Here is a 576,716-nt window from a genome sequence, read left to right as displayed (position 1 = left end):
CCTCACAAATGCGCTTCTGGAAGAATGGTCAAAGATTCCCATAGACACACTCCTAAACTTTGTGGACAGCCTTCTCAGAAGAGTTGAAGCTGTTATAGCTGCAAAGGGTGTGCCATCTCAATATTGAACCCTACGGATTAAAACTGGGATGCCATTAAAATTAATGTAAAGGCAGGTGTCCCAATACTTTTGGTAATATAGTTATGTACATAAAAAGCAAATATGTCTACACCCTTATAAAAATGAATACATATGAGGATGTAAGCATACATGCCTGCACCCTTATTGCCCGGAGTGTAGTCCTATGTTTTCCATCACAGAACAGCCAGTCACTGGTTACTTATTACTGTTCTCATTCTCTCTATACTGTAGAAATTGCAGTGTGAAAAACTCAGAGAAGGATAGCAGTTTCTGAAATGCCATGACCACCACGTCAGGCACCAAAATTTTTTTTTGGTCAGAGTGACTTAGATCACACATCTTCCCAAATAAAACTTAAGGAAGGGATCACCGACTTGCAGGTTGCACGTGTCAATTTTAACTTGAGCTGTTGAGGTCTGTAAACAATGGGCTGTTTAAAACAGAGGGGTTACCAAGGTGTCTGAAAACCTGTAAAAGGGGCTAAAAACGACTCCCGCTAGCACAAAAAGAGCCAACAACATATTTATGTGCAAATTTTCATATTTAAAATGGACCTGGCTGAGTCAATGTCAGGCCTACACATCAGTGCTAGCTGGTCCTGGAGAGGGAGATCTGTAGAAGCAAGTAAAGTGCTGGAGAGTGAGATCAACAATTGTGCTGGAGCTGGAAGATCCCATATACCTTTTTCTGCAATGAACTGGGCATCTCATGAATATCCCATGCCTATCCAAGTTAAATCCCCTCAATAAAAATACCAAAAAAATGTTAAAGGACTGTTTTTCTGCCTGGGGGTTGAACGAGAACTGTGTACCTGGCTAGGCAGGATAACGGACGAACCACTACACTTAGCAGCTCCTACGGGGGTACCACTACAGATACTTTGCAGTCTTTAACACTAGCCAACAAGCTCACAATGATGTATGTCGGCACAATGGCACGGCTGGGCAAATGGGCGTACAGGCACGTCCCCTTTAAATTGCGGCATTGTGTGCGCGTACTCCGTGACCCTGACCATGGGTCCCGCGGACTCGATGTCCGCCGGGGGCTCGTGATCGTGTCACGGAGCGGAAGAACGGGGAGATGTCTTCGTAAACAAGGCATTTCCCCATTCTGCCTAGTGACATGACAGAGATCTTTCTGTTCCCTGTGATCGGGAGCAGTGATCGCTGTCATGTCAGTGGTAGCCCATCTCCCCTGACAGTTAGAATCACTCCCTAGGACACACTTAATCCCTTGATCGCCCCCTAGTGTTTAACCCCTTCCCTGCCAGTGTCATTTACACAGGAATCAGTGCATTTTTATAGCACTGATCGCTGTATAAATGACAATGGTCCCAAAATGGTGTCAAAAGTGTCCGATGTGTCCGCCATAATGTCGCAGTCATAAAAATCGCAGATCGCCGCCATTACTAATAAAAAAATATATTAATAAAAATACCATAAATCTATCCCCTATTTTGTAGACGGTATAACTTTTGCGCAAACCAATCAATATGCACTTATTGCAATTTTTTTTTAACCAAAATTTGTAGAAGAATACGTATCGGCCTAAACTGAGAAAGAAATTTGGTGATCAAATCCCACCAAAATAAATCTCTATTTGTGGGGGAAAAAAAGAACATTGATTTTGTTTGGGTGCAACGTCGCATTTTCAGTTAAAGCAACGCAGTGCCGAATCGCAAAAAGTGGGAAGTGGGTAAAGTGGTTGTAAACCTCAGACATGAAAAATGAACAAAGCATATCCCTCTATATCAGTGATCCTCAACCAGGGTTCCGTGGAACTCTAGGGTTCCTCCAAAGGTTGCTAAGTTTTCCTTCTGCATTGGGCAATTTTTGCCTCTTAGATAAGTTCCCATACACAACATTGATCTTTTTAGCTATCTGTAAGGAGGTAATTCTTCCCAATGACCACAAGTGTAAGGACCATTCTTCCCACTGACCATCACACTAATGTATCATGAGTTGTAGATTTCAAATTTTTAGCAGGGGTTCCCCGAGACCAGAGAACTATTTCAAGGGTTCCTCCATGTTGAAAAGGTTGAGAAAGGCTGCTCTATAGTGTGCACTGTCTTAATTAAGAGCACTGTAATTTCTGTCTGCTGCCTTGTTCCTCCGCTATCAGCATGAATCACTTCTGACAAGATTTCCTGACACCAAGAAAAAAATGGTGACAGGGGAGGGAGCTCCAGCTGATTGACAGGCCTCAGCTGTGTTCCTTTGTGCTGTGTGAAGGGGGGTGTGTCTCTTCCCTCCAATCAGCTCTCAGAGCTCTCCTCACTGAGCTCTGCAGAGTGTAACTTCTGCTCTCCACCCCCTCTTTCTGACTGCTTTAAAAATTCTAGATTTGAATGGATGCAGAGAAGACTGCAGATAAACAGGTACAATTTATGTAGGAGGATTTGTTTCATCTCTGTGTATCACCTGAGGATAGTCCCTTCACTGGGTATATGGAAGCGTTGACAACCACTCTAAAGGGACGGAAGGAAATATGTACACAATCACTACACATTTCCCATTTCTCCCGGGACAAGTCAATGGTAATGCAAAAAGTAGCTTGAAGCAGTTTAGAAGCAGGTCATTCAAAGCTTTGAATGATCTCAGAAACTTTTCAAACAGTATCTAAACCCAAGAACAAAAATGTAATACTGTACATTGCAGCTTACCAGCCCTTAGATGTGGTGACTGCATTATTTTTATTTTTTGGCTTTTTTTACATTTTATTTTTACCTTGTGATCTGGCCGTGAGCTCACATCCTGTTAGGGTCGCTAGGGAGATTAGTCCTCCCTATTTGTCCTGGTGACCATTAATACTGAACTTCCAGATTTTGAGTGGTCACCAGAACAATAATAGAGGGGAAATCTTCCAATGGGGACACTAGTTCTGGTGACTCTGGTAATTTTCCACACTTTGGAGGATTTTGCCCTCCTTTCCTGTTGTGGCTATGGGGCAGGAAGTGAAGAAAATCTTCCCAACGGGACACAGATAAAAAGAAAGCAAAAGAATTGAAAAAGTTATAACCCTCCATTAATGTATTCAAAATGAAAAGTTATGCTATCAGTTCTACCTAAAGTGAAGATAGATTAGCGCTTCTGACAACATTTTTATTACTGTCTGTGCTTTCCTTTCCCATTGATGCCCACTAGGGATGGGCCGAATACCCTGCGGTTCGATTTGCATCCAGAACATGCGAACGGACCGAAAGTTTCCTTGATACCACGAATCCGAGGGTTCTTTCGCAGGCTTTGCAGGATCAGGGAGGCCATGCAGCGTAAGTTTGCTGAGGCATTCGGTCCTCAGTCCTTTGGCTCACTAAGGACGACCTGATCCGCAGCCAGCTCCTACCTGCCACCTACAAATCCATGGGTTTCTGGGGACTGGAAACGATCCCTTGAAGACTGCTGCTGATGCTGAGTGCTAGGCTCCACCTCGACGCTGAAACATTCCTCCTCCTCCTCCTTCTCCTCTTCCTGTGAGATTGGCAGGCCCGCAGAGATACTGTCTAGATAAAGGGGGCCTTGAGTGGTAAGGAAGTCCTCATCTTCCTCCCTCTGTTCTTCCTCAAGTAACCTGTCCATTATTCCATGCAGCGTGTGCTCCAACAGGTAGACAAGAGGGACAGTATCACTGATGCATGCACTGTCACTGCTCACCATCCTCGTGGCCTCCTCAAATGGTGACAGGACAGTGCATACATCTTTGATCATGAGCCACTGGCATGGTGAAAAAAAGCCAAGCTCCCCTAACCCTGTCCTGGTGCCATACTCGCACAGGTAGTCATTTATGACCCTCTGCTGCATGTGTAGCCGCTGCAGCATTGCCAACGTTGAGTTCCACCTGGTGGGCATGTCACAGATGAGGCGGTTCTTGGGCAGGTTGCATTCCTTTTGGAGGTCAGCCAGCCAAGCACTGCCATTATATGACTGGCAAAAATGACCACAGACTTAACTGGCCTGCCTCAGGAGATCCTGTAAGTCCGGGTACCTGCACAAGAACTGCTGCACCACCAAATTAAGGACATGAGCCAAACAGGGAACATGGGTGAAGTGTCCCTGTCGGAGGGCAGAGAGGAAGTTGGTGCCATTGTTGCAAACCACCATTCCTGGCTGAATCTGGCGTGGTGTCAACCACCTCTGAGCCTGCCCCTGCAGAGCTGCCAGAATCTCTGCCCCAGTGTTCCTCCTGTCCCCTAAGCAGACCAACTCAAGCACTGCATGGCATATTTTCGCCTGAGTGCTTGCATAGTCCCTAGAACGCCTACGGAGCACCGCTGTTTCCGAGGGCAAATCTGCAGAGGAAGAGGCCATAGACAAATAATAGGAGGGGTGGAGGAGAGAGGTGTGTCAGAATCACCACTACCAGCATTTTGGAGGCGTGGTGGTGGAACAAGCTCCAACAATACTGCACCCTGTCCTGCATCCTTCCCAGCTGCCAGCAGGGTTACCCAGTGTGCTATGAAAGAAAGGTAACGTCCCTGTCCATGTCTGCTGGACCATGAGTCAGCGATAATAAGCACCTTACCGCTGACCGCCTTGTCCAATGAGGCCAAGACATTGCCTTCCACATGTCGGTAAAGAGCCGGAATGGCCTTCCAAGAAAAAAGTTGGTGTTTGGGAACCTGCCACTGAGGTACCGCACATTCCACAAATTCTTGAAAGGAGCTGAAAAGGCAGCAGTTGGAATGCTAGCAATTTAGCCAAACTAGCATTCAGCCGCTGAGCATGTGTTTGGCTGGGACCGAATTTCTTTCGTCGGTTTAGCAACTGGGGTAGGGAAATTTGCTTGCTACAATCGAATGTTGGTGTACCGCTAGCAGATTGCCTGGAAGTGCTTGGGACACCTAATTCTACACCTTTATTCCTCCCAGTGCAGGTCTCTGAGAGGACTGAAGTTATAGTGGGGTTGGAGATCCCAGCTGATGAGGAGCAAGGAGAGGTCCGCCTTGTTCTTTGGTGTGGGTCTTTTAAGTACTGTTGCCAACGGACTGCATGGGAGCTCGACATATGTCTAGTCAAGCATGTGGTGCCCAAGCGGCTGCTGTTTTGGCCATGTTTGATACGCTTCAGACATATGTTGCAAACACCAATGGTTCGATCTGCTGCACACGCCTCAAAAAAAGGCCCACACCAAGGAACTTTTGAAAAAACGTGCAGAGTCAGCAGCGCCCTGCACATGCAGAGCTCTGCGGTTTGATGCAGTCGGATGCCTGCCCTTAAGCTGGCCCCTGGAAGGCATCCTGCCTCGTTGGAGATGTGCCTCCTTCTCCTCCTCCTCTCTTCTATCTGGCACCCACGTCAGTGACCTCATCATCCCCTCCCTCCTCGCCACTGGAGCAAACCTGGCAGTATGCTGCAGTTGGGGGAACATGACTGCCAGTTTCTTGTCCTTCTTGGGCACCCCCTCTCTCTGGGCTGACGTTACTGCCTTCATCCTCAACCTGGGTACCATCATCAGAGCCTGCATCCTCCTGCAGTACCCTAAATTGTGGTCGAACAGTTCGGGGGACTCCTCAGGGCATAATGGTGGGGCTAGGGAAGGAGTGACTGATGACATTGAGCCAATGAAAGAGGCGGCTGCATTGGCAGACAAAGTACCCTAAGCCTGGGTGACAGAGGATGAGGACGGCTTGGTCATCCACTCTCAGAAATTTGAAATGGGAAGAGGGAGATATCACCGCTCCAGGAAAACAAAACGATAGTAACCCTTTCTCTTGGTTCAGAAGCCGTAGGTGCTGGCAATTGCTAATAGCAATAAACAGGAACTGATTCTGGAGAGCCGCCCTCTTGAAAAATTGCCTTCTTTTATTAAGGATAATTCACATCAAATCAAAAATGAAATCACAGCAGACAAAAAAGCTTAGCACTAGCAGCTCTACCAACTCTACCAACTCTTCTGCATGTTGTGGCTCAACGCAGCCAGCTGCCGAAAAAAGGACAATTGCGCCCCACGGCCATGTGCTGAGGATGCACCATGTCCATGACCATCACTGTTGGCTGTAGACACAGAGCCTGCTTGCCCTCTTTTATTGGCGTGTGAGCGTGTGCCTCTCCTTGGTGGCCTCACGTTCGAGTCCCATAGACTTTAATGGTGTTCGAATATTCGCAAAAACTTTCAGTCCATTCGCATGTTCTGGATGTATTGTAGAGTACTGCAGAGTATTGGCAGAGTACTGCAATTTCTCCCTCTCTCCCCTCACACTGTACAGATCGGTACAGAGAGGGGAGGGAGGAAACGGCATCATGACATGACGCGGGTTTGTTTACAAGTGATCGCTCCGTCATTTGACGCCCCATGGACGCCCTCCCAGAATAAGCCAACCGCACTGTAGCCGTCTTTGAATACCCTTTAAACGGATGTTTAAATCCTCAGAAACATAGTTTATTTTAGAAATCTATAGCTCATTCATTAAAAAGTGACATAAAAAAAGAGTCACAAGGGGTTCATTTAAAAATCAGCAGTATGCCCTTTCCATGGCCATACTTATGCATAGTAGAATAGCACCCAGTTATTGGTGTCCCATCATTGGTGTCAGTGGTGGGAATAGTGCCCCACTGTTAGTGTCAGTGGCAGGAATTTTGCCCCATTGTTAATGTCAGTGGGGGAAGTAGTGCCCAAGTGCTTTTTGAGCACAGCAGTGTGGTTTTAAAGGAGAAATATAGCCAAAACTTGTTTGGCTGTACTCCTCCTGTGGATCACATTCGTTCTGCACCCCTGTGACTTGTTTTCAGCAGGCTGAAGCCCGCTGTCAGCTGATGTCACAGAGCTGATCCAGGCTCCGGAAAGATCGTCTGAGAGCCTGAGTCGGCGGCTCCCACCCCCTCCACGGCCCAGCACTCCAGTCAGCGGTAGAGTGGTGGTGGGGGGGGGGGGCGTTGTTCAGAGCAGAAAGCGGTGACTGCCTTAGCTGAGGGAGCTCTGAGAACCGAGCGATCAGCAGTGTCTGATCACTCAGTTCTCAGTCTTATAGCCGACGGAAGACAGATGCAACATTGGACTGATGCTGCATCCACCTAGGTAAGTGTGAATCTGAAAAAAAAAACATACTTCTCTTTTAACCTCCCTGGCGGTACGATTATTTCGTATTTTAGGTGCTAAAAGCGGTACCATTATTTTGCATGAAAATTTGGCGTTTTATATTGTAGTCCTGCAATTCTTAGGAATAACTCTCTTAAATCTGTTCAAACCAGAGTCTAGCAGACATCCCGGGTATGATAAAGTTTGAAAAATTAAATCATAAATTATAATATAATAAATAATTATAAATAATTGTACCAAATAATAATATAACAATAATAAAAATTATTCAATAATGTAATCAAATCAAAAACACTGAAATTTGCTCAGTTGCAGAATTGTCACTGTCATTACTTTTCAGTATTTGATGACGGATCTCCCCACAAATCGCTATCGCTCAATTCTGCGAGTGATTCTAATTTATTATCGCTGTTTTCTAGCTGGTCTAAAATCATTTTTGATGTACAGTGACAGTTTTGGTTGCTATGGGCAATCTCCAGTTTCCAGGCATAAAGAACAGTTTTTATTATATAAAACTGCATGCAGGGCACTGGGCAGACCACTAGGGACAACGGGGATGTGAAATATTTACATACAGCAATGTAATCTGTAAGATTACATTATACTGTATGTTTACTGTTTGTTTCACTTTTTGAATTTGGCGCCGATCTCCGTGCCCGTGCGTCGCAACGCTCGCAGGGCACGGAGATCGGCGATGTGATGCATCGAGCGAGACACGGCTCGCTCGTACAGCGGGGAGACAACGCTGGATCCGAGGGAGAAGGTGAGTAATCCTCCTCCTGGATCCAGCGATGCAGTCCCGAGTCTGACTCGGGGATACCGCTCTTGGTATAAAAAATCCACCCCGAGTCAGACTCGGGAATACCGTCAGGGGGGTTAATAGTGGGGACCTATGAAAATTAAGGATATATCAGGGGAGCCAAATCATATACCTGTCAAAGTCATGCCGCCAGTCCTTCTCCAAGTTCAGAGGTCTCTCTGTAAACCATTGGGGGAGCCATGTAAGCCATCAAGCAAAGCAAAACTCTGTAAGCCATTGGGGGAGATTCACTGAAACGGGTGCATGCAGAATCTGGTGCAGCTGTGCATGGTACTCAATCAGCTTCTAGATTTTTTTGTCAAAGCCTAATGCCTCGTACACACGATGAGATTATCAGAGGAATGACAGTCCATTTTTTGTTGCATGCTAAGCTCTGTATCGAAAATAAAGATGTTACTAAAGTTACTAAAATTCTCATACCACAGAATAAAAATTCAGAAGTGATCAAATGAAAATCGTACGATCTGGTATTGTACGAGAAAAATGTTGCTTGTCCTATCAGATACTATTGGATGAACTCTCGAAAGCTGTGCACTAATCATCAGATTATTGTAAGATCAATTCGAAAGTGGTATTTTTCATCCGATTTTCTCTATCATGTGTACAGGCCTTAAGGGTCCTTTCACACAAGCGTTCCGAAGAAAAATAGGGCTTTGATCCCTTCCAAAAAAATGGATGTTGTTGTAAACGGATTGGATGCGGATGTAAACGGATGTAAATAGATGATCATCCGTTTACATTTGTTTTTCCATAGAGAAGCATTGATATCCATTTTTCAATGGATGGATGAAAAATGGACAAACGGAGAAGCTGATTGGTTAGTGTTACTATGCACAGCTGCACCAGATTCTGTGTGCACCACTTTTAGTAAATTCCCCCAGTGTACGCTCCACATCGCAACCTGCATTTTATGAATGGGGAGTAAAGTGCAAGTCATAGTATGGAGATCACCTATCCATCAGAATGCATGTGCCTCCACTGTGGGGACACTTATAAGTTAGTGTTAGGCCGCGTACACACGGGCGGACTGTCTGCCCAACTTAGTCCGCCGAAACACATTTCAGCGGACAGTCCGCTCATGTGTGGGCTTCAGCTGACTTTTTCAGCGGACTAAGTCTTTCGGAATGTTGGAAAGACTGTCCGTCGGACTCGCATTTCAGCGGACAGTCCGCCCGTGTGTATGCCAGTCCGCCCTACTTTTGAAATGAGCGGACTTTTCCCACCCGGAGAAAAGTCCGCTCATTTCGAGCGGGTATCCAGGTAGGCGGGGCCCGCGACGGAGACGTCGCTGGCCCCACCGCCTTGTATGGACTTAAAGGGGAACCCCAACGGCGAAAAAAATCTGCGTGGGGGTTCCCCCCCAAGTCCACAACAGACCCTTGTCCGAGCACGCTACCCGGCCGGCCAGGAAAGGGGGGCGAGCGAGCGCCCCCCTCCTGAGCCGTACCAGGCCGCGTGCCCTCAACATGGGGGGTGCCTTGGGGAAGGGGGGGCCGCGCGGCCCCCCCCACACCAAAGCACCTTGTCCCCATGTTGATGAGGACAAGGGCCTCTTCCCGACAACCCTGGCCGTTGGTTGTCGGGGTCTGCGGGCGGGGGGCTTATCGGAATCCGGGAGCCCCCTTTAATAAGGGGGCCCCCGGATACCGGCCCCCCACCCTATGTGAATGAGTATGGGGTACAATGTACCCCTACCCATTCACCTGTAAAATAAAAGTACCAAAAAAAACACAACACACGAGATAAAATATTTTATTGCACAGCTCCGGGGGTCTTCCGTCTTCGGGGGTCTTCTCGCCGGACTCCTCGGCTATCTTCTTGTAGCTCTTTTGCTAGCGGAGGAGTCCGGCTTTCTTCCCCGCCGCCGGCCTCTTCTCCCGACTTCGGGGGTCTTGTCCCCCTCTTCGGTTCTTCTGCCGGGCCACCGCGCCTTCTTATAGCTCTTTTACAGGCGGTGGCCCGGTCTTCTGTTGCCGCCGCCGCCGCCTTCCGTTCTTCTTCTTCTTCTTCTTCTTCTCCAGGAGATGTTGCCTCGACGGAAGGCGACGGCGGCGACAGAAGACCGGGCCACCGCCTGTAAAAGAGCTATAAGAAGGCGCGGTGGCCCGGCAGAAGAACCGAAGAGGGGGACAAGACCCCCGAAGTTGGGAGAAGAGGCCGGCGGCGCGGAAGAAATCCGGACTCCTCCGCTAGCAAAAGAGCTACAAGAAGATAGCGGAGGAGTCCGGCGAGAAGACCCCCAAAGACGGAAGACCCCCGGAGCTGTGCAATAAAATATTTTAACCCTGTGTTGTGTTTTTTTTGTACTTTTTTTCACAGGTAAATGGGTAGGGGTACATTGTACCCCATACTCATTCACATAGGGTGGGGGGCCGGTATCCGGGGGCTCCCTTATTAAAGGGGGCTCCCGGATTCCGATAAGCCCCCCGCCCGCAGACCCCGACAACCAACGGCCAGGGTTGTCGGGAAGAGGCCCTTGTCCTCATCAACATGGGGACAAGGTGCTTTGGGGTGGGGGGGCCACGCGGCCCCCCTTCCCCAAGGCACCCCTATGTTGAGGGCACGCGGCCTGGTACGGCTCAGGAGGGGGGGCGCTCACTCGCCCCCCTTTCCTGGCCGGCCGGGTAGTGTGCTCGGACAAGGGTCTGTTGTGGACTTGGGGGGACCCCCACGCCGATTTTTTTCGGCGTTGGGTTCCCCTTTAAGTCCATTTCAGGCGGCGGGGTCAGCGACGTCTGCTTCGCGGGCCCCGCCTACCTGGAGACGCGTTCGAAATTAGCAGACTTTCCTCCGCGTGTCTGGGCGAGTCCGTTCATTTCAAAAGTAGGGCGGATTGTATGGCGGACTTAGTCCGCTGTATTAGTCCGCTCAAAAAGTGCCGTGTGTGGGCAAGTCCGTTCATTCAAAAGTTGAACGGACTGTCTGTCGGATTGTCTGACGAACTTAGTTGGGCAGACAATCCGCCCGTGTGTATGCGGCCTTAGGTACCACAGATACCAGGGTGCATGAACGAGGCTCTGTGCCTTACGCATGCATTTGCAAATGTGTGCAGACTAAACCCCTGCTTTTAACGCATACTGTTAGACAGGTTATTTGGTTGTCTGCGTGCTGATGGTTAAAGGGGTTGTAAAGCTTTGTTTTTTATTTTCTAAATAGGTTCCTTTAAGCTAGTGCATTGTTGCTTCACTTACCTTTTCCTTCAATTTCCCTTCTAAATGTTTTTTTTCTTTGTCTGAATTTCTCACTTCCTGTTTCTCCTCAGTAAACTTCACACCATCATCTGAGTGGTGTTTAGTCAGCCAGAACAGCTTACTGAACAGCTTACTGAGGAGGAACAGGAAGTGAGAAATTCTGACAAAGGAAACAAAGAAAAAAAACATGTAGAAGGGAAATTGAAGGAAAAATGTAAGTGAACCAACAATGCACTAGCTTAAAGGAACCTAGTTAGAAAATAAAAAACGAACCTTTACAACCCCTTTAAGCTTGGTTTTTCCCTTGGATTTATCCTTGGCCTTGTTTATACATGGTATGGAGGAACCTTGCAGAGTAAAATTTCGACAGGCTTTTGTTCATTTGAGAATTGCTTATCTCTCATACAAGTCTGTAGGAATGCAAAAGCAACTGAGGCTGGTCAAATGCAGGTCAACTGCATCTGCAATGAATTCTGAACAATCTCAGAAGCATCTACTCTGCATTTTCTAACTGAAACCTGTTAATACGGGTCCTAAGGGGCTTGCAGCTCAACTAATCCCAACAATTTAACGGTTCCAAGGCATGCCCTGAATGATAACTGTCACATTTGCTTTTTTCCTCAACTGAACTGTCAAGCCATCAAATGGCCGGTGTCATAACTGATCACATGTGCAGCACCATAGCAACTGCTAATCAAACAAAAGCGAACATGGCAGCTTCCTTGCTTTAAAGTTTAGGTGGGTTTAGTTCCACTTTAAATTAAAAGTGTTCTAACAAGTAACTTTTTGTTGCCCGTGGCAACTATTTAGAATCATTGCTTCATTTTCTAACCACAAACTCAAGCAATTATGTTTGGAAGCTTAACCACTTGAGCCCCGAAAGGATTTATCTCCTTCCTGACCAGGAAGTTTTTGCGATTCGGCACTGCGTTGCTTTAACTGACAATTGCGCGTTCATGTGATGTGGCTGCCAAACAAAATTTACACCCTTTTTTCCCCACAAATAGAGCTTTCTTTTGGTGGTATTTGATCACCTCTGTGGTTTTTATTTTTTGCGCTATAAAGACAAACACATTATATTTAATAATATAATAACATAATATTTGAAAAACACATTATTTTTTATATTTTGCTATAATAAATAACCCCAAAAATATATTTAAAAAAAAAACATTTTTTACTCAGTTTAAGCCGATACGTATTCTTCTACATATTTTTGTTAAAAAAAATCACAATAAGCGTTTATTGATTGGTTTGTGCAAAAGTTATAGCGTCTACAAAATAAGGGATAGTTTTATGGCATTTTTACAAGGCAATAGTGCTGTCTAGAATTGTCGAATGGGTGGGCGAGACAGGAAATGAGAAAAGGTGGATACCCCTAGAATACACATATAGTAAGGCACATTTAGATAAAATAGTATGGAACCCTCCAAAATTTAGGGTTTTGGATGCGAACACAAATGAGCTGACACGAATAGCACTTAAAATTTGGGATGGGGTTTATAAAAAATTTAATGGGCACTTTAATTCACTGTTTATAGCACTGAAGGAAAATTAGTTTTTTCCCTGGGGAAAAAGGAAATAGGAGGTAATTGGATAAAAAAAGAAAAAATACAAATAAAAGATATTATGAAAGAAGGGAAACTCATAACACTTAGGGAATTAGCACATAAGGGCCTAATGGTAATGTGCGAATGGCGGTATCTCCAGCTGGCCCATTTTATTGGAAGCTTACCTCAACCAATAAGATCTGGAGAGGAGCTGACCATGTTGGAGCGACTCTGTACAACAGACAACTCTAAAGGAATCGTATCCAGGATGTATGGACTGTTGATGTCGGTGGGAGAGCTGGAGACCCCGCCATATATCAAAAAGTGGGAAAAGGAATTAGGAACACAGAGGGATAAAGACACAATAAGCAAAATATTAAGATTAACACATTGTTCGGCAATAGACAGTAAAACAGCCGAAATGAACTATAAGTGCCTAACTAGATGGTACAACACGCCGGATAAGACTGCAAAATACCAACAGGGAAGATCGGCAGAATGTTGGAGGGGCTGTAAAACCACAGGAACAATGGCACATCTATGGTGGGGATGCCCAAAAATTAAAATCTATTGGGGAAAGATCTTGCAAAAGATAAGAGAAATAACTAAAATAAGCGTGAAGGCGGATCCTTGGATTGTACTTTTCCATGGAACAAAGAGTAACGAAAAAACAATGTCAAGAAACTATCATCCCACACCTCCTTAACGCAGCGAAGAAATTGATTCCTAAAAAGTGGCAGGAGGTGGAAAGTCCAACGATGTGGGAGTGGGTAGATGCAGTTGAAGAGGTATATAAGATGGAAAAGTTGAGTAGTGGAGAAGATAATAAAAGAGAAGCAGTAATAAAAAAATGGAAATGTTGGAAAAATTTTAAGAAGGATTGGAGTTATGCAGAATATTTAAGACCATAATAGACCAATATGGGAGGAGGATAAGAGGAGACGGGAAAAACGCTGACATTTAGCTTGGGAAAGGAGGGGGGGGATGAGTAATGGGAATGGGAATAATAAAGATGTGTATGATGAATAAAAGATATGAATTTTATAAGGGAAAAATATTTAATTTAATTGTTATTGATATTGATACTTTCTGATATATAATGAGATGCTACAATGATGTGAAGACGAAAGGAGACAGTGATGAACGGAAAGTTGATTTATGTCCCTCTAGAGAATTCGCTGACGTGGCAAAAAAAAAAAAAGTAGAGCTTTCTTTTGGTGGTATTTGATCACCTCTGTGGTTTTTATTTTTTGCGCTATAAAGACAATTTTGAAAAACACATTATTTTTTATATTTTGCTATAATAAATAACCCCAAAATATATATAAAAAAATTTTTTTCCTCAGTTTAAGCCGATACGTATTCTTCTACATATTTTTGTTAAAACAAATCACAATAAGCGTTTATTGATTGGTTTGTGCAAAAGTTATAGCGTCTACAAAATAAGGGATAGTTTTATGGCATTTTTATGAATATTTTATTTTTACTAGTAATGACGGCGATCAGCGATTTTTATTGTGACTGCAACATTAATGCGGACACATCAGACAATTTTGACACATTTTTGGGATCATTGGCATTAATACAGCGATCAAGGCTATAAAATTGCATTGATTAATGTAAAAATGTCACTGGCAGTGAAGGGGCTAACCACTAGGGGGCGGGGGAGGGATAAGTGTGTCCTGGGGAGTGTTTCTAACTGTCTGGGGGATGGACTAGCAGTGACATGACAATGATCGCTGTTCCAGATGACAGGGAGCAGACGATCAGTGTCCTGTCACTAGGCAGAACGGGGAGATGCTGTTTACATCGGCATCTCCCCGTTCTTCAGCTCCGTGACACAATCTTGTGTATCCCAGCGGCGATTGAGTCCGCGGGTCCTGCAGGCACGATCACGGAACTCTCGGCAGAAGCGCGCAGGGTGGGAGTTTTAAACTAACGTATGAGTACGTTACTTTGCCCAGCCGTGCCGTTTTGCCGACGTATATTTGCTGACAGCGGTCGGCATGTGGTTAAAGGCGTTGTAAAGGTTTTTTTTTTTTTTTTAAATAACAAACATGTCATACTTACCTCCACTGTGCAGCTCGTTTTGCATTTTGTGAGGACTTTCAAAGGGCTCAAGTAAGTAAACCGGGGGGCTGGGGAGCAATTGCGTGGTCATACAACATGCACCCAAACTAAATTTTTATCATTTTCTTCCCACAAATAGAGCTTTCCTTTGGTGGTATTTGATCACCACTGGGGTTTTTATTTTTTGCTAAACAAACTTTTTTTTCAGTTTCTGTTATAAAATTTAGTTTTCTCCTTCACTGATGGATACTGATGAGGTGGAACTGATGGGCACTGATAGATGGCACTGGATAGGCAGCACTGATGAGGAGCTACTGACAGGCCTTACTGATTGGCATCTGAAGGGCAATGACAGGCATTACTGATGGGGCACTGATTGGCACATTTATGGGCACTGATTGGCACTGTTATGGACACTGATTGGCACTTTGGGCTCTGACAGGCGTCATATGACGCCCAGTCAGGATAACTAAACCATAATGGTGCCCATGGGCCACAACTTAGGGCAGCAGAGTTGGAGAGAGCATTAACAAGCCTCAACATTTACAAAGTCTCATGATATTACCCTCTTCTAACAACCTTTGGATATGTGTGGCTGAATTTAACAAGAAAATTGTAGGGCCGTCATTCTGCTACAGGCCGGGCGGGAAGTGGTTAAAGAAAACTAATGCTAGGATATGTGTTGAAGAAATCAACTGTCTGTGTTATATGCAGAGCTAGTTTTCTACTGTACAGACCACTAAACAAGATAAAGGAGAGGAGGTGTCTTGTTTCTTAATACATAGAGAACTTTCGGACCCCTCTCTAGATCCCCCTTGGCCCTACAATTTTCTTTTTAAAATTCAGCCACACATATTCAAAGGTTGTTAGAAGAGGGTAATATCATGAGAATTTATAAATGTTGAGGCTTGGTAATGCTCTCTCCAACTCTGCTGCCCTAGGTTGTGGCCCATGGGCACCATTATGGGAAATACAGCTCTGCATAACCCTCAAAACACTGCAACTAAAACTAGCCTGTTTCTTTGGAGCAATGTGATACTTGCCTCTGATAGAAATAATCAGTCAAAGAATCCGGCATTGGTAAGATTTGGTTTGACAATGGACAGCATAGTGGAGTCATTTACAAAAACAACTCGCAGTGACCAAAATGACAGACTTAAACATAGAACACAGGGGTGTAACTATAGGGGGTGCAGCAGTCGTGACCGCAACTGGGCCCTGTGCTGCAGGGGGCCCATGCAGCCCCCTCTACATATGTCCAGCAGCAGCATAGGCAGCTAGGGGTACCAGTGCACCATGCACACGGGTGGCTGGAGGTGGAGGGTGACTAGCAGAGCTCCATGCTCGACTATCGCACTGGCTGCTCTTTAGTTGTGCATTCCCCGCATGACCTGTGTCATTGGCTGGCTCCTCAGAGTACCCCTCTCCTGCTCCATGCATTGTCGCTCAGTCCGATGTCTGTTCTCCCCAGCCAGAGTCCTGCCCCCCCCCCCCGAGTCCGGCCCACACTGCACTGCATACTTCTCCCAGGTAAACAAACTTTAAGCACACAGATGCAGTGCTTGTCTGCCAGCCCCCCTCCTCCCCATCATACACAGATGACGAAAGGTCTTTCTGGGAGATATGCTGATCACCCGTCCAGCACACTGGATGGAGCCCAGGCCAACATGGATGAGTGCGCAGCCTGCAGCTTGGTCATGGTGAGTGAGAGGACCCCATCCCCCACACACCATTACTTACCCCCTCCATCTCCCCCTGGGGACAGGGGCCCCTTCTCACGTGGGGACAGGGACCCCTTCTCACCTGGGGGCAGTAACTTCATCTGCCCTGGAGAAAAGAACCTCATCTCTTCTGGGGACGGGGACCCCATCCTGCCTAGGGACAGTCCCCCAATGGGGCACCTAAAAATGAAAAACTAAGAATAAATAAAAACTACTGATGCCAGTGGTGGAACTACAGGGTTCACAAAGGTCATACCTGTGACCACGCCCTTGAGTTCCACCGCCGGACTCGGAGGGTAGGGCCCTGGCTGGGGTTCAGGGGGCCCTTTATGGTTTCTTGCATCGGGGCCCTGAAGGTTCTAGTTACGCCACTGATAGAACATAGAAGAGTGACAACAGAAAAAAGACCAAGTTGTCCATCGAGTCTGCTCCATACATTTTTTTACTTGTTTGTCAGAGTATAGATTTACTACGTTTGTCCCAAGCATGTTTGAATCCACCTGCAGCAATCACAGATTGGGGTACAGGGCTGCTGTGATTGGCCTAATCACAGTGATCCCAATGTAAACACAGGTTGTCGGCTGCAGCCTGTCAAGTCTCCCTAGACATGTGCACATTGAAATATTTTGTTTCAGAATTTTGTTTTAGTCCGAAAAATAAATTTATTTAGTTACTCTAGAAATTCCTTTTTACTTATTTCGTTTCATTAAAAAATGCATTCGTCCGAAAATCCAAAATAATTAAGGTCGAATCTGTCATTGAAGGCTTATGGTGTCTATCGAATGTTCTAAGAAGATTTGACGGAGCAGCTAAACTGTACGACGCCGCAATCGTACATTTCCGGTCAAATGTTACGCCTACAAGCTATAGTAGCTAACATGCGTATTTCACGTCTCTTTATTAAAACCTTTGCAACCGCTTTACTACCTCAGTGCCACGTCCTCACCCTGTACAGTTTGAGAGCCATGAGGAGTATGAAGTATAGTCCATTGTTGACTCCTGTAGGTTCTGTGGGCGCATACAGTACCTGGTGCATTGGAAGGGGTACGGTCCAGAGGAACGCTTTGGGTCTCATCCTCAGACGTACATGCCCGTCCCCCTCCATGATTTCCATAGATGTTTTCCCCTCAAGCCTGGTGGTCCTCAAAGGGGGAGGGGTTGTTGAGGAGGGGGTACTGTCAGGGCTGGGCTCAGCCCTTCCTTCTGAGAGGTTGACGCTCACCTGTCGGCTAATTGCCAGCTCCTATCTCTCCACAGTTACTCAGCTGTTGATGATATCCTGCTCGTCAGTCCTGCCTACTTAAGTCGTCCAGCCCAAAGGATCTCTGCCTACACCTTGGTCAACATCGCAGAGCTGCTCCTACGTTCCTGTTTAAAGACTTGCTTTGCTACATCCCTTCTGGCTCCAGATCCTGCTTGCTGTTTTACTACGCTCATCTCTGGCTCCCTGACGTTTGGCTTGTCTGACAATCCGTTCCGTTATACTATATCTCCCGTATATACCAAGATATAGAGGTGTGATGTGTGTACTCTCTGTATATGTTATATATCCACTGTGATATATCTCTCTATATACTTTATCCCCATATGTACCCAGATATAGTGGTGTGACGTGTTCTCTCTGTATATACTATATATCCACTGCCCTATATATCTCTGTTTCTATATTCACCGTATATACCCAGATATAGAGGTGTGTATGGGTGTAATATTCCTGATGGCGGGGTTATGGGTGTAATATTCCTTATGGTGGGGGGGGTATGGGTGTAATATTCCTGCTGGGGGGGAGTATGGGTGTAAGGGAGTATGGGTGTAAGGGAGTATGGGTTCCTGTTGTACAATGGACACGGTGAGGCTCTGTTCACACCTAGGTGTTCCGGATTCCCGAATCGCTGCAAAACACGGCACCACTCTAGATCCCTTTACTTTCAATATCACCCCAATCAAGGCATGTTTTTGCTACGATTGTCACCTGACAAATTGCAAGACTGCTTTTGGGAAACAGGATTTTTTGTGGCATGATTTGTCAGGTGATAATATTGTTCCGTGATTGGGGTGCCATTGAAAGTAACAGGATCACAAACATGTCATGTGTTTTGCGGCAATTTGGGAATTGCATTGAAATTCCACCCACGATCCGTAACGCCTAGGTGTGATCGCAGCCTAAGCATCTTCTATCTGTTGCTAGGTTCACCTTCTATGGATTCTGGGGGTACATTTTCTTCCTCAAACATTCCACATATTCGCTTCATTCTTTATTCCACTGCTATTATATACTCCGCATTGACCTGTAACACCCTTTGTGACACGGCTTGCCTTCGACCTTGCTTCCTGATCTCCTAGTCTGACCCTTGGCCTGTTCCTGGACTCCGCTTCTGCTTCCTGATCTCCCGGCTTGACCTTTGGCTTGCATCTGAACCCTGCCTGTGTCTGACCTTGTCTCACCCCAGAGTATTCTTTGGACTGATTTATCCGTGCATGACTTTTGGCCTGGCTCCTGGTTTCCCTGTTCATCTGAACACAGCAAGTTCAGCTCCGCTGCTTCATCCACCCTGCAGCAGCTGAGCTCATCTAACTACAAGCAAGCACCCGGCCACCCGTGCTTCTTCGGGCACCACTCTTCCTGTTCCCAACTTCAGGAGCGTGCTGCACCTAGCCGCAAGGGGAGCCCTCTTAGCATCTCGATCTCCATACACGTTCCTGACACCCTCATAGCCGGTCCAACACACGCCTCAAAAATATACCAGCCTTCAACCACCCCTCATAGCTGGTCCAACACACGCCTCAAAAACATACCGGCCTCCAACCTCCCATTATAGCCAGTCCAACACACGCCTCAAAAACATACCAGCCTCCAACCTCCCCTCATAGCCGGTCCAACACATGCCTCAAAAACATACCGGCCTCCAACCTCCCCTCATAGCTGGTCCAACACACGCCTCAAAAACATACCGGCCTCCAACCTCCCCTTATATCCAGTCCAACACACGCCTTAAAAAAACATAGCAGCCTCCAACCTCCCCTCATTGGCGGTCCAGCAATTTTCAGCTTTCAGCGCTGATGCACTTTGAATGACTAATGTTCGGTCATACAACATTGTACCCAAATTACATTTTTAGCATTTTTTTCCCACAAATAGAGCTTTCTTTTGGTGGTATTTGATCACCTCTGCGGTTTTTATTTTTTGTTTAAAAAATCTAAAAAGATTGCATTTTTGAAAAAAAAATTTTTTATATGTAAGTGTTCTTGCATAGCAAGACCACTTACTGTTATCTCACATATATATTATTATTATTATAGACAAATTTACCACCCTAACTCCTCCCACAGCTTTTACACTACATAGACAGTAATATACCGAAACGTGTGGATTGTTCCCGATTGGTGGTGCTATTACTTTGTGAAACGTTTCGCTGAATGGTTCACGAAATATCATAATTTTTGTGGCAAAATTGGTCCCATAGGAATGAATGGTGAAATGTTCAAAACTAGAGTGGGAGGTGACAAAAGCTGACAACCCCATGATCAGCCAAAACATTATGACACCACATGATCAGCCAAAGCATTATGACCAGCCAAAACAGTATGTCCACATGATCAGCCAAATCATTTATGACCACCCCATTATCAGCCAAAACATTATGACCACCCCATGAAAAAAAATAATAATAATAAAAAAAATTTAGAAAAATTTTTTTTTTTTTTAAAAGTTGAAAATTTAAAAAAAAAAAAAAATTATTCTTTGAAAACCAAAAAATTGAGAAAAAAAAATAATGAAAAAAATAAAGAATTTTTTGAAAAGAAAAATTTTTTTTTTAAAAAAATGTAAAAAAAAAAATTGAAAAAAAAAAAAATCATTTTTTAAAAAAAAAATTTGAAAAAAAATTAAATTTTTTTTTAAAAAATTTGAAAACAAAAAAAATCATTTTTTTAAATAATTTTTGGAAAAAAAATTTAAATTAAAAAAAACAACAACTTTTTTTCAGACATTAACATCCATCTTAACCACTTGCTGACTGTGCCATACCTGAAAGATGGCTACAGCGTGGTCGTGCTCTCCTGGGTGGACATCCATGGAGCACGCTCCCGCAAACATCCGTGACTGCCGGGTCCGGCAGACCCGGCGCATCACGGATCGCGATAAACAGCCGCTGATCGCGGCCATTTAGCACGTGATCGCTCTGTCAAATGACAGAGTGATCACATGTAAACAAACCGGCGTCACATCATGACCCCGGTTCCTCCCTCCCCTCTCTGTACCAATTGGTACAGTGAGAGGGAAGAGGCGGAGATATGGCAACAGCGCTATTGGGCTGAATGTGTAGTGCCCACAGCGCTGCTCTGTGCCAATACTCTCCCCATACTGTGCAATACTCTGCAACACTGTGCCAATACTCTGCCAATACTCGCCAATAAATTTTAACAGAAACAAATAATTTTTATTTATTTTTTACCAAATTTTCAGTCTCTTTTGATTTATAGTGCAAAAAATAAAAAAACCCAGCGGTGATTAAATACCACCAAAAGAAAGCTCTATTTGTGTGAAAAAAGGACAAAAATTTCATATAGGTACAGTGTTGCATGACTGAGTAATTGTCATTCAAAGTGTGAGAGCACCGAAAGCTGAAGATTGGTCTGGTTAGGAAGGGGGTTTAAGTGCCCAGTAGTCAAGTGGTTAAAGCAAACTGAAAAATAAAATAGAGGTTAAAGATTCTGATTTCAGCAGAGAGGTTAAAAATGTTGACCTGCTCCTCTTATGCCCCGTACACACGAGAGGAATTAAGTCTGACAGACCTCCAAAGGAGTTCCGCCGGAGTTCCGCTGGAGTTCCGACGGAGTTCTGGCGGACTTTTCGACCGAACGGACTTGACCACACACCATCACACCAAACTCCGACGGAGTCGAACGTGATGACGTACGACTGGATTCGACGTAGGAAGTTCATAGACAGTAGCCAATAGCTGCCCTAGCGTCGGTTTTAGTCCGTCGGAGTAGCACACACACGAGCGGATTTTTCAAAGGGGACCGGGTCCGGCGGAGTTCCGTCGGGAAAATTTAAAGCATGCTTCATTTCTAAAGTCCGTCAGACTTTAGCTTCGCTAAAGTCCGTTGCAGCCCACACACGATCGGATAGTCCGCCGGAGTTTGGATGTCGAAAAGTCCGCTCGTGTGTACGGGGCATTAGGCTTTCTGCCTATGTTCCCGCACTATGGCCATAACTGCCGCTATTCTATCCTTTATCTTAGCAATGTGTTTGATTACACTTTTGTGAGTTGTGGTCTCTTGCTCCTATGTCTTCTGAACTATATCCAGGAGCCCCTAGGGACATCTAAATACAAACTTCCATAAGCATGTAGAGAACTCTGGCACTTCCCTGCCTAAGAACATTAAGTATGGTAACTGGCAGGCCCAATATCCAAAACAGTGGATACACAGTATTACCTGTGTATCCTATCCCAGGTGAGTAAAACGGGGGGCTGGGGGTCCGGGCAGTGCAAGAAGTTTTTTCGCCTTAATGCATTGGATGCATTAAGGTGAAAAAAACAACCTCTTTAAACCCACAAGTGCTTTTTTTTTTTACCACTACTATTTCTTTTTTACTGTTTTAATTTACCAAAGCAGCAATTTAGAAATTGGATGAAAGATTTAGCACTGGGAAGTACTTTTTGAAAAATAAAAAGTACATTTTATATACAAAAGAAGGACAGTCCCTTGAAAGAGACCATTGGGAGCGATGCTGAATGGCATCAGTAACAAGAGAGCAAGCTCATTACTACTACAGTGATTGTCGCCTTCCAGATGGATAGGTCTTATATGAAATAAGCATACTTACATTATTCCAACCTAAACCAATGTAACTATGAAATAAAAATTATACCTAGACTTCAGATTTAATTATCAACTTTAATTACATACATTCATTGGAATTCCACCCATTGATACCAAGGATTCGGCACTATTCCTCCCACTGGCACCATAATGGATCACTATTCCTCCTACTGACACCAACGACAAAGCATATTTTTCTCCCACTGACACCAATGATGGGGCAGTGGGCACTATTCCTCCCATTGACCTCAACGATGGGGCACTGTGAGTTCCACTGACATCAACAATGTGGCATTATTCCTCCCACTGACACCAATGATGTGGCACTATTCCATTATTATTATTATTATTATTATTATTATTATTATTCATGATTTATATAGCACCAACAGTTTACGCAGCGCTTTACAAAGTATAGGGGGGTCAACACAATTATAGTACAATACAAAAGGTACAGGAGGGCCCTGCTCGTAGAGATTACATTCTAAATGGAGGGGGTGGTGGTACAAAAGGTAATAGCTGCAGAGATTGTTACCAACATTGTGGCACTAGTCTTCCCACTGGCACCATGATGAGGCACTATTTCTCCCACTGACACCATGATGGGGCAATATTCTTCCCACTGACACCATGATGGGGCAATATTCCTCCCACTGACACCATGATGGGGCACTATTCCTCCCACTGATACCAATAATGGGGCACTATTGCCCCCCCGACACCAAAGATAAGGCACTATTCCTTCCACTGACACCAACAATGGAGCACAATTTTCGTACTGACACCAATGATGGGACACTATGCCTTCCACTGACATCGACAATGGGGTATTATCCCTCCCAGGGATGAGGCACCATTTCTTCAACCAACTCCAATGATGGGGCACTCTTCTTCCTTCTCCTACTGACCACAGGCTCTATGTAATTTTTTTTGCCCCCACTGACCACTAAGCCTGGAGGCACTGGTTACTCCCACTGATACCGGGACATTTTCTGCTCCCACTGGCCATGTCCTAAAGTCTGAAGGACAGTTGTTTTTGAGATTCCTGTTATAAAACACTAAGCTAACCATCCATAATGAAGCCTCATAGTTTTGCACCTATATCTAGAGGCACTTTGCTGAGAACACTGGGGTAGGTATACTAAAACTGGAGCACTCGGAATCTGGTGTAGTTGTGCATAGTAGCCAGTCAGCATCTAACTTCAGCTTGTCCAATTAAGCTTTGAAAATAAAACCTAGAAGCTGATTGGTTACTAGGCAGAGTTGCGCATGTTGTAAATACATTGCATTGTGAGATGTTGGGAGTGCATGCCGATGTTAAAGCAGTTCTCCACCCTGAAGTGGAAGTTCCGCTCATCTGATCCCTCCCCCCCTCCGGTGCCACAATCGCCACCTTTCAGTGGGGAGGGGGGTGCAGTTACCTGGATAATCCAGGTATCTGCACCCACTTCCAGGACAAGACCCCCGCAGACCGCCGCAGATGCCCCCCCCATCCCCGTTATGTTCTGGGAAACACACAGTTCCCAGGACACAGCGGGGACCAGCAGGGACCAGCAGAGACGCGCAGCGTGACTTGCACATGCGCAGTAGGGAACCGGGCAGTGAAGCCGCAACGCTTCACTTCCCGATTCCCTGACAGAGGATGGCGGCGGGGGCAGCAGAGAGACGAGCGATCGCTTGTCATCTGCCGCCGACATTGCTGGACCCTGGGACAGGTAAGTGTGAATTTATTAAACTGTTACCTGTTTCAAATATTGCAGCTGCTGGCTTTTAATATTTTTTTTAAAGGTGCAGAACCGCTTTAAACCAAGTAAAAGAGCTTACAGGTTGTGTGGTCTTCCACCCTTTATATATCTCTGCATCTTATTCTTTCCATAGAAGGATCAGCAATTAAAGTGTTTGTGAACCCCCAAAGAAATAAAAAATGCAGATTCCGGTTTCCCTAACGCAGATTACATAGCACAGCACTTGTGCTATGTAATCTGCCCCCCTCTAAACTGTAAAAAACAAAACAAAAATAAATACAGAACCTGTCGCTTCCTGTATGCCCGCTCTAAATAGACCACGATAACCAGGGCTGCTCCACTCTGATCACCGTGGTCAAAGTGCCTTCCTCCACGATAGGCTGCCCTGCTCTCTGCTCTTCTCTCTCCCCTTCTTCCTGCCTGTCACCCCCCCTCTGTGTCTGTCTCCAGCAGCCCCCCGCCCTTCCCCACCACGCACCGCTAGTATACCGGTAAAGTAGGGTTGTCCCAATACCGAGCATTTGCGCGAGTACTTGTACTCGCACAAATGCTCCCAATGCCAGATCCGATACCTGGGAGAGATAAATAAAGTGACACGGCACAACAGGAAGTCAGCGAGCAAAGCAACAGAAGTGACACTCAGTGTCGACGTTGGCGGTTGGACATCCCAACGCCCATCTTGGTACACCATGCACTCGGCTGCAGTAAGCCAGCAGTACACATCTTGCTACACCCAGCCCATATAGTTCGGACTGGGTGTAACAAGATGGCGCTGCTGCTTTTATGCGGCCGAATGCAAGAAGTAGCAAGATGGGCCGTCGCAGGCAGCCTTCCCTCATGACATTTCAGTGCCTGCCCATCAGTGCCCATAAATGCCACCTATCAGTGCCCAATGCCCATAAGTGCCATCTATCAGTGCCAGTGACACCTATTAATGCCATCTATCAGTGCCAGCCATCTATCAGTACCAGCCACCTGTCAGTGCCAACCATCAGTTCCATCTGTCCCTGAGGAGATAGGTTGTGTCTTTGTTTACATTTCCATTTTAAATATTCCAGCCCTGATCATTTCAAATTGCTACCAAATGTTATTGACATACCATTTAAGGCAGGGGTCTCAAACTGGTGGCCCTCCAGCTGTTGTGAAACTACAAGTCCCATGAGGCATTGCAAGGCTGACAGTTACAAGCATGACTCCCACAGGCAGAGGCATGATGGGACTTGTAGTTTTGCAACAGCTGGAGGGCCACCAGTTTGAGACCCCTGATTTAAGGGATCACCCCACTAAGGCACCGTCCCTATGTGAAAAAGATGTAGGCCCACTTACGGGAGACCAATGGGAGGAAGCCCTGCAATCAATCACCACATGCTCTCTTAATGTAGACCAAAAAGTTTCCCAATTATACATAGCGCTCTGGGTGCATTACACCCCATTCAGAGTACACAAGATGGGTAGGAGGCCAGACTCCCTGTGTGACAGGTGTAGGCAACACCAGTGAGATCTAATTCACCTGCTATGGAGATGCCCAAAGCTCCACCAGTATTGGAAGGCGGTGCTTGGAACGCTTAACCAAGGGTTCCAGACAACCTTCCCCTTGGACCCAACTCACTGTATCTTAGGAATTCTGGAGGATGTTATCCTGGAGGAAGTGGTGAGAATAGCATTCTCTAGAGCATTGTTCCAAGCCCGTAAACTCCTCCTGATGGGATGGAAATCGACCTTACCGCCCACAGACGCCTCATGGATAACACATATGGGGAACACCTTGATCATGAAAAGATATAGTTTCCAACCCAGGGGAAGCCCAGGTAGATTCGAAAGAATATGGGAGCCTTGGCTAGACACCACTGGACTAAGCCCCAGGGAACTGGTGATGTCTAGAATTTTTTGAAAGGCCCTGCGGGAGGAGCCCAATAAGTTTGAAGTGCAGTTAAAACATATGAATATATGTACCTCATCATATGGTGGACCTGAAGGTCGTGAAGACAGGAGAAATGTAAAGAGCGTTAAGATGAGTACGAAATGTAAATGTAACCTTATGCTACTGCATTGCTTGTACATTGGAAATTGTCTAGACTTGTTCAATAAACACCTTTTTGATAAAAAAAAAAATATATATATGTAGGAAGGCCAGTATGGTGGCCTGAATTTATGGGAGGAGCCCGGGGGGTATTTAACCAGCCCGCTCGCCTGTGGTCTCTGTCGGTTTCCGGTGCGCGGCACGACGTCACTAGGGTGACTCTTCAAAACTCGTTAGCGTCCGTGAGTTACCGCTTCGTAGTTATTCGAGGTCCTCGTTCCCGTTCGCAATTCACGTACTAACGCGTCGATTCGGCTGTCGCAGGTAGAGTTTTTTAGTTGACTTGTCATTTCATACATTACAAATGTCTCGTCACTAAACCTCGATATCAAACTTACGAGTTATTCGTAAAAACCCTACACACAGCCGCGACGTCTGTCTACTACTCATAACGTTATCATACTAAACATTTCGTTCGTGTTTGTGTACCTCACACCGACGCAAAGACACAGCTTCGTTTAGGCGTGTCTCACTGTTTTTGCTCCACAGACTAATCGATGTTTCTCGTGGATTTGATGGACACCGGCCAGTACCATGCCAAGGCCGAACCATGTCAACCATTTCAAACCATTTCAGATCATTACAAATCATTTCACTCTCACCTACCGCGCTCCGATTCGAATCCAGTCGCATCCACAATGCACCGATTCGTCCCGGTGTGCCCCAGTTGCTTTGCGGCCTCATTTCAGTACATGCTCCAGAGTCCCATTTGTCGAGTCACCGACTCATGCCTCTGTCATGGTAAATCATTTCACTGTCACGTATCACGTTCCGATACGAATCCAGTCGCATCTACCATGCACCAATTCGTCCCGGCGTGCCCCAGGTATTTTTCGGCCTCATTTCAGTACATGCTCCAGAGTCCCGTTCGTTGTCAGTCGCAGGTTGCAGCGCACCGATTCGTGCCTCTGTCATGGGAAATCATTTCACTGTCACGAATCATGTTCCGATACGAATCCAGTCGCACCGACTCATGCCTCTGTCATGGTAAATCATTTCACTGTCACGTATCACGTTCCGATACGAATCCAGTCGCATCTACGATGCACCAATTCGTCCCGGCGTGCCCCAGGTATTTTTCGGCCTCATTTCAGTACATGCTCCAGAGTCCCGTTCCTTGTCAGTCGCAATCGCGGCACGACCGATTCGGGCCTCTGTCATGGCAAACTTTTGTCACTCATTTCACTGTCATTTACCGCGCTCCGATTCGAATCTAGTCGCATCCGTGATGCACCGATTAGTTTCGATGTGCCCCAGTTGGTTACGGCCTCATTTCAGTACATGCTCCAGAGTCCCGTCCGTTGTCAGTCGCAATCGCAGCACCAGCGATTCGGGTCTCTGTCATGGCAAACTTTTGTCACTCATTTCACTGTCACTTACCGCGCTCCGATTCGAATCTAGTCGCATCTGCGATGGACCGATTCGTTTCGATGTGCCCCAGTTGGTTACGGCCTCATTTCAGTACATGCTCCAGAGTCAGGATTCATTATCAGTTGCAGGTTTCGGTTCTCTGATTCATGACTCTGTCATGGGAAATCATTTTCACTGTCACGTATCACGCTCCGATACGAATCCAGTCACGGCGCGCCCCAGGTATTTCAGCCACGTTTCAGTACATGCTTCAGAGCATGCACGATTAACGGATAGTCGCAACAGCGGCATGATCGATTCGTGCGACACGACCGGCTTATGCCTCTGTCATAACAGGTTTTTTCATTAAATTGACCGTCATATACCGTGCCCCGATTCGAATCGGTCGCATTTGACATGCACCGATTCGTTCCGGCGTGCTCCAGTTGTTTTAATTCGTACGACCGATTCATATCGGATTCATTCCATACACATCCAAGAAACAACTTCTTGCAAATCGCTGCTAGCACGCACCTAAGCATACACTCCCTGCAATCATTGCAAACACATCCCCAGGCACAGACTTCTGGCAATCGTTGCAAGCACGCATTCAAGCATGGACGTCTTGCAGTCGTTACAAATACGCATTCAAGCGTAGACTCCTTGCAACAGTTGCAAGCATGCATTAAAGCATGGACGCCTTGCAGTCGTTGCGAGTACGCATACAAGCGTAGACTTCTTGCAATCATTGCAAACACGCATCCAAGCGTAGACTTCTTGCAATCGTTGCAAGCACGCATCCAAGCGTAGACTTCTTGCAAATCGTTGCAAGCACACATTTGAGCATAGACTTCTTGCAATCGTTGCAAGCACGCAGTCAAGCATGGATGTCTTGCAGTCGGTGCAAGTACGCATACAAGCGTAGACTTCTTGCAATCGTTGCAAACACGCATCCAAGCATAGACTTCTTGCAATTGTTGCGAACACGCATCCAAGCGTAGACTTCTTGCAGTCATTGCAAGCACGCATCCAAGCGTAGACTTCTTGCAAGCATTGCAAGCACGCATCCAAACATAGACTTCTTGCAATCGTTGCAAGCACGCATTCAAGCATGGACGTCTTGCAGTCGTTGCAAGTACGCATATAAGCATAGACTTCTTGCAATCGTTGCAAACACGCATCCAAGCGTAGACTTCTTGCAGTCATTGCAAGCACGCATCCAAGCGTAGACTTCTTGCAATCGTTGCAAGCACGCATCCAAACATAGACTTCTCGCAATCGTTGCAAGCACACATTCAGGCATAGACCTCTTGCAGTCATTGCAAGCACGCATTCGAGCATAAGACCTCTTGCAATCATTGCAAGCAGATGTCCAGGCACAAGCTTATTGCAATCATTGCTAGCAGGCAGTTCTGGCTGGCTCAATAGATTGCTTTAGGAAAAGCCTGGATACTTTCCTAAATGTACATTATATAACAGGGTACTTATATTTATAGGTAAAGTTGATCCAGGGAAAATCCGATTGCCTCTCGGGGGATCAGGAAGGAATTTTTTCCCCTGCTGTAGCAAATTGGGCTATGCTCTGCTGGGGTTTTTTGCCTTCCTCTGGATCAGCTGTGGGTGTAGAATTGGGTGTGTCGGGTTGTGCGATATTTTATTTGTTTGATTGGTGGTTAGGACTGGATGGACTTCTGTCTTTTCCGACCTGGCTACCCATGTATCCTACCATAACTCCTTGCAATCGTTGCAGGCACGAATCCTGGCATAACTCCTTGCAATCGTTGCAGGCACGCATCCTGGCATAACTTCTTGCGATCGTTGCAGGCACGCATCCTAGCACAACATTTTTCAATCATGGCAAGCACGCATCCTGATGTAACTCCTTGCAATCGTTGCAGGCACGCATCCTAGCATAACATCTTGCGATCATTGCAAGCACGCATTTTGGCATAACATCTTGCAATCGTTGCAAGCACGCATCCAAACACACGTTCAAGCACAACTCCTGCAGTCTTTGCAAAGCACATGCGGTAACACGAATTTCTCAGAGTCACCACGAACACATCTCCAGTGACAAACTCCCGTGCAATTGTCGCAAGCACACGTTCAAACACAACTTTTGCAATCATGCCAAGGCTCGCGACTTAGCATAACCTCTTGCAATCATTCTTGTGCTTGCACATTCTCAGTGGCACAAACTGGCTACACGTCGTTTTCAGCAGCACTTAATTGGCCACTTGTCCCCTGTGGCTTTTCTTACAAGCCACTCACCGTTTCCTATCTGTCTGTCTCTCCCCTAGGACAGTGGAGTTCAACTTCTGTCCGGCACCAGGATCGCGTTGACACACGCAACTGGCTTCTTCCTGTAACACGCTCAGGCTATTCCTAGCCAGCGTTCAGCATTTCTTATCCTTACAGGGCCCGGAGAGCCATCTGTCTTTACGGCCCATACAGTAAGATCCCCACTACGAGGCATCCAGAGGCATCAGCCCATAGCCAACGGCAAACGCTCGCCCATCACAACTGCCATCTTTAGGGACACATAAAATCCTCGCACATTCCCCAGTCTAGTCATCCAAGCGGCCATCTACCTGGCCCTTTATGGTTCGCACGGCCTAGCCAATTTATCGTTAGTAGCACTGGCAGCCAGGTTCGACACAGACACCACCTGACGAATGATCAAATCTGCAATACGGGCCATTCCCCAGGGTCAATCTTTATGTCATGCCTCCTGGTCTTCCGCTCACGGACGCAGGACCCCTCTCAGATCCTTGGTTTAGATACCGTGGCATTAGCAGACCTATCAATGTCGGAAGGTTCCTTTCTGCATGGATTGGTATAGCGATCTTTATGCCATCTACGATGCCCCTGTCACCCCTGGTAGTGACAGATGCCGCAGCCTCCACAGGCTTCGCTGCAATTTTTGGCCACCACTGGCTTACAGGACCATGGCATCAGGGATACTCCTAAACCCCGGGTTTACCTGGATTTCCTCCCTCTTCAAGCTATACCCGGTTATGACAGCCTCTCGATTCTGGGGTCAGGTCAGGACAGGACAGGTCGTGGCTTTCACCACCGACAACTGGGCCGAGGTTCATCTTGTTGATAAAGCCAGGTCTGGATCGCTCTCGGTTGTGTCCTTCCTGCGCAGACTGCTGCAGTTATCTTGGCCGCACCAGTTTAATGTCCATTGTATGTTCATTCCAGGCCTTCAGCAATCCCGCAGGCCAAGTTCTGCATAGTCGTCACTTGGCTCGCTACCAACGCCATTTCATCCTCCACCTTGCAGTGTCTAAAAACCCAGCAATCTGGCTCCAGGATAGACGTCCATTTCTATAGAACAAGCAGTGCTTGGTGTCGAGTAACCATACTCGACTAACTACTGTCACTCCTACCGGAACGCGTAATCTATAGTCCCCTATTGCCTTTTCGTGCTAACACTTGTGTACCTGCCAGTTTCCCAAACACATGGGGTTCTTCTACGCAGCCTACATCTCGACCCCGGTCCATACCGTGGTCACTCTTTAGTATTTGAGCAACCTTGGCAGCATGTAGGCATGGGTCCCAAGTCACGTCATTGAGAGACTAAGCAGTTGGAACCCTGCCTACCTTCGCCGTTACATCCCCAATCCTCGGGTGGAAATGGCACAAGCGTTCACCAAACTTGCTCAACTAATTAAGCTAAAACTAATAAAACTACACCCCTACCTGAATGTTTTTGCCCCCTTATTTTGGTATACCGACCATCAGACCAGGGCACACTTCAGGTCCATTTCATGTTGTTAATCTTATGGTAAGTCTATTTGTTCATATCCGTATCGGCCATAGGGCTTCGACCATAAGTAGGAAGGCCAGTATGGTGGCCTGAATTTATGGGAGGAGCCCGGGGGGTATTTAACCAGCCCGCTCGCCTGTGGTCTCTGTCGGTTTCCGGTGCGCGGCACCCACCCTCCCATCCCCTTTTCAGGGCATTTCTCAAATTCATTTCTCTCCACAAAATATTAATTTCTAATCTAGGGTATGCCCCCTTATTTTGGTATACCGACCATCAGACCAGGGCACACTTCAGGTCCATTTCATGTTGTTAATCTTATGGTAAGTCTATTTGTTCATATCCGTATCGGCCATAGGGCTTCGACCATAAATATATATATATATTCCAGCCCTGGATGGACAATGATTTGGGCGGCACAGTGGTGTAGTGGGTAGCACTCTCACCTAGCAGTAAGAAGGGTCGCTGGTTTGAATCCCAACCATGAAACTACCTGCCTGGAGTTTGCATGTTCTCGCTGTGCCTGTGTGGGTTTCCTCTGGATACTCCAGTTTCCTCCCACACTCCAAAGACATGCATGTAGGTTAATTGGCTTCTGTCCAAAATTGGCCCTAGTATATGAATGGGGACCTTGGATTGTGGGCTCCTTGAGGGTAGGGACTGATGTGAGTGTGCAATGTACAGGGATAGGGACAATTGTAGACACTCACTCAGGTTGGACTGGTGTCTTTATTCAACCTTACTAACTATGTAACTATATGATTTCTCATTCCCAAACAATGGTACCGATGTCACCTTGCAGCTATCAGCAGATACCAAGTTCCTGAGATAAGATTTTTATTGCCCTTTATAAGGCAAGATGCCAGCCTTGTCCTGATAAAGATATCATATTGGGGTGATGATCTGTAGCTGTAGGGTTAACCACTTCAGGTGTCACACCTGTACACCACATATTGATGAGAACATTTTTAGATATCTGCCACGGGCCTATTTATTTGGCAATAACCTTATCGTTACTTAACCACTTCAGCTCCAGGAGACCCCCCTTCATGACCAGGCCATTTTTTGTAATTCAGTACTGCGCTACTTTAACCGGTAATTGCGCGATCGTGACACGCTGTACCCAAACAAACATTATGTCCTTTTTTCCCACACTTTTACTGGTATTTGATCATTTCTGCGCTTTTTATTTTTTGCGATATAAACAACAATTTTGAAAAAGGATTTTTTTCCCCCTGCTGTAGCAAATGGGATCATGCTTTGAGATCCCATGAGGGATAGCAGGACTCTGACAGCCAGAAGCATGACACCCAGAGGCTTGATGGGACTTGTAGTTTTGCAACAGCTGGAGGTCCGCTAATTGCATATCCCTGTTGTACATGGACATACTTTTCAGTAATCCAGCATTTCTGTATTAAAAATACTTTATATTCAAATTATCTGAGATTCTGAATCTTGGGTCTTCATTAGCTGTAAGCCATAAGCATCAAAACTAAAAGAAAGAAATGCTTGAAATATATCACTCTGTGTCTAACGCATCTATATAAAATATATGAGGTTAACTTTTTTTAACCACTTAACAACCGCCCTATAGCCGAATGACGGCTACAGGGCGGTTGTTTAACTCTGTTTAACTCTGGGAGGCCGTCATATGACGTCCTCCCAGAATTCCGCTCTCGCGCGCCCCCTGGGGTGTGCACTCGAGAGCATCCGTGACCGCCGGGTCCTGTGGCCGTTTACCACGTGATCGCTCCGTCAAATGACGGAGTGATCACTTGTAAACAAACCGGCATCATAACTTGTTGCAGGGAGGTTCCTCCCTCCCCCTCTCTGTACCGATCAGTACAGCGGAGGGGGAAGAGATCGGTGTCAGCAGTGCTGTGGGCTGCATCTGCAGTGCCCACATCGCTGCTCACCGAAAATTAACCCCATCATACCCTGCCATTACTCTGCAATACTCTGCTGCAATACTCTGCAATACTCTGCTGCAATACTCTGCAATACTCTGCTGCAATACTCTGCAATACTTTGCTGCGATACTCTGCTGCAATACTCTGCAATACTCTGCTGCAATACTCTGCAATACCCTGCAGCAACACTCTGCAATACCCTGCAACAACACTCTGCAATACCCTGCAACAACACTCTGCAATACCCTGCAACACCCACCAATACCCTGCAACACTCTGCAATGCTCTGCAACACCCTGCAACACTCTGCAATGCTCTGCAACACCCGCCAATACCCTGCAACACTCTGCAACACCCGCCAAAACCCTGCAACACCCTGCAATACCCTGCAACACCCTGCAATACCCTGCAACACCCTGCAACACTGCAATACCCTGCAACACTCTGCAATGCTCTGCAACACCCGCAAATACCCTGCAACACTCTGCAATACCCTGCAACACTCTGCAATGCTCTGCAATACCCGCCAATACCCTGCAACACTCTGCAATGCTCTGCAACACCCGCCAATACCCTGCAACACTCTGCAATGCTCTGCAACTCCCGCCAATACCCTGCAATGCTCTGCAACGCAATACTCTGCAACGCCATACTTTGAGATATCCAGTCATACTCTGAGATACCCAGCCATACTCTGAGATACCCAGTCATACTCGGAGATACCCAGTCATACTCGGAGATACCCAGCCATAGTCGGTGATACCCTGCAATACCCAGCCATAGACATCCCCCCACCGCCCTCCGGTGCTTCTACCGACTTGCCAATACGATCAAAGCCAGAATCTTTTTTTTTTTTTTTTTTTCAGGCTTCCCAGCTTAGAGGTGAGATGCGGGGGTCTTATTGACCCCATATCTCACTGTAAAGAGGACCTGTCATGCCATATTCCTATTACAAGGGATGTTTACATTCCTTGTAATAGGAATAAAAGTGATCAAAAAATGTATTTTTGGGGAAAAAAATGTCAAACTAAAATAAATAAAGTAAAATGAACAATAACATTTATTTTTTTTAAAGCGCCCCTGTCCCCATGTGCTCGCATGCAGAAGCGAACGCATACGTAAGTCCCGCCCACATATGAAAACGGTGTTCAAACCACACATGTGAGGTATCGCTGCGAACGTTAGAGCGAGAGCAATAATTCTAGCCCTAGACCTCCTCTGTAACTCAAAACATATAACCAGTAAAAAAAATTTAAATCATCGCCTATGGGGATTTTTAAGTAGCGACGTTTGGCGCCATTCCACGAGCATGTGCAATTTTGAAGAGTGACATGTTAGGTATCTATTTACTCAGCGTAACTTCATCTTTCACATTATGCAAAAATTGGGCTAACTTTACTGTGTTTTTTTTTTTTTTTTTTAAGCACAAAACTGTTTTTTTTAAAACAAAAGCATTCGAAAAATTGCTGCGCAAATACCGTGCGAGATAAAAAGTTGCAATGACCACCATTGTATTCTCCAGGGTGTTTGCTAAAAAAACATATATAATGTTTTGGGATTCTATGTAATTTTCTGGCAAATAAATGATGATTTTTACATGTAGGAGAGAAATGTCAGAATTCTCCTGGGTGCTCCAGAACGCCTGATGGTGCTCCCTGCATGTTGGGCCTCTGTATGTGGCCACACTGTGTAAAAGTCTCACACATGTGGTATCGCCGTACTCGGGAGTAATAGCAGAATGTGTTTTGGGGTGTCATTTGTGGTATGCATATGCTGTGTGTGAGAAATAAACTGATAATATGACAATTTTGTGAAAAAAAAAAAAAGTAAAAAAATCTTGATTTTGCAAAGAATTGTGGGAAAAAATGACAACTTAAAAAAACTCATCATGCCTCTTACTAAATACCTTGGAATGTCTTCTTTCCAAAAAGGGGTCATTTGGGGGGTATTTGTACTTTTCTGGCATGTTAGGGTCTCAAGAATTCAAATAGGCTGTCAGTCCTTCAGGTGTGATCAATTTTCAGATATTGGCACCATAGCTTGTGGACTCTATAACTTTCACAAAGACCAAATAATATCCACCAATTTGTACTTATTTTTACCAAAGATATGCAGTAGTATAAATTTTGGCCAAAATTTATGAAGAATAAATTACTAATCTGCTAAATTTTAGAACAGAAACAAAGAAAAATTCATTTTTTTACAGAATTTTCTGTATTTTTTCTTTTATAGCACAAAAAATAAAAAACCCAGCGGTGATTAAATACCACCAAAAGAAAGCTCTATTTGTGTGAAAAAAAGGACAAAAATTTCATATAGGTCCAGTGTTGCATGACTGAGTAATTGTCATTCAAAATGTGAGAGCACCGAAAGCTGAAAATTGGTCTGGTTATTAAGGGTGTTTAAGTGCCCAGTGGTTAAGTGGTTAATTGAATTACTGAAATAAATAAACTTTTTGATGATATTCTAATTTTATGAGATGCACCTGTACTGTATATATAGTTTTGGACAAAGTACAGAATGCCCCTTCCTAAAGAGGTTGTAAACCTTTGTGTTTTTTCACCTTAATGCATCCTATGGTGAAAAAACAGTGACGGGCTCCCCAGCCCCCCCCCCCCCCCCCGTTTTACTTACCTGAGCCCTGGAACTTGACCCAGCAGGGAGATGCTGTCTCTCTGCCTGGGGTTCTTGGCTCTTGATTGGATAGATTGATAGCAGCACAGCCATTGGCTCCCGCTGCTGTCAATCAAATCCAATGATGCAGGTGCCAGGGGGCGGGGAAGATTCTTACATTCATGGCTATGGATGCCGAATGCTGGATTCGAAAGCATGCCCGCATGGTAACCCCCTCAGGGAAGCGCTTCTCCTGGGGGGCTATCTGATGTGGGAGGAGCCGCCGGGGGACCCCAGAAGAGGAAGTTTGGGGCCACTCTGTGCAAAAACGAGCTGCACAGTGGAAGTAAGTATGATATGTTTTATATGTTGTTTTAAAAAAATAAAAAAACTGACCCTTACAATCACTTTAAAGCCGGAGCATAATCTGAAAGTGTATCGGATTATGCTCCAGCCTGAAGAAGGGCATTCTGTACTTTGCCTCAAACTGTTGCTATGTAATTAGGAACATAACATGTAATCTTTGTAATTTTTGGACTTTCAATACATTTTAAGTGCAGCAATCCCTGTTTGGAATTTATATATATATATATATATATATATATATATATATATGGAGACATAGCTGGTCCTCCAGAACACATCACATTTTACTATTCGGTGACCTCTGGACATGGGAGAGTCGCCTGGTACTTGTGTTAATCATTGACATCCCAACTCAGTAAACAAAGCCATCTAATGAGTTTCCTGGGGAAGAACAATTATCTTATTGGTTTACTGCCTACAAGAGTGCAGATGACACCGTGTCACAATACAGGTGATGTCTCCCTATACTACATATAGGTTGTCATCAGTGTGAATAGGTGGGCTGAGGATGGACTAAAATAGACTTTACTGTAGCTTCTTATCTGGCCTTGTTCTGAAGAAATCGATGCAACCCAAACATAATTTTCCTCAAACTAATTGGGAGGATCTCCATTCATTATACGTGCTTGAAAAGTCTCCATATTGTAAATAAAAAATTAGCCATTGAGTATCTCACCAAAAATAAAACTCCTATTGCAATGAATGCCTGTCTTTCTAATTCAAGTTCTGTGAAAATATTTTGGAAAAATGCAGAAAGGAAGATTTCTAGAGAAATTCTGTCCTGCATATAATGCACTTGGGTTGCTATATTGTAAAGAAAAGGCACCATTTAGTTATATAAAACCTTCGAAAAACAGCGCTGGTCTAAACAAAGTGCTAGACAAATATATATGAAAAAATCAAGTGTAAATAAAACAAAAACTTGATATTAGTGTTAATACTGACAGTAGTAAGTTCTTGCTGCAACCCAATTCGAGACACACACAATATACAACAATCAAAAAATATAGCTGCGCTAAAACTTATAAAACAAAATTATAAAGTCACATAATTTTTCTAATTTACAAAAAATCCCAAAAACATGCAAAAATAGTGCCAAAGTAATGATTTCCAGGCATATAAGCAGTCCAAAGAAAAGGAAAGATGGATAGGATGCTGAATCTTAGTCCATTTTCGGTGACTCTCAAAAACCACCCTTTACACATGTAGCAGGTGCACCCAGAGTAGAAAGAGATTATCCACCACTAAATTAGAGGAGGCTTACCAGCTGTCAAGATCTCTTTTTAAGGAGATCATACGGGCTTGTAAAATGTTACGTTCCTGGTCCCCACACTGGGCTCTGTTGGTAACACCAATCTATCTGCTCCCTCTTTATGGTATATCTCGTTCCACCACATTCATTTAGTACGGCAAAGAGAGAAGAAAAAAAGCTCCCATAGCATAATTCCGTAAAGATTTATTAAAATATAAAAAGTAAAGTAACAACTCACGAATTCCCAGCAGAGTGTAAGCGTATAGCGTATAAAAAACGAGCCGGCCGGCTCTCTCTTGTTTGCACTGCCCGCCCTTCCGGATTAACGTGGAAATGCGGTGATGTCAGCACGCCGCTAACCCTACGTCGTTTCGTCAAAAGTGACTTCTTCCTGGGGTACGAGCGGCATGCTGACCCACCGCCATAAGTACTCACTGGTGATTGTAACCGCCCATTTCCGAGCTCCTGGTCACAGTTCCCAATTCGCCATCTTAGAATAGGGCAATCTGCCCATACTAGATCATCACCTGTTCCAAAGGGAAAAGGAACCCTTTGTTTCCCAAACAAAAATAGCAAGTTTACACCTACATAGGAACAATATACCTAAGGAACCAATTTGTTTGTTTAATTCATCAACAGAGGTGTCTGTATCCGAATGCGCAAATTCCCTATGCGCAAGTTATTTAACAATCACATACTTCCTAACTAAATAAGGGGTATGTATTAAGACCAGTAATTAAATTGTTACACCAGTCCATACAACCAATAAAATGGATAAAAATCCACAACCTATATTAAAAAACGTTCCTCATCTTGGGGTATAATCAAAAACATACCACTATCGGGAACTTATTAAAAAATGAATGAACAAAAATAAAGATGAATTCTTGTCTTAAACTGTATATTCAATGGATATATTTATAACCATATATATAATAAATAAAAGGAGTCAGAACACCCCCCCCCCCCCCAATTGCCACTATCACAATTACCAAAAAAAAATAGGGCTTTTCTTTACTTCATATAAACAAAGTATATTATTACATCCAATACGGATGTTGGTATTACTTAACCCCATCCTAGAGGGAGGAATAGTATTTATATGTTTAACCACTACTCCCCCTAAGTGAATAAACCCAGGGATGTCCAGACCCGTCTCAGATGTCATGCCGAGGTCCCTCCGATGGGTCTAACCACACCCCGGGGTCAGTACCCTATATCCCAAGGGACGTGCATATTTAAATTATAGTCAATGCACTGATTTCGAAATCAGTGCATTGACTATAATTTAAATATGCACGTCCCTTGGGATATAGGGTACTGACCCCGGGGTGTGGTTAGACCCATCGGAGGGACCTCGGCATGACATCTGAGACGGGTCTGGACATCCCTGGGTTTATTCACTTAGGGGGAGTAGTGGTTAAACATATAAATACTATTCCTCCCTCTAGGATGGGGTTAAGTAATACCAACATCCGTATGGATGTAATAATATACTTTGTTTATATGAAGTAAAGAAAAGCCCTATTTTTTTTTGGTAATTGTGATAGTGGCAATTGGGGGGGGGGGGGGGGGGTGTTCTGACTCCTTTTATTTATTATATATATGGTTATAAATATATCCATTGAATATACAGTTTAAGACAAGAATTCATCTTTATTTTTGTTCATTCATTTTTTAATAAGTTCCCGATAGTGGTATGTTTTTGATTATACCCCAAGATGAGGAACGTTTTTTAATATAGGTTGTGGATTTTTATCCATTTTATTGGTTGTATGGACTGGTGTAACAATTTAATTACTGGTCTTAATACATACCCCTTATTTAGTTAGGAAGTATGTGATTGTTAAATAACTTGCGCATAGGGAATTTGCGCTTTCGGATACAGACACCTCTGTTGATGAATTAAACAAACAAATTGGTTCCTTAGGTATATTGTTCCTATGTAGGTGTAAACTTGCTATTTTTGTTTGGGAAACAAAGGGTTCCTTTTCCCTTTGGAACAGGTGATGATCTAGTATGGGCAGATTGCCCTATTCTAAGATGGCGAATTGGGAACTGTGACCAGGAGCTCGGAAATGGGCGGTTACAATCACCAGTGAGTACTTATAGCGGTGGGTCAGCATGCCGCTCGTACCCCAGGAAGAAGTCACTTTTGACGAAACGACGTAGGGTTAGCGGCGTGCTGACGTCACCGCATTTCCACGTTAATCCGGAAGGGCGGGCAGTGCAAACAAGAGAGAGCCGGCCGGCTCGTTTTTTATACGCTATACGCTTACACTCTGCTGGGAATTCGTGAGTTGTTACTTTACTTTTTATATTTTAATAAATCTTTACGGAATTATGCTATGGGAGCTTTTTTTCTTCTCTCTTTGCCGTACTAAATGAATGTGGTGGAACGAGATATACCATAAAGAGGGAGCAGATAGATTGGTGTTACCAACAGAGCCCAGTGTGGGGACCAGGAACGTAACATTTTACAAGCCCGTATGATCTCCTTAAAAAGAGATCTTGACAGCTGGTAAGCCTCCTCTAATTTAGTGGTGGATAATCTCTTTCTACTCTGGGTGCACCTGCTACATGTGTAAAGGGTGGTTTTTGAGAGTCACCGAAAATGGACTAAGATTCAGCATCCTATCCATCTTTCCTTTTCTTTGGACTGCTTATATGCCTGGAAATCATTACTTTGGCACTATTTTTGCATGTTTTTGGGATTTTTTGTAAATTAGAAAAATTATGTCACTTTATAATTTTGTTTTATAAGTTTTAGCGCAGCTATATTTTTTGACCATTTAATTATATTTGTCAGTTTAGGGAAGTCATAGCAACCACAAACTGACACAAAATTATATAATTTTTCTCCATAAATAATCCATATACCGTATATACTCGAGTATAAGCCGAGATTTTCAGCCTCTTTTTTGAGGCTGAAAGTGCCCCCCTCGGCTTATACTCGAGTCATCGCTGTCTGCCCGCTCGATCAGCGTGTCGAGCAGACAGACAGCGGCCATTCTATAATTCAAAAGCCGCGCCTCCGGCTCCGCCTTCGCCTGTGATAGGCGGAACACTGAATTTCCCAGCAGCCTGTGTTCCGCCTATCACGGACATCGTATCATCCTCGTACTACGGACGAGGATGATACGATGTCCGTGATAGGCGGAACACAGGCTGCTGGGAAATTCAGTGTTCCGCCTATCACAGGCGAAGGCGGAGGCGCGGCTTTTGAATTTTACAATGGCCGCCGAGGCGCCGACGAAGAGGGCACGGGACGGAGGCAAGGCAAGGCACGGCACGGGACGGGACGGGACGGAGGCAAGGCAAGGCACGACACGGGACGGAGGCAAGGCACGGCACGGGACGGAGGCAAGGAGGCAAGGCACGGGACGGAGGCTCGGGACAAAGGCTCGGGACACAGGTAGGCTGGACACACACACACACACACACACACACACACACACACGGATGGATGGAGACACACACACACACAGGGATGGATGGATACACACACACACAGGGATGGATGGATGGATGGAGACACACACACACAGGGATGGATGGATGGAGACACACACACACAGGGATGGATGGATGGATGGATGGATGGAGACACACACACACAGGGGTGGATGGATGGATGGACACACACACACACAGGGATGGATGGACGGACACACAGGGATGGACGGACACACAGGGATGGACGGACACACAGGGATGGACGGACACACACACAGGGATGGACAGGCATGTCTCACCCTCGGCTTATACACGAGTCAATAAGTTTGCCAGTTTTTTTGGGGGTAAATTGGGGGCCTCGGCTTATATTCGGGTCGGCCTATACTCGAGTATATACGGTACATCAACTACTTATTGGCCCTGTCATCTGTTTTTCAGGAAATTAGTCCTTCCTGCTGTGTTTCTTAATAGGTACTTTTTAAGGTAAGAATATATATACGTGAACAAACATAGATAAATTATCTATTGAGAACTTTCCAGGTCGAAGATAGCTGACATCCTTCTGTATGTGGTGGGTTGTGAGGCATAGTGGGTGCAAGGTGGGCAAAGTTATTGTGCGCCAGACACTTCTTGGATGTAGAAGAGATTTTCTCTTCACAGTCCTTTTTGTATTTTTGGGGGAAAGAAGGTAAGGGCCAGGACACCATTAAGTAGTTGTAGATTCAATTTGCAGACTCCGAGACTTTAATAGGAGGACAGCCGTGCAGGTAAAGGCCCCAGCAAGGCACCGCATCTGCACATGCAGGAATGCTGTCTCCTATGGCAACAGTCTTTAACAGTTCCTAACTCAAACGTAACCGTTGCTTCAGCTTCACTACAACTGCCTCTTGTTGTTATTCAACCTTGAGCTCCCGGACTCTCACTAGATCCCCTGAATCACTGACTCTGAATCCCTTGAGCTCCTCCAATCTTTGCGGTGGTATCTCCCTAAAGCTTCACCCACGCTTCCTTGCTGGGTCCCTAGCTTGGCATTCCAGATACTTCTCAAGCTTCACCCTGACTGACCTGCTTGGTCCTTGGCTTGACTCACAAGGCTGCTCTGCAAGCATCACCTCCACTGGTTGGGTCCCTGACTTGATCACTGCCTAAAGATTCCGGATGCATGCTCTCTTCCCTCTGGACAGGCCCTCACACAGGCTGGCAGCCAGATGCCCCCAGGATAGGCCCAGGGCCGGTGCTACCACTAGGCAAACTAGGCAGCCGCCTAGGGCGCAGTGCTGCCTAGGGGTGCCCGACCGTTGGTTTCCCTCCGAATCTGCATGCTCTGCTGGCTGCAGCATGTAACTAACTCAGTCTCAGGCAGCTGCTCCGTCAGATAGGTAGTGTGATTAGAGGTGCAGCGCAGCCCTGGAGCCAGCGCTAGAGGAAACAGAGCCAAGGCTTCCCGTATAGCGACGCCTTCTGTCACATGGGCAGGGCAAGGGGGTGGAGTCAAGGGTGGAGCCAATGGGGGCGGCAAAATGAGGTTTCTCCTGGGGTGACAAAAATCCTTGCACCAGCCCTGGATAGGCCCAATCTCCGGCCTAGCTGCCCAGGGCACATGACACACATCCACCCAGACAGCCGTCCAGATGGCACCAGAATATATAGGCTCTTCAAGCAGTCCAAGGCATTCAAGAAAACCCCTGCCCATTGGCTGAGATACCCCATATACCCATAACCTGACCTTGGCTTGGCCTTCATATATCTAATACCACCAATGCCGCGTACACACGTAGCAGACTATCCGGTGGACGTAGTCTGGCGGTCTTTCCGCCGGACTGTCCGCCGTTTCTGAATGAACTACTTGCCCACACACGGAACTTTTTCAGTGGACTAATGCGGCGTACTAAGTCCGCCAGACTATCTACCGTACTTTTGATATGAACGGACTCGCCCACACACACGGAGGAAAGTCCGCTCATTTTGAGCGTGTCTCCGGGTAGCAGGGCCAGCGAAGGAGGCGTCGCTGGCCCCGTCACCTGCTATGGACTTAAAGGGGAACCCCTACGCCGAAAAATCGGCATGGGGGTCCCCCCTAGGTCCATATAAGACCCTTATCCGAGCACGCTACCCGGCCGGCCAGGAAAGGGGGTGGGGACGAGCCAGCGCCCCCCTCCTGAGCTGTGCCAGGCTGCGTGCCCTCAACATGGGGGGTGCCTTGGGGAAGGGGGGGCCGCGCGGCCCCCCCACCCCTAAGCACCTTGTCCCCATGTTGCTGAGGACAAGGGCCCCTTCCCGACAACCCTGGCCGTTGGTTGTCGGGGTCTGCGGGTGGGGGGCTTATCGGAATCCGGGAGCCCCCTTTAATAAGGGGGCCCCCGGATCCCGGCCCCCCACCCTATGTGAATGAGTATGGGGTACAATGTACCTCTACCCATTCACCTGTAAAAAAATAAAGTTAAAAAAAACACAACACACAAGGGTTAAAATAGTTTATTGCACAGCTCCTCCGCTATCTTCTGCTAGCTCTTTTACTAGCGGAGGAGCCCGGCTTTCTTCTTCGCCGCCGCCGCCCTCTTCTTCTGACTTCGGGGGTCTTGTCCCCCTCTTCGGGGGTCTTGTCCCCCTCTTCGGTTCTTCTTGCCGGGCCACCGCGCCTTCTTCTAGCTCTTTTACAAGCAGTGGCCCGGTCTTCTGTCGCCGCTGTCTTCTGGCCTTCTGTTCTTCTTTTCTGTTCTTCTCTTCTGGAGATGTTGCCTCGTCGCTGTCTCCGCTCACAATGACAGGGACGCAGCGTGCAGCGACTTATATAGGGACATCACCGGATGATGTCCCCGCCCATTTTGATGTCACAGTCCCAGCATCCTCTGGGACTGTGACATCATAATGGGCGGGGACATCATCTCCTTTCAAAAGTACGGCGGACTAGCACACACCGTAGTGTCCGTCGAAATGCGAGTCCGGCGGACAGATTGGAGTGCAAAAATACTTTCTTAGTATTTTTTGGGTAAAAAAAAGTCCGCCGGAGCCTACACACGGGCGGATTGTCCAGCGGACTTGAGTTTGCTGGACTTTTCCACCGGATTGTTTGATCGTGTATACAAGGCACAAGTGGTATTAGGTATGAAAATCTGTATAGCTGTTTGCTATGACTGCTGTGTAGGACTGAAGGCTGCAGAAGGCATTAAAAAAGGATGAGAACGCCAATTGTCAGCTTGCTAAAGTGCTGTTTGTAAATTGAAACTAACTTTATCTATTTTAACTAAGCTTATGTGGGTAGGCAAATAACAGTGATAAAAATTGTTTAGTTGGCTAAGGACCAGGAAATCTGCATTTAAAACCAACTGATTATTGACTGAGCCTAAATCGGTTAGTATAACCTGGTCCTGGATTGGATTGTCTATGTGGTAAACGGCCACAATATGTATTGCAGAACTAGTGACTGTTTAAATGAAATCATTAATTGGAACAACATGTTTTTTAGGAATAGTGATGGACGAACTTCCGACGGGACGTTTCGCGAAAGCGAAATGCGAACGGACCCAAACGTTCGCGAAACCGAACGTTCGCCGCGGGCCCCATTGACTTCAATGGGAGGCGAACTTTGCAAACCTTCATGTCGAATTTGCGGCCACGTGGTAATTATTAGGGGGTAAAACGTAGTCCCACCATCTGGACAATGACATAATACATGTATGAGGTGAATTTGGGATCGATAACTACAAGCATTTTTATTTTATTTGGGAAATTGTTCTAACAATTCAGGACTATGGAGCTAATGAAGGCAATGGAGGAGAGGGAAGGTCAGGGACCAGGGTAGGCAAAGAAGAGGGTGCAGGAGATGATCACCAGCAGCGTGACATACCGGAATGACACATGCACCGTGATAGAGGCATCTGACAGCAGCACCGTAATACAGAGCACTGACAGCAGCACCGTGACATACAGCGCTGACAGCAGCACCGTGACATACAGCGCTGACAGCAGCACCGTGACATACAGCGCTGACAGCAGCACCGTGACATACAGCGCTGACAGCAGCACCGTGACATACAGCGCTGACAGCAGCACCGTGACATACAGCGCTGACAGCAGCACCGTGACATACAGCGCTGACAGCAGCACCGTGACATACAGCGCTGACAGCAGCACCGTGACATACAGCGCTGACAGCAGCACCGTGACATACAGCGCTGACAGCAGCACCGTGACATACAGCACTGACAGCAGCACCGTAAGCAGCCCCAGGAGGAAGTCAGCACAGCACAGGGATGGTGTGATCCCCTCATAATAAGAACCCCCAGGAGGAAGTCAGCACAGCACAGGGATAGTGTGATCCCTTCATAATAAGAACCCCCAGGAGGAAGTCAGCACAGCACAGGGATATCATAAGCAGCCCCAGTAGAAATATGACACCGCTCAACCTCTTCAAAGAGGAGGGTAGGGGCATATAGTACGGTGTGCTTTTTTGGGTCAAGGAAGTGAGCCAAATGAATTAAGAAGGTCTGTGTGCTTGATTAAAAAAATAGTTTATAGACATATACATGGTCTACTGGTCACATGTGTTGAATTCCTCCGAGATCCATGCCTCATTCATTTTTAGAAATGTGAGGTAGTTAACACTGTGGTGAGCTAGGCGAGTACGCTTATCGGTCACAATCCCCCCTGCTGCGCTGAACGTCCTTTCGGACAGGACACTGGATGAGGGGCAAGCCAACAGTTCGATTGCAAATTGGGCAAGCTCTGGCCAGAGGTCAAGCCTGCCCACCCAGTAGTCTAGGGGTTCATCACTCCTCAGAGCGTCCACATCGGCCGTTAACCCAATGTAGTCGGACACCTGACGGTCTAGGCGTTCCCTGATGCTGGATCCGGATGACACCTGTCGATGGGTCGGCTGAAAGAATGACCTCATATCCGAAGTCACCAACACATCTTCAAACCGGCCTCTTCTTGCAGGCGCTGTTGGATTGGTACCCGCAAATCCTTCTCTGGGAGTGGGAATTGCTCCTCTGCCAGCGCACGCAAAAGCAGAATGCAGCATTTCTCGAAGCAAGGCCTGGAAGTGCTGCATTCTGACAGCCCTCTGCGACGGCGGTAACATTTCCGCCATTTTGTGTTTGTACCGGGGGTCTAAGTACGTTGCCACCCAGTACTGGTCCTTGACCCTCATGCTTTTTATACGGGGGTCCCTATTAAAACACTGGAGCATGAAGGCCCCCATTTGCACTAAAGTGGAAGCGGTGTGGTGGCCTGGCTCCTGCTCATCATCCAGGATAATGTCGTCCTCTTCATTCTCCTCTCCCCATCCTCGCACAACAGGGATCCCAGAAAGGTTTAAAGCATGCTCTTCTTGCTCCTGCTCATCCGCCCCGGCACCATCCTCCTCTGACTCCTCATCAGACTCCTGTTGTTGACTTGTCTCAGATAGAGTAGCCCCCCCTGGGAATTCATCCAGCATTGCGACTTCCTCATCTTCCCGCTCCTGCTCCTCCACAGCCTGATCAATGACACGACGCAATGCACGCTCCAGAAAGAAGGCATAAGGTACCATGTCACTGATGGCGCCATGGCTGCGACTGACCAGTTTGGTGATCTCCTCAAATGGCCGCAGAAGTCTGCATGTGTCGCGCATGAGCAGCCACTGGCGCGGTGAAAAAAAACCCAGCTCCCCAGAACCGTTTCTTTCGCAGAGTTCATACAGGTAGACGTTAACTGCACGTTTCTGCTGGAGCAGCCTATCAAGCATATAGAAGGTTGAGTTCCATCGCGTCGGGCAATCGCAAATAAGACGTCTGACCGGCAGATGGTGTCGCCGCTGAATGTCAGCAAGGCGAGCCATGGCCGTGTAAGATCTTCTGAAATGGGCCGAGATTTTCCTTGCCTGCCGCAAGATGTCCTGGACCCCAGGGTATTTGACAAGGAATCGCTGCACGACCAAGTTTAAGACGTGTGCCATGCACGGCACGTGCGTGATTTTGCCCTGTTTCAATGCGCTAAGCAGATTGGCACCGTTGTCACACACCACTTTACCAACTGTCAAATTGAGCGGTGTTAGCCACTCATCTGCCTGTGAACGCAAAGCTGAAAGGAGTGCCGGGCCAGTGTGGCTCTTTGCTTCCAGGCACAACAGACGCAGCACGGCATGGCAACGTCTCACCTGGCATGTGGAATAGGTTCTGGGGAGCTTGGGCGGTGCAGTGGAAGAGACGCTAGCAGCGGAAAAGGAGGAGGCAGCTGAGGAGGAGAGGGAGGAGGATGGAGTAGGAGGAGGAGAAGAAGAGTCAGGCCTGCATGCAATCCGTGGCGGTAAAACCAAATCTACACGGGTGCCACGGGTTACATGCTTGACGGCCGTCAGAAGGTTCACCCAGTGGGCAGTAAAACTGATATACCTTCCCTGCCCGTGTTTGCTAGACCACGTGTCTGTGGTCAGATGTATCTTGGCACCGACACTGTGTGCCAGAGATACATTCACTTGCCGCTGAACATGGCCATATAGCTCTGGGATGCCCTTCTCTGAGAAATACTTCCTTCCTGGGACCTTCCATTGTGGTGTTCCAATGGCCACAAATTTGCGAAAGGCCTCCGAGTCCACCAGTTTATATGGCAGTAGTTGGCGGGCTATGAGTTCTGACAAGCCAGCCGCCAACCGTTGGGCAAGAGGGTTATCCGGCATCATCATTTTTTTACGCTCAAACATTAGGCCCACGGAAGCCTGCCTTTTTGCAGAAAAATGTGAGCTTGGCGTGATGGAAGGTGGAGTGGAGGACAATTGTGAGGAGAGAGGAGAAGGAGAAGTAGAAGACGAGGCTGGACGGTGAGAGCCTGCAGTGTGGCTTTGTGTGTTCCGTTGCTCCCACTGGGCTCGGTGATGGCTGCTCATGTGCCTTCTTAAGGCGGTCGTCCCTAGGTGAGTATTGGGCTTACCGCGACTAACGCGTTGACTGCAAAGATTGCAGATGGCAACGCTATTGTCAGCAGCGGACACGTTAAAAAAAGCCCACACTGCGGAGCCATGTGCCGGTGTCCTGGGAGCGCCAGATGTGACCGTACATGGTCGATGACTCGCTCCTGATACATTTGCAGTCTGCTTTGTCCCTGCTGTGCAATGTAAGTCATTGCTGCTTCTCCTCCCTATCTGCTGGTCCATATCTCCCTCTGAACTCCCCTCCTCTTCCTCTCTTGTGGGCACCCACGTGACATCACTAGACACGTCATCATCAACGTCACCTTCCCCACCGCTATAAGTAGAGATCTCGGAGTAGGCAGCAACACCGGGGACCAACCTCCTCCTTGGGCTGATCTGGGTACTGGCGTCAGACTGCTGAGTAGCGCTTGTTGCTACCTCCTCTTCCTGATCCAATACCAAGAGTGGCTGCGCATCAGAAATGTCCTCTTGATATGGATCGGAAAATAATTCCAGTGACTCAAGCGGAAGGTATGTGGTGGTGGTGGTGGTGGTCGTGTTGTTGGTGGTAGTGTCTTTGGGGGTGCACATAGCAGAGAGTGAAGAAGAGGGTGCAGATCGAGAGGATGAGGAGGGTGCAGAAGAGTAAGGCTGAGCGAGCCACTCAACCAAGTCTGGTGCATCCTTTAAAGTAATTGAACGCACCTTCTGCAACTTCCCACTTTGGCTCAAGCCTGTTGCTCCTGCCCTACCCCTACCACCCCTGCGGAAGGGCCTGCCTCTTCCTCTGCCTGTCATTTTTTAAATGACCCTGTGACAAAACTCTTAGTCCCTATACCGCTGAAGGACTGCTGCAGTATAGGTGAGCGGTCAGCAGTGGTGCACGTCAACCCTATCTATTGTGGACCTATAGCGGTCCTTACAGAACAGCAGACTGTACCGCACTCAAGCCTATGTACCGTAGCACCCTATACCAAGTTACCAGTCCTTATAAGAACTTTTGTGGACCAAGCAGGTTGTGTATTAGTGTTTAGCAGACTGTACGTCAGTCCCTATACCGCTGAAGGACTGCTGCAGTATAGGGCAGCGGTCAGCAGTGGTGCACGTCAACCCTATCTATTGTGGACCGATAGCGGTCCTTACAGAACAGCAGACTGTACCGCACTCAAGCCTATGTACCGTAGCACCCTATACCAAGTTACCAGTCCTTATAAGAACTTTTGTGGACCAAGCAGGTTGTGTATTAGTGTTTAGCAGACTGTACGTCAGTCCCTATACCGCTGAAGGACTGCTGCAGTATAGGGCAGCGGTCAGCAGTGGTGCACGTCAACCCTATCTATTGTGGACCGATAGCGGTCCTTACAGAACAGCAGACTGTACCGCACTCAAGCCTATGTACCGTAGCACCCTATACCAAGTTACCAGTCCTTATAAGAACTTTTGTGGACCAAGCAGGTTGTGTATTAGTGTTTAGCAGACTGTACGTCAGTCCCTATACCGCTGAAGGACTGCTGCAGTATAGGGCAGCGGTCAGCAGTGGTGCACGTCAACCCTATCTATTGTGGACCGATAGCGGTCCTTACAGAACAGCAGACTGTACCGCACTCAAGCCTATGTACCGTAGCACCCTATACCAAGTTACCAGTCCTTATAAGAACTTTTGTGGAACAAGCAGGTTGTGTGTTAGTGATTAGCAGACTGTACGTCAGTCCCTATACCGCTGAAGGACTGCTGCAGTATAGGTGAGCGGTCAGCAGTGGTGCACGTCAACCCTATCTATTGTGGACCTATAGCGGTCCTTACAGAACAGCAGACTGTACCGCACTCAAGCCTATGTACCGTAGCACCCTATACCAAGTTACCAGTCCTTATAAGAACTTTTGTGGACCAAGCAGGTTGTGTATTAGTGTTTAGCAGACTGTACGTCAGTCCCTATACCGCTGAAGGACTGCTGCAGTATAGGGCAGCGGTCAGCAGTGGTGCACGTCAACCCTATCTATTGTGGACCGATAGCGGTCCTTACAGAACAGCAGACTGTACCGCACTCAAGCCTATGTACCGTAGCACCCTATACCAAGTTACCAGTCCTTATAAGAACTTTTGTGGACCAAGCAGGTTGTGTATTAGTGTTTAGCAGACTGTACGTCAGTCCCTATACCGCTGAAGGACTGCTGCAGTATAGGGCAGCGGTCAGCAGTGGTGCACGTCAACCCTATCTATTGTGGACCGATAGCGGTCCTTACAGAACAGCAGACTGTACCGCACTCAAGCCTATGTACCGTAGCACCCTATACCAAGTTACCAGTCCTTATAAGAACTTTTGTGGAACAAGCAGGTTGTGTGTTAGTGATTAGCAGACTGTACGTCAGTCCCTATACCGCTGAAGGACTGCTGCAGTATAGGTGAGCGGTCAGCAGTGGTGCACGTCAACCCTATCTATTGTGGACCGATAGCGGTCCTTACAGAACAGCAGACTGTACCGCACTCAAGCCTATGTACCGTAGCACCCTATACCAAGTTACCAGTCCTTATAAGAACTTTTGTGGACCAAGCAGGTTGTGTATTAGTGTTTAGCAGACTGTACGTCAGTCCCTATACCGCTGAAGGACTGCTGCAGTATAGGGCAGCGGTCAGCAGTGGTGCACGTCAACCCTATCTATTGTGGACCGATAGCGGTCCTTACAGAACAGCAGACTGTACCGCACTCAAGCCTATGTACCGTAGCACCCTATACCAAGTTACCAGTCCTTATAAGAACTTTTGTGGAACAAGCAGGTTGTGTGTTAGTGATTAGCAGACTGTACGTCAGTCCCTATACCGCTGAAGGACTGCTGCAGTATAGGTGAGCGGTCAGCAGTGGTGCACGTCAACCCTATCTATTGTGGACCTATAGCGGTCCTTACAGAACAGCAGACTGTACCGCACTCAAGCCTATGTACCGTAGCACCCTATACCAAGTTACCAGTCCTTATAAGAACTTTTGTGGACCAAGCAGGTTGTGTATTAGTGTTTAGCAGACTGTACGTCAGTCCCTATACCGCTGAAGGACTGCTGCAGTATAGGGCAGCGGTCAGCAGTGGTGCACGTCAACCCTATCTATTGTGGACCGATAGCGGTCCTTACAGAACAGCAGACTGTACCGCACTCAAGCCTATGTACCGTAGCACCCTATACCAAGTTACCAGTCCTTATAAGAACTTTTGTGGAACAAGCAGGTTGTGTGTTAGTGATTAGCAGACTGTACGTCAGTCCCTATACCGCTGAAGGACTGCTGCAGTATAGGGCAGCGGTCAGCAGTGGTGCACGTCAACCCTATCTATTGTGGACCGATAGCGGTCCTTACAGAACAGCAGACTGTACCGCACTCAAGCCTATGTACCGTAGCACCCTATACCAAGTTACCAGTCCTTATAAGAACTTTTGTGGAACAAGTGAGTTGTGAATGTTTAGCAGACTGCAGCAGAAGGGCAGCAGTCAAGTATAATATCCTTTCTATATTTGGAAGAAAGAATATTATACATGTACAAGCCTATTACTGTACCACTGATACCAGTCCTGAAAAGAACCTTTGTGGAACTAATAATAACAGCAAGTCTTTAAAATTACCCTCACTGCCTGACAACACTGCTTCCTTCCTGTCCCTATACAAATTGGCAAAAAAAGAGAACGATTAGTGGTTACTGGAACAGCTCTTTTGTGGACCTTGATAGTAACAGCTAATGATGATGATGATGATGATGATGATGAAAGACTAATCTGGCTGTCCCTGTAGCATACACCGTCCTTTCCCTTTCTCTAAACTAACAAAAGACACTCAGGCTGCTGCAAGAATCAGCAGCACAGCAAACCTATCAACACCTAACACCTATACCAGTCCTGAAAATAACTTTTGTGTACCAAATAGCTAGTGGTTTATCTCTCCCTACTCCACACAGGAACCTGTCCCTATCGTAACAGAAGAAAGAATGTAAAATGGCCACCGGATCGGGTGTATTTATAGGTTAGGGGGAATGTCCAAGTGTCCATGTGCTGTCATGTCTCAATTGGCTGTCCTGTATCACATGATAAACGTGTCACCAAAGGTTAAAGTTCTTGTATACATTAAACACGTAAGTCCGCCGCGGCGAACGACGGAAAAAGGCGTTCGAACGTGCGGACCGCGAATGTCGGAAATTCGCCGCGAAACGACCGCCGGGCGAAACGTTCGTCCATCACTATTTAGGAAGGATAGAGGGTTGTGGTTACATAGTTACATAGCAGGTGAACTTGGAAAAAGACTCAAGTCCATCAAGCCCAACCTATGTGTGTGATTATATGTCAGTATTACATTGTATATCCCTGTATATTGCGGTCGTTCAGGTGCTTATCTAATAGTTTATATATATATTATAATAGTTTGAAACTATCAATGCTCCCCACTGAGACCACCACCTGTGGAAGGGAATTCCACATCTTTGCCGCTCTTACAGTAAAGAGCCCTCTACGTATTTTAAAGTTAACCCTCCTTTCTTCTAATTTTAATAAGTAGCCACGAGTCTTGTTAAACTCCCTTTCATGGAAACGTTTTATCCCTATTGTGGGGTCACGATTACGTTATTTATAAATTGAAATCATATCCTCTCTCAAGCGTCTCTTCTCCAGAGAGAATAAGTTCAGTGCTCGCAACCTTTCCTCACAACTAATACTCTCCAGACCCTTTATTAGCTTTGTAGCCCTTCTTTGTACTCGCTCCATTTCCAGTACATCCTTCCTGAGGACTGTTGCCCAGAACTGGACAGCATATTCCAGGTGCGGCCAGACCAGAGTCTTGTAGAGCGGGAGAATTATCATTTTATCTCTGGAGTTGATCCCCTTTTTAATGCCAATATTCTGTTTGTTAGCAGCAGCTTGGTATTGCATGCCATTGCTGAGCCTATCATCTACTATGACCCCCAGGTCCTTTTCCATTCTAGGTTCTCCCCCCACTATATAGATTGCATTCATATTTTTGCCACCCAAATGCATTATTTTAAAATTTTCTACATTGAACCTCATTTGCCATGTAGTTGTCCATCCCATTAATTTGTTCAGATCTTTTTGCAAGGTTTCCACATCCTGCGGAGAAGTTATTGCCCTGTTTAGCTTAATATCGTCTGCAAATACAGAGATTGAACTGTTTACCCCATCCTCCAGGTCGTTTATCAACAAATTAAATAGGACTGGTCCCAACACAGAACCCTGGGGGACCCCACTACCCACCCCTGACCATTCCGAGTACTCCACATTTATCACCACCCTCTGAACTCACCCTTGTAGCCAGTTTTCAATCCATGTACTTACCCTATGGTCCATGCCAACGAATCTTGTTTTGTACAGTAAACGTTTATGGGGAACTGTGGGAAATGCTTTTCCAAAATCCAGATGCACCACGTCTACAGACCTTCCTTTATCTAGAGGGCAGCTCACCTCCTCATAGAAGGTTAATAGATTGGTTTGGCAAGAATGATTCTTCATGAATCCATGCTGATTACTGCGTTGCTTATGGTACTTTTTTATGTGTTATTTTTTGGATTAGTTCCTGCGACACTTAGGGGATATGAAGCTAAACTGCTATATAGTGGAAAGGAGTTATTGGACATTAGATTACAGTAGAATGCATTAGCTAGGAATGTACCCCTGGAGGGTTATGATATCCAAAGAATCTAGTCCAATACTTTGGGATACCTTCAATTAGCACATTTGTTTAACCACTTCCTGGCCGGCCTATAGCGGAATGACGGCCGGGCGGTGGTTCAGTTACCCTGACAGGGCATCATATGAAGTCCTGCAGGATAACAGCCGTCGCTCGCCCATGGGGGCACACATCGCGGCGATCGGTGGTGCGGTGTGGCTCTTTACCACGTGATCAGCCGTGTCCAATCACGGCTGATCACGATGTAAACAGGAAGAGCCGTTGATTGGCTTTTCCTCACTCGCGTCTGACAGACGCGAGTAGAGGAGAGCCGATCGGCGACTCTCCTGATGGGAGGGTCTGTGCTGATTGTTTATCAGTGCAGCCCCCCCTCGGATCCTGCCCAGGACCACCATCATGCTGCCCAGGACCACCAGGATGGTCATTCACACTTGACCACCAGGTATGCCCCCCCTAGACCACCAGGGAAATGCCAATCAGTGCCAAGGCAGTTGCCAATCAATGCCCAGGCAGCTGCCAATCAGTGCCCACTCACAATGCCTACCACTGCCACCAGGGATGCCTATCAGTGCCCCATATCAGTGCCTATCAGTGCCATGTATCAATGCCCATCAGTGCCCAGCAGTGCTGCCTATTAGTGCCCAGCAGTGCCGCCTATCATTGCCACCCATAAGTACCCATCTTTGCAGCCTTTCAGTGTCCAGTGTCGCCTATCAGTGCCCATCAGTGCCCACCAGTGCCACCCATGAGTGCCCATCAGTGCCGCCTATCAATACCCATCAGTGCTGCATATCAGTGCCACCCATCAGTGCCGCCTACCAGTGCCCATCAGTGCCGCATATCAGTGCCCATCTTCGGTGCCTGTCAGTGCCCGCTCATTGGTGCCACCTCATCGGTGACGCCTTATCAGTGCCCATCAGTGAAGGAGAAAACTTACTTATTTACAACATTTTATAACAAAAACAAAAGCAAAACTTATTTTTTTCAAAAAGTATTTTTTTTATTTGTTTAGCAAAAAATAAAAACCGCAAAGGTGATCAAATACCACCAAAAGAAAGCTCTATTTGTGGGACCAAAATGATAAAAATTCTGTTTGGGTACAGTGCAGCATGACTTTGCACTTGTCATTTAAACAGCGCCAGCGCAGAAAGCTGAAAATTGGCTTGGGCAGGAAGGTGTATAAGTGCCTGGTATTGAAGTGGTTAAAGGCGTAGGAGACTGAAGGAGAGAAAGCAGAAGCGAGGCGTGCTGACAAGGTCAAGAAAGCAGGACCACAGACCCCTTGTCGAGAAAGCAGGCCCACAGTACTTTTATATATACTTGGGGGAAAAAAAAGAATACAATATGTATTTTTTTATTATTATTATTATTTTTTTTTTTCAAGTACTGTATATATTCTTTACTCAAAAATTATCTATTGCCCTCAATCTCCTCTAAATATATGAATAGAAACCCTTGCCAATGCAATTATATGAGATTTCTGAGATCTCCTTCTGAAAATGCGTATGCCAAAAAATAGCATGTGTAAATAAAAAAAATGTAAGTGCCCATTCACAATGATAAAAAAAACTGGAAGCAAACACAAAGAAAAATACAAAAATATATAAAAAATATAATAATATTAAAATAAACAAATTAGCCTAAATACTCCCACAATAAAACCACCTCTAAAAAAAAGAATAATAAAAAAAAAAAAAAGATTTTTTTTTAAAGCAGCTCAATAAACCAAACTGAGAGTTTTTGCTTCAGTAACATTTTGCCAGTTGCAAATTTGGAGCATGACACCAAACTCTTTTACTCTCACCCTTCCAAATATACCATTGCCTTTCACACTCTCAGCCACAAATCATTGTGTTTTTTTTTTTTTTTCTGATAAATATGTTGGATAAAGGGTTATTAGGGCCTTTTAAGGCTTGTATTGCTTGTTTATTGGCATTTTTTTTATGTCACTTACAAGAGTTACTGTATTTTACACTGGCGTGAATAGTTTCAGATAGAACAGGGCATGTACTTTGCTGCCTTCTACTGGTGAAGAAAGGGTGGTGCATTCATACAGTTTCTGTGGTTCTAATGAATAGCTTTTATGTACAGTACAGGTTACCTGATATGAGCAGAGCTAACTCATAATTCCACCACCAAAACAAGTTGTACTATATCGCAGTGTCTTGATTAATCAGTTCTCTATTGGGGAAATTTTTGAATTTTTCCCACACGTTTTTAAAATCTAAATTTTTTGCTAGAAATTAAACCTCGCAAAAACTAGATCGCTGCCAAAGCTGTTTTTTTTTTGCGTTTTTTGCACATGTTTAAAAAGTAATTTTAGGCCTAAAGATTATACAAAACCCACAAATATGATATATTTCCTGAAAGCAGACACCATAGAGAATAAAATAGTGGTAATTCCAATTTTTTATGTTACACGATATTACCGCAAAGGTCTAGGTCCCTATACAGGTATCAGTTAAGGCTTACAGAGGAGGTCTATCCAGAGCGTCTCACGTTGGAGTATGAGTTTATCCCAATTCCCTCCTCTGGGGTTCATTGGGATCACCTCAAGAACAAAAAAAGGTACCATTTCAGGGTGATATTTGTGGTATAAACCTATGTGTCTAGTAATGGGTGTAATGATTTTACCTTCATTTGAGTAATAAGTATGATCACTGATTCTCTGTCTGAGTTCACATTTAGTCTTGCCGATGTAGAATACACCACCTTGGCAATACATAATGTATATAACTCTTCTTGTGCAGCAGTCTGCAAAAGTTCTAGATCTGTGCCATTGGCTATTTGGTAATCTGATAGCCTGGCCTTCCTTAATCCAGGGACAGCGTGGACAACTACCACAATGGTATGTTTCCCGTGGTGAAGAGTTGTTATCTTTATGCGGCACGTAATGACTAGAGGCAAGGCTTTTTTTCAGCTGGAACTTGGTGGAACTTAGTTCCACCACCTCTGGCTCAGGCCCTTTCCTCCCTGCTCACCAGTATCACTTGTAAATACAGAAATCTGGCTTCTGTGTTCACAAGTGACAGCTTGTCTCCCAATGGCTACCACAGATCTGATCTCCTGAGTGGCCCCCACAGAATGCAGGATGGGGTCAAGGGAAATTCAGGTGCCCGGGGTGCAGTGCAGATGCCGACACCCTCACTGAATGATCTATCCTGCAAGTGAGAGAGGTAGAGCCAACTACAGTGTGTGGGGAGGTACTAAAGCCAACTGGGTTCTTCAGTTTAATACAGAAACAAAAGTAAGACCTGGAAGATGGTGGAGCTTTTAGGGAGGTGGGGAGAAGATGGGGGGCAGAGAAGTGGGGGTATTGCATGCAGAGGTCAGAGCTGAAAAGAAGTGAAAGTTAGGTGTGGATGAGGGATGCAGAGGTAAGCAACAGGGCAAGAAGACTAAACTCTGGACTCTGTATGCAGCACGCCCCCAAACACTGCATTCTGTTTGTAATGCACTCCTTTAAGACCCTCCCACTGTTAGCGACATTTGACCACACCCACCGGTTTGGAGAGTGTGTGTGTTTGGGGGGTCTTTTGAGGGGGCCATGTTAGAGTTCCTGTATCTATTTCCTGAGAAAAAAACCCTGACCAGAGGTAAGTTGTTCTCTTAATGTGGTAGTTTGTCTAAAAATCATTTCTGGGGTAGATCTTACATACTTAGAAATGGTATAGTCCTAAGTGAGGAAGTGCCAGTTTTTTGTGATCGTTTAGGTGGAATGTTGTACAGTAAGGACCCTCTTGTTTTCATCCAGGCCCTATTATAGGAATGTCTCAAAAGTGTGCGAGAGTAGCCTCATGCTAGTAACCTCTCACGCAACAGGTCTGCCTGTCTTTTCAAATCTAAGTCAGAGGAACTTCAGGCATATGGGATACTCTGAATCAGTGAGCTCGGGTGCGAGCTATTGGGATGGAGTAAAGTATTGCAGGCAGTGGTCTTGTGGTAGAGGTCAGATTGTATATAGCCTTCTGGGTCAATGGAGATGTTGAGATCAAGAAAGGATATTTGTGACTCACTCACTTTATAGGTGAATTTAAAGTTGTAACAATTGGAATTCAGTTGGTCCATAAACCTATGTAGGTCCCTTTCTGTGCCGGTCCAGATGATCAAAAGGTCATCAATGTACCTGAACCAGCATAGGCTACAGGGGAGCCAGGGCACATATATATCACTGGAGAAAAGCTCTCTCTCCCATCCCCCTAAATAAAGATTGGCATAAGATGGAGTGCAACTTCTGCCAATGGCTACTCCTTGTACCTGCAAAAAGAATTGGTCCATGAATATATTTTTTTGTCAAAATGAAAGTAAGTAGATCTAAAACAAAACAGTTTAGTGGCCAAGAATGTCTATCCTGCTCCATGAGGAAGGACTCCATTCGGACCCCCTACTCGTGGGAGATACTCAAATACAAAGATTCAATATCAGTAGGGCACCCGGAGGGACATGTGTACCCTCCACATGTCTAATTAGATCAGGTGTATCCTTAATAAAAGACTAGTAAAGTGTGGAAGAAGACATACGTCCACATATCTACTTGCACATTCAGATGGAGATCCAATACCGGAGATAATAGGTCTACCCATGGGACATGCTCGATTTTTGTGGACCTTAGGTAATGTATAAAATGTGGGGGTCCGCGGTGGATATGGATTGACCAAGTATTCCAAAGTATCTTTGTCAACCGCCCCTTTCGTTTCGGCCTGAGTACAGAGGTCTCGGAATTCATTCTCAAATAGTGAGACCATTAGAGGAAGAAACAGTGGAGAAAGATGGCCATTGAGAATTATACCCAAATGTCTAGATGTTCCTTCAGAAGTCCATTAGGGACCTCAAGACTGCTCTGTGGCCACCTTTCTCCACTGTTTATTCCTGTAATCTTCCTGATGAACAACAACTTGCATTGCAACAACTCAGAACACAAACACAAATGGTCAATAAACCATCAGACAAAGGTGGTGATGTCCCACTTACAATACCAAAGTATGTGTTATGATATATTAGACAACACGGAGTGGTATTGCCCTATTGATCTACAAACGGTCTCACTATTTGAAAATGAATTCCCGCAAGGTGGCACTCCGGGTCTCCATCATATTTTTTCCAACCCCGAGGTCAGAGCATCTCACAGCTGCGGGCAATGGCTTCAACCCCCGGGAATGCTGTTCACTGGTGGAAATAATACACATATGGACAAAAATGAAGCCCAGGCTCCCCTGGATATGTACCTTTTTTTTATTCCCTATAGACCCCCTTTTGGTAGTTTTCCCTCCTAACCCCTCTCATTCAAGAAGCAAGCATCCATCGATTTACTATACATCCACAGGTGATCCCCCAATATTGCACTATGTACCACCCCACACTTACCTTTTAAGTTCTCCCTACACACTAGATAAACCCCTTCCCCATAATCTCATTTCATGAAAGTGATATTCTGGAATGTTAAAGGTCTGCACTCCCCCCAAAAACGCATGGCAATCCTTTGCCACCTAAAACATCTAAAAGCTGACATTACGATACTACAGGAGACACACCTTACCACAGCAGATTTCTCTCGTATGAGCAAGCTCTTGGTGGGGACAGTTACTTGCGTCCCCAGCTGTCAAAGGGAAAGCAGGAGTCCTTCTCCTCATCGATAAGCAAATCCTCTGTGAGGTAATCTCCTTACAAACAGACAAAGAGGGTCGAACCCTCCTAGCTAAACCTAAAACTTATACACAGGAATGGGTAATATCTAGTGTATACACCCCCAATGCTCCCTCCAAAATCTTCTTCCGGGGCCTTACATACCTCCTTGACCCTTATATACATCTCCCCCTTCTAGTAGCTGGAGACTTTAACCAAACTCTAAACCCCTCTGAAGATAAAAAAAACCCTCGCCCCCCAGGGCTGACTTCCCCCAACTCTCTACTCACTCTTCACAACTTATGGAGACTGAACCACCCAGACGGAAGAGAATTCACCCTTTTCTCCTACCCACACAACACTCTGTCCAGAATTGACTACACCTTTGCCAATGTCACACTTCTAGATTATGCTACAAACCCCCAAATACATGAAATAGCTATCTCTGACCATGCCCCAATATCGGTAGAGCTGGCAGGCTTTACCGTCCAGAACTCGGCCAAGATCTGGTGCTTTCCCCCATATCTAGCTCACGATCAGACCATCCAAGAGATTATCAGAGAAACATGGACTGAATACATGTCCACCAATTCCAAACACAATGTCAATCCCAATCTACTTTGGGAAGCATGGAAGGCCGTGCTTCGAGGCAAAATGATTTCCTATTTCCTATTCCTCTGCCCACAGAAAAAGGGTCACTCAGGAATACACTGAATGCTAGTGTATGCAAGTAATGCTTTACGCATAGCCCAAGCCTTACTAGCCCAACAAAACTCCCCCAAAAAATAGGGAGACTTGGTGAGTCTCCAAGAGCCGGTTTAACATGTGGGCGGAGACACAGGAAAGATTGCACCAATCTATCCAACACCTGCATTACAACAAATACTACAACAAGGCAGGCAAATTACTTGCATGACTGTGCAAAGGCCCACAAACTCTCACCCACAAAACTACTGCCTTGACCCCATTGACGAATCCGTAGCACGGGACTTTCTAGAGCAGATCTCTCTCCCCACTATAGATGAAACGCACCTTGCCCACCTTAACACCCATATCTCAGAAGAAGAAATCCCTTCAGTGATCAAAACCTTATCAACTGGTAAAGCCCCAGGTCGTGATGGGTATACATCTGAATTCTACAAACTCTCATCAGACACTATTTCACCTACCCTAGCATTAGTTTTCCAAAACAAAACATACTCAACGGGGCCCCTTATATCCCTACAGGCTTTTAAGCCCACGTCAAACTGCTATCCAAAAATGATAAGGACCCCACAGCTCCAGGGTCATATCGCCCAATCTCCCTACTAAACCTGGACACAAAAATACTTTCCAAAATAATGGCAAATAGACTGTCCTCGATTATGCCCATGCTCCTTAACCCCTCACAAGTCAGTTTCACCCAAGGGCGCTCCCTACCGACATAATCACCCTTGAGGCTGAAAAAGCTTTTGACAATGTCAGCTTTCAGTGGCTGAAAATGGTTCTCTCAAAATTGGGATTCGCAGACCCCTTCCTTCACCTTATCACCCCCAATCTACTCAGCCCCCTCAACTAATGTTATTGCAGCAGGCCTTATCTCCAACAACATCCAACTCCACAAAGGAACGCGTCACCTTTGCTTTTTAACCTCGCACTCAAACCTCTCTCCCGCCACCTACTATAAAATTCAAAATTGCACGAGGTTAAGATAGGCTCCCAAGAACTCCATAACCGCCCTTTTTGTGGACAACATACTGATTTTACAACAAACCCACAGGAGGACACACATCCAAGAAGTTTTCACACATTTTAGAGCATGCTCTGGACTTGGAATGAATTACTCCAAAAGTGAAATTTTACCCCTATTCCAGGTCCAGGGCCCCCTGGGCAACAAACTCTATTTTCTCAGTAGCCAAAAACCACATCACCTACCTGGAAATCAAAATTGACAAGGTGCCTTCCTCCCTATATCATCTTAAATACTCCCCTATCCTAACTAAAATCATAGCCCAACTGGCAAATTTATCCAGCCTACCACTCTCGCCATTTAGACGTTGCCACCTATTTAAAGTTCTTTACCCCCTACAGATCATTCATTACCTCCTACAGACCACTGAAACACATAGACATCCAAAAATTTCAAAAAGCTATAAGTACATTTATTTTGCAAGTCCACAGACCCCAGATCTCCTTTCAAAAACTCTACCTCCCAAAACACGAAGGAGGTGTCAACATGCCAAACATACACCTTTACAACTTGTTTTGCCTCTTTAGAGCAGGTTTAGATTGGATAACACATTAATTCAGGTATTCTAACTACAAATTGCAAACTCAAATGGTATACCCGACTGTCTGCCTTGCTGCACTGTGGGATCAGATCTCCCCCACCATCGCTAAAACACAATCTCTTGATAAAGGACATAGCCTGGAGAGAACTCAGAAAAAAGTTGGTCTCCCCTCAAGTCTCCCTACATCTTCCCATCCTTAGGCACCCCTTGTTCCCACAGGTGCAGCAATACGCAGCTTATACATGACTTCGCAGGGCTTATCAAAATTTTCTCAACTCTTTCACGTCGCCACGGGCAGACCCCTCTCTTTCCCCCAGATAGCCCAAAAGTATGATTACCCCTTCATCACCTCCTATACACCCAACAGGCAATTTGTTTTGTCTGTAAAACATGCCCAACCAGAGAACTGAGATTCAAGAACTCTCTCATAGACTCTCTCGTCGACCTCCAATGCCATAAAATCTCCAACCTGTATGAACCACTGAACTCCCTATTTGCAAAATCCCTACAATATACCTCAACAACATCGTGGAACAAGGACCTACAATCTTCGGAAGCACTTACCATATTATCAATGGCTACAACACCACCTGTGCATTCATAATGAATGAATTCTGGAGCGAACAGCAATACAAGAGAATACACCGGGCATATATACCCCGTTTAAAGCAAACGCAATCTCCAGACCGGCAACACTGCCCCCTGTGCAACGAATACAGACCTTCTCTACTACACATAATTTGGTCACGTTCCACAATCTCACGGTTCTGGGTTTAAGTAGAATCTTTTGCCGCCACAGTCACTGGAACCCTACCTTGCAAGGACATACAGTATCTCACAAAAGTGAGTACACCTCTCAAATTTTTGTAAATATTTTATTCTTTTTATCTTGAAATGAAATTTTTTTATCTTTTCATGTGACAACACTGAAGAAATGACACTCTGCTACAATGTAAAGTAGTGAGCGTACAGCTTATATAACAGTGTCTCAGGAGCCAGCAAAGTCACCGCTGTCCCCTGCAGTCCAGAGCATCCATCTTCTCGGTGGGTCTCGCTGCACCAGCAGCGCCATGCGCCGTAGACAGTGGTGCCTGTGTTTTGGCAAATATCTCCTAAACCGTGTAGGTTTAGGAGATATTTCTTGGACCTACAGGTAAGCCTTAATCTAGGCTTACCTGTAGGTCAAAGTGGATTGTAAGGGTTTACAACCACTTTAATGTCTAAATTGCTGGCAACAAAAGTGAGTACACCCCTAAGTGAAAATGTCCAAATTGGGCCAAATTTGCCATTTTCCCTCCCCGATGTCATGTGACTCGTTAGTGTTACAAGGTCTCAGGTGTGAATGGGGAGCAGGTGTGTTAAATTTAGTGTTATTGCTCTCTCTCTCTCTCTCATACTGGTCACTGGAAGTTTAACATGGCACCTCACGGCAAAGAGCTCTCTTAGGATCTGAAAAAAAGAATTGTTGCTCTACATAAAGATGGCCTAGGCCAGTGATGGCGAACCTTGGCACCCCAGATGTTTTGGAACTACATTTCCCATGATGCTCATCTACACTGCAGAGTGCATAAGCATTGTGGGAAATGTAGTTCCAAAACATCTGGGGTGCCAAGGTTCGCCACCACTGGCCTAGGCTATAAGAAGAGTGCCAAGACCCTGAGCTGCAGCACTGTGGCCAAGACCATACAGCAGTTTAACAGGACAAAGAAGTTGAGTGCACGTGCTCAGCGCCATATCCAGGCGATACCTTTATTTTGGTCCGCACCAGAATTGGATCACATGAGTGTTCGTGGGTTTGCATGTCCGAACTGACAGTTTGCACTGCAACATGCAAACCAATTTGGGATGTCATTAACTTTGTATTGACACCCACAGCGATTCACATATGACAGAGAGACCTGCCTGCGAGTTGGGTGCAATTCGGGAACCCAGTGCTGGATTTCTCACCAGTGTGAACCAAGCCTACAAGCACTTTAATTGAACCCGTATAAGAGAACTGTAGTTATCATGGCTAAAGGAAAACAAAAACAACAAAACACACTGGTAGGAAGCATGTCCACTGGTCCCAAGGTTTTGCAAGGTGCAGACATTAAAGCGGAGGTCTGCCCCCCCATTAAATAATTAAAAGTCAGCAGCTACAAATACTGCAGCTGCTGACTTTTATTATATAGACACTTAAAGAGGAAGTAAACCCTGATGGGTTTACTTCCTCTTTCATTCCCTACAAAGGTAAAGCATAATGGACTACTATGCATCGCATAGTAGTCCATTATGTGTCACTTACCTGACACAGGAGCCAGCGATCTCACCGTTGTCCCCTATAGTCCGGCGCATCCATCTTCTCGGTGGGTCTCGCTGCTCCGCCGCTGTTATTCGGCGAAGCCACGATGACGTCACTCCCGCGCATGCGCACGGGAGCCGCCACGCGCGGCATATTCCCCGTTGACGGTGCCATGCTCAGTGCGCCTGCGTGCCGCACATGCGCCGTAGACAGCGGTGCCTGTCTTTCAGCAAATATCTCCTAAACCGTGTAGGTTTAGGAGATAATTCTTGGACCTACAGGTAAGCCTTAATCTAGGCTTACCTGTAGGTCAAAGTGTGTTGTAAGGGTTTACAACCACTTTAACTGTCCAGGGAGCCTGCAATGTCGGCACCGGAGCCGATCAAAGACAGGTCCCCATTCCCTCTCCCCCTCAAAGGTGGCAGATGTAGCACCGGAGGGGGGGAGGAAATGAATAAGCGGAAGTTCCACTTTTGGGTTGAACGCCCCTTTAAAGGGGAGCTCCAGGCTCTCCCCAAAAAAATTTAAAGTCAGAAGCTACAAATACTGTAGTTGCTGACTTTTATATAAAGACAATTATCTGTCCAAACATCCAGAGCTGTCCTCACTTGAGCCGATTCTTCAATCCCAGCCTCTTCTATATAAATCCACCAGAGCAATCTGGTAGATTGATATAAAAGAGGCTGGCATTTTAGTTAAACAATAAGAAAAAGCAGAGCTGCAGAGTACTCATCTGCACCCGAAAGTGAAGCCGCACCCCCTTTCTGCAGTGGCACCACCCTCAATATATATATGAGACAACAAAAAGTGAAGGGAAAGAACAACAAAACAAAAAAAAAAGTAAAATGATAATGAAGTTATAACAAAACTGGAGAAAAAGGGAAAGTAAAAAAACAGAGAAGTATGTGCATACTAAAGTTGTAACAAAAGGATTGTGAAGTGATGAAAAAAGCAGGGGGAAAAAAAGAAGAAGAGAAAAGTGTATAAATAGTACAGGTGTAATGATTGGATAATTTAGATCATTGAATTAGTACCTTGCTCAGTTCAATGATGATTAGGGATGAGCCAAACACCCCCCCCCCCCCCCCCCCCCCCCCGTTCGGTTCGCACCAGAACATGCCAACATGCAAAAAATTTGTTTGAACACGCGAACACCGTTAAAGTCTATGGGACACGAACATGAATAATCAAAAGTGCTAATTTTAAAGACCTATATGCATGGTATTGTCATATAAAGTGTTTGGTGACCTGGGTCCTGCCCCGGGGGACATGTATCAATGCAAAAAAAAGTTTTAAAAGCAGTCTTTTCGGGAGCAGTGATTTTGATAATGCTTAAAGTGAAACAATGAAATTGTAATATTCCTTTAAATTTTGTACCTGGGGGGTGTCTATAGTATGCCTGTAAAGTGGCACATGTTTCCCGTGTTTAGAACAGTCTGACAGCAAAATGGGATTTCTAAAGGAAAAAAAGTAATTTAAAACTACTCGCGGCTACAATGAGTTGTCAGTCTGCAATACACATAAAAGTTCATTGATAAAAACGGCATGGGGATTTCCCCACAGTGGAACCCCCGAACCAAAATGTAAAAAAAAATGCGTGGGGGTCCCCCTAAATTCCATACCAGGCCCTTCGGGTCTGGTATGGATATTAAGGGGAACCCCGTGCCAATTTTTTTTTTTAAATGGCGTGGGGGTCCCCCTCAAAATCCACACCAGACCCTTCAGGTCTGGTATGGATTTTAAGGGGAACCCTGCACCAAAATTGAAAAAAAATTGGCATGGGCCCCCCCCCCCCCCACAAAAATCCATATCAGACCCTTATCTGAGCACACAACCTGGCAGTCCACGGGAAAAGAGGGAGGGGTGAGAGAGCGCCCCCCCCCCTACCAGGCCAGATGCCTTCAACATTGGGAGGGTGCTTTGATGTAGCCCCTCAAAGCACCTTGTACACATGTTGATGGGGAGAAGGGCCTCATCCCCACAACCCTTGACCAGTGGTTGTGGGGGTCTGCGGCTTATCAGAATCTGGAAGCCCCCTTTAACAAGGGGACCCCCAGATCCCGGCCCCCCCTGTGTGAATTGGTAATGGGGTACAAATGTACCCCTACCATTTCACAAAAAAAGTGACAAAAAGGTTAAAAAAGACAAGACACGGTTTTTGACAAGTCCTTTATTAAATTCTTCTTCTTTCATCTTCTTTCTTCTGGTCTTATTTCCGTGTTCTTCTTGTTTCTCCAAGTTCTTCTTCTCCATCTTCTTCTCCATCTTCTTCTTCATCTTCTTCTTCATCTTCTTCTTCCTCCGCTCTTCTCGCCCCGCATCTTGCTCTGGCTTCTTCTCTGCGCTGTCTGCACGATCCGCCTCTGTGGGAGTCTTCAGCCATGTGATGCTTTGATTCTTCTGACACTTCTTAAATAACGGAGGGTGGGGCATAGTCCTCTGAAAAGACGGGGAAAGCCATAGGGAAGTCTCCGTGTGTCAGAGGAGGGCGGGGTCACCCGTTTACGTAAAGATGAAAGAAGAAGAATTTAATCAAGGAAAAAACCGCCTCAAAAACTCTCTTGTCTTTTTTAACCTTTTTGTCACTTTTTTTGTGAAATGGTGGGGTACATTTGTACCCTCTTACCAATTCACAAAGCGGGGGCCTGGATCTGGGGGTCCCTTTGTTAAAGGGGGCTTCCAGATTCCGATAAGCCCCCCGCCCACAGACCCCCACAACCACTGTGCAAGGGTTGTGGGGATGAAGCCCTTTTCCACATCAATATGGGGACAAGGTGCTTTGAGAGGCTCCCTCAAAGCACCCTCCCAATGTTGAGGGCATGTGGCCTGGTATGGTTCAGGAGGGGGCGGGCGCTCTCTCATCCCCCCTCTTTTCCTGCAGACTGCCAGGTTGCGTGCTCGGATAAGGGTCTGGTATTGATTTTTGGGGGGACCCACACCATTTTTAAAAAAAAATTGGTGTGGGGTTCCCCTTAAAATCCATGCCAGACCCTTCAGGTCTGGTATGGATTTTGAGGGGGGCCCCCATGCCATTTTTTTTAAATTTTGGCGTGAGGTTCCCCTTAATATCCATACCAGACCTGAAGGGCCTGGTATGGAATTTAGGGGGACCCCCACACATTTCTAGTTTATTATAGTTTTGGTTCGGGGTTCCCCTGTGGAGAAATCCCCATGCTGTTTTTATCAATGAACTTTTATGTGTATTGTGGACCGACAATTCATTTTAAATGACTTTTTTTCCTTTAGAAATATCATTTTGCTGTCAGACTGTTCTAAACACGGGAAACATGCGCCCCTTTACAGGTATACTATAGACACCCCCCCCCCCCGTACGAAATTTAAAGAAATATTATACTTTCATTGTTTCACTTTAAGCATTATTAAAATCAATGCTCACTGCATTAATACATGTCCCCTGGGGCAGGACCCAGGTCCCCAAACACTTTTTATGACAATACCATGCATATAAGCCTTTAAAATTATCACTTTTGATTTCTCCCATAGACTTTTAAAGGGTGTTCCGTGGCTTTCGAATTTGCCGCGAACACCCAAAATTGTTTTCTGTTCGGCAAACTGGCGAACAGCCAATGTTCGAGTCGATCATGACTTTGACTCGAACATAAAGCTCATCCCTGATGATGATGTAAGCATCACTAAAATGGCTGTATTGTCAAAAGACTGTCATGTAGAAAGTAGGTAGCCCAAATGCCTGATAATAAAAATCGCTGGTCAGGATGTCAGATTTAGGCATAACCTAGCGAAACATGGCAATAGGCCAACAAGAATAAATGGATAAATATTACTTACTCCTGTGGGGGAAAATGGAGACGTCTGACCGTCCAGGGAGGAATGTGGAGTGATCATCTCAAGATCAGCCCACCTCCACAAGTAAAGTATCCACAAATAAAGTATCCCTAATTGGATGTGTTCATGGAAAACACGCCACAGGAAGGGAGGTGGGGGCAGCCATAGAGGTATGCCTTGTGTGGCTCCCTCCGCGTTCCACAAGGTTAAAATCCCTGACCGCTGTCCGGGGGTGATCGGGAACGCTGCTGGCAAAGGGATTGTTCGCATCAGCAGCCGAAGCGGCCACCTAGTGAAACAGAGTGGGAGTGCAGATGTTGCTGCTCCCCCCTTGCCAGGAAGATGCACAAAAGAGGAACGCCACCTACCAAAAGGGACTGAACAAAAAATATTACAGGAATCTGAAAGACAAATATGGGGATAATATTATGACGATAGATGATGTGAAAATTGGCACTGCACATACAGTCAAGCATGCAATAAATCAATATCACGTGTGGCAAAAACAATATAATGAACACAAATATGTATATAGTTCTATAGATAGATTATCAATTGTAACATTGTAAAACACCATGTATTTCAAATAAATCACAGAGATTGTGCACCAGTTGTCCAATATTATCATTAGTAATGTATAATTTCACTGTCCACCAAATAGGTGGTGACCGTTTGTAAAATACAATACGATAATTTAAATGAGTTTTTCCAGAGGAAAAACCTCCTAGAAAGGGGTCGCAAGAGTCCAAATGGGTTAATTTCTTTCCTATCAAGAATATCGCTCAATTTATGAACCAAGAAGGTAGTTTGGGTTTCAATTTGATCCCCCGTTCAAAGTCTATTGCATATCCTAGCATAAGATTCGCCCATTCTTCACCCTGAAATTTGCTCATTTTAACACAATATCATATATTATATACACAAATATATGAGGTAGGTAAAGATGCTAAATCCAGTTCCTCTTTCTTTATTGCAGATGAAGGCAAAATTTACTGCAGACACAGCTTACACGGCAGTCCTGCCACAGTGAGCAAGATTAAAAAGGGACGCTCATGTGCAGACTCCAGAAGAGTGTTGACCAAGTTCAGACTCCAGAAGAGTGTATCGCCCATGTTCAGATTCCAGCAGAGTGTGTTGCCCACATTCAGACTTCAGAAGAGTGTGTTGCCCACATTCAGACTCCAGAAGAGTGGGTCGCCCACATTCAGACTCCAGAAGAGTGTGACGCCCACATTCAGACTCCAGAAGAGTTTGTCGCCCACATTCAGATTCCAGAAGAGTGGGTCGCACATTCAGACTCCAGAATAGTGTGTCTCCCACATTCAGACTCCAGAAGAGTGTGTCTCCCACTATATTGTATCCTAAAAAAGGAAAAAAGGGGAGCAGGGGATTTTTATACGGTACAATTTATAGAGAAACAGAGATTTCTTTTAAAAGAATTCATAACTTTTTTATTTAGAAATGTATTAAAAATATGTTTTGTAAAGACAATAACAGCAAATACACTCATTGTACAGAAAATGCATAGCTATAGAGTATAGGGGATCCTGAAAGTGTTAGTTGCTGAGACTGATCGTACTTCCTCCCGACATGTTTCGCATTTGTGCTTCTTCAGGGGAGTATGCAACTAACAATAACATAAAGAAAAAGTTTAAGAGTACAGAATGTACATATGTGCCGTACAGTTAAATGCATATATAATACAGGACATTTTTAATATAAAAAAATAGTCTCAATGTGCTTAGTCCAAGGAGGTGCAATGCTTACCCAGGTGTGTAAATTCCAAGCATCGCAACACACAAGCCAATAGATAGTGGAATAGATGGCAAAAATTGTGGGACAGGATCAAATGGTAAAAACACCCTAGCCCAATGCAGGGCATAGATGGAGGTAAGCAAGCGCTACAAAGATCAAAAACAAAAATTTAGAAATGAATACTAAGTTTGCAAATTTTATACAGATATTGAGAAGTGTTACATTGTAACAGAAGAAGTAAGCGATATAATTCCCTCAGTTATATGAGGGGGTTGGGGCTGAAGAAAAAAGCCTCCACATTAAGACAAAAAATACTGATTATTTAAGGAATAAAACAATTAATTATAATTATAATTAGAATTAAGCCTGATTAATGTATAAGTTGTAAGTAGTAACTGTTTGGAATATGTAACTAGTACGCTGTAAAAGAAAATAAAATTGTTTTTACCTGCAGTAATGGTAAGAGATGAGAGGATTAGTTCCATGTAATGATATTGATGCAATACAAATGCAACAGATCACAATGAACAAATCAATCGACTCATTACAGTGTTTTTTGTAAGCTACAGAGTGCAGCGCTATGCTGCCACTCTAAGCTTGCTGAACCTACAAGCAAATAAGAGGAAGGATAAATAAGTATGTATAGATAAGAAAAGGTGTTACAGCAGTATAAGGTTAAAATGAGGAAGTATATTTACCAAAACAAGAAGATTCAGCGTAGCGGCAATGTCTGTGTTGAACCTGCAGTGCTAGTGAAATGACAGCGCTGCTTTTTAAATCCCCCATCCATCGAGCCGGCGTCTGACGTCACCGGCTCGATGCGGACAGCCATAGGGGGAGACAATGAGCATGTGCAAAGCCCGTCGAATCGACGTTTAAACTACCATCCCCATAATGCCTCAGTGCTAACACGAGGTCCGTTTAGATGGATACTGATGGAAATGGGGCTGCGCTGGCTCTCCGCCCTAAACAGGGGCGGGAAGAAAAAAGCTTTCACAGAGGCAGATAGAGCGGCGATTATCATGGCTTCTAACCCAAAGGGGATTACATGCCCATGTCCACCCCGAATCGGGAGCCACTTGGGGGAATGACCCAGCGGCGCCCTTGGGTGTCCATATGCCTTTACATACTTGGTGCCAAGGGGGAAGAAAACAAAGGATCCAGTCCCATACCACAGAATAATAAGGCTTAGGAATGCGGTGCGAGGAAGAAGGGAAAAAGCCAAGCTCCTCAATGTGGATGGGACTCATAGAGAGCAACAGAGATCCCTGAATGCGCAAACCATGATACCCATCTTGGGCCAAGCAAAATGAGACAACAAAAAACATTATAGTACATGTGAAGCAATAATAAATAGAATTAACATTGTTGTTATACAAAAATATTTTGGATATAACATAGACATGACAATAAAGAAAATAAAAAAGAATAATAGAACATAACGAATTTGGAAGAGCACGTGGATACAGTCATGTATCTTTGAAAAAGTCATATAATAGAGTAAAAAATAAAGATAGGACTTCCCTTCTCTTCTCCAATAACCAAAAAAATTTGGATAATAAAGTACGCATTATTACAAAATACTCTAACCAACATCATTCTTTTCGTGCCATAATTCAAAAGTTTTGGCCGCTCCTAAAAGCTGACCCTATTGTCAACCAGTATATAAATGATGTACCATCAATCACTTATATGAGACCTCAATCACTTAAGGACAGTTTAGTCAGAAGCCACTTTCAGGACTCTTCAGGGGAAATTAAACCTAAACAACCAGGTACTTATTCATGCGGGCAATGTGACATGTGTCCCTATATATACAATTCTCGAAAGATCAGACTACCAAATGGCAGTTTGTTTGTTCCAAAATTCCACGTCACATGTTCCACTCCAGGCGTTGTATACTTAGCCCAATGCCGCTGTGGAGGATTTTACGTTGGTAAAACCAAAAGACTATTCTCTATTCGTATAAAAGACCACATCAAACCTATTCTCAATAAAAAAATAATCACAGCCATAAGCAGGCATATTGGCATTCATCACGCATTCGACCCTAATTGGATCCGATTTACAGCCCTGGCCCACATACCTCTAAACTCACGAGGTGGCTCAGTGGACAAGCTTCTCTTACAAACTGAAGCCAAGTGGATCTTTACCCTAAAAGCTACAAAATATCCTGGGTTTAATGAAAATATAAGCTATAGATCTTTTTTATAGCTAACTTTTGTTTGTCTTTTTTATGGACCCTCCCGCCTCAGCTGTGAGCCTCCGTGGAGCCTGGTTTCAAGAGAGAGAAGTGATATCTTTCCCCTTTTTTGTTTATCCTTCCCCTTCCCCTTCCCTTTCCTTCCCCTTTTTCACCCCGTTCCAAATTCGTTATGTTCTATTATTCTTTTTTATTTTCTTTATTGTCATGTCTATGTTATATCCAAAATATTTTTGTATAACAACAATGTTAATTCTATTTATTATTGCTTCACATGTACTATAATGTTTTTTGTTGTCTCATTTTGCTTGGCCCAAGATGGGTATCATGGTTTGCGCATTCAGGGATCTCTGTTGCTCTCTATGAGTCCCATCCACATTGAGGAGCTTGGCTTTTTCCCTTCTTCCTCGCACCGCATTCCTAAGCCTTATTATTCTGTGGTATGGGACTGGATCCTTTGTTTTCTTCCCCCCTGGCACCAAGTATGTAAAGGCATATGGACACCCAAGGGCGCCGCTGGGTCATTCCCCCAAGTGGCTCCCGATTCGGGGTGGACATGGGCATGTAATCCCCTTTGGGTTAGAAGCCATGATAATCGCCGCTCTATCTGCCTCTGTGAAAGCTTTTTTCTTCCCGCCCCTGTTTAGGGCGGAGAGCCAGCGCAGCCCCATTTCCATCAGTATCCATCTAAACGGACCTCGTGTTAGCACTGAGGCATTATGGGGATGGTAGTTTAAACGTCGATTCGACGGGCTTTGCACATGCTCATTGTCTCCCCCTATGGCTGTCCGCATCGAGCCGGTGACGTCAGACGCCGGCTCGATGGATGGGGGATTTAAAAAGCAGCGCTGTCATTTCACTAGCACTGCAGGTTCAACACAGACATTGCCGCTACGCTGAATCTTCTTGTTTTGATAAATATACTTCCTCATTTTAACCTTATACTGCTGTAACACCTTTTCTTATCTATACATACTTATTTATCCTTCCTCTTATTTGCTTGTAGGTTCAGCAAGCTTAGAGTGGCAGCATAGCGCTGCACTCTGTAGCTTACAAAAAACACTGTAATGAGTCGATTGATTTGTTCATTGTGATCTGTTGCATTTGTATTGCATCAATATCATTACATGGAACTAATCCTCTCATCTCTTACCATTACTGCAGGTAAAAACAATTTTATTTTCTTTTACAGCGTACTAGTTACATATTCCAAACAGTTACTACTTACAACTTATACATTAATCAGGCTTAATTCTAATTATAATTATAATTAATTGTTTTATTCCTTAAATAATCAGTATTTTTTGTCTTAATGTGGAGGCTTTTTTCTTCAGCCCCAACCCCCTCATATAACTGAGGGAATTATATCGCTTACTTCTTCTGTTACAATGTAACACTTCTCAATATCTGTATAAAATTTGCAAACTTAGTATTCATTTCTAAATTTTTGTTTTTGATCTTTGTAGCGCTTGCTTACCTCCATCTATGCCCTGCATTGGGCTAGGGTGTTTTTACCATTTGATCCTGTCCCACAATTTTTGCCATCTATTCCACTATCTATTGGCTTGTGTGTTGCGATGCTTGGAATTTACACACCTGGGTAAGCATTGCACCTCCTTGGACTAAGCACATTGAGACTATTTTTTTATATTAAAAATGTCCTGTATTATATATGCATTTAACTGTACGGCACATATGTACATTCTGTACTCTTAAACTTTTTCTTTATGTTATTGTTAGTTGCATACTCCCCTGAAGAAGCACAAATGCGAAACATGTCGGGAGGAAGTACGATCAGTCTCAGCAACTAACACTTTCAGGATCCCCTATACTCTATAGCTATGCATTTTCTGTACAATGAGTGTATTTGCTGTTATTGTCTTTACAAAACATATTTTTAATACATTTCTAAATAAAAAAGTTATGAATTCTTTTAAAAGAAATCTCTGTTTCTCTATAAATTGTACCGTATAAAAATCCCCTGCTCCCCTTTTTTCCTTTTTTAGGATACAATATTTGCAGAATCATTAGGGGATGAGGTACCTATAATAGTAATGTGTTTCTGGGATAGTGTGGACCAACTTATTTCCAGTGTGTCTCCCACATTCAGACTCCAGAAGAGCATGTCACCCATATTCAGGCTCCAGAAGAATGGGCCATTCAGGCTCCAGCAGAGTGGGCCATTCAGGCTCCAAAAGAGTGTGCCATTCAGGCTCCAGAAGAGTGTAACACTCAGGCTCCTGAAGGGTGGGCCATTCAGGCACCAGAAGAGTGGGATGTTTAGGATCTAGAAGGGTGGGCTGTTCTGGCTCCAGCAGGGTGGCCCAGAAGAGTGTGACACTCACGTTCAGGCTCCAGAAGAGTATGATGCTCAAGTTCAGGCTCCAGAAGAGTGTGACGCTCACGTTCTGGCTCCAGAAGAGCGTGACGCTCACAATTAGGCTCCAGAAGAGTGTAACACTCACGTTCAGACTCCAGACAAGTGTAACACTCACGTTCAGACTCCAGAAGAGTTTGATGCTCACGTTCAGATGCCAGAAGAGTTGACGCTCATGTTGAGACTCCAGCAGAGTTTGACGATTACGTTGAGACTCGAGTAGAGTGTGATGCACACACTGGGACTGTAACAGACATTGAGACTCCACCAAAGTGCCAGGGGAACCATGGGAACATCTCCTCCGGCAAAGATGGGGCAAGGTTACAAGAAAGGATAAGCAGATACTGGTGGTAGGGGATTCAATTTTTAGAGGGACAGAAAGGGCAATCTGTCACAAAGACCCTGAACTCCGAACAGTATTTTGTTTACCAGGCACTCAGGTTCGGGACACATAGCGATTGGATGGACACATTGTTGCATGGGGCTGGGGAGGACCCAGCTGTCTTGGTTCATATTGGTACTCATGACAAAGTTAGAGGAAGATGGAGCATCCTACAAAATGATTTCAGGGGCTATATTGAAGTAAAGGACCTCCAAAGCAGTATTTTCAGAAATACTGCCTGTACCTAAAGCCACATCAGGAAGGCAGCAGGAGCTTAGGGAGCTTAACAAGTGGCTGAGGAACTGGTGCAGAGAAGAGTAGTTTGGCTTCATGGAGAACTAGGCTGACTTTGCAGTTAGTTACCACCGACTCTATAGTAGGGATGGACTGCACTTAAATGGAAGGGGTGCAGCTTTTTTTGGGAGTCAAGATGGCCAACAAGTTGGAAGAAATTTTAAATAATTATTTAATTTTAAATGAGTCTGCTACAGCAGTAACGCAACAGGGATTGTGTCACTGCTCACCATCCTTGTGGCCCCCTCAAATGGCGACAATACAGTGCATGCATCCTTAATGATCAGCCATTGGCGTAGGGAAAAAAGCCAAGGTGGCCTGAGCCTGTCGTCATGCCGTACTGGCACAGGTATTTGTTGATGGCTCTCCCAAAGCATTCCCAAAGTTGGGTTCCACCTGGTGGACATGTCAAAAATCAGGCAGTTTACGGGCAGGTGGAATTCCTGCTGAATTTCAGCCAACTGAGGACTGGCTTTGTATGACCGCCTGAAATGGCTACAGACTCTTTTGGTCTGCTTTAGTACATCTTGCAACCCTTGGTACTTCCTTAGGAAACACTGCACGACCAAATTGAGGACATGTGCCAGGCATGGACAGGAGGTTTAAGCCATTATCGCACACCATCATTCCTGGCTCCAGCTGGCATGGTGTGAACCACCTCTGGGCCTGTCCCTTTAGAGCTGCAAGAATCTCCGCTCTGCTGCCACTGCTTGGCACCTTTTAGCCTGACTCTGGGAATAGCCCTTTGAACGCTTGGGGGGTACCTGATGTTCATAGGACAATTCTGCAGAGGAGAACATGGAGGTCGCAGAGGAGGAGGGGTAGAGCTCACAGGTCTGGCATCATCACCACCAGCTGTATGGAGACGTAGGGGCACAACAAGCTGCAGCACCGAGCCCTGTCCTGCATCCTTTTGAGTTGTAAGCAGCGTTACCCAGTGTGCTGTGAATGAAATATATCATCCCTGCCCATGCTTGCTGGACTACGTGTCAGCAGTAAGGTGGATTTTATGACTGACTGCCTTGCCCAACGATGCAAGAACATTCCGTTCCATGTGATGGTAGAGGGATGAAACTGCCTTACATGAAAAGTAGTAGTGACTGGGAACCTGCTATTGTGGTACAGCACATTGTGCGAATTCACGGAAGGCAGACAGAAGTTGGAGAGTCAACAGCTTTGACAAACTTGCATTCAGACGCTGGGCATGTAGGTGGCAGGGACTGTATTTTTTTTCCACTCCAGCAGATGGGGCAGAGAAATTTGCCAGCTACAGTCTACAGATGGTAGTGTGCTGCTGCCAAATGTGCTGCTAAGACCTGAGACACCCTGTGCTATACCATCATGCTTGTCAGTGGAGGCTGCTGAGAGGTAATGACTCGGCATCCCGGGGCAGACTGACGTGGGTAAGGAGGAGGAGGAGGGACAGATTTGTGCCCCTTTTGTGTGGCTTTTAGGTTGCCAACAAGCTTAGTGGTTGGATGTTAAATGCGTTTGATGTGCCTGAGACACAGTTTGCAGATAGCAACAGTGTGAACTGCTACAAAGGCCCAGACAGCTGAGCTTTAGAGAGTGGGCGGAAGATAACAGCTGCAGAATGTGATGGAATACAGTGGCTGCTCTCTACTCTTTCTTAATTTTGGCCTCCTTGGGGTTGTGCCGCCTCACCTTCAGTTTCCTCCTCTGCTCTATCTGCCACCCAAGTCGCATTAGTGACCTCATCATCATCATATCCATCTCCTCCATCTTCATCATTACCACTGGTGACAACTTGGCAATACGCTGCAGCTTCGGGAACATGAATGCCAATTTATCCGTCAGTGTTCCTCCCTCTCTCTAAGCTCATGTTCCTGTCATCCTCAACCTCAGGACCAACATCTGAATCCAGTAATGGCTGTGCATCATCAAGGCGCAAGTGGCAGACTCCTCAATGTCTGATGTTGGGGCTATGGCAGGAATAGATGTGGACAAGGAGGCAGGTTTATCCACTCTGACAACTGCAGGGGACGGCACACTTGTCTCTGCTTGCGTGACAGAGGATGAGGATTAGTAAGCTAGTCCACAACCTCCTCTGCATGCTGTGGCTGGATAGCACAGGCAAACTCACTAAACAAAAGAAACAATGCCTTGCCTGAGGACCGATCACCACATCCACCTTTGTCTGTGGACACATTTGTTGATGGCCTCCTTAATGTGCCAAGGGAACGTCTGCCTCTCCTTGTCCTCCCAGACATTATTGGGAGGGGGTGGTGCTTATAAGCAAATGTAAAGAAGAAGTTGAAATCTGTACGTAGATGCCCATTAATCAATGTAAAGAGGGGTTTGGTGCACTTTAATTTGAGTATTCACACTACACAGACACACTCCTCGGATACAATATAATATACTGCAATATAATGCCCCAAACCTTCCGTGACGCACAGAACTATATAGCGTTAAACTGTCAGTAATGCACACAAAACGATATGGCGTTAAACTGGCAGTAACACACAGGACTATTTGGCATTAAACTGGCAGTAACGCACTTAAAACTATATAGTGTTAAACTGGCAGTAGCGCACACAAAAGTAAATGGCGTTAAACTGGCAGTAACACACAAAACTATATGGCGTTAAACTGGCAGTAACGCACATAAAACGATATGGCATTAAACTGGCAGTTACGCACACAGAAGTAAATGGTGTTAAATTGGCAGTAAGGCACACAGAACTATATGGTGTTAAACTGGCAGTAACACACACAAAACGATATGGCGTTAAACTGGCAGTAACGCTCACAGAAGTAAATGGTGTTAAACTGGTAGTAACGCGATCAAATAGACGGTGTTCAATTGTCACTACACTGAGGCTATCTGAACTCTCTCTACTCTAGCTTTACAATAATGTAAAGATTACTGACACGGTCTCACTATACTACACTGAAACTATATGAGCTGTCCCTACTCTACCTGAACACTTTGCAAAGCTGAATGATGGTCCTCCTCACTACACTCACACTATCCCTAGACTGACACTAAACTAATATTCTACACTGACAATTGAAGCAAAATAGCACTGTATAGCACACTAACTAACTAATAGCACTGAACAGAGCCCTCTTCTATCTCTCTCCACTCCAAAATCACACAAAATCATGCCAAAATCCCACAATGGCTGCCATTGAAAGAATACTTTTATACTGTGGGTACTGATTGGCGATTTGGGTGGGCACTGACTAGCAGCTGATGGGCACTGATTGGCATTGTGGTAGGCACTGATCTGATACTGGCTGCGCTGATAATCAATGTGCTGATTATCAGTGCACATCCCCCCCTCTGACAGGAGTGCCGCTGATTGGCTCTCCCTGTCAGCGCGAACCGGCACTTCCTGGTTCACACTGTGATTGGTCATAGCTGATCATGTGGTAAAGAGCCTTCGTCAGAGGCTCTTTACCACGGTCGGAGATACGTTGTGTCAGAGTGACACACCACACTACTGATCGCCGTGCTGCGCATCCCCGTGGGTGCGCGATCGTGGCTTATCCTGCTGGACATCATATGACGCCCAGTCAGGATAACTGAACAACTTCCCGGATGTCATTATGCTATAGGCCAGGCGAAAAGTGGTTAAAGTATATTTTTCCCCAAAAATTGCATTTGAAAAATGGCTGCACAAATACCACGTGATATAAAAAATTACAATTGTCATTTTATTCTCTAGTGTCTCTGCTAAAAAAAACAATATAATGTTTGGGGGTTCTAAGTAATTTTTTCCTAGCAAATAATACAGATTTTTACTTGTAAACAAAATGTGCCAGAAAAAGCCTGGTCCTTAAAGAAGAGGTCCACAAAAATTTTAATTCAGCAGTTACAAATACTGCAGCTGATGACTTTTAATATTAGGGCACTTTCCTGTCTAGCAGGGGCGTAGATAAGGGGGAGTCAGGGTGTTCAAACCCCCCCCCCCGGCCAAAATTAAATGTATGATGTTCCTGTTCTGCAGCTGCACATGGCACCAGCGACAGGCAGCACTGCAGTCAGTGCCACACAGAGGGAGTTATTTACTAAAGAAAAATCCACTTTGCACTGCAAGTGCACTTGAAAGTAAAGTGGCTGTAGATCCAAAATAAAAAAAACAGCATTTTATCTTGCACATAATTGGATGATAAAATCAGCAGAGCTTCCACTCATTTCAGATCTACCCCTTAGATTTAGAGCGACTGCACTTCCAAGTGCACTTTCAGTGCAAAGTGGATTTACCTTTTGTAAATAACCCCCAGAGTGTAATAATGCAGCTGCAGTGTAATAGATCATTAGGCATATCCGCACGCATGTTGTGGTACATCCATACCTCACAACTTTTTGAGAGGGGAATGAGGGACACCTATCAGCAAAAGTATGCAGGCATAGGACACACCCCTTGGCATGCCCCCTTAAAGGAGAATTGCACAAAAAAACAAGATTGGTTAAACCCACAATTGCTTTTTGTACCACTACTTTTCCTTTATATTGCCATTTCGAATTTGCAAATGCAGCAATTTAGAAATCAGAGATTTAGTGCTGGAAAACACCTTTTGATAGATATATAGATCAGACTAAAATGAGGGACATTGTTCCAAATCAGGGACAGTCCCTCGAAATCAGGGACAGTTGGGAGCTATGGGTACACCACCAGGCCGGTCTATCGGGCTTGGGCTGACAGATCTATCACCAGGCAGCACAGTGGGAGCTGGCGGTGCCTGTAGTCCTGCCCACTGCATACCCTGTATTGCCGTTGGCTTGCAGTGTCACTCCCACCTTGGGCTAGTGTGGCAACTGACAAAGTTAGTGATTGAAGCTGGCTGGGCTAAATTTTGCATTGCTTGTGTTACTGACAGTTGACTGAGGCTAAGTTGTTCCCTTTTTTTTATCTCACCGGCTTACTGATTCAGCACTTGGCACCACAACATGTCTGCCAATGCCAGAGCCAGGCTGGCCTTTCTGCTGCCCTCAGTGGCATTCCTTGGCCCTGTTTTACCCCTGGTTCATACATATGTGGTACAGGAAATGCTGTACTCCCTGTGTGTTTCCGCACTGCATTGCAATCACACTGTGTTTTTGATCTGCTGCAGATGACAATTCAAAGTTAACAACTCCTCAAAAGAAGGTCACAAACGCAGTGTTTGTCTGACCCAGATCGCATGGTTGGTTTTCAAAAAAGGTGCCTGCACTTCTTTGGTGTGCGATTCAACCCATTCTTTCACTACTTATCCTCTCTTCACTTCATTTAAGTCATTCTCAATGTTATTTTTCACTTGCTTGCACACTATTGCGCATGTGCGCAATTTCCCATTCTTCTTTGGCTTGTGATTTTCACTTGTGGTCTTATTCACTCCAGTTTTACGCACTTCACCTTTTTGTTATGACAAGCTCATATTATACCTATTTTTATTTTTACCTTTTGCCCAGATTCGGATCGTCACACTTAGTAGCTCCCCCGAGTTGCCGCGGGGGACAAATTTTTAGGTGAGAGCGGTCTACGCTTGATGTCCGCTGAAGCAGGGTTAAGCAGCCTTGCTCTCTCCCCATTTTTACTTTTAAAGATCTTTTAAAATATGATGCTGGATGTTAACTTTTTATGTTCCTATGTGCCGATCATTACTTTACCTTCTTGATTTTATCACAGATAACCTCCTGATGAAGAGGCTTATGTCTGCGAAACTAGTCGAGGAACACTATATCTGTGATCAACTGCTTCATTGTGAACACCTACTGGTGACATATTGTGTATAGCTATGATGTTTTATCTGTAAACGATTAATTGTTTATTGGCATCAATAAAATCCTTTGTAATTTTTATATATTAATTTGTTATATTATTTTTATTGTGCCGCTATAGTCCAACTGCCCCCCTTTTTCATGGTAGCCTGGTTGGGGATCAGGCTCCCAATTTCCATACCATTCAAAATGGGTTCAAATCACACCACACACAGTTGCATGTGAATTGCACAGGAATGCGGTGCCGTTCCAATGCGATTTACGTGCAAACTATAGTGTGAAACCAGGCTTACTGTGTTGATTTCAGTGCAATCAAGTCCCATTTATTTTGAATGGGCTCAAATCGCACCAAAGTCATGCATGCACCAATTTTGGAACCGCACTGCAACCGGTTCACATGGTCATTTTGTGAATGTAATCTGGTGCAGGCAAACACGCTGTTTTGCAACCGTAGCTTGGGGTGTCGTTAACAACTTGGGGTGGTTTACATTCACTTTTTGCTACAGGTAAGCCTATAATAAGGCTTACCTGTAGCTACCCCGGATATCTCTTCTAAACCTGCACAGTTTAGGAGATATTCACTGTATCAGCATGTGCTGACATCATTGGCACATGCGCACTGAAGAAATAACACATCCGTGCCATTGCTTCAGCTAATGTGCCGTTACCGGCAGCTCCCATGCGCATGCGCGGGAGTGACGTCATTGCGGCCAATCACAGCACCGGAGCCCGCAATACCCGGAAGTAACTATGGGAACGATGTCGCCAGCCAAAGCGGTGTACGAGTACCGCTGCGGGGGCTTTGATCTGAGGTAAGTAATTCATAATGAGGTAGTATGCTATGCATACTTATATTTATTTATTTATTTATTTTTATTCTGTGATTAATGAAAATTAAGCACATGTGAACACAGTGAGTGTGCTGCCTTCCACAAGATGGTGCCCTTTGTACTTGCCCAGTAAGATTGGCTATTACAGTGCCCCATCCTGTGGAAGGCAGTGCATTCCCCCCTTTTTTTAATCTGTAAAAGTTTAAAAACTCAGTGAGTGCTCTGTCTGACACAACATGGTGCACTTTGAACCATTATAGCCAACCTTACTGAACCTTACTGAGGAGGCGCAAAGGGCACCATCTCCTTGTAGTTGGCAGCACACTCACTTTGCACCTATTCAGTTTGGACACTAAGACTGGACAATAGCCAACCTTACTGGGCAGCCTTCATAAAAACTTGAAGAAGGAAAAAACGGAAATCAGGTTCGATTTTCTAAAGGACCTGATCAAAAAGAATTAAGGATGTGATTGCTTACTAGGGGCAACACATATTGGTTTTCCTTTCTCCAGTCTCTAAAATGTTGGCACAATTTATTTTTATTTATACTACGGCAACATGGCTCGGCTGCGCGAATCGCCGTCATGGTACGTCGGTACCATAGACGGCCACTAGGGGGCCCCCTGCTCGCCCACGGAGCCGATGTGAGTGCTCGGCGGTCGCGATCACTGCCGGGCTCCCGCGATCGCTCAGGGGAAAATTAGAAACCGGGATCTGTAAACACACAGTTTCCGGTTCTCTGAGGGGAGAACAGACAGATCGCCTGTTCATACAGAGTATGAGCAGACAATCTGTCATCTCCCCTGCACAGTCCCCTCCCCCCTTCAGTTAGAACACGTACTAGGACACACTTAACCCCTTCTCTGCCCCCTAGTGGTTAACCCCTTCACTGCCAGTGACATTTTCACAGTAATCAATGCAATTTTAAAGCATTGATTACTTGATTCAATGATTCAATGCATTAAAGCATTGAAAAAAAAATGTGTCAAAATTGTCCGACGTGTCCGCCATAATGTCGCAGTCCCGATAAAAATCGCAGATCGCTGCCATTACTAGTAAAAAAAAATAATAATAATAAAAAAGCCATAAAACAATCCCCTATTTTGTAGACGCTATAACTTTTTGCGCAAACCAATCAATATATGCTTATAGCAATTTTTTTTACCAAAAATATGTAGAAGAATACGTATTGGCCTAAACTGATGTAAAAAAAAAAAAATTATAGATTTTTTGGGGATATTTATTATAGCAAAAAGTAAAAACTATTGTGTTTATTTCAAAATTGTCGCTATTTTTTTGTTTATAGTGCAAAAATTAAAAACAGCAGAGGCGATCAAATACTACCAAAAGAAAGCTCTATTTGTGGGAAAAAAAGGATGTCAATTTTGTTTGGGTGCAATGTCGTACGACCGCACAATTGTCAGTTTAAAGTGACGCAGTGCCAAATCAAAAAAAGTGCTCTGGTCAGGAAGGGGGTAAAATCTTCCGAGGGCTGAAGTGGTTAAAAAGACTTTTACTTAGTACCTGCTGCTGAACCCCCCTCCCCCCCAGAACAAAAAAAATTATCTATGAATCTGCTGTCTAGGAAGCCCGCGATGGTCTTCTGCTAGGCTATCGGGGGAGCAGCCGCCGCTGCCGCCATTCCTGTTTTTTATGGATCTGAATGTAATATGTTTACTTGATTTTACACAGCTATGTGCACAGATCCCTAGAACATTATATACCTTGAGGCTGTGTGCATGAGGCCTAAGACGCATTATAGTATTACATACATAGGCTGGCATATTGACTTATTTAGGCTGATGTTACTGTCCATTGAGTGCAGCCAGGCATCTTGTACTGAGTGACAAATATCTGATTATCAGCAGCCTTGTCTCTTTATGCCACCTACACACGGTCAGACTTTCCGGCAAAAAAGGTCAGATGGAATCATTTCATCGGATATTCCGATCGTGTGTATGCCTCATTGGACTTTTTTTCACGAAAATTCTGACGGACCTAGAAATAGAACATGTTTTAAAGATTTCCGACGGAACCAATTCCTATCGGGAAAAACGTTTGTGTGTATGCTGTTCAGACAGACCAAAAACGACGCATGCTCTAAAGCAAGTACGAGACGGCAGCTATTGGCTATTGAACTTCCTTTTTCTAGTCCCTTCATACGTGCTGTACGTCACCGCGTTCTTGACGATTGGACTTTGGTGTGATCGTGTGTACGCAAGACAGTTTCAACCGAACTCCGACGGTTCCGACGGGAAAACCGGTCGTGTGTACACGGCATTAGATTTCTCCTCTAGATTAAATTATGGGATGCTAAAAAAAAGCCCTCCGATCGCCTGGTTTCTGCTGCTGGAAAAGGTTTGCTCTGACGCACGCTGAAAGAAACCTTTTTTTTTTTTAAACAGAATATAAATGTGTAAACACTGCAGAGAGGCAATAACAGCCCTAATATCTGGCCTTGGTGCTGTCTGGTATTCAAATGACATCTGCTGAAATAAATAGACTCATGCATAATGGATGGTAGAGTTTATTTTGGTCGTGTTTCAGGTTTGATTCATAGATGCTAATGCAAATTAGGTCTGTTTAAAGAAGTTATGAGTAAATAAGGCTTGAATTAAATAGAGAATCACTTTTTGCTACATTATACTGATATGTGTCCAAGAAGTCAATTTAAAGCAGTAGTAAACAGCTGTTTCATTTTTGTTTTTTAAATCCTGCAAGGTAAAGGCATAATGTGCTAGTATGCATCGCATACTAGCACATTATGTGAAACTTACCTTAGATATACCTGAACTTATCCAGCAATGCGTGGTCACTGCTGAAGGCGCTTCTATCTTCATCTAGTCTTCCTTCTGGGTTCGAAGACTCCCGCTGTGTAAGCGGCTGGAGCCACGGTGACATCACTCCTGCGCATGAGTGCCCGAGCAGCCGTTTTATAGTACGGTATGCCGTTCCTTCAGAGCGCATTCACTGGTGACGTCACCGGCTACATCAAAAGTAAACATCTCCTAAACTGTGCATGTTTAGAAGATATTAACTGTACCTATAGGTAAGTCTTATTATAGGCTTACCTATAGGTAAAAGTCATGCATGGGAGTTTACTCCCACTTTAAGTTGATCATACACCAATACAGGCATACTGCACTTTTAAGTACACAGTGGGACCAGAGCATGTATGTAAAACAAAAATGTAATTAAAGCGGAACTCCACCCTAAAGTGGAACTTCCACTCATCGGATCCCCCTCCGGTGCCACAATTGCCACCTTTCAGGGCATAGATAGCCGCAGAATCTGCGGGTAGAGATGGAAGAACTTCCGACGGGGTGTTTCGCGAATGCGGCCGGAAGTTTGTGAACCGCAAAGTTCGCAGCGGGCTCCATTGACTTCAATGGCAGGCGAACTTTGAAAACCTACAGGTCATATTTCCAGCCACAAAATAATTACTAGCTGTGCACACATAGTCCCACCACATGGCCAATGACATAACACATGTTTGAGGTGAATCTGGGATCAACAAGTACAAGCATTCTTTTTTTATATGTGAAATTTTGACAATTCAGGACTCAGGAGCGCATGAAGGCAATGGAGAAGAAGAAAGGTCAGGGTAGGCTATGAAGAGGGTGCAGAAGATGATCACCAGCACCGTGATATAGAACACTGACACCAGCACAGTGATATAGAGAACTGACACCAGCACTGTGATATAGAACACTGACACCAGCACAGTGATATAGAGCACTGACACCAGCACTGTGATATAGAACACTGACACCAGCACCGTGATAGAGTGCACTGACACCAGCACCGTGATATAGAGCACTGACACCAGCACTGTGATAGAGTGCACTGACACCAGCACCGTGATATAGAGCACTGACACCAGCACTGTGATATAGAACACTGACTCCAGCACCGTGATATAGAGCACTGACACCAGCACCGAGATTGAGTGCACTGACATCAGCACCGTGATATAGAGCACTGACACCAGCACAGTGATATAGAGCACTGACAGCAGAACCGTGATATAGAGCACTGACACCAGCACTGTGATATAGAACACTGACACCAGCACTGTGATATAGAACACTGACACCAGCACCGTGATATAGAGTACTGACACCAGCACCGTGATAGAGTGCACTGACACCAGCACCGTGATATAGAGCACTGACACCAGCACTGTGATATAGAACACTGACACCAGCACAGTGATATAGTGCACTGACATCAGCACCGTGATATAGTGCACTGACACCAGCCCCATGATAGAGTGCACTGACACCAGCACCGTGATAGAGTGCACTGACACCAGCACCGTGATAGAGTGCACTGACACCAGCACCGTAATATAGAGCACTGACACCAGCACGGTGATATAGAGCACTGACACCAGCACAGTGATATAGAGCACTGACACCAGCACTGTGACATAGAACACTGACACAGCACTGTGATAGAGTGCACTGACACCAGCACCGTGATATAGAGCACTGACACCAGCACTGTGATATAGAACACTGACACCAGCACCGTGATATAGAGCACTGACACCAGCACCGTGATAGAGTGCACTGACATCAGCACCGTTATATAGAGCACTGACACCAGCACCGTGATAGAGTGCACTGACATCAGCACCGTGATATAGAGCACTGACACCAGCACAGTGATATAGAGCATTGACACCAGCACAGTGATATAGAGCACTGACAGCAGCACCGTGATATAGAGCACTGACACCAGCACTGTGATATAGAACACTGACAGCAGCACCGTGATAGAGTGCACTGACACCAGCACCGTGATAGAGTGCAATGACACCAGCACCGTGATATAGAGCACTGACACCAGCACTGTGATATAGAGCACTGACACCAGCACAGTGATATAGAGCACTGACACCAGCACTGTGATATAGAACACTGACAGCAGCACTGATACCAGCAACTCGCTGCTGGGCACCAAAAATTTTACACCGCTCAACCTCTTCAAACAGGGGAGTACGGGCATATATAGTACGGTGTGCTTTTTTTGTACAAGGAAGTGAGCCAAATCTAGAAAAAAGGTCTGTGTGCTCGATTAAATAAATTGTTTATAGACATATACATGGTCTACTGGTCACATGTGTTGAATTCCTCCAAGATCCATGCCTCATTCATTTTTATAAATGTGAGGTAGTCAACACTGTCGTGAGCTAGGTGAGTGCGCTTATCGGCCACGGCCCCCCCCCCTGCTGTGCTGAACGTCCTTTCGGACAGGACACTGGAGGAGGGGCAAGCCAACAGTTCCATTGCAAATTGGGCAAGCTCTGGCCAGAGGTCAAGCCTGCCCACCAAGTAGTCCAGGGGTTCATCACTCCTCAGAGCGTCCACATCGGCCGTTAACCCGATGTAGTCGGACACCTATCGGTCTAGGCTTTCCCTGATGCTGGATCCGGATGTCACCTGTCGATGGGTCGGCTGAAAGAATGACCTCATATCAGAAGTCACCAACACATCTTCAAACCGCGCTCTTCTCGCAGGCGCTGTTGGATTGGTACCCGCAACTCTTTCTCTGGGAGTGGGAATTGCTCCTCTGCCAACAAAATCAGAATGCAGCATTTCTTGAAGCAAGGCCTGGAAGTGCTCCATTCTGACAGCCCACTGTGAGGTTGGTAACATTTCCGCCATTTTGTGTTTGTACCGGGGGTCTAAGTACGTTGCCACCCAGTACTGGTCCTTGACCCTTTTGCTTTTTATACGGGGGTCCCTGTTAAAACACTGGAGCATGAAGGCCCCCATTTGCACTAAACTGGAAGTGGTGTGGTGGCCTGGCTCCTGCTCATCATCCAGGATAATGTCGTCTTCCTCGTTCTCCTTTCCCCATCCACGCACAACAACAGGGATCCCAGAAAGGCTTAAAGCATGCTCTTCTTGCTCCTCCTCATCCGCCCCAGCACCATCCTCCGATGACTCCTCTTCCGACTCCTGTTGTTGACTTGTCTCAGATAGAGTAGGCCCCCCTGGGAATTCATCCAGCATTGCAACTTCCTCATCTTCCCGCTCCTGCTCCTCCACGGCTTGATCAATGACACAACGCAATGCACGCTCCATAAAGAAGGCATAAGGTACCATGTCACTGATGGCGCCATGGCTGCGACTGACCAGTTTGGTGATCTCATCAAATGGCCGCAGAAGTCTGCATGCATCGCGCATGAGCAGCCACTGGCACAGTGAAAAAAAACCCAGCTCCCCAGAACCTGTTCTGCCGCAGAGTTCATACAGGTAGACGTTAACTGCACGTTTCTGCCGGAGCAGCCTAACAAGAATATAGAAGGTTGAGTTCCATCGCGTCGGGCAATCGCAAACAAGACGTCTGACCGGCAGATTGTGTCGCCGCTGAATGTCAGCAAGGCGAGCCATGGCCGTGTAAGATCTTCTGAAATGGGCCGAGATTTTCCTTGCCTGCCGCAAGATGTCCTGGACCCCAGGGTATTTGAAAACGAATCGCTGCACGACCAAGTTTAAAGCGTGTGCCATGCATGCCATGAGCGTAATTTTGCCCTGTTTCAATATGCTAAGAAGATTGGCACCGTTGTCACACAACACTTTACCAACTGTCAAATTGAGCGGTGTTAGCCACTGATCTGCCTGTGAACGCAAAGCTGAAAGGAGTGCCGGGCCAGTGTGGCTCTTGGCTTCCAGGCACAATAGACGCAGCACGGCATGACAACGTCTCACCTGGCATGTCGAATAGGTTCTGGGGAGCTTGGGCGGAGCAGCAGAAGAGACGCTAGCAGTTGAAAAGGAGGAGTCAGCCGAGGAGGAGAGGGAGGAGGATGGAGTAGGAGGAGGAGGAGAAGAAGAGCCAGGCCTGCATGCAATCCGTGGTGGTAAAACAAAATCTACACGGGTGTCACGGGTTACATGCTTGACAGCCGTCAGAAGGTTCACCAAGTGGGCAGTAAAAGTGATATACCTTCCCTGCCCATGTTTGCTAGACCATGTGTCTGTGGTCAGATGTATCTTGGCACCGACACTGTGTGCCAGAGATACATTCACTTGCCGCTGAATATGGCCATATAGCTCTGGGATGCCTTTCTGTGAGAAATACTTCCTTCCTGGGACCTTCCATTGTGGTGTTCCAATGGCCACAAATTTTCAAAAGGCCTCCGAGTCCACCAGTTTATATGGCAGTAGTTGACGCGCTATCAGTTCTGACAACCGTTGGGCAGGAGGGTTATCTGGCGTCATCATTTTTTTACGCTCGAAGATTTGGCCCACGGAAGCCTGCCTTTTTCCAGAAAAACGTGAGGACGGCATGATGGAAGGTGGAGTGGAGGACAATTGTGAGGAGAGAGGAGAAGGAGAAGTAGAAGACGGGGCTGGACGGTGAGAGCCTGGAGTGTGGCTTTGTGTGTTCCGTTGCTCCCACTGGGCTCGATGATGGCAGCTCATGTGCCTTCTTAAGGCGGTCGTCCCTAGGTGAGTGTTGGGCTTACCGCGAGTTATGCATTGACTGCAAAGATTGCAGGTGGCAACACTATTGTCATTAGCGGACACGTTAAAAAAAGCCCACACTGCGGAGCCATGTGCCAGCGTCCTAGGAGCGCCAGATGTGACCGTACATGGTTGATGCCTCACTCCTGATACATTCGCATTCTGCTTTGTCCCTCCTGTGCAATGTCAATGTAAGTTCTTCCTGCTTCTCCTCCCTATCTGCTGGTCCATATCTCCCTCTGAACTCCCCTCCTCTTTTTCTCTTGTGTGCACCCACGTGGCATCACTAGACACGTCATCATCGACGTCACCTTCCCCACTGCTATAATTAGAGATCTCGGAGTAGGCAGCAACAGTGGGGACTGGGGACCAACTGCCTCCTTGGGCTGATCTGGGTACTGTCGTCAGACTGCTGAGTGGCGGTTGTTGCTACCTCCTCTTCATCGGAAAATAATTCCTGTGACTCAAGCGGAAGGTATATGGTGGTGGTGGTGTTGGTGGTAGTGTCTTTGGGGGTGCACATAGCAGAGACTGAAGAAGAGGGTGCAGATCGAGAGGATGAGGAGGGTGCAGAAGAGTAAGGCTGAGTGAGCCACTCAACCAAGTCTGGTGCGTCCTTTGATGTAATCGCATGCACCTTCTGCAATTTGCCACTTTGGCTCAAGTCTGTTGCTCCTGCCCTACCCCTACCACCCCTGCGGAAGGGCCTGCCTCTTCCTCTGCCTGTCATTTTTTAAATGACCCTGTGACAAAAGTCTCTAGAGAAGTGCAGTATGTATGTGGAAGAAGGTATATAACACCCCACTTCAATATGTTGTTTTGGGGGCCACTGGTCTATCACACCAGTTATAATACTTTTTTTTGGATTGCGTTTGTCACTCTTTGTAGTATCGCTGCAGAAACGCTCAGCAGTCACAATGCTACACAGTGGAAACGCACTATACTATGCTTTCCATATGTACAAGTATTTTATACGTGTATTACACACCTATATACTGCACACCAAATAGTACACCTATACCAGTCCTTACAAGGACATTTGTGAACCGAGTAGCTAGTGATGTGCAGACTGTACCTCAGTCCCTACACTGATAAAGGACTGCTGCAGAATAGTGAAGCAGTAGTGCACCAGCACCCTATATATTGTACAGCTATACCAGTCCTTACAAGGACCTTTGTGAACCGAGTAGCTAGTGATGTGCAGACTGTACCTCAGTCCCTACACTGATAAAGGACTGCTGCAGAATAGGGCAGCAGTCAAGTATAATATTCTTTCTATATTTGGAAGAAAGTATATTATACGTGTACAACCCTATATACTGTACTACACCTATACCATACCACAGCTAGTGATTAAACTGACTGTCCCTGCTGCACTGACAAAAGACAGGCTGCTCCAATCACAAGCACGGCAGTGCACTGAACCCTATATACTGTACACCAATACCAGTCCTTAAAAGGACCTTTGTGGACCTAATAGTAACAGCTAGTGATTAAACTGACTGTCCTGCTGCACACAGCGTCCTGTCCCTCTCTGCACTGACAAAAGACAGGCTGCTGCAACAATCACTTGCACAGCAGTGCACTCAACCCTATATCCTGTACTACACCTATACCATACCAGTCCTTAAAACGACTTTTGTGGACCTAATAGCTACCGATTTGTCTCACTGCAGTCTCTCCCTGCTCCACACAGCAACCTCTCCCTATAATGACACAAGAAAGAATGTAAAATGGCCGCCAGATCAGGTCTATTTATAAGTTAGGGGGAATGTCCAATTGTCCATGTGCTGAAATGTCTCCATTGGCTGTCCTGTACCCCATGATGGATGTGTCATCATGGGTCAAAGTTATTTCACACTGTAAACACATAAGTCCAGCAATAGTCCGCTGAACGGGTGAATCGCGAACACGCAAAATTTACCGCGAACCAACCGCCGGGCGAACAATTCGGCCATCCCTATCTGCGGGTATTTACGCCACTTTCTGTCATCCCCCCGCTGTCTGCTAGGAAACACATGGATCCCAGAGACAGCAGGGACCATCTGTATTGCGCAGCGTGACTTGTGCATGCGCAGTTGGCGAACCGGGAAGTGAAGCCGCAAGGTTTCGTTTCCTGATTCCCATACCGAAGACGGTGGCGGCAGCACCCGAGAGCCGATCGACAGATCGGCTTCGGGTGCCGACATCGCAGGCGCGCTGGACAGGTAAGTGCCCATATTTTAAAAGTCAGCAGCTGCAGTATTTGTAGCTGCTGACTTAAAAAAAAAAGTGGAGCAATACCTTTTTTCCCTTCTCAATGCATTTACAGGCATAACTGATTACCTAGGCAAGCTGGCCGACCCCAAAATCAGATAAACTGGGAGCAATGCCATGTCAAGCTGACAAATATTTCCAATAGACGCTAGTGTTAAAAACCGGGAGCAGTGCCATGTCAAACTGACCAAGATTTTCCATAGACGCTAATGTTTCCATACTCGCGAGTGTACGTAAAGTGAGTGTATGTAAAGCGGGGTATGTCTGTAGGAGGTTTGTTTTCCGAAAAACAGTTCAATTTTCTTATGGTTAGTCAGGTCAAATTGACGCCTATTTTTCAACAGTAGCGATGAGCAAATTCATTACCGTTGTTTACTGCGGCCCAGGCTCCCCAGAGGAATAGGAGAGCCGAGGAACCACCACGGGTGCCAGTGAAGAGGGGGTTTTCAACACCTTTGGAGCCCTGTAAAAGTGATTGGAGCCATCCAGATAACCTTTAACCTGGCAATGGTGGCTGCATTCCTGGCAATGGTGGCTGCATTGCTGGCAATGGTGGCAGCATTCCCGGCAATGGTGGCAGCATTCCTGGCAATGGTGGGTGAAATTCCTGGCAATGGTGGGTAAAAATACCTGGCAATGGTGGCTGCATTCCTGGCAATGGTGGCTGCATTCCTGGCAGTGGTGGCAGCATTCCCGGCAATGGTGAGTGCATTCCTGGCAATGGTGGCTGCATTCCCAGCAATGGTGAGTGAATTCCTGGCAATGGCGGGTGAATCCCTGGCAATGGTGGCTGCATTCCCGGCAATGGTGGCTGCATTCCCGGCAATGGTGGCTGCATTCCCGGCAATGGTGAGTGAATTTCCTGGCAATGGTGAGTGAATTCCCTGGCAATGGTGAGTGAATTCCCTGGCAATGGTGGTTGCATTCCCGGCAATGGTGGTTGCATTCCCGGCAATGGTGGCTGCATTCCCGGCAATGGTGGCAGCATTCCCGGCAATGGTGAGTGAATTTCCTGGCAATGGTGAGTGAATTCCCTGGCAATGGTGGGTGAATTCCCTGGCAATGGTGGGTGCATCCCTGGCAATGGAGGGCGCTGCATTCCTAGCAATGGTGAGTGAATTCCTAGCAATGGTGGCTGCATTCCTGGCAATGGTGGGTGAAATTCCTGGCAATGGTGGGTGAAATTCCTGGCAATGGTGGCTGCATTCCTGTCAATGGTGGCTGCATTCCTGGCAATGGTGGCTGCATTCCCGGCAATGGTGGCAGCATTCCCGGCAATGGTGGCAGCATTCCCGGCAATGGTGAGTGAATTCCTGGCATTGGCGGGTGAATCCCTGGCAATGGTGGGTGCATTCCTGGCAATGGTGGGTGAAATTCCTGGCAATGGTGGGTGAAATTCCTGGCAATGGTGGCTGCATTCCCGGCAATGGTGAGTGAATCCCTGGTAATGGTGGCTGCATTCCCGGCAATGGTGAGTGAATTCCCGGCAATGGTGGGTGAATTCCCTGGCAATGGTGGGTGAATTCCCTGGCAATGGTGGGTGAATTCCCTGGCAATGGTGGGTGCATCCCTGGCAATGGTGGGCGCTGCATTCCTAGCAATGGTGAGCGCTGCATTCCTAGCAATTGTGGGTCTGCAGATAGACACTGACCCTTGTTTTGCTTCACAGTTCTTTATTTAAAATTTTAAGTTTTTTTTCCTGAAGCTTCCCTCTTAAAGTGAAGGTGCGTGTTATACGTCAATAAATATGGTGTATCCAAATAATACACTTGAGTTCATCTATTCACCACACACAGCCACAAAGGCAAGAGAATTCTTGTTGGGCCGTGTATTAGTGCTCGGATGGACACGCTTAGACCGAATTTTAATGGTTCAAAGAATGTCAGGCAAAATGGTCGGCCCTCGCGCATGTTCAGTTCATCAAATCTGGCCCTCTTTGAAAAAAGTTTGGACATCCCTGCTTTACATTAACCACTTAAAGAGGAAGCAAACCCTGATGAGTTTACTTCCTCTTTCATTCCCTGCAAAGGTAAAGCATAATGGACTACTATGCATCGCATAGTAGTTCATTATGTGTCACTTACCTGACACAGGAGCCAGCGAAGTCACCGCTGTCCCCTGTAGTCTGGCGCATCCATCTTCTCGGTGGGTCTCACTGCTCCGCCGCTGTCATTCGGCGAAGCCACGATGACGTCACTCCCGCGCATGCTCACGGGAGCCACCACTGACGGCATATCGCCGTTGACCGTGGCGCGCTCAGTGCGCCTGCGTGATGCTGTCTACAGCGCATGCGCCGTAGACAGCGGTGCCTGTCTTTCGGCAAATATCTCCTAAACCGTGTAGGTTTAGGAGATATTTATTGGACTGACAGGTAAGCCTTAATCTAGGCTTACCTGTAGGTCAAAGTTGGTTGTAAGGGTTTAAAAAACAAAAAATAAAAATAAATAACAAACATGTTATACTTCCCCCCTCTGTGCAGTTGGTTTTGCACAGAGCAGCCCGGATCCTCCTTTTATCGGGTCCCTCTTCGCTGCTCCTGGCCTCTCCCTCCTGACCCCATAGACCAGCAGCTTGGTATAGGGGCACCTGAGCTGAGTCATATCTCCGCGTATCCATTCAGACGCGGAGCCCTGAGATGGCCCGCCCCCTCTCTCCCCTGATTGGCTAACTGACTTTGATTGACAGCCGTATAGAGAAGGGGCTCAGGGTAAGTATTAGGGGTTACGCTCGGGCTTGTTACACCCAAAAGGTTTTATTTTGCCTTTACAACTCCATTAAGCGCAAAATCACGTACCTGTACATGATTCCTGTTGTCGGCTCTGGTGGGGGGCACACGCATGCCACCAGAGCCATGCTCCAACTGTGATTGGATACAGCACAAGCCAGTCAGCGTGTCCGACGGTCGTTCGTAGGAGAGGCAGAACAGCAGTCTGCCTATGTAAATGGGGCTCTGTCAGACAGGAAGAGAGAGATTGTGTGTTCCTGCTAATCAGGAACCCAGATGTCTCTCTTCCTCCTGACAGTCCATCCCCCACACAGTAAGGCCCCTTTTACATGGGGTTTCCAATCGGGTCTGCCTGACAGTTTTTCACTCGGACCTGATCGGATGCTCCATTCGCCTCTAAGTAGCGGCAAATGTCAGCAGTGACGTGTCTGCTGACACCCGCTTCTATCCGATCCTGACTGTGAGATCCTATTTGAGACCCTATTTTCCATCTGTCTGGAGGATCGGATGAAAATGGACAGGCGGTCCCTGCACAGTGAGCGGATACGGACCTGTCATCTGCCTGCTTAGGGGGATCAGCGAATCGATACCCCGATGAGCAAAGGTCCAGCGTTGACTTGGTTGAAGCAAAGCTTCTCCCTCTGTCCCCCCTTCTCCAACGCCACCATCTTTACTAGACATCTGGTGCATGCGCAGATACACTGTGAGTCTGTGCTAGGTCAATGGGATCTAGAAGAGATCCTAGAGCTTGTCTGCACAGGCACCAGATCCCCACACATGCTCAGACATGCTGTAGGATCTCTGTCAGTACTTTGTTAGACTCCGTAGAATGTTTGCACATGTGAGACATCTTGCAAATGGCTACATGGATGCTATGTCACACATCCCAGGAGCCAGTTTGCAAGATTTCACGCACGCACAGACATGCTAAGGGGTGTCTTAGCATGCAGCAGGCTGTGCCAGAATTTAGGAATTAAAAATATAAATTTTTTTAAAATAAATGTAAGAGGGAGGGGAGAGTAAATGACAAAAATTTGTAAAATTCTACTTCAGAAATGGTCACATTTATATCTTCTAGTGTGGCTCTGCTTGGTGGCTACAGGATCAGTGTATGTGATGATAGACCAGCAATAGTCCATACCTTGGTGGACTTGCAGTTGCAGAATGAGACCCACGTGCCATGTCCAAAGTTGGCTGGAAAAGATTTACAACTAGATTTTACTAGTATTAAATGTAACCTTTAAAATGCATGCAGCAAGCCAGAGCTAGAACCTTCAGGGCCCCAGTGCAAGAAACTATGAAGGCCCTTTCCCTTCGAGCCCGGTGGTGGAACGTCAGGGCCCAGTCAAAAGTGCGACCTTGGCAACCCTGGTAGTTCCGCCATTGGTGTCAGTAGTTTTTTACATTTTGCTATTTTATTTATTTTTTACAATTTTATTTTTTATTATTTTAAAAAATTTTTTTTAGAAGCCCCATTGGAGGGCTTTGGTGGAATGTCAGGTATCTGACGTTTTACATTTTGAGACAGAGAAAGGAGATTGAGGACACAGTCCCTCAATCTCCATTTCTGCAGCTTCAGCAGCACAGAATGAATGGACAGGAATAGCTCTGTACAGAGCTTCCCTTTCATTCACAAACTGAATGGACACTGGACATGTGCAGAAGAGAAAAAAAATTTTTTCGGATAGATTCGTTATGTTACTAATTTTGTTATGGAATTCGTTTAAGTTTAGTTTCGGAATTCATTTCGTTTCATTAAAATTTGTTTCATTTTTTAATTTTTGAATGCATTCCAACTTTTTCGAATGATTAGAATTCAGGTCGGTCAAATAAACAATCGACTGATCTGAATTCTGTGTGGAGAAATAGCTGGTTGTTAAGCAGCGGTTTGGGAACCAGCCGCCTGTATCTCTAACAACCATGAGTCAGACTCACCCATCTTACAAACTGCACAGTGCCTGCTACCCCTCTCTGCCAATCCCTCCATTGGCTGCCACTCGCCCAACAAATTAAATTCAAAATACTAACAATAAGTTACGAAGCCATCCACAACTTTACCCCCAGCTACATCACTAGCCTAGTCTCAAAATACCAACCTAATCGCTTTCTTTGTTCCACCCAAGACCTCCTGCTCTCTAGCTCCCTCATCACCTCCTCCCATATCCGCCTCCAAGACTTCTCCCGAGCCTCACCCATCCTCTGGAATACGTTACCCCAATCTGTCAGACTGCCTCCAAATTTATCCACTTTTAGGCGATCCCTGAAAGCTTTCTTCTTCAGAGAAGCCTATCCTGCCTCTATCTAACAACTGCACTATTTTCTCCATTAGCCCCCCCCCCACACCTATTACCCTTTTGTATAACCTGACCCTCCCTCCTAGACTGTAAGCTCTAATGAGCAGGGCTCTCTGATTCCCCCCTGTATTGAATTGTATTGTAATTGTACTGTCTGCCATAACGTTGTAAAGGGCTGTGTTACCTGTCGGTGCTATATAAATCCTGTATAATAATAATGAGTCACTATCTGTCAGCTGGCTTCCCCACTGACAGATGAATGTAAAGAAAAGAATGTCGCATTGCCCGGCAATATAAAAATATTGAAAGAAATGGCGTAGAGTCCCCCTCAGTCCATACCAGGCCCTTTGGGCCCACCCCAAAGCACCTTGTCCCCATGTTGATGGGGACAAGGGCCTCTTCCCAACAACCCTGGGCTGTGGTTGTCGGGGTCTGCGCATGGGGAGGCTTTTATCGGAATCTGGAAGCCCCCTTTAACATCGTACCCCTACCTCTTCACCAAAAAAGTGTCAAAAAGTAATAACCACAAGAAACTTGACAAATCCTTTATTTAAAAAAATAAATATTGTCAATCACAACGCCCGCTGCACCCAAAAAATAGAAAAAAATATAAAGGCTCTTCCACCAACTGCACGCTCTGCGCTTTGACAGTTCTTATATAGGCAAAGGGCAGGGCCACCTGGCTATGTTACCAGATGGCACCGTCCCCTTCTGACATTACGTGTTGTCAGAAGGGGCAGTGCCACCAGGTGAAGTAAGCAGGTGGCCCTGCCTGTTCTCTATAAACAACTGTCAAACGGAGGAGCTTGCAGTAGGCATAGCGCCTCCATGTTGGCTAAAGCAATTTTTTTTCTTTATGTTGGTTGGTGGGCGGCGTGATTGATGAGATACAAATTGGGGGACACTGGTTTTTATTTTTTACTAAAGGATTCATCAAAAATTGTCTCTGTGTTTTTATTATTTTTGACACTTTTTTGGTAAATGGGCAGAGGGTACCATGTACCCCCTACCCATTCACATGGGGGGGGCAGGTTCTTGCTAAAGGGGGCATCTAGATTCCATTAAGCTCCCCGTCTGTAGACCCTGGCAACCACAGCCCAGGGTTATTGGGAAGAAACCCCTGTCCCCATCAACATGGGGACACGGTGCTTTGGGGTGGGGGGTGCAGAATCCACCCCCCCCATGTTGAGGGCATGTGGCCTGGTATGGTTCAGGAGGGGGGGGGCTCTGTTTTTTTAAACTTTTTTCTATTGCCATTCTTTTCTTTCCATGGGGAAGCCCGCTGACAGATGATGTGTCATAGTTGTTAAGGACGCGGGCGGACAGATTTTGAGCTCGCTGCTTAAAAACTAGCTATTTCTTCACACAGAATTTGGATTGGTCGATTGTTTTTTGACCGATCTGAATTCTAATTGTCCTGAAAAGTTGGAATTCGATAGAAAATGAATAAACAAAACTAATTGTAACGGCTTTCAATGAAATTCGTTACTATTTCATTCAGAGATTCGGATACATTTGAATCTCAGAATAACCAAAAATGTGTCTGGACCAAAACGAATTGCACATGTCTAATGGACATGTAGTGCCAACTCCTAAAGAGCTTGCGCTATATGTTTTGAAAGTTAATGTTAAACCTGAACTGCAGTTTGGTTTGGGTACAATTGTTCTAAATTTGGACCTCAGCATCAGTCTGACTGAACTATAGGATATTCAGCCTGGCCATAGGGGGCACTGTCTCTTCTGGCAGGCATGGAACCAGAAGTTGGGTGCTTTAAGGTTACCTTCTCTTGGGGCCCGCCCAGTGGGAGTGTCACTCTTGCTGTGCTTTTTGGGAGAGGGTACTTAAGATGCGAATGTCACGTGGTTCGGGGGGGTTCCGCTCCAGAAGTATGTTCTGACTCCATGATCCTGGTCCTCCTGACCAGTCCCCAGGAAGGCTATGGCCTGGAGTGCAGATCCACCCGACTTATTGTCTCGGAGCTGGCTAGCCCGAGGCAAGGAAATTAAAGAAGGATTCCGAGGTGGTCCGGTGCCACCTGGAGAGGCCCAGTAACTTCGTAGCTATCCAGGGGAGGACTCTTCAGAAGAAGGCCACGTACGGGTTAGCTGCTTAGCAAGAGCCTGGTGGGCCTAAAGTACCTAAGTGAATCCAGTCTCATGGGTATTGCCAAACCGGCTGAAAGATCCAGGTATCACATGAGTGTTCCACAAGTTTCGTTTCCTGCATGTTCTACAACAACGTCTGTGGCAGAGACTTGTTCCTGAGTTAAGCACCTTGTTGGCTGCAAGGCCTTGTGAGAGAAGGACTATCCAACTTGAGCGAACATCCAGTTGTGAATGGCTATTCTCTGGATTCAGTCAAAGTAAGCAAGTCCTTCATTATTGACTTTGACATTAAGAGTACCTGAACTTTCCACCTAACACTCTGATCCTATTTTTAGAGACTGTTTGTTGACTACGTTTTTTTGCAAATAAAAATCCCTTTAAGCGGATCTTTCGTCAGTCTCTAAAGTTACTGGGCCATCTACCATGGGAAACCCCTAGACGTAAATCGAGGACAAGAAGGTAACGGTAAGCCCAATCAAACCAGCAGCTCCTTCGAGGGTTAGTGCTACAGACACAGTCAGTGAATCTACCGTGATAATACCGATCACTGACTCTGTCCATTTAAAAAAGGAAATGGGCCAGTAAATTACATATTTACCGGACCCTTTCCCGCTCTCTATTCTGACACATCCTCTGCAGCAGCTGAGAGAAAGAGGGGGGGGGGGGGGCTCAGGAGAGCACACAGGAACCTGGGAACAGCAGGACCTGGACAGGAGGGGCAGCAGATAGAGGAACCGATCCCCTATAGTTTACTCCTGCAGCCTCTGAATACTTGCAGGAGGGAGAGAAGGAGAAGGGGGTTGCAGGAGGAAAATGGAGAGGATTGTTTCCACTATATGCCGCCCCTCCTATCCATGTGTACAGGGGGGCATCATGAGCCCCCTGGAACATGGGGCCAGGTTGCAATTGCGACCCCTGTTGTGAACATAACCTACCTGTTGATTATTCCAGCCCTTTATGGCTGTGCTGCACCCCACTCACTTCTGTCGGTAATCTGCTTATTCTGGAACATAATTGCTGGTGATGATAGAACATCATTCTTGCTGCCTCTCACATCTGATGTTTAAAAAAAAAATGTAAATTTGCCTAAAAAGATTGAATATGATTGGTGATGCAAAACCCTGGGCCAATCACCAAGCACCAGTGCTGACGTGATGGGGAGAGGTGTGATTCACATGCCCTACCTACCCCAAAGTACCAGGTATTTCTCAGTGTTTTGGAACAGAAGTGGTGCAGGGGAATGTGTTTTCTTTTTTTTTTGCCCTGCATGGATTTTCTGATTTCTGTGCTTACTGAACACTTTCAACATTTTGTCTAGAGTTGCATTTTAGCTGCTATAGTTCCTTGAAGAACGGTGGACGTATAAGAAGTAAAAATGTTCACTAAATCAGCTAATGATGACAACAACACCATGGGGGTTATTTATGAAAGGTAAATCCATTTTGCACTGAAAGTGCACCTGGAAGAGCAGTCGCTCTAAATCTAAGGGGTAGATCTGAAATGAGTGGAAGCTCCGCTGATTTTATCATCCAATCATGTTCAAGCTAAAATTCTGTTTTTTTATTTTCCTTGCATGTCCCCCTCGGATCTACAGTGACTTTACTTCCAAGCATTGGCGTAACTCGAACCTTCAGGGCCCCGATGCAACGAACCATGAAGGGCCCCCATGAACCCCAGCCAGGGCCCTTCCCTCCGAGTCCGGCGGTGGAACTCCAGTGCGTGGTCACAGGTATGACCTTTGTGAGCCCTGTAGTTCCACCACTGGCATCAGTAGTTTTTTTTAATTAATTTATTTTTTTATTTTTAGGTGCCCCATTGGGGGACTGTCCCTAGGCAGGATGGGGTCCCCGTCCCCAGAACAGATGAGGTCCTTTTCTCTAGGGAAGATGAAGTTACTGCCCCCAGGTGAGAAGGGGTCCCTGTCCCCAGGGGAGATGGGAGTCCCTGTCCCCACGTGAGAAGGGGCCCCTGTCCCCAGGGGGAGATGGAGGGGGTATGTAATGGTGTGTGGGGGATGGGGTCCTCTCACTCATCATGACCAAGCTGCAGGCCGCGCACTCATCCATGTTGGCCTGGGCTCCATCCAGTGTGCTGGACGGGCGATCAGCATATCTCCCAGAAATACCTTTCATCATCTGTGTATGACGGGGAGGAGGGGGCCTGGCAGACAAGCCTGCAGTGTCCTCCGGGGAGCCGGCTCTCATAGGGCTGCACTGCATCTGTGTGCTTAAAGTTTGTTTACCCGGGAGAAGTATGCAGTGCAGTGTGGGCCGGACTCGGGGGGGGTGGGAGGGCGGAACTCTGGCTGGGGAGAACAGACATCGGACTGAGCGGCAATGCATGGAGCAGGAGAGGGGTACTCTGAGGAGCCGGCTGAGGACGCAGGTCATGCGGGGAATGCACAACTAAAGAGCAGCCAGTGCGATAGCCGAGCATGGAGCTCTGCTAGTCACCCTCCACCTCCAGCCACCCGTGTGCATGGTGCACTGGTACCCCTAGCTGCCTATGCTGCTGCCGGCCATATGTAGAGGGGGCTGCATGGGCCCAGTTGCGGTCGCGACTGCTGCACCACCTATAGGTACGCCCCTGCTTCCAAGTGCACTTTCAGTATAAAGTGGATTTGCCTTTAGTAAATAAACCCCCATGTCTTTTTTTTTTGTTTGTTTTTAGTGTGCTTTAGAAACCCCGGTGCAAAGTGTCAAGTGAAATCCAAGATTCTTTGATTGCTTTTATTTTGATCCATGTAAAGTCAGTCAACCTTGGTTGGGATCCTCATGATGTCACAGGCCAAATATGGTCGCATTCATATTTGGTCAATCACATAACCCATTAGAAATCATCCCTTTGTTTATCTTTACTGGTGGGGCCTCAAAGATGACATTCAGTACCAGTAAGCCGTTATCACATTCACAACCCACTCCCCTGCCAATTCCTTTCCTGTCCAGCCAGGCTGCATGCTTAGAGCAGCATCTGGTGTGGATTTTACCTGTAGTGTTCCCTCCTAAAAAGCCATTTTTTTCGTTCATCAGTGTAGTGCACCCCCTAAGGAGCCGCAAATATACCTGGGATCCCCCATTCTGCACAGCCAGGCACACCAAATCTTCACAGGCACACTTGCATCAGAGATCTGCCCGTGACTTTGTTTTTTTGTTTAATTGAGGGTAATAACTTGGATAGGGATGGGAGGTTATGGGATGCCCAATTGACTTTAAAAATAACTTCAGGGACAACTTTTGCTATATACAGCTCCTCATCTTCCTCCAGTACTCACTTGCTTACAGAACCCAGCTGGACCACAGTGAATTATCCAACAGTCACTCAGTCAGATGAAGCAATAGCCCTTTACAGGCAGAAATCTGAGGCACCTTGGTTGTGTAGCTTACATTCCTCCTGTGGCTACTGATTCCATCAACTCTTCAGGCACTGCCAACCCGCCTGGCTGCACCTGCTCCTTTCACAACCCCTCAGGCTAACTTCTCCCCACAGTCCTCCAGACTGACACTCACCAGCCCACTCACCCAGCTGACTCTCAGGAGATCTCCCGGACTGATGTCCTCTCTCCTGGCTCCTGTGCCTCCAGGAAGGGTTTCCTCCATGTATTTTGGTAGGAATCTTCCAGCACTCGAGCCTGCCCCCTGCCAGCCCTTTACTGGAGATTGGCTGGGGCCCTCATAAATATACCAAGCAACTCTTCCTAACCTCCATCCACTATGCCTGGAATATTCTCCAATGCCCCAGAGAACAGAGGGAGATACCAGAGAAGCTGCTAGGATGAGTCACCTGGCCCTTAGCCAGATTCATAGCCCAGGCTCAGCCCTGAGCTAAAACATATTTTTACCAATACCAACAAAAAACCCTATCTACATTCTACCACACTAAAGGGTGCCAAACTAGTATTTATCATTAAAAAATAGTTCATAATGGTATCACATTGGATAAGGTAGTCCGATGCATAGAAGTGACCCTAGAAATAATCAATACAAAAATGATTACAAAGAGCTAATGAATCTGTGATGCAATAATAAAGATAGCCTGTATATCGTAACATATAATAATGAGTAACATAGTCACATAGTTTCATAGTAGGTGAGGTCGAAAAAAGACACAAGTCCAACCAATGTGTGTGATTATATGTCAGTATTACATCGTATATCCCTATATGTTGCAGTCATTCAGGTGCTTATCTAATAGTTTCTTGAAACTATCGAAGCCCCCCGCTGAGTGGCCATGTGCTTGTTAAACTCCCTTCCGCAAAAAATGTTTTATCCCTATTGTGGGGTCACCAGTACGGTATTTGTACATTGAAATCATATCCCCTGTCAAGCGTCTCTTCTCCAGAGAGAATAAGTTCAGTGCTCGCAACCTTTCCTCATAACTAATATCCTCCAGACCCTTTATTAGCTTTGTTGCCCTTCTTTGTACTCGCTCCCTTTCCAGTACATCCTTCCTGAGGACTGGTGCCCAGAACTGGCCGGACCAGAGTCTTGTAGAGCGGGAGAATTATCGTTTTATCTCTGGAATTAATCTCCTTTATTATGCATGCCAATATTCTTATTGCTTTATTAGCAGAAGCTTGGCATTGCATGCCATTGCTGAGCCTATCATCTACTAGGATCCCCAGGCCTTTTTCCATCCTAGATTCCCCCAGAGGTTCTCCTCCCAGTGTATAGATTGTATTCATATTTTTGCCACCCAAATGCATTATTTTACATTTTTCTACATTGAACCTCATTTGCCATGTAGTTGTCCACCCCATTAATTTGTTCAGATCTCTTTGCAAGGTTTCCACATCCTGCGTAGAAGTTATTGCGCTGCTTAGCTTAGTATTGTCTGCAAATATATAGAGGAAGAGTAGAAGGGAGAGAAGAAGGGAAAAGGAGGGAGGGTGGGTTTGAGTGCCTTCGAACCTGAGCTAAATTAATCATGCTCGTGAACTTCGCAGATCCTTCAGACACTGATCAAAGTCAGGTGGAAAAGTGTGAACCCCATGGACACCACATCTAATGGAATTTCAGTAGGTTTCTCACAAGAGAAGGTCTATTGTGAATTATTTTTCACTGCCATTAGCAAACGAGAGTCTGGCAGCCAAGCTTTTGCTATTGTATATTTAGTTGCCATGAGGGCATGCATCATTAATTTGAAATGGTATTCCGAAAGGCCATGCACCTTAAGATTTAGCATTGCTTTCCCAGGTGTCGTGAGGGTAACAGTACCAAACAAATTAGTCAACATATCATAGACCTGAAAATACATAGATGGATGACCGCACTCCAATAAAAACACTGCATAGCAGAAGAGATGAGACTGCCCAGTGTTTTACACTGCAGACCACTTAATCATAGAATACTATGATTACCTCTCTTCCCTAGGGTTCTCGGTTCTTGATTGGATAGATTGATAGCAGCACAGCCATTGGCTCCCGCTGCTGTCAATCAAATCCAATGACGCAGGCATCGGGCCGAGTCCTACATTCTATGGACACAAATGCTGGACTCGGGAGCGCGCCCGCAAGGTAACACCCCCAAGAGAGCGCTTATACGATGTGGGGAGAAGCTGATAGCGCTGCTGGGGGACCCCAGAAGAGGAGATTTGGGGCCACACTGTTCAAAACGAACTGCCCAGTGGAGGCAAGTATGAAATGTTTGTTATTTAACCACTTGCTGACCAGCCGACCGTCATTATACTGCGGCAGGTCGGCATGTTCCCGCGAGCCATCGTAGCTGTACATCGGCTCCTTTAAGTGGGATAGCAGGCATGTGCATGCTGCACTTGGGGGTGCCGATGCTCCTGGCTGACCGCTGGCCACGATTGGCAGAACAGGGACGTGTGTGTGTAAACACACAAATCCCTGTTCTGTGAGGAGATGCAGCTCGTGAGTTCCTAATAGCTGCGAACCACAATATGTAATTTCCTATAGTCAGTCTCCTCCCCCTACAGTTAGAACACACAGTCAGGGAACACAGTTAAACCCTTGATCGTCCCCTAGTGTTAACCCCTTCCTTGCCAGTGACATTTATACAGTAATCAGTGCATTTTTATAGCACTGATCGCTGTATAATTGTCAGTCGTCCCAAAAATGTGTCAAAAGTGTCCGAAGTGTGTCTGCCATAATGTCGCAGTCACGATAAAAATCGCAGATCACCACCATTACCAGTTTAAAAAAAAAAAATTATGAAAATGCCATAAATCTATCCCCTATTTTGTAAACGCTATAACTTTTGTGCAAACTAATCAATATATGCTTATTGCAATTTTTGTTACCAAAAAAATGTAGAAGAATACATATCAGCCTAAACTGAAAAAAAAATTGGGGATATTTATTATAGGAAAAAAAGGACGTCAATTTTGTTTGGGTACAGCATCGCAAGACCACGCAATTGTTAGTTAAAGCAACACAGTGCCGAATTGCAAAACATGCTCTGGTCATTGAGCAACCAATTCTTCTGGGGCTGAAGTAGTTAAAAAAAAAAAAGAATTTTTAAAATCACTTTAATAGAGGAGTTTAGCAATTGGCCTTCCATAGGAGGGGAACTCAAATGTCCACTGCAGGGAGTTCCATCCCCTATATCAGTGGTTCTCAACCGGGGTTCCGCGAGAGGTCCCCAGGGGTTCAACAGCGATCTGACTGTCAGTTGCAGGCAGCTGACAGTAGGATTGCACAGACACAGGCAGAGATAGGCATGGAAGTGGCTGGCATTCTGTAGGCTGTAGCACGCTGTTCACCGCCGGCCCATCCTCCCGTCCTGTCCTTCCCGAGTGGTTGTATGTGACATCCTCTGGGGTGGATGGGATAGGAGGGGCCGGGGGGGGGGGGGGGGAGACAGCACGCCACTGGAGGAGATATGAGATGAGTTCTGAAGCCAGAAGAGGAAAGCCGGTACTGAGTTGTGTGCCCAGCTGTGTCCCCCCACAAGGTGCCCAACCATGTAATGTCCCCTACCCCATGTAATGTGGCCTGCCACATGTAATGTCTCCTGTCATGTGCCCTGTCCCATGTAATGTGCCCTGTCATGTCCCCTATCCCATGTAATGTCCCCTGTCCCATGTAATGTCCCCTGTCATGTGCCTTAGACAAACAAGATATTTGGGGAGCACACCCTAAAAAAATGCATAAAGATGGTGCTGCCATAAGACCATACAACAGAACAAAAATATTACAGCCCACTCATGCAAAACTAACATTTGTAGCAACTTTGTCGCAGTAAGTGAACTTAAGCATCATATAGCAATATGGTGTGACCAAATCCCCATATTTTTTGATAATTTTTTTTTCAATGTTTAGGTGTTTTTAAAAAGCCTTTCTGGAGTTAAATGTTAGTTTTGCATGTGTGCGCTGTAATATTTTTGTTCTATCATTTGCCTTGTCCCATGTAATGTCCCCTGCCATATGTAATGTGGTCTGTCCCATGTAATGTCCTCTGTCATATGCCCTGTCCCATGTAATGTCCCCTGTCATATGCCCTGTCCCATGTAATGTCCCCTATCATGTGCCCTGTCCCATGTAATGTCCCCTATCATGTGCCCTGTCCCATGTAATGTCCCCTATCATGTGCCCTGTCCCATGTAATTTCCCCTGTCATATACCCTGTTCCATGTAATGTGCTCTGCCCCATGTAATGTCCCCTGTCTTGTCTCATGTAATGTCCCGTTATATGTAATGTGCTCTGTTTCATGTAATGTGCCCTGTCATGTACCCTGTTCCCTGTAATGTGCTCTGCCCAATGTAATGTCCCCTGTCCCATGTAATTTCCCCTGTCATGTGCCCTGTTCCATGTAATGTGCTCTTCCCCATGTAATGTCCCGTCTTGTCCAAAGTAATTTGCCCTGTCATGTACCTTGTTCCCTGTAATGTGCTCTGCCCCATGTATTTTCCCTGTCATGTGCCCTGTTCCATGTAATGTGCTCTTCCCCATGTAATGTCCCCTGTCTTGTCCAAAGTAATTTGCCCTGTCATGTACCCTGTAATGTGCTCTGCCCCATGTAATGCCCCCTGTCATGTGCACTGTCCCATGTAATTTCCCCTGTCATGTGCCCTGTTCCATGTAATGTGCTCTGCCCCGTGTAATGTCCCATGTAATGTGCCCTGTCATGTACCCTGTTCCATGTAATGTGCTCTGCCCCATGTAATGTGCCCTGTCATGTACCCTGTTCCCTGTAATGTGCTCTGCCCCATGTAATTTCCCCTGCCATATATAATTTCCCCTGTCATGTGCCCTGTCCCATGTAATTTCCCCTGTCATATGTAATTTCCCGTCATGTGCCCTGTTCCATGTAATGGGCTCTGCCCCATGTAATATGCCCTGTCATGTACGCTGTTCCATGTAATGTGCCCTGTTCCCTGTAATGTGCTCTGCCCCATTTAATTTCCCCAGTCATGTGCCTGTCACATGTAATTTCCCCTGTCATGTGCCCTGTTCTAGGTAATGTGCTCTGCCCCATGTAATGTCCCCTGTCTTGTCCCATGTAATGTGCCCTGTCCCATGTAATGTCTCCTGTCATGTGCCCTGTTCCTTGTAATGTCCCCTGTAATACCCTCTGTCATGTACCGTTCCGTGTAATGTGCTCTGCCCCATGTACTGTCCCCTGTCATGTGCTCTGCCCTGTATAATGTCTACTTAAAGCGGGAGTCCACTGTGTTTTTGTTTTTTTTTAAAGCCAGCAGCTACAAATACTGCAGCTGCTGACTTTTAAAATAGTGACACTTACCCGCCCAGTGCGCCCGCGATGTCGGCACCCGAAGCCGATCTCTCGATCGTCTCTCGGGTGCTGCCGCCGCCATCTTGGGTATGGGAATCAGGAAGTGGAGCCTTTCGGCTTCATTCGCCGGTTCCCTACTGCGCATGCGCGAGTCGCACTGCGCAATAAGGATGGTCCCCGCTGTCTCTGGGATCTGTGTTTCCCAGCGGGACTTTCGGAAAGGTGCGTGGATTCTGCGGAAAGGGGCGTACCTTCTGCAGAATCTACGCCGGAAGTGGGTGCAGATACCTGTACTGTACAGGTATCTGCACCCCCCTCCCCCCTGAAAGGTGCCAATTGTGGCGCCGGAGGGGGGGAGGATTCCAATGAGCGGAAGCTCCACTTTAGGGTGGACCTCCGCTTTAATAGGATCAGCTCTGCAGGAAAAGAAAGCTCAAGTTTCACACATTAAATAGGTACATTTTAATATTTATTCTTTATTTAATGCAATTTCTACAAATAATGTTTAGCAACAGCTCTCTGACCACACCAATGTTCCGTGAGCTGGCGATGTGAATATTATTTCAGGGGATTTCCTGCAGATCTCAAACTTTTTGCCAGGGGGCTCCAGGACGGTAAAAAGTTTGAGACCCCCTGCCCTATAAGCTCACAGCACTACATGACTGTTGCCATGGCAACTAAAGGACAACAACGCGGGGACACGCCTCCAGCTCTGACGAAGGAGGAGGCGTGCGCAGGCACGTCGGTCACTTCCGGTGGACTCGCTTCCTGTTTCCGGTTCAGACGCCATCAAGACGTTGGCGCGGTTGACTGTCGCTCTGTTTGCCGATCGCTATGAGGCGCCCACTGAGAGAACGTGCCCAGCCAACAAGCGGCACGACCCGTAAGCGGAAACTCCGGAGCGTGGAGGCCGAGGAGGAGAGCCTCGTCACCGACCTGGGCGAGCTGCTGTGCGCTGACGGGGAGGCCGCGGCCTGGTGGGCGGAAGACGTCGAGCGGCCCGCCGACAGCTCCCTAGCCGACCTCCTGCAGCAGCTGGTCGCCTGCGAGGAGGCGCCCGAAGCCGAACTGTGCCGCCACGAAGCCGCCGCCGCCGCCTCCTCCGCCCCTCAGGACACGGCGGGCGCCTTAGACCGCAGGGGGGCGCCGCGGGGCGACAACAGGAACGCGCTGGCCGCGCGCCTCAACCGCCTGCGCAAGAAGGAGTACGTGAGCGGCCTGGAGGGAAAGGTGGCGCGCCTGTCCGAGGACAACCAGCGGCTGGAGCGGGAGAAGCGGGGCCTGGAGGAGAGGGTGCGCCACCTGGAGGACGAGGCCCGCTACCTCAGGGCCGTGCTGGCCAATGACAGCGCGCTGGCGCAGCTGCTGGGCCGCCTGACCGGGCTGGGCGGGGTCACGCTTTCCACGTCACTCTTCGGCCAGAAGAAGAAGAGGAGGAAGGAGGAGGCGGAGCACGACTACGCGCTGCCCGCCGAGGAGAGGGAGACCCCTGGCGGCGGAGGAGTGTGCCTGCACGTGGACAATGAGAAGGTGTCGGTGGAGTTCTGTCCTGCGTGTTCCCGGAGTGCGGCTGACAATGTAGGGTCAAGTATCTGATCTTGTGGGTGCTGGACACCGGAAGAGACACTCCCCACCCCCACCAGTGCATGCTGTGGGTGTAGGCAGCCATCTCCAGAAAGAGATATGAGTGTAGGCTGTGGAGGGGAAGGGGAATGCATTGACACCTTTGTTTATTTCCCGCAGTCTGCACATCCCTCTGTCAGTGTATACTAAGTGCTGTCTGCAGCATTCCTAACATTTTCTGAAGGATTGCAACCTTAGGCCGCTACAGCCAGCGACTCTTTGCAGTGTAGGTGATTTGCATCAAGAATCCTAATACGCCCCCCCCCCCATCAGTATAGGTCACTGGAGAGCCTGAGCCCCGATCAATGGCAGCACTTCAAGCAAAGATGGAAGGTCAGAGACGCCTTCCTGGTTTTCATTGCACCTAGGCAATCCGTGGCTCTTCATGTAACTTGGGACGCTGGGAGTCCGGCGTGTGTTGTACCTACAGCTATAGACCTGTTGTGTGATGGTCTGACTTGCGTGTCAGTTGCAGCAATGCGTCCTTGTGTATTTTTTTTTTTTTTTTAAAGCAGTTTTATGTTGGGTTTTGGGGAGGAATGTTTTTAAAGGGCAGCCACCCCTTTAGAGCCCAGTGGAACTTTCAGTTTAACTAAATTCCAGGTGCAGGTGAGAACAAGGTGTGCATAGTTTAAAGCCCCATACACGATCAGATTTTCTGCTGTTTTGTCTTCAGATTTACCAAAACCATATATGAGGTCAAACCTTAGGAGTTTCAGTTTGTATGCAATCAGGCAGGCCCTTGCACTACATGGTTTTGGTAAATCTGAAGACTAAAATCAGCAGAAAATCTGATAGTGTGTATGAGGCTTTTAGCCTGGTACACCCTATTGGTAAAAAAAAAAAACTGACCGCTCTGGGCAGAGCTGCTGTACTAACAATATGACGTTAGTACAGTGACATCCCCCCTACTGAGCTGTTGTTTTTTTTTTTTTTTTTTTTTTTTTTTTTTTTTTTTAGACGAGGCCACGGCTTCCGGCCTCTTGGACTAGGCTGACTATGCCGAAGCCTTGCCTAAAAACTCCTGTCTGCAGCTCCTCGGGACCGGTGTCCATCAAAAATAAATTAAAATCGTGACTCGATGTGTTTTTTTATTTTTTATTGCCCAGATAGATTTTATATATATCTTTTAATTCTAAAGCAGCCATGGCCTGAGTAGAAATGGCAGTACCCTGCCAGCATGCTATAGAGAAGGCTCCTTTGCTCTGTGTGAAAACTGCAATCTCTGCGGAGGCCCTGCTGAGTCGGACCTATAGATCTGTCAGCAGCTCTCGCTTTGGTTTGGCAGGGGGCGTGTTGGACCTCTGCACTAAGACCACTGTTTTCCCACAGGGAGCAATAGTCTTATGCAGCTGCTGGCAGGGGATGGGCATTTCTACTCTGGCTGTGGCTACTTTAGAAGAACAAAATGAACTGTAAAACTTTATACACATTTTTTGTTTTGATGCACCTGGAATGTGGATTTAAGCTGAAGGTTATTTTTGGGCTTTAGTAGGTAGGTTCCCCTAGCCTCGTAATATTGTATGGAAGGCCCTTACAGCTGAAATTTACAGCCTTCTGTCTGAGCTGTAATGCGCCATAGACCCAAATGGGGCTGTGCTATTACAGTAGAGAAGCTAGGCTTACAGCCCTATATAAGTCTATGGGGAAGTACTGTGCAGACAGAATAAGAGAAGCTTTAGACACCTGAGGCTGCTGCTGCCATTGGGGGAAGGGAATATCTGGGTCAGTGGTTGAAGTATAAGGGTATATTTTTTTTTAAAGCTAAGATGTGGTTGCCCTTTAAAAGATGTAAATTGTTCTGCTTAAGGTTCTGGAAAGCTTCTTTTCCTGCTGATCCAATAAGGCAGTACAGAGCGCTATGACCTAACTGAGCTGATTATATCATGGTACGCTAATCTCAGACGCTGTTTTGTCCTGAACCTCACACAGTCGCTGATCTTTGTACGGCCTTATTGAACAAGCTACTTTTGTCGTATTAGATTGCAAATGCTGACTGTATCTGCATCTGTTATACAAATACTAGTAAACCTCTCTTGACAGTTTCTCTTTTAGGTGACTTGATGGCTTGCTCCGTTGTAGGAGTTAAAGAGCAGTTCCTTATCGCCTTGCAACCTGGTAAGGATCTCAGTGCTTACCTAATGCAGACCTAGCCTTAGGAGGGGTGGGCAGACAGGGAAAAAGTTGGTGGTTTTGATATTTTAATCAATAAGTAACATTACTTGAGTACTCTGACTCCTAAAGCAGAAGTACTCCATATATATATATATTATCTTGTTTTCAATGTTCCTCTTACATTTTGTATTGAACCATATGACATGGGCCACTGTCCCTTAAGTGGGCTACTTTGTAGGTTGGAAACTGTATCTTGCCTGTTGATCAGAATACTTTATTGGAATATCCATCTTTAGTAACCACTTAAACTTTCATAATACATAAATTAATTATATGCATAATATAACATAAATTCTGGAGGGGTGTTTTTTTTTTTTTTAATTAATTTTTTTAATTTGTCAACCTTCTGGTTTCATAGCCAGTTCACGTTTGACATCCTCCCCTCCCCTTAAAAAAAAGTCATATTACTAAAGGATGTTTGGGGTTTTTAAATATACATTTTATGTTTTGGATAAAGTGGAGAGGGATTAGAATCCTTGCCAGGTTTTATTGTTGTCCGTGCCCCCTTTAGAGATTCTCTCTATTTGTCCAGTTTACATTTATCATCCCACATTTTGGCTTGTCCCCCGAAAAAGTAATAAAGGGGACGCTAGTTCTGGTGACCAAGGAATGCCTTTTAATTTGCAGGGATTTCCTCTCCCTTCCTGTTTGGCTATGGGACAGGAAGTGAAGGGAAATCTCCGCAGTGGGACACACATGGCAAAAATAAACCTTACAGGGGTTATAACCCTCCCTTGCTCTATCCAAAAGGGGGGGGAGGGGAAGTTTTGTCTATAGTTCTATTTTAAAGGAAGATTCATGTACACCATTGGCTACTGTGACGTTTTACATGGCCATAGTGGTTTATAAAAGAATTTGATTTTTATTAGAGAGGCAAATGAAGAGTAGACTGTATATAAAAAAAATAATCTGTAAAGTGAGATTTTACAAGGGATTACATATGATTTGTTGCTACTCCCTCTTGCCTGAGCCTGCTGTAATATCTGTTTTTTTATCTTGAATTTTCCAATGAAATTTTTTTTTTTTTTACATATTATACCAAATTGCTCATGTAAATTCACATGTTATGATTGGATCATTTCCGTGCAATCAAATGGCTCTGAACACTCGCTGTGTACACATACAGCCTGATCCTTTTTGAAATCTCACTTCCTCCAATGAATATGTATATTTAGCATCCTTGTTTTTTTTTATGCTAAAGTGGATTCAGCTGTATGGGACAGAAGACTCGGATTCTGCCACTGACCACATGCCCTGCTGTGTAATAAAAGGTAGTATGGTACCGGAGGTAACAGGAGGGCTTTTCGGTTTTACTTGTTTGTGTTGTGTGAAGTGTGGGAGGTTGGAAGGTAACTTGAAATGCTGGGCCATTGCTGCAGGGCTTGGGTTTAAAAGCATGTCTGCAGTCTGGTTGTGAAACGCTTTCATAAAATGTTTAGTATTGTTAAGCCTACAACTTAGCAGGTTATGTCAGTTTCCTTGACACGCACAGAAAACCCATAGAAGTAGATTTATTTGTGTGTAGGCGGATAGCCATTTTATTACTGTCCTGCCTCCACACAACTTTCATTATCTGTTAATTTATAACAATGAACTATTTTCATCCCATGGCAAAAAATACTCATTGAAAAGGGGGGTTGGGGGGGGGGGTGTTATCACTCTCTAGTGTGCCCAAGAAGTCTAAAGGATTTAGGCTTCCATTTAAATGATACAAGCACTGACTGTTGTACTCTTAACTTACAGTGTAAATGTATCGGTATTTCTGCTTGTGGTCTTTATAATTCATGACTTGCTGGATTGCTATAGAATATAAACTTCAAATGCAACTTTCATAGACTTACATGACAATGCTTTAGAGGGAAATTCTGATGCACTCCCACCTTCTCAAGTTGTAGGTGTTTGTATAGCGCAGCGGCTTTTTTTTTTCTTTTTTTGTGGGAGGGATAGGAACCTCTGACTAGTTTTGATTGCAGTCTGTATCCTGTCAAATGACCGTTACTACAGATAGGAGATCCAAAATGGTTGCCCAAACAAGAGGTGGGGAGATCTTTGGAATGTTCTGGTGACAACTAAGAGGGTGGATTCATCAGTATGAAATGGTCAAAAAGAGCTTGGCAACTTGGAAGGCTAAAATCCTATCTTTTTTTTCTTTTTTGTAAGCAAGGTAGGGGTAACAAAAATAGAACAGGAAGAAAATGTTGAATTTATTTATTTTTTATATTTTATTTGTCATACCCTGACTAAGACCCGCATTGGCTTGTCTGCAGTAAGTATTGCAGCTCATTCAATTCATATTGGTGCCCCGCTCATTTGAGCGGGGCACCAATAAGGGATTAAACCTTCTTTTAAAAAGGGGGTACAGAGTGGTAGCGCAGTCAATTTTTGTGTTATTGCAAAGAGGGGGGGATCCCCTCTTTGAAAATATTTCTTCTTGCTTCCTGTTGTCTTGGGGGGAGGAAGTGAAGAGAATTCTCAACGAGATGCAGATGTAAAAATAGAACTTGATGAGGACTTAAAATCTGTCAGGTCTTGCCCATTATCCAGCAGGGCTGACAATGCTTTGTTGGCAGGTGCTTTTCTTTTCTTATAGAAGATGAATGTACTTAATTCTTGAGTGTCCCCAGGTGTACCTGGGAAGACTGTGGGCAAGCTGCAGCAATAAAATGCCTGATTAGTTTTGCCTGTAATTTTATTAACAACTTGGCAAAACAATGGTAGAATTTTAGAGCAGTGGTTCTCATCTCCTGTGCTCGGGTCCCACTAACAGGCCAGGTTTTCAAGATAAGTGAAATGCATGGCAGGTGATAGAATTTGCTGCTCAGTGACTGCAGTATTCTAGTCTGCATCTCCCCAAGGTAATATTTAAAATCTGGCCTGCTAGTGGGCCCTGAGGACAGAACCTGAGAACCACTTATTTAGAGCCTTCTAGAGAAACCCTCAGCATCAAAAAGACTGTCTGCTTTAGGATTGAAATCCCCAGGAGAATTAGAGGGTTGAGATATTGGGTTTTATCATTAAACTGTTTAAGATATTCCTGCTATGTTCTAGAACAGTGGTTTCCAAGCTGTGTCCCAGGGGCTGGATGTGGCCCTTTGCCTGCATTTATCTGGCCCTAGGGGCACTATTCTTCCCACTGATGACACTACTCTGCCATCTGACAATGGGGCATAATTTCTCCTGACACCAATAATGCGTCCCTATGCCTCTCTGTGATAACCACGATGGGGCACTATTCCTCCTAATACCAAATGTGATATTTACACCAGTCAGGAAAATTTGCGATCCCACTGGTCAGTCTGGCCCTCCAAGACTCTGAAGGACAATAAACCAGCCCTTTGTTTACAGAGTTTGGAGACCCCTGTTCCAGAAGACTGCATTCATATATGCCTTTCCTAAGAGAGGCAATTTAGAAATCTTGATAATTTTAGGATTACAATTATTTTCGGAGCTTAGAGATTGCAGTCAGATTTATCAGATGTGTGGGTTCATACAGCTATCTACAGCAGATTGGCGATGGGTACACTAATGGCAATCTAGGGGGCTGTACCACCCAGCGACATAAGCAATGGGGTCAGGTGTAAGTCACACAATGGTACAGCTCCCAGGATTGCTTATTCTCCCTTCTGCAGACAGCAGCATAAACCCACATGTCTAATAAATCTGGCTGTGCCTCTCAACAAGCAATGGAGGAAATTTTATAACGGTTCTAGACAGCACATTATTCCACCTGATACTGGGCTAAATGGGAAATCTTCTATAATTTTCCTTTTTTGGTAGGCTCTTCACGGTTTTATATTGACAATTATGTTTAAATTTGAAATCAAGGATTTGCCTGGGCACTTATGTTGATGCATAAGCTGCACGACTTTTAAAACCCCACAATAAGCCCCACTGTTAAAGCCCAGTATAAAAAATAACCCCCCCGCAAGGGCTTAAAGCTAAAGTATAGAGGCGAGAGTGAGCTGTAATACTGGCCTTATGCCTTTACTCTGACACTCTGGCAGGTGATTTTTCTCTGACATCAATTACAAGGCAGGACCACAGTTCTGTATTTTATGTAGGCTAGGATGATGAGGCCTGGCCCACAAGCCAGAGTGTCAGAGAGGAATATAGGAATAGGGCAAGTATCAAACCTCATTCCTTTTACCCCTAGACTTGATCCCACTGTTTGATATATTGAGGTCTATAGCTTTCAATCTATATCTCCCAGCTTTAGCCCATGTTCACATCGGGCTGTTTTGACATGCCAAATCACAGCCTATTAATGGCACTGTTCAAATCGGTGAGAAGCAGACTTTTCTGGCCCCGTGCTGATTCCCAAAAGTAGTTTCTGCACTTTTGGTGACTTTGGGGCTGATTTTGGAAAGACATCTGTGCATGAACCTGCAGATGTCTCGCATCGCCTCCGAAGTTGGACTAAAATGCCAGTTTGAAATAATCAAAGTTCAGCTGAAATAATACGGTTTCTAACCAGTCCTCGGTGTGAAAGTGGGAATATAATGTTAAAACTTGCTTGCATCCAGACTTAAAGCAGTATTAAATGTAGTAGCAAACCTTTATTATATTGCAGCTTATCAATTCTTGGATGTAATGGCTGCATTACTTTTTTTTTTCTTAGGCTGGCTTTCGCCTATTTTAGCTGAACACAAACAGTTTTGCTTATGGGCATCCACAAATGTGCATACGTTTTATGTAGTCAAAGAAAAAAAAGCTACCCTATGATGGTTAGGTATTGGTTATCTTGGCCAACAAGCAATTTGACAGTTTTTATCACTTTTGCTTAGTCCTTCCCCTGGGCACAACAGACTGATTCTGTTGCTGTCAAGGAAATTAAATGCATGACCTTTTGTGTCTGACTAGATGTAGATCTTTTGAGTCTTCTTGGCCAGCAACTGCTTCTAAACTCACGCCCTGCACTGCAAGATCATTTATTGTAGTAAATGGAGGGGTCAAATCTAAGGGCTTGAAAGATGTCTATGTACTCATAGCATCCAGAAAGGTGAATTGGACTGGTTGCTGTGACCATAAACTTTATTCGGGCACATTGTAATGGGGCACCACATGTTTGTATCTCGTGGGGGTTTTTTTTCCAATGGGGAATTTGTATTGCTAAGAGCACTACTGAATGTATAGAATGAGGAAAATTACTTAAGGCTTGATGTTTTTGTTATTTAAAAATACTAGAATCTTGTAAAGCTTCTTTGGGAAAACAAAGCAGCATTGGAAGACATCCAACTACACAGCTCCAGCATGGCAAATGATCTTAATTCCATTGTGTTCACTTTGAAATGTTATAATGTCCTCTATGGCTGTTAATATAAGTGGCTGCTGTAATAAAAAAAAAATCTGGTGCTGCAAACGGTGTCCTATAGTTTTTTGTTAAGCTGAAAGTTAAATGTATCTCTAGATACTTGGGATTGGGGGAAAAAAGTTGGTAAAACCAATAATGAACTGTTTCCTCTTTTCTTCAAACAGCTCCACCCTTGTCATCCTTGAATTGTACATGGAGGAAGTAGTAGGTAGCCCGGAATGTCAAAGTACACCATTCACTAAAATATAAGATGCTTTGTTTAAAAGTGATTTAAAAACTGGGTGCTGAACAAAGTGTCAGCCACCTCAATCTAGAACTGGCCTTGGCAGTAAGGTGCACATGGAACGGTGACATGCATCAAAGATTTCCCAGCACACTTGCCAGTCTGCAAAAAAGACAAACTGATCCGATTTAACAATTCACGTTAAAAACAGAGGGTTTTCTTTGCACACATTTGCATAAGCCCCAGTGCCTATGTCAAGACTGTGTCCTGCCATCCTAACTATAATTTTTAATGTCTCCCAAGCTGGAGCACCTAAAGCAGTCAATAGATTAAAGCGGGAGTAAACCCGCAGACTACTTTTTTATTTTATTTTTTTCAGACCTGCAAGGCAAAAGGCATAAATGATCTAGTATGCACCGCATACTAGCTCATTATGAAATACCTTAGAACGAGGCCCCAACATCTTGCCCGATCCACGCCGAGGAAACTGACATGTTCCCTCGGCGTGTCTTCCCGGTACCGTGGCTCCGTCGCTGTGAGTGGCCAGAGCCGTGACATTGTCACTTGTGGGAGATTTCTTTCCGGCAGGGTCCGGCATCTGCTGGGCTTTCAGCTGAGAAACCCCTGTGTGCATGCGCCGCTGCAGTCAGCGGCTCATTGCGAGGGGAATATCTCCTAAACCATATAGGTTTAGGAGATTTTTATTTTTTCTACAGGTAAGTCTTATTATAGGCTTACCTGTAGGTAAAAGTAAAAAAAGACTATACAACCGCTTTTAAGGACAAGTTTGTCTGCAGGGAGTCCATCCCTCAAAGGCAGCTGAAGGCATCTAGCGTGTCCCTGCATCAAATTCAATACAGTTGGTTAAGTTTTAAAACTGGGATGCAACAGATGCTTTCAGCTGCCAATGTGCTCTTGCTGGTTGTCCCGTGCATCCCCGTGTCTTTAAAAGGATAGGTCAAATTTACAAAGAAAACTGCCTATGCAGATGAGGAGCATCTGTAGCTAAAAACCAACTGTGCAGCTCTGACTAAAGTTGAATACCCTTGCTACAGGTGTAGGCCATTTAAATACCTTATGACGCTTGACTGGAATACTTCCAGGACGTTGCTAATTGAGGCCTAGTTGTCAGTGCTAATCTCCACCATCACAGGAGAGAGTTCTTTCTGATTCAAGCCCCCTCGCATGCTTTCTCCCCTGATGCAGTAGATCTGAGCTCAGCGTTTTGAGAGTTCACTGCTATGATGATGCAGTAATCACCAGGTCTCACTTAGCACTATCCTGCGGGTATTCCAGTCAGGCTTCATAAGGTATGTAAATGGCCTACACCTATAGCAAGGGCTTTAGTCAGAGCTGCACAGTTTGTTTTTATCTACAGATGCCCTTTATCTACATAGGCAGTTTTGTGGTAAAGGGAACTATCCCTTGAGCCTGGGTTCACACATGTACATTGTTGTGCAGATCACGTGTGATGTCTGTGCAATGCAAGTTCAGCCATACAGTTTGTATGGCGGAACTCGTATTCGAGTTGCACAAAAAAAAGGTGCAGGGGACTTTTTTTTTTTTTTTTTTTTTTTTCTTCCCCCCCCCCCCCCTACACTGGAATCTGCTTGCATGGGTGTGAACACCCATGCGATCTGAATCCACAGTTCACACTGCGATCTGTGAACCGATCTGGGGGAATCATTAACTTTGCGAAACCGCTGTGGGTGTCAATGCAGAGGGCAGTGTGAACTACCTTCGAGGATATGCAATGTGGGAATTGGCCCTGGACTCATGCTGGTTCCTGCATTGCAAGAGTGTGAACCCAGGCTTAAAGTGTAAGTAAACCCTCCTATAATTTTCAGCCAAGTAAACTGCCATCTTGGCCTCTGTTTTGATCCTCAAATGATGTGATGCTGCACATGTGATCAGTTATGACACCAAACATTGGATGGTTTGACTGTTTAGCTGTCCTCAACCAACGTGACCGTTGCACTCCCATCATGTTCTGGCAATATGTTTTTTTGAAATGGTTGAATCGATGGTTTACTTCTGCTTTGCTTGGAAAGAGCCCACTCCTTAAAGCGGGAGTCTGCCGGGACTCTGCTTTTTTTTTTTTTTTTTTTTTTTTTTAAAGCCAGCAGCTACAAATACTGCAGCTGCTGACTTTTAAAACAGTGACACTTACCTGTCCAGAGCGCCCGCGATGTCGGCACCCGAAGCCGATCTCTAGATCGTCTCTCGGGTGCTGCCGCCGCCATCTTGGGTATGGGAATCAGGAAGTGGAGCCTTGCGGCTTCATTTCCCGGTTCCCTACTGCGCATGCGCGAGTCGCGCTGCGCAATAAGGATGGTCCCCGCTGCCTCTGGGATCTGTGTGTTTCCCAGCAGGCAGCGGGGCACTTGCGGAAAGGGGCGGGCACTTGCGGAAAGGGGCGTAATCTACACCCCTTTCCGCAGAGGGCTATCCCGGAAGTGGGTGCAGATACCTGTACTGTACAGGTATCTGCACCCCCCTCCCCCCTGAAAGGTGCCAATTGTGGCGCCGGAGGGGGGGAGGGTTCCGATGAGCGGAAGGTCCACTTTAGGGTGGACCTCCGCTTTAACTCTGCCCTTCATCTATTCACTGTTTTATGTGCTGCAACTTGAGAGACTGACAATTAGAGTAAGCATGGCAGGACACAGGAACCTTGATGTAGTCACTGTGGCCTCTGCATATATAATGTGTGCGCAAAGAAAACCCTCTGTTTTTAAAATGAATTATTAGACAGGGCCAATTTAGTTTTCTTGTAGGCTAGCTGGTATTCTGGGAAATTGTTTGAATAGTGAAAATGCCCCTGTGAAGACCATCCTGGCCATGGTATAGCAATTGGTAGTGACGGTTCTGCACTTGTGTGGAAAACTTTTTTTATTTTTATTTTTTTATTATTATTGTAGCTTCTCTAAGCCGCTTCAGTTCTGGTGAGTGACAGGTGGTACCCCTAGCTTTTATTTCCACAAAACTGAGACCCATTCACAATGGAATGTGTAGATGTTGATTGGTTGAATAGGAGGTGTAACAAAGGAGGGAAATGGTACAAACTGGGTAATCTAGTACATCTTGTATGTAGCTGGAGTATTAAGCTGAATATACTCTATACCATTTTTTTATTTTTTCCTTTTTAGATTCACCAAAACCATAATATGAGGTCAAATCTAAACACTTTCAATGTGTATGCAATTAGTCAGGCCCTTCCACTACACAGTTCAAGGTAAAGCCAAAGGAAATCTAACAACAAAAGTTGTATAGTGTGTATTCAGCTCTAGGGAGAAACATGCATTCCTGTGCTTTTCAATTCCAGCTGCACTGATGCAGCTTGTACATATTTACACCCAAACCCAGCTTTGTATATCCAGTGCTGTGAAGTATAGAAGGCTCTGGCTTTCCTTGTTCCATTTGAGAACCATGAGATGTGCAGTTGGGACAGCAAGGACAACGGATTGCGAGGAGCTATGAAAGGCCTTCTGTGTGTAAACTGAAAAAGGGATTGGGGAGACTTACTAAAACTGGTACACAAGGAATCTGGTGAAGCTGTGCATGGTAACCAAATCGGCTTAAGTTTTGACAATAAAACCTGGAAGCTGGTTACTCTGCACAGCTTCACCAGATTGTGTGCACTAGCTTTAGTAAGACCCCCATACACACTATTGGATTTTCTGCAGATTGTTGTCTTTAGATTTACCAAAACCATATAATATGAGGTCAAACCTTAAGAGTTTTCAATGTGTATGCAATCAGGCAGACCCTTGCACTACATGGGGTTTTGGTAAATCTAAAGACAAAAATCGGCAGAAAATCTAATAGTGTGTATGGAGTCTTTATCTCAACCCATCTGCCTTCTGCATAAATGGCATTTTAAAGCTGATCTTCTGTTTTATCTACTTGCCCACTGCGCCCCATTTTCTGCCTAGGCCACTTTTCAGCAATGTCACATTTTGAATGACTATTGCATGGTCATGCTACACTACCCATATATTTTTATTTTGTATGTAATCGGCACTGGTGTTTGTTTTTTTTTTTTTTTTTTTTTTTTAAGGTCTGTTTATTTTTACACATAAGTAATTCAGTGATTGCACTTATGGGGCTGCACTAGAAATCAGTGCCCTGATTGTCAGTGTAGATGTCCCCTGTGAAAATTGCCAGTCCTTGCTCTCCTCCTCACACTGTCAGTGTGAAAGAAGACTGCCGATAACTGACAAGTCTGTTTAAACTACACTATGATCAGCTGTGATTGGACACAGCAGAACATATGGTAATGGGCTGCTGTGATTAACCCTTTACCTAGATCTGTGTTCGAAGGAGTGTGGGCGGGGTTCTGGGAGGACATTAATAAATGCCCTCCCAGAACCAGCCACCCGTGCTGTAGCTGTCCGGTCGGTTAACTACCAAGCTGGTCCATATGAATGATTATCTTACAAATGCAGCTGCTGGGAGTACTGTATAAACTAGCTTCAGCTATGGATGATGTCAAACTCCAGCCAATCGAAGGAAGCTTTGTATTTGTTCAAAGAATACAAGGCTCCCTGCGAATGGCTGCAGTGCTCAGTCTGAGTCAATTTTGTTTTCTTTTATATTCACCGACGACACAGCTCCTCTGTAACTAAATGGGTTGTATAGCCTGCCACTAGGAGAAACTAGGCAAAATTGTTACACAATACACAGAACTTTAATCCCGCCCCAGGGGGGCGGGCCCCGTGCTATCAACCCTTCCCACTGCTCCTAGCAGCTTCAGTTTTTATTTTGCCTAGCAAGGAGAATGACCTAGGAAACACTGCAGGCCTCTCGGTCCATATTTTTGCTGCTTTTTGCGCAAGATGGAAGATCTCAGGATCTTTCATCAACTGCCAGCTGGGTGACAGGCTGGTTAATGATATCCTTGTAGTCTCCCAGTCCGGCCATCGAGCGTGAGCAGGCTCGGCAGGCCACGACATTCCTCAGCTCCAGAGGTGGTCGGTGAGCTTCAATGCTCCGGGGTATACATATGACCAGGCTACCGATGTCTGGATCACAGTATACCGAGTCCAGCAGCCACCCTGTAACTGCTCAGGACTGGGTCTGTGATGGAATGTCTCCCAGCTCTTCAGGACTGGTAAGTACGGCTCTCCCTGCTTCGGTGGGGTGAGCAGCTGGGCATTCCCTGGGGGGTCGATTCGGGGGCCACCTCCCTATCTTCTCTCTCAAGTCCCTATCACCCCTCCTTCCACCCTCTGAGGGGGGTGGCTGCAGGCTCTGTGTGTGTCTTGCTGTTTCTCACCTGTGCGGCTGGCGTTAGACCAGGTCTGGGGGTCCCAAAACATGTTTATGGAGATTGTGCTGACTGGTTAGCAGGCAGCACGTTTTTATTTGTTGCTCTGTAACCGCATGGCACTGTTCCGGTGGCCATCTTGGATTTGGGAAAGCTATAAATTCCCCTGGTGAGCTTCAGCGGCCATTTTCTTTAGGATTCCTATTACGTTGGTGGCCATTTTCTGAAAGCCTGATCGCTTTTTTCACCGCTGGCCTCTTGTGACAGCCTTACATGTGCTTTCTCTTGCTGCTTCCTGTATCCACTGTGTGTGTGATGCTGGATGGCTTTGCTGAAGCTGCTCTGCAGATCGTTGCACCGCTGGTGGGAGCTGCTGCTCACAGTTTCCTCCTCTCTGCAACTGGGAACCTCCTAGGGACTACAGGCACTGCTGTGGCTATCACAGAATGCCCCAGGGTGGTAAGTCTAGCGCTAAGTAACCCCTCCACCTCCCCCCCACGCGGCAGCAGCAGGAGGGTGGGACCTTCACTGTCCTAAGTCCTCTTGCAGGTGGCAGACAGGCTAGGGTCAGCATGGCTTCAGAAGCTGGTGTTTCTTCCCCTGAAATCCAGGCTATAGCAACCGGGTCATCTGCAGGTAGCGCGGTGCGCATGGATACCCTGGCGGTGGTCCTTGACTCCTATGTTGCTAAGATGGAGGCGGCACGTGGCAGGAAAGGTGCACATAAGAGGCCCCTGCCCCCCCAACCTCTGGGGAGAGCTGTGATGCAGACTCGGGCCCTGCTGCGGCTGGAGACCCCTGCTCTGACCTATCGGACGTGGCTGACCAGAACCGCTCGGACAGTGAGGATGATTCCCCGTCCAGGGTTCGGGCGCGACAAGGCGCTTGTTGGAGCACTTATCACAGCTGTGCGTGATACCCTGAAGACTCAGGGGCCAGTGGATTCCTGCTGATGTACCGGTCCCTTTTGGGTCCCGCAAGCCAGCACGTTCACCTAAGGTGATCCATATTTGACTTATTTTGACAAATTCATCTACAGGGAATAGGGTCGCCTGCAACGGACCTTTTCGGTCCCCAAAAATTTGGCGGTGCGTTACCCCTTTTGAGGAAAGCCTTCTCAAAGTGGTCGGCTCCTCCAGTCGTGGACCCCCCAGTATCTAGGTTAAATAAAGTAACCACGATCCCGGTTGAGGAGACTCCTGCATTCAAGGATCCCACGGACAAAAGCCGAAGCAGTGGCTCATTCCTTGTTTACGCTTGTGGGGTCAGCCGTGTGACCTGTACTGGCATCCGCACTGGTGTCGCAGACACTGACTTGAGTGGGCAAAACTTTTGCACCGCGAATTGGGAGAACAGAATGCCTGTCTGCGTGAAACTAGCAGACCAACTAGTGCAAGGTCTTAAGTACGTTTGACGTGGCCCTGGATACACTCCCTCTGCTATCCAGGGCCTCAGTGTCAGCCGTGGTGCTGAGGCGCCTCATTTGGCTGAAAGGCTGGTCTGCTGACCAGGCATCCAAGAAAGCCCTGACGGATCTTCCCTTCCTTGGCGAACTGCTCTTTGGAGCCTTGTTGGATGACATTATTAAAAATGCCATGGGTGGTAAGAGTACACTACTCCCACAGGCCAGGAAGGCTAGGGAGCCACGCCACAGGCAAGGGCCCTCCTTTTCCACTCACAATCGGCTTTTACGTCCGCCTGGTGCTTCGGCAAAACAATCCCAGCCTGACAGGACGCCCATGGATGGTCAGAAGCGTCCCTGGAACCGCAAGCCTGCAAACAAAAGTGCTACCGCATGAAGGTTTGCCCCCACCCATGTCTCGGGTGGAGGGTCGTCTTCGGGAGTTTGCAGCCAGTTTGGTCTCATAACCAGGAGGTCCAATGGGTCTGCGATCTGATTTCCACAGGTTACAAGAAAGTTTCTCTCTTGGCCGCCAAACAGATTCTTTCCCTCCAGCATACCCGCGTCCCCAGTTCGCCGGGAGGCCCTGTTGGGGGCGGTGAGGGACTTGCTGAGTCATGGGGTGATTGTACCGGTTCTGGAATCGGAACGCTTCCAGGGGTTCTACTCAAATCTGTTTGTGGTTCCCAAGGAGGAAGGGATATGTCCAATATTGGACCTAAAAGCACTAAATCACTTTGTAAAAGTGCAGAGGTTCGGAATGGAATCGGTTCGCTTAGTCGCTGCACTCCATCAAGGGGACTTCCTGGCATCCTTGGACATTCAGAATGCATACCTGCACATAAACTTTTGATGCCGAAGGCATATGGTTCTGCGTTTTGGCAGTCGGAAGTCCACTACCAGTTTGTGGCTCTTCCTTTTGGCCTGGCATCAGCCCCCGAGTCTTTACCAAAGTACTGGCTCCAGTATTGGCGTTGTTGAGACAACGTGGGATCGTGATCATGGGTTACCTAGACGATCTCCTCCTGAGAGCTTCTTTCGCCTCAGAATTGGAGGAGGATGTGGCGATCACCTTGCAGTCCCTGCAAGCATTGGGGTGGCTGTTGAGCCTAAAGAAGTCGGTGGTTGTACCGACTCAGCGTCTGGAGTACCTGGGGTTGCTATTGGACTCCAGGGAAGTGAGGGTTTTTCTCCCCTCAGACAAATTGCTGACTCTCAGATCTTCGGTCAAACTACTGATGAACCGCAAGTGGTCATCACTCTGCTTTTGCATGTGGGTGCTGGGGCTCATGGTAGCCTCCGTTTTTGAGGCAGTACCTTATGCCCAGTTCCACACCAGAGTCCTACAGAATGAGATCTTAACAAAATGGGACAAATCTCCGTTGTCCCTGGATCAGCAGATCCAGGTGAGCGAGCAAGTCAGGGACTCCCTGATCTGGTGGTTGAGGTCCCCGGTGATTCAGGCCGGAAAATCGTTCTTTCCTCTGAAATGGACGGTGGTCACTATGGACGCCAGTCTGTCCGGCTGGTGTGGAGTGATTGGGATTCAGTTGGCTCAGGGCCTCTGGTTGACGGAAGAATCCAAGTTGCCGATCAATCTGCTCGAATTGAGAGCGATCAGGCTGTGCCTCCACGTGGTTGACGTGTCTTCAAGGGCGTCCGACCAGGATACAGTCACAACACCATGGCTGTGGTGTACATAAATCACCAAGGGGGAACAAGAAGCTCAGCCGCTGCTCGGGAGGTCGCTCACATACTTCGGTGGGCAGAGCGACACGTTCCGGCCTTGTCGGCCATTTACATCCCGGGGGTGGAAAATTGGCAGGCGGACTGAGTCGACAGATGCTGGACCCAGGAGAATGGGCATTGCATTCGGAAGTATTCGGGCTGCTGTGCCTGAAGTGGGGCACACCAGATGTGGATCTATTTGCCTCCCGGCTCAATCGGAAGGTGCTGAGATTCGTGTCCAGGATGAGATCCTTGGGCAGGCGCGTTAGACGCGCTGGTGGCTCCGTGGCATCAGTACCAGCTGACCTACGCCTTTCCTCCACTGAAACTGTTGCCACGTCTGCTTTGCAGAGTGGAACCCGAGGGGATTCCAGTAATCCTGATTGCCCCAGATTGGCCTCAGCGGGCCTGCTATGCAGACCTGGTGTGCCTGGTGGCAGACGCTCCCTGGCAACTGCCGTTGAGAGGACCTCCTATCTCAAGGTCCAATCCTTCACCCTGCTTTACCATTGCTGGCTTTAACGGCCTGGCTATTGAAAGCCAGGTATTGAGGAACCGGAGGGCTGTCGGACTCGGTGATTCCAACTATGCTGAGGGTGCGGAAATCTTCCAGCAAGATATACCATCGTACTTGGAAGGCCTACATCTCGATGTGTGAGGAGAAAGGGTGGCCTCCGTGCTCCTTCTCTATATCCAGGATCCTGCTGTTTCTTCTGCAAGGTGTAGACCAGAGGTTGGCAAGAGGCAGATTTCAGCTCTGGCTGTTTTTTTTTATTTTTTTTTTTCCCCAAAGACCCCTGGCGTCTCACTCATTAGTGAGTACCTTTTGTGCGACATGTAGTCCCTCCGGTGCGTCCTCCGTTAGCTCCTTGGGATTTGAACCTGGTGTTGTCGGCGCTTCAGAAGCTGCCGTTTGAGAATATCAGGGAGATTCCTCTGCTGACCCTTTCACGGAAGGTGGTCTTTCTAGTGGCCATCACATCGGCCAGGAGGATTTCGGAACTAGCGGCCTTGTCCTGCAAGTTACCTTATCTGGTCATCCACAGGGATAAGGTGGTGTTGTGTCCACAACCTTCCTTTCTACCGAAGATGGTTTCGGCCTTTCATTTCAATGAGGACATTGTATTACCATCATTGTGTCCTAAGCTGAAGTGGCCCTTCACGCTCTAGATGTGGTTAGGGCTCTGAAGGTGTACTTGTCTGCCACAGCTTCCTTTCGGAAGTCAGACTCACTGTTCGGTGGCTGCTCCTAAGAAGGGTATGGCGGTCTCGTTGGCCACCATTTCCAGGTGGATCAGACAGATTGTAGTCCAAGCCTACACCTTGAAGGGGCAGATGCTTCCCTTTCCAGTCACAGCCCACTCTACAAGAGAAATCGGAACGTCTTGGGCCTTCCGACACCAAGCGTCTGTCGCTCAGGTGTGTAAGGCGGCGACCTGGTCGTCTGTCCACACGTTTACCAAGTTCTACAAGGTAGACGTCAGTGCATCAGCTGATGCCTGTTTTGGCCGAAAAGTTTTGCAGGCGGCCGTGTAGTTGCAATTAAATTTTTTCCTGGTTTTTCGATTAAAAACGCAGTACTGGTTTGGTTAATGCACTGTTGCATTACTTCTGCAATGTTGCGGTCTTGGGGATCACTCCTGTTGAGGATACCCTGTTATATAGTGGTGTTTTTCCACACACTGCTTTTTTTTTTTTTTGTGGGTTTAGTTTCATTAGTTCCACTTGCCATTTTGGATGAAGTTTTTATGCTGTTTTTCCCACCCCTTGTTTGGCACTGCTTGGGGGCGTCCCATTTAGTTAGAGAGGAGCTGCGTCGGTCGGTGAATGTAAGAGAAAATAGGATTTTTTGTACTCACCGTAAAATCCTTTTCTCTAATTCACCGACCGACACAGCACCCACCCCTCCTGTTTTCTACGTTGTACTGCTTGTTGACATACTGAAGCTGCTAGGAGCAGTGGGAAGGGTTGATAGCACGGGGCCTGATTAAAGTTCTGTGTATTATGTAATAATTTTGCCTAGTTTCTCCTAATGACAGGCTATACAACCCATTTAGTTAGAGAGGAGCTGTGTCGGTCGGTGAATTGCAGAGAAGGATTTTCCGGTGAGTACAAAAAAAATCCTATTTTTTGTTCTGGAAGTTCCCATCCTCTTGCAGAAACAAAGCACTGTATACAGCAGAGGCTACATACAGTGCCTACAGGGGCCACATCTAGCAGGGAAGGTAAGTTTGCTTGGATCAAACACTATTTAAAGTATAATTAAAGGCAACTTTTTTTTTTTCATTTTAGGTAGATTAAAGAGGGTTATAACTAGTGATGCACTGACATTTTGGCCTCCGAAACATATCGTTTGAAAATGGCCTTTTTGGGCAATTTTCCTAAAGAAAAAAACAGCCGAAAAGGGGGTGGGGCAGAGCACTGCCCGTGTCACCCATTGTGTGTGTGGCGCAGGAGAGCAGCCTCTGCCATCTGGTTGATTAGAGCTCCGGGAACATCACAGCTTTAACTTCAATAGCTGTGTGTTCCCTGCTGCGCACCGTCACATACAGCTTTCCCCTTGTGCAGGGAACTTTGATAAACAGATCACCCGTTCGATCCTAGGACAGGTGATCTATCAAGGTGCCCGGACGAGGGGGTGGGGCTGTATGTGACGGCGTGTGGCGGGGAACACACAGCTATTGAAATTAGAGCGTCGGGAACATCACAGCTTTAATCAACCAGGTGGAGGCAGCTCTCGCCTACTGGCGCCACACTGGCTGCATCTGATGGGCACTGGGAAGGCTGCATTATCTCTTGTACCATGTCTGCAGTCTTTTACCCTCTCTTGTACAAAGATATATAATTTATTTTTTAAATAAGTTTCGGTTTTCAGCCTAGTGTATTTTTCATTTTCGGTATCGGTTTTGGCACAAAAACCCCATTGGGTGCACCCCTAGTTATAACCCCTGTTGTGTTTTTTTTTTTTTTTCTTTCTCACTACCTGTGTCCCGTTCTGGAGATTTCGCTTCCTGTACCATAGCCAAACAGGGAGAGGAAATCCATGCAAATATTAAGGAAATTCTTTGGGGACCCCCCTGACACCAGAACTAGTGTCCCCTTTGGAAGATTTCCCCTCTATTACTTTTCTGGGGACAACCTAAAATTTAGGATTTTCCTTTTACCTTGAATGATAATGGTAAATGGGACAAATAGAGAGGGTTAATTTTCAGTTAAAGCGACACAGTACCGTATCACAAAAAAATGGCCTGGTCATTGAGCAGCCAAATCTTCTGGGGCTGAAGTGGTTAAGAACAGGACCAGAAGTGTGCAAATTGTAGAATGATCAAGGGGTTAACTGTGTTCCCTGAGTGTGTTCTAACTGTAAGGAGGATGGAACCGAGTAGGGGAGGAGAGAGACTGGGGTTCATACTTGGTATGAACACATGATCTCTCTCCTTTGAGAGAACCGGGAGCTGTGTGTTTACATACACAGATCCTGGTTCTCGCTCTGTCATAAGCAATTGTGGGTGCCTGGCGGTCATTGTGCCCACTGGGCACTCGCATTGGCTCTGGGCGAGTCCTTGCCTCCTACAGCGTCTTAAAGGACCGACCAACAGCTTGCCCAGGGGCATAACTGCAGCAGCTGCTCAGGAATCGGTTAAATCATCGGCATCTGTATATTCCATGGCCCTTTGCTTAAGGGGGGGGGGGGGGGGGGGTTTGTGCTACCTGTGTCGTTATAAAGTCCTGGTTAAGTTCCTTGACTCTCAACACTAAAGACACGGCTTGCACAAGCTACAAAATATCTTCAATGTTACAGAACAAGACCAGTGGAATGGGAAGAACTTCTATTGGCTATGAGTGAACAACTTTAGGCCCTTTCACACTTGTGCGACTTGTCCTGCAAAGTTAAATTCCGAGTCGTACCCCATGATTTCCAATGAATACAATTCATATCTGTGGGACTTCAAAGTAATCCCTGTACTACTTTGATGTGAGTTGAGGTCCATACAACTCAAATTTACACAGGCATTCCCTGAAATCGTGGCTGTAAAAAAAAAAAAAACGCAAAATCACGTGTGAAAGGGGCCTTAATGAGACCAGTATTGCCAAAGTGCAGACACCATTAATGGCAGCATATACAGTTACTGTACAGATCATTGTCTGTTTGTAGACAGACAATAAAAGTTTACAAAGCTGGACCGCTTCATACTTAGTCCACAGGAAGTGAAGGCTACTTATACTAATTAACCTGTGTGTTCCAGTCACGTAATCGCCTGTGTTAATTAGTGGCGGTTGCTGCAGGGGAGAGGGGGAGCTGTGATGTCATTAGTAGGCTCCTGTATCCCAGCTGTTGTCTGCTCCCCCTTCTTCCCTGCAGCAGTTATTGACTCAGGAGCCAACACTGCAGATAACTAGGCCAGACTAAAAAAAAAAAAGCTGATCGCTTTTTACAGGTAGGTCAGGTAGGAGGTGGTAGGTAACTTTGTTAAAAAAAAAAAAAAAAAAAAAGTGTTGGGCTGGACTTCTACTTTTAACTGTACCCTGTCTTAAACATTTTGGCCTAATCACTTAGGTATTTTAAGCTTGGTTTTGGAGCACAATGTGTCAGAGGGAAATGCCTGGTGAGGCATGACCATGACAGGAAACCGTTAGGCCCCTTTCACACTGGGGTGGTGCGGGCGCTGGTGATAAAACAGCGCTATTTTTAGCGGTGGTTATCGGACACTAGTGGGGTGGTTTTACACACCCCCCCCAGCGGCCAAGAAAGGGTTAAAAGCACTACTGCAGCGTGGCACTTTGCCGGCGGTATAGCCGCGCTGCCCCATTCATTTCAATGGGCAGGAATCGGTATACACACCGCTCCAAAGATGCTGCTAGTAGGACTTTTTTTTTTTTACCGTCCTACCAGTGCGCACCGCTCCAGTGTGAAAGCTGCAGCTCTTTCAGGGTGCTTTTGTAGGTGCTATTTTTAGCGCTAAAGCGCCCCAGTGTGAAAGGGGTCTTATTGAGACTGCAGATGAAATGTTCAGCTTCAGTTCTTTGGAGAAATAAAAGTCCCAAGGTAAAAAGTAGCCTATAAATTGCTTTAGCCGATGTTCCAAAAACTTAAGCCCCATACATACTATTAGATTTTCTTCAGATTTACCAAAACCATATAATATGGAGGTATGGACCTTAAGAGTTTAAACTTGTATGCAATCAGGTAGGCCCTTGCACTACAAGATTTTGGTAAATCTGAAGAAAATCTAATGAGTATGGGGGTCTAAAACTTGGCTGAGCTACCCGTTTTCCCCCCATGTTAGCTGGTGGACTAAAATGTCAGATCACTTCCCCAGCTGCATCTGTAAAGTTAAAGCTGAACTCCAGCTTTTCATACACTTTACAAGCCAAGCTGGCCCAAATGAACTATGTCCCTCACTAACGTGAGGCTGCTGGATGTGCAGTATAAACGGTACCGCACAGTGTTCCGGATATGAGCAAAGGCTTTCTGTCTCATACCGCATCACAATAGCGTATCTGATCGGTGCTCAGCCATTCACAGAAAGCAATTTATTCTAGCAATGAGTACAAAGCTTCCTCTGATTGGCTGAGTCAGAGGTTGTGACATCATCAGTCTTAACTCCAGTGAACGCTCCATCCTGCACATCTAACGGCCTCACGTTAGTGAGGGACATCATTTGTGCCAGCTTGGCCCAAACAAACTATGTAAAGTGTAGTAAAAGCTGGAGTTCAGGCAGACACAAACCAATGCAGCTCTGATTTTGTTAATCATTAAATGTATAGAGCTGTATTTGATCTGGTATCAGCCTCTTGCTATCCCCTGTACAGCAGGGCTGGGAAAAAGAAAGCAGGAGCAGCATCTCAGTTGCGATGCAAATAAGGGAAGAGAGCATGACAGAGAAGAACTGTCTGCTGTGTACATTTCAGGACTGGATGAACAAATGCAAGCCCTATGGCAGATAAAACTGCTCCCATGTATTATTTCATCTTTATATTCAGCAGTTTGCTAGGAGTTCATCTTTAATCAACCTGTGCATGTTGGTGGGTACTGCCCAGTGCTGTGTGTTCAGTCCAGCTGTGAAATCCTCTCATCACTGATACAAGTTGTATGGGCTGTCTATTCTTATCTCCAAAATACACACTAGATGACCATGTTTGCCAACTGATTTATTAGCTGCAAAGGCTGCCAGGGCAAGTAACTGCAGTGACGTTGGACAGTGACTTCTTATAATAGTCCCACAGATCAACCTTTTTGGAGCTGCTGCATTGCATAAGGAGATATACAAACTTTGAGAAGGTCATTTATATCACTAAATTAAACTTCTGTCGTTGACAAATGCCTATAAGCTGTTTTATTTCTGTAAGATGGAGTGGTGGTGCTGTTTTTTTCTTTAACGTATATAAACTTAAAGTGGTTGTTAATCCACTATCTCATCTTTATACGATCCCCTCTGTCAGAGAAAAAGCTGCATCCTAGTGCTTGTGCTTTATTTATTAAAAAAAACGTCTACCTGTTTTAACAGTGTCTTTCAGCAATAAGAGGACTCCATGCTGTCTGCTCTCCCTTTCTCAATATTATTTTTGTTCCACTTATTTGTTAAAGTGGTAGGCCAGCTGAAATTGGATTTTCCCTGGATATCAACCTTATCTATAAAATGTTAGTACCCAGTTATATTGTGTGCATTTAGGGAAAAAAAAAAAAAAAAAATCCAGAACCACCTCTGCATGGGGTCTATTCCACATCTCTCACTGTGAAGAAACCTTTCCGTATTTGGAGATGAAAATCTCTTTTCCTCTAGGCCAGTGATAGCGAACCATGGCACCCCAGATGTTTTGGAACTACATTTCCGATGATGCTCATGCACTTTGCAGTGTAGTTGAGCATCATGGGAAATGTAGTTCCAAAATATCTGGGGTGCCAAGGCTCAGCATCACTGCTCTAGACGTAGAGAGTGCCCCCTTGTCCTCTGTGTTGACCGTAAAGTGAACAACTCAACGCCGAGTTCACTATATGGACCCCTTATATCAGGGATATGCAATTAGCGGACCTCCAGTTGTTGCACAACTACAAGTCCCATGAGGCATAGCAAGACTATGACACCCAGAGGCATGATGGGATGTAGTTTTGCAACAGCTGGAGGTCCGCTAATTGCATATCCCTGCCTTATATATTTATACATGTTGATCATATCCCCCTTAATCTCCTCTTCTCATGAGAATAAATTCAGTTCCTCTAATCTTTCCTCATAGCTGAGCTCCTCCATGCATCTTATCAGTTTAGTTCCCCGATATCCTTTTTTGAGAATTGTAACTGTACTGTTTGCCCCAATGTTGTAAAGTGCTGTACAAACTGTTGGCGCTATCTAAACCCTGTATAAAGATAATAATGTCTGTGAATGTCAGTTTTACAATGCCTCATTGGACATGTAGTTCCGCAACAGCTGGAGGGCTGCAGTTTGAAGATTCCCGCTTCCAATAGAATGAACAAACCTGCAGAGTTTTCAATGTTACTTTCTGGAAATGGTGAACTTTGCCTTTAAAGCATATCTCATGCCGCGTACACACGACCGGACTTTGAGGGACTAGGTCCAATGGTCTTTCTGAATGAACGGACTTGGCCACACACAATCACACCAAAGTTCGACGGATTCGAACGTGATGACGTACGACCGGACTAGAATAAGGAAGTTCATAGCAAGTAGCCAATAGCTGCTCTAGCATCTGTTTTTGTCTGTTGAACCAGCATACACACACACACACACACACACACACACGAACGGATTTCTCGGTCCGGCGGAGTTCCGGTGGGAAAATTAGAACATGATCTATTTCTAATTTTTGGCAAGCAAAGGTCTGATGAAGCCCACACACGATCGAATTGTCCGACTGACTCGTTCCATCGGATCTTTAATGTCAAAAAGTCCGGCCGTGTGTACGTGGCATGAGGGCCAGTTCACACTAGATGCAGTTCCGTGCTTTTTTTTTTGCCCTAAAAATGCATGCACAGTGTTTTCCCATGTATTCCAATGGCTCTAGTTCACACCATGCAGTCAGTTTCTGCACCGAAACTGCATGGTGTGAACTAGAGCCGTTGGAATACATGCAAAACACTGTGCATGCATTTTTAGTGCAGAGAAAAAAAAAAAAAGTGCACGAAACTGCATCTGGCGTGAACTGGCCCCGAAGCCTCATGAGGAAAAAAAAAAAAAGTGGCACACAACTGACCCCAATTAAGTGCAGAGGCTGTGGCATCACTGTCATCACTTAGGCTGGTCATACATGGTCAAATTTCGAAAGAATTTTCTTTTGAAAATCAGAACATTTGTGCGTTTTGTTATCTGATGGGCCACCATTGATTTCAAAATTTGACCAACCAAGCCTTCAATTTCACCTCATGTTGCTACAGAAAAGAATTTTCGTGGATGGGAAATCTTTTCTTTCCGGGAATTTTCTTTTCTTGCACATGTGCATTTCTTTTTTGGATTACATTTCTCATTCGATTCTCCCATCATTGATCAGAAAATAGTTTTTCCAAAAATTTCCAACATATTACTCAAATTCCGATGGGCACACGAAAATAGTCTGTTGCTGCAACTCCACTAATGGTGCGAAATACGAATGAAAATTCTTAGGTAAGATTTTCGAAAGAAAATTCTTTTGAAATTCGACCTGTGTATGGCCTGCCTTAGCCCAGCAGGCTCTTTGCAAATACGCACATGATTGCAGTCTGGGGCAGGAGCACACACAGAAGGGTGGCTACACCAGGGCTCTGGTGAGACCCCACAAGGTCACATAGCCACCCCAAGTGTACTGGGCAATACTTTCTAGTAGATCTGCAGCATGGAACGACCTGGGATTAAAGCGACTGCTCATATATGTCTAAGTGAGGCGAACAAAAATAGAAAGAAAGTTTGAAATGTTTAATAAGCTTTCATTCACTTATAAAATTCATGAACGGAACCATTACAATAAGAAAAAAATAAATTTGATGTAGAAGACAGATAAAAAAAAAAAAAAAAAAACATTTATTCTTTCAGCTCTGCCTGTGTCTGAACAACCGGCGACATCTCAAGCAGCTTTTCCAGTGTGGCAAATTGTCTGGTGGTGATGGCGACGCTGGCTATGGCCTCAAACAGCAAGAAATATTTCAGTCTGATGAACGCCGGCTTGGCAAAGGATATCATTTGCTGCACTAGGTTTCCTGGGATTTGAGTCCGCTGATAACTGCCAAACATAATACAAATCATACTCCTTTTAGAATCGATAACTCTACCAAATACATATGCATACAGATTGTAGTTAAAATGGCTGCAAGACAGAAGTTTAGCAGTAGAGGGTAAAGAAGAAAAAAAAAAAAGTGGTGTGTACATATACTAAAACCCCTTTCATACTGCGCCCCCCATAGCGTCGGTAAAAATGGCATTTTTAGACTATAGGGCGTGTTTTTACTGTAAAAACTGCTAAACGCCAAAACACAAAAAAACGTGGTTAAAAGCGTGCTTTTACAGCTGCTTTTTCCTGGCAGCAGCGCTGGCATTTTTTTAAACGTCCTGTGTGCATGAGGCCTAAAGCAGTGACTGCATTCAAAACAACTTTGCTATAGGGCCTTGAAAAAGTATTCACACCCCTTGAAATTTTCCAAATTTTGTCATGCTACAACCAAAAATGTAAATTGATTTTATTGGGATGATAGACCAACACAAAGTGGCACATAACTGAAGTGGAAGGAAAATGATTAATGGTTAAGATTTTTTTTTTTTACAAATAAATATCTGAAAAGTGAGGCGTGCATTGTATTCCGCCCCCTTTTCTGATACCCCTAACTAAAATCTAGTAGAACCAATTGTCTTCAGAAGTCACCCAATTAGTAAATAGAGTTCACCTGTTTGTAATTTAAACTTTGTATAAAATACAGCTGTTCTGTGAAGGCCAAGGAACACAAAAGATAGGTCATGGATAAAGTTGTGAAGTTTAACCACTGGAGCACTGGGCTTCCTAACCAGACAATTTTCAGCTTTTGGTGCTCACACTTTGAATGACAATTACTCATGCAACACTACCCATATGAAATGTTTGTCCTTTTTTTCCACACAGTATTTAATCACCGCTGGTTTTTTTTTTTTTTTTTTTTTTTTTTTTTTTTTTTGCACTATATCAAAAAAGACAGGATTCGGTAAAAAAAAAAAAAATCTTTGTTTCTGTTAAAATTTATTGCAGAGTATTGCATGGTGTTGCAGAGTATCGTCACTGAGCAGTGCTGTGGGCACTACACATCCAGCCCACAGCGCTGCTGCCATCTCTCCCCTCTCACTGTACCGATCGGTACAGAGAGGGGAAGAAGGAACCAGTTTGTTTACAAGTGATCGCTCTGTCATTTGACGGAGTGATCACGTGATAAACGGGCACCACCAGCTGCTGTGATGCACCTAGCCCTCTAGGTCACGGATGTTCCCGGGTGCACGCCGAAGCAAGATTCTGTGAGGACGTCCCACGGATGTCCACCCAGAAAAAGCAGACCGCGCTGTAGCCGTCTTTCGGCTATGGCCCGGTCGGCATGTGGTTAAAGCGGACCTTCAGTCATTTTTTTTCATCTTTCCATCCATTAAATCTTCTGCCCTTTTTTTTTTTTTTAACTTTGGTAACTAAAACTTTTTTTTTTTCTACCAGTAAATACCGTATACAGCCCACTCTGTTTCTTGTCTGGCAAAAAAGCCTAGGCTAATGACATCATGCGCAACTCACTCTCCTGAGAGTTTGCCAGGGAGGGGGGATAAGTCATAAGAGGGCCAATGAGTGCTGCAGAGCTGGAGGTGTGCCTCTGTGTAAATTCAGGAAGTGAACAGGCAGCAGCTTCAGCTGCCTACAGTTAAAAATGGATGCAGCCAGTCTTATTCTGACCATACACTATGAAAAATCGGCCGAAATTCAGTCATTTATACTGTTCGTTCGTTTTTTGGCCAGTTAATGGGCACAAAAATCGATAATTGTTGGGATGTTTTTGAGCTGAAAAAATGAAAGACAAGTTTGGAAATTTTCTGCCAAACAAGATAAATTGAAAGGTTAATGCGTTTCCCCATCCAAATTGTCTGCAATAGGTATATGTTAAAAAAAAAAAAAAAAAAAGCACAAACAAAAAATGCATTCATTTATGTCCACTGAATGATTTATCGGTCACTACAGTTTGCTCTCACGGCCGAATATTCGTTTTTCTAAAATTTTCACACAGTGTATGGCCAGTATTAGTTCTGCTTTCTGCAGCATATTTAGCAAGTACAGAATCACAGTATATATAAAATATGCAAAGTGGTTGGAGGGAAGCTTCAGAATGGCAAAGATGTTTTTACTACAAATTATGTAAGCAGACTGTAGTTCCTCTTTAAAGCGGGGTTAGGTTATAAAAAAAAAAAAAAAAAATATCCCAAGCTTTAAACATCTCTTGGAGCACTGTTCAATCCATCATCCGAAAATGGAAAGAGTATGGCACAACTGCAAACCTACCAAGACATGACCGTCCACCTAAACTGACTGGCCGGGCAAGGAGAGCATTAATCAGAGAAGCAGCCAAGAGGCCCATAGTAACTCTGGAGGAGCTGCAGAGATCCACAGCTCAGGTGGGAGAATCTGTCCACAGGACAACTATTAGTCGTGTTCTCCACAAATCTGGTCTTTATGGAAGAGTGGAAAGAAGAAAGACAAAAGTCCCGTTTGTGAGAAGCCATGTGGGGGTCACAGCAAATGTGAAAGAAGGTGCTCTGGTCAGATGAGACCAAAATGGCACTTTTTGGCCTAAAAGCAAAATGCTATGTGTGGCGGAAAACAAACTGCACATCACCCTGAACACACCATCCCCACCATGAAACATGGTGGCAGCATCATGTTGTGGGGATGCTTTTCTTCAGCAGGGACAGGGAAGCTGGTCAGAGTTGATGGGAAGATGGATGGAGCCAAATACAGGGCAATCTTAGAAGAAAACCTGTTAGAGTCTGCAAAAGACATGAGACTGGGGGGAGGTTCATCTTCCAGCAGAACAACCACCCTAAACATACAGCCAGAGCTACAATGGAATGGTTTAAATCAAAGCATATTCATGTGTTAGAATGGCCCAGTCAATGTCCAGACCTAAATCCAACTGAGAATCTGTGAAAAGACTTGAAAATTGCTGTTCACAGACGCTCTCCATCCAATCTGACAGAGCTTGAGCTATTTTTCAAAGAAGAATGGGTAAAAATGTCACTCTTTAGATGTGCAAAGCTGGTAGAGACATCCCCAAAAAGACTCGCAGCCGTAATCGCAGTGAAAGGAGTTCTACAAAGTATTGACTCAGGGGGGCATCATACAAATGTACCCCACACTTTTCACATATTTATCATTTTCCTTCCACTTCACAATTATGTTCCAGTTTGGGTTGGTCTATCACATAAAATCAATTTACATTTTTGGTTGTAACATGACAAAATGTGGAAAATTTCAAAAAAGTACGAAAACTTATTCAAGGCATTGTATACACGTTTTTTCATTAAAAGTAAAACGAAGCTATTGAAATCTTTTGCTGTCAATGGGACTAATTCATAAAAATCCAGATACAATACATTGGCAAAGTTCACTGCGCCAAAACAGTCCAAAGGATGCTTAGTGCAAACCTTTCATAAAATTAATGCATGTGTTGCCCAAATCCGATAATCTTGTGTGGACGTACACCACTTCACACCCAGGTGCACACCCCACTCACAATCTGCCTATCGACAAGGTGAGACCTCAAAGACAGAGGTCTGGTTGCACTTTGAAAGAAATCCCCACTGGGATGGATGATTGGCTCCAGTGGAGTGTCGATAGGCAGCTTGTGAGTGGGGTGTGAAGTGGTGTACAGTGCCAATCTCAGCCCATCTGTACCATGTGATTAGCTGTGGCCAATCACAATAGTAAACATTGAATGAATAGATTATCTTCTGAAAAAAAAAAAAAATGGTTGCTTATAACAGTTAAAGTCACTGTTATAAGCAATCAATCAGTGTGTAAAAAAAATAATCCTGCTCACCTTAAAGTGGTTGTAAACCCTTACAACACACTTTGACCTACAGGTAAGCCTAGATTAAGGCTTACCTGTAGGTCCAATAAATATCTCCTAAACCTACACGGTTTAGGAGATATTTGCAGAAAGACAGGCACCGATGTCAGCGGCGCGCAGGCACACTAAGCGCGGCACTGTCAACGGCGAATATGCGCGGGAGTGACGTCATCGCGGCTTCGCCGAATGACAGCGGCAGAGCAGCGAGACCCACCGAGAAGATGGATGCGCCGGACTACAGGGGACAGCGGTGACTTTGCTGGCTCCTGTGTCAGGTAAGTGACACATAATGGACTACTATGCGATGCATAGTAGTCCATTATGCTTTACCTTTGCAGGGAATGAAAGAGGAAGTAAACTCACCAGGGTTTACTTCCTCTTTAATAGTACAGTAGCCTGCCTGCCTATGTATTTTTGTATGATGCCTTTAGTTCCACTTTAAGTACTTTTTTTTTTTTTCAGTAGTTTATTTTGTGGTCACATGACAGCAAAGCCATCTGCGTCGCCCCTTTTTCCAGATAGTGGGGGTGGCTTTTCACTTTCCAAATTGATTGGGCACTCTCCCCACTCTGTATGCTGTATTCTGCAACGCTGATGCAGCATTTCAGAAGGAACTTACAGGTGCAGCTGTAATCAAGTAAGCAACACTGGACAGGGGATGTGGACACCATGCGACAATTCTGTACCTGGAAGCAAACTGACCATGCTAGCATAGATCTGGTTCCATGCTTGGGGTGGTCAAAATGACATCTAGAAAAGGACAACTGGCAGGATCAGCAGGTATTTGGGAACAAAAAGTCTGAAATGAACAGGCCCTCTTTTTGTATATAACCACATATACAAACACTCTCCAGCCACTTTATTAGGTACACCTGTTCAATTGCTTGGTAACACAAATTGCTAATCATCCAATCATATGACAGCAACTCAATACATTTAGGCTTCTAGGAGGCGGTGAAGATGACTTGCTGAAGTTCAAACTGGGGAGGAAAAAGGGACATCCTTAGACATCCAGGATGCGTACCTGCACATACCCATATGCCTTCGGTATCTAAAGTTTCTGTGATTTGCAGTCGGGGAAGCCCACTACCAGTTTGTAGCTCTTCCTTTTGGTCTGGCATCAGCCCCCCCAAGTCTTTACCAAAGTACTGGCTCCAGTTTTGGCGTTGCTACGACAACGTGGGATCGCGATCGTGGGATACCTAGACGATCTCCTGAGAGTATCTTCCGCCTCAGAATTAGAGGAGGATGTGGTGATCACCATGCAGACCCTGCAAGAATTTGGGTGGCCGTTGAACCTCAAAAAGTCGGTGATTGTGCCGACCCAGCGTCTGGAGTACCTAGCCTTGCTGTTGGACTCCAGGGTAGCAAGAGTTTTTTCTCCCTTCGGACAAAATGCAGACTCTCAGATCCACGCTCAAACTACTGATGAACTGCAAGTGGTCGTCGCTCTGCTTTTGCATGCAAGTACTGGAACACATGGTAGCCTCCTTCGAGGCAGTACCTTATGCCCAGTTCCACAACAGAGTCCTGCAGAAGGAGATTGATAAAATGGGACAAATCTCAGTTGTCCCTGGATCGACAGATCCAGGTGAGCCAGTCAGAGACTCACTGATCTGGTGGTTGAGGTTCCTCTGAAATGGACAGTGATCACAACGGACGCCAGTCTATCCGGCTGGGGTGGAGTGATGGGGAGGGATTCAGTCGGCTCAGGGCCTCTGGTCAACGGAGGAATCCAAGTTGCCGATCAATCTGCTTGAATTGAGAGTGATCAGGCTGTGCCTCTACACATGGTCGATGAGACTGCAAGGGTGTCCGATCAGGATCCAGTCAGACAATGCCACAGCTGTGGCATACGTCAAATCACCAAGGGGGAACAAGAAGCTCAGCCGCTGCACGGGAGGTTACTCACATACTTCGGTGGGCAGAGCGACACGTACCGGCCCTGCCGGCCATTTACATCCCGGGAGTGGGGAACTGGCAGGCGGACTATCTGAGTCGACAGATGCTGGACCCAGGAGAATGGGCATTGCATCCGGAGACATTCAGGTTGCTGTGCCTGAAGTGGGGCACACCAGATGTGGATCTACTGGCTTCCCGTCTCAATCGGAAGGTGCCAAGATTTGTGTCCAGGACAAGAGATCCGTGGGCCGACGCGTCAGACACGCTGGTGGCTCCGTGCGATCAATACCAGCTGATCTACGCCTTTCCTCCACTGAAACTTGCCACATCTGCTTCGCAGAGTGGAAGCCGAGGGGATTCCAGTAATACTGGTTGCCCCAGATTGACGCTCCCTGGCGACTGCCATTGCGAGAGGACCTCCTGTCTCAAGGTCCAATTCTCCATCCTGCTTTACCATCGCTGGTTTAACGGCATGGCTATTGAGAGCCAGGTGTTGAGGAACCGGGGTCTGTCGGACTCAGTGATTCCAACTATGTTGAGAGCACAGAAATCTTTTCGGAAGATATACCATCGTACCTCGAAAGCCTACATCTCCATGTGTGAGGTGAAAGGATGGCATCCGCGCTCCTTTTCCCATATCCAGGATCCTGCTGTTTCTCCAGCAAGGAGTTGACCAGAGATTGGCATTATGCATCAAAGGGCAAATTTCAGCCTTAGCTGTCCTTTTTCAATGAACCCTGGCATCGCACTCCTTAGTGAGTACATTCGTTCAGGGGGTACGACCTGTAGTCCCTCCGGTGCGTCCACCATTACCCCATGGGATTTGAACCTGGTGTTGTCGACGCTTCAAGAACCGCCCTTTGAAAATATTAGGGAGATTCCCCTGTTGACTCTTTCCCAGAAAGTGGTCTTTCTAGTGGCCATCACATCGGCCAGGAGGGTTTCGGAACTGGCAGCCTTATCCTGCAAGTAGCCCTATCTGGTTATCCACAGGGATAAAGTGGTGTTGCGTCCGCAACCATCCTTTCTACCGAAAGTGGTCTCGGCTTTTCATATCAATGAAGAAATTGTATTACCATCTCTGTGTCCTAAGCCGAAGCACCCTAAGGAGGTGGCCCTTCACGCTCTTGACATGGTTAGGGCTCTGAAGGTGTATTTGTCTGCCACGGCTCCCTTGCGGAAGTCAGACTCACTGTTTTTTTCGGTGGCTGGTCCAAAGAAAGGCATGGCGGTCTCGGCTACCATTTCCAGGTGGATCAGACAGATTGTAGTACAAGCCTACGCCTTGAAGGGGCAGGTGCCCCCCTTTCCGGTCACGGCCCACTCTACAAGGGCAATCGGACCGTCTTGGGCCTTCCGACACCAAGAGTTGGTCTCTTAGGTGTTTAAGGCGGCAACCTGGTCGTCTGTCCACACATTTACCAAGTTCTACAAGGTAGAAGTCAATGCATCGGCTGATGCCTGTTTTGGCCGCAAAGTTTTGCAAGTGGCCGTGTAGTTGCAATTGAACATGCGATATGTTTTCCGATAAAAACGCAGTACTGTTATGTTAATGCACTGTTGCATTATTTCTGCAGTTTGGTGTGGTCTTGGGGATCACTCCTGTTGAGGATACCCTGTTTTTTTGTGGTGGTTTTCCACGCACTGCTGTTTTTTGTGGGTATAGTTTCACTAGTTCCCACCTGCCATGGTGGATGAAGTTTTTATGCTGTTTTTCCCCACCCCTCGTTTGGCACTGCTTGGGGACGTCCCATCTGTTACAGAGAGGAGCTGTGTCGGTCGGTGAATATAAGAGAAAATAGGATTTTTTGTACTCACCGTAAAATCCTTTTCTGTAATTCACCGACCGACACAGCACCCGCCCCTCCTTTTATCTTTACGTTATACTGCTTGTTGACGTACTGAGGCTGCTTTGCAGGGTGAGGGATTGTAGCCTAAGGGACCGCCCCCCTGGGCGGAATTGAGCGTTCTGAATGTTGAATTACAACTATGCCTAGTATTCTCCTAGTGATAAGGCTATACAACCCATCTGTTACAGAGAGGAGCTGTGTCGGTCGGTGAATTACAGAGAAAAGGATTTTACAGAGAGTACAAAAAATCCCATTATTGAACTATTACCCTCTTGGAGACCTTTAAAAGCAAAATACATGATCTCACATGTTTTTCCAAATGTTCAGGGGATTAGTTAGAACTTTTACAAACCCTGTGTTGAAACAAGAGACGGGAGCAATGATAACTCTTGTCACCAAACAAAAAGATGTGTATTTATCACATGGAAATAACCCTTAAAAGCGGGGTTCCACCCTAAAGTGGAACTTCCGCTCATTGGAACCCTCCCCCCCTCTGGTGTCACAGTTGGCACCTTTCAGGGGGGAGGGGGGGTGCAGATACCTGTCTAAGACAGGTATTTGCACCCACTTCCGAGCATAGACTCCCACGGGAGTCTATGCAGTTTCCTGTCCTGGTGCGCTGTCTGCTGGGACACACATGGGTCCCAGAGACAGCGTGGACCATTCCTATTGCGCTGAGCGACCTGCGCATGAGCTATAGGGAACCGGGAAGTGAAGCCGCAACGATTCAATTCCCTCACCTAGAATGGCGGCAGCAGCAGCCGAGAGCCGATCGATCGGCCTCAGCTGCTGACATTGCTGGATCCTGGGACAGGTGAGTGTCCATTTATTAAAAGTCAGCAGCTGCAGTATTTGTAGCTGCTGGCTTTTAATAATTTTTTTTACAGTGAAATCCCTCCAACTAGAAAAAAACCATTGTGCTCTCAAGTAAAGACTGTTTGGACAATATACAACCATGAAGACAAAAGTCAATAGCTGACACCTTGTCCAACAAAACCTATTGTGTGAATTTTTAGGAACTTATGGACACAGCTAAGCTATCTAAACATTTATTGGACTGCTCAAAGTCCATCTCAACACATGTTAGAAAGCTGTGAAGTTTGTGCAAAACTGAAATATTTCAAAGTACCTACGATCTTTTAGAAGTCATTCAAATTATATGTGATATGTGTAGGTCACAAAAAGAGATATTATAAATTTTAGTATCTAACGATCTAAAGAACTTTGTCATAAAGAAATTATATATGAAAGTGTGATTATAAGTAGAAGTGTTTAGAGATAGAGGATAGATATAGAGAAAAATAAAAATCTCTCTCCAATATATATATATATATATATATATATATATATATATATATATATATATATATATATATATATATATATATATATATATATATATTCCTTTCTAAATGAACTAACAATTTAATAGATATACATATACACACACAAATTATACACACACATATATATATATATATATATATATTTTTTAACCATTTTATACAATGGGGATTATTCTAAATCATGTTAAGCGTATTTTCTATTATATCGGTTACTAGCATTTATGAACACTAGAGATATATTCGTTTAGAACATATATAAAAAAAACGAATGCAAAATTATAAAAATAAAAAATATTAACTTAAAGAGATAAACACCAAACACATGTGAGACACCTGGTGGTTGAAGATGCCATTACCTTTATATCATTAGACTTCTGGGAAAGGTTATCATTACATTTTGCCTGCCAATGAGGAGGGAACACATACCTTTTGGGCAGAACTTAGTATAATGTTATGATCTTATTGTTCAAGAGGATATTTAATAAGTAAGAGAGATTACATGGGGGGAGCTCAGGGACACACCCTGAGGGGGGCACTGGGAGACTCCCAGACGAACTGACACTGCATATTTTAACATTCATCAAATTCCTGAACCGCCATCTTAAATCCTGGGAACCAGCAATGCACACTAATAGCCATTTTGGAATGGGTAAATATGCCATGTCGATTATATCTTGTATGTTCTCTTAAATATTGAAGTATTGAATATTCTATTATTGAAAATCGTTCTCCCGAATCAATAACCGCCTTTTAGATTTTTTTTTCCTCTAAATTAAATTTTTCATTATAGATTTCTTTTTGCATAGATGCCACTTTTATTGACAAACGTCTAATTTATTTCACGTTGTTAACCACTTACTTACATGCAGTATAGTAACGGTTGGATGTGTGAAATACAAACGTTCTGTTCAAATGTCAATTATCGAAAGGTTATTGATTCGACTGAGAAGTGATCTTGGTGATATTACGTCCAAGGTACTACGCCCATTTTGAGGGTGTTGCCATTAATTTTCAAGGTGTTCATGTGACGCAATCGATATTTTAATTTCATGTAAATATTTGCTGTTTGTCAACCAATAAATGTAACTATTTTGTATGATCACTTGTCTCCGTGAATAAGTTTCACATGTATGTGTCATATAGATTGATTTTGTATCTTAAAAATACCTTCGTTAAAAATTACTTAATACTGTGCGGGAAAATGTCCTTAAATAGCACAACAAAACTCATTGGACTCACAATGTGGGCAGCTCTCAATAAATCTCTATTATGACTGTAAGGTCTCATGGGGTAGGAGAGATTAGATTGCTTGATCCCCAATTCAAATCAAAGTTGAGATCCAAGTACTGACGACCATAGCTTGGGTTCAGGAACTCTTGGGGCATTTTGTTGTGAAACTTTGCCCAAAACAAATTCGCTTGAAAATGAAAAGTACATACTTACCGAGGTACCAGCATCAAATTGACATAACCAGCCAAAAGAATTGGAGCCACACCACCCATACAAATCCCGATATAGCCGCCTCTCATCACAGCACATGAAGCACAGGTCAAAGAACCTGTAAAGATATATATATATATATATAAAAAGAAAAAAAAAAGAAGGAAGATCAGTACAGCATTACAATAACCAAATAGGAAAAAAAAAACAAAAAAAAAACACAAATGCGTGCGTGAATCTGGAATTGAAGCGCCACAACCATGAAAAATTTTCCAAATCGGTTTATTTCTGCGATCACATGGTAAAGGGCCCGCTGGGAAAGGCCCTTTGCTGATCGAGGTCGAGGTCGAGACAGTGCGAGAACGGGAGAACATACATGGATGCCCCCCCCCCCCCCGACATTTAGCATGGGCACCAAGTGGTTAATAGGACAAACCGTTTACAAAGCCAACTCTCTGCATTGTACCTGGACTTGAATATTAACCACTTGACCTCCGGAAGATTTGCCCTCCCCCCTTCCATAACCAGGACATTTTTTGCTATACGGCACTGCACTACTTTAACTGATAAATGGGCAGTCACGCAGCGCTGTACACAAGAAATTTACGTATTTTTTCCCACAAATAGAGCTTTCTTTTGGTGGTATCTGATCATCACTGCGGTTATTTTTTGCACTATAAACTAAAAATAAAATAAAAAAAATAACTGAAATTTTATTTAAAAAAAACATTTTTTGTAAATATTTTATTCTATCTTTTCATGTGACAACACTGAAGAAATGACACTTTGCTACAATGTAAAGTAGTGAGTGTACAGCTTGTATAAAACAGTGTAAATTTTCTGTCCCCTCAAAATAACTCGACACAGCCATTAATGTCTAAACCGCGGGCAACAAAAATGAGTACACCCCTAAGTGAAAAATGTCCAAATTGGGCCCAGTGTGTCAATATTTTGTGTGGCCACCATTGTTTTCCAGCACTGCCTTAACTCTCTTGGGCATGGAGTTCACCAGAGCTTCACAGGTGGCCACTGGGAGTCCTCTTCCACTCCTTGCTTCAGTATGTCATACTACATGTTGGAATTTATGGTTCCCTCGATGAACTCTAGCTCCCCAGTGCCGGCAGCACTCATGCGGCCCCATGACACTCCCACCACCATGCTTGACTGTAGGCAAGACACACTTGTCTTTGTACTCCTCACCTGGTTGCCGCCACACACGATTGACACCATCTGAACCATATAAGTTTATCTTATAGCAAAAAATAAAATATTGAATTTTTTTTCAAAATGGTCACTCTTGTTTATAGCGCAAAAAATAGGATTTTTGTACTCACCTTAAAATCCTTTTAGCTGGAGTTCACTGACTGACACAGCTCCTTTATTCTTGACCATCGGGTTGTTACGCCACCTTCAGGAGAAGACTAGGCAGAACATGTACAAAAAACAGAACTTTCTAGTTCCACCCAAGGGGCGGTCCCTTCAGTAACAACCCCCCAGCATGCTTCCTGCAGCCTCAGTACGTCAACAAGCTGTATAACGTAATCAATAAGAGGGGAGGGTGCTGTGTCAGTAAGTGAACTCCAGAGAAAAGGATTTTTTATGGTGAGTACAAAAATCCTATTTTCTCTTACGTTAACTGACTGACACCGCTCCTTTATTCTTGACCATCGGGACGTCCACAAGCAGTATCATAACGAGGGGTGGGAAACAGCATAAAAGAACTTCGCCCCCATCAGAAGTGCTCCCTAACAGGGGAGACACCACCTTATCTAACCGCATCAGAACTTGCGGTAACAATGCAACAGTGCATTATACTCAAAGGTAACTGTATTTTCTTTAAAGAGAAAAGGGAGTGCCGAACTGCAGCATTACAGGCCGCCTGCAAAAACTTTGCGGCCAAAGCAGGCAAACTATGCACTTACATTCACTCTGTAGAATTTGGTAAAAAATGTAAACGGACGTTTAAAATCGCCGCCTACACACCAGAGCGACCGACACTCGATGTCGGAAGCCCAAGAGGCCCCAATTGTGCTGGTGGAATGGGCCTTGGCAGGAAGGGGAGCACCTGTCCCTTCAAGGCGTAGGCCTGTACCACATCTGTCTGATCCACCTTAAAACGGTCAACGAGACCGACATACCTCTTTTTCGGACCAGCTACCGAAACGAACAGAGAATCTAACTCCCGAAGGGGAGCCGTGGCAGACAAATATATCTTTATAGAACTGACCACGTCCAGGGAATGAAGGGCCACCTCTTAGGATGTGTCAGTTTAGGACACAGAGATGGTAACACAATATCTTCATTGATGTGGAATGCCGAAACCACCTTCGGCAGAAAGGAAGGTTGTGGATGTACCACCACCTTATCCTCATGGGTAACCATATAGAGTGCAAGACAAGGCCGCCAGTTCCGAAACCCTCCTAGCCGATGTAATGGCCACTAGAAAGACCACTTTCTGGGAAAGAGTCAATGGAATTTCCCTGATGTTCTCAAACAGCGGTTTCTGAAGCGCCGATAATACCAGCTTCAGATCCTACGGGGGTAACAGTGTACACACCGGAGGAACTACAAGTCAGACCCCCTGAACAAAAAAGTGCTCACTAGAGAGTGAGATGCCAGGGGGGGTCGCTGAAAAAAAAAAAAAAAAAAAAAAATAAGACAGCCAAGGCTGATATTGGTCCTTTAATGGTGCTTAAAGCCAACTTCTGGTCTACTCCTCGCTGTGGCAACAGCAGGATCCTGGAAACTGAATAGGTGCACTGATGCCATCCTTTCTCCTCACACAGAGCTGTATGCCTTCCAGGTACTACGGTAACTCTTATTCGAGAAGAAGATTTCTGTGCTCCCAACATAGTTGAGATCACAGAGTCCGATAGGCCTCGGTACCTTAGCATCTGGCTCTCAACATGTTAAAACAAGATGGAGAAATCGGACCTTGACACAGAAGGTCCTCTCGCAACAGCAGTCACCTTTGCAACCAGGCGTACTATATCAGCACGTCAGGGACACCGAGGCATTACTATTACTGGAACCCCCTCGGCCTCCACTCTGTGGAGCAAACGTGGTAGTAGCTTTATTGGATGAAAGTCGTAGATCAGTCGGTACTGATCCCATGGAACCACCAGCGCGATTGACGCATCATGCCCAAGGATCTCTTATCCTGGATATGAATCTTGGCCCCCTCCCGATTGAGACGGGAGGCCAGGAGATCCACGTCTGGTGTGCCCCACCGCGGATACAGTAGCCTGAACATCTCTGGATGCAACGCTCATTCTCCTGGGCCCAGCATCTGGCAAATTAGGTAGTCTGCCTGCCAGTTTCTAACTCCTGGGATGTAAAAAGCCGACATGGCGTGTCGCTCTGTCCACTGAAGGATGTGAGCGACCTCCCGTGCTGCAGCCAAGCTACTTATTCCTCCTTGATGGTAGACATATGCCACCGTCGTGGCGTTGTCTGAACTGATCTGACGCCCTCGTAGTCTCATTGACTATGTGGAGAGGCAAAGCCTGATCGCTTGGAGTTCAAGCACATTGATCGGCAACTTCTGCACCCGACCAGAGACCCTGGGTCGACTGTACTCCCAGTACTCCACCCCAGCCAGTCAAGCTGGCGTCTGTTGTGATCACAATCCAAAACAGAGGTAGGAACGACTTCCCGGATCGAAGTGCCGAGGACCTCAGCCAAAGCAGGGAGTCCCTGACTGACTGGCTCCCCTGAATCTGCCGATCCAGGGATAACGGAGATTTGTCCCATTTTGGCAATATCTCCTTCTGCCAGACTCTGGTGTGAAACTGGGCATACGATACTGCCTCGAGGGAGGCCACCATGAGACCCATAACACGCATGCAGAAACGCAGCGGTTCAGCCATAGTTTTACTGCGGCTCGGAGAGTCTGCCGTTTTGTCTGAAGGGAGAACACTCTCGCTTCCATGGAGTCCAGCGGTAAGCCTAGGTACTCCAAGCGCTGAATCGGTATGAACGACTTTTTTTAGGTTAAACAGCCACCCAAATTCCTGCAGGGTTTGCATGGTGATCGCAACATCCTCCTTTAATTCTGAGGCGGAAGATACTCTCAGAAGGAGATCGTCCAGATAACCTGCGATTCCGCATTGTCTCAACAATGCCAAAATTGGAGTCAATACCGTGGTAAAGACTTGAGGTGCTGAAACCAAGCCAAAAAAGGGGAGCCACAAACTGGTAGTGGGCTTCCCCAACTGCATTTCGCAGAACCCTCTGATGCCTGAGGCATATGGTATGTGCAGGTACGCATCCTGGAGACCAAAGACGCCAGGGTGTCCCCTTGATGGAGTGCAGCGACTACTGAGCGAACAGATTCCATTCTGATCCTCTGTACTTTAACAAAGCAATTGAGGCCATTAGGTCCAAGACTGGACGTACCCCATCCTTTTTGGGGACTATAAACAGATTGGAGTAGAACCCCTGAAACTTTACAACTCCAGAACAGGCACTAGCACCCTGCGGCTTAGCAGGTCCCATACTGCCTCCAATAGGGCCTCCCAGCGAGCCAGGAGTAAGGGTATGCTGGAGGGGGAAGAGTCTGTTTGGTGGCCAAGTGAGGAACTCTATCTTGTAGCAAGAGGAAATCAGTTTGCAGACCCATTGGTCAGATAGCCGAGAGGCCCACCAGGCTGCAAACTCCCGAAGGCGACCCCCCACCTGTATGACGGGCGGGGGCAAACCTTCATGCAGTAGCACTTTTGCTCGCAGGCTTGAGGTGCCAGGGACGCTTTTGTCCCTCAGAAGTTGTCCTGTTGGGCTGGGAGCGTTTAGCCAAAGTCCCGAATGGATGAAAAAAACCTCTTTTGAGCAGAAAATGAGGGCCCTTGCCTGTGGCGAGGCTCCTTAGCCTTCCTGGCCTGTGGGAGCAAGGTACTCTTCCCACCTGTGACATTCTTAATGATGTCATCCAACGAGGCTCCAAAGAGCCGCTCACCGAGGAAGGGTAGATCCATCAAGGCTTTTTTAGATGCCTGGTCCACCAACCAGCATTTCAGCCAAATCAGGCGCCTCAGCACCACTGCTGACACCGAAACCCTAGATAGCAGAGGAAGCTTATACAGAGCCGCATCCCGAGCATACTTAAGACCGTGCACTAACTGGTCTGCTAGTCCCACGCAGATGGGAGTAGCCTGCTGCTTCTCCAATTCGCGGTGCAAAAGCTTGTCCATTCCATAAAGTGTCTGCGACACAAGTGCTGTGGTCAGTACTGGTCGTATTGCTGACCCCCCAACTGTAAATAAGGAACGAGCCACTGCCTCGATTCCGGCCCGTGGGGTCCTTAACCACAGGAGCCCCCTCTACCGAGATCGCGGTTACCTTATCTAACCTGGATACGGCGGGGTCCACGACCGGAGGAGCCGACCCTTATTGCAGAAGGCCCTCCACAAGGGGGCAACGCACCACCATGCTTTTTGGGACCGAAAGGGTCCGTTGCGGTTGCCCCCATTCTTGTATATGAACTTATTGAAATAAGTCAGTTACAGAAACACCTTAGGTGGACAGGCTGGCTTACAGGACCCAAAAAGGGACCACTACTGCAGCAGAAGGACCTGCTGTATCCTGATCTTCAGGGCATCACGCACAGCTGTGATAAGTGCTCCAACTAGTGCTTTTCTTGCGAAGACCCGGACGGGGACTCACCCTCACTGTCCGATCGGTCCTGGTCAACGTCATCTGAAATGACAGAGCAGGGGCCCAAGTCTGCGGCAGAGCTCTCCCTGGAGGAGGGGGGGCAGGGGTCACTTTCTACCCCCCTGCGCCCGCACACCGCCTCCACCCTGGCAACAAATTTTTTCAGGACCGCCGACAAGGCGTCCAAAGGCACTGCACTGTTTTCAGACAAGCCGGTTGCAATTGCAGGGAGTTAGGGGGAAGAAACATCAGTTTCTGAAGCCATGCTGACCCACCCTGTCTGCCACCTGTTGGGGACTTAGGACAGGTGTATAGTCCCACCCTCCTAGCTGCTGCAGGCTGAGGGGCCCCCACCGCAGGACTCACCGCCCTGACTGAGTTCTGGGCCATTCAGCTGAGAAGAAACCGCGCTGTTCTGAGCCTCAGGGACCAGTGCTGGGCAAAAAAACGGAGCTGGGCTACAACAAAATGGCCACCGAGCGTCCATTTTAAAGGACATAATCATAGGGAAAATGGCTGCCGAACTACAGTAAAATGGTTCCTGACCATGCTTCTCCCTGAGTCACACCAAACATGGCTGCTAAACAACTGTACACAGAGAGAGACAGTGAAAAAAAACAGAAAATGGCGGCAGAACAGCGCTATAACGATCAGCATGTGCAGACCTCCAGACACCCAGTGGGGAGACAACAGACACCCAGTGGGGAGACAACAGACACCCAGTGGGGAGACAACAGACACCCAGTGGGGAGACAACAGACACCCAGTGGGGAGACAACAGACACCCAGTGGGGAGACAACAGACACCCAGTGGGGAGACAACAGACACCCAGTGGGGAGACAACAGACACCCAGTGGGGAGACAACAGACACCCAGTGGGGAGACAACAGACACCCAGTGGGGAGACAACAGACACCCAGTGGGGAGACAACAGACACCCAGTGGGGAGACAACAGACACCCAGTGGGGAGACAATAGACACCCAGTGGGGAGACAACAGACACCCAGCACAGCCCCCCACCCAAGACGAGAGCCCTTTTGTGGTTTGATAAACTGTATCATCTTCCGGGAATCGGCTGCGCCATCTTTGGTATTGATTTCTCTGTTGTGGACATAATTTCCGCCCTTTCTCAGTTCCCCTGATGAAAGCTTGTGCATGCTCTATTGCCACAGCTGCAGCTGCTTGCTCGTATGGCATACACTGGTTCACTCCACCTGTGTGACGTCTCACAATCACACGGGAGAACCAGGAAGTTGGAGAAGGGCACACTATCGCGATGCTACTGTGACGTTTACAGGGGAAATAAATGACCCGGCATGCTAAGGATACAGAAATGGGCCATAGCACAGACATAGCGTGCCGTAAAAGAACAGACAGACTGCGCATGTGCCGATCACGTCATAAAAGATTACAGAACAGATTGTGAGAAGATTATACAAGTGAAGTTTTACAGGCAGCAATCAGTAACATTAGCAATGTAGATTGCAACGAGCCAAAGTATAACTAGAGGGTTTACAAACACTTTAAGGGGGCAAATCTTTCTGGTCCTTTAGTGGTTAAGGTTTGAGATGTTGGGCATCTATTTACTCGATTATACCAAAACAACTGGGTAATTTATTACATTTCTGTGCCCTAAAATTAATTTTAGTACATGTCTTACTGAAATGTTGCATTTCCTAGATCTCTGCGGTAATATTGCGTGACATAAAAAAAATTGGAATTACCACTGTTTTATTCTCTAGGGCAGGGATATGCAATTAGTGGACCTCCAGCTGTTGCAGAACTACAAGTCCCATGATAGCAAGACACTCAGTCTTGCAACAGCTGGAGGTCCGCTAATTGCATATCCCTGCTCTATGGTGTCTGCTTTCAGAAAATAATATATAATGTTTTTTTTTTTTGTTTTATCAAATCTTCAGGGCTAAAATGATTTTGTTAAACATGTGCAAACAGAGCTCTAGTAGAGGATGGTGGCTGTGAAGAACCTGCTCACAACCAAAGAGTATGTAAACATGAATTCAGTATATATATATATATATATATATATATATATATATATTTTTTTGCAAGTATGAGGGAGTGCAGGACAAATGTATAATTCAAAGTGCAGCTTTTTTTTAAAGAGGGGGGGGGGGGAGCAGTTTTGTCACCATTCCCCCTTTATTCTGAGTCCACTTCCATGCTCTGCTGATGGAATGATGCCCACAATCAAACAGCTCTTTGCAAGCCCAAGGCATCATGGACACACCCGTTAAGGGTGTGTCATCCAACCAGCCATGGCATCTTTCATATTACTATTCTCACAGATTACCATAAAAAATAAAATAAAAAAAATTACAACAATAAAAGCATAAACCATGTTTAGCGTGTGAACGGTACAAACCTTCTAAGAGGGGTTGGGTTACAAGCAGTTCATGATATAAATTGGTGAACAGAAAGGGTACTGTTGTGACTGGCAAACCAGACAGCAGGTAATATCTCCGGACTTTCAGCGCTCTTCGGAAAAAGTTGTGAGCCATCAGCCCGCACGCGAATGAATTTGCAGCCATGAATGAAGATGCATAATCGAAGAAAAACCTGCAAGGGAATTAGAAATGTTAAAGCAACTCTGTTACCAAAATGAAAAAGGCAAAAAAAAAATAAAAATAAAAAAGGTCCCCCACCCACACAAGAAGGCTGTAAGATACTCAATCAAGTGTGCACCGATCGCTGCAACTGAGAAATGCCCACCGCAGAAGGTATCTGCATGTTCAACCTGGAAATTAGTTTATTGTAAATAACATGATGTGTCATTTGTAACTATATATAGGTACATGTAGGAATCCATTGATTATCCTATATGCAGGTGGGGGGGGGGGGGGGGGGGGGGGGGGTTTGTTTAGCTTTGCCACACAATGCTTGTATCATGCCAATTCTATTTTAATGCAAGTCTTCCATATAAAGTCTGCCTAAAAACTACAATCAATTCACTGATCTCCCCTAGTTACAAAAAACCGGAAGCTGTCAGGCGAAGGTGCCCATGTATAAAAACATCGCTACATATTACATATTTCTACACTCGCCGGGAGAGAGTAATAAATTCTAGAGCCATCATTCACAGTTCACTATAAACTGATGACCTGTATGGACTTCAATCATTTTTTTTTTCCAGCTATTAAATCTTCTGCCCTTCTGGTTTTAACTTTGGATAGTAAAACATTTTTTTTTCTGCCAGTAAATACCTTAAACAGCCCACTTCCTGTTTCTTATCTGGTAAAAAGCCTAGGCCAATGACATCATGCACAGCTCTCTCTCTCTCAGGAAGGGGGGATAAGTCATAAGAGGGCCAATAAGAGCTGCAGAACTGGATGTGGTTTCCTGCGAGTCTGTAAATCCAGGAAGTCAACAGGCTGCAGCTGCATATTTGGCAAGTACAGAGAGTGTGTGTGTGTGTGTGTGTGTGTGTGTGTAAACAGGTTTTATATAGCACCAACAGTTTGCTACAACATGAGGGCAGACATTACAGCTACATTACAATTTGGTACAAGAGGAATCAGAGGGCCCTGCTCGTTAGAGCTTACAATCTAAAAAGGAAGGGTCAATTTGATACAAAAAGGTAATAGCTGTGGGGGGATGAGCTGATGGAAGTAAAACAGTGTTAGACGCAGGATAGGCTTCTTTGAAGAGAGGGGTTTTCGGGGATTGTCTAAAGATGGATAGATTAGGGGACAGTCGGACAGATTGGGATAGGGAGTTCCAAAGGATGGGAGAAGCTCTGGAGAAATCCTGGAGGCGAGCATGGGAGGAGGTGACAAGGGAGCTAGAGAGCAGGATGTCTCGGGATGACCGAAGAGAGCGGCTTGGTTGGTATTTTGGGACTAGGTTAGTGATGTAGCTGGGGGCAGAGTTATGGATGGCTTTATAAATCATTGTTAGTACTTTGAATTTTATTAGTTGGGTGAGTGGAAGCCAGTGGGGGGATTGGCAGAGAGGGGTGGAGGACACTGAGTGGCTGGTAAGGTGGATGAGTCTGGCAGCAGCATTCATTATGGACTGAAGGGGGGATAGTCTATGTAAAGGTAATCCAATGAGGAGGGAGTTGCAGTAGTCGAGGCGAGAGATGACCAGGGAGTGAATCAGAAGCTTGGTGGTGTCAGTTAAAAAGGGGCGTATTCTGGAAATGTTGCGGAGGCTAAGGCGGCATGATTTGGACAGGGCTTGTATGTGGGCCTTAAAGGACAGTTCGGAGTCTAAGTTTACCCCTAGCACCCTGGCATGTGGGAACGGACTGATAGATGTGCCATTGATCTTGACAAAGAAGTCAGGCGAAGGGGCACGTGGGGGAGGAAATATTAAGAGCTCGGTTTTAGATAGATTAAGTTTGAGGAAGTGGTGTGACATCCAGGCTGATACATCTGTTAGTAAATCAGTGATGCGTGAGGAGATTGATGGGGTGAGCTGAGGGGCAGAGAGATAGATTTGGGTGTCATCAGCATATAAATGGTAGTGAAAGCCATGGGAGGCTATCAGCTGACCCAGGGAGGACGTGTAGATCGAGAATAGTAGAGGTCCAAGGACAGAACCTTGGGGGACCCCAATGGAAAGGGGAGTTGGAGAGGAGGAAGTGGAGTTGTAAGTGACACTGAAGGTGCGATGAGATTGGTAAGATTCAAACCAATGGAGAGTGCAGCCATGGAGACCAAGCAAATTGAGTTTTTTCAAAGGCAGCAGAAAGGTCCAAGAGTAAGAGTATGGAATAATGACTGCTGGTTTTGGCCGTTAGTAAGTCGTTAGTGAGTTTTAGGAGGGCAGTTTCTGTGGAGTGCTGTGGGCGAAATACAGACTGAAGAGGATCAAGGTGGTTATTTTCAATGAGGTGGTTGCTCAGTCGGTTGTAGACTAAACGTTCAAGGAGTTTGGAGGCAAAAGGGAGTAAAGAGATGGGTCTTAAGTTGTTAAGATTGGTAGGGTCTGAGGCCTTTTTTGGTATGGGAGTGACTAGTGCATGTTTTAGAGGGTTGGGGAAGATGCCAGTAGAGAGTGAGAGGTATATACAGTGCCTTGCGAAAGTATTCGGCCCCCTTGAACTTTTCAACCTTTTGCCACATTACAGGCTTCAAACATAAAGATATAAAATTTATAAGTGGGACACAATTGTGAAGTGGAACGAAATCTATTGGATTTTTGAAACTTTTTTAACTAATAAAAAAATGAAAAGTGGGGCGTGCAAAATTATTCGGCCCCCTTGCGTTAATACTTTGTAGAGCCACCTTTTGCTGCGATTACAGCTACAAGTCGCTTGGGGTATGTCTCTATCAGTTTTGCACATCGAGAGACTGAAATTCTTGCCCATTCTTCCTTGCAAAACAGCTCGAGCTCAGTGAGGTTGGATGGAGAGCGTTTGTGAACAGCAGTTTTCAGCTCTTTCCACAGATTCTCGATTGGATTCAGGTCTGGACTTTGACTTGGCCATTCTAACACCTGGATACGTTTATTTGTGAACCATTCCTTTGTAGAGTTTGCTGTATGTTTGGGATCATTGTCTTGTTGGAAGATAAATCTCCGTCCCAGTTTCAGGTCTTTTGCAGACTCCAACAGGTTTTCATCCAGAATGGTCCTGTATTTGGCTGCATCCATCTTCCCCTCAATTTTAACCATCTTCCCTGTCCCTGCTGAAGAAAAGCAGGCCCAAACCATGATGCTGCCACCACCATGTTTGACAGTGGGGATGGTGTGTTGAGGGTGATGAGCTGTGTTGCTTTTTTACGCCAAACATATCGTTTTGCATTGTGGGCAAAAAGTTTGATTTTGGTTTCATCTGACCAGAGTACCTTCTTCCACATGTTTGGTGTGTCTCCCAGGTGGCTTGTGGCAAACTTTAGACGAGACTTTTTATGGATATCTTTGAGAAATGGCTTTCTTTTTGCCACTCTTCCATAAAGGCCAGATTTGTGCAGTGTACGACTGATTGTTGTCTTATGGACAGACTCTCCCACCTCAGCTGTAGTTCTCTGCAGTTCATCCAGAGTGATCATGGGCCTCATCTCTGATCAGTCTTCTCCTTGTCTGAGCTGAAAGTTTAGAGGGACGGCCAGGTCTTGGTAGATTTGCAGTGGTCTGATACTCCTTCCATTTCAAAATGATCGCTTGCACAGTGCTCCTTGGGATGTTTAAAGCTTGGGAAATCTTTTTGTATCCAAATCCGGCTTTAAACTTCTCCACAACAGTATTACGGACCTGCCTGGTGTGCTCCTTGGTCTTCATGATGCTCTCTGCGCATTCAACAGAAACCTGAGACTATCACAGAGCAGGTGCATTTATACAGAGACTTGATTACACACAGGTAGGTGGATTCTATTTATCACCATCAGTCATTTAGGACAACATTGGATCACTCAGAGATCCTCGCTGAACTTCTGGAGTGAGTTTGCTGCACTGAAAGTAAAGGGGCCGAATAATTTTGCACACACCACTTTTCAGTTTTTTATTTGCTAAAAAAGTTTAAATTATCCAATAGATTTCGTTCCACTTCACAATTGTGTCCCACTTGTTGGTGATTCTTCACAAAAAATTAACATTTTATATCTTTATGTTTGAAGCCTGAAATGTGGCAAAAGGTTGAAAAGTTCAAGGGGGCCGAATACTTTCGCAAGGCACTGTACATACATACATACATACATACATACATACATACACACACAAAGTGGTTGGAGGGAAGCTTCAGAATGGCAAAGATGTTTTTATTACAAATTATGTAAGCAGACTGCAATTCCTCTTTAACCCCTTGGAGCCAGCCCCTTAGGCCAAATTCACATATGTGCAGCTGCGATTCACAGCATAGGGTCTGGTGCGTCTGTGTACACAGGTTCAGGTGTGATTCTAGTTCGAATTTTTACCTGAATTCACACCCAAAGATGCACAGGACCCTTCTGCAATCTGAACCGCGGCCATCCCAGACCTGTGTGTACCATCTACATTGAGAGCCAGTTTACACTCGCCTTTCATGCGAATCTCCACATCCAATTCACATATATGTGAACCCAGCCTTAAGAGGTTTAGAATGTCACGGGGCTTAAGGTCATATAACTGCCATGATTGGCTGTCATGGCGCTCATGTAATCAGGAAACTCCCGATGGCAAGCAGCGATCAGGAGCTTTCCGTTAGCTGCAGGGCTCGTGCTCTAGGAACAGCTGATGTAAAAATTTTACAGGTCCTTGCTGGGCTCTATGATCTGCCAGTGGAAACGCGTGCTGGTCGATAAGGGCTCCTGGTGGGGACAGGAGATCCCAGTAAAGAAGCAGAAGGCGCTGTCCCCCTGCTTGTAAAAGCAATCCTGCAGCTAATTTGCCACTAGGATTGCTATTTGCTTTTACAAGAGAGCCAACCGCCATTTCTAAAAAAAAAAAAAAAAAAAAATATGGTACCGGGATGATGGCTGCAGGCATCATTCTGGTAGAACTACCTAAAGTCCAGTGACTTGGCAAGTAGTTATTCTGTGCCATTCGGGAACCTAGGACCGCTACAACCTGTTCTGCCAGCTGAGGACTTTTCCTTCCCTTCCCCTGTGACAAATGAAGCTGGAATCAACGAGGATTTAGTTACTTCCAGTTTTATTTACTGGCTGTTACCAGTTTGGCAAGCATCTGATCAGACTGTTCTCAGACGGTCCTTAAGCCCGGCAGAGATCTTCCGCACCTCTGTGCACACATGTGAAACATCATTCTGGCCTAGGTTCCTGCAGCACCAAAAAAATAAGCAACATAGAAACATATAAAAAAAAAATATATCTAAATATCCAGTGGAGGGACGGGACTGGAGTCAGGTACACTCTCATTTTCTTTAGGGGTGAGGGTATGTTGGCATAATAAGAGTAGAGTAGTGGAAACTTACTTTTCAAGCCGAGGGAGATTTTTATGATTCTGATAGAGGAACTGGCTGATGGACATGGCTGGCTCCTTTGCAGAGGTTTGATTGGTATCACCATCACTTTGTTCTTTCATGTTGTCACCCTGAAACCAGCAGACATGCCGATAAAAAAAATAAAAATAAAGATTATGGCTGAGCAATAAATCCTAAAATGACTATCAAAGCCGATATAATAATAATAGGAAATATATTAAATAGCTCCCTACAGTCCTTTTGTAATCAAACCCCTTTAGGACCTCATTAAACCTTTTGCTGCCACCACCGTACATCATACATTGGCAGCAGCGGGGAGTTTTACACACAATCTGACCGCTCGCTGTCAAATGGAAGTGATTGGAAGGCTGTACAGCCACCCGATCGCTTTCACACACCCGAGGAACAACAAAAGTAGCAATATGAAGTAATATCAGCCGCACTCCTCTTAGCTCCTCTTTCTTTATTTTTTTTTTTTATAATCAATGAATGGACGCCATGCACAAATGTCTACCTTGCTGGATGCATTTCACCCCTCCTGGCTTGCTTACAAGGATAGGGGGAAAACGATTTCAAGACTGCACATAATTTTAAGGCTTGACATGTTGGGAATCTATTTACTTGACAGAATACCATCTTTTATATTTTGCTAAAAAATTGGTAAAGGGGCACATGTAAGAAAGGACGGGGACCCCCCCCCCCATTTAGATCAGGGACCCCCTCCCGATCCAAAAAAGGAAGGGGGACCCCCCCGTTTAGATCAGGGACCCCCTCCCAATCCAAAAAAGGAAGGGGAACCCCCCCCCCCCACACCGATCTGAGAAAGGAAGGGGACCCACCCCACGATCTGAGAAAGGACGGGGACACCCCCCTCCACGCAAGAAAGGACGGGCAGGGACACCCCCCTCCACGTAAGAAAGGACGGGCAGGGACACCCCCCTCCACGTAAGAAAGGACGGGCAGGGACACCCCCCTCCACGTAAGAAAGGACGGGCAGGGACACCCCCCTCCACGTAAGAAAGGACGGGCAGGGACACCCCCCTCCACGTAAGAAAGGACGGGCAGGGACACCCCCCTCCACGTAAGAAAGGACGGGCAGGGACACCCCCCTCCACGTAAGAAAGGACGGGCAGGGACACCCCCCTCCACGTAAGAAAGGACGGGCAGGGACACCCCCCTCCACGTAAGAAAGGACGGGCAGGGACACCCCCCTCCACGTAAGAAAGGACGGGCAGGGACACCCCCCTCCACGTAAGAAAGGACGGGCAGGGACACCCCCCTCCACGTAAGAAAGGACGGGCAGGGACACCCCCCACACACGCAAGAAAGGACGGGCAGGGACACCCCCCACACACGCAAGAAAGGACGGGCAGGGACACCCCCCACACACGCAAGAAAGGACGGGCAGGGACACCCCCCACACACGTAAGAAAGGACGGGCAGGGACACCCCCCACACACGTAAGAAAGGACGGGCAGGGACACCCCCCACACACGTAAGAAAGGACGGGCAGGGACACCCCCCCACACACGTAAGAAAGGACGGGCAGGGACACCCCCCCACGTAAGAAAGGACGGGCAGGGACACCCCCCTCCACGTAAGAAAGGACGGGCAGGGACACCCCCCTCCACGTAAGAAAGGACGGGCAGGGACACCCCCCTCCACGTAAGAAAGGACGGGCAGGGACACCCCCCTCCACGTAAGAAAGGACGGGCAGGGACACCCCCCACACACGTAAGAAAGGACGGGCAGGGACACCCCCCACACACGTAAGAAAGGACGGGCAGGGACACCCCCCACACACGTAAGAAAGGACGGGCAGGGACACCCCCCACACACGTAAGAAAGGACGGGCAGGGACACCCCCCACACACGTAAGAAAGGACGGGCAGGGACACCCCCCACACACGTAAGAAAGGACGGGCAGGGACACCCCCCACACACGTAAGAAAGGACGGGCAGGGACACCCCCCACACACGTAAGAAAGGACGGGCAGGGACACCCCCCACACACGTAAGAAAGGACGGGCAGGGACACCCCCCACACACGTAAGAAAGGACGGGCAGGGACACCCCCCACACACGTAAGAAAGGACGGGCAGGGACACCCCCCACACACGTAAGAAAGGACGGGCAGGGACACCCCCCACACACGTAAGAAAGGACGGGCAGGGACACCCCCCACACACGTAAGAAAGGACGGGCAGGGACACCCCCCACACACGTAAGAAAGGACGGGCAGGGACACCCCCCACACACGTAAGAAAGGACGGGCAGGGACACCCCCCACACACGTAAGAAAGGTCGGGCAGGGACACCCCCCACACACGTAAGAAAGGACGGGCAGGGACACCCCCCACACACGTAAGAAAGGACGGGCAGGGACACCCCCCACACACGTAAGAAAGGACGGGCAGGGACACCCCCCACACACGTAAGAAAGGACGGGCAGGGACACCCCCCACACACGTAAGAAAGGACGGGCAGGGACACCCCCCACACACGTAAGAAAGGACGGGCAGGGACACCCCCCACACACGTAAGAAAGGACGGGCAGGGACACCCCCCACACACGTAAGAAAGGACGGGCAGGGACACCCCCCACACACGTAAGAAAGGACGGGCAGGGACACCCCCCACACACGTAAGAAAGGACGGGCAGGGACACCCCCCCACGTAAGAAAGGACGGGCAGGGACACCCCCCCACGTAAGAAAGGACAGGCAGGGACACCCCCCCACGTAAGAAAGGACGGGCAGGGACACCCCCCCACGTAAGAAAGGACGGGCAGGGACACCCCCCCCCACGTAAGAAAGGACGGGCAGGGACACCCCCCCCCACGTAAGAAAGGACGGGCAGGGACACCCCCCCCCACGTAAGAAAGGACGGGCAGGGACACCCCCCCCCACGTAAGAAAGGACGGGCAGGGACACCCCCCCCCCCCACGTAAGAAAGGACGGGCAGGGACACCCCCCCCCCACGTAAGAAAGGACGGGCAGGGACACCCCCCCACGTAAGAAAGGACGGGCAGGGACACCCCCCCCACGTAAGAAAGGACGGGCAGGGACACCCCCCCACGTAAGAAAGGACGGGCAGGGACACCCCCCCACGTAAGAAAGGACGGGCAGGGACACCCCCCCACGTAAGAAAGGACGGGCAGGGACATCCCCCCACGTAAGAAAGGACGGGCAGGGACATCCCCCCACGTAAGAAAGGACGGGCAGGGACATCCCCCCACGTAAGAAAGGACGGGCAGGGACATCCCCCCACGTAAGAAAGGACGGGCAGGGACACCCCCCCCCACGTAAGAAAGGACGGGCAGGGACACCCCCCCCCCACGTAAGAAAGGACGGGCAGGGACACCCCCCCCCACGTAAGAAAGGACGGGCAGGGACACCCCCCCCCCCCACGTAAGAAAGGACGGGCAGGGACACCCCCCCCCCACGTAAGAAAGGACGGGCAGGGACACCCCCCCACGTAAGAAAGGACGGGCAGGGACACCCCCCCCACGTAAGAAAGGACGGGCAGGGACACCCCCCCACGTAAGAAAGGACGGGCAGGGACACCCCCCCACGTAAGAAAGGACGGGCAGGGACACCCCCCCACGTAAGAAAGGACGGGCAGGGACATCCCCCCACGTAAGAAAGGACGGGCAGGGACATCCCCCCACGTAAGAAAGGACGGGCAGGGACATCCCCCCACGTAAGAAAGGACGGGCAGGGACATCCCCCCACGTAAGAAAGGACGGGCAGGGACATCCCCCCACGTAAGAAAGGACGGGCAGAGACATCCCCCCACGTAAGAAAGGACGGGCAGAGACGCCCCCCCCCACATAAGAAAGGACGGGCAGGGACACCCCCCCCACGTAAGAAAGGACGGGCAGGGACACCCCCCCCACGTAAGAAAAGATGGGGAGAGACACCCCCCCACGTAAGAAAAGACGGGGAGAGACACCCCCCACGTAAGAAAAGACGGGGAGAGACACCCCCCACGTAAGAAAAGACGGGGAGAGACACCCCCCACGTAAGAAAAGACGGGGAGAGACACCCCCCACGTAAGAAAAGACGGGGAGAGACACCCCCCACGTAAGAAAAGACGGGGAGAGACACCCCCCACGTAAGAAAAGACGGGGAGAGACACCCCCCACGTAAGAAAAGACGGGGAGAGACACCCCCCACGTAAGAAAAGACGGGGAGAGACACCCCCCACGTAAGAAAAGACGGGGAGAGACACCCCCCCACGTAAGAAAAGACGGGGAGAGACACCCCCCCACGTAAGAAAAGACGGGGAGAGACACCCCCCCACGTAAGAAAAGACGGGGAGAGACACCCCCCACGTAAGAAAAGACGGGGAGAGACACAACCCCCGCCATGTAAGAAAGGATGGTATATACACTATATCTCCTCTAATAGTATATACAGTACATCTCTCCTCTAATAGTATATAAAAGTATATCTCTTCTAATAGAACCGGTATATACAGTATATCTCTTCTGTCTGTTATTCTCAGGAATAGAAAGGACTGGGACACCACCCCATGTAAGAAAGGACTGGGACCCCCCCCCCCCCCCTCATGTAAGAAGGGGACACCTGATGTAAGAGATCTCTTTGATGGGGACACCTGATGTCCCCCATCAGATATATAATGATATCACCTTACATGAGCTCAGAGCCTCCAGCAAAGTCTCCCCATACACCGTTTACAATGCTACTAACGTCATTCTGCATAGTGACGCGGTCTCCTTAACACCCAGCAGCCCTTACCATCACACAGGCCGATCACCTCAGCCTCCTAGGTTCCCGGTAAGTCTGGCCTCCGCCCGTCCGCCGCTCCTTCCTCCAGTTTCACCTTCAGCGTGCCTCTCCACTGGGCGCCGCCATGGTGGCCGGTCAGCTGACCGAGCGCCAGTGGCCACGTGACAGCCCGGACCAGCGGCGCGCACAGGGGGAGAGACAGAGAGAAGCTGCGTGTGCACCTGACATGACCCCGCCCCCTCCCGCCTAGTGTGTGTTACATGACCCCGCCCCTCCAATGTGACACATGACCCCGCCCTCTCCCCCTTCAGTGTGTGTGTGTGTGTGTGTGTGTGTGTGTGTGTGGCATGACCCCGCCCCCTTCCCCTCCAGTGTGTGGCATGACCCCGCCCCCTTCCCCTCTGTGACTGTGTGTGCTGAGCGGAGGGGAGATGATGATCTGCTGCCCCCAGACATGCCTGATCCTTCCCACCGGCCTGCCATGGCTGCCTGGAGCAACGATTGGCTCCCCCACCTCCTAATCCCTTCTCTGCCAGGCTGCATGGCACCCCTGTAACCCCTCCCCCTCCCTGCAGCTGGCACACATTACACACACATAGGATGAGCTGGTGACTGGCACCACTGGCATATCACAGCCAAGCAGTGTCTGTGTGCCCCCCCATCCCCCCCCGTCTCCTCTCCACCCCGAACCCCTCTGCTGCCAGCCCCCCGGGGGGGCAGTGCCTTTGCTTGTCACCCCACCACCATGACTTTATCACAACTTCTGCAGATTTTATTTATTTACTATCCAGATGCCAATATTTTATTTTATATGCAGATTTTTTTTTTTTGATCTGGTAAAATAATTCAATAAATGTGGTGTCAGCCTTCCTCCTGGATCTTTAATCCTCCGGTGACTACACTGCTAAACATTCCTGTCTCTTCCTTTCCCGGGGTCACTCGGCTCCTTCTGCTGGACTTTGACTTACATTGGCATTGACTTTAATACAGACCTGAACTACTCCTGGTTGTACCTACCTCTGTGTCCTCCACAGCAGCCAGTGAGGAGTCCGAGGAGTATTACTAAACATGCCAGTGAGGAAGAAAGGTGGGCTTTTCATTACTTACCCTTTCCCTTCTGCGCTTATCCTGCTTTCTGCAACAAAAAAAAAATGTATTTTATTGTCTGTTACTTTATTTTTTAATTTGTATTTTTATGTTCTTACTGGGATTTTTTTTCTGTTATTTAATACTATTTTATTCATATTTTTTTTCTATATTTTATTACTAATTATTTTAGATTTTTTAATTTGAAAGGTAATTGCTTTTTTTTCTATTTTTTTGTATTATACCTTTTTTTGCAGTTATTTAATATTGTTCACTGTTTTTGGTGTTCTTATTTTGTTTTTATTTTCAGGGGTAATGTTTTATATACTATATAATATACTATACTATACACATACATATTATACACAGTTTTTCCATTTATTTTCATTTATTACAGGTACTTATATAGCACTGTCATATTTTACACAACACTTGTATATTCACATCAGACCCTGCCCACGTATTATACTTTGTTTGCAATTATTTATCGCTATTTTTTGATGTTCTATATTCTAGAATTATTTTTGAAAGGGTAATATACGACTTTTCACAGTTTTTCTATTTTATTGCAGTTATTTATTTCTTACATTTTTTTTTTCATGTTCTATATTCTATATTTAATATACTATTTTTTCACAGTCTTTTTCATTTATTTTAGTTATTTTACACAGCGCTTGTACATTCACATCAGGCCTTGCCCTCGCTTTATACTTTGTTTGCAGTTATTTATTATTTATCACTATTTTTTGATGTTCTACAATTAATTGAATTGTTTTTTTGACAGGGTAATGTGCAATAAACTACTTTTCACAGTTTTTCTATTTTATTAAATTTATTTTTTTGCAGTTATTTATTATTTATTGCTATTTTTTCATGTTCTATATTCTATCATTAAAGAATAACTAAAGGCAAAACTTTTTCTTTAGTTTGGGACGAAATGGAGAGGGATTAGAACTTTATTATTTATTATTTTTATTTATTTTTTATTATTTTTCACATTTATTTTTGTGTTCTTTTTTCTTTTGTTTTTCTCTTTCAATAAGTTTTTTTTTTTAATTGAAATTTTTTGAGGAATACAGTGTGTAACTGTGATCAGATATTGGGATAAAATTGTATCAACAATGATTTGCTAGTTTGGGACAAAATGGAGAGGGATTAGAACCCCTGTCATCAGACCCTGCCCTCATTTTATACTTTGTCTGCGGTTATTTATTATTTATCACTATTTTTTGTTCTACAATTAATTGAATTATTTTTTGACAGCGTAATGTGCAATAAACTACTTTTCACATTTTTTCTATTTTATTTTATTTATTTTTTTTGCAGTTATTTATTGCTATTTTTTCATGTTCTATATTCTATAATTAAGGAATAACTAAAGGCAAAGCTTTTTCTTTAGTTTTGGACAAAATGGAGAGGGATTAGAACTTTATTATTTTTTTATTATTTTTCACATTTATTTTTGTTTTCTACATATATATATATATATATATATATATATATATATATATATATAACATTTTTCTTTCTGTTTTTTGTTTTTCTCTTTCAATAATTTTTTTTTTTTTATTGAAAAGTTTTGAGGAATACAGTGTGTAACTGCGATCAGATATTGGGTTAAAAATGTATCAACAATGACTTGCAAGTCAGTAGCAGTTTATACTGTATGTACATAAAATAGAGAACGTATGGCGAATAACAAAACATTTAGCGTAACGATGAGCGCAATAATCACGCTGTAACAGAAAAACAATATGGATAACAGGAAATGGAATCTGCGCACCTTTTAGGCTCCGTTTCCACTAGCGCGACTTGTCATGCGACTTTGGACACACAAAGTCGCATGACAAGTCACAGCCCATTGATTTCAATGGCTCCCGTTCCAATTTACGAGACTAAGGCCCTGTACACACGGTCAGACATTCCGACGACAAAATCCATCAGAGTTTTTCAGACGGATTTTGGCCCAAACTTGTCTTGCATACACACGGTCGCACAAAGTTGTCGGAATATCCGATCGTTCAGAATGAGGTGACGTAAACCACCTACAACAGGACTATAAAGAGGGCAGTAGCCAATAGTTTTCGTCTCGTAATTTATTCTGAGCATGCGTGGAACTTTGCCCGTCGGAATTATCTACACACGATCGGAATTTAAACGATCGGATTTTGTTGTCGGAAAATTTTAGATCCAGATCTTCAAACTTTGTGTGTCGAAAATCCCGATGGAAAAAGTCAGATGGAGCCCACACACACACACGATCGGAATTTCCGACAACATGATCCGATCGCACATTTTCCGTCAGAAAGTCCGACCGTGTGTACGGGGCATTAAAGTTGCAGTGACTTTGAAAAAGGTTCTAGCACTACGTTGATGCAACTTTGAGCCAGAGACTGTAAAGTTGGATCAAAGCTGTACTCAAAGGCGCACTCTAAATCACGCAACTTTGGGGTCGCAATAGTGGAAACGTAGCCTCAATGTGTGTGTGTTTTTTTTTTTTTTTTTTTTTGTTAATGGTACTGTTTAATGTACTATTTCTTCACCATTTTTCTGTTTTATAACTTGCGCACCTATTATTATTTATTCTTTTTTATTATTTATTTATATAGTAATTGTTATTATAATTCATTATTATTATTTTTTTTTTTTGTGTAATTTGTTATCATTTTCTTTTAGGAAATGTTTAATGTACTTTTCAGATTTTTTTTTACGCTGTTTGGGCATTACACTTTTTTTTTTCTATTAGTGTTAAAGCTAATGCTTAGACCCCTTTCACACTGCGGCATTTTTCAAGCGTTTTATCATTAAAAAAAGCGCCTGTAAAGCGCTTGAAAGAAGCCTCATCTGCAGTCCCAATGTGAAAGCCCAAGTGCTTTAAGAGCCCTTTCACAATGTCAGCGCCCGAAAAACGCTCATAAAGCGCAGCTCAAACTAGCAGCGCTTTACCAGCGTTTTTCGAGTGTTATTGGGGCGCTTTTAACCCCTGCTAGTGGCCAAATAAAGGGTTAAAAGCACCCACAAGACGCTGCTGCCAAAAGCGTTTTTCAGGCGCTTTTCAGGCATTTTACAGGCGCTTCCCATTGATTTCAATGGGAAGGGGCACTTTAGGAGCGTTGTATTCACCGCTCCAAAAGGGCTGCAAAGAAGCTGCTTGCAGGACTTTTTTTGACGCCCTGCCAGCGCAGCGCCTCAGTGTGAAAGCACTCGGGCTTTTACATTGGATTGCAGTTGCGGCTTCTTTCAGGCGTTTTACAGGCTCTTTTTTTAAAGCTAAAGCGCCTGAAAAACGCCCCAGTGTGAAAGGGATTTCAGTGTGAAAGCACTCGGGCTTTTACATTGGGATTGCAGTTGCAGCTTCTTTCAAGCGCTTTACAGGCGCTTTTTTTTAACGCTAAAGCGCATGAAAAATGCCAGAAAAATGCCCCAGTGTGAAAGGGGTCTTAGTTATCCTATTATTATTATTTTTTTTATTTTTTTGCTTTAATTTGTTAAACGCACCTTTTTAGTATTTTACAATTTTTTAAAAGTGCTATTTCTTTTCATTGTTGTTATCGTGAAAGTTTAATAATGAGCATTGCATTTATTTTGACTTAATTTTATTAAGTTTATTTACTTAATTGTAAATGCATTAGTATTTATTTTTACATTGTTCAAATAATTTATTTATTTTTTTGAAAAACAATAGAAGTGGTTACGATTTGTGTTCCCAGTTTCATGTATTGATAATTCTCCCATGTTTGCTGTTTTTGTTTACTATAATTTAAATCTAATATGCAATTTAAACCTTGTTACCATAAGTAAATTCCCATTTTCACTCATGCATAATTCATTGTCATTTTTTTTTTTTTTTTTACCATGCACCAAGGCATCCATAAAAAAAATCTACAGATAAAATTATTTTTTTCAGGTTTTAAAAACAAAAAATCGTAGCAAATCATAGTTGTATTGATTTACACTTGGAGTATTGGGGTTTTTATTGCTCTGCACTTTATAATTACCAGGAATATTTTAAAGCGCTTTACCGCAATAGTATTGATTTACGGCTCAGTCTGCCAGAAAAACCACATCATATATTGCGGGTTTATTTAAATTTTTTATTGTAAAACAAAAGCTGTAGCTGCTGACTTTTAATAAGGACACTTACTTGTCCAGCGAGCCCACGATGTCACCCCCCCCCCCCCCCCAGGCCGATCCGTCCATCGGATTGGCTGTTGGCGCCACAATCTTAACGTATCATGCACGAGTCGTGCGGCGCTTTGTGAATGGCCCCTTTGTTTTCTGGGACACACATATGTCCCAGAAGGCAACAGGGCCGCTTACCGAAGAGGAGGAAGCGCTGCGGAATAGGAAGAGGCAGATTAGAAAGACTGCCTAGCAACAGGAGTTTCTGGTAAGTTAAAAAAAATTAACTTTTTTTTAAAGAATATTAATGCTATTTTTTATTTTAGGGTGGCCCTACACTTTAAACACTAAACCTTTTTCTGACGTTTGTTGGTTTCAAGTTAAAATAGTTTTTTTTTTGCTAGAAAATTACTTAGAACCCCCACACATTATATATATATATTTTTTTTAGTAGAGACCCTAGAGAATAAAATAATGGTTGTTGCAATATTTTATGTCACACTGTATTTGCGCAGCAGTCTTTCAAATGTAATTTTTTTGGTAAAAAATTAATTTAATGAGAATTAAAAGAAAGAAAAAACTAACCAGTAAAGTTAGCCCAATTTTTTTTTTTTGTATAATGTGAAAGATTTTACGTTGCGAGAATCGTGATCTTTTTATTCTAAGAAAAAAAATTGTGGCCAGAATCATGCAGCTCTAGTAATTATATATTATATAATATATATAATATAGATAGATCTATATATATATATATATATATAGAGCGAGAGAGATAATAAATATATATATATATATATATATATATATATATATATATATCCCTATATATATGTAGCGATGACACTTTGGACAAAGTGTCTGTCATGTACAAATTTAGTTTTTGCCTCAGAACAGTAAAGGGGTTCTGAGGGTTAATTGTGTTGGTTTAACTTTGGCATTAGTTTGGCTGGGCTGTGTTAGAGTTCTGCCTGGTCATGTGTACAGGTAGGGGCACATGACAGGCGCAGACCCAGGCCTGGTAGGACGCTTTGGGTATCAGCTTCCCCGGAGCCAATCAGTGGGTGTGCCAGGCCCCGCTGAGGAGTCTGGGGAGGGGTACTTAAGATGTTGAAGTCACGTGTTCCAGGTTCGTTGGTTTGTGAGGCCTTAGCTGCCTGTTCCTGATTCTGGACCGGGGTAGCCCCACGAGGGGTCCCGGTCACGGGAGCATTTGTCGCTCCGCAACATGCTTCGGTTGGCTGACCCCAATAGACCCGCCTGGTCTGGGGTGAGGATCGGTCTATTCCTGAGTCTCGGAACCGGCCGGTCCGAGGCACAGTAACTGAAGGAGGATTCAAGGCGTCCGGGTGTGCTCTTGGCTTGGAGGGGCACCACAGCTCGTGTAAGTGACTGGGGGAGGACTCTTCGGAGGAGGGCCAACAAGCTGGCATCCCGAGAAGTGCCTGATTGCTGGGTTGTGAAGGACATCAGCGAATCCACGTTTTCCAGTACTGCCAAGGAGACAGAGAACGATCCAGGTACTGAGAAAAAGGTTCCCGTTCATTTCTGTTCCAAATTACTCAAGGTCAAAGATTTCACAAGTTCTGGATCAAAGTGCTGACTGCCAAAATCTCTAGAGAGGCTAGAGATCTGTTCAGCTTTGAAGCACCCAGTTGCGAGTGGCTACTCTCTGGGTGGTATTAGAGACTTTCTGATAACTAGCAGTTCAAGGTGCCTGAGTTCCTTCACCCTTGGCCTCTGTTCCCATACGAGATGTGTTTGTTGGATGTTACCCTGCAAATAAAAACCTTTCTAAAGGACTTTTATGGTGTCAACGTCCAAAGTTGTTGGGTACTAACCCTGGGAACCCCTAGACGAACCAGCCAAGCGGAGATAACCGGTAAGCCCAAAAGTTAAGGCCGCCCTGCCAAGGGTTATGGCCGCTACATATATATATATATATATATATACAGTGCCTTGCGAAAGTATTCGGCCCCCTTGAACTTTTCAACCTTTTGCCACATTTCAGGCTTCAAACATAAAGATATAAAATTTTAATTTTTTGTGAAGAATCACCAACAAGTGGGACACAATTGTGAAGTAGAACGAAATCTATTGGATTTTTGAAACTTTTTTAACTAATAAAAAAATGAAAAGTGGGGCGTGCAAAATTATTCGGCCCCCTTGCGTTAATACTTTGTAGAGCCACCTTTTGCTGCGATTACAGCTGCAAGTCGCCTGGGGTATGTCTCTATCAGTTTTGCACATCGAGAGACTGAAATTCTTGCCCATTCTTCCTTGCAAAACAGCTCGAGCTCAGTGAGGTTGGATGGAGAGCGTTTGTGAACAGCAGTTTTCAGCTCTTTCCACAGATTCTCGATTGGATTCAAATCTGGACTTTGACTTGGCCATTCTAACACCTGGATATGTTTATTTGTGAACCATTCCTTTGTAGATTTTGCTGTATGTTTGGGATCATTGTCTTGTTGGAAGATAAATCTCCGTCCCAGTTTCAGGTCTTTTGCAGACTCCAACAGGTTTTCATCCAGAATGGTCATATATTTGGCTGCATCCATCTTCCCCTCAATTTTAACCATCTTCCCTGTCCCTGCTGAAGAAAAGCAGGCCCAAACCATGATGCTGCCACCACCATGTTTGACAGTGGGGATGGTGTGTTGAGGGTGATGAGCTGTGTTGCTTTTACACCAAACATATCGTTTTGCATTGTGGGCAAAAAGTTTGATTTTGGTTTCATCTGACCAGAGCACCTTCTTCCACATGTTTGGTGCGTCTCCCAGGTGGCTTGTGGCAAACTTTAGACGAGACTTTTTATGGATATCTTTGAGAAATGGCTTTCTTCTTGCCACTCTTCCATAAAGGCCAGATTTGTGCAGTGTACGACTGATTGTTGTCCTATGGACAGACTCTCCCACCTCAGCTGTAGTACTCTGCAGTTCATCCAGAGTGATCATGGGCCTCTTGGCTGCATCTCTGATCAGTCTTCTCCTTATCTGAGATTAAAGTTTAAAGGGACGGCCAGGTCTTGGTAGATTTGCAGTGGTCTGATACTCCTTCCATTTCAAAATGATCGCTTGCACAGTGCTCCTTGGTATGTTTAAAGCTTGGGAAATCTTTTTGTATCCAAATCCGGCTTTAAACTTCTCCACAACAGTATTACGGACCTGCCTGGTGTGTTCCTTGGTCTTCATGATGCTCTCTGCGCTTTCAACAGAACCCTGAGACTATCACAGAGCAGGTGCATTTATACAGAGATTCGATTACACACAGGTGGATTCTATCTATCACCATCAGTCATTTAGGACAACATTGGATCATTCAGAGATCCTCGCTGAACTTCTGGAGTGAGTTTGCTGCACTGAAAGTAAAGGGGTCGAATAATTTTGCACGCACCACTTTTCAGTTTTTTATTTGCTAAAAAAGTTTAAAATATCCAATAGATTTCGTTCCACTTCACAATTGTGTCCCACTTGTTGGTGATTCTTCACCAAAAATTTAAATTTTATATCTTTATGTTTGAAGCCTGAAATGTGGTAAAAGGTTGAAAAGTTCAAGGGGGCCGAATACTTTCGCAAGGCACTGTGTGTGTATATATATATTATACGATTTTGGATTCTGCACGATTCTGGCCAAAATGAGAAGCACAATTATTTTTCTTAGAATAAAAGGATCACGATTCTTGCAACGTAAAATCTTTCGCCCGGCGGTAGTTTCGTGGCGAATTTCGGCTGTTCGCGGTCCGCCCGTTCGGCGGACTATTGGCGCCGTTCGCCCGGCGGACTTCCGTGTTTACTGTGTAAAAGAACTTTGACCTATGATGACACATCCATCATGGGGTACAGGACAGCCAATTGAGACATTACAGCACATGGACACTTGGACAGTCCACCTAACTTATAAATACACCTGATCCGGCGCCCATTTTACATTCTTTCTTCTGTCACTATAGGGAGAGGTTGCTGTGTGGAGCAGGGAGAGATTACAGTGACCCAAATCGCTAGCTATTTGGTACACAAAAGTTCTTTTCAGGACTGGTATAGGTGTTAGGTGTAGTTCAGGATAGGCAGTGCTGTGCTAGTGATTGTTGCAGCAGCCTGAGTGTCTTTTGTCAGTTTAGAGAAAGGAACAGGACGGTGTGTGCTGCAGGGACAGCCAGTTTAGTCATTAGCTGTTACTATTAGGTCCACAAAAGTGCTATTTCAATTATTGTTCCAGTAGCCTCTGTTTTGTCAGTTTATATAGGGACAGGCAGGAAGCAGTGTGTGAGGGTCAGTTTAATCAGTAGCTGTTACTATTAGTTCCACAAAGGTTCTTTTCAGGACTGGTATCAGTGGTATGGTAATAGGCTTGTACGCGTATAATATTCTTTCTTCCAAATATAGAAAGAATATTATACTTGACTGCTGCAGTCTGCTAATCATTCACAACCCGCTTGTTCCACAAAGCTCCTTATAAGGACTGGTAACTTGGTCTGTCTAGGGTGCTACAGTTAGTGTTGGACGAACTTCCGACGGGACGTTTCGTGAACGCGGCCGATAGTTCGCGAACCGGAACGTTCGCTGCGGGCCCCATTGACTTCAATGGGAGGCGAACTTCGCAAACCTACAGGTCAAATTTGCAGCCACAAAATAATTAATAGCTGTGCAAACATAGTCCCACCACATGGCCAATGACATAACACATGTATGAGGTGAATCTGGGATCGACAACTACAAGCATTCTTTTTTTTATATGGGAAATTGTTGTGACAATTCAGGACTGTGGAGCGCATGAAGGCAATGGAGGAGAGGGAAGGTCAGGGACCAGGGTAGGCAAAGAAGAGGGTGCAGGAGATGATCACCAGCAGCATGACATACAGCAATGACACCAGCACCGTGATAGAGTCATCTGACAGCAGCACCGTGATAGAGAGTACTGACATCAGCAGCATGACATAAAGCAATGACACCTGCACCATGATAGAGTGATCTGACAACAGCACCGTGATAGAGAGCACTGACATCAGCAGCGTGACATAAAGCACTCACACCAGCACCTTTATATACAGCACTGACAGCAGCACCGTGACATAAAGCACTCACACCAGCACCGTGATATACAGCACTGACAGCAGCACCGTGATAGAGAGCACTGACATCAGCAGCGTGACATAAAGCACTCACACCAGCACCGTGATATACAGCACTGACAGCAGCACCGTGATACAGAGCACTGACATCAGCAGCGTGACATAAAGCACTCACACCAGCACCGTGATATACAGCACTGACAGCAGCACCGTGATAGAGAGCACTGGCATCAGCAGCGTGACATAAAGCACTCACACCAGCACCGTGATATACAACACTTGAACCGTGACAGAGAGCACTGACATCAGCACCGTGATATACAGCACTGACACCTGCACCGTAAGCAGCCCCAGGAGGAAGTCAGCATAGCACAGGGATGGTGGGAGCCCCTCATAATGAGCATAGCACAGGGATGGTGGGAGCCCCTCATAATAAGCAGCCCCAGGAGGATGTCAGCATAGCACAGGGATGGTGGGAGCCCCTCATAATAAGCAGCCCCAGGAGGATGTCAGCATAGCACAGGGATGTTGGGAGCCCCTCATAATAAGCAGCCCCAGGAGGATGTCAGCATAGCACAGGGATGGTGGGAGCCCCTCATAATAAGCAGCCCCAGGAGGATGTCAGCATAGCACAGGGATGGTGGGAGCCCCTCATAATAAGCAGCCCCAGGAGTAAGTCAGCATAGCACAGGGATGATGGGAGCCCCTCATAATAAGCAGCCCCAGGAGGATGTCAGCATAGCAGAGGGATGGTGGGAGCCCCTCATAATAAGCAGCCCCAGGAGGAAGTCAGCACAGGGATGGTGGGAGCCCCTCATAATGAGCATAGCACAGGGATGGTGGGAGCACCTCAAAATATGCACAGCAGAGGTACAGCCCCAGGAGGAAGTCAGCACAGCACAGGGATGGTGGGAGCCCCTCATAATATGCACAGCAGAGGTACAGCCCCAGGAGGATGTCAGCATAGCACAGGGATGGTGGGAGCCCCTCATAATAAGCAGCCCCAGTAGAAATATGACACCGCTCAACCTCTTCAAAGAGGAGGGTACGGGCATATAGTACGGTGTGCTTTTTTTGGACAAGGAAGTGAGCCAAATGAAGAAAGAAGGTCTCTGTGCTCGATTAAAAAAATTGTTTATAGACATATACATGGTCTACTGGTCACATGTGTTGAATTCCTCCGAGATCCATGCCTCATTCATTTTTAGAAATGTGAGGTAGTTAACACTGTCGTGAGCTAGGCGAGTACGCTTATCGGTCACGATCCCCCCTGCTGCGCTGAACGTCCTTTCGGACAGGACACTGGATGAGGGGCAAGCCATCAGTTCGATTGCAAATTGGGCAAGCTCTGGCCAGAGGTCAAGCCTGCCCACCCAGTAGTCCAGGGGTTCATCACTCCTCAGAGCGTCCACATCAGCCGTTAACCCGATGTAGTCGGACACCTGACGGTCTAGGCGTTCCCTGATGCTGGATCCGGATGACACCTGTCGATGGGTTGGCTGAAAGAATGACCTCATATCCAAAGTCACCAACACATCTTCAAACCGGCCTCTTCTTGCAGGCGCTGTTGGATTGGTACCCGCAACTCCTTCTCTGGGAGTGGGAATTGCTCCTCTGCCAGCGCACGCAAAAGCAGAATGCAGCATTTCTCGAAGCAAGGCCTGGAAGTGCTGCATTCTGACAGCCCTCTGTGATGGCGGTAACATTTCCGCCATTTTGTGTTTGTACCGGGGGTCTAAGTACGTTGCCACCCAGTACTGGTCCTTGACCCTTATGCTTTTTATAAGGGGGTCCCTATTAAAACACTGGAGCATGAAGGCCCCCATTTGCACTAAAGTGGAAGCGGTGTGGTGGCCTGGCTCCTGCTCATTATCCAGGATAATGTCGTCCTCTTCATTCTCCTCTCCCCATCCACGCACAACAGGGATCCCAGAAAGGTTTAAAGCATGCTCTTCTTGCTCCTCCTCATCCGCCCCGGCACCATCCTCCTCTGACTCCTCTTCAGACTCCTGTTGTACACTTGTCTCAGATAGAGTAGCCCCCCCTGGGAATTCATCCAGCATTGCGACTTCCTCATCTTCCCGCTCCTGCTCCTCCACAGCTTGATCAATGACACGACGCAATGCACGCTCCATAAAGAAGGCATAAGGTACCATGTCACTGATGGCGCCATGGCTGCGACTGACCAGTTTGGTGATCTCCTCAAATGGGCACAGAAGTCTGCATGCGTCGCGCATGAGCAGCCACTGGCGCGGTGAAAAAAACCCCAGCTCCCCAGAACCGGTTCTGCCGCAGAGTTCATACAGGTAGACGTTAACTGCACGTTTCTGCTGGAGCAGCCTATCAAGCATATAGAAGGTTGAGTTCCATCGCGTCGGGCAATCGCAAATAAGACGTCTGCCCGGCAGATTGTGTCGCCGCTGAATGTCAGCAAGGCGAGCCATGGCCGTGTAAGATCTTCTGAAATGGGCCGAGATTTTCCTTGCCTGCCGCAAGATGTCCTGGACCACAGGGTATTTGACAAGGAATCGCTGCACGACCAAGTTTAAGACGTGTGCCATGCATGGCACGTGCGTGATTTTGCCCTGTTTCAATGCGCTAAGCAGATTGGCACCGTTGTCACACACCACTTTACCAACTGTCAAATTGAGCGGTGTTAGCCACTGATCTGCCTGTGAACGCAAAGCTGAAAGGAGTGCCGGGCCAGTGTGGCTCTTGGCTTCCAGGCACAACAGACGCAGCACGGCATGGCAACGTCTCACCTGGCATGTCGAATAGGTTCTGGGGAGCTTGGACGGCGCAGCAGAAGAGACGCTAGCAGCGGAAAAAGAGGAGTCAGCCGAGGAGGAGAGGGAGGAGGAGGAGAAGAAGAGTCAGGCCTGCATGCATTCCGTGGCGGTAAAACCAAATCTACACGGGTTACATGCTTGACGGCCGTCAGAAGGTTCACCCAGTGGGCAGTAAAAGTTATATACCTTCCCTGCCCGTGTTTGCTAGACCACATGTCTGTGGTCAGATGTATCTTGGCACTGACACTGTGTGCCAGAGATACATTCACTTGCCGCTGAACATGGCCATATAGCTCTGGGATGCCCTTCTCTGAGAAATACTTCCTTCCTGGGACCTTCCATTGTGGTGTTCCAATGGCCACAAATTTGCGAAAGGCCTCCGAGTCCACCAGTTTATATGGCAGTAGTTGGCGGGCTATCAGTTCTGACAAGCCAGCCGTCAACCGTTGGGCAAGAGGGTTATCTGGCGTCATCATTTTTTTACGCTCGAACATTAGGCCCACGGAAGCCTGCCTTTTTGCAGAAAAACGTGAGCTTGGCGTGATGGAAGGTGGAGTGGAGGACAATTGTGAGGAGAAGGAGAAGTAGAAGACGAGGCTGGACGGGGAGAGCCTGCAGTGTGGCTTTGTGTGTTCCGTTGCTCCCACTTGGCTCGGTGATGGCTGCGGTCGTCCCTAGGTGAGTGTTGGGCTTACCGCGACTAATGCGTTGACTGCAAAGATTGCAGATGGCAACGCTATTGTCAGCAGCGGACACGTTAAAAAAAGCCCACACTGCAGAGCCATGTGCCGGTGTCCTGGGAGCGCCAGATGTGACCGTACATGGTCGATGACTCGCTCCTGATACATTTGCAGTCTGCTTTGTCCCTTCTGTGCAATGTAAGTTATTCCTGCTTCTCCTCCCTATCTGCTGGTCCATATCTCCCTCTGAACTCCCCTCCTCTTCCTCTCTTGTGGGCACCCACGTGACATCACTAGACACGTCATCATCAACGTCACCTTTCCCACCACTATAAGTAGAGATCTCGGAGTAGGCAGCAACACCGGGGACCAACCTCCTCCTTGGGCTGATCTGGGTACTGTCGTCAGACTGCTGAGTAGCGGTTGTTGCTACCTCCTCTTCCTGATCCAATACCAAGAGTGGCTGCGCATCAGAAATGTCTTGATATGGATCGGAAAATAATTCCTGTGACTCAAGCGGAAGGTATGTGGTGGTGGTGGTGGTGGTGTTGGTGGTAGTGTCTTTGGGGGTGCACATAGCAGAGAGTGAAGAAGAGGGTGCAGATCGAGAGGATGAGGAGGGTGCAGAAGAGTAAGGCTGAGCGAGCCACTCAACCAAGTCTGGTGCATCCTTTAAAGTAATTGAACGCACCTTCTGCAACTTCCCACTTTGGCTCAAGCCTGTTGCTCCTGCCCTACCCCTACCACCCCTGCGGAAGGGCCTGCCTCTTCCTCTGCCTGTCATTTTTTAAATGACCCTGTGACAAAACTCTCAGTCCCTATATCGATGAAGGACTGCTGCAGTATAGTGCAGCGGTCAGCAGTAGTGCACCTCAACCCTATGTATTGTGGACCGATACCAGTCCTTATAGAATGGCAGACTGTACCTCACTCAACCCTATGTATTGTAGTACCCTATACCTTACCAGTCCTTATAAGGACTTTTGTGGACCAAGTAGGTTGTGTGTGAGCGATTAGCAGACTGTACGTCAGTCCCTATACCGATGAAGGACTGCTGCAGTATAGGGCAGCGGTCAGCAGTAGTGCACCTCAACCCTATGTATTGTGGACCTATACCAGTCCTTATAGAGTAGCAGACTGTACCTCACTCAACCCTATGTACTGTAGTACCCTATACCTTACCAGTCCTTATAAGGACTTTTGTGGACCAAGTAGGTTGTGTGTGAGTAATTAGCAGACTGTACGTCAGTCCCTATACCGATGAAGGACTGCTGCAGTATAGGGCAGCGGTCAGCAGTAGTGCACCTCAACCCTATGTATTGTGGACCTATACCAGTCCTTATAGAGTAGCAGACTGTACCTCACTCAACCCTATGTACTGTAGTACCCTATACCTTACCAGTCCTTATAAGGACTTTTGTGGACCAAGTAGGTTGTGTGTGAGTGATTAGCAGACTGTACGTCAGTCCCTATATCGATGAAGGACTGCTGCAGTATAGGGCAGCGGTCAGCAGTAGTGCACCTCAACCCTATGTATTGTGGACCTATACCAGTCCTTATAGAGTAGCAGACTGTACCTCACTCAACCCTATGTACTGTAGTACCCTATACCTTACCAGTCCTTATAAGGACTTTTGTGGACCAAGTAGGTTGTGTGTGAGTGATTAGCAGACTGTACGTCAGTCCCTATATCGATGAAGGACTGCTGCAGTATAGGGCAGCGGTCAGCAGTAGTGCACCTCAACCCTATGTATTGTGGACCTATACCAGTCCTTATAGAGTAGCAGACTGTACCTCACTCAACCCTATGTACTGTAGTACCCTATACCTTACCAGTCCTTATAAGGACCTTTGTGGACCAAATCGCTAGCTATTTGGTACACAAAAGTTCTTTTCAGGACTGGTATAGGTGTTAGGTGTATATAGGTTTGCTGTGCTAGTGATTGTTGCAGCAGCCTGAGTGTCTTTTTCAGTTTAGAGAAAGGGACAGGACGGTTGGTGCTGCAGGGACAGCCAGTTTAGTCATTAGCTGTTACTATCAGGTCCACAAAAGTGCTATTTCAATTATTGTTCCAGTAGCCTCTGTTTTGTCAGTTTATATAGGGACAGGCAGGAAGCAGTGTGTGAGGCAGTGAATCAGTGGTATGGTAATAGGCTTGTACACGTATAATATTCTTTCTTCCAAATATAGAAAGAATATTATACTTGACTGCTGCCCTTCTGCTGCAGTCTGCTAATCATTCACAACCCACTTGTTCCACAAAGCTCCTTATAAGGACTGGTAACTTGGTCTGTCTAGGGTGCTACACTACATAGGGTTGAGTGAGGTACAGTCTGCTACTCTATAAGGACTGGTATAGGTCCACAATACATAGGGTTGAGGTGCATTACTGCTGACCGCTGCCCTATACTGCAGCAGTCCTTCATCGGTATAGGGACTGACGTACAGTCTGCTAATCACTCACACACAACCTACTTGGTCCACAAAAGTCCTTATAAGGACTGGTAAGGTATAGAGTGCTACAGTACATAGGGTTGAGTGAGGTACAGTCTGCTACTCTATAAGGACTGGTATAGGTCCACAATACATAGGGTTGAGGTGCACTACTGCTGACCGCTGCCCTATACTGCAGCAGTCCTTCATCGGTATAGGGACTGACGTACAATCTGCTAATCACTCACACACAACCTACTTGGTCCACAAAAGTCCTTATAAGGACTGGTAAGGTATAGGGTGTGTGGTAGTACGGAATCTCCAATCCTGGGACTGGGTTTTGGGACCAGCCAGCAGTTTGGCTGGATGATTGCACAGGTGGGTCTTGGGCTTAAAACAAAGCCAACACCATGGTTCTGGGCTCCACCCTCCCGAGGAGTCCAGGCGAGTAAGGGAGAAGAAGTGTGCATGTCTGCACAGGTCGGTCTGTCAGAGCAGACAGAGGGTCCAAGCTTGTGGGCTGAAAAAAAAGAAACTCGTAAAGAGTGCTGAGGTACTGGGTGTACAGGAACCCTGTTACAGAGCCGAGAGGGCTGCAGCATTAGTCTGAGTAGCAGTGCTGCTAAAGAGAGCCAGGTGGCTTGGTATTTTTTGGTTCTACGTACATTATTGCTGTGGAAAGCTGAAACCCCTGTGTGGGCAACTATTTTGTTATCGGACTTTTCTTTCTTTAATAAAAGTGGGCCTACAAGCCCTTAGAACGGCATATCTGGCGTGGACTCAGCTCACTGGTAAGCTCTACCTTTAAGCTAAAATAACCCCCAAATATTACAGGTGCTACAGTACATAGGGTTGAGTGAGGTACAGTCTGCTACTCTATAAGGACTGGTATAGGTCCACAATACATAGGGTTGAGGTGCACTACTGCTGACCGCTGCCCTATACTGCAGCAGTCCTTTATCGGTATAGGGACTGACGTACAGTCTGCTAATCACTCACACACAACCTACTTGGTCCACAAAAGTCCTTATAAGGACTGGTAAGGTATAGGGTGCTACAGTACATAGGGTTGAGTGAGGTACAGTCTGCTACTCTATAAGGACTGGTATAGGTCCACAATACATAGGGTTGAGGTGCACTACTGCTGACCGCTGCCCTATACTGCAGCAGTCCTTCATCGGTATAGGGACTGACGTACAGTCTGCTAATCACTCACACACAACCTACTTGGTCCACAAAAGTCCTTATAAGGACTGGTAAGGTTTAGGGTGCTACAGTACATAGGGTTGAGTGAGGTACAGTCTGCTACTCTATAAGGACTGGTATAGGTCCACAATACATAGGGTTGAGGTGCACTACTGCTGACCGCTGCCCTATACTGCAGCAGTCCTTCATCGGTATAGGGACTGAGAGTTTTGTCACAGGGTCATTTAAAAAATGACAGGCAGAGGAAGAGGCAGGCCCTTCTGCAGGGGTGGTAGGGGTAGGGCAGGAGCAACAGGCTTGAGCCAAAGTGGGAAGTTGCAGAAGGTGCGTTCAATTACTTTAAAGGACGCACCAGACTTGGTTGAGTGGCTCGCTCAGCCTTACTCTTCTGCACCCTCCTCATCCTCTCGATCTGCACCCTCTTCTTCACTCTCTGCTATGTGCACCCCCAAAGACACTACCACCAACAACACCACCACCACCACCACATACCTTCCGCTTCAGTCACAGGAATTATTTTCCGATCCATATCAAGACATTTCTGATGCGCAGCCACTCTTGGTATTGGATCAGGAAGAGGAGGCAGCAACAACCGCTACTCAGCAGTCTGACGACAGTACCCAGATCAGCCCAAGGAGGAGGTTGGTCCCCGGTGTTGCTGCCTACTCTGAGATCTCTACTTATAGCGGTGGGGAAGGTGACGTTGATGATGACGTGTCTAGTGATGTCACGTGGGTGCCCACAAGAGAGGAAGAGGAGGGGAGTTCAGAGGTAGATATGGACCAGCAGATAGGGAGGAGAAGCAGGAATAACTTACATTGCACAGGAGGGACAAAGCAGACTGCAAATGTATCAGGAGCGAGTCATCGACCATGTACGGTCACATCTGGCGCTCCCAGGACACCGGCACATGGCTCCGCAGTGTGGGCTTTTTTTAACGTGTCCGCTGCTGACAATAGCGTTGCCATCTGCAATCTTTGCAGTCAACACATTAGTCGCAGTAAGCCCAACACTCACCTAGGGACGACCGCCTTAAGAAGGCACAGGAGCAGCCATCACCGAGCCCAGTGGGAGCAACGGAACAAACAAAGCCACACTGCAGGCTCTCACCGTCCAGCCTCGTCTTCTACTTCTCCTTCTCCTCTCTCCTCACAATTGTCCTCCACTCCACCTTCCATCACGCCAAGCTCACGTTTTTCTGCAAAAAGGCAGGCTTCCGTGGGCCTAATGTTCGAGCGTAAAAAAATGATGACGCCAGATAACCCTCTTGCCCAACGGTTGACGGCTGGCTTGTCAGAACTGATAGCCCGCCAACTACTGCCATATATACTGGTGGACTCGGAGGCCTTTCGCAAATTTGTGGCCATTGGAACACCACAATGGAAGGTCCCAGGAAGGAAGTATTTCTCAGAGAAGGGCATCCCAGAGCTATATGGCCATGTTCAGCAGCAAGTGAATGTATCTCTGGCACACAGTGTCGGTGCCGAGATACATCTGACCACAGACACGTGGTCTAGCAAACACGGGCAGGGAAGGTATATCACTTTTACTGCCCACTGGGTGAACCTTCTGACGGCCGTCAAGCATGTAACCCGTGGCACCCGTGTAGATTTGGTTTTACCGCCACGGATTGCATGCAGGCCTGACTCTTCTTCTCCTCCTCCTCCTACTCCATCCTCCTCCCTCTCCTCCTCGGCTGACTCCTCCTTTTCTGCTGCTAGCGTCTCTTCTGCTGCGCCGCCCATGCTCCCCAGAACCTATTCGACATGCCAGGTGAGACGTTGCCATGCCGTGCTGCGTCTGTTGTGCCTGGAAGCCAAGAGCCACACTGGCTCGACACTCCTTTCAGCTTTGCGTTCACAGGCAGATCAGTGGCTAACACCGCTCAATTTGACAGTTGGTAAAGTGGTGTGTGACAACGGTGCCAATCTGCTTAGCGCATTGAAACGGCAAAATCACGCACGTGCCATGCATGGCACACGTCTTAAACTTGGTCGTGCAGCGATTCCTTGTCAAATACCCTGGGGTGCAGGACATCTTGTGGCAGGCAAGGAAAATCTCGGCCCATTTCAGAAGATCTTACACGGCCATGGCTCGCCTTGCTGACATTCAGCGGCGACACAATCTGCAGGTCAGACGTCTTATTTGCGATTGCCCAACGCGATGGAACTCAACCTTCTATATGCTTGATAGGCTGCTCCAGCAGAAACGTGCAGTTAACGTCTACCTGTATGAACTCTGCGGCAGAACCAGTTCTGGGGAGCTGGGTTTTTTTTCACCACACCAGTGGCTGCTCATGCGCGACGCATGCAGACTTCTGCGCCCATTTGAGGAGATCACCAAACTGGTCAGTCGCAGCCATGGCGCCATCAGTGACATGGTACCTTATGCCTTCTTTATGGAGCGTGCATTGCGTCGTGTCATTGATCAAGCTGTGGAGGAGCGGGAAGATGAGGAAGTCGCAATGCTGGATGAATTCCCAGGGGGGGGCTACTCTATCTGAGACAAGTGAACAACAGGAGTCTCCCGGTACAAACACAAAATGGCGGAAATGTTACCGCCGTCACAGAGGGCTGTCAGAATGCAGCACTTCCAGGCCTTGCTTCGAGAAATGCTGCATTCTGCTTTTGCGTGCGCTGGCAGAGGAGCAATTCCCACTCCCAGAGAAGGAGTTGCGGGTACCAATCCAACAGCGCCTGCAAGAAGAGGCCGGTTTGAAGATGTGTTGGTGACTTTGGATATGAGGTCATTCTTTCAGCCGACCCATCGACAGGTGTCATCCGTATCCAGCTGTCCGACTACATCGGGTTAACGGCCGATGTGGATGCTCTAAGGAGTGATGAACCCCTGGACTACTGGGTGGGCAGGCTTGACCTCTGGCCAGAGCTTGCCCAATTTACAATCGAAGTGTTGGCTTGCCCCTCATCCAGTGTCCTGTCCGAAAGGACGTTCAGCGCAGCAGGGGGGATCGTGACCGATAAGCGTACTCGTCTAGCTCACGACAGTGTTAACTACCTCACATTTCTAAAAATGAATGAGGCATGGATCTCGGAGGAATTCAACACATGTGACCAGTAGACCATGTATATGTCTATAAACAATTTTTTTAATCGAGCACAGAGACCTTCTTTCTTCATTTGGCTCACTTCCTTGTCCAAAAAAAGCACACCGTACTATATGGCCGTACCCTCCTCTTTGAAGAGGTTGAGCGGTGTCATATTTCTACTGGGGCTGCTTATTATGAGGGGCTCCCACCATCCCTGTGCTGTGCTGACATCCTCCTGGGACTGTACCTCTGCTGTGCATATTATGAGGGGCTCCCACCATCCCTGTGCTGTGCTGACTTCCTCCTGGGGCTGTACCTCTGCTGTGCATATTATGAGGGGCTCCCACCATCCCTGTGCTGTGCTGACATCCTCCTGGGGCTGTACCTCTGCTGTGCATATTATGAGGGGCTCCCACCATCCCTGTGCTGTGATGACTTCCTCCTGGGGCTGTACCTCTGCTGTGCATATTTTGAGGTGCTCCCACCATCCCTGTGCTATGCTCATTATGAGGGGCTCCCACCATCCCTGTGCTGTGCTGACTTACTCCTGGGGCTGCTTATTATGAGGGGCTCCCACCATCCCTGTGCTATGCTGACATCCTCCTGGGGCTGCTTATTATGAGGGGCTCCCACCATCTCTGTGCTATGCTGACATCCTCCTGGGGCTGCTTATTATGAGGGGCTCCCACCATCCCTGTGCTATGCTCATTATGAGGGGCTCCCACCATCCCTTTGCTATGCTGACTTCCTCCTGGGGCTGCTTACGGTGCAGGTGTCAGTGCTGTATATCACGTTGCTGATGTCAGTGCTCTCTGTCACGGTACTGCTGTCAGTGCTGTATATCACGGTGCTGATGTCAGTGCTCTCTGTCACGGTGCTGTTGTCAGTGCTGTATATCACGGTGCTGGTGTGAGTGCTCTCTATCACAGTGCTGCTGTCAGATCACTCTATCACGGTGCAGGTGTCATTGCTGTATGTCACGCTGCTGATGTCAGTGCTCTCTATCACGGTGCTGCTGTCAGTGCTGTATATCACGGTGCTGGTGTTAGTGCTTTATGTCACGCTGCTGATGTCAGTGCTCTCTATCACGGTGCTGCTGTCAGTGCTGTATATCACGGTGCTGGTGTGAGTGCTTTATGTCAAGCTGCTGATGTCAGTGCTCTCTATCTGGGTGCAGGTGTCATTGCTGTATGTCACGCTGCTGATGTCAGTGCTCTCTATCACGGTGCTGGTGTCAGATGACTCTATCACGGTGCAGGTGTCATTGCTGTATGTCACGCTGCTGGTGATCATCTCCTGCACCCTCTTCTTTGCCTACCCTGGTCCCTGACCTTCCCTCTCCTCCATTGCCTTCATGCACTCCACAGTCCTGAATTGTCACAACAATTTCTCATATAAAAAAAGAATGCTTGTAGTTGTCGATCCCAGATTCACCTCATACATGTGTTATGTCATTGGCCATGTGGTGGGACTATGTTTGCACAGCTATTAATTATTTTGTGGCTGCAAATTTGACCTGTAGGTTTGCGAAGTTCGCCTCCCATTGAAGTCAATGGGGCCCGCCGCGAACGTTATGGTTCGCGAACTATCGGCCGTGTTCGCGGTCCGCGTTCGCAAAACGTCCCGTTGGAAGTTCGTCCATCACTAATAATGATCACCAGGACAAACAGGGGACTGAGCAGCAGAGGATCAGCCAGAGCAGGAGAAATTAGCAGATGTCACATGTGGTGAGCAGCATGGGAGCAATATAACAGGAGGTGAGCAGGGACTGGAGGATCAGCAAACTAGAGGATCAGCAGAGCTGGGGGTTACTACTGAGCAGGAAAGCAGCAGAACTGGGGGTTACTACCCAGCAGCCGATTAGCAGAGCTTTGGGTTACTACTGAGCGAGGGATCAGCAGAAATGGGGGCTATTATTTAATGAGAGATCAGCAGAGCTGGGGGATACTACTGAGCAGGGGATCAGCAGAGCTGAGGGTTCTACTGAATGGGGCATCAACAGAGCTGAGAGTACAACTGAGTAAGGCCGCGTACACACGCGCGGACTGTTCGCCCAACTTTGTCCGTCCAACAGTTTCGGCAAACAGTCCGCTCAAACTTAGCATGGACGGACATGGCCACACACGACGGACGAACAGTTTGCTGAAACCGTGCGCGATGACGTGAACGGCACGTACGACGGGACGAAAAATACGACGTCCTATACACTGCATTATAGCTTTCGGCGTGAAAATCCTTTCTGAGCATGCGCGCAACTTTGTTTGACGAACAAGCCTACACACGAGCGGACTGTTCGCTGAAACAAGGTTTCAGCGGACAGTTTTACGGAATTTCCGAAAAACCTTGTCCGTCAAACTGTCCGCTGAAACTGTCCGCTGAAAGCCCACACATGAGCGGACTGTCCGCCCAAACACTGTTCAGCGGACAAAGTTGGGTGAACAGTCCGCCCGTGTGTACGCGGCCTAAGGCATCTGCTGAATGGGGGATACTAATAAGCTGGGGATCTGCTGAACAAGGGTACTAATAAGCTGCGGATGTGCTAAACAGAGGTACCAATGAGCTGGAGATCTGCTGAGTGTCGGGTACTACCGGGCTAGGGTTCTACTGGGCCCTTGCCAAGCTTCCTTAAAGCTTCAAAAACGTATCATGGAAGCATCAAAAACATGTAAAAACAGCATGTTGAAACAGTAGGCTTAATGTATATTAAAGTTGAAGCAAATATAAATGATCCCTAATTGTAATTAAATACCATAAAAAGAAAGCTCTATTTGTGTTAAAAAAAATGGTAAAAATGTCATATGGGTACAGTGCTGCATAACCGCGCAATTGCCATTCAAAGTATGAGAGCGTTGAAAGCTGAAATTTGGCCTGGGCAGGAAGGGGGTGAAAGTGCCCTGAAAGTTGGAGTTGAGTCAGACCCAGTGGCGGCCAGTGGTAATTTTTTTTGGGGGGGTTGCAAACAGGCCTGACCGACCTGACTCGGTCAGTCAGGTCTGGAGCACTTACCCCATCTCTGGCGGATAGCACTTCTCCCGGGCTTCACCATTTGCTTCCCCTGCTTGGTGGCGGCTTCCCCTTCCCCTCCTCTCTACAGGCATCGCGGCGGTGGCGGCGGCGGCGGCAGTGGCTTCCGTTTCCTCCCTCCTCCTCGGCGGTCAATCAGAGCTCTTCTCTTTTTGGCCAATTGGAAAACAGGTCTCAGACTGATCCTTAATCTGATTGGCCGGATTAAGGATCAGTGTTTCAGTAGCGAATATTCATTCGCTGTTGTAACACCTTGGTGGGCTAGTAGTGCAATGGTCTGCGACCCAAGTCCACCCTATTTTGAAGCCTATTAGAGCCTCTGCCTCTAATTAGGTGCTTAAAAAAAAAACCCTGCTGCTGTAATTCATGCGGCTGGCATCCTGAAAGGGGCCGGACGCATGAATATGATGGAATACTTGGAATATGTATGTGGAAAAGGAGGACCGACCAGTGGCGGCCTGTCCATTAGGGGCGCCCAGGTGAGCCGCAGCGCCCAGGCGCCCCTAATGGACAGGCCGCCACTGGTCAGTCCTCCTTTTCCGCATACATATTCCAAGTCAGTGATTTAAAGCAGTGGTTGTCAACCTCAGTCCTCCAACAGGCCATGTTTTGAGAACTACCCATAGATAAAATAGCTCTTATCAATACCATGTCATTGATATTGATTTAAAGCAGCTGTGCAAAGTAAAGGAAAAAACTGAAAACATGGCCCATGGTGGATACTTGAGGACCGAGGTTGAGAATCACTGATTTATAGAACTGACGAATGGCAGTCAGCATGACAGCCAGGCAACTAGCATTTTCATATTGAAAAGTCAGCAGTAACAGCCTACCTGCTTTAAATCTATCTTCCCCTTAGCCTAAATCTCCCTACAAATGGACCTTATCCAAAACTGTCCTGGGCCGAATCCTTGTAGTCACTTCACTGAGATCTGCTGACACTGTCCACTGAAACAAAATGATTGCTAACAATAAATTTCTCCTAACAATCTAGTTTAAAATTCTGAAACTTTGCTCCAGATCCTTCAGACATGCTCTACCAACACTCATTTACAGAAGGCTTCTGTTCAAATGTTTACAAGAGACCTGATAACAGACTTGTTGGGATAGATGAATAAAGTTTTGGAATATCTGATATATTTACCTTCCCTGGAGAAAATGCTGATCAAGGCTCATTCAGTGCTGAGCTTATATTGGAAGGGCTAATGAAAGATCAGGTCAAACTAAACTTAGATCCTCACCATAATCAGGGATCACATGAAGGAACCTCAAGAGGCATTTTCGCCAGGAACAGTCAATATGTTATCCCTTCTGTTCTATCTGTATTTATTTTCCTAGCAGACCACATGTACTTGAGTGCACATCCACTTTAATGAAGTCCGGTATTGATACAGCGAGACCTGGATGATCCTCAAGAAAGACTCATCTACCCTCAGCACATGGCTTTGCTCATCTTCTTGACTTCATCAACTGGCTCCCTTACTCTTTCTTCACCACCTGGAATATGTCTTTTACCTTCACCACCTGGCTATGCCCATCTTACTTTCACCACCTTGGTCCCTTCCTCGTTATTCACCACCTGAATATCTCTTCTACCTTCACCACCTGTCCACCATTCTCTACCTTCACCACCTGTCCACCATCCTCTACCTTCACCACCTGTCCACCATCCTCTACCTTCACCACTTGCCCATCGTCCTCTACCTTCACCACCTGGCTACCCTCCTCTACCTCCACCACCTGGCTACACTCTTCTACCTTTAGCACTCGGCTACCATCACTATCTGGCACCCCTTCTCTACCTTCATCAACTGGCCACTCTCCACTACTCCCACTTCCTGGCCACCCCCCTCTACTCTCCTCCGTCCTTACCACTTGGCTACTCTCTTCTCCCCTCACTATCTGACACCCTTTCTATAAACTCTTCACCTGGCCACCCCCTCTGCCCGTACCACCTAGCCACTCTCATCTACTTTAACCATCTGGCTACCCTCCTCTACCATTACCACAGGGCTACCCTCCTCAGCCCTCACATCCTGGCCACCCTCCTCTATCCTTACCACCTGGCTATCCCTTTCTACCATTACTGCTTGTGACTCCTTCTCTACCCTCATCACTTAGCCACCCTCCTCTACCCTTAACACCTGGCCACCCTCCTCCACCTGGCTATCCTCCTTTTGACATTTTGTTGTTGTAGGCCCATTTCAAGAGCTAAGGCCAATGAACTATATTCTACACCCACCTGTCACTGCATTACTATAGTGTGTTGTAATAATGCAGAGGCCAGCAGATGGTACCACAACGTGCAACAGAGAGCCAGCCATCCAACACAGCTGGACATCAAATGAAGAAGATACTTTGGTGGCCTTAGCTCTTGAAGGCAGAAAAGATCTGAGGTACCACATGCTGGAGAGGTAAGTATCATACAACTTCTTTTAGGCTGGGTTCACACTGCTGCGGCTAGGAGAACCGAATGTGATTCGCACCGCACTGCAGTGCAAATCACATCCGATCTCTGTGCGATGTGAGTTCAGCCATACAGATAGCATGGCTGAATTCGCATCGCACCCGCCACAAACTCGCACAGGACCCTTTTTTTGGTCCGCAGCAGAATCGAATCGCATGGGTGTTCACACCATGCGATCCGATTCCTGTCCGAGTTTGCAGATCGCACTGCGATATGTGAACTGATCTGGGGGTGTCATTAACATTTCACTGACACTCCCAGCAGTTCGCATAGGGCAGTGTGAACTGCCGCCGGGAGGCATACGATGCGGGAACCCACCGCGGATTCGCGGCATTCCCGCATCGCTGTAGTGTGAACCCAGCCTTACAGGCAATATTTTAAGAATTCTTTTGGATTGACAGTGTTCCTTTAAGTGCTATCTGTCACTGTAAGCAAACGATTAGCTATTTCTATCGCTATTCCATTTAACACCTGTGCATAGATACTGCACACTTTAGCTTCTTTTATTCCTTCTTTCCCCATTGTCCGGAATGTTTTTTTCAATTGGCTAACCGCAGCCAAGGGGAAAAAAATTATCAATTCAACCATTCGGTAAAAGAAGCAATCATGTGATTACATTTAGAAAGACCGTGTAAAATCTAACTTTAAAAACAGTTTAAAAAGGGTCAGCACTCCTATTAAAGTTGAACTTCAGGCAAAATTTACTAAAATAAAGACTATGCTTTCATTATACCATGTTTGCCCGAAAATAAGACCTGCCCCAAAAATAAGACCTAGCGTTATTTTCCAGGAGGGCTGCAATATAAGCACTACCCTGAAAATAAGCCCTAGTTTAAAATGCTTTTAAAATCCTATAACCCACTCTATTACAGTTGTACATAATGTAAAATGTGTGTGTTTCTGTAATATAAATGCGGGGAAGAGAGCCCCGGCGTGTCACAGAAGCACAGAGCGGCGCTATAACCAAGGTATTTGGCACAATTATATTACAGAAACACACACATTGTACATTATATACTAATGTAATGCATTTTAACTCAGTTCTCATTGGTGACTGTCAGGCAGGGAGAGAGAGGGGGAGAGAAGACAGCACATTACATGGTAAGACCTACCCCGAAAATAAGCCCTACTGTGTATTTTGTTGCCAAAATTAATATAAGACCCAGGCTTATTTTCAGGGAGACACGGCAGGATACATGCACTATAATACCAAAAGTATTGGGATGCCTGCCTGTCAGATATTATTATTAGTACCATCTTTCATTCCATAATACACAAGTATTAACCTGTTGATCCTACCAGTTCTGCTGTTATCTCCTTATTTCCTATTGGGGGCCAACAACGCTATGCTACCACTGCAGGATTTGAAGCGTCTTTAGCCCCCTGATCTGTGTCTCCCCATTCATCTGTTCAGTGGCATCATTCTGCCACTGCATCCTGGCGTTGTTGCCCAAAGATGGTGAGTAGGCAGAAGCCCAAGTGAGGTATTGGCGGTCATGTGACCACGTTAATAAGTTATATGGAAACAACATTTATAGAAAAAAAACGGTTGTTAACCACTTGCTTACTGGGCACTTAAACCCCCCTCAGTCCCAGACCAATTTTCAGCTTTCAGCGCTGATGCACTTTGAATGACAATTGCGCGGTCATACAACACTGTACCCAAATGAAATTTTTATCATTTTTTCCCCACAAATAGAGCTTTCTTTTGGTGGTATTTAGTTACAGCTCGGAGTTTTATTTTTTGCTAAACAAACAAAAAAAGATGCAAAAAAAAAAAAAAAAATCATGTTTTAATAGTTTGTTATAAAATTTTGCAAACGGGTCATTTTTCTCCTTCATTGAAGTGCGCTGATTAGGCGGCACTGATAGGCTGCATTGGTGGGCACTGATGGGCTGCATTGGTGGGCACTGATGGGCTGCATTGGTGGACACTGATAGGCTGCACTGGTGGGCACTGATAGGCATAGTTAAGGCGGCACTAATAGGCACAGATAAGGCGGCACCGATGGGCACAGATAAGGCGGCACTGATGGGCAAAGATGGGCACAGATAAGATGGCACGGATGGGTGGCACGGATAAGTGGCACGGATGGGTGGCACGGATGGGCACTGATAGGTACCACAGATAGATGGGACTGATGGGCACTGATAGGTGGCACTGATAGGTGGCTCTGATAGGTGGCACTGCTGGGCACTGATGGGCGGCACTGCTGGGCACTGATGGGCGGCACTGCTGGGCACTGATGGGCGGCACTGGGGTGCAGCACCTTTGAGGCAGATTTTGGGTGGCACTGTGGGTGGCACTGCTGGGTGGCACTGTGGGTGGCACTGTGGGCACTGCTGGGTGGCACTGTGGGCACTGCTGGGTGGCACTGTGGGCACTATGGGCACTGCTGGGTGGCACTGACAGGGGGGCACTTACTTTATTTCAGGATGGCACTGCGGGTGGCAGGTGGGCACTGGCAGGGGGCAGGTGTCCGCTTAAATTGCTGGCCGTGATCGGGACTGATGTCCCGAACACAGCCGCCGGCGATCGGCTTTTTTTTTTTCTCCTCGCGCTGTCAGCGCGAGGAGGAATACTAGCCGATTACCGGCTCCGTTTTATCACATGATCAGCTGTCATTGGCTGACAGCTGATCACGTGATCAGGGGTCGGGATCGACCCCTTACACGGATCGGTGATCAGGCGAGTCTCACGGACTCGCCGATCACAGAGCGCGCCGCGCGCGCCCCTCAGGGGGCGCGCAGGCCGCTCGTATCCGGGACGACGTCAATAGACGTAGTCCCGGAAATGTGGGTCCGCGCTGTTGCCGTCATTTTGCAATAGCGCGGATCCCAAGTGGTTAAATAGGGTTAATTATACAGGACTATATGTGTTTTGCTGGTGTTACGCTTATAACAAATGCTTTATAAATACCTGCTGTACATACTGCTCTTTAGATGACTAGCCTTTATTATCTGACACCTGTATGAAAAAAAACCTTACTGGAGTTAATATAATTGCATGGCCAAAGCACTGGTTCATTATTAAGCCCAGTTCCATGTTTTCTAAAGGCCATGTCCCACTGGTGTCACCAGAATTGACCAGTGTCACCAATGACTGACAGGCGTTCTAATCCCTCTCCACTCTATCCAACATTAAAAACTATTCCTGGCACATAACACATTGGGGCACAATTTTATTAGCCTTTTTGGAGATCTTGAAGTACATGAACGCTGACTATACACTATATTGTCAAAGGTATTGGGACACCTGCCTTTACATGCACATGAACTTTAATGACATCCTAGTCTTAGTCCGTAGGGTTCAATATTGAGTTGGCCCACCCTTTGCAGCTATAACAGCTTCAACTCTTCTGGAAAGGCCGTCCACAAGGTTTAGGAGTGTGTCTGTTTGACGATTCTTCCAGAAGTGCATTTGTCAGGTCAGGCACTGATGTTGGACGAGGAGGCCTGGCTCGTAGTCTCCACTCTTTTTTTTTTTTTTTTTATATTAATCTTTATTAAATTTTCACAATATACAGACCGCATTTTAAAGTAACGTTGCCAAAATTTCAATACATATTCCCTCCATTCAGGAGTCTGAGTTTTAAAATTCTAGAAAGGGAAGGGGGACATGAAAATACATCCATACATCACATATAATTAACAAAATAAAAACAATATCTGGACAATACCATAACCCCCATTATCCTTCCTCAACTATTTTTGCAATTCCTACATTTTTCCTATTGATATAACCCCCCCCCCCTCCCTGCCACCCTTTCTATCGACACCACCCCCCCCCCCCCCTCCCCTCCCCGCCAATATATATATTTGTGCTTTTATCCTACAATGTGTCATAAATGTGTTATAATGCTTCCCATACCTTTAATGTACTCTACCCTGCTCCTTCCCAATACCCATCCCCCCTCCCCCTCCCCTCTTCCTTTTCCTATCATGGTTTAAACTGGGGTATGCATCTCTTCTATCCACTCTCGCCAATTTCTATTAAACTCTTTTAAGTTATTTCGTTTTGCATATACTGCTCTCTCCTTACATAGGTATTCATTTACAGCACTTATCCAATCCTCTACTGTGGGGGCTAGATTTGATTGCCATCTCCTAGCTATCATCCTTCTGGCTTGGAATAGGCATCTTAAAATTACCGTTGTTACTCCCTTTCTCTCTACTTCCTCATTTCTATATCCTAAGATACACACTATGGGATTTAATTCTATCGCCGTCCCAAAGGCCCTACTTATTGTCTCTACCACTCCTTCCCAGTATCTAAATAATTTGGGACATTTCCAGAGCATATGCATTAAATTCCCTGACCCCCCACACCTGGGGCAACGGTCATCTGTTCTTTTACCAAATCTAAATAATTTCTGGGGAGTATAGTATGCTCTATTAATTACCATCAAGTGGGAAATCCTATGGGGAGGAGAGACCGAGACCTTTGGGCATGCCGCTAGGATATTTTTCCACTGTGCTCGTGTTATATTACCTAAGTCTTGCTCCCATTTCTCCTTCTCGACCCTCCCTTTCCTCTCGCAATTAATCTGTTCACCCAACTGGGCATAGAATTTAGATATTAATCCTTTAGTGGGTCCTACTTGTGCTAATGGGTATAGCAAGGGCAGTTCTTCCCATGTTAGAGATAAGTTTCCAAACTGGGTCTTTAAAGCGTGCCTCACTTGTATATAAGCATAGAATGAGTTTTGTGATATCTTAAATTCTTTTTGCAGTTGATCGAAAGATTAAATACCCCTGCCGCCATATAAATGGCTAAGCCTTACAATACCACATTTTTCCCATTCTACAATTTTTCCAATCCGCCATATTTCCTGTAGCTTCTTATTGTTCCAGAGAGGTGTATACTTTGTTATTTCACTATATCCCATTTTTTTTTTAACTATATCCCATAGCTTTAACATCATTTTTACTGTAGGGCATCTACACTGGAATGAGTCCGCTTCCAAGGTCTCAATCAGCGTGCTATGTGGGGAGCCTGTTAATACTAATCTCCCATTTGGGGTTCCTCCGTTCATTTCATCAATCCCCCCTAGCTGTTGTAATTGGGACGCCCAAAAATAGCACTCCGGATAAGGGACTGCGAATCCTCCTTCCTCTCCCGGTAGCTGGAGCATCCGCAATCTCAATCTGGCCTGTCCTCCCTTCCATATTAACTCCCTGAACAACATCTCGATTTTATTAAACCAACTTCTATTAATCCATATTGGGGCGTTATGCAATATGTATAAAAGTTGGGGCATCCATATCATTTTTATCAAATTACATCTGCCAGCCACCGAGAGAGGCATTCGCTTCCATATAGCAATTTTTTGTTTAAACTTAACCAATAATGGGACTAAGTTATAACTTATATATTGCTTAGGATCCCTTGACAAGGTTACTCCCAGATATTTCAACTTATCCACTGTTGGCATTTGGGGGGTTCCCAGGGCCGTTTGCTGACCAATTGGGTCCAGAGGAAGACATTCCGATTTTTCCCAATTTATCTCCAGCCCTGTGAAGCCTCCAAACCCTTGCACCAATCCCATTGCCCTTGGTAGTGAGTACCTCATATCCCCCAAAAACAATAGGATATCGTCTGCATAGAGTGAGATTTTTTCCTCTCCAGTTTTTCTTACAAAACCAACTATCTCCCGGTTTGCTCTAATTGCACATGCCAAGGGCTCTATAGCCAATGCAAAGAGCAGGGGTGATAGTGGGCACCCCTGCCTCGTCCCTCTCCCCAGCTCTATTTTCCCGGATAACTCGTTATTAATTTTTAGTCTCGCACTAGGTTTGTCGTACAACATCCTAATCCATCCTATGAAGGAAGGACCCAGGCCAAATTTCTCCAAGACTTTCCATATATATCCCCATTCTACGCTATCAAATGCTTTCCTTACATCCAATGCCACTACTGCACCCGGAGTATCGTTATCCATTGGGATCTGCAAATTCAAAAAGGCTCTTCTAATATTTATACTAGTTGACCTGTTGGCTATAAACCCTGTTTGGTCCATATGGACCAATCTTGCTATAACTCGATTAAGCCTAATCGCTAATACCTTGGCCAATATCTTTGTATCGGTACACAGGAGAGAAATTGGTCTATACGCTGCAACATCTAGGGCGTCCTTCCCTTCTTTGTACAACAGGATTATAACCGCCTCCATCATTGATGGAGGCAATTTACCCTCCCCATATGCTCCTCTTAACATCTCCAGGAGCTCAGGAAGCAGTATCTCGCCAAAATTTTTATAGACTTCAATCGGTAGTCCATCCGGCCCAGGCGATTTCTGATTTGGCATACTCGCAACTGCTTCCTGAAGTTCTTTCAAGGTTATTGGGGCTTCCAGTTCCTCTCTTTCTTCTTGTTTCAAACATGGTACCTCTAGTTGACCTAAAAATGTTTCCATTTGCTCATCCGTCCCCACTTTCTGTGCAGTATATAATTTTTTATAATATCCTTCAAATGCTTGGCATATACTCCCAGTTTCCGTTGTAACCTCTTCCTCAGGTATCCTAATCGCCGAAATTGAGGAGGGACCCGTGTTATTCTTCACCAGTTGTGCCAACATTTTTCCCACGCTTTCCCCTTCAGCAAAGGAGGCTTGCCGTTGGAACATATGTTGTATCTCTGCTTTTTTCAGGGTTAATAGCCTAAGTTCTTCTTGTTTATCTAACCAGATTTTTTCTTTGCCCTGAGTGGGGTCACTAATAAAATCTCTTTCAGCCTCTAACACTTCTCTCCCTATTTGTACCTCCTGTTCCCTAGACTTTCTGTTTATTTTTGCTATTGATTGGATCATAAGGCCCCTCACAAAAGCTTTCAGAGTATCCCACAGGATCCCTGATGTTAGGCCGCGTACACACGGGCGGACTGTTCGCCCAACCTTGTCCGCTGAACAGTGTTTGGGCGGACAGTCCGCTCGTGTGTGGGCTTTCAGCGGACAGTTTCAGCGGACAGTTGGACGGACAAAGTCTTTCGGAAATTCCGAAAAACTGTCCGCTGAAACTGTGTTTGAGCGAACAGTCCGCCCGTGTGTGGGCTTGTCCGCTGTACTTTCGAAATGAGCGGACTGTTCCCGCTCGGAAAGTCCGCCCATTTCGAGCGCGTGTACAGGTAGGCGGGGCCCGCGAAGGAGACATCGCGGGCTCCGCCGCCTGGAATGGGCTTAAAGGGGAACCCCAACGCCGAAAAAAATCGGCGTGGGGGTTCCCCCCAAGTCCACACCAGACCCTTGTCCGAGCACGCTACCCGGCCGGCCAGGAAAGGGGGGCGAGCGAGCGCGCCCCCCCTCCTGAGCCGTACCAGGCCGCGTGCCCTCAACATGGGGGGTGCCTTGGGGAAGGGGGGGCCGCGCGGCCCCCCCACCCCAAAGCACCTTGTCCCCATGTTGATGAGGACAAGGGCCTCTTCCCGACAACCCTGGCCGTTGGTTGTCGGGGTCTGCGGGCGGGGGGCTTATCGGAATCCGGGAGCCCCCTTTAAGAAGGGGGCCCCCGGATACCGGCCCCCCACCCTATGTGAATGAGTATGGGGTACAATGTACCCCTACCCATTCACCTGTGAACTAAAGTACAATAAAAAACACAACACAGAAAAAATATTTTATTGCACAGCTCCGGGGGTCTTCTCGCCGGACTCCTCCGCTATGTGTGTGTAGCTCTTTTGCTAGCGGAGGAGTCCGGCTTTCTTCCTCCCCGCCGCCGGCCTCTTCTCCCGACTTCGGGGGTCTTGTCCCCCTCTTCGGTTCTTCTGCCGGGCCACCGCGCCTGGTCCGGTGGCCCGGTCTTCTGTCGCCGTCTTCCGTTCTTCTGTCGCCGCCTTCGGTTCTTCTGCCGGGCCACCGCGCCTTCTTGTAGCTCTTTTACAGGCGGTGGCCCGGTCTTCTGTCGCCGCTGTCGTCGCCGCCGCCGCCGCCTTCCGTTCTTGTTCTTCTTCTTGTTCTTCTTCTTCTTCTCCTGGAGATGTTGACTCGACGATCTCTCCGGCCGGAATGCCAGGGACACGCTCCGCTGCCACTTATATAGTGACAATGGGGCGGTGTCACATGGTATATGTCACATGGGTTGGTCACATGGGTTGATGTCACATGGGGACTATGACATCGTAAGGGGGCGGGGTCACCATGTGACCAACCCATGTGACATATACCATGTGACACCGCCCCATTGTCACTATATAAGTGACCGCACAGCGCGGCTCTGGCATTCCGGCCGGAGAGCTCGTCGAGTCAACATCTCCAGGAGAAGAAGAAGAAGAACAAGAAGAAGAACAAGAACGGAAGGCGGCGGCGGCGGCGACGGCGACGACAGCGGCGACAGAAGACCGGGCCACCGCCTGTAAAAGAGCTACAAGAAGGCGCGGTGGCCTGGCAGAAGAACGGAAGGCGGCGACAGAAGAACGGAAGACGGCGACAGAAGACCGGGCCACCGGACCAGGCGCGGTGGCCCGGCAGAAGAACCGAAGAGGGGGACAAGACCCCCGAAGTCGGGAGAAGAGGCCGGCGGCGGGGAGGAAGAAAGCCGGACTCCTCCGCTAGCAAAAGAGCTACACACACATAGCGGAGGAGTCCGGCGAGAAGACCCCCGAAGACCCCCCGGAGCTGTGCAATAAAATATTTTTTCTCTGTGTTGTGTTTTTTATTGTACTTTAGTTCACAGGTGAATGGGTAGGGGTACATTGTACCCCATACTCATTCACATAGGGTGGGGGGCCGGTATCCGGGGGCCCCCTTCTTAAAGGGGGCTCCCGGATTCCGATAAGCCCCCCGCCCGCAGACCCCGACAACCAACGGCCAGGGTTGTCGGGAAGAGGCCCTTGTCCTCATCAACATGGGGACAAGGTGCTTTGGGGTGGGGGGGCCGCGCGGCCCCCCCTTCCCCAAGGCACCCCCCATGTTGAGGGCACGCGGCCTGGTACGGCTCAGGAGGGGGGGCGCGCTCGCTCGCCCCCCTTTCCTGGCCGGCCGGGTAGCGTGCTCGGACAAGGGTCTGGTGTGGACTTGGGGGAACCCCCACGCCGATTTTTTTCGGCGTTGGGGTTCCCCTTTAAGCCCATTCCAGGCGGCGGAGCCCGCGACGTCTCCTTCGCGGGCCCCGCCTACCTGTACACGCGCTCGAAATGGGCGGATTTGCCTCCGCCTTACGTGGGCGAGTCCGTTCATTTCAAAAGTTGAGCGAACTGTTTGCCCAACCTTGTTCGTCAAACAGTCCGCTCGTGTGTGGGCAAGTCCGCTCATGCAAATTTTGAGCGGACTGTTTGATGAAACTGTTTGCCGAACAAGGTTGGGCGAACAGTCCGCCCGTGTGTACGCGGCCTAACTGTACCCCGGTTATTTTTTAGAAATTCTTTTAATTCCCACTGAATTCTCTCAGGGCGTTCTTCTGTCTCTTTTTTTATCAGTTCCAACCAGAGCGGGTTCGCTTTCCACAACCTCTGTACCTTTCGTTCTCTCATTTTTAAAACTGCTGTCACTGGGGAATGATCTGAAATCCCCCTGGGCTGATATTCAATCTTTTCCACCATTTGTAAGGCCAGGTCATTCCCCAGTATCATATCAATCCTGGATAACGTAGCATGCGTGGCCGAATGACAACTATACTGCCGGGCTCCCGGGTTCCCAGTTCTCCATAAGTCCAGTAGTCCTACTTCTTCCAGGTACTGTCCCAACCTCCCCTGCCAAGCTGGTTCCGCCAGTATTTTTTCTGGGAATCTATCAATTTTAATATCCAAGACCGTGTTGAAATCCCCTACTGTTATTATAGGAACACCATCTATCCCCACTAAAAATTCCTGTAATTTAAAAAGCACTTCCATTTTAAATGGTGGAGGGATGTAGATATTTGCCAACATACATTCTCTATTTTCAATTAAGCAATGTAAGAAAATGTATCTGCCCTTTTCATCCAGGCTGACCCGTTTACATACAAAATTCACCCCCGTTTTTACCAAGACACTCACCCCTCTACTATATGTCGAATAAACAGAGTGGTATTGAAATTGATATTTTCTACTCTGCAACCGGTATATTGTGTCTCTATTTAAATGGGTCTCCTGCAGGCAGAACAGCTCTACTCCATATCCCTCCAACAAGGATAGCACAGCTTTTTGTTTCACCTGCGTCCCCAGGCCCCTCACATTCCAGGAGCCTATCTTAATTTTTCCATCCTGCATAAACATAAACAAATAAAGAAGAAAAAAAAAATTGGAGCAGGGAAGAGAGAGAGCAAAATAACCAATCTACTGAGGACACTATTGAGATCCATTTGTCTCCCAGTACCCACCAACTCCCCCCTACCTTCTTTTATTAACTTATACCGCACTCCCCAAATATTACTCCCTAGTGTAATAACAAATTTATTAGTCATCACCATTATCTCATATATTATGTGTCTTTTGATATGAATTATACTATATAATTGTTTATTACCATTTTCCCCCTTGTGACCAGTAGATTTTCCTTGTTTTTTTACCACCCCCAGTTTTACCACCCCATATTTTGTGTCCTTTCTTGATTTGAGTTATTTCCTGTACCCCATTTAATAGTGCATACATATTTTTTTCCCCCTTCAACCTCCCCCATATTTCCCCCCCCCCTTCTACCTCCCTCCCACCCCTCCCCCACCTTCCTAGGTGTTACCCTAGGGGCTCCCCATACTCTTCCCTCCCCTCCCATTCTAACTCCCTCCCTCTCTCCCCTCCCCCACCTTCCCAGGTGTTACCCTAGGGGCTATTAGTGACCTTATACCACTCTCTTCACAACCTATTCACCAACCACACCTGCTACACTCGCCGTGTGTCACCTCCCTCCCGCCCCCCCTTTCACCCAAAAAAAAAAAAAAACACCATACATACTTCACCCCCCCCAGCTCTTCCTATCTTCCCAACACACTCCTGTCCAGAATCCCCAAGGGCTAAAATTTTTCTTTATTTTCTTCTATCCATTTTTCCACATCCATTGGGGAGCAAAAAACCTGGGTATACCCTAGAGCATTAATCCGTAACTTTGCAGGATAAAGAAGAGCATACGACACCCTAAGCTTCTGTAACCTACGTTTCACCTGAAAAAACTCTGCCCTTTTCCTCTGGAGTTCTGGGGAAAAGTCAGAGTATAATAAGATTCTAACACCCCTATACAATACATTCCCCATTTCCCTTGCTTTCCGTAACAATACCACTTTATCTTTATAATTGAGTAGTTTCATCAGTAGTGGCCTGGGGCGCCCCCCCTCAGGTGGGGCTCTAAAGGGTACCCTATGTGCCCTCTCTATAGAGAATGTTGTTGAAAAAGCCTCCCTCCCAAACAAATCAACCAAAAGATGCTCCATAAATTCAGCAGGGTTTACACCCTCGCTTCTTTCAGGAAGTCCCACTATTCGCACATTGTCCCTCCGGAGCCTATTTTCCATTTCATCCATTCTTGTTCTGTAACTACTGAACTGTTCCTTCAAGCTTTCTACTTCTTTAATTAGGGAGGTTGTATCGTCTTCTAGTCTACTAGTCCTTGTCTCAAGTTCTGTCGTCCTTTCCACCACTTTCTGTAGGTCTTGCCTTACCACCAGTAGATCCTCCTTCACTCCCTTCATTTGGTTACAAAGTTCTTTCAATGAGATATTACATGCGTTTACGGCCAATAGCACATCCTTTATAGTTGGCTCTTTTTCTAACGAGGGGGAATCGCCTGTTGTAGTTTCTGTATACTGTTCCCCTGCATCCGCATTTTTATTTACTGAGGGTTTTGCCCCTGCCCCTGCTCCAGCCTGTTTGATGTTTGACTGTCCCATGCTTTTCCTTTCGGTCATTGCACCTTGCTGTCCCTTTGACTGTCCTTTTTTTGGGGGAGTCTGTGAAGACTGTACCGGGTTATGAGCATACTGTTCTAACTTGGCTGCTGTGGCGGACTGTTGCAAGCTTTTTTCCCCCCTTTCTTTTGCGGAACGCAGGTGTTGCATCTTACCTACTTTTTCTTTCTCGCCCCTTACTTCAAAACAGTCCAGAATATAGCGTGATTTAAGATTTAGGAGGATTTTAACCCTACCGCCAACCACACAATAATCACTAACTGCAGTGATAGCCGTGACCCAATGTTCATTTCAGATATCGCAAACACTTCTTGTTTCTTGGTTTTTCTTGTCTTCATAACACCACAAACATTTATTTTGCTCACATTGGCTCATATACCGTTTAGCCTATTAAGATTTGGCACAAACACCGTCCCTCAGTTGATAAATTAGCGCAATACTGAGCTAGACTTATAGTCTTCCAGAGGCCACAGACTCTCAGAATCAGATTTCCTGAACACTGCTTACAGAATGTTTGGGTTTTTTTTTTTTTTCACACCGGAAGTATTCCTTTGCATGTATTTGCATGTATTGCCCAGGCTAATAGTTTAATTTAACAGTCTCACACATCAGGCAATAGAGTCCGGGCACCAGGCATCCAGAGAGAGAGAAAAAAAACTGACAGGGAAATACCAATCTTTCATACCCCCTCCGGTGCCTGATTGAGTGTTACCAGCCCACAGGCATCACTGTGTCCCAGCTTTCTTCACCAGACCTCTGCCACTATGCCCCTCAGGCTGCCGGCTTCTTCCTCCCTGTGCTCCCTCCGCTTACCTCCTTCTTCCTGTCGCGAGTTACCGGGGAGCGGGAGAACCTTCGGTGGTTACTGTAGGCGGCGTCTCTCAGTAGGAGGGATTCGGCGTTGATCGGCGTTGCTCGGAAGTATCTCGTACCTCTCTTCGGCCGTCAGGATACGGAACCCGGAAGTCAACGGGGGTCAGCAGGGATCTCCGAGAGCTCCGAGGGCTCCGAGAGCTCAGCACGCTAGGGTGATATAGCGCCGTTCCGTCCAGCGTCTGCTATGTTTGCGCAGCTCCAGCCCTCCTCACCCTGCCCCCGGCCATATTATTAAGCACTCCACGCTTTCGCCATGGGGGCCAGGGAGGGAGACACACACAGCGTCTTCCACACACTCACTTACTCCACTCCACACATCCGGCCACGCCCCCCGTAGTCTCCACTCTAATTCACGACAAAGGTGTTCTATCAGGTTGAGGTCAGGACTCTGTGCAGCCCAGTCAAGTTCTTCCACCCTAAACTCGCTCACCCATGTCTTTATGGACCTTGCTTTGTGCACTGGTCCAGATCGTTTGGTGGAGGGGGCTTATGGTGTGGGGTTGTTTGGCAGGGGGTTGGGCTTGGCCCCTTAGTTCCAATGAAGGAAACTCTTAAGGTGTCAGTATACCAAGACATTTTGGACAATTTCGTGCTCCCAACTTTGTGGGAACAGTTTGGGGATGGCCCCTTCCTGTTCCAAAGTGACTCGCACCAGTGCACAAAGCAAGGTCCATAAAGACATTCTAGTTTTCCAGCACTTTTAGTGCTGCGATTCTGCGCTGTCACACACATAAAATGCAGTGGCGTGAACAGTCCCTAACCACAGTGAGGCCATTAGTCATTCTGCGTGACAGCTTGTTTACAGCGTTGAATGTTATCTGTGTTACAATGCAGAACCACAACAAAAGCGCATGAAAACTAGCGCAACGTGTTTTTGAAAATTCCTGCTTGCTGCATCCTTTCTGCATTTTAGTAAGAACGCGTATTACATAATAGCCAGTGATAATTCATGTTTCAAATTTTAAATTTGTGCGTTTTTCAAGTCAATCAACCATATTTCCTATGTGCCTGTCAGAAGAAAATGATAAATCCTAATTTGGTGTGCAGAGCAGAGATAAGCCCAGCAAAGGGGAATGTGTCACCCTGCCAGTTAGGTTGCTAGGACGTAGGCAAATTTTGTTCTTTTTGGCTCCTCTCTAATCAGTGGAGCAGTTGTGGATTGCTTTTGTGTGTTCGGGATTATTTATTACACGTATTTATATCGTGTCGACAATTTACGAGGCTTCTGAAACATGGTGGGATGAGCAAGGCAAATCTCAGCCTGAATATTTTTTTGTGCTCCAGCCAATCCCTGGGGAGGTGGTCCAGAAAGTGGCTGGAGAGTCATATAAATAATCTGATATTTAGAGCAGCAGGGCTCTTTTCCCTGTTGAAGGGAATCCATCAGTCTGGGTGGGGGTGGTGGCTACCCCCCACCTCGTATTCATCAAGCTTGCAGCTGTAGCATAGCTGGGGGCCTGCTCCTGAGGGTCCCTTTTGGAAGCTAGTCAAGGGAACCTTCACCTGCAGATCTGGTCTAGAGAACTCACTGAAGAGTGCCCGGTGGAAATTAGAAAGGGTCTGGCTGACCTGTGGCATTGTGAGCATTAACACTCTCTCTCAACGAAGAGTGTCTGGTGGATACTGGAAGGAGGCATTCAGTGATCCTGTGACATTGTGAGTACTGACCTGAGCTCAGGGTTCTTGCGTTTGTGTGCTGTACCCCTGGAAAGGACGAAAGTAATATTCTTGACTGGGATAGCTCCAGGGCCAGTGCCTGCAGCAGTATTAGGAACATTGGCGCAGTGTATGGGGAACAGAGCAGCCATCAGAAACTTTGGGGCTACTTAAACAGCCTTAAACCTGGGCCCTCCAGGACCTGACCCCTTTTTACCCCTTTCATTAGGGTCCCCATAGTCCCCCCCTTGCCTCAGGGTCCCAAGAGTCCCCTCTCTTTAAATCAGGGTCCTCAGTGTTCACTCTTAAAACAGAGACCCCATTTTCATTAGGATTTCTAAAGTCTTCCCTTACATTAGAATCAAAAAGCCCCCCTTATATCAGGATCCCGAGAGTCCCCCTGCTGTGCCCTAGGTGACATTTGCCTAGTGGTAGCACTAGCCCTTGGATAGCTCTTGCAAAGGTACTCATTTCTACCTTCTGTACTTGTTTTAAATGCTCACTATGTTGTTAGGTTCTAAAATCATGTCAAAAGCTAAACATGCTCTCTTTAGCATCAGGCACCTGATATCTTTAAGGTTCAGTTTAAATTGATGGTCCATGCTCTCACAGATGCAAAGCAGAATATGGTTAAGGTGTAAAGGACTGCTACTCTATCTACAGTATAGCGGGGGCATTCTTTCTTCTGACCACCAATATGAAGGGCAGGGCATTTGCTCCTACATAGAGACTGCTCAGAGAAACTTAGTAAAAGTAAAGTGTCCTTCCTGCAAAGAATTATGGAACCTGGAATATCCCATTTCACCCTACATCTTATTCCAAGTTCTTCAGCTCTACAAATCCTAAAAGGCACCCTAGCCTGATTATTGAGCCAAAATGAATGAAATGTTGCTGTGTGCCTGGATGCCTCTGCACTAGCTTTGGGGAAGAACCGATTAAATTACAGGGTGTCATGGTTATGCAATAGAGTTTGTCTGCTTACCTGTCTCCATGTGTTCATCTCTAGAGACCAGCCGACCTTCACCTGACTGCTTTTGCTTTTGTAATCCATCCTCTGGCATGGCTCCACCCTAGCTCCTATCAGAGAACTCTATATTAACCTGTGCAGTGCAGGCCAACCCTGCTGATCAACCTTCGTGTGTTTGGCTTCCTGTTACCTGCCGTGTGCTCTTCTGTTGTTCTGTTACCGACTTTGGCGTGTCCCTGACTATCCCTGTTTGCCTGTGATCCTGACCTTTTGACGTGTCCCTGACTATCCCTGTCTGCTTGTGGCCCCCGACCTTGGCTTTATCCCTCACTATCCCTATCCTCCTGTTGCCTATTGTGGGTGTGAGCTGGGGGACCCTGGGGGTTGCGACCTGGAGCCAGTTGCAGCCCAGTCCATTCTCACCACTAGAGGCTCTGGTGAACACCTGCTGGCTCTTAGACTCCGCGTCCCAGGGAATCTTACGTTTTAACCCCGGTGGGATCCGTCTTGGTGTTCCGGCAGCTCTGCCTTCCTTATCACCTTGACTCCCATCCGGAGCAGTCAGCCGTAAGGGTCCACAACCTTGCGGTGCACTCCTGATCCCTACGGTGTGCATGTGTCACCTGGCCTCAAGGTGACCTGACACAGGGGCTCCTACTGGGGTGGCACTACAGGAGCACCCAAGCAGTGGGTGGATGATTCATGGGTAAAGTTGAACAATAAAATAAAGATGAGAACAGTAGAATCTATCTCAAAATCACTTGAAATGGCACCAAAAATTAATAGAGACTACAAAAAAGAAAACACCTCAAACTCCTGGACACAAATAGAGGAAGGAAGTGACAAGAATGTGAGTAAGAAACGTATGTTCAGGCCCCTTGACGCAAAACACCTTATGACCTTTCCTCAACACTGGACTTCTCATCTAGGCTCAGATCTCAAGGATGTCAAATGGACTCACATATGGGCCACCACAAGTATCATGCCCAGTCAGTCTTCTGGCAATAGAGACCAATAACAAGGTCCCTATACGCTGGTATATGGTAACCTTCTTCCATATCTGGTGTACTTGTCCTGTGGTGAAGCAGTTCTGCACGGGTGTCTTTCAAATGCCCACTATGTTACTTGGTTCTAGAATCGCGCCGAAAAACATGCTCTCTTTAGCATCAGGCACCTGATATCTTTAAGGTTCAATTTAAATAGATGGTCCATGTTCTCAGAGCTGCGAAGCAGAATATGGGTAAGGTGTGAAGGACTGCTACTCTGTCTATAGAGGAAACTAGATCTAGGAAAAGGAAGGAAACGCATGAATATTTAGCAGTTTGTCTGCTTTAAGCAGTTATTATGATCTTTAGAATTTATTTGGGTAATTAATAACCCCCATCTTGTACATCCCTAGTTTTCTTTGTGGATCAACCATTCCCAACCAGGGCTCCTCCAAAGGTTGCTAGAGGTTCCTTCAGCTATGGCTGATGGACCTCTCATCTGATGGTGCCTACATAGTTCTTGGAGCCAACACCACTTGCCAAAACCAACAGAATGACACCAATGATCTTTATAGTTTTCTGTACGGGGGACCTTCTGACCACCAGTATAAGGGTGGCATTCTTTCTTCTGACCACAAATATGAAGGGCATTTTCCCCATTGATCTCTAATGAATTGGATTTAGTTTAGGTACTCGAAAACTTGAAAAGGCTGAGAAAGACTACATTAGATAGTAAATACATGGATAGGTACAGTTGGTAATCTCCGATATGAATCAGAGCAATCAAAGCATTCAACAACAGCAGTGAAAAGCACAGCAAAGGATTAGAGAAACTCCAAGGTTTATATGGGTTTTATTCCTCGAACAGTCAAGGCTTCTCTTTATAATCAACTGCAGAACAATCCCCTCTATAACTATATTAAACAGCTTCACTAATTTCTGCATTTCCTAGTGATGATGATTTGCAGAAATTTCGTTTTTTTCCTTTGATAATATTGTGGAATATCAACATTTATTCATCTATTTGTTTTACAGGCGCGACAACACAGCATGTTGTATCTGTATTTTATTACAAAGCTTTTGCTTGTATAGCTTAGTGATGGTTTGATGGTTGTGCTTGGGCCAGCTTCTTGCTAGTATTAAAATACAAATAAATACAATCAAAAGGGACTGGGATTACCGATACCTTCCTGTGGCATGCAGCAGCCAGGATTTTTATCACTTTTAGCAACATTCTCTAGTCCTTTTTGTCATTAAATACCATATATATGAACGTAAGTTCCTCCTGGTAATTTCTCCTACATTTATCTTGCCTTATGATTTATCTCTATTCCCCCAACGCAGTGGCTCTGTGCATTTCCGTTTGTGCTTACAATTGCTGTTTTTAATCGTATAATTCATATCCATCCCACATTAAATATCGATATTAAACGGTCCTGAAGAAGCGCAACGACAGCGCAACACGTAGAGCGAATTTTCTCTTTTTTGAACATCTACTTAACGCTTTTCTGTTATTCAACCACACTCCTGGATTCGTACAATTTGGAAAGACCTTGATTAATTTCCTAGTTTCCTTGTAGATACAATATGGTTTTATACAGTAGCGGTATTGTATCAATTATGTACTAATAGATCAATGTGGGTTTTTTAGACATTATGTAATTAACTTTTTGTGTGTTTCTAATAAAAATATATTTTTGTATAATCGTTTGGCTGTGCCTAAAAAGTCCAAGCCCCATTTCTTTCGATATTCCAAAAATCTATAAGACGCGGCACTGGTTAATATTTCTGTATTCACAGGGCCACTCTGTGATATGATACAATTTAGACCCCTTTCACACCAAGGGCGTTTTGCAGGCGCTATAGCGTTAGAAATAGCGCCTGTAATCCGCCCTTAAAATAGCTGCACCATTGTCTGTAGTGTGAAAGCCCGAGGGCTTTCACACTGCAGCGGTGCACTGGAAGGACGCCAGGAAAAGTCCTGCCAGCAGCTTCTTTGGAGCGGTGAAGGAGCGGTGTGTTTACCGCTCCTTCACCGATGCTCCCCATTGAAATCAGTTTGGGGCAGCGCTGTAATACCGCCGGCAAAACGCCGCTATTGCCACGCATGCGCCGTAGACAGCGGTGCCCGTCTTCGGGCAAATATCTCCTAAACCGTATAGGTTTGGGAGATATTTCTTGGACCTACAGGTAAGCCTTAATCTAGGCTTACCTGTAGGTCAAAGTGGTTTGTAAGGGTTTACAACCACTTTAAGGGGATGCCTGAAACCCCTGAAGTGTATCAACAGGATTAGTGTTTTGCCTAAATTGAATTATTAGCCCACTTACCGATTTTACCAACTTATGTGAAATGTGTTTGTTTAACCACTTGCTGACCAGCCGCCAAATTTTACTGAGGCAAAACGGCACGGCTGAGCGAAACAACGTTATGTTACGTTGCTTCACCTTGTGGCCACTAGGGGTGCCCGCTTCTCGCCTCCGGAGCCGATGCGAGTGCCTGGCAGGTGCGATGACCACTGGGCTCCCGCGTTCGCTAGTGACACAGGATCTGTGGGTCTGTGTGTGTAAACACACAGATCCCAGTTCTCTGAGGGCTGAAGAGACTGATCGTGTGTTCATACAAAGTATGAACAGCGATCTGTCATCTCCCCTAGACAGTCCCCTCCCCCCTTCATTTAGAACACAGAGGGGGAACACAGTTAACCCCTTGATCGCCCCCTAGTGTTAATCCCTCCTCTGCCAGTGACATTTATACAGTAACCAGTGCATTTTTATAGCACTGATCGCTGTATAAATGTCACTGGTCCCAAAAATGTGTCAGAAGTGTCCGATGTGTCTGCCATAATGTCGCAGTCTGGATAAAAATCACAGATCGTGGCCATTACTAGTAAAAAAATAAAAAATAATAAAAATGCTATAAATCTATCTCCTATTTTGTAGACGCTATATAACTTTTGCGCAAACCAATCAATATACACTTATTGCGATTTTTATTACCAAAAATATGTAGAAGAATACATATCGGCCTAAACTGAGAAAAAAATTGCATTAAAAAAAAAAATTAGGATATTTATTATAGCAAAAAGTACAAAAAAGTTTTCAAAATTCATTCCACTGACACCAACAACGAGGCACTATTCCTCCCACTGACACCAACAAGGCACTATTCCTCCCACTGACACCAACAAGGCACTATTCCTCCCACTGACACCAACAACAAGGCACTATTCCTTCCACTGACACCAACAATGAGGCACTCTTCCTTCCACTGACACTAACAACGGGGCACTATTCCTCCCACTGACACCAACAATGAGGTACTATTCCTCCCACTGACACCAACAATTGGGCACTATTCCTCCTACTGACACCAACAATGAGGCACTATTCCTCCCACTGACACCAACAGGGAGGCGCTATTCTTCCCACTGACACCAACAATGTGGCACTATTCCTCTCACTGACACCAACAATGGGGCACTATTCCTACCAATGATACCAACAATGGAGATGTATCCCTTCCACTGACACCAATGATGGGACACGTTTCCTTCCACTGATACCAACAGTAGAGATGTATTCCTTCCACTGACACCAATGATGGGACACTTTCCTTCCACTGACATCAAGAATGGGGCTCTTTTCCTCCTACTGATCACAGGAGCTTTGTTACCTTTTAAGGCTGCATTCACACCTGAGCGTAGCGCTTTCAAGCATTTTTTGCGGCGTTTTTTACCGCGATTCACGACGTTTTACCGCGGTTTTTTAGGGGCATTTGCCGCGATTTTGTGCAGGGCAAAAGGTCATCAATGTTAAAAGAAGAAAAACACCCAAATCTGCTCAATTCGAGTGACAAAAAAGGTTCGGAACTTGTTTGAGCTTCAGGCGTTCGGCTTCAGGCGACATGGAGTGGAGATGTGAACCATCTCTATTGAGAATAATAGAATTTTTCCCCTCTAGCGTTTTGTAGCTTCAGGCTTCAAGCTACAAAACGCTCAGGTGTGAATGGGGTCTTACTCTCGCTGACCGCCAAGTCTGAGACATTGTCCACTCCCTCTGAGGCTGGGGCATTTTCTACTCCCCCTGACTACAGTCCGCCGCCCCTAAAGTCTGGAGGACAGTAAACCGGTCCTTTATTTAGAAAACATGGGGATCCTTGGGTTAGATGATACTGGAAGTCCTCCAGCCAGGAAATGAGGTGAGCTCTATATAACTTGCTGCAGCTTCTAATGCACATTGTGAGAAGCACACAGTGTGCAGTGAAATCAGAGTAAGTGATTTCAGTCTAGGAGAGGAGCCAGTACAACTGTGCAAGACTGAAGGGAAGGCTGGGGGGGGGGGGGGGGTCATCTACAATGATTACCGCTAATGAATTGTGTCTCCTGTGCTCCTTTTCCTACAGATACTGAGCGAGCGTTGTCACTACTAGAGGATTACTGCAGCAAGTTACAGGACCCAAGTGAGAGGCAGCTACGCCTGGCCATTGAGAAGGTCATCTCTATGTTCAAAAGTCACTTATTCCAAGCATTGATAGGTAGGTACCTTCTATGCTCCTGTACACTACTGCACAGATATTCCCAACCTTTGTGGAGAAGCCGAGGAAATGTCCAGCTGCTTTGTTCGTTTTGGTTTTCATTTCATTCGTTTGTTTTTTTTTGGGTCATTTGTCATAATCGAAATTCGAAAATCCGAAAATCGAAAATGACAAAATACGAAAGTAAGAACGAAAAGTCGGAAATTTGGACATTTGAAAATTCAAAATGAGAAAATCTGAACGTAAGAACAAAAATTCGGAAATAAGAATGGAAATCCGAAAATTCAAAAGAACGAAAATCCGAAAATATAAAACGAAAATCCGAAAACTGGAAAATCCAAAAATAACTAACTAATAATAACTATTAAATTCTAGGTATTAGAATTTCCTTTCAAATTTGGCTGTTGGTGAACCGAACGTATACATACTTATCTGAAGTTCCAAATTATCTGAAATGTCCCTTTAGTGGGAATAATATGCCGTAATGGGAATATCCCTAGATGGCAATTAATATGCCCTTACTGGGATGATCCCTTTACTGGGATTAATATGCCATTACTGAGAATATTGCTTTACTGGGATTATTGTACTCTTACTGGGAATATTCCTTTACTGGGATCGATCTGCCCTTACTGGGAATATCCCTTTGCTGGGATTGCTATGCCCTTACTGGGAATATCTCTTTACTGGGATTAATACTCCCTTACTGGGAATATCGCTTTACTGGGATTAATATGCTCATACTGGAAATATCACTTTACTGGTATTAATATGCCCATACTGGGAACATACCTTTACTGGAATGAACATGTCCTTACTGGGGTTATCCCTTTACTGGGATTAATATGCCCTTACTGGGAATATCCCTTTACTGGAATTAATATGCCCTTACTGGGAACATCCCTTTACTAAGATTAATATGTCCATACCTGAAATATTCCTTTACTGGGATTAATATGCCCTTACTGGGAACATCCCTTTACTAAGATTAATATGCCCATACTTCAAATATCCCTTTACTGGGATTAATATGCCCTTACTGGGAATATCCCTACACTAGAATTAATATAATTTTACTGGGAATATCCCTTTACTGGGATTAATATGCCTGTACTGGGAATATATTTTTTACTGGTAATAATATGCTTGTACTGGGAATATCCCTTTACTGGAATTAATATGCATTTACTGGTATTAATATGCCCATACTGGGAATATTCCTTTACTGGGATCAAATTCCCCTTACTGGGAATATCCCTCTACTGGGATTAATGTGATTTTACTGGGAATATCCCTTTACTGGGATTAATATGACTTTATTGGGAATATCCCTATACTGGGATTAATATGCTCTTACTGGGAATATCCCTGTACTGGGAATAATATGTTCTTATAGAAATATCCCTTTACGGGATTAATATGACTTTACTATGAATGTCCAGATGTGTCTGCACATTATATGAACAGTCTATTGATTTTATGGATGATGCAGTTAATGAAGAGACATATTGGCCTGCCCCTAGAGGGCATTGGCCTAAGCTTGCAGTGGGAGAGCCTGCTCTGTATGCTGGAGTTGGGGGGGGGGGGGGGGCATTGGTGGGCTTGCATGGGAAAGAGAAATCAGGTTGGAAGTAACCAGTTCTCAGTAGCAGCCCAAACAAACATGGAAGCAAGCAGTAGGCGGGGCAGTGACACAGCAGATCAGCAATCTCTGAAAAGTAAAGCACTGTTCTTATGCTGTGTAGCCAATCACTGTACAAAGGTGTATGTATACTTCGCAATTTTTTTACAAGTATTTTGGAAAGTGTCCTTTATATTTGTTTTAGTTGTATATCAGTTTAATTTTAGTTGTCCTTTAAACTAGCTGTGTATGTAAAAATACAGAAAACAGAACAGGGAGTATTTCTGTTTTATATATATATATATATATATATATATATCTCCATACACCTGCATGTACTGCTTATCTGGACTTTTCTTGCTGCTTTGTGTATTGGGGACAGTCCCTGGATGTTCTATCTTTATAGTGCGCTGGTAGCAAAAGTCAGAGGATGGCACCTGCCAGGGAAACAGATGCACCTCCGAGCCAGCCATGGCATTTACCCGCATTCCAGGGCTGTACTGGGCACGGCAGCAGATGCTTCAAACGGCAGAAGCCTCTCTATTTTATTTTCATTATCGTACTTATTTTACTGCCGGTAGCTGCGAGCCTGTACTGTCAGGCCAAGGTCTACAAAGCATACGGGATGTGGAAAATCCTGCGGTTTTTAAATTCTATAGTTGCCCATCGCAATATATGCATCATAATAAATAATGGATTGGGTGAGCCCATAGGTAATTGGCAGCACCACATCCCCGCATTTATAAACCAAAAAGTATAAGGAATTCCTTTTATAAGGGACTCAACCAGATCGGGGTAAAGGACCAATCAGAGAGGCCCTTTACTGTGTGATCAGCTGTGTTCACGTGTAAACAGACTTGCCGGTTATCGGAAGTCCTTTCCTCACACGCTGTCTCTGCCTGTTAAAAAACAAATTCTATTACAACCAGCAGCCAACTATAGATGGAGTTAAAAATAAATTCGATTTTTTTTGTAACTATAAAGCTATTGTAATATTTGGGGGTTGTTTAGCTCTAGAGCTTACCAGTGAGCTGAGACCCACCAGATATGCTGTTTAAAGGACTTGTTGGCCCACTTTTATTAAACAAAAAGAAAAAGGTCCATCCAGGATTGCCCCCGCGGGGGGGTGGGGTTCAACTTCACAACAATAATGTAATAACAAACGGAAAATACAGAGCCACCTGGCTCTCTGGTTAGCGCTGCTGCTCAGGCTTTGCCCTCGGTCCTCTTGACCCTGTAACAGTGTCCCTGTTTGGTACACACTCTGCACCTCTGCTGACACTCTCTTTTACAGCTTCCTTGCTGTTACAGTCCACAGGTTTGGGCCCTCTGTCTGCTCCTTCAGACTGTCCTGTGCACACCAGGACTCCTCGGGAGCCATGGGCCCAGAACCTTGGTCCTGTCTCTACTTAATGAGGTTGTAAACCTCTGAAAAAAAATTCCAAGAAAAAAAACAACCTGCAAGACAAAGGCATAATGAGCTAGTATGCATCGTACACTAGCTCATTATGAAAAACTTACAGGGCTGGTGCTACCACTAGGCAGCCGCCTAGGGAGCATTGCTGCCTAGGGCGCCTGGCCACTGCTGTTCCTACTTATTTCTCTCTGCAGCAAGCAACTAAGTTTCAAAATCAGCATGCAGCCGCCACTCCATTCGCTCATAGTGTCAGAGGCGCAACGACGGCAGAGGACTGTGTCTGTGTTCCGCCTCCCGAATGGATGAAAGCAAGTAAACATTCATTGATGGGTGCTGGTGAGGCTGCATTTGATGGGCGCTGGTAGGCTGCATTGATGGGCGCTGGTAGGCGGCATTTGATGGGCCATGGTGAGGCTGCATAGATGGGCACTGGTGAGGCTGAATTTTATGGGTGCTGGTGAGGCTGCATTTGATAGGCGCTGGTGAGGCTGAATTTGATGGGTGCTGATGAAGCTGCATTGATGGGCTCTGGTAGGCTGCATTTGATGGGCGCTGGTAGGCTGCATTTGATAGGTGCTGGTAAAGCTGCATTTGATGGGTGCTGGTAAAGCTGCATTTGATGGCCACTTTATTAAAAGGGAGGGATATACATGGGCAGGGCAAAGGGGTTTTTGTCAGGGGTGGAGCCAGGGGGGAGGCAAAATTAGGTTTCGCCTAGGGTGTCAAAAATTCTTGCACCAGCCCTGAATACTTACCTTAGAACAAAGCCCTGCAGTGCGGCCCGCACTCCGCTCCCACAACCGGCATCTTTCCCGGAGTAAATTCTGGGTTCGCAGGCTAGGGCGCTGTGATTGGCCGATGCCAATTGGCACATGCGCACGGGTGCCATCGGCGGGAGCATATTAAGTAAATATCTCCTAAATGGTAAAAAGTTTAAGAGATATTTATAGTACCTACAGGTAAGCCTTACTACACAGCCCATCCCAGATCCGTGTAAAGAGCCAATAAAAAGATGGCTCTTTACCACATGACCAGCTGTGCCCAATCACGATTGGAGCTGAGGCTTGTCACCCTGACACAGCACAACCCTGATCGCGGTAAAGAGCCAATGAAATTGACTCCCCCCTGCCCCAAAGCACCCACCCCCCCATGTTGAGGGCAAGCGGCCTGGTACGGTTCAGGAGGGAGGGGGGGTGCTCGCTCATCCCCACCCCTCTTCCTGACCAGCCGGGCTGCATGCTCGGATAAGGGTCTGGTATGGATTTTGGGGGACCCCGTTTTTTCAGCGTAGGGGGTTCTCCTTAAAATTCATACCAGACCCAAGGGCCTGGTATGCTCTTGGAGGGGGAACCCATGCTGTTTTTTTATTTAAAATTTGGCGTGGAGTTCCCCCTCAAGATCATCAGAGCACAAGTCGCATACAAAAATGTCAGATCATGCAAGACGCGATCCGACTTTGATCCGACTTCAGTGATAGTCAATGAGCTGAAGTAGGATCAAAATTGGACCAAAGTAGTTCAGGGAGCATTTTCAAAGTCGGACCGACTTGTGTTGGACTAGTTAAGACGGCTCCCATAGGGAAACATTGATTTTCACACGTCATGCGACGTGAGCTCCCAATGTAGGAGCGTTTGTTGTACCAGTGTGAACCCAACCTAAATCCTGCTCCCAGGATTGGAGATTTCATCCCACCCAGATCTCTGCAAAATCTCCAGGCTCCAGGTCCCCAAATGGATTTTACCAACCATAGAGGAAGCTGATAAAACAGTTTCACAGAGAGCCAGAACGGGGATCTGTCAATGTAAACAAATAGATCCCCATTCTGCCATGGTAGTACAGAGTGATTGTTCCTAGTGATCAGGAACAGCGATCTCTCTCTACTCCCTGTCAGTTAGAAACACCTCCCAGGGAATACATTTAACAATTTTATTTAAATTTTATATTTATATAGCTTCTAGGCTACTGAAAGGTCAAAGATGCTTTTTAAACTTCATTTATAGTAAAAGATAATAGATTTTTTTTATTTTTAAATGAAGTTAAAAAAAAAAAGAATTTGATCTTTCAGTAGCTAAAAACCTAAATAAATATAAAATTAAACTAAAATGATAGATGTTTGTTAATGTAAATTGTATGAAATTGTAAATATAAAACTATATTTTTATGGCTGACTCCAGGCCTTAAGGCCTGGTTCACACCTATGCATTTTTAGTGCTTTTTTGCATTTTGCAGATTTAGACTACAGTCCATTTAACCACTTAAAGGGATTGTAAAGTCAAATTTTTTATTTTTTTAAAATAACAAACATGTTATACTTACCTCCACTGTGCCACTCATTTTGCACAGAGTGCCCCCGAACCTGCTCTTCTGGGGTCCCTCGGCGGCTGTCTCTGCTTCTTCCCACAGGTGCTTCTCACGTTCATGCGAGCTCCCTCGCATTGGTGAGAAGCACCTGCTGGCGCGCTCCCGTGATACAGCCGGCGGCTATAGCCGCTCGCTGTATCACAAGGCCCCGCCCCCGGCGCGAAGCGTCATTGGATGTGATTGACAGCAGCGCGAGCCAATGGCTGCGCTGCTTTCAATCCATCCACTCCAGCCAATCAGCGGCCAGGCTGAGCGGCAAAGAGGACGGCGGGGGCGAGCGCGGGATTTTCGAGGGGTCAGGAAAGTAAAACGGGGGGACTGGGAGCGCCGACAGTGTCAGATGTTTTTTCACCTTAATGCATAGAATGCATTAAGGTGAAAAAACATTTACCTTTACAACCCCTTTAAGGACCGAGCCTCTTTCTGAGATTTGGTGTTTACAAGTTAAAATTATTTTTTTTTGCTAGAAAATTACTTAAAACCCCAAACATTATATACTTTTTTCTAACACCCTCAGGAATAAAATGGCGGTCATTACAATACTTTCTGTCACACCGTATTTGCGCAGCGGTCTTACAAGCGCACTTTTTTTGGAAAAAATACACTTTTTTGAATTGAAAACTAAGACAACAGTAAATTTAGCCCAGTTTTTTTTATATTGTGAAAGATAATGTTACATCGAATAAATTGATACCCAACATGTCACGCTTCAAAATTGCGCCCGCTCGTGGAATGTGGACTTTTACCCTTAAAAATCTCCATAGGCGATGTTTAAAAAATTCTACAGGTTGCATGTTTTGAGATATAGAGGAGGTCTAGTGCTAGAATTATTGCCCTCCTTTCAACGATCGCGGCAATACCTCACATGTGTGGTTTGAACACCGTTTTTATATGCATGCGCTACTCACATATGCTTTCGCTTATGCACGCGAGCTCGGTGGGACGGGGCACATTAAATTTTTTTTTTATTATTTATTTTACATTTTATTTTTTATTTTTACACTGTTCTTTAAAAAAAAAAAAAAAAAAAGTTGTCACTTTTATTCCTATTACAAGGAATGTAAATATCCATTGAAATAAAAAAAAAAGCATGACAGGACCTCTTAAATATGAGATCTGGGGTCAAAAAAAATAAAAATACAAATTAAATGTCATTTGAATTTATTTTTTTTAAAATGTCCCTTTAAGTCCCTTTAAGGGCCCCTCTCCCGCTGTCGATAAAAGCATTCCCCTAGCGAATGCGCTGCAGAGACCACTTTTATCTGAAAGCGGACTGCCCGCTGAAGAGGAGGATACCGGGGTTATGGCAGCTAGCTGCTGCCATAACAACGATATTCCTCTTCAAAGTAGCGAAGTATAACGACAGCGGGTCGGTCCGTAAATGCTTAACATGGTTTCTTATAGAACACTTTCTGTAGTGCAAATCTGCAAAATGCAAAAAGCACTAAAAATCCTTAGTTGTCAATCAGGCCTAAAAGTCCCGCAGCACCTGCATACCTCCCAACTTTTTGAGATGGGTACGAGGGACACCTATTATCAAAAGTATGTAGGCACAGGACACAACCCCTACCACGCCCACCTTATAGGAGAATTAACACCTTCAGATCCACGCTAAAGCCGAATGACGGCTAAAGCACGACCTACTTTGCCGGGAAGCCGTTAATAGAGGTCCTCCCCTTTGCACACTCCCTGCACACCCCCTGCAGGGCGCCCGCTGTGACCACCGAGTCAATGAGACTCGGGTGATCCCAGATTGGAGTAAGGGTTTGATCCCCACCCCTTACCACGTGATCAGCTGTCAGCCAATGACAGCTGATCATGTGATGTAAAGATCAGTAATCGTTTTTTTTTTCTTCTCACCCTGACAGCGTGAGGTGAAAAAAAAGCCGATCACCAGCTTCTGTTGAAGGGACATCGGTCCCGAAGAGGAAGAGGTGAAGCCACCTCATCTGTGCCTGCCAGTGCCGCCTGCCAGTGCCACAAATCAGTGCCCACAGTGCCACGAATCAGTGCCCACCAGTACATAAAAGTACCAGCAACCAATGCCCATGAGTGCAACCTATCAATGCCCACCAGTGGTGCCAATCAGTGCCTCATCAGTGCCACCTAGCAGTGTTGCCTATCAGTGTCACCTACCAGTGCCAATCAGTACCCATCACTGCCACCCATCAGTGCCACCTATCAGTGTCACCTATTAGTGCCCTTCAGTATGCCCATCAGTTCCACCCATCAATGCCACCCATCAGTGCCACCTCATCAGTACCCACCAGTGCTACAGTACCCACCAGTGCCGCCTATTAGTGTCCATCAGTGCCGCCTCATCAGCGTACATCAATGAAGGAGAAAAATTACCTGTTTGCAAAATGTATTAACAAAATATAAAATTGTTTTGTATTTTTTTTTTTTTTTTATTCGGACTAAAAAATTTTAACAAAAAATTAAAAACCCAGAGGTGATCAAATGCCACCAAAAGAAAACTCTATTTGTGGGGAAAAAAATTATAAAAATGTCCTTTGGGTACAGTGTTGTGTGACCGCGCAATTGTCATTCAAAGAGTGAGAGCGCCAAGACCCCTTTCACACTGGAGGCATTTTTCAGGCGCTACAGCGCTAAAAATAGCGCCTGAAAAAAGCGGCTTCATTCACTCCAGTGTGAAAGCCCGAGGGTACAGTGCACTGGCAGGGCCTCAGAAAAAATCCTGCCAGCAGCTTCTTTGCAGCGATGGATGAGCGGTGAATACACCGCTCCTCCCCATTGAGATCAATGGGGCAGTGCTGCTATACTGCCGTTGCGGCAGCGTTTTGCGGGCGGATTTAACCCCTTTTCGGCTGCTAGCATGGGGGGGGGGGGGTTAAACCTCCCTTGCTAGCAGCACAATAGCGACGCGAAAATGACGGTAAAGCGGCGCTAAAATAGTGTTGCTTTACTGCTGACGCTGGTGGCGGCACAGTGTGAAAGGGGTCTAAAAGCTAAAAATTGGTCTGGGGGCAGGAGGGGGGTTTAAGTGCCCCAGTAAGCAAATGGTTAAAAACCAAAAATTGGTGAAACCCACAAGTGCTTCTTTATTTTATTTTATTTTTATTTTTTTTACCACTACTACTTCTACTGGCTTTTGAAATTTATAAATGCAACAATTTGGAAATCGGATGAAAGGTTTAGCGCTGGAAAACACGTTTTGATAGATTAAAAATTGCATTTTATATACAACTATATAGATCAGAGAAAAATGAGTGACAAATGTGTAAGAATGAGGGACAGAGGGACAAATCAGAGACAGTCCCTCCGAATCAGGGACAGTTGGGAGCTATGGCCACCTGTGACCATGAAAGGGTCCTACAGACTGCAGCGGGGGGTAACTTTGAAGCTCCCGTGCACCCAGATGGAGCGCATAGAACTCGGCACGAGGCATATTTGGTTTGGCGAGGAACGGCTTATTTGATTAGACAAAGTGCTTGCTGTTTTTAACTCGTTAATCAGCTTTAGCGGGTGGGCATAAAGAGGTTTACCATAGCGATGTTTTGTGTTTGAATGGATCTCCATAAAATATTATATGTTTGACTTGGATTTAATGTGCCCCAAATAGCTCTAATCCCCTTACGCAGAATTATGTAAAAAAAAAAAAAAAATTAATCTCCCCCCGGGGGCACACTGGTTTTTGATGTGTAGCGATAATACAAGTTTATGCTGCCTTTTCCCGGGATTATTTTCATTTGATTTTTATTTTTGGAACATCCAGATACTGAAATAGAGCTCAGATGCCCTTGCTGTGTTTTCCCCGTCAATACCACTAAGAATAAGATTTTTCCAGGTTTGCCAAAAATCGCCTTTAATGTCAGAAGCTTTTTATTTTATTTTATTTTTTCCTCTTTCTTTATAAAGAGATCTGTAATTTAGAGCTTGAATCACATGCTAGTTCATTATGTCTCTCAGACTGAAGTACACATACTGCTGTATATACAGTACATGCCGTATATACTACTGTACTTAGAATAATTGTGCCTTTCTGCGAGTTAGTGCGCGTGTATGTTTATGGATTTTTGTGTTTTTTTTGTTTTTTAATCCTAAGGTTCCATGCACACAGGACGTTCTGAAATGTCTTTCTAGATGTTGGTCTGCTGGCAGGAAAACGCTGCTGTGAAAACGCGCGTTTGTCAGCATTTGTCAGCGTTTTTTAACCACTTTCCGACCAGCCGCCGCAGTTGCTGAATGGCACGGCTGGACGAAACAACGCTATGTTACTGTTACATCGCTTTGCCCTGTGGCTACTACGGGCGCTTGCGCGCGCGTGCGCCCGCTGCTCGCCCCCGGAGCCGAAGCGAGTGCCCGGCGGTCACGATCACCGCGATCGCTTCTGGCACACTGAGAACCGGGATCTGTGTGTGTGTAAACCTTTCCCTTTAGAATGTAAGCTCTACGAGCAGGGCCCTCCTGTAACTTTTGTACTGAACTGTACTGTAATTGTGTTGCCCCCCCCCCCCCTATACATTGTAAAGCGCTGCGTAAACTGTTGACGCTATATAAATCGTCTATAATAAAAAATAATAATAAACACGCAGATCCCAGTTCTCTAAGGGGAGAAGAGACTGATCGTGTGTTCATACAAAGTATGAACAGCGATCTGTCATCTCCCCTAGACAGTCCCCTCCCCCCTTCACTTAGAAGACAGAGAGGGAACACGTTAACCCCTTGTTCGCCCCCCCTAGTGTTAACCACTTCCCTGCAAGTGACATTTTTACAGTAATCGGTGCATTTTTATAGCACTGATCGCTGTATAATTGACAATGGTCCCAAAAGTGTGTCAAAATTGTCCGACGTGTCCGCCATAATGTCGCAGTCCCGATAAAAATCGCAGATCGCCGCCATTACTAGTAAAAAAATAATAATAATAAAAATGCCATAAAACTATCCCCTATTATGTAGACGCTATATAACTTTTGCGCAAATCAATCAATATACGCTTATTGCGATTTTTATTACCAAAAATATGTAGAAGAATACATATCTGCCTAAACTGAGAAAAAAATTGCATTAAAAAAAAATTGGGGATATTTATTATAGCAAAAAGTACAAAATATTGTGTTTTTTTCAAAATTCATTCCACTGACACCAACAACGAGGCACTATTCCTCCCACTGACACCAACAATGGGGAGCTATAACTTTTGCGCAAACCAATCAATATACGCTTATTGCGTTTTTTTTTTTTTTTTTTACCAAAAATATGTAGAAGAATACGTATCGGCCTAAAATGAGGAAACAATTTTTTTTTTTAATATATTTTTGGGGGATATTTATTATAGCAAAAAGTTAAAAATATTGCTTTTTTTTCAAAATTGCCACTCTTTTTTTGTTTAAAGCGCAAAAAATAAAAACTGCAGAGGTGATCAAATACCACCAAAAGAAAGCTCTATTTGCGGGGGAAAAAAAAAAGACAACCAAGACAGTCAATTTTGTTTGGGAGCCACATCGCATGACCGCGTAATTGTCAGTTAAAGCGACGCAGTGCCGAATCTCAAAAAGTGCTCTGGTCAGGAAGGGGGTAAAGTCTTCTGGGGCTGAAGCGGTTAATAGCGTTTATGCGCGTTTTTGGGCTTTTTTTTTTTGCATCACTGTTTTTGTTTTTTTTGTCAATTTACACCAAGACTGCAATGTCAAAAACGCTGATAAATGTCAAAAAAACGTCCAACGTGTGCATGGACATATAGGATAGCATAGAGCAGGGACGCCTTTAATATTGACTGGACCCGAGGCAAACATTTTCTTGGGCCCCCTCTTCCATGCAATTTCGCTCTCCGCATGCTTTGAGATATTAATTAAAGTGGTTGTAAACCCTTACAAACCACTTTGACCTACAAGTAAGCCTAGATTAAGGCTTACCTGTAGGTCCAAGCAATATCTCCTAAACCTATATGGTTTAGGAGATATTTGCCCGAAAATGGGCACCGCTGTCTACGGCGCATGCGCCGTAGACAGCGGTGCGCAGGCGCACTGAGCACGGCATTCTCAGCGACGGAGCTGCCGCGCGTGTCGGCTCCCGTGTGCATGCGCAGGAGTGACGTCATCGCGGCTTCGCTGAATGACAGCGGCGGAGCTGCGAGACCCCACCAACAAGATGGATGCGGCGGACTACAGGGGACAGCGGTGACTTCGCTGGCTCCTGTGTCAGGTAAGTGACACATAATGGACTACTATGCAATGCACAGTAGTCCATTATGCTTTGCCTTTGCAGGGAATGAAAGAGGAAGTAAACTAATCAGGGTTTACTTCCTCTTTAAATAGCAGCTAGACTCAAAATCAGTTTATTGAATCAGATCAGACAGCAATTGTGATTGGTTGCCAGAGGTTACAGTGTATCATTACCGCTTACTGACTGGCTGCTAGAGGTTACAGCACACATTATGGGTCACTGTTATTTTCTAGAGGTTACAGCGCATGACTTCTGCTTGTTGCTTGGTTGCTAGAGATTACTGTACATCAATACTGCTCACTAATTGAATGCTAGAGGTTACTGAACATCTATACCACTCACTAATTGGTTGTTAGAGGTTATTGCACATTATTGCTGCTCACTAATTGGCTGCAAGAGGTTGATGCATAGCATTACTGCTCACTGATTGGTTGCTAAAGGTTACAGCACATCATCTCCTCACTGCCTGCCTGTGTATTCACATGCACCAAAATTCAGGGTGCTGTGGCACCATGTTATTTTGAAGAATCTACCTCCAATTTGCTTACTTTTGCAAAACATGATGTTAAGCTTAACCACCTTCAGACCGGACCATTTTGCTGGTAAATGACCAGAGGTCTTTTTACAATTTGACACTGCGCTGCTTTAACTGGTAATTGCGCGGTCATGCAATGTTGTACCCAAACAAAATTTGCGTCCTTTTCTTCCCACAAATAGAGCTTTCTTTTGATGGTATTTGATTGCCTCTGCGATTTTTATTTTTTGCGATATAAACGTAAAAAGACCGCAAATTTTGAAAAAAAATGATATTTTCTACTTTTTGTTATTAGAAAAATCCAATAAACTCAATTTTAGTCATACATTTAGGCCAAAATGTATTCAGCCACATGTCTTTGGTAAAAAAAAAGTCAATAATTGTATATTTATTGGTTTGCGCAAAAGTTGTCACATCTACAAACTAAGGTACGTTTTCTGGAATTTACGCAGCTTTTAGTTTACGACTGCCTATCTCATTTCTTGAGGTGCTAAAATGGCAGGGCAGTACAAAACCCCCCCAAATGACCCCATTTTGGAAAGTAGACACCCCAAGGAAATTGATAAGTGGCATGTTGAGCCCATTGAATATTTTATTTTTTTGCCTCAAGCGATTGAATAATGACAAAAAATTTTTTTTATTTTTTTTTTACACAAAGTTGTCACTAAATGATATATTGCTCACGCATGCCATGGGCATATGTGAAATGACACCCCAAAATAAATTCTGCTGCTTCTCCTGAGTACGGGGATACCACATATGTGGGACTTTTTGGGAGCCTAGCCGCGTACGGGGCCCCGAAAACCAAGCACCGCCTTCAGGCTTTCTAAGGGCGTTACAGTTTTGAAGGCCATAAAATGCCAAGATGGCACAAACCCCCCCCAAATGACCCCATTTTGGAAAGTAGACACCCCTAAATTTAGGGGTACACTAGTGAGACTAGGTAATAAATGGCGGGTGCCCTGAAACTATAAAAAAAATAACTAACCAACCAGCGTCACCTGTAACAGTTATATGGTGATCACTGGTGAAAGGGTTAACTAGGGGGCAATCAGGGGGCTTTATGCGGTAGTATATGGGGGTCCCTGGCGCTATAAAAAGCTGCGGCGAACCTAAATACCTACCTGCCTAACTAGCGTCACCTGTGACACTAATACAGTGATCAGAAAAACGATCGCTTATTAGGCTGGGTTCACACTGGAGCGATGCGGGAACGCCACGAATGCGCGGCGGGTTCCCGCATCACATGCCTCCCGGCGGCAGTTCACACTGCCCTATGCGAACTGCTGGGAGTGTCAGTGAAATGTTAATGACACCCCCAGATCAGTTTGCATATCGCAGTGCGATCTGCAAACTCGGATCGCATGGTGTGAACACCCATGCGATCCGATTCTGCTGCGGACCAAAAAAAGGGTCCCGTGCGAGTTTGCGGCGGGTGCGGCGGGTGCGACACGAATTCAGCCATACTATCTGTATGGCTGAACTCGAATCGCACAGAGATCGGATGTGATTTGCACTGCAGTGCGGTGCGAATCACATCCGTTCTCATAAACCGCTGCAATGTGAACCCAGCCTTAGTGACACTGGCGACGGGGGGTGATCACGGGGTTAAACCTTTATTGGGGGGGTTAGGGGGGTACCTTAGAACTAAAGGGGGCTAACCCTAACTGCCCTAACAGTTATTACAGTCACAAATGACACCCGCCGGGTGATCAGGGGGTTAAACCTTTATTAGGTAATAAATGGCGGGTGCCCTGAAACTATAAAAAAAATAACTAACCAACCAGCGTCACCTGTAACAGTTATATGGTGATCACTGGTGAAAGGGTTAACTAGGGGGCAATCAGGGGGCTTTATGCGGTAGTATATGGGGGTCCCTGGCGCTATAAAAAGCTGCGGCGAACCTAAATACCTACCTGCCTAACAAGCGTCACCTGTGACACTAATACAGCGATCAGAAAAACTATCGCTTATTAGGCTGGGTTCACACTGGAGCGATGCGGGAACGCCATGAATCCGCGGCGGGTTCCCGCATCGCATGCCTCCCGGCGGCAGTTCACACTGCCCTATGCGAACTGCTGGGAGTGTCAGTGAAATGTTAATGACACCCCCAGATCAGTTCGCATATCGCAGTGCGATCTGCAAACTCGGATCGCATGGTGTGAACACCCATGCGATCCGATTCTGCTGCGGGCCAAAAAAAGGGTCCCGTGCGAATTTGCGGCGGGTGCGGCGGGTGCGACACGAATTCAGCCATACTATCTGTATGGCTGAACTCGAATCGCACAGAGATCGGATGTGATTTGCACTGCAGTGCGGTGCGAATCACATTCGTTCTCATAAACCGCTGCAATGTGAACCCAGCCTTAGTGACACTGGCGACGGGGGGTGATCACGGGGTTAAACCTTTATTGGGGGGGTTAGGGGGGCACATTAGAACTAAAGGGGGCTAACCCTAACTGCCCTAACAGTTACTACAGTCACAAATGACACCAATGCAAAAAAAAAAAAAAAAAAAAAAAAAAAAAAAGCAATTGGTGTCACTGTGACTGGGGGGGCAGGGGTAATTGGGGGGTGATCGGGGGTAAAGGGGGGGTGTGAGTGTGCCTGGCATGTTCTACTGTATGTGGGGTGTGTTGGTGCAACTCACCGAACCTCTCTCCTCGGTGCCGTAACGAAAACTACCGACACGGAGGAGAGAATACATCACTTCCTCTCCTGTGTTTACATTACAGGAGAGGAAGTGATGTCACCGGACATTTTCATTCGCCGGGAGCGATCGAGAGGGGGTGGCCATGAATGAATGGCCGTCCCCTCGTCCGGGATCGCTCCCGAACGAATACCGACCGCCGCAGGCACCGGGCGGGGGCCCGATCGGGCCCCCGACCGGCGGGCAGGCAAGGACGTACATGTAAGCCCTTATGCCTGCCCGTGCCATTCTGCCGACGTACATCGGCGTGCGGCGGTCGGCAAGTGGTAAATTACCACAATTGTAGGCAGGACTTTCAAGCACCCTTTACCTCCCCAGTGGGCAGCATTCAGCAGAAGTGATGGTGGATGTGACCTCAGTGGGACATGATATACATATGAATGCCGCCTCTATTTAAATATCAATGCCGTCATCCATGATTATTTACATATTAATGCCGCCACTATTTACATATCATTGCAGGTTATTTACATGTAAACACGGGGTCTGCAGATGAGTCATCTTTACATGGCAATAGGGCAGAGCTGGGCTGCAGCAGAAGTTTACACTGAGGTATCGGGACACAGCACGGGACTAAAACTTCAAGGGATAAGAGAATTTAAACTGGTATAGTTGGCAAGTATTATGCAGCTGCTTTGGGCCCCACTACAATGATGGGGCTCAGGGCAGCTGCCCCTATTGCCCTGCCTTAAAAATGGTCCTAGCATAGAGGGGAGTTTAAGGACTGTTAAAAAAAAATGCCCAAACTCCCAGGAACGTGAGTTTATCAGCTTCAGTGTGCATGAGGCCTAAATTAACCACTTGCTGACCAGCCACGGCCATTATACTGCGGCAGGTTGGCTTGTTCCTGCAAATCGCTGTAGATGTATGTCAGCTCTTCAAACAGTTATAGCAGGCGTGGCGCGCACGCGCGCGCTGCACAGCGGGGGGAGCTGATGCGTGTGGCCATCAGTCGCGATGTTCACCGGCCACCGGTGATCGCTAGACAGAGACGCAGAATGGGGACCTGTCAATGTAAACAGATGGATTCTCATTCTGACAGGGGAGTAGAGTGATCATCTCTTCCTAGTGATTGGGAACAATGATCTCTCTTTACTCCCAGTCAGTCCCCTCCCCCCACAGTTAAAAACACCTACCTGGGGAACTCTTGTGTTAACCCCTTCCCTGCCAGTGTCATTTATAGAGTAATCAGTGCATTTTTATATAGCTGTGTAAATGTCATGTCACTGGTCCCAAAAAAGTGTCAAAAGTGTCCGATCTGTCCGACGCAATGTTGCAGTCCTGGAAAAATCGCACATCACTGCCATTACTTGTAAAAAAAAAAAAAAATATTTAAAAGGCCAAAAATCTATTCCCTATTTTGTAGACGCTATAACTTTTGTGCAAACCAATCAATATACGCTTTGAGATCCCCCTGAGGAAGACCCGCGATTAGACCTGTGTCATCATGCGTAGGGGAGGGGCGAGGATGGTGGAGGAAGCAGTCTCATGCTGGTTTGAGCAAACCACTGAAGCACACAAGATTTGAAGCTACTTGAGAGAGGATTTTGCTACTTAATGCCTTTTGTAGTTTGGTGCGCTGGAAGCGCCAATAAAATGTAAGTACCCTGATGTTCTTTTTCTAAATAAATTTACAAACAAAACGATAATGCACTATCCAGCCTCATTTAACATTGAGGAGATATTCTTTGGATTTTACCATGGCATCCTGCTGAAACTATCTTTACTCAGAGCCCAGGAGTGGTTCAACAGTTTATGTGGACCAAACTTAGTTGTGCGGTCACACTGCTTGGGGTGAGTGCAGCTACACCGGGGGGAGCACATGTGCAAAGTCACCCTCTTATTAACCAGGATTTTTTCATCACAAGAGTCACTCTATGGAACATTATTGCATTTATGCACTTCAATATTTGTAGAGCTGACGTCTTTTGAGGATACGTTTTTTTTGGACACATGCTATTAATGCAAGGATTTTTTTCACTGTGAACTTGCTTGATATAGAAATTTTTTGCTTTATATATTTTTAAATTTTTTATCACATATCACAGATGTTTATTGTATTAGTACGTTTATATCATTAAGGCCGCGTACACACGCGGGGACTGTTCGCCCAACTTTGTCCGCTGAACAGTGTTTCGGCAAACAGTCCGCTCGTGTGTGGGCTTTCAGTGGACAGTTTCAGCGAACAGTCCGCTGAACAAGGTTTTTCGGAAATTCCGAAAAACTGTCCGCTGAAACCTTGTTTCAGCGAACAGTCCCCTCGTGTGTAGGCTTGTTCGTCAAACTAAGTTCCGCGCATGCTCAGAAAGGATTTACACGCCGAAAGTTATAATGCAGTGTATAGGACGTCGTATTTTTCGTCCCGTCGTACGTGCCGTTCACGTCATCGCGCACGGTTTCAGCAAACTGTTCGTCCGTCGTGTGTGGCCATGTCCGTCCATGCTAATTTTGAGCGGACTGTTTGCCGAAACTGTTTGACGGACAAAGTTGGGCGAACAGTCCCCGCGTGTGTACGCGGCCTAAGGCTATTATTGCATAGCGCTGCGTTTTCTTCTTTATTTTCAGTCAATATATGCTTATTGTGATTTTATTTTATTTTTTTTATCAAAAATATGTAGAAGAATACATATTGGTCTAAACTGATTAAGAAATTATTTTTATTTTATTTTTATTTTTTGTATTCACATATCACGGATGTTTATTGTATTAGTACCTTTATATCATTAAAGTGGAAGTAAACCCATCGATTTAAACAGTTTAAAAAAATGGCTAACTGCACATTGGCTGTGCTCTCAACCAAACTGTCAAACCACCCAATGGCTGGTGTCATAACGGATCACATGTGCAGCACCGTGGCAGCTGAAGATTAAACAGAGGCAAAGATTGCAGCTTCCGTGGATGAAAATGATAGGGGAGTTTACTTCGACTTTAAGGCTATTATTGCACAGCGCTGCGTTTTCTTCTTTATTCTCAGTCAATATACACTTATTATGATTTTTTTATTTTTTTTATCAAAAATATGTAGAAGAATACATATTGGCCTAAACTGATTAAGAAATTAGTTTTTTTTTTTACATTTTTTGGGGGGCATTTATTATAGCAAAAAGTAAAAAATCAATATTTTTTTTCAAAATTGTGTCTCTTTTTTTGTTAATAGCGCAAAAAAATGTAAAAAAATAAAAATAAAAAGCGCAGAGGTGATCAAATACCACCAAAAGAAAGCTCTATTTGTGGGGGAAAAAAAGGACATACATTTTGTTTGGGTACAACGTCGCACGCCTGCAATTTTCAGGTAAAGCAACGCAGTGCTAAAAAATGGCCTGGTCATGTCAGTGGTAGCCCACCCCCCCACAGTTAGAATCACTCCCTAGGACACACTGAACCACGATCTGTCATGTCGTCTAGTCAGTCCCCTCCCTCTGCAGTTAGAACACACACACACTAGGGAACACAGTTAACCCCTTAATCGCCCCCTAGTATTTAACCCCTTCCCTGCCAGTGACTTTTACACAGTAATCAGTGCATTTTTATAGCACTGATCGCTGTATAAATGACAATGGTCCCAAAATAGTGTCAAAAGTGTCCGATGTGTCGGCCATAATGTCACGGGCATGATAAAAATCGCAGATCACCGCCATTACTATTAAAAACAAATTAATAGTAAATCTATCCCCTATTTTGTAGACACTATAACGCACAAACCAATCAATATACACTTATTACCATTTTTTTTACCAAAAAATATGTAGAAGAATATATATCGGCCTAAACTGAGAAAGAAAGAATTTTTTTTATATATTTTGGGGGATATTTATTATAGCAAAATGTAAAAAAAAATTGCTTTTTTTCAAAATTGTCGCTCTTTTTTTGTTTATAGCGCAAAAAATTAAAACTGCAGAGGTGATCAAATATCACCAAAAGAAAGCTCTATTTGTGGGAAAAAAAGGATGTCAATTTTGTTTGGGTACAACGTCGTGCAACCGTGCAATTGTCAGCTAAAGCGACGCAGTGCCAAATCGCCAAAAATTCTCTGGTCAGGAAGGGGCTAAAATTTTCCGGGGCTGAAGTAGTTAATATTACAAAAATTAGAAACTCACTCACAAGATGAGTATAGGAGGTGTGATATGAGCTAGGCTCAGATAGGAATCCTGTCAATGGCAGTCCTGAGCATGTAAATCACACACATTCCCGTATCTGCATGCACCCGCAGCTAAAATGTGCTGCTCTTTAGCATGCCTGATGGTGTCATGAATTAATGTCTACCAGACTTTTTCTGGCACTTTACTTGGAGTACATGGATAGTACCCCAACACACTAAAGCTCCTTTCACATGCAGACTGTTGGGCGACAACACCAGGAGGTCCAGGCACATTTTCATCTCACCTCACCTGCCTTTCACAAACCAGGCAGCCCATAGACATTGTCGCAAAAAACAAAAAACAAAGGGCACATCACAGTCAGCAGGGGATTCATCGTCACAGCTGGCAGGCCTCTCATAGACATGCATGGGGCTATGCTGGATCCCTATCCAATGGATGCGGATGCAACACAGCAAAGAGCAAGTTCCGTTTGAAATCCCTCTTCAAACAGGTATGCCGGAGGAGGCCATACCTCCCAACCGTCCCGGATGTCGCGGGAATGTCCCGAGATTTCAAGGCTATCCCGAGGTCCCGCGGATCTGGGCTAGGGTCCCGGAAAACAATTTCAGGCAGCTGGGTCCACTCAGTGGGGGTATTCTTGCTGGATGCTCTCGCTGTGCTCTCCGGCGGAGGCATATCACCTCTTGGATGTCTGCTAACCGCGAGCCATCCACTGCTAACAAACCAAACTACCAGAGATCACAAGGCAGTAGCTAGGCCAATGTAAAACAGACCAAAGACAGTTGCGGTTGCAGTGTGGCATAATGCACAGCAGTGCATTGTAGTGTGCCAGGCCTTTTCTGCAACTTTTTCTTTAAAAGTTTAAATTAATATTTATTTATTTTTTCACTAGAAAATTACTATGAACCCCAAACATTAAATATTGTTATATATTATATATTTTTATTTAGCAGAGACCCTAGAAAATAAAATGGCACCGTAGAATTGTGTTATCTGTTCCATTTTTCTCTCTGCATTTCCCATAAAACCCAATAAAAGAACTATTGAAAATAAAATAAACCCCAATTTTTGAAATATAATGTTACACAGACTAAATATATACCTAACATGTCGTGCTTTAAAATTGCGCACGCTTGTGGAATGGCGACAAATAGGGATGAGCTTGGCCATTCGTCTGTTCAGCAAATTCAGAACTTTGTGGACCGTTCGCACCAAATTCGTGTGGCATGAATGACCCACAATGCACTACGCCATCGCAGTGCATTGCTGGCTCATTATTTGCCAAGCATGCACTGTGACCGCGCATGCTTGGCGAATCACAGGGCCGGCAGCGAGGAGAGCCATAATTGGCCACAGGCAGGATGCCTGTGGCCAACTATAGCTCAGGGGTGTTTAGTACACGCCCCACACTATATAAGGCCGCCAGTGTGGAGGCCTTGTGTAGTGTGTTCCGGTGTGCAGGGAAAGAGCAAGATAGGCAGGGACAGTGTTCTTTTCTCAGGCATCTGCAGGAGTTAAAGTGGGTGTTGTGTGCCTCCAGCACAGTATACACCTGAAGATACCCCTTATTGCTGGTGTTGTCTGTTGCATATCTTGCATATTAGCCTTTAAAATGAGCACTTTTGATTTTGAACGTTCGAGTCCCATAGACTTTAATAGGGTTCTAAAGTTCGTACAAATTTTTGGTCCATTCGAAGGTTCTGGTGCGAACTGAACCGGGGGGTGTTCGGCTCATCCCTAGTGACAAACTACAGTACTTAAAAATCTCCCCAGGTGACATTTTAAACATTTTTACAGATTACACGTTTAGAGTTACAGAGGAGATCTTGCACTAGAATTATTGCTCTCGCTCGAATTTTTACGGTGATACCTCACATGTGTGGTTTGAACACAGTTTACATATGCTTGCGTGACTTATATATCCATGCGAGCATGGATGGGGCATTTTACATTTTTTTTCTCTTATTTATTTTACTGCTTATTTTTTTTTTTTACACTGTCCCTTTGTTTTATTTTTTTTTATAGAAAAATGTTATAATTGTACCGGCACTCAGACCTACCCCTTCTTTCCCTATAGGTGCGCTGCAAACCCAATCTAACTCACCCACCCCGTGAGTTAAAGACTCATATATATACACTACCTCTATTTTTTTTATAACTTTTATTCCTATTACAAGGAATGTAAACATCCCTTGTAATAGAAAACAGGATGGACAAAAAGGTCAAAAAAGACCCCAAATCTCTTATTTACCTTTAAAATCATAAGATCAAATAACACAAAAAACAAATGTTTTTTTGAACTTTTGCTTTAAATTATTTTATTTTTTTAAATGGTTTACTATGGTCTGGCAACGGGAAGTGATGTCAGATGTCGCTCTGGTCCTCCAAGGCCATCTTCGCCTCACTCTTCTCCATACCCAGCTACTGCCAGCTATCGGATTGCTCCTGGGCTTCACCGATCGGTCAGGTGGGCGTGGGAATGACCGGGAAGAGGCAGGGCGCATCACTAGGGAGGGCAGTCCGCTCGCTCCAGGAACTAGTTTGGTTCTCTCACAACCTCACGTGCGTTCCACCGCTCGTCGGACGTGATGTCACTGAGGAACTGGAATCTACGTCAATGCCCTGTGGGGGGGTGAAATGCTCCATGTCGACGTAGATTGCGGTTCCTCACTGACGTCACGTCCAGCGAGCAGTGGAACGCACGTGAGGTTGTGAGAGAACCAAACTAGTTCCTGGAGCGAGTGGACTGCCCTCCTGTTTAGGATGTTTTGATATATAATATATAATTTGCACGTTATTTTAGTACTGTTTGCACTGTGGTTTGTGGTTTAAATATTTTAAGGGTTCGATATTGAGTTGGTCCACTCTTTGCAGATATAACAGCTTCAACTCTTCTGGGAAGACTGTCCACAATGTTTGGGAGTGTGTCTATGGGAATGTTTGACCATTCTTCCAGAAGAGAATTTGTGAGGTCAGGCACTGATGTTGAACAAGAAGGGCTGACTCGCAGTCTCCTCTCTAATTCATCCCAAAGGTGTTCTATCGGGTTGAAGTCAGGACTCTGTGCAGACCAGCCAAGTTCCTCCACCCCAAACTCACTCATCCATGTCTTTATGGACCTTGCTTTGTGCACCGGTGCGCAGTCATGTTGGAACAGGAAGGGGTCATTCCCAATCTGTTCCCACAAAGTTGGGAGCATGAAATTGTTTAAAATGTCCTGGTATGCTGACGCCTTAAGAGTTCCCTTCACTGGAACTAAAGGGCCAAGACCAACCCCTGAAAAACAACCCCACACCATAATCCCCCCTCCACCAAATGATTTGGACCAGTGCACAAAGCAAGGTCCATAAAGACAAGGATGAGCGAGTTTTTGGTGGAGGAACTTGACTGGCCTGCACAGTAGACATGTGCACTGACAAAAAATGTGTTCATTTTCATTTTCGTTTTGTTAGTTTTTTGCTTTTTTTGGTAATTCCGAAATTCAGAAATTTGGATATTCGGAAATACGAAAATGTGGGTTTTTGAATTTCTGAATTTTTGCATTTGGATTTTTTCGGATTTCCAAATTTTCAAGTTTTCGAATTTTCAAATGTCTGAATTTCAAATTTTCGTATTTCCGAATTTGCAAAATTCCAAATTTCTGAATGTTCTAATAAAGAATGCTGCATCTACACAAATGGAATGGAACAAATTAATAATAAATAATAAAAAGGTTTTATTTTTATTATTGTTGTTTATTATTATTATTATTATTAGATCGTTATGTTCCATTCTTTTAGATACGGCATTCGTTATTTCAGATAATTCATAACTTCAAATAAATTTGTACTCGTTATGTTCACTAACAGCCACATTTGAAAGGAAATTCCAATATCTATAATTTAATAGTTATTATTAGTTGGTTATTATTTCAGATTTTTGAATTTTCCAATTTTCATTCTTCTGAATTTTCAGATTTTCATTCTTATTTTTGGATTTTCAAATTTTGAATTTCCAAATTTCCAAAATTTCGAATTTCCAAAATTTTAAATTTTGGGAATTTCAAATTTCCAAAATTTCTAATTTGCAAAATTTCAAATTTTTGAAATTAGCAAAATTTCAAATTTTTGAAATTTGCAAAATTTCAAATTTTTGAAATTTGCAAAATTTCAAATTTTTGAAATTTGCAAAATTTCTAATTTTTGAAATTTGCAAAATTTACAATTTTCCAATTTCCGAAATTTAGAATTTTCCAATTTCCGAAATTTAGAATTTTCCAATTTCCAAAATTTAGAATTTTCCAAATTCTGAAATTTAGAATTTTCCCCTTTTCCGAACATTCGTAAATTTGAAAATTCAAAATGCAGAAATTTGAAATTTCAGAGATTGAAGGAGCGGGAGGGGATTTCCCCCCCTCCTGCCGCCTCCCACCACTCTGAAAGGGCCTCCCGCTCTGTACAGCGGGGGAGCTGATGCGACCGCTCCACAGAAAGGCAGAACGGGGATCTGTCAATGTAAACAAACAGATCCCGCTTTGTCAGGGGAGTAGAGAGTGTTCGTCTGTACCTAGTGATTAGGAACAGCGATCTCTTTCCTCCTCCAGTCACTACCCTCCCCCCACAGTTAGAAACACCTCCCAGGAAACCCCTTGATCGCCCCCTAGTGTTAACCCCTTCCGTGCCAGTGACATTTACATAGTAATCAGTGCATTTTTATAGCACTAATCCGTGTATAAATGTCAATGGTCTCAAAAATTGTCAAAAGTGTCCGATGTGTCCGCCTCAATGTCACAGTCCCGCTAAAAATCACAGATTACCTCCATTACTAGTAAAAAAATAAAAAAATAAAAATAAAAATGCCATAAATCTATTCCCTATTTTGTAGACGCTTTAACTTTTGCGCACACCAATCAATATGCACTTATTGCGATTTTTCTTACCAAAAATATGTAGAAGAATACGTATTAGCCCAAACTGATAAAGAAATACATTTTTAACATTTTTTGGGGGATATTTATTATAGCAAAATTAAAAAATATAGTTTTTTTGTAGGTCTTTGTTTGTTTATAGCGCAAAAAATAAAAAACACAGAGGTGATCAAATATCACCAAAAGAAAGATTTGTGAGAAAAAAAGGATGTCAATTTTGTTTAGGCACAGCGTCCCACAACCGTGCAATTGTCAGTTAAAGCGACACAGTGCCGTATCGCAAAAATGGTCATTAAGGGGGAAAATCTTCCAGTCCTTAAGTGGTTAAAATGCAAATAAATTAATAACTTTTTTCTGGATTTGTTTGTTGTTGTTCTGTCTCCCACTGTTAAAAAAAAAAAAACAAAAAAAAAAAAAACTACCATTAAAATAACAGACTGATCATTTCTTTTCAGTGGGCAAATATAAAAAATCATCAACCTGACAACAAAAAGAACAAAATCATAAATAAATAAAAAATAAAAAAATAGTAATAAAAAATAAATTTTAAACAAAATTTGCTTCTATTTAGCTCATTCTGAACCCTCATTTTACCCTATTCAACCCCCTTATCCTCCTATTATTTTTTTGACAATTTTTTTATTTGTTCCTTTCTTTTTTTCTAGCCATTATCCTTTAAACTTTTTTAAAAATTTTATTTGCTTTATTAATTAATTTAATTTGTAAATAACTTTACAATGCTTTGTATCGGAATCATCATTTTAGTATCAATTTAAATAGGACAGATTATACAATAAAAGTTATAAGTTTTTATCAACAATTTTTTTTAAACTAACATTAATCAAAGAAGGAAAAAAAGTGTGCTTTTTATTTAGTTTTGGTACAATTTTGTCTAGGCATTGCAAATATATATATATATAATTTGTATTTATTTTTTATTTTTTGCAAGACAGTAGTACCAAAAGAAAGCACTGTTGGTCACAATATGTATATTTTACTTTCTTATTTTAAGTAATGAATAAGTTATCGCTGAATTAATAGGCCCATAACGTGATGTGAGCACTGAACTGGGTAATGTAACAATAATTCCTTAATAACATTAAATGACTGCTATTGATTTTTTTGAGCTAGAGTGACTTTTCCATGATATGTTACTAACTAGAAAGCCACTAGGTGGTGCTACATCCCTGTGATTTCACCATGTGTTTCAACAGAAAAATTGAGTGTAGTTCTAGTATCCCCCTAGGCAGGTGTGATGATGCATGCATGTTTTTGCAATCTTTGGTGCGTTGGACTTCCCTACTTGGGACAATTGCACAAAATAGTGCAAACATTTTTTTTTAAATTGCATTGCACAAAAAGGCATGGCAGTGCAGTTTAGCGCAAGTGTGTTGGCTGTGCATTTGGGGTGCTATCACCCAGGAAACTCCGACACACAGTTTTGTATATCTTTCAACACATTTCTGCCGGTTGAAGCAAATATTTAAAGTCACTGAATCACTGTTGGCCCTGCATTATATTTGATGACCTCAGGGACAGGGCTGGACAAAGGAAATTACCACAGACAGAGATAAAGACCCAACAGGGGTTCTAATCTTCCCCCATTCTATCCAATACAAACAAAACATCTTTTTGATTTAAAGTATAACTAAAGGAAAAACTTTTTCAGTTTTGGATAATTTGGTTTAGTTTACCTTTATCACCAAAAGTAAAAGAAAATCCCAAATTTTGGGTGGTTACCAGAACAGTAATAAGGGGAAATCTTCCAATGGGGACACTAATTCCCGTGACCACCAAGGGATTCCTTTAATTTGCAGGGATTTCCTCTTACTCCCTGTTTTGGCTATGGGACAGGAAGTGAAGGGAAATCTCCCCAATGGCCCACAGATGGCATAGATTTGCTGCACTTTACTGATGGAATTCAGGGAATGCCATAACAGTCATATAACATTGACATACAGTACATTATAGAGTTACTTGACACTACATGGTCAATCACACTTATTGGATGGTCTGCAGTAGTTACATGTGAAAGTATCTCCCTCTAACAGTCTCTCCTTCTACCGTGTATCATTGGTACTCACTGGAATGGGATCTCTGCAGTCACGTCCTCCATAGGTACTCCTCTCCTTGGACCCTCTAGGGAAGTGGTCTCCAAACTCTGGCCCGGGGGATGGATGGGGCACTTTGCTTGCCTTTATTTGGCCCTTTGGACACTATTTCTGTCACTCACAACAAAGATGCGTTATTATTCCTCCCACTGACACCAATGATGGGGCACTATTCCTCCTGCTGACACCAAAGATATGTTACTATTCCTCCTACTGACACCAATAATGAGGAACTATTCCTCCCACTGACACCAGTAATGGGGCGCTATTCCTCCCTCTGACAACAATGATGGGGCAATATTCCTCACACTGACACCAAAGATGAGACACTATTCCCCCCACTGACACCAATGATGGGGTACTATTCCTCCCACTGACACCAATGATGGGGTACTATTCCTCCCACTGACACCAAAGATGAGGCACTATTCCCCCCACTGACACCAATGATGGGGCACCATTCCCCCCACTGACACCAATGATGGGGTACTATTCCTCCCACTTTCAATAATAATGAGGAACTATTCCTCCCACTGACACTAATGATGAGGCATTATTCCTCCACTGACACCAAAGATGGGTCTTTATTCTTCTCACTGACACCATTGATGGGGCACTATTCTTTTCACTGATACCATTTCTACTCCCACGGGCCACAGTCCAGCTCCCTTAAGGTCTAAAGAGCAGTAAACTGGCCCTTTGTTTATAAAGTTTGGAGACCCCTGCTCTAGGGGAATAGAACCTCACTCAGGGAACTCTTGGCCTGGCCCTTGAAGGCTTTTTGCAATCTGCCTTAGTCCCCACCTTCATAAGGGTCAGTAAGTCTACAGCCAGCTCCCCTGGATGCAGGTCTACTCTTCTCCAGCTTCCTGCCTTGTAAAGGACCTCCTGTACATCTGTGCTGGTGTGGGGTGCTTGGTTCCTGTACCCCCAGGTGCACTAGGGCTCCTCCCATACTGGCTTATAACTGGGCCCTAACTCACCCATGACCTCACTACAAGGAGTTCTCTAAGCCCTTGTACACACGGTCGGAGATTCCGACGGAATGTGTCCGAACAGACCGTATTGTCGGATAATCCGACTGTGTGTGGTCTACATCAGACTGTTTTCCAACTTGTTGGTAAAATTTTCAGACAAAATGCTCCGATCGGACATACTCCGATCATGTGTAGAGAATTCCGATGGGACAAAGTGCCACGCATGCTCAGATCAAATTCCTACACCAAAGCTATTGGCTACTAGTGTGAACGTAGTCTCTTCGTAATGAAATAATGTAATCACGTCGGATTTTCCAAAAACTTTGTCCGACCGTGTGTATGCAACAGTTTCGGACAAAATCCGTTGGACAAAATCCGACGGATTTGGTTGTCAGAATCTCTGTGTGTACAAGGGCTTACAGAAAGGGGCCTAGCACCTAATAACACTATCTGCTGTAACCAGACACTATTCTCACACTGAGCCACCTAGTGGCAGACTATCTAGCTGTACCTGCCTACACCCTCTTGTAGTTTTCTGCAGGCAGCCTGTAGTGTTAAGTCCCGCCCACAGTGTGCAGACCAGTAATAATGTTATACACAAAGTGGAGTTAAAACCTTTGTGTCTGTAACGGTACCACCGTAGGGGCTGCTGATTAACTCAATATCCCACTGGCTACTCGACTTTTTGGATCCTCTCTTTCGTCTGACAACTCCATATTGTAAAGTGATGGTGTCAATGAGATTCACACAACGAGCTGCTGAATATTTAAGTAAATTTAATGTAATATATGCTGAACTTAACTGAAAATGCAATTCAACATAAACAGCAAATAACAATTGACAACCTGACATACACAATTTATGAGTGTGGATTAAACAGCACTAACCCCCGGAGGAACTGCTGGTTATTTACCGTTACCTTCCGTTCTCCTTGTTGCACGTCTAGGGAATGTCCCATGGTAGATGACCCAGTAACTTGAGACTGACAATAGATCCACTTGAATGGATTTTATTTGCAAAAACTCAAACCATTGAACAGTCTTTCAACTTGGGATCAGAGGGTTGGAAAAGGTAGTTCAGGTACTCTCAATGTCAAAGTCCAAAAACGCTAAAGAACTTGCTCACTTTGACTGCATCCAGAGAATAGCCATTCGCAGCTGGATGAACACTCAGATTGGACAGTCCCTCTCTCACAAGGCCTAGCAGCCAACAAGGTGCTTACTCAGGAACAAAGTCTTGTCACAGATGTTGTTGCAGAACACGTAGGGAAACTAAGCTGTAGAACACTTGTAGGATACCTGGATCTCTCAGCCTGCTTGGCGATATCCACAAGACCGGATTCTTTCGGGTAACTTCAGCCCTTCCAGGCTCTTGTTAAGAAAACCAACCCGTGCGTGGTGTTTTTCTAAAGAGTCTTCCCCTGGAATGCTCGAAGTACACTGGGTCTCTCCCGAACCGGAGACGGCACCCAACCACCTCAGAATTCTCCTTTAGTTTCCTTGCCCTGGGCTAGCTAGCCTAGAGGCATCAAAGTCGGGTGGATCCGCACCCCAGGCCATAGCCTTCCTGGGGGCTGGTCAGGAGGACCAGGACCATGTAATCAGCACATCATACTGGACCGGAACCCCAAACCACGTGACGTCCGCATCTTAAATACCCTCTCCGAAAGAGAGTAACTTAAGCGCCTGACCAGACCATAGTTCCACGCTTGCCATCCGAGCCAGTGCCCCCTGTGGCCAGGCTGAACATCTCACAGTCCAGTCAGACTGATACAGAAGTCAAATTTAGACAAATAATACCCAAACCTAACTGCAGTTTAGGTAGAGTTTAATTTTGAAAAACACATCTCTTCAGGAGCCCACGGCTACATATGTATGCAAACGGGCAAGAAATGGGATAAGCGTCCAATACACCAAGCTCATATATTAAACGCCTTCCCTCCAACCCTAGAGCATACACACCAATTCTGCAAGAGATGCTATGCACATAAAACAGTACAATACACTATATTCTGTACTCAAGGGCTCCCCCTAGGCTGTAATGCAGTTCTCAGGATATGTATAACAAGGTAAGAACGCTTTATAGTGAATAGTAAAGTCTCTTGTCTTCTTCCTCTTCAGCTAGCTTATTAAACTGCAGTATTTGTAATCCAGGAAACAAGTGAATAGCAAATCATAGTGCACTGCGCCCCGAGCCCACCCACTTGTGTGACAATGGCGAATTAATATTCACTGTTGTCTTCCTGATTCTTCTCCCGGGCCAATAGGAAGCAGTTCCTGAGACCCAATTGGCCATGGAGTCTTAGGACTTCCGGGCCAATAGGGTCTCACTCAGGACTCACTTCTTGTTCAGCCAGGAGGAAAAGCAATGGCCCTGGAGCAGGGAGCTGAAGCCGAATCCATGTCTGCTTGATCTGCCTGAACGTAAGGAGGCCCCTGATCGCCGCCACATTCCCGTCACTCGCCCGCGGGGGTGGGCTTATTGCCGCATTCCCATCCATTTCACATGGGGGGGTTTGGCGTTGGTTTGCTGCACCTCCCCCCAAAATATTGAGCACCAGCCGCTACTGAGTCAAACCAGGACTTTTGAGTTTATATAATGAGTTGCTGACCGCCCTAAAACATTTACTGCTTCAGGGTGGCTGCATTGCTCAGGATTACGTATAGATACGTGATCCTGCGCTTCCAGGTATCGGGCGTGAGTGCTCGCTGCCTCACTCCCACTGTTTATCTACATAGCAACATAGCAGGAGCTGATGAATGGGTCCCGCGGACCCGATGTCTGCCAGCACACACTGATCGTTCTGTACACAGGCAAAACGGCGAAGACATGGATCCTGTTTTCCTGTAAAGCAGGGACACTGATCCATGCCTTCCACTAGTAAAAGCACCTCCCCCATTACACTGAAACACTTTGCTATAGCTGGGACTTTGATGAGCATCAGCACTACATATCTTTTGTAAACAATTTAAGAAAGCTTCATTACAATTTTCTTGTAAGATCAATTCAATATTATTTTGATCAATAGCCGCAGGGTGCCTACTCTGCCTATTTAATAATCCAGCACAGATGGTCAGCTTTATTTCTACAAATGAGCAAAATTACATATTAATCTCTTGCTGCCCATATAACGCATATGTGCAGTGGAAAAGAGGGTGAGCTTTAAAGGCCTCACTGAACATAAGTGTCCATGGATGGCAGAGGTGCTAACTGCATGCTACCAGCACAAAGATTGAGCTATCAAAGACAGTTCCTGGCCTCAAGTAATGATCGTGGGGTCGGCTCCTGATCACATACCTCCCAACCTTCCCTGATTCACCGGGACCGTCCCGGAAATTGATCCATGTCTCCATGGTCCCAGCGAATCAGGACTGAGTCCCAGAATGCCCACAGCATGTGCGAGGCGTCTTGGTTCCTGCAGGCCGTGAGCTACACTCTGCATGGTCTTCCCCCAGCAATGCCTGCTCCGCACCAACCTAACCACCACTGCTCCAATTTTCGTGGCCCTGCTCTGCCCCTCCCTGTCGCCAGCAGCTTACCTGCCTGTATTGTCACTGCTCCATTCTCCTCAATGAACAGGGGCTCCGTGGCATCACCAAAAATCAGTGTAGCTGCACCGGGTCTTAGAGGGCATCATGGAGTGCGAGCAGCAGTGCAAGGCAGCCGACCTCTGGGACTATCTGTGTGAGAAAGCCACCATCATGAGCGAGCAGTGCAATGTCCTGCACTGTGATTCCTGCTGTCTCAACTTTCATCCGCCCTGGGAACCACTGGCCAAATACTGCCCGCCCAGGAGACCTGGAGACTGAGCCTGCACTAGACATGTGTGATTCGTTTCGTACGAATCTCAAATTCGTACGAATTTCCCTAAATTCGTACGAATTTCCCTAAATTCGTACGAATTTCCCTAAATTCGTTCGTTCGGGAGGATCCGAAATACGAATTGCCATGCGTCCAAATTTTGTACGAAATACGAACTTTTGTTTACGAATCCCCAGGAAGAAGTCAGCACAGCACAGGGATGGTGGGAGCCCCTCATCTAACGAAAATTCATATTTCGGATAGGAAATTCTTCAAAGGAATTTCGTATTTCGGATAAAAACCAAACTTCCAGCATCGACTGTCATATTGAGGTATATTTTTGCCTTTAAATTCATCGTAACGAACGTTCGTACAAGTTAACGAACCTAACGAAAATTCGTAATTCGTACTAATTGAATTTCGGACACGAAATACGAAGTACGAACTAATTTTAATATGAACTGTAACGGAACAGAACGAAACAAATTTATTGACGGCGCCCATGTCTAGCCTGCACCTGTTCCCTTCTCACCATGCGCTGGAGTTCAGTATAAAGCCTCCATGTGCTGCCAGTGTCTGGAGGAGGGAAGGCTCCACAGCCGCCCACATAGTCAAGTTTTTGGGGGCCATATTGAAACTGCACAAGATGAGCGGGAGATACAAGGGGGGCATGGGTAAGCTCTACAAGGTGAGAGGTGCACAATGTTGGGGGGAAGGGGAAGCGGCACAAGTTTGGGGGAGCAGCTGCACAAGGCGAGGTGGTGCAGGGGGGGGTGGAAAAGCTGCAGAAGGTGGGGGTACACAGGTGGGTTCCCCAAATAGGGGGGAAAGGAAGCTGCACAAGGTAAAGAGGGTGGACAAGGTTGGGGGGGTTGGGTAAAGCTGCACAAGGTGAGGGGAGAAGAGAAGGACAAGGTAAAGGGGGTGTCAGAGGATGCACAAGATGAGAGAGAGGATGTTGCAAAAGGTGAAGGGGAAGATGCACAAGGTAGAGGAAAGAGAGGAGGACAAGGTAGGGAAGCGTGGGGGGGGGGGGGGCACATGGGGAAGCTGCACAAGGTGAAGGAGGGAGGAGGACAAGGTGGGGGTTACAGGGGGGTGCACGGGATCAGGGTAAAGGATGGAGCCGGGATGGGGTCAGGGGATGGATGGAGCCAGAATGGAATCAGGAGGAAGGATGGAGCCGGGATCGGGGGGATGGATAGAGCTGGGATGGGATTAGGGGGATGGATGGAGCTGGGATGGGATCAGGGGGGTGGATGGAGCAGGGATGGGATCAGGGGGATGAATAGATCATGGATGGGATCAGGGAATGGATAGAGCTGGGATAGGATCGGGGGATCTATAGAGTTTGGATGGGATTGGGGGATGGATAGAGTTTTGATGGGATCGGGGGGGGGGGGATAGAGCTGGGATGGGACCGGGGGATGATGGATGGAGCTGTTATGGGATTGGGGGATGGAGCCAGGATAGGATCAGGGAAATGGATAGCGTTAGGATGGGATCAAGGGATGGATGAAGTTGTGATGGAATCGGGGGATGGAAGGAGCTAAGATGGGATCAGGGGAATTAATGGAGCCAGGATGGGATCAGGGGATTGGATGAAGCCAGGATGGGATCAGGGGAAGTTGGAATGGGATCATGGGAATAGGTTTTGTTAACCATATCCCTTAAGCCCCTCCCACTGCTAAACGCTTAGCCACACCCACATTATACAGGTCTTCTGAACTTTAAATATTGGGAGGTATGCAATCATGTGACCAGTGTGAAAGCTAATCACAAAGGTCATGTGATCAGGCAGACCTTCTCGTACTGCGGAGATAATAGCTCAGTTAAAGGAACACTGAGGTTGAGCAGAAAAGATTTGCCCTCCTATAGACGCTAATAGGGTTTGCAAAAGTTAGTGAATTTCCAGCAAGATTTGTGAAATTGTTCATGAACCAAACCCAGAAAGATTCGCTCATCCTTATTGGTCAGCTACATATTTGGAATACCAGAGAGATATACGAGTTGGCAGTGGATTGACCTTCTAACCATTATATTTGAGAATAGAGGAGTTGGCGATATCCTGCACGTCTGAAGCAATTTCAGGAAGAATTTTCCAAGGTCAAAACTCTTATTAGCACAGAATGGAGATGCTCGCTCTTGTCGTGAATGCTGTCAGTCTGACGAAAAATTGCTAGTCTTGTCATTAACGTCTCGCTGATGAGAAACAAAAGCTGGCGAGACAGGTCCTATCCCCTAAAGAACACTGCGTTCCCGAGTCATCGCCAGAATTCTCTATTAAGTCCTCTGTTTTTACATTCTAAGAAGTGACTTCAATGGCGTGTGTTTGTTTTCTTAGAGGACAACTTCGCTCTGAATGGACACTTTGGTGATGGGGCTTACTGGTAAACGGAATCACATGCTGGCTTATGTTCTCTTTTGGGGAGTTATGTTACTTTACCTTCCCACCGGCTCTTGCCATTCCTCTCAGATCTACTGACCTTCAGAAAGTGGAGCATGAATAAATTCCTGGTTTATCACAAAATACAAGAGCAGTGCCATTGGTCAAAAAAAAAGCTTCACCTTTTACCAATAGAAAGCTGTCCCTTAGCTCCAATCCAGCAACTTTGCCTAGGATGAGATGTTGTCATCAGTCTGCTGCAGGTGGTAGGTGGTAGGTCCCATTCACACTTGGCAATTTATAATAGTGTGCACAATCGTCACAATTCTGCCCACAATTCCAAATACAAATTAAAAAATTGTAGAAATGTAACCCTGAGCATTTTTCTGAGATGCAGAATTTTACTTTCCCACAAGATGGCAGTGTCCACTACTTTGCCTAATAGTTCTAACATAACACAAGTGCCCAGAGAAATCTGGGAGATGTAGTCTGGAGGAGGATATTGAACACAGTGAAGTTGGGGTCACAGCTACAAGGCCCATAAGCACCAGAGAGAGGGAGGCCCAATAACCCGGGAACAAGCTTGGCAGTTGGAGAGAGATGCACCACAAGGGAAGGAGTGTTAGCTGTGTTGTGTTGAACCAGTCCAACTGCATCCAACGAAGCCGTACCAGAGCCCTGGAGCCTATTAGGCTGAGCGTGGGCCATAGAAGTAACCAGAGGTGTAGCATCCATCATCAACCTCACTCAGCTTGATCCCCATTGGGGCATCGCTCCTTAACCACTTGCCCATTAGGCACTTTTACCCCCTTCCTGTCCAGCTTCCTGCTTCAGTTTTCAGCGCTGTCACAATTTGAATGACAATTGCGCGGTCATGCAACACTGTACCCATATTACATTTTTATCATTTTTTTCAAACAAACAGAGCTTTCTTTTGGTGGTAATTAATCACCATTGGGTTTTTTTATTTTTTGCTAAACAAAACTCAAAAAGACCGAAAAAGCTTGAAAAACAAACTGTTTATCATAGTTTGTTATAAAATTTTGCAAACAGGTAATTTTTCTCCTTCACTGATGTACGCTGATGAGGCTTCACTGGTGGGCACTAATGAGGCACTGATAGGTGCCACTGATGTGCACTGATAGGTGACACTGATGAGGTGGCACTGATGATCACTAATTGGTAGCACTGATTGGCAGCACTGATAGGCAGCACTGGTGGGCGCTGTACTGACTGGGACTGCACTCATAATCGGGACACTGATAATCAGTGCCCTGATTATCAGTGTAGACGTCCCTTTTGCACAAGCCAGTTATGGGCTCTCCTCTCCTCATGCTGTCAGCATGAGGAAAGGAATGCCGATAACTTGCTTGTGTTTACATTTTGATCAGCTGTCATTGGACACAACTGATCACGTAGTAAAGGGCTGCTGTGATTGGCCCTTTATCCAGATCTGTGATCAACTGTGTCCTAAGGACACAGCGATCACAGAGCATGCGGGCAGCACGATCATGAGAGGACGTCCATGGACATCCTCCCGTCTATGTAAGACTGTGCTGTCTTTGGCTATAGCACAGGCTGGAACTGGTTAAAGGGGAACCCTCAAAGAGCAGACAACTCACTGTTGCACAAGGACTGCCAAAGAGGGATCTGGTGAGAGGGTCCCTGACCCACACAGCAACCATAACCACCGGTAACTTCTATTTTCAACTGAAGTCCAAGGGAAGACTATTATCCTTCATTGACAAGTCTACCATTAGAAACTAAACATGCTTGCTGTCATTTTGATTACTCTTTGTGCACTACTTATTGCTGCATAATACCCTAACGTTAGCGCTTCCCAATCCTCTATCCACATTGCATTCCCCTTTTCTTTGAACATGTTTACTTTCTCCTAACCACCTTAAAGGGGCATACACACTGACTGAGTATAGCTCCTCATTTAACTGTTCTCTACCTTTACGTCCTAGAAACAATGCGCTGATTTTGTGCACCAACTTTTTTTTTTATCCAAAAAAAATGTTTTTATTTTAAATTGAGTACATACAGTCCAAAGATCAACAGTAGGTGCACCAACTTTAAAAGGTCCCCAACAGTGCCAGCAGAAGCTTATAGCAATGAACTGTTCAGATCTTGTTGCATACCTGGGGGCAGAACTGAGTTGCTGGTAGCGTATCAAAGTACCAGGCCTAAGCCTAGCCTTTCTTGTCTGAGAGCCCTCAAGTGAAGTAGCCTGTTGTACCTATTGTTAGCCCTCCACAGTCACTTGGGGCATATTCTCTCAGCCAGAGAGCAATTGTTTATGCTGTTAGTACTGCAGTAGATGCTGAGTCTACCCTTATAAATACCTGGGTAATTGCTTTGTATTAGTATTTTACTGTTTTCTCACGAGTTGGCACTGAAATACTGATCTGCTGTGTAACTCTTTTTTTAGTTTGATCTGCCAATACAATCTTTTTATTCTCTAGTGGTCAGTATACAGTAAAACCTTGGTTTGAGAGTAAATTGGTTCGAGAGCGTTTTGCAAGACAAGCAACATTTTTAAATAAAATTTGCCTTTATATACAAGCAATGTCTTGATATAAGAGTAGTGTCATGTCACAACTGAGTATAAAAGAGAAGAGAGGCGCCTCTAAGTGTAGCAATATGGTTACATTTAATGAAGGTACAACATTTATCAACTCGCATGGTTGATGATTAAAACAGCCACGTCTAAGTATGCAGGCATCCGAGGTAAAGCTGTCCACATAGACTATCCTCCTCACCACCATTAACGTCATCCCTTCCACACTGCACTCCACGAGCGGTTCAAGCCAGGCTTTCAGGTCGGGGTAGTCTTCCTGGTCACGATTTCAGACTGACAACGGTGAGAGCCAGCGGTGCGGGGGATGGTCTACATGGACAGCTTTAATCCGGATGCCTGTGCCATGTGCCTGTTTTAATCATCAACCATGTGAGTTGCTAAATGTTGTACCTTCATTAAATGTAACCATATTGCTACACTTAGAGGCGCCTCTCTTCTCTTTTATACTCTGTAGCTCCTGCTGGATTTTGCTTCTAATCCCCTTGTGGAGGCTGCCATTTGTGGATGGACATTTTAAGGTTACACAACTTATCGCATTGCTATAATCTTTTTATATTGACTATAAATTGAAGGCCTTATGAATAAATGGTTGTGAAACAAATCATCTGAGCTTACATTATTTCTTATGGGGAAATTCGCTTTGATATAAGAGTGCTTTGGATTACAAGCATGTTTCTGTAACGAATTATGCTTGCAATCCAAGGTTTTACTGTATACCGTCTTTGTGTGACTGCTGGGAGTCCTCAGCCAAGGTATTCTGGTAGTGTCAGCAGGAGGGAGGTTCTGCCTACAGCCTGAGAAAGCAGAAGAGCAGAAGATCAAAAATTACCAGCGGCTCCTGCAGGGCTAGCGCTACAGAGATCCAAGCTAAATTTAAAAATACAGAAGGCCTGTGCGGAATTGGGGTGGGGGGGGTGAACAACACGAGAGCCTGTAGGATGCACTGATCGCAGATGCAATTCCCCTGCAGGCTTCATTGAAAAAAATTAATAAATGTGCATTTTTTATTGTATCGTTGTTGATGTATTATTATTATTATTTTTTCTAAAAGATGGATTGCTCCTTTAACCTGCTCTAGAACACGCAAATCTCGGTTTACAAGTGACACAATCCCCTTTCATGGTCGGGGTACACTGTTGTTCCTATTAAACTGATGGTTTACTGCACGCTGAGCTGACTCTTTTGATTGGCAGTGGGAAGCGCGCTCTGTTTGATGCCCCGGCGTACATCTGTGTGTTATTTACTTGCGGTTCACCGACTTGCCTAAGCTTCTTGCAGGAGCTGCAGTGAGAATTATCAAGGGGCCGACTTCTAGCATATGTGCAGACAGCTTAGTAAAAGACGGAAGCCGAGTCTTTTAACATGTTACATGCTTTCGAAAACACGATTTTAATGAGCAGTCACTGAAACTACACGTTCTTCCTAAATGAAGTCGCGTTTCAGGCTAATAAAGTCCACTGCACAACTTGTTTAAGTTAAAGATGAAAAAAAAAAGAAACGAAAAATGACAAAATATTTTCAAGCCATTTAGATGAATTAGAGGACATCAATGGTGTAGAGATATGAATGAAATTGGTGGAAAAATATTAGGGCTGTGGAAATTAAAGCTTAATTTGTCGATTAATCGATTAATTTTTTTGATCGATCAAAATTCTTTTGATCGGTACTCACCTCTCCGCCGGTTACCGGGTCTTCATGGAGTTCCGTCGGAGATCCGGTGAAGTCACGGACATGGACGTCACTGGAATCCTCCCCCTTTCCCCAAGTGCCTCCGTCTGCTAACGAAGGGAAGGGGGGAGGAGTCTGGTGATGTCGAAGTTCTGATTGAACGTAATGCGCACGGGGGAGGAGCTACACATGACGTCACCCGCTGCTCTACGGAACTAACACGATTGTCGGCTTTACATGCTGTGTTTTTATCATCTTTATGTGAGTAGTTTGTGTTTGAACACAAAAATGAAATCTTATACTTAAGCGGTGAGCACTTAGATCTTTTCTTTCTACCCATGACCTGGCGTCCTTGCTGAGATCTAAGGAGACGTGAGAGAAGTTTATGGTCTGTGTTAACCCTTTTGATACCCGCTTGCATGACCACCTGTTGGCACAGGGGTCCATGCCATAAGGTGAGAGTGATTAGTTAGACCGGAGGTGGAGGGATTGTCACGATACTGTGGAAAAAAAAAATCTCTTACATCAGTGCTACAGTTTGAATTTAAAACGTATTTGTGTGAACTGTGAAGTTAAGTCATGGATTGTGGAAATGAACTAGTGTCGGGTGATTGTATGTAGTGTATACCACATTTACCACTGACTAATGCAGAGTTGCATTGCAAGGAGATCAGCTAATAGTAGTTGGATCTGTATGTGCGCTATAATTAATCGAAATTAGTCGATTAATAAATAAATAAAAAAAGGATTAATCGAACACGAAAATTTTAATCAGTCACAGCCCTAAAAAATATTCTTTTACCTAAAGCTGGGGTCTCCAAACCTTCTAAGCAAAGGGCAAATTTAATGTCCTTTAGGCTTTAGGGGGGCAGAGCCAGTGGCAGTAGAAAAGAGCTAGAACCAGTGGCAGTAGAAAAGAGCTAGAACCAGTGGCAGTAGAAAAGAGCTAGAACCAGTGGCAGTAGGAAATTCCCCATTATTGGGGGAATAGTGCCCTATTTTTGATATCATTGAGAAGAATAGTGCTCCATTGCTGGTGTCAGTAGGTTGAATAATGCTCCATCATTGGTGTCAGTTGGTGGAATAGTGCCCCAAGAGCCAGCTAAAGGCAAGCAAAGGGCCACATCCCCCCAAAAAAACAAAAAAACGATGCTCCAGGTGTATAAAGATAAGGCTGATTGGAGTATCTTGAAGAGTGCTAGCTCCGGCCCGCCTCCGTGGGACACTTGGAAAGAAGAAAGAAATGACTGCACATCCAAACTTCTGATTGCCTTTTTTTTTTGTTTCACAAAGATAACAGCAAAGACACCAAACTGTGGTCACGTAGACGCGTTTCACACATACATCTTGTGCTTAATCATTACCATCTTGTGCGTAATGATTAAGCACAAGATGTATGCGTGAAACTCATCTACGTGACCACAGTTTGGTGTCTTTGGTGTTATCTTTGTGAAACAAAATAAAAGGCAATCGGAAGTTCTGGATGTGCAGCCATTTCTTCTTTCCAAAGGGCCACATCCCGTCCCCCGAGCCGCAGTTTGGAGACCACTGACTTGAAGTATACCGAGGATGGCTTTTGAAAGCTACATGAATCTCTTGCCAGTTGCCTAATGCATATATGTATTGTTAAAAAGGGTGGGCCTAAACATTCTTTTAGTTAGAAGTTGTCTGTTGCATACCATAAATACAGTATATACAATATATGTATATATTTATTTATACTATATATACACTATATTATCAAAAGTATTGGGACACCTGCCCTTACACGCACATGAACTTTAATGGCATCCCAGTCTCCGTCTGTAGTGTTCAATATTGAGTTGGCCCACTCTTTGCAACTATAACAGCTACAACTCTTCTGGGAAGGCTGTCTACAAGGTTTAGGAGTGTGTCTATGGGAATGTTTGATCATTCTTCCAGAAGCGCATTTGTGAGGTTAGGCACTGATGTCGGACGAGAAGGCCTGGCTCGCAGTGTCTGCTCCAATTCATCCCAAAGGAGTTCTGTCGGGTTGAGGCCAGTCAAGTTCCTCCACCCCTAACTCGCTCATCCATGTCTTTATGAGCTTCCCCACCTCTTAAAAGGACCAGAAAGCCCTGGTGCTAAGAGGTTAAACGCAGAACCCCCCCCACCAAAGCTGTGTTCAGGAGAGAGCATGAAAAAAAGCGCAGAAGGGCATAAATGCACATAATCGGGTGTTAACGCTAGGTGCATTTATGCACATTTGTGCGTTAACACATTCTAATGGCCAGAATAAATGAACATTCTGACCGATAATATGCATTAACTGCAGATGCGTGAACATGTGTTAATATGCATAAACGAGGGTGAACGGTGCGTGCAAAAACGCTGCTTTTTACCACGTTTTTCTGCCGCTACACTCCTGTGAGAGAAAAAGCGTCATGGTGAATATAGTGTGAATAGGGCCTAAAGAAGACTATAACCAGGTAGATAGGTATATTTTATTGCAGAAGAGACATATGACTGAAATTAAGAGCATGTCTGCTCTTGGTTCCATTTTAAACTCCACTTCAAGGGCTGCTAAAAAGACGGCGTGAAGGGGGTTAAAAAATAAAGTTTATGTCTCTTTTTCAAAGGTCCACTGGCTGGTCTGGTGACATCACAGGTCGTTCCTCTCCTCCTCTCACAGCGGCATTTGTATGGTCTGCTACTGATGCACTGTAATTATATGTGAGCTCCATTCAGTGCAGTGATACTATGAGCCCAGGCTGATGTGATAACACAGTCCTTGGGGGTGTGTCCATGACAGCCGTTGCTCATAGGAAGTGGCTGTCATTCAACCCAGAAGAGGCGTGCCAAGAAGATTTCCTGCAGGAGACAGCGCAGGTTGAAGGCGAATGCTGTAGTAACAACTGTTTTTTTTTTTCTTGTTTTTTTTTTTTTACTTCTGCTTTAATATTAAAAGGAGGAAGATTTCTAAAAAATTATACTGTTGCTGCATATGATGACTTGTCAGGGATTTATTAATGACCAAAGGTCCAATTTGAAATGCAGCCAATATTGTTCTGTACAGTTCACCAGGGAATTTGTAGAAATGCTAACTGGGTAGTACCTGCTACAGCTGCACCATCTGCCCACTACTGGAAGAGCGCCCTCTTAGGCTAGGTTCATATTACTGCGTGTCGCAAATGTGTGCAAAATCAAGTGCTTTCCTGAGAAGCAGAGGAATGCGTTGCCATTTACCAGACACGTAGAGGTGCCATTGATTGTTAATCATTTATGTGCTCATTTTTAATGTAGCACACCTCATTTAGGAGCCTCTGGTGAATAGAGATTCTCCACCCTGCACAGCAAGGGGTATTGAACTTGGATAGGGATGGGATTATTATTGGCTGCCCACTTGACTGGTGCAAAAGTCTCTTCAGGGACACTTCAACTATATACACTCTATGTGTACACTCCTCTTCCTCCAGCATATCATTTGCTTGCAGAACAAAAGTGACAGATACAGCTGGCACACTGTTAGTTGATCTGACAAAGGCAACAGTCAGGCAAATGCCCTTTACAGGCAGGGACCACAGGGCCCCTTTCGTGTGTAGAAAAAGTCCCAGTGTCCAGCTTCATTTCCAGTAGTGTGGCTAATGATCCCAGCACCACTTCTTCAAGCACTGCCAGCCCACCTGGCTGCAGCTGCCCCTTTTTACTGGCCCTCCTAGCCACCCAGTAGTCTTCTCCCTGGAGATCTCATGAACATGCTCACTGGCTCCTGCTGCCCTCACACGTGCTCCTGTGCCTCTGGACAAGACTCCTTGTGCTTTCAGAGGATGCCTCAATCACCTGAGCCCCAGGCCCAACATCATCCCCCCAGACTAGGGGGCTACCCTCAAGGGCCCCCGAGAGCCTCCCCAGCACTTCATGTCCAGCTTCCACCCAAACTCCACTCTACCCCTGCTGGCCTGACTTTGAGTATTTAAGAGGTGCCCTCCCCCTGCCAACTCATTTGGCCAGGGATTGGTTGGGACCCTCATCAATACTCCAGGCAGATCCTCCTAACCTTCCTCCCATTCTTATGGAAACTTCTCCAAGGTTCCAAAGAGTGGCAAGGATGTGGAATTCCCTTCCACAGGCAGTGGTCTCAGCGAGGGTCATTGATAGTTTCAAGAAACTATTAGATAAGCATCTGAATGACCACAACATACAGGGATATACAATTTAATGCTGACATATTCACACACATAGGTTGGACTTGATGGACTTGGGTCTTTTTTCAACCTCACCTATAGTAGGGGGCGGTACCAGATGTTCTGCCCGGTGAGTCCTTCCAGCCTCCCTGGATCACTCACCCTGGCCCAAATTCAAAACGCAGGCTTGGCTGCCTGCCAAGCCTAAATTTACCTACACTATGTACAATCGAATCTAGCACACTAGAGGGTGCTAAATCGGAAAAGAGTCAGAGACTTATTTTCCGCGTTTCTTGCACATTGGCCAGCCCATTCAAATTAATGGGCTGCCACTGTGCGGGTAAGAGCAGAGACGAGCCCATGCTTGGTCGCACCTGTAGGTGTGAGCCAAGCCTAAAACAACATTCAATGCCATAGAACGTGGTATTTGAAGTTTGGTATACATCTATGCTTGTCAGAGACACGTACAAAATCGTGTGCTTTCCTGATACATACAGAAACATCCTACCCTTTAGCAGACATGCAGGGGTGCCATTAATTTGTGATGGAATCCCCACACTCGTGTATGCAAACTGGGGGTTTAGTGCTGTGCGATTTTACAAAATAATCTGGGACTTCTTTGCCTGCATTTCTTGTGGGTAGAGCCTCCCACGATGAGTGGGAATGCGTGGAAACAACTTGCGTATGCACTAGGTGACACTGTACTGGTGTGAACCTATTCATGCTGGTGCGTTGTGGCAACGCACGCTAAATTACGAATGTTAATATTCATTACAGCAATACGATAAAACATGCGCATTAACATGTATTACCATAACGCATGATAATGCACCTGCTCTATGTGTTGTGTGATGTGGTGCAATTCATTGTGAAAGGCAACCCAATGCATTGTACAATGGAGGCCAACTTAGTGCACCCCACTTGCGTTGTGGTGTGCTGCTTTGCTAAGAATAGTGTTATGCATGTTTTTAATCGATTGTGGTGCATTGGCAGCCCATTCATAATGAATGCGGTGCCCTAACATTAAGTGTGAATGGGCCCTTATAGACTGGCCTCCAGAAAACTATCCGCCGGTTCCGTCCTACCATTATTACACTTTTTTTTTTTTTTATCATTTACAAAGTCAGTGAAATCTGTCCAGGATTCGAAGAAGAAGTTTCTACATCAAACCATCTTCATAAATTCCACCCACACATTGAGCGTGCCATGAAGACAGGCAGATCTGTGTTCTAGACAGCTGCTACCGTCTCTTCTCCCCCTCCCGATGCTCCGTATCCCCTCCTTCCATATAGTATAGTAATTCTTAACACCTGCTGTGCCAGTCTAGTCTCCCATCACTGATATAATTAATGATTTGTAGAGGCAGAGAGTTTAGCCTGCAGAGGGCAACATTGCCCATTATTTTAGGCATTGCAACTCTTGGAATTGTATCCGCAATAGTTTGTAATATCTGTCTAATCTTCAGATGCCTAATGTGTGGAATGAGGGCTGCATGTGGTCCTTTGGTTCGTATTTCATGGCCTTTGGACCCCAGCAGTCAGTGGTCAATGTTATTCCGGCCTACGTGCTTAGGAAAACAGTTCATTAGACTGGCTTCTGGTGATGCCATGGCTTGAGTTTATTTCATTTCCTTTTCTCCTTTGTATTTTTTTTTTAATCTCTGACTTCTTTTGATGGATTTTATTGGGAGGAATATCAAAGTAGGTACTGGTAATTTGCAAGGAGGCTGTAAGGGACACCAATGTGGGAGCATTGATTTGTAGAGGATTGGTAAAGGCAGTGATCTGTAGCAGTCTCATGTCACATGTCCCCAGTCTTTTGCTGTTTCCTACAGCATATTCTTAGTTACCAACCATTTTTCTAGTATGTCCGAAATGATCTCCTGTAGCATGTCTAAGGTCTCAAATTGTCTTCTGTTGCATGTTTAAATTCTTGGACCATCTCCTGTAGCATGTCTGAAGCATCTGATCATCTTCTGTTGCATGTCTGAAGTCTCTAACTACAGTGCCTTGAAAAAGTATTCACACCCCTTGACATTTTCCACACTTTGTCATGTTACAACCAAAAACTTAAATGTATTTTATTGGGATTTTATGTGATAGACCAACACAAAGCGGCACATAATTGTGAAGTGGAAGGAAAATGATAAATGGTTTTCAAACTTTTTTACAAATAATAATCTGAAAAGTGTGGCGTGCATTTGTATTCAGCCCCCTTTACTCTGATACCCCTAACTAAAATCTAGTGGAAACAATTGCCTTCAGAAGTCACTTAATTAGGAAATAGAGTTCACCCGTGTGTAATTTAATCTCAGTATAAATATAGCTGTTCTGTGAAGCTCTCAGAGGTTTGTTAGAGAACTATAGTGAAAAATTGCATCATGAAGGCCAAGGAACACACCAGACAGGCCAGGGTTAAAGTTGTGGAGAAGTTTAAAGCAGGGTTAGGTTATAAGAAAAATATCCCAAGCTTTGAACATCTCCTGATGATCCATCATCCGAAATTTGAAAGACTATTGCGCAACTGCAAACCTACCAAGACAAGGCTGTCCATCTAAACTGACAGGCCAGGCAAGGAGAACATTACTTAGAGAAGCAGCCAAGAGGCCCATGGTAACTGTGGAGGAGCTGCAGAGATCCACATCTCAGGTGGGAGAATCTGTCCACAGGACAACTATTACCTGTGCCTTCTACAAATCTGGCCTTTATGGAAGCGTGACAAGAAGAAAGTCATTGTTGAAAGAAAGCCATAAGAAGCCCTCTTTGCAGTTTGCGTGAAGCCATGTGGGGGACATAGCAAACATGTGGAAGAAGGTGCTCTGTGCTACAATGGAATTGTTTAGATCAAAGCATAGTCATGTGTTAGAATGGCCCAGTCAAAGTCCAGACCTAAATCCAATTGAGAATCTGTGGCAAGACTTTGCTGTTCACAGACACTCTTCAGCCATATTCATAGCCCAATAAAGTACATTTACGATTTTGGTTGTAACATGACAAAATGTGAAAAAGTTCAAAGGGTATGAATACTTTTTCAAGGCACTGTAACCCCTGTGGCATGTCTGAAGCTAATTATCTCCTGTACCATGGCTGAAGTCTCTAATTATCTCCTGTACCATGTCTGAAGTCTCTACACATCTCCTTTATCATGCCTGAAGTCTCTAACTATATCTTGTAGCATGTCTTAAATCTACGACAATGTCTTGTATCATGTCTAAAGTCTATAACCATCTCAGGTGCAATATCTGAAGTCTCTAACTGATGCTTGCAGCAGGTCTGAAATCTCTTAAGCCCCCCCATCCACGTGTCCGGCCCCCTGATCTACATACAGGGACGATGGAGTCCGGGGGGGGGGGATTTTTTTGTAACATGTGATTAGAACCAAAGGCACTAATAGGCTTCAAAAAAAGGATGGGCTCACCCAGTTGTGTGACCATAGCGAATTAAGATTCACTATTTTCACACGAAATCTCCTCCCCATCAATCAGGAAGCGGCCGTTTCCCGATTGGCCGAAAGGAGAAGCAACCGTATTGGCCAAGGAGGAGAAAGGAGATGCATGGAAGGGAAGGCTGACCTAGCAGCCGCCACGATGGCTCACCCGCTGCGGCTCCGCTCCACGGCTCAGACAGGGGAGGGAGGAGGATGGGAGATTGGAGTCATCCTGGGCAGGCAGGACATCTGCCTCTTAAGGTAAGGAGGTCATCCATCTCCCACTGGGGGTGGGTGGTGGTGGTTGCGCTGTGGTGTTGTTTTCCCCGCAATCATCTCGGGGGGGGTTGGGGGTGTGAATTGTTGGCTTTTGCTGCCTCCCCTGACTTTTTGAACAGCGGCCGCCACTGATCTCTAAAGGCTCCTACAATCTCCTGTATCATTTCTGAAGTCTCTAATTAACCCTTAAAGTATGTCTGAAGTCTCTAACCATCTTCTGTACCATGTCTGAAGTCTCTTACCATCTTCTGTATCATATCTGAAGTCTCAGGCCAACCCCTGTACCATATCTGGTATCTCTGACAATTTTCTGGATCACATCTGAAATCTCTAACTCTGCCTTGTAGTATGTCTGATGTCTCAAAATATACCTTATAGCAATCTGAAGTCATCAATCATCCCCTGTAGCATATCTGAAGTCTCCAACAATCTCCTATATCATGTCAGAGGTCTCTTACTATCCCTTGTAGTATGCCTGAAGTTTTTGACCATCTCTCTTTATTGCCCTTTCCATTGCAAATTTATTTTGGATAAACTGTTCCCCTCTCCCTCAGCAAATGCTCATCATCCTTTTGTTACCATAAATACCTCCCCCATATGATAAAATATCACAGGTACCGCTCCAGGCTTGTACACTATGCAAGACTGGCTATGGGTGTTTAGGCTTTTAAACAGATTGTACGAGAACAAACTGGTCTCGTCACCAGTTTCAATAGCAACATAGCTGCATGACCACTGAATTTTGCCCGATTAAAGTTTATCATAAAAAAAAGACATACAGTGGTGTGAAAAAGTGTTTGCCCCCTTCCTCATTTCCTGTTCCTTTGCATGTTTGTCACACTTAAGTGTTTTGGAACATCAAACCAATTTAAACAATAGTCAAGGACAACACAAGTAAACACAAAATGCAATTTGTAAATGAAGGTGTTTATTATTAAAGGTGAAAAAAAATCCAAACCATCATGGCCCTGTGTGAAAAAGTGATTGCCCCCTAAACCTAATAACTGGTTGGACCACCCTTAGCAGCAACAACTGCAACCAAGCGTTTGCGATAACGTGCAATGAGGCTTTTACAGCGTCCTGGAGGAATTTTGGCCCACTCATCTTTGCAGAATTGTCCTAATTCAGTTACCTTAGAGGGTTTTCAAGCATGAACGGCCTTTTTAAGGTCATACCACAACGTCTCAATAGGATTCAGGTCAGGACTTTGGCTAGGCCACTCCAAAGTCTTCATTTTGTTTTTCTTCAGCCATTCGGTGGTGGACTTTGGGTGTTTAGGATCATTGTCCTGCTGCAGAACCCAAGTTCGTTTCAGCTTAAGTACACGAACAGATGGTCGGACATTCTCCTTCAGGATCTCTTGGTAGACAGCAGAATTCATAGTTCCTTTTATCATGGCAAGTCTTCCAGGTCCTGAAGCAGCAAAACAGCCCCAGACCATCACACTACCACCACCATATTTTACTGTTGGTATAATGTTCTTTTTATGAAATGCAGTGTTCCTTCTACGCCAGATATACTTGAACACACACCTTCCAAAGAGTTCCACTTTTGTCTCATCGGTCCACAGAATGTTGTCCCAAAAGTCTTGGGGATCATCAAGATGTGTTGTGGAGAAATTGAGACGAGCTTTGATGTTCTTTTTGCTCAGCAGTGGTTTTCTCCTTGGAACTCTGCCATGCAGGCCATTTTTGCCCAGTCTTTTCCTGATGGTGGAGGCATGAACGCTGACCTTAACTGAGGCAAGTGAGGCCTGGAGTTCCTTGGACGTTGTTGTGGGGTCTTTTGTGACCTCTTGGATGAGTCGTCGCTGCGCTCTTTGGGTAATTTTGGGCGGCCGGCCACTCCTGGGAAGGTTCACCACTGTTCCATGTCTTCGCCATTTGTGGATAATGGCTCTCACTGTGGTTCGCTGGATTCCCAAAGCTTTGGAAATGGCTTTATAACCCTTTCCAGACTGATAGATCTCAATTACTTTCTTTCTCAATTGTTCCTGAATTTCTTTGGGTCTCGGCATGATGTGTAGCTTTTAAGGATCTTCTGGTGGACCTTACTGTGTCAAGCAGCTCCTATTTAAGCAATGCCTTGATTGTGAACAGGTGTGGCAATAATCAGGCCTGGGTGTGGCTAGAGAAATTGAACTCAGGTGTGGACAACCACAGTTATAGTATGTTTTAACAAGGGGGGCAATCACTTTTTCACACAGGGCCATGATGGTTTGGATTTTTTTTCACCTTTAATAATAAACACCTTCATTTACAAATTGCATTTTGTGTTTACTTGTGTTGTCCTTGACTATTGTTTAACCACTTGGGTACCGCGCTATTGCAAAATGACGGCAATAGCGCGGACCCACATTTTCGGGACTACGTCTATTGACGTAGTCCCGGTTACGAGCGGCCTGCGCGCCCCCTGAGGGGCGCGCTCGGCGCGCTCTGTGATCGGCGAGTCCGTGAGACTCGCCTGATCACCGATCCGTGTAAGGGGTCGATCCCGACCCCTTATCACGTGATCAGCTGTCAGCCAATGACAGCTGATCATGTGATAAAACGGAGCCGGTAATCGGCTAGTATTCCTCCTCGCGCTGACAGCGCGAGGAGAAAAAAAAAAAGCCGATCGCCGGCGGCCGTGTTCGGGACATCAGTCCCGATCACGGCCAGCAATTTAAACGGACACCTGCCCCCTGCCAGTGCCCACCTGCCACCCGCAGTGCCATCCTGAAATAAAGTAAGTGCCCCCCTGTCAGTGCCACCCAGCAGTGCCCATAGTGCCCACAGTGCCACCCAGCAGTGCCCACAGTGCCACCCAGCAGTGCCCACAGTGCCACCCAGCAGTGCCACCCACAGTGCCACCCAAAATCTGCCTCAAAGGTGCTGCACCCCAGTGCCGCCCATCAGTGCCCAGCAGTGCCGCCCATCAGTGCCCAGCAGTGCCGCCCATCAGTGCCCAGCAGTGCCACCTATCAGAGCCACCTATCAGTGCCACCTATCAGTGCCCATCAGTCCCATCTATCTGTGGTACCTATCAGTGCCCATCCGTGCCACCCATCCGTGCCACTTATCCGTGCCACCCATCCGTGCCATCTTATCTGTGCCCATCTTTGCCCATCAGTGCCGCCTTATCTGTGCCCATCGGTGCCGCCTTATCTGTGCCTATTAGTGCCGCCTTAACTATGCCTATCAGTGCCCACCAGTGCAGCCTATCAGTGCCCACCAATGCAGCCCATCAGTGCCAACCAATGCAGCCCATCAGTGCCCACCAATGCAGCCTATCAGTGCCGCCTAATCAGCGCACTTCAATGAAGGAGAAAAATGACCCGTTTGCAAAATTTTATAACAAACTATTAAAACATGATTTTTTTTTTTTTTTGCATCTTTTTTTGTTTGTTTAGCAAAAAATAAAACTCCGAGCTGCAACTAAATACCACCAAAAGAAAGCTCTATTTGTGGGAAAAAAATGATAAAAATTTCATTTGGGTACAGTGTTGTATGACCGCGTAATTGTCATTCAAAGTGCATCAGCGCTGAAAGCTGAAAATTGGTCTGGGACTGAGGGGGGTTTAAGTGCCCAGTAAGCAAGTGGTTAAATTGGTTTGATGTTCCGAAACACTTAAGTGTGACAAACATGCAAAGGAACAGGAAATGAGGAAGGGGGCAAACACTTTTTCACACCACTGTATCTCTTGCCAGATGCAGGTTTTTGACCTGATGCATTTTGTCCATTATTATAAGTATATATAAATAAATTAAGAAGCTCTAACAATACATTAAATGAGTGCAAACTCCATATATAAAGTGAAACAAATAAAGTGCAAACGTGCAGCTAATCAGTGCTTGAGTGAACTATAAATACCACAAAATGTATATAGCAAAGCCCATCAATAAAAAATATATAAATCAGTCCATTCAGGTAGAAATAATTTTCATAGTATTGATCCCAAAAGTGCAATAGAGATAATAGTAGATCCACCACCAGATAGAGACAATTGGCAGACGCCTCTTACCAGAAGGGTTGGACCACAAATTATAATAATCAAAAATGCATGTGTCACAGCAATGTGAACCTGCATCCAGCAGATAGACAGCTCCCACTCAGCAGCAGGTTGCAGTATCATAGTAATAGAGAAAATAATAAACTGCCATGCAAAAGCACATCTCTGTTCTCATAATTTCTTGGGATTTTATGTGAAAGACCAACACAAAGTGGCACATAATTTTGAAGTGGAAGGAAATGGCTTTAAATTTTTTTTACAAATAAATACCTGAAAAGCGTGGCGTGCATTTTTATTCAGCCCTCTTCTTCATAAAGATAACTTGATTAAGACACACTATTCTTTTCTCTCTAGAAACAATGTGCGCTTTCCCGTCACCAGATATATAGATTGGCTCCTTACCAACTTGAGGCGACCCCCCGTTACAGAGGGTCACAACAGGCAAAATACGTTTAGATGGACATCCAGATTACTGCACCCTTCAATCGGTCCCAGATCCTCCACAAGATAGAGTTATGGCGGTCACTATCGTCACTCCATGTTACACTCCCCACTCAGCTATGCAGTATCAGTTCTGCGACTCCAACAGTCTCTTGCACTACGACAGACCACTTGTAGTTGGCAGAAAGTAATTATACACCTCAGATCTGCTTGCCGTGTACACTGCTGGGAGATCGTCTCTGTGCCCGGCCAGCTAGCCGGGCACAGAGACAATGAAGATTTCTCACTGGTGTTGGATTAATTATTTGGACATTTCACTTTAATAACAGGATATATGATCACATGGACGTTATTTAGTGTCAATATTGTTTAAATTATTGGTGTTCAAATTATTGCTTTATTATTATGTATTTACAATATTAGGTACATATTTAGTTTTTGGACTATTTTTTAATTTTTCTTTTATGTTTTTTGTTTTATTGGGCTTTTCTCATTGGTTTTTTCACTATATAGTGTTTTTTTCTTGCTTTTTTGTCACATTAATACTATGTTACTGTATTTCACTTGAGGGGATTAGTGTTGTACACGGATGCACATACATATATATGTGCCATACTTGGAGGTGATTTCATAGGTACAATATTTAGGGTTTGCATTTTGTTTTCACACATACACACATCCTGTTCATTCTGGGATTTTGAGGTTAAGCGCAGTTCCCCTTTTTTTCTTATGTTCATTTGTGTATTTTTGGTATACATTAGAATTGCAGCTTCCAACCACTTTTTATCTTGAACATTCCGTAGCGCAGTTTTTCCCCTCTTTTTTCTAGTGGAACTAATTGCCTTCAGAAGTCACCTAATTAGTAAATTGAGTCCACCTGTGTGTAATTTAATCTAGGTATAAATACAGATGTCATGTGAAGCCCTCAGAGGTTTGTTAGAGAACCTTGGTGAACAAACAGCATCATGAAAGCCAAAGAACACACCAGACAGGCCAGGGATAAAGTTGTGGAGAAGTTTAAAGCAGGGTTAGGTTATAAAAAAATACCCCAAGCTTTGAACATCTCATGGATTATTAGGAAAGCATTAATCAGAGAATCAGCCAAGAGGCCCATGGTATCTCTGGAGGAGCTGCAGAGATCCACAGCTCAGGTGGGAGAATCTGTTCAAAGGACAACTATTAGCTCTGCACTCCACAAATCTGGCCTTTATGGAAGAGTGGCAAGAAGAAAGCCATTGTTGAAAAAAAGCCATAAGAAGCCATGTGGGGGACACAGCAAACACATGGAAGAAGGTGCTCTGGTCAGATAAGACCAAAATGTAACTCTTTGGCCTAAAAGCAAAACACTATGTGTGGTGTAAAACTAACACTGCATAACACTTTGAACATACCATCCCTACCGTGAAACATGGTGGTGGCAGAATCATGTTGTGGGGATGCTTTTCTTCAGCAGGGACAGGGAAGCTGGTCAGAGTTGGTGGGAAGATGGATGGAACCAAATACAGGGCAATCTTAGAAGAAAACCTGTTAGAGCCTACAAAAGACTGGGGTGGAGATTCACCTTCCAGAAGGACAATTACTCTAAACATGCAGCCAGAGCTACAATGGTTTAGATGAAAGAATATTCCTGTGTTAGAATGGCCCAGTCAAAGTCCAGACCTAAATCCAATTGAGAATCTGTGACAAGACTTGAAAATTGCTGTTCACAGACGCTCTCCATCCAATCTGACAGAACTTGAGCTATTCTGTAAAGAAAAATGGGCAAACATGTCCCTCTCTACATGTGCAAAGCTGGTAGAGACATCCCCAAAAAGATTGCAGCTATATTTGCAGCAAAAGCGTTTGTGGAATGCTTTGCCTGATAGTTTGAGGGTTTCTCAATCTACTGAAAATTTTAAAAAGGGATTGAAGACTTTTCTTTTTAGCAAATTTTTTTGAATTATGTTATTTGCTTGTTTTTATTGTAATTATGTAGCACTTTGAGGTCTATTGATGGAAAGTGCGTTATAAATAAAATGTATTATTATTATTATTATTATAAAAGGTGGTTCTACAAAGTATTGGCTCAATACTAAATACAAATGCACGCTACACTTTTCACATATTTATTTATAAAAAAAAATGTGAAAACTCTCATTTTCCTTCCACTTCACAATTATGTACCACTTTGTGATGGTCTATCACATAAAATCCCAATAAAATACATTTACGCTTTTGGTTGTAACATGACAAAAAAATTCAAAGGGTATGAAAACCTTTTCAAGGCACTGTATATTGCACATTCACATCAGTCCCTGCCCTGAAGGATCTAACAATCCAAGGTCTCTAACTCACATTCATACAGTACATATACTAGGGCCAATTTAGACAGGAGACAATTAACCTACCAGCATGTCTTTGGAGTGTGGGAGGAAACTCACACAGGTACAGGGAGAACATGCAAACTCCGGGCAGGTAGGGCCATGGTTTGGATTCAAACCAGGGACCCTAGTGGGGCTAAGCAGAAGTGCTAGCAACCTAGCCACTGGGCTTAATTAAAAGTTTTCAAGCCTAAACAGCTCAATTAGGTAAATTTAGAATTCCTGCTTCACCAGCGGCAAAATTGGTAATTTAGTGGAAATACTATTGCAATGCTTCCAAATCCAGCGAGGGTGGTGGGGGATCTTCATAAGAACAGCAGGATGCAGAGCTGGTATCACAGCACAGAGATCTCACCAATAGAGGCTTTGTGAGATAGAGGAAGCTATCACTAGAGTTTAACATTCCAGCATCTACCAAATGCTGAAATATCAGTTTTGGGTGGACTGGCCCTTTAAATTCTCTAACGTAGCAAACTCAATGGAATTTCTTCCTTATCTGCATTCTAAATGCACTTCTGCTTCAGATTTGTATAAAGGAGTTTTTTTTCCCCTTGGCTCCAATATCATCTATTTAGAGCATCAGTTTCACCTTGAAGTGGCTTGTCCGGCCGGATCGGCTGCCTCCATTGGTCATGCTTGATAAATCTCATTTACAGCAGGCAGCAGTGGAGTGTAATGGAAAGCATTCGAGCACAAATCACTCTCGCCAGACTACTTAAGAAAGAATCAATTGGTGAAAGGTGGAAAAATGCTACTTGACTTAAGCGCCGCTGTCTTACCGAAAGAATTTGTTTTGTTCCTAATTGTGTTTGCACGGGATGATGTATTTTCATAGAGCTCCGGTCATCTCTATCATTGATGCTCAACCCATAGTTGAAAATTGTTCATAATCTACAGGAATGTGCCTGTAACAATTTTCGATATGTCTGTAATTTTAAAGCATAGAGCTGTAAAAAAAAAAAAAAAATAAAAGAACGTGGATCTCAATCTAAAACGTTTTCTTTAGCATGGGGAATAGTTGGAAACTCTGTGAGATGTTGATGTCTGGGGCCACATTGGGAAGATTCACCTTCACTTACTGTCCCAGTGAACACAGTTAAAAGTAGGGGTGTATCTTCCCAATGGAGACACAGAGAGCATCAAAAGTCCGATGGTGGTCCTAATTTATTGGGTCCTCACTGTATTGGGAACTAAAAAAAAGTTAGACTGTTTACTGTAAAGAGCAATCCAAAACACCAATAAAAGTTCAGTGGATCCCATCCAATTGTTTCAGCATTAGGCTTTGGCTCTTTTGCTGTTCTGTTCTGTAAAGTGACCCCCTGCCTGACAGAAGTCATAGAGTTTTAGCACAATGAGGTAGCAGGTTTGGATGTAGAGCACTGATACCAATGGTGCCACATTTACCCACCAAGCATCAGTGACCCCTTCTGCCCAAATATCAGAAATGCCCCCCCCCCTTCCCACACTGAGCAGCAAGGTGACCCTCCCCCCACTGAGTAGCAAAGTCACCCCTTTCCCCACTTTACAGCAAGATCACCTCTTCCACCATAGCATAGATGCCCCATACTAAATATCAAAGCCCTTCTTCCCCCACTGAGCACCAGTGCCCTACTTTCCACATTGAGCACCAATTCCCATCCTTTACCCCCACTGAACACCAACATCTTCCTTTCACCACCAAGCACCAGTTCCCATCCTTTACCTCCCCCATTGAACACCAAAACCATCCTTCCCCAATTTAGCACCAATGCCCTCTCTCCCCTCACTAGACACCAAAGCCCTTCTTCCTCCACTGAGCACCAATGCCTTCCTTTCCCCACTGAGCACCAATTCCCACCCATTACCGCCACTGAACACCAACGTCTTCCTTTCGCCACCGAGCACCAGTTCCCATCCTTTACCCCCACTGAACACCAACGTCTTCCTTGCGCCACCGAGCACCAGTTCCCATCCTTTACCCCCACTGAACACCAAAACCCTCCTTCCCCAATTTAGCATCAATGCCCTCTCTCCCCTCACTGGACACCAAAGCCCTTCTTCCTCCACTGAGCACCAGTGCCCTCCTTACCCCACTGAACACCAGTTCCCATCCTTTACCCCCACTGAACACCAATGTCTTCCTTTCCCCACCAAGCACAAGCTCCCATCCTTTACCCCCACTGAACACCAAAACCCTCTATCCCTATTTACCATCAATGTCCTCTCTACCCTCGCTAATCACCAGTGCCCTTCTTCCCCCACTGAGCACCAATTCAACTCATTTACCCCAACTGAACACTAAAACCCACCTTCCTCCATTTAGCATTAATGCCCTTTCTCCCCTGATTGAACACCAAAGCCCTTCTTTCCTCACTGACCACTGATTCCCATCCTTGACCCCCACTGAACACCAAAACCCCTTCTTTCCATATTTAGCATCAATGCTCTCTCTCCCCTTCACTGAACACCAGTGCCCTTTATTCCCTACTGAGCACCAATTCCCTTAATTTACCCCAACTGAACACCAAAGCCCTGCTTTTCCCACTGAGCACCAATTCCCATCCTTTACCCCAACTGAACATCAAAAGCATCCTTTCCTTATTTACCATCAATGCATTCTCTCCTCCCACTGAGCACCTGTGCCCTTTATTCCTCACTGAGCACCAATTCCCCTCATTTACCCCAAGTGTATACCAAAGCCCTCCTTTTCCCACTGAGCAACAATGCCCTCCTATTTCCCACGGAACACCAAAGCCCTGCTTTCCCCACTGGGCACCAATTCCCTTCCTCTACTCCCACTGAACACCAATGCCTTCCCCTTTCCAGACTAAGCATCAATGCCCCCCATCATCCCAACCGAGCACCAATGCCCCCTCTCTCCCCCACTGAATGCCAATGCCCCCCCTTTCCCCACTGTGCATCAATGACCCCACTCTCCCCACTCAACACCCAACGCCTTCCCTTTTCCAGCTAAACACTTATGCCCTCCACTGAACTCCAACACCTGGAATTTTGTGTTACTCCCGCTGACACTAAAGCATTCTTGCCCTTGCCCACCACAAAGGCTGGACATTTTCTTCTCCTAATGACCATTAAGTTACTATTTTTTTTTTTTTTCATAAATGTTCCCTATATTGATGACTAATACACTCTAAAGAATAGAGTGTATTCATAAAAAAAAATGCAGAGCTATTCATACTTTTAAACTACATTTACATTCTGTGCGAATAGGGGCATCATTTAATATTATTAGACTATTTTCCCTCCAGGTCGAATGTTATTCTTCCTACATAATAGTGTAAATCAGGAAAATAATTTATTATTATTATTATTATTATTATTATTATTATTATACATTATTGCCACTAGTTGGATCTAACGATTAAAGTAAATAAGTATTTATATGCTTTGATCATCAGCTCCATCTAGTGCCCATAATGCAGTGTTTTGCTGACTTTATTCTGTGTGAATAAATAATATTCCACCTGGAGAGAAAATAGCCTAATAGCAATCATTTGCGTCTCTAATCGCACAGAACAAATGTTACATAGTTACATAGTAGGTGAGGTTGAAAAAAGACACAAGTCCATCAAGTTCAACCTATGTGTGTGATTATATGTCAGTATTACATTGTATATCACTGTATGTTGTGGTCATTCAGGTGCTTATCTGTTTCTTGAAACTATCAATGCCCCTCGCTGAGACCACCGCCTGTGGAAGGGAATTCCACATCCTTGCCGCTCTTACAGTAAAGAACCCTCTACGTAGTTTAAGGTTAAACCTCTTTTCTTCTAATTTTAATGAGTGGCCACAAGTCTTGTTAAACTCCCTTCTGCAAAAAAGTTTTATCCGTATTGTGGGGTCACCAGTACGGTATTTGTATATTGAAATCATATCCCCTCTCAAGCGTCTCTTCTCCAGAGAGAATAAGTTCAGTGCTCACAACCTTTCGTCATAACTAGATTGTAAGCTCTAATGAGCAGGGTCCTCTGATTCCCCCCTGTATTGAATTGTATTGTAATTGTACTGTCTGCCCTAATGTTGTAAAGAACTGCGTAAACTGTCGGCGCTATATAAATCCTGTATAAAAATAATAATAATAATAATAACTAATATCCTCCAGACCCTTTTATTAGCTTTGTTGACCTTCTTTGTACTCGCTCCATTTCCAGCACATCCTTCCTGAGCACTGGTGCCCAGAACTGGACAGCATACTCCAGGTGCGGCCGGACCAGAGTCTTGTAGAGCGGGAGAATTATTGTTTTATCTACATGCATGTACATGCAGGTTCATAGGATAAATAGCTATGCTATTTTTTTTTTTTATAAGTACACTTCATTGTGTTGTACATAAGCAAGCGCTTACCACTGTTCATAGGATACTTCTAAAGTGTTTGTTGTTTCACCAGTTGCTGGTTGCTGAGTAGTTTTTGATTATTATAAAGAAGCTCTGACAGTTATCTCTTTTTTCCCCCCAGGTTCTGATATAGGAAAGTATGTCTAAGGTTCAACACACACATACATTCTTTAGGTCTATAGTGAAATATCAAACCCCTGAAGTCTCACTTTTGAGACAGTGAAAGGAACTGAGGACACAGATTCCCCAGACCTTTCTCTGTAGCCTCAGCTGCACTCAGGGGCATCTTAATAGCATCATGGGCCCCTGGGCAAAGTAATGCTATGGGACCCCTACAAGCCTGCCCCAATTTACGCACCTACTCTCAAGAATTAAAGTACAATATTTTCTACTTTGCAGCGTGTCACTTGCCACCTCTGCCCTGCCTCCAGATTCAGCGTGTTACTTGCCGCCGTCACCTGCTGACAGACTCAGCATGTCACTTGCCACCGGTCCCCTGCCTCCTGATTCAGCGTGTCACTTGCCATCCATCCCCTGCCTTCAGATTCAGCGTGCTACTTGCCAACCATATCCTGCCACCAGATGCAGCGTGCCACTTGCCATGTCCCCTGCCTCCTGAATCAGCCTGTCACTTGCCACCGGTCCCCTGCCACCAGATTGAGCATGTCACTTGCCACCCATCCCCTGCCACCAGATTCAGTGTGTCACTTGCCACACGTCCCCTGCCACCAGATTCAATGTGTCACTTGCTACCGGTTCCTAGTCACCAGATTCAGCGTGTCACTTGCCACCCATAGCCTGGCTCTCTCTCCCTTTCAGCTGGGCATGTTGGGGGCTGCAGTTTCTCTTAGGATTGCTGGAGCTTGCCAGTCCTCAGGACTACATGTCCTATGATCCTCCTTTGTGCTCCTTTTTTATTTATTTATTTTATCTGGCCAATAGGAAGGAGAGGGCTCCACTCCTAATTACTCCAGCATGAGGAGGAGAGGGAGGGGGGGAAGAAAAGCCTGTAGCTGCTCTCTCCAGACAGAGACACAGCCGCTCTCCCCACAGGGTAATAGGCAACAGAAGAGGCAAGAGAAGGGGGGGGGGGGGTGGCAGCAAAGTTTCTTCTTCTTGACCCGCTTGCCATCAGAGCTTCTATTATTTGCCTGCTGGGTGGGAAATCAAATGGGAAGTGGATCCGCGGCACTTGAGTTTCGGCACCCCCCCTCTTCCTTAGCTTGCGACACCTGGGCGCGGTGTACCTGCCCAGGATTGGCCCTGACTGGCTGGGAAGCAGGTGGAGGCAAAGCCGTCAACATTCAGCGATGATTCATTGCATTTCTAAAAGAAACAATCAAAACTAAAATAAAAATAAAAAATTTAATTAGTCCTGCAAACTTCAGCAGCGCTGAAAAATGTAAATTGTTACAAAAAATTATATATGTAAAAACGATCTTTAAATCCAAATGGGATCAAAGTTCAATACAAAGCTTTGCATGTGGCTGTTCATAAATTATTAATGTGCTGTTTTGAACATTCGACCATTCCCACATCCAATGCTTATACTCCCTATAGGAATTGCACTCACCGGATTGAAGATCAATAACTGCCTCTTTAGGTATATGAGGTAGCCGAGATCACTGCCAAATGAACATCCGTCCAAACCTCAGAAAACGATCGGTCAAAAATGAAAACAGACACATGCGTCCTCTGATTTACCAGGATCCGATCAGCTGAAAGTTTTTCATGCTACTTGGGCAAAGAAAGGGAGAGGAAAGCCTCATAGTGTAAAACTGTAAAGTTTTGATTTCTCTAAAAGACCCCCTTTCCTTAATACATTAAACTTACAACCAAATATAAAAAAAAAAAAAACACCCAATAAAATAGTAGCGCGGTAAATTCGGTTCTGTGAATCTCACCACCCGTCAGAGAGCTGTAATCATCCGTGGTGATTCAAGGGGGGAGAAACAGAAGCCGATGACCTGTGTAGCAAGCCGTGTGGTACACCTAGACGCTTTTCGTGAATCAGTCTTTATCAATAAGCGTGACCCACATGGCAGAACTTGCTAATTTATAGCCTCACAGAGTTAAATGTTAACCCCTTCATTGCCAAATAATCGAACACCCATGGTTCCCACCACAGAATGATCCAATGTGTGAGCCTATTAATACATTCTAACTAAAAAGAACACAAAGCAAACAACTTTAATGTTATAAATACATCTAAAATGCAAAACTCTGGTAGGGTGTAACAACATGTCCGCTTTACCCCTTCTTAGTGTATCCTTACTGTGGACAAGTGTGGGGTGTAGCAAGATGGCAGCGACGGAACCTCATTTCCATAGCAAACTGCATTTGGTCGCTGAGTATGTCGTTACAGCGGCTCTCAGGTCCTCTCACAGTCCCGAGTGGAGTCAAGAGTAGCCGAGTGTAATCAGCTCAGCTCACAGTCACGCCCAGTCCCTCTGTTATGTCCATCAAAGTGCGGGACTGGGCGTGACTGAGTGGAGCCGAGCTGAATACACTCGGCTATGTATCTCGGCGTATCCCCTTATTGGGCGGGCCCCATGGGCTTGTGCCCAGTCAAGCCCAATGGTAAGTCTGGCCCTGACTGCCGCATCACGTTAAAAAGAGGGGTTGGAGATAACATAGGTGTCCCCAGGGACTGGGCGTGACTGTGAGCGGAGCCGAGCTGAATACACTCGGCTATGTATCTTGGCGTATCCCCTTATTGGGCGGGCCCCATGGGCTTGAGCCCAGTCAAGCCCAATGATAAGTCCGGCCCTGACTGCCGCATCATGTTAAAAAGAGGGGTTGGAGATAACGTAGGTGTCCCCAGGGAGGGTTGCACCTTAATGGCATGCTGTAGTTACAGACAGGGGAAATTCATAGTTTTTGCCACCCTTTAGCAGGATTGTATCTGAGTGAAAGGTAGTAGCTTGCCACTGCTAAAAACATGCCAAAGATGAGTGATACCATAAGTATAATTTATTCCAAAGTGGGCTATAAGTAGTAAATCCAGACACCTTCTGTAGTTGTTTTGCCTTAGACCAGATCGTATATATTAACCTATAGGTGGGGTATGTTTTGGTAAATTTTAGGAAAAGATGAGGCTCCAAAGCCTCCAGGAGGGTCTGAGCCCCTACAAAATGTAGTGCGAATGTGGAATCAAGCTGCACAACTTCCCTACTGTTTGTGTCACTCATACCACCTATCAATTGTTGCTGCTGAACTGGGGGGTAATATTTAAAAAAAACTAATAAATCTGGAGTTCGATCCATTTTAAGCCTGTCTGTGAGAGAGAATAAAATGGCATTCATCTTTACCTATACTGTACTGTATGCCTTCTCCATACTAATTACTTAGCACAGAGGAAAACTAGACTAATTGTCAACTAGCACTCATTGTTCTGTAAGTGGGTAGGTGAAAATTTTTCGGAAGCATGCAATTAATGGACGTCTCTAGTGAGGTTCCCACACTAGACCCTAATACAGCAACCACTTAAAAGCCTGAATCAATTGTGAAATCATAGGACCCTTCAATATAGTTTGCCAAGATTAGAAAATACTCAATGCACCTAAAGAGAGCAGGATCACATAATATGCAGTAATACAAATAAAAACATCATTAACACAATTCTGATTATATCATCTCAGTAGTGAGCACGTTACATGACGCCAGGATTGTCAACCCAAAATTAAAAGTGAACTCCAGCCAAGATCGAAAATTAACGAAAATGAAACCGTAAAGGACGATTCTGGGAAAAAAAGTTTTAGGCCCCATTATCAGCATGCCATATGCACAATCATGTCATATAGAGACACAGGGGCATTGCCCATGCAGCTGCGTGTCCCAATAGAGGACAACAGGGTGCCGGCAGCAGGGATGCAAGCAATGCCTATACATCTCTGTGCCAGAATTTGCTGACTATATTTTGTGGTAAATCAAAATGAAAAGAAACGGTGCGCGTGTATAACATACCCATACAAGGAACTAAATACATAAACATAAACTATCTATAATTGCAAATAAAACAAATTTAATGTAATGTCCATATCCAGTGTAATCACATCACTAGGACCAGATGTGTTGCCCACTATGCTCCCATAGACCACAATAGCCAATATTAACCCCATTTCCATTTATACCAAAAATTATACAACCGACACACCTTTATGATGTGAAATTGGCCATATCGCCCATTTCTTAACCATAAACAACGTAAGAACATTCCTTAGAACTGAAATATAGAACAATAACAGTAACAACTCCCTAGGTTGCTGATCCTTGGCGGCACTAGTGAACCAACACAAAAATTGTATCTGCGGGACCACTTAAAGTGGAAGTAAACCCTTCTATCGTTTTCAGTCAAGGAAGCTGCCATCTTGGCCTCTAATGATTCTTCAGCTGCCATAATGCTGCACATGTGATCAGTTATGAAACCAGCCATTGGATGGTTTGAAAGTTTGGTTGAGAGCACAACCAATGTGAAAGTTAGCATTTCCGGAATGCGGGGAATGTGTTTTTTGAAACTGGGTTTACTCCCGCTTTAAGGGGCCGCAGCCGAAGAACACTAGCTCGAGGACAATACTAAAGTTTCCTGCAGACACCTCCATTTCCACAAATTCCTGTTAAACCATTTTTAACTGGGATTAACCATGGGACACCATACCGTAAACGGGTCCTTACTCTGATATTACCAAGAAAAATTTGGATACACCCAAGGACCCCAACCGTCAGACCACTATGACCTTCCAATAAGATCTCCATAAACACGGTGGGAGAGTGTGAAACTTCTCCTTGATCCGATTCTCGAGTGCCCCTTCAGACTTCACGTTCCCATTCCCCATGTATGTTGCCTTACCCACACTTTACTTTCCACCCAATCACCATCTCTAAACGTTTTAGCCTTGCTGACCTTATTATGCTTTGACCCTCTAACTGCTGCTACCCTGCTAGCCTGGTCATGCCAGCCCTTTGCGTATTTATTTTTATTTTTTTGCTTCGGGTCTCTGTGTATAAAAACCAACAACAAAAATTAGTCCACAGGCAAATATTAGTAACAGTGAGTACAAAAAGGTAACGATCTTCTACTATAAGCTGCATCAGTGTTATCGTTTGGACTGCACAGGGAAACCACCACCAGCCACCGCTGAGTGAATTGGCCGCTCACCTTGAGAAATGACCAAACGGTCATAAAACACCTTTATAAACGGGTCTGTGAAGGGTCTTCAGATCTCCGTGATGCGATGTAGTCCATCAAAGAATCCCCTCCTGGGTTTATATGGGTCCATTACTCTAATTTTAGTTTTGTTCAAAATATTTCATTGCATTTTACAGAAAATGAATTTTTTTTCTGTGTGAATTCTAAGCAAAGGGCTAGTCAGCAGCTTGTTTGGCAGCCAAAGAAGCTGCTGACTAGCCCTGTGCTTAGAATTCACACTTGAAAAACCGCTGCAATTTTAAAGTGAGAGAAGCGGACCCAGATAAACCCAGGAGGGGATTCTTTGCCCAAACGATCATACCGATGCAGCTTATATTAGAAGATCGTTGCCACCGTTACTAATATTTGCGTGTGAACTAATTTTTGACGTTGGATTTTATACTGGGATTACCCTGGACATGGACATTGTATGAATTTTGTTTTATTTGCGATTATACGTGGTTTAAGTTTATGTTTATGTATTTAGGCCCCTGTATAGATATGTTATACACTGTCAATATTTTGTAAAACCAGTGCACCATTTCTTTTCATTTTGATTTACACCGACAGTGGTTGAGTTTACTGTTATATGGTTTCTGCGGTTTAGTAATCAATTTCATTCTTGTGTTTTTGTTCGAAAATTCTGATGGACCTAGAAAGAGAACATGTTTTATATTTTTCCAATGGAACCAATTCCTATCGAGAAAACCGCTCGTCTGTATGCTGTTCCGACGTACCAAAAACTACGCATGCTCTGAAGCAAGTACGAGACAGAAGCTATTGGCTACTGGCTATTGAACTTCTATTTTCTAGTCCCGTTGTACGCGCTGTATGTCACCGCGTTCTTGGCGGTCGGAATTTGGTGTGATCGTGTGTACGCAAGACAGCTTCAGCGGAATTCCATTGGAAAAACCATCAGAGTTTATTCCGATGGGAAAACCGGTCGCGTGTACAGGGCATAAATGTATCCAAATGTGTTACTTAAAGCCCTAGATACTCCCCTCAAAAAATAAAAAAATATAAGTATAATACATTAGGGTAGACTACAAACACTAATGCCACATACACACAACTGGACTTTCCGGCAGAAAAGGTCAGACGGAATCATTTCATCAGATATTCCGATTGTGTGTGGGCTTCATTGGCCTTCTTTTTTTTTTTTAATTCTGACGGACCTAGAAATAGAACATGTTTTAAATCTTTCTGACGGAATCAATTCCTATTGGGGAAACTGTTCATCTGTATGCTATTCCGACGGACCAAAAAATGACGCAAGGGCAGCTATTGGCTACTGGCTATTTAACTTCCTTTTTCTAGTCCCATCGTACGTGTTGTACGTCACCGCGTTCTAAGCGATCGGACTTTGGTGTGATCGTGTGTAGGCAAGTCCATTTCATCGTAACTCCGTCGAAAAAACCATCAAGCCGCGTACACACGGGCGGATTGTATGGCCTACTTAGTCCGTCATACAATCCGACGGACAGTCCGTCATACTTTCGAATGAACGGACTTGACCACACACGGATGCACAAACAGTCCGTCGAAAGCTTGCGCGATGACGTGTACAGCACGTACGACGGGACTAGAAATAGGAAGTCCAATACACAGCAATGCAACCTTCCCCCGTGTAAATCCTTTCTGAGCATGCGCCATTCTTAGTCCGTCGAACTAGCCTACTCACGAGCGGATTGTCCGCTGAAACCAAAGTATGACGGACAATATTACGGAAATTCCGAAATACTTAGTACGCCAGACTGCACGCTGAAAAAGTCCGCTGAAGCCCACACACGAGCGGACTGTCCGCTGAAATGTGTTTCGGCGGACTAAGTAGGCCATACAATCCGCCCGTGTGTACGCGGCTTCAGAGTTTATTCTGATGGAAAAACTGGTCGTGTGTACGTAGCATTATAAATATAAAATGTGGAACTGAGACATTACCAAAATTAAAGAATCATTTTGGGACTCAAGGGAGTCCAAAGGGTTAAGAAAATTGTATTTCTTTTTTTTTTTTTTGTTATTCAGTTTCCCTTCCATGGCATGGACCCACATTGGGTGAGGGCAGTGGCCGTTTTGTAAACTGCACCTATATCAGGGAAGGGTGGCAGCCATTTTGTGGGCAGTCTGTGTGGCACATAGTTTAGAGTGAGGAGAGGCTTTTGCTATGTTTCTAAAGTGGATGTTTTGGGTTGTCTGTAGCCTAATAAACACGGGTGAATCTCCCAAGAGTAGATTTTTATTGCTCATGAACTAGATACAGTGGTGTGAAAAAGTGTTTGCCCCCTTCCTCATTTCCTGTTCCTTTGCATGTTTGTCACACTTAAGTGTTTCGGAACATCAAACCAATTTAAACAATAGTCAAGGACAACACAAGTAAACACAAAATGAAATTGGTAAATGAAGGTGTTTATTATTAAAGGTGAAAAAAAATCCAAACCATCATGGCCCTGTGTGAAAAAGTGATTGCCCCCTAAACCTAATAACTGGTTGGGCCACCCTTAGCAGCAACAACTGCAACCAAGCGTTTGCGATAACGTGCAATTAGGCTTTTACAGCGTCCTGGAGGAATTTTGGCCCACTCATCTTTGCAGAATTGTCCTAATTCAGTTACATTAGAGAGTTTTCGAGCATGAACGGCCTTTTTAAGGTCATACCACAACATCTCAATAGGATTCAGGTCAGGACTTTGGCTAGGCCACTCCAAAGTCTTCATTTTGTTTTTCTTCAGCCATTCGGTGGTGGACTTGCTGGTGTGTTTAGGATCATTGTCCTGCTGCAGAACCCAAGTTCGTTTCAGCTTGAGTACACGAACAGATGGTCGGACATTCTCCTTCAGGATCTCTTGGTAGACAGCAGAATTCATAGTTCCTTTTATCACGGCAAGTCTTCCAGGTCCTGAAGCAGCAAAACAGCCCCAGACCATCACACTACCACCACCATATTTTACTGTTGGTATAATGTTCTTTTTATGAAATGCAGTGTTCCTTCTACGCCAGATATACTTGGACACACACCTTCCAAAGAGTTCCACTTTTGTCTCATCGGTCCACAGAATGTTGTCCCAAAAGTCTTGGGGATCATCAAGATGTGTTGTGGAGAAATTGAGACGAGCTTTGATGTTCTTTTTGCTCAGCAGTGGTTTTCTCCTTGGAACTCTGCCATGCAGGCCATTTTTGCCCAGTCTTTTCCTGATGGTGGAGGCATGAACGCTGACCTTAACTGAGGCAAGTGAGGCCTGCAGTTCCTTGGACGTTGTTGTGGGGTCTTTTGTGACCTCTTGGATGAGTCGTCGCTGCACTCTTGGGGTAATTTTGGGCGGCCGGCCGGCCACTCCTGGGAAGGTTCACCACTGTTCCATGTCTTCGCCATTTGTGGATAATGGCTCTCACTGTGGTTAGCTGGATTCCCAAAGCTTTGGAAATGGCTTTATAACCCTTTCCAGACTGATAGATCTCAATTACTTTCTTTCTCAATTGTTCCTGAATTTCTTTGGGTCTCGGCATGATGTGTAGCTTTTAAGGATCTTCTGGTGGACCTTACTGTGTCAAGCAGCTCCTATTTAAGTGATGCCTTGATTGTGAACAGGTGTGGCAATAATCAGGCCTGGGTGTGGCTAGAGAAATTGAACTCAGGTGTGGACAACCACAGTTATAGTATGTTTTAACAAGGGGGGCAATCACTTTTTCACACAGGGCCATGATGGTTTGGATTTTTTTTCACCTTTAATAATAAACACCTTCATTTACAAATTGCATTTTGTGTTTACTTGTGTTGTCCTTGACTATTGTTTAAATTGGTTTGATGTTCCGAAACACTTAAGTGTGACAAACATGCAAAGGAACAGGAAATGAGGAAGCGGGCAAACACTTTTTCACACCACTGTAGATAGGGAGAACAGACCCCGCGGATCAGTCTCTGAAAATAGAATATTGCCTGTGAAGAAGTTATCACCAAAGAAGCATGAGGGGCACAGCTCCTCCATCCTGAAATGACAAAATCATGCACTTCACTATTCCCGAAGCCTGGGGCTGAGTAATATTTAGGGTGCAGTGAAAGTGGCATCTCTGTGGAGAGGTAACCATGGAAATGGCCTCTGAGGTGAGATAATCAGGGAAACAGCCTCTGAAGACAGATAACTAGGGAAAACCTCTGAAGAAGGTTACCATGGAAATGGCCACTGAGGAGAGAGAATCAAGGGAAACAACCTCCGAGAAGAGCTAACCACAGAAACAGCCTTTTAAAACAGATAACTAGGGAAACAACCCCCCGGAGGAGAGGTAACCATGCAAATGACCTTCAATGAGAGGTAACCGTGGAGCCAACCTCTGAGAAGAAGTAACCAGGGAAATAGCCTCTGAGGAGAGATAATCAGGGAAATGACCTCTGAGAAGAGCTAACCATGGAAACAGCTTTTGAAAACAAACAATTAGGGAAACAACCCCTGAGGAGAGGAAACTATGGAAAAGACCTTCAATGCGAGGTAGCCATGGAAACAACCTCTGCAAAAAAGGTAACCAGGAAAATAGCCTCTGAGGAGAAGCAACCATGAAAAACAGTCTCTGAGGAGAGATAACCAGGGAAACAACCTCTGAGGAGGGGTGAAAAGGAAAACAGCCCCTGAGGAGAGGTAACCAAGGAAACAACCTCTGAGGAGAAGTAACCAGGAAAAAAGTCCCTAAGGAAGGCCAACCAGGGAAGTGACCTCTGAGGAATGGTAACTAGGGAAACAACCTCCAAGGAGAGATAACCAGGGAAATTGTCCCTGAGGAGACGTAAGCAGGGAAATGACTTCTGAGGAACGGTAACCAGGGAAACAGCCCCTGAGGTACAGTAACCAAGGAAGCAACCTGTAAGGAGAGATAACCATGGAAACGGTCTCTGAGGAGCGATAACCAGGGAAAAAACATCCACAGAGAGTTAACCAGGGAAGTGACCTCTGAGGAATGGTAACCAGGGAAACAACCTCCAAGGAGAGATAACAAGGGAAATTGCCCCTGAGGAGACGTAAACCAGGGAAACAGCCCCTGAGGTACAGTAATCAACGAAGCAACCTGTAAGGAGCGGCAAGGAGAGGTAACCATGGAATGAGAGGTAACCATGGAAAGGGTCTCTGCGGAGCGATAACCAGGGAAAAAACATCCACAGAGAGTTAACCAGGGAAACAACCTCTGAGGAGGAGTGAAAAGGAAAACAGCCTCTGAGGAGAGGTAACCAAGGAAATGACCTCTGAGGAGAGGTAACCAGGAAAATAGTCCCTAAGGAAGGCCAACAAGGGAAGTGACCTCTGAGTAGTGGTAATCAGGGAAACAACCTCCAAGGAAAGATAGTCAGGGAAATTGCCCCTGAGGAGACGTAACTAGGGAAATGACTTCTAAAGAACAGTAACTAGGGAAACAGTCCCTGAGGTACAGTAACCAATGAAGCAACCTGTGAGGAGCGGTAACCATGGAAATGGTCTCTGTAGAGAGATAACCAGACAAATGCCTTATAAGGAGAGGTAACCAGGAGAAAGACCTCTGAGGATAGATAACCAGAAAAATGACTTCCGCTATAAGGTAACCAATGAAATGATCTCTCTCCTATTCAGTGCTCCATATAAGTTGCAGTTTAGGGAAGTTAATGCTGTCATTGACATTCTTTCATACTGAAGCAATGATAAGCTCTGCTTTTATTATTTTTGTTCTACGTTGATTTGTGTGAGAATGTGGCTATCACTAACGTTAGAATACATGTCTTCCCTCCTAAAGTGAAAATACACGAATAAAAATGACTATTATTTTTGTATGGAAAATCCGAGAAAAATACATGACTAGGGCACAACAGATGTCCTCAGTCAATAATCAAAAAAGGACCGCTATGTCCACATATCCCCCTTTTTTTACAATATACCTGAAATAAACAGGTCAACACCATTTGGAGTGAAAATTGGCCATAGCGGCCAATTAATAACAAAACAACCAACATAAAAAAAACATTCCTTTAAAACAGAAACATAATAAGGATAATAACACTAATACCAAGGTTGCCGGTCTTTGGAGGCACTAAAGAACTAACCATGATTTTTATCAGTGAAAACACTTTAAGGTCCCCAGTCACAACTCACGGGCTTGAAGACAATCCCAGCTCTCCACCAACAACTTCATGTCCCAAATTCCCAGCTAATCCATTGTTAAATGGGATACCACAGGGGGTGCCATACCACAGATTGGGCCTTACACTGAAGTATCACAGTAGAATTTGGATGTCTCCAAAGACCCCAACCGCCAAGCCACTGTACTGCCGAGCAGCACCCAGACATCGGGCAGGAGGGTGGGAAGCTTCTTCTCCATCTGCCGTCTACACACTGCTCGAAGAAGTTCAAAGCCCCCACCTAACCACCATTGCGCCCCCTCCCTGCATTCCATCCCACCAATCACAGTATGTAACCTCACATCTCCTTACTTATCTCTGTTCTTAAATTGACCCTGTATCTCCCTGATTCCCCTGTTAGCCCAGTTATGTCTGCCCTTCGCATATTTTTTTGCTTCGGGCCTATTTAACCACTTGCTTACTGGGCACTTAAACCCCCCTCAGTCCCAGACCAATTTTCAGCTTTCAGCGCTGATGCACTTTGAATGACAATTGCGCGGTCATACAACACTGTACCCAAATGAAATTTTTATCATTTTTTTCCCACAAATAGAGCTTTCTTTTGGTGGTATTTAGTTACAGCTTGGAGTTTTATTTTTTGCTAAACAAACAAAAAAAGATGCAAAAAAAAAAAAAAATCATGTTTTAATAGTTTGTTATAAAATTTTGCAAACGGGTCATTTTTCTCCTTCATTGAAGTGCGCTGATTAGGCGGCACTGATAGGCTGCATTGGTGGGCACTGATGGGCTGCATTGGTGGGCACTGATGGGCTGCATTGGTGGGCACTGATAGGCTGCACTGGTGGGCACTGATAGGCATAGTTAAGGCGGCACTAATAGGCACAGATAAGGCGGCACCGATGGGCACAGATAAGGCGGCACTGATGGGCAAAGATGGGCACAGATAAGATGGCACGGATGGGTGGCACGGATAAGTGGCACGGATGGGTGGCACGGATGGGCACTGATAGGTACCACAGATAGATGGGACTGATGGGCACTGATAGGTGGCACTGATAGGTGGCTCTGATAGGTGGCACTGCTGGGCACTGATGGGCGGCACTGCTGGGCACTGATGGGCGGCACTGCTGGGCACTGATGGGCGGCACTGGGGTGCAGCACCTTTGAGGCAGATTTTGGGTGGCACTGTGGGTGGCACTGCTGGGTGGCACTGTGGGTGGCACTGTGGGCACTGCTGGGTGGCACTGTGGGCACTGCTGGGTGGCACTGTGGGCACTATGGGCACTGCTGGGTGGCACTGACAGGGGGGCACTTACTTTATTTCAGGATGGCACTGCGGGTGGCAGGTGGGCACTGGCAGGGGGCAGGTGTCCGCTTAAATTGCTGGCCGTGATCGGGACTGATGTCCCGAACACGGCCGCCGGCGATCGGCTTTTTTTTTTTCTCCTCGCGCTGTCAGCGCGAGGAGGAATACTAGCCGATTACCGGCTCCGTTTTATCACATGATCAGCTGTCATTGGCTGACAGCTGATCACGTGATAAGGGGTCGGGATCGACCCCTTACACGGATCGGTGATCAGGCGAGTCTCACGGACTCGCCGATCACAGAGCGCGCCGCGCGCGCCCCTCAGGGGGCGCGCAGGCCGCTCGTATCCGGGACGACGTCAATAGACGTAGTCCCGGAAATGTGGGTCCGCGCTGTTGCCGTCATTTTGCAATAGCGCGGTACCCAAGTGGTTAATGAGCCTATATTTTTATAGAGCACAGATTTCCCCTCACTTACTGTCCTAGGGACAACCCAGGCAAGAAGAGAGAGAAAATTCACAGGGAAACAGCCATAAGTTTAGAAGTTCTAGCATTTCCCTCCTTAACTAAAAGAAGAATTCCAGATATGGGTATTTTATATATATTTACATTAGTCCTGCTTGGACCAATGTAACTACAGTATCTCACAAAAGTGAGTACACCCCTCCCATTTTTGTCAATATTTTATTATATCTTTTCATGTGACAAGTACCACCCCTTGTCATACCCTCCGCACTGCTCTCCCGTACATACCATCCCCTGTCATACCCTCCTAACTGCTCTCCCATACATACAACCCCATGTTATACCCTCCGCACTGCTCTCCCACATATACCACCCCTTGTTATACCCTTGGAACTGCTCTCCTGTACATACCACCCCTTGTCATACCCTCTGCATTGCTCTCCCGGATATACCACCCTTTGTCATACCCTCGGCACTGCTCTCCCATACATACAACCCCATGTCATACCCTCAGTACTGCTCTTCCGTATATACCACCCCTTGTCATACCCTCCACACTGCTCTCCCGTACATACCATCACTTGTCATACCCTCCTAACTGCTCTCCCATACATACAACCCCATGTCATACCCTCCGTACTGCTCTCCCATATATACCACCCCTTGTCATACCCTCGGCACTGCTCTCCCGTATATATACCACCCCTTGTCATACCCTCGGCACTGCTCTCCCATACATACCACCCCTTGTCATACCCTCGGCACTGCTCTCCCGTACATACCACCCCTTGTCATAGCCTCCTAACTGTTCTCCCATACATACAACCCCATGTCATACCCTCCTAACTGCTCTCCCATACACACAACCCCATGTCATACCCTCAGCACTGCTTTCCCGTATATACCACCTCTTGTCATACCCTCGACACTGCTCTCCCGTATATACCACCCCTTGTCATACCCTCCGCACTGCTCTTCCGTACATACCATCACTTGTCATACCCTCCTAACTGCTCTACCATACATACAACCCCATGTCATACCCTCCGTACTGCTCTCCCATATATACCACCCCTTTCTATACCCTCGGCACTGCTCTCCCATATATATACCACCCCTTGTCATACCCTCGGCACTGCTCTCCCGTACATACCACCCCTTGTCATACCCTCGGCACTGCTCTCCCGTACATACCACCCCTTGTCATAGCCTCCTAACTGTTCTCCCATACATACAACCCCATGTCATACCCTCCTAACTGCTCTCCCATACATACAACCCCATGTCATACCCTCAGCACTGCTTTCCCGTATATACCACCCCTTGTCATACCCTCGACACTGCTCTCCCGTATATACCACCCCTTGTCATACCCTCCGTACTGCTCTCCCATACATACCACCCCTTGTCATACCCTGCACGCTGCTCTCCCCACTGACAAAAGTTCTTGTGAACGTAACGCGTACAGGGGAGGAGCCACGTCCTGATGTCACCCATTGCCATCCTGGAATTTACTAAAAGCAATGGGTTTTCTTAAAAGCTATAAGCATTTAAAATCCCAACTCCCCATTCCCACTGGGGCCCCCTCAGTTGCATGGTTTTTATGTATAGAAATCAAAACTAATGCTGCGTACACACGACTGGACTTTCTGGCAGAAAAGGTCAGACGGTCTTCCCGACTGACTTTCGGCGGAGTTCCGACGGACTTCCGACGGACTTCCGAACAGAATTACCCACACACGAATGGACTAATGCCCTGTACACATGGTTGGACATACCAACGTCAAAATCCATCGGATTTTTTATGACGGATTTTAGCTCAAACTTGTCTTGCATACACACGGTCACACAAAGTTGTCGGAAAATCCAATTGTTCAGAATGAGATGACATAAACCACATATGACGGGGCTATAAAGAGGCCAGTAGCCAATATCTTTCATCTCATAATTTATTTTGAGCATGTGTGGCACTTTGTCCATCGGAATTGTCTACACACGATCAGAATTTAAACAATCGGATTTTGTTGTCAGAAAATTTTAGATCCAGCTCTCAAACTTTGTGTGTCGGAAATTCAGACGGAAAAAGTCAGATGGAGCCCACACACCATCAGATTTTCGGTCAGCACAAACCCGGAAAGTCTGACCGTGTTTACAGGGCATAAGTCCATTCAAAAGTCCGTTCGTTTGGAACGTGATGATGTAAGATGATGGACTAAAAAAGGAACTTCAATAGCTTCCCTTGCGTTGTATTTGGTCTGTCGGACCAGCATACAGACGAATGGTTTTCCCCATAGGAATTGAGTCTGTTGGACAGATTTGAAACACGTTCTATTTCTAGGTCCGTCGGATTTTTGTTTAACGGAAAACGATCGCATTAGCTCACACATGATCAGAATGTCCGACTGATTGATTCCGTAGCACCTAGTCTGCCGAAAATTCATAAGGTAGGGTCAGGGCCGGTGCAAGGAATTTTCACACCCTAGGCAAAACCAAATTTTTACGCCCCATTGGCTCCACCCCCTTTGCTCTACACATGTGACAGGAAGCGGCGATATACAGGAAGCATCGGCTCTGCTTCCTCTGGCACTGGCTCCAGTGCTGCGAATTACAGTACCGGTCAGGCGGAGCAGCTACCTGGGGACTGAGTTAGTTACATGCTGCAGCCTGCAGAGCATGCAGATGCAGAGGAAAACCAGTGGCCAGGCGCCCCTAGACAGCAGTGCACCCTAGGCGGCTGCCTAGTTTGCCTAGTGGTAGCACCGGCCCTGGGTAGGGTTTACAATGCTGCACGTAGCAGCTCACAGCAGGGGTTTGGTGCATCCCCATTCACCATTTCAAGTCCGATTTCAGTCCGAATTTTTGGCTGAATGCGGACCTGAAATAGACCAGAAGACGCACAGGACTCCTGTGCAATCTTCTCCGTGGCCGCACCAGAGATGTGTGAACCGGCTCCAATGGGAGCCGGTCACAAGCTCCTGACATGCGAATTGGATTCGGGGAAACCCACATCCAATTCGCAATAGTGTGAACCCAGCCTAAAGGTTTTTTTTTGTATGCCTGAAATTTCACTTTACTTTGTATGATATTAAACCTTCTCCAGCATTTTTTAGGCGCTTAAATCTCTCGCCTCCCCGCCACTTCCCCTGTACATAGACCCAGCTGCATCAATTCACAGATCAAACAAGGCGCTTCTCAGCATTATATCAAGCAGGTGCACTTCCAGGCTTCATTATCAGCTTACACTCACGCAATCGAAGGATGAAAAAAGCGCAGGAACATTAACGAGTCTTTCACACAAATTACCGCGTACTTCTTCAGCCCTTTCTATAAAATGAATTACAAAAACACTCATTACAGGCAACTACTCATCCAGGCGAAGGAAACCCCTGGGCCACCAGCTGCAGAGACAGTTGTAGTTCCCCGAAGATGGACCATGCAATGAGATGCTGAGATCTGTGGTTCATCTGGGACAGAAAACGTCAGGCTGGCTTTTTTTTTTTTGGTTGGGGGTTTAGCTGCCTAAGGCTCTTGAATAGGAAATCCACCTTTTATTTAATTATTTGACATAGATACTAGCAAAAGGGTGTCAGCTACAACAGGCAAGGTTGGGTATATTACAAATAATATTTCATAATTATTTTAGGGGGTAAAATATGCAGGAGAGCAGTGCGGAGGGGATTATATGAGATGGTATGTACAGGAGAGCAGTTAGGAGTGTATGACATGGGGTTGTATGTACAGGAGAGCAGTTAGGAGTGTATGACATGGGGTTGTATGTACAGGAGAGCAGTGCGGAGGGTATGACAAGGGGTTGAATGTTCGGGAGAACAGTGTGGAGGGTATGACGTGGGGTGGTATGTACGGGAGAGCAGTGCGGATGGTATGACATGGGGTTGTATGTATGGGAGAGCAGTGCGGAGGGTATGACATGGGGTCGTATGTACTGGAGAGCAGTGCGGAGGGTATGACAATGGGTGGTATGTACGGGAGAGCAGTTAGAAGGGTATGACATGCGGTTGTATGTACAGGAGTGCAGTGCGGAGGGTATGACATGGGATCATAAGTTCGGGAGAGCAGTGTAGCAGGTATGACGTGGGGTGGTATGTACGGGAGAGTAGTGCGGAAGGTATGACAAGGGGTTGTATGTACGAGAGAGCACTGTAGCGGGTATGACATGGGGTTGTATGTACGGGAGAGCAGTGCGGAGGGTACGACATGGGGTTGTATGTACTGTTGCCTTATGAGGAGTTTATGAGTAATCTCCATTAGCAACTGGGAATATTTGTATTATAGATGTATATATTAGGATAAGAAATAAAGAAGGTTTATAATAGTTTTAGCTTAACCTGCCCAGATGGTTTGATTTTACAGGAACAGACTTCTGGGCAGCGTATATAATTCAATTAAAAATACCTTTGTCTTACAGGTATGCTAAGTGTGGGTGTGAGGGAGATGTCCTGCTGTTTACCTAATGTAATAGTCAAAACCCCGGAACAGATACCATTTGGGTGTGTAGTCGGTACGGAGCCGAATTCATTTGCTAGATAAAGGCTTGTGTTTTCTTCCGTGCTAATCAACCATTTATCCATTTCAAAGGGTGGTTGATATGCTTAAAATATTTCTTTGATCTGTTCAGGAATGGACAATTTACCCCGGCTGGGACTATGCATAGTTAAGTGTCCTATTCAAGAGCAAACTTCCTCTTTAATTAAGTGGGCTTCAGACTAATTATCACTAACCAATTAAACCCAAAAGAGGAGGTGCTATTGAGGGGAGGAGAGGGCTAACCAATCAGGGTGGTCCTAGGCAAGTCAATGAGAAATGGCCCTTCTTAAGGGGACCCCAAACCCAGGATAAGGGCAGATGAGACTGACCAGAGATTAGGTAAATTATCAGATCATCTCCCAGCACTTAAAAGGTATACCTGCTTGTCATATGTCTTGTTTTGTATTGTAATGAATGTATTGTACTCTTGTTGTATTTTAACCTAATATTTTACTCCCTCACTTAGACTATAGATATTTTCTGTGTATTAGATAGACCTGTAACTTACTCTAATAAATGGTGTTATGTTAAACCTTTCTTTCCTTTGTCAATAAGAATTCTCTTTTCAACCCATATCATATCTTCTGATTAATAAATCAGAAATATAGATTTTGAAGGTTAACAGTACGGAAGGGCAGTGAGGTATGACATGGGGTGGCAAGTACAGGAGAGCAGTGTAGCGGGTATGACGTGGGGTGGTATGTACGAGAGAGTAGTGCAGAGGGTATAACAAGGGGTGGTATGTATGGGAGAGCAGTTAGGAGGGTACGACATGGGGTTGTATGTACAGGAGGGCAGTGAGTAGAGGTATGACATGGGGTGGTATGTACGGGACGGGAGAGCAGTGTAGCGGGTATGACGTGGGGTGGTATGTATGACAGAGTAGTGCGGAGGGTATGGCAAAGGGTAGTATGTACGGGAGAGCAGTTAAGAGTGTATGACATGGGGTGGCATGTACGGAAGAGCAGTGTAGTGGGTATGTCATGGGGTTGTATGTATTGGAGAGCAGTGCGGAGGGTATCCTTGGAATCCTGTCTGCTGGGACTGTTAGTCCACCATCTATTCTTGTTTTTTGTATTCATATGGACTTTATATCACATCTGTTATGTTTATTAACCCTTTCATGACTAAGCCTATTTCTGACATTTGGTGTTTACAAATCAAAATCTGTATTTTTTGCTAGAAAATTACCCCCAAACATTATCTATATATTTTTTTAGCAGAGAATCTATAGAATAAAATGGCGATTGTTTCAATATTTTATGTCACACAGTATTTGTGCAGCGGTGTTTTAAACACAACTTTTTGGGAAAAGGGACACTTTCATGAATTTTAAAAAAACTAAACAGTATAGTTATGCCAATTTTTTTGTATAAAGTGAAAGATGATGTTACGCCGAGTAAAAAGATACAAAACATGTCACGCTTTAAAATTGCACGCATTCGTGGAATGGCGACAAACTATGGTACCTAAAAATCTCCATAGGCGACACTTTAACGTTTTTTTTTACTTACTTTACTTTTTTACGGTTACCAGGTTAGAGTTAGAGGAGGTATAATACTAGAATTATTGCTCTCGCTCTGATGATTGTGGCGATACCTCACATGTGTGATTTGAACATCATTTACATATGCGGGCGCGACTTCCATATGCGTTTTCTTTGCTGCGCGAGCTCGTGGGGACAGGGGGCGCTTTAAAAAAAAAAATGTTTTCTTATTTATTTTTAAATTATTAAATTGTGTTTTAAAAAAAAAAAATTTGATCACTTTTATTGCTGTCACAAGGAATGTAAACATCCCTTGTGACAGTAATAGGTGGTGACAGGTACTCTTTATGGAGGTAAAAAAAGACCTCCAATCTCTCCTTTGCACTTCAAAGTATTCAGATCTCCAAAAACGGCGATTCTGAATACTGTATATTTTTTTAAATCCGGCACCATTGGCAGCTGAGTAAACAGGAAGTGGCGTTGTGACGCTTCCGTGTTTACATTCAGGAGACTGGAACGAAGCCATTTCCGGCTTTGTGCCAGTCTGTCTCTAGCCGCCAGAAGTGGTGGATCCAGGATTGGGTCTCCCTGTGGGACGGGAGGCCCGGTCAGTGCGGTGGGAGGGGGGGGGGACGTCCCCTCCCGCTCCACCAGAATAACAATTGAGCAGCTTTTAGACGTGACGGTTGTTATCCCTGGAAAACCGAACGCTCTAAAAAACTGTACCGGGATGATGCCTGCAGCTGCGGGCATCATCCCAGTATAACCCCCGCATATCTGCGTACGCTCAGCGGGAAGGGATTCAACTCCAGGTGGGCTGTCATGTGCCTTTTACTGAGGAGTGGTTTCCATCTGGCCACTCTACCATACAGGCCTGATTGGTGGAGTGCTGCAGAGATGGTTGTTCTTCTGGAAGGTTCTCCTCTCTCCACAGAGAAATGCTGGAGCTCTGTCAGAGTGACTATTCTTCCCCGATCGCTCAGTTTGGCCAGGCGGCCCACTCTAGGAAGAGTCCAAGTGGTTCCAAACTTCTTCCATTTATGGATGAAGGAGGCCACTGAGCTCATTGGGACCTTCAATGCTGCAGACATTTTCTGTACCCTTCACCAGATCTGGGCTTCCATACAATCCTGTCTCGGAGGTCTACAGACAATTCCTTGGACTTCATGGTTTGGTTTGTGCTCTGACATGCACTATTTACTGTGGGATCTTATATAGACAGGTGTGTGCCTTTCCAAATCATGTCCAATCAACTGAATTTACTACAGAGGGACGCCAATCAAATTGTAGAAACATCTCAAGGATGATTAGTGGAAACAGGAGGCACCTGAGCTCAATTTTGAGTGTCATGGCAAAGGCTGCGAATACTTATGTACATGGGATTTTTTTTCATTTTTTTTTTTTTTTTAATTCTTACTAAATTTGCAAAGATTTCAAACAAACTTCTTTCACGTTGACATTGTGGGGTATTGTTTGTAGAATTTCGAGGAAAATAATGAATTTAACCCATTTTGGAATAAGGCTGTAACAAAATAATATGTGGAAAAAGTGAAGCACTGGTAATACTTTCCGGATGCACTGTAAATAACCCCCAATTGGCACAGGAAAAAGGAACATAAACTAGAAAGAATACATTAAACATGCAGTGCCTCGAAGACTAAGGGGACCCCCCCCCCCCCCCGGCACTATATTTAAAGGGACTTTTCATTTTTATTGTTGCACTTTAAGCATTATTAAAATCACTGCTCCTAAAAAAGAAATCCTTTAAAAAACATTTTTTTGCATTGATACATGTCCTCCAGGACAGTACCCGGACGTCCATACCTCTTTTATGGCCAATTAATTGCATATAAGACTTATAAGTCACGCATCCCTTAAGCCGCGTACACACGGGCGGACTGTATGGCCAACTTAGTCCGTCGAAACACATTTCAGCGGACAGTCCGCTCGTGTGTGGGCTTCAGCGGACTTTTTCAGCGTGCAGTCTGGCGTACTAAGTATTTCGGAATTTCCGTAATACTGTCCGTCATACTTTGGTTTCAGCGGACAATCCGCTCGTCAGTAGGCTAGTTCGACGGACTAAGAATGGCGCATGCTCAGAAAGGATTTACACGGCGAAAGGTTGCATTGCTGTGTATTGGACTTCCTATTTCTAGTCCCGTCGTACGTGCTGTACACGTCATCGCGCAAGCTTTCGACGGACTGTTTGTGCATCCGTGTGTGGTCAAGTCCGTTCATTCGAAAGTATGACGGACTGTCCGTCGGATTGTATGACGGACTAAGTAGGCCATACAATCCGCCCGTGTGTACGCGGCTTTACACTATTAGCTCCAGTTATGTGCATTCTAAGTAAAGTCGCTGGTCTTCATTAATGGATAGGCTGTTACAGTGGATGTCACTGGTCTTCATTATTAGAAAGGCCGCATCAGTGGATGTCTCTGATCTTCATTAATGGGTGAACTGCTACATTGGATGTCTCTGGTCTGCATTAATGTAGAGGCTGCTACAGTGGTTGTCTCTGGTTTTCAATAAAGGGGAAGTATGGCATTTTTTATTTTATTTTTTTACCTAGGTGAATTCAGCATTGGTCTGATCTGTCCCCCAGCGCCTCTGCACTGAGAACCAATCGATCGAACACTGCCGATGGCTCGGTTCTCACAGATCTCTGAGCAGAGAGCTGCAGACTGTCAATCAGCAGCTCTCCGCTCTGCTCCTCCTCGCTCACTGGAGCACTGAGCTGTGGAGGGGCAGGGAGTGGCTGTCTCAGGCTCTCAGGGGCTCACTGAGAGGCTGAGACGGGTGTCAGTCCAGGCACCTACCGGATCCAGACACCCATTGTTGGGATGATGTTGTGCCTGGACTGATTCCAGTGACATCAACAGAGAGTGGGATAGGTTGCATCAGTTGTAGTGCCTCCTGTGCTGCTGGATGTCGCTGGTCTTCATTAATGGATAGGCTGCATCAGTGGATGTTGCCGCTCTTTATTAATGGATAGGCTGCATCAGTGGATGTTGCCGCTCTTTATTAATGGATAGGCTGCATCAGTGGATGTCTCTGGTCTTCATTAATGGATATGCTGTCACTGAACTTCATTAATGGATAGGCTGCATCAGTGGATGTTGCCACTCTTTATTAATGGATAGGCTGCATCAGTGGATGTCGCCACTCTTTATTAATGGATAGGCTGTGATAGGGGAAAACCCAGAACTTAAGGGCTTTCAGTAACGTTGACTGCTGAAGCCGAATTCAAGATGATGTGTTTTAATATACAGGCATGTAGCTATCCACAAGCATGGAGAACAATTTTGTATAGTGCATGGTATACATTCAAATATATTGTTCTAACTAAAGCTGGGAGCCTGACTACATTTATACACTCTAAAAGGGGGTGGAGGTCTTGTGAGTCTCTTTGAAGGTCTAATCAAGTTGTAATTGTATTTATATTCACAAAGGGATGGTCACTTCGCACCTAGGTGTCACTTCCAGATTCTCTGGGAAAATGCCATTCACAGCTGAAGGTGTGAATGGCATTTGGACACTATCAAGACAGCTATACAAACACATCCTGACCATTGGAAAACAAATACACTTGGTTAATCAGAATACAATTTTGATAATCATGACAAAATTGTTTATAAATAAATGGCGATTCCATTTAGGCTCGGTTCACACAGGGGGCGATGCGAGGCGACATGACTTGCCTCGCCGCGACCTGCCGCGACCTCAGCGGCAACTTGCAAATGACTTCTGTATAGAAGTCAATGCAAGTCGCCCGAGGTCGCCCAAAAGTAGTACAGGAACCTTTTTTCTAAGTCGGAGCGACTCGAGTCGCTCCTCTTAGAACGGTTCCGTAGTACAGAACGGGGGCGACTTGTCAGGTCGCGGCGAGGCAAGTCGTGTCGCCTCGCATCGCCCCCTGTGTGAACCGAGCCTTACCCGCTCAGGCTGCGTCAGTGGATGTCTCTGGTCTTCATTAATGGATAGGCTGCTACAATGGATTTCATTGTTCTTCATTAATGGATAGTCTGTATGTAGGCAAATGCCTACAAGGGGTTAATATGTCTGCCTGTGAAAGCACTTGTTTTACCTGATTGAGCTAATTTCTTCATGTATGTTGAGCCAGCTAGGTGCCAAATGTTACAATGTTTTATGTTTTCCAGTGTCTTCAGAGTGACCTGAGAGCTGGGGGTAACCAGGTTGTAAGGGTTAATGTTTTTCCCACCATTTTCAGCCAGGTTACCACCCCCCTACACATTAATAGGGCCTCCTTCAAGCCCCTAGCCTAGAGAGAACCATAATGTAGCTGGTTATCCTGCTGGAGTATTCCCCCCTTTGGGGGGGAGGGGAGATAGGGCCTAATCATGGTTCCTGGAGAGAGCCTTCAACCTGAAGACCCCTATGGACTTGTAGCTGTTAATCATGGACTTACTGCTTTTATGGTTTACTGCCAATCATGGACTCTAAGGGGCTGGCAGTGCCTCCTGTGAATTATTGGACCCTTGCCCTAAAAAGGGATTACTTTATGGACTTACTTCTGTATAAGATATGCACACTCTATAGGATGTTAGAAGAGTTCTGTACAAGAATTGTGTTGAAACTGCTTTTTGAGAACTGTACTGTATGCAGCAACTACATCTGTAAAGGATATCATTTATTTACTTGCTTTGCCTGGTCTGAACTCTCTTAAAGGGGTACGTGTACAGCGTATCAAAATAACAGGGCTTGCAACACAAGGGGACTGAGCTAGAGAAATATGCAATACAAAGGTCTACTGTCCAGTGGAAGTTAATGTATCATCAGGACTACAGTGTTTGTGTCATATGCAAGGCAGCCATTCAGCCAGGAGACAGGTGACATGGCAGGGGTGATGGTTCCTCTGGTAGTGCAGGCAGTTATGTGCTTGTCACCCCTACTAGCAGCTGATTCCCCACTCCTTGGGACTGGACCCGTGGCATAGAGTGCCTAGGGACCCAGCCTGGAGTCACGTGAGAGATGTATGAGGTACCTAAGGACAATAAGTGCACACATGGTGGTTGATGAACGTTTTCTATATTTCATAACAGGGGGACAGTCACTAGGCGAAAGCTGACATGGATTGATGGAGCCTGATACAGGCTTAGCGGTGCCAGTGTCTAAATGCTGCACACTTGGGAAGTGGTGTCCTCTATGCAAAGGAGTGCTTAAGTGTCATCAGTATAATGGGGTCAGCCCAGAGAACAAGGAGTTAACAGGGTCATTTTAGCTCACTTCTAAGCCCTTGCACACACAGTCGGACATTCTGACAACCAAATCTGTTGGATTTTGTCCGACGGATTTTGTCCGACGGATTTTGTCCGAAACTATTGCATACACATGGTCGGACAAAGTTGTCGGAAAATCCGATTGTACATAACGTGATGACGTTATTTAGTTACGACGGGACTACGTTCAGGCTAGTAGCCAATAGCTTTGGTCTAGGAATTTGATCTGAGCATGCGTGGCACTTTGTCCGTCGGAGTAGGCTACACATGATCGGAGTATGTCTGATCGAAGCATTTTGTCGGAAAATTTTACCGGCAAGTTGGAAAAATTGGTCCGTCGGATATTCCAACAGAAACAGTCTGATGGAGACCACACACAGTCGGAATATCCGACAAAACGGTCCGATAGGACACATTCCGTCTCAATCTCCGACCGTGTGTACAAGGGCTACGTCTGAGAGATCTGCCTTGATGTTGACTGTCACATGACCATAACTCCCAGCCTAAGCTCAGGCATTGGTGAGTGAAGTTCTGCTTGTCCCCACATGGGCGCCTAAGCCCCACCCAAATGCATCAGGCTACACTTTTAGTAATCTTCACACAGCAGTGGGCAGCACAGACCTTGGCGAGCCCCTGGAGGTTGGGAGATGCCAATATGCAATGATCTCCCTTTCTTATGACACTGGCTGGACAATATAAGAAAAGCATTTAAATTGCTAAACCGCTCTTTATTATATATTTACCTGATTTGTTTATTGTGGAGTTCTCCTTTAATCAACTGAACATTTGAGTTAAATTTGTATTGAGCTTGAATACAGAAACTGCAGGAGAAATTGAACGGAACTTGGCTGACGCTGATGGATTGAATTTCGCTTTCCACTAAACATATTCCACATTAAGTGGTGGGGAACATAATTAGAGGTTGTATTCTTGCTACGTGCGCACCCAGGGGGTTATTAGTTGTTGCCAAAACAAGTAGTTACCTCTTATTATGCAATAGTATGAAGTTAGGCCAAGTACTCATTGTTGCAAAAAAACTTTCCTGTTGTTATTTGGCTTGGGGATATTACAAAGTTTTTTTCTCATTCCTTCAGAAAGTGAATTCGAAACGCAGCTGATTATAAATTACGGGCTGTGAAGGCTGCTTTGGTGCTTTTTTTTTTATGCCAGTACACCAGTTCCATATCATCAAACAGATGGTCTTTTAATCAGTAGTCAATCGAAGAGAAGCACTCACTTAGCATAATTTTCCAGGAAATTAATTATTCAGGTTTGAATTAAAGTGTGAAGACATGCATGGAATACTGCAGAAGATAAATCATAAAGAACAATCTGTCAGGATGCATTTTGTTGGAACCATTGACTTTTGGTGTCAAGGCCTACTTGGGGATAAAAAAAATGATACCCAACTGTTCTGATAGCAAAGAAGATAAAATGTACTTGTAGAGCATCCTTTCTACTTCAAATCCAGTCATAGGGTAACGATGCAGCCTTGCAGGGTCTTCATGAAGGCATAATGTTCACAAACAGGGATGAATTTAAAATTTGGGGTGCCTGGGTTTTCATATTTACCTGTGACTTCATTGAGGAGATTTTTCCTCTCTTTGTTTTCTATTGTCACCAAAGAAAGAAATTGTGGTGCAGGTTTTTGGAAGTTCTTTACCTTCAAGCCCTTTGCACTATTAATAACACAATTTTGTTTGTGTCGCAGTTGGGACTTTCTATCTCATTTGAAGATTTTTTCCTTCACTTTCTGTTCCACTTGGAGATTTTCCTCTTCACTTCCTGTCCCACTTAGAGATATGCCTCTTCACTTCCTGTCCCACTTAGATATATTCCTCTTCACTTCCTGTCCCACTTAGAGATATGCCTCTTCACTTCCTGTCCCACTTAGAGATTATCCTCTTCACTTCCTGTTCCACTTAGAGATATGCCTCTTCACTTCCTGTCCCACTTAGAGATATTCCTCTTCACTTTCTGTCCCACTTAGAAATATTCCTCTTCAATTCCTGTCCCACTTAGAGATATTCTTCTTAAATTCCTGTCCCACTTAGAGATATTCCTCTTCAATTCCTGTCCCACTTAGAGATATGCCTCTTCACTCCCTGTCCCACTTAGAGATATTCCTGTTCAGCTCATGTCCAAGTTGGAGGTGCTTCCATTCACTTCCTGCCTCAGGTGGAGATATTCCTCTTCACTTCCTGTCCCACTTAGAGATATGCCTCTTCACTTCCTGTTCCACTTAGAGATATGCCTCTTCACTTCCTGTCCCACTTAGAGATATTCCTCTTCACTTTCTGTCCCACTTAGAGATATTCCTCTTCAATTCCTGTCCCACTTAGAGATATTCCTCTTCAATTCCTGTCCCACTTAGAGATATTCCTCTTCAATTCCTGTCCCACTTAGAGATATTCCTCTTCAATTCCTGTCCCACTTAGAGATATTCCTCTTCAGCTCATGTCCAAGTTGGAGGTGCTCCCATTCACTTCCTGCCTCAGGTGGAGATATTCCCCTTCACGTTAGATCCCAGTTGGAGATATTGCCTTTCACAAACAATATCAGGAATAACAGGACAGCTTCTCACGAATCTACCCTAAGCATCCTTTCCTGGAGGTATCAGGGGATAGCCAGTATATCTAGGACTCTGTAATAGCAGTCCCAGGCCTATACTGTAGCATCTTCTGACACTTAGGGGTTGATTTACTAAAGGCAACGAGACACTCTGCAAGTGCAATTGCTCTAGGGCTTAGTAAATGCGGAAAAGCTTCACTTTGCAAAGAATACCCAATCACTGGCTTGAAAAATAAATAAACAGCATTTTTGCTTGCACATTGGATGATGGAAGTCAGTAGAGCTTCTGCTCATTTACTAAGCTCTGGGGCAACTGCTCTTGCAGAGTGTAAGCACTTGCACATCCTAGAATCCACAGCAAGATCTTTACTCACAATCAGGGGTCAAGTCCTGGGAAAAAAAGTGTGGGAACTCCCACCCAAGATCCATTCCCCCACCAAAAAAAAAAAAAAGGTACGCTCATATGCATATATACTTCACAGAAAATACAGTACAACATTTATTGTAAAGTGCCAGTTTACAAAAACAAAATAATGTGTCAAACAAAACAATCAACACAATGGGTGATGATCTTTCCCTCGCAGGGAATTTCTACCACAAATACACCCTGTTCCACATTCTGTTACACAGCCCATTAGAAAATATCCCACAAACAGGAATAAGTATTGGCAGAGTATTGAAGAGTATTGGCAGGGTTTTGCAGAGTATTGATAGGGTATTGGCAGGGTATGTATTGAAGAGTATTGGCAGAGTATTGCAGAGTATTGGCAGGGTATTGCAGAGTATTGGCAGGGTATTGCAGACTATTGATAGGGTATTGCAGAGTATTGGCAGGGTATTGCAGAGTATTGGCACAGTATTGCAGTGTATTGATAGGTTATTGCAGAGTATTATCAGGGTATGTATTGTAGAGTATTGGCAGAGTATTGTAGAGTATTGGCAGGGTATGTATTGGCAGGGTATTGCAGAGTATTGATAGGGTATTGCAGAGTATTGGCAGGGTATGTATTGGAGAGTATTGGCAGGGTATTGCAGAGTATTGATAGGGTATGTATTGTAGAGTATTGATAGGGTATTGCAGAGTATTGGCAGGGTATTGCAGACTATTGGCAGGGTATTGCAGAGTATTGGCAGGGTATTGCAGAGTATTGGCAGGGTATGTATTGGCAGGGTATTGCAGAGTATTGATAGGGTATTGCAGAGTATTGGCAGGGTATTGCAGAGTATTGGCACAGTATTGCAGATTATTGATAGGTTATTGCAGAGTATTGGCAGGGTATGTATTGTAGAGTATTGGCAGAGTATTGTAGAGTATTGGCAGGGTATTGCATAGTATTGATAGGGTATTGCAGAGTATTGGCAGGGTATGTATTGCAGAGTATTGGCAGGGTATTGCAGAGTATTGATAGGGTATGTATTGTAGAGTATTGATAGGGTATTGCAGAGTATTGGCAGGGTATTGCAGACTATTGGCAGGGTATTGCAGAGTATTGGCAGGGTATGTATTGGCAGGGTATTGCAGAGTATTGATAGGGTATTGCAGAGTATTGGCAGGGTATTGCAGAGTATTGGCAGGGTATGTATTGCAGAGTATTGGCAGGGTATTGCAGAGTATTGATAGGGTATTTATTGCAGAGTATTGGCAGGGTATTGCAGAGTATTGATAGGGTATGTATTGCAGAGTATTGGCAGGGTATTGCAGAGTATTGATAGGGTATTGCAGAGTATTGGCAGGGTATTGCAGAGTATTGGCAGGGTATGTATTGCAGAGCATTGGCGGGGTATTGCAGAGTATTGATAGGGTAGTGCAGAGTATTGGCAGGGTATTGCAGAGTATTGACAGGGTATTGCAGAGTGTTGGCAGGGTATTGCAGAGTATTGATAGGGTATTGCAGAGTATTGGCCGGGTATTGCAGAGTATTGGCAGGGTATTGCAGAGTATTGATAGGGTATTGCAGAGTATTGGCAGGGTATTGCAGAGTATTGATGGGGTATTGCAGAGTATTGGCAGGGTATTGCAGAGTATTGATAGGGTATTGCAGAGTATTGGCAGGGTATTGCAGAGTATTGATGGGGTATTGCAGAGTATTGGCAGGGTATTGCAGAGTATTGGCAGAGTATTGAAGAGTAATGGCAGAGTATTGAAGAGTATTGGCAGGGTATTGCAGAGTATTGGCAGGGTATTGCAGAGTATTGGCAGGGTATTGCAGACTATTGATAGGGTATTGCAGAGTATTGGCAGGGTATTGCAGAGTATTGGCACAGTATTGCAGTGTATTGATAGGTTATTGCAGAGTATTATCAGGGTATGTATTGTAGAGTATTGGCAGAGTATTGTAGAGTATTGGCAGGGTATGTATTGGCAGGGTATTGCAGAGTATTGATAGGGTATTGCAGAGTATTGGCAGGGTATGTATTGGAGAGTATTGGCAGGGTATTGCAGAGTATTGATAGGGTATGTATTGTAGAGTATTGATAGGGTATTGCAGAGTATTGGCAGGGTATTGCAGACTATTGGCAGGGTATTGCAGAGTATTGGCAGGGTATTGCAGAGTATTGGCAGGGTATGTATTGGCAGGGTATTGCAGAGTATTGATAGGGTATTGCAGAGTATTGGCAGGGTATTGCAGAGTATTGGCACAGTATTGCAGATTATTGATAGGTTATTGCAGAGTATTGGCAGGGTATGTATTGTAGAGTATTGGCAGAGTATTGTAGAGTATTGGCAGGGTATTGCATAGTATTGATAGGGTATTGCAGAGTATTGGCAGGGTATGTATTGCAGAGTATTGGCAGGGTATTGCAGAGTATTGATAGGGTATGTATTGTAGAGTATTGATAGGGTATTGCAGAGTATTGGCAGGGTATTGCAGACTATTGGCAGGGTATTGCAGAGTATTGGCAGGGTATGTATTGGCAGGGTATTGCAGAGTATTGATAGGGTATTGCAGAGTATTGGCAGGGTATTGCAGAGTATTGGCACAGTATTGCAGATTATTGATAGGTTATTGCAGAGTATTGGCAGGGTATGTATTGTAGAGTATTGGCAGAGTATTGTAGAGTATTGGCAGGGTATTGCATAGTATTGATAGGGTATTGCAGAGTATTGGCAGGGTATGTATTGCAGAGTATTGGCAGGGTATTGCAGAGTATTGATAGGGTATGTATTGTAGAGTATTGATAGGGTATTGCAGAGTATTGGCAGGGTATTGCAGACTATTGGCAGGGTATTGCAGAGTATTGGCAGGGTATGTATTGGCAGGGTATTGCAGAGTATTGATAGGGTATTGCAGAGTATTGGCAGGGTATTGCAGAGTATTGGCAGGGTATTGCAGAGTATTGATAGGGTATTTATTGCAGAGTATTGGCAGGGTATTGCAGAGTATTGATAGGGTATGTATTGCAGAGTATTGGCAGGGTATTGCAGAGTATTGATAGGGTATTGCAGAGTATTGGCAGGGTATTGCAGAGTATTGGCAGGGTATGTATTGCAGAGCATTGGCGGGGTATTGCAGAGTATTGATAGGGTAGTGCAGAGTATTGGCAGGGTATTGCAGAGTATTGACAGGGTATTGCAGAGTGTTGGCAGGGTATTGCAGAGTATTGATAGGGTATTGCAGAGTATTGATAGGGTATGTATTGCAGAGTATTGGCAGGGTATTGCAGAGTATTGATAGGGTATGTATTGCAGAGTATTGGCAGGGTATTGCAGAGTATTGATAGGGTATTGCAGAGTATTGGCAGGGTATTGCAGAGTATTGGCAGGGTATGTATTGCAGAGCATTGGCGGGGTATTGCAGAGTATTGATAGGGTAGTGCAGAGTATTGGCAGGGTATTGCAGAGTATTGACAGGGTATTGCAGAGTATTGGCAGGGTATTGCAGAGTATTGATAGGGTATTGCAGAGTATTGGCAGGGTATTGCAGAGTATTGGCAGGGTATTGCAGAGTATTGGCAGGGTATTGCAGAGTATTGATGGGGTATTGCAGAGTATTGATGGGGTATTGCAGAGTATTGCAGAGTATTGGCAGAGTATTGAAGAGTATTGGCAGAGTATTGGCAGGGTATGTATTGGCAGGGTATTGCAGAGTATTGGCAGGGTATTGCAGAGTATTGACAGAGTATTGCAGAGTATTGATAGGGTACTGCAGAGTATTGATAGGGTACTGCAGAGTATTGGCAGGGTATTGCAGAGTATTGGCAGGGTATTGCAGAGTATTGGCAGGGTATGTATTGCAGAGTATTGCAGAGTATTGATAGGGTATTGCAGAGTATTGGCAGGGTATTGCAGAGTATTGGCAGGGTATTGCAGAGTATTGATACTGATAGGGTATTGCAGAGTATTGATAGGGTATTGTAGAGTATTGGCAGGGTATTGCAGAGTATTGGCAGGGTATTGCAGAGTATTGGCAGGGTATGTATTGCAGAGTATTGGCAGGGTATTGCAGAGTATTGATAGGGTATTTATTGCAGAGTATTGGCAGGGTATTGCAGAGTATTTATAGGGTATGTATTGCAGAGTATTGGCAGGGTATTGCAGAGTATTGATAGGGTATTGCAGAGTATTGGCAGGGTATTGCAGAGTATTGGCAGGGTATGTATTGCAGAGCATTGGCGGGTTATTGCAGAGTATTGATAGGGTAGTACAGAGTATTGGCAGGGTATTGCAGAGTATTGACAGGGTATTTCAGAGTATTGGCAGGGTATTGCAGAGTATTGATAGGGTATTGCAGAGTATTGGCAGGGTATTGCAGAGTATTGACAGGGTATTGCAGAGTATTGGCGGGGTATTGCAGAGTATTGATGGGGTATTGCAGAGTATTGCAGAGTATTGGCAGAGTATTGAAGAGTATTGGCAGAGTATTGAAGAGTATTGGCAGCTGTCTGCCAACCATCATCCCCAAGAAGTTCCTCAGTGAAGGAGACAAAAGATCCTTCTCCAGACCAGCACTCCATGATGATGCCCTCCAGCAAATAATTCTTTAGCAACCTTCTTCAGGACCTCAGATAAGCATCAGCTGCATTTTCTTGTCTCACTAGCTATCTTCCAGGGACAGCAGCCCCAGAAGAACTGGATAGGAAAGAACACTCTAGACAGGCCTCCCAAACATTTATCACCTCCGCGGCCACCTTCTGCATGTCTCCTTCCAGGAATTGGCTGGAGCATGATAAATATTCATACTGGTCATTTGACTCTCCCTACCGTATATTCTGGAAGCAGGTGGGCGAAATCAAACATTCAGCTAGGAAACCCTGACTAGACAAAACCAATCAATTACTACTTCTAGATTGGAAGCTCTAACAAGTAAGGACCTCTGATTCCTCCTGTATTGAATTGTATTGTAACTGTACTGTCTGTCCCATGTTGTAAAGCACTGCAAACTGTTGGCGCTATATAAATATGTATAATAATTATAATACTAATGTAGCGGCCATAACCCTTTGCAGGGTGGCCTCTAACTTTTTGGGCTTACCGGTTACATCCGCTTGGCTTGTTCTTCCATGTCTAGGGGTTCCCAGGGTTGATACCCAACAACTTTGGACGCTGACACCAATAAAGTCCTTTTGAAAGGTTTTATTTTGCAGGGGTAATATCAAACAACACAGTCTCGTATGGGAACAGAAGGCAAGGGTGAAGAATTCAGGCACCTTGAACTGCAGACAAAACAAAGTCTCTAGTACCACCCAGAGTGTAGCTACTTGCAGCTGGGTGCTTCAAGGCTGAACAAATCTCTAGCCAGAGATTATGGCAGTCAGCACTTTGATTCAAATCTCTGACCTTGAACAAGTTGTAACTGAAAGTGAACAGGAACCTTTTTCCTCAGTACCTGGAACGTTCTCTGTCTCCTTGAGAGTACTGGAAAAAGCGTGGATTCGTCAATGTCCTTCACAACTCAGTAACCAGGCACTTCTCAGGATGCCAGCTTGTTGGCCATCCCCTGAAGAGTCCTCCCCCGGTCACTTTTACGAGCTGTGGTGCCTCTCCAAGCCGAGAGCTCACCCGGACACCTTGAAACCTCCCTCAGTTACTGCGCCTCGGACCAGCCGGTTCTGAGACTCGAGAACAGTCGGATCCCTACCCCAGACCAGGCGGGTCTATCGGGGGTAGCCAACAGAAGCATGTTGTGGAGCATCGAATGCTCCGTGACCGGGACCCCTCACGGGCTACCCCGGTCCAGGAAACAGGAACAGACCGCTAGGGCCTCACGAACAAACCACCCATAACACGTGACCTTAACATCTTAAGTACCCCTCCCCAGCGTCCTCAGCGGGGCACGGCACACCCACTGATTGGTTCAGAGGAAGCTGATACCCAAAACGTCCAACCAGGCCTGGTTCTGGCCTGTCATGTGCACCTCACCGTACACAGGACCAGGCAGAACTCTAAGGCCGCGTACACACGCGGGGACTGTTCGCCCAACTTTGTCCGCTGAACAGTGTTTCGGCGGACAGTCCGCTCGTGTGTGGGCTTCAGCGGACAGTTTCAGCGGACAGTCTGACGAACAAAGTTTTTCGGAAATTCCGTAAAACTGTCCGCTGAAACTTGGTTTGAGCGGACAGTCCGCCCGTGTGTAGGCTTGTTCGTCAAACTAAGTTCCGCGCATGCTCAGAAAGGATTTACACGGCGAAGGTTGCATTGCAGTGTATAGGACGTCGTATTTCTAGTCCCGTCGTACGTGCCGTTCACGTCATCGCGCAAGTTTCAGCGGACTGTTCGTTCGTCGTGTGTGGCCAAGTCCGTCCATGCTAATTTTGAGCGGACTGTCCGCTCAAACTGTTTGACGAACAAAGTTGGGCGAACAGTCCCCGCGTGTGTACGCGGCCAGACACAGCCCAGCCAAACTGATGTCAAAGTTAACCTACATAATTAACCCTCAGAACCCCATTACCGTTCTGAGGCAAAAACTAAATTTACACATAAATGACACTTTGTCCAAAATGTCATCCACTACACTAATAATTATAATACTCCACTGACTGCAGTGAAGACAAAATAAATAAAAAAAATTAGCCCAGCAGCCTAACTAGAGTAGAAGGCTGCAGAAGATCAGAGTTGCATTAATTTGTGTCTTTTTATGTGCTAAGAGCAGTGTTTCCCAGCCTTTCTTTAGTCAAGGCACCCTTTAAAATATGCAAAATTTTGGGGCACCGCATTCTAAAATGTAAAAAACTAACCTAATAGTCTTACATAATGCAGTGGCATTCACACACGAAGGACATTCAACATTAGTGATTTATTCTTACAAAGAAAATATACCTTTGCACACTGAATGAAAAAAAAAAAAAATGCCATAAATCTATCCCCTATTTTGTAGACGCAATAGCTTTGCGCAAACCAATCTATATCCGCTTATTGTGATTTTTTTTTACCAAAAACATGTAGAACAATACACATCGGCTTAAACTGAGAAATAAATTAGTTTGTTAATTTTTTGGGGGGGATATTTACTATAGCAAAAAGTAAACAGTATTGCTTTATTTTCAATATAGCGCAAAAAAAAAAAAAACTGCAGGGGTGATCAATTACCACCAAAAGAAAGCTCTATTTGTGGGAAAAAAAGGACGTCAATTTTGTTTGGTAAGCAACGTCGCACAGCCGCGCAATTGTCAGGTAAAGCGACACAGTGCCTTATCGCAAAAAGTGCTCTGGTCATTAACCACATAAGCCCCGGACCATTTTGCTGGCCAAAGACCAGACCACTTTTTGCGATTCGGAACTGCGTTGCTTTAACTGACAATTGCGCAGTCGTACGACGTGGGTCCCACACAAAATTGACGTCCTTTTTTTCCCATAAATAGAACTTTCTTTTGGTGGTATTTGATCACCCCTGCAGTTTTTATTTTTTGCGCTATAAACAAAAAAAGAGCAACAATTTTGAAAAAAAATTTATTATTTTTTACTTTTTAATATAATGAATATCCCCAAAAATGTATAAAATTTTTTTTTTTTCCTCAGTTCAGGCTGATACATATTCTTCTAGATATTTTTGGTAAAAAAAAAAAATGGCAATAAGCGATTATTGATTGGTTTGCGCAAAAGTTATAGCATTTACAAAATAGGGGATAGTTTTATGGCATTTTTATTAATATATATATTTTTTTACTAGTAGTGGCGACGATCAGCGATTTTTATTGTGACTGCGACATTATGGTGGACACATCAGACATTTTTTACACCTTTTTGGGACCATTGTCATTTATACAGCAATCAGTGCTATACAAATGCACTGATTGCTGTGTAAATGACACTGGCAGTGAAGGGGTTACCCCCTAGGTGGCAGTGTAGGGGTTAAGTGTGTCCTAGGGGCGTGTTGCTAACTGTGGGGGGGGGGGGTGACTGTGTTTTACACATCACTGATCTCTGCTCCAATCACAGGGAGCAGAGATCAGTGTCACTGTTGCTAGGCAGAACAGGGAGATGCTTGTTTACTTTACATCTCCCCGTTCTTCCTCCTCGTGAGATGATCACGGCTATCCCCATGCCGATCGAGTCCTTGGCGCACACACAATGGCACAGCGGCAAATTTAAAGGGACGTACCTTTACGCCCATTTGCCTGTCCGTGCCATTCTGCCTATGTACATCGGCGTGTGTCGGTCAGGAAGTGGTTAAAGGGGGCAAATCCTTTCCGGGGCTGAACAAGCTGAAGGTAGAAGCTGATTGGCTACCATGCACCGCTTAGGCCAATTTTTCACTCCGATTTTAGTAAATCAACCACTTAAAAAAAGTGCTCTGGTCAGGAAGGGGGTAAAACCTTCCAGGGATGAAGTGGTTAATCTTGGGGACACATGGTGCCCAGGGTTGCAATGATGCACAACAAAAACCCATGGCTTTGTGTAGCAAAAAACAAAAACAAAAAAACAGGCTTGATCCACATGGCTTGTTGACAATTTTTGGGCAAATTTTAGGGATTGTGTCACGGCACACTGGTTGAGAAAGGCTGGCCTAAAGTTCATGTTTAAAATTAGGTGATGGCAGATCTGTAAACTTTGGGTCTAAGGAAGAGGGTACATCCCCTGAAACGCGTAAGCCTGGTGTACTAAGGGACCACTTGAGCTGTGATGTCATCACAGTGCTGTGATGTAATATCGTTTAAATTTAGGAAGACAAGTGTTGTTAATTCATGACTTGAAAGTTGCAACAGACAAACATGTTTGTTCTCATACAGTTCTAGAATCATCTACCCAAATAATGAATTCTAGAAATAACGGTTTTGGGCACTTTTTTTTTTTATTATTTTTTTTTTAGGATGCCGAACCATTTTCAGGCTTCTAATTGTCTGAAGCCTCTTTGTCAAACATTTTAGCGGCTGATCATATAATGATTGCAAGCAATGTGCTTCCCCCTCCATGCTGCCGCGGCTGTAGTACCTGTTGTTTTCTCATCAATTTATGATCACTGCATGAAAACCTATTGTTTTTATTTATTACTATCCTGGCAGGAGTTATCTAATACAAAACCCTATGAGGTCCATTATATGAAACAAGAACGATGCATATATCTGAAACAGAAGAAAGAAGATGATTATTTTTTTTTTCTAAGTATACAGTAAAATATCTTAATATCAAACAGACCCCTCTCCCCCACTTACTTGTTATTTAACCAAAGCAGTAAATTGTCATTCGGTAAACTAGCAAAATGTTTTATATTTGCTTGCCTTTTTTTTCCATTATATTTCTTTATTATCAAATTTCATCATTACAGACCAGACTACATTCTTATTGAAACATATAATAATTATCACCTTATTGAACTAATACATAATTTCCTTATTTCTAAAACTACACATAGGGGTTATTTACTAAAGGAAACTCCACTTTGCACTGCAAGTGCACTTGGAAATGCAGTCGCCCTAAATCTAAGGGGTAGATCTGAAATGAGGGGAAGCTCTGCTGATTTTATCATCCAATCATGTGCAAGCTAAAATGCAGTTTTTTTTATTTTCCTTGCATGTCCCCCTCAGATCTACAGCGATTTTACTTCCAAGTGCACTTGCAGTGCAAAGTGGATTTTCCTTTAGTAAATAAACCCCAAAGTGGCAATCCAAAGCAAGTTCTGAAAATGTTCTTTCTTTTTCCTTGCATATATCATTTATACAACATAAATAGCATATACACATCTACAAATAATAACTACGTATACACAAACATAGAAAAACGAACCAACACAAAAAATACAAATAATTTTATATATATATATATATATATATATATATATATATATATATATATATATATATATATATATATATATATATATATATATATATATATATATATATATATATAAAATAGATAGATAGATAGATAGATAGATATAGATATCTATTTTTTTTTATTATTATTATTATTATATTTACTTGGTATTTAGTTGTATAGTAATCTACCTCCCATGGTCTTGTTCCTCGCGCTCTACAAGCACATTTCACCTATTTTTTATGTCATCGGTGGCCAACTTCCAATTGGTTTTAAGGGACTGGCCACCAGTGACATTCATGCCAGATCTCATGCATGTTCCTTAGGAGATTCGAAAAATAGAGAAAAAAAAAGTTTAATCACTTCAACTCTGGAACGTTTTACCCCCTTAATGACCAGGCCATTTTAGGCGATACGGCACTGTGTTAGTTTAACTGACAATTGCGCAGTCGTGCGACCCAATACCCAATTAAAATATATGCCCTTTTGTTCCCACTAATAGAGCTTTCTTTTGGTGGTATTTGATCACCTCTGCGGTTTTTATTTTTTTGCGCGATAAACAAAACAAGGCCGACAATTTTGTTCCAAAAGCCAATGACAGGTCAACTTGGCCTTGTGTTTTGGATCATTCTCATGTTGGGTATTTTTGACTTTCTGCTATAAAACATATCCAATACAAAATATATACAAAATCACATTTCTTCATCAATTTAGGCCAATATGTATTTTGCTACATATTTTTGGGTAAAAAATAAAAAAATATAAGTGTATATTGATTGGTTTGAGCAAAAGTTATAGCGTCTACAAAATAGGGGAAAGATTTATGGAATTTTTATTATTATTTTTTTTACTAGTAATTAATCAGCGATTTTTAGCAAGACTGCGACATTGTGGTAGACAGATTGATTGGACACCTAGCTCACATTTTTTGCACTTTTTTGGGAACCAGTGACATTATTACCGTGATATTGATTGGTTTGCACAAAAGTTATAGCATCTACAAACTATGGGTTAGATTTAGGTGCTTTTTATTTTCTTATATGTTTAACTAGTAATGGCAGCGATCAGTGATTTTTAGCAGGATTGGGACATTGCGGCGAACAAATCTGACACTAAGTGCCACTTTTTGGGGACCAGCGACACCAATTCAGTGATCAGTGCTAGAAAAAGATGCGCTGTCACTGTATGAATGACACTGGCAGGCAAGGGGTTAACCTCAGGAGCAATCAAAGGGTTAAGTGTGTTCCCAATGAGTGCTTTCTAACTGTGGGGGATGTGCTTTGACTAAAGGAAAACACAAGATCTCCATTTTCCTCTCTGACAGAACGGCGCTCTGCCTTGTTTACCTAGGCAGACCGCCATTCTGCCTCTCCTGTGAACACGTTCGCCCCCCCAGGGCCAATCACAGGAATGACATACAGGTACGCAATTTTGCGCCTAAGGGGCGCCCTGCTGCAGTATATGTAGGTGGGGCGGTAACCACTTGCAGACCGGACCAATTTTCTGGTCAAAGACCAGACCCCTTTTTGCAATTCGGCACTGCGTCGCTTTAACTGACAATTGCGCTTTCGTGCGACGTGGCTCCCAAACAAAATTGACGTCCTTTTTTTCCCACAAATAGAGCTTTCTTTTGGTGCTTTTTGATCACCCCTGCGGTTTTTATTTTTTGCGCTATAACCAAAAATAGAGCGACAATTTTGAAAAAAAACGCATTATTTTTTACTTTTTGTTATAATAAATATCCCCCAAAAATATATAAAAAAACATTTTTTTCCCTCAGTTTAGGCCGATACGTATTCTTCTACATATTTTTGGTAAAAAAAATCGCAATAAGCGATTATTGATTGGTTTGCGCAAAAGTTATAGCGTTTACAAAATAGGGATAGTTTTATAGCATTTTTATTAATAATTTTTTATTATTTTTTTTTTGTACTAGTAATGGCGGCGATCAGCGATTTTTATTGTGACTGCGACATTGTGGGGGACCCATCGGACATTTTTTTTTTTTATAAATTCTTTATTTTTTCATCTTTTCTTTCCATAGATTTCACATTACATTTCGTTTTACATCTACAACTTCTTTAACAGCTATAACAGTCTTATAATATTTCAATCCGTACCTCAATTCCATGTCATCCTCCCCCCTCCCTCACCCTTCCCTCCCAGAAAAATAAATAAATAAATATACAAACAAGAGAAAAAAAAAAAAAAAAAAAAAGTTTGAATTTTCACTATAATCCCCCCCCTCACTCCCCCCCCCCCCACCACCACCCGCCTGCTCTATCATATTTCGAAATGTTTCACATCATACTTTCTCTATAATTTAGATATGGAGCCCAGATCTTCTGATATTTCTCGTCTTGATCTCGGACATTTTTGACACATTTTTGGGACCATTGTCATTTATACAGTAATCACTGCTATATAAATGCAGTGATTCCTGTGTAAATGACACTGGCAGTGAAAGGGTTAACCAGTGGGTGGCAGTGTAGGGGTTAAGTGTTCCTAGGGGTGTGTTACTAACTGTGGGGGGGTTGGGCTTTCATTTAGTGAACACTGATCTCTGCTCCAATCACATGGAGCAGAGATCAGCGTCACTAGTTGCTAGGCAGAATGGAGAAATGTTGTTTACACAGCATTTCCTCCATTCGGCCGCTCCGTGAGACGATCGCGGGGATGCCCGCGGCGATCGAGTCCGCGGGTCCCGCGACCGGACGCACGGGGGTCCCGACCAGCGCGCTCCTGATGGCAGGGCGGCATTGAATATTGGACGTACCTGTACGCCAATATGCCTGCCCGTGCCATTCTGTCGACGTACATCGTCGTGCGCTGGTCGGGAAGTGGTTAAGCGGTTAAGCAACAGCCAAGATCTCAAATTTCAGATCAAGGAAATTTGGTCAAAATTGATGGCAAGATGAATGCAGTATGTTATCAAAAAACACTGGAGGAACATTTGCATTCATCAGCCAGGAAGCTGCGCATGGGACATACTTGGACATTCCAATATGAGAATGATCCACAACACAAGGCCAAGTTGAACTGTCATTGGCTACAGCAGAATAAAGTGAAGGTTCTGGAGTGGCCATCTCAGTCTCCTGATCTCAATATCATTGAGCCACTCTGGGGAGATCTCAAACGTGCAGTTCATGCAAAACAGCCCAAGAATTTACAGGAACTGGAGGCTTTTTGCCAAGTGGAATGGGCAGCTTTACCATCTGAGAAGATAAAGAGCCTCATCCACAAATACCACAAAAGCTGTCCTGGATGTTAAAGGGGGCAATACACGGTATTAAGAACTGGGGTATGTAAACTTTTGATCAGGGTCATTTGGGTCGTTTCTGTTGCCATTATGATTTAAAAAGAGTAAACACAGTTGATTGATAATAAATGGCTTCAGCCAAACACTAACCATGAGTGAAAGAAAAGTTTTTGTGTTCTCATTCATATTCTCTGAAAAATGGCCAAGAAATCCTAAATTCTGCCAGGGTATGTAAACTTATGAGCACAACTGTATGTATTATGCCCTGTACACACGGACGGACTTTCCGACGGAAAATGTGCGATCGGATCTTGTCAGAAAATCCGATCGTGTGTGGGCTCCATTGGATTTTTTCTGTCTGAATTTCCGACACAAAGTTTGAGAGCTGGATCTAAAATTTTCCGACAACAAATTCCGATCGTGTGTAGACAATTCCGACGGACAAAGTGCCATGCATGCTCAGAATAAATTACGAGACAAAAGCTATAGGCTACTGGCCCGTTTATAGTCCCGTCATACGTGTTCTACGTCGCCGCGTTCTGAACGATCGGATTTTCCATCAACTTTGTGCAACTGTGTGTATGCAAGACAAGTTTGAGCCAAAATCCGTCGGAAAAAATCTGAGGGATTTTGTTGTCGGAATGTCCGACCGTGTATACAGGGCTTAAGAGAGAAATTTCCTTACATTGATAAGATATCTTTTCATATCACGTCTATAGGTTAAAGATTAAAGGGAAATCTCCCTTATGAAACACAGATGGAAAAAAACCTGACATTGATTTTTACCCTTACCTTATGCTTTAAAGGGGTTGTAAAGGTTCATTTTTTATTTTCTAAATAGGTTCCTCTAAGCTAGTGCATTGTTGGTTCACTTACCTTTTCCTTCGATTTCCCTTATAAATGTTTTTTTTTCTTTGTTTTCTTTGTCTGAATTTCTCACTTCCTGTTCCTCCTCAGTAAGCTGTTCAGTAAGCTGTTCTGGCTGACTAAACACCGCTCGGATGATGGTGAGAAGTTTACTGAGGAGAAACAGGAAGTGAGATATTCAGACAAAGAAAAAAAACATTTAGAAGGGAAATCGAAGGAAAAGGTAAGTGAACCAACAATGCACTAGCTTAGAGGAACCTATTTAGAAAATAAAAAAACAAACTTTTACAACCCCTTTAAAGAGGAAGTAAACCCTGATGGGTTTACTTCCTCTTTGTTTCCCTGCAAAGGTAAAGCATAATGGACTACTATGCATCGCATAGTAGCCCATTATGTGTCACTTACCTGACACAGGAGCCAGCGATGTCACCTCTGTCTTCCATGGAGCGTCCATCTTCTTCCGGGTATCGCTGCTCCGGCCACTCACAGCGCTTGAGCAGCGATGACATCACTCCCGTGCATGCGCACAGGAGCCGCCACTAACGGCATATCGCCGTTAGCAGCGGCATGCTGCTAATGGCGTTAGTGAGCCTGCTCGCCACTGTCTACGGCGCATGCACCGTAGACAGCAGTGCCTCTCTTTTTGTAAATATCTCCTAAACGTGTAGGTTTAGGAGATATTTCTTGGACCTACAGGTAAGCCTTAATCTAGGCTTACCTGTAGGTCAAAGTGGTTTGTAAGGGTTTACAACCACTTTAAAGTACACTATACATACACTATACATATCCAACAATGTATAAATCTCAGGTATTTTTCAAGCATAAAAAACAAGATAACATGACAAAAATATATTTTTATAAAAGACTGCATCTAACATCTACAAGAAGCAGCAACTTCCAGCCTTTGAAGGACATATAACCGGTATATAGCACGGCAGAGCAGACACGTTAAATGTGGAAATCATGTTAAAAAGATTCAGGTAAACTTTACAGGCAAACTAAAGCGACAATATGCGTTTAAAAAAAATAAGCTTTTTGTTCTACATTTTCTTCTCACGTTTCTTTGTTTTCTGGATAACAATCACACTGTAAATCCTTGTAGATGCCAAACCTGTTGCCCAAGTTAGCGGTTTAATGCCGCCTGTGGTTCCAGGCGAATTCTGCAGCTTCTTTTCTCATGTGTGTCCTTGAGAAAGTTCCCGATTTCTCTCTTCTGCTCTCAATTTCATGCAGCGACGAGTCTAAATATTCATTGCCCTGTCAGGTCACGCCGACTGTCCCCAGAGACATCTGCAAATCTCCCATCTCATTCCAGCCGCCGTAGTGGTGGTTCCATGGAAGCCTGTATGAAAGACACAATGTGTTTTATATTCCAGTCATGAAGGGTGCCTTATGTAAACCTGATCTGGATAATATTTAGTTTGCTAAAGCACCTTTGTATCGTTCAGCATTTTTCCATAAAATGCTATTATCACCTCTTTTTCATTCTTTGTTACATCTCAATGCTGCTGATCTCCTCCAGGTCTCTTCCATCTGTTTCCTATCCACATGCTTTCACGTCTGCATCAGTTGCACATCATTGTTCTCTAGGGATGGGGATTGGGTTCTTGGTTCCTATGAGTTTGAGAATTGTACAGGTGCAGAATTTACGGTCCCAGCAAATTGATGTACAGATTCGCCTAGGAGAATGTTTTAAAATTCATTTTTTAACATGAGAAAGGCCAATAAGGGGGCTTTTGGTAAATCCCACCACTATAAAAAAAAGGGGGGAGGACAGCCATACTCAGTGAACTGGAAACTTGTAGAGAAAGCTGACCAGCTGCACAGGGAGAGATTAGAGAAGGTTAGGAAATTGTACTGTACTTAAGGCCCCCGCTAGCGGGCCAAAAAAGGGTTAAAACCGCCCGTAAATCGCCACTGCAGCAGCGATATGCCGGCGGTATAGCTGTGCTGCCCCATTGATTTCAATGGGCAGGAGCGGTGTATACACCACTCCTTCACCACTCCAAAGATGCTGCTAGCAGGACTTTTATTTGGCATCCTGCCAGCGCACCGCTCCAGTATGAAAGCCCTCGGGGCTTTCACATTGGAGAGACAGCAGCCGCTCTTTCAGGGCGATTTGCAGGCGCTATTTTTAGCGCTGTAGTGCCTGCAAAGTGCCCCAGTGTGAAAGGGGTCTTAATCCTGATTAGGGATGAGCTTCGTGTTCGAGTCGAACATACGTTCGACTCGAACATCGGCTGTTTGCCCGTTCGGCGAATTCTGAACGTTATGGGCCGTTCGCGCCAAATTCGTGTGGCGCTCACGGCCCACAATGCAGTGCATTGCTGGCTCATCGCAGTGCATTGCTGGCTCATGATTGGCCAAGCATGCACTGTGACCCCGCATGCTTGGCCAATCACAGCGCCAGCAGCGAGGAGAGCCATGATGGCTGTGGCCAATCATAGCTCAGGTTATGTAGTACACGCCCCACACTATATAAGGCCGCCAGCGCGGCGGCCTAGTGTAGTGTGTTGGCGTCTGAAGCAGTTAGTGGGTGTTCTGTGTACCTTCAACACAGTACACACCGATCGTTATCGGCCGATTTTCGATCTTGCTCTTCTGTAGTGGTTGTTGTCTGCTTGCCCTGACCGCAGTATACACCGCTATATTCACCTCACCTATATAGCTAGTGATCTATCTTTTATAATAGAGCTTGCAGTCAGTAGTGTTAGGAGCTTGTGCGTGCTGTCTGTGTGCTCTGTACCCAGTACACACCGCTATATCCACCTACATAGCTCTTCTCTATTTGAGCCCACTTGCCATCTGCAGGAGTTATTGGAAGTTGTGTGTGCCTCCAGCACAGCACAGTATACATCTGTATATACCCCTTTATCTCTGGTGTTCTATAAAAAAGGCATCTGTGGGAGTTAGTGGGTTTTTTGTGCCTCCAGCACAATATACACCTGTATCTACCCTTTATTGCTGTTCTCTAATAGAGGCATCTGCAGGGCTTAGTGGGTGTTGTGTGACTCCATTACAGTATACCCCTTTATCTCTGGTGTTCTATAATAAAGGCATCTGCAGGAGTTAGTGGGTGTTGTGTGACTCCAGCACAATATACACCTGTATCTACAGTTTATTGCTGTTCTCTAATAGAGCCATCTGCAGGGCTTAGTGGGTGTTGTGTGACTCCATTACACTGCTGTTTTACCCAACTCCCTTCAGGCCATTACCATGTCTGGAAGGCCAGCAAGGAGAGGCAGACAGGCGCGAGCCGATAAAAGAGGGCAAGCAGGCTCTGTGTCTAGAGACAACAGTGCTGGTCGTGGACGCGGTGCATTGTCATCAGCACGTGGCCATGGGACACGCTTGTCCTTCTTTTCGGCAGCTGGACATGTTGAACCGCAACATGCCAACGACTTGGTAGAGTGGATGACCAAGCCCTCTTCATCCTCCTCATCCTCTCTCACCCAGTCTCAGGGTACTAGCAAAGCAGCTGCCAACGCATCGTCTTCCCTCCTCTCAATGTCATCATCAGTGACTCCTTCCCTAGACTCACCACGTCCTCCTGAGGAGTCTCCTGAACTCTTTGAGCACAGTGTTGGGTACATGCTCCAGGAGGATGCCCAGTGTTTTGTAGGCTCTGATGACACTCAGCTAGAGGAAGGCAGTAGCGTGAGCGCAGAGAGAGGGGATGCTCAAGAAGGACAGCAATCTGGCAGTCATGTTCCACAAGCTGCAGCATACTGCCAGGTTTGCTACAGCGATGAAGAGGGAGGGGATGATGATGGCACTGACTCCACATGGGTGCCTGGTAGGAGAGAGGAGGAGGAGGCACATGTCCAACGAGGCAGGATGCCCTCCGGGGGCCAGCTTAGGGGCAGCACACCGACTGAATCACACCGCAGAGCTCCGCCTGTGCAGGGCGCTGCCTCTGCGCGTTATTCTAAAAGTTCTTTGGTGTGGGCCTTTTTTGAGACGAGTGCATCAGATCGCACCGCTGCTATTGGCAACATATGTCTCAAGTGTATCTCGCGTGGCCAAAACATCAGCCGCTTGGGCACCACATGCTTGACCAGACATATGTTGACCTGCCATGCAGCTTGTTGGCAAGCGTACCTCAAAGACCCACACCAAAGAACAAAGCGGACCTCTCCTTGCTCCTCATCAGCTGGCATCTCCAACCCCACTAGACCTTCAGTCCTCTCTGAAACCTGCTCTGAGAGGAATGAAGGTGTAGAATTAGGTGTGTCACAGCCAAGTGCTTCTGGGCACTCTGCTAGCAGTAAACCCACGTCCGATTATAGCAGGCAAATGTCCCTGCCCCAGCTGCTGGACCGGCGAAAGAAGTTCACTCCCAGCCATCCACATGCCCAGTGGTTGAATGCTAGCTTGGCTAAATTGCTAGCACTTCAACTGCTGCCTTTTCAGTTGGTAGACTCGGCCCCCTTCCGTGAGTTTGTACAATGTGCGGTTCCTCAGTGGCAGGTCCCCAAACGCCACTTTTTCTCACGGAAGGCGATTCTGGCTCTCTACCGGCATGTGGAAGGCAATGTCCTTGCCTCGCTGGACAGGGCGGTCAGCGGTAAGGTGCATATTACCGCTGACTCATGGTCCAGCAGGCATGGACAGGGACGTTACCTGTCTTTCACGGCCCATTGGGTCACTCTTCTGGCAGCTGGGAAGGATGCAGGACAAGGTGCAGAGGTGTTGGAGGTTGTTCCGCCACCACGCCTCCAAAATGCTACTATTGGTTGTGACACACCTCTCTCCTCCACCCCTCCTCTTCTTCTTCCTCCATGGCCTCTTCCAGTGCTCTGTCCTCAGAACCAGCGGTGCTCCGTAGGCGTTCCAGGGGCTACTCAAGTACGCAGGCAAAACGATGCCATGCCGTGCTTGCGCTGGTTTGTTTGGGGGACAGGAGCCACACTGGGGCGGATGTTTTGTCAGCTCTGCAAGGGCAGGCCGAGAGGTGGTTGACGCCACGCCAGCTTAAGCCAGGAATGGTGGTTTGTGACAATGGCACCAACCTCCTCTCCGCCCTCCGACAGGGACAACTGACCCATGTGCCCTGTGTAGCTCACGTCCTTAACCTGGTGGTGCAGCGGTTCTTGGGCAGGTACCCCGGCTTACAGGATGTCCTGAAGCAGGCCAGGAAAGTCTGTGTGCATTTCCGCCGATCATTTAATGCCTGTGCTCGGCTGGCTGAGCTCCAAAAGGAGTTGAACCTGCCCAAGAACCGCCTTATATGTGACATGCCCACCAGGTGGAACTCAACGTTGGCCAACGCAGCAGAGGGCCATCAATGAGTACCTGTGCAACTACGGCACCAGGACAGGGTCAGGGGAGCTCGGTTTTTTCTCACCACGCCAGTGGGGCATGATCAGGGATGCATGCACTGTCCTGTCACCATTTGAGGAGGCCACAAGGATGGTGAGCAGTGACAGTGCATGCATCAGTGACACTGTACCTCTTGTCCACCTCTTGGAGCATACGCTGCATGGAATAATGGACAGGGCACTTGAGGCAGAACAGAGGCAGAACAAAGGCCCCCTTTATCCAGACAGTGTTCCTGCTGTGCCACCCATCACACAGGAAGAGGATGAGGAGGAGGAAGAGGAGGAGGAGGATGATTGTGTCAGCATGGAGGTGGAGGCTGGCACTCAGCATCAGATGCAGCAGTCTTGTAGGGATGATTTACAGTCCCAAGAAACACGTGAACTTGTACGTGGCTGGGAGGAGGTAGCTGCAGATCATGTTGCCCTTAGTGACCCAGAGGACTCCGGACCGAATGCCTCAGCTAACCTACGCTGCATGGCCTTCCTGATCCTGCAAAGCCTGCGGAAGGATCCTCGTATTCTTCGGATCAAGGAGAGGGACCATTACTGGCTGGCCACTCTCCTTGATCCACGGTACAAGGGTAAGGTTGCCGACCTTATCTTGCCATCGCAGAGGGAGCAGAGGATGAGACATCTCCGGGAGCCCTTGCAGAAAGCTCTGTGCAACGCGTTCCCAGAGACTGGGAGGTTACAAACTCCTGGTCCTGGAAAACGTGTTGCTGAGGCATCGGCTAGAAGGATCGGTGGAGAAGGTGGCCGTCTGACTGATGCTTTCAGACAATTTTTTAGTCCGCAGCCCCAAGGTATGATCGGATCCAGCAACCATCGCCAGCGTCTGATTTACATGGTGCAGGAATACCTAGGGGCAAGGTCAGACTTGGACACCTTTCCCACCGAAAATCCTCTGGCTTACTGGGTCTTGAGGATGGATCACTGGCCAGAGCTTGCACAGTATGCAATTGAGCTACTGGCCTGTCCTGCATCCAGCGTTCTTTCGGAACGCACCTTCAGTGCTGCTGGTGGCTTTGTTACCGATCACAGGGTGCGCCTGTCCACCGAATCAGTTGATCGACTGACCTTCATAAAGATGAATCAGTCTTGGATCACCCACAGCTACCAAGCACCTGAAGCTGATGTAACCGAATAATTTTTTTTGAAATATCACATCCCTTCAAGACTGCCTATGCTGATGCTGAGTGACTGTCCTGTTATGTTGATTGTCTATCCTCTTCCTCCTCTGCTGATATGTTGGAAAAACATTTCTGGTTCTGGGTGATGCCTAAGACCCAATTTTTCTGCCCCTGTTTAACAGGGGCGTTTAAGTACAATTTTTGATGCAATGCTTTGCAGCAGGGCTAATTCCTGCAATAAAACTAGAGTATATGGAAGAGGTTGCAGTGTCGTGGCACCAGCACCAGTGCCTAAGGCCCAATTTTTCTGCCCCTGTTTAACAGGGACTAGTAATTACAATTCTTGATATAATATTTCACAAGAGGGCCCGTTCCTGTGCCCACCCAGAGTAACTGTGAGGACTTATAGTGTTGTGGCACCAGCACCACAACCATCAATTTTTCTACCACTGTTCAACAATGGCATGTAATTACAATTCTTGATATAATCGTTCACAGCAGGGCGCTCCAGCGCCCACCAAGAGTCACTTTGAGGGCTTACAATGTTGTGGCAAAACCAACACCTTGTTCCGCCATTTCTGCAGAGCATATAGGGCAGGCCCCTAGTTTCAAACATCCAACTTACAAACATCTCCTACTTGCAAACGGAAGGAGACAACAGCAAGTGAGATGAAAAAAGATGGACGACAAAACAAATTATACAGGGGTGATAACCCTTCCCTATGTTTTCCAAAAAGCTTAAAAATAGTTTTTTGGACTGGAGCTACACTTTAAAAATGTACAAGTTGAAAATTACAAACAGATTCAACTTAACACAACAAACCTACACAGTCCCTGTCTTGTTTGCACCGCCTGTATACTGCTGTTCTGAGTATATAGGGCCTGGGGGCCACACGCATTTCCTTTTTTTAATATGGGTACAGGGTTCCCCTTAATATGCGTACAAGACCCAAATAGGCTGGTATTGGGCAGGGAGGGCTACCCATGACATTTTTCTCAATGATTTTCAACCATATTGCAGGAACCAGATATAACATTAAAACCGCAAGCAGTTTTAAATAATGTTATTTCCGTTTAATGTCATTTTGTGCAGGGACTGTTCTAAACACGGGAAACACGTGGCACTTCACAGGCATACTACAGACACCCCCCAGGCACGATATTTAAAGGAATATTTCACTTTTTTTTCACTTTAATCGTCATTAAAATCAGTGCTCCCGCCAAAACAGCCATTTTTAAAAACATTTTAGGCATTGACCCATGTCCCCTGGGGCAGGAGCCAGGTCCCCAAACCCTTTTTAGGACAGTATCTTGCATATTAGCCGTTAAAATTAGCACTTTTAATTTCGAACGTTCGAGTCCCATAGACTTCAATGGGGTTCTAAAGTTCGTTCGAATTTGGGGTCCGTTCGAAAGTTCTGGTGCGAACCGAACCGGGGGGTGTTCGGCTCATCCCTACTCCTGATTGCTAGCTCTTTGGGCAATCAACCTCTTTGCTGCATTGTTTCCAATTATTGGGGCTTTTGACTTTCATTTTATTTTGAGATCGATCCAAGGTCAGTGGTCACTTTTAGTTACTTCTATCCCTTCTAAAGATAATTTTTTTTTGCTTTTTTCATTCCTTTAGTGTTTTTTATTTTTTTTTTGTTTTATGTTGATAGGGTGTTTTTTTTTTGTTTTTGTTTTTTTTTAAGTTTGAGAATGCAAGCCATTCGCTTGTTATTAGCCATCTGTCCTTGTTCGCAGCACGTCACTGCATCGTTTGAAAGAAAAAAGCCACATCCATTCATTTCTATTCATTTATTTATTGTTTATTATTATTAGCACGATTTATTTTCTAATATAACTCAGCACTTTATGCACTTATTATCACAATTACATCAATGCTCTATAGGAGTCATGCACTATTGTTTGCTATATATTATATTATAGTTTGCTATATATTATATATTATTAGAAAGTTAATTGCAGCACACCATTGTTTTCTATATATTATTTTATTTAGGACACTATGAGAATGGTTGCAGCTTAATTATTTAGGTATTTTCTATTTCATTCATTATATTTAATTATTATATCAGCGATTTAGTACACTTTTTTTGCTGTTATAGTGCTTCTCCTATTCCAAAAGCTACTCTTTCAGTGAACATATGAAATTGCCGCTGCTCTTGCAACAATGTTATTCCTCAACAGCAGCAATCATTTCATTTATTAACCATTTGCCACCCACAATGTTCTGCTGATGAGCGATCGACACAGGCAAAGTGACTTACCTGTATGCTGCTGCCTGCTTCCAGGTTTAGACTGTGTGCATGTGCCCCCCCCCCCCCCCCCGACACCCACTGTGACTGTACACAGTGGGAGCCTGTCTGTGGATCAGCTGCGTGCAATCACAGCCCAGAGCCCTGTGTTGACAATCAACACAGGGCTCTGTACAGAGGGGGCAATCTCTCTCTACTCATCCATGCAAAGCAGGGAAAAGAAACAAAGTGATCTGTTAGTTAAAATCAGCACATATTACACATTGCCAGGCACACATTTAACTCCTTGATTGTCCTAGATGTTAACCACTTCCCAGCCAGTGTCATTAGCACAGTGACAGTGTATAGTATTATCACTGATTACTGTGTTAACCACTTCACGCCCGCCCTATGGCAGTTTTACTGCTATGGGGCAGCCGCTGTACACTGGATCACGTATAAACAGTATACAGTATTGATTACACCACTCACATTTTTGTAAATATTTTATTATATCTTTTCATGTGACAACACTGAAGAAATGATTAAACAAGAATGAAGCACTCACCACTCTAGGTGGATAAATTAGTGACTGATAGCAATGTCCAACCAAGTGCTAGCCCCAATCGGTCTACGCAGGAAAATAGCTAAAAGGAAGAAATGGCTACACATCGATTGCAATCCAAAATGTAATTTATTGATCACCAAAATGACATCAAAGGACACCAACACATAGGTCTTGTAGACGTGTTTCACACAGTACAGTTGTGCTTAATCATTACAACCTTTGTTGTAATGTAAAGTAGTGAGTGTACAGCTTGTATAACAGTCTACATTTGCTTTCCCCTCAAAATAACTCAACACACAGTCATTAATTGGGTCTGATTAGCCATTTTCCCTCCCCGCTGTCATGTGACTCGTTAGTGTTACAAGGTCTCAGGTGTGAATGGGGAGCAGGTGTATTAAATTTGGTGTTATCCACCTCACTCTCTAATACTAGTCACTGGAAGTTCAACATGGCACCTCACTGCAAAGAACTCTCTGAAGATCTGAAAAAAAGAAATGTTGCTCTACATAAAGATGGCCTAGGCTATAAGATTGCCAAGACCCTGAAACTGAGCTGCAGCATGGTGGCCAAGACCATACAGCGGTTTAACAGGACAGGTTTCTCTCAGAACAGGCCTCGGCATGGTCGACCAAAGAAGTTGAGTGCACGGACTCAGCGTCAAATCCAGAGGTTATCCTTGGGAAATAGACGTATAAGTGCTGCCAAAATTGCTGCAGAGGTTGAATGGGGTGGGGGGGGGGGGGGGGGGGGGTCAGCCTGTCAGTGCTCGCATTAAATTGGTCTGCATGGCTGTCATCCCATAAAGAAGCCTCTTCTAAAGATGATGCACAAGAAAGCCCGCAAACAGTTTGCTGAAGACAAGCAGACTAAGGACATGGATTACTGGAACCATCTCCTGTGGTCTGATGATACCAAGATCAACTTATTTAGTTAAGATGGTGTCAAGCATGCGTGGCGAAAACCAGGGGAGGAGTACAAAGACAAGTGTGTCTTGCCTACAGTCAAGCATGGCGGTGGGAGTGTCATGATCTGGGGCTGCATGAGTGCTGCTGGCACTGGGGAGCTACAGTTCATTAAGGGAACCATGAATGCCAACATGTACTATGACATACTGAAGTAGAACATGATCCCCTCCCTTCAGAGACTGGGCCGCAGGACAGTATTCCAACATGATAATGACCCCAACACACCTCCAAGACGACCACTGCCTTGCTAAAGAAGCTGAGGGTAAAGGTAATGGACTGGGCAAGCATGTCTCCAGACCTAAACCCTATTGAGCATCTATGGGGCATCCTCAAACGGAAGGTGGAGGAGCGCAAGGTCTCTAACATCCACCAGCTCTGTGATGTCGTCATTGAGGAGTGGAAGAGGACTCCAGTGGCAACCTGTGAAGCTCTGGTGAACTCCATGCCCAAGAGGGGTAAAGCAGTGCTGAAAAAATAATGGTGACCACAGAAAATATTGAAACTTTGGGCCCAAATTGGACATTTTCACTTAGGGGTGTACTCACTTTTGTTGGCAGCGTTTTAGACATTAATGGCTGTGTTTTGAGTTATTTTGAGGGGACAACAAATTTACACTGTTATACAAGCTGTACACTCAGCACTTTACATTGTAGCAAAGTGTCATTTCTTCAGTGTTATCACATGAAAAGATATAATAAAATATTTACAATTCGGGATACAGGTTTTCCCACCACACCCTATATCTCCACAGAAAAAAAAGGAGGGTTGGGATTACCAGATTTCTACAAATACTACTTAGCGGCCAGACTAGCCCAATTTTACACAGTTTACTCGAGATTTGAAAAACCAGATTGGGTTCAGATTGAAAGGTTCAGATTGAAAGGTTCAGCACTTTATGCTCCTGGGGGCTAAGCTCACCATTGCTAGGGTATGGAAACGTCCGAGGATTGCTATAGCTATAAAATGTAAAATTTCTTGGATAATGACTCACGAGAAACTTGCCAGTACCCTGCTGGACACATCCCACAGGTTTGAATCAGTATGGGAACCTTGGGCAGCTTACTGTGGAATTTCCCTCATTGCTGGGGTCTCCCCTGATCGTCCTCAAGCATCCAGCTAGAGTTTGGCACGCACTCCCTTCCCTTCCTAACCTTCCCCTTCTCTCTCTTCCCTTTTCTTCTAACTCTCTTCGGTTCACCCTTCTTGGCTAGGCCCATTTCAAGGGCTTGTTTTCATTTTATGGGTTATTAAGCCCAGGGGGCAGCACACGAAGCCTAGCAAAGCAAAGGGCAACACTCCCAAGCTGAGGGGGCATCGGCTCAGGATTAACCTACCCCAGGACACAATCAACTGTGGGCGGGGAGGCGAGGGGAGGCTTGTTCGGGGCACAGGAAGAACCCATTCAGGGTGCCCGGGGCAGGCTTAGGCCCCCAGACTGACTACCTTTAAGTTGATCCCCCTCTCACCATTATACCCCTATAACTAGGGGTAGAGTCAATCACCCCACAGTGCTGCTGGTTAAACCCTACTTGGGCTTATGTTAAAGATTCACTGCATTATTAATACATCTGTTATTTTTTGTTATGTGACCTACCTTGGGTCGAACATTTGATATGCCTATATTTTGTTTGACTGAGAAATCAATAAAAATTTATTGAAAGTAAAATATTTACAAAATGTGAGGAGTTTTCTCACTTTTGTGAGATACTTTATGTGATCCCGCTCACTCTCACTGTGATTATGCACAACAGGAGCCGATCTGCAGATACCATGGATTCAGTGTCTGCCAGTACCCGCTGATCATTTGTTTTAGAGGCAGAACAGCGATCTGCCTATGTAAACAAGGCAGATTGGCGTTCTGTCAGTAGGGACGGCAGGGATCCTGTGTCCCTGCAAAGCACCTCCCACACAGTACACAAACACAGGCTAGGCACACAGTTAACCCTTTGGTCGCCCCTGATGTAAACCCCTTCCTAGCCAGTGTCATTAGTCCGGTGATCACTGTACTAGTGTGACTGGCTACCAAAAAAAGTGTCAAAAGTGTCAGATTTGTACACTGCAATGTCTAGTTTACCAATCGCCACCATTACTAGTAAAAAAAAAAAAATGTATTAAATAAACAAATCCATAAATATATCCCATATTTTGTAGATGCTATAACTTTAGCGCAAACCATACAATATATACTTACTTTAAAATTTTTATTGGATATGTTTTATAGCAGAAAGTAAAAAATATTGTTCTTTTTTCAAAATTGTTGGTCTTTTTGTTTATAGCGCAAAAAATAAAAACTGAAGAGGTGGTCAAATACCACCAAAAGAAAGCTCTATTTGTGGGGAAAAAAAGGACATCAATTTTATTTTATTTGGGTACAGTGTCGCACGACCGCACAATTGTCAGTTAACCACTTGCAGACCGGACCATTTTGCTGGTCAAAGACCAGACCACTTTTTGCAATTTGGCACTGCGTCGCTTTAACTGACAATTGCGCGGCCGTGCGACGTGGCTCCCAAACAAAATTGAAGTCCTTTTTTTCCCACAAATAGAGCTTTCTTTTGGTGGTATTTGATCACCCCTGCGGTTTTTATTTTTTGCGCTATAAACAAAAATAGAGCGACAATTTAAAAAAAACGCATTATTTTTTACTTTTTGTTATAATAAATATCCCCCAAAAATATTTAAAAAAACATTTTTTTCCCTCAGTTTAGGCCGATACGTATTCTTCTACATATTTTTGGTAAAAAAAAATCGCAATAAGCGATTATTGATTGGTTTGCGCAAAAGTTATAGCATTTACAAAATAGGGATAGTTTTATAGCATTTTTATTAATAATTTTTTATTATTTTTTTTTTTACTAGTAATGGCAGCGATCAGCGATTTTTATTGTGACTGCGACATTGTGGGGGACCCATCGGACATTTTTGACACATTTTTGGGACCATTGTCATTTATACAGTAATCACTGCTATATAAATGCAGTGATTCCTGTGTAAATGACACTGGCAGTGAAGGGGTTAACCAGTGGGTGGCAGTGTAGGGGTTAAGTGTTCCTAGGGGTGTGTTACTAACTGTGGGGGGGGTTGGGCTTTCATTTAGTGAACACTGATCTCTGCTCCAATCACATGGAGCAGAGATCAGCGTCACTAGTTGCTAGGCAGAATGGAGAAATGCTGTTTACACGGCATTTCCTCCATTCGGCCGCTCCGTGAGACAATCGCGGGGATGCCCGTGGCGATCGAGTCCGCGGGTCCTGCGACCGGACTCACGGGGGTCCCGACCAGCGCGGGAGCGCGCCGCCGGTGGCACGCTCCCGATGGCAGGGCGGCATTGAATATTGGACGTACCTGTACGCCAATATGCCTGCCTGTGCCATTCTGTCGACGTACATCGTCGTGCGCTGGTCGGGAAGTGGTTAAAGTAACACAGTGCCGCATTGAAACAAAATGGCCTGGGGTAAATGTTCTGGAGCTGAAATGGTTGATGTGACTGGTGCTGTTAGGCTGGATTCACACCTATGCATTTTATGTGCTTTTTTCATTTTGCAGATTTGCACTACAGTCCATTCACCATGGTTTCCTATGGAACACGTTCTGTTGTGAAAATCTGCAAAATGCAAAAAAAACACTAAAACTGCCTAGGTGTGAATCCAGCCTTAGTGGCAGTTACTTCCCCCCCAATGTCAGTTAGTTTTGGATTGCACGTCACACTATCACAGTGCCATTATAAGTTGCTGATCACCGCTATTAGTAGTATAAAAAAAACAATAACCAATAAAAATTCAGTATATATACAGACCATAGTTTGTAGGCACTATAACAAATTATTATACTCCTTTTGAAAAAAAATTTTAATCAAAAATATGTAGCAGAATATATTTTTGGCCAAATTTTATGAAGAAATTCGATTTTTTTTTATTTGGGGTATATTTTGTAGCAGAAAATAAAAAATATTATTTTTCTTTCAAAAATGTTTTCATTTCAGTCTTTTTTCACAGTGTAAAAAATAAAAAACCCAGAGTTGATCAAATACCACCAAAAGAAAGCTCTATTTGTGTGAAAAAAAAAATATATATATAAATGTTGTTTGGGTACAGCTTGCATGACCACACAATTACCAGTTAAAGTGTCGCAACGCTGAATAGCAAAAAAATGACCTTGTCATGAAAGGGGAAAAATCTTCTGGAGCTCAACTGGTTGAATACAATTGATATCAGGGATGGTCACTAGAGGGAGACCAATAAATAGAGGTGGATGAACCCTATTTGGTTCAAAAGGAAATATTGTAATAATTCTCTAGAATTACGCTGAAGGCTCCGTTTATACCTGAACGACACCAAGAGATGTTACAGCACCATTGTTTTTTTTTTTTTTTTTTGTGTGTCTTTGTGGTGTGCTTTTGGATGGGCCTCCCTCTACTCCAAAACTTTGGCACCAAGCCAGGCGTGTTTAGCATTGCATGCGTTGCCGTGATTTTTTGTGTGGGACAATCGCATCGCATTTTGGGGTGTCATTAAGAAATAATGGCACCGCAATCGCATAGCACATTTTGTTGCTATTCTGGAATTGCGATTCTGCTTTTGATTCCAACACGCTCAGGTGTGAAGGGGGCCTAACAGCTGGGATACTAGCATTCAGGCTCCCTTTACATCTGCGCACAAAGGAACATACCCACAAAGGTGCGCAGAAGCTTGCATTTTCGTACTTTTTCCTGGAACGTGCAAAGGACCTTGCCGTGGCAGTAACTGATAATAACAGCCGAAATGCGGGTAGGAAACGTATGTTTTGTTGCTCGAAAAATGAGACAAAACTCACAGTAAAATAATGCGCAATCCAAATGCAGCAAAATGCTCCATGAGCTCTTTTTCAGCACTTGTCGTGCGTGCAACAGCCCATTCAAGTTGTTGCATGAAAAAAAACAAAAAAACACCAAAAATGAAAAAAAAAGCACGTCACTGCTAGTGTAATGTGACAAAAGAAAATAGTTTTTGACAAGTCCTTTATTAAAAACATCTTCTTCTTTCCACTTCTTCCCCCTCCAGGCTTTTCCTTCTCCCACTTCTTCCTCCAGTCTTCTTCTTTCTCTGGTCTTCTTTGTCCGGTGTTCTTCCTCTGCCGCTCCCACCGATGACCCTCCTCCGATGCTGTGTCCCGCTGATCTGTCTGTGCCGATGTCAAGCATTTCTTAGCTAACTATGGGGTGTGTTGAGGGCATGCGGTCCGGTATGGTTCAGAAGGGGGGAGCGCTCGCTCATCCACTCCCTTTTCTGACCTGCCGGACTGCCTGCTCGGATATGAGTCTGGTACAGAATTTTGGGGGGACCCCATGCTGGTTGATAAGGATGTGTTGGCAGCTTCCCGGCCCTCTCCTTAGCAACCAGCTATATACAGTGTAAAAAAGAGAAAAAAAATTGCAAATCGTAGCAAAATCACTGTAAAAACGCGGTACTTGCATTTTGGATGCGGGTCCATTGAAGTCTATTACATGCAAAACGCGAAAAAAAAAAAAGTCCCCGACCCTTTCCAAAAACGCAGAGGCACAAAAATGTGTGGATATGAACGTGTTCCATAGGAAGCCATTTTAAAAAAATTCCCTGCATTTCTGCAAGATGCAAAATGCATCAAAAAACGCATTTGTGTAAATCGAGACTTATAGTACTATATCATCTATGGTCCCTTCACCAGGACGAGTGACAACACAGAAGCAGAATATCTGAAGAAGGTTCATCATGGTAGAATCATTAATTATTTTTATTTTTATTCATGTAGCGCTACCCCTGAAATTCTGGCCTATTTTCCTCACACAGCACCCACAGCCAGGCAACAGGAATTTCACACACTCTCCGAATGGCTCCAGAAAACATTCTAGGGGTTTTGGTTGGGGTAAATGGGATACCCAGAACTTGAAGAACTATACATTCCAAACAGCAAATGAGTACCTGCTAATGTCTCTGGCTACTCTAATCCAAACTGTAGAACTGAGCTGCAAACAGTGAGAGTGGTAGTGCGGCAATAGCAAAGCAATAAAGTTCCAAAAAATAAAGGTGCATTGAAGAAACAGCACTTGACTGTATTGCATGGCTCTTGGCTGCTCTACGCCCAAAAAGAGATATGATGGGGTCAGTGGCGGCCCGCCCATAGGGGGCGCACGGGCGCCATCACCCCTATCCATTCGTCCGGCCCCCTAATCTACATGCGGGGCGCCGGATGCATGGATTCAGTAGGGTTGTTTTTTTTTAAAGAAGCACATGATTAGAGCCTGAGGCTCTAATTGGCTTAAAAAAAGGGTGGGCTCGGGGCGCAGAGCATTGCACCCTGACCCCACCCAGTTGTGTGACATTAGTGAATTAATATTCGCTATTGTCTTCCCGATTCACCTCCTGGCCAATTAGGCTCCCGAGGCCCCATTGGCCGGGAGTCTGAAGACCCGATTGGCCGGGAGGAGAAGACGGAGGGGGGACACAGAAGTCGGGACTCAGAGGAGGGAAGCCACTGCTGGATGAATTCAAACACAGGGGAGAGCCACTCTCCCTCTCCCTGCTCTGCCCGGCTCCTTTCAGTGGCAGGCAGCACTGTGTACTGATGGAGGGGGTTCCCTGCACTGATCACACTTACACTCTTTCTGCTGAGCCATGACCACAGTAATTTGGTAAGTCATTGGGGGGGGGGGGTTCTGGCTGGGGTGGTGGGATTTGTGCGGTGGTGGGCTGTAGCAATGGGGATGGAGCACCACCCGCCACAGGATGGGGTGCTCCTTGCTGACTTGCTCTGCACTTAAGCTGTCTCCTAGGCTCCAGACGTGAGGTATTGCCCTTCATTGTCCTCTCTTGTCTTTGGGTGTAAAGTTAGATTGTACTCACTCAGTCCCCCTTGTAGTCTTCCCAAGATCCAGAATAGCTGCTGTCTTGGCCCCTCTGCTGAACAAGCTGTGCTGACTTTACTAAGCATAGCTGTGGCTAAGACTGGGTAATGTCCTGAGACTTCTCCTCCCTCTCTCTCCTAATCATCTTCCTTCTGCCCAAGGAGCAGATCCCCCAAAACAGACGACTGCACCTCAGGCTCTGCTCCTAGACTAACAGTCTCCTGAGTATTTATGGATTGTTTCTCCACCTTTTGGCCCCTGCGTCCCCAGGGATTGATGGAAACTTCAAAAATATTCAGGCTGCAGCCTCTGTCCCTCCATCTAAGTTCTAGCATTACCCAGAGCATTCCGGAAGACAGGGGGAGGTAACAGAGCCACAGGCCTTGAAGCACTGCATAGCCTCCTAATCAATATTACCCATACTCATCTGCCTACAGGAGATTCAACTAAATATACCTACTGTAGCAACAGTGAGGGTGCTACTTTGACTATTTTTCACATAGGACACAGCACATGCAATAAACAAATTACAATAAAAACATACAAAAACAAACATAGCCAGGAAAGCCCGCAAGCACAGTATACAATATTCACATATGACTATATAAAAAAAAAAGGACACCACTCCCAGTTTGCTCAGGAAGTAATACTCCTGTGCTATAACATAAACCTTATATGGAAATATACCACATTAAAGGCAGTGGCTGCTTGTCCATAAGGAGGACTCCCTGGCCAATTGGTCTCATGACACACTTCCTGTTCACCCTGGAGGAGAAGCAATGCCCTGGCTCTTCTTTTCCCCTGCCTCCTAAGGTAAGGCCTCTGATCGCCGCCTTCCCTTCCATCTCCCACGGGGGGGGTCGATCGCCGCAGTCCCACCCATCTTCCATGGGAGGAGGGTTGCCACCTTCCCATCCTTCGCCCTCGAGGGGTTGGTTTGCAGCCCCCTAAAAATATTGAGCACCGACCACCACTGACTAAAGGTCACATGGGATATAATTATATAAATATATTAGTAACCTATCTTAGATACATTCCACTGGGAATAACCTGAGGTGTGTTTAACCATGCATGCCATATTTTTTCAAATTTATTAGGATATCCTCTTTTTTCATACGTCAAATTTTCCCATATTCATCTCCTTAATCCAACCATCCACTGTGGGAGATGCTGGTGAAAGCTGTTTCCTAGCCAGTTATATTTTTGCCAAAAACAGGAGTAGATTAAAAGCCAATATTTAAAAATGATTTACTTCCAAGAGACTCAGCCCACCCAACACACAAAAAAGTGAGGTGAGAGGAATTTCAATATCATACACAGTATTAATTATATCCAATGTTTCCAGAATCCACTAGGTATTCTTTTGATGAAAGAGTTTATAGAAGATGTTAATGATTGGGTAACTGCAGAAATCCCCACTAAAAGTGAAGTTCTACCTTACCACCTACTCTCCCATTCTTGGGGTTTCTTGGGGGGTACCTAGTTTTTGTAGGTATCTGCTCTCACTTCCTGTTAGAATATTATTCCAAATTCATCATTCGGCACTTATAGATGTTATGTTATGTTCATGGCAAGCTTGCAAAAGATATTTGGTTTTATGATTAGTCATAATATATATAGTATGTGTGCATGACCTTGATCAATTGATTTGATATGATTCATCATCTAAAGCTGAGCATTGATAGAAGTTTCTGGTGTATGAGAATGACATATAAAGTATCTTGGTATAGAATGTCACGAGAAGACAAAAATAGACACGTATCTACGTAGCTGGAGGAATAATACATTGTGGTTTATATCCTGTTATGTTAGTTTAGTGTAGTCTCAAGCCGCGTACACACGTGGCGGACTGTCTGGCCAACTTAGTCCGTCAGACAATCCGACGGACAGTCTGTCATACTTTCGAATGAACGGACTTGCCCACACACGGCACTTTTTGAGCGGACTAATACGGCGGACTAAGTCCGCCATACTATCCGCCCTACTTTTGAAATGAACGGACTCGCCCACACACGCGGAGGAAAGTCCGCTCATTTGGAGCGCATCTCCAGGTAGGCGGGGCCCGCGAAGGAGACGTCGCTGACCCCGCCGCCTGGTATGGACTTAAAGGGGAACCCCAACGCCGAAAAAAATCGGCGTGGGGGTCCCCCCCAAGTCCACAACAGACCCTTGTCCGAGCACGCTACCCGGCCGGCCAGGAAAGGGGGGCGAGCGAGTGCCCCCCCTCCTGAGCCGTACCAGGCCGCGTGCCTTCAACATGGGGGGTGCCCCCACCCCAAAGCACCTTGTCCCCATGTTGATGAGGACAAGGGCCTCTTCCCGACAACCCTGGCCGTTGGTTGTCGGGGTCTGCGGGCGGGGGGCTTATCGGAATCCGGGAGCCCCCTTTAATAAGGGGGCCCCCGGATACCGGCCCCCCACCCTATGTGAATGAGTATGGGGTACAATGTACCCCTACCCATTCACCTGTGAAAAAAAGTACAAAAAAAACACAACACAGGGTTAAAATATTTTATTGCACAGCTCCGGGGGTCTTCCGTCTTCGGGGGTCTTCTCGCCGGACTCCTCCGCTATCTTCTTGTAGCTCTTTTGCTAGCGGAGGAGTCCGGCTTTCTTCCTCGCCGCCGGCCTCTTCTCCCGACCTCGGGGGTCTTGTCCCCCTCTTCAGTTCTTCTGCCGGGCCACCGCGCCTTCTTATAGCTCTTTTACAGGCGGTGGCCCGGTCTTCTGTCGCCGCCGTCGCCGCCGCTGCCGCCGCCTTCCGTTCTTCTTCTTCTTCTTCTTCTTCTCCAGGAGATGTTGCCTCGACGATCTCTCCAGGCCGGAATGCCAGGGACGCACTGCGCGGCCACTTATATAAGGACAAGGGGCGGTGTCACATGGCTTTATGTCACATGGGTTGGTCACATGGGTTGATGTCACATGGGGACTATGACATCGTAAGGGGGGCGGGGTCACCATGTGACCAACCCATGTGACATAAAGCTGTCGCTCCGATGATCCCCACTGAGCAAGCGGATATCCACGGGACACATACAACAGGACTAGAAAAAGGAAGTTTAATAGCCAGTAGCCAATAGCTTCCGTCTCGTAGTTCAATCTGAGCATGCGTGATTTTTGGCGTGTCGGAATTGCATACACACGATCGGAATTTCCGATAGAAAGTTTTTCCGACGGGAAAATTGAGAACATGCTATCAATTTTTGGCTGGCGGAAATTCGGACAGCTAAATTCCGAAGGAGCATAAACACGGTCGTATTGAAAAGCTCTCATCTGTCTTTTTCTGGCCGGAATTCTGATCGTGTGTACGCAGCATTAAGGTTTGACCTCCTATTATATGGTTTTGGTAAATCTGAAGGAAAAAAAAAATCTGCAGAAAATCTGATAGTGTGTATGGGGCTTAAATGTTTGTGGACACCTGGGCACCCTACCCTTTCAGTTGAATGAATTCAGCTATCAGTGAAATATATTGTTAACGCTATACCATACAAACGCATTAAGACAATACTGAGCTTCCATATCCTCCTGGCAGCAAATTGTAGAAGGACATTTTCCGATATGACTGTGCTCCTCTACACAAAGCTAGCTACATGTGGCTTGGAGGAACTCTAGTGTCTTGCACAGAGCCCTGACCTCATCCCTACTGAACAACTTTGGGATTAATTGGAATGCTGATCGCGAGACAAATCAACATCAGTAGCTGACCTCACAAATGCTATTTTGGGTGAATGATCCAAAATCCACATGCCAAAATCCTGTGGATAGCCTAACCATAAGAGTGGAAGCTATTATAGGTGCAAAGGTGGGAAATTACATACCATATCAATGGCCATGGTTTTGGAATGTGATGTTCAACAAATATATATAGGTGTGATTGGCCATATAGTGTATTTTGGCACAAATTCCCACAAACACCCACCAAAACTTCTTGAAAACTAGTGTAGAAGAGGGGTGACAAAGAGTGCCAAATTGACATTGATACCCTTGGTTGTGGAATGGGATGCCGAGCAAACTCATAGATGTGATATAACAGAAAGAATCTTCTTAACCACCTTAAAATGACCTTCGGTAGCTCGTCCCTAAAATATATTTAGCCAATAAAAGCTATTTAAACTGAAAGGTTACATTTTCACATTCCTGCTACTATCAAATCTTAAACAGCTGAGCACATTACTGCCGTCTAGTCCATGATGAGTTCTGTACTTGCAGCGTAATGTGTCCTGTAAGGGAACTGACCATATTGGGGACCTGGGAATAAAAGACTCCAAGGCTGCTTTTTATTTTGAGCAGCTAATTCTACACAACTGTCTATTGTAATAATCTCCAACATCCAGCCTGGGAACTGGTGCCGGAACATCTGCTCCGTGTACATCAGGGCGGCGGTAACATCTACTGGGAACATGCGGTATTTCTCATTGTTATCTTCACAAAAACAACCTTGGCTCCCATCTTGTGTTTTTTCCCATTTCTGCCAATGCACAGCAGTCCAGCAACCCATTCATGCTTTCTCTTCTGCCCATTGCTGAGTGCTGGCAATGGTGAGCGTATACAATAATTACCCACAGGTTAGACATACAGAAAATGCAAAGATCTCGAGAGAAAAACTCAACAATAGATAGTAATGTTGTTACATGATTACACAATGATAGACTTCATTCTCCATGTACTGCTTTGTTGTTTTTTTGTTTTTTTTCATTTAAACATGGTTAAAGTACAACCAAATGCTCTTGTATGACAGTGGTTGTAAAGGGATTTTTTTTTTTAAATAACAAACGTGGCCCCGAACCTGGTCTTCTGGGGTCCCTCGGCGACTGTCTTGGCTTCCCCCTGAAAGTACTTCTCACGTTCATGTGAGCTCCCTCGCATGGTGAGAAGTACTTGCGGGTGCACTGCCGTGATACAGACGGCAGCTATAGCCGCTCACTGTATCACTCGGCCCCGCCCCCGGTGCGCCACATCATTGGATGCGATTAACAGCAGCGCAAGCCAATGGCTGTGCTGCTTTGAATCCATCCACTCCAATCAGCGGCCAGGCAAAGCGGCGAAGAGGGTGTCGGAGGTGAGCGAGGGACTTTTTTTTGCTATAAGACCAACAAACAGTACAAACCCCTCCTCATTACCTCTTATTAGTGGCCCCCAGTGCATAAGAGGAATCCCTTCAGTTCTCCCACATAGAGGAGTTTGGCTCCCATGGTTGAGACGCAGGATCGTTCATTCTATTACTAGGGTAGGACCCACTAATTCGGGGTACTTTGTCGCAGTAAGTGGGCTTAGCACTATATGGCCATATAGTGTGACCAAACCTCCATATTTTTTTTAATATGTTCAGGTGTTTTTAACTAGCCTTGCAGGAAAAATGTCATTCTTGAATGTGTGTGCTAGACATGTGCATTCGTTTTCATCCGAATGTATTTTCATCCGTATGTATTTTCGTCAGAATTTCGGGTATTTTCGTTATCATTTTAACAAACGATAAAGAACGTGCAGAAACTGAAAACCGAAAAAGATCCGACATAAACAAATGCTTTATTTTCATTTTCTTTGCAACGACATGACGCTGACAATAGCGATCTGTGTCCATCGAACCTGTGGTCGAATGTGCCTAACCTTAACTCTATTAGTTCAAGATTATTCTACATAGAGAGAAAAGATTCGACATTATAGAGACAATAGCAAAAAAGGTCGAATGTGCCTAATCTAACTCTATTAGTCCAAGATTATTCGACATGAGAGAAAAGATTCGACATGAAGATTCGACGAAGCAGCCACTGCGAGTGAACATTTATGGTCAAATGCTCTGCTCATAGGCTATAGAAGAATTCTAATGTTGGTTGACTAGTAATAATAATTAATAAATATAATTATTACTAGTGTCATACAACATTAGAATTCTACTATAGTTTGTAGGCGGAACATTCGACCGGAAATGTACGATTGCGGCGTCGTACAGTTTAGCTGCTCCGTTGAATCTTCTTAGAACATTTGACAGACACCATAAGCCTTCAATGACAGATTCGACCTTAATTAATTGGGATTTTCGGACGAATGCATTTTTTAACGAAACAAAATAAATAAAAACGAATTTCGAGAGTAACTAAATAAATTTATTTTTCGGATGAAAACGAAATTCCGGAAAAAAATATTTCAGTGTGCACATGTCTAGTGTGCACTGTAATCTGTTTTGTAAACAAGATTCATAAAGTAAAAGAAAAACAGGGTAGACATTACTAAAGAAGTGTCTTAGTTTACAGCATGTGGTGCAGCATGGTGCGCGGCAGTAAACACTCAGAGTCCGGTAGTAACAGTAACAGAACTGTATTGTAATGGCTGTTCAAAAAAGTACAACTACCCAGTGGGAGGTCAACCCGACTGGTCGCACTCACAGAAGGTTGCAACAGTGTAGCAGCAGTTCTTGTATGCGCCGGCAGCGCCAGTCTTGAGGCATAGGATGTGGTCTAGCTGGTCTGTGCCCAAACATGGAGGCTTCATGGAAGGTGAGCATGTCCCTGCTCTTTCCCTACTCCTCCAGAATCTTTCTAACGCTAATACTGTCCCTGGCAGATGGGTGAACTGTCCCTACACTACCCACACGTGAAATGCATGCCAAGCCTGGGAGCCAGGATCTGAAATAGACTCTGTCTAACCCAATATGGTCACCAGAGTCATATGGGGTGGCAGTATCCAATCAGATAGCTTCCCCAGTGACCCAGGAAACCATAAAGGGACCAGTTTCCTCTTGACTTCCTCTCCCTCTGCAATGCCACTGCGGTTCAGCGCCACCTGCTGTGGAGAAAGTAGACTGCACCTGCCTACAAGTAATATACAGGATGCAGAAGAGGAGTGCAGAATGTATTACAGCAAGCATTATGTGCAGGTGAGGGGTTTCAAAGGTATGACAGCAGCATTTTGTGCAGAAAAAGAGATATGAGAGGGTGCCGTATGTGCAGGGGAGGAGTGCAGAGTTTATTGCTTAAACAGTATTTGCCAGGGGCCAGTATATGCAGGGAGACATGTGAAGAGTATAATAGGGGGATAGTATGTGCACAAGAGGATTGCAGATTGTAAGATCGGAGTCATTATGTGCTGGAGAGAAGGGTAGAGTTTATGACAGTGGGCAATATGTGCAAAAGTCAGGGTATGACAGCAGGCAATATTTGCAGAAGAAGAGTTGTGGAGGGTATACCAATGAAAAATATGAAGAAGGATACTGTGGAGTGCAGATGGTACTACAGGGGTGACATTTTGTGCAGGAGAGGAGTGCAGGAGGGTAACACAGTGGGCAATATGTACAGGAGTGAAGTATGGAGGGCATGATAATGGACTCTGTAAAGTAGAGGAGTCCGGAGGTATAGCAGAAGAGACTAAGTGCAGGAGAATAGTGTGAAGGGTATGGCAGCAAGCAGAACAATTAATAACTTGATGCACAAATGATGGTTATTAATCTTTTCATAATTAGCAACCAAATCGCAAAAAAAAAACATTTTTTATAGCCCTACAGATAAACATCAACAGAGGTGGAGCAATGTGCCCCATTATGCATTTGGCACCTATTTATGAAGCTTATTAATTATAGGACAGCAGCATAGGAGCTGAACTCTTCACAAAGACCCTGGAATTCATAAAGGGCATCATATACACTCTTTAGTATTCTGTCATGCCATGGTGGGAGAGGGCTATAGTGTCCATACCACAGACACTCTGTTCTCAGTCCTTGTTTAGCGTGCCCTTGGTTGTTAGGTTGCTGTGGTTGGTTGCACAGCATCATTGGTAGCTAGGAAACTAAAGCCTTGTACACACGATCGGATTTTCCGACGGGGTATGTTCGATGTCAGGCTGTTGGTGGAAAATCCGACCGTGTGTAAGCTCCATCAGACAATTGTTCTTGGATTTTTTTGGGGGGATTTTTGGATTTTCCCCCAACAAATGTTGGCTAACAGGTTCTCAAATTTTCGGCGGACAAATGTCTGTTGTTGGATTTTCCGAGCATGTGTACACAAGTCCGTCTGACAAAAGTCCAAAGTACAAATAAGCATGCTTGGAAGCAAGGAGGAGCCAGAAGCGGTCGTTCTTGTAAACTAGCATTCGTAATGTAAAATTAACATTTCCTGATGTGGAAAATTATGAAATCTCAAAATGCAGCGCACAATTCTGTTCTTCTTTAATGGGATAATAATGAAGCTGCTTTGCTGGTGATAATGGTGGAGTTATTGTAAAAAGACTTTCAAAGGCTTTTTTTTCTAGTGATATCAAGAATAATATTATTATGCTTTTTTTTTTTTTTTTGGGCAAGTTACCACAACACCATTATCCTGTAGTTTTTAAGATCAAAGATACAACTATGTTGGTGTCCCTTGTTAATTTTTCATTGTATTTTTTAAAATGTAACTGCCTACTCCCAAAATGTCATTTGAAGTAAAACACATAGTCAAGTATTATTCTACACAATGTTTTTATTGTGCATTAAAAAAATAAAAAAAATAAAATTAGACATGCCACCTGCCAATAGAACTTAACCAAAAAGTTCTTTGCATCCAAAAATATAGAAAATATACCAAATCAAATCATTATTCAACCAAAAAATAATGTCAAGGCAATAACTCCAAGGCCAATAATAAATAACACGTCATCTCCTCCGATTCCGAAACATGTCTGGTTGACGAACGGTCCGTTCAGAAACTAACTGAAAAGCGTGAAACGAAAGGCTTAATATACATGGGTCGTTTTTATAATCTTTCCTGAACTATTTAACTTGACAGACAGATAGTAACCCACGTTTAAAACATCAGTTTTGCTACATTTACATGCCGCATTTAGCCGCTTTTGCGTTTAGAAGCGTTTTCAAAATAGCCAAGAATGAAAAGCACCTGTAAACGAAACGCGGCCAAATGCAAGTTACCGTTTCAGACACGTTTTGGGTCTGCAAATTCGGAAACTTTGGCATCTGAACTCATTTTTTTGCCTTCAAAGAAAAGCCTATAAACGCAACTGCCTAAAAACGACTTTAAACGAACCTGTGTACATGTACACATAAGATAACATTGGATGAGTTCAGGGGCAGTTGAAAAAAAACATCCAACTGCTTCTGAACGTCCGTTTACCAGCAGCAGAGTACATGTGGCCAAAAGCACTAAATGAAAAGCGCGAAATGAAAAGCGCGAAAGGAAAAGCGCAAATCAACACTAAACAGACACAAAATTAGCAGAAGGAGCCCAAAGGGTGGCGCTAAAGAGCTGAAAAACAATGTAGTACATCACTACGTTCGTATTTGTTGGCCAAAAATTGTGTGGCTGTGTGTATGCAAGCCAAGTTTGGGCCAACGCCCTTCAGACAAAATTCCACGGTTTTGTTGACCAACAATCCGATCGTGTGTACGAGGCTTTACAGTTGTCTAGCCAACAGCTCCCTAGTGATCAATGGTGCACCCCTAGCCCCATTCTGCTTCCAGCCAGGAGATTCATCAGGTTTGAAGCAAGCAAACAGTCATCCCGTCATCCCAGCATTATCCCTGGGCAGTAAAAAGTAAATGGTTCAGGGGTCAGGAATATATAATGCAGAGTTCTGGGACCAGGATTAAGTAATACACAGAGTTCATGGGTGAGGATTAAGTAACACACAGGGGTTGATTTACTAAAACTGGAGAGTGCAAAATCTGAAGCAGCTCTGCATAAAAAACAATCAGCTTCTAACTTCAGCTTGTTCAATTAAGCTTTGACAAAAACAACCTGGAAGCTGATGGGTTTCTTGGATATAAAAGCTGGCTGTGGCTTCTTGAAGAACTACAAGTAGCTCCCCATAACGCACGTGCAAGCTTGTATGATGCTTTGTGAATAGTCCTGCAGCCTCCTGGGACATATGGAGGGGTTATTTACGAAAGGCAAATCCACTTTGCACTACAAAAATTTGAGGGGAAGATCAAAATGAGGGGAAGCTCTGCTGATTTTATCATCCAATCATGTGCAAGCTAAAATGCTGTTTTTTTTATTTTCCTTGCATGTCCCCCTCGGATCTACTGCGACTGCACTTTCAAGTGCACTTGCAGTGCAAAGTGGAGTTGCCTTTAGTAAATAACCCCCATATTGTGGGAGGGATTACAAATCAGATCCTTACTCGTTCTCCCCTCCCAAAAACAAAACTGTAACTCCTTTTGTATGAATTTATGCATTAAGATCCCCATACACAGGTCAACTCGCTAAACAAAAAGAAAAACTAACAGTCCTCCATTCATACTATACAGTATGGGTGGGGTAATCTCTTCCTGTGGCTATTAAATTCTGACAGCTGGCACCATCAGCTATCAGAATATCTAAACAGCAGCTGTATCCAGTTGGCTGATATTTATCCATCCAGCTCCTTCAATTTTTCAGTTGAAGGAGGTAAGGATGAGCTCCGGCATGTTCGCACAGCCCATGTGCAGAGCCCGCCCGGAAGTCGGCGCTGCGCTAATCACAGGCAGTGAGAAATTTCCCGATCTCTGCAGCCACGCATCGGGACAATGTCTCACTGCCTGTGATTAGCGCAGTGCAGTGCCAACTTCCTGGCAGGGCTCTGCACGTGGGCAGTGCGAACATGCCGGAGCTCATCCTTATTGGCTGGCATTTATCCATGCTGCTCCTTCAATTTTTCATTTGAAGGAGGTTGGATGGGAGGGTGGCAACAGTGCCAACCACAAAGCAAAGCTTGTCAGGTTCATCAGGAATCAGGCAAAAGGTGTGTAGAGGATGACATTCGGGATCAAATGTCACACGCTTTGTAAATTTAGTTTTTGCCACAGAACCTTACAGTAATGAGGGTTAATTGTGTAGGTAAGGCTTAACACCAGTCTGGCCAGGCCATGATTGATGTTCTGCCTGGTCATCAGCGGGAGTGCCGGGCCCGCTGAGGAGTCTGGGAGAAGGTACTTAAACAGGTGTGGGTCACGTTTTCGGAGTTCTGGAGTTGTTCGAGAGACCCATGTGGTCTGTTCTGGTTCCAGGACCGGGTAGCCCCATGAGGGGTCCTGGTCATGGGGTGTTCGACATCCCGCAACATGTTCCTGTCAGTGGCCCCTGGTAGACCTGACTGGTCTGGGGTAGGGATCCATCTGTTTCCAAGTCTCGGAACCAGCTGGCCCAAGGCGCTGTAACTGACGGAGGATTCAAAGTGTCCGGGTGCGCTCTCGGCTTGGAGGGGCACCACAGCTCGTGCAAGTGACCGGGGGAGTACTCTTTGGAGGAGGGCCGGCAAGTGGCATCCTGAGAAGTGCCTGGTTACTGAGTTGGGAAGGACATTGACGAGTTCACACTTTTCCAGTACCTCAAAGGAAGCGGGAAACGTTCCAGGTACGGTTGGAAAACGGTTCCTATTCATCTTCAGTTATAGGTTCAAGTTTGAGTCAACGTGCTGACTGCCATGATCTCTGGCTAGAGGTCTGTTCAGCCTTGAAGTACCCAGCTGCGATTGGCTACTCTCTGGGTGGAAATAGAGACTTTGTTAAACCTGCAGTTCAAGGTACCTGAGTTCTTCACCCATGCCCTCTGTTCCCAAAGAGACTGTGTTTGTGAAAGTTCTGCTGCAAAATAAAACCTTTTGAAAGGACTTTATCTGTGTCAGTGTACAAGTCGTTGGGTATCAACCCTGGGAACCCCTAGACGCGGAAGAGCAGGCCAGGAGAAGGTAACCGGTAAGCCCATTAATTCAGGGCCACACAGCAAAGGTTGTGGCCGCTATAGGTGCAAAGCATATTACCAGCATTAGTTCCCCAAGAACCCATACCAGATGACTTCCATGTGCCTCCATTTCCAACAAACCTGTCCCTTGCTCACTGACCTCACTGTCCTTCCTAAGTATTAATTATATTAATGACATCACAGGGGGCAGGGGCTCTGCATCCCTTTAGTCAGTAAAAGAACTCAAATGTAGAGCCAAGTGATATATTCAAATGTGATATCCTGCCAACATCTGAAAAGTACACAACGTCACGCACCACAGTGCCGCTGACACCAACCAGATGGCCACCATGCCCAAAGAGCAGGGGCATGGCTGGGATGGAAGGCTGCAATTACGTGAGTCTATAAATGGAAGAAAAAGCACATAGCCCACTCATCCACTCAAAGCCAACACAAACAGACACTGGGGAGACCCAAGCATGCCAGGTCTGAGCGATAACCTTGCCGAAGCCCCCACATCGCCACCCAGTTTTTATGACTTATTTATGACTTATGTAATAAAGAGAGTCCCAGAGATAAATCAGAAGAGAGATAGGCGGAGGGAAGGCATGACAGTGCTGGACTGCACAGTCGTTATTTTAAGAGGGTGGTGTTGGAACTTTAAGAAAAGGGGATGAACTGGGGTTAGGGTGGCATTCAGATCGGAGAAGGGAAGAGAGAGGGGGAAGTGATGTCAGTCCCAGAGAGGAGGAGGGCCCTGAGTGGGGTTGTAAAGGGGGCAAGGGACGGGTCAACAGGACCTGGCAGTTTTTGGGTCGCTGCAAGAGAAGAAGAGAGAGGTTACATGTATGGAACATGTTGTACCCATCCATGGGATGGGGGTTGTTTCTGGTACTTTCAGGTTACAAGGTATTAACCTGGAAGGGTTACAAAGGGTAGGTCACTGCGAAGAATGGGTACCACCTCTGAGTCAGGGGTTTTCCAACTGGAGGCCTAAAGTTTAAAAAAGTTGTTCGCAGTGACCAGTGGTGTGTTGTTCCCCCCGCCCCCCCCCCCCCCATGACCCCTAAAAAATATATTTAAGTTTGATGGTGTTATTTATTTAATTTTATAATTTGTTAAAAAAAAGGTCTTCAAGGCCATTTACTCCAAAACCCGGTCAAGTCATTTGTGAGGGATTTGGAGGGGTGAGGTTGTTGGGAAAAAAGGTGATCAGGATACTGGACAAATGTCAAGATTGGCATTTGCCTTTTATATAATATATATAGTTGACTCAACCTTAAAAGTCCAGTAGGGGATCTCTTTCTTTCCTTCAGTCAGTAAAAGAAAGATCCTTGTTGTTCCCCAAGTACAATGTTTAAAGGTCCATAAGGACCCTTTTACGGGTTCACCACATATACATTCTCTGCTCTTTGTTAGTGAAGACCTATCCATGTTATTATTAAGCTCCATACAAGTAAAAGGTTTCTGCTTAGAACTTCCCTTTATATTCACAAATGCTGAACCCAGGAGGGCACACAGAACCATAGGCTCTAATTACTGCAATAAAATACATCCTGTTCCCTGATTCCTCCTTTCTTAGTTTTATACATTTCTTTTTTTCTGTAACATATGCTAACATAATTACCATATCCAGGAATCCTTTTAAGACTGACTACAATAGGGGAGTCTAGTGCTATATTGCATTATATTCATTTATCATGCTAAGGAAGAACAACCCTGTTTTCCTTCATTCAGAAACCTACTGAGTTGTATGTTTGTTCGGTGTGTGCTTGGTCGGTAGTTAAACTTTATTCTTTGTATTTTTTCAAACGAGCAGTTTTTATGTTACTTTAAAGTGGAGGTTCACACAAAAATTGAACCTCCGCTTTTCGGAACCCTCCCCCTCTCCGGTGTCACATTTGGCACCTTTCAGGGGGCAGGGTAGGTGCAGATACCTGTCTAAGACCTCCACTTGCACGCGTAGAGTCCCGTGGGAGTCTACGCCTCTTCCGGTCCCACCACACTGTCTGCTGGGACACACATGGGTCCCAGAGACAGCAGGGACCATTCTGATTGCGCAGCGCAACTCGTGCATGCGCAATAGGGAACCAGGAAGTGAAGCCGCAAGGTTTCATTTCCTGATTCCCTTACCGAAGATGGCAGCGGCAGCATCCGAGGATCGAGGGACGGTTCGGCCTTGGGTGCCGACATCGCGGTCTCTCTGGACGGGTAAATGTCTTTATTTTAAAAGTCAGCAGCTACAGTATTTGTAGCTGCTGACTTAAAAAAAAAAAACATTTTAAAGTTTTAAAAACAGGTGTTTTTTTGGGAGCAGTGATTTTAAGAATGCTTAAAGTGAAATAATAAAAGTGAAATATTCCTTGAAATATCATGCCTGGGGGGTGTTTATAGTACGCCTGTAAAGTGGCACAGTTTTCCCATGTTTAGAACAATACCACAGCAAAATTACGTTTCTAAAGAAAAAAAAGTCATTAAAAACTGATGGCAGCTGTAATGTATTGTTAGGTCCCGGCAATATAGATGAAAATCATTGAGAAAAATGGCATGGGTCTACCCCCCCCTGGTATGGATATTAAGGGGAACCCCGCACCCAAATTAAAAAAAAAATTGTGGGGGGGGGGGGGGGGGGGCGGGGCAGGCACTTTATAATCTGAACAGAAGTATATATACTATACAGCCTGCCCTATATACGCTGCATAAAATTGAGCCTTAGGTGTTGATGGTGCCATAACACTGTAACCCCTCACAGTTACTCTTGTTGGGCGCAGGAATGGGCCCTGCTGCAAAATATTATATCAAGAATTGTAATTGCATGTCCGTGTTAAAAAAGAGCAGAAAAATATGGCCTTGGCTGGTGGTGCCACAACACTGTAACCTCTCACAGATAATCTTTTTGGGAACAGGAATGGGCCCTGCTGATAAATATTATATCAAAAATTGTAATTACACGCCCCTGTTAAACAGTCAGAGGAAGAGCAGTGGAGAAGGTGGCCGGCTGTCCGATGCCTTTAGCCAATTTTTCAGTCCTCAGCACCAAGGTCTGATCGGTTCGAGCAACCATCGCTAGCGTCTGCATTACATTGTACAGGAATATCTAGATGCAAGAGCAGACTTGGAGACCTTTCCAACAGAGCATCCACTGGGTTACTGGGTATTGAGGATGGACCACTGGCCAGAACTACAACTGAAATTTTGGCCAATACTTGACATACACTATATTGTCAGAAGTATTGGGACACCTGCCTTTACACACACATCAACTTTAATTGCATCACAGTCTTAGTCTGTAGGGTTCAATACTGAGTTAGCCCACACTTTGCAGGGTTGAGGTCAGGACTCTGTGCAGGCCAGTCAAGTTCCTCCACCCCAAACTCACTCATCTATGTCTTTATGGACCTTGCTTTGTGCAATTGTGAGCAGTCATGTTGGAACAGGAAGGGACCATCCCCAAACTGTTCCCACAAAGTTGGGAGCATGAAATTGTCCAAAATGTTGTGGTATGCTGACGCCTTAAGTGTTCCCTTCACTGGAACTAAGGTGGCCAAGCTGACCCCTGAAAAACGACCCCGCACCATAATCCCCCCTCCACCAAATGATTTGGGCCAGTGCACAAAGCAAGGTGAATAAAAGACATGGATGAGGGAATTTGGAGTGGAGGAACTTGACAGGCCTGACGTCAACCAGATAGAACACCTTTGGGATGAATTAGAGCAGATACTGCGAGCCAGGCTTTCTCGTCCAACATCAGTGCCTGACCTCGCAAATGCGCTTCTGGAAGAATGGTCAAACATTCACATAGACACACTCCTAAACCTTGTGAACGGCCTTCCCAGAAGAGTTAAAGCTGTTTTAGCTGCAAAGGGTGAGCCAACTCAATATTGAACCCTACGGACTAAGACTGGGATGCCATTATATTTCATGGGCGTGTAAAGGCAGGTGTCCTAATACTTTTGACAATGTAGGGTATATGGTGTAATTCCTCTACTCTGTCTTGTCAGTAAATTACCTTACATTTAAGTTAGATTGACACAGGGGCGGATCCAGGGGGGGGCAACGGGTCAATTGCCCCCTCCGAGAATACCGCCAGCTGATGACACCCGCGGCCAGTTCCGCGGGTACCAGCGCGACCGGTTCCGCGGCCGGTTCCGCGGGTACCAGCGCGCCCGGTTCCGCGGGTACCAGCGTGCCCGGTTCCGCGGCCGGTTCCGCGGGTGCCAGCGCGGCCGGTTTTGGTGAGTGGACGGGTGAGGGGGGGGGGGGGCAGCTGGGCGGCTTAGGAGGGCTGCTGGCCAATCAGGAAGCCAGCAGGCAGGGGAGCAGGGAGATGACATCATCTCTCACTGCCCTGCATCCCTCCAGTTCCGCCCTCACTCACTGCAGGAAGCTGTGTGCAGCAGAGTAACAATCCGCAATGTGTGGCAGGCTACATGGCAATCCGCAATGTGTGGCAGACTACATGGCAAGTGGCAATCCGCAATGTGTGGCAGACTACGTAGGAAGGGGCAATCCGCAATGTGTGGCAGACTACGTGGCAAGTGGCAATCCGCAATGTGTGTCAGGCGACGTGGCAAGTGACAATCTGCAATGTGTGGCAGGCTACGTGGCAATCCGCATCTGGTGGCAGGCGACGTGGCAAGTGACAATCCGCAATGTGTGGCAGACTACATGGCAAGTGGCAATCCGCAATGTGTGGCAGACTACGTGGCAAGTGACAATCAGCAATGTGTGGCAGGCTACGTGGCAATCCGCATCTGGTGGCAGGCGACGTGGCAAGTGACAATCCGCAATGTGTGGCAGACTACATGGCAAGTGGCAATCCGCAATGTGTGGCAGACTACGTGGCAAGTGACAATCAGCAATGTGTGGCAGGTGACGTGGCAATCCGTATCTGGTGGCAGGTGATGTGGCAAGTGACAATCCGCAATGTGTGGCAGGCAACGTGGCAAGTGACAAGTGACAATCCGCAATGTGTGGCAGGTGATGTGGCAATCCGCAATGTGTGGCAGGCTACGTGGCAATCCGCATCTGGTGGCAGGCGACGTGGCAAGTGACAATCCGCAATGTGTGGCAGGTGACGTAGGAAGTGACAATCCGCAATGTGTGGCAGGTGACGTGGCAATCCGCAATGTGTGGCAGGCAACGTGGCAAGTGATAATCCGCAATGTGTGGCAGGCTACGTGGCAATCCTCATCTGGTGGCAGGTGACGTGGCAAGTGACAATCCGCAATGTGTGGCAGGCAACGTGGCAAGTGACAATCCGCAATGTGTGGCAGGTGACGTGGCAATCCGCAATGTGTGGCAGGCTACGTGGCAATCCGCATCTGGTGGCAGGCGACGTGGCAAGTGACAATCCGCAATGTGTGGCAGGTGACGTAGCAAGTGACAATCCGCAATGTGTGGCAGGTGACGTGGCAATCCGCAATGTGTGGCAGGCAACGTGGCAAGTGACAATCCGCAATGTGTGGCAGGTGACGTGGCAAGTGGCAATCCGCAATGTGTGGCAGGTGACGTGGCAAGTAACAATCCGCATTTGGTGACAAGTGACGTGGCAAGTGACAATCCGCATTTGGTGGCAGGCGACATGGCAAATGACACCCTCAGGGCTCCCACTGATTCTGCATTATGGTGAGTTGAACCATTTAATTTTATATTACAATGTATTAATAGAAATAATGCGCTTCATCCTGACACCATAACAACCATGGTGCCGTAATGATTGAAGCGCCAATACCAGCCATTTCCCATATAAATTGCCCCCAAAAAAACATATTTTATAGCAGTGCCCCTCCCGAGACTGGACTCTGGATCCGCCCCTGGATTGACAGCACTGTATTATACAGTAGTGCACTGATGGTTATACAGCACTAGCCTTTCCTTTTGCAGTCTGATTCCTGCTGTGCATAATCTGCAAGCTAATATAATATAAGGGTGGGCCAACTCAATATTGAACCCTACAGACTAAGACTGGGAGGCCATTAACCACCTCAATACAGAGCACTTTCGCCCCCTTCCTGCCCAGGCCATTTTTCAGCTTTCAGCACTATCACACTTTAAATGACAATTGCACGTTCATTCTGTACCCATGTGATTTTTTTTTTTTTTCTTCACACATATAGAGCTTTCTTTTGGTGGTATTTAATCACTTTTTCTTAAAAAAAAGACCGAAAATTTTAAAAACATTTTTTTTCTTAGTTTGTGTCAGTAAATGTTGTAAATAAGTAATTTTTCTCCTTCACTGTTGGGCACTGATGAGGCGGCATTGATGGGCACTGATAGACTGCACTGATGAGGCGTCACTTATGGGCACTGATTAGGAGGCACTGATGAGGAGGCACAAATATGCTTCACTTATGGGCGCTGATTAGGAGGCACTGATGAGCACTGATAGGTGCCACTGGTGGGCACAGATAGGTGGCACTGATGGGCAGCACTGATTGCCATTGATGGCAGCAGTGATGGGCATCGATGGGCAGCGGTGATAGCCAGCACTGACCAGCATCACTAATGGGCACTTATTGCTGGCATGGTGGGCACCTTTTGTTGGCACTGGTGGTCACTTATTGCTGGCACTGTGATAATCAGTACCCTGATTACATACCCAGATGTGCTCTGGGAGTAGATGCCGTTGATCGGCTCTCCTCTCCCCTAACTCTGTCAGTGTGAGGCGAGGAGTGCTGATTACCGGCATCTCCATGTTTACATGTGACTGGCTGTGATTGGACACAGCTGATCACATGGTTAAAGAGGCATGTTGCTAGGACACAGCACCGTTCCACCATCATTTGATGGTGGGCGTGCGGTAAGTGGTTAGATTTTTGTGCGTGTAAATGCCCAATACATTTGACAATATAGTGTATTTAGTATGCTGCGAGTAGGAGCGGGGTGTTCGCACATTGGAACTCCAGTGTACACCAACTTTCTCCCCGTAGGATTGGTAATTCTGTTTGGTCACTTTTGCTGTCTAGCTTGTTTTGCCAAACAGCATTCTCTACTGCAGTTACAGCAACTTAAAGTGGAGTTCCACCCTAAAAAAAAAAAAATGTATTAATGTGCTTCGAAAAAAACAAAAAAAACATTTGGAGAATTTTTTTTTTTTTACTCACCTCTAAAGGCCTGTAGCTAGGAGGCCCCTCGTAGTCTGCCTCCTTCGGCACCTGGGCTCCTGACATCACTTCCCTTGGCGCAGGAAGGGAGATCGCCTCTCCCCCCTCCCTCTTGTCAATCATCTGGGACATGTGACCCTTCCCAGATGATTGCGCAGCCAGTCACGGCGAGTGGCTCGCGCATGCGCAGTGGGTGCCCGGCTGTGAAGGCACAGCTGGGCGCCACAGTCAAAATGCCAGCGCTGCCGAGCGGAGGGGGGGGGGGGTGACGTGCGCGGGCTTAAATCCCCCTCAGCGCTGGACCCTGGGACAGGTAAGTGTCCGATTATTAAAAGTCAGCAGCTGCAGAATTTTTTTTTTTCTTTAAAGAGCTTGGTCCTTAGCCTGTCCCTGCCTGCTGAATGGACAGTGAAGGGGCAGCAGCACCACTGATGAGGTCACTCCTCCACCTCTACACTCAGTAGGCTGATTTTTTAAAAAAAATTACATGAGGCAGATATCAAGACACATTTAGGTGCTCAAGCTAGTTCTATGTAAAATATTTTGTGTTTTTTAAATATAAACATAGCTGGATTGATGAAATCATAGAGTGACTGTATCCGAACTTCAGGCTGATATGAAAATGATAATAGTTAATATTACTACAGGGGGTACCAGCAACATATCATTGAGGGATGCTGTCAAATGAGACAATATTGTCTAAATTCTATAAAGTGCATGATTAATGTATGAATCATGGAGCTGCCTTACTAATTATCGTCACCGGATACGTGATAACGTCTAATTGAGTGTTTGAGCTAAAACAACATATATATGGCACAATGTACTAAGAGGAATGAATTATTTTAGGCCCCATTTGATATTTGATCCCATGATAATTTTTCTGCCAAAAATGCTGAAGTCACAAACAGAAGATCACTTTGGTACGCAATTATAATTATTATTTTTTATTTTTTTACAGGGAATGAACATTTGATTTTAGCCTTATTTTCTCCTAAAGTAGGTGTAAATGTAATCACTAGAACATAAAGATAAAAAACACACACAAAGCAAGTGTGGAACTTAGCGCTAAAAACCTAATAGTTGAAACTCATAAATCTTGTAAGTAATATAAGAGAGACATCAGAACAGTGGCGGCCCGTCCATTAGGGGCGCCCGGGTGCCACCCCCTCTCTCCACGCCACCCCCTATATGTATAATGGATAGATTCCTTATCAAATGGTTTTTATTAAGTTCATAAAGGACATTACAGATATCTTCAGAAAACATAATATCTGACTAACAGAAATGAAGCTCATCACTATTAGGTTAATCGACTTTCTCAACATATAATATGTAACCAAAAAGGCAATAAGAACTAGACATGTGCATTCGTTTTCGTCTGAATGCATTTTCGTCCGAATTTCAGGTATTTTCGTTTTCGTTTTGACAAACGATAACGAAAGTGCAGATTCCGAAAAACGAAAGATCCGACATAAATAAATGCTTTTTTTCGTTTTCGTTGTTACAACAGTTCGATATAGAATAGGAGATTCGAAGTGGCCGTTCGATATAGAATAGGAGATTCGACATGACTCCATATGTCTATTGAACCTGTGGTCGAATGTGCCTAAGTTTCGTTTACCTCTATTAGTCCTATTATATAGAAAAGCTTCGACAGAGAGTAAATATTCGACATAGAGAGAACAGAATCGACAGAGAGAAACGATACTGGAATTGGGTGGGGGAAGTAAATTAAAAAAAAATAATGATAATATTCGACGGGATCGTTGCACGTTTAAAATAATATTCGACGGGATCGTTGCACGTTTATAATAATATTCGACGGGATCGTTGCACGTTTATAATAATATTCGACGGGATCGTCGCAACTATACGACACTGCAATCGTACATTTCGGCAATCGAATGCTCCGCCTATAGGCTATATAGTTTAGCAGCTCCATCGAATCTTCTTTATCCATTCGACAGATACCATAAGCCTTCCAAGACAGATTCGACCGTAATTCATGTGGATTTTCGGACGAATGCAATTTTTGCACGAAAAACGAAATAAATAAAAACGAATTTCGGGAGTAACTAAATAAATAAAATTTACAGACGAAAACGAAAAAACGAAACGAAATATTCTAGTCTGCACATGTCTAATAAGAACGCTGGTAAAAGTTGTATAAGAATCTAGACTAATACTAAAATGGTTATCCAAGTCAGCTGAAATTAGGATATATAAGCTAAGGAAGAAAGTTATAGTTTGAGGGATCAGGATCTTCAAAATAATAAAAAGAGATGAGAGGATAAATATCCATAAAAGAAAAAGAAGAGAAGGAAGGGGAGGGTAGTCCATTGGGTATAATGGATACATTCATGCATAGCACATGAATCTATCCATGGCTGCCGCTGGCCACCCGCTATTCACGCATCCGGCCCCTTTCAGGAAGCCGGGCGCCTGAATTACAGAAGCGAGAGTGTTTTTTTGAAGCACCTGATTAGAGCCATAGGCTCTAACTCTAATAGGCTTCAAAATAGGGTGGGCTCGAAGTGCAGAGCATTGCGCCACGAGCCCATCCAGATGTTACAACAGCGAATTAGCAGGTCTGAGACCCGTTTTCTGATTTGCCGAAAAGAGAAGACTCCAGATTGCCCGCTGAGAAGGAGGGAGGAAAAACGGAAGCTCGTGGAGAGCAGGGGAAAGGATAGCCGTCACCACTGCCACCGCCGAGGAGCAAGGGAAGCCACCGGTGAAGTGCTGCATAGATGGGGTAAGTGCACCTGACCCGCCCGCTGACTGATGGGGGGGTGGTACTGTTTGCCGCCGCCCCCCAAAAATAATTACCACCGGACGTCACTGCATTAAAACAAACAATAATTGATGTGAATGAAAGTTATGAAAGAAATCTCGATTGTTCTGGGGGGTGAACCCCTTTAAGTTAATCTCTGATGTAAATGCTGCAGATGGTAGCGAGGCTGCTTCAGGCATGGGCTAGGGACTCGGAGACTGTGAGAGATGAGAGGGCAAGAAAAGAAAAGAGAAGCGCCAAGCAATTCCTAGTGCAGCGTTATTTTAATTTTGAAATAGCAAGGTATTGCCAACATAGATTGGCCAAACACAGTGGTAGGTGGCTCCTAGGTTTTACAGCTCCTGATCACCTCCGTGCTGAGTAACCCAGCTAGCATCCTCCTGAGGTCCCTCCAGGCTTCAGCTCCCCGTTGATACACGGCACTCATAGCTCAACATCCAAGGGATTCACCGGTGGTTCTGTCCCCATGTTGGACGTGGCAAGCTCTCACCCACTGAGCACTATGTAAGTGCAATCCATATTGTCAATACCTTGCTATTTCAAAATTAAAATAATTCTGCACTAGGAATTGCCTGGGGCTTCTCTTTTCTTTTCTTGCGCTCTCATCTCTCAGGTAAACGCAATCACTAAAGCTCATATAAGCTTTAACATGTTAAAATAATTCAAAAGTCAGGATCAGTGCTTTTAAATCTCAGCTTATATTAAAGATGAATTCCAGGAAATCAGCAACTTTGTAAAAAGGGAAAGCACGCTATGAGTTAAGTCTAAAGAGGTGCATGACATCTCCTGAACCTGTCTCTATTATTTATATCGGACAGGTTTATGGCACTGCCGAAGCATGCACTCATGCTCAGGGGTGTGAGAGAGGAAAGAGAGGCACGCAGAGCAGCTATGCCCCCTACCCCCCCCCCCCCTTTGCTTACCATCCACAGAAGCCTTTATATTTTGTGAGTTTACATAATACAAAGGCTTCTGTGATTGGACAGGAGCATGGGGAGGGGCAGGCAACGCCGTTGCACCTACTCTAATGTTGAAGATGCCTAGACCTCAAGCATCAACATCGGGCTCCCGGAAATAGCCTTCTTCCAGCAGTGCAATAAAACTGTTGGATGGAATTAATTGAGATATGCACATGAGATGTCATGCACCTCATTGGAATTACCTCATAGTGTGCCTTCACTTTTTACGAAGGAGCTGAATTCCTGGAATTAAGCTTTAAATAATACCCATTGATCCTGCCATGAAGGCCGTTGTGCAGGTCCGTCCTGCTATAGGGTGACAACACTCTGTCCCTGTCTACTTTTCACACACTCCTCTAATGGAGGCTACTACACGTTGCATGCAAAGGCATGGTTTAATGTCATCACGAAAAGTAAGTAATGACATGCAGCAGTTGCTGGAGTGCATATGGGTAGGAAGTGGCTGAAATAGGCTACAGGAGATCAGCAGTGCAGAGATGCAACAAAGGATTAAAAAAGGTAAAAACAAGTAATGCTTAACTGGTATTTTGCCATCATAATGTCAACTGTAATCATTTAGACTGATTATTCTGAGTCTTGCATAAGCCAGTCGTTCCCTTTGAAGTGACTCTAAATTAAAAGAAAAAAAAAAAATAGAACCCTTTAATGTGTTTACAAATTAATGAAACAGATGTCTCTGTTGTTTATGAAAGAAATGATTGAGTGGGTGAGGATCTGTCTGTGTGCACACATTTTCTGATCATTGCTGGATAAATCACAAGCAATATTTCACAAGTGCCATGAAAAGCAAGCACAGCAGCATGTAGTCCGCTCTCAACCATGCTTGTACATTTTGAAATCCAGTGTGGATAGAACTGTGGCAGCTGGGGGGGGGGGGGGGGGGGGGTGCATGCGTGGCACAAAACTGGACAGACACTAGTCACAGGAGCTCCGAGGGAAGCGGAGACTTTAAACTGTTCCCCGGGGCCAGAGAGCACCACATTTAAGCACTTTGATCCATAGCACCCCTGGGGGATCCGCCGGTGCAAGCCGACCTCCAGGAGCAGTAAGAGGAAGACTGCCCAGCGGTCCCTAACAAATGTCCTGCTCCGTGTACAGGAACAAGCAGCAATGTCCAAAGATGGTGCCCAGCCGATGCAGGCACACAAGGTCTCTCCTACTCCAGCAGCCTCACAGTCTACGACCCCAGACCACAGTGAGTACACTCCTCATCACACTAAGGCCTCATGCACACGGACGTTTTTACAGCCGCTTTTTTGAGCGTTTTTTGCAGCTTAAAAACGCCTGTCCATGTTAGTCTATGGCTTCATGCCCACCTAGGCATTTTTGAGCTGCAAATGGCATAGGCGTTTTTAAGCTGTAAAAAAAACCCAGGACCAGTGCGTTCCGTGGCGCGGAGCTAGAGCTGTAAAAACGCTAATCGCGGAAAAACGCGCATAAACGCGCAACATATTTTCTTTGTTTTCTGAGTGCTATAGCCAAGAGATGTGTTTCTTTAAAAATGCTACTTAACGCTAACGCTAAAAAATGCGCAAAAACGCCAATGCAAAACGCGGTAAAAATCGAGTTTTTAACGACGATTTTTCCAGGCGTCGGAGCTAGCTTTGCAGCCAGTTTTTTAAAACGTCCGTGTGCATGAGCACTAAGGCTTATCTGGAGGACAGCCTCTCAATAATTTATGACAAATTGGCCCGCAAGTTCCAAGCAGAGCTGCACAAATCTACGAGCACCCTGACGCAGGAGATAGCTGCTCTGGGAGGCCGCACAGACATGCTAGAAACAAAGCATGATGAGCTTCATCTAGTTTGTGAGGATCTACGCAAAGATCATGAGGCACTCTCAGACACTGTCCTCCAACTGCAAACCCACCTTAAGGACTTAAATAACCATAATAGAAGAAATAACATCAGAGTGAGGGGGGGTCCCTGAGACGGTGGTAGATCTGCAAGCAGCAGATATTTCACTCTCTGCTCCCTGAACACGCAGATGCGGACTTTACCTGCGACAGAGAAAACCTCCATCGTAGAAACCTCCTAGATAATGGATTGTAATGTGTCTTAAAGACTTTTCTCTTATATTCACCGACCGACACAGCTCCTCTGTGTAACTAAATGGGTTGTATAGCCCGCCATTAGGAGAACTAGCCAAAATTGTTACACAAAACACAAAACCCTCTTCACTGCTCCCAGCAACTTCAGTTTTTATTTTGCCTAGCAAGGAGAATGACCTAGGAACCCTGCGGGCCCTCTCGGTCCATGTTTTTGCTGCAGGTTTGCTGCTTTTTGCGCAAGATGAAAGATCCTGGGATCTTCTATCAACTGCCGGCTGGGTGACAGGCTGGTTAATGATATCCTTGTAGTCTCCCCAGTCCAGCCATCGAGCGTGAGCAGGCCGCAGCTAAGGCTCGGCAGGCCACGACATGCCTCAGCTCCAGAGGTGGTCGGTGAGCTTCAATGCTCCGGGGTATACATATGACCGAGCTACTGCTGTCTGGATCACAGTATACTGGGCCAACAGCTACCCTCTAACTGCGCAGGAGTAGGTCTGTGATGGAATGTCTCCCAGCTCTTCAGGACTGGTAAGTTATGGCTCTCCCTGCCTCGGTGGGGTGAGTGGCTGGGCATTCCCTGGGGGGTCGATTCGGGGGCCATTTCACCTCCCTTTCTTTTCTCCCAAGTCCCTATCACCCCTCCTTCCCTCCTCTGAGGGGGGGGTGGCTGCATGTGCTGCTGGCGGTGTGTGTGGGTTCGCTGTTTTCTCACCTGTGGGGGCTCTGTGCGGCTGGCGTTGGTCCTGGTCCCGGTCTGGGGGGTCCCAAAAGTGTTTGGGGAGGTTGTCCTGGCTGTAGGCAGGCAGCACGTTTCTATTTTTTTTTTCTGTCACTGCATGGTGCTGTCCGGCGGCCATCTTGGTTGTGGGAAAGCCTGTATTCCCCTGGTGAGCTTCAGCAGCCATCTTCTTTAGGATCTCCTATTAGTTGCATTGGTGGCCATTTTCTTGAAGCCTGAGCGCTTTTTTCGCCACTGTTCTCTTGTGGCAGCATTACATGTGCTCTCACTTGCTGTTTCCTGTGTCCACTGTGTGTACAGGACGCTGGATGGCTCTTTGCTGAACACTGAAGCTAGCTCTGTAGAACGTTTCACCGCTGTTTATAGCAGCTGCTGCTGACACAGTTTTCTCCTCTCTGCAACTGGGAACCTCCTAGGGACTACAGGCACTGCTAGTGGCATTCACAGAACGCCCCAGGGTGGTGAGTCTAGCGCCAAGTACCCTCCCCCCCCCACGCGGTGGCAGCAGGAGGGTGGGACCTTCACTGTCCTAAGTCCCCTCGCAGGTGGCAGACAGGCTAGGGTCAGCATGGCTTCAGGACTATAGCAACCGGGTCACCGGCGGTTAGCGCGGTGCACATGGACACCCTGACGGCGGTCCTTGACGCCTATATTGCTAAGATAGAGGCGGCGCGTGGAAGGAAAGGTGCACGTAAGAGGCCCCTGTCCCCGTCATCTGGGGAGAGCTCTGATGCAGACTTGGGCCCTGCTGGGGCTGGTGACCCCTGCTCTGACCTATCAGACGTGGCTGACCAGGACCGTTCGGACAGTGAGGATGATTCCCCGTCCGGGTTCAGGCGCAACAAAGCGCTTGTTGGAGCACTTATCACAGCTCTGCGTGATACCCTGAAGATTCAGGAGCCAACATATCCCTCTGCTGATGTACAGGTCCCTCTTGGGTCCCACAAGCCAGCATGTTCACCTAAGGTGTTCCCGTATTTGACTTATTTTGACAAATTCATCTACAGGGAAAGGGGTCGCCCGCAACGGACCTTTTCGGTCCCCAAAACTTTGGCGGTGCATTACCCCTTTGAGGAAAGCCTTCTCAAAAAGTGGTCGGCTCCTCCGGTTGTGGACCCCCCAGTATCTAGGTTAAATAAAGTAACCACGATCCCGGTTGAGGGGACTCCTGCATTCAGGATCCCACGGACAGGAAGGCCGAGGTGGTGGCTTGTTCCTTGTTTACGGTTGTGGGGTCAACCATGCGAGCTGTACTGGTATCCACACTGGTGTTGCAGACACTGACAGAGTGGGCAAAACTTTTGCACTGCGAATTGGGAGAGTAGAACGCCTCCCCTGTCTGCGTGGAGCTAGCAGACCAACTAGTGCAAGGCCTTAAGTACGTTTGTGACACGGCCCTGGATACTCTCCCTCTGTTATTCAAGGCTTCAGTGTCAGCTGTGGTGCTGAGGTGCCTCATTTGGCTGAAATGCTGGTCTGCTGACCAGGTATCCAAGAAAGCCCTAACGGATCTTCCCTTCCTTGGCGACCGTCTCTTTGGAGCCTCGTTGGATGACATTATTAAGAATGCCACTGGTGGTAAGAGTACACTACTCCCACAGGCCAGGAAGGCTCAGACAAGGGCCCTCTTTTTCCGCTCACAATCGGCTTTTTCGTCTGCCCGGGGCTTTGGCAAAATGCCCTCAGCCCGACAGGATGCCCACGGACGGTCAGAAGCGTCCCTGGAACCGCAAGCCTAACAAGCCTGCAAACAAAAGTGCTACCGCATGAAGGTTTGCCCCCACCCACTTTTCAGGTGGGGGGTCATCTTCGGGAGTTTGGACCTCCCGGTTATCCGACCAATGGGTCTGCGATCTGATTTCCACAGGCTACAAGATAGAGTTTCTCTCTTGGCCGCCAAACAGATTCTTCCCCTCCAGCATACCCGTGTCCCCGGTTCGCCGGGAGGCCCTGTTAGGGGCGGTAAGGGACTTGCTGAATCAGGGGGTGATTGTACCGGTTCCAGAATCGGAACGCTTCCAGGGGTTCTACTCAAATCTGTTTGTGGTTCCCAAGAAGGAAGGGGTACGTCCAATCTTGGACTTGAAAGCCCTCAATCACTTTTTAAAAGTGCAGAGGTTCAGATTCAGAATGGAATCAGTTCGCTCAGTAGTCGCTGCACTCCATCAAGGGGACTTCCTGTCGTCCTTGGACATCCAGGATGCTTACCTGCACATACCCATTTGCCTTCGGCATCAAAAATTCCTGTGTTTGGCAGTCGGGGAAGCCCACTACCATGTTGTGGCTCTTCCTTTTGGCCTGGCATCAGCCCCCACCGAGTCTTTACCAAAGTACTGGCTCCAGTATTGGCGTTGCTGAGGCAAAGCGGGATCGCGACCATGAGTTACCTAGACGATCTCCTCCTGAGAGCATCTTCCGCCTCAGAATTAGAGGAGGATGTGGCGATCACCTTGCAGACCCTGCAAGAATTTGAGTGGCTGTTGAACCTAAAGAAGTCGGTGGTTGTACCGACTCAGCGTCTGGAGTACCTGGGGTTACTATTGGACTCCAGGGAAGCAAGGGTTTTTCTCCCCTCAGACAAATTGATGACTCTCAGATTGGCGGTCAATCTGCTGATGAGCCGCAAGTGGTCGTCACTCCACTTTTGCATGCGAGTGCTGGGGCTCATGGTAGCCTCCTTTGAGGCGGTACCTTATGCCCAGTTCCACACCTCTGACATGGACGGTGATCACTACGGACGCCAGTCTGTCCGGCTGGGGTGGAGTGATGGGGATTCAGTCGGCTCAGGGCCTCTGGTCAGCGGAGGAATCCAAGTTGCCGACCAATCTGCTTGAATTGAGAGTGATCAGGCTGTGTCTCCACACATGGTCGATGAGTCTTCAAAGGTGTCCGATCAGGATACAGTCAGACAATACCACGGCTGTGGCGTACATAAATCACCAAGGGGGAACAAGAAGCTCAGTCGCTGCTCGGGAGGTCGCTCACATACTTCAGTGGGCAGAGTGACACCTACCGCCCCTGTCAGCCATTTACATCCCAGGGGTGGAAAATTGGCAGGCGGACTATCTGAGTCGACAGATGCTGGACCCACGAAAATGGGCATTGCATCCGGAGATATTCAGGCTGCTGTGCCTGAAGTGGGGCACACCAGATGTGGATCTATTGGCCTCCCGTCTCAATCAGAAGGTACCAAGATTCATGTCCAGGACCAGAGATCCGTGGGCAGACGTGTCAGACGCGCTGGTGGCTCTGTGGGATCAGTACCAGCTGATCTACGCCTTTCCTCCACTGAAACTGTTGCCACGCCTGCTGCGCAGAGTGGAAGCCGAGGGGATCCCAGTAATCCTGGTGGCCCCAGATTGGCCTCAGCGGCCCTGGTATGCAGGCCTGGTGCATCTGGTAGCAGATGCTCCCTGGCGGGTGCCGCTGCGGGACGACCTCTTATTTCAAGGTCCAATCTTTCACCCTGCTTTACCATCGCTGGCTTTAACGGCATGGCTGTTGAAAGCCAGTTGTTGAGGAACCGGGGTCTGTCGGACTTGGTGATTCCAACTATGTAGGGCACGGAAATCTTCTTCAAGGAAGATATACCATCGTACTTGGAAGGCCTATATCTCCATGTGTGAGGAGAAAGGGTGGCATCCACGCTCCTTCTCTACATCCAGGATCCTGCTGTTTCTTCAGCAAGGTGTAGACCAGAAGTTGGCGTTGAGCACCATCAAGGGGCAAATTTCAGCTCTGGTTGTCTTTTTCCAGCGACCCCTGGCGTCTCACTCATTAGTGAGTACCTTTGTTCAGGAGTTGCGGCATGTAGTCCCTCCGGTGCGTTCGCCGTTACCTCCATGGGATTTGAACTTGGTGTTGTCGCTTCAGAAGCCGCCATTTGAGAATATCAGGGAACTTCCCTTGTTGACCCTTTCACAGAAAGTGGTTTTTCTAGTGGCCATCACATCGGTCAGGAGGGTTTCGGAACTGGCGGCCTTGTCATGCAAGTCGCCTTATCTGGTCATCCACAGGGATAAGGGGGTGTTGCGTCCGCCACCGTCCTTTCTACTGAAGGTGGTTTCGGCCTTTCATATCAATGAGGAGATTGTATTACCATCTTTGTGTCCTAAGCCAAAGCACCCCAAGGAGGTGGCCCTTCACGCTCTCGATGTGATTAGAGCTCTGAGGGTGTACTTGTCTGCCACGGCTCCCTTTCGGAAGTCAGACTCATTGTTTGTTTCGGTGGCTGGTCCAAAGAAGGGCATGGCGGTCTCGTCGGCCACCATTTCCAGGTGGATCAGACAGATTGTAGTACAAGCCTATGCCCTAAAGGGGTGGGTGCCCCCCTTTCCAGTCACGGCCCACTCTACAAGAGCAATCGGAATGTCTTGGGCCTTCCGACACCAAGCGTCTGTCGCTCAGGTGTGCAAGGCGGCGACCTGGTCGTCTGTCCATACGTTTACCAAATTTTACAAGGTAGACAGTGCATCGGCTGATGCTGGGTTTGGCCACAAAGTTTCCTGGTTTTTCGATTAAAACGCAGTACTGTTTTGTTAATGCACTGTTGCATTACCGCTGCAATGTTGTGGTTTTGGGGATCGCTCCTGTTGAGAATACCCGGTTATATGGTGGAGTTTTTCCACACACTGCTGTTTTTTTGTGGGTTTAGTTTCACTAGTTCCCACTTGCCATGGTGGATGAAGTTTTTATGCTGTTTTTTTTGCCACCCCTCGTTTGGCACTGCTTGGGGATGTCCCATTTAGTTACAGAGAGGAGCTGTGTCGGTCGGTGAATATAGGAGAAAATAGGATTTTTGTACTTTGAAAATCCTTTTCTCTGTAATTTACCGACCGACACAGCACCCACCCCTCCTTTTTTCTATGTTATACTGCTTGTTGATGTACTGAAGCTGCTGGGAGCAGTGAGGAGGGTTGATAGCACAGGGTCCACCCCCCTGGGGCGGGATTAAAAGTTTTGTGTATTTTGCCTAGTTCTCCTAATGGCAGGCTATACAACCCATTTAGTTACACAGAGGAGCTGTGTCGGTCGGTGAATTACAGAGAAAAGGATTTTAAGGTGAGTACAAAAATCCTATTTTTAGTCAAGGAGGAGATTCTACGGGCCTCTCGCAACACCCCCATAATCAGGTATGAGGGGACCACTATACAAATATACCCAGATATCTCCCCAACGACCCTGGATAAGAGACGACAGATGAAATAAGTCACTGCGGTTCTGAAATCTGCCAGGATGAAGTATACCTGGGGCTTCTCTTTCAAGCATAATGGTACTACCTATGCGGTATTCAATCTATCTGAGGGCAAGGATTTACTTGTCAAGTTGGGCCTATTGGGACTACTCAACACTTCAAGGCTTCTTTCTACCCCCTGCCCGACCCCAATCTAGGCCACGCCTTCAGCTTAGAGGGATAGGAGAAATTGGCGAAGATCCAGAGACAGGGAGGCTTGATCCTGGATAGCAGACAGAGTTCCTCTATCAACATGCGTTTGTTCCTCACAGTTGAAAAGCTGCAATAAGCACCTAATACAACTTTAACGAGTTGGACACCCTAGCTAAGTCTCTTGGTCCAAGGCACGTTTTCTCCTTCATAGTAATTCAGCCTTGTCAATGTTCAGTCCTAAGCTTCACCAGTCCCTCCAGCCAACACATGTATACAAATTGAGGAATGAAAGGGGGCAGATGGTTTCTCTTCCCAAAGAAATACTACACATCTTTAGTTCTTACTATGAGGCTCTACTTTCAGCTCCAAAACCAGGTCCAGAGAGTCAGGCGGATTCCTGGCTGGCCTCTTTATCCCTCCCAACCCTGTCAGAAGAGCAGCTACAGAGCTTGAATGCCCTCTGCTCAGAGCGTGAGATTTTATCCATTATTAAATCCCTGAAGACCTCAAAAGGCCCAGGCCCAGATGGATTTAGCCCTACATAGTATAAGAAATTTGCAGGAACCCTTGCCCCTAAACTCTCCAATCTTTTCAATGATATCCTCCAGGGTCATAAGCTCCCAGAAGAAATGCTCCACGCCAATATGACATTTATCCCGAAACCTAATAAGGACCACGCAGTCTCTCAGAACTGTAGGCCGATGTCGGTCCTCAATAATGATCTAAAGATCCTGGCCAGATTGCCCCAGAACAAAGGGGTTTTATCCCTACCAGGCAGATCACGGATAACATCTGATCGGCCTCTAACATCATACAGGACGCAGATCTCTTTTCCTGCAGAGTGTTGATCCTGGGTCTAGATATTCATAAGGCCTTTGATGGTGTGCTATGGCCATACATGGACAATATCTTAGCTAAATTCGGATTCAGTGGAGAATTTGTACATGGATTTAAGGATTTAAGGCCTCATAACACAACCCCCATACCACAATTGTTCCTCCAACTACTTTCCATTAGAAAGGGGTACAAGGCAAGACTGTCCTTTGTAGCTATTCATTTTTGCTTTGGCCATAAAGCTGTTGGCAAGGGTGATAAAGGCTTACCCAAATATCAAAAGATATCTGAAGGGGGAAGAGGAATTTAAGTTAAGCATGTACGCTGGCAACATATTTATGTTCCTACCCGGACCCGCTGGTATCCCTCCCTAACCTGGTAAAGGCGTTACGAGAGTTCCATGATATCTCAGGCCTGGGGATTAATCTGTCCAAGGCTCCACCCTGCCGATAAATGTTCCCTATAACACGATGGCTAACATAAAAGACTCCTTTGACTTCTCTGTAAGTGATAGGACCCTGCAATACTTAGGGGTTCGCCTAGCCCCTTCGCTAAGAGAGATGTATAATGCTAACTATCCTCAAGCATTTTCAAAAGTTAAACAATGGCTGAGATTGTGGTCCAATTTCCCCATCTCCCTATTGGCAGAATTGCGGCGAATAAGATGTGCATCCTGCCAAAGCTATTATTACTTTAGAGTCCTGCCAGTCTATGTTTTCCACCAGACCATTGAACAGATCCAAAGGAGGTTAATCAATTTATGTGGAGGGGTAAGCGACCTAGATACGGCAAATTAATATCACATAGACCTCTCTCACAAGAAGGTCTAGGTCTTCCTGATATTTGGCGGTACTTTCTCCACACCTTTTGGAATTGCCCACCCCTCCAACCGATACGGCAGAAGGCCACCTCTAAGGTAGCCCAAATAACAGGTTCTTTTGTCACATTGACGTTACCAATGTGTCTTCTTTTTGCACCAATTCCTGAGGCCACGGCACCATCCCAAAAATTAGCCCATACACTATTCTGCGCAATCCTATGGGCTATAGCACTGAATTGGCGGACTCCTACAGTGCTGTGGCCGCAGGTATTGCACAGAATGAGAAACAATTAGATTAACGGAGTGGGTTCATCATACTATTATGGATACTATGCATATATTTGACTGCAAATGGAGTCACTGGGAACCCTATGGTGGCTGAGTGGATTGAAGGGGGACAAAAAAAAAAGTTCCTTCAGCAATCTTCCCAATTGCATGGGCCCTTAGCCCTTTATGGTACATGGCATATGTCGGATCTTTCTCTCTTTTTTTTAATTTTATTTGTATTCTCTCTTTTTCTCTTTTACTCCTCATTCTTTTCATTCTCATTCTTGTTATATCGATGAATGAGGTTAACAAGTTACATAGGTGATATTTAGTTATTCGAGGTTATGGTTTCAACATAAGTTTCAAAATCAGAGATACAAGCGTTCTAGATATAATTACCCTGAATAGTCTGAATAAGTGAGATGAACTACAATATATTTTGACTAAAGAGACAGTATTCATCCTAATTTTTTTTCTTTGGAAATATAGCACACCATAAAACCTTTAATGTATGAATACATAGAAGTATGTCCATTTTGTGTAGGTTCTTCATAGTTTTATACCTGATAATCTATGTATGTGGAATTACTTTGTTATGCTTTTGATAACTCAATAAAAGCATTTGTATTAAAAAAAAAGAACTATGGCAGCTGTAATTTTTATCCTTAATTTACTTTATGTCTCACAGTTCTAGAATGAGCCTAGGTTCACATTGGTATGATTTGGCATGCGATTTGACATTTTATTGCTGGCAATGGCACTGTCCGAATCAGTGCAACGGCGACTTTTCGGCGCCACACCGATTCCCTGTACTACTTTTGGCAACTTTGGGGGCCGATTTGTATAGACATCTGTGCAGGAACCTGCGCAGATGTCTGTAAAATCGCCGCTGCATTGCTGGGTTGAAATTGTGTTCAGCTGAACTCACATGATTTCTAACCCGCAGCAATGTGAACCTAGGCTGAGTGTCTATCAGGTGTCCCCACACTTCACTGGCTGCATGCTTTCCATAAGAAATCAGGATTTATGTAGTAATATCAAAGACACAGATCAATGCAGCTCTGTAATCATTAATACCTCATTAAGTCTCCGTTCCCATCTAGGAGTTTTTGGGTGATTTTCTGCTCTAAGCCTCAGCTTTAAAAATGCCCAACAAGACAAATCCCATCCATTTCAATGGCCCCTTCTCACACGTGAGCGTTCTGTTGCCTTAAGCAAAACGCCCGTCTCTTAAAAAAGTACACAAGCTTCTTTTTAGGCAGATTACAGGCATGTTTACTGCTTTCCATTGGTGACTTGTCAACTTCAAAATGCCTGTACAAAAAGTTGCAAAAAACTCTGCAAAAATGCCTGAAAAACACCTGTATAATAGCAACGCCTAGATGTGAACGAAGCCCAAGGCCTGATTCACACTTGTGCAGTTGCAGTTTGCATATTGCAGGTGCATTTTGCATTTTTTCAATACACATCTTTAAACCATTGAAGTCTATGGAACCAAAAACCAGGAAAAAAAAGTCCCTGGCCCTTTCCATAAAATGTACGGATGTGAACTACATCCATAGGAAACCAATGTTTCTGTAAGGCTGGATTCACACCTATGCATTTTAGTGCTTTTTGCATTTTGCAGATTTGCACTACAGGACGTGTTCCATAGGAAACCATGGTAAATGGACTGTAGTGCAAATCTGCAAAATGCAAAAAGCACTAAAACTGCATAGGTGTGAATCCAGCCTAAAACTGAAAACCCACAAAAAAATTCACAGGTGTGAACCAGGTCTTAAGGCTCGATTCACACTAGCGCGTTTTTTGATGCATTTTGCAGAAATGCAAGGAATTTTTTTAACATGGGTTCCTATGGAACATGTTCACATCAATGCATTTTTGTGTCTCTGCATTTTTGTAAAGGGTCGGGGACTTTTTTTCATGCAAAATGCAGCGTTTTGCATGTAATAGAAGTCAATGGATCTGCATCAAAAACGCAAGTACCGCGTTTTTGCCGCGATTTTGCCGCAATTTGCGTTTTGCGTTTTTTTTTTTCTTTTTTTTTTCACTGTATATATCTGGTTGCTAAGCAACCACAGTGTAAAAAAAAAAAAAGAAAAAAAAAACGCAAAACGCGGCAAAATCGCTGTAAAAACGCGCGTCCAAAAATGCGGCAAGCACCGCAAAAAGCACTGCAAAAACGCTCAAAAGCAACATGCATAGATGTAAATTGAGCCTAAGGCCCGTACACAGGATACGAAAAGCAGAAGTAAAATTTCGTCCGATGAGCGATCTGCCAATTTTTGGAACCTCAGTATGGTGCTTTCGACAGCTGATTTTTTGCCAGACAAAAGCTGCATGTGCAGACTATAAATTTTTTGTCGGATTTGAACACAGCTTACAATGCTCAGGTATGGATGGTGAGTGGCACAGTGGTGTAGTGGTTATCACTCTCACATAGCAGTAAAAAGGGTTGCTGGTTTGAATCCCAACCATGACACTATCTGCCTGGAGCTTGCATGTTCTCCTTGTCTGCATGGGCTTCCTCCAGGCACTCCAGCTTCCCCCCACACTCCAAAGAAATGCTTTTAGGTTAATTGACTTTGGTCCAAAAAGTAGCCCCTGGTATATAAATGTAAGTTGGGGACCTTGGATTGTGGACTCCTTGAGGGTAGGAATTGATGTGAGTGTGCAATGTATGTGTGGAGTGTGGCATGAATTGACAGAACTATATGGGTACCTTAAATAAATAATAATATATGAGCATTTTAATGAGATACAATGTATAGGGATAGGGACAGTTCTAGACACGCACCCACACTCACTCAGGTTGAACTGGATGGACTGGTGTCTTTATTCAACCTGACTAACTATGTAACTATGAATGGACAGAGTTCAATGATCACTGACTCTGTCCATTCAGATAAGGAAGGAGCTGGTAAATTACATATTTACCCGCTCCTTCCTCTGCTCTCCATCCTGAAAGGAGCGGAGGAGGGCAGTGAGCACAGAGGGGGTGGGGGACCAGAGGAGCACACAGAGGGGAGCCGGAGAAGGATACAGGGAACACTTGGTTACAATCGCTTCGGCGGCGGGGGAAGTTATAATCACCAATCTCCCTGGGTGCTTCTCCTCCTCTCCCCTCTGCGGTTTTCAATGACACAGGGAGATCTGCGATTATAACTTCCCCTGCCGCCACATTGATTGTTCTTGAGTGTACAGGTATCAGATTAGGCATCGGGAGAATTTGCACGAGTACAAGTACTGATATTAGTATCATTATCGGAACAACCCATACATCATACATACTAGGGGGGGTACAACTGGGGGAATCATTGGTGGAGAAGGATCCCAGATGGCACACTTATTACCAGGGTTTACCACTACTATATCAGAGGACTCTGTCCAGGCTTCCAAGGCCTTATGCACCCTACTGCACGACCTGTGTTCTGTCAATATGTGCCCGTGCATGCGCAGAACAGAAGGGCACTCCAGCTGAGTTGCCAATCAGCTGGAGTGATGTCCCATAGCACATGCGCACATCGTAGCAGCCTTTTTTGGATGGAAGGCGCCACGGGTTTACAGCGAGGCACAATCTGACATCTACGGTGTCTCTCCGCTCTTTGCATAGCTTTCAATTGTAACAGTGAAATGGTATCGCCTGTCAAAAAAACCCTCCTATGATTGTGCAATGCGCTATGGTGATGTCGCTCCAGCTGATCGGCAACTCAGCTGCTGTGCCCTTACATTCTACGCATGCATGGACACTTTTCAGCGGAGGGCACAAAATCGATAGTACACCTGCAGAAGAAAGTCAGGGGAGACAGGGTGACTACAGCTATTCCTCCCATATTCTGTACCACTCCACCTGCAAAGAGCTCTTTGGATCAGCTCTACAGGAAACTACATCCTAAAGCTTTGGGGTAGTTCACTCCCATACCCCTTCTACTTGGACCCCTCCCACACTGGCATTTATATAGCCAATAACTACACCTATGACATCACTAAGGAGGGACTATTCTAAAAGGAGAGCTAACACCTAGTTACAGCTTTCCCTTCTACCATACTATAATGGGACTAGGGCTATCTAGTGGCAGGCATCTGCCGATACGCGATTAGAAAAGACTGTATTGTCCTAGTTAAGAGTTCTGTTTAAAAGTTAACTTTTAAATGTACAAAGTAAAGCACAAATGAGCCTTAAAATTTAATGAAGGCCCCTTTCCGCTTAAACCACACATCTATTATGGGAGCAAAGGTCTTGTAAAAAGAAAGGATAGTGCAAACGCTAAAACCAAAGGAACGCCTTCGTCATTTAAGCGTTACAAAGATTACAAGAAAACATGCAAAACAGAAATTATGTTTTTCATAACGAAAAGCAAGTTGCTTTAAAACGTAAGACCAGTCCTTAACCACTTGCCTACTGGGCACTTTTACCCCCTTCCACCCCAGCATTCAGCGACAATTGCACAGTCATACAACACTGTACCCAAACAACATTTTTATAATTTTTTCCACACAAATAGAGCTTTCGTTTGGTGGTATGTAATCACCACTGGGGTTTTAACTTTTTAATAGTTTATTATAAAATTTTAGAAACAGATACTTTTTCTCCTTCACTGATGGTCGGTGATGAGGCTGCACTGATGGGCATGATAGGCTGCACTGATGGGCACTGATGAGGCAGTGCTGATGTGCATTGATGGACACTCATGAGGCTGCAGTGATGAGGCTACACTGATAGGTGGCACTGATAGGCACTGATAGGTGGCACTGATAGGCGGCACTGTTGGGCACTGATTGGCAATACTGATGGGCACTGATTGGCAACACTGATGGGCACTGATTGACAACACAGATGGGCACTAATTGGCAGCCCTGGTGGGCAGCTTGGGACTGCACAGATAGTCACAACACTGATAATCAGTGCCCTGATTATAAATGTACATGTCCCTTTTAGAGAAGCCTGTGATCGGCTCTTTTCCCATCTCTTCATGTTATCAGCATGAGGAAAAAGAGTACAGATCACCGGCTTCTATTGACATCCGTGATCAGCTGTGATTGGATACAGCTGATCACATGGTAAAGAGACACTGATTGGCTCTTTACCTCAGTCTGTGATCAGCAGTGTCCAGAGGACACTGCAATTACAGAACACGCGGCAGCAGCAAGCGCGATCATGGGAGGCCATCATATAACGGCCTCCCAGAACTAGCTGTCCGTGCTATAGCCATCATTCAGCTATAGCGTGATCAGCGAGTGGTTAAAGAGATAGTAAAATCTGCTCTATGATTTTTACCCACAGGTAAGCCTATAATAAGGCTTACCTGTAGGTAAAATGAATATCTCTTAAATGTGCACCGTATAGGAGATAGTCACCCTGGATGTAGCCGGGGCCATCTCCAGCGCATGCGCTCTGACATTCCGGCCTGCCGTGCCGGAGCTGAGGGCTCCCGCGTAACATCATTGTGTCTCCGCCCACTCATACAGCCGCAGCCTGCAAACACGGAAGACTGACTGGGGAAGATGGAAGCCCTCTCATTGGTGACAGTGCGCCTCTGGAGGGCTGTGTTCCAAGGTAAGTATTTGATAATGTGCTAGTATGCGATGTACACAGGCACATTATGCAATTACCTTACAGTTTTTTTTTTTTTTTATTTACATTTTTGTTAACTGCTGTGGTTTACTACAGCTTTAAAAAAAAAAATCTTAATTAACTAAATAATAAAAAGACATAGTCTTAGCACATAGGCCCTCTTAAATATGACAATTTAGAATTAGTCACTGGAGGCAAGAAAAAACAAACCTACAAAGTATCTTAGTACAGAGGAAAGCGGTGGTGCCAATGTACAATATATCCCCAACATATCATGTAAAAAAGTGCACTCCAAATTCACTTCTTGTCAAATGCCTTTGTATATAATGGTGACAGCCTAATGGCATGACTCAGGCAGACAATTGTTCAATAAAGCAAAAGTCATGCTTGAAAAAAGAGGACGTGTGGGGGCTCAAAAAACATCACAGTTCTATAGGGAACATTATGCGCTTTCAAGTAGAATTTCAGCCTAATACTAACTAGCATTACAATGCCCCCTCCCTTCTCCTGCTACCTATGCTTAATAACCTGTGTAAAAAAAAACAACAAAAAAACGTATATTTTCAGCCGGTCTGCTTACGTCATTCAGCTCCCCTATGTCAGTCAGTGGTGGCTGCAGGGGAGAAGAGGGAGTACCAGTGTTAATTTCGTCAACAAAAATGTTTCTTGTCAAAGTTTTCGTCAGCGGTATTTTTACAAAATGAAATGAAAAGTACAGCACATTTTCGTCCACTGACGAAAACTATGACGAAAATGTGAGACAGGGATGTTTACCTTCGTGATCTAACTTCTCCGCCTGTTTCCGTTCCCAGCAAGCAAGTTGCCAGAGACCAGAGCAGCACTGTCTGTGCATTACAGCCAGGCCTGCCGAGTCCCGACTCACGAGATGACCACCAGGCGCCCACGTCCAGAGCAGAGAGCCAAGCAGGCTGTGAGTGTGTAGTAGAGCTGCACGATTAATCGTTAAAAAAACGTGATCTCGATTCACCCCCCCTGACGATCTCTCCTACTTAGAGTAGGCGATTCTTTCATATAAACAAGTGGAGAGATTATCTGCTCACTCAGCTGTCAAAAGAAAGCATCAGGGGCAATCTGCCAATTTTAGAACTTGAAACATTGTAACTAATGCTTACTTCTTAGATCAAAGGGATAGAACTTCTTGTGTACAGTGGTGTGAAAAAGTGTTTGCCCCCTTCCTCATTTCCTGTTCCTTTGCATGTTTGTCACACTTAAGTGTTTCGGAACATCAAACCAATTTAAACAATAGTCAAGGACAACACAAGTAAACACAAAATGCAATTTGTAAATGAAGGTGTTTATTATTAAAGGTGAAAAAAAATCCAAACCATCATGGCCCTGTGTGAAAAAGTGATTGCCCCCCTTGTTAAAACATACTATAACTGTGGTTGTCCACACCTGAGTTCAATTTCTCTAGCCACACCCAGGCCTGATTATTGCCACACCTGTTCACAATCAAGGCATCACTTAAATAGGAGCTGCTTGACACAGTAAGGTCCACCAGAAGATCCTTAAAAGCTACACATCATGCCGAGACCCAAAGAAATTCAGGAACAATTGAGAAAGAAAGTAATTGAGATCTATCAGTCTGGAAAGGGTTATAAAGCCATTTCCAAAGCTTTGGGATTCCAGCGAACCACAGTGAGAGCCATTATCCACAAATGGCGAAGACATGGAACAGTGGTGAACCTTCCCAGGAGTGGCCGGCCGCCCAAAATTACCCCAAGAGCGCAGCGACGACTCATCCAAGAGGTCACAAAAGACCCCACAACAACGTCCAAGGAACTGCAGGCCTCACTTGCCTCAGTTAAGGTCAGCGTTCATGCCTCCACCATCAGGAAAAGACTGGGCAAAAATGGCCTGCATGGCAGAGTTCCAAGGAGAAAACCACTGCTGAGCAAAAAGAACATCAAAGCTCGTCTCAATTTCTCCACAACACATCTTGATGATCCCCAAGACTTTTGGGACACATTCTGTGGACCGATGAGACAAAAGTGGAACTCTTTGGAAGGTGTGTGTCCAAGTATATCTGGCGTAGAAGGAACACTGCATTTCATAAAAAGAACATTATACCAACAGTATAATGGTGGTGGTAGTGTGATGGTCTGGGGCTGTTTTGCTGCTTCAGGACCTGGAAGACTTGCCGTGATAAAAGGAACTATGAATTCTGCTGTCTACCAAGAGATCCTGAAGGAGAATGTCCGACCATCTGTTCGTGTACTCAAGCTGAAACGAACTTGGGTTCTGCAGGAGGACAATGATCTTAAACACACCAGCAAGTCCACCACCGAATGGCTGAAGAAAAACAAAATGAAGACTTTGGAGTGGCCTAGCCAAAGTCCTGACCTGAATCCTATTGAGATGTTGTGGTATGACCTTAAAAAGGCCGTTCATGCTCGAAAACCCTCTAATGTAACTGAATTAGGACAATTCTGCAAAGATGAGTGGGCCAAAATTCCTCCAGGACGCTGTAAAAGCCTCATTGCATGTTATCGCAAACGCTTGGTTGCAGTTGTTGCTGCTAAGGGTGGCCCAACCAGTTATTAGGTTTAGGGGGCAATCACTTTTTCACACAGGGCCATGATGGTTTGGATTTTTTTTCACCTTTAATAATAAACACCTTCATTTACAAATTGCATTTTGTGTTTACTTGTGTTGTCCTTGACTATTGTTTAAATTGGTTTGATGTTCCGAAACACTTAAGTGTGACAAACATGCAAAGGAACAGGAAATGAGGAAGGGGGCAAACACTTTTTCACACCACTGTAAATAAATAATCTGGGCAGTCTGCCAAGCTTTCAACCAGTGTAAATGCAGGAAGTTTAACCATTTAAAGTCTAAATCTTTTTCTGACACACCTTTCTTAAGTTAAAATCAATATTTTTTCCTAGAAAATTACTTGGAATCCCCAAACATTATATATATATATATATATATATATATATATATATATATATATATATATATATATATATAATTTTAGCAGAGACCCTAGGGAATAAAATGGCAATTGCTGCAATATTTTATGTCACACACACTGTTTGCCCAGCAGTCTTTCAAATGCAAGGCGAGAATCGTGATCTATCTTCTAAGCAAAAAAATTGTGATTCTCATTTTAGCCAGAATCGTGCAGCTCTAGTGTGTAGTACATTACAATTACAGCAGGCTGGAGGTCTCCCCTCAGACCGCCGTCTGTCCAGAGCACTGTGTGTGCATTACAGGCCTCCTCTGACCACTGGCAATGGCATCCAAGGCACTGTGGATTACAGGCCATCCCTCAGACCACCATCCAGCACTGCTGTGAACAGGTGTGCCGAAACGCGCCAGCCCTTGTATCATTTTACTTGTACCAATAAAAGGTTTACATTTGGATATGGACATGGAGTTACTGGCTTTTCCTATTTTGACCATCCAGCGCTGTGCAGCATTATATAATGGCTAAATCTGTGTCTATGTATCTTGTTCAAACCATCAATAATACCATAGATGGGGTTTTTTTTACTCCAGAAGTGTATAATGAGTTTTGAAATTATAGAGAAATGCTTAAATAATGCATTATTTAACAAAACACATTTGATTTAAATTGTACTGGAGATTTTAGTCAACTAAAATGTAGGACATTTTAGTCAACTAATATGTACTGGAGATTTAGTCATCTAAATACAGCGAAAACTAAAAGACTTGCAGAAGACTAAAATGGGACTAAAACGAAATCGAAATTTGCTGCCAAAATTAACACTGGGGAGCACCAACAATGGCTGGGACATAGGAAGTTATAGGTGATGCCACCACTCCCGGACACTCCATCTGTTGTCGCCATTCCCTACTCTCCCCTGCAGATGCCACTGACTGACAAAGGGGCTCATATGATCACACTAGAGCAGACTAAAAATAGGTAAGAAGAAGTATTCGCACTCCTTGAAATTTTCCACATTTTGTCATGTTACAGCCAAAAACGTCTTTTTGGGGATGTCTCTACCAGTTTTGCACATTTTTCTTTGCAAAATAACTCAAGCTCTATCAGAGTGGATGGAGAGCGTCTGTGAACAGCAATTTTCAAGTCTTGCCACAGATTCTCAATTGGATTTAGGTCTGGACTTCGACTGGGCCATTTTAACACATGGAAATGCTTCAATGTGAACCATTCCATTGTCACTCTGGCTGTATCTTTAAGGTTGTTGTCCTGCTGGAAGGTGAACCTCCGTCTCAGTCTCGAGTCCTTTGCAGGTTTTCTTCTAAGATTGCTCTATATTTGGCTCCATCCATCTTCCCATCAACTCTGACCAGCTTCCCTGTCCCTGCTGAAGAAAAGCATCCCCACAGCATGATGCTGCCACCACCATGTTTCACAATGGGGATGATATATTCAGGGTGATGTGCAGTGTTAGTTTTCTGCCACACATAGCGTTTTGCTTTTAGGGCAAAAAGTTCAGTTTTGGTCTCATCTGACCAGAGCACCTTCTTCCACATGTTTGCTGTGTCCCCCACATAGCTTCTCACAAACTGCAAACAGGACTTCTTATGGCTTTCTTTCAACAATGGCTTTCTTCTTGCCACTCTTCCATAAAGACCAGATTTGTGGAGTGCACAGCTGATAGTTGTCCTGTGGACAGATTCTCCCAGCTGAGCTGTGGATCTCTGCAGCTCCTCCAGAGTTACCATGGACCTCTTGGCTGCTTCTCTGATGAATGCTCTCCTTGGCCGGCCTGTCAGTTTAGGTGGACGGCCATGTCTTGGTAGGTTTGCAGTTGTGCCATACTCTTTCCATTTTCCGATGATGGATTGAACAGTGCTCTGTGATACACACCAGACAGGTCAGGGATAAAGTTGTAGAGATGTTCAAAGCTTGGGATATTTTTTTTTTTAACCTAACCCTGCTTTAAACTTCTCTACAACTTTATCCCTGACCTGTCTGGTGTGTTTTTGACCTTCATGATGCTGTTTGTTCACAAAGTTTCTTTAACAAACAGCTAAGAGCTTCACAGAACAGCTGTATTTATACTGAGATTCAATTATACACAGGTGGACTCTATTTACTAATTAGGTGATTTCTGAAGGCAATTGGTCTCCACTAGATTTTAGTTAGGGGTATCAGAGTAAAGGGGGGCTGAATACAAATGCACGCCACACGTTTCAGATATTTATTATTGTAATTTCTGTTTTTGGCTGTAACATGAGAAAATGTGGGACTTTTCAAGGGGTATGAATACTTTTTCAAGGCATTGTATATACATCATTCTTAAGCCCCATACACACTATCAGTTTTTCTGCTGAGTTTTTCCTTCAGATTTACCAAAACCATATACCGGTAATATGAGTTTCAATTTGTATGCAATCAGGCAGGCCCTTACACTACATGGTTTTGGTAAATCTGAAGGAAAAAATCAGCAGAAAATCTGATAGTGTGTATGGGGCTTTACACAGCATAGGTAGCAGGAGGGAGCGTTTTTAAGGCTAGTCAGTGTTAGGCAGGAATTGCACTTTAATTCATTGCAGCTTACATGCTTTGCCCTTTAATGAATCGTTACCGAGTATCACGATTCCTAAATACAGTTAGAGTTTTGTTTGAACTTTTGAAGAAAAACATCTAAAGCTTCTTCCTTGCCATCAATTAACTAATTTAGTTTGAAAGCCCTTACAAATTCTTCCTGCTATCTGAATGTAATCCCAGATGTATTAAACATGTTTTATTACAATATGTGCAATTTTCCACAAAGACCACGTTCACAGTTAAAATTGTATTCAGTCAAGAAAAAAATTCCATCCTCCTTCGAATTGCCTCCTCAATACGGTCAAAAAAAATAAAAATAAAAAGTTGATTTGATCCCACCAACCATTAGAAAATCAAATATTTTAAAATTGAAACATTTTGAACAGAATTCCACTGGTGTATTTTCAGCTTAAAGGGGTTGTATAGGTTTGTTTTTTATTTTCTAAATAGGTTCCTTTAAGCTAGTGCATTGTTGGTTCACTTACCTTTTCCTTCGATTTCCCTTCTAAATGTTTTTTGTCTTTGTTTTCTTTGTCTGAATTTCTCACTTCCTGTTCCTCCTCAGTAAGCTGTTCAGTGAGCTGTTCTGGTTGACTAAACACCGCTCGGATGATGGTGTGAAGTTTACTGAGGAGAAACAGGAAGTGAGAAATTTAGACAAATAAAAAAAACATTTAGAAGGGAAATCGAAGAAAAAGGTAAGTGAACCAACAATGCACTAGCTTAAAGGAACCTATTTAGAAAATACAAAATGAAGCTTTACAACCCCTTTAAGGAGAAACTTCAGCCCCCATAATGCTAACCCCGACCCCCCTCACTGGAGCCACCATTTTTGAACATCTGGTGTGTGCACAAATGTGCTGAAGGGCTCTGACTGGGACCTCCATAACTGCACCGTCTTTGCACATGTAAAACACTGCGCATGCATAGGTATGCTGAAGTCTCTGCCAGGTCCAAAAGGCCGGGCAGAGCCCTTTGTCATATCTGCATACATGTGGAATCAAGTGCAATGTCATCCTTGCCTAGGCATGTAAGCCCCGAACAATTTTGCTAGCCAAAGACCAGACCATTTTTTGCGATTCGGCACTGCATCGCTTTAACTGAAAATTGCGTGGTCATGCGATGCGGCTCCCAAAAAAAAATGTACGTCCTTTTTTTCCCACAAATAGAGCTTTCTTTTGGTGGTATTTGATCACCTCTGCGTTTTTTATTTTTTGCGCTATAAACAAAAAAAGAGCGTCAATTTTGAAAAAAATTCATTATTTTTTTATTTTAGCTATAATAAACATCCCCCAAAAATGTATTAGGCTGATACGTATTCTTCTACATATTTTTGGTAAAAAAAAAAAAATAAGCAATTGATTGGTTTGCACAAAAGTTATAGCGTTTACAAAATAGGGGATAGTTTTATTGCATTTTTATTAATATTTTTTTTTTTTACTAGTAATGGTGGCGATCAGTGATTTTTATTGTGACTGCGACATTATGGCGGACACATCGGACATTTTTGACACATTTTTGGGACCATTGGCATTTATACAGCAATCACTGCTATACAAATGCACTAATTCCTGTGTAAATGACACTGGCAGTGAAGGGGTTAACCACTAGGTGGCAGTGTAGAGTTTAAGTGTGTCCCAGGGGCATGGCTGTGTTTTACACATCACTGATCTCTGCTTCAATCACAGGGAGGAGAGATCAGTGTCACTGTTGCTAGGCAGAACAGGGAGATGCTCGTTTACTTTAGCATCTCCCCGTTCTTCCTCCCCGTGAGACTAACGCGGGTATCCCCGCGCCGATCAAGTCCGCGTGACCTGCGATTGGACTCACAAGGGCCCGACCGGTGTGCTCGAGTGCTGCTGGCGGCGCGCCCGTGATGGCACAGTGCCAAATTTAAAGGGACTTACCTGTACGCCCATTTGCCTGTCCGTGCCATTCTGCCGACGCACATCGGCGTGCACCGGTCGGGAAGTGGCTAGGCCTGAAAGGAGGCAGAAAACAAAAGTCAAACACACTTAAAGCTGAACTCCAGGAATTCAGACACATTCTAAAATGTGCCAGATTATTATGGATTATAAATCCAGTGAGGTGAAAGTCACCACATAAACATTGACCGCTTTGTACTTTGTAATCCATTCACAAAATACAAAGCATTCTGTGAATGGACAGTGGAGGGGCAGGCAGAGTGGCTGCTGTGTGAGAAAGCATCATTGCTCTTGTCAGAGCGCCAGGAGTATAGCAAAAGCTGTACAGATAGTGCTCAGCAAAACTGTCATTTGTAAATAAAAGAGATAAGTCCATGAGATGGCAAGCACCTCGTTTGACTTACGGTAAGCCAGTGTAAACCAGCACATTTTCAAAAGAAGCAGCATTACTAAAGTTCAGCTTACATAAAATCCAAATATGGGAGAGAGAGGAGGCTGGAGCCAGGTCTAACTGACCTGTTTTTTGGAGTAAAGGTCCAATGGACACAGCAAAACACAGTTCGCTGTACCGGGCAGCTGTGCGTGGCCCTGGTACCATGTGATCGCTGTGACCAATCACATGTAAGTTGTAAACAATGGCTTTTATTCATAGCAATTGTGTACTAATGTGATGATCTCTGTGATTTCTTACATTGATCGCATGCTAAGGGGCCAATCACAGCCAACCTGTACATGTGATAGCTGTGGCCAATCACAACTATCACAATAGTACACAATGGCACATGAATGCACGTCATTCACAAAGTAAAAATTATTACTTCAACAGTGATCATCACTGTATTAAGCAACCAGAGTGTATAAAGAAATCCTGAGCACATCCCCAGAGCAGTACAATGTCACTATGGTGACAGTATGTTTAAAAAAATATATATATAAATTTTTAATTTCTTAATTTTCATTCATTCATTCATTCATTAAAATGCTTAACCTACGCGGTCTTACCCAAAGGCCTCGATGCGCAAAAACAAAAGAACATTGGACATTAAAATACCTTAAGAAAACCAACAAACCAGCATAGCAAGATACAGAATAAAAGCCAGGGAGTCTGTCCATCACACCCCAATTAAAATTAGGTGACTAAAAGCTTGTACAAAAATGTATTTTTTTCCAAAAAATAGATAATTTTTTCTTAAGTAAAAAATATATACTGTATATATTTATTTTTTAGCATACTGTCACCGCCACATCAGTCATATGGTGGCACTATACTGCTCAAGTGACAGTATGTGAAAAAAAAACTTTTTTTTTTTTAATTTCTTCATTTTCCAAAAAAGCAGAATACATTTTGGCCTAAATTTATGAAGAAACATTATTTATTTGCAAAATTTTGAACATAAACTAAGAAAAACTTTTTTTCAAAATGTTCTGTATTTTTTCTAGGGTTGCGCCGATGCCGATACAGAGCATTTGCCCAAGTGCTTGCACTCAGGCAAATGCCCCGATGCTTGATCTAATACCTGGGCAGTCAGGGGTGATCGGTGGAGGAGGTACAAGCACTGATCTCCCTGTATAGATTTCAATAAAGCAGCTGAGAGCTGCTTCTCCTTTTCTCCCCCCGCGGCTTACAGCTGCTTTATTAAAATCTATACGGGGGATCGTTGCTTGTAACTGCCCCCACCGCCACAACGATCATCCCTGACTGTCCTCGCATCCTCTTCCAGTCCCCCCCTGTGTCCTCTTCCATGCTCCTCCAGGCTCCTCCGGTTCCCCTCTGTGCTCCGCTCTGGTCCCCCTCCGTGCTCAGCTCTGGTCCCCCTCTGTGCTCAGCTCTGGTCCCCCTCTGTGCTCAGCTCTGGTCCCCCTCTGTGCTCAGCTCTGGTCCCCCTCTGTGCTCAGCTCTGGTCCCCCTCTGTGCTCAGCTCTGGTCCCCCTCTGTGCTCAGCTCTGATCCCCCTCTGTGCTCAGCTCTGATCCCCCTCTGTGCTCAGCTCTGGTCCCCCTCTGTGCTCAGCTCTGGTCCCTCTCTGTGCTCAGCTCTGATCCCCCTCTGTGCTCAGCTCTGGTCCCACACTGTGCACCGCTCTGGTCCCTCTCTGTGCACTGCTCTGGTTCCCTCCCCCGTGCTGAGCTCTGGTCCCTCTCCATGCTTCGCTCCGGTCCCTCCCTCAGGCTCCACTCCGGTCCCCCCTCAGGCTCCACTCCTGTCCCCCTCCGCGCTCCACTCCTGTCCCCCTCCGCGCTCCACTCCTGTAGCCCTCCGCGCTCCACTCCTGTTCCCCCTCCGTGCTCCACTCCCATCCCCCTCCATGCTCCACTCCCATCCCCCACCGTGCTCCACTCCTGACCCCCTCTGTGCTCCACTCCCATCCCCCTCCGTGCTCCACTCCTGGCCCGATCCATGCTCCACTCCCATCCCCCTCCGTGCTCCACTCCCGTCCCCCTCTGTGCTCCACTCCCGTCCCCCTCTGTGCTCCACTCCCATCCCCCTCTGTGCTCCACTCCTATCCCCCTCTGTGCTCCTCCGCCCCGTTTGTCCTCGATCTGTTAGGATGGAGAGTGGAGGAAGGAGCCAGTAAATCTCTTTTACCGGCTCCTTCATTTTCAGAATGAACAGAGTCATTGATCACTGACTCTGTCCATTCATAACTGAGCATTGTAAACTGTGATTATGATACTTCAGTTTATGAATGGAGAGGAGCCTCTGTCTCCTGTCCATTCATCTCCAGTGCAGCTGAGGCTGCAGAGAAAGGGACTGGGCAATCTGTGTCCTGTTAAGACCCCTGATAACTCACCAAAGGCCCCCCTCCCAGCAGGGCTGATAAAAAAAATAAAGAATTGTAATAAATAAATATTTAAAAGGTTAAATTGTAAAAATAATAACAACTAAAATAAAAACCATCCACTACCCCCCCCCACCCCCCAAAAAAAATAAAAATAAGAAAGCACTGTAAAAAAAAAAAAAAAAATTGTAAAAAATACAAAAAAATAAATTGTAAAAAATAAAATTGAAGAAAAATTAAATAAAAATAAAAACTACTGACACAGTCCACGCGTCATCAGTGCTATAGTACCACTGTCACATGACATTAAAAAAGTATCGGTAATCTGTATCGACAAGTACTTGAAAAAAGTATCGGTACTTGCACTCGGTCTTAAAAAAGTTGTATTGGTGCAATCCTAATTTTTTCATTTATCTGGGAAAAAAAACCAGTGGTAATTAAATACCACCAAAAGAAAGCTCTACCTGTCTCCCCCCCCAAAAAAAAAAAAAAGATAAACACTTCATTTGTGTACAGTGTTACAAGACTAAGTAATTGGCATTCGAGGTGTGACAGCTCTGAAATCTCAAAATGGGCCTGGGCAGGAAGGGAGTAAAAGTGTCCAGTACTGAAGTGCTTAAATACCTGGAAGTGTTACATCTACACATTTCGTAGCATGCATGCACTTACCATGGACAACTATATCTAATGCTAAATCAGTTTTACAAAACACAGTTTAAAAATAACCCCTGGGGATGCTCTATGAATATATAATGGATTAAGAGAGAGTTTTTTTTATACACTTTCCCAGAGTTCTACTTTAAAATCACAGATGAGTGCGTCTAAACACACTTTTTTAGAAACCCATTAGAACATTTTCTGCACTTTAGCTAAATTGATTGCATTTTATTGACCGGTCCTTTGAAGTAATTTGTCAAACAATCCAGGTATCTAGGAGCTAGCAGCATTAGCACGAGATTGCATTACTTCCGAATGGAGGAAGCAATAACCAGTTTAGTGATACAGGATCCTTCTGGACAATTACATTTGCAAAAGAACACCTTAGATTCCCCCCCCCCCCCCCCAAGATCTAACTCTATAATTACTGTTTCTTAATCTTACGAGAAATTTTATTTATCACAGCGTGACTGTCAAAATTTATAATTGTTTCTCCAAATAGAGGTATTGTTGAAAAAGCTAAAGTGGTATTAAATCCCCAAAACAACAAAAATTATATGTTGCAGCTTACCAATCCTTAACCACTTGCCTACTGGGCACTTTCACCCCCCCTCCTGCCCAGGCCAATTTTCAGCTTTCAGTGCTGTCACACTTTGAATGACAATTGCGCAGTCATGCTACACTGTACCCATACACAATTTTTATTTTTTTCACACGAATAGAGATTTATTTTAGTCGTATTTAATCACCACTGGGTTTTTTATTTTTTTTCTAAATAAACAAACTAAAAAAAAAAAGACCCAAATTCTTTCATTGTTTTTCTTTTTTAAATTCGGAAAGGGGTACTTTTTCTCCTTCACTGATGTGCACTGATGATGCTCCTCTGATGGGCACTAATAGGCTGCACTGATTGGCATTTATAAAGTGGCACTGGGGGGCACTGATGAGGAGGCACTGATGGGAACTGAGGCTCCACTGCTCCGATGTGCGCTGATTTGCTCTGTGCTCTGATCTGATGAAGAGGCACTGGAGGGCACTGGTGGGCACGCTCCAATGTGCACTGTGCTCTGCTCTGATGTGGAGGCACTGGTGGGCACTGAGGCTGCACTGCACTGATGTGCACTGATGTGCTCTATGCTCTGCTCTGATGAGGAGGCACTGGTGGGCACTGAGGCTGCACTGCTCCAATGTGCACTGATGCACTCTGTGCTCTGATCTGATGAGGAGGCACTGGAGGGCACTGGTGGGCACGCTCCGATGTGCACTGATGTGCTCTGTGCTCTGCTTTGATGAGGAGGAACTGGTGGACACTGAGGCTGCACTGCTCTGATGTGCACTGATAGGTGACACTGATGAGGAGGTAGCACTGGTGGGCACTGATTGCAGCACTGATGGGCACACATTGGCAGCACTGGTGGGCACACATTGGACTGCATTGATAATCAGTAGGCTTGTGCAATTAGTTTAGTAACAAATCGAAATTCATCTTTTGGACATTCGGATGCATCTGAACGTTTGAATAAAAAAATAACGAATTTCAACGAATACTAAAGAAATTATAGCGTATATAACGAATGAATTTGACATGATTCGGTAATTCGTTAAAGATCTAATGAAACCAAAGGTCAACTCAAAGTAAATCTAATGCCCTGTACACACGGTTGGACATTCCGACAACAAAATCCATCGGATTTTTTCTGACAGATTTTGGCCGAAATTTGTCTTGCATACACACGGTCGCACAAAGTTGTCGGAAAATCCGATCGTTCGGAACAAGGTGACAATATACACGTACGACAGGACTATGTAGAGGCCAGTAGCCAATAGCTTTCGCCTCCAAATTTTTTCTGAGCATGCGTGGCACTTTGTGCGTCGGAATTCACTACACACGATCAGAAAAAGTCCGATCGGATTTTGTTGTGGGAACATTTTGGATCCAGCTCTCAAAGTTTTCCGTCGGAAATTCTGACAGAAAAAGTCTGATAGAGCCCACACATGATCGGATTTTCTGACAACATAATCCGATTAGACTTTTTCCGTCTGAATTTCCGACCGTGTTCATTACAGTCCAATCAGCTGATTAATTTTGTATAAGAACAAAAAGCGGTGCCTTCTAAGTGTAGCAATGAAATAAATGTTTAATATGAGGTAAATAAAATGACAAATGCACTCACAAACAGATGGAAAATGGGGCATATCACATAGTGGTCATCTGGTCTATCAGGAAAGGATGTCGGCTGCCTGGTGGAATGGGCTGCAGAGTCTGTGTGTAGTCCCTCATATGGCACAGTGGCGGTGAATCAGACGCCTGGATGATGTCCGGGGACAGAGATGTGTGTAAACGAAGGAGTACAACGTGATGCAGCGGTGACATCACTTCCGGGTACAGCTGGGAGGTGCGCGCGTTCAAAGCATGCGTGCTTCTTCCTCAGGCTCTAGTGGGACCACCTTTGAAGTGGTATATAATACTGAACTTAGTGTTACCTTATTGGGTAGATTTTGGGTCATTTGTTATGATCCCAATTAGTAAATTCATAAATTCGTAAATTTGAAAATTTGTAATTTTGTCAATTCGATAATTCGTAAATTGGAAAATCCAAAAATAAGGAAATTCCAAAAATTCTAAAGAACAAAATGCGAAAATTCTAAATAATAACTAACTAATAATAACTAACTATTAAATGATAGGTACAGAATTGGAATTTCCTTTCAAATTTGTCTGTCGCATCTAAACAAATGGAATGGAACAAATTAATAATAAGTAATAATTATAAAAAGTTTTCATTATTATTATTATTGTTACTTATTATTAATGCGTTACGTTCTATTCGTTTAGATACGGCATTCGTTATTTCGGATAATTTGTACCTTTTAATGAATTCGTATTCATTACGTTCACTAACAGTCAAGTTTGAAAGGAAATTCCAATGCCTATAATTTAATAGTTAGATATTATTTCAGATTTTCGAATTTTCGAGATTTCAGATTTTCGAATTTTCGAGATTTCAGATTTTCGAATTTTCGAGATTTCTGATTTTCGAATTTCAAATTTCTGAATTTCCAAATTTACGAATATTCAGAAAAATTTGTTAAACGGGTTTTCGTTAATTCGGATGTTTCTGAATTTGACAAAATTCACAAAGAAAAGGAATTGGAACAAAACTAATTGCACATGTCTATTCATGGTGTCGTTGGAAAAGATGAGGATGGGATAGATGGATAAGAAACACCCAAATGACAAAACTTCTGTCTCTTGCTTTGACATTATTCTTTTTTTAAGGCAGGTATATAGCACGGTTAATTTATGCAGTGCTTTACATATACATTGTACATTCACACCAGTTTCTACCCTCAAGGAGCTTACAATCTAAACTCGTATTGATATACTAGGGCCAATTTAGACAGAAGCCATTAACCTACCAGCATGTCTTTGGAGTGTGGGAGGAAACCCACACAGGCACAGGGAGAACATGCAAACTCCAGGCAGGTAGTGTTGATGTCAGGATTCAAACCAGCAACCCTTTTTACTGCTAGGTGAGAGTGCTACCCACTACACCACTGTGCCACATTATTTTCTATGACCAGCCTGGCTTGGAGTCAGGTAATATTAAGTCAGCACTACCCCTGTAAGGGCCGCTGGATTTTTGGGTCTTCCCTTACATGCACAGCCAGGCAAAGGAATTTTCCAGCACTCACACAGTAGTCAAGAACCAGCCCAGGGTGTTTTGTTTTTGGTTTATTAGGGGATGGATTTGGATGGGTAGAGGAAGATATGGGATGCCCAGAACTGTAACTTGAATGCAAACTGAGGACTTGAAACTGTCTTCCGACTGCTAAAGATCAATATTCTGTCCTTCGGTTCAGCTCAACTAATAGCAAAAATGTTCCAAACACCGGAAGCAGGTGCTCTCTGTGTAGAAAATGCTGATGCACCTGGCAGTTCCTTAAGGCTTGTACACATTTAGAAAATCATAATCTGAGCCTATCACAACAGTTCATCCGGAATTATCTGTCTGACAGGCATGAAGATTTTTCGCGTACAATACCAGATCGTACAAGTTTTGTTTAATCAGTACAGTTATCATTTGAAAATACAATAACAATACAACACATTACATCACTTCCGAATTTTTATTCTGTCGTACAAGAATTTTCATAACTTTAGGAAACTCAGCGGATGATCATTCATCCGGTAATCTCATCATGTGTACCAGACCTTAGATCCTCAAACAAAGGGTGTAGGGTAGCATTACTGGCTTCAAGTATCTCTAAGCTGTCCCTTAGTAGCCCCCCAGCACAGGGGTCCCCTTCAGGCAACTGCTCCCCTGCTGCCAAGCTCCACAATATTTATGGTCTATCTCCCCACCTTCTGGGCTGTCCCCACCCAGGGATTGGAGAAGACTCCATAAATATTCAGACCTAATTCCTGCTCCTCCACCCTCTAAGTAGCAATTTCAGAAGCCAGGGTGAAGGAACAGAGACTCAGGTCTTAAAGCTCTGACCACCACAACAATTACCCCCAGCTTCTCTGCCTATGGAGGAGCTAACACTATGATTTCCTACTGTAGACTGAGGGTAACTTCATTTATGTTAACTGGACACAGGCTCAGGCTGATGAGGAGAAGACTTTCATGAGGAGGGCAGTGTTGAAAAAGATCAGCCACACAGTACATTGTCTTTCCTGGGGTAGAACGGCTAATAATTTATGCAGCTCAGCTATTAGTGATGCTGTATTTTCCTCAGAGTAATAGTGCAAATGATGACTATTGTGGTCTGAGGAGTGGCAGCGGTAGAGTAGCTCTCCAGCCACTCAGATGACATACACATTACCGTGTGCAATTTATGTAAGTAATATCTAATCCACATGAGTCCAGGCACACATTCTCAAACTTCCCCTGATATATCATCTCACTCTCCTGTAAGAAAAGTCTAGTGACCTGATACAGGTCCACTATTCGCCTCTTACAATTTCCTTTTGAATTCACAAACGTAACCGTCATTATTTGCTGCTGTTGCCTAGTTCTTTTTATCAAAGAAATCCCAGCTGGGCGCTGAAGGGATAACGAGAAAGGAGGGGTAGTAGTTCCTCTGTTATTCAAAGTCAGCCTCACCCTTTCCAGCAGCAAGGGCCTACACCACCTCTTTCTACTGCTTATACTTATAGTCATCAGCATCATGCAGTGTGTGAACAAAAAAAAAAGAAATATGCATCCAACAGTCTAATAACCCTACACATATTCAATCATCATCCATAAGATGCTGGACGAGCAGTCACTGCTGTACTAGTTATTCAACTTACAAGAATGACCCTGCACTAGGGTACGATTGCCAGTAACGTGCCACGATCCATAGACTTACCACTGTGTAACCAGTGCACACCACTAATGACATCTGGAGCAGCTACAATGACCAAAGATAATGTATATATCAATTGAAATAACCAGCACTGCTATTACCGACTCTGGCACATTTGATGACATCAGCACAGGCTCTGTCCAGCGCATTATACTGATTGTTTTGTAAGTAGGTATACTGTACAGCTTTTCAGAGGTGGCTGTAGGCTTTGCGAGGCCTTCGGCAAAATGGAGACATGAGGCCCCACTCAGTCCCATAATTGGAAAAACCCATCTGTCCATCAGCTATGCAGCAGACCTTCCCAGATTGAGATCCTCAGTAGGGCTTTCCAGCTTGAGATTCTCAGGCAGCAGATGGGAGGGGTGACATGCGTGGACGCAACGCGGAAGGCGAGTGTGACAGGGCTCCTAACACTGCCCACACACAGCAGCGTTAAGGTGTCCTGTCACCTCGAAAATAAAGTCAGGCTTTAAATTAGATGTTTGGCCACCGCAAGGCCCACTTAAGTGAGACAGGGCTCTTAATGCTGCCTGAGAACAGTAGTGTTAAGGTCCCCTGTCCCTCAAAACTGGGGTTTTGTGTTAGGCAAATTAGGTAGCCGTGAGGCCCCCATGAGCGCAAGGCCTGAGGCGACCACTCAATTTGTCTAATTACACTATGGATGCTGTGATCTGCTTTTTTTGGTGGCTGTGACACTGCTGAAGTGGAGAAGATACATAATTCCATTGCTGTTGATGCGTCCTGTGGTTCCTCTGCGAAGACTCATCAACCAGGTCCACACACCTCTGAGCTCATTTAGACCACCTATGATTTGGGGTCTTGGATTTTGGTAAGAGGCTGTATGTGACAAGGTGGAGGAATGCACCAGAGACATTTTGGTTGATACGATGCACTGATGGATTAAATAGGCATGGGCCAAATAGACCCCTGTTCGGTTCACATCAGAACTTCCGAACACCGCGAAAGTTCAGACCCGAATAACGAACCTCATTAAAGTCAATGGGACCTGAATGTCAGGTCCCATTTATGGACCTGACAAATGTAAATCAAAAGTGCCCATTTTGAAGGCTTACATGCAAGTAATTGGGCATACAATGGTTATAGGGGTCCGGGACCTGCCCTGGGGGATAAAAAAACGTTTTTGAAAACCGCCATTTTTAAATGAGTAGTGATTTTAAAAATGAAAAATTCCTTCCAATATATTGCCGGGAGGGGGTTCCCCTTAGTCTACCTGTAAAGTGTCAGATATGTACCATGTCTAGAATCTGTTGCAGCAATTATTGCATTTATAAAGCCATAAAAACGAAATTTTCCCTGCAAGCTGCCTTTATTTTGCTCAGAAACAGCTGGGGAGCCAGATGATGAGGCCACAATGTAGTGCACTGGGGACAAGATTAGAGATTTTTTGGATACATTCTGGTGTCACTTTGACTTTGTATAGAAGTAAAATTGGTCTTTGGGTGTCGGTGGTGCTTTCCCACTGTAACCCTACAGAGGCACTCTTAATGAAAACAAGAATTGACCTTGCTGTAAAAAATTGCAATGATAAATTACTCTTTGGGTGTCAGGGGCACCTTCTCACTGTAACCCTATAGAGGTGCTCTTGATGAAGGCAAAAAAAAATTGCTGATATGCATATGGTTGGTGTTCTTGCCACGTTTGATGTGCCTGAGACACAGTTTGAGGATAACAACAGTGCAATCTGCTGCAGAAGTGCTGAAAAAGACCCAGACAGCTGAGCTTTGGGGAGTGGGCCGCTAACAGCTGCAGAACGTGATGGAATAGGGTGGCTGCTCTCTGCTCTTTCTTGATGTTGGCCTCCTTGTGGTTGTGCCACCTCACTTTCAGTTTCCTCCTCTGCTCTATCTGGCACCCAAGTTGCATCAGTGACCGCATCATCATCATCTCCATCTCCACCATCTTCATCATTACCACTGGAGACAACTTGGCAATATGCTGCGGCTTCGGGAACATGAATGCCAATTTGTCTACCAGTGTTCCTCCCTCTCTCTAGGCTCATGTTCCTGTCATCCTCAACCTCAGAACCAACATCTGAATCCAGTAATGGCTGGGCATCATCAAGGTGCAAATGGCTGATGCTGTGATCAAATAACTCAGCTGACTCCTCAATGACTAATGTTGGGGCTATGGCAGGAATAAATGTGGACAAGGAGGCAGGTTTATCCACTCTGGGGACTGCATACTTGTCTCTGCTTGCGTGACAGAGGATGAGGAGGATGAGGAAGGTTTAGTAAGCCAGTCCACCACCTCCTCTGCCTGCTGTGGCTGGCAAACTCATTAACAGAGGAAATGATGCCCTGCCTGAGGACTGACCACCACGTCCACCTTTGCCTGTCGACACATTTGTTGCTGGCTCTCTTACAGTGCCAAGGGAACGTCTGCCTCTCCTTGTTGTCCTCCCAGACATTATTGGGAGGGAGGGGGAGGTGTTTATAAGCAAATTTAAAGAAGGCGTTGAAATCTGTATGTAGATGCACTTTAATCAATGTAAAGAGGTGTTTGGTGCACTTTAATATGAGTACTCTACACAGACACACTCCACGTATACACTATAATATATTGCAATATAATGCACCAAACGTACAGTGACACACAGAACTATATGCTATTAAACTGGCAGTAACGCACACAAAAGTAAATGGCGTTAAACGGGCAGTAACACACAAAACTATATGGAGTTAAACTGGCAGTAACGCACACAGAACTATATGGCATTAAACTGGCAGTAACTCACACAAAACTATATGACGTTAAACTGGCAGTGACGCAATCAAAGAGACGGTGTTCAACCATCACTACACTGACGCTATCTGAACTGTCCCTACTCTAGCTATACACTAATGTAAAGGTTACTGACACTGTCCCTACTCTACACTAATTTATGTATAAATGACACGGTCTCACTACACTACAGTGAAACTATCTAAGCTGTCCCTACTCTAGCTGTACACTATGCAAAGCTGAATGATGATCCTCCTCACTACACTCACACTATCCCTAGACTGACACTAAACTGAACAAACGGTTGAATGACCCCTTTGTTCAGCTGTTCGTCGAGCATCCGAACAGCGAAACCATTCCCCTATCCCTAATTACAAATAGTTCACATGTTGTGTTAATTTTATTTTTATTTTCTTAATTTTTTGTTGGTGATATTTTTATCCCTTAGATGGAACTGATGATTTAATTTGTTGAAAGTTCTACTTACTGAAAGATTGATTAACACTGTTTTTTTTCCCCATGTAAATAACATGATTCACAGAGAGCATGGGCATACCCTCCCTCTTTAGCAAGATGTGCCTAAGTGTATATGTTCTCCTTGTCCTCCCAAAGTAGCCTTTCTCAACTAGGGTGCCCATGCATCCTGGGGTGCCTTGAAGTTTCTTCAGGGGTGCCTTGGCAAAATGCCTAAAAATGTATTAAAAATTGTATACAAGACAGCAGGTGGATCAAGTCTGACTTGTAGTTACACAAACCCATGGGTTTTCTATGTGCACCATTATGACTTTCTACACACTGGCATCCTACCAACCAATAAAGAGGTCAGTTCATGAGGAGGATGTCTGTCGCCTCCACAGCATGCTTGTTTGACCCTCCTGTGCCTCTCTCTCTCAATACTGGGATCACATTAGCTGACCGATTGAGATAAATTGAGGGAGAAGGGAAACATTGGAATACTAGTCAGTACCAGTGTGCAAAAGTGTATTTTATTTGGAAGAATAATTCACCTCTAACATTGAGTGTCCTATGTGTGGATGTTGCTGCATTATGTGAAAATATATATTTTTTTTATTTTAGAACGGGGTGCCTCAAGACTGTCTATAATTTTAAAGGATGCCTTGAGATTGTCTATAATTTTAAAGGATGCCTTGACTGAAAAAAGTTTGTGAAACACTGCTCTAAAGAATGCCCATCCTTTGCAATAGAACAAAGTAACCCACTGATACTAAGGATGGGCCTGGGAATGTGTCTGGATTTGGCAAATCTGGTTTGAAGTTCTGCAAACTTTAATCATGAGACAAATCTCAGTGTCTATAGGTTGGTGACCTTGTTGTTAAATTCTGGTCATATTTTTGAGCTAATAGCCAAACTAATGGCAAAGCAAATCATTAATTTAAAAGAATACCATACAGCGGGGAGAGGGTACTTCTAATGCATTTTATACTGCAAAAATAAAAAAACTGATGTGTATTTTTTGAAAGTCTGTAGCCACAAATATTTTTTAGTGGCTGAATACTATGTGACCAGCTTGGTTAAGCCACCATTTTTAGAGTTAGAGACAAGACAGGTTTTTATCTTGTAATAGAAATTAGAGTGTAGAGACAGAAACAAAAAATATTGCACAGTGTCTGCATAATATATAAACAGCTTGGTTAAGCCACAGTATAAGAGGGAGGGACAAGGCATGTTTTATCTTGAAATAGAAATTAGAGTATACTTTCTAAGAGACAGTAGTCAAAAATATTGTGCAGTGGTTAGACAGTATGTAAGCAATCGCATTCCCAGCAAAACAGAACATTTTCAGCTGAGGTCAAGCAATTCAAGAAACATTGTGTGGCATCTTTGCATTGCTAGAACACTGGAATAGGCCAGGAGGGGTGGCAGGAGCTGGTAATGGTTCCAGATATCAATTTTCTTTTTTTTAGGCCAGATGACACTTAAAAGTTTAGTCTGTAGTATCGGCAGCAGTAATTTTATAATACAAGACTACCAGTGCACGCTGTCAGGTGATGGGCAAATTTACCTATCCATAACAAGATTTTCTGCAGGACAAGTCAAAAGCACCAGCGCATACTGTGCAGGCTCCAGTCAGTGATACAGCCTAGACACCCAACAGTTCACGGAGTCCTCACTTCTAAGCCCTTGTGCACATGGTCAGAAATTCCGACCACAAAATCCGACTGATTTTTTCCGACAGATTTAGTGCGAAACTGGTGTTGCATACACACGGTCGGACAAAGTTGTCAGAAAATCAGATCGTTCATAACGTGATGACGTTCATTCGTTACGATGGGACTACGTTCAGGCTAGTAGCCAATAGCTTTGGTCTCATAATTTGATCTGAGCATGCATGGCACTTTGTCTGATTGGAATTCTCTACAAATGATCGGACAAAGTCCAATCGGATCATGTTGTGGGAAAATTTTATATCCAGCTCTCAAAGTTTGTTGGTTGGACATTCCGATGGAAAAAGTTCAATGGAGCCCACACACGGTCAGATTGTCCGACAACACGGTCCGATCGGACATTTTCCGTCGGAATGTCCGATCGTGTGTACAGGAGCTAAGAGTTTCTACTTTAGATCTGGACCTGATGTAGTCAGCAATCACATTGTTCAGGTATTGCCTGCAGCTGGGCCTGGCCACTGTAGTTTAAAAAATCTTTGAAAATATGTTTATCAGAAGGGATCCTGTTACCATCAGGAAATGTGGTAACGAGGTTCTTACACAACACCCCCTCAATTGATGTATAGCACTCTCCTAGAGTAGTGTAGGATATTGGGTAGATTTAGTTAGCCCTTTTATATTCAGTGGAGTAGGGGATAATTGTTCAAATCTGCTTAGTGACTCACAAGCTGTTCCTCTGATTGCTTCTCCCTGTATGCTAGAAGATTCAAGGTTTATAGTGGGAGGAAGAACAGCATAAACAGCCTGGATATTTATGGGTAGCCAGCCCATCCCTGGGGAGGTGTGCCCATAAGGAAAGCCCATTAATAGTCTGAGGCCTGAGGCAGCAGTGCAGAGTTCCTGGGTCCAGTCCTACTAGAGGAATCCCCTGTGTAGGGGGCCTGCCCCTAGGGCAGAATTGCTATAAGTACCATCTAGAAGAAAGAGGTCCCAGCTGGAGTTTTAGCTGTTGTGCCTATGTGCAAAGCCTAGTCCTGGAGATCATTTGGGTCTGGAGAAGCTCACTAGAAATGATCAGTAGGAAGTTAGGGGAAAGGTGTCCACCTGTTCTATGTTGGTTTGAGTTCATATCTCCCCCATTGGAGAGTGCCTAGTGGATCTCAGAAGGAGACAACTGGTAAGCCTGTGGCCATGCGAGTAAATTACTCTGATTACTCTTTTTATGGAAAGTCCTAGTCACCTGTCAGCATTAGAGATTCTGCAGCTCAGCTAGATAGAGAAGAGTCCTCAAAATGTGCAATTTATCAGTTTTGGGGTATCCCAGGCTCCCTGCATCCCATCCAAGTTCATTGTTCCAATAAAACCCTAAAAAAACAAAAAAACAAAAAAAACACCCCTAGACTGTTCATTCGTGCCAGTAAGAATTCAGAAATGCTGTGTGTCTCTCTGTATGCACTTTAACTGAGGGAAAGTTCACCAGCAGCATCTTAGGGGGTGCATTACAGATGCAATTTTGCTTTCTCTGGGATAGTGTCAGTAGATCAGCCATTTTATATGTATGAAGGATCTAAGAGGGTTCCAACCTATTGGTTCCTTTATTTAATGACCCAAATCTTGGGGTCCTTGCACAGACATTTGAACATAAAAGACCCCATTCACTAAAAATTTCCTGCAGCAGAGAAACTTAAGTCCTTGATGTCGCTGAGAATAATACTGTCTTCAATTATGTTCACCCCACCCACGCACAACACCCTGAGTTTGGGAGTAATAACAGGAAGAATAACAGTTGCTTGTTTGGAATTACATAATTACTGGACAATATCAGTCCCTGCGTTAAAAAGGCTATTTTCCATTCTTCTCCCAGCAATTCTGTGAGTGGCATTTACAGATTGATTTTATAATCCGCATCCACAAATGTCTCTCCCGCTTTATCAGCTGGTGCTTCAGATGGTTTACTTTCAGTCTAACGTCTCTTTACTTTGAAAAGCCAGCAGAATAAAGACTTATTGATGTGCTTTGTAGTACATGTGCTGATGGGAAGCAGAAGAGATTTACGTGCGTGTTTGTGTGGAAACTTTCTGTCCACTGAGGGAAAAAAGGAAAAACTCAAGATGTGAGAAAGGGAAAACCAAAAGAAGGACACAGAGAAAGAAGAGAGAAAGATAGGAGAGGGGGGGGGGGGGGGGGGGGGCATACATAAGAAAGAAAGACAGGAGAGAGAGAAGAACAGAGAATGAAGAGAGGGGGACAAGAGAGAGAGGTGGGGGAGGCACATGGGAATAAAGAAAGACAGGAGAGAGAAAAGTACAGAAAAAGAAGAGAAGGACTAGAGAGAAAGAGGGAGAGAGAGGTGAGGGAGATACATAGAAAGAAAGATGGGAGAGAGAGAGGACAAGAGAGAGAGACTGCAATGGCGTTGGGGGGTGACCAGGGCTATAGCCCCAAGTGGGCCCCCAAAAAGCCCTGGGTCTGGTATTGATTATTGAAAATTATTCGACCCGAGTCCCAAGGCCTGGGCTTGGCCAGGAACTCTGGGCTATACACGGCCAGACTAAGCGGCGCTCCCGCCTCCTGAACCAACTCCTATGATGGACGTCACACTAGTCCAATGCTGGGACGTGTGACGTCCATCATAAGAGCTGGTCCAGGAGGCGTGACTTAGTGTGACGCTGCTGTAAGTGGAAAATCCCTGCTCTGTGTAAACTGGAGGCTTGCCTCTCCCTATGCACTGGCAAGGCTGCGCTGATAGGCACTGGCAAGGCTGCATTGATGGGCACTGGAATCATGACTGAAACAGAATTTAATAATAATAAAAAAAGGTAAACAGAGTCAAACATAGCCAGAGTTCAGGAACTGGAACGGATAGTCAGACAAGCCAAAACGTCAGGGAGCCAGAGATGAGCGTAGTAGAACAGCAAGCAGGATCAGGAGCCAGAAGGAATGTCAGCCAAGCAAGTCTTTAACAAGAACACAGGAAATCGTCTCTAGAGATGTGACCAAGGCAAAGGCAGAGATCATCTGGACTGGATGGCTTAAGTAGTCAGGACTAACAAGCAGGATATCATCAACAGGTGAGTCACTGTGGAGAGATAGGATCTGCCAATTAGCCGACAGCTGAGCGGTCAGCTCAGAGAAGGAAGGGCTGAGCCCAGTCCTGACATGTGTATAGTGATCCTCCCCACACATTGACTTCCTGGACATGCACATAATAACTACCTCTTTCTATGCACAGTAGATTTCCTGCATTTGTACATGTTCCATCCTGTAAATATAGTATCTACTGTGTATATATGGTCAAATCTAATTTTTAAAGGAGCAGTGATTTTAAAGGTGCAGTTGGTGCAGAGCGCACGCAAATAAAAACACTTTCATTAACTAATTGCTGCAAATTTACAAAGAAATACCACCAATGTAAATCCATCAGCAATCACGACAGCCGCCTGGCGCCAAAAAGCTCCACCCACAGCAAAGGCCAAATGTCTGCTCCTCCATCTGTCAGTTGTTGAATAGGTAAGGGGTGGGGCAAACTAGTTATGTCACCTAGTGGCCCCATCCCCTTGTGACAGCACAAACCAGTGCATGCCTTTCCAGGTCTGCTGGTGCAACGGGCGTCAGGATTGATAATGGATCTACATGGGGAAAGATATTTTTGCTAGTTTAAAGTAAATAAAGGACTCGCCCAAGACTGCGTTTTTGCTGGTTTTTAGATGTGGACAATTTTTAGGGACCAATTTTTTGGAGCACAATATACCCCATAATAATTCACAGGGGGGGTGATCTGGGGCCCCCCTTGCTAAAGGAGACTTTCAGATGTAGTTAAGCTTCACACCTGAACACCCACACAACCACCATCCAGGGTCCTGGGGAAGTGGCTCTTGTCCCCATCAACATGGGGACAAGGTGCCTTTGGGGTAGGCCACACCACAAAACATGTTGAGGACATGTGGCCTGATCTGGCTTAGGAGTGGGGGGCACTCAGTTGCCCCCCTCCTTCCATGGCCTGCTAGGCTGAGCACTAAGATAAGGAACTGGTATGGATTCTGTATAGGGCTCCCATGACGTGTCTTTATGTGTGTGTGGGGTTCCCCTTAAAGCCCATAAAAGCCCCAAAGGGCCTGGTTTGTATGGGGGGGGGGGGGTATGCAAAGTCCCATGGCAGGTGCTCCCCCCCCCCCCCAGCTCACCACCGTCAATGACCAATATAAAGAGCAAAGGGATGGCCGCACACCACAATGAGAAGGATAATGTTCAAATGTTCTTTATTGTAGCCACAATGCTCCAGAGATCACAGGAGCATGACTTGTTGATGCGTTTCACATGACTATTACGTGCTTGTTTACAACACAAGATAGATTCAACACAAACCATTTAAATGCACAACTCAAAAGAGAAGCACCTGAAAAGGCTTGGGTTGATTAGCTGACTAAAAAACAAAAAACTAAAACAACACCCATAACACACATAGTAAAAACATTAAACATAGGGGGCCCAGTGGCAGCCCGTGCACTGTTTTTTGAAGCAGCTGATTAGAGCCAGAGGCTCTAATATGCTGCAAAATAGGGTGGGCTCGGAGCGCAGAGAGTGATCCCACCCAATAGTGTGACGATAGAAAATTAATTTTCGCAATTTTCACACTAACCTTCCTCCCCGCCAATCAGGAGGCAGGGTGTCAGACCTGTTTCCTGATTGGCCAAAGCACCAGGCCAGACTATTGGATGCCTGGTGCTTAGGAAGAGGAGCAGAGGAGAGACATGCGCTGGATAGGAGCTGCTGCCTGGTAAGTGTCAGGGGGGTCTGCCAGAGCCGCGTATGGGGGGGTTGGATGCACTACCAGAGCCGCGGGGGGGGGGTTGGATGCAGTGCCAGAGCCGTGTGGGGGGGGGTTGGATGCAGTGCCAGAGCCGCGCGCGTGGGGGGGGTTCAGATGAAATGCCAGAGCCATGAGCCCGGCGAGTGGGGGGGTGGGGTCGTGGGCACAGTGGCTGCATATACTGGGCACAAGTGGCTGCATTTGATGGGCACAAGTGGCTCCATTAGATTGGCACAAGTGGCTGCATATGATGGGCACAGTGAGGCTGCAATTGATGGGGGGGTTCAGTATTTTTCAGTTTGTTTGCGCCCCCCCAAAAAATTTTGATCACCAGCCGCCACTGCATAGGGGGTCATTTACTATATTGCCGTGGTGCTAATTACTGTGAATTAGCGCTAATTGCACTAATTAGCGATACAACGGTATTCACTATAGCGCTGGTAAAAAAATACTCCCAAAATCGAATTTACTATAGTTCCCTGAAAACAAATAGCGCCCAAACCCTTATGCCTTGTACACACGGTCGGATATTCCGACCACAAAATCTGTCTGATTTTTTCAGACGGATTTTGTCCTAAACTGGTGTTGCATACACACGGTCAGACAAAATTGTCGGAAAATCTGATCTTTCGGAACGGGAGGACGTTCGTTTTTTACGATAGGACTACGTTGAGGCTAGTAGCCAATAGCTTTGGTCTTGTGATTTAATCTGAGCATTTTGTCCGATCAGAATTCTCTACAAACGATCGGAAAAATTTCAATCAGATTTTTTTGTTGGAAAATTGTAGGTTCTGCTCTCAAATTTTTTCCGTCGGAATTTCCGATGGAAAAAGTCCAATAGAGGCCACACATGATCGGATTTTTCAACAATATAATCCGATCGGACCTTTTCCGTCGTGTGTACAAGGCATAACTCTGCTAAAACCTGGAGTAGTGCACATGGAAATAATGTTTTGAAATATGCAGTATAATATTGTTTAACCACTTTCAGACCGGACCATTTTGCTGGTAAATGACCAGAGGTCTTTTTACACTTTGGCACTGCGCTGCTTTAACTGGTAATTGCGCGGTCATGCAATGTTGTACCCAAACAAAATTTGCGTCCTTTTCTTCCCACAAATAGAGCTTTCTTTTGATGGTATTTGATTGCCTCTGCGATTTTTATTTTTTGCGATATAAACGTAAAAAGACCGCAAATTTTGAAAAAAAATGATATTTTCTACTTTTTGTTATTAGAAAAATCCAATAAACACAATTTTAGTCATACATTTAGGCCAAAATGTATTCAGCCACATGTCTTTGGTAAAAAAAAAGTCAATAATTGTATATTTATTGGTTTGCGCAAAAGTTGTCACATCTACAAACTAAGGTACGTTTTCTGGAATTTACGCAGCTTTTAGTTTACGACTGCCTATCTAATTTCTTGAGGTGCTAAAATGGCAGGGCAGTACAAAACCCCCCCAAATGACCCCATTTTGGAAAGTAGACCCCCTAAGGAAATTGATAAGAGGCATGTTGAGCCCATTGAATATTTTTTTTTTTTGCCTCAAGCGATTGAATAATGACAAAAAAAAATATTTTTTTTTTTTTTTACACAAAGTTGTCACTAAATGATATATTGCTCACACATGCTATGGGCATATGTGAAATGACACCTCAAAATAAATTCTGCTGCTTCTCCTGAGTACGGGGATACCACATATGTGGGACTTTTTGGGAGCCTAGCCGCGTACGGGGCCCCGAAATCCAAGCACCGCCTTCAGGCTTTCTAAGGGCGTAAATTTTTGAGTTCACTTCTCACTACCTATTACAGTTTTGAAGGCCATAAAATGGCAAGATGGCACAAAACCCCCACAAATGACCCCATTTTAGAAAGTAGACACCCCAAGCTATTTGCTGAGAGGCATGTTGAGTTCATGGAATATTTTATATTTTTCCACAAGTTGCGGGAAAATTACAAACTTTTTTTTTTTTTTTTTTTTTCACAAAGTTGTCACTAAATGATATATTGCTCATGCATGCCATGGGCATATGTGAAATGACACCCCAAAATAAATTCTGCTGCTTCTCCTGAGTACGGGGATACCACATATGTGGGACTTTTTGGGAGCCTAGCCGCGTACGGGGCCCCGAAAACCAAGCACCGCCTTCAGGCTTTCTAAGGGCGTAAATTTTTGAGTTCACTTCTCACTACCTATTACAGTTTTGAAGGCCATAAAATGCCAAGATGGCACAAAACCCCCACAAATGACCCCATTTTAGAAAGTAGACACCCCAAGCTATTTGCTGAGAGGCATGTTGAGTCCATGGAATATTTTATATTTTGCCACAAGTTGCGGGAAAATTACAAACTTTTTTTTTTTTTTTTCACAAAGTTGTCACTAAATGATATATTGCTCACGCATGCCATGGGCATATGTGAAATGACACCCCAAAATAAATTCTGCTGCTTCTCCTGAGTACGGGGATACCACATATGTGGGACTTTTTGGGAGCCTAGCCGCGTACGGGGCCCCGAAAACCAAGCACCGCCTTCAGGCTTTCTAAGGGCGTTACAGTTTTGAAGGCCATAAAATGCCAAGATGGCACAAACCCCCCCCCCAAATGACCCCATTTTGGAAAGTAGACACCCCTAAATTTAGGGGTACACTAGTGAGACTAGGTAATAAATGGCGGGTGCCCTGAAACTATAAAAAAATAACTAACCAACCAGCGTCACCTGTAACCGTTATATGGTGATCACTGGTGAAAGGGTTAACTAGGGGGCAATCAGGGGGCTTTATGCGGTAGTATATGGGGGTCCCTGGCGCTATAAAAAGCTGCGGCGAACCTAAATACCTACCTGCCTAACTAGCGTCACCTGTGACACTAATACAGCGATCAGAAAAACGATCGCTTATTAGGCTGGGTTCACACTGGAGCGATGCGGGAACGCCACGAATCCGCGGCGGGTTCCCGCATCGCATGCCTCCTGGCGGCAGTTCACACTGCCCTATGCGAACTGCTGGGAGTGTCAGTGAAATGTTAATGACACCCCCAGATCAGTTCGCATATCGCAGTGCGATCTGCAAACTTGGATCGCATGGTGTGAACACCCATGCGATCCGATTCTGCTGCGGACCAAAAAAAGGGTCCCGTGCGAGTTTGCGGCGGGTGCGACACGAATTCAGCCATACTATCTGTATAGCTGAACTCGAATTGCACAGAGATCGGATGTGATTTGCACTGCAGTGCGGTGCGAATCACATTCGTTCTCATAAATCGCTGCAATGTGAACCCAGCCTTAGTGACACTGGCGACGGGGGGTGATCACGGGGTTAAACCTTTATTGGGGGGGTTAGGGGGGTACCTTAGAACTAAAGGGGGCTAACCCTAACTGCCCTAACAGTTATTACAGTCACAAATGACACCCGCCGGGTGATCAGGGGGTTAAACCTTTATTAGGTAATAAATGGCGGGTGCCCTGAAACTATAAAAAAATAACTAACCAACCAGCGTCACCTGTAACAGTTATATGGTGATCACTGGTGAAAGGGTTAACTAGGGGGCAATCAGGGGGCTTTATGCGGTAGTATATGGGGGTCCCTGGCGCTATAAAAAGCTGCGGCGAACCTAAATACCTACCTGCCTAACTAGCGTCACCTGTGACACTAATACAGCGATCAGAAAAACGATCGCTTATTAGGCTGGGTTCACACTGGAGCGATGCGGGAACGCCACGAATCCGCGGCGGGTTCCCGCATCGCATGCCTCCCGGCGGCAGTTCACACTGCCCTATGCGAACTGCTGGGAGTGTCAGTGAAATGTTAATGACACCCCCAGATCAGTTCGCATATCGCAGTGCGATCTGCAAACTCGGATCGCATGGTGTGAACACCCATGCGATCCGATTCTGCTGCGGGCCAAAAAAAGGGTCCCGTGCGAATTTGCGGCGGGTGCGGCGGGTGCGGCGGGTGCGGCGAATGGCTGAACTCGAATCGCACAGAGATCGGATGTGATTTGCACTGCAGTGCGGTGCGAATCACATTCGTTCTCATAAACCGCTGCAATGTGAACCCAGCCTTAGTGACACTGGCGACGGGGGGTGATCACGGGGTTAAACCTTTATTGGGGGGGTTAGGGGGGTACATTAGAACTAAAGGGGGCTAACCCTAACTGCCCTAACAGTTATTACAGTCACAAATGACACCAATGCAAAAAAAAAAAAAAAAAATGACATTGGTGTCACTGTGACTGGGGGGCAGGGGTAATTGGGGGGGTGATCGGGGGGGTGTGAGTGTGCCTGGCATGTTCTACTGTGTAGTGACGTGTTGGTGCAACTCACCGATCCTCTCTCCTCGGTGTCGGAACGAAAAATACCGACACGGAGGAGAGAATACATCACTTCCTCTCCTGTGTTTACATTACAGGAGAGGAAGTGATGTCACGAACGATTCCTATTCGTCGGGAGCGATCGCGAGGGGGTGGCCATGAACGAATGGCCGCCCCCTCGTCCGGGATCGCTCCCGCACAAATACCGACTGCCGCAGGCACCGGGCGGGGGCCCGATCGGGCCCCCGACCCGCGGGAAGGCAGGGACGTACATGTACGCCCATATGCCTGCCCGTGCCATGCTGTCGACGTACATCGTCGTGCGGCGGTCGGGAAGTGGTTAAAGATAATCTGCTTTTAAACTGTGTGAAAAAGTGATTTCTACACTGAAATATCTTTAAAAGTCTGAGAAGAGATACATTCCCCGTCTCTGTACAAGTAAAGTATCTCACAAAAGTGAATACACCCCTCACATTTTTGCAAATATTTTATTATATCATTTCATGTGACAACACTGAAGAAATGACACTCTGGGGCTGATTTACAAAAGGTTTGCGCCATGAGTTGTGGCGCACGCCGAAGCGCAACGGCCGTTTTCGTATTCACAAAGCAATTCCCCATTTACTATTAGCATGCCAATACACGGGTGGCCTCGACCTGTGCGCTGCTATAGACCTGGCACACGGCATCTTCAACTCAGAATTAAAAGAAGCCGGAAGTGCCAATATTATGGGGGTGATGTGTGTGATGTGAGAAAGCATAGATATAACTGTCCAAGTAACAAATATGCCCAAAATAGAACCGAAAAGTAACATTCTCTGAGCAAGCTTGCTGCGCCTGCAAATACACTTGGAACTGCGCTAGGTCAATTTATGCACTGTGCATGCGCAAGCAGCATTTGCGCCCGTTCAAGTGCTCTGGTTCACTGCGCCGGCAAAATCTTAGCAAATGTCAAGCCGCGTAGATTCATTTGCGTAAGTTGAACAGGCGCACCTCTCAACTTGACTTTTTTTTTTTTTGCACTGGTTCACTTCTATGGGTTTTTTTAAAGGCTATTTGCACACAGGTCATGTTAGCATTAAGAAAAAAAAATGCGTGGAGGTCCCCTGAAATTCCATACTAGGCCCTTCAGCTCTGGTATGGATATTAAGGGGAACCCCGCGCCAAAATAAATAAATGGCGTGGGGGTCCCGGTCAAAATCCATACCAGACCCTTATCCGAGCACGCAACCTGGCAGGCCGCAGGAAAAGGGGGGGGACGAGAGAGCTGCCCCCCCTCCTGAACCGTACCAGGCCACATGCCCTCAACATTGGGAGGATGCTTTAGGGTCCCCCCCAAAGCACCTTGTCCCCATGTTGAGGAGGACAAGGGCCTCATCCCCACAACCCTGGCCGGTGGTTGTGGGGGTCTGCGGGCGGGGGGCTTATCGGAATCTTGAAGCCCCCTTTAACAAGGGGACCCCCAGATCCCGGCCTCCCCCCTGTGTGAAATGGTAAGGGGGTACAAAAGTATCCCTACCATTTCACCAAAAAAAGTGACATAAGTGTTAAAAATGACAAGAGACAGTTTTTGACAATTCCTTTATTAAAGTCTTCTTTCATCTTCTTTCTTCAGCTTCCTTTCTTCATCCTTTGTTTTCTTCCTCCATCTTCTTCTTTGTCTATCTTCTTCTTTCTCCATCTTCTTCTTCCTCCGATCCTCTTCTTCTTGCTCCGGTGTTCTCATCCGGCATCTTCCTCCACGGCGTCTCTTCTTCGTTCTCAGGCCGCTCCGCGCAATGGGAGACGCCATGGAAGACGCCATGGAAGAAGATGCCGGACGAGAACACAAGCAAGAAGAAGAGGATCGGAGGAAGAAGAAGATGGAGGAAGAAACTGAAGCACGAAGAAAGGAAGAAGGCAGAAGAGCCAAGGAAGAAGATGAAAGAAGACTTTAATAAAGGAATTGTCAAAAACTGTCTCTTGTCATTTTTAACACTTTTGTCAATTTTTTGGTGAAATGGTAGGGGTACTTTTGTACCCCCTTACCATTTCACACAGGAGGGGAGGCCTGGATCTGGGTGTCCCCTTGTTAAAGGGGGCTTCCAGATTCTGATAAGCCCCCTGCCCGCAGACCCCCACAACCACCGGCCAGGGTTGTGGGGATGAGGCCCTTGTACTCATCAACATGGGGACAAGGTGCTTTGGGGGGGGCCCAAAGGATCCTCCCAATGTTGAGGGCATGTGGCCTGGTACGGTTCAGGAGGGGGGGGGGTGCTCTCTTGTCTCCCCCCTCTTTTCCTGCGGCCTGCCAGGTTGCATGCTCGGATAAGGGTCTGGTATGGATTTTGAGGGGGATCCCCACGCCATTTTTTTTTGCCGCGGGGTTCCCCTTAATATCCATACCAGACCTGAAGGGCCTGGTATGCTCTTGGAGGGGAACCCATGCCATTTTTTTTTGGCCTGGGGGCAACTTAAAGTCGTGTTGTAAGTCGCCACAAGTTGCGCTGTGATTCACACTCAAGTCATGTCCAAGTTGCCTCCCAAAGTCGCGCTGGAAGTCCTGTTGCCCCTGTATGAATGGACTGTTAATGATACGGCGTGCGTTATTATCAATTGTGCCGGCATATTATGTGTTGCGCTTATGCGTGCGCCGGTTCACACTCTCACGTGATCATTTATCTGGCGCACAAATGGAGGTATAAACCAGCGCAGCTCATTCATCTTAGTAAATCAGCCCCTTTGATACAATGTAAAGTAGTGAGTGCACAGCTTGTATAACAGTGTACATTTTCTGTCCCCTCAAAATAACTCACACAGCCATTAATGTCTAAACTGCTGGCAACACAAGTGAGTACACCCCTAAGTGAAAATGTCCAAATCGGGCCCAATTAGCCATTTTCCCTCCCTGGTGTCATGTGATTCGTTAGTGTTACAAGGTCTCAGGTGTGAATGGGGAGCAGGTGTGTTAAATTTGGTGCTATCACTCTCACTCTCTCATACTGGTCACTGGAAGTTCAACATGGCACCTCGTGGCAAATAACTCTGAGGATCTGAAAAAAATAATTGTTGCTCTATATAAAGATGGCCTGGGCTATAAGAAGATTGCCAAGACCCTTAAACTGAGGCGTAGCACGGTGGCCAAGACCATTCAACAGGTTAACAGGACAGGTTCCACTCAGAACAGGTCTCATCATGGTCGACCAAAGAAGTTAGGTGCACGTGCTCAGTGTCATATCCAGAGGTTGTATCTGGGAAATAGATGTATGAGTGCTGCCAGCATTGCTGCAGAGGTTGAAGGGGTAGAGGGGGTCAGCCTGTCAGTGTCCAGACCACACACGCACACTTCCTTCTGGGACTGTTGTCCCAGAAGGAAAAGATGCACAAGAAAGCCTGCAAAGTTTGCTGAAGACAGGAAGAATAAGGACATGGATTACTGGAATTATGTCCTGTGGTCTGATGAGACCAAGATAAACTTATTTGGTTCAGATGATGTCAAATGTGTGTGGCAGCAACCAGGTGAGGAGTACAAAGACAAGTGTGTCTTGCCTACATTCAAACATGGTGGTGGGAGTGTCATGGTCTGCGTGAGTGCTGCCGGCACTGGTGAGCTACAGATCATTTAGGGAACCATGAATGCCAACATGTACCATGACATACTGAAGCAGAGCATTATCCCCTCCCTTCGGAGACTGGGCCGCAGGGCAGTATTCCAACATGATAACAACCCCAACACACACATCCAAGACGACCACTGCCTTGCTAAAGAAGCTGAGGGTAAAGGTGATGGACTGGCCAAGCATGTCTCCAGACCTAAACCCTATCGAGCATCTGTGGGGCATCCTCAAACGGAAATTGGAGGACCGCAAGGTCTCTAACATCCACCAGCTCTGTGAGGTTGTCATGGAGGAGTGTAAGAGGACTCCAGTGGCAGCCTGTGAAGCTCTGGTGAACTCCATGCCCAAGAGGGGTAAGGCAGTGCTGGAAAATAATGGTGGCCACACAAAATATTGACACTTTAGGGCCCAATTTGGACATTTTCACTTAGGGGTGTACTCACTTGTGTTGCCTGCAGTATAGACATTAATGGCTGTGTGTTGAGTTATTTTGAGGGGACAGCAAATTTACACTGTTATACAAGCTGTACACTCACTACTTTACATTGTAGCAAAGTATCATTTCTTCAGTGTTGTCATGTGAAAAGATATAATAAAATATTTACAAATATGTGAGGGGTGTACTCACTTTTGTGAGATACTGTAGGTGCCAACACAACGGAGCATGCTCAGACCTGAAAATAGCTCTTGTTTTAGCTCCAATGTCTTCGTGCCAGAAGTAACAGGCATGTAGAGAGGCCACAGTGTAGGGGGTATTAGGGATGTAGTGGGGTCACAATACAAGAGGTATCTTATGGTATATGGTAACAGTGCTGGGGGAAATATCTAGGGTGTAGAGGGGTCAGAGTGGTGGGGGGATATCTAGGGTGTAGAGGGTTCAGAGTGCTGGGGGGATATCTGGGGTGTAGAGGGTTCAGAGTGCTGGGGGGGATATCTGGGGTGTAGAGGGGCCAGAGTGCTGGGGTGTAGAAGGGGTCAGAATTCTGAGGGTATATCTGGAGTGTAGAGGGGTCAGAGTGCTGGGGGGGATATCTGGGATGTAGAGGGGTCAGAGTGCTTGGGGGATATATGGGTTGTAGAGAGGTCAGGGAGGATATCTGGGGTGTACAGGGGTCATAGTCCTGGGGGGATATCTGGGGTGTAGAGGGGTCAGAATGCTGGGGGGATATCTGGGGTGTAGAGGGGTTAGAAGCCTATAGAGGGGTTAGAGTACTATAAAACAAGGCATGCTGGTTAAATTTCAGGTACTTGGCTCCTGGCACAAAGAAGATGAGCATTAAGTTCTCTGGTGCCTAATGTACATCAGGGTTACAGACCAGACTGTCACGTACCTGGTGGAGATTAAACTGGAGAGGGGGGTTCTCTTGCACCTCTTGTCTAACACCCCTAGAAATGATGAAAGGAGGTGTAAGGACACAGAGTGGCACGAGGGCTGCTGTAGCAGGCAGCACCAGCTGGTGTTTGCAGGAAGCAGATGATGGTAGATCTCCAGGCAGGAACCCAGAACTGAGACACAGTGACAAGAGCATAGCCAGAACAAAAGCCAGAAGGTCATCAACAGTTGTGCAGTGAGGTACAGAAACATCAGGCAGAGTCAGAATACAAGCCAAGGTCAGTACACAGCTGGGCAGCGAAGTAAAGGAGCGCAAAATAGGAGCAGAGTCAGAATACAAGCCAAGGTCACAGCAGGCAAGCTGAAATCCAAAGACAGGTGAGGCGCAAGCAAAGTCATACATGGATATGCAGGTAAGGCAGGTCAAGGCAAAAAAATAAATAAAAAAATAATAGGTTTCAGGGAACCCTTTCTAAACTTCTTTGGGGGTCAATGGGAAGCATGTCCCTTACATCAGTGAAAAGAATGCCCCCAGAATGCCATCCTTACAAATAGCTAAAAAAACATTAGCATAATGCCAATGTCTCTGCCCTCTGGCGTCTCACCTATAATTCTAAAGGCCTTTAGAATTATAGGTGAGACGCCAGAGGGCAGAGACCTCAGTCAGTCACAGCACAAGAAACCCCTCGCAACCTCTGAAGGAAACTTAGGGTTTCATGGAACCCTGGTTGAGAATGGCTGGAGTAGAGGTTTTCAAAACGTGAACCTGGATAGTATAATACACTTACCCCCTAGTGTACCCTCCTCCAGCAGTGATAGGTCCAGGCTGCGTTAATTGTTATGTCCATTGCTGCATCTATTTACACTGTGGCTTTTGGGTCTGGGTCCTGCAGTGCTGAAGATATAACTAATGTATGGCTTACACCATGCAGTGTATAGTCGAAGAAAAGAGAATGTCAGGAGCTCGGGGCAGAGTTTTTTTGGAATATACGATTTTGCATGTCTCTTTTGCCCAAAAGAAAAACTCATGACCCCTAGCAATTTTTTTTTACAGCTGGGCTTTAGTTCTGCTCTAAAAAAGGCTTTTTCCCCCCTTTGAGTGACATCTATTGGAAAATTCAAGACTGGCTTAGAGCAGTAATGAAATTTTCTTTTAGCATTCGTTCCCTGGTTCTGATCTGTTTTAATTCTGTTGTCTAATGATGACACCCAATAGCTCTCTTCTTTTGATAACCATTTTGAATGGTGATATAAAGCAGAATTCACATCTCTAATATTAACTGCCACGCTCTTAATTAAATGTTGCTCTGTAGGGATTTCAGAACTTATCTGCCAAGATAACGAAAACTCTTCAATTGTGTTGCAGAGAGTTCTGTACTTAGAGAAAAATAACTTCAGCTGCTATTTAATATCCATTGTTAGATGGCTGAAATAGAAGATGAAGAAATGCTTTTCTGAGATGAATCTGAAAAAAAATCAGTGTAAATATAGACATATGACATAAATAAATGTGGCACCCCATTGATACCCCTATGGAAGGATAGCACTTTCAGAGGCAGGGGCGGACTAGTATTTCACCCCACAGCTAAAATAAGACCAAGAAAGTAGATTGAGTCCTAAAAAGAAACAACCATCAACATTTAGCACCACATCCCAGTATAAAGCAATAGAATATCTAGAAAGGGAGAATAAGGGATTTTCACGGTGCTTGAAATACAAACAAAAATATATTACAACTTAAAAATATATTATTTATTGAAATCAAGGTTAAAAACAATTCACACATATAAAAGTGCAGAGGTTTTACAAAAGTAGTGGCATTGGAGGTCCAAAATGGATATAACAGGAATTCATTGCACATTATCCCGACATGTTTCGCTGTTGCGCTTCCTCAGGGAATGTGCAAGCCCCTGCCAGATACCAGGCAATGAGAGCCTCTGCCCGATGGAAAAGAAAAAGCCAAGTTCAGGTAGAAATTGTCAAAAAATATAAATGAAAAGACGATTCAAAATTCATCAGAACATTGCCGCCATTACTATTAACAAAAAAAAAAGCCATAAATCTATTCCCTATTTTGTAGATACTATAACTTTTGCGCAAATTATACGCTTATTGCGATTTTTTTAACCAAAAATCCGTAGAATATATATCAGCCTACACTGATGAAGAATTTTTTTTTATACATATTTTTGGGGGATATTATAGCAAAAAGTAAAATAATATTGCTTTTCTTTTCAAAATAGTCTGTCTTTTGTTTATAGTGCAAAAAAATTCGTTTGGATACAGCGTCACACAGCCGCGCAATTGTCAGTTAACCACATGCCAATCGCCTCACGACGATATACATTGGCAGAATGGCACGGGCAGGCAGAGTAACGTACCCATACATCACTCCCCTCCCGCGGGCATGTGATCGTGCCCCCCCCACCCCCGGTGCCTGAGGTGCTCGGCATCATTGCAGGAGCTGAGGGGGAGGCCACTGATTCATGGCCACCCCCTCACGATTGCTCCTGATGAATGGGAAGCTTCCTCTGCTTCTGAAACTGTAAACAGAAGCAGAGGAAGTGATGCCATGTTTCCTCGTGTTGGTCTTTTCATCCGGAGCCCGAGGAGAGAAAACATCACTGTGAGTTTGCACGAACACTAGTACACATAGGCACACAAATCACCCCCCAATTGCCCCCCCCCGCGCACCCTGTCACAGTGACACCAATAGCAGTTTTCATTTTTTTACTGATCACTGCATTGGTGTGATTTTGTGACTATTATAAGTGTTAGGGCAATTAGTGGTAGGCCCCTTTAGGTCTAGGGTACCTCCCTAACAAAGGTTTAACCCCTTGATCACCCCCAGTTAACCCCTTTCACCACCTGTTGCCAGTGTCACTAATCGATAATTTTTCTGATCACTGTATTGGTGTCACTGCTGACGCTAGTTAGCCTGTTAGTTATTTCAATTCACCATCAGCTTTTTATAGCGTCAGGTACCCCCATATACTACCTAATAAAGGTTTTAACCCCCTGATTGCCCCCTAGTTAACCCTTTCACCAGTGATCACCATATAAGTGTTACGGGTGACGCTGGTTAGTTAGTTTTCTTATACCCGCCGTTTATTACCCAATAAAGGTTTAATCCCTTGATCGCCCGGCAGGTGATATCAGGTTTTAGGGTCAGTTAGGGTCTGCGTCACCCCAGACAGCATCAGATCAGTGCCAGTACTGCTAACACCCATGCATGCAGCATACACCTCCCTTAGTGATATAGTGTCTGAATGGATCAATATCAGATCTATACTAGCGACCCCAGCAGTTTAGGGTTCCAAAAAACGCAGTGTTAGCGAGATCAGCCCAGATACCTGCTAGCACTTGCGCTTTGCCCCTCTGCCCAGCCCAGCCCAGCCCACCCAAGTGCAGTATTGATCGATCACTGCCACTTACAAAACACTAAACACATAACTGCAGTGTTCGCAGAGTCAGTCCAGATCCCTGCGATCCCTAACAGTTTTTTTGGTAGTGTTTGATACAGTTGCTGACAGCCTAGGAGCTTTTTTAGCTGTGAGTCTCACTACCAGTACCAGTAAATTTAGAGACCAAAATGGCAAATCAAAAGGTACAGAAGTGAAGAGGCCTACATGTTTCTGAGCATGACAGATAGTGAAGAGGAAGTCACTCATCTGTCAGATTCAGGCTCAGAATACGATCCTATAGACGACCGAGACTCCATGACAGATGGCAGGGACCACAACTCCGTCGTCAGAGCTAAGGTCAGTTGTACCTGCTGTTGAGGTGCAAGAACCGCAGTGCTCTCGTATGGAGCAGAGAAGTACTAGTGCTGCTCATCCTGCTGGTGAACTGGCAAGCACAGTGGCCAAGTAAACGCTGGTCGTACAACTAGCACTGCAGCATCACGTGGTGACATGGAGAGTGCCATAAGTGCAGTTCAAGCTGGTGAGGTAGCAAGCACTAGTAGTGTCCCGCTGCCACCAAGAAGACATAGACAGGCCCGTCGTGCCCATAGTGTCCTTCCTGCAGAATTTGCCAATCCTAATTGCGAGCCCACCACTTCTGCAGCACCCGTACTTCCCCCATTCACTGGCCAACCCAGAATTCAGGTGGAAACAGTTGACTTGACTTTTATTCGCTGTTTTTCACTGAAGATCTTTATAGATCTATTGTGGACCAAAGTAATTTGTGTGCTTGTCAATTCATTGCCACTAATCCCCTGTCCTCCCTTGCCAGAGATTGGAAACCAATTATGGTTTCCGAATTTAAGACCCTTCTGGGCCTATCCCTCGACATGGGCATAGTTAAAATATGAGTACGTTGCGGTCATATCGGTCCATTGATCCAATTTGCCATATGCCCGTGTTCTCTGCCTCCATGACCAGGGCACGATACGAGCAGATCTTGTGGTTCATGCACTTTACCAACAATGAACTCTGTTGTCCTCGTGGAGACCCTGGATACGATTGGCTCTACAAAATTCGGCCCCTCCTAAACCACTTCAAACAACTTTTTGCAGCCTTGTTTACCCCATCAAGTTGTCTGCATTGATGAGTCCCTGATTAAGTTTTCTGGCCGCTTTTCTTTCAAACAGGGACAAGATGTATAAGCTCTGTGACAGGGCCAAAGGCTATACATATAGTTTTATGGTTTACGAGGGAAGAGATAGTCACATAGAGCTGCCAAACTGCCCAGATTACATAGGGAACGCTGGCAAGATTGTGTGGGACTTGGTGTCACCCTTATTCGGAAAGGGGTACCATTTTTATGTGGACAATTATTACACGAGCGTGCCACTTTTTATTCACTTGTTTGATCATCAGATTGGCGCATGTGGCACCCTTCGATCTAATCACCAGGGCTTACCCCAGAGGCTTGTAGATTCCCATCTTAGGCTGGGGGAGAGCCTGCTTGAAGTATAATATCTTGCTCACTGTGAAGTGGAGGGATAAGAATGTTTTTGTGGTTTGTGTTTTGTGTTGTGGAGAAACCCCTCTGTGTCCCCGAATATAACCAAAATATAGAAGGGGTGGACCTCAATGACCAATTGTTGGTGCCGTACCTAGTTGCCCGTAAGTTCAGACGCTGGTACAAAAAAAAAAAAGTGTCTCTATACTTATTTCATTTCAATTGGCTTTGCTGAACGCTCATGTGCTATACAGAGCTTCAGGACGGACTGGATCCTTCCTTAAATTCCAGGAAGAGATCGTCAGAGCCCTTCTGTTTCCAGACTCTGCTCCACCTCACCTTCCCAATCCAAATGCAGTAAGCCAGCTGCATGAGAGGCATTTTCTGTATGTCCTCCTGAGCACCCCTACCCAATGAGCCCCCCCAAAGAAGATGTGTCTGTAGCAAGCGCAGATATAGGCATGACACACGCTAATATTGTGCCTCCTGTCCTGACAATCCTGGTCTTTGCATTGGTGAATGTTTTGAACGGTACCATACACTAGTGGAGTTTTAGCTTAGGGTAGAGCACTGCACAGACTAGGACACATTTTCACATGTTCTCCCAAGATGTCATCGCATTTTGAGAGATCCGAACCTGGAACCAAACCGTTACAGTTACAGTTACAAATAAAGGTGTAAAAAAAAATATATAGTTGTTTTATAAGACCGAAAATTAAAAAAAAAAAAAAAAAGTTCTAATTTTTGTTATAAGAAAAATCCAATAAACTCAATTTTAGTCATACATTTAAGCCAAAATGTATTCAGCTACAGGTTTTGTTCCATCTTGGCATTTTATGGCCTTCAAAACTGTGATAGGTAGTGAGGAGTGAAATCAAAAATTTACACCCATAGAAATCCGGTGCTTGGATTTCGGGCCCCCGTATGTGGTTAGGCTCCCAAAAAGTACCACATTTGTGGTATCCCCATACTCAGGAAAAGCAGCTAAATGTATTTTGGTGACAACTGTTTAAATTTTTTATTTTTTTTTAGTCATTATTCAATCACTTGGGACAAAAAAAAGATGGGTTAAGATAGGCAATCATAAACTAAAAGCTGTGTAAATTCCAGAAAATGTACACTACGCTATAACTTTTGCGCAAACCAATAAATATACGCTTATTGACTTTTTTTTTTAGCAATGACATGTGGCTGAATAAATTTTGGCCTAAATACATGACTAAAAGTGAGTTTATTGGATTTTTCTTATAACAAAAAGTAGAAAATATTTTTTTTCCAATATTTTTGGTATTTTTCCGTTTATATCGCAAAAAAATAAAAATAAAATAAATAAATAAAAAATCACAGAGGCAATCAAATACCATCAAAATAAAGCTCTATTTGTGGAAGAAAAAAAGGGCACAAATTTTGTTTAGGTACAACATTGCATGACCACGGAAAGTCCTCTTGTAAGGGATTACCTAGGTTGGAGTCCATAGAGCAGAGATGTACACTCACCCTTGCAAATACACACAGCCCACGGTAACAAACAGATAAGCCACCTGGGCTGTGAATCTGTACATGGGGGCTTGACAGGAATAGCCAAGGGATAGTCGAGGTAAAGCTGAAGTCAGGGATTCCAGAAGTCAGGATAACGATAAACAAAGCCAGGGTCTGAAGCCGGGGTCAATCTTGAAACACTGGAACTCTGCAACAGACGCCAGGACCACTTGGCAAACATGAGAAAATGAACTGACAAAGCCCTCAGAGTGAGACAGGTTTTTATATCCAGCCAATTAGGTAACCTGCCTCAGCTGATCCAGGAGTGACAGGTACAGAGTATCGCCTACAGTACTTCATGCTAAACTAGGCATGGCTGTAAAGCAGGCTGAATAGAACTGAGGTGTGGCTCAGTGGTAAAAAAAACAGCAGCAAGAACAGACTGTCATGAGTTCAATACCAGCCACAGCCACTTAGGGTGCAACCACGCCTGGCCGTCTGCAAGGCACAGTAGGGACCATTACACTCTGGTCTTTAGGCAGCCAAATGGTCCAGGGCTTAAGTGGTTAAAGTGTCACAGTGCCATATCGCAAACAAATGCCCAGTCATGAAGGAGGTAAATCCTTCTGGGGCTTAACTGGTTAAAGTGTCGCTGTGCCATATCACAAACAAATACCCAGTCATGAGGGAGGTAAATCCTCCTGGGGCTGGTTAAAGGTACACAAACCCAATCTTGTAAAAATTTAGTATTTCTTTTACATAGAAATTTTACCCCATAAAAACATATAGGTACTGTACATCCTAGGAATGGTAATATTCATTACACAACAATATCTTATATCACATCGACCATGTATTTTGATATTTTACATGGTAATCATATATTCAAACTGCAAATATTGTATCAATATTTGTGAAGGATGTAAAAGCTTTCTACGCGTTTCATGAATAATGTTCACTTCAAGAGAGTGTATGTGATAGAGATATACAGTATCTCACAAAAGTGAGTAGACCTCTCACATTTGTGTGAATATTTTATTATATCTTTTTATGTGACAACACTGAAGAAATTACACTTTTCTACAATGTAAAGTAGTGAGTGTACAGCTTGTATAACAGTGTAAATTTGCTGTCCTCTTAAAATAACTCAACACACAGCCATTAATGTCTAAACCGCTGGCAGCAAAAGTGAGTACACCCCTAAGTGAAAATGTCCAAATTGGGCCCAAAGTGTCAATATTTTGTGTACCCACCATTATTTACCAGCACTGCCTAAACCCCCGTGGGCATGGAGTTCACTTGATATGTGTTAAAACCTTGTGAGCTGCTATTCTAAACCATCAAAATGAAATAGAAAAAGAAAATTATATAATGAGCTGCCAGCACTCCCCACAATTCCTATTTATGTTATAATACAAAAATGAATACCAAATGAGTACAGCGCTAAGTGAAAATGAATAACCAATAAACAATAAATGTGATATGTGACCCTCCTATTATCGATAGTCAGTAGTGTGCAGTGCTCAAAACAATCTCCTAATCCACAGTAAAATAAAAGTGTTCAAAAACTCCACATGAATTCCCAATCATAAACAGCAAATAAATAATTATAGTGTTATAATTAGTGATGCACCGAAATTTCGCCCGCCGAAACATATCGGCCGAAAATGCCCTTTTCGGCAATTTGCCGAAAGAGAAAAACGGCCGATAATGGAGCCGAAAATGGGGCGTGGCCTGGGTGGGGGCGGGGCTCCGCCCCGCCCCTGGTGACGCCCATCATGGAGGGTGTATAGCTCAGGAGAGCCGCCTCCGCCGCTTGTTTGATAACAGCGCCGGGAACATCACAGCTTTCATTTCAATAGCTGAGTGTTCCCGGCCGCGCGCCGTCACACGCAGCCCTTCCCCCTTGTCCGGGCACTTTGATAGACAGATCATCCGTCCAATCCTGCGGATGATCTGTCTATCTAAGTGCCCGGACAAGGGGGAGGGGCTGCATGTGACGTCACGCGGCCGGGAACACACAGCTATTGAAATGAAAGCTGTGATGTTCCCGGCGCTGTGATCAAACAGGCGGCGGAGGCAGCTGTCTTCCCTGCACAGGCTGGCTGCAAAATGGCACACAGGCTGCAATGGGGCACACTGGCTGCAATGAGGGACACACTGGCTGCAATGAGGGACACACTGGCTGCAATATGGGGGACACGCTGGCTGCAATATGGGGGACACGCTGGCTGCAATATGGGGGACACGCTGGCTGCAATATGGGGGACACGCTGGCTGCAATATGGGGGGGGGACACTGGCTGCAATGGGGGACACTGGCCTGCAATGGGGGACACTGGCCTGCAATGGGGGATGCCTCCTGTACCACGTCCTCTGTCTCTGACCATCTCCTGTACCATGTCCCCAGTCTGACCATCTTCTGTACCATGTCCCCAGTCTCTGACCATCTCCTGTACCACGTCCTCTGTCTCTGACCATCTCCTATACCGTGTCCCCAGTCTGACCATCTCCTGTACCATGCATGCAGTCTCTGACCACCTCCTGTACCATGTCGCCAGTCTCTGACCACCTCCTGTACCATGTCGCCAGTCTCTAACCACCTCCTGTACCATGTCGCCAGTCTCTGACCACCTCCTGTACCATGTCGCCAGTCTCTGACCACCTCCTGTACCATGTCGCCAGTCTCTGGCCACCTCCTGTACCATGTCGCCAGTCTCTGGCCACCTCCTGTACCATGTCGCCAGTCTCTGGCCACCTCCTGTACCATGTCGCCAGTCTCTGGCCACCTCCTGTACCATGTCGCCAGTCTCTGGCCACCTCCTGTACCATGTCGCCAGTCTCTGGCCACCTCCTGTACCATGTCCCCAGTCTCTGACCACCTCCTGTACCATGTCCCCAGTCTCTGACCACCTCCTGTACCATGTCCCCAGTCTCTGACCACCTCCTGTACCATTTCTCCAGTCTCTGACCACCTCCTGTACCATGTCCCCAGTCTCTGACCACCTCCTGTATCATGTCCCCAGTCTCTGACCACTTCCTGTACCATGTCCCCAGTCTCTGACCACCTCCTGCACCATGTCCCCAGTCTCTGACCACCTCTTGCACCATGTCCCCAGTCTCTGACCACCTCCTGCACCATGTCCCCAGTCTCTGACCATCTCCTGCACCATGTCCCCAGTCTCTGACCATCTCCTGCACCATGTCCCCAGTCTCTGACCATCTCCTGTACCATGTCCCCAGTCTCTGACCACCTCCTGTACCATGTCCCCAGTCTCTGACCACCTCCTGTACCATGTCGCCAGTCTCTGACCACCTCCTATACCATGTCGCCAGTCTCTGGCCACCTCCTGTACCATGTCCCCAGTCTCTGACCATCTCCTGTACCATGTCCCCAGTCTCTGACCACCTCCTGCACTATGTCCCCAGTCTCTGACCACCTCCTGCACCATGTCCCCAGTCTCTGACCACCTCCTGCACCATGTCCCCAGTCTCTGACCATCTCCTGTACCATGTCCCCAGTCTCTGACCACCTCCTGTACCATGTCCCCAGTCTCTGACCACCTCCTGTACCATGTCCCCAGTCTCTGACCACCTCCTGTACCATGTCCCCAGTCTCTGACCACCTCCTGTACCATGTCCCCAGTCTCTGACCACCTCCTGTATAAAAATATTTTTTAAAAACAGTCATTTTCGGTATCGGTGCTGTTTCGGTATCGGTTTCGGTTTTCGGCCTAGTGTATTTTTCATTTTCGGTATCGGTTTCGGCACCAAAAAACCCATTCGGTGCATCTCTAGTTATAATATAAGTAATCAATGCAATTATAAAACAATATTCTTGCAAGCATTAAATAACGAATAGTCCAATCTATAGTGAAGATGAAAAAATAGTCCAAAGTGTAAAAGGTGAGACGCTATAGATCAAAACTCTTCACTCCTTGTGCGACCCTTCACCAGATGTGCCCTTACCTTAAGGCTTAATGAAAACACATTTGACAATGGTTAATCCTCTAGGGTATTCCTCTTATTTGTTCCTCCTTCCTTTGGTATATATCTTTAGGCAACCGATTCCACCATGTAATACTCCTTCCTGATAATCACCAGAGCCCTCCTCTCACCCACATGCAATGTAAAAACTGGCAATAGTGATTTATCCTTTTAAAAATGTATTAAACAATCGTGCCATATATATCTCACATTTTCCATATTGAAAACCAGCCTGTATATGCAAACAACATGTGTGTGGAGACGGTGGTTTCACCTGGTATCCGGCTCTGCAGCTCTGGTTGGCAGTATTCCCTCTGTCCTTCAAACTAAGACAAACTTTCCAAATACTTCCTCATACGTCAGCCCTCCAAGTCCCTCCTACTAGTTTTGTCACAGCTTCGTGACTTCCTCTGGGAGATATCTCTGATATTAAGCCTTAAGGTAAGGGCACATCCGGTGAAGGGTCGCACAAGGAGTAATTTGTCGCATGCACAGTGGTGGATCAAAGTGAAGAGTTTTGATCTATAGCTTCTCACCTTTTACACTTTGGACTATTTTTTCATCTTCACTATAGATTGGACTATTTATTTTTTACTGCTTGCAAGAATATTGTTTTATCATTGCATTGATTCATTTTATTATAACACTATAATTATTTATTTGCTGTTTATGATTGGGAATTTACATGGTTTTTGAGCACTTTTATTTTATTGTGGATTAGGAGGTGCACACTACTGACCATCCATAATAAGAGGGACACATATCACATTTATTGTTTATTCATGTTCACTTAGCGCTGCACTCATTTGGTATTCATGGACTTCACTAGAGCTTCACAGGTTGCCAATGGAGTCCTCTTCCACTCCTCCATGACGACATCATGGAGCTGGTGGATGTTAGAGACCTTGCACTCCTCCACTGTCAGTACTAGGATCCCTTTAAGACCCAGCAAAACTCACCTGACACAACCTTTGCCTGGGAAACAATGGTGATCGGCCAGATCACCTTTAAATCACCTGCATCAGCATACCACCAGTGCTCATGATAGCATTGTTACCTTGTGTGCTCCTGCTTGACCCAGCTGATATCTTCTCTGTATATATCGTGTATATCATCTTCTATGGTCGACCATGGTGAGGCCTGTTCTGAGTGGAACCTGTCCTGTTAAACTGCTGTATTGTCCTGGTCACTGTGATGCAGCTCAGTTTCAGGGTCTTGGCAACCTAGGCCATCTTTATATAGCACAACAATTATTTTTTCAGATCCTCAGAGATTTCTTTGCCATGAGGTGCCAAGTTGAACTTCCTGTGACCAGTATGAGAGAGTGAGAGCGATAACACCAAATTTACCACACCTGTTCCCCATTCACACCTGAGACCTTGTAACACTAACGAGTCACATGACACTGGGAGGAAAAATGGCTAATTAAGCCTAATTTGGACATTTTCACTTAGGGGTGTACTCACTTTTGTTGCCAGCGGTTTAGACATTAATGGCTGCGTGTTGAGTTATTTTAAGGGGACAGCAAATTTACACTGTTATTCAAGCCGTACACTCACTACTTTACATTGTAGCAAAGTGTCATTACTTCAGTGTTGTTACATGAAAAGATATAATAAAATATTTACACAAATATGAGGGACATACTCACTTTTGTGAGATACTGTATATGAACCAGCCTTATTGTTGAAATGTCACGTGTAAAATTGCTCCACAGAAACCGGAACATGACAAACAATTTGAGGCCATGAGAGATATTTCATAACGCGTTTCCTTAATGATGTCAAATATCTTCATCCGTACTATACCACATGCTATCTCATGGGCTTCTATCTCCTACTTGGCCCCTATTTGACCCTGTATATCAACGTTCACATAGTAAAGCTGGTAGGTTGGAATTTCTGTTATCTGAGTCTGCTCAACTAATATGCAGGGACTATACTTGATAATAAAAGATATCACATGGCTTTGCATGGATCAATTTCAGCCTTGTGACTTCTGAAGCTGGACTAGCCTCCACCGATAAGGGGAGTCCTATATTTCTTGTAAATTGCAGTTGAGGTGTCCTCACTTTGATGGCTACCAGGTGCAATGGAGGGCTACATAAGATTGTGTTTGTGTACCTTTAAAAAGACCCACTTGTTTGCAATAATCACCCCATTTAAGAATGTTTTATTTAAGTGGGTTGGCTTTGGGACAGAAACCCAAATACACTTTGTGCCCCAAGTGGGTTTAAAACCAAAGACTCCAGTTCCACAAGACGACAGTGCTAAACTCTCAAGCACGTTGCTGCATCTCCATGGCTACTAGACTGGTCCATAATCACTGTGCTGCCCTCGTTAGTCACCGTGATAACCGCCCACAGCCACCATGCTGACCATTTTATAAAACATTTTACTTCCATTCAGATAGTCAAATTTATGAATCACCTTTATTCTGGAGATCATTTCTTCTCCTAAGTAATAGTTGTTCAGTACTTTTATATGCATATAATCTTTTTGCATATGTACATCCCACACACACTTAAGAATTCAAGAGATCTCCTGGTACATTTTGTATTTCTGGAGATATAACCTCTAAATTATCGCCTCCTCACAATCTAAAAGACTTCACATACTGGCTGGTCATAGAAATAATTAAAGGAGCTTTCTATCTACCCTCCATCAGCTAAAACAATGACTATAATGCACGAATTGTAATGACTGGAGTAACTTTAAGCTTGCGGTTGCAACAAGGCCCACTTACATAGCTGGCATTTCATCTGTAGCATTTTGTTGAAAAGTGGTCAGAAGGAGGAGGAATAGTTTCACATCATTGAGATTCGTGGAAAGGCTAGTGCCCCATCATTAGACATGTGCAATTAGTTTCGGTCCGGATATAAATTCAGACAGATTTTTCTTTCTTCAGGGATTCAGATGTATCCCAACCTCCTAATTAAATATTAAGGAATTTGGTTGAAATAAATGTAATTTAGTTTTGTATATTTGTTTTTTTAACAAATTCCAAATTTTCAGAGTGATTCCAATTTGGATAGGTCGAAAAATTGATTTAACGATTCAAATTCTATGTGAAGAATAGTTGGTTGTTAGGCTGCATTCACACCCATGCATTTTTAGTGCTTTTTGCATTTTGCAGATTTGCTCTACAGAACGTGTTCCATAGGAAACCATGTTAAATGGACTTCAGTGCAAATCTGCAAAATGCAAAAAGCACTAAAAATGCATAGGTGTGAATCTAGCCTTAAGGAGCAGGCTGGGAAGCCAGCAGCCACGTCCTTGACAACTGATGACTCATCAGCTGTCAGCGGGCTTCCCTGCTGACAGATGAATGTAAACAAAAGAATGCTGGCAATGAAAAATGCAGAAAAAAAACTGTGTTGGCCCTTAAGGTGTGGTATGGATTTTTAGGGGAACCCCACAGCAAAAGTAAAACTGCCCACCGCATATATACTGCGGCAGGGTGGCTCTATTGCATGAAACAATGTACCTGTACGTTGTTTCATGCAATACATAGTGTGGGCGTGCGCACGTCCGCTGCATGCCGGGGGAGCACTGTAGTGGGTCTGATGCAGGGGGGAAAGCCTGGCTGCCCCAATGATGTGGGGGTGACCCCGCCCCCCTTTGATGTAATAGAAACCTGCGTTACATCAGAGGGGGGCGGGGTCATCCACACGTCATTGGGGAAGCCAGGCTTTCCCCCCTGCGTCAGAGGGGGCGGGGTCTCCTCATATAAGAAATGTCAGGTTGCTGGGATCCCCGCAGTGTCTCTACCAGTGGAGACAGAGGATGGATGGACTTCGCTGCTCTGGACTGGAGGGAGAGATCACCGGTCGCTGGATCAGATCAGCTATCGCTGGACCCCGGAGAGATGATCATCCGTCGCTGGATAGCAAAAGTGGATTACCACCTCTGGAATCTTTTTTAAATTTTTTTATTTTTAATAAAGGACTTTTTCAAAAGTGTGTTTGTCTTTTTTAACATTCTTTTACACTTTCTTTGTGAAATGGTAGCCCTTACCATTTCAAACAGGGGGGCGGGATCTGGGGGTCCCCTTGTTAAAGGGGGCTTCCAGATTCTGATAAGCCCCCGCCCACAGACCCCACAACCACCGGCCAGGGTTGTGGGGATGAGGCCCTTGTCCTCATCATCATGGGGACAAGGTGCTTTGAGGGGTCACAGACCCCCAAAGCATCCTCCCAATGTTGAGGGTATGTGACCTGGTGTGGTTCAGGAGGGGGGGCGCTCTCTCATCCCCACCTCTTTTCCTGCAGCCTGCCAGGTTGCGTGCTCGGATAAAGGGTCTGGTATGGATTTTAGGGGGAACCCCACGTCATTTTTTTTTAATTTGACGCGGGGTTCCCCTTAATATCCATACCAGACCTGAAGGGCCTGGTAATTGAATTTGGGGGAACTCCACGTTTTTTTTTTTTATCAATGACTTTCATTGACTTCTCTGTATTATAGGGATCCGACAATTCATTATAGCCGAGAGTGATTTTAAATGACTTTTTTCCTGCAGAAATGACACTTTGTGCAGGGACAGTTCTAAGCACAGGAAACATGCGCCCCTTTTACAGGCATACTATAGACACCCCCCAGGTACGAAATTAAAAGGAATATTACACTTTTATTGTTTCACTTTAAGCATTATTAAAATCACTTCTCCCGAAAAAACTGCAGTTTTTAAAACTTTTTTTGCATTGATACATGTCCACTGGGGTAGCACCCAGGTCCCCAAACACTTTTTAGGACAATAACTTGCATATTAGCCTTTAAAATTAGCACTTTAGATTTTGAACTTTCGAGTCCCATAGACTTTAATAGGGTTCTAAAATTCACATGAAGTTTAGGTCTGTTTGCAGGTTCTGGTGCGAACCAAACCGGGGGGTGTTCGGCTCATCCTTACCTGTATACATTAGATGCAGCCGCCTACCCCTGCATTCTAACAGGAATACACATATTAAACAAGCCTGCTAATGCTTAGAGACCTATCTAAGAGGTGTTGGCATCACTCCCTTTGTTTCCCCTGCCTGGGGCTGTGAAACGCGTTGGGTTGAGTTTTCCCTTCATTGTGTGATACTTTATGTACAATCACTATGTGTATGGTGGTTTGCAAACAATAACACAATTTATACATTTATACTGTATACATACATTAGGAGGGACCTCTATCTTCAGAGGTGCTTTGGGTTTGAATATGAGTTGTATAAAGTAACTTTCCATGGTTTTAAAAGAGATATATATCCCTAATATAAAACATTTTTTTCATGACTGTGTACTGGTAATCATTCTGAGAGGGTTTTTTTTTTGTAATTATATTTTTTATTTATTTTTGCAAAACACCACTCTCATAAAATGACATATGTAACCAAGAATACAGTGTGCAAATGTGATGTCCAAAGTAACAGAACAGATAAGATATCTGTAGGGCATACATGGAAATATACATCGTATATGAAAAAAACATGCAATATTAAAGAGGTCATTCATACAGATTGCCTATACAGTGAACACACTATTGTCAGGGAGCTTTCATGGGACAACAGGTGGCGAGGGCCATAAATGGTGAGTCCTGTAGAAAGGCTTGAAGGCTAATCAGATGCCTGTCTTAGGATGTAGAGTCTGGGAGGGGAGACCCAAACTCCAATTGACCCTATGGTTCCCATATTTTGTTAAATTGTGGGATAATGTTGTGTTCAGTAGCTGTGAGAGATTCCATTCTTCTAATGTCAACTATGAGTTGGAGCAATCTGGACCATGGAGGAGGTATATTGGACAACCAACACAGAGAGATAACTCTCTTGGCAGCAATACTGGTAAAGGGAAGACCCAATAGATAGTGTATTGGGTCGAGCGGGAGGGTCATGTCCACCAATTTCTGAAGTAGTAGTATCACCTCATGGCAGAAGGGTTTTACCAAAGGCCAGTGCCAGAAAATATTGAATAGCCTGCCTATGTCAAGCCCACATCTCCAACACATCGCTGAACTCGATGGGTCGAATTTGTGGAGGACCTCAGAGGGTTTTGTACCAGAGCATGAGGACTTTCTGAGAGGGGGGTTTAACACCATTACAGTCCCATTTGTTCCTCTTTTTTTTTTTTTCAATTATTTTTATACTTTCTTCTCCAAATGTTCAAAAAATTTCTATAGGTGTAAGGCCGGCCCAACACAGAGATGCTGGCAGAGTGATGACTTTAAAAGTGTGATGAAACCCCTTCATTATTTGATCAGCAGTCTGGAGGTAGATCGTTGACCAAGTTGTATTGTATAACCAGCTGAACGCTATAAATGATTTTCTGGGAAGTAAAACTGTTCAGATATACTGTAGTTATTGCAAATAGCTGTTTGCCTTTATAGATAGATTAGGCAACATAACTGGTTCTTTTTCATTTGTAATGTGTAATAACAGCGGTTGCGGTTATTCATGTCTCACCTCTGTTTATTGGCAGACATACAGGAGTTTTATGAAGTCACGTTGCTCAGCTCCCACATCGACTATGAAGAAAAAATCTCCGAACTGAACCATGTAGCTGAATTATGGGAGAAGAACAATTCTTCATCTGGCTGTCCAGAGAGCTTACAGCAAGCCTCAGAGGTAGCTTTTGATTTAGCAATGTCGATTATGTGTACATCAATAAAGACAAAAAGCTCACTAGACAAAAACTAGGCAAGTCTATGACTCATTCTGGGAAAAAAAAAAAAACGTGCCCACTCAATATATTGTAAGGAGTTTAGCAATCTTTATTGCAGGTTCCTACCCGCTTTGGTTTTGGAAATCATACAACCCCCTTCGCCACCACCTTTTATTTTTATATACTCGTGGCTACAATGAATTGTTGGTCCGCAATACCCTTCAGGTCTGGTATGGATTTTAAGGGGAACCCCGCACCATATTTTTTTTTAAAAATAGCATGGGGTCCCCCCAAAAATCCATTACAGGCCCTTATCCGAGCATGCAACCTGACAGGCCGGAGGAAAAGAGGGGGGGATGAGAGAGCATCCCCTGCTCCTGAACCGTACCGGGCCACATGCCCTCAACATTGGGAGGGTGCTTTGAGGTAGCCCCTCAAAGCACCTTGTCCCCATGTTGATGGGGAGAAGGGCCTCATCCCCACAACTCTTGCCCATGGTTGTGGGGGTCTTCGGGCAGGGGGCTTATCGGAATCTGGAAGCCCCCTTTAACAAGGGGACCCCCAGACGCCAGTTTTTTTACATTTTGGTGTGGGATTCCCCTCAAAATCCATACCAGACCTGAAGGGCCTGGTATGGAATTTCCCCTATGGGGAAATCCCCTTGCCATTTTTATCAATGAACTTTTATGTGTATTGCGGACCTACAATTCATTGTAGCCGCGAGTAGTTTTAAATGACTTTTTTTCCCTTTAGCAATGTAATTTTGCTGTCAGACTGTTCTAAACACGGGAAAACGGACAGGGAAGGGGGGGGGGGGGGTATTTGGCTCATCCCTAGTCTGCAGTATAATACATGGTAGGGAGTTTTTGTAATGAAGGGACATCTGTGTAGGCTGTTCCAGATTTCTAGAATACAGTCTATTTTAAAAAAAATGCCTTTTTGTATGATTTTTGAAATGATTTCTGCAGTAATGTGCATTAAGGGCCAGTTCACACCAGGATATGGTGCGGGAAACCTGCATGGGAACAGGTGCCATTGAAATTAATATTATTTTGCTTGTTGGGCATTTTTCAGGCGTTTTTTGGGTGTTTTACGAGCTGAAAATGCTCAGATGTGAATACAACCTCAGGGTGCACGGGTGCCACCTCCCCTATCCATTGCCATCACCCGCCATGCGTTCAGCCCCTTTCAGGATGGCGGGTGCATGGATTCCAATGTGGGGTGGATACATTTTTCCAATGCGGGGGGGGGGGAAACAGTGCACCCCAACCCCCCCCCCCCCGCAACCCCCACCTCCCCCTTTCAGCATGACAATGACCCAAAATATACCACCAAGGCAACAAAGAAGTGGCTCAAGAAGAAGCACATTAAGGTCCTGGATACTGGAGTGACCTAGCCCCAGACCTTAATCCTGTAGAACATTTATGGAGGGAGCTGAAACTTCGAGTTGCAAAGCGACAGCCAAGATGCCTTAAGGATTTAGAGAAGATCTGTAAAGAAGTGGACCAAAATCCCTCCTGAGATGTGTGCAAACCTGGTAACCAATTACAAGAAACATCTTACCTCTGTGTTTGCCAACATGGGATTCTCCACCAAGTACTAAGTCATATTTTGCTTGAGGATCAAATACATATTTCACTCACTGAACTACAACTCCATTTAGAACATTTGTATCATGTGTTTTTCTTGATTTTTGGTTGATATTCGGTCTCTATCATTTAAAATACACCTATGATAACAATAATAGCGTGTACACATGAGCGGTATATCCGACAGAAAAAGTCAGATGGGAGCTTTACATCGTATATTCCGGTCGTGTGTATGCCTCATCGAACTTTTTACGTCGAAAATTCTGACGAACCTAGAAATAGAACATGTTCTAAATATTTCCGACGAAACCAATTCCTGTCGGGAAAACCGCTTGTCTGTATGCTGTTCCGACAGACCAAAAACAACGCATGCTCTGAAGTAAGTGCGAGATGGAAGCGCTCGGTGTGGTGAAACTAGGGTTCATATTGGAGCTAGCACATTCCTCACGCAGCAAATTCTGTGATCTTTTGATGCAGCACATTCTTTTCTTCTTTATAATGCTAGAATAATGAAGTTGTTTTTCCGCTCATATTCACACAGAGTTCTCACAAATGAATTCTTGATTATTTCTCCTGATCTCATGAATAATCTTTTAATTTTTAAAAGGCCGATCTCTATAATAATGTTTAGAATTCATTTTTATAGTTTTTTTTTTATTATTATTATTTCATCAAGATCTCCTTTTTTTTGGATTATTGAAAATTATTTTCTAGTGATCTCCATATATAATTTTATTTTTTTGTGTGTCAAGTTACCACAATAACATTATTATCTTGTATTTTTTATTAACCTTAACGAGGTTGGCATCCCTTGTTAATTTGACATTATATTTTACAAAAGTACCTGCCTGCTCACAAACAAACTGTCCTTTTTTGTAGAAAAACACATAGGCTAGTATTTTCAGAAAATAAAATCTCCAGTCGTGTCAGCATCATAGGAAGAGGTGAGAAGACGACGCAGAAGACCAGGCCACCGCTAGCAAAAGAGCTGGAAGAAGATAGCAGAGGAGCCGGCAGAAGAACCGGAGAGCGGGAGAAGAGGCCGGACACCGGGCGAAGAACTGGACACCGGGAGAAGAGGACAGAGAAGTCGGTAGAAGACCCCCGGAGCTGCCTAATAAATTACTTTAAAAACCTGTGCAGTGTTTTTTTATTATTGACACATTTATTTTCCTCAGGTGAATGAGTAAGGGTACGATGTAACCCATACTCACTCACATAGGGTGGGGGGCTGGGATCTGGGGGCCCCCTTATTAAAGGGGGCTCCCAGATTCCGATAAGCCCCCCCGCCCGCAGACCCCGACAACCAATGGCCAGGGTTGTCGGAAAGAGGCCTTTGTCCTCATCAACATGGGGACAAGGTGCTTTGGGGTGGGGGGGCCGCAGGGCGCCCCCCTTCCCCAAAGCACCCACCCCCCATGTTGAGGGCATGCGGCCTGGTACGGTTTGGGGGGGGCGCTCACTTGTCCCCACCCCCTTTCCTGCCGGGCTGTGCGCTCGGATAAGGGTCTGGTGTGGATTTTGGGGGGACCCCATACTGTTTTTTATTTAGAATTTGGCATGGAGTTCCCCCTCGAGAGCTGATTATTCTGTGATTGGCCACGGCCAAAGTTGCCTGGCCTGGGGGCAACTTAAAGTCGTTGAAGTCTCGCTGTGATTCATACTCAAGTCGTGTCCATGTTGCCTCCCAAAGTCGCACTGGAAGTCATGCTGCCCCTGTGTGAACCGGCTCTGAGGGTTTTTTGCTTGTTAAAAAAAATGGATGAAACATTGTATTTGCCAAGTGTACCAAAAACAAACAGACAAAAAAGTAAAATAAATAAATATATAGCATGGAAAGCAGACACAGATAAACAGCTCTTTCACTCTAGGGCTGATTTTTGAGAATTCCCGGGAGTTCTCCTTTAAAAATATGACAGTTGACGTTTTCCCAGAACAGTCTGTTATACCGAAACCTGTCCGGGTAATTGACAGCCAGAGAATGAAATAAGACTTGGTGGCTGTAGGCAAAACAGAAAGCTTTTATTTATAGAATTCCAAATATATATATATATATATATACACACACACATACACACACACTGAGTTTACTTGTTCTCTAGAAGTTAGCAAGTATATGTACAAATTCAGCTACCACACATACTGGAGATCTGTCTTTTTTCCTAAAATTGTTCTACTCATCTGGAAACTGATATCAGGCTTGCAGGGGGAGTGTCAGTTTTATACTCACATGAGCTGAAGGGGGAGGTATGTAGGATGGCTTAAAACAGAAGTAAACTCTTTCAATCAACATGACCTATTTTTTCATTCTTAAGCTGCTAGCATTAGTAAATACTATAGATAGGAAAGTATATGATATTTCCTTGTTATAAACATTTTTGTTCCATTTATTCAGTTGCTTCTTGGAGGGGAGGAGGGGGGTTTCTCCTGCCGGCATGCCTGGGCTAAGGGCGGATGGACTCCAGCAAGTAAATACAACATCAGAATCATCAGCCCTTACTGAAGTTGGCTGCAGCTTGAAATACTAGGAAGGGAATTTTTCAAAGTGATTGCTCAACAAAATAGAACATGGAGGCATGCAAGAATGGGTGAATTTACCTTGAATATTAAAAATGAAATAAATAGCGTTTTCATTTCTTGGTGATCAGATACAGTTAAGTTGCATTTTAAAGCTGTAAAAAGTGCAGGCACATCGAGTTAAAGCAGAGTTCCACCCAAAAATGGAACTTCCGCTTTAAGTGCTGGTGACCCCCCGACATGCCACATGTAATTTTTTTTTTAGGGGGGGGGAGAAGGTGCCCTGTTTTTAGAGGCACACAGCTCCCACTTTTTCCCCTGGCACCGCGGTACCAGAAGGAAGATCACCTCCCCCCCTGCAGTCTTCTGGGACATGTCACAGGTCCCAGAAGATTGCTTGGCCATTCACAGCACGCCTTGCACATGCGCAGTGCATGCCCTTGTGTGAAGCCACAGCCGGGCTCCCACAGTTAGAATGCTGGCACCGCGGGGAAGATGCGGAGAGGAGCGGGGCTTCCTGCACCCGCATCGCTGGCCCGAGGGACAGGTGAGTGTCTGATTATTAAAAGTCAGCAGCTACACCTTTTGTAGCTGCTGACTCTTAAATGGGTGAAACTCCACTTTGAAGTGGTTATTCAGCCACAGCGTCTTCTTGGTACAATCTCATCTATTATAGTAAATGTGGTGCCCCAGTGTATGTGTTTTGTAAAAAAAATGTAAGTTCAGGAGATGTCATACAACTCCTTGGACTTAAAGTGTTTATAGCTCTAAAAAAAAAAAAATCCTGTTCATGTAAAGCAGGGATATGCAATTAGCAGGCCTCCAGCTGTTGCAGAACTACAAGTCCCATGATGCATAGCAAGACTCTGACAGCCACAAGCATGACACCCAGGGGCGGAGGCATGATGGGACTTGTAGTTTTGCAACAGCTGTAGGTCCGCTAATTGCATATCCCTGCTGTAAAGCATGTATAACAGCACAGTGCTTGTGTTGTGTCATTTGGCCCCTTGTATCACCTGAAATACCTTGTTGATCCTGCCTGGTTCTACCCTCCCCTCTGTAAACTGACCACACTTTATCATGGCTGCTGAGCCCTGACACCATTTACGTGCTTCTGCCATCCGTAGCTCTCCTCTGTCCTTTACCCCCACCCCTCCCTTCCTGTCAGCTCAGATCGATCCTTGGCCCTCCCCTCCTGCTGCTAAAATGACAGTGTCTTCTTGGTAAAATCTCGTCTGTTATAGTAAATACTGTGCCCCAATGTATGTGTTTTGTAAAAAATATGCCGCTATATACCCAATTTTATAGCGCCCCTCATTGCTCACTTGACCGCCTGTCTCTCTCCTCTCTTGATCTGACAGCAAAGCGGGTGGGGCTGAGAATCCCCCGCTGATGTCAGCCAGGAGAAGGAGAGGAGGAGAGAGGCAGCCAGTCACATGAGTGGCGCCATTAAAAAGGTATACAGTGTATATATATATATATATATATATATATATATATATATATATATATATACACACACACACACACACACACACACACATATATACACACATATATGTATGTATATAGTATATATTTTGTTCCTAATTTTTACTGACAGTCTACTGACTGGAATGGTACCAGCTGATTGGAGAAAAGCCAATGTAGCAATATTTAACCACTTGAGACCCACGCTATAGCCGAATGACGGCTACAGCGCAGATCTCCTTTGCCGGGACTACGTCTATTGATGTCGTCCCGTGCACGAGCGGCCTGTGTGCCCCCTATGAGACTCGCCTGATCACCGATCCGAGCAAGGGGTCGATCCCGACCCCTTATCACGTGATCAGCTGTCAGCCAATGACAGCTGATCATGTGATACAACGGAGCCGGTAATCGGCTATTATTCCTGTCAGCGCGAGGAGAAAAAAAAAGAGATCACCGACGGCCGTGATGGGGACATTAGTCCCCATCACGGCCAGCCCTGCCAGTGCCCCTCTGCCAGTGCCCACCTGCCCCCTGCCAGTTCCACATGAATAAAAAATGTGTCCCCCCTGTCAGTGCCACCCAGCAGTGCCCATAGTGCCGCCCACAGTGCCACCCAGAAGTGCCCACAGTGCCACCCAGCAGTGCCACCCAGGAGTGCCCACAGTGCCACCCAGCAGTGCCCACAATCTGCCTCAACAAAGGTGCTGCACCCAAGTGCCACATATCTGTGCCCATCAGTGTCATCTACCAGTGCCCATCAGTGCCCAGCAGTCCCGCCCATCAGTGCCCAGCAGTGCCACCTATCAGAGCCACCTATCAGTGCCCATCAGTCCCATCTATCAGTGGTACCTATCAGTGCCCCTTAGTGCCACCCATCCGTGCCACCCATCTGTGCCACTCATCCATGCCATCTTATCTGTGCCCATCTTTGCCCATCAGTGCCGCCTTATCTGTGCCCATCGGTGCCGCCTTATCTGTGCCCACCAATGCAGCCTATCAGTGCCCACCAGTGCAGCCTACCAGTGCCGCCTCATCAGCGCACTTCAATGAAGGAGAAAAATGACCTGTTTGCAAAATTTTATAACAAACTATTAAACATTACTTTTTTTTTTTTTTGCATCTTTTTTTGTTTGTTTAGCAAAAAATAAAACTCCGAGCTGTAATTAAATACCACCAAAAGAAAGCTCTATTTGTGGGAAAAAATGATAAAAATTTCATTTGGGTACAGTGTTGTATGACCGCGCAATTGTCATTCAAAGTGCATCAGCACTGAAAGCTGAAAATTGGTCTGGGACTGAGGGGGGTTTAAGTGCCCAGTAAGCAAGTGGTTAAAAAGAGCGCAAAACACATCCCTGGGAATTACAGACCAGTTAGCCTAAGGCCGCGTACACAACAAAATTTGCATGAACGGACTTGACCACACACGATGAACGAACAGTCCGCTGAAAGCGTGCGTGATGACGTGAACGGCATGTACGACGGGACGAGAAATTCGACGTCCAATACACTGCAATGCAACCTTCGCCGTGTAAATCCTTTCTGAGCATGCGCGAAACTTAGTCTGTCGAACGAGCCTACACACGAGCGGACTGTCCGCTGAAACCAAGTTTGGGCGGACAGTCTTACGGAAATTCCGAAAAACTTTGTTCGTCAGACTGTCCGCTGAAACAGTCCGCTGAAGCCCACACACGAGCGGACTGTCCGCTGAAACACTGTTCAGCGGACAAAGTTGGGCGAACAGTCCGCCCGTGTGTACGCGGCCTTACATCAATAGTATGTAAACTCTTGGAGGGGATGATAAGCGACTATATACAAGATTTTAGTAATGAGAACGGTATCATTAGCAGTAATCAGCATGGATTTATGAAGAATCGTGTTTGTCAAACAAATTTACTAACCTTCTATGAGGAGGTGAGTTGCCATCTAGATAAAGGAAGGCCCGTATATGTGGTGTATCTGGATTTTGCAAAAGCATTTGACACAGTTCCCCATAAACGTTTACTGTACAAAATAAGGTCTGTTGACATGGACCATAGGGTGAGTACATGGATTGCAAACTGGCTACAAGAGCGAGTTCAGAGGGTGGTGATAAATGGGGAGTTCTCAGAATGGTCAGGGTGGGTAGTGGGGTCCCCCAGAGTTCTCTGTTGGGACCAATCCTATTTAATTTGTTCATAAACGACCTGGAGGATGGGGTAAACAGCTCAATCTCTGTATCTGCAGATGATACTAAGCTAAGCAGGGCAATAACTTCCCCGCAGGATGTGGAAATCTTGCAAGAAGATCTGAACAAATTAATGGGGTGGCCAACTACATAGCAAAAGAGGTTCAATGTAGAAAAGTGTAAAATAATGCATTTGGGTGGCAAAAATATGAATATAATCTATACACTGGGGGGAGAATCTCTGGGGGAATCTAGGATGGAAAAGGACCTGGGGGTACTAGTAGATTGACATACAATGCCAAGCTGCTGCTAACAAAGCCAACGGAATATCAACTCCAGAGATAAAACGATAATTCTCCCGAACTACAAGACTCTGGTCTGGCCAAACCTGGAGTATGCTGTCCAGTTCTGGGCACCGGTCCTCAGGAAGGATGTACTGGAAATGGAGCGAGTACAAAGAAGGGCAACAAAGCTAATAAAAGGTCTGAAGGATGTTATGCCGTGTACACACGACCGCCTTTTAGATGGACTGAATTCCGTCTGACTTTTCAACAGACTTCCGTTGAATCGAACTTGTCTACACACAATCACACCAAAGTCCGACGGATTTGACCGTGATGACGTACGACCGGACTAGAATAGCCAGTAGCCAATAGCTGCCCTAGCGTCGGTTTTCATCCGTCGGACCTGCATATAGACGAAACGATTTTTTGCGACTGGACTCGAGTCCATCGGAAAGATTTAAAAAAAACATGTTCTAAATCTAAAGTCTGTCTGATTTTTTGACAGCAAAGATCCGATGAAGTCCACACACAGTTGAATTGTCCGACAGATTTGTTCCGTCAGACCTTTACTGTCAAAGTCCGGCCATGTGTACACGACATTAGTTATGAGGAAAGGTTGTGAGCACTGAACTTATTCTCTATGGAGAAGAGACGCTTGAGAGGGGATATGATTTCAATTTACAAATACCGTACTGGTGACTCCACAATAGGGATACAACTTTTTTGCAGAAGGGAGTTTAACAAGACTCGTGGCCACTCATTAAAATTAGAAGAAAAGAGGTTTAACCTTAAACTACATAGAGGGTTCTTTACTGTAAAGATGTGGAATTCCCTTCCACAGGCGGTGGTCTCAGTGGGGGAAATCGATAGTTTCAAAAAACTATTAAGCACCTGAACGACCACAACATACAGTGATATACAATGTAATACTGACATATAATCACAGACATAGGTTGGCCTTGATGGACTTGTGTCTTTTTTCAACCTCACTTACCTACCTACCTACTATGTAACTATGTGTGAATACTTTTTCAAGGCACTGTAGCTTGCTGATTATGCACAGCAGGAATCAGACTGTATAACCATCAGTGAACTACTGTATAATATAGTGCTGTCAATCTAACCTTAATGTAAGGTAATTTACTGACAAGACAGTGTAGAGAAATTACACCATATTGTCAAAAGTATTGGGACGCCTGCCTTTACACACACATGAATTTTAATGGCATCCTAGTCTTAGTCTGTAGGAGTCAGTATTGAGTTGGCCCACCCTTTGCAGCTATAACAGCTTCAACTCTTCTGGGAAGGCCGTCCACAAGGTTTAGGAGTGTGTCTATGGGAATATTTGACCATTCTTCCAGAAGTGCATGAGGTCAGCCACTGATGTTGGACATGAAGGCCTGGCTCACAGTCTCTGCTCTAATTCATCCCAAAGGTGTTCTGTCAGGTCGAGGTCAGGACTCTGTGCAGGACATTCAAGTTCCTCCACCCCAAGCTCACTTATCCATGTCTTTATGGCCCAAATCTTTTGGTGGGGGGATTATGGTGTGGAGTTGTTTTTCAGTTAGGGAACTCTTAAAGTGGTTGTAAAGGCATAAGGTTCTTTATCTTCATGCTTTCTCTGCATGAAGTTAAATAGCTTTCTGTGTGCAGCAGCCCCTCTCAGCCCCTCTAATACTTACCTGAGCTCCATCTCTATCCAGCGATGTGCACGAGTGTCTCAGTTGTCCAGGACTCTCCTTTCTGATTTGCTGAGACACCCCATTGGCTCCTGCTGCTGTCAATCAAAGCCAGTTAGCCAATCAGAAGAGAGGGGGTGGGCCAAACCACAGCTCTGTGTCTGAATAGACACATGGAGCTGCAGCTTGGGTGTCCCTATAGCAAGCTGCTTGCTGTAGGGAAAATCAACAGGAGGGAGAGTCCAGGAGCACCAAAGAGGGACCCCCGAAGAGGAGGATCCAGGCTATGCTCTGTGCAAAATCATTTCACAGAGCAGGTAAGTATGACATGTTTATTATTTGTAAAGAAAAAAAAAATAGACTTTAGTATCACTTTAAGGTGTCAGCATACCAAGACATTTTGGACTATTTCATACTTCCAACTTTGTGGGAACAGTTTGGGGATGGCCCCTTCCTGTTCCAACATGACTGCACACCAGTGCACAAAGCAAGGTCCATAAAGACATGGATGACCAAGTTTGGGGTGGAGGAACTTGACTGACCTGTACAGAGTCCCGACCTCAACCCAATAGAACCCCTTTTTGTCTTCAGATTTACCAAAACCATATAATATGAGGTCAAACCTTAGAAGTTTCAATTTGTATGCAATCAGGCAGGCCCTTACACTACATGGTTTTGGCAGATCTGAAGACAAAAAGTAGCAGAAAATATGATAGTGTGTATGGGGCTTAAACCTCGTGGACAGCCTTCCCAGAAGAGTTGAAGCTGTTATAGCTGCAAAGGGTGGGCCAACTCAATATTGAACCCTACGGACTAAGACTGGGATGCCATTAAAGTTCATGTGGGTATAAAGGCAGGTGTCACAATACTTTTGACAATATAGTATGTGGTAAGGCTACTTCATTGTCCAATCCAAAGTTATTATTAATAATAATAATAATAATAATAATATTGACCAATGACCAAACTGTACTCTTTAACTGCAGTATAAAAAAGAGAGGTCATTGACCTGGCTGCTTTGTCTGGCAGGTGTTTTGGATCATTACACTTGGTTAGATATACATAAAATATACTGTCGATTTTGCTTTTCTTGCCTCAATGTAAATGACAGATTCCCTTTTCTTTGCCGTTTGAACATTCTAATATTCTCCCATGTAAGAATAATGCATATGCCTTATAACCTGCCCTAAATACAACCATCTTACCAATTAAAGCATAAATGCAAAATATTTATTCTGAGCCATTAAAAGCACCATCTCCTGCGACATTTGCGGCCCATGAATAATTCATTGATAGCGATTCACAATGGATACCGCTGTTAGCTGCGGGTACCATCTCCTTTTGTCTCTCGCTGAATCTCATCTTCACTTTTCACACACAATTTGCCCAAACAGCTGTCGCCATGACAACCCGCGATAACACCGGTGGCAGGACATCAACGCGTCTTTTCTCGTCACAGATCGCGGGAAAAGTCAGACGCGGGTAAACTGTAATTAAGCCAAACAAAATTGTACATTTTCATGGCATTAATAGAGAGGGGGCAAGAAACAAAAAAAAAAAAAAAGGAAAGCTGATTATCACCCGAGCGCAAAGCCACGATGCTGCCAGATGGAGATCCATTCAATATATCACTTCTTTCTATGTTTGTTTGTGTGTTTAGAGTCTTCTAGAAATTGTCAGCCCTTCGAAAGTAAAAGAGCAAGCTGTCACCTGAAACAGAAGCGCATGAAAAGGTTAACAGATTTGCCCTTTTATTCCACTTATTTATTTTTATTCCAGTTAAATGTTTGACTTTAACCTTGTACCAAAACATCGGTTGAGCCCATGGGCGCATTCGCACGGGCATTTAGCCACCCTGCAAATCCCTGCAGCAAGAATCTGATTCCTGCAGCAGAGATTGACAGCTGTGTGCTGATTGTTGTGTCCACTAAGCCTGTATGGTGAAATGACAGGCTGTTGGCAGCAGCAGCTATTCATGTATGTTCGCACAGCCATCGATTACATGTGGTGATTAGGGATGAGCTTCGTGTTCGAGTCGAACATACGTTCGACCCGAACATCGGTTGTTCGTCCGTTCGGCGAAGTCCGAACATTTTGGTCCGTTCGCGCCAAATTCGTGTGGCGCTCACGGCCCACAATGTACTGCGATGGCGCAGTGCATTGCTGGCTCATGATTGGCCAAGCATGCACTGTGACCCCGCATGCTTGGCCAATCGCAGCGCCAGCAGCGAGGAGAGCCATGATTGGCCACAGGCAGGATGCCTGTGGCCAATCATAGCTCAGGCTGTGTAGTGCACGCCCCACACTATATAAGGCCGCCAGCGCGGCGGCCTTGTGTAGTGTGTTGGCGTCTGAAGCAGTGGGTGTTCTGTGTACCTTCAACACAGTACACACCGATCGTTTTCGGCCGATTTTCGATCTTGCTGTTGTGTAGTGGTTGTTGTCTGCGTGCCCTGACCGCAGTATACACCGCTATATTCACCTCACCTATATAGCTAGTGATCTATCTTTTATAATAGAGCTTGCAGTCAGTAGTGTTAGGAGCTTGTGCGTGCTGTCTGCGTGCTCTGTACCCAGTACATACTGCTATATCCACCTACATAGCTCTTCTCTATTTGAGCCCACTTGCCATCTGCAGGAGTTATTGGAAGTTGTGTGTGCCTCCAGCACAGCACAGTATACATCTGTATATACCCCTTTATCTCTGGTGTTCTATAATAAAGGCATCTGCAGGAGTTAGTGGGTGTTCTGTGTACCTTCAACACAGTACACACCGATCGTTTTCGGACGATTTTCGATCTTGCTGTTGTGTAGTGGTTGTTGTCTGCGTGCCCTGACCGCAGTATACACCGCTATATTCACCTCACCTATATAGCTAGTGATCTATCTTTTATAATAGAGCTTGCAGTCAGTAGTGTTAGGAGCTTGTGCGTGCTGTCTGCGTGCTCTGTACCCAGTACACACCGCTATATCCACCTACATAGCTCTTCTCTATTTGAGACCACTTGCCATCTGCAGGAGTTATTGGAAGTTGTGTTTGCCTCCAGCACAGTATACATCTGTATATACCCCTTTATCTCTGGTGTTCTATAATAAAGGCATCTGCAGGAGTTAGTGGGTGTTGTGTGCCTCCAGCACAATATAAACTACCCAACTGCTTTTTTACCCAACTCCCTTCAGGCCATTACCATGTCTGGAAGGCCAGCAAGGAGAGGCAGACAGGCGCGAGCCGATAAAAGAGGGCAAGCAGGCTCTGTGTCTAGAGACAACAGTGCTGGTCGTGGACGCGGTGCATTGTCATCAGCACGTGGCCATGGGACACGCTTGTCCTTCTTTTCGGCAGCTGGACATGTTGAGCCGCAACATGCCAACGACTTGGTAGAGTGGATGACCAAGCCCTCTTCATCCTCCTCATCCTCTCTCACCCAGTCTCAGGGTACTAGCAAAGCAGCTGCCAACGCATCGTCTTCCCTCCTCTCAATGTCATCATCAGTGACTCCTTCCCTAGACCCACCACGTCCTCCTGAGGAGTCTCCTGAACTCTTTGAGCACAGTGTTGGGTACATGCTCCAGGAGGATGCCCAGTGTTTTGTGGGCTCTGATGATGACACTCAGCTAGAGGAAGGCAGTAGCGTGAGCGCAGAGAGAGGGGATGCTCAAGAAGGACAGCAATCTGGCAGTCATGTTCCACAAGCTGCAGCATACTGCCAGGTTTGCTACAGCGATGAAGAGGGAGGGGATGATGAGGGCACTGACTCCACGTGGGTGCCTGGAAGGAGAGAGGAGGAGGAGGAGGAGGAGGAGGCACATGTCCAACGAGGCAGGATGCCCTCCGGGGGCCAGCTTAGGGGCAGCACACCGACTGAATCACACCGCAGAGCTCCGCCTGTGCAGGGCGCTGCCTCTGCACGTTATTCTAAAAGTTCTTTGGTGTGGGCCTTTTTTGAGATGAGTGCATCAGATCGCACCGCTGCTATTTGCAACATATGTCTCAAGCGTATCTCGCGTGGCCAAAACATCAGCCGCTTGGGCACCACATGCTTGACCAGACATATGTTGATCTGCCATGCAGCTCGTTGGCAAGCGTACCTCAAAGACCCACACCAAAGAACAAAGCGGACCTCTCCTTGCTCCTCATCAGCTGGCATCTCCAACCCCACTAGACCTTCAGTCCTCTCTGAAACCTGCTCTGAGAGGAATGAAGGTGTGTCACAGCCAAGTGCTTCCGGGAACTCTGCTAGCGGTACACCCACATCCGATTATAGCAGGCAAATGTCCCTGCCCCAGCTGCTGGAGCGACGAAAGAAGTTCACTCCCAGCCATCCACATGCCCAGCAGTTGAATGCTAGCTTGGCTAAATTGCTAGCACTTCAACTGCTGCCTTTTCAGTTGGTAGACTCGGCCCCCTTCCGTGAGTTTGTACAATGTGCGGATCCTCAGTGGCAGGTCCCCAAACGCCACTTTTTCTCACGGAAGGCGATTCCGGCTCTCTACCGGCATGTGGAAGGCAATGTCCTTGCCTCGCTGGACAGGGCGGTCAGCGGTAAGGTGCATATTACCACTGACTCATGGTCCAGCAGGCATGGACAGAGACGTTACCTGTCTTTCACGGCCCATTGGGTCACTCTTCTGGCAGCTGGGAAGGATGCAGGACAAGGTGCAGTAGTGTTGGAGGGTGTTCCGCCTCCACGCCTCCAAAATGCTACTATTGGTTGTGACACACCTCTCTCCTCCACCCCCTCCTCTTCTTCTTCCTCCATGGCCTCTTCCAGTGCTCTGTCCTCAGAACCAGCGGTGCTTCGTAGGCGTTCCAGGTGCTACGCAAGTACGCAGGCAAAACGATGCCATGCCATGCTTGCGCTGGTTTGTTTGGGGGACAGGAGCCACACTGGGGCGGATGTTTTGTCAGCTCTGCAGGGGCAGGCCGAGAGGTGGTTGACGCCACGCCAGCTTAAGCCAGGAATGGTGGTTTGCGACAATGGCACCAACCTCCTCTCCGCCCTCCGACAGGGACAACTGACTCATGTGCCCTGTGTAGCTCACGTTCTTAACCTGGTGGTGCAGCGGTTCTTGGGCAGGTACCCCGGCTTACAGGATGTCCTGAAGCAGGCCAGGAAAGTCTGTGTGCATTTCCGCCGATCATTTAATGCCTGTGCTCGGCTGGCTGAGCTCCAAAAGGAGTTGAACCTGCCCAAGAACCGCCTTATATGTGACATGCCCACCAGATGGAACTCAACATTGGCCATGCTGCAGCGGCTGCACACGCAGCAGAGGGCCATCAATGAGTACCTGTGTGACTACGGCACCAGGACAGGGTCAGGGGAGCTCGGTTTTTTCTCACCACGCCAGTGGGGCATGATCAGGGATGCATGCACTGTCCTGTCACCGTTTGAGGAGGCCACAAGGATGGTGAGCAGTGACAGTGCATGCATCAGTGACACTGTACCTCTTGTCCACCTCTTGGAGCATACGCTGCGTGGAATAATGGACAGGGCACTTGAGGCAGAACAGAGGCAGGAAGAGGAGGACTTCCTTGCCTCTCAAGGCCCCCTTTATCCAGACAGTGTTCCTGCTGTGCCACCCATCACACAGGAAGAGGATGAGGAGGAGGAAGAGGAGGAGGAGGATGATTGTGTCAGCATGGAGGTGGAGGCTGGCACTCAGCATCAGCAGCAGCAGCAGCAGCAGCAGCAGCAGTCTTGTAGGGATGATTTACAGTCCCAAGAAACACGTGGACTTGTACGTGGCTGGGAGGAGGTAGCTGCGGATCATGTTGTCCTTAGTGACCCAGAGGACTCCGGACCAAATGCCTCAGCTAACCTACGCTGCATGGCCTCCCTGATCCTGCAAAGCCTGCGGAAGGATCCTCGTATTCTTCGGATCAAGGAGAGGGACCATTACTGGCTGGCCACTCTCCTTGATCCACGGTACAAGGGTAAGGTTGCCGACCTTATCTTGCCATCGCAGAGGGAGCAGAGGATGAGACATCTCCGGGAGGCCTTGCAGAAAGGTCTGTGCGACGCGTTCCCAGAGACTGGGAGGTTACAAACTCCTGGTCCTGGACAACGTGTTGCTGAGGCATCGGTCAGAAGGAGCGGTGGAGAAGGTGGCCGTCTGACTGATGCTTTCAGACAATTTTTTAGTCCGCAGCCCCAAGGTATGATCGGTTCCAGCACCCATCGCCAGCGTCTGATTTACATGGTGCAGGAATACCTAGGGGCAAGGTCAGACTTGGACACCTTTCCCACCGAAAATCCTCTGGCTTACTGGGTCTTGAGAATGGATCACTGGCCAGAGCTTGCACAGTATGCAATTGAGCTACTGGCCTGTCCTGCATCCAGCGTTCTTTCGGAACGCACCTTCAGTGCTGCTGGTGGCTTTGTTAGCGATCACAGGGTGCGCCTGTCCACCGAATCAGTTGATCGACTGACCTTCATCAAGATGAATCAGTCTTGGATCACCCACAGCTACGAAGCACCTGAAGCTGATGTAACAGAATAATTTGTTTTGAAATATCACATCCCTTCAAGACTGCCTATGCTGATGCTGAGTGACTGTCCTGTTATGTTGATTGTCTATCCTCTTCCTCCTCCGCTGATATGTTGGAAGAACATTTCTGGTTCTGGGTGATGCCATCAGCCCAATTTTTCTGCCCCTGTTTAACAGGGGCGTTTAAGTACAATTTTTGATGCAATGCTTTGCAGCAGGGCTAATTCCTGCAATCAAACAAGAGTATATGGGAGAGGTTGCAGTGTCGTGGCACCAGCACCAGTGCCTAAGGCCCAATTTTTCTGCCCCTGTTTAACAGGGGTGTTTAAGTAAAATTTTTGATGCAATGCTTTGCAGCAGGGCTAATTCCTGCAATAAAACAAGAGTATATGGCAGAGGTTGCAGTGTGGTGGCACCAGCACCAGTGCCTAAGGCCCAATTTTTCTGCCCCAATGCTTTGCAGCAGGGCTAATTCCTGCAATAAAACTAGAGTATATGGAAGAGGTTGCAGTGTGGTGGCACCAGCACCAGTACCTAAGGCCCAATTTTTCTGCCCCTGTTTAACAGGGGGCTTTTAAGTACAATTTTTGATGCAATGCTTTGCAGCAGGGCTAATTCCTGCAATAAAACTAGAGTATATGGAAGAGGTTGCAGTGTGGTGGCACCAGCACCAGTGCCTAAGGCCCAATTTTTCTGCCCCTGTTTAACAGGGGCGTTTAAGTACAATTTTTGATGCAATGCTTTGCAGCAGGGCTAATTCCTGCAATAAAACTAGAGTATATGGAAGAGGTTGCAGTGTGGTGGCACCAGGACCAGTGCCTAAGGCCCAATTTTTCTGCCCCTGTTTAACAGGGGCGTTTAATTACAATTTTTGATGCAATGCTTTGCAGCAGGGCTAATTCCTGCAATAAAACTAGAGTATATGGAAGAGGTTGCAGTGTGGTGGCACCAGCACCAGTGCCTAAGGCCCAATTTTTCTGCCCCTGTTTAACAGGGGCGTTTAATTACAATTTTTGATGCAATGCTTTGCAGCAGGGCTAATTCCTGCAATAAAACTAGAGTATATGGCAGAGGTTGCAGTGTGGTGGCACCAGCACCAGTGCTTAAGGCCCAATTTTTCTGCCCCTGTTTAACAGGGGCGTTTAAGTACAATTTTTGATGCAATGCTTTGCAGCAGGGCTAATTCCTGCAATAAAACTAGAGTATATGGAAGAGGTTGCAGTGTGGTGGCACCAGTGCCTAAGGCCCAATTTTTCTGCCCCTGTTTAACAGGGGCGTTTAAGTACAATTTTTGATGCAATGCTTTGCAGCAGGGCTAATTCCTGCAATAAAACTAGAGTATATGGGAGAGGTTGCAGTGTGGTGGCACCAGCACCAGTGCCTAAGGCCCAATTTTTCTGCCCCTGTTTAACAGGGACATGTAATTACAATTCTTGATATAATATTTCACAGGAGGGCCCCTTCCTGTTCCCACCCAGAGTAACGGTGAGGACTTATAGTGTTGTGGCACCAGCACCACAACCACCAAAGTTCAATTTTTCTACCACTGTTCAACAATGGCATGTAATTACAATTCTTGATATAATCGTTCACAGCAGGGCGCTCCAGCGCCCACCAAGAGTCACTTTGAGGGCTTACAATGTTGTGGCAAAACCAACACCTTGTTCCGCCATTTCTGCAGAGCATATAGGGCAGGCCCCTACTTTCAAACATCCAACTTACAAACATCTCCTACTTGCAAACGGAAGGAGACAACAGCAAGTGAGATGAAAAAAGATGAACGACAAAACAAATTATACAGGGGTGATAACCCTTCCCTATGTTTTCCAAAAAGCTTAAAAATAGTTTTTTTGACTGGAGCTACACTTTAAAAATGTACCAGTTGAAAATTACAAACAGATTCAACTTAACACAACAAACCTACACAGTCCCTGTCTTGTTTGCACCGCCTGTATACTGATGTTCTGAGTATATAGGGCCTGGGGGCCACACGCATTTCCTTTTTTAAATATGGGTACAGGGTTCCCCTTAATATGCGTACAAGACCCAAATAGGCTGGTAATGGGCAGGGAGGGCTACCCATGCCATTTTTCTCAATGATTTTCAACCATATTGCAGGAACCAGATATAACATTAAAGCCGCAAGCAGTTTTAAATGGTGTTATTTCCGTTTAATGTCATTTTGTGCAGGGACTGTTCTAAACACGGGAAACACGTGGCACTTCACAGGCATACTACAGACACCCCCCAGGCACCATATTTAAAGGAATATTTAACTTTTTTTTTTTCATTTTAATCGTCATTAAAATCAGTGCTCCCGCCAAAACGGCCATTTTTAAAAACATTTTAGGCATTGACCCATGTCCCCTGGGGCAGGAGCCAGGTCCCCAAACCCTTTTTAGGACAGTATCTTGCATATTAGCCGTTAAAATTAGCACTTTTAATTTGGAACGTTCGAGTCCCATAGACTTCAATGGGGTTCTAAAGTTCGTTCGAATTTGGGGTCCGTTCGAAAGTTCTGGTGCGAACCGAACCGGGGGGGTGTTCGGCTCATCCCTAGTGGTGATCATGGCTGGATGCTCACAAAGTGATTTTAATGGGTCCAACATTTCCCTGTCTGAATGGAAAGAGAAACTGGTGCTGCGTGCCTGTACCAGGTTCCCTCCCGGCTAATGGTGGAGCTTGCCATCAACCCCCTTTAGGATGGTGCCCGTTCAGCGGTGATGGTGCTACCGGAAGATTGTAGCGTGCCTGAAGGGCCTGTTCAGAGAGAACGTGATAGTCCCGGAGTTAAGGCGGAGGTTCTTCGTTTGTAGGCAACAAGAGGATGAAAGCCTCACCCACTTCATGGAAGCCCTCCAGATTTTGTGGAAATGCCTACAAAAGGAAAATGTACACGGCTCTGCTGATATAACTGTCTAGGACTACTGAGTGATCAGTTTATGATAGGAATGAAGACCAGGCTAGTTTGGAGAGCCTTATAGGAACACATTAGAGTGCAAACCTTCCTTCACATGGTGGTGCAAGAACAGGAAGATGCGGATGCAGCTGTTGCAGTGACAAAGAGGCCTTGGCTCCTCTCCCCTGTCGACAGATGGCTAAGGGAGGATAAGGGAGCTCACTCAGAACATGGCTTCCATGAAGCAAGAGATGTCCACATTCAAACAAGAGCTGGCCCACGTTTCCAAGTGCAAGAATCTTCTACAAAGTTACTCCAATACAGACTGGAGGTGCTGGCAGTGTGGCCTCTTTGACCATGTAGTTAGGAACTATGACCAGCCTGAAAACAATAGCACCCATAGGCCGTCGTTAACTAGGGGTTCCTGGGGCTAAGGGACAACCCCCGGGATCATTGACACAAGGTACCATCAAACCAGAGGCCATGGTCGCACCAAGTCCAGTAGTTAATGCCCTAGTCAATGACCATGAGGTGTCCTGCTTGGTTGACATAGGGGCTGAGGTCACCATCATGAAGTACTATGCCCAGCGGTTTGGGACGCCGGACCAGCTGGACCCCTCCTGGCTGTCCCTAAAGATGGCCAACAACCTGCCCATCTTGATGGAAGGCTTCACCTGGGTGAAGATACAGATAGATGACCAGGTGCTAAAACAGGTAGGGGTCATGGTGACTCGCAGCCCAGTGATCTCAGCAGTACCTATTGTCCTGGACATGAACGTCTTTAAAAATATAGACTTACACCGCTTACTGACCAAGTTTGAACAGTCAGGCCGGCATGCACAAGGCTGTGGTCTGCAAGATGTCTGGCTCAATGTGTTAATGTCCAGTCCTTCAAGGCCTATCAGCAAGCAGGCAAGCAACAGCCTGAGTGGAGATTGTCCATACACCCCCCCCCCCCCAAACAAAAGTTGCTCCTGGCACTCCTCCAAGAGATAGTCTGGTCTCTGCCTATCAGGGCTCTCAATAAGCTGAAAGGGATCACGGTCATGGTGGAGTCCCATAAAGCCCCGGTCACTGCAATTCCAGGGCCCAGCCAGGAGTGAAAGTTTGTCATGACCCCCCTGAATGAGGAGCAATGCAGACGGCTGCTGGAATGGTTGACCATTCCTTTTCGGGACTATGCTTTGCCACAGCAGCATCTTCTTCATCTTTACTTGAGAAACACCTACTTTGAAACCAGCCTGAGGACTGCGGTTGAACCGAGGCAATAGACCCTCCGATCCACACAGGGAATGCTTCAATAATCTGGGAGCAGTACCGTCATATCCCCCTGGCCCTCAGCCAGGAGGTCAAGGACCTGATCCGTAAGAGTGGGTTCATCTGTCAGAGCCACAGCCCATGGGCTACTCCTGTTGTCTTAGTAGGGAAGAAATATGGGCGTCTGAAATTCTGTGCAGACTATCTATGGACTATTGTAAGCTAAACGCTTGCACCTACTGGGAGGGCTACCTGTTTCCCAGGGTGGAGGAGTCACTCATGGCACTGGGCCAAGCTAAACCTTTCTCTATTCTCGACCTGGCGAGCAGCTACTGGATAGTCCCAGTGAGGGAATGAGACTGAAATAAAACTGCCTTTATCACGCCCCCGGGACTATTAGAATTCAATTGTATGCCCTTCGAACTGAGCAATGCTTCCAGTAAGTTTCAGTGCTTGATGGAAAAGTTTTGGGAGAATCTGGGTTTCTCTATGTTTTCCTCAGTCACCCGGGGCAGTGATCTGGTTTAATTCACATGCCCTATGTGACCCTGGCAGCCATCTTGGATCAAGCTGAGTCTATTTAAGACTCTGACCCCTGGGTCTGACATGCTTTATGTGAGTGGCTGGGACAGTGTCAGTGATAGAGAGAGGTTCTGGTGGACTAGGGAGGAGCAGGGACCGCATCTACCTTCTCAGGAAGCTTCCTTTTGCATTGGACTGGCCAGGCCACACTGCTCTTTGTGGCAGTTGCTGTCGGCATCCCTGAGGCTTCAGATTACTGTCTCTATGCTGCATGGTTGTAAGTGGCACTGGTCAGGTGAGCCTCCCCGCTGGGTTTGTATTATTAACCTGCTGTTTCAATAAAATCATTCTTTGCAGATCAGGACTCTGTGTGCTTACTGCTTACCACACCACACTTCACCTAAGCAACACGCATGTGTGGGAACCTAGCTTGAATAGATACCGTAAGTTCAGTGTAAGAAAAAAATACATAAATGCAAAGTATGTTAGGCTCCTGCAGACTCTTCCTCCAGCTTTCAGCCTGTATCTCTGTAGGGGTTATCCGTTAGAAAGCTGGAGAAAGTGTCCATTGAGATCTACAAGTCTGTCTACCACGATGGTGGACAGGATTTAGCCCTTGTACACACGGTCGGACATTCCGACGGAAAAGGTCCGATCGGACCATGTTGTCGGATAATCCGACTGTGTATGGGCTACATCGGACTTTTTCCGTCGGAATGTCTGACCAACAAAGTTTGAGAGCTGGATATAAAATTTTCTGACAACATGTAGAGAATTCCGATCGGACAAAGTGCCACGCATGCTCAGATCAAATTACGAGACCAAAGCTATTGGTTACTAGCCGCAACGTAGTCCCGTCGCAACGACCGAACGTCATCACGTTCCGAACGATCGTATTTTCCGACAACTTTGTCCGACCATGTGTATGCAACACCAGTTTCAGGCAAAATCCATCGGAAAAAATCAGACGGATTTTGTGGTCAGGATGTCCAACCGTGTGTACAAGGGCTTAACGTTCATTCATTCACAGATCTCTTGGAATGAATGATTTAGCTGTGATGGCGGACTGACACACAGCTGCGCTGATTTTTAATGTGACAGCGAATGTGGGGGTTAGGAATCCTGTACACTGAAACGGGGGCAGGCTTTGGGGTTTGGAAGTGGGTGCTTGTTAACTAAGTTACCCTAAATACGGGTGTAACATGTAACATTTTCATAAACTGAACTTAGCCTTTAATCTTTTTTTGTATTGGGAGTACCTGTGTATTGGGAGTACCTGTGTATTGGGAGTACCTGTGTATTGGGAGTACCTGTGTATTGGGAGGGTTGGGAGTATCTGTGTATTGTGAGGGTTGGGAGTGCCTGTGTATTGGGGGTTGGGAGTGTCTGTATATTGTGAGGGTTGGGAGTGCCTATGTATTGAGGGTTGGGAGTGTCTGTATATTGTGAGGGTTGGGAGTACCTGTGTATTAGAGAGAGAAAAGCTGCTGGATAACACAGAGTGGAGATCTCCTGCTTACCCAGTGCGACTTCTGTCATACGAAGTCGTGCCTCCTGGACCAGGTTCTATGATAGATGTCACCAGTGTGCTCTTTATCATAGGACATTCTTGGCTTCCTGGCGGTACACTGGGGTACACGTCACCGAGGAGCCGATGCACATATCCGGTTGCTGTGATGTCTGCCGGGCACCCGCAATCGCTCATGACAGAGCAGGAATGTGGATCTGCGTGTGTAAATACAAAGATCCACATCCTGTCAGGGGAGAGGAGACAGATCGTATGTTCCTAGTATATAGGATTGGTCTCCTCCCTAGTCAGTCCCATCTCCCCCACAGTTAGAATCACTCCCTAGGTAACACATTTAACCTCTGATTGCCCCCTAGTGTTAACCCCTTCCCTGTCAGTGATATTTATACAGTAATCAGTGCATTTTTATAGCACTGATCGCTGTATAAAAGTCACTGGTCCCAAAATAGTGTCAAAAGTGTCCGATCTGTCCACCGCAATGTCACAGTCACAATAAAAATTGCAGCATTACTAGTAAAAAGAAAAAATAATAAAAATTCCATAAATCAATAACCTATTTTGTAGACGCTATAACTTATTACTGCTTATCGCAATTTTTTTTACCAAAAATATGTAGAAAATTACACATCAGCCTAAACTGTTAAGGCTTAAGTTGGCATATTATAGCAAAAAATAAAAAATATTGTGTTTTTTTTTAACCAGTTCCCGACCAGCGCACGCTGATGTACGATGGCACAGGCAGGCATATTGGCGTACAGGTACGTCCAACCTGGTTGGGACCCCTGTGAGTCCGGTCGCGGATCCCGCGGACTCGATCGTCGCGGGCATACCCACGATCGTCTCACGGGGTGGCTGAACGGAGAGATGCCGTTGTAAACAGCATCTCCCCGTTCTGCCTAGCAACAAATGACACTGATCTCTGCTCCATGTGATTGGAGCAGAGATCAGTGTTCACTAAATGAAAGCCCAGCCCCCCCCCCACAGTTAGTAACACACCCCTAGGAACATTTAACCCCTACACTGCCACCCACTGGTTAACCCCTTCACTGCCAGTGTCATTTACACAGGAATCACTGCATTTGTATAGCAGTGATTGCTGTATAAATGACAATGGTCCCAAAAATGTGTCAAAAATGTCCGATGTGTCCACCGTAATGTCGCAGTCACAATAAAAATCGCTGATCGCCGCCATTACTAGTAAAAAAAAATTATTACAAAAAATACCATAAAAATATCCCCTATTTTGTAAACACTATAACTTTTGGGCAAACCAATCAATAATCGCTTACTGCGATTTTTTTTTTTTACCAAAAATATGTAGAAGAATACATATTGGCCTAAACTGAGGGAAAAATTTTTTTTTATATATTTTTGGGGGATATTTATTATAACAAAAAGTAAAAAATAATGCGTTTTTTTCAAAATTGTTGCTCTATTTTTGTTTATAGCGCAAAAAATAAAAACCACAGGGGTGATCAAATACCACCAAAAGAAAGCTCTATTTATAGGAAAAAAAGGACGTCAATTTTGTTTGGGAGCCATGTCGCACGACCGCGCAATTGTCAGTTAAAGCGACGCAGTGCCGAATCGCAAAAAGCGGTCTGGTCTTTGGCCAGTAAAATGGTCCGGGGCTGAAGTGGTTAAAGTTGTCACACTTTTTTTGTTTAAAGTGCAAGTAATAAAAACTGCAGAGGTGATCAAATACCACCAAAAGAAAGCTCTATTTGTGGGAAAAAATTAATTTGGGTACAATGTTGCATGACCGCACAATGAAAATTGACCTGGGCAGGAAGGGATGAAAATGCCCGGTATTGAAGTGGTAAATTAATGAAAGTGTATTTCTTCCAAAAAAAATTGTATTTAAAAAACAGCTACATAAATACAGTGTGACATAAAATATTGCAATAATTGCCATTTTATTCTCTAGGGTCTCTGCTAAAAAAAAAATATATATATATATATATATATATATATATATATATATAATGCTTGGGGGTTCTAAGTAATTTTCTAACAAAAGATTTGTTACTTGTAAACAAGTGCCAAAAAAGGTTTAGGCATGAAGGGGTTAATAATATCAGCTCCCAGCTTGAAACGATGGGAAAGAAGTGAGAAATCTTCATAGTGTAAGACTTTTCTTTTTAATAAAAAAAAAAAAAAACACATTCACCAAAAAACTTACATTATCTGTGCTCTGTCCTCAGGATCAGCCTCATGGGGTGACAGTCTGCTCCCCCGCAGCCTCTCGTTTGTTCTCTTCCTGTGGTCAGGCTAGGGAATATTTTGCGCCCAGGAATTGCTATTAGGCCACCAGGACTACATGTCCCACGATGCTTTGCAGCTGCTGGAGGCTCTGATGGGCTCCCTCCCTCTACCAATGAGGAAGCAGGGGAGGGAACAGAGTGGGCGGACGCTCACACAGGCTGCAGTGTTCGGAGGAGAGGAGGAGGAGAGGAGGGGGGGAATCCCCCACACGAACTGACAGGTCAGGTTGGCTCTCACTCCACTGTCAGTGGATTAGTGTGAGCGCGACCGATGGGAGGTGCGGGAACAGAGCGGCCTCCACTACATAAGTGAGTGTGAGTGCCTCTTGATTTTCCGCGCCCCTCCCTCTGCCTCAGCTTGCAGCCCCTGCCCTGACCCGAAAAGAAAAAACAATTGTGAGCAGTGGCCGCCGGCCTTTATGCATATATTGTTAGGGCAGCCTAGGGGGAAATTGCCACCCTGCCCCCCGGCCCAGCCCGCCCCTGCCCAAAGGGTGGCGCTAAAGAGCTGAAAAACCACGTACTACGTCACTACGTTCGTGATTGTTGGCCAACAATTGTGTGTGCCGTGTGTATGCAAGACAAGTCAACAATCCGATCGTGTGTACGAGGCTTAACAGGTCGTAATCCTGCCTCATTTCCTGGCTGAAGGATGTCTAGCATCATCTAGCTCTTTTCTTCCCAGCTTGACTGTCCCTGACCCCGCCCCCTACATTTATTGTGTCAAAAAACACAATTAAAGTGGTTGCACACCCTGTACAACCACTTTTACCTTCAGGTAAGCCTATATTAAGGCTTACCTGTAGGTACTGGAAATATATCCTAAAAATACACGCTTTTTTCCTGGCATCTCTACTGGCTTTACAGCCCTTTTTTTTTAAATGTCCGTTGGCATGTAGCGTCACCATCGTGTCTAACAATCCTAACTTAATTTATACATAATAATGCTTTTAATTTACACCACTTTGAAACTGAGCGAAGCGGCGTATTCCTGATATATTTGATCTCCTTCAAAAACGGTTGTTGTTTTAATCTACAGCATGTTTTATATGGTTTTATTGTTGATCTGGGAAGTTTTCAAAGCTCTGAAATAATAAGTGAAAATGTGTTCGCAAATCTTTTTCCGAAAATGCGGAGCTCCTCTGGAGATTGCGTTCAGTCAGAGAGACAAAATAGCGGTAATAAAAGAGACTTGTTCAAACCATCAGAAAATGTTGTTTGGTGTTTGAGTGCTCTGTGATTATGTGTAGAAAAGACATTTCAAAACTGATTTCCAGGCAGATATAAAATGCACAAATTTATGTAGATCTGTGCTCATTAACACATCATTAAATGTATTTTTCAAGTGCAAGCAGTGTAAGTACCTGTAATTGACCTGGTGTCAGCCCCTTGTCATCCACGGATATCATAGCTGGAGTAAGAGCAGCACAAGGAGCCTATCAGTTCATGTGCTGACCAGTGGCGGCTGGTGCTCCATTTTTTTTTTTCCGGGGGGCGGCAAAAAAAAGGTTGTGCCCCAAGCCCACCCTTTTTGAAGCCAATTAGAGCCTCTGGCTCTAATCACGTGCTTCACAGAAGAGATTAGAAGAGAAGAGATTAGGGGCCTGGCACATAGAGGTCAGGGGGGGCGCCTTTTGTATGGGCCACCTCTGGTGTTGACTCATAGCTCCCAACTGTCCCTGATTTGAAGGGACTGTCCCTGATTTGGAACAATGTCCCTCATTCCTCATCATTTATCCCTCAAACTTATATAGACAGGTGTGTGCCTTTCCAAATCATCTCCAATCACCTGAATTTACCACAGATGGACTCCAATCAAGTTGCAGAAACATCTCAAGGATGATCAGTGGAAACAGGAGGCACCTGAGCTCAATTTTGAGTGTCGTGGCAAAATCTGTGACTACTTATGTACAGTGGGTAAAATAATTAGATTCCCTGCAGATTTTGTAAGTTTGCCCAGTTACAAAGAAATTAAGATCTATTATTTTTATAACAGCTGTATTTTAAATGATAGAGACAGAATATCAACCAAAAATCCAGAAAAAACACGTAATACAAATGTTATAAATTGAGATGCAGTTCAGTGAGGAAAATAAGTATTTTATCCCCAAGCAAAACATAACTTAGTACTTGGTGGAGAAACCCTTGTTGGCAAGTACAGAGGTCAGATGTTTCTTGTAATTGGTTACCAGGTTCATCTCAGCCCACGTACACACGGTCGGAGATTTTGCCAACCAAATCCGTCGGATTTTGCCCGTCGGATTTAGTCCGACGGATTGTGTCCGAAACTGTTGCATACACACGGTCGGGCCAAGTTGGCGAAAAATCCGATCTTTCAGAACGTGATGACGTAATTTCGTTACGATGGGACTACATTCAGGCTAGTAGCCAATAGCTTTGATGTAGGAATTTGATCTGAGCATGCGTGGCACTTGGTCCAATGAAAATGCTCTACACATGATCGGATTAGGTCCGTCCGGCCCAGTTGGTCGGGAAATATTTCCAACATGTTGGAAAATTGGGTTGGACGGAGATTCGGAGAGAATCAGTCCAATGCATACCACACACAGTCGGATTATCTGACGACACGGTCCGATAAGACTCATTCCGAAAGATTATCCGACCGTGTGTACAAGGGCTCAGAAGGGATTTTGGTCCACTCTTCTTTACAGATCTTCTCTAAAACCTTAAGGTTTCTTGACTGTCGCTTGACAACTTAAAGTTTCAGCTCCTTCCATAAATTTTCTATAGGATTAAGGTCTGGAGACTGGCTAGGCCACTCCATGACCTTACTGTGCTGCTTCTTGAGCCACTCTTTTGTTGCCTTGGCGGTATGTTTTTTTGGTCATTGTCATGCTGAAAGACCCATCCATGGCCCATCTTCAGTGTTCTGGCTGAGGGAAGAAGGTTCTTATCAAAGATCATAAAATACATGGCCCCATCCAGTGGACCCTCAATGACGCAAAGTCTGTCTTTACCTTTAGCAAAGAAACATCCCCAAAGCATAATGTTTCCACCTCCATGCTGGACTGTATGGACGATGTTCTTAGGGTTAAAGTCAGCATTTTTCTTCCTCAAAGCATGGCAAGTCCTCCTCCGCAAGAAGGCACATGTACAGTTATGCCACTGAACAGCTAAATGATTTAGAGAAGGATTGGGAGAAAGTGCTGTGGTCCGATGAGACCAAAATTGACCTAATTGACATTAACTCGACTCGGCACTGACTTCTGAAGAAACGGCACAGGCATTCGTTCCTTTAGAGCGCGTGCACTGATGACCTCATCGACGCAGTATACAATAAATATCTCCTGAACGGCACACCTTTAGGAGATATTTACAGTACCTTTAGGTAAGCCTTATTCTTAAACTAAGAGGTTTAGGGAGCTTTAAGGAGCATAGAAGGCACGCACGCCCACCTTGTGACGTATAAGCCAATGCATGGGGCTACCCGCAATTGCTCCTGAGAAGGACAGAAAGGAGATCTGTCAACGTAAATAGACAGATCTCTGTTCTATCAGGGGTGAGGAGACTGATCTGTTGTTGCTACTTCTTAGGAACAACGATCGGTCTCCTCCTCCAGGCAATCTCATCTCTCACAGTTAGAAACACTCCCTAGGACATACATTTAACCCCTTGATCGCCCCCTAGTGTTACCCCCTTCCCTGCCAGTGAAATTTATAAGTAATAAGTGGCAATTTATAGCACCGATCACTGTAGAAATGTCAATGGTCCCAAAATAGTGTCAAAAGTGTCCGATCTGTCCGCCGCAATGTCGCAGTCCCGATAAAAAAATCGCAGATCACCACCATTACTAGTAAAAAAAAGTATAATAAAAATTCCATTAATCTGTCCCCTATTTGGTTTGCGCAAAAGTTATAGCACCTACAAATCAATATACTGTACGCTTATTGTGATTTTTTTTTTTCCACCAAAAATATGTATAAGAATACATATCGGCCTAAAGTGAGAAAGAAATTTGTTTTTAATATATTTTTTGGGGATATTTATTATAGCAAAAAGTAAAAAATACTGCTTGTTTTTCAAAATTGTCAGTCTTTTTTTGTTTATACCGCAAAAAATAAAAACTGCAGAGGTGATCAAATACCACCAAAGAAAGCTCTATTTGCAGGACGTCAATTTTGTTTGGGTACAGCGTCACACGACCACGCAATTGACATCACTGTATTGCAAAAAATGGCCTGGTCAGTAAGGAGGCAAATCCTGAAGTGGTTAATTGATAGCATTTGTTTTATGTGTTTTTTTTCTGGATTTTTGGTTGATATTCTGTCTCTATTAGGGATGAGCTTCGTGTTCGAGTCGAACGCATGTTCGACTCGAACATCGGTCGTTCGTGCGTTCGCCGAATTCCGAACGTTTGGGCCGTTCGCGGCAAAATTCGTGTGGCCCACAATGCACTGCGATGGCGCAATGCATTGCTGTCTCACGATTGGCCAAGCATGCACTGTGACCCCGCATGCTTGGCCAATCGCAGCGCCAGCAGCGAGGAGAGCAATGGTTGGACACAGGCATCCTGCCTGTGGCCAATCATAGCTCAGCCTGTGTAGTGCACGCCCCACACTATATAAAGCCACCTTTCAGGCGGCCTCGTGTAGTGTTTGTTAGCATCTGAAGCAGTGGGTGTTCTGTGTACCTTCAACACAGTTACACACCAATCGTTTTTGGCTGATTTACTATTTTGCTCTTGTGTAGTGGTTACTGTCTGTGCCCTGACCGCAGTATACACCACTATATTCACCTCACCTATATAGCTAGTGATCTAGCTTTAATAATAGAGCTTGCAGTCAGTAGTGTTAGTGCGTGCTGTCTGCGTGCTCTGTACCCAGTACATACCACTATATACACCTACATAGCTGTTCTCTATTTGAGCCCGATTGTCATCTGCTGGAGTTATTGGAAGTTGTGCTGTGCTTCCAGCACAGCACAGTATACATCTGTATATACCCCTTTAACTCTGCTGTTTTCTGGTTATTGTCTGCGTGCCCTGACCGCAGTATACACCGTGATATTCACCTCACCTATATAGCTAGTGGTCCATCTTTAACAATAGAGCTTGCAGTCAGTAGTGTCACTCAGGAGATAGTGCGTGCTGTGTGCCTGCTCTGTACCCAGTACATACCGCTATTATCCACCTACATAGCTGTTCTCTATTTGGGCCCGATTGTCATCTGCGGGAGTTATTGGAAGTTGTGTGTGCCTCCAGCACAGCACAGTATACATCTGTATATACCCCTTTAACTCTGCTGTTTTCTGGTTATTGTCTGCGTGCCCTGACCGCAGTATACACCGTGATATTCACCTCACCTATATAGCTAGTGGTCCATCTTTAACAATAGAGCTTGCAGTCAGTAGTGTCACTCAGGAGATATTGTGTGCGTGCTCTGTACCCAGTACATACCGCTATTATCCACCTACATAGCTGTTCTCTATTTGGGCCCGATTGTCATCTGCGGGAGTTATTGGAAGTTGTGTGTGCCTCCAGCACAGCACAGTATACATCTGTATATACCCCTTTAACTCTGCTGTTTTCTGGTTATTGTCTGCGTGCCCTGACCGCAGTATACACCGTGATATTCACCTCACCTATATAGCTAGTGGTCCATCTTTAACAATAGAGCTTGCAGTCAGTAGTGTCACTCAGGAGATAGTGCGTGCTGTGTGCCTGCTCTGTACCCAGTACATACCGCTATTATCCACCTACATAGCTGTTCTCTATTTGGGCCCGATTGTCATCTGCGGGAGTTATTGGAAGTTGTGTGTGCCTCCAGCACAGCACAGTATACATCTGTATATACCCCTTTAACTCTGCTGTTTTCTGGTTATTGTCTGCGTGCCCTGACCGCAGTATACACCGTGATATTCACCTCACCTATATAGCTAGTGGTCCATCTTTAACAATAGAGCTTGCAGTCAGTAGTGTCACTCAGGAGATAGTGCGTGCTGTGTGCGTGCTCTGTACCCAGTACATACCGCTATTATCCACCTACATAGCTGTTCTCTATTTGGGCCCGATTGTCATCTGCGGGAGTTATTGGAAGTTGTGTGTGCCTCCAGCACAGCACAGTATACATCTGTATATACCCCTTTAACTCTGCTGTTCTATAAAAAAGGCATCTGCAGGAGTTAGTGGGTGTTGTGTGCCTCCAGCACAATATAAACTACCCAACCACTGTTTTACCCAACTCCCTTCAGGCCATTACCATGTCTGGAAGGCCAGCAAGGAGAGGCAGACAGGCGCGAGCCGATAAAAGAGGGCAAGCAGGCTCTGTGTCTAGAGACAACAGTGCTGGTCGTGGACGCGGTGCATTGTCATCAGCACGTGGCCATGGGACATGCTTGTCCTTCTTTTCTGCAGCTGGACATGTTGAACCGCAACATGCCAACAACTTGGTAGAGTGGATGGCCAAGCCCTCTTCATCCTCCTCATCCTCTCTCACCCAGTCTCAGGGTAGTAGAAAAGCAGCTGCCAACACATCGTCGTCCCTCCTCTCAATGTCATCATCAGTGACTCCTTCCCTAGACCCACCACGTCCTCCTGAGGAGTCTCCTGAACTCTTTGAGCACAGTGTTGGGTACATGCTCCAGGAGGATGCCCAGTGTTTGGTGGGCTCTGATGATGACACTCAGCTAGAGGAAGGCAGTAGCGTGAGCGCAGAGAGAGAGGATGCTCAAGAAGCACAGCAATCTGGCAGTCATGTTCCACAAGCTGCAGCATACTGCCAGGTTTGCTACAGTGATGAAGAGGGAGGGGATGATGAGGGCACTGACTCCATGTGGGTGCCTGGAAGGAGGGAGGAGGAGGAGGAGGAGGAGGCACATGTCCAACGAGGCAGGATGCCCTCCGGGGGCCATCTTAGGGGCAGCACACCGACGGAATCACACCGCAGAGCTCCGCCTGCGCAGAGCGCTTCCTCTGCGCGTTATTCTAAAAGTTCTTTGGTGTGGGCCTTTTTTGAGACGAGTGCATCAGATCGCACCGCTGCTATTTGCAACATATGTCTCAAGCGTATCTCACGTGGCCAAAACATCAGCCGCTTGGGCACCACATGCTTGACCAGACATATGTTGACCTGCCATGCAACTCGTTGGCAAGCGTACCTGAAAGACCCACACCAAAGAACAAAGCAGACCTCTCCTTGCTCCTCATCAGCTGGCATCTCTAACCCCACTAGACCTTCAGTCCTCTCTGAAACCTGCTCTGAGAGGAATGAAGGTGTAGAATTAGGTGTGTCACAGCCAAGTGCTTCCGGGAACTCTGCTAGTGGTACATCCACATCCGATTATAGCAGGCAAATGTCCCTGCCCCAGCTGCTGGACCGGCGGAAGAAGTTTACTCCCAGCCATCCACATGCCCAGCGGTTGAATGCTAGCTTGGCTAAATTGCTAGCACTTCAACTGCTGCCTTTTCAGTTGGTAGACTCGGCCCCCTTCCGTGACTTTGTACAATGTGCGGTTCCTCAGTGGCAGGTCCCCAAACGCCACTTTTTCTCACGGAAGGCGATTCCGGCTCTCTACCGGCATGTGGAAGGCAATGTCCTTGCCTCGCTGGACAGGGCGGTCAGCGGTAAGGTGCATATTACCGCTGACTCATGGTCCAGCAGGCATGGACAGGGACGTTACCTGTCTTTCACGGCCCATTGGGTCACCCTTCTGGCTGCTGGGAAGGATGCAGGACAAGGTGCAGTAGTGTTGGAGGTTGTTCCGCCACCACGCCTCCAAAATGCTACTATTGGTTGTGACACACCTCTCTCCTCCACCTCCTCCTCTTCTTCTTCCTCCATGGCCTCTTCCAGTGCTCTGTCCTCAGAACCAGAGGTGCTCCGTAGGCGTTGCAGGGGCTACGCAAGTACGCAGGCAAAACGATGCCATGCCGTGCTTGCGCTGGTTTGTTTGGGGGACAGGAGCCACACTGGGGCGGATGTTTTGTCAGCTCTGCAGGGGCAGGCCGAGAGGTGGTTGACGCCACGCCAGCTTAAGCCAGGAATGGTGGTTTGCGACAAGGCACCAACCTCCTCCCTGCCCTCCGACAGGGACAACTGACCCATGTGCCCTGTGTAGCTCACGTCCTTAACCTGGTGGTGCAGCGGTTCTTGGGCAGGTACCGGATGTCCTGAAACAGGCCAGGAGAGTCTGTGTGCATTTCCGCCGATCATTTAATGCCTGTGCTCGGCTGGCTGAGCTCCAAAAGGAGTTGAACCTGCCCAAGAACCGCCTTATATGTGACATGCCCACCAGATGGAACTCAACATTGGCCATGCTGCAGCGGCTGCACACGCAGCAGAGGGCCATCAATGAGTACCTGTGCGACTACGGCACCAGGACAGGGTCAGGGGAGCTTGGTTTTTTCTCACCACGCCAGTGGGGCATGATCAGGGATGCATGCACTGTCCTGTCACCGTTTGAGGAGGCCACAAGGATGGTGAGCAGTGACAGTGCATGCATCAGTGACACTGTACCTCTTGTCCACCTCTTGGAGCATACGCTGCGTGGAATAATGGACAGGGCACTTGAGGCAGAACAGAGGCAGGAAGAGGAGGACTTCCTTGCCTCTCAAGGCCCCCTTTATCCAGACAGTGTTCCTGCTGTGCCACCCATCACACAGGAAGAGGGTGAGGAGGAGGAAGAGGAGGAGGAGGAGGATGATTGTGTCAGCATGGAGGTGGAGGCTGGCACTCAGCATCAGCATCAGCAGCAGCAGTCTTATAGGGATGATTTACAGTCCCAAGAAACACGTGGACTTGTACGTGGCTGGGAGGAGGTAGCTGCGGATCATGTTGTCCTTAGTGACCCAGAGGACTCCGGACCGAATGCCTCAGCTAACCTACGCTGCATGGCCTCCCTGATCCTGCAAAGCCTGCGGAAGGATCCTCGTATTCTTCGGATCAAGGAGAGGGACCATTATTGGCTGGCCACTCTCCTTGATCCACGGTACAAGGGTAAGGTTGCCGACCTTATCTTGCCATCGCAGAGGGAGCAGAGGATGAGACATCTCCGGGAGGCCTTGCAGAAAGCTCTGTGCAACGCGTTCCCAGAGACTGGGAGGTCACAAACTCCTGGTCCTGGACAACGTGTTGCTGAGGCATCAGTCAGAAGGAGCGGTGGAGAAGGTGGCCATCTGACTGATGCTTTCAGACAATTTTTTAGTCCGCAGCCCCAAGGTATGATTGGTTCCAGCACCCATCGCCAGCGTCTAATTTACATGGTGCAGGAATACCTAGGGGCAAGGTCAGACTTGGACACCTTTCCCACTCAAAATCCTCTGGCTTACTGGGTCTTGAGGATGGATCACTGGCCAGAGCTTGCACAGTATGCAATTGAGCTACTGGCCTGTCCTGCATCCAGCGTTCTTTCGGAACGCACCTTCAGTGCTGCTGGTGGCTTCGTTACCGATCACAGGGTGCGCCTGTCCACCGAATCAGTTGATCGACTGACCTTCATCAAGATGAATCAGTCTTGGATCACCCACAGCTACCAAGCACCTGAAGCTGATGTAACCGAATAATTTTTTTTTAAATACCACATCCCTTCAAGACTGCCTATGCTGATGCTGAGTGACTGTCCTGTTATGTTGATTGTCTATCCTTTTCCTCCTCCGCTGATATGTTGGAAGAACATTTTTGGTTCTGGGTGATGCCAGCAGCCCAATTTTTCTGCCCCTGTTTAACAGGGGCGTTTAAGTACAATTTTTGATGCAATGCTTTGCAGCAGGGCTAATTCCTGCAATAAAACTAGAGTGTATGGCAGAGGTTGCAGTGTGATGGCACCAGTGCCTAAGGCCCAATTTTTCTGCCCCTGTTTAACAGGGGCGTTTAAGTACAATTTTTGATGCAATGCTTTGCAGCAGGGCTAATTCCTGCAATAAAACTAGAGTATATGGCAGAGGTTGCAGTGTGATGGCACCAGTGCCTAAGGCCCAATTTTTCTGCCCCTGTTTAACAGGGGCGTTTAAGTACAATTTTAGATGCAATGCTTTGCAGCAGGGCTAATTCCTGCAATAAAACTACAGTATATGGCAGAGGTTGCAGTGTGATGGCACCAGTGCCTAAGGCCCAATTTTTCTGCCCCTGTTTAACAGGGGCGTTTAAGTACAATTTTTGATGCAATGCTTTGCAGCAGGGCTAATTCCTGCAATAAAACTAGAGTATATGGCAGAGGTTGCAGTGTGATGGCACCAGTGCCTAAGGCCCAATTTTTCTGCCCCTGTTTAACAGGGGCGTTTAAGTAAAATTTTTGATGCAATGCTTTGCAGCAGGGCTAATTACTGCAATAAAACTAGAGTATATGGCAGAGGTTGCAGTGTGATGGCACCAGTGCCTAAGGCCCAATTTTTCTGCCCCTGTTTAACAGGGGCGTTTAAGTACAATTTTTGATGCAATGCTTTGCAGCAGGGCTAATTCCTGCAATAAAACTAGAGTATATGGCAGAGGTTGCAGTGTGATGGCACCAGTGCCTAAGGCCCAATTTTTCTGCCCCTGTTTAACAGGGGCGTTTAAGTACAATTTTTGATGCAATGCTTTGCAGCAGGGCTAATTCCTGCAATAAAACTAGAGTATATGGCAGAGGTTGCAGTGTGATAGCACCAGTGCCTAAGGCCCAATTTTTCTGCCCCTGTTTAACAGGGGCGTTTAAGTAAAATTTTTGATGCAATGCTTTGCAGCAGGGCTAATTCCTGCAATAAAACTAGAGTATATGGCAGAGGTTGCAGTGTGATGGCACCAGTGCCTAAGGCCCAATTTTTCTGCCCCTGTTTAACAGGGGCGTTTAAGTACAATTTTTGATGCAATGCTTTGCAGCAGGGCTAATTCCTGCAATAAAACTAGAGTATATGGCAGAGGTTGCAGTGTGATGGCACCAGTGCCTAAGGCCCAATTTTTCTGCCCCTGTTTAACAGGGGCGTTTAAGTACAATTTTTGATGCAATGCTTTGCAGCAGGGCTAATTCCTGCAATAAAACTAGAGTATATGGAAGAGGTTGCAGTGTGATGGCACCAGTGCCTAAGGCCCAATTTTTCTGCCCCTGTTTAACAGGGACATGTAATTACAATTCTTGATATAATATTTCACAGGAGGGCCCCTTCCTGTGCCCACCCAGAGTAACGGTGAGGACTTATAGTGTTGTGGCACCAGCACCACAACCACCAAAGGTCAATTTTTCTACCACTGTTCAACAATGGCATGTAATTACAATTCTTGATATAATCGTTCACAGCAGGGCGCTCCAGCGCCCACCAAGAGTCACTTTGAGGGCTTACAATGTTGTTGCAAAACCAACACCTTGTTCCGCCATTTCTGCAGAGCATATAGGGCAGGCCCCTACTTTCAAACATCCAATTTACAAACATCTCCTACTTGCAAACGGAAGGAGACAACAGCAAGTGAGATGAAAAAAGATGGACGACAAAACAAATTATACAGGGGTGATAACCCTTCCCTATGTTTTCCAAAAAGCTTAAAAATAGTTTTTTTGACTGGAGCTACACTTTAAAAATGTACCAGTTGAAAATTACAAACAGATTCAACTTAACACAACAAACCTTCACAGTCCCTGTCTTGTTTGCACCGCCTGTATACTGCTGTTCTGAGTATATAGGGCCTGGGGGCCACACGCATTTCCTTTTTTTTAATATGGGTACGGGGTTCCCCTTAATATGCGTACGAAACCCAAAGGGGCTGGTAATGGGCAGGGAGGGCTACCCATGCCATTTTTCTGAATGATTTTCAACCATATTGCAGGAACCAGATATAACATTAAAACCGCAAGCAGTTTTAAATGGTGTTATTTCCGTTTAATGTCATTTTGTGCAGGGACTGTTCTAAACACGGGAAACACGTGGCACTTCACAGGCATACTACAAACACCCCCCAGGCACCATATTTAAAGGAATATTTCACTTTTTTTTTTTTCACTTTAATCGTCATTAAAATCAGTGCTCCCGCCAAAACGGTAGTTTTTAAAACTTTTTTTTGCAGTGACCCATGTCCCCTGAGGCAGGAGGCAGGTCGCCAAACCCTTTTTAGGACAGTATCTTGCATATTAGCCGTTAAAATTAGCACTTTCCACTTCGAACGTTCGAGTCCCATAGACTTCAATGGGGTTCTAACGTTCGTACCGAACGCGGGGGTCGTTCGCAAGTTCTGGTGCGAACCGAACCGGGGGGTGTTCGGCTCATCCCTAGTCTCTATCATTTAAAATACACCTATGATAAAAATCTGCAGGGGATCAAATAATTATGCCCCCCCAGTACGGGGATTTTTTGTGATTTATTAATTTGTGATTTTTTTTATTTTTTATTTTTAACATATTTGCATGGATTTCAAACACACTTCTTTCACATTGTCATTATGGGGTATTGTTTGTAGAATTGTGAGGAGAATAATGAATTTAATCCATTTTGGAATAAGGCTGTAACATAACGTGGAAAAGGTGAAGTGCTGTGAATACTTTCTGGATGCACTGTATATATTTTTTACATTCACCACAGTCCCTGCCCTCAAAGAGCTCACAGTTTAAGGGTCCCTAATTCACATTCATTCATACATATACTAAGGCCAATTTAGACAGGAGCCATCTAACCTACCAGCATGTCTTTGGGGTGTGGAAGGAATCCGGGGTACCCAGAGCAAACCCTCACAGGCACAGGGAGAACATGCATACTCCAACTAGGTGGTTCATGGTTCATTTTAAACGTTCCTCTTGCTAATTTGAGGTCATTTATCCGTGTTCTTGATCTCAACCTCAAATTGAAAATACTGAAAACTATTGAAAAATGATTCACACAGCACCCTTCATGTATTTAAAGTTTTCACTTGTGTTCCATTGTCCACTGTCGCTCCAAAGAAGAGGCTAGAGGGTTTAATCGTGTCTGCCTGAAAAAATTGGTCTGCCCATGTGAAAGGGCTATTATCAGGGCTTTTTTTCAGCGGGAACGCGGGGGAACGCAGTTCCGGCACCTCCACCACTAAATGTATTTAATGGCAAGGAGTGCTGGGTTGTGCTACAGTGTATATTGATGCTGGCTGCTGATGGATCTATTGTTGCTGGAAGGAATCTTTTTCTGCAGGAGGGTTGATTGCTGCTGGGGAGGTCTATTATTGCTGGTGGGGGGATCTACTCTTGAGTGAGCAGTCTCTATTATAGCTGGCTACTAGAGAGTTTATTGTTACTGGGTGGTATTTTGTTGTAGGTGGTCCATTGTTGTGGGGGGGGGGGTCTATTGTTGCTGGTGGGTCTATTGTTGTTGGCTGTGGGGGGTTTATTTTACTGCTTTTCTTGTTATCAATAGCACATTCCATACAACTGACTTAGTACTACAAATGTTACTTGGTTCTGTAGTCTCTAAAAGGGGCAGTGCTGGGAGGTAGGTAGGGGGTGGAACCAAGAACTGGTGCTCAGAGGTAGGTAGGGGCAAAGACAATGGGTAGCTCCCAAAAGGGGAAGTTCCTGCACCTGTTCTCTGAGAAAAAAAACCCTGGTTATTATCATTGAAAGCTAATTAAAGCAGAGTTTCGCCCACAGCTGCAAAATGTAACCACTTGAGACCCTCGCTATAGCCCTGAGGGGCGCGCGGCGCGCTCTGTGATCGGCGAGTCTATGAGACTCGCCTGATCACCGATCCGAGCAAGGGGTCGATCCCAACCCCTTATCATGTGATCAGCTGTCAGCCAATGACAGCTGATCATGTGATACAACGGAGCTGTAATCGGCTATTATTCCTCCTCGCGCTGGCAGCGCGAGGAGAAAAAAAAAGAGCCGATCACCGGCGGCCGTGATCGGGACATCAGTCCCGATCACAGCCAGCCCTGCCAGTGCCCACCTGCCCCCTGCCAGTGCCACATGAATAAAAAATGTGTCCCCCCTGTCAGTGCCACCCAGCAGTGCCCATAGTGCCACCCAGCAGTGCCCACAGTGCCACCCAGCAGTGCCCACAGTGCCACCCAGCAGTGCCCACAATCTGCCTCAACAAAGGTGCTGCACCCCAGTGCCACATATCTGTGCCCATCAGTGTCATCTACCAGTGCCCATCAGTGCCCAGCAGTGCCGCCCATCAGTGCCCAGCAGTGCCACCTATCAGAGCCACCTATCAGTGCCACCTATCAGTGCCCATCAGTCCCATCTATCAGTGGTACCTATCAGTGCCCCTTAGTGCCACCCATCCGTGCCACCCATCTGTGCCACCCATCCGTGCCATCTTATCTGTGCCCATCTTTGCCCATCAGTGCCGCCTTATCTGTGCCGCCTTATCTGTGCCTATTAGTGCCGCCTTAACTATGCCTATCAGTGCCCACCAGTGCAGCCTATCAGTGCCCACCAATGCAGCCTATCAGTGCCCACCAATGCAGCCTATCAGTGCCCACCAGTGCAGCCTACCAGTGCCGCCTCATCAGCGCACTTCAATGAAGGAGAAAAATGACCCGTTTGCAAAATTTTACAACAAACTATTAAACATTATTTTATTTTTTTTGCATCTTTTTTTGTTTGTTTAGCAAAAAATAAAACTCCGAGCTGTAATTAAATACCACCAAAAGAAAGCTCTATTTGTGGGAAAAAAATGATAAAAATGTAATTTGGGTACAGTGTTGTATGCCCGCACAATTGTCATTCAAAGTGCATCAGCGCTGAAAGCTGAAAATTGGTCTGGGCATGAGGGGGGTTTAAGTGCCCAGTAAGCAAGTGGTTAAAAGCCAGCAGCTACACATACTGCATCTGCTGACTTTTAATAGGACACTTACCTGTCCTGGAGTTCAGCGATGTTGGCACTGAAGCTGATGTTTCCATCAGATGTCGGGTGCCGTTGCCGCCATTGCCAATAAGGGAACCCGGCAGTGAAGCACTGCTGCGCTCTCCTACTGGCTTGGCAGCAGGGAGAGGAGGGGGCAGCCGAGCTGCTGACGTAATTCACTGCAGCCTGGTCTCCCGGAAGTGGGGACAAGATACCAGTCAAAGATAGGTATCCGCTCCCCCCGAAAGGTGCCAAATGTGGGGGGATAAGAAAATGAATGGAAGTTCCACTTTTGGGTGGAACTCCACTTGAATCACTTTAAAACATTCCTACTAGTAGTTCCTTTTGAGGGAGCAGGGAGTGGGTGGTCTGAGGTTTACCAGATGTGGTGACAATCATATTATGTCTATTGACACACTAAAGCCAAACTCCTTCTAAAAAAAGTTTACTTTTGGATCAGAGTGGAGAAGGGTCAAACCCTCTCGTCATTTCTTATTGCTTTCTGCATCCCCAGTGGGAGGTTTCTTCTCCATTCCTTCCTTGGGGACACCAACTTCCTTGCTCTAACCCTTCCCAAAATCTATCCTTTTTTTGTTTCTTCTTTAGCAGGCCTTTGTGATGGACATCAGAAACCGTGTCTTTCCTTTAGCTGCTCTGTGTAATCTCAGTTGATATTTCAGATACACATCTATATGTTAATGTACAGCGATTAGTAAACACAAGCGTTTAAAGGAGAGAAAAGCTGCCCAGAAGCACTTACAATCACAATGATGCATTAGACGTAGGATATGTAAACCAAGAGTGGGAATAATGAGTCCATTAAATTTATAATGTATTACCCAAGGGCAATTAAAGTTTTCTTGGCAAGGAAAATGCCACATAAGCTGCTTTTGTAAAGTTAGTGCTTCTCTTTAAGGAAAGAGCGTTTGTATTGCAAATTCACATTAGCTGGATCTTGTTTTCTTATTGTTCTTGGGGTTCTTGAAGTGTACACAGTTTAGAGATCATTGTTTTATATTTTTAAAGAAACGTACTGTATGATTGGCTGAAAGTGAGCAGAGCATGAACCTGGTAAAAGTTCTATAAAAGTTTTATAAAATAAAATGAAGGTTGTGCGGGCATTCCTGTATCCTTGGCCCCTTATGATTGGCGGGGCCACAGTGACAGCTCCCTGGTGGGACAGCTTACATGGGTTCAAACCTCAAACATCCATGACAGTATGGCTGCTGTGAGCCCACACTTTTATCTGTAGCACCTTGATGTTTAGGCAGGGCTGCTCTTAAATCTATCTGCCAAGTGATAGTTGCCTTGGCCAATTGCTAGGAGGTCAATTGATTTAACCCTAATTCTTGAATTGCTGCACTTCTCTCTTCTGTCGCTAAGTGGCCGAGTATCTCATGACATTAGATAAGACAATTGCATTACAAGGACAGATTAGGAATGAATGGGGTGTCTCAGCCAATAGGCAGGGATTTTCTTGGGTCCCTTGGCCTGCTAGGAGAACCTATTTATTTGGGTGGAGTAAGTTGATCGGGGTTCTGTGCCACCTGGATGGCTGTCTGGGTAGACGTGTGTTGTATTGCCCCGGGCTGCTAGGCCAGAGACCTGAGGCCTATCTCAGGGGCATCTGGCTGCTAGCCGATCTGAGGGCCTATCCAGAAGCAAGAGAGTGGCTTACAGTCCAACCAGAAGTGATGGTTCTGCAGGCTGGACAACCTGTTGTGGTCGGAGGTAGAGTAGAAGCTGTCGCCACTAAGGGACCATCCACCTTGTTACCAGGGACAACTGTGAGTAGCTGAAGCTAGTACCTGAGCATTATTCTCACCAACCGGGGATGGTGAAGAATTGGGAAACTTCAACAGATGTCAAGCCAGGGACCCAGCCAGTGGAGGTGACTCTTGCAGAGCATTATTGTGTGCCAAGACAGGGATCAAGCAGGCCAGTGGGGTGACGCTAGAAGAGTGTCTGTGATTGCCAAGCTAGTAACCCAGCAGGGACGTGAGGGTGACGCTTGAGAAAGATACTCAGTGAGAAAATTGGAAGAGCTCAGGAGATCCAGTGACAGTGGATCAGTGGGTCTAAGTGGTAGACTGGGAGCTCAGTTGAGTGAAGATCTAAAAAAGGAGATTGTGGAGGAAGTGAAAGAGTTCATTACAACCTTTGTTAGAAACTGTTCAAGATCGTTGCCATAGGAGATAGCATTTCTACACATGCAGATGTGGTGTTCAGCTGGGTGCCTTTCCCTGCATGGCTGTCTACATATAGAAGTTTCATGCCACGTACACACGACTGGACTTTCCAGCAGAAAAGGTCAGACGGAATCATTTCATTGGATATTCCGATCGTGTCTGGGCTTCAGCTGACTTTTTCTTTCAAAAACTCTCACGGACCTAGAAATAGAACATGTTTTAAATCTTTCTGACGGAAACAATTCCTATCGGGAAACCTGTTTGTCTGTGTGCTAGCCTGACGGACCAAATACGACGCAAGGGCAGCTATTGGCTACTGGCTATTGAACTTCCGTTTCTAGTCCCATTGTACCTCATCACGTTTGAAATGAACGGACTTTGGTGTGATTGTGTGTAGGCAAGTCCGTTCAGTCATAACTCCGTTCAGTCTGGTCGTGTGTACGCGGCATAAGAGTCTGCTAATTAACATTGCAACTAAAGGGTGTCCTGGCCTTAACCCCCTCTCCCACAGTTCTGTTTAAGAGAAAATAAATCTCTTTGCATTCAAGAATTGTCTGGCGCCCATTACCTTACATTGCACCCACCATGCATTGTAACCCACTCTACACAGAAGGATGTCAGCTGTCCCTAACTCTGAAGGTCACCGTTAGGCCTGGAGAGGCCCGGGACTTGTCTATGTAGCGCTGGTTCCTGACGAGCAGGTGCTATTGTTTTTGAAAAGTTAAGTTGCATGAAGCCACAGTTGGGCTTCGGGATTATTTCTTGAAATTTCTGGTTTCAGTACCAGTCCAGCTGGGTTGCACTGGGTTCTCCTTGACCGCAGGTGTCACTGACACCACCGACAAGAGTAGAAACGCAGTCTAGCTGGGTGCATTGAATGCCACTTATCTCTCTGAACCAGCCCAGTGGGAGTGTTTTCCTCCGAATTGGCTGAGAGAACCTACCATATGTCAGTTCTTTAAATTTATCCACATCCCTCAGTAATGCTCAAGTGTTTCTCACAAGTCTGTGGCAGAGACTTTGTCGAGCAACCCATCGGCTGCTAGGCCTAGTGAGAGAGGTCTATCTGGGGATTGTTGAATCCAGTTGTGAAACAGTTTTATTCTATGGATTCTCTCAAGACTTCCACCTTGCAATCTAGGTACCTGAACTCACTCCTAACCCTCTACCCTCTATTAAGAGACTTTGCTTTGTTCTAAATAAATAACCCAAAAGAGGATTGAGTGTCAGTTTTGGAACTCAACCACGACTCCCCAAAATCAAATAGTGGGTGTGGTCAGATTTCAAAAACAGTAGGGGGGTCTTAAAGGGGCATTAAATACCAGGATTGCATTACATACAGGGTGCAGAATTCAGAAGGGTTACACACAGAGTGCAGAGCTGTCACTTGTAAACACAGAAACCAGACTTCTGTGTTTACAAGTTATTGTGGTGAGCAGGTACCAAAGGGTCTGAGACAGAGTTGTGGAACTGAGTGCCACCAAGTTCCACCTGTAACAGTCCTATCCAAGTTATCGGCCCATAAACCATAAAACTAATGTCCTGCTTGGTGGAACTGCCCTGTAGTACAATGCCTTTGGGCCGATCAAACCATCATGAAAGCCAGGAAAGCTAGCTCTCTCAACAATGTGGAAACTAAAAACAGAATCACTAATGCCGCGTACACACGGTCGAACTGTTTGACGTACTTAGTCCGTTGAAACACATTTCAGCGGACAATCCGCTCGTGTGTGGGCTTCAGCGGACTTTTTCAGCGTGCAGTCCGGAGTACTAAGAATTTTGGTTTTTCCAAAAATCTTTCCGTCGTACTTTGGTTTCAGCGGACAATACGGTCGTCAGTATGCTAGTCCGAAGGACTAAGAATGGCGCATGCCCAGAAAGGATTTACAGGGCTTTGCTGTGTCTTGGACTTCCTATTTCTAGTCCCGTCGTACGTGCTGTACACGTCATCGCGCAAGCTTTCGTCGGACTGTTGGTGTATCCGTGTGTGGTCAAGTCCGTTCAGTGGAAAGTACGCCGGATTGTCAGTCGGATTGTATGACGGACTAAGTACGTCAAACAGTTCGACCGTGTGTACGCGGCATAAGACTATGATCCATGTCAAATTGGAGGCAGTCTTGATAGACAGGATCAAATATTACACTAAAGTGTGGCAACCCTGAATACACCACTTTCTATTGCTGCACATACTTCTAGGCGACAGGGCAATACCAGACGTGCTGTGGCGGTTTGGTGCGTGCACTCGTGCACATAGTAATTTGTGTGTGCACTTGGCACCCAGTGGCCTATTTAACTGGAAGATGCTGAATGATCTTCCGGAGGCACTGGTATGGATTGGGGGGGGGGACTCCCATGCTGTTTCTTTAAAAAAAAAAAAAGATTTTGTTTATTCTGCTGTGAGCGGGCATGAGTCATGGTTGTTAAGGATGTGGCTGCTGCTCGCTCCTTAAAGAGGAAGTATAGTCTTCCTGTTTAATTGTACCTACAGGTAAGCTTATAATAAGGCTTACCTCTATCTGGACTCTACAGAATACTTTTTATACAGTCCTTCTTTGCAGAAACATTGACTGCCTTTGCAAATAGACATGCCTATCTACATCACCATTTCCTCCACGACCCCACATGCAAAATCAGAGGATTTCCCTATTCTATGAATTCCTGAATAGCAATGCTCTTTTTACTGACACCACCGCTATGTACAAATGGGAGGATGACTTAGGTTCTTCCTTTTCAAAAGTTCGCTGGCAAAAGGCCTTCTTCTTACTATCATACTCCTCCTCCCACTGTACCCAACATTGGGAAATGTATCAAAAGACCGCCCATACCTTACCCCCTCTAAACTATCCAAAATCGACTCGACTCAGAAAGCCTATTGTTGGAGGAAATGCAGAGAAATTTGTTCCCTATACCATACCCTCTGGCTGTGAAAATCTCTTAGATCATTCTGGAATAAATTTTTTACCATAGCTTCAGAGATTCTAGGAGACCCCATAGCCCCTGACCCTGCTCTAGCAATACTCCACATTGGTACTGACAAATTTCCACCAAAAGCTAGCTAAGCAGTTCTAGCTAACACTGCTTAGGAGATATTTACTATATACGCCTATCGCCATGTACCGTTTTCTCCAGGACCCCACATACAAAATCAGAGGAATTTCCCTATTCTACGAATTCCTGAATAGCAATGCTCTTTTTACCAAAACCACCGCTATGTACGAATGGGAGGATGACTTAGGTTCTTTCTTTTCAAAAGTTAGCTGGCAAAAGGCCTCCTTCTCACTATCATACTCCTCCTCCCACTGTACCCAACATTGGGAAATGTATCAAAAGACCACCCATGGGTGGTACCTTACCCCCTAAACTATCCAAATTCTACTCAACTCGGAAAGCCGATTGTTGGAGGAAATGCAGAGAAATTGGTTCCATATACCATACCCTCTAGCTGTGTAAATTTCTTAGATCGTTCTGGAATAAAAATGTTACCAGAGCTTCAGAGATTCTAGGAGACCCCATAGCCCCTGACCCTGCTCTAGCAATACTCCACATTGGTACTGACAAATTTCCACCAAAAGCTCGAGTAGTTATCATACATCTCTTCTTAGCGGCCAAACTCTCTATCACCAAACGCTAGAATACAGTAGGTCCTCCGTCCATTGGTGATACTGTGAATACCTTCAACCACCAGTGTGAACTGGAATGCCTCCTATCCATCACGAACCTAATAACTTTAAAATGGCTCGAACAATGGTCTATATAGGGGGTCTCAAACTAGAGGCCCTCCAGCTGTTGCAAAACTACAAGTCCCATGAGGCATTGCAAGGCTGACAGTTGCAAGCATGAATCCCACAGGCAGAGGCATGATGGGACTTGTAGTTCCACAACAGCTGGAGGGCCAACCGTTTGAGACCCCTGGTCTATATGGTTGTGTAATCCCAAGTGCATGATTAAGATTTAAAGACGAACATCATATGATGTAGTATAGTCCCTATGCAGATATTATCCTTTGTTCAGCCATCTTAACTGGAAGTTTTTGCATTGTCCCTACCCTCGTCTCCTCCCTCTTTTTCTTCTCTCATCTCCCACCTTTCCCTCTCCCCCTATCTAGTTAAGAAGTGACCTCTCAGGCCTTTATGCCTTATCTTACAGTATTACATGTCCTAGACTATTTTCATTATCTGTATTTTTGCTTCCCATGGAATGATATGCCTAACTTTTCAGGCCTTTTTGCTGTTGATCATATATTGTATCTTGTCCACCTCAATAAAAACGACTGAAATAAAAAAAAAAATAAGGCTTGCCTGTAGGTACGGTAAATATCTCCTAAACTTGCACTGTTTAGGAGATATTTACTATATCCGCCACCACCTACGTCATCGGCACATGCACTTTGAAGGAACGGCCGATCGTGCCGTTTCTTCAGGGCCCTGCACCGTGACCGGCAACTTCGCCGTGACCGGCGCAAGTGACTTCATTATGGCTCCTGCCAATCACAGCGCTGAAGCCTCTGAACCTGGAAGAAGCCCCGAAGAACATGTCAGCGGTCTCAGTGGTGTGCAGTTGCCGCTGCAACAGCTTCGTTCTAAGGTAAGTATTTAATAATGAGCTAGTATGCAATGCATATTAGCTCATTATGCCTTTGTGTTATGCCCTGTACACACGGTCGGGAATTCCAATGGAAAAAGTCCGATCGGATTATGTTGTCGGAAAATCCGATCGTGTGTGGGCTCTATCAGACTTTTTCTGTCAGATTTTCCGACGCAAAAAAATTTTAGGAGCAGGATCTAAAATTTTCCGACAACAAAATCCATTCGCATTAATTCCGATCGTGTGTAGACAATTCTGACGGACAAAGTGCCACGCATGCTCAGAATAAACTAAGAGACAAAAGCTAGTTTATAGTCCCGACGTATGTGTTGTACATCACCTCGTTCAGAACAATCGGATTTTCTGACCGTGTGTATGCAACACAAGTTTCGGACAAAATCCATCGGAAAAAATCGAAAAAAAACGGAAAAAATCAGACGGATTTTGTGGTCTGAATGTCCGGTCCATTCCTTATGTTATCCAACAAATTTGAAAATGTGACATCATCTGAATGGAACGAATGCATATGTTATTGTTCGTTATAACTTTTTTTTTTTTTCGTTGCCATTCAATTTATTCGATTCGTCAGAATCTTCATAAATACAATTTTTTTTGGCAGAAAAACATCAAAATTTTATTAATTGCACATGTCTAATTGCTGGCTTGACCATTCGGAAAATGTTCTAAAGGGGCCTATATAAACCTTCCGCAACCAGAAATCAATCTGTACTAGGACAATTTATTTTATATTAAAATTCTATTCACATTCATCTACTTACCCATAATGAAGATGACACATAGTCAGAGAAATACAACTTATCTCACCTAATGATGTCACCACCTCTGAACGTGAAAAAAAATTGAATCGGAAGAGAAATTCACACGAGGCCGGTCACATGAGATCTCTCCGATCAATTCTTCTCCTCTATGGGGTTCTCTATAATAACAAGGCAGAAACAAATAATTTGTTCTTGAGTTGTCAGCTTCCAAATTGTCTAATTGCCAGAATTTTCCCATTGTTGTTACTATGGTGACAAGAGGAAACCAAGCCTCCACTATCTTGGGTGAGCTTGTTAGATTTGTAAAGGAAAACTCTACAAAAAAAATGACATATGACAGGTGCTTTTAATTTTTTTTTTTTTTTAAATGTCAACTCCCTACTAATTTGCAGATGTTATGATTTTTTTTTTTTTTTTTTTAAACTGCTGAAAATCCAGATTTTACTGCAACCACAACTCAAAGGCACGAAATTCTCCAGGAAACCATGTTGCCAGCTTGCACCATTGTCTTGATGCTTTTTTTCCAAAACTTAATTTAAAAGTTCGGGTTGCTCCAGAACCAGGGCCGCTGATAAAGCAGTACAGCCAGCCCTCCTGTACTGGGCCCCATCAGTTCAAAAAGGGGGCGGGGGCACCAGGAGGGCCGGCTGTACTGTCTTATTGCAGAAACTGATCCTCTTCTGTCTCCCCCTGCAGCACTGCCAGCTTCTTCACTCCCTCCCTCCAGCTGCACTGCAAGGGGATTGGTTCTAGCACATGCCTTTCTTCTATCTGCCCCCCTGTGTGCCCCTTTCCTCCGCAGCGCTGTCGGCCTCCCCCCCTCTCCCACTGGCACACAGGGGGGTGTCATTTACTGGCCTTTTTCTTTCCTGAATGAGCACAGTGAGTAATCAGTACCAATCACTCCTGTGTCCATTCAGCTGTGTTTACTATGCTTCAGTTTGTGAATGAACAGGAAGCCTCAGAGTGCTTCCTATTCATTCATCTGTGCAGCTAAGGCTGTAGAGAAAAGAACTAATTCTAAGGATGTCCTCAATCACATTCGGCCAGGGGCCCTGTGAGGTAGGCTGTATGGGGCCCCCGTGATTTCTAACAGCAGCCCTGTCCAGAACTAACTATAGGTTTTTTGCAATGAGTCTTTTGACTATGGGGAGGTACTGCACGCCTGGAGGGATTCCAAGATACAGGCCTTTTCGTTTTCCAACACTGGCTCTAACTATGTGGTTATTATGGCTTGTGTACATGGACAACATTTGGGACACGTTTGAGATGATGAAGAATTAATTGACAGGTACAGTTGACCTCCTTCTTATGTGCATCTGACCTAATTCAAGCCGTTTACGTATCCATGACATATGAAGGACATAACCTACAGTCTCTTTTTCCCAATCAGTTATAACATATTCTCCAAACCCCTCCACTCCCCCCACAAATGACGTGACAAGGTTTTTTTTTGGAGTAAAATGGCCTTACGGCCTTTTTATTAACAATTAACGTAATTTAAATAAATAACATTTTAAATATCCATCAACCAACTTTTCTATATACTTTGGGTGTCTCCGAGGGCAACGACACACAACTTGGTCACTCTGACCAACTTCTTTTAAACGTTAGGCCTCCAGTCGCAAGCCACCGACTCAGAGACGGTACTCAACCTTCACAGTGACCTACATTTTCACCCCTTCCTGGTTAACCCCTCGTTAACCGGAAAGTACCTGAGAACCCCATACCACAGATGGGTTCCAACCATGTTATATATATATATAACAGCCATCTTCTCTTCCTCCAAAGACCCACCACTTGTCGGGCTTTCCTGACAGCCCCCCTGAATACACCAAAACTGGGGAGGGTGGGTGGGAATCTTTCTTCTCCACTCTTGACCGACGTCACTTCCCCCCTTCTTAGGTTTGCCACCTTTTGTTCAAGCCAAACCCAAACACTTTAGTGGCAGATGGCAATTATTATTATTTTTTTTTTACAGGGGAACGCTGTGGAACTCTGATGTAAGGGGGTTTCACCAAAGCCCCCACTTACATCAGAATTGTTAGTATTCCCCTTTAAATCATGGTTCCCAAAGCCCCCCTTATATCAGAGTCTACAGAGAACCCCTTACATCTGAGTCCCCCTTACCATAGAGCACTCACTCGCTCAGAGGCAGGAGATAGAAGAGAGGAAGGCAGCCCATGCACTTGGCAGTTGTCGTACTTGGTTAGTCAGGGAGCATGCTGTACGCGTGTGCAACCCAGACAGCAGAGGGAACCACACTGGGTGATTAGGGTGTGCCCAGCCATGCCTAAGTTGGGGGGCCACAGTCTAGTCTAAATAATGTGTCTGAGTTTCAGGGAGTCTGAATCCTGGACACATTAATCAAAACCCGGACTGTCCGGGTGAATCCTGGACAGGTGGCAACCCTACCCCTTCTCCTCCACTTACTTCCTCCAGACCACCCCCCCTTTTCTTAAAGGGGACAACTCTTTTCCTTATCCCCTGCCTGTACTGTCCAGCTCTGTCATGCCGTCGCTCCGTCCACCCCCTTTTGTTCTTTTACTCCGGGACTCCCTTTAGATCAGTGCTTCTCAAACTGTGCCATGTGAGATTTGCAGGAGTGCCCTGGGAGTTTTGAAAAATATTTAAAATTGCTATCATTTTGAAATCTTGAACATAGCAAACAATGTAAAGGTAAATCAATGTTGCAAAAGTTAAAAAAGTAATGCCCTGTACACACGGTCGGACATCCCGACGACAAAATCCGTCTGATTTTTTCCGACGGATTTTGGCCCAAACTTGTCTTGCATACACACGATAGTACAAAGTTGTCAGAAAATCTGATCGTTCAGAACGTGGTGGCATAGAACACGTTCGACGGGACTATAACTGGGGCAGTAGCCAATAGCTTTTGTCTCGTAATTTATTCTGAGCATGTGTGGTACTTTTGTCTGTCGGAATTGTCTAAACACCATCGGAATTTAAACGATCGGATTTTGTTGTCGGAAAATTTTTTAGATCCTGCTCTCAAACTTTGTGTGTCGGAAATTCCAACGGAAAAAGTCTGATGGAGCCCACACACGATCGAATTTCCCAACAACGTGATCAGATCGCACATTTTCCATCGGAAAGTCCGACCGTCTGTACAGGGCATAACATATATAAAGCAAGGAAGCAAGTGAAAGTACAAAGAAGATTACAATTGCTTCAATTTGATTTGCTCTCGAAAGCAGGCACATCCTTCACAATAAATTAAAAATTAAAATTTACAAAAATTGTTAAATCTTTTCAGGTGTGTCATAATTTTTTTTTAGATCTTTTTGGTGAGTCGCAAGACAAAAAAGTATGAGAAGCACTGCATTAGACTTTAAGGGCTCATTTGCACTTGCTTTGACTTCAACACACATTAAAGCGCCTACTGCTTCAACATGCTTTTTTGTGTTTTTGATGCTTCTGTGATGCTTTTTTAAAGCTTTAATGAAGCTTGGTATATGTCCTGTGTGTGTACTGAGGCCCAGTAGAACCCTGGCTCAGTAGTACCCCCACTCATCAGATCCCCAGCTCCTTAGTGCCCCAGTTCAGCATTGGAACCCTCGCTCAGCAGATCCCCAGCTTATTAGGACCCTCGTGCAGCAGATCCCCTGCTCAGTAGCAGGAGCAGCCCATCCATGAGGGCCGCAGGGGGCGCCGCCCCCCTATTCATTCATCCGGCCCCCTAATCTACATTTGAGGCACTGGATGCATGGATTCCATGGGGGGGGGGTTGGGTTTTTTTTTTTAAGCTTCAAAAAAGGGTGGACTTGGGAAACAAGCTCTGAGCCCTGAGCCCACCCAGTTGTGTGACAATAACAAATTAATATTCACTATTTTCACACTGAATTCCTCACGGCCAATCAGGAAGCAGGTCGTGAGTCCAAAACGACAAGCGATCCTATTGGACCATGACAGTGTTGAGAGGAGGAGGGAGGAGACGTGGAGGTGGCCAGAGGAGATGCAGGGGACAAAGCCACCACCTGGAGGGAAGCACTGCCTCGGGATAAGTGCGGGGCTCATCGACCGACCAGGGGGTGCTGGTGACCCGACCCGAACCACCGGGGGTGGCTGTGGGTACATTGTTTGCTCCCGCCCCCCTGAATATACCACCAGCCACCACTGCTCAGTGGTATCCTCAGCTGTGTTGTAGTAAGCCCCCGCTCTGCTAGTCCCCACACTCAGCAGTAATCCCCGCTCTGCTGATCCCCTGCTTAGTAGCAACCCCCGCTCTGCTGTTCCCCATGCTCAGTAGTAACCCATGCTCTGCTGATCCCCCACTCAGTAATAATCCTCCGCTCTGCTGTTCCCCCACTCAGTAGTAATCCCCCGCTCTGCTGATCCCCCACTCAGTAGTAATCCCCCGCTCTGCTGATCCCCCACTCAGTAGTGATCCCCCTCTCTGCTGATCCCCCTCTCAGTAGTAATCCCCCGCTCTGCTGATCCCCCACTCAGTAGTAATCCCCTGCTCTGCTGATCCCCCACTCAGTAGTAACCCCCAGTCCTCTCTCTCTCCGGTCCCTGCTCACCTTCTGCTTTAACATTCCCATGTTGTACGCCATGGGGGTTATTTACTAAAGGTAAATCCACTGTGCACTTCCAAGTGCACTGCAATTGTACTTGGAAGTGCAGTCACTGTAGATCGGAGGGGGACATGCAAGGAAAATAAAAAAAACATCATTTCTGCTTGCACATGATTAGATGATAAAATCAGCAGATATTCCTCTAATTTCAGATCTTCCCCTCAGATCTACAGCGACTGAACTTCCAAGTGCACTTGTAGTGCACAGTGGATTTGCCTTTAGTAAATCTTCCCCAGTGTTACACATTATGCAATCACACACTAAGGTTTCTGTTCTGACAAGACATAGGGGATATGTTTTTCTTTTCGTTTGAATGCAAACAGGACTGATTTATTTTATTCATATTCATTTTTATTATTTCTGTTGTCTTTTTAGCTGGAAGCTCTCAATGGCTCCAATGAATACACAACGAGTGAAGATCCAAATACAGAGAATAATGCATCTGACTCCACTGCTGCAAAGAGACCGGTACTGTAAAAGCTTTTATTCCTAGCGAGCTGCTTATGGGATCACCTGAGGACCTTTGTGCCAATGTTTTTGTGTGTTTCCTATTTTCCTTTTGGTGCTTCTAAAGTTAACCTTTTACTTTGTAGCAATTATGTATAATGCTGGAAGTAGCAGGGAGGGAGATGTACCTAGACATCGCTTTTTCAATAATTAATGTTTTAGCATGTTTAGTGAGTTAAAGAAGAGCCTTGGGATTGCAAAATCTGCGGGCCGGATGAGCTGAGTGTAATGAAGTGCTTTGAACTTCTCTTCCCAATCCAGAAATCTTCAGCTGCAAGGTCCAGGTTTTGACACAAATCTACAGTTCAAAAATACACTAGAATCTTATGCCGCGTACACACGACCGGACTTTTCTACGGAATTGGTCTGGCGGACTGGAATCCGTCGGACAATTCCATCGTGTGTGGGCTCCAGTGGACGTTTTCTTCCCCAAAGTCTGGCAGACCTAGAAATAAAACTTGCTTCAAATCTTTCCGACAGACTCAAGTCCGGTGGAAAAATCCGGTCGTCTGTGTGCTAGTTGGACTAAAACCGATGCTAGGGCAGCTTTTGGCTACTGGCTATGAACTTCCTTATTCTACGTCATCAAGTTTGAATCCGTCTGACTTTTGGAGTGATCTTGTGTGGCCAAGTCCCTTCGTTTGAAAGTCAGGCCGACCTCAGCTGCAAAGTCCGACAGATTGTCTGCCGGACCAAGTCCATTGAAAAGTCCAGTCGTGTGTACGTGGCATAAGATTCTAGTGTATTTTTGAACTGTAGATTTGTGTCAAAACCTAGACCTTGCAGCTGAAGATTTCTGGATTGGGAAGAGAAGTTCAAAGCACCGGTCGTGTGTACGCGGCATTAGGGTAAGGCAAATTTGTCAAGAGTAACAGCAGTTATAAGAAGAATGCATTGCCTAAGGAAAACCTAGTCTAGCCTAGACTAGTTATCAGTTTTGCCTGGAGTCTCCCTTCCAGTGGCGTTGCTATGGGGTGCGGTGTGGAAGGCTAGACAGGAGAAAGCCCTGATTTTGTAGATTTAGATGGGAGAGAGCCCAATGGTGGGGGGGTGGAGGGGGGGCTGCACTGTGTTTTACCGCACCAGGTGACACCAACCCTAGTGACGCCACTGCTCACTGCAACTGATCCTTTCCCCATTACTGACTTACCATAGCTTGGTCTGGGCTGTCTCTTTGTGGTGCCCATCCTGGTAAATGAATTGGGCTTTGCATCCTTGTGTCTTTGTTGCCCCTTGATGACTGGTGATCTGATGACTGAAGGGGTGATGATCAAGAAGCAGCAAGAGAGGTGGAGGAAGCACAAATCTTAGTTAGCTATAGTTTATTTTGAATATGTAAAAAATAGAATAAAATCACATAAAAATAAAAGAAGTACTTTGGCTCTGGATGCGGAGGACTGGGCTGAGGTTTGGCTTAACACTAAGGTAGCGAGTTATAAGGTTTTCATGAGATGGTACCTGGTCCCAGATAGGATAGCAAAGTTCCTGCCGTCCTACTCGCCCAACTGTTTCCGTGGTTGCGGAGACAGAGGCACTCACAAACATATTTGGTGGACCTGCCCGGTAGTACAACGGTTCTGGGCAACAATATTCCAAATGATATCTACACTGACCCGGGAATCGCTAGACCCTGACCCAGCCCTGGCCCTCCTAAACCATTACCCAAACTCTTTTACCAAAGCACAGACACGCCTCACTTTACAGCTCACCACCGCAGCTAAACAAACAATTGCCAAAGCGTGGAAAACCCCTGCCCTCCATGTTGCTGAAGTTAAGAATAGGGTCACACAAGCTATGATCCACAGCAGAATAGAAGCTACCGTCCTAGATACTGTTCCCAGACACTCTAAAATTTGGCAGCCATGGATCGACCACTTCTTGCCACCGAATTTTGACGGGTCTTGGTTGGTGCCATAGCTCTACATACCCCCTTGATCGAATATTGAGAGATGACTCCTGTAGGCTTACCATGGGCCCGGCCTGCCCCTACCCCCTTTTTCTCCTTTCCCTCTCCTTACTGGATTCTATTCCTCTCTTCTAACCTTTCCCCCCTCTCTTCCCTCTCTTTTCCTTCTTTTCTTCTCTTCCCACCTTTCATCTAGTTGCTTTTCTACTTCTTAATACTTTCTTTCCGCTTGTGCTACTAAATGTGGTGACATACCCGTGTGTTTGGTGTGGCTTTACTGGCACAGCGCCTTCTATACACTGAAGTACCACCCAGTATGAATGTTGACGGAATAAAAGGTACTCACCCTGTTATGGTCTATGTGTCTTAAGATGCATATTGTAGTACGAGAACTTTCTGTCAGACTGTTCATGGTGCATTCCACCTGATACAACTGTACTGGCGTTACCTTCTCATGAAATGTTACACATTTGAATTGTCAGAAATTCCGATCGTCTGTATGCAGCATAAGTGTAACGTATTTTTACCAAAATATGTTTAAAAAAAAATTTTTTAGGTTAGTATAAGATTTTGTGTTGGGCCTCATTCATTGTTTTCTAGGGCCTCATGCGGCCCTTGGGTCGTAGGTTGGACACACCTGCTTTAAGATCTTGATTACAGGTCACTGTGGTTCCCATACAGTGGGCAGTACCGGCCTACAAGCGCAACCCATTCAACTAAATGGGGTGCCTTTCAACCACATGCCATGCAAAATAATGCCTCCTTGCTGCCTCTCAAATGCCCTCTGAAGTGTATTCCAAATGTGGAAGTACATGTATAAATGAGTCCTTGAGAAGCTATTCCAGAGCAATCATGTGCAGGTGACACTGAAACGAGTGCATATTAGTTGCTATTGGAGAGACAATAAAAATGCATTTTAACTCAGCAAAAGAATAAAAGATGAAGGAGTGGAGGTAAACAGCATAAATGTGCATTATTGTTTGCTGACGACTTGCTTTGTTTCCTAACCTCCCCACACCCCTCCCTATCCTTTGCTTATGGATCTCCTCGGCAGCATTAAGTAGACGAAAACATTTTCCTCATAATTTTTGGCAGCGGCTTTTTTCCAGCAACTAAAATGGAATTAAAATGACCCCATATTTTCATCAATTGATAAAAACAATGTTGAAAATGAATTCCATTTTTGTCAAACGAAAACGGAACGACAATGTGAGGGAGGGACGTTTACCCACATGAACTTCTAGTTTCCTTGGAGCTCCGCCCGTAAAGCCTGTGAGTGTTTCCCCTCCCAGGAAGCAAGGTAGTGACCATAGCGTGCTTAGTGGTATGGTGTGCTTAGCACTGTGCAGTATTACAGGCCTCTTCAGATCACTGTCCAGAGCACTGTGCAACATTACAGGCCTCCCGATTATCCAGAGCACTGTGTGCATTACAGGCCTCCTCAGACTACTGTCCAGAGCACTGTGTGCATTACAGGCCTCCTCAGACCCCTGTCAAGAGCAGTGTGTGCATTACAGGCCTCCCGACTGTCCAGAGCACTATGTGCATTACAGGCCTCCTCAAACCACTGCCTAGAGCACTGTGTGCATTACAGACCTCCTCAGAATACTGTCCAGGGCACTGTGTGCATTACAGGCCACCTGACCGTCCAGAGCACGGTGTGCATTACATGCCACCTCAGACCACTGTCCAGAGCACTGTGTGCATTACACCTCTTCAGACCACTGTTCAGAGCACCGTGTGCATTATGGGCCTCTTCAAATCACTGTCCAGAGGACTGTGTGCATTACAGGCCTCCCGACCACCCAGAGCACTGTGTGCATTACAGGCCTCCTCAGACTACTGTCCAGAGCACTGTGTGCATTACAGGCCTCCTGACCGTCCAGAGTACTGTGTGCATTACAGGCCTCCTCAGACCACTGTTCAGAGCACTGTGTGTATTACAGGCCTCCTCTGACCAATGTCCAGAGCACTGTGTGCATTAAAGGCCTCCTCAGACCACTGTCCAGAGCACTGTGTGCACTACAGGCCTCCTGACCGTCAAGAGCACTGTGTGCATTACAGGCCTCCTCAGGCCACTGTTCAGAGCACTGTGTGCATTATAGGCCTCCTCAGACCACTGTCCAGAGCACTGTGTGCATTACAGGCCCCTCCACTGTCCAGAGCACTGTGTGCATTACAGGCCTCAGACCACTGTCCAGAGCACTGTGTGCATTACACGCCTCCTCCAACCACTGTCTAGAGCACTGTGTGCATTACAGGCCCCCTCAGACTACTGTCCAGAGCACTGTATGCATTATAGGCTTCCCAACTGTCCAGAGCACTGTGTGCATTACAGGCCTCCTTAGACCACTGTCCAGAGCACTGTATGCATTACAGGCCTCTTCAGACCACTGTCCAGAGCACCGTGTGCATTACGGGCCTCCTCAGACCACTGTTTAGAGCACTGTGTGCATTACAGGCCTCCTGACAGTCCAGAGCACTGTGTGCATTACAGGCCTCCTCAGACTACTGTTCAGAGCACTGTGTGCATAACAGGCCTCCTCAGACCACTATCCAGAGCACTGTGTGCATTACAGTCTTCCCGACCATCCAGAGCACTGTGTGCATTACAGGCCTCCTCAGACCACCATCCAGAGTGTCTGTGTAGTTTGTTGAAACTTACTTCAGGCATATATAATGAAGTTTGAAATTCTAGAAAAAATGCCTAAATAATGCATTACAATTTAGTCAATTAAAATGTACTGCAGATTTCAGTTGACCAAATAAGACTAAAACAATTGCAGCTTACTGAAACTAAAATGCCATTTTAGTCAAAAGACTATGACTGAGCCTGGGTTCACACTGTAGCGAACACAGACGTCGCATGTGATTTGCACCCATAATGCAGCGCCAATCTCATGCGATGTCTGTGCAAAACGAGTTCAGCCATACAGTTTGTGGGGCTGAATTTGCACTGGATTTGTACAAAAAAAGGTGCAGGGACTTTTTTTTCCCATTCCTGTCTGAATCTACAGTTCGCACTGCGATCTGTAAACTGATCTGGGAGTGTCATTAACATTCTTTTGACCCTCGCAGCAGTTCTCAGAGGGTAGTGTGAACTGCCTGCGGGAGAGATGCGATGCGGGATCCGGCGCTGAAATTGCACTGGTTTACGCATCGCTACAGTGTGAACCCAGGCTAAAACAAAATCGTTTTGACACCAAAATTAACACTGCTTCTCAAATGATTCCTTCTGGTCCTTCCTCACTCTGTTTCCGGGAGGTGCGGGCAGGTGGGAACAATGTATCACATGTGGTGGATGTGTTCCAAGGTTAAACGTCCATGCCTTGATTCACTCAGTGACCATAATAAATATCATTAAAAATCCCAAGGTTGCTTTATTTAATGAACCCATTGAATGGGTCCCCAAAAATACTCAAACTTTGATTCACTTTCAGTTCCCAGTGGCCAAAAATGCCATTGCGACAGCTTGGAAGAATCCAGTGGTAGATTTAGCAGCGGTAAAAGAGAAGCTCTTATGAATAATGCTTACAGTGGACGAAAACCCTCCTATAATTTTCAGCCAAGGAAGCAGTCATCTTGGCCTATGTTTAATCTTCATCTGCCATGGTGCCAGCCATTGGATGGAGAGCACAACCAATGTGACAGTTACATTCCGGACACATGAAACTTAAATCAATGGATTTACTTCTGCTTTAATGAGAAGATGGTTAGTATTTTGGAGACATCTCTTTGAGGTTTCAGAGGGTTTTTAACCCATGGATACACTACATTCAACCCCCCTCTTAATAGCTATTGCTGTGGTGTTCAAACTTAGCGTTCGGTTGAGTTGTAGTCCTTTCTCTTCTCTTCTTTCCTTTTGCTCTCTTCTCTCCACTGATGGTGACACGGCACTTTATCGATCAACACGGGCCATATTGTACAATAATGAACACGTCCATTCGATTTGTATGTTTTAATATGTGCGGGCGCCTTGATTTAGCCCATGCAGGATAACCTTCCCGGTTTAGAGCATCTGCACTTTACATCTCCATTTTGATATTTCCATTTGTTATTTTGTTGTATACCGTGACCTGAGCACACTTGTAGCACTAATCATCTGTGCCTTATCTGTGGGTCCTTTTGTTACACCTCCTGCCTGCATAACGGAACTTTGTAATCGAAGAATGACTACTTTGTTGTTCTAGTACTTTAAAACTTTATTAAAAAAACATTGAAACAGAGAGGTGAAGGAGTTATCTAAAATTTTCAAAGATATTTTAAGATACTCAGATTTAGTTTTTCCTGTTCCGGTATCCTTTTATAGTAATTTTAGCTTTTCTGCCTGTTTCCATAGAGACCAGCGGAAAAGGTGGGCACAGTCAGGCACTTCTGTTGATTTTTCTTTTTTTTTTGAGTGCCAGTGTCTTTAGGCTTTAGGACTGTATCAATTGGAAAATGCAGCTTGCTTTTAGGCTCCATTCACACCTATGCATGTTGATTTTGAGCGTTTCTGCAGGGATTTTTGCAGGTTTTTCTGCGATTTGCAGTTTGCATTTTTTATGCATTTTTTTTCTAGGCAAATTTGTTGTTGGGCATATATATTGCAAAATGCAAATTGTTGCAAAATCGGGGTAAAAACATCTTTTTCTGCAGCTTCTCCATCAGGGGCGGCCCATCTATTAAGGGAGCAAGGGTGCCGCCCCCCTATCCTTGCCACCGCCCCCCCCATATCTATGCATCCGGCCCCTTGCAGGACGCTGGATGCATGAATTCCAATACGGTGGGTGTTTTTTTGAAGCCAGAGGCTCTAATAGGCTTCAAAATAGGGTAGGCTTAGGGCACAGAGAATGGGCTCGGAGTCCACCCAGATGTTTTACAATAGCAAATGAATATGCACTATTGTAACACTGATCCTGCTCTCGGCCAATCAGGAAGACTCGTCACCTGATTGGCTGAAAGGACACCTAGGGGGAGGAGAGGAGACACATGGCCAATGAAGGAAAGAACACAGGAGCTGCTGCCCGATGCCTGATGCCCGAAGCCTGCTGCCCCTTGCCTAGATGGGGTAAGTGCTGGACCAACCGGCAGATATTGGGGGAGGATAATTGTTTGCCGCCCCCCCCCCCAAAAAAACACGCTGCCACTGTATTCCATTAAAGTCTATTGAACCAAAAAAGCCAAATCATTCACAGTTCATTAATAAGTGCATACAACCTTAATTTGACCTGCTTAAAGGCTCAGTTCGCACTAGTGCGATGCGAGAAACCCTGCAATTCCTGTGCAGGTTCCTGCATCGCACCTGAATCGCAGGCGGTTCCCACGACATCAATGTAAAGTTAATGACACCCCCAAATCGTTTTGCAGATCGATGTGCGAACTGTGAAATGGTACAGGAATCGGATCGCATGGGTATTCACACCCATGCAATCCGATTCCAGTGCGGACCAAAAAAAGGGGTCCTGCACCATTTTGGTTTGGATGCGATGTGATTTCAGCCATACAGTTTTTATGGCTGAATTTGCATCGCACAGATATTGCATGTGATGTGCACAGTAATGCATACATTACATGCGGTTTCTGGCATTGCAACAGTGTGAACCCGGCCTCAAGCTTCTCTTGCATTTCCATTGTCCTGTATGGGGAGGGAAGTAGTTCTGACACAGCCAACAAAAGCTGGTTAACACAAGATCTAAAATTACTGGTGGCATATTTTATATTCCTCTTAGCAAAATCCATCATAAAAAGTCAAAGGAAAAAAAATGCATACAAAAGAGAAAAGAAAAATATTTTAAGGCTGACTGGAGTCCACCAGTCTAATGAATATTGCACTCGGCCAGGTAAATTATTACCTAAGGACTGCTGGGGCAGTCCCAGCATTTTCTAATAAGTCAGGAAGGACCACCTCTGATAAAGAAACATGCACTCTGTGCACAGTACATAGAGGCAGGACAAGGCCATCTAGTGCCCAGGGTGAGCATGCTAACCTGCTCCCACACCCAAGATGTATGAGAATTACTGTATGTGTCAGTAAACCACTCCAAATCCCCCCTCCCAGCACAAATTCTCCCCCAATCCCCCCGCCTAGCACAAATCTTCTCCCCCCCCCATCCATCCCTAATCCCAACACATTCCCCATAAATCATCACTCTTAGCACACTTACCCCCTCGATCCCACCTCCTAGAACAATACTTACCCCCTGGTGCCCCCCAAATTCCCCCCTACAACACAAATCCCCTGGTCTCCAACACAAACCCCCCAATCTCCTTGCAGCCCCCCACCTCACATGATACTAAAGTGCCCAGGGCAGCCGTCCCTTCTGCCCACTCCTTGTCCCTTGTTCTGCATACAGCGCTCCTTTTGAGTATGCAATATGGTCTACAGACACACACAGGGTTTGACAGTTGTCAGAATTCTGGGTTGGGAGTAGGCATAGTGTAGTTCAAAAGCCTCCCTCCCTTTTTGTCAAAAAGCATCACCTCTGATACCGTTTATTAACCCGTTGATCCCCGCACTAGAAAGCCACAGCCGTGGTTGCGGGGGCACTTTAGGTTTGCCACCTTTTCTTCATGCCAAACCCGAACACTTTATGATGTCAGCAAGAGCAATTTGGCTTCACCCACCGTTCACTGCAGCACGCTATGTGCACCACATTAATACAATCCTTGGAGCACCAATGTGGTGCACATAGCGTGCTGCGGTGAACAGTGGGTGCGACCAAATTGCTCCTGCTGACATCATTGCCCTGCCCCCTCCCCCCCAGTGATGCTGAACTTGCCTCCCAGACAGCCACCCACAGCTCCCGGATGGCAACAGATTTGTGTGTAATTATTACTTGGGGAGCCATAGCCTGGTCTGAATAAGTCTGCCTGAAACCCAGACACATGTGTAGCGCCGGCTCCTGAAGAGCATGCGTTATGTGTTTTTTTCTATTTAAAATTCCTAAAACCACAGTTGGGTTTTAGGGTCAATTATACCAAATTATGGATTCAGTACCACTCTAGCTGGATTGCACTGGGTTCTGCTTGGCCACAGCTGGCACTGTTACTACTGGCAAGTGTGAGAACACAATTTAGCTAGGTGCATTGAGTGCCATTCTTTCTCGGAACCAGCCCAGTGGGAGTGTCATCTTGCTGTACATTCTGGGAGAGGGTACTTAAGGTACTGAGATCACAAGCTTCTGGGTTTCGGTCCAGAAGGTCTTTCTGTCTGTTTGGTCCTGGTCCTCCTGACCAGCCCCAATGGCCCTCATGGCCTGGGGTGCGGATCCATCCAATTCTGAGTTTCGGGGCTGGATAGCCCGAGGCAAAGTAACTGGAAGGAGGATTCAAAGGTGGCCAGTGCTGTCTCATCTGTGGAAAGGCCGAGCAACTGGAGAAGCAACCAGGGGAGGTCTCTTCAGGAGAAGGCCACGCATAAGGCTGGCTTCTCAGAAAGAGCCTGGAGGCTCAGTTGAAAGACACCAAGTGAATCTACACTCATACGGTATCGCCAGACCGGCTGCGAGATACTGGTACCGTATGATAGCTCTCTAAATTTATCTACATCCTTCACAGTTACATTCAAGTCTGTGGCAGAGACTTTATTCACAAGTGTTCTACATCAAGTCTGTAGCAGAGACTTTATTCACAAGTGTTCTACATCCAAGTCTGTGGAAGTGACTTTATTCACAAGTGTTCTATATGCAAGTCTGTGGCAGAGGCTTCGCTTTACTGAAACACTTTATCGGCTGCTAGGCCTAGTGAGAGGAGGTCTATCCGATAGCTGTGAGGATCCAGTTGTGAGCAGTAATTCTCTGGATTTCTATAGTGAGAGACTTCCTATCTTTTGCAGTTCCAAGAGTACCTGAAGTTCCTACCTAACCCTCTACCCTTCATTGAGAGACTGTTCTGTCTACTTGTTGCTAAATAAATATACTAAAAGTGGATCCAGTGTCAGTTTCTGCAGTTCTTTGGGCCATCTACCTCGGGAAACCCCTAGACAAACACAAGGTCAAGAAGGTAACGGTAAGCCCAATCAAACCAGCCGCTCCTTCGGGGGTCAGTGCTATACATGATTCAAAACCGTACTTTCCAGGTGAATACCAGAAGGGTGGCAACCCTAGGGCACATGCAGAGCGGCCCCATTCACTTGCATGGGTCGTGTTTGATGGGCTACGCCTTCTGAAAAAGACAAGGGTATAATTCTTGCCACAGCATGTGTACAGCCCCTGCCTTTGCAGCTAAAGGGGGTAACGGTTGGGGGGCAGTAAGAAAGCAGCTGAACAGCAGGGCCCCGAAATGGTTGGATGTCAAAATGCAAAGTCATTTGTAGCTGGAGGGAAGGTTCACTTTAAGATTCTTTGGGGAATAAACGGGGCTATCCTTACAGCGCAGTCCAAATATGAGTTTGTGCTTCCGCAGATTGTTTGCTGCCCCCACGCACAGCTCAGTCCGTGCCTTTTCTACACACAAAGGCTGAGTATTCTGAGGAATTGTAGTGTGTCTATTGTCCATTGCTACTAAATCAGTGTCTGTTCCATTGTATTAATTCTACACAATTTGTAAGTACAGTCAGTCTTTCTTCAGTCCCATCCAAATCAATAAGTACGCCTACATACACAGTGTGCTGCAGGCTTGCTGAAAGCTAACAGTTGCTATTGGAGACACAATAAAAATGCACTTCAACTCAGCAAGAGATTGAAAGGTGAAGGAGTTATCTAATATTTTCAGAGATATTTTAAACCGCTCAGATTTTTTTTTTCTTTTTTTTTTTTTTCCTGTTCCGGCATCCTTTTATAGCAATTGTAGCTTTTCTGTTGGTTTCCATAGAGATCGGCAAAATTGTGAATGATCAAAGCACACTGTACTTCCTGCTCTGAACATACGGACTAATGAATGAGCCGTAAAACTCGGGAGAATGGAGCTCTTAGGAAAAACTTTTTACATTAATGCCGCGTACACACGATCAGAAATTCTGCCAGCAAAAGTCAGATAAGAGCTTTTGGTCGTAAATTCCGACCATGCGCATGCTCCATCTGACTTTTGCTGGCAGAATTCCAGCCAGCAAAGGATTTAGAGCAGGTGCTCTATTTTTCGGTCGGAAAAGTTCCGATCGGAAATTCCGATCTTCTGTACAAATTCCGAAGCGCAAAATTCCTACGCATGCTCGGTAACAATTCGGCGCATGCTCGGAAGCATTGAACTTAATTTTCTCGGCTCGTTGTAGTGTTTTACGTCACCGCGTTCTTGGCGGTCGAAAGTTCGGGGAACTTTTGTGTGACCGTGTGTATGCAAGCCAAGCTTGTGCGGAATTCTGTCTGAAAAACCATTCAAGTTTTTTCTGACGGAAAATCCGCTCGTGTGTATGGGGCATAAGCCTAGGCTCACACTAGTGTACACTAGTGTAGCTGCAGCATGACCCGATTCTCAGTGCGGTTGTGTATTGCAACATTGTACATTTTTTATGCATTTTTCTTACTTCATGCTTTTTGTAGGAGAAGACTGGATTGTGTACACTAAAACACACAAAAAATACATGTACATGCGTTTCACATGCTTTTTACACACCTTTTTGGTGCATGTACATTGAAGTGTATGTGGCTTTTCCAAAAACACACTGCAGCTGCACTGCATGGATGTGAAGGGGCGCCATCATAGGCATGTGCGTCGGGGGTGCCTGGGCACACCCTAATCACCCTGTGCAAAATAGATTCCCCCTGCTAAATGCCCCTACCCCCTCAATGGCTACGTATGTGCCATTACTTCAGTTTTCTTCAGTGCACATGAGCCCATGACCTCGGCACACGCAAATACAGGGGATATCTCCTAAACCATTCAGGTTTAGGAGATATCCAGTGTAGCTACGGGTATGCCTAATTATAGGCTTACCTGTAGCAAAAAGTGGTTGTAAAGCGTTTACAACCACTTTAATGGGGCGCCTAACAAATTGTAAAAAACAAATAATAAAAAAATATGTAGCACTGCCCTCTTGAGGGTTGCAAGATTAATCAGTACCCCTCTGGTTGCCCTGACCCTGTGAGTCCTCAGCCACCTCTGACACCTCTGACACCCTGGGTTCAAACATTTTTTTCCCCACCAGATAACAGCAGCAATAAGAGAATACACCAGTACTGGTTAAATCAAAAATAGTTTCAAGCATTCAACAGTATACACTATCATTTCTATATTTAAATAAGTGCATATAATGTGTATGTGAACAGGCTACAAGAGAGCAGAGGAATGACTCTTATGAGTGTCAGACCCCTCTCTACTGTTTCTTAACACATAAATGGGAAAAAAGTAGATGAACAAGTACAACTTTAGCAAACAGGCACTGTATTACAATTCAACTTGCTCTTACAGAGCAGAGTCAATCTTCAGCTAGCTCTTAGGTGTTTAATTGCATGCAAGAAATATTGAATGGTAAAGCAAACAACTCATCCAATAGATGTTATTTAACCCACAGACAATATCCCTGTGTAAATCATCACTGTAATTGAATTCACAGTGATCACTGCCTTAAAGCGGAGTTCAAAAAATAAATAAAAGTCAGCAGCTACAAATACTGCAGCTTCTGACTTTTAATTATTGGACACTTACCTGTCCAGGGTCCCGAATCCCCGCTCATCTCCCCATCCTCTCTGCGGCGGCAGCATTGTCACTGTGGGTGCCCAGCTGTGGCTTCACAGCCGGGCACGCACTGTGCATGCGTGAGCCGCATTGCGTGCTGTGACTGGCCGGGCAATCATCTGGGACCTGTGACATGTCCCAGATGATTGCCGAGAGGGAAGAGGGAGAGGCGATCTTCCTTCTGTCACTGCGGTGCCCCGGGAGGAAGTGGCAGCTGGAACCCTCTAAAAAGAGGGTTTCCGCCCACCTCCCTAAAAAATGACATGCCAAACGTGGTTTGTCAGGGGGTAACCTTCCTTAAAGCAGAAGTTCCATTTTTAGGTGGAACTCCGCTTTAAAGGTGTTAATATTCAGTAGAACTTCAAGCAACAGCAGAATAATGGATAGCAAAGATGTCTGTATATAGTAGCTATGATATCCTTGAACTAAAGATGGTAATGAGTGCAGGAGACAGTGATGTCTATATACAGTGTCTATAAGACTGGACTTTCGCCCACTCACCACACTGGAACAGGAGATTGTAAGGATGATGAGGTTGATGATCTCTCAGCAATGTGCTCAAGGGATAACATCCAGCCTCCGCTGCACCGCACCACGGCTCACACGAATCCGATATCTCTGCAAGGTGGATAGAACCTGAGCGGCCAATAGGCTGCTGCCGGACAGTGAAGGGGAACTATCCGCAGGTATCCTTCCAGATACTCCGCCAGAGCAGGCGGCAACTCAACTGCAGCTCATCCTGTAACAGATTGCCTGCATGCAGATCCACGCTGGTCACAAGAGACCGTGCCAGGCCTCAAGCCTTCCCTCATATAGTCCTTCCCAGTGGTCTTCTCTTCTCCATCAGGCAGCCGGTAGTTGTAGTTTCAGGGAGAGAAAAAGGGAGAGAAAGAATAAGAGAAAGAATAAAAAAGAGGGCTATAGAGAGGCATGGTGGAAAAACAAAAAAAATTATCATCAAGAGATAAAAGGGAAAGAATGGAGAACAAGGAAAAAGAGTGGAACATCCTAAAATGTACCACAAGGGGTTTTAATACTGTATGAGTGGAAGGGACTCAGGGAGCACTATATGTTCGTGGGTTAGGGGCGCAAATTTCTTGTCTTCCCTTGGATGCTGACAACCCACGCTATGAAAATTTATTTTACTGTTAGGTGTCCCCACAACTTGGGAAATTTTATCAAGGGGTCAGAAAGGTTGAGAACCACTGGCCTAGGGTATTCCAGCAGAAGTGGCGGGGGGTGCCTGTCAAAACTCCCCAAAAATAAAAAACCTCCTTTTATTTCAAGTTCCACTTTAACATATTTTTTTATTTTAACCAAAAAAAACAGCCATTAGTACCACTTTCTTTTGCATTTTAAGCTTTTATTGAATCCTTTCACAGAGTTGCAAATTACATATTGACAACAACAGTAAGCATAAACCTTTATCACCCCAAGAAACACGCAGACAAAGCAAAAATAGGATCCATAGTACAGCTTCCAAAATTAGCAACATTAGTATCACTTTAATGCTTCTACTGTGAACTTTGAAAATGAATATCTCCACAGTACCTGCAGCTACAAAGGTGTCATGATTATGCAATAGAGTTTGTCTGCTTACCTGTTTCCATGTGTTCATCTCTAGAGACCAGCCGACCCTCACCTGACTGCTTTTGTAATCCATCCTCTGGCATGGCTCCACCCTAGCTCCTATCAGAGAACTCTATATTAACCTGTGCACTGCAGGCCAACCCTGCTGATCAACCTTTGTGTGTTTGGCTTCCTGTTACCTGCCGTGTGCTCTTCTGTTGTTCCGTTACCGACTTTGGCGTGTCCTTGACTATTCCTGTTTGCCTGTGATCCTGACCTATTGGCGTGTCCCTGACTATTCCTGTCTGCTTGTGGCCCCGACCTTGGCTTTATACCTCACTATCCCTATCCTCCTGTTGCCTACTGTGGGTGCGAGCTGGGGGACTCTGGGGGTCGCGACCTGGAGCCAGTTGCAGCCCAGTCCATCCTCACCACTAGAGGCTCTGGTGAACACCTGCTGGCTCTAAGACTCCGCGCCCCAGGGAATCTTACGCTCTAACCCCGGTGGGATCTGTCTTGGTGTTCTGGCGGCCCTGCCTTCCTTATCACCTTGACTCCCGTCCACAGCAGTCAGCCGTAGGGTCCACAACCTTGCGGTGCACTCCTGATCCCTACGCTGTGCATCTGTCACCTGGCCTCAAGGTGACCTGACAAAAGGTCAGTGAGGGCTACTTTTAACATCCAATTGCTGCTTGTTAAGATCATGGAAATGCCTATAGCCTAGTTATATATTTTAAATTCAAAAAGTAGAAAGAAGAATTCAAAATTAAAAGTGTGTGTTTTCTTCAGAAACAATAGGGAATAGTTGAATAGACAAAATTACAAAGGCAATTTAAAAAGTTGAAAAGTGGAAAAAACTTTATGCTGAATTTGTTTTTGAAAAGTTATTAAAGGCTTCTATGTAAGCAGCTTACTTGCAGTCATGTCATTCTTACAGATCAGGCTCTCAGTCAATGTATAACAGCATGATTTTGTGGGACATTCAGGCATTGTGGTTTGGCTCTAGAAGCAGACATGGGTGAAATTCACTTGAGAAGGCTTGTCGCCTGAAGAAAATCATATCAGTCTCAATGGATACTGTTTTATTTGAGTCAGAAAGAAAACAAAGTCTGCAGTGAGCAAACATAAACCAAAGGGCTTTCCATATCTTGCAGACTAATATTCTTCACTATGTACACTGAATTAAAAAAAAAAAGCTCACCTTTGCATTTTAATAACTTTGTTAAAAAGTTTGACTCCCTAAACTTGGATCCTCTGAGTTATATCACTTATAGTGTATCTAAACCCAAGAATGAAAATATAATATATAGCAGCTTACCAGACCTTTGGAAATGGTGACTGCATTGGTTTTTCAAATGTGTGAATAAAACCTCAGTTTGAATAAAGCCTAATGCCTCATACACACGATCGGACTTACCGACAACAAAACCAAGGAATTTTGTTTGAAGGGTGTTGCCTTAAACTTGTCTTGCATACACACGGTCACGCAAATGTTGGCCAACAATTATGAATGTAGTGACGCACTAGATGCACTAAGTGGTTTTTCAGCTCTTTAGCGCCACCCTTTGGGCTCCTTCTGCTAATTTCGTGTTATAAGATGGTTGGTGAGTGTTGATTCGTGCTTTTCAGTTCGTTTCTGAACGGGCGTTCGTCAACCAGACATGTTGCGGAATCGGAGGAGATAACATTTTATTTATTATTGGCCTTGGATTTATGGCTTTGACATGACCCATGCATTAGGGACATACCTCTCCGTACTTTTACCCCTTGTAATTACCCCTTCTTTCCCTTCTAATAATTCCTATTATCATTATTCACGAAATTTTTACCCTCTACCCAATAATCAGGCCACACAGGAGTTGGAGTATAAATGGCCATAGCAGCCTTTTATTAACACTCTTCAAACCAATAACTTAAATAACTTTATTAAATATATATATCAACTGTTTGGTAACGGTAATTTTAAAAGAACTCCCAGTCAGTTGGTCTTTGACGGTACCACGTTCCACCTTTTAAACATAACCTTTTTCCACCATTCCACTGCGGGACCACCTTTACCATACCAGGCCTCCGGCCGTTTATAAGCCTGGAGACAACCACCTTCCCGCAATGCCACCAAATCCCGTATTCCAGCCTACCCTTCCACTGGGATACACCAAAAGGGAGGGCCCATATCCCTATGAGCTCCCCCCCACATTTCCATCACCTGTTTCCTTTTGCCCCATCAAAGACCAAAAGACACCGCCACAGCCCGCAAGGATGACCCCCTTATCCTTAAGGGCCCCTCCACCCCCGCAGGGACCGTTCAATCCCATCTTGCAACTCCAACACCCAAAGGTCAATGCCCACTGCCGACAGATGTACCCCCACCCCCCCCGAAGGTACATGCCCCACTTTAACCTCCAACTCCAAGTGGCCCGCCACTAAACCTCCACTACGGTTTATAAACCACCCCAAAAAATTTTTGTGAACTTTAATTCGGGCTTTGTTAAGTCTGACTACAGACCGTGCCATTCGCCAGGCCGTGCGTGCTACGATGTCCGACCAGACTATGACCGAAACCGGGAAATCCCTTCGAAGCATCAGAAAATCGCACTTCACGTCTGCAATTATATCCCGAGTAGACCTAATCCCAAGGTCATTCCCCCCAACATGGAGAACCAGCACATCAGGGGGCCTATCCAGTCTAGCGTACCGGTGTATTCCCGGTATGACCCTACCCCACTTCATCCCCGGGAAACCCAACCACCTGACGCAAGCCTCTCTACGTGGGATCCCTAGCTGTCGTCCTTCCGGCCTGACATCTGCTCTCCTGGCACCCCAAAACATATGAGTGTCCAAGAATCCAGACAAGGCGTGGTAAACCTCCATCTGAAATGACACAGACAAAATCAACAACCCCCTTACACAAGCCCCAAGCACCCCCGACACAGAAAACAGCCCACACCAAGTGCGGCCGAACATAGGACCTGAAACGCCTGGACTCCCACCGCCCAATCCGTTTTACCGCAGCCTCGTCCAACCCGCATCTGGCAGCCTCTGTGGCCGCCCCGATGCGGAAGGAGTGTGAAGCAAACTGCGCCCCGATGAACCCCCCCCAACGTCAAACATTTGCTAAACACTGCTATAAATCGGAATTCGGACAGGAAACTCCGACCCCGATGCACCAGCAGTGGACCCTCCCCTAGTGGTCGAAGCCTCATGAACTCCGTCACCGCCATCACCGGACAGATCTCTGAACCCGTCAATGCATACAACCAAACGTCCACACCCTTCCCCTTCTGGTCCGTTTCAGACCTACGCCGTTTCAAACACACGCAACCCTCCCCCAATGCCACATCCTGACCCAACAAAACCCCCCCCCCCCCAACGTTCTTCGTCGGACTGACCAGCTCACCCACCCGGAAGGCCCCGAAAAAGCCAAGGAAAAGGCTGTTCGAAACAGCTGCGCTTCATACCTGACGCACACAAGCCCCCCAACTGCCGGCAAATCACCTGCAAAATAGCAAAAGTCACCGGCCTCCTCCCGTCCTTCCTCTGATTACCCTTCCGGTACCCCTGCAACGCCTGCCGCACCCAGAAACCCTTCTTTGCCTCCATTCCGCCCCGCCACTCAAACCAAAATGCCAGTGCCGCCAGCTTCCACTCGATCCCTGAAACTGACCCTAGCCCTTCCATCTGTCTCACCACAAAATCCGAAACCCACAAACTACTGTCCGCCCCCTTACCCCCCAGCTCGACGTCCGCCAGCCGTGAAAAACTCCAGCCACTCCTTCCAAACTCTACTGTACCCGACCAAGTCGACTCCCTCACCGACCTCCTGATCCATCCCGCGGCGATCCCAAAGCAATTGTCCAAAGCCCCTCCGGGCAGGGGATCCCCCCTCTCGCTGCTCCTGGAGCCAAGTCCTGAAACCTCCGCCACTGAAATCGAGACAAGGAATCGGCCAGGTTATTCTCCACCCCTGGAATGTGTACGACATACAAAATTATGATCATCTGCAGGCACCTCAGCACCAGGTGGCGCAGCAGCCTGATCACCGAAGGGGGAAGAACCCGAAATCCGGGTACTCACCTGCACGACTCCCATAATATAGCAATTCAACCGAATCTTAAGGTCCCGACAGGACGCACCCCACAATTCCAAAGCCCCCACCACCAGAAATAGCTACAGCAGCACCAGGGTCTTAGTCCACACCTCCTCTACCCAAGTCCGTGGCCAGGCCTCCGCACTCCACTGACCCTGAAAATACGCCCGCATCCTGTCGACCCCGCCGCATCCGTCACCAGCTCCAGTTCGAAGATACTCACCGGCCCATCCATCCACCGGACGTCCGTTGTAATCCTCCAAAAACGTGTGCGAAACCCGCAAAATCCTCCCTATGTTTTTTTTTTTTTTGTCAAGCGAACAAACTGAGTCGAAACGGAGACTCCCGCCGTGGCCGCCTGCAGCCGTCTGCAAAACACCCTCCCCATGGGGATGCTGCGGCAAGCGAAGTTGAGCTTACCCCCAAAACGACAGCGGCTTCCTGAGCTGCACCTTCCGCAGCCCCACCATCTCTCTCATCTCCGTCCGGAGTCCCTCCACCTTGTTCCTCCACCTGCTCAGAAAACTCAGCGCCCCCACCGGACCTTCCGTTTTTTGTCCGGCGCTAGAGGGATCCCGAACTTCTCAGCAATGTGCAGCAACGTGGCCAAAAGTATCGCACACACATCGGAAGCTGGGGGGCCCACTACGAGGAAGTCATCCAGATAGTGGATGACCGAACCCCATCCGGACAATTCGCGCACCACCCACTCCAAGAAAGAGCTAAAGAGCTCAAACAGGGCGCCGGAGACGGAGCAGCCCATGGGCCAGCATCTGTCCACATAAAAGCGGTCCTGCCCAACAGCACCCCAGAAGACGAAAAACTTTCCGGGTGTACCGGCAGCAACCGAAACGCCGACTACATGTCCGATTTCGCCATGAGTGCTCCCTGCCCAAAATGACGCACCCAACCCCACTGCCGCGTCAAAGAAGTGTAAGACACCTTGCAGGCTGCCGGGTCAATTGCGTCAGTCACAGAACCCCCTTTCGGAAAAGAAAGGTGGTGAACAAGCCGAAATTTGTTAGGTTCCTTCTTAGGCACCACCCCCCAATGGGGACACCACCAGATCCGTCAACGGCAGATCCAAGCAAGAGCCACTCATCCTCCCCAACGCAACTTCTGTGGCCAAGTTTTCAAAACCACCCCCGTATGTAACAGCGCGGATTGCAAGTTCCGAGCCATCGGCGGAACCACAGCCATGGAACACGGAATGTGGAAACCCACCGCAAAACCCACCCCCAACACTCTCGCCGCCTCCCTATTCGGGTACCTATTTAGGAAAGGTCGCATCCTTTTCACCCTCCCCGGCGTTGTCCCTCCTAAACGCAGCGTCCGCACCGCGCTTACCCCACTTGAAGCAACGGGACAGTGCGTGGCTCCCCCCACCATCCGGAACACTCCAATGGCGTCCCTATAGCAAAAGAGAGCCGAGCAGTGTTCTGGAGTTTTTGCGCCGATCCCGCTGGCCATGATGGCGAACGCCTACAGCCAGTTTGCGAAAGTCCGCGGGATAAGCCTACACCGCCTCTGCTCCTCGTCGTCCTTCTTGGAGTCAGCAGGCTTGACCCTATCCATATGAAATTGTGTTTCGGGGGAGGCAAGGAAAATATCTCCACATACTCACCCTTGGTGATCTTATCCCGCACTTCCTGCTTCAGATGTGCGCCCAACGGCCCCTTCATAGCACCCATATACCTCGCACTGCGCGGCGTCCGCTATCCTCACCACATCCACCCTGGGTGGCGCTGCCCCTCCCCCTTCTTTTCCACCCCCAGAGTACTTACCCCAGCGTCCCCCGTCGTCGAAACCGCCAGGGGCAGGACCACCGGTGGAGCCGCCGCCAAAGGTGCAGAGCCCTCCTCTCGCGGAGTCCCCACCGTCTGTATGCGCTTCCTGATGCGCACCCGCCCCCACCCGGGCCTCCGAAACCTGCTGGGCCCCCAGCACCCCACTCGACATGGGACACCCCAAGCTGCCCACCTGCGCCTGCGACCCCAGCCCCAGTTGTCCCCCCGGACCCCCCAACCCGAGGAGCCGCCCCCGGGTGGACCCCCCCGTGGCCCCGGCCGCAAACTGGTGAATCAGAACCCGGAGTCCCCCCAACAAGGATTGGAAATGATCCAGTGACCCGCCGGCGGCGGGCTGACCGCCCGCCCCCCACGGGCCCCCCGTGTCAGGCCCAACACCCCAGCAGCCCCGCACATCCCCCCCAACAATCCCACACAAAGCCGCATCAAAGGCACTAGGTGAGAGATGGAAAATCTTACCTGGCTGCCTGGGTCTGCTCCCGTCAGCCGCCGCACCGGATGCTCCAGCCGCCGCCCCGGATCTCCTCCTCCGAACCCGATGGCTCACCGACCGACCGCTCTCCTGCCGTAGGTAGCAGAGGCGTGCTCAGCCTACCGGGCGACTCCACCCCAGCGGCCGTGGATCGACAACTGCTTGTAGAAGCCCGCACCCTGTCGTCTCGCCGCCAATCTTCTCCCATCCGACCGTCCGGACCTGCCCGCAGCGTCTGGATGCTGGCGCACAGGCGTGACCCTGCTCCCCCTACGCCGGGTCCCCCCCCCTGCGGCAAAGACGCCGCGCTTCCTCGTGACCGCCGTCCCCTCCTGCACTGTCCTCGCCGTTGGGGAGCTGGCTCCTGCTGCACCTCCAGCCCCCGCTCCCCGAGCCCGCCAAGGAAGAGGATTCCGCCCGGACCCCCCAGGCACTGTGGCGCCCAAACGTTGTGAGGGGGGGGCGGCGGGTCCGTCACCGTGCTCCTAGGGTGGCGCTGCTCCAGCGGAGGGGCCTGTGTAAAAACGTTCCGGCGGCCGGGACCGCCGAGCGCGTGTAGTGGTCTCCCCCCCGTTACTGGCCCCCCCCCGCCGCCGTGTGAATAGCCGCCACCTGGCTCCGCAGCCAGTCCGTCCCACGTGACGCCGCCGCGTCCCGCAGCCATGAAAACAGTGCGGCCAGGTCAGAAATGCTCTGTTCCGCGCTGCGCCGCTCTACAAAAACCCACCCGCCGCTCAGGACACCCCCCACCGAATACGCACAGCCCCGCTGAGTGGCCCCCGCCGTCCGCGCCGCGCCTACCGCACAAATGTGGCACAAGCCATGGAGCAGGTCCTCACTCAGGCAACTCTCTTGTGAACTGAAACCACGCTGCCTCCTACGCTCCTCCCCTTCTTCCTTCTTTCTCTCCACCCACACTTCTTTAGTTATCCTCATTTTATTAACCCCCTATGCTCTTCCCTCAGCATTAGTCATGTCCGGCCCTCCACCCAGCCTCTGGCTTAATTCCGTGCCTCTCTTTATTCATGAACAATTATGTCATATGCCTTTGCTGCAGGAGCTCCAGGAGTATAATCCAGAAGTTTTTCGGAATGGTGGATGACGGACCCCTGCTTTCACCAACACTTGGCATTGTTGACCCCCTATATTAAGAAGCAGGACGCATCCATGAGGCTTTTATTTTATTTTTTGGTTGAATAATGATTTCATTTGGTATATTTTCTATATTTTTGGATGCATAGAATGCACTTTTTGGTTAAGTTCTATTGGCAGATAGCATGTCTAATTTTATTTTCTTTTTTTAATGCACAATAAAAAAAATGTGGAGAATAATACTTGGCTATGTGTTTTACTTCAAATGACAGTTTGGGAGTAGGCAGTTACATTTAAAAAAAATACAATGTAAAATTGACAAGGGACACCAACATAGTTATACCTTTGCTCTTAAAAACTATGGGATAATGGTGTTGTGGTAAATTGCCCCCAAAAGAAAAAAAAAAAGTATATTATTCTTGATATCACTAGAAAAAAATCCTTTTAAAATGTGTTTGCAATAACTCCATCAGTATCACCAGCAAAGCTTCATTATTATCCCATTAAAGAAAAAGAGAATTGTGCACTGCATTTCGAGATTTCATAATTTGATGCGTCACGAATGTTAATTCTCCATTACAAACGCCAGTTTACAAGACCGATCGCTTCTGCTTCCGAGCATGCGTGTTTGTACTTTGGACTTTTGCATACCTCCCAACTTTTTGAGATGGGCATGAGGGACACCCATCAGCAAAAGTATGCAGGCATAGGACACACCCCTTGCCATACCCCTTTAAAGGAGAATTGTGCAAAAAAACAAAACAAGATTGGTTGAACCCATAAGTGTTTTTTTTTTTTACCACTATTATTCCTTTATATTGGCTTTTGGAATTTACAAATGCAGCAATTTAGAAATCAGATTAAAGGTTTAGCGCTGGGAAACACTTTTTGATAGATAAAAAGTGCATTTTATATATATGGATCAGACAAAAATAAGAGACAAATGAGAAGGAAAGAGGGACATTGCTCCAAATCAGGGACAGTCCCTCGAAATCAGGGACAGTTGGGAGCTATGCTTTTGTGCGACGGCCTTGTGCACACACGATCGAAAAGTCCAACAACACACATTTGTTGGCTGAAAATTTGAGAGCATGCTAGCCAACATTTGTAGGCGGAAAGTCCGACAACAATTTTCCGATGGAGCATACACATGGTCGGACTTACCATCAACATGCTCACATCCAACATTTCCCGTCAGAAAATCCGATCGTGTGTATGCAGCATTAGGCTGGGTTGACACTTATGCGAATTAGATGCGGATTTCCAATTGCATAGCAGGAGATTGTGACCAGCTCTCTATGGAGATGGTTCACACATCTCCGCAGCGGCTTCGGTGCAAATTGCACAGGAGTCCTGTGCGTCTTTTGATCCATTTTAGGTCCGAATTCAGCCCGAAATTTGGGCTGAAATCAGACCTGAAATGACGAATGAAGATACACTGGACTCCTGCTGTGAGCCACTGCGTGTTCCAGTGTGAACCCAGCCTTAAAGTGATACTAAACACACACTGTTTAATTTACATTGTCCTTCTATTTCTGTATATGGATGATGACACTGTAATTATTTTAAGAAAAAAATCCAAGTACCCTTTTCCTAATCAATATAGAGCTATCCCATGACCCAGCTCTTTCCCAGCCTGTCTGCAGGGAAACATAAGCAGGAGGAGCTTCTAGTCCTCTGCTGCTGGTAACATGTTCAAAAAAACAAAACAAAACAAAAACAGCCTTTGGAATACAGAGTAAAAATGTATAATTAATATCAATAAACTGTATTAAAATGCCATACAAATTTATATTTGAAATCAAATCTTTATTTTTTTTTGGTAATCACATGGAATGTGCAGATTTCTGCCAGTCACGGGCTGTGCCACGGCCCTCCAGCTTTTGTCTTAGAATAACAGAGAGATGAAGCCTCCATTAATCTACATGTAATATCCCACCCCCCCCATTGTGTTTAGCTGGATAGTGGGCATGGAAGAGGAGGGAGGGAGTGGTCTGTCATATACCATTGTGCATACGCCCACATGTGTGACTCTATAGTCACATGGGCTGCTCAGATGTGATAGGGAGGAAATGCTCAGCATAGAAACTCACTGAAAACTGAGCATGTGCAGAGTTGCCACCAGAGCTGCAAAATCCCTAGCTGAATTGGGGACATGACCAGAAGGGGGAGATAGAGAGCAGCAAGATCAACCAGGTTTTTTGTAGAATACAGAAAAGGAATCTCCTAGTGACTGAGTGAGTATAAACAGCATGTAATACACCATTTATTCATAGTTTTTTATAATGTGGGTTTAGTGACACTTTAAGCCAGCCATAGATGGACTGAATCTTGGCCGTCTCAGCAGAGACTGGCCAAAATCCCATCCATCTATGGGCAGGCTGTTTGTACTAAAGTCAATCCATTGACTTCATTGTATTCTGCTGGCAGGGAAGTTTCCCTGCTGGCAAAACACAATAGCATTGTGGGAGGGATTACCCTATCAACACTGACTATGTCTCTAGGGGAGTCGAGCAATTTTCTTTCCTTCCACCTGTGGTTGCAGGAAAAGAAAATAACATTTGCAAAAAACACACAGGAGGGCGCAACCTCCTTTTGCATCAACATATTTCTATTTTTTCCATATTGACAAATGGATATTCACATGCAAGTTAAAACATCAAGCAACACAGATCTGCTCCAGCAGTGAGGAAGGGGGCATGACCCCCCAAATGTGTCAACTGTCCAACCATTTGTTCCTAGGACGAACAGCATTGCGTTCCAGCTGGTGCAGATCTGTGTTGCTTGATTTTTTTACTTGCATGTGAGTATCCATTTGTTGATGTGAAAAAAAATAAAAATGATCTTTGGTAATGCACAGGGTGGTTGCGCCCTCCCGTGTTTTTTTTCTGGCAGCTGGTTCTAAGGATTTTTTGGTCGGAGGAGTGCTGCACCCTTGATGGGCATTTTGGAAAGAAGTGCAATGGAAGAAGATCCCTGGGTTTAGAGCTACAGTGTTTTGGGATGTTTGTTGTTAAAGAAAGAAAATATCATCTGTGGCTTGCCGTAGGAGTCTTGGGCAAAGCCCTGATGGCGGGGATGGAATTGATCATATGGCAGGTTGCAGGATGCACTAATTGGATCAGTTCAAACATGATAGCTGGCAGTTAAAGTGGTTGTAAACCCTTACAGACCACTTTGACCTACAGGTAAGCCTAGATTAAGGCTTACCTGTAGGTCCAAGAAATATCTCCTAAACCTACACGGTTTAGGAGATATTTTCAAAAAGACAGGCACCGCTGTCTACGGCGAATGCGCAGGCGCACTGAGCATGCCACTGCTGACGGCAATATGCCGTTAGTGGCGGCTCGCATGCGCCGGAGTGACGTCATCGCTGCGCCGCCGCTGTGAGTCGCCAGAGCAGCGATACCCGGAAGAAGATGGACGCTTTGTGCTACATGGGACAGCGGTTACATCGCTGGCTCCTGTGTCAGGTAAGTGACACATAATGGACTACTATGCGATGCATAGTAGCCCATTATGCTTTACCTTTGCAGGGAGACAAAGAGGAAGTAAACCCATCAGGGTTTACTTCCTCTTTAAAGGGGCTGTAAATGCATGTGTATGCATTAAGGTGAAAAACATTTTGTGATGCAACAGCCCCCCCAGAGCCCCCCTTTTACTTAATTGAACACGTTCGTTCCAGCAACATGGACAAGCACAGCAGCTCCAGCCACTGTCTCGAGTCCTTATCAGATAGATTGATAGCAGCGGGAGCCATTGGCTTCCCCTGCTGTCAATCAAAGCCAGTGACACAGGAGCCAGGGGCAGGGCCGAGTCCTGCTGTCTGTATCAATGGACGCAGCAGCAGGTGTCGTAAGCACGCACCGTTCGGGTGTCATCATAGAATGCGGCTCATGAGAAGAGGAGGAGCCAGGAGCGCTGCCGGGGGACCCCAGAAAAGGTGGATTGGGCCGCTCTGTGCAAAACCCTTGCACAGAGCAGGTAAGTATGACATGTTTGTTTTTTTTGTTTTTTTAATCAGAATAAAGTTTATTAACAACATTTAACAGTACAATAAACAATGCACATTCCGAAGTATTACATTGATTTATACAATACCTTCACAGAATACAAAGTAGAATAAAGTTCTTGTATCTTGTGTCTTTTAGCTATGAGTAAGCACCAGTAGTTACGGTGTGAAACATGTTAGCGATCTTCTTCATCGTCTGCTGTAGGGATTTTTACCAATAGAGATATTATCGTTGGAGTGCGGCCATCCGGATTAAATTTTTCCTTTGAACGTTCTTGCACCTAGCCAAAGCAGATTTATAAAACAGATTGAACCTGAGATGTCATTAGTTGTTATATCTCACAGTGTATGCATCCCCAGATATGGTTTAGGAAGCCATTCTCATCATATCTCTTCCCCAGTACTTTAAATTAAACTCACTTCGAGGTTGAGGACACACTGAGCGGTTGAGCTCCCATGTTAAGTCAAAAGCCTATCAAGAATTAGATCTAATGGAGCCAAGCCAGGGCTAGCTAGCCAGCATCCCCAGATCTTATTGAACCCGGGTCGGGCTGCTTCTATGCTGATATATCAAGCGCTCATATCTCAAAGTTAATCCCATATTGGCTGACCACATCTCTTAAATTGGAGAGGTTTGAGATCCAATGTTGCAAGATCAGCTTTCGAGCTTGGAACAGTGCTCTGGACACCGTTTCAGACATATTTGTCCGTTATAATCTCATCCAGTATACCCAATAAGCATGGTTTAGAGTCAAGAGAGACGGTTACTTGAAAAGCATTGTTGATGGTGTTCTCTATGCCAGTCCAAAAGCCATGCAACTTTGGGCACTGCCAAAGGAGATGTATCAGGTCCCCATTAGCTCCCTTGCATCTCGCAGACAATGGGTCTGAGTGGAGTCCAAGAGCAAACAATTTAAGTGGGGTACGATGAACCCTAAATAATATATATAGTTGTGACAGTCTTTGGGTCACATTTAACCACTTCAGCCCCGGAAGATTTGGCTGCTGAATGACCGGGCCATTTTTTGCGATTCGGCACTGCGTCACTTTAACTGACAATTGCGCGGTTGTGCGATGCTGCACCCAAACAAAATTGGCGCACTTTTTTTCTCAAAAATAGAGCTTTCTTTTGGTGGTATGTGATCGCCTCTGCGGTTTTTATTTTGTGCACTATAAACAAAAAAAGAGCGACAATTTTGAAAAACACACAATATTTTGTACTTTTTGCTATAATAAATATCCCCATTATTTTTTATTTTTTTTAAAAAAGCCAATTTTTTTCTCAGTTTAGGCCGATATGTATTTTTCTACATATTTTTGTCAAAAAAAAAAATCGCAATAAGCGTATATTGATTGGGTTGCGCAAAAGTTATACCGTCTACAAAATAGGTGATAGATTTAAAGCATTTTTATTATTATTATTTTTTTTTTACTAGTAATGACGGTGATCTGCGATTTTTATTGGGACTGCGTCATTATGACGGACACATTGGACACTTTTGACACATTTTTAGGACCATTGCCATTTTTACAGCGATCAGTGCTATAAAAATGCACCGATTACTGTAAAAAAAATTACTGCCAGGGAAGGGGTTAACACTAGGGGGCGATCAAGGGGTTAACTGTGTTCCCTCAGTGTGTGTTTCTAACTGTAGGAGGAGGGGACTGACTAGAAGGGATGACAGATCGTGGTTCCTAGCTATTAGGAACTTACGATCTGTCACTCCTCACAGAACAGAACAGAGATTTGTGTACACACTCACGTCCCTGTTCTGCCTCTCGTGCTTGCGATTGCTTGTGGCCAGCGGGCATCGCGACCCATCAGCCATGAGCATCGGCACCCCCGCAGTGAGGCGGCGCGCACGCGTCTGCTATCCCGTTCCCGCGAGCCGACGTACAGCGGCTGGTCAGTAAACGGTTAAAGCAGAAACAAGATAAGATAATAAGATAATATACTTTATTGTCATTATATACATTTTCTGTGCACCACTCAACCAAGTGTTCAAGTGGTTCCTAGCTCCTAGGAACTCACGATCTGTCACTCCTCACAGAAAAGAACAGGGATTTGTGTGTGTACACACACACGTCCCTGTTCTGCCTCTTGTGCCCACGATCGCTCATGGCCGGCGGTCATCGCGACCACAGGCCATGAGCATCGGCACCCCCCGCAGTGCAGCGGGCGCGTGCGCATGCCTGCTATCTCGATCCCATGAGCCGACGTATAGCTACAACGGCAGCTGGTCAGCAAGCAGTTAAAGAACAGCTGTGGACTGATTCCAGGGCCTCCGACTACTGATCCCTGTCTATATCACCCACATCCTCCACCCATTTTTTCATAGCCGCGTTAGGAAAATTCTACAGGTACTCTGGCAGCAGCACCACATAGCACCTGGATATGAACCCTTTAGATCCCTTTCACACTGTGCTGCCTATAGTGTCGGCAGTAAAACGCCTCTATTTTTATGAGCGTTTTGCTGTCGGATTTGCGGCACATATCGGCCGCTAGTGGGGTGCTTTTAACCCCTGCTGGCGGCTGAGAAAGGGTTAAAACTGCCCGCAATAGAGGCGTTTTTCTTAGGGTTGCCACCTTTTCTTCAAGCCAAACCCGAACATTTTAGCGGCCTGGGACACCTTTGGGTGCCCCAAGGAGAGGACTATTGCGGTGTGCATAGCTTGCCACAGCTAACATTGGGTGTTGCAAAATTGCTCTTGCTGGCATCATTGCCCTGCTGAAAGTGATGCCGAACCTGCCCCCAGACAGCCGCCTGCAGCTCCCGGAAGGCAACAGATGTGTGTGTGACTATCTTAGTTACTTAGGGAGCTACAGCGCAGTCTGAATAATGTGTCCGGGATTCAAAACCTGAACTGTCCGGGTTATTCCCGGACAGGTGGCAACCTACCTGCTCGAAGGATGTTTGTGCTTTAATGGCGTGCGGCAAATGAAGGTAGGGGAAGTACAATTTGTTTGACAAACCATATCTGGCTTGCATTTGGGCAAATGGGAGCAACGTGCAATTGCTATGTTTGATATATACAGTGGTGTGAAAAAGTGTTTGCCCCCTTCCTCATTTCCTGTTCCTTTGCATGTTTGTCACACTTAAGTGTTTCGGAACATCAAACCAATTTAAACAATAGTCAAGGACAACACAAGTAAACACAAAATGCAATTTGTAAATTAAGGTGTTTATTATTAAAGGTGAAAAAAAATCCAAACCATCATGGCCCTGTGTGAAAAAGTGATTGCCCCCTAAACCTAATAACTGGTTGGGCCACCCTTAGCAGCAACAACTGCAACCAAGCGTTTGCGATAACATGCAATGAGGCTTTTACAGCGTCCTGGAGGAATTTTGGCCCACTCATCTTTGCAGAATTCAGTTACATTAGAGGGTTTTCGAGCATGAACGGCCTTTTTAAGGTCATACCACAACATCTCAATAGGATTCAGGTCAGGACTTTGGCTAGGCCACTCCAAAGTCTTCATTTTGTTTTTCTTCAGCCATTCGGTGGTGGACTTGCTGGTGTGTTTAGGATCATTGTCCTGCTGCAGAACCCAAGTTCGTTTCAGCTTGAGTACACGAACAGATGGTCGGACATTCTCCTTCAGGATCTCTTGGTAGACAGCAGAATTCATAGTTCCTTTTATCACGGCAAGTCTTCCAGGTCCTGAAGCAGCAAAACAGCCCCAGACCATCACACTACCACCACCATATTTTACTGTTGGTATAATGTTCTTTTTATGAAATGCAGTGTTCCTTCTACGCCAGATATACTTGGACACACACCTTCCAAAGAGTTCCACTTTTGTCTCATCGGTCCACAGAATGTTGTCCCAAAAGTCTTGGGGATCATCAAGATGTGTTGTGGAGAAATTGAGACGAGCTTTGATGTTCTTTTTGCTCAGCAGTGGTTTTCTCCTTGGAACTCTGCCATGCAGGCCATTTTTGCCCAGTCTTTTCCTGATGGTGGAGGCATGAACGCTGACCTTAACTGAGGCAAGTGAGGCCTGCAGTTCCTTGGACGTTGTTGTGGGGTCTTTTGTGACCTCTTGGATGAGTCGTCGCTGCGCTCTTGGGGTAATTTTGGGCGGCCGGCCACTCCTGGGAAGGTTCACCACTGTTCCATGTCTTCGCCATTTGTGGATAATGGCTCTCACTGTGGTTCGCTGGATTCCCAAAGCTTTGGAAATGGCTTTATAACCCTTTCCAGACTGATAGATCTCAATTACTTTCTTTCTCAATTGTTCCTGAATTTCTTTGGGTCTCGGCATGATGTGTAGCTTTTAAGGATCTTCTGGTGGACCTTACTGTGTCAAGCAGCTCCTATTTAAGTGATGCCTTGATTGTGAACAGGTGTGGCAATAATCAGGCCTGGGTGTGGCTAGAGAAATTGAACTCAGGTGTGGACAACCACAGTTATAGTATGTTTTAACAAGGGGGGCAATCACTTTTTCACACAGGGCCATGATGGTTTGGATTTTTTTTCACCTTTAATAATAAACACCTTCATTTACAAATTGCATTTTGTGTTTACTTGTGTTGTCCTTGACTATTGTTTAAATTGGTTTGATGTTCCGAAACACTTAAGTGTGACAAACATGCAAAGGAACAGGAAATGAGGAAGGGGGCAAACACTTTTTCACACCACTGTATATATATATATATATATATATATATATATATATATATATATATATATATATATATTTATATTTAAAAAAAAAAAGCTTTTCAATCACTTTAAATAGAACAAGGCAGTATACCTAATTATAAGGTAAAGTAATGTCTGAATACAAGCAAGAGGTCAGCTCAGGGGTAGTGGAAGAACTAGAACTAGGCCAATGGTCAGGGCAGGGAGGCAGTCAGAAAACAGTGGAAGGATGCCAAGCCATAACCAGAGGCACTAGTTTATAAAACTGCTGATAAAGAATCCTCAAGGTCTACAGCTCTATTTTGTCCAAGATTTAGATGAACTCTATTGGAGGAGGTATTGCACGGCTTTACTTGCTTGAACAGATTTCCTCTGAATTAAAATCTCACAGGTAATATAACATGCAAATACAATTTAACTTTGACAGAGCGGCATTTGTCTTCTGCTGCAAATGTGTTTGCACGCTGCACAGTGACCAGTGGGTTTTGCCCCTCCGTTACGGCTGTTCAGCACTCAGCAGAGTTCCACGGTAGTAATGTGCTGCTAAGTATTGTGCTCTATGGCTGCCATAAAATTTTAGTGGCTGATCATTTTTCTAGCTGACAGCCGAGCAGAAGGGAGACAATGAAAGAACCCCCAGTAGATATGGAGATGAATGAAGAGGCAGTACAGAAAAGTCAGCCAAAGTTTTCAGGAAAAAAAAAATCACACTAATGTGGCTGGGCTAAACGGACAATTACCCTAAAACAAAAGGCTGTCCACCATGAAAAGGCAGCTTGGGCGATGCACAGATAAAGGCACAGTTGCACAGCAGACTGTAGACAAAAAAGTTAAAGTGGATCTAGCAGGAGATATGTATTTTTAAGGTTAAAGAAATATGTAATAAAATAACAAAACCAACTTTTGCCGCATAACTAATCTTCAGTCCAGAGCTTTTCTCTGCAGTACTTTTTCCTGCCACTAGATGTCCCCAGTCTTCTAGTCAACATAATTCAATCGACTTTCTCTGAGCTCAGCTTGTCCTGGACCCACACCCAACCTGCAACTGGACTTGGAAAGGAAAAGCAGCGCAGTGATCAGTGGCGGTTCGTCCATATAGGGCGCCCCCTCTCTCCTGGCACCGCTCTATCACCATAGATAGATTCATGCATTGCATGAATCTATCTATGGCCGCCTCTGACACCCCCTATTCAGGTGTCCGGCCCCTTTTTGGGGTGCCAGGCACCTGAATTACAGTGCCGGGGTGGTTTTTTGGAAGCACCTGATTAGAACCGTAGGCTCTAATAGGCACCCAAAAATTTGAAAAGAGGGCGCAATGCTGTGCGTTCACTGTTCACTCAGCTGTGTGTTAGCAAAGTGAAAGAATTTGCTTTGCTTACACTGAACCGCCTCTCAGCCAATCAGGTGCTCAGGTCTATTACCTGTCACCTGATTGGCTGAAACATCAGGCGCTGTAATTGGACGCCTGATAGAGAGGACAGAAGAAGAAGACATCGAAGAGCTTGTAGGACACCGCCACTGACCCGCTATGAGATAGGTAAGTGGCGGGTGATGCACACTGGCAGCATTTGATAGTGCACAGTAGCGGCGATTGATGGGCACACTAGCAGCATTTGATGGAGCACAGTAGCGGCGATTGATGGGCACACTGGCACCATTTTATGCGGCACAGTAGCGGCGATTGATGGGCACACTGGCTGCATTTGATGGGGCACAGTAGCGGCAATTGATGGGCACACTGGCAGCATTTGATAGGGCACAGTAGTAGGAATTGATGGGCACACTGGCAGCATTTGATAGGGCCCAGTAGCGGCAATTGATGGCCACACTGGCAGCAATTGATGGGGCAGAGTAGCGGCAACTGATGGGCACACAGGCAGCAATTGATGGGCACACTGGCAGCAATTGATGGGTACAGTAGCTGCGTTTCATGGCACAGTGGTTGCATTTGATGGCACAGTGGCTGCGTTTGATGAACTCAGTGTCTGAGTTTGATGGCACAGTTGCTGCGTTTGATGGCACAGTTGCTGGGTTTGATGGGCACAGTGGCTGAATTTGATGGGCACAGTGGCTGAATTTGATGGGCACAGTGGCTGAATTTGATGGGCACAGTGGCTGAATTTGATGGGCACAGTGGCTGCAATTGATGTTTCTTTTTAAGTTTGTTTGCGCCCCCCCAAAAATTTTGAGCACCAGCTGCCACTGACAGTGACAGTGATGAGCTCATCTCTCTGGCGTCCTGCGTTCTCCTACCAGCATGCTTCTTATCAACAAATGAACTGAGCAAATACATGACCAGTGTAGTCTAAAGGTCCCTCTTACTTACCCTGTTACCCATTCTACTCCAACCCCATCCCTTTTACCACATAACCTTGAAAGATGAGACCACACCTTACTTTGGAGTAAAATGGCCATAACAGCCTTTATTAACCACTTGCTGACCAGCGCACGCCGATGTACATCGACAGAATGGCACGGGCAGGCAAATGGGCGTACATGTACGTCCCTTTAAATTTGCGCTGGTGGGGACCCGCGGACTCGATCGCCGCGGGCATACCCGCGATCGTCTCACGGAGCGGCCGAATGAAGAAATGCCGTTGTAAACAGAATTTCTCCATTCTGCCTAGCAACTAGTGACGCTGATCTCTGCTCCATGTGATTGGAGCAGAGATCAGTGTTCACTAAATGAAAGCCCAACCCTCCCCACAGTTAGTAACACACCCCTAGGAACACTTAACCCCTACACTGCCACCCACTGGTTAACCCCTTCACTGCCAGTGTCATTTACACAGGAATCACTGCATTTATATAGCAGTGATTACTGTATAAATGACAATGGTCCCAAAAATGTGTCAAAAATGTCCGATGGGTCCCCCACAACGTCGCAGTCACAATAAAAACCGCTGATCGCCGCCATTACTAGTAAAAAAAAAAAAAAAAATTATCAATAAAAATGCTATAAAACTATCCCTATTTTGTAAACGCTATAACTTTTGCACAAACCAATAAATAATCGCTTATTGCGATTTTTTTTTTACCAAAAATATGTAGAAGAATACGTATCGGCCTAAACTGAGGGAAAAAAATGATTTTTTATATATTTTTGGGGGATATTTATTATAACAAAAAGTAAAAAATAATGTGTTTTTTTCAAAATTGTTGCTCTATTTTTGTTTATAGCGCAAAAAATAAAAACCGCAGGGGTGATCAAATACCACCAAAAGAAAGCTCTATTTGTGGGAAAAAGGACGTCAATTTTGTTTGGGAGCCACATCGCACGACCGCGCAATTGTCAGTTAAAGCGACGCATTGCCGAATCGCAAAAAGTGGTCTGGTCTTTGACCAGCAAAATGGTCCGGTCTGAAAGTCGTTAACATCACTCAAAACACTCCAATCAAAAATATATATATATCTATATATAAATAACCATAAATATATATAACCATAACAAACATCAGGTATAACGAATAGCATATAAATAACATGCCCGGTCTGGTGATCTCTGACGGTGACCCATAACTTTACCAAACAACCAACTCACTGCGGTACCCATTTCAACTTAACCAGGCCTCCAGCTGTGACCGATCGGAGACAACTTCCAACAGTGATAACCATAACAGTATTCCATCCAACGTTCAGGAGTACACCGGAAGGACCCATATTAGCAATGGGCCCCTCACCCCTTTCAGATGACCTCTGATTTACCGCCAACCGTTAAAGACCACCAGACAAACACCGCCAACGTCCTCTTCCGTCCAAATCGCTGTCATGACGCCAGATCCTTGCCGCCTGAAAAAGAAGAGTAGAAACAACAACCAAAATACCCCAGCACCCCAACAGTAGGAAGGGAGGGTGGGAAAACTGCATCCTCTCTCTGTTTCTTCCCCACACTGCCCGTTGCTCCGCCCCTTCCTCCTTTTATACAGCCCCTCCCCCTCGACCTCCAGCTCCTCTTTACTCCTCCCCTCATACTTCTCTCTCTTTTTTAACCCCTTCCTCTGACCTTATACATCCCTGTCATGCCCGGCCCTTCATTACTTCCCCTGCTGTCCATCCACTCCGGGCCTCCCTTTTTAGAGATGCTGACTCAAAGATGAGACAATTATGTAAAATCTGGTTTTCGTTCAGTTTTTGGCTTTGTGCCCATTAATGTCTGACAGAGATCAGCCCCTGCTGCATCCTCCCACCTATTGACTTACTACAAAGTTACAGTATTGCAGTATGACCATTGGGGAAAGAGAAGAGCCGGGAAATGCTTCCTCCTGCCTAAAGCAGACTAATGATGTAATCTCAACCTAGGCATTGTCATTGAACTGGAGCTTCACCCTTCGTCTCTGCCCACCTACCCACCTCCGAACACTGTCTCTTGGCTCCACCCCCTATCCACCTCCAAGTACCGTTCCTTTTAGAGAGTATAGAACCAAGTATCATTTTGTGCTACTAAATTGTATTGAATTTGATAGACCCCACCCAAGCAGCAACAGACCCCACCACAGCAACAATAGATCCCCCACACACGACAGACCTCCCCCCCAGCAACAAAGGACCCCCTGCAACAAAATACCACCCCACCCACAATAGACCCCCACAAAAAAAATAGACCTTGCCATAGAATACATTCAGTGCTGGAGGTGCCGAAACTGCTCCCCCCCCCCCCCCACGTTCCCGCTGAAAAATAGCCCTGCTTTTACCTGTCCAGTCACAGGGCAGGAAGGGAACCTAGTGAAACTGCAGAAGAGAAGGTCCAGTCAGCCCCCCTGCCTGGCAGGATTATGAATGTGTAATTCACAGGACTTGATGGACAGAAATACAAATACTTTTGGCAAAGCTCCTATATGAATGTTTTTATTTTTTTACCATTTTGTTTGGGTTCAGCCTTAAAACCCCCACTGCCAAAAAAATCTGCAAGACAAAGGCATAATGAGCTAGTATGCACTGCATACTAACTCATTATGAAATGCTTACCTTAGAGCGATGCCCTGTATCGGCGCCGGTACACCGCTCACACGACACGGGCCCTGAAGAAACAGTCGTTCCTTCAGTGTGCATGTGCCGATGACCTCGGCGGCAGCGTATATAGTAAATATCCCTTGCAAGTTTAGGAGATATTTATAGTACCTACAGGTAAGCCTTATTATAGGCTTACCTGTAGGTACAATTATAGAGGAAGACTACTTCCTTTTTAAGGATTAATGTCCAACGCCAGTCAGAATGAGAAAATATCTTTTCAGCACTATGGAGAGCTCCAGATGGCACATTCTTTGACTTTGCTATACAGTAATACCTTGGTTTACGAGTAATTCGGTACACATTAAAGGGGTTGTAAAGGTACGTGTTTTTTCACCTTAATGCATTCTATGCATTAAGGTGAAAAAACATCCTACAATGCCGGCCCCCCATCCCCCCTGTTTTACTTACCTGACCCCTCGAAAGTCCCGTGCTCGCCCCCAACATCCTCTTCGCCACTCAGCCTGGCCGTTGATTGCTTACAGTGGATGGATTGAAAGCAGTGCAGCCATTGGCTCGCACTGCTGTCAATCAGATCCAATGACTCGGCGTACCGGGGAGTGGGGCCGAGTGATACAGTGAGCGGCTATGGCCGCTGGCTGTATCACGGGAGTGTGCCCACAAGCACTCCCCATCATGTGAGGGAGCTCGCATGAAGGTGTTGAGTCCTTGTGGGGGGGGGGAGGGGCTGAGACAGCCGCCAAGGGACCCCAGAAGAGCAGGTTCGGGGCCATTCTGTGCAAAACGACCTGCACATTGAAGGTAAGTATAAAATCATCTTTAGTGATCCTTTAAAACTGTGATTCTTCTTTTTTTTTTTTCAATACAGAGGTACAGTACAGTACAGTATTCCTACTAAAGTACTGTACAGAATTAATATGAGCTTTTGCTCATATTTTGATAATTTTTATATGAATAAATGGCTGTGGAATTAAATATCTGAGTTTACATGATTTCTTATGGGAAATTTTGCTTTGATATAAGAGTGCTTTGGATTATAAATTGTGAATGGCTTTGTATGTTGTGATTAGTATTTTGAATTTAATTTGCTGGTTGATTGGGAGCCAGTGTAAGGATTGGAGGAGAGGGAGGGTTGGCAGACACTGAGCGGTTGGTAAGGTGGATAAGTCTGGCAGCAGCATTCACCATAGACTGAAGAGGGGATAGCTTATGGAGAGGCAGGCCAATGAGAAGGGAGTTGCAATAGTCAAGGCGAGAGATAACAAGGGAGTAAATGAGCTTGGTGGTTTCATGTTTTTTTTTTTTGTTTGTTTGTTTGTTTTTTTGAGGGTAATGAACTTGGATGGGGACAAGAGACATTCCAGGATGCCCATTTGACTTCAAACAACTTCAGGTACAACTTCTTCTATATACCGTCTATATACACTCCTCACTTCCTCCAGCACACTTGCTTGCAGAACTCCAGCCGGCACACTGTTTGTGGATCTGACAAAAAGCACTCAGCTTTAGAGCAACAGCCTGTTATAAGCATGAACCCGAGGCCCCTTTAGTGTGTAGCAAAAATCAGTGTCCAGCTTACTTCCCTGTGGCTACTGATCCCAGCACCACCTCATCAGGCACTGCCAGCCCACCTGGTTGCAGCTGGGCCTTTTTCATTAGCCCTTCTGGCTAATTTCTCCACAGTCCTCCCAAACTGACACTTTCTCTCCTCGGTCCTCACCAGCCCACCTGTCTGACTTCTCAGGAGATCTCCCGGACATGCTAACTAGCACCTGCTGTTCTCTCCTTGCTCTGGTGCCTCCAGGATAGGATTCCTCCATGTGTTGTAGATGGTCCCTCCAGCACCCGAGCCCTAGGCTCCATGACTCCCCCCCCAGACTGGGGGGGCGTCCTATGAGGCCCTCTGACAGCCTCCTCACCACTCCATCTCCTTCTTCCACCCGACTGCTCCATGCTGGTAGGACCCATTTATGAGGTGGCCTGCCCCCTGTCAGCCCATATGCTGGGGATTGGTTGGGGCCCTCACCAATAGTCTAAAGAGCTCATCCTAGACTCTATCCACTGATTCTGGAAGTTTCTCCAAGGTTACAGAAAGCAGGAGAAATCACCAGAGAGGCTGTGTGCTGAGTCATCTAGCCATCCTGAGTCAATTAGCCCTGACCCAAATTCAACCCAGGCCTGGCTATCAGCCAAACCAATTTTCCTACACTAACAAACCTACAGTATATACATCTAGCTCACTAGCTAGATGGTGCTACACTTTGAACCTTTACAACTACTTTAAGGGGGCGAGGTTGGGCAGCAGTGAAAGCTTGGGTCAACCAAGTGTTTATACTCCCCCAACTGCAAGTGTAAACTTTGCCTGACTGTTTATAAATGTTGCTCTAAGAAAGGCAATACATCCCACTTAACGGGCTGTAATTGGTATCTGTCAAAGTACTTTTCAATGCCTGTGTCGCACATTATCGTATTCATACAAATACAGAATTGGAAAGTTCATGCAGCACTTCCAGGCGATCCATGTGAAGTATGCTGTTATTGTACTGAAAGCTTTTGAGCGGTGCTGTGAATGTCTATCAGCATTGATGTTTTCTGCATTGCATATAAAAAACTAAAATCTTTGTGTAGTCTTAAATCTCTACATGTGGCAGCTGTACAAGGATATCCATTCTATTTTTGTAAAGTGATGTAATGTGGGAATAAAGGCTCAAACCTTCCAGCTACTAACAATGAGCAATCCAAGCACGCATAGATGCCAGCCTTGTCATAACATAGCCTGCTAGCTAACAGCCGTCATCATCATAGTATTACCTCCATGTCCTTACTACCGCTGTTGTGCAAGGCATCTCAATATGACAAGTCTAATCAAAAACAGGGTTTGAGCTAGTGCACTCAGCAATTAACGCCAAGTAACAGACACCCCCCACCCCACCCTCTCTGTTGCCCAAATATAAGGCCTCGTTTACACGGGCAGGGCTGGGGTAAGGATTTTTGACACCCTAGACGAAACCTCATTTTGCTACCTCCCCCTTGGCTCGGCCCCTGACTTCGCCCCACACCCTGCCTCCCAGCATCATATACCTCTTACAGGGCTGGTAGGCGCCGGCGCTAACAGGTTAACAAGGGCCCAAGGGAATTGCAAAGAGTTTCCTTTGGGAGATCCCATGCACAGAGATTGGGTAAAGGTGTCTGCGTGCAGGGTCTTTTTAGAGTGTACACAGGGTGGGCTTTCGCCCGCTCACCAATCCTGAAGATAACAAAGCTCAAAGGAATAAGATGTCCTGGAACAGGCTTTTGAAGGATGCCCGACTGGTAACCTGATGACCTAGCGATGCCTGTGTAGATGTGCCTGGAGTTGCCCTGAGTATCCACGCAGCCAGTGAGGTATCAGTGACATCTGACTGTGTGGAGCTTGCTGACAGGAAGGGTCACCACCTTGCTCAGGCCCCGATGTTTCCCCCAGCAGGCAAGGGGAAAAATCTCCAACTCCTGCTTCTGGTCTAATGGTCTTCTCTCTCTGGCTGCCTGTGGTCTTTCCCCAGATCATTAACTCTGATTCTTTCTCTTTTCCTGGGTCAGGCTTGCCCTTCTCCCTCTCAGTTCAGCCAACATGCAGGGGGCTGCAGATCTCCACTATATATCGCTAATGCTCTTCTCCCCTATATATCGCCAATTCCCTGCATATCCCTCTTTTTGGCCATTCAAGAATAAGCATCAGTGGACTGGGCTACACAGAGTTGGCCACCTTCTCATGTCCTGCTCTTCTGACAGGGCGAGTGGGGGCTGAGTGGGGGAAGGAACACTGACATCCGCTCTGTCCCCCATGCAAGGACTGGCATGCATTAAAAAGGGGATCACCTACAGAGATAAAATGATAATTCTCCCGCTCTACAAGACTCTGGACGGGCCGCACCTAGAGTATGCTGTCCAGTTCTGGGCACCAGTCCTCAGGAAGGATGTACTGCAAATGGAGCGAGTACAAAGAAGGGCAATAAATCGAAAAAAAGGGTCTGAAGGATATTAGTTATGAGGAAAGGCTGCGAGCACTGAACTTATTTTCTCTGGAGAAGAGATGCTTGAGTGGGGATATGATTTCAATTTAAAAATACTGTAATGACCCCACAATAGGGATCAAACTTTTTGCATAAGGGAGTTTAACAAGACACGTGGCCACTCATTAAAATTAGAAGAAAAGAGGTTTAACCTTAAACCACGTAGAGCAGGGCTCTCAAACTGGCGGCCCTCCAGCTGTTTTGTGAAACTACAAGTCCCATCATGCCTCTGCCTGTGGGAGTCATGCTTGTAACTGTCGGCCATGCAATGCCTCATGGGACTTGTAGTTTCACAACAGCTGGAGGGCCGCCAGTTTGAGACCCCTGACGTAGAGGGTTTTTTACCATGAGAGCGGCAAGGATGTGGAATTCCCTTCCACAGGTGGTGGTCTCAGTGTGGAGCATCAATAGTTTTAAAAAGCTATTAGATAAACACCTGAACGACCGCAACATACAGGGATATACAATGTAATACTGACATATAATCACACAAATAGGTTGAACTTGGTGGACTTTTGTCTTTTTTCAACCTCACTTCCTATGTAACTATGTAACTGTTGTGTACACTCCCTGTGATAGAGGGCAATGCCGGGCATGGCGCTGTGATGCCGGGATCCACTATCTGCCCACCTGGATGAGGGGAGACAATGAGGAGGAAGCACATCCGACCCCCCCCCCCCCCCCCCGACTGACGTGCGGTGGTGTGCACTCTAGACTGGCGCCTACCTTGCCTATCGGTAGCACTGGCCCTGCACACGGGTGTATTTATGCATTCAATCTGTGTAGGGGCTGTGTTTGCCTGTCTAGCTGGGATGTAACTATGTATATACAGTACCATACCTGGCCGATGTCCTTGGAAGCTGGAAATCACAGAGGTAGGCACTGCTATTCCAGTGATTTCCACCTGCTCCTGGGCGGCTGGCCTCCTGCATTCTGAACAAAGATTAGAAGATGTGGAATGCATGACATCACCACCCCGCCTCTCCACCTTGTCCGAGCAAAGAACACTTTACATTCGTTCAAAAAATGCAAAACATTCTCTTTACTACTTGCCGACCACCACAAGTTTACCAGTAGGTTACAGCCAATGATCTTGGCTGTATACTTGCTGATCACCTGCTCAGAGATCTGTGTCTTTGTAAACACAATACACAGAATCTGACTGGATTTCTCCCAGCTATCAGTTACCGTTCAGAACTGAAAGCAAGGAGAGACCCATCCAGATAAGGTAATCAGTTAGTGTCCCTTTTCAATCCATAAAATCACTATACAATAACCCGATCTTGGTGTTTTGAATGCTTTTAAATGCAGAGGAGGGATTTGGGGTCTTATAGACCCCAGATCCCCCCCCCCCCCTCCCATGAAGAGTATTTGTCACATACCTATTGCTATCACAAGGATGTTTTACATTCCTTATGACAGCAATAAAAGTGATTACAAAAATGAAAGCAACAATGTAAAAAATAAAAATAAAAAAGGAATTAATTAATAGAAAAAAAGTAAAGTGCCAATCCCCCCCTCCCCGCGCTTGCGTGCAAAGGCGAGCGCATGTGTCAGTCCCGCACACACGTAAACATCGATTGTCCCAAGCATGTGAGGTGTTATCGTGAACTTAAGTTTATGGGCAGTAATTCTAGCACCAGAGCTCCTCTGTAAATCTAAAGTAGTAACCTGTAAAGGCTTTTAAAGCGTTGCTTATGGATACCAAAATGTATTTCATTGGTCGCTGCTGCACAGGTGCGCAATTTTAAAGTGTGACAAGTTTGGTATCTATTTACTGTAACATCATCTTTTATATTTTACAAAAATTGGGTTATATATTGTATATATAAGTGTATTTTGTACTAAAAAATAGCGCAAATGTGAGATTAAAAACATTGCAAAACCCACCAATTTATTCTCTAGAGCCTTTATTTATTCTCTAGTGTTAGACGCGTGTATGGTAGTACAGTCGTGCGTAAATAATGTAAACAGGGCCGGACTCAACACACATCCCTGTGGTACCCCTATTATTTTGAATACAGGGGTGCCACAGGGATGCGTATTGAGTCCAGCCCTGTTTGCATTATTTACACACGACTGTATTCCCATACATGCGCCTAACACCATGGTGAAGTGTGCTGATGACACCACTTTAGTGGGACTCGTGCAAGATAATGAAGAGACAGCTTATAGGCAGGAAATTCAACATTTGGTTGAGTGGTGTACAGAAAATGATTTACTGTATATAATGACAATAAAGTATATTATCTTATCTTATTATCTTATCTTATTTCTGCTTTAAAAAAAAAAAAAAAAAAGTTTGGTGGTTTTAAATAATTTTCTAGCAAAAAAAAAAACGATTGTTACTTTAAACAAAAAGTGCCAGAAAAAGCCTGGTCTTCAATTCGTGTTCATTATGTTTTCTTTGGAGTTCAGCCTTATAGCGGTTGTATACCCTGCTTTGTGACTTTTAGCTACAGGTAAGCCTATAATAGGGCTTACCTGTAGGTAAACGTAATATCTCCTAAACGTGCACCGTTTAGGAGATATTAACCCTTCATGCAGCCACTGACGTCAGCGGCACATGCGCTCTGAAGGTTTTTGGCGTATCGTGCCGGAACTTCAGAGCTTCTTGCGGGAACCGTGATGGCTCCTTGGATCGATATATGATGGCATGAGCAGGCTTCGGCTCTGCCTCTCCTGGAGATGGGTGCGGTTGAAACTGCTGTGAATGTAATTTTCCACTTAATTCCTGTGTTATAATCAGGCTATAGTTATCCAGCCAGTATAATCTGACTGCAGGTGTATGTGCAGCTATCTTGTGGATACTGTTTCTTATACAGTCCGATACACATGATTTTTCTTTTCCCCTCAAAATACTAGTACTCTGACTATATCAGACAACTTGGGACATAAATTGTTTTGGCTATCCTTGTTGCTCCAGGGCTCGCCCAGGGAGACCTTTTATGCAGGCATATTTACACATCCAGGCCAGTGAGACCTGTTTCCATATCCCCCTTATGTGTGTCCTGAGGAAGCAAACCAGTGAAATGCGTAGACGTACAGGGGCTCACACATTTATGATGCTACATTTTTGAATGCCAATTGGGTGTATGTGACCCTTCCTGTGGTCATTTATGCATATTGGCTGTTTTTTAGGTCAACTGTGTATATATGCCCTTTTAATCACTTCAGCTCCGGAAGGATTTGCCCCCTGTCAGAAACCATGAAATCAGACCGAGACAGAAGTACAGTTAAATCATACTTGTTTAATAATAAAAGTAAATAGAACAAAACGTAGTCAAAACATAGCCAGATTTTAGGAACCGTAACGGATAGTCAGACAAGCCAAATGTCAGGGAGCCGGAGATGAGCGTAGTAAAACAGCAAGCAGGATCTGGAGCCAGAAGGGGTGTCAGCCAAGCAAGTCTTTTAACAGGAATGCAGGAGAGTGTCTTTGTGATGTTGACCTTCCTTCCTTAAGCCATCCTCTAGGCTGGATGGCTTAAGGCCCCTTTCAGACCTGCGGATCCATATTTAGCCATATGCTTGCTCAGCGGGGATTGCTCCGTTGATCCTCGCTGAGCTGGCGGATGACAAGTCCATCTCTGCACACTGGATGATCGGATGATTATGGACCGCCTGTCTATTCTCATCCGATCCACCAGACGGATCGAAAATAGGACATCCATCCGTCTGGATTTTGCGTATCGGATCAGATGCCAGCGCTTATGTCACCGCTGACATCCATTGCTCCATAGAGATGTATGGAGCAACCAATCAAATCCGCCTGAAAAAACTGACAGGCGGATCTGAACGGTCCGGATGTGTGAAAGGGGCCTAATACCTCGTACACACGATCTTACTATCCGGCGGACTTAGTACTGTGGACTTAGTCTGGCGGACAACCCGCCGGACTTTGCAGCGGAGGCCCACCAGACTTTTCCGAGCGGACCTGCCTACACACGACCAGACAAGCCGCCGGACTATGGCGGAAGTCCGCTGGACTTTTGAAATGAACGGACTTGCCCACACACAGAGAAAAGTCTGTTCATTTTGAACGTGACTCCAAGTAGATGGGACTAGCAAAGGAAGTCAATGTCGCCGCCTCCATCGGCAAGATTGACACCTCGTGAGCCTCGTCACCTGGTATGGACTTAAAGGGGAAGCCCTACGCCGAAAAACGGCATGGGTGTCCCCCCAAAGTCCATTACAGAATCTTATCCGAGCACGCAGCCTGTTATGGCTCAGGAAAGGGGGGGTGGCCAGGCTGCGTGCTCGGATAAGGGTCTGTAATGGACTCTGGGGGGACCCCACGCCGTTTTTTCATCCATACCAGGTGACAGGGCTTGCGAGGTGTCAATCTTGCCAATGGAGGTGGCGACATTGACTTCCTTCGCTAGACTAGCACACAGGCGGGCAGCAAAAAGTCCGCCGGAGCCCACACACGGGCGGATTGTCCAGACCAAGTCCGCCGGATAGTCCGATCGTGTGTACGCAGCATAAGTAGGCAGGACTGACAGGCAGGATATCATCAACAGCTGAGTAACTGTGGAGAGATAGGACCTGCCAATTAGCCAACAGCTGAGTGGCCAGCTGAGAGAAGAAGCCCAGCCCTGACACCCCCTTAATTACCAGGCCATTTTTTGCGATACAGCGCTATAAACCAAAAAAGACTGACAATTTTAAAAAAAATAATAATTTAGGTCGTGATATATTCTTCTACATATTTTTGGCAAAAAAAAAATCTCAATAGGCGTTTATTGATTGGTTTGTGCAAAAGTTATCACGTCTACAAAATAGGGGATAGATTTAGGGACTTTTATTTTTTTTATTGTTTTTACAGGTAATGGCGGCGATCTGCGAATTTTAGCGGGACTGAAACATTGTGGCAGACAAATCTGACCCCAAATGACACTTTTTGGGGACCAGTGACATTATTACCGTATTTATCGGCGTATTACACGCGCCGGCGTATAACACGCACCCCAAGTTTAGGAGGGAATTTTAAGAAAAAAAAACTTTTACGAGGGAAGTTTAAGGAAAAAAAACTTACATTTAAATTCTGCAGCCTTGTCCAGTGTCCATCTGCAGCCTTATCATTGCAGCCTTGCCCCAGTGTCCATTGCAGCCTTGTCAGTGCAGCCTTGCCCCAATGTCCATTGCAGCCTTATCAATGTTACTGGATGGATTTAAAGTTGGCGCCACCAAGATCGCAGGGACTGGGCAGAGTGAGCGCCACCGAGATCGCAGGCTGGGTGGAGCGGAGTGAGCGCGGCTGAGATGCACATAGCCAAGTGTACTCGGCTCCTCTCAGCTCCGCTCACAGTCCCACCAAGTCCTGCCCCCTATGATGGACATAACACAGGTCCAATGGCGGGACTGGGTGTAACTGTGAGTGGAGCCGAGCCTAGCTGAGTACACTCGGCTATGTGTATCTCGGCGGTGATCGCTCCGCTCACAACCAGCAGAGATCGGCATATAACACGCACCCATGATTTTCCTCTGATTTTAAGGGGGAAAAAGTGCGTGTTATAGGCTGATAAATACGGTACATTGATCATTGCTATAAAAATGCACTGATCAATGTAAAAATGACACTGGCAGGGAAGGGGTTAACACTAGGGGCAATCAAGGGGTTAAGTGTGTTCCCTGGGTGTGTTCTAACTGTAGGGGGGATGGGCTACCAGGGACATGACAGAGATCACTGTTTCTAAACACTGGGAACAGAAGATCTCTGACATGATCGTCTGGCAGAATGGGGAATCACCTTGTTTACATAGGCAGCTCCCCGTTCTACTTCTGTCCCATGGGCATGCTCCCACTGAACGCGGCGCCAGCAGCACACACACGCCCACTATCTCCTGTGCAAACCACCTTAGGTGTACGTCAGTTTTTGCACAGGAGATAGTGGGCGTGTGTGTGCTGCTGGCACCGCGTTCAGTGGGAGCATGCCCATGGGACAGAAGTAGAACGGGGAGCCGACCTGCCGCTGTATGACGGTGGCTGATCAACAAGAGGTTATTTATATTGTGTATATATGTATGTTTTATTTTCTATATCTATGTACAATAAAATATGTGAATTTTTATAATATCGTTAGTCCAATCAAAGTCCGACCTGGGGGTTTTTACTTTTTCTGTTCAAACGATTGTAGCACCCTGCTCCTGATGAGCAGACACTATTGTTTTTTCAAATATAAGTATCTGAAGCTGTAGTTTGGCTCAGAATAATTTCTCTAAAAGTTCTGGGTTCTGTATCAGTCCAGTTGGGTTGCACTGATTCCCACCTGACCGTAGGTGTCGCTGTCACCGTCGGTGGGTGTGGAACAGCAGCAGGCTGGATGCATTGAATATTGCCTTTTGCTCGGAAATGGTTCAGTGGGTGCGGTTTCCCCTGCTGCTCATTCTGGGAGAGGGTATTTAAGGTACCGACGCCATTTTTCTGGGTTTGTTTTCTGGGGTCCGTGATCCCAACCCCAGGGCCCTCCTGGCCTGGGGTCTGTGTCGCATGGTCTTGCGCCTCGGAGGCCTCCTGGCCCGAGGCATCGCAACTGAGCGTGTAGGCCCAGGAATGTCTTGGGGCCTACTGATCCAGGGGTAGTCCTGTGCTGTTTTGCCTGCGGGGAGAAGCCAAGGAAAGCTGAAGGATCCAAGGGGGACTTTTCCAGTGGAGGACCGAGCGTGAGGCTGGTGTCTCTGGAGGAGCCTGGAAACTCAGTTTGAGGACGCATCCCGGATCAATACCCTTACAGTATCGCCGGGTTGGCTGAAAGAATCTGGTAATGTATGGTAGTTCTTCCTAAAAACTCTCAAGAATCTTTAAGTTTAATTAACAAGTCTGTGGCAGAGACTTTGGCATATCATCGGCTGCTAGGTCAAGTGAGAGGGGTCTATCTGCTGGATCCAGTGTGTGGAGCTGTTTGTCCTCTGGATCTGACCGATACCTCTAACCCGCAATTACTAGGTGCCTGAACTCTTATCCTCTAACCCTCTATTGAAGGACTGTGTCTTGTGTCTTTCTTCGGTATTACCCCTTTATAAATCTTCAAAAAGGACCACGTGTCTGATATATCTTCATTTGGGCTACTTTCCACGGGACCCCCCTAAGATGAAGAGGCGAGCAGAAGAGGTAACGGTAAGCCCGAATTAAACCAGCAGCTCCTTCGGGGGTTAGTGCTACATGATGTATATGGATGTGGCCTAGGAGTGACAAACTTAAAAATGTAATAATTTACCAAACCTATGTATATCATACTGCACATTATACTCTGTTGCTATTTGGTTTATTAATGCACTGAGCAATTGTATATTTCTATTTAATCCTCAATAAAAACCATTTCAAACAGTAAACAAGCCCAGTCTCGGCCCACAAATCCTGGACCGAGGTTTATCAGAGCTTGAAGGGCTTTCCCATTTTTGCAGTTGTGTAGATGACTTCAACATGAGCCTAGATAATAATTTGTTGCTCAAGCCATTCTCTGATTTAATGTTTGCTCTGAGTTATTTGATACTGTCACTACCAAGGCATCGCTGCCGCGTGACACTGATCCCCCATTTGTAAGTGCTATATAAATGATTATATTGATATGATTATTAAGTGCCTCTTATCCGCTGTCAAATCCATCTCTTTTATGTCTTCCATGGCATTCTACTGCTCGGAATTCTCCCAGCCATAACACTTCAGTCAGACCCTGCCGCAGGTGCTGCTTTATGCCGCAAGCCTGGTGATTTAAATGGAAGTGTGCCACGAAGGCATCTCCCTCCATTGTAATGAGATCCGCTCGGAGTGCAGCACTTGTGATGACAATGAAGGTTATGATTTAGGTATAATAACATAAATCAGATTACAAAATAGGTCGCAGAGTACAAAACTGAGCACGGTGCAGTGTGTCCTTGTGCAGGATGCAAAGAAAATTGGTTGGAGCCCTACCAAGTGATTGTAAAAAAAAAAAAAACACACACTGCAGCCTCCCAAGTAAAATGTAACCCCTTCTCACCCGCCCTGGTGTTCCTTTAACCACTTTCAGACCGGACCATTTTGCTGGCTTAAGACCAGACCACTTTTTGAGATTCGGCACTGCGCCGCTTTAACTGACAATTGTGCGGTCGTGCGACGTGGCTCCCAAACAAAATTGACGTCCTTTTTTTCCCACAAATAGAGCTTTCTTTTGGTGGTATTTGATCACCCCTGCGGTTTTTATTTTTTGCGCTATAAACAAAAATAGAGCGACAATTTAAAAAAAAAGCATTATTTTTTACTTTTTGTTATAATAAATATCCCCCAAAAATATATATAAAAAAACATTTTTTTTCCTCAGTTTAGGCCGATACGTATTCTTCTACATATTTTTGGTAAAAAAAAAATCGCAATAAGCGATTATTGATTGGTTTGCGCAAAAGTTATAGCGTTTATAAAATAGGGGATAGTTTTATGGCATTTTTATTAATAATTTTTTTTTACTAGTAATGGCGGCGATCAGCGCTTTTTATTGTGACTGCAACATTATGGCGGACACATCGGACATTTTTGACACATTTTTGGGACCATTGTCATTTATACAGCAATCAGTGCTATACAAATGCACTGATTCCTGTGTAAATGACACTGGCAGTGAAGGGGTTAACCAGGGGGTGGCAGTGTAGGGGTTAAGGGTTCCTAGGGGCATGTTACTAACTGTGGGGGGCTGGGCTTTGTGTTAGTGAACATTGATCTCTGCTCCAATCACATGGTGCAGAGATCAGCATCACTTGTTGCTAGGCAGAAAGGGGAGATGCTGTTTACAATGGCATCTCCCCGTTCAGCCTCCCCGTGAGATGATTGCGGGTATCCCCGCGACGATCGAGTCCACGGGACCCACGACCGGACTAACGGGGGTCCCGACCGGCACGCGAGCGCGCCGCTTGCGGCGCGCACACGATGGCAGGGTGCCATATAGAAATGGACGTACCTGTACGCCAATATGCCTGCCCGTGCCATTCTGCCGACGTACATCGGAGTGCGCCGGTCGCGAAGTGGTTAAACAGCCTGGAATGCCCAGGGGGCAGGAAGGATCGTCAATCATGTGACCACTGTCACAGTGGTCACATGATCGGAAGCCGGTCCTACCAGCAAACTTTTTTTTGCATTAATACATATCCCCTGGGGCAGTACCCGGGTCCCCAAACACTTTTTTATGGCAATAACTTGCATAGAAGCTTTTTTTTTTATTACAAAGTTTTTATTGTTTTTAAAGCGAATAAAAATAATAAAGCAAAAATAATACAATACAATTATGTAATTGCATACATGATAAAATTTACATCTTGATTTTTCATGTTCATGTCCTAGACTTTAATAGGGTTTGAATGTTCGCTCCAACTTTTTGCCCGTTCACATGTTCTAGTGCAAACTGAACTGGGGGGTGTTCAGCCCATTCCTAGTTAGCAGAGTTTGTTTGACCCATACACAGGCTCCCAATCCTACTTACAGTAGATATTGAAAAAAAGACCTTTAGGTCAGATTGGCAGTCTGGAGTATTCTTATGCCCTGTACACACGGTCGGACATTCCGACCACAAAATCCACCAGATTTTTTCCGTCGAATTTTGGCCCAAACTTGTCTTGCATACACACGGTCGCACAAAGTTGTCGGAAAATCCAATCGTTCTGAACGAGGTGAAAACACATACATCGGGACTATAAACGGGCCAGTAGCCAACAGCTTTCATCTTAATTTATTCTGAGCATGCGTGGATCTTTGTCCATTGGAATTGTCTACACACGATCAGAATTTATGCGATTGGATTTTGTTGTCGGAAAATTTTAGATCCAGCTCTCAAACTTTGTGTGTCGGAAAATCCGACGGAAAAAGTCAGATGGAGCCCACACACAATCGGATTTTCTGACAACAACATCCGATAGCACATTTTCCGTCGGATGTGTACAGGGCATTACTGTAGAGCAGTTGCAGCACATAAACCCCCTGGCTGAGCCACCAGACTTTCTGCAATGGCCAAGCCCATATCAGCTGCTCGGAACACTATTCGAGCAGATGATGTTCACCCCTAGTGCTGCAATCCAAGTTCCACCTTTGTTTCTCCTGGGCTACATCAAAGACAGGTAGAAAACAAATTTAAAAGATGGATCTCAAACTACTGCTGATTTTTTGGGGGCAAAAAAGAAACCAATTTGTCCAGTATAGACATGGTACCTCCACAACTTAGGTAATTATTTAAATAAAAATGTTTTTCTATATTTATATTTTTAGTTTTAATAAAGTTTATATGGCATATGAATACCATGGTTTGGTCCCACATCAAAGACAGCACTACCTTACGGGGGGAGATCAAAGCACTTGATTGACAGTAGCTCCTTCCTGAGGCCTTGCTGTCATTTGCTCTCACAGCAGTCCTGTAAATCTGACTGTCAATAATAGGTTCACAGCCCTATCAGTGCTAAGAAAATGGAGGACAGATAGAGGTTCTGTCACCGCTTAAATATCGTTGAGAAAAAAATGTATTTGTAGCTCTTTTGGGATATTTCTTCTATTATGAAGTTTAAAGGAGGCCGTGTGCGGGCAGGTCTGGGTGACAGGGTGGTTGTCACGTCCTCCATGTTTCCCTCTTCATTGGGCACCAAGCAAGGGTCACATGAGAGGCCTCCCCCCGGGGTAGATTCTTCTGGACTATGCTAGGCAGTTTGTACAGGGTCAGTGCAGTACACATGGGGTACCTTTACTTGAGTTACGCTCACAACCTGGACAGATGACTAAACATGAACAAACTAACAAACGCCATTGATGTACTTTTCATCACTCTGGTCACTTGTGCATTTAAGAGGGACCCCCAATGCCCTCTCCACCTGTCTAGCATATCACCACTACCTCACTCCCAGTAACAGTATGGGGTCCCGCTAGGCACCTAGTGCAGACTCCATGCACTTCACTTAACTCTTTGTCTTTCGTACCTGTGCACAGTTTAAGGACCTCAGCAGTGCAGATCTGGTCCCATTGCTATGGGAGATAGATCGCTGTTGAAGGAGTTCCGGTAACATCTCCCTCACTGCAAAAAACTCTCCTGCCACATGTACACGCTTAACGACAGGCTGCTAGAGAAACCTTTGTTACATTTAGTAACCCCTTGTTTGCACATCACACTGTATGAACTCTTTCTACCATTGTTTTCATACTCTAATGTGTTTAGTGACCCAGGCTGTAGACTATATGTTCTGGTTACTTGCATTGTACCCCTTTAGTAACTTCGGACCAAGCAAAGGAAAAGTTTCAAACAAGAGCCAACATTTCCTAGCACCCCTAGTCCCTTACTTCAGGCTTATGGCTGCTCCAGCATACCCGCATAGGAAATAGTTCATTCTTGGCAGAGTCCATGGTTGGTATCTTCAGGAGGGACTGCAAGTTCCAGCAATCTTCCTTCATGTGGAAGGCTCCTGGACACAGGCGAATAGCAGCTTTACAGGAACAGGAACACTCTCCTACATCTTGCTGGTTGTCTGTGTCTTTCCTTCCCATACAGACAGTCTGTCTGGGCAGAGTCCTCCCCCCTTTTATTTACAGCACAGGGAGAGAGGGGCATAGCTCAACAAAAATGCAGGAAACAAGTTAACTGTTTCCCTTCTGGCTTGGGCAGCATTAATGGATGTAAACCCTCTCATATACCCAGTGAAGTGAACAGCCTCAGATGATACACAGAGATTAAACAAATCTCCCTACATAGGTTTTACATGAACATCTACTGTCTTTAGCTTTGTAAATTCTTTAGAAAGTGCAGGTCTTTTTACAAACCTTTCTTCCTGTTTCAGCAGTGGGAGGGGAGTCTGGGCATACACTGTGTGTGCGCTGATTGGAAGAAAGGCACACACCCCTACTTCACATAGGCAGAGGAACAAAGAAACTTGCAGAGCTGTGCTGTGAATAAACAAGCTCTCTGCTTATCTATCTCTAAGTTCCCTTCCCAGCCAAAATTTCCAGCTGCTTTTATCTTCTGTGTTGGAGAACTTGTCAGAAGTTTTCATACTGATTACAGAGGAACAGAGCAGCAGAAAGACAGGGCACTTAGGGCTTTGGAGAGAGATAAACAAACACTCCAGATATATGTGCCCAGGTCAGATTTCATGAAAGGGGTTTACAACCACTTTAACCACTACCTGTCTACACATGTAATCAGTGCTTTTTGTTGGACGTCCTCTTGGTTTGGATGAGCTTAAAATCTACCTACAACATTACAATCGGACAAAATAAAGTGTGAGCAAATGTCCTAACCGCCTCCCGCTTTCCTTCCTTCTTATACTGATGTTTTTTGGTTTTCCATTGACTGCCAACCCAGATACATTTTTTGTGAAGTTGTCCTTTTTGGCCCCCTTTCCCCCTTCCCTTATCATAGTGCATTTCCAGAGTGTAAATCCTTCCCAGCAGTCCCATTTTGGAAATATTTACTATTCTGCCCAATACCACACAGTCAGGAAAGTTCAGGAAAGATAGCAAATTAATGCCCATTTATTCTTATGGATGGATCCATCCTCATAGCGAAGTTGTCTTTTAACTGGCTATGATTCAGAAAGTACTAAAGGAAGAGAAAGCAACTAACATTTTCAAAAAGAAGGTCAAACAAGACAAACTGTTATGTTTTCCTGACAGCAGCAACGCTACAATTTTTTTTTTGTAGCCATTTTCATTTTATGTTCTGTTCCTCTAAGCTGTTGCTTTTCCTAGCTGACCTATACCAGGGATTAATTCAGGCTTCTGTTTCACTAACTGTCTCAGTAAAAGTGATCTAGACTTTAGATTGAATGCTTCAACCTACTGTCCCCTGTACAATGGCCATTAGGTCACAAAACAGCAATTTGTGGCCTTTTAGACATCTAAAGTAGATGGTTAAGTGTTAGCAGGCGTCGTGGAAATATGTACATAAGTAGTGTCATATTGAGGTTACACCATTTATACACACCGTAGTTATATTGCGTATAGCTATTTTTTACTGAAGTTACCTGGATTTTAAAAAGCAACTCTCTCTTGGTACTCTTCACTTCCAACAGACCAAATTTGCCAAGGCTATCAAGTAAAAAGTAGAACGTCTATGCAAATGTTTTGGGTGGAGTGAGGAAGGGTTTGGTTGCTGTTGTTTGATCTATTTTCGAATAAGTGCAGGAACTTCCAGATGTCTGCGTGAATCATCAGTTTTCAGAGCCCCAATACCTGCAAAGTGCAACCAGAGGTGGTATTTTCATGCCCTGACCTCCCATCCCGTGCTTTATTATTGGCCAATGATGCTATGGTTGCCATGTGTGTAACAGAGTGCCCTGGTTTTTAGGACTTTTGGAGAGCTCTGGAAATCATCTTATGATTCTGGCCTGAAAATTAGGCTGAAGAGGGCCTTTCCTTGGGAGCATCATCAGAGTAGGCGTCACCACTTTCAAGTCCAAGTCTTGCCACTCCACCCCTGCTCCAACTAACCTTTGATCCTTGCAGCCCACCAGAAGAAGAGGAAATGAAAGACTCCAAATGGTGTCATCTTTTAGGCTACATCCCCGTACTTGTTATGTCCTCCCTTTGCCTGGATCTAATGGTGGAAGGCTCTTAGTATGCTATGATGCTGACACAAGAAGGGATGGGGGTACATTTATGGTTTAGGTTATCAGTGCTATAGAAAGAACGAAGAAGTTTCTTCTCATGATCTAAGTATGCACAGAAAATACCAGGATGAAAGCCTCGTCACTCAGGTTAACTAATGAGTTGTTAAAGTGTACCATCGTCCAGAATTATATGAAATATAAGTCGAAAAGCCTGGTTCCCATATCAGGCTTATCAAAAACAGAGGTGAGCTAAAGGACTATTATGGTACATGTAGAAATGTTAATAACCAATTGTTTAAACCAGAGTAAAATACAAATAAAGTTTACTCAAGTGATAAAATTATTTGACAGTATACAGACTGGTACAGGTGGTGACGTATTTCTACTAGTTTCGCTCTAAATGAGCTTCTTCAGGAAATACATATGTCTGTAAGAAAACGTAGGTGTAATAAATTAAACAGAAAAAGACAATAATCATTTAGGGTACATTGTAAAAGATGTAAAGGGGAACAAGTATATAACACAGAATGTAGCTCTTACCCCCATCGGTGTACCACCGCAGCACCTGAAGGGCCCCGGGAATGTCTCCCCCGGCGACTGGGGGGGATATTAGTAACAGACAGACCGATATCTAGGTCGAGAAATATGATGTTGAATTATATTAAATTAAGTTAAAAGATGGCTGGTTTCATCCAGATTAATAGACCAAATAGTAAGGTCAAACCGCCTGTATAACAACAGGGTTCTCATCAGTGTATAGACCAGTAGAAGGTGATATATAGTGGCCCGTGAGAAAATATATATGGACTGGATGATAAATTCATGCATTGTGGGTGTGTGGGGGAGGGGGAAAAAAAAAAAGAAAAGAAATACGTCACCACCTATACCAGTCTGTATACTGTCAAATGATTTTATCACTTGAATAAACTTTATTTGTAGTTTACTCTGGTTTAAACAATTGGTTATTAACATTTCTACATGTACGGTAATAGTCCTTTAGCTCACCTCTGTTTTCGATAAGCCTGATATGGGAACCAGGCTTTTCGACTTATATTTCATGATTTAAGTAGTAGTGTGTGAACTGCTGTTGGATAGAGTGAAATGCTGCTGAGTGGGTGAGGGAGGGTAATGATGGGTGGTAAGAAAATGCTGAGAGAGTAACATGTCACTGAATGGGGTAAAATGACAATGCGGATGGGTAAAATTTTGCAGTTAATTTGAATTAGATTTGAAGTGCTTTTGGGTGATTTATTATGCCATAGAATAATATAACATTCTACTAACTAATATTCTATCATGTTATATAATTTGCTGCAGTGATTTGAAATATTTATGCTGGATAATCTAACTCGCTCTTGTGATTTATTACATTGTGCAGTTGTAGAACAATATGTTCTTGATCAATTATATAATTTACAGGTATGGCATGATGTAATGTGCTTTTTGTGGTTTAATATAATGTGCCGTTATGGCATATGTGTTATCCCTAATGATATGGTTCAAAAGGGGCCTTAACAATAACAGTTTGGTATTTGCTGTGCACACCACGTTACCCTATCTTTGGTGCCCTGGTTCTCTTCTTCTCTTGGTAATGCCCTTGTTGACCTACCAGCCTTCTTCTAAGACCAGCAGAGAACTTCTCCTGCCTTTCACAGTCCAGACAAATAGGCAATCCAGATATTCTATTACCAGATTGTCAAAGCCCTTCTCTGGGCAAAGAGTAACCCTTCTATTATTCCTCTCCTCTCTCAACCAGCATGTCTTTTGTTTAACACAAGTTTTGTGTTCATCTAAGTCAGCCATCTGAGACCCTTGCAAGCACTGTTTCTGGGTTAGTGGAACCAGTAATCAATAGATGTAGATGATCTGAAAGATGTGCCAAAATTGTAATGGCCAAATCTCCTTGAGACTTCTCTTCTGGATCCTAAGAAGACTCAGCATGGCACATCCAATAGAAAGAATAACCCTGCTTCATTTAAATAGAAGAAGATAGAAGCATCAAAACTGGTGCATCACAGATTTAGGTGAATAAAAGACCATTTTTGTCATATATTTCTCCGCAGGATGTGGAAACCTTTCAAAAAGATTTGAACAAATGAATGGGGTGGGCAACTACATGGCATATGAGGTTCAATGTAGAAAAATGTAAAATAATGCATTTGGGTTGCAAAAATATGAATGCAATCTATACACTGGGGGGGGGGGGGGGGGGGAACCTCTGGGGGAACCTAGGATGGAAAAGGACCTGGGAGTCCTAGTAGATGATAGGCTCAGCAATGGCATGCAATGCCAAGCTTATGCTAACAAAACAAACAGAATATTGGCATGTAATAAAAAAGGGGATCAACTCCAGAGATAAAACAATAATTCTCCCGCTCTACAAGACTCTGGTCCGGCCACATCTGGAGTATGCTGTCCCGTTCTGGGCACGAGACCTCAGGAAGGATGTACTGGAAATGGAGCGAGTACAAAGAAGGGAAACTAAGCTAATAAAGGGTCTGGAGGATATTAGTTATGAGGAAAGGTTGTGAGCACTGAACTTATTCTCTCTGGAGAAGAGACGCTTGAGAGGGGATATGATTTCAATATACAAATACCGTACTGGTGACCCCCCAATAGGGATAAAACGTTTTCGCAGGGAGTTTAACAAGACTCGTGGCCACTCATTAACATTAGAAGAAAAGAGGTTTAACCTTAAACTACGTAGAGGGTTCTTTGCTGTAAGAGCGGCAAGGATGTGGAATTCCCTTCCGCGGGCGGTGGTCTCAGCGGGGGCATTGATAGTTTCAAGAAACTATTAGATAAGCACCTGAACGACCGCAACATACAGGGATATACAATGTAATATTGACATATAATCACACACATAGGTTGGACTTGATGGACTTTTTTTGTCTTTTTTCAACCTCACCTACTATGTAATTATGTATAAGCTCTAATGAGCAGGGCCCTCTGATTCCTCTTGTACCAAATTGTAATGTAACTGTAATGTCTGCCCTCATGTTGTAAATCTGTATAATATAATAATAATAATAATTATATATTTTAGGAGGCTATATGCCAGTGATGGCGAACCTTGGCACTCCAGATGTTTTGGAACTACATTTCCCATGATGCTCATGCACTCTGTGGTGTAGCGGAGCATCATGGGAAATGTAGTTCCAAAACATCTGGGGTGCCAAGGTTCGTCATCACTGCTATATGCACTCATTAAAGCATTTGATCAGTAGGAAGACAGTAAGTACAGCAATCTTCCCCTTTTTTTCTGAAACGAGAAAACCTGCATGCACTTTTATTTCTTCTGTACAGCTTACTTATTTATAACTTATATTTACTGCTTGAAAAAAAAAAAACACGATATACAGTACCACTAATAAATATACTACTAATAAATTAAAGTACAAACTGTTACTACATTATTTTACCTTCATACCAGTCCTGTAATAAAATTCTAATTAATTTGCTTAGCATCGGCCAAGCTGTGTCTTTTTTTTTTAATGAGAATAATGTATTGTCGGTTTGTGAGACATAACAAATTCCACAGAAGACAGCTAAGGTAGCTAATTGAATAATTCATGAAGGAAAGTGACATCTCTTCAGCATCCTTTTCATCCTCCTGGTGGCTGATTAGAGACAGGACTCAAGACGCAAAATAAATTGCACAACAGCTGCAAGAGGCGTCTGCTCCCTGCCTTTCCACTAATGAGTCTTTGACAACGGTACAGCTACTGCTCTTTCTTTCTAATCACTGCCTGTTTGAATATCGTTTTCAAGTGGGCGTGTTTTAGCAACTCAAGACCTAAGTTCCACCCATGAGGTGTCTATTTTTGCTCAAGCGGCATAATGACATTTATCAAAGCAGCAGTATGGGCAGGTACAATATATAGTCAGTGTATATATACAGTATCTCACAAAAGTGAGTACACCCCTCACATTTTTGTAAATATTTTATTCTATCTTTTCATGTGACAACACTGAAGAAATGATACTTTGCTACAATGTAAAGTAGTGAGTGCACAGCTTGTATAACAGTGTAAATTTGCTGTCCTCTCAGAACAACTCGACACACAGCCATTAACCGATTGCCGACCAGCCGCCGTCATTATACTGTGGCAGGTCGGCACGATCCCACGAGCCATCGTAGCTATACGTTGACTCACGGGATCAGGATAGCAGGGGCACGCACACGCCCGCTGCACTGTGGGGGTGCCGATGCTTGTGGCTGACGGTCACGATGACCGTCGGCCAATAGTGATCGCGGGCACGAGAATAGAACAGGGACGTGTATGTGTAAACACACTGTAGCGTCGACACTTTGGACAAAGTGTCTGCCATGTATAAATTTAGTTTTTACCTCAGAACAGTAAAGGGGTTCTGAGGGCTGATTGTGTAGGTTTAACTTTGACATCAGTTTGGCTGAGCTGTGTTAGAGTTCTGCCTGGTCATGTGTACAGTTAGGTGCATATGACAGGCCCAGAACCAGGCCTGGTTGGATGCTTTGGATATCAGCGTTCTCCGGAACCAATCAGTGGGTGCGTCTGGCCCCGCTGAGGAGTCTGGGGAAGGGTACTTAAGATGTTGAAGTCACGTGTTCAGGGTTCGTTCGTGAGGCCTTAGCTGCCTGTTCCTGATTCTGGACCGGGTAGCCCCGCGGGGGGTCCCGGTTATGGGAACATGCTTCGGTTGGCTGACCCCAATAGACCCACCTGGTCTTGGGTAGGGATCCATCTGTTCTCGAGTCTCGGAACCGGCTGGTCCGAGGCGCAGTAACTGAGGGAGGATTCAAGGCATTCAGGTGTGCTCTCGGCTTGGAGGGGCACCGCAGCTCGCGTAAGTGACCGGGGGAGGACTCTTCGGAGGAGGGCCAACAAGGTGCCATCCCGATAAGTGCCTGGTTGCTGGGTTGTGAAGGACACTAACGAATCCACGCTTTTCCAGTAGTGCCAAGGAGACAGAGAACGTTCCAGGTACTGAGGAAAAGGTTCCTGTTCACTTTCTGTTACGAGTTACTCAAGGTCAAAGATTTCACAAGTTCTGGATCAAAGTGCTGACTGCCACAATCTCTGGCTAGAGATTTGTTCACCTTTGAGGCGCCCACTTGCGAGTGGCTACTCTCTGGGTTGTATTAGAGACTTTCTGACAATTAGCAGTTCAAGGTGCGTGAGTTTCTTCACCCTTGCCCTCTGTTCCCATACAAGACTGTGTTTGTTGGATGTTACCCCTGCAAATAAAAACCTTTCTAAAAGGACTTTTATGGTGTCAGCGTCCAAAGTTGTTGGGTACTAAACCTGGGAACCCCTAGATGTGGAAGAACAAGCCAAGCGGAGGTAACCGGTAAGCCCAAAAGTCAAGGCCGTCCTATCAAGGGTTATGGCCACTACAACACAAATCCCTGTTCTGTTCTGTGAGGAGTGACAGATCGTGAGTTCCTAATAGCTAAGAACCACGATTTGTCATTTCCTCTAGCTCAGTCCCCTCCCCCTACAGTTAGAAACACACCTAGAGAACACAGTTAACCCCTTGATCACCCCCTAGTTTTAACCCCTTCCCTGCCAGTGACATTTTTACAGTAATCACTGCATTTTTATAGCACTGATCACTGTATAAATGTCAATGGTCCCAAAAATGTGTCAAAAGTTTGCTATGTGTCCGCCATGTCGCAGTCCCGATAAAAATCGCAGATCACCGCCATTACTAGTATAAAAAATAATAATAATAATAAAAATGCTATAAATCTATCCCCTATTTTGTAGACGCTATAAATTTTGCCCAAACCAATCAATATACGTTTATTGCGATTTTTTTTTTTACCAAAAATAAGTAGAAGAATACATATCGCCTAAACTGAGAAAAAATTAGCTTAAATGTGGTTATTTGTTATAGGAAAAAATACAAAATATGATGTTTTTTTCTAAATTGTTGCACTTTTTTTTTTATTGCACAAAAAATAAAAACCGCAGAGGTGATCAAATACCACCAAAAGAAAGCTCAGTGTCAGGAACATTCCTTAGCATTTATATCCATACAGGTAGCACAGACACCTTAATCCAGTTACCATAGTGTGTTAAGGCAGGTATATGGTTATGTTACTAACACTTAGGCCGCGTACACACGGGCGGACTGTATGGCCTACTTAGTCCGTCGAAACACATTTCAGCGGACAGTCCGCTCGTGTGTGGGCTTCAGCTGACTTTTTCAGCGTGCAGTCTGGCGTACTAAGTATTTCGGAATTTCCGTAATTCTGTCCGTCATACTTTGGTTTCAGCGGACAATCCGCTCGTGAGTAGGCTAGTTCGACGGACTAAGAATGGCGCATGCTCAGAAAGGATTTACACGGCGGAAGGTTTCATTGCTGTGTATTGGACTTCCTATTTCTAGTCCCGTCGTACGTGCTGTACACGTCATCGCGCAAGCTTTCGACGGACTGTTTGTGCATCCGTGTGTGGTCAAGTCCGTTCATTCGAAAGTATGACGGACTGTCCGTCGGATTGTATGACGGACTAAGTAGGCCATACAATCCGCCCGTGTGTACGCGGCTTTATTTGAACCAAGGAAGCCACTTAGGTATTGAAACATCTTCAGCATTAGAGAACAAGCCCAGTTCAATATGACTAACTACTACTAACCATACAAATGGTATTAAATTAAAATTCATGGGGGTCCAGTTTGTAAAATATTATTAAAGTAGAGATCCAAATCTTATGTTTGCTCTATAATGCATCGCAGCCCCCTTTTACAACACAGTCCCCCTATTATATCATTGTCCTCAGTGCCCATTTCACATCACAACCCACACTTAACATCACAACTCCCCCTTTACATCAGTGTCCACAGCCCCCCTTCACATTACACCCCCCCCCCCTTTAGTACAACAGTGTCCTCAGTTCCCCTTCACATCACAGTGCTCCCTTTACACATCACAGTGCCCCCTTTACACAGTGTCCCCGACCCCTTTACACATCACAATGTCCCTTATACACATCACAGTGCCACCTCATAATTCAGCCCCCCTGCACAGTCCTACCAGGGCAGAGGAACAAAGCAGTTGGGTGTTCTCTCTCTCTGGTCTACCGCCCAGCCACCGTTATAATCCTCACAGCGGGTGGGAGCATATCAGGACAAGGGGCAGGAGCTGCCCAACTTAAGACATTACCAAGCGGGTGATTACCGAATTACGTCCTCTGTCCCGATATGCATCTCCTCCCACCCCCGCCCTCTGTGAGGATTTCGCCACAGCTGGGTGGGAAACCAGAGAGGGAGAACACCCAGGCTGATAAGTGGCACAGCCACGGTCTGGACGGGACTGTTGCTTGGTCCAGGTTAAGTCCCGGTCCACCATTTAGTGAACCCTGAACTATACTATAATCTGGATAAATGAGAACCTTCACAGATAAAATCTCCTTTTTGTTTTCTAACCTTTACCATAAACCCCTACCAGTTCTTGAGTTTGAGAAAGACACTTCTAGTCATCAACATTTTTAGGCAAATTACACAATCTTACAACACATACCGTTATGTATGCCTTCATCTTATTTTAGGAGTAAGAGTTGCAGAGTTGAGCTGAGAGTGAGAATGAAATCAGTCTCCTGTTCTGAGAGGCATATAGACTATCAAACATTGCCCTTTTAGTCACCATCACCTTGAGTAAGTAGGTGGCTACATGGCTATTTTGTCTTCTAGAGCAGTCAAATCTACAGCTATGGAGAAAAGTTGAATGCCATGTACGTACTCCTGCTTTATGACTGCTCCAGTTGTCAGTCACCAAGCTCTGGCACATGAACACTTCCCATGATTCAGGATAGTGGAACACCAAGGGAAAAACACTTCTGCTGTAGGATAGAATACATATAGAGGTGGTTATTGGGGTTGGGGTTGGGTGGGTTTAGGTGTGTTATAATGGTAGGTTATTTGTGATATAGGAGTTATTGGGTCAAGCATATTAGCTCCTGGTATGGTGATTGATTGAATTAGGTCTTGAACAGTAAAGAAAGGTCAGGGGCAATGCCTTATAACATGGGTGCTCAACCTGTGGCCCTCCAGATGTTGCCTTTGGGGGTCATGCTTGTAACCGTCAGCCTTGCAATGCCTCATGGGACTTTCACAACAGTTGAAGGGCCACAGGTTGAACACCTATGGCGTCCCAAAAGTGATGTACATGCATATAGTAGACACATGTATTTATACACTATATTAATAAAAGTGTATTGACACCTGACTTTATCTAGCTAAAAGTATGTGGATACCTCTCCAATTAATCAATATCCAGTGAAGGGTCCCGTAACTGTTTCAGCATAGAGGTGACATTTTAGACAGCAATTGTACATTTCTAACCTTGTGACAACAGTTTGGGGAAGGTTCTTTTCTGTTCTAGCATAACTGTATCCCTGTGCACAAAGCCAGCTACTTATTGACATGGTTTGGTGTGGAGGAACTCAAGTGGCCTGCATATAGCCCTGACTTCAACCCCACTGAACACCTTTATGATGCATTAGACTAGTGATTGCGAGCCAAGTTTTCTCATCCAAGTCATAATCCAAGGCACTTTAGAAAATGGAATTAATTACACCAGTGTCTGTTCAAAAGGAACTTACTTGGCAATTGTTATAGAAACGTATACACTAAGGATCAGTTTTGGGTTGAACACAGAAGTAACCCACACAAACAGAAAACATACAAAATATTTTTTTTTTTGCCAATACCATATGTGTCCTATTAAGGTGGTATGAGTATTCCATCTCTCTGTCACCATCAGCAGGCTTCCACCGGATACTGGGAGCTACAGAAATAAACTGGGACACACTTGAAGATGCCATATTTTCCATTTGTCCTAGCAACACTGAGGAATTCACGGACAGTCATGAGAAATCAGGCCAAGGAAAGTCTTGCATCCGTCCAGAAATCCCACAGTGTTTGCTTGGTGTATTGGCTCTCAGCCCAGCAGAAACATTTGCACAGTGGAGTATTCAGAAAGTGGCACCCCCCCTTTTGACAGTGGAGTGTATGAAATCTTACTAAGCCACTGCAAATCCTACGGTGGACACCATGCCAACATGGGGCATAAAGTGACCCAAGTGACCAGTTCTGAACCTAGTCATTCTCCCCCCACCTTGGGTCTTTATGCCCCATGTTGGCATGGTGTCCACCGTAGGATTTGCAGTGGCAAGGCAGTGTAGGACTGGACAGAAGAGGGATTACTTTTACTAGCGTGAGATAGGAGGAATCTGGTGCATAGAGCATTTATGCCCAAAATTTTAATTAAATTAAAAACAAGTCTATTGAAAAGTAGTTGACATAAGAAAAGGGGGCAAGCTGAGTCTTTAAGTCCAAAAAGTCCATAAGACCATTAGTCATAAGTCAAGTATTTGTAAGCAGCAGTCATCCCAAGAGTGTGTCCAACTCTGAAAGACATGTAAAGGAAGAGAAAGGGGGGGGCGCCACCTGAGTGTAATATTAATGTATGATTTTTTTGAGCGTAGGACTAAAAACACTCATACTCACTACTGGCGGAGCCTGCAGGACGGTGGGAGCTCTCAGGGCTGAGTATTTAATGATGAGCACATTTATTATCATCTTCTTGTGAGTGTTTTTAATCCTATGCTGAACAAAATCCTATGTTAATACTACACTCAGGTGGTGCTCCCCCCTCCCCCCTCCCCTCATCCTTTCTAAATATCCCTGTTTTTAATTGCATGGTTTGCTGGAAAGGGTGTAAAGCAGTGTCCATCCAGAATTTGTAGTGTCACACCCCTTTATCACCTGATAGTGTCAAATACATGTAGAAGCTATTGGGATTTGAGCACAGGTATATCTTTTCTCTGCTATAGGTAAAGAACACAGAAGCCAGCAATAGTGCCTGACCACTTGCGTTAGGGGTAGGCGTGACACCCATGCTGTACACAGCCTGGGCTCACAGTATATAGTTGCATAGAAAAGCACTAAGATGTCATAACCTGAGTGCCAAATTTATTAACTACTTCAATACCAGACACTTACTTCCTGACCAAGTCAATTTTCAGCTTTCAGCGCTGTCGCTGTTTAAATGACAATTGTGCGGTCATGCTACACTGTACCCAAACAGAATTTTTATAATTTTGTTCCCACAAATAGAGCTTTCTTTTGGTGGTATTTGATTACCTCTGGGCTTTTTATTTTTTGCTAAAAACAAATAAAGACCTAATATTTTGAGAAAAAAACGTTTTTCTTTTGTTTCTGTTATACAATTTTGTAAATAAGTAAGTTTTCTCCTTCACTGATGGGCACTGATAGGGCAGGACTGACAGCCACTGATAAGGCGGCACCGATGAGGTGGCACTAATGAGGTGGCATTGATGGGGACTGACGGGCACTGACAGGGCAATGGTAGGCGGCACTCATATGCAGCACTGATGGGCATTAATAGGTAGCACTGATGGGCACTCATGGGTGGCACTGGTGGGCACTGATAGGCGACACTGATAGGTTGCACTGGTGGGTACATATGGGTGGCACTGATAGGCGGCACTGCTGGGCACTGATAGGCGGCACTGCTGGGTACTGATACGTGGCACTAATGGGCACTGATACGTGGCATTGATAGGCATCACTGATGGCACTGGCGGGCATTGGGGATGGGCACTGAATGGCAGCTGCCTGGGCACTGATTGGCATTTCCCTGGTGTTCTAGGGTGGCATACCTCATGGTCCAGTGTGGTGGCAATCCCTGGTGGTCCTGGCAGAATCCTGGTGTTCCTTGGTGGGTATCCAAGGGGGGGTTGTGCTGATAAACAATCAGCACAGACCCCCCCCCCCCCATCGGCAGAGCAGCTGATAGGCTCTCCTCTACTCGTGTCTGTCAGACGCAAGTCAGGAAAAGCCGATCAACGGCTCTTCCTGTTTACATCGTGATCAACCGTGATTGGACATGGCTGATCACGTGGTAAAGAGCCTCCGTCAGAGGCTATTTGCCGAGATCGGTGTAGCGGTGTATAAGATTAACACACCACACCACCGAGTGCCGTAATGCGCGTCCCCAAGGGTGCGCAAGAGCGGTCGTTCGTGAGGGCCGTCATATGGGGGCCGGCAGGCGGGAAGTGGTTAAAGGCTTTCCACTGCTCGACAATGGAGAATGGGACCAGAAACAGCATTATTTAGGTGATCACTTGGAAGACATAGTTTGGACTTGATGGACTTGTGTCTTTTTTCAACCTCACCTACTATGTAACATCTGCTTTGAGTAGGTGGTGGGAGTTGGAATTGAGCCTTGAAGGGGTTGTAAAGATAATTTTTTTTTTTTAAATAACAAACATGTTATACTTACCTCCACTGTGCAGCTCGTTTTGCACAGAGTGGCCCCGAACCTGGTCTTCTGAGGTCACTCGGCGGCTGTCTCGGCTCCTCCCTGCAAGAACTTAGCACCTTCATGCAAGCTCTCTCGCATGGTGGTTAGTTCTTGAGGGCGCACTCCCGTGATACAGCCGGCGGCTATAGCCGCCCACTGTATCACTCAGGCCCCTCCCCCAGCACGCTGCGTCATTGGATGTGATTGATAGCAGCGTGAGCGAATGGCTGCGCTGCTTTCAATCCATCCACTCTAGCCAATCAAAGGCCAGGCTGAGCGGCGAGGAGATCAGGGGGCGAGCGCATCAGGTGAACAGGCTCAGGTAAGTAAAAGGGGGGGGGGGAGATCGGGGGCAAGCGCAGCAGGTGAACGGGCTTAGGTAAGTAAAACGGGGGGGGGGGGTTGGTATTGTCGGATGTTTTTTCACCTTAATGCATAGGATGCATTAAGGTGAAAACACGCAAACCTTTACAACCCCTTTAAAGCAGAACTAAACCATCCTCTCCTTTACAGCCAAGGAAGCTGCCATCTTAGCTCCTGTTTGATCTGCAGTTGCCATGGTGCTGCACATGTGATCAGTTGCAACACCAGATGGCTTGACAGTTTGGTTGAGTCAACAAGCAACTGTGACAGTTATCATTCACAACATGCCTTGAATGTAACCGTTTTTTTGGAAACGGTGAAATCGATGGGTTTAGTTCCACTTTAAGATGTCAAATTGATGATGAAAAAAGAGAAAGAATAGAGAGAACAGGCAAAAAAAAAAAAAAAAACTATCTGTGCCCCCCCAAGGCAATGGGTTATGTTGCCTTTTCAATAAAAATCAGTCTTGCCCACTCTCCCACTGACAAGAAGATTCTAGCGTTTGACAATATATCATTTAATTTCCCTTGCTAGGCTGTCAACGTCTCTCTCTCTCTCTGTTGAAACCTTGAATGCTTCTACTGCTGTACATGGGAAAAAAAAAATATATAATAATATTCTAAAAATATCTCTCATTACGATCAAAAGGATCACCCACAGATTTTTATTGAGAAATCCTTTATCGTAGCAAGAACTATTACGTACGCCTTCCTTTCAGTTCTTTGCACCATGCCCCTTGCTGTGTTGTTTTCTGAGTTAAGATTACTGATGTCTTTGATATTCTTCCTGTTTTCAGAGATCGGTTTATAGGGTATTCAGGCAGATGGCATGTGTGCTTAACAGAAGCTGTCTTTAAATAAGACGTGTTCTCCGTTTAAAAAAAAAAAAGAAAAAAAAAAGTGCTTTAACCCAGTAGTGTATCAGAAGCCAGGCAAAGGATGTAAAGACATGTGCCTTGTAATTGTAGAAGATAAGTTGAACGATTGAGAGCGGAAAAAAAAAAAAAAACATTGGCGCAGCTGATGGTTTTGGTCATGATGAAGCATTTTAGGATTCTGCTCTCTATTTAAAAGTCTGGTTCTTCCTGATCTGTTGTATTTGCCTCTTATCTGGAAAAAAAAAAAAATAGGATATTTTGATTAGAAGGATATTTTTGATCAGAGACGTAACATCGATTGGTGGCACAATCACACTCGGAAGTTTCAGATTTTCTTGATGTTTTTACGGATTTCCAGATACCTGTATTATCCAGACATGCTGAGATCACTGCGAAAGAAGACTTGCTTTCCGTACTGAAGAGGCCCGATAGAGAAAAAAAAAAAAAAAAAAAAAGCACATACACACACACACACACACACACAGCGACACAGGCACGCACGGTCCTTGCAGCTTGGTGATTCCTGTATTGTTCTGGGGGGGTTTTTTTTGTCTTACAAGAGATTTTCCTCCGTTTGCTTATGGTTTGCGTTCCGTCCGGCCGAGCATCACGAAATGGATTGCCTCTGTATTGTTACAACAAAGGTAGGATTGTAATCTTTGTGCGGTGTGCGGTGTGTGTGTGTGTGTGTGTGTGTGTGTGTGTGTGTGCCGTTGTATTAGCAGGGTCTGTGTATTGCTGCTGCTGATGCTGCAGCAAAGGCTCTGTGACTGTTCTTAAGCTGCAAGTTGCTCTCTGGAACTGCTTGGAAAAAAATTGTGCAAATAATGATTTCTTTTTATTCGTGAAAATGAAAACAATAAAATAAAAAAATAAATTTAAAAAAATCACATTGATACAGCAACTGAACAGGATATGTCATGTGTTTGGGAAGGGTCAGTTTTAAAAGTCTTTTGCCAGTGAAAAGCTGTACTTTTAAATTAGAGGAAATGTGAGTCGTATTATGCTTGTTATTTATTTATTTTATTTTATTTTTATTTTTAATTTTTTTATTTTTTTATTATTATCTAATTGGCAAATTTTTAAATGGGATTCTTAGATGTTGTTCATGGCTCACTTTAAATTATAGGCTTCGCAATGCTTATTATCATTCCTGTTTTTTTTTTGTAAATTAAGGAATTTATTGTAGGAAACAATATTATTATTTATTTGTATTGTATTTATTGTATGAAACAATTATTGACAAAATGCTCAAGCGGCTTTTAAGGGAGCAGTAAACCTAAATTCCGGTACTTCTGATAAAACTCTTGAGAACTACGATACAAGCTAGTAGACAGACTGAGCACATATGTTAGTCAAAGTTTACAGCTCTGTGTATGGGGTTCAATGGCTTCGCCTTCGAAGGTAATGTTATAGGGAACTTGCACTGAGTATCACTGTGGTTGCCATCGGTGACCACCTTCTAAAAATACTATTTTCTTGGCTGCCATGCTATTTAAATGCTATTTAAATCTTGCTAGTACTTAAAGTGGAGTTCCAGTCCCCCAATTTCGATTTTTTTTTAAGACTCCACTCTAACTCGATCCACTCTAAGTGATAGCATGTGTGCTGTGCAGTGGAGGGGGGTGACTCTTCCCTCCAATCAGCTGTCATAGCTCTCCTCACTGATCTCTGCAGTGTGTAGTTTCATGTCTCCACTCCCTTTTTTTCTGAACTCTCAGACAAGCTTTACAATTTTGCAGTTTGAACAGATGTAGATAAGTGAACAATACAGATAAACAGGTACAACTTATGTAGGAGGATTTGTTTAATCTCTGTGTATCACCTGAGGCTGATCGCTTTACAATCACTTTCCAATTATGTATCCAATATAGGACTTGTCACGGTCAATATACAAGCTACTCATGGGCCACCAAATGGGTACTAGTCCGATTTATTCAAATCTTTACAACCACTTTAACTAGTTGCTGAGCAGGTGCTGTAAGTTCACTTTGACTTAACAAGTTAGATGCATGTTTCAGGTCAGTGTTTCAGAATACTGAATCCATACGGAACCAGACAGCTAACCTTTTTTTAGAATGAGGTCAGCAATGGAAGCTTACACGTTGTTCCTGCAGATGTTTCCTTTAAAGTGGATGTAACCCTTACATATACCCAGTGAAGTGATTGGCCTCAAGTGATACACAGAGATAAAACAAATCCTCCTACATAAATGGTAGCTTTCTCTCTGCTGTCTTCTCTTCTCTACATCTGTTCAAAGTCCAGAATTTATAACCTTTGTCTGAGCGTTAAGTTAAAAAAGGAGCTGAAGTTACACTTTGCAGAGCTCAGTGAGGAGAGTTCTAAGAGCTGATTGGAGGGAAGGGACACACCCCCCTTCATGCAGCACGTGGGAACAGAGTTGAGGCTGTCAGTCAGCTGGAGATCCCTCCCCTGTCACCTTTTTTTATCTTGCTGTCAGGAAAACTTGTCAAACGTAATTGATGCTGATAGCAGAGAATCAAAGCAACAGACATAAATGACACTAAGGCCGCGTACACACGGGCGGACTGTTCGCCCAACCTTGTCCGCTGAACAGTGTTTGGGCGGACAGTCCGCTCGTGTGTGGGCAAGTCCGCTCATGCAAATTTTGAGCGGACTGTTTGCCGAAACTGTTTGACGAACAAGGTTGGGCAAACAGTCCGCGCGTGTGTACGCGGCCTTAGTGCTCTGGATTGAGACAAGTACACATTACAGAGAGATATATTTGGTCATATTTCATGTCTGAGGTTTCCAACCACGTTAAGTGTGCTCTGAATGCAATCAGCCTTTATAGGCTGAGGGGAACTTTTATGAGACTGCCTGGGGGTGTCCTTTCATTTGATTACTGGACACAAAGGGGGTTATTTACGAAAGGCAAATCCACTTTGCACTACAAGTGCACTTGGAAATGCAGTTGCTGTAAATCTGAGGGGTAGATCTGAAATGAGGGGAAGCTCTGCTGATTTTATCATCCAATCATGTGCAAGCTAAAATGCTATTTTGTATTTTCCTTGCATGTCCCCCTCGGATCTACAGCGACTTTACTTTCAAGTGCACTTGTAGTGCAAAGTGTATTTGCCTTTAGTAAATAACCCCCAAAGTCAACTTCGTGCCTACTCCAACAGTCATAGCTTTATGTTCATGCTGCAAAATCTTCAGTTTTAATAACTACTGGACTTTACATGCAGTATACTGTACATGTTAAGTTTGTACTTTCACATAATTATTTATTACTGTCACCTTTACTATTCAGCGGAACGTCACAGGGTCTGTGTAACTCTCCCCCTCATGACCACCAATACTCAGTTCTCTAGCAATCCCCTTCCTCCCCCATAGCTGCTACCAAAATATCCAGTGTTGGCTGGTGTTGGAGCTCATTGTAAGGACTGTTCTTAGGCCTAGTGATTTTCTGCCAGGCAAGACGGGAGGGGGGTCACATGCTCCCCGATACCGGGATATTTTGTAGGCAGACACAGAGGAAGGAGCAGTGGAAGAATACTGAAGATGTCAGAATCAGGTAGTCAGAGGGGGTGACCTAAATTGTGGAAGGTGACGGTGCTTCTTTTCAAATGCTTCTTTCATTTCAAATGGAGTAGGAAATGGTTAAAACTCCTCTCAGGCATTTTTTTTTGTCATCTATGTGTAGAGGCAGGTTGAAATGTGTTGATTCTAGCAAATTAGCAGCTGGCCCAGATCGGGAGAAAGGGTTTCTGTTGTAAGCTCAGTTCCCAGGCTTTTGGTCCTAGCCAACCCACCTGTGCGTGCTATAAAAAGGACAAAGGCTAAGGTCTAGGAACCTTTGTGTCATGATCAGGCGTCAGGCTTGAAGACCAGTTGCAGGACTACCACCGACCAGCAGGATAGGTACATAGGCTCACCTGAGGTGCGAAGTCTAAGTACTAACCAGTGCTTACCAGAGCTCCTGATGGTGGAGATGGATTTAGCTGTGTGCTAGTACCAGGTCGTGGTCCTTAGACCTGGGCTCGAAACTGGGACCTCTTCAGTTTCTGGCATTGACTCATCCCACTGAACTATCTAGGATGCTGGACAGCTCTCTGACTGATCTATTGGACATTCCTATTTGATCCATTGGATAACCCTGCCTTGTGTCTTGATTGCTGTTGAACCTTGAACTCCTTGCTCCTCCCATGAACTTCCTATATAAGCCTTGTCTCAGCACTTCCTCTTGGTAGCCGATTTGGTTGGTTCTGTACCCGCTCCCGGTTGGGTGGTACTGTAACTGCTGCTCCAGCCCACTAAGGAACCAGAACTTTCAGAGGCCTCCATGCCCTGGAGAATGCCAAGATAGACCATCACCTCCAGGAGGTGTGTCTGGGCAGCCACACTACAGTAATTAGTTTATGGAAAAAGACGTTGTTCATATTGAACTGTTATGCGGCAATCTCTTTACTAAAGTTACATTAATAGTTATGAGCCTGGTCTGAAAGGGTGCATGTTGGTAATACGATGATCTATGGCCTGGTCACGAGGTAACAGAAAGTGATGAAGTTAATGAGCGCAAGGATGAGGTCCGTGCTAGGTGCATGGCGGAACCCCATTCTGTTACTGGGAGCGAGGCAACAGAGGAACGCTGGACTGGTGGAGTGTGCGTAGTCTCAGCATGTCCCCTCTAATGCAGCATACATCAAATTACAGTGTGTAGTGACACGGGACCACACTTTCAGGGCATAACGAGAAGAGAAGTGTGCACCACAATACGCAACCTTTTTGGGTCACATTTGTACTACGTTTTGTCATATTAACTCCATGGTGATGTATATTTTTATGTTATATTTGCTCCAATATTGTGTATTTGCCTTAAAAGTCCCAATGCACCGGGGGGGACCTTCTGCTCTTGTGTTCTATACCAGGGGTCTCCAAACTTTCCAAGCAAAGGGCCAGTTTACTGTCATTAAGACTTTTGGGGGGCCAGACTATGGCCATTGGGAGTAGAAAAGGTCTTGATGTCAGTAGAAAAATGCAATGACTGATTGCTGATGTAATTGGGAATTGTGCCACTTCATCGGGGTCAGTAGGGGGAATTTATGCTCCATTGTTGGTATCAGTGGATGAAATAGTGCCCCAAGGGCCAGATAAAAGCAAGCAGACGGCCGCATCCCCCCTGGACCCTGGACGGCCCCTGGACCACAGTTTGGAGATCACTGTTCTATACTATAGGGATGTTGGCAACATTTAAGGTCTTACGATGGTGGCTGTACTTAACAAATTCCAGTGGAACTCTGTACTTTATTACTGCACACAGTGAAGACTCATCTCTAAGTTGGGGAACTGCCTTAGGGCCAGTTCACACCACATGCAGTCCAGTGCGTTATTTTTCTGCATCAAAAATGTATGGAAAGTAGGCTATATGTTTTTTGTAATGGCATAGTTCACACCAGTGCTTGCAATTCAAGTGTGTTCCAGTTCCAGAAAAAAAGTAGAACATGGTGCACTGGACTGTACTGGACCACTGTAAAACGCTTCAAAAATGCACTGGAATGCACCTAAACTGCACTGGAACACACATGTCCTTATTTAAGGTTAAGAAAAAAGATAGGGAAAAAATGCACTGGGCTGCACCAAAAACGCATCAAAAATGTGTCAAAAACGCGCATGCAGAAAAGCATGTGGAACGCATCCAGATTGTGTTTCTTTAGTGTGAACTGACCTGGCCCTCAATGTTAGGAGGGGCGAGTAGACCCCACCCACAACATAGCATAGTCATAAAAGAGAGAGGGATTTTCCTTCACTTCCTGTCCTTTAGATACAACAGGAAGCGGGAGCAAATTTCTAAGTGAGGTAAGTCCCTTCTTAATCGTCACTGAAACAATGTGCCGCCATTGGCAGATTTCCTCTCTAATGGCAACTCAAGATGTTGTATTTTTTCCTCACTTTCAGTCCTGGAGATATTAGTCACCAGGACATATTTTGTATGTGAATTTCCCTAGTGGGGGCAGAAAATGACAATCCGACGGGGGTTCTAACCCATCATCACTCCATCCAAAAGTTAAAAAAAAAAGTTTTGTCTTTAGATAGAAGATTTGCAAACTCTTCACATTTTTTTTCTAATTTTCAAGTAGTATATAGTATGTGTACATTATAAAGCACCATTATAGAGCACAAAAAAATATTTTAATATTCCTTTGGCTGTTTGACATTCTTTCACCAGTAGGCAAATGTGGACAATTCTATTACACTGACTGCAAGACTAAGTGAAAGAGATTATTGCATTAAAATTTAACACAGAGCTTTGAATGATGCTGTTAAACTGTGTTAGGTACAAACTTATTATTGGAAAATTGCGCTAAAATCTATTTTTTGACTCAAAATATTTGATGCAAAAAAGGGAGATGTGTCAAATCAAATGCAAGAACCAACTTGAAAAAAAGACATCACATGTCAATGAAACAGATAGTCTAGTCATCTCAGTTCTGATATTTCAAGAGTCGTGTCTCAAGACTCAGCAAAGTTTTACCATACAATTACCGTCAATTGATTGACTTCAAGCCCAATAAAGCCAACATTTTTTTTTGCTGGGACGTATTTAAGACTTTGTCAGGGTTATATGTCCCTGTTGGGGGCGCCTGTGCAAGATACATTTTTAATTCCTCCCCTCCCCCATTCAACTATTGGCCAAATAAAAACACTTGTGGTTGTAAATCTCTGACATGAAATAGGAACAAAGCAAATCCCTCTCTAGTGTGTAATTGTCTCAGTCCAGACCACTAAATGTCATTTATGTCTGCTGCCTCATTCCCATGCTATTTGTATGAGTCACCTCTGACAAGTTGTCCTGACACCAAGAGACAAAAAGGTGACATGGAGGCAGCTTCAGCACCCGGTCTGTGATTGACAGCTTCAGCTCTGTTCCTGTGTGCTGAGTGAATGGGAGGTGTGTCGTCCCTTTCCTTCCAATCAGCTGTGTGGAAAGAGTAACTTCAGCTCCCTACCCCCTGCTTCTTGAAAGCTCAGACAAGCTGTATAAATTGTGGATTTTAAATGGATGTCATGAAGAGAGTGCTGCAGATAAACAAGTAAAACTTAAGTAAGAGTATTTGTTTCCTCTCTGTGTATCACCTGAGGCCGGTCACTTCGCTGGCTATATGTAAGGGTTTACAACCACTTTAATTATTCTGCGTGTTGACTAACAACTATATAGAAGCATGTCCAGGTATACCCAACATCCGTCTGACCAAGATCCAGTATAAATGTGCTCCCTACATCCCAGGGGGTCTTTGTGCAGTTTCACAATTTGCTAATATTTTATGTATTCCTCTGTTGTGGATATTTATCCCATCAACGTGGGCACGGATAAAATAAAATACACATTTAGTAGAATGTTGGAATTTATCCCTATCATTGTGTTGTTGACCCACCAAAACCAAACCTCACATTCCTTGTATGTTCATCACAAGTTTTGACTGGAGTTTGGCCTTCATTTATAGCCAGGGCCAGATTAATACTTCCAGCTCCTAGGCCAGTGATCTTGTGTTGCCTCTTTCCTACCCCAACTGACTGCCAAAATCAAACAACCAATCATCTTATGGGGGGGGGGGGGGAGACTTGTACAGTTCCATATCCCAAAACAACGATACAAAACATAGAAAGGATTTGACCCCGTCAATGGGGATCTTTAAAGGCTCCGTACCTGAGGCACCAGTAACACAATCAAGAATTATAAAAATGCTAATTTTATTAATCACATTCTGTAAATAAAATAATAACCAATTGTCTTGGTACAGTTAGATAAGGCATCATAAAAATAATGCTCCATTCCGTGCTAAAAGACTAATACATAGTCCATGATGAATTTCATGAATGCATTGTTCAAGCTCCAAGGTTTTTGTTTTGTATGACTATCTGGCCTTGGAAGGGCTTAATAAGATAAGATGACATAGCCACAAAAGGAAGATGTGGGATGAAAAATGTATAAACTGTACCAGAACAACAATAATGTTCTTGGCTGGATGACGCCAGCAAACAGAGTAGCAGGATGGAACATTTTATTATTATCATAAGAATTTACTACTGACAGTCAACAACATGGTATATGGCTAGCTGTGTACCTTGTAGGGGGAGCCCTGCCACCCCAGACCATGTTCATTTAGATATTTAGAGATCCGGCTCTGTTTCAAAGTAAAGGTTCCTCATAGTTCCAAGATGATCCATTGAGAAAGATCAATGGCAAATGCTGGTCTACGTAACATTTGTAACAGTTATAAATTGACGATTGACTTTGTAACATTTGACACTTTGAACTTTTTATTAGTAAGGGCCATTAAGTCAATGTTGACCCTTGATGACTACATGGACAATGTTTCCCCTGAATCTTCTAAATCCTATTTGGCTCTCTAGACTTCACATTGGTGTGTTCATACTTTTTGTGACTTCCTCGATCTACGTTTCTACTGGTTGTCTTCTTCTTCTTTTTCGCTTCAGCTTTTTTAAGCATTAAAATGTTTTTGCATATCTAAAGTGACTTGGTTCTTCTAATAATATATCTAAAAATTACAGCTTCAATTTAGTCACCTGTTCTTCCAGCGAAAAGTTGGGTTTGGTTTTTTAAAGGATTAATTTGTTTCTTTCCTGTGCAGTCCATGGTATTTGTAGAATTCTTCACCAACATTGGGGTGAGGCGGGCGGCCGGGGGCCAGCGCTGCGGGAAGCGGGCGAAAGGCATTGGTGCTTTTCCTACTATTTATCTTGCTTTTTCAGTGTCTAGACTTCACACCATTCTGAATTAGGGGAATTCAAAAATCTCTTATGGCGACCCACACTACTGAATCACATTCTTATACTAAATAATGTATATGTGCAATTCATTCCATTCATTATAATATTGGGGTCTTTGGTATTTGCTTGTTTTCCAGGTAACCTTAAATAGACTAACTACTGACAACTAATACAGGGAATCCAGGCAAGCAAATGTGCCCAACTTTTGTGTTTTGTATATAACTCTTTTTTTTTTTGTATGATATAATGAGGTATTATGATGTACCAGATGTCTGATGTCCCAGGTGGCAAAATGGGTCCCTCTTGTAGACCTTCTACCTTTTACATGTGGTTCTCTGTACCATGTCAAAGACCCATCTCCAGACAACATGTTTAATTTGTTTTAGTTCAGGACAAGTTGGTAAAGTTTAGAACCTCTATTACTAGAAATTTTGGTTTCCTTTTGGATGCATTAGTTTGAAGAATTTTTCTTTGTCATATTCATTACATTAAACCATTTTGTTTTCGGAATAGGTTTCATATCTTTGACATTCATTTCATATATTTGTTGGTCCGGTTGGATTCTAAATATTTTGCAGTTTTTCCAGGAGATTGAAATTCAATATCGAATTTTCGAATCGGACAGATCCAAATTGGTATGGTTAAATTTTCTGGGTAATATTGACTGGCATCATGTACATCCAAATGAACTAAAGGAACGAAATTCATATTCATTCGTTATCCAAATCTGCATTGTTGAACAAATTCATTAATTTCCCCATGGGCCAAAACTACTATCTCATCGTGTGACATCATCCGAATGAAACAAATGCATTCATTCATTGCGTTATAACTTTTTTTCTGATTCGTTGACATTTGTTACTATGTCCATTTAAAGATTTGTATACAGTGCCTTGAAAAAGTATTCATACCTCTTGATATTTTCCACATTTTGTCACTTTACATAAAATACATTTACGTTTTTGGTTGTAACATGACAAAATGTGGAACATTTCAAGGGGGATGCATACTTTTCAAGGCACTGTACTTTGTCTGCACTTTATTTTAATAAACATACCACACAGTGATCTATTCTTTCTTATTTGACCCATGATGAAATGAAATTTCTTATTAAAAGGATTTCCAGTCTGGGACTGAAATTCTGAAAAATATATATTCGGGCAAAAAATGAATTGTAATGAAACACACATGACTATCCGTTACCTGTTTATGTATCCCCATTAGAAAAACAGGTGACTTTATTTTTTATTTTTTTAGTAGGGACAATTTAGAGCTTTCACCAGGTTTTTTTTTTGCTGATTGTGTTGCCGTTAGGAAACAAACTAATCAATTTATTCCCTTTACAGCTCATGCCAGGTTTAACCTTGTAAATGTAGGGTGTTTCAGCAACTCCCAACTGGTATTGGTATAAGACATAAAATAAAATTTTCTCCAGAACACCTTGAATCTTTCCAACAAAGCTCCCAGGTGTGTTGGTGATATATTTCTTCTATCTTCTAATAAAAAATCCTACCCCTTTATGTCTAGTTGACAAGCGTTAGACAGAGCAGGACGTGAGAGCAAATCTAAAATGTGAAACAGACAGCAAAAAAGGTAGACTGCACCCAAGCCCTGAATCAGGGCACCCTCATGGAAGATCAGATGCTGTGGGGCTCATCCTGTTGGGTTATGTTTGGATAGAGTTGTGAATGATTCAAACCTTCAATTTTTTTTCACTCAAATCTAAAGGAAGAGACTGACTGCAACTGTAAGAAAATGTAAATATTGGTAACTTTTTTTTTTTATCTGGACGACATGAAAAGAGAATTTCTGCTTGGGTCCTCCTTCTCTAATGTGTTTCACCAGCATTGGTGAAACACATCAGAGGAGGAGGTCCCAGGTGGTCAAATTGTCCTGATGAATAAAGTTACCAGTGTTTGAATATTAAGTGAGCGCATGATCGGATTTTCCAACGGGAATTGTGTGATGACAGGCTGTTGGCCGTTTGTACGCTCCATCGGACAATTGTCAGATTTTCCACGGACAAATGTTGGATGTCAGGTTTTTAATTTTTCTGCGGACAAATGTCTGTTGTCATATTTTCCCAGAACGTGTGTACACAAGTCTGTCAGACAAAAGTTCAACGTACAAACACGCATGCTCTGAAGCAAGGACGAGCCAGAAGCGATCGGTCTTGTAAACTAGCGTTCGTAATGGAGAATTAACATTCGTGATGTGGCAAATTATGAAATCTCGAAATGCAGCGCACAATTCTCTTCTTCTTTAATGGGATAATAATGAAGCTGCTTTGCTGGTGATAATGATGAAGTCATTGCAAACAAATTTTAAAAGGCTTTTATTTTCAAGTGATATCAAGAATAATATTATTATGCTCCACAACATTATTATCCCGTAGTTTTTTAAGATCAAAGATAACAACTATGCTGGTGTCCCTTGTTAATTTTACATTGTATTTTTTAAAATGTAACTGCCTACTCCCAGACTGTCATTTGAAGGAAAACACATAGTTAAGTATTATTCTCCATATATTTTTTATTGTGCATTAAAAAAAGGAAACAAATAAAATTAGATATGCTGTCTGCCAATAGAACTTAACCAAAAAGTGCATTCTATGCATCCAAAAATATAGAAAATATACCAAATCAAATAATTATTCACCCAAAAAATAAAATAAAATCCTCATGCATGTGTCCTGTTTTTTTTTTTTTTTTGTATTGTTTATTTATATCGGGAAAGAGGGCCACATGGAGTGGCAGGTTACAGAATCATACAATTAACAAAAGCAACCATCATATAACCAAAACTTGGCAGACAATGTCATGTATCAGTTAACAGTACTATTGGGTTCTAATAACATTATGGTAATCACAGTTGTATCAATTCAATCATAATTTCCCCCTTACTCAACTACAGATCGGGGGGATAACTGTGTAATGTGTTTGAAGTTGCCATATAGTTGTGTCCTGCTTCTTAATATAGGGAGTCAACAATGCCAAGAGTTGATGAAAGCAGGGGTCCGTCATCTGGAGATAAAAAAACATCTGGATTATTCTTCTGGAGCTCCTGCAGCAAAGGCATATGACATAATTGGTCATGATTAATAAAGCAACCAATTTCTGGTCCAAGAAATCCTCCTTCTCCTGTTCCTGGATTGGACTTGGGTCAAAGCAATAACTCCAAGGTCAATAATAAATAACATGTTATCTCCTCCAATTCTGCAACCTGGCTGTTTGACAAACGGCTGTTCAGAAACGAACTGAAAAGCGCAAAATTAGAAGAGTGAAATGAAAAGCACAAATCAACACTAACCAAACTTCTACTAACACGAAATTAGCAGAAGGAGCCGCAAGGGTGGCGCTAAAGAGCTGAAAAAAGCACGTAGTACGTCACTACGTTCGTGTTTGTTGACCGACAATTGTGTGCCATTTGTATGCAAGACAAGTTTGGGGCCAATGTCCTTCGGACAAAAGTCCGAGATTTTGTCTGCGGAAAATCCGATCGTGTGTATGAGGCTTTAACCTAAAAACAATTTTCAAAAAAATTAACTGGAGCTCAGCTTAAATTTTCTGGTTCAGAGAACATTTTTGCAGCCTTTAAGCCAGCGGTATGTTCCTGTTTATCATATCTCACTCTGCATCATACACTACTCATATACTTGGAGCTCAGCAAAAGGTTATTTAATTTATAGCAATTCATTAAAATGTCTAGCTTTATAAAGCTAGCAATGAGCTTATAATTGCTCCACTGGTAATCCCATAAATGAGAACTTGTGCTCCACCTTGGATTGACCTCTGCAGATTGGTAACATTACATTAACTGTTAATCCCTCTCCAGTCCTTGGTGAATGGAAACGCCAAGTGAATGACGCAATAGGTTCAAATGACACATCATCATCATGTAAACCCCACATGTTATAATCTCACTGGGTAAACACCTTTAAATCTAATAAAAACTATGTAGTTCAGGAGGCTGTCTAATTGAATGCAAATTAAAGCAGAGTTATAGCCAAAGCTTTTTCATCTATACTTCTCTTGTGGATCATTTTCAGCCGAAGCCTGCTATTGGCTGATGTCACAGAGCTGGTCCAAGCTGTGGAAAGATCCCACCCAGAAGCCTGGATCGGCACCTGGCTCAGCCTATCAGTAATCTGCATAGCATCTGAGCCAGCCCCTTCCGCCTCTACACAGACCAGCGCTCCAGTGAGTGCTGGAGGGGAGAGCAGAGTGGAGGGGAGAACTGATCGATCAGCGGTGTTTGATTGCTCAGTTCTCACTACAAAGCCAGTAAGGGACCGATGCAGTATCAGGATGATGCTGCATCTACCTAGATGAGTATAAATGTTTTTTTGGAAAGTCCATACTTCTATTTTAAAAAGGTAGTTTAGGTCCATTCCATTCAGGAATTATGGTAAATTTAAAGGAGATTGTATAGTCAGTTTGTAATGCATATGGTGAGCTTTACCTGGACTGTAGCAAGCTCTTATCTGCAGGTTGTCAGAAGCCATGAAATCAGACCGAGACAGAAGTACAGTTAAATCACACTTGTTTAATAATAAATGTAAAAAGAACAAACATAATCAAAACATAGCCAAAGTTCAGTAACCGGAATGGATAGTCAGCCAAGCCAGAAGTCAGGGAGCCAGAGATGAGCGTAGTAAAACAGCAAGCAGATACTGGAGCAAGAAGGAATGTCAACAAAGCAAGTCTTTTAACAGGAACGCAGGAGATGGTCTCTGTGATGTTGACTAAGGCGAAGGCAGAGAACCACTGGGCTGAACAGCTTAAGTGGGCAGGACTGATGAGCAGGATATCATCAACAGCTGAGTAACTGTGGAGAGTTAGGAGCTGGCAATTAGCCGACAGGTGATCGGCCAGCTCAGAGAAGGAAGGGCTGAGCCTGGCCCTGACACAGATACAGGTGACTCCTGTGCTAGTTGGCAGAGTTACCAGAAATAGGCACCCCCCCTGATGATGTGTCAGGGCACATGCACTATAGAGTATCCCAAGATCTCCTGCGATGAATGATGTGAGAATCCAAGGAAGCTCTGGGCAACTGAGGACATAGGGCATAGCAAGAATATGGGAAGTGCGAGGAGAGTTCCTCCCCACAAAAAAACTACATTTTTTTTTAAATATAAAAAATTAAATAAAAAGCAGATGTCCAATTGTAAGATAATAGGGGGGGGGGAGGGGAAATGATAGAAGGTGGGTGAGGAGGATGAAGGTCTAATTATTAGATATGTGCATGACAAAGAAATCAGTTTTGTTTCATTTAGATTTGTTAATCCAGTTAGTTTTGTTAAAATTGTTTGATTCGTTCAATTTGTATTTGGGATTCGTATCCGGAATTTGTTTTATGTCTTCTTTCGAATTTTCTTCGAATTTACAGATTTTTTTTTCCGATTTGAAACGTTCGAATCGTTAAATTTCCAATTGGTCAAATTTAAAAATGTTATATATTTTTTTTCGATTCCAATGCAGCAAAGTGAACAAACGAAAGAAAAATCTTCATTAAATGATTACAATGACTCTTTAAATCACCTTTGACTTAACAAAAACAGCATTATTTCGAAATGGTCCTCCAATAACACGCACGGTCTTTGATTTCAGAACTATGTTTACAGTTTGAATTCGAATGGAATTCGATGTATAATTCGATTCAAATTTCAATTCGAATTTTGGAAATTCCGACCAATTTAATTTCGCTATTCAGGGCATTTGCTGAATTTAGTTTATACTGTAATTCGGGATTTTCGCATATATCCGAATCTCCGAATAACGAAAAATTTGGACGAATATTAATGCAGAATGAATAAACCGCACCTGTCTACTACTTATATCGGTATATGTTTTAAAGTAATCCCTCATTGACCCTTGTAGCTGCAGGCACTGTGAAACATTTCAACCCAAAAATTCATAATAGAAGCAGTGAAATTGTTCAAGTGTGGTCTCAGCATTCCGCTCTCTTCTCTTCCTGTGTGTCTTCTCTCTGCTTATGCCAGAGATGAGAAGGCTGCCATACTGCCACGTCACTGCTGGTAGGAGGGAAGCAGAGCTGCCAAAACAAAGTGAAAGTAAAAATAAGCAGCTTAAAAAATTGAGCATGAATTACTTCACAGTGCTTGAAGCTTCATAGGTCAGTGAGGGCTTGTTTTAATGTTAAAGCGGTATTAAACCCAAAACCAAAAATGTAATATATTGCGGCTTACCAATCATTGGATGTGGTGGCTGCATTTGTTTTCTTTTTTTAGGCTTTTCCTCCCTCTGTTTACATCTGGTGATATGGCCAGTAAAACACCTTTTGTATTAGAGTACCCCCACTCTGAATGAAGGAGCATAGGAGCACCTTTGGACAGCAGCATTGTCAGTCTGAAGGGGGGAGGGGGGGAGTGTTAGATGTACTGGCAGATTTAAAAAGGTTTTACATAAATAAATAAAAGTGGATTATTCTAAGCACCCCTGTCTGTGTTTAAATGGTTTGTCTCATTCCTGTAACTGCTATATCTGCAGAAGAGCTTTTGAAAAACAACAGACAATGTTTGCTGGATCACCAGTGGAAATAAAGGAAACAAAGCATTAAAATATAAAACTAATACAGACATCACATCTAAAAAATTGTAAGCTGCAATATAGTAAATGTTTGCATTTGTGTTTAATATTGCTTTAATTTCCTGCTTGTGAAGAAAGTGTAAATATTTGAATGCCCATAGTCTGACCACAGTTCTTATTTAATGTGCTGCAAATGTAAAATTGGCAAACACATTCACTAATTACTAATTGTCACTGCTATTCATCTATATTCACATCATGCGCTGTTGAATTAGGGTTCTTGCACACAATACTGATGCATTAACGCCATATCTTCCCTATGCAAAGTTCCCTAAAAAAAGAGTCTGTCCAAAGTATGCCCTGTATAGGGTAAGTTTACATGCAAATAGACGTGCAAATGTCCATACATGTACATGCGTATAAAAATTCCACAGTGATTTTTAGATTTATGCATGTACCTGTGCATTGACACATACACTATATTACCAAAAGTATTGGTACACCTTCCTTTACACGCACATGAACTTCAATGGCATCCCAGTCTTAGTTGGTAGGGTTCAATATTGAGTTGGCCCACTCTTTGCAGCTATAACAGCTTCAACTCTTCTGGGAAGGCTGTCCACAAGGTTTAGGAGTGTGTCTATGGGAATATTTGACCATTCTTCCAGAAGCACATTTGTGAGGTCAGGCACTAATGTGGACGAGAAGGTCTGGCTCACAGTCTCTGCTCTAATTCATCCCAAAGGTGTTCTATCGGGTTGAGGTCTGGACTCTGTGTAGGTCAGTCAAGTTCCTCAACCCCAAATTCGCTCATCCTTGTCTTTATGGACCTTGCTTTGTGCACTTGTGTGTAGTCATGTTGGAACAGGAAGGGGCCATCCTCAAACTTTTACCACAAAGAGAGAATGAGGGAGAATGAAATTCTTCAAAATGTCTTGGTATGCTGATGCCTTAAGAGTTCTCTTCACTGGAACTAAGGGACCATGCCCTACCTCTGAAAATAAACCCCACACCATAATCCCCCCCTCTACCAAATGATTTGGACCAGTGCACAAAGCAAGGTCCATAAAGACATGGATGAGCTAGTTTAGGGTGGAGGAACTTGACTGGCCTGCACAGAATCCTGACATCAACCTGATAGAACACCTTTGGGATGAATTAGAGTGGAGACTGCGAGCCAGGCCTTCTTGTCCAACATCAGTGCTTGATCTCACAAATGTGCTTTTGGAAGAATGGTCAAACATTCCCATAGACACACTCCTAAACCTTGTGGACAGCCTTCCCAGAAGAGTTGAAGCTGTTATAGCTGCAAAGGGTGGGCCAACTCAATATTGAACCCTACAGACTAAGACTGGGATGCCATTAAAGTTCATGTGCGTGTAAAGGCCGGTGTCACAATACTTTCTGTAATATAGTGTATGTGTGTAACTTACTGACCAGAAACGCAGACTTTTTTTTTTTAATTGATCTAAACTCGGCACTAGTTTACTGACATTGGCATACTTTTGTGTACAGGCCCTTTGAAAGCAATGGGCTACATTGTGTGCACGAGCCCTTAAGCCGGCCGCAGACGGTTTGCATCCCAGCTGGTTCAGCAGGGGTCGGTGGAGATTATAGCCATCTATGGGCAGGCTGATTGTACCCCTCCCAGAGGACACAATAGCTCCATGGGAGGGATTCCCCCATCAACACTTATGCCACATACACATGATTGGAATTCTCGTTCGGAAAAGCCTTGGATGGTTTTTCTGATGGAATTCCGCTCAAGCTTCTGTTGCCTACACACGGTCACACCAAAATCTGACCGTCAAGAATGCGGTGACGTACAACACTACGACGAGCCGTGAAAATTAAGTTCAATGCTTCCGAGCATGTGTCTAATTGTTTCCGAGCTTGCATCAGAATTTTCACAGACGATCTGAATTTCCGATATAGAAACTTTTTCCGTCAGAAATATTGAGAACATGCTCTCAATCTTTTGCTGGCCGAAATTCCACCAGCAAAAGTCAGATGGAGCATACACACGGTTGCATTTTCCGATGAAAAGCTCAGATCGATCTTTTGCTGGACGAGTTCCCGATCGTGTGTACGCGCCATAAATATGTAGATGGGGCAATCAAACGATTTTTGGTCCTGCAACCAGTGGTTGCAGGAAAGAAAATCACACCATCTATGGCTGGCTTTGGCCATAGGACGGACGCTCTCTGTTTGCTACTCAAAAGATCCTGTATACATTTCAGGCCAATTATGCTCTTCTTAACTTGTTAAAGTTCAGTAAAAAATGTAAATTAAATTAATCATTAGCCTGTATAGTTCCTCTTCAAAGCTGAATTCCTACGAACAAGCCAGAAATCATTAATGAAATACTAGGCTCCCTGCATAGCTGAGATATCACATTTCTCAAAGCACTGCCATTTGCTTCCTGCAATCCTCAGTGGTATCCGCCGTGTCTATGGTGTTAGGTGACACCACTTTGTTATACTAAGAAAGCACAGTTTCTGGGGTCACCTCACCTCCTCATTGCATAGAGTTTTAGAAGAGTTATTCAATCAAGACATCACTTCTTGCACATTTTAGGTGGCTGGACCCAATAGGCAACACATAGGGTTGGCACAATGTCCTCACCCCTCTGATCTTTCATTGAGTGATAGAGATGAGGACACATATTTTGCTGGAACATGTGCCTATTTTGGAGTTCGCTTCACTATTGCAACCCTCCACTGGGCAGACATGATATGAAATTTTTAGCAGTAACACAGCATGACAAGAGCCGATCTTTTAATGAGACTCAATAAAAACTGCAGTTTGCAACCACAGGAAAATTAAATCATTCCAACTGTGCATGTTTACTTATGAAAGATTTCTATTTGCTTCCTATTGCTTTTTTTGCTTTGCCCGTGTCTGACTCTTCATCTTGAGAGTGTAGGATCAAGGTTCTAGTTTGAACGTTCCTGTTCTGTCAACTGCCTGATCTCGTATGCAGGTCACTCCACATCAGTCAGTTGACAAGGCAATAACCTAGACCAGCCATTCTCAACTAGGGTTCTGTGGAACCTCAGTGGTCCTCCAGAAATTGGTAGGGGTTCCTTGAGCCGTGGCTAATTGATGCCCCTTTCAATGATATCTGCATAGTTATAAGGCCATTGCCACTTGGCAGAACCAATGGCACTTGGCAGGATCAATGTGATAATGTCAAAATTTATTTCTCTGTTCCTACCCTTCAACAAGTCCTGGGAGAAATCTTTTTTTCTGTGTCTTGGCCTTCCTCTCCCTCTGCCTCGTCTACCTCTTGCTGGCCATTGAGTATGGAAAACCAGACTCTGAAGGTTTTAAGGATCTGGACAAGTTGCTGACCTTGCTTTATATAGCTGTGGTTCCAATGCTCAAACCATTTGTCTACACTTTGAGGAACACAGATATTTTGAATGCTATAAGAAATTTACTGGCTTGACACCAGTAAATCATTTAACTATCTCTAAAGGTTGCTGCGAGACAGCAGCTCACGTCAGGCAGTTGACAGGCCAATAACTCCTAGAGCAGCCATTCTCACCCAGGGTTCTGTGGAACCCTAGTATTCCTCCAGAGGTTGCTAGGGGTTCCTTGAGCTGTGGCTAATTGACCTCCCATTTGATGGCACCTACATAGTTCCAAAGTAAATGTCACTTGGCAGAATCAATGGCATGACACAAGGGGTTGATTTACTAAAACTGAAGAGAGCAAAATCTGGTGCAGCTGTGCATAGAAACCAATCAACTTTCATATTTTTTTTATCAATGCCTAATTGAACAAGTTGATTTTGTAAATTGATTGGCTACCATACACAGCTGAAGCAGATTTAGCATGTTCCAGTTTTACTAAATCAACCACAAATGATCCTTTTAACTATCTGTAAGGGTGGCATTTTGACCACCACTGCAATGGGACATTCTTCCCACTGATCCCCAATTAATTTAGTATTAGCAGGGTTTCCCCAAGACCTGTAAATTATTTCAAGGGTTAATCTAAAGTAAAAAGGTTGAGAAAGGGTGTCCTAGACTATAGGTGACAACTGACCTTTGACTCTTTAGTTGAGTCAGGCACAGGCAAAGTGAAAAAAGCAAGATAAGAGGGCAAGTGTAAACGTTTCTTAACCACTTCAGCCCCGGAAGGCTGAATTGGCTGCTGAATAACTGGGCCTTTTTTGCGACTCCCTGTTTTGCCTCTCGTGCCCATGATCGCTCGTGGCCAGTGGTCATCGCGACCGTTGGTCACAAGCATCGGCACCCCCGCAGTGCAGCGGACGTGCACCTGCTATCCCGCTTAAAGGAGCCTACGTATAGCTACGACGACTCGCGGGATCATGCCGACCTGGCACAATATTATGATGGCGGCTGGTTGGCAAGCGGTTAAAGCTGAACTTTGGGCAATTTTATTCTTCCCATGCAGTGGAGCTGTGCCTGCACTGTATGGGTTAACTGCTCGCTTTTGTCTAGGGGATTGGAGAGCTAAGATATACACACCAAATTCTCAGATTCTCCCTGTGGTAGTGATCCCTGTGGTCTAGCAGTCTTGGGCAATGGAATGTTCTTGATGTCATCACTCCCATAGACCGGCTCTGGGCGGGAAGATATCAGGAACAGTCCACAGCTGGACGTGGGAGAGTGAATTTTTCTAGAAAATAAAAGGATCAGGTGAGTATAGTCTATGTGTTCACCCCTAGACAAAACGAGAAGTTAACTTGTGCAATGCGGGCACAGCCCCACTGCATGGGGAAAAAAATAAAAATTTGATCGGAGTTGAACTTTAAGTAAGGTAGGATAGGCTACAGTTTTAAATAAACAGGGGGGAAATAAAACAATAAATATTCATAATGAGTTTGAACACCTGTTCTGCCTGCATCTGAATTTGAAGTGTTAGTCCCTTCACAGATGCTACACAAAGTATGAAGTGAATGTTGACTGCTCTTATGAAGATGTTACACTGTCAGTAGTAGAGCCATATTGAGACATATTCATCAAAAGGAAACCACAAAGCACATAAACAGCTGAGGATGGGTCTATGCAACATGCAGCCTTTGTCAGATACATATGAAGATTTAACGTAACCTGGTGTTGCTTCCAACCATGGAGCCCAATGTGGAAAACGAAGCGGGCCTTGATCAGGACCTTGTTAGGGCTATATAATATAGACATCATTCTTCTCTAGACATATGTGAATGATAACCTTTTTATAAAAGATTTGCCCTTTGTGTAGCATGATGGCTGTAGTCAAACTGCTGCGCTATTGGAGGCAACACAGGGCCTTCTACGGCTATCTTTCATCTGTAAAGAGCAACAAACAAGATAAAAGGGGAGATGATTTCATGTTTTCTGAGCTATAAAGAGTCTTTTGAATCTTATCAGCATCCCCTGCTGACCTTTCCCATTCAGTTCCCTTGTAGGAATTTGCAACCAAGGTCCATTAATGAACTAAAGAAGGAAAATATTAACATATTTTTTTACATATTAAGGTTTGGTGCTGTCCTAGACCTTGGTCCATGGGTACCATTATGGTATATCCATTTTATTTGATTCTATTCTTTTTGGTTCTATTATTTTATATTCTATTCTATAAAGCACGTGTTAAAGAAATCAAATAAATTTTATACCGCGCTTCAATAACCAATCATATACCATAAATATGTAAATACATGAAATTATCAAATTAACGTGATAAAAAATAGTGATAAATGATACTAAATTAAATGTCCAAATATAAATACATGAGATAATAAATAAATTAAAGGTACTTAAAAAACTGTGATAATTGATACTGAATTACGAGTCCATAAATGTAAATAAACGTATCTTCAATCCAAGTGAGTAATACGAATCCTTAAATGATTAGGTGAGATGAGTGTTGTCTTCCATCAACGCCAAACAGCCTACTCACCAGACCGATTTTGATACCTGTTACAGGTAGTCAAAACAAGCGTAGATACCGATGGAAATATGTCTTCTTAGTGAAAGACTGGCCCCCGACACGAAGAACTCCAAAGATCAGTCACGTGTCCAGAAAGCAAGAAGGGCCTCATCATGGTGTAGTATGTAAAAAAGGCTTTATTAAGTAGCAGAACATAAAAATTATGTGCCCAATACAGACCACGCAGGTACGCCGTATGCATTCCACCCTTTTGATCCAACTGGCAGAAGTGACATCTCAGGTACTCTACGTCCTTCACTTATTCTATAAAGCAGACTAAGTAGGAGTCATCATCGTATTTCACTTTTAAACCTTACTTAAATTATTTTGAATTCATTGAAATTTGTAACTATTGTGATTTGGGGGTTCAGATACATCCGAATCTCCAAATGTCAAAAATTGTTGTCAAATTTGGATTAGCAACAAAACGTATGGCACATGTCTAGTGATAGCTTGCTGGTGGGCACAGCTATTCGCGACCATTCAAACAGACAGCGATCACCACAGGTAATGTGGTAGTTGCATCCACCGGCGACCTGTCATTAGAGTTGAACGGGGCCGGTGGCCGCTAGACATGTGCACTGCCGAAAAATGTGTTCATTTTCGTTTCGTACCCTTTTTTTTTTTCTCGTTTTTCGGGTCATTTGTTATGATCGCAATTCGTAAATTGGAAAGTTCGTAGATTGGAAAGTTCGTAAATTTGAAAATTCATAAGTTCATAAATTTGAAAATTTGAAATTCGTAAAATAAGAAAGAAAATTTGAAAAAAATACTAACTAACTAATAATAACTATTAAATTATAGGTATTGAAATTTCCTTTCAAATTTGGCTCTTAGGCCGCGTACACACGGGCGGACTGTTCGCCCAACTTTGTCCGCTGAACAGTGTTTGGGCGGACAGTCCGCTCGTGTGTGGGCTTTCAGCGGACAGTTTCAGCGGACAGTTGGACGGACAAGGTTTTTCGGAATTTCCGAAAAACTGTCCGCTGAAACCTTGTTTCAGCGAACAGCCCGCTCGTGTGTAGGCTTGTTCGTCAAACAAAGTTGCGCGCATGCTCAGAAAGGATTTTCACGCCGAAAGCTATAATGCAGTGTATAGGACGTCGTATTTTTTGTCCCGTCGTACGTGCTGTTCACGTCATCGCGCACGGTTTCAGCAAACTGTTTGTTCGTCGTGTGTGGGCATGTCCGTCCATGCTAATTTTGAGCGGACTGTTTGCTGAAACTGTTGGACGGACAAAGTTGGGCGAACAGTCCGCGCGTGTGTACGCGGCCTCAGTGAACCAAATGAATACAAATTTGTCCGAAGTTACAAATTACCCAAAATAACGAATGCCGCATCTAAACAAATGGAACAGAACAAATTAATAATAAATAATAATAATAAAGAAATTATTATTATTGTTGTTTTTTATTATTATTAATTAGTTACGTTCCATTCGTTTACATAAGGCATTCGTTATTTCGGATAATTTGTAACTTTGGATAAATTTGTATTCATTACGTTCACTAACAGCCAAATTTGAAAGGAAATTCCAATACCTATAATTCAATAGTTAGTAATAGTTAAGTTACTATTAATTAGTTATTATTTCAGATTTTCACATTTTCAGGTTTTTTAATTTTGAATTTCCAAATTTTTGAATTTTGAAATTACGAATTTTAGAAAATTTGAATATTAAAATTTACAAATATTCAGAAAAACTTGTTAAACAGGTTTTCGTTAATTGAGTTATTTCCAAACTAACAAATTTGTTGAAATTCATTAAAAAACTAATTCAGAACTAAACTAATTGCACATGTCTAGTGGCTGCACCTAGCCGCTAACAGCCCAATCAGGAATCAGAAGATTCCTACCAGTGCAATTTGCACTGGCTAAAATCGCTGGTGTGAATGTAGCTTTACTGACCAATCGCTGTCTGGGGAGAGGGAAGTGACCTAGTTGTGTTGCAAAACTGCAGCAGAGGAAAGTCAGGTCACTAGGTTGATAGTGTAAATCTCAGGACTGGATCGTGACGGACCCCGGTACTCAAGAGGAGCATGTCCAATAAGCTCCCCTTGCTCGGTAACAGAATGATCCAAAATCCTGCAGCCCACCCAGTCACTAGTCAGGACACAGTGAAGGGTAGTAAAAAACATTAGACTGTTTATTGAAAACTCGCAGAGAATTTATATACCACATAAAATCATATCAAAACGTAATCACATTATCGTATGCAAAGGAAACTATACAGGAATATAATTAACATAACTAAGGAAAAAACAACATATATTATATTCCAATCCACATCTAGCAACTAATAGCTAACAGTGATATAATTAACATGAGCTAATTAACTAGGCACTTAAACCAGCCTAGGTGGCCAGGCCATTTGGCACCTACAACCCTGAATACTGTATAGATACCTGAAATAAATAAAATAAAATACAACGTAATATAATGTAATGCTGCTAATGTTATAAGAAAAAATAATTTTTTTTGTGGCATAATCTTGATGGTTTACAGTATTTTGATAGTAGCTGCTGTACTTATTATTGTGTGTGATCTACAAACACATTTGTTGTGGTTGCTGAGGGAGAGATACTTGGATTTTTCTGATTATTTCTCATTTATTTGACAACGTAATGTACAATACACATTATTAGAAGTATAAACACATAGATGAGAAGACAGACAGAAACAAAAGGGTATTCAATTAACAATGGGTGGAAAACACTTAGGAAGCACATTATGGGAGAGACCTTCTTACAATAAACACATTATGGCAGACGACCCCAGTGGTTTAAGCTGATTTGCATCGGCATCTACAGTCATTACTGGTTTGAGGCACAGAGGCCCCAAATAAGTATATGAAACCTCCAGCTCCAGTTATTTCTATGGTGTATGTAGGTTTTATAGTGCAGTAATTTATATACTTTTTTTTTCACAAAAGTGAAGATTTATTTTGACTCTCGAGCCTCTGGTGGGTTGTTAATGCTGGGTGGACTGACCCTTTAAATCATTTTTCTCTTGGATGTTATTTCTCGACCTTCCTAATACCACCAGCTATGGATATACATCTCACAGCAGTCAACACTTTAGAGATTCGTAGTTTTACCAAGCTGTCACGGAATTAATGATTTATGCTGTCCTTGCTTGGATTTATGGCTTCCTGTTGAAATGTTTAAAAGAAATGAATGCCCTGTTGTGGCCTTAATAACCCTGGTGATGCGTGTCTGGGGATCCTTGACACTCGGCTAAAAAATACAGCTGCAGGCTAGGCGGGGGGGCATCTAGGATGGGCGGGTGTGATGTTCACACTGCGATCCTGAAAGACTATTGTCAACGAATGTCAATGTGATTCCCGTAATTTTGGTGTAAACTGCCTGAGCATGATTCTGTTTCTCAAACCCGGAGTATAAAATCCTGGCACACCAGCGGGGAACTGCATCCTCAGCTGCTGCAGTAAAGGGAATGTTTTGCGTAATAATTGTGTATATTCCTTTCGGTTTTCATTAACCCGTTATTTTGACGTGCATTTGGAATTATAATCTTATGACTCTTTTATGCTTTGCTTGTTTGCTGTGACATATTTTTTTTTCCTTATATTACGCTTACAGGTTCATAGATGCCCCCCTTCTGTCAATGTCAGAAGGCAGAACTTTGGACTGTGCATAGTTTTGGGCATAGAGGATTTTCTCTTCGCTGTCCTTGCCTATGGCATCCATAAGCTTGGAGAAAGAGTCAAGACACAGGTGCTGTGCTATTCTACTGGAAACACGGCATGGATATGAGATGAGCAAAAAAAAATGACTTGACTATGGTATTAAAAATGGCTTGTATTGACTGCTATACCAAAACCCCACCCTTACAGTATAATAACCACACCACAACAGACGGGAGTTAAATTGGCTATAGCAGCCTTTTTTATTAACCAAAATATGAATAACAAATAATTAACTGATCAATAACATAATAACTTGAACATACAGTGTATTAAAGAATGGAGCCACAAGGTCCTAATAGGCAGCAAAACCAAGACAGTACCTGCGTGTCACTTCTCAGGCCTCCAACCACAAAACCACCGACTTAGAGACAACTCGCAAGTACACATACACCAACTGGTAGCCGTACCTCAGACGGGGTCCCTACACCATACCTTTTTTTCTGCCTATATGAACCTAAAAGGACCTTGTGCCCCGCAAATTGCCATACCCGGCCCCCCAAAACCCAATTCCCCAAAACGAAAAAAAAAAAAACACCAAATGTAGAGCGGGAGGGTGGGAAGTTGTTCCCTGCTTGCTGACCTCCATCTGAAGACCAGCCCTTCCGGTCAACCAACCACTTTCCCAAAGTTCCACCCAGCTCTGACCATACTCCAATTAGCCATCTACCTCACTTGTACAGCAACATTCCAAACTTTTATTCCCTTCCTGTGTCAAAGCCCCTTTAACCCCTGTCATGCCGGTGTCCTATCACATAGTATCCCCCATCGGATACTGTCCGCTGTGTACTGCGCATGCGCAGTACACAGGATACACAGATTTCGAAAATAGTCGAAGATGAGCGGCACCTGCGCCCTGAGTCCAGGTTCTAGCCCCACCATCCAAGTGGACATAGAGTTAGAATAAAAAGATCCGAGCGCAGCGAGGCAGTGCCCGAAGTGTGGTGAGGGAAGCGAGCCCGTGAGGGGCCCTCTAATATTTGTAGCCCTTTGTCCACTTGGATGGTGGGGCTAGCACCTCAACTCACGGCGCAGGCACCGTTCATCTTCTGAGTTTTTCAGAATCTCCTTCTGCGGACACTATCTGATGGACGGACGCTATATGGCAGAACACCGGCCCTCCATCTATTGCCTTGTGATTTTACTTCGGGCCTCTCTGTTTTTCTAGGTTGCATCAAAACAAAATGTGTGCAAAGAATAACAGTTTGTTTTCTTTAGAAAGCATCCACAGCCTGAGTAGAAAAGCTTGTCCCTTGCCAGCATGCTTCAAAGGGGGACACTTGCCCTGTGTGTGGAAGCAGTTGTTATCTTGAAAAGGTCTGTCATATATGCTACCAAGTCAGAGCTAGAGTTCTCCATTCAGCAGGGAGCTTGAGCTTTGCTCAGTGGAGAGCTCTAGCTCTTACTCAACCAAGGGCATTTGGACCTCTGCAAAAAGATTACTTGAATAAATGAAAATCATACAATCTGGTATCATACGAGGAACATGTTCACGTTCGTCCAATCGGATAATATTGGATGGACTGTCATGATCGGCTATCGAGAGCTCTGTACTAACGATCAGATTATCGTAGGTTCGCTTCCAAAGTGGTATTTTTCGTACGATTTTCGGATCGTATGTACGGGCCTTAAAGAAAAACAAACTAAGATTTTGCACACTTTTGTCTTGATACACTATTGTAGCCGATTCTTAAAATAACACAACCAAAAAAAACTATGCGTGTCTCAACCCAAAAATCAATGGCCAATTCATAAGCAAAATTACCCAAATGCAGCATAAAACTAGCTCATATAAAGCACATCTAAAATCATGTAAAACTTTAGCTGAATACAACCAAAAGTTCAGTTGGGCTTTAAAATGATTTACTACAAACCTTTAGATTTCTTTAAAATTTACTTTTTTTTTTAATACCCCATAAAGTCTGCATGAACACATTAATGCCTTGAACAATATACAGCAACAGTAACATTTTTCAAAAAATCTCCCCTTATTATTTAAAAGTGGTCCGTTACTCGCTTCTGGACCACTGCACACATATATACTGCGGCAAATCACAGCGTGAAATCACATACTTGTACGTGATTTTTTTTTCTTTGGGTTGGGGGTGAGCACAGTGGACACAGAGGGAGCCAATCAGCAGGTCCGGTGGACCCAATGTCTGCTGGGACCCGCCGATTGTTCCCAAGGCAGACAGAATGGTGGTCTGCCTATGTAAATAGGGTAGATTGCAGTTTTGTCAGAGGGGAAGATGGAGATCTTGTGTTTCTGCTAAGCAGGAACATGGATCTCTGTCTTCCCCCAGTCAAAGCACCTCCCCCCACAGTTAGCAAGCACCATTTCATCACCCCAATGTTAACCTCTTCCCTGCCAGCGTCATGCCTACAGTGACAATGCTTTTTTTTTAGCACTGATCACTGTATTGGTGTCACTTTTTACCAAAAATTTGCAACAGAATACATATTGACCTAAATTGGTGAAGAAATAAGATTTAAAAAAAAAAAAATTATTGGATATGTTTTATAGCATAAAGCAAAACATTATTATTATTATTTTTTTCAAAATTGTTGGTCTTTTTTTTTTATAGTGCAAATAATAAAAACCACAGAGGTAATCAGACACCACCCAAAGAAAGCTTTATTTTATTTGGGTACAGGGTCGCACGACCGTGTAATTGTCATTTAACCACTTCCGGACCGCCCACCGTCGTTTTATACATCGGTATTTTGAAGGAGGATATCGTTGTTATAGCAGCAGCTAGCTGCCATAACCCCGGTATCCTCTTCTTCAGTGAGCGGTCCGGTTTAAGATAAAAGTGGTCTCTTAGTCAGATGCCCCACACAAGATCACTTTTATCGGCATTGTGAGTGGGGCATTCCGGTGCCCTCCGCCGCTTACTGGAGCCGTCTGCAGCGGCTTATTTTTTAATTGAAAAAGTGTATTTTTTCCAAAAAAAGTGTGCTTGTAAGACCGATGTGCAAATATGGTGTGACAGAAAGTATTGCAACGACCGCCATTTTATTCTCTAGGGTGTAAGAAAAAAATTTATTATGCTTGGGGGTTCTAAGTAATTTTCTAACAAAAAAAAGCAGTTTTTAACTTGTAAACAACAAATTTCAGAAAGAGGCTCGGTCCTTAAGTGGTTAAAATAACGCAGTGCCGTATTGCAAGAAAATGGCCTGGTCATGAAGGGGGGGGGGGGGGGGTTAACCTTCCAAAGCCGAAGAGGTTAAAAAAAAATAGGTATGCCATATGTGAATCTTGTGGCTGATATTCCCATAGGAGAGCCAATTATATCTCATAGAATATGCCACAAGGCGCTCCATCATACATCTCTCCATCTCATCAATGGGAGCGTGTCTCTGTGCTCACTTGAAACGGTTCAATTGTTATATATTCCACAAAAGAATTTCAAAGGCACTCCCGGCATCCAATTCTCATTATTAGGGTTACACGAGAAACAGACGTTGGCCAGATGGGTTTTTAAGTGTTTTTAGCCTTTCCTACTTTGTCCAAATGAAGAGAACTGGATGCTATTAGTGCCCTTGAAATTCTTCTGTGAAATAAATCTCGAGAGTAACTGAACAGAATTACACATTTTTAGTAGATAATGGAGTTGATTTTTAAAAGCAAATAGAATGTGCACTTTGCAAGGGAATTTGCTCCAGAGCTTAATAAATGAGGAGAAGCTCTGCTGACTTCCATCATCCAATCATGTGCAAGCAAAAGTGCACTTGCATCACAAAGTGCACTGTCTATTTGCCTTTAAGAAATCAACCCCAATTTGTATATAAGTATTTTAAAGATAAATTCCGGCTATGGATATTTTATATATGCCTTGGCAAGAAAAGGTATGTGAAAGAGAAGTAGATCCAAAGCTCTTTTGGTCCGGTGTAAAGCATCTTTCTCCCATGGGGCAAAGGTTCTATATAAACTATATTATCAAAAATATTGGGACACCTGCCTTTACACGCACGTGAACTTTAATGGCATCCCAGTCTTAGTCCATAGGGTTCAATATTGAGTTGGCCCACCATTTGCAGCTATAACATCTTCAACTCTTCTGCAAAGGCTGTCCACCAGGTTTAGGAGTGTGTCTATGGGAAAGTTTGAACATTCTTCCAGAAGTGCATTTGTGAGGTCAGGCACTGATGTTGGACTAATTATTCATCCTTAAGGTGTGCACTGGTCCAAACCATTTGGTGGAGGGAGGATTATGATGTGGGATTGTTGGAATTATGATGTGGGCGCTCTTAAAATTAGTATCCCAAAACATTTTCAACATTTTCGTGCTCCCAGCTTTGCAGGAACAGTTTGGGGATGGCCCCTTCCTGTTCCAACATGACTGCACACCAGTGCACAAAGCAAGGCCCATAAAAACATGGATGAGTGAGTTTGGGGTGGAGGAACTTGACTGGCCTGTATATATACCACTTTTTATATATATATATATATATATATATATATATATATATATATATATAAAATGTATATATATATATATATATATATATATATATATATATATATATATATGTAGATAGATAGCGATGACACTTTGGACAAAGTGTCTGTCATGTACAAATTTAGTTTTTGCCTCAGAACAGTAAAGGGGTTCTGAGAGTTAATTGTGTAGGTTTAAATTTGACATCAGTTTGGCTGGGCTGTGTTAGCCCTTGTACACATGGTCAGACATTCGGACAACCAAATCCGTCAGATTTTGTCTGACGGATTTTGTCCGAAACTGTTGCATACACACAGTCGGACAAAATTGTCAGAAAATCAGATCGTACTTAACGTGATGACGTTATTTCGTTAGGACGGGACTACGTTCAGGCTAGTAGCCAATAGCTTTGGTCTAGGAATTTGATCTGAGCAGGCGTGGCACTTTGTCCGATCGGAATTCTCTACACATGATCGGACAAAGTCCGATCGGATCATGTTGTCTGAATATTTTATAGCCCAGTTGGAAAACTTGGTCCGTCGGATACTTCGACGGAAACAGTCCGATGGAGCCCACACACTGTCCGATTATCCGACAACACGGTCCTATCGGACATTGTCCATCGGAATGTCCGACCGTGTGTACAAGGGCTTAGAGTTCTGCCTGGTCATGTGTACAGTTAGGTGCACATGACAGGCTCAGAACCAGGCCTGGTTGGACGTTTTAGGTATCAGCTTTCCCGGAGCCAATCAGTGGGTGTGCCTGGCCCCGCTGAGGAGTCTGGGGAAGGGTACTTAAGATATTGAGGTCACGTGTTCAAGGTTCGTTCGTGAGGCCATAGCGGTCTGTTCCTGATTCTGGACCGGGGTAGCCCCGCGAGGGGTCCCGGTCACAGGAGAGTATGTTGCTCCGCAACATGCTTCGGTTGGCTAACCCCAATAGACCCGTCTGGTCTGGGGTAGGGATCCGTCTGTTCCCAAGTCTCGGAACCAGCTGGTCCAAGGCGCAGTAACTGAGGGAGGATTTAAGGCGTCCGGGTGTGCTCTCAGCTTGGAGGGGCATCGCAGCTCATGTAAGTGACCAGGGGAGGACTCTTTAGAGGAGGGCCAACAAGCTGGCATCCTGAGAAGTGCCTGGTTGCTGGGTTGTGAAGGACACTGACGAATCCACACTTTTTCCAGTACTACCAAGGAGACAGAGAACATTCCAGGTACTAAGGAAAAAGGTTCCTGTTCACTTCTGTTACAAGTTACTCAAGGTCAAAGATTTCACAAGTTCTGGATCAAAGTGCTGACTGCCATAATCTCTGGCTAGAGATTTGTTCAGCCTTGAAGAGCCCAGCTGTGAGTGGCTACTCTCTGTGTGGTATTAGAGACTTTCTGATATTAGCAGTTCAAGGTGCCTGAGTTCCTTCACCCTTGCCCTCTGTTCCCATACAAGACTGTGTTTGTTGGATGTTACCGCTGCAAATAAAACCTTTTCTAAAGGACTTTTATGGTGTCAACGTCCAAAGTTGTTGGGTACTAACTATGGGAACCCCTAGACGTGGAATAACCAGCCAAATGGAGGTAACCGGTAAGCCCAAAAGTTAAGGCCGCTATATATATATATATATATATATATAGATATATCTATAGATATATATATATATATATATATATATATATACACTGTATAGTACAACGGATACAAAAAAATCTATAACCCACTAAATGGGCACAATCAACCGTATAGGGAAATACCATTTTAAAGGTCACAGCCAGTGGCGTGGCTATTAAGGCTAGAGCCTCAAATCTGGGGCCTATAGCCCCTACCGTGAGATTGCCCCTGGCTGCCTGACACAGCACTCTCCTGCACAGCCGCGGCACTCTCACTGGGTCTGCACTCCATGCTTCAGTGACATCTAGAGCCTCTCTATATACCCAGCCTCTCTATATACCCAGCCTCTCTGTATACTCTAGTCTCTCTGCATACACTAACCTCTCTGTATACCCAGCCTCTCAGTATACACTAGCCTTTCTGTATACCCTGTCTCTCTGTATACACTAGCATCTCTGTATACCCAGCCTCTCTGTATACCTAGCCTCTCTGTATACACTAGCCTCTCTGTATACACTAGCCTCTTTGTATACTCTAGCCTCTCTGTATACAGTAGCCTCTCTGTATTCATTAGCCTCTCTGTATACCCAGCCTCCCTGTATACTGTAGCCTCTCTGTATGCACTAACCTCTCTGTATACACTAGCCTCTCTGTATACCCAGCCTCTTGGTATACCCTAGCCTCTCTGTATACCCTAGCCTCTCTATATACTCTAGCCTCTCTGTATACTCTAGCCCCTCTGTATACTCTAGCCCCTCTGTATACACTAGCCTCTCTGTATACACTAGCCTCTTTGTATACTCTAGCCTCTCTGTATACACTAGCCTTTCTGTATTCATTAGCCTCTCTGTATACCCAGCCTCTTTGTATACCCTAGCCTCTCTGTATACCCTAGCCTCTCTGTATACTCTAGCCCCTCTGTATACACTAGCCTCTCTGTATACACTAGCCTCTTTGTATACTCTAGCCTCTCTGTATACACTAGCCTCTCTGTATTCATTAGCCTCTCTGTATACCCAGCCTCCCTGTATACTGTAGCCTCTCTGTATGCACTAACCTCTCTGTATACACTAGCCTCTCTGTATACCCAGCCTCTTTGTATACCCTAGCCTCTCTGTATACTCTAGCCTCTCTGTATACTCTAGCCCCTCTGTATACTCTAGCCCCTCTGTATACACTAGCCTCTCTGTATGTAACAATCCACATCTGGTGGCAGGTGATGTGACAAGCTTGCTGTTGACCCCGATTTAAGGGGGGATCTCTGGGGATATATATATATATATATATATATATATATATATATATACACACACACACATACACACACACACACGTATATTTTATACATGTGTATGCTCGTCCAAGCATATATGACTTTCTTTACTTCACTGCTATTGGCTCTAGCCCCAGATCTTTTGTAGACCTAGCAATGCCCCTGGTCAAGACACAACACCACCAATACATCAACAGAATAGGGACGGCACAGGGCTTATCCACATAATTTTATCAAAATTATGTTTATATCACAATGTCCTTTCCTTATCACCCAGTGTTCCAGCAGTCAGTCACGGTTGACTTGTGCCCATCTAGTGGGTTATGGATGTCCAGCATGGGGTCCTGTAATACAGTCTGATACTTTTTTGTATATAACTTGCACTATATCCACTGGATCCAAACAGTTGTGTAAACACCAATATCTGACATTTTATTGTCTGTTCTCTGAACTGGGACTGATAATAAAATCCAATTCATGTTTTTTATATATACAGTGTTTTCTCTCACTTCTATATGTCCCTCAAAAAGTAATTTTCTAACAATATAGATATTTGCATGTGCTGAATTCAGGGATGAGGACATACAACACAGTATATTGGACAACCTACTAGGATTTTGGATTGTCTCTGTGGGAATTTGTGTCCATTCAGCCAAAAGTTAATTTGTGATGTTGGGTACTGATATTGGTTGAGAAGACTTGGCTCACAACCAGCATTCCAGTTCACCTCAAGGGTGTTAAGTAGAACTAAGGTCAGACTCTAAGCAGACCACTCCTATTCCCCAACAGCCAACCCATCTTTTTTGAGCTGGCTTTTTACACACATGCACAGTCATACTGAACAGAAACGGACCTGCCCAGAACTGCTGCAAGGTTTTTGAGCATAGTTATTTAAAATGTCTTGGAATGTTGTAGTATTAACAGTACCCTTCACTTTAAACATCAGAACTCCATCATTTGGATGGAGGCCCACCTACTTGGCCATATAGTGTAGACCGCATAGACTGGACACATTTTATATTTTTAAGGTGTACCGATTGCCAAACACAGCAAGCTGCTGCATGCATGTTATATAATTATTTGTGAATTATTTGTTTCTTATCGGGTAATGGACCCTTTTGCCTTGGTTAATTACAAATCAAGGGAAGAATTAAGCCTCTTATGTATTTTTTTTTGTCTCTATGGCAGCGAGAAACTCTTTGATCTCTGAATGAATGTAAACTGGATAAACCCACAATCTCTCTTCTGCAACATGTTTACTTTGCGAAAATGATTCACAAGAGTGTTTTTACTTCACAGAAACATTATGTAGTTTAGTTGTTGGAAAATCACTTGTATCTGAACAGCTGTTATGGAAGCCATCTGCCATCTGTCCTGACTTTCACCTTTCGGCTGCCGTGTCACTTTCCAGATCAGCTCAAGAGCTCCGTAGGATAAAAAGATTTTTCTACATTGGGTGCTATGGAATGTGTCACCTAATAATGAACTTACTGTTTAAAGTGTAAGGACATCCTAAAACAAAAATTTAATATTTTGCAACTTACCAATCCATAGATGTGGTGGCTGCATTATATTTCTGTTTTTTTTTTCTCCTTTATCCACTTGAGCTCCGGAAGACTTTACCTCCTTCATGACCAAGCCATTTTTGCTAAGCAGCACTGCGCTGTTTTAACTGGTAATTGCATGGTTATGCAACACTGTACCCAAATTTAATTTATGTAATTTCTCACACAAATAGAGCTTTTTTTTGGTATATGTGGTACTTGATCATCTCTGCGTTTTCTATTTTTTGCAATATAAATGAGAAAAGACCAAATTTTTGTAAAAAAAATATATTTTTTACTTTCTGCTATAAATCATATTCAATGCAAAAAATGTACCGTATTTATCGGCGTATAACACACACTGTTTTCCACTTAAAATCAGGGAAAATCGCGGGTGCGTGTTATACACCGATCCCCGCTGACTGTGAGTGGAGCGAGCGCCGCCGATATACACATAGCCAAGTGTACTCGGCTAGGCTCAGCTCCTCTTGGCTCCACTCGCAGTCACGCCCAGTCCCGCTGTTGGACCTGTTATGTCCATCATAGGAGCGGGACTGCGAGAGGAGCCGAGATACACAGGACATCCAGCTCTGTGTATCTCGGCTGTGGCAATTTTAAACAACAAGTCTGCAATGAGACTGGGCAAGGCTGCAATGAGACTGGGCAAGGCTGCAATGAGACTGGGCAAGGCTGTAATCAGACTGGGAAAGGCTGCAATCAGACTGGGCAAGGCTGCAGATGGACACTGATCAATCTGCAATGATGGACAAGGCTGCAGATGGACACTGATAAGGCTGCATTGATGGGCATTTACATTTATTTATTTTTCCTTAAAATTCCCTCCTAAACCTGGGGCGCGTGTTATACGCCAATAAATATGGTAATTTCTTTATACATTTTTGCTAAAGTGTATTCTTCTACGTTCATGATAAAAAAAAATCCTAATAAGCGTATATTGATTGGTTTGCATGAAAGATCTACCACCTTCAAACTATGGTGTGTGTATATACACTGGAATTTTTACTTTTAATTTTATTTTATACTACTAATGGAGGAGATCAGAGACTTATAATAGGACTGCAAATGCTGGGGGCTCGGTGCTTCACTGACACTTCTAAACGGTACCATTTTGGATCTCCCATCACTTTCTGTCCCAGAAATAAAGAGGGGACACAGACATCCATTAAAACCTCAAAACTAAAAACAAAAACAAAATAGATATGCTAAGTGAACACAAGAAAGAGAAAAACATTTCACGTTATGTCTTGTACTTTATGTTATGGAAGTAAACTGTTTAGGTTTGTCTTCCATTAAATATTGGTACAAAGATGGCTGCTCCTACGTCGTATGAATGGCTGTTAGGTATGGATATTTTTGCATTGGTCCTGGGTGCATGTACCTAACTTAGCTGATCTCCCTGGAAGCTGGAAATCACTGAATTAGATAATGTGAATTTGCGATCTCTATTAGCTTTTGGACCCCGAGTGGCTGCCCTGCTGCATTCTGAACACAGGAGGTCAGCCACTTGGGATGGGCACCATTCAGAGAATGCTTTGCATTTTCTGAAGGGATGCAAAGTGTTCTGTGATTGGATGAGTTGGAGAGTGTGACGTTACCTCCCCACCTCACTGGAGTAGCAATGTCTACATCAGTGATTTTCGACTTCCAGGGGCATCGGTATGGTATATACATAGTTACATTGATCCAAATATCCATACCTGGAATTCTTCTTTAAATATTATTTAAATGGTTCATTATTTATACCTGTCTCTGACCAAGGCTGTCAAACGATTTATTGGAAATAGCATGCATTCTTTATTCATAACCTGTTGTCATTTGTTTTGAAGTTTTAAAAGTGTTAATTGTATTCACCCCCCTCCATATGTCTTCTGCGTGCTCGGAGCAGGCTGACCGGTCCAGATCTGATTAACACAGAATGATCTTCAGGTGTTATTGAGACACCGTCTCCTCGTCTCCATGCCCAGAAACAAAACAAATGAAGTTAATAAATCACCCATCAGCTTGTGCTGCTCCAAGATCCCTGTGTGCTTCCGAAGAATAGCTAATGTGGATTCACCTTTGTTACCAAGGCAACAACATCCAGACATTTGCAAACCAAAAGGGCTGCAAACGGGGTTTTCATTTCTTACAATGTATTTGGGAGCAGTTGCTGAATGGATTCCAGCGGGTACCTCTAATGACTTGTGCTTCGTCATGCTCTAGTCTGATAATGGACCATGGTGTCCGATCAAAGCTAGAGGTGAGCCAACCCAATGGTGTGGACAAAAATGTAACGGTGTTCTTTTGAACCTGAATTTTTTTTTACTAAAGTGCACATAAGGAATGCAAGATACAGTGACCCAATTGGGTTTTCGTGACCTCCATTGACCTGAGCTTGCCTGAAAGTTGGGAAATTTGATGAAGTCAGGGTTGCAATGTCAAATTTATATTTTCTTTGTCAATTTATTACAATTCATTATCCAACCTATATCACCATTTTTTTTTTTTTCAGTAAGAATTTTTTTTGCGGTTTTACACATAATACATGTCCAGTGTAATTGGATACATTGATCAGACATGAAAAAGCACTGGAGTAATGACAACCTGGAAATAGTTGCATGAATCCAATCCACATTTGCCAAAAGCCAACTTGCACATCATCCAAGACTAGTCAGGAGAAAAAAAAAGGGGGCAGGGGTGAGGAGGAAGGTAAAAAAGGAAAAAAGGGGAAAAAACAGAAGGCAACAGCCAAATATGCCTAGTAGTCATTGTATAGAAACTTAGCCCATTCCAAGTCATGCCCCCCAAAAGCCCTAGTTGGCAAGGAAGAGATACTATCAGACAGTAATTCTTTCTCCATCTATCCAGTTGGACCAAATTTTGCTTAATTTTTTTAGGCAGTTGCGACTAGTATATGTTAATTTGTATAGTGGAAGAACCATATGAATAGACGCCTTCCACTCCATCACAGCGGGAGGCTGAGTGACCTTCCATTTGGCCAATAGGGTCCACCGAACAGAATGTAAACAATTTAGCATAGCGGGTGTTTGCCATATTGTCAGTCATACCCAGTAGGAAAATAAGAGGGTTTCAGCCAAGCGATAGGCCACCCACAGAGTTAACGGTAGCCACCAGTTTATTCCAGAAGACCTGTATACATGGACAGGTCCACAGCATATGTATGAGGGTATCTTCTTCCATAGTACGTGGGGTGTAGTAGACTCTATGTAGGGGCTAACCATTATTTTTTTTTTAGAAAACATTCAAACCAATCATTGGTTTGGTTGCCATGTGCAAAATCCCTTGAATATGTGCAACACAATAATGTACAGGTTGGATTATCAGATCAAAAAGAATGACACGTGTGAAGGAAGAGGGTCTGAGATGGAGACAGTTAGAGTAGCTGAGCATTACCAGTAGCATGGTTGTGTTGAAATCAAAACTCATCATAAAACTGTATAGACAAAATTAAGAATTAAGAATTCTGTGTTAGGTGAAATAGTTACCAGATAAGGTATGGTTACAACAGTTCTATGGTGCAGGCATCACTGTCTACTTGCTGTTCAGCACTCTTGTTACCTGAGATGTGTAATACACCAGGTCAGGTTCATTATAAAGCTAGAAACATAGCTTAAATACATACTGCCAGACAACAGAGACAATTTGTGACCTGACTTTCCTCTCCTGCAGTTAAGCAATGTAGCTACGTCATCTCCCCGCCTCTAACCTGTGATTGGACAGTAAACTGATGATATCCGTGTGTGGTATTAGCCAGCTGCCATAATCCTGGTATCCTCTTCTTCGGTCAGCGGTCCGGTTTCCGATAACAGTGGTCTCTGCAGTGGATTCTCCACAAGATCACTTTTATTGGCGGCGGGAGAGGCCCTCCCTCTCGCCACGATCCGGTGCCCTCCGCTGCTTACCGGAGCCGTCATCAGCAGTGGAGGCGATCGGATCCTCTTCCTTGCTGGTATGGAGACGAGTGAGGGGAAGATGGCCCCCACCTGTCTCCATACCATTGCAGAGCACAAGCGACGTCAAAACATTACTTCCGCCCATAGCTCTTAAAGGGCCTTTTTTTTCTTCAAATTATAAAAAAAAAAAAAAAAAAAAAAAATTATTGCATTTTAGTGTAAATATGAAATCTGACTTATATACATGTCTGGTGGGACTGTGAGAGGATCCGCCCCTTCTGGACACAGGTTTTTGAATGTTATAATCTTTTAACTGATACACCGGTTCCTATCTCTCCGAAAATTGCATTACTCTCAATACTGCCCGGGTCTATTAAATCGCAGAGACAAAGATTGCTCCGCTTTTTTATGTCCTCTGCTAGGCAACTGATACCTGCTTATTGGAAGACGACAACTACTCCCCCATTGTCACGGTGGGTATCGATTATGAATGACACCATGAGAATGGAGGAGATGTTGGCACTGGACAATGACACTTACACCAAATTTATATCTCAATGGTCGATCTGGCTCCGCTTCTCTTCCTCTGACACCTTAATGAACCAAATCTTGAACGCATAGGGACGCTGTGGGCTCTCTCCTACCCTACCCTCCTTACCCATATCCCTTCCCCTTCCCCCCCTTCCCTCCCCTCTCCTCTCTTCTTGCTATTCAGCTTTCCCCTCTACCACTTTGTTCCTCTTTATTTTGCTCCTCTCTTCCCCTTCCTCTTCTCTCTTTCTTTCTGTCTTCTTTACGCTATTGATTACACATTGTCTCATGTAGTAACCCATGAGTATTTCTCCCTACTATGGCCTCGTGGATCGGAGAACAGGCCGTCTTCCCTACTCTCCAAGCTTCCCGACAGGGACCGGCTGTGGCCGATAGTCTTTAGCCGGCCCCCCGTAAATGTAATCCTGTTACTGTTCCTGCTTGCATTTGCCTCATGATGGTTACTGTTTTATTGTTTTCACTTGAAATGGTTCAATAAAAATATTTTCAACACTAAATATGAAATATGAAATCTGAGGTCTTTTTGACCTTTTTGATCTCATATTTAAGAGGTCCTGTCATGCTTTTTTTCTATTCCAAGGGATGTTTACATTCCTTGTAATAGGAATAAAAGTGACCCTTTTTTTTTGAAAAGAACAGTGTAAAAATAAAAAATAAAAGGTAAACGAAATAATAAAAAGCTGAGCTCGCGTGCAGAAGTGAATGCATACATGAGTAGCACCCGCATATGAAACTGGTGTTCAAACCACACATGTGAGGTATCGCCGTGATCGTTAGAGCGAGAGAAATAATTCTAGCCCTAGACCTCCTCTATAACTCAAAACATGCAACCTGTAGAATTTTGTAACTGCCGTCTATGGAGATTTTTATGGGTAAAAGTTTGCTGCCATTCCACAAGCGGGCGCAATTTTGAAGCGTGACATGTTGGCTATCAATTTACTCGGTGTAACATTATCTTTCACAATATAAAAAAAAATTGGGCTAACTGTACTGTTGTCTTATTTTTTAATTAAAAGAAAGTGTATTTTTTCCAAAAAAAAGTGCGCTTATAAGACCACTGCACAAATACGGTGTGACAGAAAGTATTGCAACGACCGCCATTTTATTCTATAGGGTGTTATAAAAAAAAAAAGTATAATGTTTGGGGTTCTAAGTAATTTTCTAGCAAAAAAACAGTTTTTAACTTGTAAACAACAAATCTCAGAAAGAGGCTCGATCCTTAAGTGGTTAAACACGCTAGATATGTCTACATACGCTAGGTGCGTTTAGCACATCAGCATTTATTTATTTCAGTGGCCAGAACAATTTAAAATTCTGCCCAAGTAATTAAACGCCCAAACTCTGCTAAACTCGCCTAAACTGGTTTGAAAAAAAATGCAGCTTTGGTGAGTTTATAATGCTGATTTTGTCCTATCAGGATAAACAGTGTTTACAAGAAACCAGTGAATATGAGGCCTTATGTTCTGAGCATAATAGGAAGCTGAAACCAAGACACGTCCAGGTACTTAAACCAGACACAATAATAGATTGCATTCAAATCTGCAGCAGCGAGATGGAACAAAAGATGAAAAAAAGGCGGAAACAGTATTTTATTGAAAATGCTTTAGTAACATAAAGTACATATATTCCATTTAGAAATGTAATATATTTACTTTAATAAAAGAAATGGAAAATATTTTGTAGAGTAAAATGAAAAAAAAAACAAGGTATATACAGCTTGGAAATAAACTTCTTAGAGCCCTGATGCCCATCCTACGGCCCGGGGGCACATGCAGCCCTTCTCACTTTGTGTGCAGCCCTTGTGTCCCCTGCAGACACTAATCTATCATGTATTGTGTCTACAGTATACTGTTTCCTGAAGTATGTCCCCAATCTCCAAAAAACGCCTTCACCATATTCAGTCTCTGACACTCTCCTGTGGCATTTCCATGGTCTCTGACCATCGCTTAGGCCTCTTTCACACTGGGGCACTTTACAGGCGCTACAGCGCTAAATATAGCGCCTGCAAAGGGCCCTGAAACAAGCGCTGCTGTCTCTCCTATGTGAAATCTCCGAGAGCTTTCACACTGGAGCAGTGCGCTGGCAGGACGCCAAAAAAAGTCCTCCTAGCAGAATCTTTGGAGCGGTGAAGGAGTGGTGTATACACCGCTCCTGCCCAATTTTTTTTTGTCCGTTAGCGGGGGTCAAAACCGCCCCACTAGTGGCCAAATAGCACTGTTAAAACGACGGTAAAGTGACACTAAATTTAGCGCCGCTTTATGGCCGACGCCACCCCCCCAACCCCCCCCCGCCCCAGTGTGAAAGGGGCCTTATATTATATCTACAGTCTTTGACCATCTCTTGTATCATGTCCTCAGTAGGGATGAGCTTCGTGTTCGAGTCGAACATACGTTCGACTCGAACATCGGCTGTTCGCCCGTTCAGCGAATTCCGAACATTATGGGCCGTTCGCGCCGAATTCGTGTGGAGCTCACGGCCCACAATGCACTGCGTCATCACAGTGCATTGCTGGCTCATGATTGGCCAAGCATGCACTGTGACCCCGCATGCTTGGCCAATCACAGCGCCAGCAGCGAGGAGAGCCATGATTGGCCACAGGCAGGATGCCTGTGGCCAATCATAGCTCAGGCTGTGTAGTACACGCCCCACACTATATAAGGCCGCCAGCGCGGCGGCCTTGTGTAGTGTGTTGGCGTCTGAAGCAGTTAGTGGGTGTACTGTGTACCTTCAACACAGTACACACCGATCGTTATCGGCCGATTTTCGATCTTGCTGTTGTGTAGTGGTTGTTGTCTGCGTGCCCTGACCGCAGTATACACCGCTATATTCACCTCACCTATATAGCTAGTGATCTATCTTTTATAATAGAGCTTGCAGTCAGTAGTGTTAGGAGCTTGTGCGTGCTGTCTGCGTGCTCTGTACCCAGTACACACCGCTATATCCACCTACATAGCTCTTCTCTATTTGAGCCCACTTGCCATCTGCAGGAGTTATTGGAAGTTGTGTGTGCCTCCAGCACAGCACAGTATACATCTGTATATACCCCTTTATCTCTGGTGTTCTATAATAAAGGCATCTGCAGGAGTTAGTGGGTGTTTTGTGCCTCCAGCACAATATACACCTGTATCTACCCTTTATTGCTGTTCTCTAATAGAGCCATCTGCAGGGCTTAGTGGGTGTTGTGTGACTCCATTACAGTATACCCCTTTATCTCTGGTGTTCTATAATAAAGGCATCTGCAGGAGTTAGTGGGTGTTGTGTGCCTCCAGCACAATATACACTACCCAACTGCTGTTTTACCCAACTCCCTTCAGGCCATTACCATGTCTGGAAGGCCAGCAAGGAGAGGCAGACAGGCGCGAGCCGATAAAAGAGGGCAAGCAGGCTCTGTGTCTAGAGACAACAGTGCTGGTCGTGGACGCGGTGCATTGTCATCAGCATGTGGCCATGGGACACGCTTGTCCTTCTTTTCGGCAGCTGGACATGTTAAACCGCAACATGCCAATGACTTGGTAGAGTGGATGACCAAGCCCTCTTCATCCTCCTCATCCTCTCTCACCCAGTCTCAGGGTACTAGTAAAGCAGCTGCCAACGCATCGTCTTCCCTCGTCTCAATGTCATCATCAGTGACTCCTTCCCTAGACCCACCACGTCCTCCTGAGGAGTCTCCTGAACTCTTTGAGCACAGTGTTAGGTACATGCTCCAGGAGGATGCCCAGTGTTTTGTAGCCTCTGATGATGACACTCAGCTAGAGGAAGGCAGTAGCGTGAATGCAGAGAGAGGGGATGCTCAAGAAGGACAGCAATCTGGCAGTCATGTTCCACAAGCTGCAGCATATTGCCAGGTTTGCTACAGCGATGAAGAGGGAGGGGATGATGAGGGCACTGACTCCACGTGGGTGCCTGGTAGGAGAGAGGAGGAGGAGGAGGCACATGTCCAACGAGGCAGGATGCCCTCCAGGGGCCAGCTTAGGGGCAGCACACCGACTGAATCACACTGCAGAGCTCCGCCTGTGCAGGACGCTGCCTCTGCGTGTTATTCTAAAAGTTCTTTGGTGTGGGCCTTTTTTGAGACGAGTGCATCAGATCGCACCGCTGCTATTTGCAACATATGTCTCAAGCGTATCTCGCGTGGCCAAAACATCAGCCGCTTGGGCACCACATGCTTGACCAGACATATGTTGACCTGCCATGCAGCTCGTTGGCAAGCGTACCTCAAAGACCCACACCAAAGAACAAAGCGGACCTCTCCTTGCTCCTCATCAGCTGGCATCTCCAACCCCACTAGACCTTCAGTCCTCTCTGAAACCTGCTCTGAGAGGAATGAAGGTGTAGAATTAGGTGTGTCACAGCCAAGTGCTTCCTGCGCCCTCTGCTAGCAGTACACCCACGTCCGATTATAGCAGGCAAATGTCCTTGCCCCAGCTGCTGGACCGGCGAAAGAAGTTCACTCCCAGCCATCCACATGCCCAGCGGTTGAATGCTAGCTTGGCTAAATTGCTAGCACTTCAACTGCTGCCTTTTCAGTTGGTAGACTCGGCCCCCTTCCGTGAGTTTGTACAATGTGCGGTTCCTCAGTGGCAGGTCCCCAAACGCCACTTTTTCTCACGGAAGGCGATTCCGGCTCTCTACCGGCATGTGGAAGGCAATGTCCTTGCCTCGCTGGACAGGGCGGTCAGCGGTAAGGTGCATATTACCACTGACTCATGGTCCAGCAGGCATGGACAGGGACGTTACCTGTCTTTCACGACCCATTGGGTCACTCTTCTGGCAGCTGGGAAGGATGCAGGACAAGGTGCAGTAGTGTTGGAGGTTGTTCCGCCACCACGCCTCCAAATTGCTACTATTGGTTGTGACACACCTCTCTCCTCCACCCCCTCCTCTTCTTCTTCCTCCATGGCCTCTTCCAGTGCTCTGTTCTCAGAACCAGCGGTGCTTCGTAGGCGTTCCAGGGGCTACGCAAGTACGCAGTCAAAACGATGCCATGCCGTGTTTGCGCTGGTTTGTTTGGGGGACAGGAGCCACACTGGGGCGGATGTTTTGTCAGCTCTGCAGGGGCAGGCCGAGAGGTGGTTGACACCACGCCAGCTTAAGCCAGGAATGGTGGCTTGCGACAATGGCACCAACCTCCTCTCCGCCCTCCGACAGGGACAACTGACCCATGTGCCCTGTGTAGCTCACGTCCTTAACCTGGTGGTGCAGTGGTTCTTGGGCAGGTACCCCGGCTTACAGGATGTCCTGAAGCAGGCCAGGAAAGTCTGTGTGCATTTCCGCCGATCATTTAATGCCTGTGCTCGGCTGGCTGAGCTCCAAAAGGAGTTGAACCTGCCCAAGAACCACCTTATATGTGACATGCCCACCAGGTGGAACTCAACGTTGGCCATGCTGCAGAGGCTGCACACGCAGCAGAGGGCCATCAATGAGTACCTGTGCGACTACGGCACCAGGACAGGGTCAGGGGAGCTCGGTTTTTTCTCACCACGCCAGTGGGGCATGATCAGGGATGCATGCACTGTCCTGTCACCGTTTGAGGAGGCCACAAGGATGGTGAGCAGTGACAGTGCATGCATCAGTGACACTGTACCTCTTGCCCACCTCTTGGAGCATACGCTGCGTGGAATAATAGACAGGGCACTTGAGGCAGAACAGAGGCAGGAAGAGGAGGACTTCCTTGCCTCTCAAGGCCCCCTTTATCCAGACAGTGTTCCTGCTGTGCCACCCATCACACAGGAAGAGGATGAGGAGGAGGAAGAGGAGGAGGAGGATGATTGTGTCAGCATGGAGGTGGAGGCTGGCACTCAGCATCAGCAGCAGCAGTCTTGTAGGGATGATTTACAGTCCCAAGAAACACGTGGACTTGTACGTGGCTGGGAGGAGGTAGCTGCGGATCATGTTGTCCTTAGTGACCCAGAGGACTCCGTACCGAATGCCTCAGCTAACCTACGCTGCATGGCCTCCCTGATCCTGCAAAGCCTGCGGAAGGATCCTCGTATTCTTCGGATCAAGGAGAGGGACCATTACTGGCTGGCCACTCTCCTTGATCCACGGTACAAGGGTAAGGTTGCCAACCTTATCTTGCCATCGCAGAGGGAGCAGAGGATGAGACATCTCTGGGAGGCCTTGCAGAAAGGTGTGTGCAACGCGTTCCCAGAGACTGGGAGGTTACAAACTCCTGGTCCTGGACAACGTGTTGCTGAGGCATCGGTCAGAAGGAGCGGTGGAGAAGGTGGCCGTCTGACTGATGCTTTCAGACAATTTTTTAGTCCGCAGCCCCAAGGTATGATCGGTTACAGCAACCATTGCCAGCGTCTGATTTACATGGTGCAGGAATACCTAGGGGCAAGGTCAGACTTGGACACCTTTCCCACAGAAAATCCTCTGGCTTACTGGGTCTTGAGGATGGATCACTGGCCAGAGCTTGCACAGTATGCAATTGAGCTACTGGCCTGTCCTGCATCCAGCGTTCTTTCGGAACGCACCTTCAGTGCTGCTGGTGGCTTTGTTACCGATCACAGGGTGCGCCTGTCCACCGAATCAGTTGATCGACTGACCTTCATCAAGATGAATCAGTCTTGGATCACCCACAGCTACCAAGCACCTGAAGCTGATGTAACCGAATAATTTTTTTTAAAATATCACATCCCTTCAAGACTGCCTATGCTGATGCTGAGTGACTGTCCTGTTATGTTGATTGTCTATCCTCTTCCTCCTCCGCTATGTTGGAAGAACATTTCTGGTTCTGGGTGATGCCATCAGCCCAATTTTTCTGCCCCTGTTTAACAGGGGCATTTAATTACAATTTTTGATGCAATGCTTTGCAGCAGGGCTAATTCCTGCAAAAAAACTAGAGTATATGGGAGAGGTTGCAGTGTGGTGGCACCAGCACCAGTGCCTAAGGCCCAATTTTTCTGCCCCTGTTTAACAGGGGTGTTTAATTACAATTTTTGATGCAATGCTTTGCAGCAGGGCTAAGTCCTGCAATAAAAATAGAGTATATGGGAGAGGTTGCAGTGTGGTGGCACCAGCACCAGTGCCTAAGGCCCAATTTTTATGCCCCTGTTTGACAGGGGCGTTTAATTACAATTTTTGATGCAATGCTTTGCAGCAGGGCTAATTCCTGCAATAAAACTAGAGTATATGGGAGAGGTTGCAGTGTCGTGGCACCAGCACCAGTGCCTAAGGC

General features: G+C 45.2%; 3 protein-coding genes and 1 long non-coding RNA gene across 5 annotated transcripts; 2 read left to right on the top strand and 2 right to left on the bottom strand.

Moving 5' to 3' along the window:
* Positions 1-68,801: 68,801 nt before the first annotated feature.
* LOC143927374 (uncharacterized) lies at positions 68,802-70,299 on the bottom strand. Its single transcript, XR_013262267.1, has 3 exons — positions 69,889-70,299; positions 69,639-69,796; positions 68,802-69,336 (listed from the first exon to the last, which is right to left on the bottom strand). It is a non-coding gene; the product is annotated as an uncharacterized LOC143927374 (long non-coding RNA).
* Positions 70,300-107,314: 37,015 nt separating this feature from the next.
* Positions 107,315-115,723, top strand: CREBZF (CREB/ATF bZIP transcription factor). 2 transcript variants are annotated; one of them, XM_077451410.1, is made up of 3 exons: positions 107,315-108,144; positions 110,233-110,307; positions 111,566-115,723. In XM_077451410.1, the coding sequence occupies exons 1-2, from the start codon at positions 107,401-107,403 to the stop codon at positions 110,242-110,244; spliced, it is 756 nt and encodes a 251-aa protein (XP_077307536.1). In that variant the 5' UTR covers positions 107,315-107,400; the 3' UTR covers positions 110,245-110,307; positions 111,566-115,723. The 2 variants fall into 2 exon arrangements, with proteins under 2 accessions (XP_077307536.1, XP_077307535.1); XM_077451409.1 differs by having other exon boundaries at positions 107,315-110,307.
* Positions 115,724-133,186: 17,463 nt separating this feature from the next.
* TMEM126A (transmembrane protein 126A) lies at positions 133,187-162,361 on the bottom strand. The gene is made up of 5 exons (XM_077451407.1): positions 162,179-162,361; positions 157,408-157,526; positions 151,921-152,114; positions 143,887-144,001; positions 133,187-133,504 (listed from the first exon to the last, which is right to left on the bottom strand). The coding sequence occupies exons 1-5, from the start codon at positions 162,179-162,181 to the stop codon at positions 133,306-133,308; spliced, it is 630 nt and encodes a 209-aa protein (XP_077307533.1). The 5' UTR covers positions 162,182-162,361; the 3' UTR covers positions 133,187-133,305.
* A 207-nt stretch (positions 162,362-162,568) lies between these two features.
* Positions 162,569-540,028, top strand: LOC143927097 (uncharacterized). Its single transcript, XM_077451051.1, has 5 exons — positions 162,569-163,256; positions 208,784-208,915; positions 413,712-413,857; positions 465,819-465,911; positions 539,879-540,028. The coding sequence occupies exons 1-5, from the start codon at positions 163,238-163,240 to the stop codon at positions 540,026-540,028; spliced, it is 540 nt and encodes a 179-aa protein (XP_077307177.1). The 5' UTR covers positions 162,569-163,237.
* Positions 540,029-576,716: the final 36,688 nt, after the last annotated feature.

The sequence above is a fragment of the Lithobates pipiens genome, unplaced genomic scaffold, assembly GCF_037356315.1.
Source record: "Lithobates pipiens isolate NorthernLeopardFrog02 unplaced genomic scaffold, aLitPip1_a1.2 Scaffold_23, whole genome shotgun sequence".
NCBI lineage: Eukaryota > Metazoa > Chordata > Amphibia > Anura > Ranidae > Lithobates > Lithobates pipiens.
This window is presented reverse-complemented; position numbering and strand designations above follow the sequence as displayed.

Bases quoted from the DNA above. Each gene is read 5' to 3' on its own strand.
- CREBZF (XM_077451409.1), top strand. From the start codon at position 107,401: ATGAGGCGCCCACTGAGAGAACGTGCCCAGCCAACAAGCGGCACGACC.
- TMEM126A (XM_077451407.1), bottom strand. The intron at 152,115-157,407 runs GTAAGTTTCCAC...ATTCCCTTGCAG, and splicing joins AATCTCCCTCGGCTTGAAAA to GTTTTTCTTCGATTATGCAT. The intron at 144,002-151,920 runs GTTTGTACCGTT...ATATCTTTACAG, and splicing joins AACCCAACCCCTCTTAGAAG to GTTCTTTGACCTGTGCTTCA.
- LOC143927097 (XM_077451051.1), top strand. The intron at 208,916-413,711 runs GTAGGTACCTTC...GTTTATTGGCAG, and splicing joins CTTATTCCAAGCATTGATAG to ACATACAGGAGTTTTATGAA. The intron at 413,858-465,818 runs GTAGCTTTTGAT...TTGTCTTTTTAG, and splicing joins GCTTACAGCAAGCCTCAGAG to CTGGAAGCTCTCAATGGCTC.